Raw genomic sequence first — 540,500 nt, 5'->3', positions numbered from 1 at the left:
AGATGGTCGATCTCCTTGGCCAGGTAAGTACAATTTTAGCAAAAATATCTTTTATTTTCAAATATTAAGTATATAACTATTCTTTTTAATATTTTTTAATTGTATTTTTGATTAAATTATTGTATTATAATGGTTATGTAAATATTTTTTGTGATGTTTGAATTTTTGTTGTTCGTATACTTAACCTAGATGATATTGATGTTTAACAATTTATTGTTTTCTGGGAATAGAAAATAATGATTTATCAAAACGTATCTAATACTTGTTAAATGATAGTATAATGTAAATTACATCCATTATTTGAAAATAAACATTTGTTGTTTTTATTTTTATTTTAAATCAGAAATTATTTTTATTTAAAAACATTATTCATATATAATATAATAGTTTAAGTTTGGAAGATTAATCTATATATATAAATTATGTATATTTTTTAAAACATCATTTAAGATATTATATATTGAGTATCTGAATAAAAGCTGAATTTCTTATCTTGAAAATCAGATATTTATATTTTTGTCTTCATGTTATACTCACCAATCCATCATTGATATTTATAACTCAGTATGTTTTTTAAAAAACTTAGTTTTAAGTAATAAACGAATTTAATAAATTAAATTCATCACCTATAATGTTCTGTAAACTATATTTGAAAACTCTCTAAAATTATATTTAAAGCATAATATTATTATTATTTAATTTAAGTTATTTTAAACATAATATATGCTAAACCAACTTAAATTATATTTACAATAAGACCATCCTAAACCGGTTAGTAAACCAAAAACAATACTAAACCAACATGAACCAATATCTGATTCGGCGAGGAAGGAAGTGTTTCGAGATAAACGCTTGAATGGTTATCAACTGAAATGGTTTGATCATGAAAGAGTTAGTATGAATATTAACAATAAAATTATAGATTAGATTAATTTAAATTTGTAAGAATACCTTTGAGTCTATGAAAAGCAATTCAATTCCCATGAATAAGTTTGGCTTTTGGAAGTTGCGGGTTTCCCAACAATGAATCCACCTAACAAAAAGTTTGTTGTTATAAAAAAATCTCATTCAATGTCATTAAAGGTTTCTGGGACGGTAAGAGTTGATAGTGAAACTATTTTTTTGCTCGAGTGCTTTGAAATTTTGTTTAATAGTGTGAGGTTGATGTGGATGGAATAATGAGTTTTATAGGGACTTTCTTGATGTAAAACTATACATTTTTTTTGTTTAGTGTGGTATATCCATTTTTATATAATTTACTACCATTTAAAGATAGAAGTACATTTTAAGATAGATGCTTAAATCTTAATGTACTTTTTCCATTTTTTAAAATGTTTATTTCCATTTCTTATATTTTTATTTACGTAATATCTAAATTTTATATTTTTAAATAGATATTTAAATATTAATGCACTTTTTCCATTTTTTAAATTGTGTATTTACTTATATTATATATTTTACATTTTAAGATAGATGTTTAATGCTTGATGAACTTTTTCCATTTTAAAAAAAATAGTGTATTTACTTATTATTACATATATAATTCATATATTATATATTTACATTATTTACTTATTATTTATTTTCATGTATATGTATTTCCATTTCTTGTACTTTTAATTTACTTAATATCTATATTTTACATTTTTAGATAGATGTTTAAATCTTAATGTATGTTTTCCATTTTTTAAATTGTATATTTCTATTTGTTATACATTCTATTTACGTAATATCTATATTTTAAATTTTAATATATATTTTTAAATCTTAATGTAATTTCCCATTTTTTAAATTTGGTCTTCACTTATATTATATATTACTTATTATTTATTTTTCTTTATATTGTGTATTTCTATTTCTTATACTTTCTATTTACTAATAATTTTATATTTTAAGATTGATTTACATTTTAAGATAGATGTTTAAATACTAATGTATTTTTTCCATTTTTTTAATTGTGTATTTCCTTTTCTAATACTTTCTATTTACTTAATATCTATATTTTACATTTTAAGATAGATGTTTAATATTTAATATACTCTTTTCATTTTTTAATAATTGTGCATTTACTTATTATTGTACATATAATTCGTATATTTATATATTTATAATATTTACTTATTATTTATTTTTCTATATATTGAGTATTTCTCTTTCTTATACTTTATATTTAGTTAATGTATATATTTTATATTTTAAGATAGATGTTTAAATCTTTACGTATTTTTCTATTTTTAATGTAAAACGGCAATGTTTAATAAAAGAACTTGGACATCATCCATGTACCTGGAAGCTACCTGGAAGATATCAAGCTTTTACGAAGAAGTTTCCTCAACTCAGACATCATCCATGTACCCCGAACGGAGAACCAAAAGGCGGATAGCTTGGCACGTAGTGCTAGGAAACAACCGTCTTTCGTCGTTCATATGGATGCGGAGTTACCGATTTGGTTTACAGAGTCAACATGAGTCTGTGAATGTCTTGCTGTCAAAAAAAAAAAAAAAAACTTGGACAAATAGTCAAATAGTTATATTTATGTTTTTTTTTTCTTTTTTTAATAAAATTCTAATGTTACATTATGAAGATAACCCGGTTTTTTAGTGAACAATGGTAATCTTACACATGTTTAATGTAGTTTTTCCATTTTTTTATGTTGTATGTTTACATATTATTGTTATTTTTAAATGTAAAATGGTAATTTTACATATGTTTAATGTAGTATTTCCATTTTTTATGTTGTATGTTTACATATTATTTATTATTTTCGAAATTATATATAATTTTTTTTTTACAAAATAGTAATGTTACATTATGGAGATAAGCCGTCTTTTTTTAGTGAAAAATGGTAATCTTACATATGTTTAATGTAGTTTTTTCATTTTTTATGTTATATGTTTACATATTATTTTCTTAAAATAAAAATGTAAAATGGTAATCTTACATATGTTTAATGTAGTATTTCCATTTTTATGTTGTATGTTTTACATATATTTATTATTTTCAAAATTATATATAATGTTTTTTCTTTTTTTTATAAAACGGTAATGTTACATTATGGAGATAAGCCGTCTTTTTTAAGTGAAAAATAGTAATCTTACATATGTTTAATGTAGTTTTTACATTTTTTTATGCTGTATGTTTACATATTTTTTATAATTTTCGAAAATAAGTAATATTAAAATGTAAAACTATATTTTAATGCCATGTGTCATCTTTCGAGATTATATTATATATTTACTTATTATTTATTTTTCTTTATATTGTGTATTTTTATTTCTTATACTTTCTATTTACTAATAATTTTATATTTTAAGATTGATTTACATTTTAAGATAGATGTTTAAATACTAATGTACTTTTTCTATTTTTTTAAATTGTGTATTTCCTTTTCTTATACTTTCTATTTGCGTAATATCTATATTTTACATTTTAAGATAGATGTTTAAATCTTAATATACTTTTTCCATTGTTTTTAAGTTGTGTATTTCTTTTTCTTATATTTTCTATTTACTTAATATCTATATTTTACATTTTAAGATAGATGTTTAATATTTAATATACTCTTTCCATTTTTTAAAAAATTGTGCATTTACTTATTATTGTATATATAATTCATATATTTATATATTTATAATATTTACTTATTATTTATTTTTTTATATATTGAGTATTTCTCTTTTTTATACTTTATATTTAGTTAATGTCTATATTTTATATTTTAAGATAGATGTTTAAATCTTTACGTATTTTTCTATTTTTAATGTAAAACGGAAATGTTTAATAGAAGAACTTGGACAAATAGTCAAACATATTTATGTTTAATGTAGTATTTCCATTTTTATGTTGTATGTTTTACTTATATTTATTATTTTCGAAATTATATATAATGTTTTTTGTTTTTTTTATAAAACGGTAATGTTACATTATGGAGATAAGCCGTCTTTTTTTTTAAGTGAAAAATAGTAATCTTACATATGTTTAATGTAGTTTTTCCATTTTTTAATGCAGTATGTTTACATATTTTTTACAATTTTTGAAAATAATTAATATTAAAATGTAAAACTATATTTTATGCCACGTGTCATCTTTCGGGATAATTTTTTTCCGCTGATGTGGACGCCCTATGGAGCCTCAAAAGCTCCCTTTTATTAGTAGAGATTTGTGTAAATTCTTTCTTTTTTTTGTGCAACAATTTGTGTAAGTTCTAAACTAAATACTACATAAGATACAAAACTACCATAAATGTTTCAAAAACAAAGATGTGAATGGCGGGAAAAGAAAAGAAAACATGTGAACATGGTATCATCTGTAATACGTGGCCCAAGAAAACTTATTCAGCACATGCTCCTCTGCTTCTTTTTTCCAGTAGTAATTAAATCAGTATCATCACTATTAGTAGTATTAAGCCAGGTATGAAGTAACAATATCATATTTTGTATATGCTAAGATGTGAAAAATAATACGGGAACGTACTAATACTACTTTATACATGCGGGCATGTAACAGGATTAGCTTACGTTTTTTTTTTGTCAGCGGATTATCTTACTTTTGCTTTAACCACTTTTGTTTCTAGCATGTTCTTGAGGATTTCACAAAATATAAAAATTAGAATTTACACGTGAGTCTTTATACTTTTATTTTAAGTAATCACACTAAAGTGACTACGGAGTTATATCTGTGTGACTGTGTGAATATCTTTTTGTTTATTTGTTGTTAATTTGAACTGTTTTTATTTAATTTTAGATAGCTATAGCCTATAGCTAAAGTTATCACGGTGGTCACTAATTGTATTTTCATACATCAAACTTCCATGTTTGCGTACCAAAACTCATACAATCACCATCGAGTAATATATGTTTTGTTAAATTTTAAATTTAATTTTACAAGATTTTAATATTTTGATAGCTAAAAAGATTATATTAAAGCAAAAATGTGGTAATAATTTTCAAAACTTGTCAACCTCAGTGATTTGACTCAACTACTAACTATGTTCACATAAATTCTGGCAAGAGTTGGGTACCTGTAGTTAAAAATATGTACTTTTTGAAAACAATTTTTCAAATAATGTTTTAAAAAGTCGTTAAATCCAGCGGCGAGGAATTCGAAATAAAAATCCAACGATGGAAATATAATAAAACCAAAAACTGAGGGGTATATATAACTGTATAATATCCCTTCTACACAATCCCACTGCTTACTCTCGAGAGACTATTCCACTAAGTAAAAGAGAAGAGAGAAAAGGAGACTCGCTTCAAGTCAAGTATTTATCTTATTTTAAGACTGGTCTTTTCGTGAGGTTATGAACGTGGCAGTTATAGGATTAGTCGGACTGAGAAAAATGGGGAGGAAGACGTGGGTCGACGGCGACGGGATGAAGAAAGGAGAGTGGACGGCGGAGGAAGATCAAAACCTTGTCGCTTACATCAATGAGCATGGGGTCTCTGATTGGCGTTCTCTTCCCAAAAGAGCTGGTATAGATAGATAGATACACATACTTACACTATATATATATATGTAATCCAATGTTTCGTAAACATCCTTTTTGTTAAGATGTTTCATAACATATACAAGTGCATCTATACTTTGTGTTTGTGAGTTCTCTATTTCCACTTTTGTTCAACTAAATTCTTTTGAAACAAGGAGTAACATAAAGTCTAGATCAGTCCAAGTTTTTGCATAAGATATTAAATTATTATGTAGTTTAAACAGATTAAACAACCAAGTTTCCTCTTGTTTTTATTTCTTTTTTGGCATAGAAACACTCAAGAGCTGGACCAAGTTTTCCTCTTGATTTTATTTCTTTTTCTTTGTGGCATATAAACACTCTAGAGCTGTCACCTTTTTGTAATTAATTACAATTCCTCTTCATTCTAAATGAAATTAATATAAATATATATATATATATACAATGCATGTATTTCGATCAAAAAAAATTATATTGCATGTATATATGTAAGGAAACTGGTTTTAGAAATAGTTGCAGATAGTACTTTTTCCCTATTTGTTGTTGTTTTCTTGTTGATTGTTTACATTAATTAGTATTATTATAGATTTTAGGTTATCAAATTTGGTATATATATCTTCTACATACTGTTGTGAATAGCAGAATCCATTTTCTTTTGGGGGGGGTTTCAAACTCAGTTATAAAAACTCCATGAAATCCTAGCGAAATCATCTTTGTAAACAAACCAAGAATAGAAAGTGAAAGTACAAACCAAGCGCTCGTAGCTTGGTGGTAAAGGAGGTACTGCTGTACTGCCGCCACCCGGGTTCGAGTCTTGGCCACAACGGATTTAACATCCCTTCCGTTGGGGCGCTGGACCTCTTTCGGGGGGATAGTTGGCAGTGCCGTGCGAAGGTTTAGTAGGGCCTAAGGCGAATATAAAAATGGGTTCCCCTTATAATTTTTTTTTATTAGAGCATAATATATATTTGAAAAAATATTAAGAAGAAAAATAATAATTTAAAAAACTAAGACAAATTTTTCTTTCTTCTTTTTCAATAAACTTTTTAACTAAATTCTCATAATATAGATTCCTAACTAATTATCTTTCTATAAATATAATTACTAAACCATTTAACTTTTCTTGTGATATGGTTGATCGCATATAAAATTTTACGAGTTTCCACTTGGAAAAACTTTTTTCAGCAGTAACTGAAACTGAAATCGTCAATAGTATTTAATAAGAAATTTATGAGTCTGGATAACACTCTTCCCTTCCTTTCAAAAAATTCAGAACTTCAAGAGGTCTCTTGTAATCTTATGGCAACATTTCTTTTAGAACCATCAGTTCAAAACACAAATCATCCCCAATAACATCAGAATGATTTACATGCCTTAAAGCTGCTTGAAAATTGGTATAAGATGCCATCAAATTATCTTCACTTGCTGATTTTTTAGTTTATAAATAAATGGCAAACTTAAACCACTATACTACTAATTATTTTCTGATATTTGGGGCCTTAAAAAAACCATATATTTTGGGGGCCCTAGGCGAAAGCCTTTTTAATTACACTTGAAGCACGGCTCTGATAGTTGGGAATGTGACTGTCCAGATACCAGAGTTATCAAAAAAAAAAAAAGTTAAAGTACATATACACGCCCATACCGTGTAATATTATAACGATAGTGAATGAATCATTGCTAAATATTCCTTTATATAGTATGATTATATATTTGTTCCGGAATCTACATAATTGAAACTTTTATACCAATTCTATTCATATGATTATAAAAATCGATTGGATTCTATTAAGAGCGACATGTGTTCCCTATGCTTTGTCCATATCTACATAGCACAATTGTATAAGTTTTAAATTTTAAAATTTTAGTTAGTACCTTTTCCACTGAGGAAAGGTTATTTTTCGCAACTTCTTTTGTTTGCCACTACAAAAGGAAAATTAAACGCCCTTTTGACTACTAAAATTGACATCTCTACAATTTCTCATGGACAAAACAGGTTTGCAGAGATGTGGAAAGAGCTGCAGGTTAAGGTGGCTTAATTACCTAAGGCCTGGGATTAAAAGAGGCAAATTCACTCCTCAGGAAGAAGAAGAGATCATCAAACTTCATGCTGTCCTCGGAAACAGGTTAGTTTCTTAATTAATAGCTGCTTCTCTACGAAAAACTACAGCTCTGTCAAAAGTCAAAACCTACTTGGATTAACATGAAATGTTAAAGGGATGTTAAACTAATTATATTATAGACTTGGGACTACACAACAAAGTTTTAGTGCATAATAATATTTAAAGACTACTTGCTTTTCAGCGAAAGCTAATTTTTTATTCTTACATTTAGTTTGTACCAGAGGTCCAGAGCTCGCTCTCATGTTTTATGTTTCAGCTATTACCTTAAAACAAAGTAATATTTGATGCGACTTAATTAAAAAAATCATTCGAAAATCTATAAAGAACACAATGAACACATTTACATGTGCATGGTCATTTATGAATTACAAAAAAAAAACTGAAATACACACACACACGTATATATATCAGGAATAATAATACTGGCTACATGATAATATCAACATCGTTAATTTTATAATAATATCACACACTTAATTATATCAGGAATAATAAAACTTCATTTATTTAACATTCGTTCAAATATTAATCATGCATTATACCATGATTGCAACTGCAGTAATTACTTCAAACTGTTTGATTTTCTTAAATTTATTGATTTATATGCTATATGACATTTTATATTCTGCATATTTTTTTTATTGGTTGAATAATGGTTAGTTAGATAGTTGATGATATTTTTATTTAAAATATAAAATTAAATATTTGTTTAATCTGTTTGCACAATTCAAATAAAAAGAAACAAAGGGAGTCCTAATGACGGTAATTAAATATAGACGTTTACTATTCATAATTTTTTAAACAATACTAATAATGAGGTTTCAATTAGAGATTGGTATTGTGGACACTTTGAATTGTAAGAATGTCCGACTCTTCTATGGACTTGGAGATTAATTAGTCTTGGTTTTCACCGAAATCTCCTAATTATAAAAAGTAGTTCTAATTGTTGTTGTAAATGTTGAAAATTGAAGGTGGGCAGCTATTGCCAAGGAGATGGATAATCGAACAGACAACGACATCAAGAACCATTGGAACTCTTGTCTCAAGAAAAGACTGTCGAGGAAAGGAATTGACCCGATGACCCACGAGTCTATCATCAATAACCTCACCGTCACGATCACTAACGAAGAATGTGGTAGCTCTTCAATAACTACATTTTCTCCTACCTCATCACCTTCCGGCTCGGCTTGTCTCCTGAACAAGCTCGCCACAGGTATCTCATCTAGACAACATGATCTCGACAAGATTAAGAGCATCTTGCTGGAGCCGAGAATCGCAAGCAGTGACCAAGATGAAAAAGAAGAGGTAAAAAGGGATCACACGATTGGTGGTGGTGAAGAAGGTGATGATTTTCTGATATGGGACGATGAAGAAGTTAGGCGTTTTATGGAGAGTGACGAAATGGAGTACGGGACGACGCCGTACGTCTCTCTCTTTTACGAAAGTACTCACGTACTTGATGACCTCCTCTGACTCCGTTCGGTACTAGTGTGTGCTGTTAGCATATGATTTATTGTTGCAACAAAGAAAATTAATGTGGACCACTTTGACCAAGAGAACGGTTGTTAAAAAATGCAAGTAGCATTACAAAATACAAGATGAATTTTAGAAAAATAAGTCGAGTCCAACGATGACTGTTTCGTTTAGTACTATTTAACATGAGATTTTCCATGTTTCTGTTAATGTGACAAGTCACAAGTCACACAACCAACCTATTCCCATTATGTGCTGGAAAAACATCTCGAAACATATAACCTACAGAAATATGTCCTGCGCCATATATATATCGAATAAAGATGTAAAAGTGAAATCTGTTGTTTTTATCTTGCAAGTTGCAAGGGATGGTTTTAAATAACTTAATTAAAAGTTTTTGGATTTATCATCAAAATGATCATTACAAAGAGCCAAGAACTCATTAAAACTGTGATTGACAAATGCCCAAAATACAAAGTCGTACAGTTGTTGAAAACACTCGTCAAATTTTGTGTATACTAGAAAACAAATTAATTGACTTTCCCTTGGTAGTAAGGGAGAGCATTTAAGTGAAGCAAAAAAAGAGGAACATGATAGTATTTGTCTCCGTTAGGGCAGGTCATAGCATAGACCATAATTCCAAATGATACTATTACATATGGGCTCTTAAATGACCTACAATTGTCAATGGGTTTGGTTTAAAACAATGAGATCACTTGGTCTTGGTCATGGAGATTCTCATCATGTCATTCGTGTGCTTCTGTTTAGCTTTTACTCATGAATTTAATTGAGAAAATTTGTCTAGAATAGATACAATTGAGTTAATTATTTATCGTAGCCCAACTAAAATTGGCCGAGCTATACCGAACCTAAACATTTGGGTTCACCTTAAGTATTTTTAAACAGAAAAACTTTGGATAGTTTCTAAATGTGTGTGTGCTATCCTTATATAAGTCGTGTTAATCTTTTTTGTACGGTTCTTATTCTATCAGATATCCCAGAAGCACAAAGCAAATACATTTTGATTCTAGTTGGATTTATATTTTTTGTTTGTTTTATATGTTCATCTCAATTTTATTGTGGAAAATAAAGAGAAATTTGAAAGTCCACAAATCAAAATTGCCGCCTGTGTTTTTCCTCAAATTTGTAATTAACAAATAAAATTTTATCAATCTAATAAAACTATTGTGAAATCAAATCTATGAATAAATATGTATGAGTAATATGAATTCTAAAATCTCTACAATATTATTTGAATTTTGTTTTTAACTTTTTATTCATGAAATTTCATTGACATTTATTCCAAATGACTTCATTTACAAAGATTTTCAAAATTATTTTGTTTTGAATAACACAGGATTTTAATGAAGTATTAGAAATCTTAAATAACAATGGATTGAAAAATATATGATGAGTGTTTTATAAATATAAGATCCAATACCACTGAACTTTAAAACATAATTCAGAATCATTGCCTGAATAACAATAGATTTTGGTTGGATTTAAACTCTTTTAAAATCCATCATTGAAATAAACCATGTACAACGTGGGCAGCCTCGAAATTATCAGTGCCGATTCCTTTGGCCGACTCTTGTCGGTCAATAACATCAAAAAGGACTACGAGAGAGGCAATGAAGGCATAATCGACGTTTGGATTAACCGTCACTGAGAAACTATCCTTTCCCGATAAAGCGGTATGCCGCGTGTGCTTCTTGTGCTGCATCTGTTACATAGATACACAACATTCTATTTAAGCACCTACCAACCAGAGTATTCAAGTATTTTTTGCAAGTTAATTTTGGTTTAACAAGTGTTGCAATTATGAAGTTGATTGTTCTAACAATTCATAAACACATGGTCAACCTACCAGTTCACATATAGGCTAAGCATATGTTTATTCTTGATAAACCGAACATAACCAGAATAGAGAAGTTAATTTCAAAGCAAACCAAAATCGACCCCAACAACATATATATCACCGTGCTAAACCAATTCTGAACCAAAACCGGATGTAAAAAAATACTATTAACTCTTAGGCATGTGAGAGCATAAACTAATTGATTAATCCGATATAGGCTGGGCCCACCCGAATGATCAATGTGGAAAAAGAAAAAAAGGAAAGGAAAGAGAGTGAGTGAGTGAGTGAGTTTACTTGGGCAACAATGACGTCAGATACGCCAGCGTAGACGACACAAGAGCGTTCGAGCCAATTCGTCCCCTTGACTCTGAAATCGCATGTCTTCTCTTCATTGTTCTGACCAAAAAACACCTCAAGTTTCGTCGTACGCTGAATCATCGACGATCTCTTCACAGTGTACAACATATCACACTCTTCCGTACTCCCACCTTTAAATACTTGCCACCTGTTATGCAAGGTCATCGACTGCAATAAATTTAATTTAGTTTAATTAAACCCGACTATATACATAGTAACAAACATACGAACTCTTAAGTTATGTGTGTGTGTGTGTGTTTTTTTAATGAGTCTATGGACCTTTTCTTTCATAGTCAAAACCGGAGATCCAGAACTATCCAATAAGATCATCTTCTTGTGAAGACCAAAACCCGGCTTCTTCACCTGGAACATCATGTTCCCGTTAACGTCACCTATAACGAAGTTACCGTACTGCGACGCAATCTTATCCCGCACCATCACCAGATCCACGGGGCCAGGAACACAGAACCTTCGATCCACGATCACCGACTGCACCATTTCTTCTTTCTTCTCCCTAGAAAAGGTATTATTGTATAATATGCTCTTTCTATCTTTTTTTCTGCTTTGGTGATTTGGTTTCGTGCCGAGAAGATAAGCTTACTCAGGGGTTTTATATAGTCTACGAAAAAGCAAATCTGCATCCAGTATGTTGACTATTAAACTGTCTACGCCCAATGTTTTTGAGACTATTTTATTTTTGTCGTCACTGTAGATAGTCGATCCATACCTAAAACTTAATAATTTGTGGCGGCCAGGAACTTATTTTATTGGAAGCAAAATATATTAAATCTTAACTATACTGAAATATATATTGTATAAATGAATTAGTATATTATACTTTTTTGTTTAAAATGAAATGGTTAACATACCACGAATAGCAAATCAACAATGATAAATAATTATTTTATTTTAATAATTGTTATTTATCTTGTATTTACAGATAATGGAAATAAACAATTTGATTGACTTGGAAGTCATCGCAACAATATTCTTGACAAAAACCATGTCATCCCATCATCAGTCATCTTTAAGCAAATTGACTGGCAGGTCAAAGAAATCGAAGACAACAAAGAAGACTTTTGAGCAACTTGTTATCTCTCTGAATAAAATAAGACCATGCATATATCTTACTTTACTCTAATGCTATGAACCATCCATGTTTTTTCTTTCCTTTTGCCGTTGTATTATTTCAATTATATGCAATTTGATGTACAATATATTGTAATTTGGAAAGACATTTTATGTTTTCAGATCTTATTGATTAGAGGAACTTTCCCATGAAAGTTAGAGCTACATTGGTCCCCTTTTTAAAGTTGGCAGGCTCATCCATTGATCTACAAATTTCTATCTATCTAATATTTATTTATGATATTAATTTCTTAGAAGAAAAAACTGAGTACAAATTAAAGTTATGAAGAAAGCATTAATTAAAACTAGTTATAATTAGTAAAAAAAAATTAAAATTTAAAACGGGGGCACAAAACACGATGGCGGATAAGCTAGCACGAGGTGCTAGGACTCAGCCTTCTGCTATGGTTTATGTTGACTCCGTTCCTCTGAGATGGTTCTCGGCTCAGGAATCTACTTAGTTTAGTTTTGCTTCTTTGTTGAAAAAAAAAAAAAATGGGGGTAAGTAACCCCATTACTTCCACCACCACTGTAAATTATTATAATCTTCAACTATCTATAACATATGCGATTATATAACATATGCGATTATGATAAACAATTTTTACAAACAATGATTCCATAATGCAGTTTTTCCTGCAATTTAGATACACGACGAACAAGCAATGTACTACCTTCTTCATGATGTACAAACTCTCTCTAAAACATAAAACCTCGGAGAACAGTTTTGTGCTAATAGTACGTACTCTAGAACTTCAGATTATCTTTACACCATTAATCTTGTTATAATTGCAAATTTAAAAATTAAAACCCAAATCTGGTGTAAGAGCTTTTAAACTCTTGACCGGTCCAAAGACTTCCACTATTTGTAGATGAAAAATATTTGAAGATAGAATTTATCAATAATTAACTCCATATGAAGACCTCAAACCGAGTAAACAAAAAAACATCTAAAACGCGAAGGATGTGAATTGGATTGTTGTGGTGAATCATGGAAGCCGAATGACTTCTCTGAGATCGTCCAATCCCAATCTGAGATTCATTAGTTGGCTTTCAAGAATTCTTGAACAGTTCTCGGAGAGTAATGAAATTAACACAAATGAAAACATTGTTCATCTTTCGTTTGCAACTTGCAAATGTGGTAAGGTGTTCTTGTAGTAATAACACATAATTTTTTCAAGTATTTTCCCTATATTAAACATTAATTCATGGTGGCCTTATTATTATCATCTCGGTTTTTTATGTGGAAACACTAAAATATTCAATGGAGTAAAACTTGATTTTAGTGAAGTATTTGTAATCTTATGTAAACAACATTAGATTATAAAATCAATGATGCATGACTTATAAATATAAGATCAAATAGCACTGAACTTTAAAACATAATTTAGAATCACTAACTGAATAACAATAGAGTTTGGTTGGCTGTAAACTCATTTAAAATCCATCAGTGAAGTAACATGTGTAAACCGTGTACAAGATGGGTTGCACCGTGTGCAACCTCGTTCATCTCACCAGTGTCGCCTTTACCGGGCGGATCCTGTCGGTTAATAACATCGAAAAGGACTAAGAGAGAGGTAACGAAGGCATAATCGACGTTTGGATTAACTGTCACCGAGAAATTGTCCAGTCCCGATGAAGCTGTCTGCCGCGTGTGCTTGTTGTGCTGCATCTGTTACATAGACACACACCATTCGATTTAACCACCAACCAACCGAATATTCAAGTATATTTTTTTGGCCAACTAATTTTGGTTTAATAAATGTTGCAATTGTGAAGTTGATTGTTCTAACAATTCATAAACACATGGTCAACCTACCAATTCACATATAGGCTAAGCTTATGTTTATTCTGGATAAACTGAACAGAACCCAAAAAAAAAGTTGATTTGAAAGCAAACCAAAATCGATCCAAACCAATATAACACATTAACTAACTCGTAGACATGTGAGAAAGAAGGATGACATAAAATAATTGATGAACCGGATATAGGCGGGTTCCACCCGAAAGATCAATGTGGAAATAGAAGAAGGGAATAGAGTGTGTGAGTTTACTTGGGCAACAATGTTGTCAGATTCACCAGCGTAGACGACACAAGAGTGTTCGAAACGCTTCGTCACGTTGACTCGGAAATCGCATATCTGCTCTTCATTGTTGTGACCCAAAAACACTTCAAGTTTCGTCGTAAACTGAACTACCTTCGATTTCTTCACCGTGTACAGAAAATCACACTCTTCCGTACTCACTCCTCTATATACTTTCCACCTCTCATGCAAGGTCATCGACTGCAATAAATTTAATTTAGTTAAGCCCGACTTATACATAGTACATATGAACTCTTAAGTTGTGAGTGTGTGAGTCTATAGTCACCTTCTGTTTCATAGTCTAGAGCGGAGATCCAGAACCATCCAAGAAGATCATCTTACTGCTCAAAAAACCCGGCTTCTTCACCTGGAACAGTATGTTCCCTTTAACGTCCTTTATATCGAAGTTACCGTGCTTGAACTCAATTTTATCCCGCACCATCGCCAGATCCACGGGGTCCGGAACACAGAACCTTGAATCCACGATCACTCTGGCGACGCCACCGCCTTGCGCCATTTCTTCTTTCTTCTCCCTACAAAAGGTATTATTGTATAATATGCTCTCTGGTGAATTTGTTTACGTGCCGAGATGATAAGCTTACCCTGGGGTTTTAAATAGTCTACAAAAAAAAAGAAATCTGCATACAATGTGTTGACTATAAAGTATAAACTTTAATTTCTTAGTCTAGGCTCATTGTCTTTTAGTTATTTTTTTTTTGTCGTCATGCATCATTTTGATAGATATTTGATCTAAACCTAAAAAACCTTCATCCAGTCTAAATCTGCATACAATGTGTTGACTAAAAAGTCTATGAGCATTATTTTTGAGAAGATTATTTTGTAGTCATGCATCATTATTATATAGATATTTGATCTAAATGTATAAAAATAGGTATCTGGTATGTTGACTATAAACTTTTCTTTTTGAGAAGTCTACATATTTTCCTAAATAGTCATTTTAATTTTTTTTCAGAAAAAGAATCTTCAAAGAAAAAAATGATCAAAATAAATTTTATTAAAAAGACAAAAAATCTTTATATATTTTCTTTAATAACATATAAATAAAAAATAAAATAAAATAAAATAAAATAATTTTTTTATAATAATTTCAAATTATATGTTTTCAAATTCAACCTTTTTATATATTTTCGATTTTAAAAAATTACTATTTTAAAAAAAATTAAATACCATCCAATTCTAAACTTAAATTTGTAATAGTGACCAAAGGATATATTTTTCTTTCAATTAAATTTCTGTCACTTTCTTCTTAAGGCTATTTTTTTTGTAAAAATAAATTAAAGATGACTATCTTAGAAAAATTTTCTTGTTTTTTTTTTGTCCTCGTACATTATAATTAGATTTAGAGATGAAAAGGCAATAAAATCACTTTAAAAATATTAAGATATGGAATGGAACATGATAGAGGGAATGGTAAAGAAAGTCGTCGGAGAGTCTCGAGTATTGCCATCCAACTTTTAGTGTTTTATACTTCCTTCTCTCGTTTCACTAAGCTCATCTAACATAAATTTTCTTTTTTCCTTTAAGCTAATGCTTGGTTTAATATGAAGCTTGTTTCAAGAATTCTGGAAACAGTTTCGTTCCCGGAGAGGCGGATGAAATGAAAATAGTGTACATCTTTTGTTTGCAACTTCCAAATATGGGAAGGTGTTCTTCTAGTAATAACACTTAAATTTTTGTTAAGTAATTCCCCTTCAAAATAGTTATATACGAATCCATGGTGATGGTCTTATATTCTTTTATTATATCATGGATTTAATGTGGAAACATTACAATGGGTTTTAAGTTGAGTTATATAATCCAGTCCAAAGCTTATGTGAGCTTATTCTTCTTGACCTGCTTCTTTGCTCTCCACTCCTTTATGTCACTTTCTACCTTGGCATTCACACGAGCTTGAAATCCTGGATATGGTTCATACCCGAAAACCGATTGAAGGACCTGTAATTCATTCCCACGTTAGCTTTTCAAGTTCTCTGGCTATGGTTTCACGGAGTAGTAGAAAGAAGAAGGTAGCCGGACTGAAGTATTTAACACACATAAAAAAAAAACTTAACCTCAAGCAACACGAAGAAAGGAGCCATGAGAAAAGCTTGGAGTAGATTGTCTAATAGCGCAGGTGCTCGTTTCTGTGACAAGAATCACTTGTGTTTTAAGCCACTGATGATTAGACAGAAAAGGAGAATCAAAAACAAATGATTCCTAAAAGACCCAAAGGACTGACTGACCTCGAACACTCCATGGCCAAGAAACTGCCCGGTCCAACATAACAGCTGAGACGCTATCCCAACCTGAGAAAAAAAAAGACAGTGAAAAACTGTCATAATATCTAACATAACAGAACATGGACTCCTCTAACCTCCTAAAGTTAACACATTCTAAATATCAGAGACCATCACCAATGTTGGTGGTCAAGAACAACAAACTGTCACCAAACGCACACAAAAAGCTCTTCACTAATGACTCAACAACAAATCACTAAAAACTAGTACATGTCTTCGGACCAAAGAATCAGAATCTTGCAAACGCACATCATAAAATCGTTGTAGCTAATATCTAACTCAAAGCATCAAAGACAATGAACAATAAACACACTTCTGCACAAAAAGACTGAACCTTTATCTCACAAACATAAGAGAAAAGCTAACCTTGAAGGCCAGAGAAGGTCCTAACCGATCAGCGAGCAAACTTGAACCGACCCAGCAAGAGAAACACATGAGAGCAGCTACAAACCCAGATCTTTTATCCAAACAGAGGTAGAACAGAGCATAGACCACGGTTAATATAAACCCGACGTTTAGCCGGAGAACGCCGTCGAGGGTCAGCGATTGAGAAAGGTCGAAAATTGGGGTCGCGGAGTGGAGGAGGAGCAAGGCGGTGAAGACGATCGGCCACACGAAGATGATGTGTATTACGATGTTGATCGGGTTGCTGTGGTAAGCTCCGTAGAAGGCGAAGTGCTTTTCCAGATCGAGCAATCCCATCGTGCGACTCGTCGTTGTTGGAGGATCTTCTGAGAAAGCGATTAGAGACGTGTTGAAGGACAGGGGAAGAAGACGAAGGCGGAAACTTTCTGGAAAATGATGCTAACATGCGCTTTTTGGATGTTTAAACACGTTTCTGTGACTGCTAACATGCGCGTTTAAAAGAATAGGCATTTTCTGTGGTTGCTAATGTGCGCAGATGGAACGTTCGGTTGGAAGGATAGAAAAGTAGACAGTTGAATTAAGCGGATATTTTTAGCAATTTATGGCAATAGTCGTTAACCTGCGCTTTTATAAGACTACAATTTGCTGTGTGATTGCTAACACGCGCTTTGTTTATGTATGACAAGAGTTAAACAAGTGTGGTCTGTGGAGGATACTGGTTCCCTTATCCACAGTCCACACATGTTCTGTCTCGAAGAATCTAATCTTAAAGTTAAAATAATAATAGAAAAGGGTTGCAGCAACACTGTGTCTTATATCTCCTCTCCTCCATTGCCACTTATCAAAGAAGTATCAATGGCTGAAGCATTCACCTTCACAAACCTTCATGTCCCGTTTTACTCGAGTTACTCGGTCCATATTTAACTATTTTCATATACAGCAAAGTGTTTCATCATTTATATTAGAAAAAAATATACTAAGAAAGGGGTTGTTTTTTTTGCTGTGTAGCCTAAGCAGTTTTCAGGGACAGCTCACGGATGGCAATCTGTGAGTCTCTAATTTAAAAATCTGATTGCTCTTGTTATGAATTTTACGTTTTATAATTCTGATAAAACTAGATGAAACAGAATGAGAAAAGGGGAAAGAGTGTGATGAGAGGAAGCTTATGTGTAAGAAAGGCACTGCCACATGATTTGCCACTAATGGCTGTGATGGTTCAACAAATTGAAGGGATGCGTGATATCATTACAGAGAAACACGTGTGGCATCTAAGTGATAAAGCCATCAAGAATGTCTGTAAGTAGCAAATTTGTGTTCATTAAGACAAGAAGAAAGGTTTTTATTTTTTCCCTTCAAATTGGTTTGCGGATAGTTTGATATGTTGGTCTTGATCTCAGATTTGTTCTACATTATGTTCACTTGTTGGGGATGTCTGTACTTTGGTTCCGCAAAGGTACGGAAAACCTCAACTCAAATCGAAATCTTTTGACTACTTTTTCGTTTCTTTTATACATTTATGAATAATGGTGCATATATAGGATCCATTCTATGACTCGGAGGAGTACCGTGGAGATGGAGGTGATGGAACCGGATATTGGGTCTATGAAACTGTACGTATCTCTCTTTCTAATATTAGAAACTTAGAAATTATTATTTGGGATGTTGTCATGGACTATCCCACACTGATCTTTATAGAGCTTGACCCTGTGGACCGGTTTGACCCACTCTATATGTCTAAGTGGTTATCCTATAGGATGAAGAAAGCAAAGTATGTAGATGTCTCTAGGTTTGACTTTAAGTGTCACAGTCTTAAGCATTTGCGTTTGTTTATTTGCGTTTACATTTATGCTTATCATATTTTTTTCGCAAAATGATCCTACAAACTTAATTATCTTTACAAACTAATATTTAAAAATTATAAACGTCAAACACAAACATAATAAAACATTTTCATATATGCTGGTATATATGTCTAGACTTAACAAAACATTTGACAAAAGTTGAATTTCTTAATTATATAAATTTGATTCCTGGTAACAGTGAAATCAAGGCTTAACAGGTTTGATGTAGTTCTGGTAACATTGATCTCATATAGGTAGCCGGTGGAGAATCTAAAACAAAATATATTGAGTTTGGCCGGTTTGGTCTAGATTGGGCTGGGTGGGATCATAGACTTAGTACATCCCGCTTTAGGGCCTAACTGGTTTTCCCGCTACCATCCGCAAACGCATCTTTTGCGGTTGGTAGCGGTTGACAATGGTTTACAACGTTTTGAAACAATCATACAAACCTACAAATCGCTTCAAACTGCTCTGAACCTCTTAAAATCAAAAGCTGATTCCAGTTATCGTTTATGGTTGAGGCCGGTTGCGGGAGGATAATTTTTTTTTTCTTTTTTCAAAACCATATTAATACAAAAATAAAAATATTCAATAAAATTTTTAAATTAAAATTATTAAAATACTAAAATATATATATTATATTTTAATTAATATTATAAATTTTTAAATAAAAATATTTTCTATAATTTTAAAAATTTTAAAACTATAATTTTCTAAATATAATTTTCATATTTATTATAATATTATGATTTTTGATATTTTTATAATTATATAAAATGTAAATATTATTAATTTATTATTTAACTGCTGTTGTATTTGGTAGTTAACCAGTCATAAGTATCCCGCAAACGCACCAATTTCTAACCATAGAACCAGTCGTACAAATCTTTTTAAACTGCTAGAAACCGCTGCATACGCAAACTCCCGGCAACCGCTGCGTTTGAACCAGTAAGATCCTTAGTAACATACAACTATTATAGATTGGATAGAGTTGTTATTATGTTTCTGCTTGTATGTCTGATGCAGCAAGAAGACATAGAAGAGAAAGCAAGAGCAGAGTTATGGCGTGAAGAACTTATCGAAGAAATTGAACAGAAAGTCGGTGGCTTAAGAGAGCTCGAAGAAGCTGTTACCAAGTAGACAACTAACTGGTAAATCATAAACAAATTATGCACATATATTTTGTTTCTTTGATAACGGTCATAAACCACTCTTCTATTTATATAATATATATGTTAGCTGTATCTTTGTTGTGTTGTGTGTTTCTGAATCATGGAATGAATGTGTTAGGAGCAATCGTCTCATTCAGATTTTTGTCTCAGTTATATAAATAAATAATTACTTAGTTAGGTTAGCTCAGGGGGTTGTTCTTTTACTATCCATTATGTGCCTCTAGGTAAATGTGTTTTCCATTCGTATTTCGGTGTTGTGTGAGAGAGAGAGAGAGAGAGAGAGAGAGAGAGAGAGAGAGAGAGAGAGAGAGAGAGAGAGAGAGAGAGAGAGAGAGAGAGAGAGAGAGAGAGAGAGAGAGAGAGAGAGAGAGAGAGAGAGAGAGAGAGAGAGAGAGAGAGAGAGAGAGAGAGAGAGAGAGAGAGAGAGAGAGAGAGAGAGAGAGAGAGAGAGAGAGAGAGAGAGAGAGAGAGAGAGAGAGAGAGAGAGAGAGAGAGAGAGAGAGAGAGATTAAAGAACACATTGGATAAAAAAGTGCACTCTCATCACCTCCCAACATCTCTATTTTCAAAATATGTGGCTGAGAGTGAAGCAGATCTTGATACTCCATGTGACACCTTGTTTGGTCTGGTTCACTCTTCATTTAGCTGATTCAATGGCTTAGATAAGGTTTCATTTGAATTGGATGGCTGAGATTGCTCATGAGGTCACATGGTCACATGCTTCTTAGGTACACATAGACTTTGTTGTATCTGGACCCCAAAATCTCTATCTGGCCTTACTGAAGGTAAGTTGGTCGAGCTCCTTTCTCTTCCATGCCTTCCAAGCTAAGTTAGGACTTCACACTTGATCATCACTTGAAGTTAGTTGAAGTCTTGTGAAATCTTTCAAAGTCTTGTGAAGTCTTGCCAACGTTTCCTTTTCATCTTTCTCTTTATTACTTCTTTATTTCAACAAGGACTTACCTCGAACATCCAAATGTTAGCAAAAAAAAAAAAAGACTTACCTTGAACAGTCCATGGCTAAGAAACTGCCCGGTCCAAACTGAGAAAAGACAGTGAAAATTGTTATAGTATCGAACATAACAGAACAAGGAATCCACATGTATTACTATGTTTCCCTTTCTCTGGAATCTATAACAAAACTAATCAGATGAATCAGAACATTGATGATGATACATATAACCTCCTAAAGTTAACATTCTCTAAATATCAGGGACCATCACTAATGTTGGTGGTCAAGAACAACAAATTGTCACCAAACGCACATCAAAAGTATCTTCACTAATGACTCAACAACACATCACTATAAACTAGTAGATACCTAATCGTGAGGCTGTGATGTATACCGGAGAAGCAAGGCCTGACAAGAAGAGTTCTTTCGACTCTGCAGTCGTGGAACTGCTCTATGAGCTCGAGCGCCGCATGATCCTGACTATTAAAAAGTAAAATAATTGCGACTCTTAAATAAGGTAATACTAAATGTTATACATTTCAGGGGATCTAACCACCAATTAAACTAGTGTGTCGATTAGGTTTAGATTGATTTGTATCCAAAATCTCTGATCGATCTTATGAATGTTATGCCTTAATGATAAACTCTAACACATTACTAGAGTTGAAGCTAAAAATAAAAAATTGTCAAAAAACTAGTAGATGTCTTCGGACCAAAGAACAGAATCTTGCAAACTCAAAAGGTAGACAAACTGCAATGACTAATCATGCATGTTCAAAGCCATAAGACAAAAAGAAATACAGAATTATTGATGACCACCACATGACTAAATCATTCAATCTTTCTTCTAGCTACATGAAATCAACCACATAGAAGAAGAAAGATTGAATCAGGGCCGTCTCAAATTATATCAAGACCAAAAAAAATATTAATTATATATTTAACAATGTAATGAAATCATTTTAAAAGTTAATAGTTTTATCTATATATATTTGAGGTTTATCTTCTAATTATAAACTATAAATTTAAAAATACATTAAAATTTTGAAATTTTAAACAACATTTATATATTTATTTTGAAAATTTTCTTAATATTTTTTTACTTTCTGACTCGGGCTCTTTTTCGACCGCTCCACTAACACATGTTATTAGACGCCCTGGATTGAATGAATATAAATCTTAATTTAGTGGAGAAAAGGAGACCTAAAAGTTCATATATACTCAGAAAGATAACTATACCATTTGTTCTTTGGTATGCCCAGTTGTAATGAGGGGTATCTGCGAGTAACTCCACTGAATGCTTCATTCCACGTATCCAACAATATCATAATTTTTTGTTGCTTTATTGAAAATAGTTTAATTTGGGTTTTTTTTTCCTTTTTTCCTTTTATCGTTTTTGATTTTGGTTTATGTCTCATTAATAAATTTCAAATGTATCAAATCCAATTCCAAATATCTTGGGAACCTGGAATAATATTTACTGGAATAGTAACATTGTCAATAACAGTCGGTACGTAGTTTGAGGCGTTTAGTTTAAGTTGGTACACTAGTGAAATACGTTGTATCAGAAAAAAAAAAAGGAACATAATTGGATTAATTTATGAAAGCAAGTGAATAACGACTAGCTAATGATATCCCCTATATATTAAAAGAGAATCATTACAACATATTTTTGTAATCACATGTCATCACCACAATCATTTTTAGAATCCTTAGAAAAATATGTTGGTCCATATAAATATATAATAATTTTTTTTATTAAACTAACCATAAACTAATCATAAATGTTCTTCATTGTTTCCTTAAATAAAAATCACAGAATTACCTAATGTGACTAAAGTATATATGACAATTAATGATTTTAAATAATAAAAATTTGATAAAAGTTACTCTATTCTCTATCATTTTAAAAAATTTAACTAATAAAAATAAATTAAACAACCATGTTAACTATATAATAAAAATTTAGATTTTTTCGTATATGCTATATTTTAAATTTTTAAAAACAAATATAAATGACTAAAGTTGTTAAAAATCTCACATTCAAATTTTTGTGATCCATGATTTAAAATTTATATTATAACAAGATACAAATGATTATTAAATTACAGAAGTATGAAGTCTCATTTAATAAATATTATATATATATATATATGTATATTAATATTTTTTAAAATAAATTATATACCATATAAAATACATAAGTATTTTAATTTCGAATTTGCTTTGAAGTTTTTTGATAAACATTTTGAACAATTATTGACAACTTAATATTTAGATTTTAAACTTTGCATTGAATGTTTTTAAAATTATAAATTACTAAAACTATTAAACATCCCACAATTTTTTTATTGTTATCATTTATTTAAAAATTTTGTTATAAAGAAATACAAACGATCAAAAATAATATTAGTGTAAAATATTTTTTAGCAGATGTCAATATTAAAAATGTACTTTATATCTATGTTAATATCATGTAAACTTAACTTTATAACATATAAAATAGAAAAAGTGTTTGTCTCGATTAATAAAATTTATTTAAGTATTTGTACCAATTTAGTTACATACGTAATAGTTACTAAATTTTTTATTATTCAATATATATTTATTATTTCATAATATGAAAAAATATATAATACTTAAAAATAATTTATATATATCTTCCTGCCCAAGAGACGGGTCTTAACCTAGTATATACATTAATTGGTAAAATTAGGAGGTCATAATACTCATATATGGCAAAAGAACAAAAAAATACTAAAAGAAAACATTACGCAACGAAAGTATATCCAATAGCTGAAAATCATTATTTTTTACAAATAGAAAGATCACACCAAGTTTTGGTAGGAACCATGCCACGTTACAAAGTGCACCGTGTCAACAACAGTCTAAAGAACGTACAACAATACAAAACAAAAAGCATATCCACACACACATGTGCTAAGCAGCAATTGCCGGTAGGGCCAGAATTTTACACTACCAGATAAAATATAAGATCCAATAGCACTGAACTATAAAACATATTTAGATTCATTAACTGAATAACAATAGATTTGGTTGGATTTAATCTCTTTTAAAATCCATCAGTGAAGTGCTTGATGTAAAAGGTGTGCAATCTTGTCTGCAGCGTGTCCAGCCTCGTTCAACTCATCAGCGTCGGCGGATCCATTCGATTAAAAACATCGAAAAGGACTACGAGAGAGGCAATGAAGGCATAATCGACGTTTGGATTAACAGTCACCAAGAAATTGTCCAGTCCCGATGATCGCTTCTTGTGCTTCATCTGTTACATATATACACACCATTTGATTTAGTCACCAACCAACCGAGTACTCCTATTGGAGTATTTTCTTGGGCAATTAATTTTGGTTTAATAAATGTTGCAATTGTGAAGTTGATTGTTCTACAATTCACAAACACATGGTCAACCTACCATCACATATAAGGCTAAGCATATGTTTTATTCTGGATAAACTGAACAGAGCCAAAAAAAAAAGATTTGATTTGCTAAACCAGTTCTGAACCAAAACCGGATATAAAAGTAATATTAACTCGTAGACATGTGAGGAAGAATCTTCCTATAGTTGTAAAATAATGAACAATTCTCTCAGATAACAATTTTTAAATTTTTCTCATAAAAATAGCGTTTGTTCAAAAAAAAAAAAAGACCGAAATAGCTTTTCTTTATTTTGAATTTTTTTATTTTTATTTTTTAGTTTTTTGAAATTTGAAACTCAACCCCAAAGCCCATCCATTAACTCTAAATTCTAATTCAATATTAATTAATCTAAAGGGTATAAATATATATTTTACCCTTGAATAAAATATATTTTGGTCATTTTCCTCATTGAGAGACTATTATTTACGAAAATAAACTATAAATGACTATTCAAAAGAATTTCTCAAAAATAGTTGATTAATCAGATATAGGTGGGTCCACCCGAATGATCAATGTGGAAAGAGAAAAAAGGAAAGAGAGTGAGTTTACGTAGGTAATCATGTTGTCGTCGTCATCAGATTCACCGGCGTAGACGGCACAAGAGCGTTCGTCCTTCATCAATCTGACTATGAAATCGCATATCTGCTCTTCATGGTTGTGACCCAAAAACACCTTAAGTTCCGTCGTAAGCAGCACTTGCATCGTCGAGCTCTTCACCGAGTACAGCAAATCACACTCTTCCGTACTCCCTCCTCTATACACCTTCCACCTTCCATGCATGGTCATCGTCTGCAATACATTTAATTTGGTTAAGCCCGACTACACATAAAACATACAAACTTTTAAGTTGTGTATGTGAGTCTATGAACCTTCTCTTTCATAGTCAAGACCGGAGATCCAGAACCATCCAATAAGAACATCTTCCTACCGCTAAAATAACCAAAGCCCGGCTTCTTTACCTGGAACAGCATGTTCCCGTTAACGTCCCTTATGTCGTAGTTACCGTACTTGAAATTAATATTATCCCGCACCATCGCCAGATACACGGGGTCCGGAACACAGTACCTTGGATCCACAATCACTCTGGGAAGCGTAGGAGTCGAAGACTGCGCCATTTCTTGTTTCTTATTTTTTTTTAATTTGTCCCCAGAAAATGTATTATTGTTTTCGTGCCGAGAAGATAAGCATGGCCTGGGGTTTTAATATAGTCTACAGAAAAAAACTCTGCATCCGGTATGTTGACTATAAACTTTTCTTCTCGACGAGAAGTCTTGGCGCATTGTTTTTTAGTTTGTTTATTTTTGTCGTCATACATCATCATTATTATATTATAAATAGTTGATCTAACCCTAAATATAATGCATCCGTAACATCCTTGATTTTTAATATACGTAGAAAAAATAATTGATTGACTAGGTGTTTTCCCCACACATGCGGGACATATTTTTTTTATAGATATTTATTAATAAACTAAGTATTTTGCCCGCACATGCGGGCCGATTCTTTTGTGAACATTTATTAGTTTATATTTTATTAAACATCAAACATAGAAATCAAACATCAACTTATTTATATATGATGAATTTTTTTATTTATACAAATGTTTTTTGATTAATATTTAATTATAAATAATTTCTTTAATTATAAATAATTTCATATCTTAAATTTCAATTTTTATAGTAAAAAAATATATTATTTCAAGATAACAATACAATATATAAGATAACAACACAATATAATTAGAATTATCTTGTTATAATATATATAAGAATTATCTTTTTATAATAAGATATATTTTTAGATTTTGGATAATTCTTATCATTATTAGTTTTAATCACTTATATTATTAGAAAAAAAAGCAAATTCGTTTTTATTTTTTTTATTAATTTATATATTTAATTTATTAAGGGTATAATATAATTTCTTTAATTATAAATAATTTCATATCTTAAATTTCAATTTTTATAGTAAAAAAATATATTATTTCAAGATAACAATACAATATATAAGATAACAACACAATATAATTAGAATTATCTTGTTATAATATATATAAGAATTATCTTTTTATAATAAGATATATTTTTAGATTTTGGATAATTCTTATCATTATTAGTTTTAATCACTTATATTATTAGAAAAAAAAAAGCAAATTCGTTTTTATTTTTTTTATTAATTTATATATTTAATTTATTAAGGGTATAATCGATATTAACCACTCTAACTTTTAACGTGAGAGCTCGATTCCAAAAATTTACTTCGCAAATAATAGTATAGATGTACTATTAAATTTAATGATCAAAATTTTGAAGTCAATCATTAAATTTATAATATTTTTATGAATCTTTTAATTTCTTAATTTTTAACTTTTATTAATTTATAACATTATTTTTCGATAACAATGTTAATATCTTATATCTTAAAATAGGTTATTATCTTTAAAAAAAATATTATATTAATTGATAATCAATTATATAATTAAAGAAAATATATAAAACTGCTAATACAAAGTGATGTTATTAAACCAAATTATTGAAATTACTAAAATCTACAAAATCGCAAAATAAATCAAAAGCAAAAAAAATGTTCAACTTAACCCAAGTTTACATATTATATCATTCAAAGTAAAGAAAATGATTGAATTGTATAATTATATTGTGAAATACCTCACATAATAACTATATACTCACTCAAACATGTTAACAAATAAAACATTAATATATAATATATAAGATAAGAACCTTTGTTATTTATTCTTATATTCAATTCTAAATGCTATAATAGAATGAAAAATATGGTATAGTCAATGTCTATTTTTCATTTAAAATAGAGACATGCTATTTTCTTCTAAATATAGATATTAAATAGTATTTTTAGTATAAAAACATATTTTTTTATTTTCAAAATGATCTTTTAACTTTCAAACTTTAATATTTATAACTAAAATAAATACTTTGGAAAATACAGTTTCTTATAAAAATAGAATCACATTTTTCTTTATATAATAGTCTTTTAAATAAATTGTTATTTAAACAAAGTTACAATTCTCGGAAATTCTTGAAAACACACAAAAGTAATAGAGTTAATTTTAAATTAATATTTAGAAAATATTCTCTTTTAGAGACAAATATTTTAAAAAGATAATTCCATTCCCAATAAAAAATATTTATAAATATCACGAATAGCAAACAGATATATACCTCTTTTTAGTTTTTTAATATTAAAATTAATTTAATAATTTAGAAAAAATATTCCATGACATATTACGCTTAAAAAAAATATAAATCAATTTTTGAAATTTTTTTAAACCTATTTTTAATATTTTAGTATAATGATAAATCTAATTATTATATGTATATATATACTACTAATTATAAAAATTAGTGAATAAGAAAAAAGAATGTAAATAAACATCAAATAAATACATGGAATTATATTTTCTTTTTCAAAAATGTTTTCCATTTATTGTTTTGAGATAATTTTATAATAATTTGTAATCAGATAAATAATGACTTATATTTTAATTATAGTTTAATTAAAATTATTTATTAAAACTAATGAGTCAGCCCTAAAATCATGGAAAATGTGACAAATAAGCAAATTCACTTCTAAAATAATAGTATAGATTATTTATGTTATCAAAGTGCAGTTTTTCGACACATACATTTAAAGTTTTAGAGTTAAGTCAGTTTGGACTGGGGTAGTAAAAATATAGACGATCTATTGAAAAGTGACTTGCGATTTCGGGTGAGACCAAAGCACGAAAAAATATCATGTGGTGACTGAAATGACATTATACATGATTTTCGAGCATCCAAAAAATTAAAGCACCGTCCCTGGCACGTGACGGGGCTAACAGACCGAGTGAATGGGTGTAGGTGGCTCATTAGCGGTGGAGATCGGAGAGTTACAAGTGGTTCAGAGCCAGGTTAGCCATATCGGTTTTGGACCGAGATGCGACTATAGACATGTCGTCGTGTGTAATGTAGCTGTCGCGCTCTGTGAGTGGGGGTAAATTGTAAAATTCTAATTTCTGATATATGTGAAATAGTGTAAGGAAATTGATTTGACTATCTATGTCATCAAAATGTGATTACCTTTTCCGGCGCACATCCATTTAAAACTTTATAATTAAGTGTGTTTAGACTAGAATAGTAAAAATATGAATAACTTATTAGGAAATGATTCGCGATATTGTGCGAATGAGGTCAAAGTACATGGAAAGGTCATGTGGTAATTGCAAGATCACTAAACATAACTTTCGAAATTTCTAAAAAAATTAACGTATTGTCTGTCGCATGAAATTGGATTCACGAACCAAATGAACGTACGTGAATAACTCATTAACCGTATACGGTTGGAGCGCTAGATTATAATCTTTTCTTCTCGAGAAGGAATCTAGGCGCATTGTTTTTTAGTTTATTTATTTTTGTCATCATACACACTATTATAGATATTTGATCTGAACCCTTGTTGTTGTCATACATCATTATTATAGATATTTGATCTAAACATAAAAAAAATTATGCATCCAGTATGTTGACTATAAACTTTTTTTCTTGTGGAGAAGTCTAGGCGCATTGTCTTTTTCTGTTTATTTAAATTGTCATCATACATCAAATTATAGATATTTTATCTAAATCTAACCTACCGATCAGGGATTGGGCTCAAAACTACTTTTTTTTTTTTTGTTGGGGATTTATTTAGATATTACAATTATGAGAAAGATTACAAAGACGATTCGATTACCGACAATACTACCTGCCTTATGAGGATCTACGCCTAACTGCCTCATTTGAGCCGTCCTATGAAGATCACGCCTGACCGGATTTACTTGCACCATGTTGAGAAACTCTTGTAAGCCTTTCTTCTGTAATCGCATAATTGTTGAATAAATCGCTTGCTCCGGGAATTGAAACCTGGATTTCTTGTGCAATCTGAAGAAATTGCATAGTCTGGGATTTGAACCCCAGGCTCAAAACTACTTTTATCGGGAGCAAATACATTAAACATTAACTATATTAAAATTTAATATTAAAACCAGTATATTATATAAATTTATTTAAAATTTTTGTCTGCAAATATTTCATAGATATTAAAAGTTTGGCATATAATAAAAATTATTTTTTCAAATTCTGAAAAATAAAATTTTATCCTATAAAAATATTGTAGAACCATAAGTTTTGATTTGGACGTAAAAACAAAAAAAAAATTGTAGTAAGAAAACATGAGTATAAAATCTGTTTTCTTAAAAAATAGGTATGAATGATTAGAATAGTAGTGTACGTCGAAGATAAAATCAATGGAAGAAATTTAATCTTTTCTACTCTTACTAAATCTACATATTCTCGTACTATTAATGAACCAATAGAATTTCAATTTAAAATTATTAGTTTTTCAAATCAAATTTTGACTTTTAAATTTTTAGATCTTAATAATCGATGTACATGTTTTTGCAAGTTCTATAGTTTTACCCAAATTCTATAGTTTTCCCAAGTTCTATAGTTTTACCAAAATTCTACAAGTTTACAAAGTTCTACAAAACAATCCACCTTATGGAAAAGAAAAAATAAATGAATTACATCAAGTTCTGGAGGAGGTACAGACAGATAACACAAGGACTCAAGAAGATATAATGGAAGTGTCTAGGAAATTACAAGAGGCTTATAGGGATGAAGAAGAGTATTGGCACCAAAAAAGTAGGAATATGTGGCACTCATCTGGAGATCTCAACACAAAATTCTATCATGCTTTAACTAAACAGCGACGGATACGAAACAGGATTGTTGGGTTACATGATGCAGATGGGAATTGGATTACCGAGGAAAATGGGGTAGAAAGGGTGGCTGTTAGTTATTTTGAGGATTTATTTACCTCTTCTTCACCTACAGAGTTTGATGATTTTCTGATGGAAATTCCTTCGACTATCACCCCTCAAATAAATCAACGTTTGTTGAGATTAGCTACGGAGGAGGAGGTTAAGGAGGCTCTTTTTATGATGCACCCAGAAAAGGCACCTGGACCGGACGGTATGACAGTATTATTCTTCCAACACTCCTGGCACATTATTAAGGCAGATTTGGTGGAGCTGGTGAACGAATTTTTGGTTTCCGGAGAAATGGATGCTAGATTAAATATTACTAATATTTGTATGATTCCAAAAACGGAGAGACCTACAAGGATGACGGAATTGAGACCAATAAGTCTTTGTAATGTGGGATACAAGATTATTTCAAAGGTTTTATGTCAGAGATTGAAATTATATCTTCCCAAGCTCATCTCAGAAACTCAATCGGCGTTTGTAGCTGGAAGGTTGATTTCGGATAATATTCTTATAGCGCAGGAAATGTTTCATGGGCTGCGAACCAATAAAGCATGCAAAGGAAAGTATATGGCAATAAAAACGGATATGAGTAAAGCATATGATAGAGTGGAATGGGATTTTATTAAAGCTTTACTTCGAAAGATGGGTTTTGATTCTCACTGGATCAAGTTAATGATGGAATGTATAACTTCAGTTCAATATCGGGTTCTACTAAATGGACAACCGCGCGGTCTCATTGTTCCACATAGAGGATTACGTCAGGGGGATCCTCTGTCTCCCTACTTATTTATTCTTTGCACAGAGGCTTTGATCGCAAATATACGAAAGGCAGAGGCAGAGAAACGGCTAACGGGAATGAAGGTGGCAAGAGCATGTCCATCAATATCTCATTTGCTTTTTGCGGATGACAGTCTTTTCTTTTGTAAGGCTCAAAAAGAAGAATGTCGAACCATTCTTAGGATATTAACGGAATATGAACAGGTATCTGGTCAGCTTATAAATTTCGATAAGTCATCGATTCAATTTGGACATGAGATTGAGGAAGGGACCAGACAGGAATTACGGGATATTCTGGGGATTCAAAACTTAGGCGGAATGGGTTCTTATTTGGGGCTGCCTGAAAATTTGGGGGGATCTAAGATACAAGTTTTTAGCTTTGTGCAGGAGAGGTTAAATTGTAGAGTTACCGGATGGGCTTTTCGGTTTTTCACAAAAGGAGGAAAAGAGGTGATTATTAAGTCAGTGGTCACAGCTCTACCTAATCATGTGATGTCATGTTATCGACTACCTAAGGCAACTGCAAAGAAGTTGACGAGTGCGGTAGCACAATTCTGGTGGAGTCCAGGGGGAAGTACTAGGGGTTTGCATTGGAAATCGTGGGACAAAGTATGTCTTGATAAGGAAGAAGGGGGTTTGGGGTTCAAAGACATCACTGATTTTAATACAGCGATGCTTGGCAAACAGCTTTGGCGTCTCATAGAGAAACCAAACTCGTTATTTGCCAGAGTTTTTAAAGGTCGGTACTACAGGAATGCTTCACCCCTGGAACCGATTCGCTCATATTCTCCATCCTATGGATGGCGGAGTATTGTCTCTGCTAGATCTCTGGTAAGCAAAGGACTAATCAAAAGGGTGGGAACAGGCTCTTCTATATCTGTATGTAATGATCCATGGCTCCCAACCACTCGCCCGAGACGAGCTAATAAAAATCAACATAATTTATATCCGGACCTTACAGTGGACTCACTCATTAATTCCACTTCGCGTACTTGGAATTCTCAGGCAATTCGGGCTTTGGTGGAACCACAAGATGCAAAAATTATAGAAAGTCTACCACTGAGTAGAACTCAGAGGATAGATCGGGATGGATGGCATTTTACCAAAAATGGCAAATATACAGTTAAATCAGGATATCAGGTGGAGAGGATTTACCCAGATAGGGCACGACCACCCTCTATGATTGGGCCTACGGTCAATGACTTAAAGGCTTATTGCTGGAAAATAAAATGTCCACCAAAGTTAAAACATTTTCTCTGGCAACTCTTATCAGGAAGTATAGCAGTTAGGAAAAATTTACAAGGGAGAGGGATTAAAGGAGATATCTGTTGTGCCAGGTGTGGAGCCGATGAGGAATCGATAAATCATGTTTTTTTCGAATGTCCTCCAGTGCTTCAGGTTTGGGCTCTTTCGAAGATACCGTCGAACCCAGATGTTTTTCCAACAAAGTCGCTTTTCACAAATATACATCATCTCTTTTGGAGAGTTCTACCACAGATGGAGGATCATCAGTTTGCCTGGATTTTATGGTACATATGGAAAGGACGTAATAATAAAGTGTTTAGTAATTTGGATATTGACCCAATGGATACACTCAAGTTGGCCGAAACAGAATCTAAACTATGGGCGGAGGCCCAGGTTTTAAACGAGCAGAGAACGGAACCACGCCCTATGGTTACGTCTTTGCCGAGAATTCCGGGTAGATGGTGTTTTATAGATGGTTCTTGGAAAGATAATGATATCTTTTCAGGGCAAGGATGGCTTAGTACACTAGTGGGTTTTAATGGTTTATTGGGGGCGAGGAATGTTCGATCTAGTCTTTCTCCTCTTCATGCGGAGATGGAAGCGCTACTCTGGGCAATGGAATGTATGAGGAACTTACGTCAATTTCAGGTCACATTTGCAACAGATTGTTCTCAATTGGTGAAGATAGTTTCGGAACCAGAAGAATGGCCAGCTTTTGCAGATTATTTGGACGATTACAAGATCCTGAAGGCGAGCTTCACAAGATCAGACATCATCCATGTCCCACGAACGCTAAACACTATGGCGGATAGCCTAGCCCGTCAAGCTAGGATGCAGCTGTCGTATGTTGTTCATATGGATGAAGATCACCCAGTTTGGTTTACAGAGTCAATATGAGTCTGTAAAAGTCGATGACAAAAAAAAAAAAAAAAAATACAAAGTTCTACAATTACCAAGTTCTACAGTTTTCCAAGAACTTGGTTAAACTCGGTATAAAGTTTACCAAGTTGTATTATTATCGAGGTACAACTTAGTAAAACTGATACAACTTGGTAAAATTTTGTACCTAGTCTAACCAAGTTATTTATTTTACAGATTTGTATATGAACGATTGTACAACTTAGTAAAACTTTGTTTGTTGGTTGTAGTTTTAATTTTTTTCATTTTCATATTTTCGTGTAACATGACAGATCTGTAATGCGAAAGAGAGAAAATCAAATAAGAGAAAGAAAAACTCAACATATAACCAAAAATGAGAAAAAATTGAAGAAAAAGAAAAAAAGGATTTATGAATCTTAAATCGCGAAGAAAAGACGAAAGATCAAAGAGTTTTGAGAGAAAATAAAGAATAGAGAGAAGAACAATAGAGATTTTTTAAAGTGAAATGTTAATTAAGTTTAAAGAAAAGGCTTACTGAAATTTTTCAACAAAAGAAGAGATTGAGAAGGATAATAAGAAAGAGAACAAGAAGAACGATGAAAATGAGAAGAGAGAAACAAAATTGAAGAAAATGAAGAATGAGTGAAAGAAAAATTAAGATCTATAGAGATAAGGAGAAAGAATTAGGTCTTAGTGGTATAGTTCGTAAATAAGTGGATTCATTAAGGGTTAATTGGATTTTAATCGAATTTCAAACTAAAAATAAATAAATTATAGATGAGGAGTAGATGGGATTAATTTTTTGGTTGAGGAGTATTACATCATATTATTTGATAATCGATAAAATCTATAATTGTTTGTTTTTTTGAGCAAAAGAAAATCGATAACTGGTTGTTTCAAAAAAGAATTAAACTAGGAAACTTTTGAGCAAACAGAATATAAATTGAGAAAAGTAGAATTACTGAACACTTAGAAACATAATATCGTAAAAAAAGAAGAAGAAATTAATGGCTATAAATTTAGAATTATCAAGGATATTTAACTAAAAATAAAATTTAATTATGGGCAAGTGATCTCATCCCTTAGACATTATTTACCAAGTGATTTGATTACATGTAATCACCACAATCAATCTTGCAAAAAATGATAACATGGCTCACTTAGATGATGACATGGATCCTATCTAATTATGACATGGCTTACTATTTTTATTATAAAAAATTGAGTTAAAAAAATTCAAATATAAATATTAAGTATATATTTATTAGAATAATTAAAATATTAAGTATATAATTATTACCATAATTAAAGGATATAAATAAATGATTTAAATATGAGATGTAATTAAAATTAAATTTACGCTTAGAACAAGCTAAGGAAAAAAAATATAAATTTATTTTTTATTTTTAGTATTTTATATAACTTTAATGTTTATAATGAAAATTAACCAAATATGTTAAAATTATAAGAAAGTACTAGATTTTGACCCGCGCTTTGAAAGCGCGGGATTACTTTTTGTTAACAAATTTAATAACCCGTATGTATGTTCACTAATATGTTTAGATCTAGCTGTTTGGTTTTCGGTTCAGTTCCAAATTTTCTTTTTTTCTTGTTTTCGATTTGGTCTCGGTTCGATAATGGGTTTTAGTTTTTGGTTCAAGAGATATATGAACCGTTCATTTATTTATGAATTTGTTTTTTTGTTTTGGTTTTGGTTTTGGTTTTGGTTTGGTTATTTTGTTTTCAGTTTTGTTCGGATAACAATGTTCGATTGTGGTTTTGACCAGCGCTTTAAAAGCACGGGATTTATCTTTAGTAAATTTTATAATATATTATAGTTTATTGATTATTATATGTATTTTAAATTTGAACTAAAAGAAGTAAATGATATGTTTTATTAGATGTGTAAAATATGAAAGGGCAAAATTTTGTATTACTATATTATATCAATTTTATATCATTATGTGAGCCATAAATTTGTGGCTTTTTATCTTATAAATATTACAAAACTTTGATAAAGTTATTTCACATATATCACCAAGTTGTTTGGTTTACTAAGTTTCAAAATCTATTATATTAAAATTGAGAACAAATCGTTGTTGTTAAAATCGTTACTATTAATATGGGTTTACTGTTTAATGTTTTTTTTTAACGTCTGATTAATTATGCTATTACAATGATGAGAATATTACATAGATGATTTTACAGCCGACAATTCTATCACTTTGTGAGAATACACGCCTGACTGCATCACTCCAAGCCGTCCTATGAGATTCATGTTCGATGGTACGACATGCACCAAACTGAAGATCTCTTGTAACATATTTCTCCATAATCTGCATAATTTGGTATTTTCTGGGGTTTAAACCCCAGACCTGCGGGTGTAGAATCATTAATGAACACTTAATCAAATTACTGGACCAAATGGGCTTCCACATGTTTAATGTTTTGTCAGGTACTAAATATTATTTATAAAAAAATATTACCAATCTCTATGGGTTTTTCATATAGTATACTACATCGAAATAGAATATCAAAGTTGTTGGTTAGTTGTTTATTTTTGGATTATATGGATATTCAATTGGATTTATTTGGTTAAATAAATATATGAATTTTTATTAATTGTTAATTTCATTTATAACAATATTTTGGTTTTTAATCTACTCATAAAGTCGTTAATTATATTTTCTGGAATTGTAGAGAAATATTGAAAGTATTTAAACTATTTTAAAAAGTATAATTAATTTTCATAATTTATTTTCTATATATATTTTATATTTATATTGGTATAATAGCAAATCTGAAATGTGGGTTAATTAGTAATCTGTTTCTGGACTAATATTAGCGATATTAAGATTAGTTAATAGTTTCTGCATGTTTGTTAATCACAAATGATAAAAGTATTTTCTTTTTGGAAATATGTATTGATAAAGTAATCATTATAGATATAAATAAATATAAAACGGTTTATATTTAAATGTAATATTCTAAAATGTGTGATGCATGAATTTTCAACATCGTAAAATTTCATATTGTTACATTTGATAAAATTAAAAAATTTGGTTGATTTCTAAAACTGATAGTATCTTTTAAAAAAAATTAAGAGTGCTCATAGGATTTATCTTTGTTTGGGGAATATGAACATATTTTTTTTCAAAATCTAATCATATACCAAAACAATAGCGATATATATCTTCCTATATATTAGGAATATTTTATGGTTAATTAGGAATCTTACTAATTTTTAATTATTATGTTAATATTTCTAAAATTGATTGTTTTGAATATACAGTTAAATATTGGTTACTACAATAAAATCTCTTGGCATAGTGTCATTGATAATATATGGCTAAATCTCATAACGAACTGGTATTACAACAGAGTCAAAGTGCATAATCTCACTATTAAAAAGCTACGTAAATCCAATGAAAAAAGTAATCATAGTACTCTGCAACCACCATCTACCAATTTTATTCGAAATTTTAAAATTACAGACCAAGGAACAACTGGTTCATTTCCCAGCTCACTTAACTCCTTCATTCATGTGATGCTTTTGGCTTAAGCACCTTCTTAAAATGTATTTCACTTGACCGAATGAATGAAACCAAAAGCTTTATAACCCCATTCATAAGATACCATATATGAGAACTCAAAAAGACCAACTCCATTCTGCATTGTTTGATAAGTAAAGGCCACAAGACCATAAGCTAGAGCAGACCTTAAAGCGACAACTCCAATAACTTCCATACCGAGAATCCCTATACATCACCCACCCCATAACTATATTTTTACCAGCAACTACAATACATATATATGTTCCGTTCAAAAATAAAAATCCATAACCATAACTGACCTCATATGATTCCTTTAGAGAACCAATAATCATATTGAATCATTAAAACGCCATTCCTTTAGAGAACCCAGAATCATCACCTCGTATGATTTGTTTAGAGAACCCAAAATCATCACCATTTGTGTATAACCAGAGTACGATCATGATACATCTCAATCATTCTTTCCCAAAAGTAGCCAGATCATAGATCTTTGATTTCCTGTTAAAGAAACCCAACCCTTATGATTCCTAGCAATAAAACGTGTAGCATTTAGTGAACTATGAATCTTCCTTCCTTAGTTTTTGAAAACTGTGATCTTACAATTTTTTTTTTTGATTTCACAATTAAAATGTCCATATTTTCAAAGAATTGATCGATAAACTCCTCTATCTTCCTTGACTCCTTTCCGAAAATCTCTAATGAGATCCTGGCAATCCCATAGATATATCCTCAATCGTAACTCATTTTTCCATTATACCACATCTCGTGAAACCCAAATTAAACATTTTCACCATCTTCTTCATAATCAGAATGACCGGAGGACAAAACATATGATAATGAGCCATAGGAACCGACACAATAATCAGATCTAGGCTAAGTTCGACTCTCATCTTCAGAATTTCAAAATCGCTATTCCTATCGCCTTTCCGCTGTTTTAGGTTTATTTTTTTCTTTCTAGCAACACAGAGTAAAAAAAATTACTTAGTCATGATAAATTAATTAAACTAAAAGAAAAAAGATTCTAAATATTTAATTAAAAGCATAGGTTTAAATAATCAAGTGGCAAAGATCTGTAAATACTTCAAAACTCCAAGGGGGCTTCAAAAAAGGCCCTTTAGTTTTAATAGTATTGATTTCATTCTTAAATTTATATATTATAATTAAATTGTTCTATATACTGTAAATAAAACAAGTGCTCTATATTTTAGCATTTATAATGTTTTGAATTTTGCAAATAAACGTTTCTGCATAATTATATGTACTTTACATTTCTAAAAATTAATCTATATTGACATAAATATATTACAAAGAATAAATTACATTTTAAAGGGTCATTGCCATATTCTTTTTAAAATAATCAGTTAAAATTATGAGTCATTTGCATGGAAAATAGAAGAGGATAGAGATATTTGCATGGATGGAAAAATCGAAGGCCCAACCGTGAAGCCCACTTTTTGCCGACGCGAAAAGATCGAGCTGGCACTATTCTCTCTTTTTCAAAGTACGAAGCGGAAAGGTTTGTGTAATGATTATATATGTGTAGCTCGTGCTTCTAAGAGTAGCCAAAACTTCTGACCAGTTATATCGCATGAAGAAACGAAAACTTTTCAATATAATGACACGGAAAATATAGATATACATGCTATTTGATATGTGTTTGTATATGTTCTGTTCTATGTAAGAGGTGATAAGTGGGTGAATAAAATCCACACTACTTAGCTATCACTTTCCAAAACTGAATCGTCTTTAATGGTTCTATGAAAATCTTTCCAGCCTCTATGTGTGTTTGCATATGTTCCGAGAGAGAGTTGGTCTCATATTCCACAGACGGGTGACTGTTCCGGAGCAAGGGTTCCGTCGGAGAAATCAAAGAGATAGAGATGGATTGGGGATACTTTTTAGCAAGGGTTCTGACGGATAAAACAGAGATATTGTGAGAGAAGGCGGATCGTATCTACGGAGAAATCAAAGGGATTTAGAGAGTTTAGATAGATATTTTCGAAATAATAGTGTATCGATTGAAGCGATGAACGTAGTCTCTCTATCGGGCCGTCTAACAGCACGCGAAAGTGGAGCGGTTGAATAATGCCCCGAAATATAAAAATAAAAAGTTTAAGAATTTTTCAAAATATATAGATAAATTATGGTAATAAACTTTAAAATTTTAGATATAATGTTAAATTTAAAGTTTATAATTCAAAAAATCAGACAAAGTTATTAAATTTTAAAATTACTTGATAAAATGTACGGTTAATATTTTTTTGAACACGGTTTAAAATTAATTTGAGACGGCCCTGCTCTATTCACGCGTAATAATTAGATATAGGATTCAAAAATGTATTACACATTAGGTTGGCGTATTAGATGATAGGGGTTCTATTGCCATTAAAAAAAACACGTCACTCAAAAAGTCTGAATTCCATCACCGCAAATATGCAAGTTTTCTTTGTATATGCACTGCAATTACTCTAAAATTATTATATGATATTAAGATTATAGTAACATGGATAATTCATTTAGATAATTTGACAAGTTTTTAAAATACTGTAATAATCGAAAATCATTATATAAAATATAAACATTGATAAATATTTATATTTATTTTAATAAATTTTAATAACAATATTATTTGTATACATTTAGAATATTTAAAATTAAATTTAATATATTACTCAATGTAAAGACAAGATTAATCAATATTCTAAGCTACTAAATTTCTTAAATTTTACTTTTAAATTTAATTTAAATTTAAAAAAAAATTATTTCTGCATATAGCGGAGGAAAACACATAGTTAATACTAGTAAACACTGCAAGTAATTATGATCTTTAACTACCTATGGGATATGTGATTACAGTGAACAGTTTTGAAAACAACAGTTCTATGATGGAGTTGTCTCCACAACATTTGGATCCACGATGAATGATTCTGGTTATATGTATGACATTCTCCATGATGGACAAACTCTTCTCAAGACACCAAACCACAATGAACATTAATCATACTAAACACTGCATTTCCGAGAATCGAAACCCAAATTTGTTGTAGAAGCTTTTAAATTCTTGACCATTGGACCAAAAGGCTTCTACTATTTTTGAGATTAAAAAATTCAAAGTTAGAAATTTATCAATAATTAGATCCGGCCTTAACTTAAACCTGAGTAAGCCCCAGCTTTAGGTGCCAGATTATATTAAATATTCATGGACATTTGAAAGACCAAATGCTGTGATGGTTCAACAAATTGAAGGGATGCGTGAAATCATTACAGAGAAACACGTGTGGCATCTAAGTGATAAAGCCATCAAGAATGTCTATAAGTAGCAAACTTTTTGGTGTTCATTAAGACAAGATTAAGGTCTTTTTCCTTTAGTTTGGTTTGTGGATATTTAGAGACATTGGTCTTGATCTTGCAGGCAGATTTGTTCTACATCATGTTCAGTTGTTGGGGATGTCTGTACTTTGGTTCCGCAAAAGTAAGGAAAAAAAAACTCGAGTCAAATCAAATCTTTTGATCTCCATTTGCTGCATTTGGCATCTTAACTACTTTTTCTTTAATGTATTTATGAATAATGGTGCATGTATAGGATCCATTCTATGACTCGGAGGAGTACCGTGGTGAATCTGGTGATGGAACCGGATATTGGGTCTATGAAACTGTACGTATCTATCTTTCTAATATTAGAAACTTAGAAATTATTGTTTGGGATGTTGTCATGGCCTATCCCACACTAGTCTTTATAGAGTGTCACCCTGTAGACCGGTTTGACCACTCTATATGTCTAAGTGGTTAGCCTAAGATGAAGAAAGCAAAGTATGTAGATGGGTCTAGGTTTGCCTTTAGGTGTCACAGTCTTAACCATTTACGTTTGTTTATTTGCGTTTACATTTATGCTTATATAACTTAACAAAACATTTGATAAAAGTTGAATTTCTTAATTATATAAATTTTGATTCCTGGTAACGTGAAATCAAGGCTTAACAGGTTAAATGTAGTTCTCGTGTAACACTGATCCCATATAGATAGGCGGTGGAGAATCTAAAACAAAATATATTTAGTTTTGGCCGGTTTGGTCTAGGCTGGGTCGGGCCATAGACTTAGTACATCACGCTTTAGTAACATACAATTATTATAGATTGGATAGAGTTGTTATTATGTTTCTGCTTGGATGTCTGATGCAGCAAGAAGACATAGAAGAGAAAGCAAGAGCAGAGTTATGGCGTGAAGAACTCATCGAAGAAATTGAACAGAAAGTTGGTGGCTTAAGAGAGCTCGAAGAAGCTGTTACCAAGTAGACAACTAACTTGTAAATCATAAGCAAATTATGCACATATATTTTATTTCCTTGATAACGGTCATAAAGACAGCGATATGTAGATATGTAACTCTGCTGTCTCCGCCGCATCTTCTGTGTCGCGCAGCAGAATAAGGGGCCAAAACGACCGATTGCGCTTGACCGCGATCTTCATCTTCAGTGGTGTAGCAGCCGGTTTACACTATCGTCATCCTTTGTGTTAACTTGGGCTTGTTTGTCGACGTCCTCCTCCAGCGGAGCTCCGGGGCGTGAGCCAGGCACTTCCGTCGATGCCTGCTAGTAGTGCTGGGAATATGAATCATTATCCGCGGGCCCCGCCCCATTTGACCCGCTGCGGGGCGGGTGCGGGTCGAGTGATTTGAAAATTTTGGTTCGCGGATGCGGGTGCGGGTTGAGTGATTTTTATGCGGGGCGGGTGCGGGTCAGCCAAAATTCAGCGCGGGTATCCGCCAACCCGCAAAAACTAAAAAAAAAAGATTTTTTTTTTAAATATTATTTTTAAATAGAAAATTTTTAAAAAATAATTTAATTTTAATTATAAATAGATTAATATTTATTATTTTTAATAAAAAAATATTTAAAATATTAAATTTTATTGTTATTTTTAATAAAAAATATTTAAAATATTAAATTTTATTGTTATTTTAATAAAAAATATTTAAATTAATAATTTTAATATTATTAATATTATCCGCGGGTCTAGCGGATCACCCGCGGGTTTTAGCGGAGCGGGTGCGGATTTCATATTTTCTTCTTGCGGGTCAAGCGGGTCAAATTTTTTGAGTAAAAAAAATCAGTTTATCCGCGGGTTGGCGGGTCAGCGGGGCGGGTTTGACCCGCAACCCAGCTCTACCTGCTAGGAGCCACTTCGGTGAGGCTCGATCGAACTCGTCTTCAGGTTATTCTCTTGCTCTGTGGTTCAAACCAGTAGAACAGGAAGCGCTTTGGTATGGGAGTTCAAAATGCTGTATTTGTACTTCAATGTAATATTAACTTAAGTAAGCCATTGTTTGGGTTGCTTGGTGTTAATCTTTGTAGGTTCTATGGGGTTTTTTAAAACTTTTTGCGGTTCTATAAACCTGATAAGCTGAAAAGCATCTATTGGTTTCAATGTTCTATAACTTGTAACCAGATTTTCATTATCTTTTAATGATATTTACTCTTTAGCAAAAAAAAAAAAATTGGCTGAATATATATATATTAATATATATTTATTTATTTTTGGCTGAATATATATGTTATCTGTATCTTTGTTGTGTTGTGTGTTTCTGAATCATGGAATGAACATGTTAGGAGCAATCGTCTCATTCAGATTTTTGTCTCAGTTATATAAATAAATAATTACTTAGTTGGGGCTAAATTAATTGGTCGTGTACACTGGACAGTGAGCCTAACGAGGAACCACTTGCAGGAAATACGCTTTGGCACGATTTCATCTGTCCTTTAAACTGAACGAAAAGTATAAAACAAACCAATCATAACTTCAAATGTCCATAAAAATAAGTAAGGAGAAGAAGGAGAGCTTGTCATGTCTCTGTCATTAATCTTCGTGCTTTCATGTTTCAAAGCCTCTTTGATATTGTGAATCCACCACGTGTGGTTTATTTTGGAACACATGACATGGGAACGGGGATCTTATGTAGAAGATATCTGTGTATATTCTGGCCCAACCATGATGTTTGACTGTTAATGACTCCATTCACATCATTCCATTACTTTTGTTTATTATATTTATCCACTAGTGGATTAATATATCAATACATCTAACAATTTTTAACTTTAATTTTTTTAATAAAATAATAATAATTAAATTAGATACAAATTTTAAATTATTATAAATTATAAAATTTTAATATTCATATTGGTAATCAATTTATTAATTGTATTATTTTGTTTCATATTTTTATTTATGTGATGTAGATTTTGGATCAAAATTTTTTTTTATAGTAATAACTAAATTAAGAAATTTTGTATGTGAAATTAACTCATATTGTATTTGGACTGAAAAGAAATCACGTGGTACTATAAAGATTATAAAAGAAACACAAATATATAGCATTAACAAATAACAATAGTTTAGGAGTGTTCAAGCTGGTAAAACAAAACCATTCAAAACCGAACCAAACCGAAATAGAGAAAATAGTCTGGATTTGGAAGTACCGAGGATGTTATGTTTAGAAAACATCAGTATATGAATATGGTTCAATATATTAAGGGATCAAACAGAATAAACAAAAGAAACCGATTAATTCAGATATATTAGTATACTTATATATAAATTTTATAATAATATATATTTGATCAATATTTTCAGTAAAAATCAGAGAAATTAGCTATAATATTAGTCATTAAAATTATAAAACGAGAGAAAATTAATGATGATATTATCGGTATATATTGTTAATATCTATTTATTAATTTCTAAATATCATGATAATTATATATTAAAATATATTTTTTTAAAATATTAGTAAATATATATTGGTAAAATATGTTAATTTTTATTAATTATTTTAAATATCATGATAAATCATTAATAAACATATAGATATCAAAATAAATAAACTAAATAATAATATTAATTAAACTAATAATTTATCCTATAACTATGAAAAGATGAAAAATAAGCAAATTAACTAAATAAACTGATTAATTCATATATATTAGTATACTTATATATAAATTTTATAATAATCTGTATTTGATCAATATTTTCAATAAAAATCAGAGAAATTAGCTATTAGCTATAATATTAGTCATTAAAATTATAAATAAGAGAAAAGTAATGATGATACTATCGGTATATATTATTAATATCTATTTATCAATTAAATGTCCTAAATATCATGTTTATTATATATTAAAATATATATTTAAAAAATATTAGTATATATATCGGTAAAATAGGTTCATGTTTACATGATTTTAAATATCATGATATATATATAGATATCAAAATAAAAAAAATAATATTAATTAAACTAATGATTTATCCTAAAATCATGGAAAATATGATAAGTAAGTAAATTAACTAAAATCATGGCGAAAATGACAAATAAGCCAAATCACTTTATAAATAATAGTATAGAGATATAGATTTTTTATATAAGCCATATAGATATTTTCAATAAAGATTAAACTATTAAATAAATATAAAAACATTATTTTAAAATGTTAATAAAAATTATTTAGATTTGACTATGTTTTATGAAGGTATACAAAAATCAATAAAATTGAAAATTATCTGTTAGTTTTAAATAATTGTTTACTATACATTTGATCATCTTAAATTCGCAAGACTAAAATTACAAGAAGAAAAAACAAAGAAGGACTTACATGTCAGCGTCTCACTTTCTAGAAAGGCGAGAACGAATCAGCAAGACCGAGTCCCTTCATTGCTACTCTCTCTCTCTCTCTCTCTCTCTCTCTCTCTCTCTCTCTCTCTCTCTCTCTCTCTCTCTCTCTCTCTCTCTCTCTCTCTCTCTCTCTCTCCTCTCTCTCTCTCTCTCTCTCTCTCTCTCTCTCTCTCTCTCTCTCTCTCTCTCTCTCTCTCTCTCTCTCTCTCTCTCTCTCTCTCTCTCTCTCTCTCTCTCTCTCTCTCTCTCTCTCTCTCTCTCTCTCTCTCTCTCTCTCTCTCTCTCTCTCTCTCTCTCTCCTCTCTCTCTCTCTCTCTCTCTCTCTCTCTCTCTCTCTCTCTCTCTCTCTCTCTCTCTCTCTCTCTCTCTCTCTCTCTCTCTCTCTCTCTCTCTCTCTCTCTCTCTCTCTCTCTCTCTCTCTCTCTCTCTCTCTCTCTCTCTCTCTCTCTCTCTCTCTCTCTCTCTCTCTCTCTCTCTCTCTCTCTCTCTAATTACGCGCCAACGAAGACTTAGCTGTGCTTTTTGTTCCACATGTGCAGTAGTGCATTGACCTAGTCTCCCGTCACAGCTCCCATCTTAATACATTTATCTACAACACATGGCACCCACTAGTGTCTCATTCCCCACCTCAAATATCACAGCCCCGTAACTCAACAATGTCCACAACTGAGATTTTTACACTCCCTCATTACAGATCTAAAATAGCAACCATGTAGATTCATTACAACTACGTGTACACTGCGTGTTCAGTAACGAGTAACAAAAAGAGAAAAAAGAGGATTCAAAAGGAATGAGAACACACAAAAATCAAACTATAGCTTTTCATCGTCACACCTTTATATTTATAGTATTTATTTTATAGTGAAAAAAGAATTAGACCAGAGCAAACAAAAATTAAAAATTGAATATAGATATTAAAATACGCGGTCAAAATAATCGCTTTATAAACCACATCTCTCCTTCTTCTCACTTTCATCAATCATCATCATCTCTCTCACCTGACTTTCTCGAGAAAACAAACTCTGACTTTGCTTATGTACTGAAGAAGATCATGCCAGCTACAGAGTTCCAAGGATCATTCGGAAGGTCGTTACTAACTTTACGGCGAGACCAAACCGACTCTAACCACCACCACCACCAGCCACAAAACACCATGGAAGCTGAGCTAGATTCTTTCCAAAGACAAGTCGCCGAGAAGTTCATCGATCTCAACGCCTCCGCCGGAGATAACAACCTCCTCTCCCTCGACTGGATCAGCAAGCTTCTCGACTCCTTTCTCTGCTGCCAAGAGGAGTTCCGAGCCATCATCTTCAACCACCGCTCGCAGATCTCCGCACCTCCGATGGACCGCATCCTCTCCGATTACTTCGAGCGGAGCATCAAAGCCCTCGACGTCTGCAACGCGATCCGCGACGGAATCGAGCAGATCCGCCAGTGGCAGAAACTCTCCGACATCGTCATCTCCGCTTTAGACAGCCACCGTCCCGTCGGAGAAGGTCAGCTCCGGCGAGCTAAGAAGGCTCTGATCGATTTAGCGATCGGAATGCTCGACGAGAAAGATCATTCCTCCACGACGAGTCTAGCTCATCGTAACCGTTCGTTCGGTAGAGCCAAAGACAATCACAGCCACCACCGTTCGTTCGGACATTTCAGATCTTTGTCGTGGAGCGTGTCTAGATCGTGGTCGGCTTCTAAGCAGTTACAAGCGTTAGCTAACAACTTAAACACGCCTAAACCAAACGACGTCGCGGCGAGTAACGGTTTAGCTGTACCGGTTTACACCATGACTTCGGTTCTGTTGTTTGTGATGTGGGTTTTGGTCGCTGCGATTCCTTGTCAAGACCGTGGGCTGCAAGTGAACTTCTCTGTGCCGAGGCATTACCAGTGGGCGGTTCCGGTTATGTCGCTGCACGATAAGATCGTGGAGGAGTCTAAGAGGAGAGATAGGAAGAATTGTTGTGGGTTGCTTAAGGAGATTGATCGGATTGAGAAGAGTTCGAAGGTGATGAACGAGTTGGTTGATTCGATTCAGTTTCCGTTGAGTGAGGAGAAGGAGAGCGAGGTGAAGCAGAGGGTGGTGGAGCTTGTGGAGGTTCATGAGGGTTTGAAGAAGGGGTTGGATCCGTTTGAGAGGAAAGTAAGAGAAGTTTTTCATCGGATTGTGAGGAGCAGAACCGAGAGTCTTGACTCTCTTTGTTAATGATGTTCTTTGTTTTGGAACATGTTTGTCCTAATATGATGTTGGTTCATATTTGGATTTTTGTTGTCTTTTTCTTTTTTTTTGGTCAGTGTAAAAAGAAACTCAAAGAGAGTGTAGAAGTCATCTTCTAATCTCTTTGTGATGCTGATAGTGGATGATGTTTCTTCCTTGTGTAGCTAGTTTTTACCAAGAATGTATTGATATTGATACTGAACTATCGATTACATTCAGAAGTCAACAGAATCATAATTGGTTATGTTATTGTTCTGAAATGTGTAGAATGTCTACAAATGAAATGAAGTATATAGCCTATGAATGACATCTTATAACATAAAAATGTTCCAATTTAGCTCTTCAGAATCTTCTGTTTACTGTCCAAAATAATGTTGCTAGAAAGCTCTCACCTTCATGTGTTTGTTACAAGAATTGATTCTTCCTGCAAACAGAGCCCATATGCGTTCAAATTGTGTGGACAAATAAGTGTAATAACCAGACACGGCTCATCGTTAATACCAAGACATTTCAAAAACACAACTCACGGTTTACCTCAGACATTAGTGATAATTCGTCACGGAAATATCTGATAATACGTGCAATTTTGTAATATCATCATTGGCAAAACCGGAGATCACTTAAAAGGATGAACAACGGACAGGGGAAAACAACTAAAGATGATTAGTGCATCAGAGAGATTCCCATTTAGACATTAGTAATAGAATAACTGTCATTCTCCTATCCATAGAGTTTCTGATGTCCATGTCTAGACATCGTCTCTTGCACTAACCAATTAAAATTTTAAGAGGAGCAAAACATCCAATGAAGTAAATTGAACTGTAACATATTCAGCATTCTTGTATAGTATGCAACTTGCGCATTAAAGAGATACCCATTTAGACATAAATCATCATCCCCATCTCCTAATAAGGAGACTCTTACTCTGATCTGATGTCCCTGTCTTTTCATCGTCACTTCCATCAATCAATCAAAAACCCCAAAAGATAACCAAATCAACGAGGGAAATCAAAATCAAAATGAAAATCAAATCATCTAGAAGGCCCAAACAATAGCAACCAGAGAAAACCTTTAACAATCAAGATTATATCAAATGAGATCAAATGTCTAAAGAGAAAAATGCCTCAAGAGTTGAATTTTTTCCTATAGATTAATCTCTCAACGTGTATTTAACACCATCACATGCAAACTAGGGTTTCTCGAGAAGTGTTATATGCATGTAATGGACAAGTGTTCTAACATCTATGCATGAGATGGACAAGTGTTGTACTATGCATGAAGTGGGCGAACAGAGGCGATGTTAATTAGGGCAGAGACAAGTCAAAGGTATTAATAGGCTTTGACTTACTGTGGACCAACTAGTACACAAGTAAATCGACCAAAGCAAAAAAAAACGGTTTAATTTTATCGGTTTAAATCAGGTTTGATGAAACAAAACCGGTTCTGTCTCCACACAATTCCGTTGGTCGACGTATTAAGTCTCCCACCGAAATCGAAGGTTGACCCTTCGGCTTGCTTCTTTGAGCTTTCTCTCTGTTCCACCATTAACCTCCCCTTTTCCCTTCTTCTTTCCAATAACAATCATTTTTGCTGCCTTTCTTTCTTTCTTTCTTCTTTCCTCCATGATCATTCTCTTCTTTGTTACTTCGCCACCTCTTGTTTCCACGCAAAGAACCCAAGATTCCTCTTGTTTCCACCTCTTTTAATCTTCCGTTACAGTGAAATTTTGTTCTCTAGAAAGAGTCACTCTCTGTGTCCGAATTTAGACGTCCCCATCTTCAAAGTGAATATTTCATCTCGTCATTGAAGTGAATATTTGAATATTTCAAGAAAATGTTCGTACTTTATTTCTTATGGGGTTTTGTTTATGAACAGGATGGGTAGGGTTAAGCTGAAGATCAAACGACTTGAGAGCACAGGGAACAGGCAAGTTACATATTCGAAGCGTAAAAGTGGCATATTGAAGAAAGCCAAAGAGTTATCAATCTTGTGTGATATTGATATTGTGCTTCTTATGTTTTCTCCAACCGGCAAGCCTACCGTTTTCCATGGTGAACACAGGTACACAACAATATATTATCAAAAACATTCTCAAGTCTTGTTTAACAATTTGTTCAATGCATCCATTTTCCTTATTTAAGTTCGTTTTAACGTGGTTGCTTACAGTTGCATTGAAGAGGTTATTTCTAAGTTTGCGCAATTAACTCCACAAGAAAGGACAAAAAGGTATGGTAAGCGTTATATGATAAAAAGTATGGATTGCTTCAAACAATTTTATGTAGTTTGTGTTATGAAGCTAAATTATAAATCTCTTGTTTTTTTTTACATAACAGAAAATTGGAGAGCCTTGAGGTAAAGTAAATAACTCACTGCATTTCTTTCTTTCTATATCCTCTTTCTCATTTTGACTTTTTTTGTTTTGTTTTGTTTGAAACACAAATCTAAGCTTATTTTTTTTGCTTGATTACAGGCATTAAAGAAGACTTTTAAGAAGCTTGATCATGATGTAAATATACATGAGTTTTTAGGAGCAAGGTACTTCCTATGAGTTATTAAGTATAACCATATTTTGTCATTTTATAAGATGTTTGTCTAACATATCTGAAATGATGTCTTCTCTATCCTCCAGGAATCAAACTATTGAGGTATGGATCGGTTCTTGAATTTTGTTAATTTTTCATGGCTCACCGAGTCAGATGGCTAAAGTCATTGTTAACCTTGACCACACGCCAGGGTCTGAGTAATCAAGTAGCTATTTTCCAAGCTCAGCTTATGGAGTGTCATAGGAGGCTAAGGTGTGAACTCTTTTAGTTTCTTGAGATTTCAAGCTTCTTAAAATCTAGTTTCAGTCATATTTGAGTCTTCTTCTTCTGCTGGTTGTATTCAGTTGTTGGACAAACATCGATAGAATAGAAAACACTGATCACCTCAATTTGTTGGAAGAATCATTGAGAAAATCTATTGAAAGAATCCAGATTCACAAGGTGTGTGATTTTATATTCCTTCTAACTCAGTCATATAGACCAAAGATTCAGGATTGGATTGTTTTTTTTTCAATTTGCAGGAACATTACAGAAACAGCCAACTTATGCCAATAGAATGTACAACCACACAGGTTAAAACCATTTCTCTCCGTTTCCTCTCTCTCACTCTCTGTCTTCATCAGGACAACTTCTTAACAAGACCAATGCATTTAACTGCAGTTTCACAGCGGGATACAGTTACCTTTGGAGATGGGAGGTAATAGTAGTAGTATGCAAGAAGCTCACCCCATGTCTTGGCTTCCTGATAATGATAACCAACAAACAATCTTACCTGGTGATTCTAGTTTTCTTCCTCATAGGTAATGAGCATCTTTAATCACAGTATATAGAAACTAATTCACTTCAAAAAAGCTCTCTCAATTAATGTTCCACTGATTTTTGAAAACAGAGAGATGGATGGTTCGATTCCTGTTTACTCAAACTGTTTCTTTGAGTCTGTAAAACAAGAAGATCAGATATGCAACAACCCTGGACAAACATTTGAGCAGTTAGAACAGCAAGGAAACGGTTGTTTGGGTTTACAACAAATTGGGGAAGAATATTCATATCCTACATCATTTGGTACTAGTCTTGGAATGGAAGAAGATCAAGAGAAGAAAATAAAATCTGAAATGGAATTGAACAACTTGCAACAACAACAACAACAACAACAACAAGATCCTTCTTCAGTGTATGATCCAAGGGCTAATAATGGTGGCTGCTTTCGAATCCCTCATGATCAATCCATGTTTGCCACCGATCATCATCAGCATCATCATCATCAAAATTGGGTTCCAGATTCAATGTTGGGTCAGACTTCTTACAGCCAGGTTTGTGTTTCATACCTTCCATTTGAAATTATCTAATTTATATGAGCCACTAAAGTGAATTTGTCTATGTATCTTGGATGATTGCAGCAACCAAACTAACTTAAGGATGATTGGACTTGCTTTTGAACAAGGACGAGTTTAAGTCATTTCTATAATGTCTAGTATATATATAGAGACAGAGAGTGTGTGTGTGTTTTTGGTGTACAAGTATATGTATTATGAGAGCTTGTGTCATACCACAGGGGATTTTAGGCATTTTGTATATAAGAGTTTTTGTTAGAAACCATATATTTTGTAATAATGATAAAAGTCATAATCAATATGTATAACTGGCTTAAGTAAGTTTTGACTTTTGAGAGACAAAAAAAGATAATATCATGAGTGTAAACCGAAGTAACAAAACAAAATGATCGAAGTAAAAAACGATATTAAACAAAGCTTCATTACACGTAACCCTAAATAAAACCTATAATCTCGTACTAATTTTGCAACCCATGGAGCATTTGGTCATTGATATTCACATGGCAACTGGCGACAGCACAATGGACAAACATGATTGGTCTCAAACCACTTAACGATACGTCAACGTCATGTCTACAAGGTAAAACCACAACTCCTCCGTTGCTAAACTCTTGCGGACACACTCTTCCAAGCTAATCATCTTCTTGTATATTTTCTTCTTATTTTCCTTTTTAATCTTTTGTTTGGATTTTACGTACTTGACTACGAGCTTTCTTCCTAGTGGGCACAAACCGGATACTACTGGTGTCATCAAACGAGACTTGAACGGCTTCTTGAATCTGAGACTCATCAATCATCATCATCATCTAGATAATCAGGAACAAGATCCATATATACGAACTTTCAAAGCACATCCAAGAGAATACTCTCTACTTGCGGGACAAGTTACTTCATCAACATAGACAAACAGGTTCATAATGAGTGATAACACTGTCGATGAATCCAGCATCCAAAAAGAAGAAATTCAAGTCTTCTTTATTTTCACACTCCTCGTTGTCATCATTGATATCAAGCCTATTTACGCAAGCAAGAAATACGGCTCAACGTTCTTTTGTTCCTAGACACGAGCTATTCAAGAGATATCTGCTGATCAGTGTGCCGGTGTTAAATCAAATATTAGAGCAGATGTAAGTAGGTTTTACAAAAATTATTATAATAAAAAAGGGTATCTAAGAGCTAGGCCTGGGCATTTTACCCGGACCCGAAGATCCGACCCGAAACCGATCCGAAAAAACCCGGTTCGGGTAAGAACCGACCCGATCAAATTACCCTATCGGGTCTTGTTGTAGAGGACCCGCGGGTCTTGGACCCGACCCGACCCGAACCCGAAACCCGATGGGTACCCGAATTAATAATGTAAATTAAATAAAATGCATCAAGGGAGAATCGAAGACAGGTTATTTATCTAGAGAATATGGGAGTCAACCACTAGGAGACAACGAATTGTTGTTGTATTTCGCATAGTTTAGTATATATACACATTTTAATATAATAAAAACACAAATTTTGAATAAAATTTTGAATATATTCGGATATATAAATATTTTCAGATATTTTTTTGTATTTTTAGGTCTTTTTTAGATCAAACCCGAACCAAATCCGACCCGAAACCGAACCGAATCCGAACCGATAAATTCTAATTACCCGAATGGGTCTAACTATCTAAGACCCGACCCGACCCGGACCCGGCACGACCCGAACCGACCCAGAACCGAAAATTTGAAATTACCCTATCGAGTCCTAAACTCTTAGACCCGAAAGACCCGGACCCGAAAGGATCCGACCCGAATCCGACCCGACGATCCGAATGCCTAGGCCTACTAAGAGCAGCTCCATTGGCAGTATTCAATCGGTTTTAGACTATTAAATATAACAAAAACTAATATAATATTTTTTTTTCTTTTAGAATCTGTAACGGTTTACAACCGACAATCATGCTCTAAAACGTTTTAGCCCACTAATATAATTTAATTTTCAATTATTTTAGTTTAAGAAGCCCACTTAGATATTACCAATGGTCTAATAACTATTTAGCAAATGGTACAAGTGTTTGGTCTTCATCCCTATCTAGTTGTTGTTGATTATAGACCTCAGAAGAAGAAGAAAAAATGCTGAGTTCAAGGCAGAGTGGTCCGATCCAAGCTCCGGAGGATCCAGAAACGAGAGAGATTGTGGAGAGGACTGCAGCTTTGGTTGGGACACATGGGTTGTTGATGGAGAGAAGGTTACTTGCCGTTAACGTGAACGATGAAAGGTACGATTTCTTGAGGAGCCGACAAGACCACCCTTATTATGATTTTTACCGGAGAAAGGTTGTTGAACACGAGCTGACTCCAGATGATGAGCCATCAGGGGATCTTCTTCTATTTACGTGCCCTCCTCAAGGGATCACTCGCAAGGAGTTTGGTGCCCTTAAGCTCACAGCTCAGTTTGTGGCTCGCTATGGCATGTCTTTCTGGCGGGATTTGATTCATTGTGTGACTATGAACCCGAACCCTCTGTTTGAGTTTGTCAAGACAAGTGACATCAACTTCAGTTTACTCCTCCGGCTTGTTGATGCGTATGAGATGGCGTTGGAGCCTTACAAAAAGAGTTGTTTGCATAGAACTAATCCGAAGGAGACCGTTCTTGAAGGTTTTTTCTATCTTGTTCAAGGGGAAAAGCATTCTGAGGAGGTTGGAGTGCAGTTGGCTACCATTGATTTGCATGCTTTTGTGAGTGGTCTTGATTTTATTGCGAGCAGGGAGGTTGGAGAGCTGTTACCACCTGGAGTCCTTTCAACACAAATGCGCTCCGGTGCTCTTCCACCTAGTGATGAAGATGATGATGATGATGATGATGATGATGCAACACTAGAGGTTCATCATCCTTCTCCTGAAGAGCATCATTATTATCCATTTACATATCCTCAAGGTATCACGCCCAAACAACTTGGTATCATTAAGCTCACAGCACATTTTTTGGTGCGCTATGGGTGGGGTTTCTGGGTGGGATTGCATAAGAGAGTGATTCTGAAACCTCACTTGCCGTTTGGGTTTTTATACTCACCTGATAGGAGCTACCACCTTCTTTTCAATTGGCTTACCAATGTGTATGTGGGAGTAATGCCTGCCCCAGGTCGTTTGCGGCTTAGCCCTTCTGCTAGGGAGATCATACTTGATGGTTTCTTCTACCTTCTCGAGGATGGATCGGACATAGCTACGAGTGATTTGCATGCTTTTGTTGGTGGTATTGACTATTTTGCGAAAAGGGAGAACTATGAGAAGTCAGCTCTTCTTCCTCAGCATCCGGTAATGTTTTCCTTAGGATGCTTAATTACTGCCTTTTTTACTGTTCTGACTTTGACTTGTATCTACTTTTAGCAGTCATACACTTTCAGGTAACTTAAGTGGATTCTCTGTGGGGAGGGGGACAACTTGCGCATTACAATGTGGTGGGAGCAGGATAAATCCAAACTTGTTGGAAATCGCTTATCAATCTCGTTTAATCGTATTTAGTAGTAGCCCAATAAAAACTATCTTCTGTACTGGATCAAGTTTGTGTTGGTGTTGTCTCTGTATTACTTAAAACATTTCTGTTAGCTCAAGTTTGTTTTGGAGTCAACGTGTTGTCTCTGTAAACCTCAAACGTATCTTTTAGCTTAAGTTTGTTTCGGAGTCATAGTGTTGTCTCTGTAAACCTCAAACATATCTTTTAGCTTAAGTTTGTCAACTTACCATTGATTCTTATTAGTTAGTATCCACATGCATAATTTACGGGGTCAAGACTCAAGACTCATCAGAGAGATTTTTTCAATCACGATTTTTATATTATATAACCCTCGTTCCTATCAATCCCCTATAGCATGGATGTGATATACTGAAACATGTAGAAATGATAATTCTTATACCTTCATATCATCTCTTAAACTTAGAGATACCGTATCATAGAAGAAACACATATCGTAAAATCTAATAACCGATATATCGAAGACTATAAAAAGTGACGTGAAGCTAGCAATTGATTTAGTGGTTTAGGTCACATTTTTGGATCATTTGGTTTTATGGGTCGAGATAAAACATTATTATAGAATTTATAGGAAAAAAAACTGAATGTAATTGGTTTTTGGGAAATTGCAATGTATAACTACAAAAGAGTTATAATTCAACATATAACCATATCAACAACATAAAAATAAAAATATTTGTTTTATTAAATTTTTTTTATTAAGTTTGTATTTCTTTCTTTAAATACATAGATTTAATAACTACTAAAATAAATAAAAAACACTATGATAAATTATTATGTGTAATATATGATTTTATGTTAATATTACTCAAAACGAATTATTTAAAGTTTTGCTTTTCTTGTAATTCTCTTTTAGCCCGCTTCTTAGCCAACTAAAGTCAAAATGAATAACAGCGACTGATTGTGCGACATATGGGGCCGCGTAGTTTCCCGGCCGCGTAGACTTATTTATAAAGCTCACTTATATGGTAAAGGAAATGTTCAGAGATTCACAAAATCACAACATGTTTTTTCTCCAAAAAGAGTATTTTTAATACAATTATTTTAGTTTAGGTTATGATAAATATAAAACCACAGTGGTATTTTCCAACAAATTCGACTGGCCACTTAGATAAGAGCAGAAGCAGCCAAAATGGTTTTTTGTGTGGTATTATTGGTATCAAACATGCTTTTTGGTCCCTTTTAAAAAAGGTTTCAAATTAACTCTGTCATAAGACACTGAGCGAACACATGAACCTACACGATTTGATAGCATGATTTGAAATGTGGGCCTCTGTGTTATTAACTAAATTGCTTTAATATAACACACATGAAAAATGGAAATTAACTCCATTCGTTGACTAATAAAAAGAAACTCCACCTCGATATGTTCTTGTAACAAAAAAAAATGCCAATGCCCAGGACGTCTTTTAATTCGATATCTAAGTGATGCAGTTAATATCAACTTCCAGTTTTATAACTCTTCAACATGTAAATGAACAACCCGGCTTTATAATTCCCTTTTAACTATTAAATTTATTTTTGATTTAAAATGTAAATGACCTCCACAGACTTTTACACTGTCCAGTGGCCATAACCATAATAGAGTAATTATTTAATTGGATAAAAAAATTTGGTTAAAATCTATTTTCAATTATGTCTAGAATAATTTATCAGAATCTTTTGTATGTGTAGTGGTGGGTTGAATATTCAAGAGAAAGAGACAGGGAAGCGCATATGACTATTGGTACTTGTATGCATTGGTGCCATGTTTTAGGGAGTGTATTCAATATAACATTTGAGGTGATTAAATTTTTAATAGAGTTTTAGATGATTTTAATAAGTTCTAGAGATTTAAGTGATTTTGTTAAACCACTCTAAAATATAACCTAAAACCATGAGATTTGAGTTTTAATTTTTTTAACTAAGAAACTCCACTCAAACACCCGGAAATCACTTCAAAACTTTAAAATTCCACAATTTAATATATTTTCAATAACAGTAGATTTTATAGTACTATACAAAATGTTAAGTTTAATAACAGTAGATTTTAAATGAGTTTTTAAAATTCATGTTTGAATAACAGTGAATTTGTCATTTTACTACAAATCACCTAAAACTCTCAGTTGAATACACCTCTTATTTTACGTATCATAACTAGGTCCATAGGAATAAGAATAAGGCCAAAAATATAATCCGCTTATTAATTTCGGTTCCCACTTATAAATCTATATATCCCCCATTTTCTGTTGCTGTCATTGACCACATACATGTGCTAAATATATAGATCGCAAGTGCTTCTAAGGATTGATCTCTTTCAACGGAAGTGCTCTTATCTTAGAAAGGATTCATCTCCTCCAATTCAAATAAGAATTTATTTTTCTTATATCTGCGGTTACAACATTAGCATACAAATATGAACTATAATATCTTATTGTGATTAGCTTAGCAAGATTAGTATAGACTGGACACTCTTGCATTTTGGGGAATGGTTTACGTACGTCTTCAGAATCCGTCAAAAAAAATTGTCGGCTCATTGTTTTCTACATATACTACTTCTCAAAAGTCTTGACACTTTAAGTTACTAAATATAAATTGTTTGTAGTTCTAAATAGATCAAATTAGACACTTCGTACAAGGCAAGGGCACATATATTTGAAGTATATAACATTCCATCACACCAAGATTCAAGAATCATTAATCATATAGATTGGCGTTAATGTAAGTATCTGAATATACAATGACCATGTAGATACATAAATACATCTCTAATATTAAAAGAAAAAACTCAATAGATCAAACTCTAAAGCAGAACTTTTTTCCCTTTATTAATTAAAAATCAACAATACCTTTCTTATAGTATTTGTTTCTTCTTTTCCCCATCTTCGCTAGATAGTTGATTCAACTCGGAGGAGAATACTCGCAAACAACCTCCGTTTCAACTTCCTTCCGATGAAAGTTCCGGTGACAGCCACAAGCAGCGCACGTTAAAGCATCATCGGTTCCTTCGCCACCGCTTGCCATAAACTCACGGCAACCGTCAACGGCGTAGCCGCCGATATTAGCGGCGTGATTCTTTTGGCACTCAATATAACGTACGTTGCTGGAAGAAGAAGTCGTAGTGTAGGAGCTTTTTCTTTGTTTTATTACCACTTGCCTCCTCTTCATCTTCCTAAGCTGATCTCCTTAGACAAAAACCCCTAATTTGTTTTCTACAAATTTCTCGTTTTGAGGGGGAAATGATCAGAGACTCTTTTGGGTACAAAGTAAAAGGGTAGTTGCTAGTGCCCCTTTATAGCCCTTATTTATATAATAGGGCTGTTGAATGTTGACAATATATCTCGACAATGTAGATGGATTTGCCGCAGCATTTGAAAATGGTCGCTTCAAAAAGAAGTCATCGTAAAATGAAATTTATCTATATTTAGTAAGACAATGACTAATAAATTAGGTTGATAACGGTAAATATATGTATGGTAACATTAGATAAGTACAAAAAATTATGGGGTTCTTTCCTAGCTAGTGATCTATTGTAGTGTATGTCTACATGTAAACCATATTTTTGTTAGTTAAAGTGAATACTATTATTTTCGAAGTTTTTGAAGATATTAATCAACAAATTTTAAAATGGGTATTGCTTGTTTATATTATAACGTTATGAGCAAATCTACTACTATTTAAATTATAAAATTCAAAAAAAATAATAATTAACGTTCATTACATTTCCAAGGGTGTCTTTCAAATATAATAAAAAATATAGAAGAAAAACTCAGCAACAAGCCTAATTTTAACGTTATTTTCACGTGCATCGGTTCGCATAAAGTTAATCGAAAACAATTTATTAGAACCCCAATTGAATGGTAGCCACTAGCCGTATCATGAAAAAAAAAAAAATTGAATAAAGAAATCAAATGCGTATCCGAGTCACTCCAAGGGACAGGCTTCCACAAGCAATAGACACTGACAGATTGTTGGAGTACAATCGCATTATCAATCGCATTTTTTTTAAATTACAAAAGCACTTCCATTTACGTCCTAGCGTAAATAAACTATATATTAATTTTCTTCAAAATTAACATACTGTACTAAAAAATCTCCATATATAATACAATTACGTGGTTCACCGGTACGGGTGGGTATACACGTATTTTAATTCACAGGTCAGAAAATAGAGTTATTATTAACATTCAAAGATCGACCAGTGCCCAAAGTATAACCGCATTTTAATGAATTTTGTATAGGTTAGAAGAAAACTGACGCCATTACAAAAGACGCGTTTCTGATGGTTAAAATGGCAATTAGATTGTGTTGGTAATTTTTATAAACTAATCCCTCCATTCATAAGAGATACATGTTTAAAAAATATATATGTATATATATATATATATATATTTCAAAAAAATATTTTATATATTTCCGATGCATATTTGTCAACTAATAATAAGTAAAAATTGTAAACTTCAAAAAATATTAATTGCATTTTCTGAATTTCTTTTGTTTAGGATTATAAAATAGATAAATTAAAAATTATGCTTTTATAATTAAAATTTAATATAATTTATTAATAAATGTGAACTTTAAGCATTATTTTAAAACAGACAATATATATGTACACAGCCAAAAAGGCTTTAAACTAAGGTTTCGAATGTTACGAACTGTCATGCCCCCACCGCAGTTAACAGTAACAAAAATCTATATATATATATATATATTATATATCTATACGTTTTTATAACTGTTAAAACTGCACCGCAATTAAACTACTTGTCCCGCACTGCTTAAACCGTAGTTACTATTCGGAACCTAAGACAAGCTTTTTAAAAAGACCTTAGCACACTAACACAGTAACATTTGGAAGAAAAGGATACACTCCCGTAAACTACATAAACTTTCCCACTAAAACTCAATTTACCTGACAAGTTCAAACAACAATATAAAAATACTAAACTTATATACATCTAATATATTAAAACAGAAGTCATGACTTCTTTTCATGTGTGATTTTTTTAGTTTGGACCGGTCCTACAAAATATCATATTTTACATAAGTTCATTATTATATCTTTTAATATCTTTATCTTTTTATTTGAAATACAAATGAACATATTTAAAATGTTCTAACAAAATCTTTTTAAAATCTTCTTAGAATCTTTTTAAATTTACTTTTGAAAATTAGTTAGTTTTAATTTAAAATTATCATAAAATATCTTTAGAAATTAAAATTGAATAAATTTTTGGTTTATAAACGAAAATTTAAATAAAATGAAATTGATTAATTTCAAAAATACATTTACTAATAATTTTTAAAGATTTTGTTAGAAATAAATATTTATTTCTATTTAAATTTTTCAAATTTGTTTTCTAATAAAATAAAATCTTGATTTTTTGATGAATGATATTTTTATTTGGACCATCATTTAAATTTTCTATTAAATGTATACCACTAATGCTAATATATATAATATTTTTAACTACTTTAATCATAACTAGATTTGGACCCGCACAACTGTGCGGCTATTAATTTTCATGTTTATATATATATATATATTACATAATTAGAATATATTTTTAAAGTTACTTATATATTTAAATATTTATATATAACTATCTTAAATATAACAATTTGATAGTTTTCATGCTGTAAGTTAATTGATTATTTCAAATCATCACATATATTTGGTATTTTTTATTATATATATTTTAAAATTATTTTTTATTCAATTATTATGATCCTGATCCGTAATTCAAAGCGCTAGATTTCCTTTATCAGTATTTTTTTATGTTTATTCATTTAAGATAATAACTATATATATATAAAAGTTTAAGATAAGTTAATTTTATACATGAATTATCTAATTTACTAATGTTAACCCGTTCTACCAACATATTATATTTCTAGCATAAATTTTTAATGTTTGTCAAAATAAAATATATTAAGTTATCAATTTAAAATAATTTTATCATATTTAGTTAAATACAATTTTTTATTTTAAAATGATAAATATAACTATAAAATAGTAAAATTTGATATAATGTTTTTCATTTTATAAAAGATAACTGATTATTTGTATAATAAATTTAATATATAATAAAATATATATATTAATGTATAATAACATTAATTTTATTACTAATTACAAAATTAGAGAAAATATTTATATACAATTTTTGATAATATTTATATTTATTTTATTTATACTATATATAAATCCAATGGATCATCTATTGTTTAAATTTAATTATTGATAGCCCAATAAAAATTTCTTGTAGGCCCAAAATTTAAATGATAAAATTAGATATTAAATGTAACATGACTTACTAGGAATAGGTCCATTAAGTCCATTTTTTAAAAAAATCACACATGAATCAAGGTTGTGACTTCTCTTTTAATATATAAGATATCTTTTATATCTTTTAATTTTTTTGAAAAAATTTAAAATTCTAACAAATCTCTTGAAAAATATTATAATAAGATCTTAATTGTCATAAATTGAATACAAATATTTTTAACTAATTTTGTAATTAGTAATGAAATGTTACTAAAGGAATAAAATTATATCCTATTTTATCAATTTTATAATAATATCTATCATTTTAAAATAAAAACGTTATATTGAAAAAAATATGATAAAATTATTTTAAATTGGTAAGTTAACATATTTTATTTTCATAAACATAAAATATTTATGCTAAAAATATAATATGTTGGTTGAACGGGTTAATATTAGTAAACTATATAATACATGTGTAAAAATTTATCTTATCTTAAACTTTTTAATATACAGTAATTTATTATAAAAAATTAATAAACATTAAAAAATTACTAAAAAAATCTAGCGATTTTAATTACGGATCATGATTATAATAAATTAAATACAAAATTGTTTTCATATATGTTATTTCATTCATTAAAAAATTTAGTTTAGTAATCAAACGCAAATTAAATAGGACAAATATATAATAAGCAACATATATATGTGATGATTTTAATTTACAGCATGAAAACTATAAAATTATTATATTTGGCATAATTATACAAACATTTAAGCATGTGAGTAACATTAAAAATATATAGTAATTATGTAAAACAAATATCTATATATATAAATGTGAAAATATATTCCCGCACAGTTGTGCGGGTGGAAATCTAGTTTTACAAATTAAAACAATATCTCTTTTTAACATACCAAAAATCTAATGAAAAATTAACAACCTATTGGAAAATAATTACTTGTATAATTAAAATTACTAAAGAGGAAGATATTGTGCATGATAGATACTGGCACGTGAATGACGGAAAAAATGTATTGCATGATTCATACAATTTATTTTTTGAAAAAGGGCTTGATTCATACAATTTTTTGTTTTTGAACTTTAGATTCATACAAAACTTGAGTGGTCAGATCTTAAAAACTTCGTATGTAGATAAAAAATTTTTTTTGGCAAAAATATGTATATAATTTCATAAACTCATAATGGTCACTCTAATATTTGTTTTCCTTTCACATGTATATGATGGTAATACAACGAGTCTTAGATAGCCTTTTAGATAAGAAAAAAAAAACGAGTGAACGACTCAACGACCCTTTATGTTTTATACTGAAAATTTCACAAATCAAAACCTATATATAAGACATTTAAATACGTTTCTATAGCTTGATGATTATTGATGTTTTTAAAACCATATTAAACAATATTATCTTGCGCTTGTATCAATCATGTATCTATGTCTATATGTTTTCCTATGTCTCAAGCATGTAAATGTTAATTTAGCGTTTATTTGTTTATTCAAGTTGGAATATTTCATTCAAGACCATATAAATATTATATTATAAAAATGAAGTTCTGTAAAAAATAAAATCTTAAGTTTATTCAATTCCTTTTTTGTCGATGTATAGTTAGCTAAGTTTTTAAGTTTGATACTACTTTTTTGTTTAACCAACAAGGTCGCTTGGACTGATCAACATGTATTTTTTTTCCTTTTGAATTCTAGCTAATTAGTAATGAGTTAGTGATTCTTGTAACACGACGCAAACTATGTGGATCCCATTTGCTACACAAAAGACAATACGTCAATAACCCATGCGACTCGTCTATACATACCCAACAATGATAAAAAATTAAATTTATTTCCTCTATATAAATTATTAAATTTATAGACTATATGACAGTAGGTAACAGTAGTGGCCAAAACTTTACGACGGGGTTTTAGAGTACGAAGGAAGAACAAAAAATATTAAACTATATATGAAGACCTTGATAAAAGAAAAAAAAATCTATATGCAAATCATTTACATGTTTTCATTCGACATTTACTAATCATTGTAATTGATATATCAGATAGTAAGGTTTTGTTTTGGTTGAATTGTATTTCAACTTTATTTCAGTTTCGTGTTCTAAGAAAAGTAGTAGGTATCCTTGTAAACATAATGATTTATTTGGAAACAAAATGCTAAGTCTCAAAAAAAAAAAGCGTCGATCATTAGGAAATTAAAAGCCAAAAATCATGGGAGAATGTCAGGAAGTTTGATGTGTCAAATAGAAAAAGAAATTCACAGTGAGTTCTTGTTCGATCTCTTGACGAGTTCAGAAATTTCTCCATCTTCATTGAGTAGTTAAGAATAGTATAACGCTAATTAAGTTCCCTGCCTTGTCAATTAAGTTCATTGCGTTGCATTGGCATTATAGTAGAAATAAATAATAATGTATTCCTACAATAATACACAAAGTAGTGAAGACCGCATTCATCACAATTTTGAAATAGAGAAAGAGAGATGGGATGTTCTTAACATTTTTGTGTAGAGTCTCTTTGTTTCTCACCAGTCACCAACCATGCCCTCTTCGTGAGGAGTTGTGAAGTTGCCAACCTAGAATTTTAGAGCATGCGCATCTCAGGTATGTTGCACAGCTCTACATATTTAAAAAAAAAAATGGAAAAGGAAGAGAGAGAAGCAGAAACGATTGTTCCTAAAGAATTGATTCTTCCCCGGGTTACTCTGTTTCTTCCACATGTTACTACATTACTTGTTTGATTTATTTTTCTGATTTAAAATTTAATGGCTAATTAAATTACACTCAAATTATTAATATTTTAACTGTTAGGTACTCTTTCTGAGATATCAAACACTAATGGTGCTCTTATAACCCCAAATAATTTGATTAACTTAACTATATTATTTCATAGATATATAGAGAAACAAGTTAAGGACCAAACAAAACATAGGGCCAAAAATGATTGCCAAAACTATTACTTATATGTTATATCTAAACTATGGTTGGAAGGGTTAAATCTAATCTACCTTTCTCCAACTATTTCTATTATTTGTTTATGCATGTCACTTACCTTACCTTCAAAATACTTTCACCATTTCCGTTATAAATCGATGGAATCGAATACATAATAAGAAAATGTAGCATGTCGCATTAATTAGAAAACCTGAGGAACGACCTGGCGTTCATGAATTAAACATGCTTATAAAAGCTTAAGAGCATTTTGTCAAATGGTTCTCTCACCTTTGCTCTGCTTCTTTGGCATCATGGGTTCGACTTAATACCTTCTTCAGTATGAGGTAAAACATATAAGGAGTTAGATCCATACCATAAAAGACCATGCAGCTTGAATATCAACAGACCAGATGTCTGTCCCGTATATGTGAGATAACAAACTAAGTTCCACATTGGAGAATTAGACAAATAGTATCTAATATATAAAGAGATGTCAAACTCTAATAATACGAGTTGGCTCAAGAACCAAAAATCTTGTTCTCTGAAAATATCTCAGATCCATATATGCTTATTTTGTACTGATAATCATCTGATTAATCAGAACCAGTTCAATTTCGCTGACAGAATTATACGATGAACAAACCAAATCTTGTACATATAAACCATCAAACAAAACATAAACGCTTGAAGAACTAGGAGAAAAATGTTATCCTTTTTATTAAACAGAGAGTACTGAAAGAAAACATAGTAACTGAGACTGCAGCAACGTATAGACAAACTTTACTTTTAAGAAACAATGTTCTATAAGAATGTCAGCACTTGTTGTGTATAGGATCAGATCCTCTTCCAATCATTCTTTTTACAGATTGGTTAGGATCAGACATCACGAAACCAGAAGCCGCCAAGTCTGCACTTGTATCTAAATTCCCTTTTCTTGATGATGAGGACTCTTCAAGAACACGCAAAGGATGAACAGTTAGAAGCTGCAGCCTAATATCTCTCTCCCGTCTTAGACTTGAGACCTTTTCCGTTTCAAGAAGTACAAAAGATGCGATGACAAGAAGAAGAAACGTTCCTCTATGACGAATCAAAACATCCATTTTGTAGATATTAGTTACTAAGTAGCTTGTGAAGATATATATAAAACTTGAGAGATTATATAAATCGAGAAGGTTAAAGAAAAAGGGAGAAGTGTGTCTCTCCTTCCTCCTCTCTTTGGAATGGAGAGAAGATTGGTAAGAAGGAAGCATATATAAAGGCTGGTCTTAGAAGAATTCTGACAAGTTTGAACAAAAAAAGGTTTACACTTGGAACTCTTGTTCTTGGGAAGCTAAGCATATCTTCTCTTTCGTTTTTATTTTCCTTTTTATCATTTCCATACTTTTTCTATTTTAAACATACAATATGGATAAGGTGAATGGTGTGGTACGTACATGCAAATAGAGTGCAGTCTTGTGTTGCTTTTGGGGCATTGTCCTTTACACAACATGTCTCTATCATTGGTATAAAAGCTTAACATTTACACCCAAAAAAGAAAAATGTCCCTATCAGTTGGAATCACCAAAGAGCATTGAGATATCTTTGGAACATTCTCTTTTGCCTGACATGTACAGCCTTTACATATATATATATATATATATATATATATATATATATATATATATATATGTGTGTGTGTGTGTAATTTAATGTCCATACCAAAAATTAGGTTCAGAATTCACTATATCATAAAGTAACAAGAGACTGATAAATTTTACAAAAAGTTATCATTATTAAAAAATAGAAGATGAGTCTTATCTTTTTTTTAATATATAAATGAGATTTTATTTAAGGACAAAACAAATAAAATATGATGTATTATGGTAAGATAAGCAAAACTAAGTCCAAGAAAGAGAAATATGCAAAGAAGAAAGTTTGGCTTGAAGGAGCTATATTCAAGAAGACGCAAGAAGGCCATCTAAAAGGGAGAAAAAGTGTTTATTCAAAACAGAATAAACTGATAATGATGAAAAAAGATTTATGAAAATAAAAATTGAAAGGTAAGTTATTGTTTCAAGCTCTTTTCTCCGTGCAATGAAACCAGTCTTGCTTCTTTGAGCTCAATGGGCTTATCTACTTTATGCTTTTCTTCTTTGTTTTTCCACTTTAATTACTTAGCCCGTCCCTCCTTAATCATTCATTCGAACTTGGGACAGATTATCTGTTAAAAAAAAAGTTGAGGACTAATTACATATCTCATAAACCACAACTAAAGTGGATTTTCTCAAGGTGATAGTTTATTGTAGGATGAAAACAAAAACTTAGATTTCCACAAAAAACAAACTAACTAACCTATGATGTACATTCTCAACACAACACACATACTCTATTTATAGATAGGTGGTAAAATATTGTAGACTGAGAACCATCAATGGCCTTAACATTTTTTCTTAAACCAGATGATTGATCATCTCTTCCACTCTACTGGAGCTTTCTTTCCTGCAAAACCCAAAACCAATCCAACAAGTTATGTAAGAGAAACACACAGAATCTCTACTTAGACTTTCTTGTGAGAAAGTCTTGTTTGTTTTGCTTGTGACACTAACCTTTGCTTAGAGGTTTCTCAGTCTTCTTCCCGGTTTTGCCACCCTAGTTTGAAACTACTCTTGTTGTTTAGGAGAATCAGAAGTGACTCTTGCATTATTACCTGAAGATGGTAGCGAGTAACGTCTAGTGGCTTTCTCATCTCCTTGTTGCCTAGGTGTAGAAGAGCCTTGTAGACTCAGCTTTGCTTTCTCTGATTTAGTAGCTTGCATATAGCTTGGTAACCCCTGGCTACTATTCTCATTACCATTGTTACTCTCTTCACACTCAGTGGTTTGAGTAGCAGTAACTGTAAAGTCCTTTTTCCCTACTGATTTTTTATTCTCCTTATTGTTTTGTTTGGGATCAAGTGTTGCATTGCATCAAGTGTTGCATTGGTTCAAGTCCTTTTTCCTCAGCCATTACTTTTTGGTTGACCAATGTGGAATCAAGTGTTGCATTGGTTCAAGAGGCTGACCAGTTCTCTAACTAGATTAAATTAGAGGAATCATTGTCAAGGTGCACATGCATCACGTTTGGAGATGAAGCTAGAAGCTGATAAGAGAGACAAAACATCATTATTCATCAAGATCTTCTCAACTCCTAGTTTCAAAAATAAGCATACCTTCCGAGCAAACACATTTGATGTAAGCTTCTTGATTCCTAGGTAAGTATGTGTATCAACAACAGAGTCTTCAGGAAGTTTAGTCTCCTGATTCAACCGGCATTTACTATGAACTTCAACTCCAATGTCAGAACGTCTAATCTCTCTACCTCGAGCAAGTGCTTGCAGTTTGACATTTCCCATAACACAAGTGGCAACAGCTTGCCTCCTAACCATTTGGCCTCGGATAAGTGCTTGTAGACTTATTATACCTTCATGTTCAACATTCTGTTTCTCTACCACACTACTGGCACTGGTATATTAAAAGCAGAACGTAAATTCATTCTTTTACTGATCCTTGTCTTGACAGAACACTATAATTTCAAACACAAGAGTTTGAAATCAACGTCTTAGCAAAGATACCCTCGTGGCAGAGAGAGCAGAGAAGACGAGCCGTTAGGGTTTAAGGGTTTTGTAATTGGGAGCAGTTATTCTTAATTTTTATGTGTTTCAATATATACCCCTGTATTCGCATACTTATTACGACTTTAGCTGATGTCCACGAAGTCCTAATAACTACTGTTTTTATAAATTAAATCGATAATTAGGATAAGGAAATGAGATTTAAAGCTTGGTCAATAGGTTGACTAATTATTGTGAAAATGTCAATGGCATATACATAACTCTACGCAACCAGCAAAAGTCCCTTAGATCGTGGTCCACTAAATACTATGAAGTTGTTAATATCAATCACATGCATCTCTAATCATTATGTTGCTGGATTTAATTACAACTCTCAATTTTTATTTATGTGTAATTTAAAATGTGTATATATAGGACTAAGTGAATGCCAAGTCTACCAACCATTTGGGGAAGTTCTATAAGACTTCGTTAAACAAAGAGACAAACAGCTATACTTAAACTAATTGCGATTTGAAATTGATTAAAGTGTTTCTCAAAAAAAAAAGAAATTGATTAAAGTTTCAGTTGGACTTTTGTATATATACTACTAGCCCTGAATAATCCACTCAAAAATATATGTAGATTATTTCAAGTTTTGTAATATCTTCTTGGTGAGTAATTTAGGATGTTCTATAATATATATATATGCATTAGGCAACAAAGTCATTCTGAATCGCTAATAATTGATGTATCATAGTTCCACACTTGCACGATAATACATGCATGAAGTTTTTTTTTTTGTCAATATACACGAAGTAATAAATTTATTACCAAACGTTTTGTTGCACTCAAATTCATGTTCTGCCAACAAAGCTTCCTTTTTTGCTAATTATGTCCAACAAAACTAGTGTGGTTTTACCTGAAATATACATGTATATGTTTATCTGATAAAGTAAGTTGTATATAAATACAAGAAATCAAGAAATTTGTGATAAACTTGTAACATGTAATCAAGAAATTTCAACGTCGTTCTTTAACTTGTTCTTTAGCTGCACGTCGGCCGGTGGGTCCACGATTTCGGCTCCAAACCTTAATAGTGTTTATTTGTTGAGACATAGCTGTGTATGATAATATAAGCGTTGAAGTTGAATATTTCTCTTCCTATTAGTTGACACCATCGATCCACGAACAATATTATTCTTTTCTTTTTCCTAACAAAACGGATGCACAATTAATTGTTTTTTTAAGTACGTGTGTTGGTACTTGTTTAAAATAAAATTTAAGAACTAATTAATTTTTAATATCCTATTTCAATTTGGTGTTATTTTTAACTTGATTAGTTTAGTTCAATTAGATTGGCTGTTGACCTTTCAAAATTTCAGAGTTGCGTGCTTGTTTTTTCTGATGGTCTGAAACGTTGCAGCAAAATATGTGTACATAGATTTTTTTTGTAAAAGTATATAGTCTAGTCAATTTATGTATATTGCTTTTACTTTTGTCTACAAAACTCTTTTAAACTGATATTTACTAATTGTTGACCAAAAACAAACTGATTACTTTTACTAAATTAATAATTTTTGAATAGATCGTTAAACCAAAACAGGAGACGGTAAGTTTATGTATACAGAAATGATATTCTCTGAATATTAATTAAGAAACTTGCATATTTTTTGAATTATTTAATTGGTATAGTCAAAGGATGGATAGGTTGCATATATAGAAATCAGAAGTTCCGTGAACACATTTTGAGAGCTTACAAAAAGAATATCAAGGAGAATAATGGAGAATGAAGATTTCTTGAGAAGTACTGTTCATGGAAGAGAAGACAGACACGAGGAGACGAGAAAATATGTTTCGTCCCACGATGGTTCTCATCAAGAACAAGACCATATAATAAGATCCAAGGTATCAAAACTGATTTCTTTTTCTTACAATTTTAAACTAAATTTTAAACATATGCACAAATCAATCCTGTATTCACATAGATAATATTCATCTGGTTGATGGTTTGTGCCTTATCCAAAACCATGTAATCAATGATTTATCTTGATCAGAGAAGCTTATTTTGAATTCTTAAAAGCCATCTCGAATCTCTTAACTGTTAGTTTTGTCTTTTTCTCTTTTAATATAACTTTGCACATAAATATATTTTTCCAAATTAACTAGACCATATATGTTATACCATAGAATAATTTGCTCATATTTATCAACAGCAACAATCATAATGAGAAAGTAAATACTATGTATGGGATTTTTAAGGCATGCATATCAAATCAAGGGATTAACCCATCAATACATGTTTGTATATGTTACATCTTTTGGTTAATCAATCATATATTAAAAATGCAATATGAGATCAGTTGAACTCAATTAGAGTCGAAATGGAGGAGGCTAAAGAGGAAAATCGAAGGCTAAAGTCATCATTGAGTCGGACAAGAAAGGATTTTGAGATCCTGCAAACACAATACAACCAATTAATGGTGAAACATGAAGACTGGACAAATAAGTTCTCACCGAAAGGCCATCATCAAGACAAAGAAGATGAAGATAAAGAAAACATTAGAGAGCGCGAGGAACTTGTTTTGTTGAGCCTAGGTAGACGGTCAAAATCACCGGTTCCAAGTGGCTCAATGACGAATCAAGACGAAAAAGGGAAAGGCTTAATGGATGAAACTGGTGATGGCAAAAACATTGATGAACATGATGAAGGGTTAAGTATGGGATTTGAATACAAGGATTTGAGTAATCCTAGTGAGAAGTTAGAGATTGACCATAGTCAAGAAAAGACGTCCTTGGAGGTTAATAGCAGTAATAAGATCCCATCAGAGAATAGTTTTGGGTTTAAGAATGATGGAGATGATCATGAAGATGAAGAAGAGCTTTTACCTCAGAACCTTGTTAAGAAAACTAGGGTTTCTGTGAGATCAAGATGTGAGACACCCACGGTTAGTACCTACATTTTCTTCACATCTTTAATTTAGTATTTACATATGAATACTAACCTATACAGTATAATATCATCACTCAATTAAGCGTAAGCTTCATTTTAATTAGTGAATAGTGAAACTAAATTATCATTTGTAGTCTTTATAACTTATGTTGAAAACATTTTCTGCTAAAAGATATAATTTTTGTAATCTCTTAAGGAAAAGACTGCCAAAAGATATTTAACGTTTGACTTTTTCGAATAAAAGATTTTTTTAAAAAAGTTATTGGGTTTGTGTAGATGAATGATGGATGTCAATGGAGGAAATATGGTCAGAAAATAGCTAAAGGGAATCCATGTCCTCGAGCTTACTATCGTTGTACCATTGCACCTTCTTGTCCCGTAAGAAAACAGGTAACTAAATCTAAAGTAATAATTCCAAATTAGTACATATTTCTCTATTTTTATTGTTATATGTTACATAACCATTATAATAATATTTAATCCCTTATATAGGTACAAAGATGTTCAGAAGATATGTCTATTCTTATCTCAACTTACGAAGGAACACACAACCATCCACTTCCCGCGTCAGCAACCCCCATGGCATCCGCCACTTCCGCCGCAGCCTCCATGCTCATCTCCGGAGCCTCCTCCTCCGGCGCAGCCGATCTTCATGGCCTTAACTTCTCTCTATCCGGCAATAGCATCACTCCGAAACCCAAATCCCCGTTCCTCCAAACCTCTTCTTCTCCTTCTTCTTCAGGCCATCCCACCGTCACTCTCGACCTCACTGCCTCCTCCTCCTCGCAGCAAACGTTCTTATCAATGCTCAATAGATTCAGTGCTTCTCCTAGTAATGTCCCAAGATCTAATAGTTATCCTTCGACCAACCTCAACTTCTCAAACAACACCAACACATTGATGAATTGGGGTGGTGACAGTGGTAGTGGTAATCGCAATGAGCAATACCGTGCAGCTTTCGGTAACGTTGGCACCCCTCAGCAGTCACCTTACCGCTATATGATTCAAACTCGAACCACCGGGTCATCTTTTGACCCATTTGGGAGATCGTCTTCATCTTCTACAAATCCTACTCATCAAATGCAGTCTTTACCGGCGGAAACAATCAAGGCGATCACGACTGATCCAAGTTTTCAATCGGCTCTTGCGACTGCTCTTTCTTCCATCATAGGTGGCGATTTAAAGATGGACAATGTAACTAAAGATGAAGCCGGGAAGAGCCCTTAAAAAAAGTGATCTATATGTTCTTTATATAAATATATAATACCCAATAACTTCGTATATGGATCTAGTTTTACTAGTTTCCTAGGTCATATATAATTTGGTTGCTTAATCATAGTTTTAATTTGTTGTTGGATTTTATGGAAGAAATGTGTACATATGAAACCTTTTTTATGCTAAAGGAGTGCACATCAAACATTTTTTTTTGGACAACAGAGGGCACATCAAACTTAAAACGAATATATGGCTTAAAGGATTGTTTTGAAAAGAAAAATGTAGCTGGAGGCATCCAAGTCACTTAATTTGTTGCACAGGTTATTTGAAATAGTTTCATTAGTTTCTCTTTTTTTTTGGTAAAAGTTTCATTAGTTTTTTTTTGAAAAATATGTTGTTATATTGTCTAATAGTCATCTAGGCATCGAATGAACAAAACTACAAATTTTGTTCTCTAACCCCTAAAATATGTCTCGTCTATATTCAGTTTGACATGTTAACTGTTTTGCATCCAACGCCAGCTGTTTGTGGATGTCCAGTAGATGAAGCAAGACTGTTGATTAAGCAAATTAAATTGTTAAAATGTGTTTTTGCTTCTTCTGCTTTTTAAAATTTGTAGCAGTAATAAATCTTTTCGAAAAAAAAGAAGAAAAATATCTATGCTGAAGAAGCTGCCTCCTAATATATGCTTGATTATACTTGATTGGATTATTATAGTATGCTAATATACTGAAATTTGGTACATATTTTTTTTCTTCCCTTTTTGTCCAGTCATTTGATAGAGGAATGTTTGCTGGACCTGTGGGGCTTTTTGGTGGTGGAGAGAGTGAATTTTCTGTAGGCATAAGATATGCTTTAGTCAAAAAGGTGAGAGTGAGTTATTTTTTTTTTACTTATAACAACTTTACTCACTGTCGCAAACTTATTGCATGTATTGCATTGCATCTATCTGATCTTTTTCATTTGTGTTTCCAAGGGTTTTGGAGCCTTGATATCTATTCAGGAAAAGGAATAGTTTCAGGAAGTGATTCAGCCTCCGAGTGGAACGAGCTTGATCTTAAGACCTTGTCCTTAAGACATCAATGGCATTTCCATGTCTTTATGCAATCTGAAAACATATTATTATGTGTTTTTCTGCAGTTCACTAAATTACTTGAACATGAGCCAGCATTGCAGCCGATCAACTAAAAATGTTTAATAATCTATCTATAATTAAATTGCTTTGTATTATTCATTGTGTGTATCTACATTACATCAAATTATTTTTTATTCTTTTTTGTTTTTAGCTTCCTATTGTTCAGGACAGTTCTGGAGCATACTAAGTGAAACATTCGTAATAAGTTTCCAATTTTTTTGAAAAAATTACATACAAATAAACTTTTAAGAAACATTTTAGGTCTCTAAATTTATTTAAAAAAAAATTATATAGACACAGTCACGGATTCCCAAAATCTCAGGACCGATCCAGCTATTGTCCCGTTCCTGACCCAATAATTGGTAAGTCCCGAGTCCCGACGCACCTACGTACGTTATGATCCCAAGGTGACGTATATCTCCACCTCCACAAAAGAATAAGCTCCAAGACATATATAATAGTATATTTTTTGTGCACAATATAATATTTTATTATTAATCGAACATAATCAATAGTGCTAATGAAAAGTTACTTTCAACATATTGTTTCAGAACGTGATTGGTTTCCTTTTAACTTGATTTTTGGGCTAATCTAATCAAAGGGAATTTTGTTTGTGATGTGAAAGAGAAAGATCGAACCTTTGTTTACCCTTATAATCTAAAATATGATCCAAACGTTAATCTGAATTTCATTCTCCCATGAGTCATATTCTCTTCCAGTTGTTCTTACAATCAGACCTCACTATAATATTAAATGCTTTATTCTTCTACCCCTCACTTGAAATAGTAAATGAACGATGAGACTAAGTATAAAACGTTAAAATATACAAATTGGCGCATGTATTTTTGGTAGTTATAGAAAAGTTCAAGATACATCTCTTTTTCATATTGAATTCCCATTAACAAAACAAGGTAGTAGGAAAAAAAAAACAAAACAAAACAAGGTAGCATACAAGGAGAGATACATGAATGAGATACATTTGTAGAATCCAAGGCCTGGAGACAAAGCCCCAAAATGTTCAAGATACAACTCTAATTCAGTCGTTTTTATAACGTAGATATGTAAATGAACCATTTTCGGTAATACATGTTCATAAGAATACGCAAATTAGTTTACCACACACAAATATACAACTTACCTATTGAGTGTTGAGGTAAGGAACAATAACATTTAAGCGTGCAAATGAGAAGTAAAGAGACGATCATTGCGATCAAAAATGATTTTTCTATAAAAATGCATGCATGATGAAAGTTGAAAAGAAAGAATTATTGAGAGAAAAAAATAAAGCTGAAAAGAAAAAGTAACGTTAACTAGGAGATTCCCTTTTCATGATTTGACAAATTTCAAAGTAGAAAATAAATGTTGTCAGCTTTATTGAATTCAAGTAAAAACCAAACGACAATAAATATTTCTGTAGTGTTTACTCTCCTACTTCCATATATTAACAAGCCTCTCAATTCATTGTCACATGTAGGTTTCTCGTTTAACTTTTTTTAGTAAAACATGTTAAGAAAAGTAATTGATAATTTCGTTGTCCATCAGTCCATGTTACAGATAAAAAGAATGACTTCTTGATTGCTACTTAATGTTAAAAAACACGAGTTGAGAATATAAAACAAGCAAAACAAATATTAGCCATGAGAACAAATAAATTAATAAGATATCCAAACTGTAATCGTTTTTCTTTTGATAAAAAATGTGCGTTTGTTGAAACTCCGGGCCTACTTTTGATAAAGTTGGGTCTTTTTCAGTCCAATTAATATCTAATCACACTTTGATTAATATAAGAGTAAATGGATTTATAAATTTAATAAAACTATTATTTTAAATTTTTAATAAAAAATTTAATTAGCTAATTAAATTTTATCTCTTAAAACGAAATTAAGTTATTTACAAATTGCCAAGTGCCGTCATATGTTTTAAAGAGTATCTCATAATATTTTAAATGAGATATTTTCTTAATCTCGCTTTTTTCTTTTATTATTTAGATACTATAGAATTGCTTTTAATTTTCCATTAAATGTTTGGTAAGTCCTTCACACTTCTCACTAATATATACATACGCGCACACACACAAACACATTACACGTATTTGCTGTGAGTAAGAGGAGAGAGAGAGAGAGAGAGAGAGAGAGAGAGAGAGAGAGAGAGAGAGAGAGAGAGAGAGAGAGAGAGAGAGAGAGAGAGAGAGAGAGAGAGAGAGAGAGAGAGAAACAGAGAGCCATGGAGGTTGAGAAGGCAGAGAAGAACATTACAGGGGAAGATGATGATGATGACTCTAAGCTCATCTACAGAGGATGGAAAGTCATGCCCTTCATCATTGGTACGAAGTGATCCACATAATTTTTTTTTTCTAATATAAAAATTCTGATCCTGAAACAAACAAGACACCCAGCCTGAAGACACCTAACAAAGTCCACTGTAATCTCTACGAACTTAAGAACCAATAAATTCAGGAGTTGGTTTTTATCTTATTAAAAAAGGTTTAACTCCTATGATGAATCTGTTTCTTAATTGTAACATTTTGATCTTGAAACGAACAAGAACCAGTGGCAAAACCAGTGTTAACAATGGCTTGCATGTGCACCCACTATTCTTTTTTTCAATTTTTGTTATTTTGTTAATTAAAATAAAATAAAATTATTAGAAAACTATTTTTCTTACACCCATAAAAAAATTTCATATTCATCCCTGACAAGAACTGAAGGGAAAAGGAGTTTATAAGCAGAGTAGCTTAATGTTCTGTTTCGTAACTTGTCAGGAAATGAGACATTTGAGAAACTTGGAATAGTTGGGAGCTCATCGAATCTTGTCATCTACTTAACGACGGTTTTCAACATGAAGAGCATCACAGCGGCGACCGTCGTCAATATCTACGGTGGTACAAGCAACTTCGGCACTATAGTCGCCGCTTTCCTCTGTGACTCTTACTTTGGCCGTTACAAAACCCTATCCTTCGCCATGATCGCTTGCTTCCTCGTAAAACTAAAACCACACAAGTTTATTAAACACTCACTGATCTTGCTGTTTGTGTCTGAACGTATAGTCCTTTTGTTTTGTTTCATGCAAAGGGTTCGGTAGCGATGGATCTAACGGCTGTGATTAACCAGCTACATCCAGATAAATGCGGTAAGGAGATAGGAAGCGTGTGCAAGGGGCCATCTATCGGACAGATTATGTTTCTCGCCGGAGCAATGGTTTTGCTAGTGATCGGAGCCGGTGGGATCAGGCCGTGTAATCTTCCCTTTGGTGCTGATCAGTTCAACCCTAAGACGAAAGAAGGCAAACGAGGGGTTGATAGTTTCTTTAATTGGTATTTCTTCACCTTCACGTTTGCTCAGATGGTGTCGTTAACGCTCATCGTCTATGTTCAGTCAAACGTGAGTTGGAGTATAGGTTTAGCTATCCCAGCTATTCTTATGTTACTTGGTTGTATCATCTTCTTTGCTGGTTCTAAGCTCTATGTCAAGGTTAAAGCCAGTGGCAGTCCCATTCATAGCATAACACGAGTCATCGTTGTCGCGATCAAGAAGAGAAGATTAAAGCACATTGGTTCGTCTTCTGAGGGTCTTTACAACTACATATCGAAGGACTTCAAGAACTCAAAGTTGAGCCATACAAATCAGTTTAGGTATTGAAAAATGTAACCTTTCTTTTAAGTTTTCTTGTGGAACACGTTTTAGGTTTTCTTTAATTTTCAGGTTTCTTGACAAAGCGGCAATCCAAACACCAGATGATAAACTGAACATGGATGGTTCTCCAGCGGATCTATGGAAGCTATGTAGTGTGCAGCAAGTGGAGGAAGTGAAATGCGTGATCCGTGTGCTACCAGTTTGGCTCTCTGCCGCCTTATTCTACCTAGCTTACATTCAACAAACAACCTACACAATCTTTCAGTCTCTTCAATCCGATAGACGCCTCGGTTCAGGAACTTTCCAGATACCAGCCGGGTCTTACATGGTCTTCTTGATGCTTGGAATGACAATATTCATACCTATCTACGACCGCGTCCTTGTACCTTTCTTTCGAAAGTATACAGGCAGAGACGGTGGTATCACACAGCTCCAGAGAGTTGGAGCAGGATTGTTTCTATGCATCACAAGTATGTTGGTCTCCGCAGCTGTAGAGCAACACAGAAGAACGGTAGCTCTCACAAGGCCGACGTTGGGCGTTGCACCGAGAAAAGGCGCAATCTCTTCAATGTCCGGTATGTGGCTGATACCTCAGTTACTGCTGATGGGTATTGGGGACGCCTTAGCTGGAGTTGGTCAGATGGAGTTTTACTACAAACAGTTTCCAGAGAACATGAGAAGTTTTGCTGGTTCTTTGTATTACTGCGGAATTGGACTGGCGAGTTACCTCAGCAGCTTTCTGTTATCCACGGTGCACAACATCACGGAGGGATCATCTGCCGGGAACTGGCTTCCGGAGGATCTAAACAAGGGGAGGCTGGAGTATTTCTACTACTTTGTAGCTGGTATGATGACTCTAAACTTTGCCTATTTCTTGTTAGTCTCACATTGGTACCGTTACAAAGATGTTGTGGCCAAGGACAATGACATGGACAAGTCTTCTAATGAGGTTGATAAGGTTTCAGTGTAAGAAAGATCTTGTACTTATGCCTCTTTGGGTTTAGGATTTAATAAAGATGCAACATTTGAACAAAACATTACATACAAATACAACCCAAAATGATTATATATAAGGACCATAGCTTCTGTAAAGTCCTCCTCATCTCTCAAAGAACAAGCAGGAAAAAACAAATTAAATTAAAATCAAACAGGGACAGATTGTCCAGTGAGAGCATCATGGAGATGCAATGAACCATCTTTCATCAAGTTAATGCTTAAGCTTTTGAACCTCTCTCTTGAGTATTGTCTCGACGCCTTTCTCCAATCGGTTCCTGCCTTCATCATGGTCACAAACTCATCATAGTTTATACGCCCATCCTGCCAAAAACAAACATTCCCACTCAGAAATAGAGCGATATAAGCTTAACTATTATGCCTTATGGAAGATTGTTTTAGACAGAACCTTGTCAGAATCAACTTCACGCATGATGTCGTTTAGAACACTGACATCAGGTTCGCCCAACTCGTCAGTTAAAGCTTCCCGTAGCTCATCAAGTTCGATGTATGTACTTCCATCTTTGTCAAAGAACATGAAAGCTAGTTTGAAAAGCTCATCATTCTCTATCTTCTGCAAGTGAATGATCACAGCTACAAACTCTCCGTAGTCCAGAAACCCATTCCCATCAACATCAGCCTGCGTTCAAAGCCATACAGATTTAAGCGAAGAACGCTGTTTTGGTCTTTTATAAGAGAAGGGGTAGTAATGTGGAAAGTTACCACTTCCATCAACATTTTGATCTCAGGTTCACCAAGTTGTGAGCCAACCTTCTGAAGTCCAGCTTTGAGTTCCAGGTAAGTTATTCTCCCATCGTTGTCTTCATCCATCAGTGAGAACATGTCTTTGATCACTTCAACCTCTTGAATAGACAAGTGCTCAGCTATTACCTGGAAGCATCATATAGAGATGATAATGATCAAAACCAATTAAAGAGACCAGACAATTGATAGTGTCTAAAAGGCAAAAAACACATACACGAAGAACTTTCTTTTTGAATCTATTCATCATAGAGAACTGCTTCAATCTTGATCTGACTATATCCCCTAAAGGAACATTTGGAGCTTTCTTTGCATTCTGTACCCAAGGGTGAGCTGAGAGGTGAAAAGGTATTAGAATCACTTCGACCAAATCAAGGCACTAAAGAGCATAAAAAAGCACTTCACCTAACACTTGCTGAGCAGTTAAACGCTTAGTGGGATCAGGATTCAACATCTGCCTCACAAGGCTCTTGGCGCTCTCTGATATCTGAGGCCAAGGGTCTCTCTTAAAGTCAATAACTCCCCGCAAGATCGCAAGAGCAACACCTTGTTCCGTCTCTGTCAACAGAAACCACAAACTCAGCCTCTGACAAATCACACAAACTTTGTATATCAAAAAGAGAAAACCAGAAAAGCTAACCAGCCCAAAAGGGAGGAACACCACAGAGCAAGATGTAGATGATAACTCCAGCACTCCAAACATCAACCTCTGGTCCATAATCTCTCTTCAACACCTCAGGAGCCATGTAATATGGACTTCCTACAATCTCCTTAAACTTTTCTCCTGCAATAAATTAATAAACTTTACACACTAAAAATCTGCTTAGGCGCAAATCAGTACTATATTTCTTAGATTCGAATTTATAATTAAATCGTTTAAACCCATTCTAAAACGATTTAAACCGTTTTAAATCAGTTTAAATCGATCTAAAATAGTCTAAATCTATTAAATTAAATAATAATGTTAATACAAATCCATAAACTTGTCTTCTGATCAGTATTTTATTTCGATAATTCATCAAAATGATTTTAAAATTAAATCCAAAAACTAAAGTATCTTATATGTAAACAATCAACAATTAGGCTTAAGCCGATCGCTAATTTCTCGAACATTGACACTTAATCATACTCGAAGAGTTACCAAAGATCAAAACTTTACCAGGTTTGAAGAACACAGACAACCCAAAATCAATAGCCTTCAACGCAGAGTTCTCCTTCTTGTTAGCGAACAAAAAGTTCTCAGGCTTCAAATCACGATGCACGACACCATTCACATGACACATCATCACAACCTCAGCGATCGTCCTCGCAACTCCAGCAGCCGCACGCTCCGTGTAATGCCCCCTCGCGACGATCCTATCGAAAAGCTCGCCGCCTTCGCAGAGCTCCATCACCAGGTGCACGTTCTCGCCGTCCTCGTAAGTCGCCCTGAGCTTCACGACGTTGGGGTGGTCGGGGAGGGTGGACATGATCGAGACCTCGCGGCGGACGTCCTCGACGTCGACGGCGGTGCGGAGCTTCCGCTTGGAGATCGATTTGCAGGCCAGGGCTTCGCGGGACTCGCGGTCCGTGCAGAGGTAGGTGATCCCGAACTCGCCGCGGCCTAGCTCTCGGCCGAGGATGTACTTGTCGGTGATCTTGGTCTGGTGGCTCGTGGGGATTACCGCGTCCTTGGGGGCGCGGGTTCGAGCGGGGGATCTGATGAAATCGGAGGTGAATGGGTTTAATTTCCGGTTTTGGTTGGTTTTCTTCGGTTTAGGAGTCGGTTTGGATTCTTCGGGGTTGGGAGGTCTCACGCAGACGTTACAGTTACCCATGGGTGAGTGAACAACTCAGAGGAAGGAGAAGCTAATTGAAAAAAAAAAAGGATATATCTTTGATTTTAATCGACGGCGGAGATGACGGTGGTGGTGTTTTCCGGCGAGAGAGAAAACGCGGGTTCAGTTTGAGAAAAGGGAATAAAATAAGCAAACTTTGTTTTGCTTTTATAAAATATATAGAAAATGCATTTAATATATTGACGTGTAACCTGAGATTTTTTTTGTTTTTTCTAACCATTTCACCATCTTCTTAATTATTTCTTCTAGATGGGATTTTAGTCCAGGTTTGTGACTCATATAATTAAGAAACTCTTTTTATTTTTTAGTAGTTAAATAAAAGACACAGTCATTGTATTTTAAATACTTTTATTAAACCATTATAATTTAAATATTTCAACTAACTAGTCAAATGTAAATTGAAAAATCATTTTGCATTATTTCGAAGTTAGTAGTAGTATTATTTTGTATTTCATTATTTTGGCAGTACATAAACTTTTGTGTGCATAAACTAGACCTGTATATCCCCTCATAATTAGGCCTACTCATAATTATAACCTATATTCTAGACAAGATGAAATTGCCGACAAGAAAAAAAAGATAGAAAAAATTAGGTGAATAGATTTTGTCAATTATGAGGAATATTTATTACGTTGTATAAAAATAGAAGAAAACTTTAAACAAAAAAAATTGATCGAAGATTCCTTTAATGGAAGTCAACATAAAAAAACAATAAAACTCGTTTTCTTTATGAGTCTTCTCTGTGAGTTCAGTTGTCAATTTCAAACTCGTTTTCTTTTTGTTGGGTTTACACTACCTTGATCTACACTACCATGTGATGCCATACAATACACTCCCTAAACAATGAAAGTAGTCAGGTTAAAAGCAATAATATTAAGAAAATTGTTACTTTTTAAAAATAACATTTAGTTAATAAATTCAATCAATTATAAAAAATAATATTATTTAATAGGCCACCCTATATTTAATAAATGTAAAAATTATCAAGTACTATATTTGAAACAAAGTTTTTTCTAAAGCTACTTAAAATAATATGAAACGGAGAGAGTTTTAATATATATGCATATTCTTATAGAAAATTACACAATAAATATTTTCTATTAAATAGAAACATTACAAAACATTTACATTTAGTTTGCTCCTCCCATATGCCATTTTTGATCAGTAATTTTTGAAGAATTGCTCCTCCTGCACCATTTCTAACCCGTACTTATATTTTAAGAATTTGTTTGCACCTTGTTGATGATGTTCTTTGATAACTTGATTAAAGGTTTATATTTTTATAAGGGATATGAAAACTTGATTTCATGTCAACTATAATTTAAGTGCTTTTGTTTAAATGGGCATGTGAGTGGATTAAGTATGTAGACGTTGAAATGTTTTAAATTAAGCTATATGGTTTCAGAGATAGGATTTTATATGATTTTCTGACATATTAATGTGGTAGGTCAGAAAGAAGCGGTTTCAATTTATTGCGCAACCAGACCTTTCACCATCCTATCTATGAACCTAGTGAAAAACTCACTGAGACTATTATTTCTTCAGTTCTCTCAAAATGTTATCGTCTCTAACAATTTGTTAGTATTTGTACAACATATACTTGAAAGTAAACCCAGTATATATATGATAGCCTCAAATCTTGATTTCTAAGGAATATGATGGACTTGCATGTCGATCGTCGGCAACTTTAAAGATGGCATAGATTACAAACAGAATTAAAGGGAAAAAAATCTTTCTTTGTTGAAGAAAATGATTATGTTCGGGAACTGGGATGATGGTTTCAATTCAAATGGGTTTGCTGCATGTTTGTTACCCCATCTTACTTATCAAAAAAAAAATGTTTGTTACCCCATCTTTTTGCATGCAACTTATTAACAGTCCCAAAACTATGTTTATATAGGCCATACTTAGTTTAGTTGTATACTAAACACTATATGGAAATTTCAATTATATTCTACTTTAAAATTTACAATCCTTATACTATAATTGTTAACATAAAAAATATCTGTTGTAGTCATATTTTCGATTCTTGCAATAATATATATGAGATTAAGTGAGAACTACAACCCCCTAAATTTATTGACTGTATGTCGAATATTATTTTTCATACAAAATCAAATGCTTTAAAAACGAAAGAAAAATGTTTAGACTTGCTCATTTACAACGGAAAAACAAGGGATATTGGACGAGTTAGAGAAGTCTGGTGTTGTATGAGGCACAACAAGAGCACTTGTGATAGAGCCAATGGTATGGAGCATTTCCCTTTCTCCCACAGTCATTACATAGTATTACCTGCAACCAACCATCCTTATGCTTAAACCTAGACCATGAATTAATGATACTTTGTATGTACATAAAATATCGAGAGAGAAGAGAGAGAGGAACCTGAGTTTGGTTTAAGTATTCATCTGGCATTTTTTGTTCTGCGAGCAGTGCATCCAACATTCTAAAGTATACCTGCGTGAGACAATTCTTTCATTAGTGAATCACCTCACTGTTTGAGCATTTGTCTCAATAAAGGGTCAGAGGAATTAAAAAGAAAATTTTGAACTAACCTTCATATCCCCTAGTGACTTGCTGCAAATAGGGCATGTGTAATGTGAACATGTGTACTCCTACAACCATAGACAGAGCACACACAAGTAAATATTCTTAGCATATTTTCATAAATTGTCATAAAACATAAGAATTTAAGCACCTGAAAGCATGCTGAGTGCATCACATGACCACATGGAAGAGCCTTCGCCGGAGAATTCGAGGTAAAAATATACTCATGACAAATCGGACAATTATCTTCTAAGCACTTTTCTCTGCATACATGTTCTACTAAGGTCCGTGACATACAAGCATTGCATTTCATGCAATGGAAATATTCAATGCCCAATCCTTTTCCTACCCGGCAGAGATTGCAATATGGACAATGATAGATTTCTCTGCAATAAAAACCTTCAATCGTCAAAAACTATCAATATCATGCCTAGTTTCGACCAAAGAACATAAATAAACTGCGTGCAACAACATTTTTTTAATGTAGAGGTTCTGAATCTGAAAGTATGTACGATATGCCACAACGTTAGTTCAAACTTTAACATACAACTAGATACTGACCCGCCCTTGAAAGGGCGGATATATTTTTTGTTTTATATTTAAAAAAAAATATTTCTATATTTGTGTGTTTTGTAATTATATTTTTGTTTAATAGTAATCTAATATAATTTTTGAAACAATGTCAAAATTTAACAAATATATATGTTGTAATTAGAACTGGATTTCTTTAAAAAACAGTTAAATGAAATAGGTCTGTGTTTTTCTCGTCGGAAGTAATAGACATATCATTATACGATTTGTTTTATATGTATTATTATATAAAGATACATAGATTTGTAAAAAGAAAATGGATCTATGCAAAAATATAGGATACATACAGTATTTAGCTGTATAGGTCGTTCAAAAAAGAGCCATAAAAAGTAGTGGGCCCGATTATTTTGGAACTGAAAAATGGTTACAAAAAAAGTCATAGAAAGTAGTGCATAGTTAGTTACGTATAATAATTTTGATCTGGTTATAAAAATAGTTGACATAACCTTTTATCAACTGGTCATGATTCTGTTTTAATAGAATAGATAATATAATTCTCTACAAAGAATAACTGCTTTAAGATGGAAAACTTTTTCAACATGATCTATCACTAGCCTTAACCTTACTTTACATCATACATTTTAGTCCAAAACAACAAGAAAACTTAACTAAAAAGATGAACAGTGAGTGAGAGAAAAAGCTATCCAGTTTCAGATATATTCCAATGAAACTTTTATTTGGTTTAACTAATATTTTGAAAATAGGATACGTTAAGCATCCAAATAGAGATGCTCAAGTAGGATAAATGTTACCTTTCATCGTCAAATAGTTTGCAGATTTTGCAGTAATATTTTCCCATTGAAGAATTGCATGAACTATTTGAGCAGCTCGCGCCTATTGGCTGAATAATCATGCACTTCATACACATCATTGTTGTGATTTGTTTCCTACACAAAAATTATAAAAATTAAAATATGGATGAGACTGATATTTTGTACGTGAAAATGGAAGCAATAAACATGTGACTACCTATCCACTGAGTGATCAACCTCTTCATCATGGCACCGGATACAAGTGAAAAGCTTGTTGCAACAAGGAGCAAGAAGCTTGCAATTCCTCTTGTAATGTTTGCAACCAAAGATCCCCTTTTGAGGATCTCTATAAGATGGATGCTGACCAGGAACTACTTCCATATTGTTTGAGATAACGGATGGTTCAAGATTATGTATCCGTTGTGTGGCAATCCAACGGCTGAAAAAGTATACAAACTAGTGTAAGTCACAACAAAGAAAAATATTGATTAGACTAAACAAAGTCATCGTCTACTTCGAACAGTTATAACATGACTCTTACAAAAACAAAATTGGATGTAGGGTTACCTCATCAAGAAGTTCTGCATGATATATGATTTCTTTTGAGGATCCAAAGAAGAGTCACGAGAAATTCTTCTAACTGTAGCCTCCACATCCTCCTGACTCATTGATAAGAGGCACTCATATTTATTGGCTTGATCAGATTGGCTTGATGTTCTACGCATTTGGTAGCCTAACGTTTCTTCTTTATACATCTTTTCATCAACTCTTGTACATACCTTCTTATTCTCTGAGTTTTCTTTATGAATCTCCTCTTTGTTGCCAACTCCTGCCTTGTTATCAGGAGCAACCTTCACAAGTGGCTTACTCATGCTATCCTTTAAACTTGTCTCTAAAACTTCCATAGGTTTGCTGCAAGTGTTTCCTCTTTCCTCATCAGCAGCTTCCTCAAATAGATATTTCCAGACAATATCTAGTGGATCTGAATCCTCAGATGGAACTGTTTTTGTTTCCCCTATTTCTTCTCCTACAACATTACTATTGTACCACTCCTTTAGCCATTCAGCAAACATTGTTTTCCTTGTGGCTTGACGCCACAAAGACATCACAGCCTGTTGTTCTTCAGGGATCAAAGATTCCATTAACCAGGGAATCATATCTTGCAATATTTCTCCACTAATTCTTCCAAGCATGGATGCTATGATCTTCTCTTGTTCTTCAATAGTGAAGCAGTCTCTAAACAAAGACCATAGCTCGGTTTCTTCGCGGTGGAGATGCTCAGACAATAGCTTATGAATGGATTTACATATATCTTGGAGGCTCAAACATAAATTCTCATACTTTTCCACTACATTTGAGTTGATAGACAACAACAACATGTTGAGTTCAGCCATCTCATTCAAAAGGAATGATACTTTATTGAGACGTCCAAGTTCAAGTTCATGATCAATACTGTATGACTGACTAATGTTTTGTAGTTGTCCCTTTGCCTCCAGGGCTGGAAACGCAATCTCATCCTCTGCATCTGAATGTATCTGATACAAGAACTTTATGAGATGAAACCGTTGATGAAACTCTCCAAGGAAGCTACTGTCTGATGCCAGTCGTGCTGAACCGCGTACAAGATAGTCTATATCCTTCTGCATTGCCTTGTGGAACAAGAAAAGCAGATCAATCGGTTTCCAGTCCATAGTTAAGCAATCGCCAATGTTGTCACCAGGAAGCTGTTGAATAGGCTTGAGGTTTCCTGGGATAAGTATTTGATGATTCATTGCACTCGAGTAAGGTGTCTCATTCATGTAACCAGGAGGTAGATCCATTGGCTGGAACCATGTTGACGACTTATGTTTGTTCCCAAGCAAAGAAGGATCAGATCCATTGTATATAGATCCAGAAGCTTCTTCAGTGTGTTCCTCTTCAGAGGGACATCTCGGTTTGAACATAAAGGACAGCTCATCCCAGAAACTTTCAACTGATGTTTTGCCTGAATAACCAAAACGAAACCATTGCAACAAGAGGTGTGCAAAAGGTTTATTGGGAAAAGAATCTTCCCAGCTTAGGAAGTGAATAATTGATTGAGATTCATCTTCTGACAACTGAGCAGAAAACCACATTATGACACACTTGAGCAATCCAAGAGGCAGGACATGAAGGCTCATGTATAGGAGCTGCCTCTGCATTTCAATGTTGCAATTCTTGCTGATGATGGAGAATACCTGGACAGCAACTAGTTAAATACTTTGGATGTCAAATGGAAACTAAATCAAAATTGACCAGTAGTCTCTTCAATATATGTAAACAGTTTACCTCAGCTTCCTCTAGAGAAAACTTTTTTGATACTGCCAGTATAAGGGATTTCAGTTTATCCTGAAGAGTTATGACAAAGTCTTCACTCCCTGTGCTAGTTTCAAGGTGTAGCCACCTCTTGAAGTTTTCCACATGGCCATCTATGGTGAATTGTTTTGAAGCAGAAGAGTGTTGACCCACCATTTCTTCAAACACTGGGTAAAAGAACTTCGTAAATGCATTGCTGCATTTAACAAGACATGTCCAAGAAACTACATACCATAAAAAAAAGAGAGGAGGAAAAGGAAACAAGAAATGTCCAAGAAACTACATACCATAAAAAAATCAAAGTCTCCAAAATATTATTACCCATAAAAGATGAGGACATCAGCAAGGAAGTTTAGCCGAACCACGAGCACATTGAGGTCCAATGAAAGGCTCGGAAATTTCAATTGGCTTAATCCTTTTTGAATGTCTAGCAAATCTCTTGTTATTGCATTATGCAGAAGTTGAATACCATGAAGCAGAGTGTGTTCTGTATTTGGACTAGAGAATGACGTTTTACTCCACTGCCAAAAACGTTGAAACAGCCCATTTGATGAATCTGCCTGATGAGATGAGTTATTCATATTTTCAGACTGTACTTCTTTCATGATCTTTGTAAGAGCCGCAAAAGAAGAAGATTGACTATCATCATCAATTAGCCAAGAGTTTATGACCTTCAGAAAAATAATTTAAATCCTGTTACAGTTGCAAGAAAATGAAGGAAAAATAGACTCACATCTCACTCTCAGTAATATATATGTATATATAGAGATAATGTACCAGTTGCAAGCAGAGTTCCTTTGGGACAACTTGTTTTACGCAGTTCTCAACTTCAGATCTCTCCATGGGAGAGAGTAAAGATGTCATCCATGGGAAAATTTCTTCAAGGACCATCACCGGAACACTACACATGAATTGCCACACTAATGATGCTTGTTCTTCACTTGAGAAGTTCTCAATTAACAAAGGAAACACCTGCATATTTAAGATAAGCAAACATAAGAAGAAAGATGATTTCTAAAATTATATATATTGCAAAAGACAATTAAATTGTGTGACAAGCAAAAAACCTATATACCTGCCGTTCTTCTTTAAGCATATGATGACATATGGATGACTGAATGGTGCCAATACATAGTATAACTTCACGAAGAACATCTGCAGTGTCCCCTCTTTCTTCTTCAAGAACATGTAGCCAGTGGAAAATTGAAGTGAAAAGATCTTCTGTGGAATCATGTTCTAGCGAGTAATTAAAAGCAATGTTCTTCACACGTGTGTCTAGCGCTGAAAATATGACCTGCCAGTAGACAAACGTTACATAAGTGATTGTTGTAATAAAACTCTGTGTACGTACTCGTTGACTTTTCGGCTTTGAGATGGTTTAATTTTCATTTTGCTGATTCTGATCAAAGAAAAGCAGAGATTATATGCATAACCAGCCAAAAATATATGAGATAATGATCATTTACACTCTTTGTTTATCCTAACATGAATCATTACTCATTAGAACCCAAAACGCTTCGTTTTGCTAAGTTCTTGAAACAGCTTTAAAAACCTGGAGAGATGTACTAACCTCATCTTCAGCTGCAGAATGGTACTTATAAACAAGCTTCAGGTAATCAAACTTACGGCGGAGCTCCACCGCTAGATAGGAACCGGTCTTGACCCTATCACCGGCGAGACGGTGGAGCTCCGCAAGCTGTGCACGGAAAGCCTTGTGGAAGTAAACGAACAAGAGAATAGGAGAATCAGACAACCGAGCATTCACGACGGAAACCCCCGAAGAACTGGACGCAATATCCGGCGGTTTATTCTCCCGTCGGTTCTTGTCCGGCGGAAGTGGAACTCCGACTCCCATCCACCACCATGAACAGAAGAGGAGCAAGGAGACAGAAGAAGAAGGAAACGCGTTGACGATAAGAGAAGGTAATATAAAGGCTCGATCATCGTCGTCTTCAAGCTGTCTCTCTCTCTTCTCTCTCAGATGTAGCTTGAGGATTTGTTAATTAACTTTTAGGGGTTTAAGTGTTTTATTATATTTGGAAGTGATGGAGACGTTAGAAAAATTGAACAACCAAGAAGGCTTTTATCATGATGAATACTACCTATGGCGGGACTATTTACTTGTCCCCATGTGACCAACTTATTATCTTATTGTCGTTTGCTATATTTTTTTCTCAATTCCAATTTTATGTCTTGAGCATTATTTTATCTTAAATGTTAATAATATAAATCCTGAAAATTTGAGTCATTTCATTTTGTCAACATCGGTAGGATATATCCACCAACCATTAGTCTATTGGTTTCAGTATTGTACACACAGAGACATGGAACCCCTGTTTTTTAGCAACAGAGATGCATGGAACTAAAAATGATAAAATAATACTAAGACGAAAATCTTTCATGTTGACGTGGACAAATATGCACATTTGAGGCTTCGAATGGTAACATCCGTCCCGCACCGCACCGCAGTTAACAATAACAAAAATCTCTACATATACCATATATTTATACGTTTTTATAACTGTTAGAACCGCACCGCAGTCAAACCGCTTGTCCCGCACCGCTCAATCCGCTGTTACCATTCGGAGCCTGAGTTATTATTACCGACAGAAACAAAACTGACGTTCATTGATTGAATGAGTCAGAGCGTCCTCTCCGTTAGCTGGTCTCATGCATTTGTCTCCGTTCGTTAAAAAGCCGTTAATTAATCTCCCCCGTTCCGTATGCTCTCTTTCGCACGTGCCATCATGTGGCCGCAGCGTGCAAAACAGCGAACCTAGAGCCTCCACGTGGCTCTACTCTCTTCCCTTTATCATATTGGGCCTATAAATTGAGAAATCAGCCCTAAATTTAAATGGTTCAAAGCCCAATAATAGATGCAAACAAAGAAATAGATTTGCTCAAATTGAAAGAAAAAAAACATTTGCCCCAAGAGTTAACCCTTTTTCATTTTCTCCGGCGTAAACCACGGCGGATGATGGAGGAGGAGATTTTGAGAACGATGTACATTGCTATGACGGCGATCACGGTTCTTTCCTTTCTTTTTGGTAAGTTAGTTTAGTGTATATATGGAGTTTGGTAGTAGTGTATATGTGGAGTTTGGTAGTGTGACATAAATGAAGTATCAATGTAAGAACCAGTGTCACTGTGTCAGGACTCAGGATCTTAGATAATATGCTTGGACCTAATAAAAAAGATCATTAATGATCATCCTTGACATTTAGAGATCCTTTGCTTAACATGTTTAATCATGTAGACTTTTAATGGGTTACTACTTCAGCTGGCAGCTGGCACATTAATCATATACTTACCGCATATAGTTATATTTTTTTCTAAATCAAAATTTTTGAGTTATTTAAGCAAATTAGTTAAAACAAGAGTTACTTTTAAACTTTGAGTTTACTAATTTAGAAATAAATTTGTATTTTTTTACTAAATTACTATACTCATCACTTTTATATCACTTACAAAATTTTCAAATTATGTTATTCATAATTATTATTTACAATTTTTAAAGTTCTGATATGTCATAGCATATACTTTTTGGTTTAATATAGATTAAAAAATCGATAGAGAGAGAGCCCTAGATCTGTTTACCCCCTATTTCTCCTCTCCTGTGTTTCACTCCCTGAGTCGTTTTCTCTGATCACTGAGAGAGAGAGAGAGAGAGAGAGTCCTTTTTTTTTACCATCTTTTTATTCTCCTCAGATATTCTCCTTCTTCTTCTCTCCAGACAAGAAGCCCAAAACGACAACGTTTAACATCCAAACACCAGTAAAACGCTTTCGTACCTTCTTCCTCTTCGTCATCCTCTCTGTTTAACCGATTTAGATTTTTTCCCTCACAATGCCCTAAAAAAAAATCTCAAATCAACACCACTTTTCAAATTAAACCCTAATTTCAATCTTCTTGATGGCTTCCTCCGCCGATATCGTCCCTGACCGATCTTCCCCCGGGAACCACCGCTCTCCCGCCGACGACGACGCTTCTCCGGTCGCCGGTACCAAAATTCCGGCGGAGCTCAGGAGAACGAGGCCTTCGCGCGCCTGCACTGTTAGGGCGCAGCAGCGGCTCCAGGAGCAGCAAGCGGCGGAGAGAAAGGTCAGGCCTTTGAAGAAGGAGTGTAAACGGAGGGAAGAAGAGGTTGAGGAGGAAGATGATGATGATGATGATGAGGAGGAGGAGGAGGAAGATGAGAATCATCAGCGGCAATGCGTTGGAGGAGGAGGAAGTTCAGGCAAAAGCAAAATCGTTACTTCGCTTGTCCCGCCACCGGAGCCTTCGCAGATGCCGCGGTGGAATCTTAGGTCTATGTGGGAACTTGCTTCCGTACTCAACTTCTTGCATGTCAGCTCTCTCTCTCTTCTCTTTAATTGTCTTGGTTCTTACCAGCTCACTCACTCACTCCCAAGTTCTCCTCTTTGTTGTTCCTTGAAGGTTTTTAGACCGCTTTTGAAGATCAATGCGGAGTTTTCAGCTGAGGAGTTTGAGACGGCTTTGCTGAATCCTAACGATACTTTAAGTGACATTCATATTCCTCTTCTAAAGGTTGGTGCTTTCCCTATCCATTCTTGTCTTCTCTCCTACTCTTTTAGTATGCTCTTCGTGTTTCTTATTGATGCTTTCCTAAGTCTTGTTGATTTGCTTTGCTTTCTATCTGTTTTAACTTCAATGTACTTCCCGAGAGTTTGCTTCATTGACATGAACAGAGCTTCTTGGTGCTCTTAGCTCTTATTAGTATCCGTTTGTTAGCGTCTTGAATGGTCATGACCATTCTGTTAAAAGGCTTAGTTGTTAAATGTTTTTGGGTAGCTTCCCTATAGGCTTGTGCTACCCACTTCAGGATCACTAATTTTCTCTGAAACGCTTTCTTGAGTCATTTTAGAGTTCCCTGATTGAATTCTTTCATCGTTGACATGAATGATATCATGATTTTTATTTGTTGTGCATAATTGATGTGGATGATTTGGAATCTGTTATAATCTTTACTACTATTAATGTCCACACTGCTTAGCAATTTACCAGTTTATTTTATTTTTATTCGCAGGCCATTCCTCCTGTAACTAGAACGGCCCTCACACGTGATACCTGGGTCACTGTCCTGTGCAGAAAAATTAGAGATTCCTGGCATTGGGTAATGATTTCTAAACATCTTTTATCTGATATTAGAAGTACACATTTTTTTGCATTATATCATGTTCTGATATCTCCTTCACCTACTTGTTTAGGTCGCAGAAGGGGACCTTCCAATTATTGCCTCGCAAGGGTGAGTTGTTATCATTCTCTGAATCTCTTGGTTACTGATTCGGAAGCATTTATAAAGCTTCTTGTATTAATCTTGTAGGCGGGAGATTGAAGTGTACAAATCTCTTGATCCAGCCATTCGTGTGGTGATTTTGAAAGCTTTATGTGATATTCGTGTTGAGGTATTGTTGCTGCTCTATGCCAATCTGCTTGCAGTTGAAATGGAACTTCCATTATGTTATCAATGTTCGTATGATTGCCTTGAAAACAAGATCGTTATAACAGTTACAGTTTTCATGGGTTTTGTGTATTTCCACAGCAAGAGGATATCAGGAGCTACATTGAGAATTCACTAAAAACTGGTGTTCATGTGTCAGCATTTCGCAAAGATCGCGTTGGGGGTGATTCACATGGAGTTAATTTTTGGTATGTGCCAAATTTCAAAAGACATGAATGGGACTCCCTTGTTTGCATATTTCTGATAGCATCTGTTTGTTTCTTTTTTCAAGGTATGAGGATGATCCCTTAGTTGGTCACCGTTTATATCGGGAAATAAGGAAAGCAGAGGTGGTTAAGGTCAGAACGAAGGGTTCCAAGATTCTTCCTAACGTAACATACCAATGGGAAACTGTTGCCACTAATTTTGATGAATTCCAAGATGTTTCTGTAAGTCTCTACTACGAGCAATTTTGATGAATAACTTTCTATGTTTTTACTGTTGATTGAAATGCTCTCTGCCTTTGTTTTGCAGGAGAAACTTAATTCAAGTAGTAGTAGAATTGAGATTTCTCTAGGGAAGAAGTTAACGAGAGATATGCTTCCTGAGATAGAAAAAGAACACAAGGTTCCAATTTGCTCTCTGCCTTTCCTTTTATTTTTGTTTTCACTTTGGTTACAGTAGAATACAACGTTACTACTGAACTCACATTGGCGGAATAATTCTTATCCATTGCATCCTTTTATATTTTTTTTTTTTTCATTCTTTGTCAGAGGAAAGAAAAATTGTTGAAAAAGCAACATAGACAGGCTCTTCTCCTGGATAACTATTTGGTTGTTGACGGTCTTGGCGCTGGCCGTTCTCTCCGTGACAGGAAGCCAGTTAGATACACTTTTGGTAAGGTTATGACCTTGTTGGGAGTTCATGATATCCAGCTTGATTTCTACTCGACTGAAGGGCTTTACCAAATCGGTTGATATTATTGCAGATGATTATGATAGGTCGATAAATGAAGCAATCAAGATAACAAAGTACGTCTTGAGTGTCGCTTGCATTGAAGCATATCTGCTGTTGTTTCTCTTTAACATGTCATTTGGTGACTAGTATCTATTGTCCCTTACTTCCCACTGGTTTTGATAAAACTTTCTCAGGAAGAAACATCCATCACCAGAAGAACCTTTCCTTCACAGAAGAGAATCAGCCAGGTTGGATGCGCTTGCGAATGGCAGTTCGACAAGTTCAGCCCACCTTACTGAACCTGTGAACGATACAGCATCTGCGGGATCTTCTGATTTTGCTGATTCTGATGAGTTCGATGAGCAGAGAGATGAATCCATGGACAAAAGGCAAGAGACAGCGTAATTTTCATCTCCCCTATATTTTTCCCTCCAGATCTTTGCGAAATTGAATTATTACTGAGTACAATGTCCTGACAGTAACAGGCGCAGACAACGGCCCCAGAGGTATTCAGCTACGGACTTTGTTGAAACTGTTTCAGACAATGATGCAGGATTCGAGAGCGATGATGACATTGTTGGGGAAGCAGTTTATGATGAAGAGTATCTTAGGAAGCGCAAACGGAAGAAGATATCTAGTGGTTCTGAGGGAGAGGAGGAAAACGGGGATGAAGAGTACAAATGGGATGAAGACAATGCTGAGTACGAGGAAGAGGAAGAAGAAGAAGAGGATGATGAAGATTCTCAAAGTAGCAGCGAAGAAGATAGCGATGAACCCCGGAGAGGTAAGAAAATGCCACGGAGAGAAGCTAAGTCAAGATCAAGACCAAGGTCAAATGATTACCGGACAGGTCTGAGACGTAGTAAAAGAGCCACAAGAATCGATTACCAACAATATGAGTTCTCGGAATCAGACAAAGAAGTAACAGGGGTGGCTAAACGGAAACGATTGGTTGAGCCAGATGAACATTCCGATGAATCAGGGAATGGGAACTTCACAATGGGAAGTGAGGACTCGGAAGAAAAGGCAAATGACCATGAATCAGAATCTCCTGATGAAGAAGTAGAAGAAGAGACCAGAGAAGTCAATGACAATGCAGAGAAAACAAATGGCACAGAGGATAATAATCAAGTGAACAAGTCAAACGGCACAGACCAAGAAGAAGTTGAGGGTGCAGTAGGCAAAAGGCATTACCTCGATTTAAACGAGCTTGCTCCTGTATCTGGTTTTGATGATGGTCCAAGTACAGCTTTGAAGGATGATGATAAGACAGACAACTTATAATCAAAGACATAGAGACCGTCTTAAAGCTCCCTCTGTAAACAAGATATTTACGAGTTATTTCTGGCAGAAACCTCTTCAGTTGAACGGTAATCTGCATTCAAGCATATATATATGCCTTCTAGTTTTTAGGTTATCAGGCAAACACGGCTGATAAGTGAAGTGGAGAGGTCTCTTCTGTGTAGATTAGTTTAGTCATTTTGTTCTTACCCTGAAAGGGAAACAATGAAGAGGGTGAACCAGAGATTCCTACAAGCTGTTGGTTATGGAATTATTATTAGTGTACAATTAACTTTTGTATTTAACCATATGAACACGTTCAGGGTCTCTTAGATTTTGGTAAAACGATGCAGCTTTGAGACTTTTCTGAATGGCGTTATTATGGTCCATGGAGTAATCCTCTAAAAGATGTGAATCTCTTTTTAGCGTTGTCCCATATCCATACAATACAGAAGATCGCTCTGTATATGTTTATAACAACGGCTTGTTTTAGTCTTCGGAAACAACTGACTGACTTATTGTATGGAACAAAATAAACTTTATATTATTTGGGTAAGAAACAGAACATGAAAACACTGTTCTTATGGTTCACGTTGGAGTTGCAACTTGACTCAAACCAATACTGCAAAATTTAAATGTATTCTTGAATACCATGCGTTGACAATGTAGCAGGTTTTGATGATTGAATTAGTTAGCTGTTGAGAATATTTATTGTATAGCTGATTTAAGAAATTAGTTAAATACCATATGTTGACAATATCTCTATGATTGTTAAGAGAGGCTTTTCAGTAATAGTTTAATCAAGAACTAAACAACTTGCTAGAGAATGAGTTCTTCGAATCATTTTCAAAGGCTCATCCATGGAATTGCGAAGTAGCAGCTCAAATCACAACCAAATGAAAATGTTCACAAGAAAGATATAGAGAAAAGATAAATATAATCTTATTAATGTTTTTTTGGGTCAAGAAATCTTGTATTTGCAATAAAATACAATTCAGAAATATAATATCAGAAAATATAAATAAAAGATGTTATTAATGTTTTTGTTTAAATTTTTTTGGTCAACAAACATTTTTTCTTAACTATTTATTACACATAAATGTACACCATTATTTAAATAAAATAGAATAGAAAAATATCATTTAATTCAGAAAACATAAAATCAAAAGACTCTCAAACAGCAAACTTGGACTTGAGATTGTTCACAGTTGCATCATCAGTCCTAAACGTTTTGGTCAAAACCGCGTTTGGGATCTCAGGCATAGAACCAAACAGAGTACTAGGCAGAACAGCCGATCCAGGAAGCTGACTGTTAAAAGAAGTTATCAAACGTGCTTTCCCTTTACCAACGTTCCACTGGAAATGAACCAACCCTCTAGGGACAACAAACATCTCTCCGGCATGTATAACCTTTGAGAACAAGGTGTTGTTCGTGGTCAAGAACCCGACGAAAACAGAGCCTTCGATCACAACCCCTGCTTCTGTTGCACGAGGGTGCGAGTGAGGAGGGTTCACACCGCCTGGAGCGAACTCGACGTTGTTCATAGAGAGTCCTAAAGTGTTCAGACCAGGAAAGGTTAGGACGTTGGCGGGGGCCACGGCTACGCCGTTACGGTTTGAGGTGTTTAGAGGAATGCCTAAGCCGGAGAAGAAGAAGTCAGAGGCGGAGACTGGTGACTTGCATGGGAAGCCATTGAGGGAAGGAGAAGCTTTGAGGTCGCCGACGCAGAAGTCTTGTAAAGGGTCAGAGTCGGATGAGAGAGATGGGATTACGAGTAGGCAGAGAGTTAGAAGGAAGGAGATGGGGAGAGAAGTCATGGCTTTTGAGAATGATGAAACAGAGCATCCTCTGTTTTTGTATATATAGTGGTGTGTGTTTTTGGAGAAAAAAAACTATTTTGACTTGTCCTCTTTTTAGTCTGTTTTACTCAGTTTCTTATGTTTTCTAAAGTTTTTTTAATTGATTTTGTCGTAAGAAGCAATCGAAAAGACAAGAAATCTGCAGAATATTTCAAAGTCAATGGTTAATTAGAGAAGTTTCATGGCTTAATCATGAAATACATAATGACTTCATGACTTAAGCTCTGTCTTTAAGAATAAAAGATAATTTTTAGTACTCAGTTGAAAATGAGTGGTTGATAATTCAAGAATTTTTCATAAGTAAATTATTTGGTAAGAACTTAAATACTAGTTTATATTTAATAAGTTTTTGGTCTGGACAAGTATATATGGGTTTGTTAAAGTGACATTTTCATATATAAATTTTTAATTAGGAAGAAATAATTACTAGTCTTCAAGTTTTTTAAGTTTGGTACATATTATAAGTTCTCAAAAACAAAGTCAGGATTGAAGTTGACGTATGAGACAAGGCAGGTAAAAACTTTGCTTGTTCTGTAATAAAAAAATTTCTAGTATGTGTTACATACAGATTAGATACAAGGATGCTGTTTTGGTATCGTCTGATGTATGATAAAATAAGTAAGTATTCACATTCATGATTCTGATGGCATCTCAATGAAACTACGAAGCATATTGAGATTCTGAGATATCTGTAACAGAATTGCTTCTCCTTCACTAACATCTAACACTTCTGAAATATGCTGCAGCAATTCACCTTTTGATTCAATCTCATGTAGTCTCTCTGTTATCTCTGAGATCTCCTTCACTAACATATCTTTTCTGCTTCCCTTCTCTGTAACAAAACCAAAAGAAGATTCAGACAGTTGTTTACAAGAAAACAACTAACCAATGAATCTCTAACCTTTCTCTTCCTCTATGATCATCCCACCATTGTTGTCTTTAGTCTCCTCCTCACCTGAATCTTTCATTTGCACCAAATCTTCTTCATTATTTAAAGAACAATCCGGTTTAGTTTCATTGTTTTCTTCATCAAGAAACTCTTCTGCTTCTCCTCCTTTGCTGTCTTCTTGTTGTGGTTGTTCTTCCTCTTCTCCCATCAACAGTCCATATCTCAACCTGTAAGCCTCAACTTCAGCTTCAAGCTCCTTCATATCTTCTTCCCTCTTAACCAACAAACCACTCAAAGACTGCACAGCCTCCTGATCATACTCCGCCTGCTCATCCATCATCCTCTGATACTGCAACGCCTCCATCTGAACCGCGGCTTTCTCCGCCTGAAGCCTCGTGATCATAGCCATCGCGTTGTTCGCCGCAACAGCCGAAGCACTCCTCTCTTCATCCAACTCCATGTACAAATCCATCAGCGACTTCCGGTCCAGCCTAACCTGCCTGTTCAGATGATGAAGTATCGAATCACCGTCCAACACTTCAGCTTCCGGACCGGTCTGATCGATCAAACTCTTCTTCATGGACCTAACAGACCATCGCGGACTGTTCTGAGCCGAGTCAGAAAAGAATCTGTTGTTCCCTCCTCTTACGAAACTCGGCGTTCTATCAAGTGTGTCTTTGTTGTTAGCTGCTTCTTCTTCCTCAGGCAAGTTGGAAAAATCCATAGTTCTTTGGTTGAATGAGACTCTAGGAGACGGACTCGGAGCAGCAAAGAAAGATCTGTTCCCATTACTATTCGGTTGTTTTTCGGTTTTTATCTTCAACAACTCTCCACAACAAGAACAACACTGCTGTTCTTGAAACCTGTTGTTAGCTCTAAGATCAAGCTTCGAGCCTGTAACCGGAAACGCCTTCTGATGCTCATCGTCGATAAGAAGCTCGAGATCCTTATGCAAGATACCGATAAGAGACTTGTAGGTGTCAACATCAGTTTCTTTCTCGGTGGCGAAGGAGAGGAGACAACCTTCGCACATTCTTTTGATCTCGGAGAGTTTCTTGTGGACGTGGCAGTAAGCTAAGGAAGAGACGTTCTTCTTGTGAGAGTCGCAGATGGAGTCGTTGTAGTAGAAGTCGGGGTTCGTTGGGACGAGGACGTGGTCGAGTCTTGTGCAGAGGAGGCAAGGGGTTTTGAGGTCGAAGAGTTTGGAGAGTTGGTTTGAGGAGAAGGCGAGGAGGCCGTCTAGGAAGAGGAGGATGATGATGATCCATTCGAGGATGGCGTAGATTAAGAAGTGTGGGAATGTTCCGAGCTCGTCTTCTATGAAGTTCTTGAAGGAACGGTTTGACATTGATTATCGATGATAGAGAAGGGTTACATGAAGATTTGAAATGGTGGCGTAAGAAAAAAGCAAAAAAGAGGTTATGTTATGACCTTTCTTATTTATTCATTCTATTTTTGGAATTTGTAAAAGATTTGAATTAAGGTTGAAGACCAAAAAATACCTGAAATAACGGTTAATCGCAGATAAGAATGGACTTCTATGTTTTGGATTTTTCAGAGATAGTATCCATTAATGGGGGTCTTAATGATTATCGCTAATCATCCATTTAAAAAGTACTTATGTAATTACTTACACCTAAATATCATCTAGGAAACTGGCAGGATTACATTATTTATGGCATTAAAAGTAATGCGACGAACCACATACATACATTTTTAGCTTATGCCCAAAAGATAAGATATAGAAAAAAGGCCCCATTGAGAATGGGGCACATGACAATCACGACTTGTTTTAGCTTACCACAAAACAAAACACAGAGGACAGAGTTTTTTACAAACAATAAACACACACAGTTCGTCCATGTTTCTTTTTATCCCCTGATTATTCTTTTTCAGACAAGAATACATAACAGTTTTTGACATAGTAACATCAAAAACAAGACTAAGGGTTTAGACCTAGTATGTACTACTAGAACAGAGAAACAAAAGAAAGAAGCAAGGTCTTAAAGATTCACCTTGCTTTTTAAGTCTAAGCAACTCTAATGGTGTTGCTATTGCTATCTCCATCGCTGAAGCTTGGCATCATCGTGAAAGCCGAACGTCTCGAGTTGGATGGTTCGTTGAGGTTAAAGGACAGAGACAGGTTAAGAGAAACCGGAGCAGCATCTGTGTTTAGATTGAAAGCAGGATTTGCTTGGAAGGTTACTGGAACCGGATGGACACGATTTGAGGATAAATCGTTGGGATGAAATGTCTGTGGTGCATTCTCCTCAGTTCTTGTCGGAAAAACTTGCATAACTTGATGTCCAGAGCTGATGTTAGTTTCAGGCAGTGATGAGTTTTCCTGAGCATGATCTTGCTCCATGTGCATTCCTGTGACCTGTAAAAAACAAATCAGGCCAAACTGTAACACACTTGCATGATATTTGTAAAACTCAATTATTTGAATCTATCCACTTTCTAGAACAGCCTAAGACATATATTCCCAATATATGACACTTCATTTTTTATCTTTTAGTCCCAAAGAAGAAATACTAAAAAAAAAAAAGCAAATTCTTTCTCAAAAAAAAACTCTAGAGAGCAAGAAAGGAAAAGAACTTTCAGACAGCAGAGATAACCTATAGGAATGGCTTTACCGTATCGGTTGTGATATCGAAAAGGCTAGATCTTCGTCGGCGACGGTTGAGATTGGTTCTCCGGAGGAAGTACTTCTGAGCGTGGCTAGCAACTTGAGTAGGCGTCCTGGTCTTGACAAAGTCTCTCGATATCCCTTTCCAATCTCCTTTCCCTACTCTCTGCAGACCAAGCAAGAACCTCTTGTGCTCACTCTCCGTCCACGCTACTCCTGTTTTCATCCACACACAATCATCAACAAGCCATAGAGATTAAAACGATGCCATAGCTAAAACAACAACCATCAGAGAAAAGGTACCTCGTTTCCTCTCGCGATTCCCGACGGTGGAGGGTGTAATCTGGACGGCGTCATTGGCGGAGGCGTAACCTGCGGCGGTTATCGCATCCGGTTCGTTCTCTTCCTCCGGTGAAGACTTGTCGTAGTCAGACAGATTGTTTAGACTCACGCACTTTCTCATCGGATCAACGACGACTCTGACTCCGAACAACATGATCTCTCCCTTCCCGGCGGCACCGCCTCCGGTTTCTGATGAGCTACTGACGGCGGCCATTTTAGTGATTTTCCGGTTATGCCCTTGCGTCTGTTTTGGATTTTTGTTAACCCTTTCAATCGCTTTTAGAACGGTGGAGACGAGGTGTGAGTGGATCTGAGCTCTTTCTTCTTGTGCTTATATTTTTATAAACGTCCACGTGACACGTGGCTTAGCTCTGAAACGAATTATTTTTATTACAGTGTTGAGTTCTGTAGTTACGGTAATACGACACGTGCTGGTTTGATTTGTACTTCAGTCGTTCATTTTTCAGAAAAAAATTCTATAGTTTTGAACTTTTGATATATTTTTTAAACAATTAATTGTAAACGTCAAAAAATTAACCGTATTTTTTTAATTTTTATTGATTAAGGTATAGATAATTACAACAAATTTATGCATTTATATTTTTTATTAATATGTATAAAAAAATTAAAGATATGTGTTATTTTGAAACAAAAAGAGTTGTGTTTACTGTTTAGTATAGTAATGTAGTGTTTAGTATTAGAAGAATCTGGTCAACTGATCAGTTCCAATCACAATTACATTCAAGCTGATTACCTTTAGAACCATCCTTTTAAGTTAACTTTTGCTTGTGTGATTTGTTGCCTTGAAAAACTCAAATCCTTAAGAGGATTACTTCGTGTTAATTTCATCCTCATGTCTCAAAATCTAACGAAAGCCTCCAACGCTTTTATTGAAATATTGTCCTGATGAATATTGAAAATTTTATGCAACATTTTAGTTATGGTTAGTTAAAAAAAAACAATTTTTTTGGTCAGAATTAAATGATTGATGAACGAATGAAACGAATATATATAAAAAAATAATCAAAAGAATATTCCAAACCGTGGCATCAAATATTTTGATGAAGTCATGCGGCCACTGGATGAACATGATAGCTTCATATAATTTTTTTTTTTTTTTTTTTTTTTTTTTTGAAACTGAACTTCATATAATTTAACATGTATTATTTTCTTGTTTGCCCATCAATTGCCTTTGCCCTTTAGGTTTAACTTTCTTTTACAAGTTACAAGTTGTCTTTTAAAACACCGTATGTAATGCTGATTTGAGGAATGATCAAAATATGATCAAGTTATCCCAGTTATATATGGATTCACACGTTCGAATTAACTATGATTGTCGACTAACTAAAGAATTTAAAATATTTCTTGAGGACCAAATTTCTGAACTATACCTTAATTATAAATAAAAAAAACTGCATCCAAACTGAAGTTTTACTACATTCTTTAAAAAAAAACGAGGAAAGATCTGGACTCCCACAATTTGGAGAATGTTGATGCTGAATAGGTGTTGGCTTTTAACCTTTTGTTAACGTATAATAGAATACAATTTTCATAGGAATTATTGTACTCGTTACTCGTAGTCGACGTTGATAAGTTGGTTTTATATATTTTTTTTTTGACTGATTGGTTTTATATTCTTACCTGTTAATAAGACTTCAAAATGTTTGGAGTCAGTGGCGGATCCAGAGATTTATTTTACCGGTGTCACATATATATAACTTTCTAAAATAAAAAATCATATAATTGTACAAAATAACCATTTCTTCTACAGATTATTTTGTAAATTCTGTGTAAATTTATTAATTTGACTATTTTAAGGGTGTCAATTGACCCTCCTTGGACCTCAGTAGGTCCGTCACTGATTGGACTCGTTAACTCTTTCTCAACAAAAAAATGTCGGAGTCTCTAATGATGCATGGAAGAATTATATGTGGTGTAACACAAGGTTTTCTTGAAACCAATTTTGTACTTTTCATTATCTTTGTCTCATTTTTTCTGTTTTACTGATTAGTAAATTGTTATAATGATTTTTCCGGCAATTAGTATTCTAAAAAAATTAGGAAAAAGATATAGAGATTTTTGTTAAAAGATATAATTAGATAAAGAGTTAACTTCTTTTCTAGTGGTTTCACTTAAAACGTGGTGTCATGATCATCCAATTCAAGTTTAAGCATGGGGTTCAATAACATGCATATTAAACTATATAAATAACGATATAAATAAGTCTCCTAGTTACTAATCAAAGATTATATTTCTCGTGGAAAAAGAAAAGGAAAAGCACAAGTATTGGCCAGGAATGAAAGCCACTATTACTTTATTAGTTGCATACGAAGATGAAGTTAAAAGAATGGTTTAAAGCCACTTAAAAAGGAGGCTTTTCTTCTTTTAGTGTTCGCTTTAGCCAATTTGGATGAGTTCGCGACTTTCCCTAATTTAGAGTTTTAGAAAAGCGTGGATCATGACAATATGACAACAATGACCAATGTTCTCTAGGTAGTGCTTACACACCCGTCTAGATACTAATCTTCTAAAAATACGTAATTATTGTCTAGCTATTTTTTGAATATTGACAAAAACATTGCCAACTGAGATTTTCCTGAAGTGGAGTCATTGACATCATCCAAAACCGAAGCAAGGAAGAAGGAAGAGAAAGTGAATGATTTGGAGCTATCTACGTCTGTGTCGCCTTTCAAGAAACTGTGTGTCCAGTTCACACTCAATAGAAAGCGTAAGGAAGCGGTAGCAGTAGCAGAAACGATGAGAGCAGAAACACGAGACAAAAGACTAAAGAGAAAGACAACGGTTACTTAGATTTATACCGTCATCTCGAAGTGTTGCACAGGTCGCTCGTCAGGTTAGTAAACCTAAACTAAGTAAATATCCATTGTTTGGTTAAGGATAATTTTTGGTTTCTAGTCAACTGACCATGTGGTGTTATCACCATTCTGTATAAAATTGTCTTAAAATTTTGTGGGATAAATACTCAAAAATTCTGAGCATTTTTCTTGTTTCTTTGTTGGCATATAGCTTTTACCATTCTCAGAGAATAAATTATTGCAGCAGAAGCAGAGTGATGAGGTTCCTTGATTCACAAGTACTCTTTGAAGGTCCCCGCTATCATCAAATTGCAATGATCCATGTGGAAAAAGAAAGGTTGATTAGAGAAATTAGCTGAAGTAGTAAGATTGATAACATATATATAAACACATTGTCAACTTATGGGCCAATGGAAAAATATAATTTTGGTCGTAGTTTAGCTTCCTCGACGCACTTGTTTTTTTTTTCAGTTGATCTCTCTCTATCGAAAGAAATTGGATGCCATTTCGTCTTGAACATAGAAGAAAAAAGCAAAATTTCCTGAATTTTGTAAATTCATGTTAGATAAGTCTTTTTTTTTTTGAAAGAATTTTAAATTTATTCATCTCAAAAAAAACTTTTGTACAGAAAAACTGCAAACATTTCTATGAAAATATATAAAGAAATTTCTTTACTACTCTGTTCTAAATTCTCCCCATCCAAACTTCCATAGTCTTCTCATACTTCCTCCAATTCTTCCTTCTCAAAGATGTAATTCTGTTTCTCACCAATTTCTCCAACCTTGCTATCAAACAAGAAATTGGCTGCGACTTCTCTTCTGCTCTTCTTATATTTCTCTCCTGCCAAAGTGCATAAACAACCGCCTGAAAGCAATATCTAAACAGGAACTTAACACATCTCTCCCAAGTCCCATTCACCACCAATCTAACCACTTGATCCCATTGGTAAATAACTCCACTACCCACAAGATTTCCCACAGTCACTCTCCAAACTTCCTTTGAGTATGCACACTCAAAGAAAATGTGATCTCTGGTTTCCATCTCTCTTTTGCAGAGCCAACAAATAGATATTGCTTGAGGGTTCCATCTTAGAACCCTATCTCCTGTTGCTAATCTATTTTGAATAGCAATCCACGCAAGAAAAGCAAACTTCGGAGTTGCTTCAGGGAACCATATCCCTGTACTCCAAGAAACTTTAGGCGCATGAGCTCTTATGAGATTCCATGTTTGAGACGTACTGAAACCTGTCCTGAAATCTCCACTCTCCCTTTTCCATAGACAGTCATCCTCCAACATGTTAAGTCCTCTGTTTTTTAACTTCATAATTTCTTGTTCTATTAGCCGATACACAGGGGTTCGCTGTCTTCTAGCTCTGTAAATCTGTATTGCACTTTCAACTGTTGCATTTAACGGAATGCCCCGCGCCATACACCCTCCATCTCCTGTTACTTCAATCAGCTTTCCCAATGGCGACCAATCTTCCAACCAGAAAGAAGTATTCGAGCCACTATTAATCTCCTTTTTTGTTAGCTGCTGAGCCACCGGTCTTAGCTTCAACAGCTTCTTCCACATCCATGATCCCAAAGAACTATTCTCCTTAACACTCCAAAAAGAACCCTTCCGTATGAGATACTTCCATATCCACTGAACCCATAAGGAGTTTCTCTCAGCTAATAATCTCCAAATGAGCTTTAGACAAGAGACTCTATTAGCTTCATACAAGTTCCTCAGTCCTAATCCTCCTTCATCCTTAGGCATGCACACGTCTGACCAAGCTATCTTAGCTTTCCTTGTAGACAGAACTGGACCAGACCATAGAAAAGCCGCGCATAAGCTCTGTATCTCTTGAACACACGAGTTTGGCAATCTATATGCTGACATCCAGAAGTTTATTATACTATATAAGACTGAGCCAATGAGCTGAAGTCTGCCCGCAAACGTACATGATTCTACATGTTAGATAAGTCAAATCATTGACAATCGAGGGTCTTGCTTCAGGAGAATTTGAAGAAGCTTCCTCAACGCGTACATGATTCTACAATAAATGTACGAGTTAGACTAGTAGTTTCCACGAGAGATTCTTTACATTAGAATAATGTTAAACCTTCCAGCTAAGGTTCCAGAATTTGTTGACGGTTAGAAAGGAAATAAAATTTTGACCAAAAAAAAGAAAGAAATTAAGAAAGGAAATAAATTAAAAAGGAAGCAAATCAAAAGAAGTCTTGTTCTTCGAGAACACAAGGTTTGACCACAAAGACACGGTCTTTTGACGTATCAGATGACGAGTTGTGTGTATGTATAATTGTATATATAAACACGTAAAAGAAAACGAGAGGCAATCACAAAACAAACTTGAAATCAAATTTTCAGTTTGATTACATACAAAAAACCAAATCATTTCTTTTTCAAAAAAAAAAAACCAAATCATTTCTGATTGAAATCTTTTTTTAATAGGATAATATAATGAACGGAACATCGTGGGCTGACCAGTGGGACAACTCTGCCAAAGGAGGCCGCATAGGTGGCGGTGCCGTTAGCGGAGGTGGAGGTGGAGCTCCGTCTACCTCGAAAACAGCTAAGCACAAGGAGAAACTGGGACAAGGGCTAGACAAGACAAAAGCTCTAGCTTCTTCTGGTTTTAAGAAGCTGAAGACAGGCTCTGCCATTGGTTTCCGTTGGGTGAAAGACAAGTATCACAAAACAACAAACAAACATTAAACATCATTTACTTTAACCAGTAATTTATTTGATGTATATTTTTAGCTTATTTGATTTTAATGTTTTATGCTATTGGGTGAAGACATCTTTTATATATTCGTTGGGTTGTCGATTGTATTAGTTGTGAAACTTTGTATTCATGTCCTTAAATTAAATTGATTTCTGAGAATTTTGCTAATGAGATACAGAGTAATCTCATCCACTGTCCCTTTGCCATAAAATTATTTTGGTACTTTTAGATATTAACTACCATTATATTTTATAAAAATTCATATATATCCGCATAAGTTATATAGAATTGTCGGCTGTAATATGTAATGTTTTTCATAATGTGTAATAACATAATTAACCAGACAAAAAAAGTCAATTTAAAAAAATAAAAATAAATAAAAAACGTGATATTAACCTACATACGTACTTAGTAGAAATACTAGTATTATCTCCCGTGCGTACGCACGGACATTATACTTTTTTTATTATTATATAACATATATTTCAAAATTACAATGAATAATAATGTTATTTTGAGAGTTATTGGTAGACTTATAAAAAAACTTTTGAAACCAATTCTCTCAAATAGATTTTTGTAAGTTTTTGTCACAAAAATAACACTCAAGAAAAAAAATGACAAAAATAGACCTTTTTATTTTAAAATTTTTAATTTTTTTTTTAAAATTTGAAACCATATCCCCAAATCCTAAATCTAAATTAGTTAACCTTTAGGGTAAAAATACATTTTTACCCTTTAATAAAACTTATTTTTGTCATTTTATTTTTTGAAGGCTATTTTTATGACAAAAACTTAAAAATGGCTATCCTAGAAAATTTCTATATTTATAATTTATATCAGCCCAATATGGATCCTAAATGCATGTAGAATATTGATCGCTTAATCCAAAATCCAAATCACTAAATATGAAAATGAGGGAAACACATATACCTAGCACACATACAATTAAGATATTAACTCTAAATTTTGTAGATAATTGACGTCTCTTTGCTCTTTTCTTATATATATTTTTGTTTTCTATCTTGCTTTATTATTTTCGTTTTCATTTTCAATGCTTTTTATCCTAAAGTTTTTGTTTCTTAGAAAATCTACAAAAACGTATGTTGATCCAAAAAATAATACCACCACACAAAAATAAGAAGACCAACCTGAAGTTAGATCTTGATACAGAGGTAGACATGAATCCTCATTTTTTCTACCACTCGATTTTCTTAATCCTCATTTTCTATCTTCTTGTTATCACAACATTTTGTTTTCTCTTGAGGTGCTTCTTAAGTTGATCTTGTTACTTCTCTTCCTTGAATTACCACGACCACAACCAAGAATCATGTGCCAGCATATTGAAAACCAATTTAGTCTTTTAATTAAAAACATAACTGACCTAATTTATTGGGTTTACCTTTTACTGCAGAGAAGTATGTAGATTTTGCCAATATCTAGAAAGCAAAAGAAAAAATTATAATTATAAATAGGCTAGTTAGATCTTGATACAGAGGTAGACATGAATCCTCATTTTTTCTACCACTCGATTTTCTTAATCCTCATTTTCTATCTTCTTGTTATCACAACATTTTGTTTTCTCTTGAGGTGCTTCTTAAGTTGATCTTGTTACTTCTCTTCCTTGAATTACCACGACCACAACCAAGAATCATGTGCCAGCATATTGAAAACCAATTTAGTCTTTTAATTAAAAACATAACTGACCTAATTTATTGGGTTTACCTTTTACTGCAGAGAAGTATGTAGATTTTGCCAATATCTAGAAAGCAAAAGAAAAAATTATAATTATAAATAGGCTAGAGGAGAAAAAGATTCATAAACAACGAAACATGAAACAAACTACGATTTGACTCTAGTGGGGGAGTTATTAGCCTCACTAACCAGGAAATTATCAATTTTGCGGGAAGCTTTGCTATAGAAATTTTTTGTTTTTTTTATTTGTATCCAGCAGAGCCGAGAGTGTTAATACAATCGTCAGAAATTAAAAAAAATTGAAATTTCAACACTTTCACGAAAGATAGAGAATCAGTGGAGCCACTCCAAATAATTAGGAAAATGCAGGAAGAGATGAATTTGAATTTTACAGAATCGTCTTCTATTAAAAAAAAATCAACTGTTTCAAAGATCGTGAAGAGATCATGGTGTTAGAAATATTAAGGATTTTTAATTTAAATCAAAAGTAAATAGAATCAGTTAAAAACGGAGCTGTTTTTTTTTACATTTAAATTTTATTTTCTGCATTTGTTTTTTTTAATTGTATTGCCATGTGTTTAAATTTGATTGGTCATGTGACTTGTGCTTTAGTATATAAGGGATTTTAGTGGCGAATTTCTTCTCAAAATAACAAAATAATCTTACACTAATTAAATCGAATGTAAAAAAATATCAAAATGTTAATTTTAGGAAAAGTCAAATCTCCCTCCCTTTTGTTCTCCTCTGTGCCATTTCAATCCCTAATCAACCGACCAAAAACCGCCGTCACTTCTAATCATCAGCGAACCAGAAACCCTAAATCACCACCTACCACCGTCGCCCTTGGCGGCGACGAGGAGAAGAAGAAGAAGATGTCGATAGAGATGCCAAGAGGTCTACCCTTCTCCGTCGACACTTTCGGACCCAACACGACCACGAAGAGGATGAAGCGACATCATTTCCTGACTCACGCTCACAAAGACCACACCGTCGGGATTTCACCCTCTAACGCCGTCTTCCCAATCTACTCCACTTCCCTCACCATCTCTCTCCTCCTCCAACGCCACCCTCAGCTCGACGAGTCTTTCTTCGTGAGGATTGAGATAGGGCAAACAGTGATCGTTGATGATCCTGACGGAGGTTTCAAGGTCACCGCTTTCGATGCCAATCATTGTCCTGGAGCGGTCATGTTCTTGTTCGAAGGGAGTTTCGGTAACATACTCCACACTGGTGATTGTAGGCTGACACGTGACTGTATACATAACCTCCCTGAGAAGTATGTAGGAAGAGAAGGCAAGGCACCAAAGTGCTGTCTTGATTACATCTTCTTGGATTGCACATTTGGGAAGTCCTCTCAGAGGTTTCCGACCAAGCACTCAGCAATCAGACAGGTGATTTTGTCTGCAATCATAATTATGTGTAAAGTTTCTTCATTTTTTTTTATTGGAACTTTTGGTTTATGAATCAGATCATCAATTGTATATGGAACCACCCTGATGCACCGGTTGTGTATCTTGCTTGTGACATGTTGGGCCAAGAGGAGATTCTATTTGAGGTTTCGAGAACTTTTGGATCCAAGATTTACGTCGACAAGGCTACAAACTTGGAGTGTTTTAGATCGTTAATGGTTATAGCTCCTGAGGTTGTCTCTGAAGATCCTTCTTCCAGGTTTCACATACTCAGTGGGTTCCCTAGACTCTACGAAAGAGCGAGCGTTAAACTCGCTGAGGCGAGATCGAAACGTGAGAGCGAACCTCTTATCATCCGCCCTTCAGCTCAGTGGTATGTTTGTGACGATGATGAAGATGATTATTCCCAGAGTGTGAGCCAAGTTCAAAAGAAGAGGAAGGTTAGGTTTAATGAAGCTGTGAAGGATGAGTTTGGTGTTTGGCATGTGTGTTACTCAATGCATTCATCGCGAGAAGAGTTGGAATCAGCTATGAGAGTTTTGTCTCCGAGATGGGTTGTGTCAACGGTTCCTTCTTGTAGAGCAATGGAGCTGGACTATGTTAAGAAGAACTGTTTCATCAGTCGGTTTTCTTCTGATGATCCTTTCTGGAAGCTTCTAGACATCGACATGGAAGTTTCTTCAGGTGCTGTAACTGATACTCAGACAGTAACTCTTAGTTGCCGTCTCGTGAGTGATGTGGATTGTACAAATACCAAGATGGAACCAGTGATTGAAGCCTCTACCGTAAAGAAGCAGCTTCTGAGTTTGTCCCCTGAGAAAAATATCCTTCCTGTAACTCTGTTTGGGAGAGCAAGGCTAAGCTCTCAGGTATCTGATCAACTACATGAGAGAAAAGTTATACACAGTGCATGTTTAGAGAAGCTAAATCTTGAGGAAGCAGCTGAATATGATACCAAACAAGAAACAGTGGAGGAGGTATCTTATAGAAGCTTTTCTTCTGCGTCTTCAAAGGAGAGTCGCAGAGATCTAAGTGGTGAATTGAGAAAGCTGTACAGATCAATGAATGCACCTGTGCCTCGGCCGTTACCATCATTGACGGAGCTTATGAACGCTAGAAAACGCTCTCGGAAAAGCTTCATGTTATAATGGGTTCGAAATTAATGGGCCCAAATGGGCCGTGTTATGAACTTAATGTGGTGATTCATATATGTAACCAAAAGAAAAAAGTGGAAGACACGTGTCTTCAACTGTTCATACGAATCAGTTACTTCTCTTTTATTTTTTTTTGATCAACAATCAGTTACTTCTCTGCTTTTACTAATTAACCTTTCGTTTACTGTGAGTAACATATAAAAATTAACTAATGTAATAAATAACAGTCGTTCAAAAAAAAAAAATGTATTAAATAACTAGCTGGGTCCCACATGGTTTGTTCACCATCTTCAACACTTTTCTCCTTCGCCGAAAAAGCCCAAACAAACCCTTTCCTCTCCGAATCCTTTCTCTCCACTCCTCGACTCTCTGGTTCTAGAAGAGGTGCTAAGTTCGAAACGACGGCGAAGTGTAAGCAAGCCCTAAGATAACCGTCGATTTCCATCGTTGTTTGACTACCTTCTTCTTCTTCTTCTTCGCTCGTCGCACATTGTGGACGGACGCAAATGGAAAGTTAACAGTCGATTTGCATGAAAGTTATTGTCAGGTAAACTCTAAGATCCTTCGAAGATCTCTCTCTCTCACTCTCACGCTCACTCAGCCTTTGTGGTTTCGTATTCCCCTAAAATTTCAATTTCTAGGTCTTCTTCACAAAATTGATTTTACACGGATTCTAGAATATGTGATTTGTGATATTTATCTCTGAAATTACTTTGTTATCCTTGCAGATAAATAAAAAATGAGCTACAACGCAAGTATAAACGTCTCTCACGATGCTCTGGTTGTTAAACCGGAGCACCGTTATGGTTCCAAAGGGCTTGTTTTACCTCAAGACTCTGAAGAAAATAGAGGATCGTTGGGTGCGCAGAGTAGCACTAGTGTTGTTGATCAGGTCCGGACTCCACCTGAAGATGCTGGTGTTACTTCTTCATCCACCATATGCCCAGCCCCGGTTTGTAGGCAGTTCTGGAAAGCTGGAAGCTACAGTGATGAACTGAGTTCAAAGTCTCAGCAGCCAAGTATGCAATGTTGTTGCTTCTAATCACTTATCGTTTTACTCTTATGCTTGGTTGAGTTGGTCTTTAATATTCTATAGAGGTTATATAATGTTTTGAGTGTAAGCGTTTTTTTGCTTATTGTTGTTGACATGTGTTTCACAGCTGGGAAAAACTATCTTCATGTGCACCCTATGTTCCTGCACTCCAATGCTACTTCACATAAATGGGCTTTTGGTGGTATGCAATCGTGATTTTCCCTACTTTTTGTATGTGGCTAGCAAACATTGTTCAAGCGTTTTAACAGGAATTTTCTGGTTCTCTCTATTTGCAGCTGTTGCGGAACTGCTTGACAATGCTGTTGATGAGGTGCGTCCTTTCTCGTGATGTACTTAGAGCTTTAATCTGACTACCTGCTTGTTCATTACTTGAATATTCGTCACAGACAACTTGTCCTTTCCGACTATTGTTTTATTGAGGTGTTAGTATCTTGAAAGTTTTGAATGACAAGTGATTAATATGTTTTGTGCTCTGTATCTTCATCACCCTACAGATCCAAAATGGGGCCACCTTTGTCATTGTAGATAAAACCACTAATCCAAAGGATGGTACAACAGCTTTGCTAGTTCAAGGTATTTTAGTATGGTATCTTTTTGGGTTTAAGTTCTGTGCCATTTCACACAGAGAGCATGCAAAATGTAGACTTTTCTAATTATCTTTTAATTAAAATTTCAGATGATGGTGGTGGGATGGATCCTCAGGCAATGAGGCATTGCATGGGTTTTGGATTCTCAGATAAGAAATCGGATTCAGCCATTGGAAGATGTATGAATCTTTCTCTTCGTTTTCACATATCTCTATATATGATTTTGCAGTAGAAATCTTTGGGTATGATTCTGTATCTCGGTTCTTCATTATGATTCTTTAGATGGAAATGGTTTCAAGACAAGCACAATGAGACTTGGAGCAGATGTCATTGTTTTCAGCCGCCATTATAAAAACCAGTGAGTGGCCATTGTTTGTTAATCTATGTGCTGATGTTCTAACATTTTTCATCCAATTATTTATCTTTTGGGGGATTATTGAAATACTAATTATGAGTGTATAAAGATGCTGATTGTTTTCTTTTCCATGTGACTAGAACATGGACACAAAGTATTGGGCTCCTTTCATATACGTACCTAACACGTACCGGCCATGATAGAATAGTTGTTCCCATTGTGAGTCTCATTCTCTCACATTTAAATGTACCTGGTTTATGTTATCTAACCGTGTAACCTTATAAATATTCAGTTGGATTACGAGTACAAGGCATCAACTAGTCAATTTGTGACATTGCAAGACAGAGAGCATTTTATATCCAATCTCTCCATTCTACTAGAATGGTCTCCATTTTCTACAGAGGCAGAACTTCTACAGCAGGCAAGGCCAACTTTCTTTTAAATTTTTATGCATTCAACCCATATTGTTTACAGTCTCCATATCTATTGGTTACTAGGTCAAATATTGGAATTTTACGAGTGTGATATTTCCCTCGTATGATACTATGCATAAAAGCTTTTGATGAGCTTTAAATTCCATATATAGTTTCATGATCTTAACAATGAAGCCATCCACGATTGCTTACCATTCCCATAATTCCATTTTCTTGGATGTTAGTAGTAGTTTATATCTATGCCCACTTATTGTTGGCCTATTTTTTGTTTGTCGCCTGCATCAAAGGAAAATTTTTCTTTATCTGATATTTACCACGTTTCTCTTTTCGTTGACAATTTGTTTGTTTTTCCCCGTGTGGCAGTTTGACAACGTTGGATCACATGGGACAAAGGTTATTATCTATAATTTGTGGCTCAACAGCGATGCTAAACTGGAATTAGACTTTGACTCGGATGCTGAGGTTGATATTATTTATCTTTCTTGTTTATGCTCTTCTTTTCCTTTCCAAGTATTATCATTTAATTGAGATCTTGTTCTGTTCCTTGATTTTTACAGGATATTCTCATTGAAGGAAACATAAAGAAAACTGGATGTAAGATTATGAATGATCATATTGCAACCCGGTTTTCCTACTCTCTTCGTGTAAGCTCCTATTTCTTTTGGTCAGTAATGTTGAGAACTGTTTATGGCATACACTTTAATATTGAACCATACATGTATGCGTGAACGTACTCATGATTACTCGTGTGAAATATTTAATACACATAGACTAGATAAAGGGCTGCAGACAACTGTATATCCGTTTACACTTGTGCAACTGTGTTTATACTTTATACCTCCCGCTGCTGCCACCTTGTTGCAGGTTTACCTATCTATATTGTACTTGCGGATTCCTGAAACTTTCAAGATTCTGTTGCGTGGTAAGGTTGTCGAGCATCATAACGTTGCCGATGATCTCAAGCATCAGCAGTACATCTTGTATAAACCTCAGGCTGCTGGACATGAAGAGGTGCGCAAAATTTCAGAGGGGCGTTTATTTTCTTCTTTTAGAGCTTCTTAGTTATTTCCCCCGTTTTTATTATGACTCAAATCTCGGGTAAATGAGCAGGCTGAAGTTGTAACGACAATTGGATTTCTGAAAGAAGCTCCCAAAGTAAACCTTTGTGGGTTCTGCGTTTATCACAAAAACCGCTTAATAATGGTAAGTTTTGGAATGTTAAATATGTTAGTTCACACATTCACTAGAAAAGGATTTATATACCGGGTTGGTATTAAATATGTCGTTGCATCCTTGTTTGTACGGATGTGCCTTATATAGGCTTCTCTACACTGATACTGGCATGCATATAAGTTTTTAATTTATATAATTTGCTTCATTTCAAAATTTGCCACATATTTTTTTTCCCCTAAAACTACACAGCATCTAGTCAAGTTTCTAACACAAATTGCATTCATACTCTTGTATGTTATCGTGATCTTGTGTGATTTTATTTTTGGCTCCTTTCAGCCATTTTGGCAGGTCGTGAGCTACTCAAACAGTAGAGGAAGAGGAGTTGTTGGTAAGAAGCTGAAAAATGATTCAATTAATAAAACAATACTTTTCTATTGATTTGGTTGTTTTCAGCTCAGATCTCTCTGATGGTACAATAATGTGTGCTGCAGGTGCTCTAGAAGCTAATTTTGTTGAGCCAACCCACAACAAGCAGGATTTTGAGAAAACCGTCCTTCTTCAGAAACTTGAAAAGCGTTTAAAGGAAATGACAGTGGAGTATTGGTAATCTCCTAAGCCTTTATCTTTTTGGTGGCTGTTATGTTTCTACCTTAATCTATTCGATCGCCAAAAGTAGATAATATTACAGTTTCGATTTCTTGTTCGCTTGCTTGAGCATGGGGTTTCAGTCCTCCGTTTTGCCTTTTCTCCAATACCTCTGGGTTGGCTTGTATCGCTTCCCATTGTTTCTTTACCCTTTCGAATGATTGTACTTCTTTTATAGGAACTGCCATTCTGTGTTGATTGGGTATCGAGATCTTAAGAAGCGTCGTCCTACGGCACCTCAAAATCTTCAACCTGGTGGTAGGACAAATGTCAACATGTTCCAGAATAATTCTGCTGGAGATAGTGGCAGACAAACAATAAATCCTCCTCCAGGCTTCCCAGGAGTTTTTCATAATGCAAATTTGGCATCTCTTCCTAGAGTTTCATCTGAGCCAGGTAAAATGCTACTAAAGAGTTAGAATAGAAGAACACAATACACAATATCTTTCTGGAAAACTGTAACTCTTTTAAGACAGTGATTACGAGTGCTCTTGCTATTATTATGATTAATTTCACATGTTCATTTGTTGGACGTCGTTTTCTACTCTATATATCACGTTCCAGCACTCCTGAAATCTCTCTCTGATGCTGACACGTGATGTTTGCATTATTGTTGCAGTGGTGTTGGAGAAGAGGAAAGAGCATCCTGATCTTGTTGCAAGTGCAGCGTCAAAAAGAAAAGTGGGAAATGATGGCTTCTCTGTCCCAGGGCATATTCGGGTTGAACAGGTACCTCAAAACATATGTTTTCTTCTCTTTAATTTTCTGGTGAACATGTTTAATCCCATGACTATTATTGCTAACTAGAGTTAAATATGAGCACTTCCTTTATGTGTTATATAGCTCACGCAAATGTGCCCACATAGAAACAGGATAGTAACTTTAGTTTGTAACCACTTGTGCTCATATTCCGTTTTCTCTAACTTCATTCGTTTGGCACACTCTCTGAAGTTTGTTCAGGGATCAGCAACTCGGTCACAAGATAGTGAAACTACCAAGTTGATGGACGAGAACAAGAAGCTCCGAGCAAAGTAAGTTGAATTATGTAATATATATTGTCAATTTATCAGCCTTTGTTAGACATTTATTATAGATATCTTGTACGCAGATGTTTGGACCACAAGGTGCGAAGTCAAAACCTTGAAATCAAGGTACTTCTTTCTGACATTAATTTCTCTTATCTGCATCTACTTGTTTCTTTCATTTACTTCGTTGGTTTTGACTTACCCTTGTTCCTGCCAAATCGCAACCAACTTTAAAAGGAATATTAAATATCTAGCGTGTCCTTGAGTCTTGTTGTACTCTGTTATTGAACTATTTAATTATTGGTTAGCAAGTTGCTTAGTAATGGCAGTTACATCCATCGGTGGCCTATGTCGACATAAAAGCCTCCATATTCTGCTGAATAGATTGTTAACTTGATTTTATTGTGATAGAAATTTGGTTTTTCTTTTTATGAATGCGCAGGCCATGAATCTGAGGAGTGAGGTGGAGAAGGTTAAAAGTGAGTATGAAAGGTTAATGGAAGAGCTACAAGCTCTGGGTACGGTGAAGGAGGAACGCAGCAGAAATGTAAATACGTAGGAGAAAGCTTCTCTGCACTTACAAACACACTTTTTTGGCTGATCATATGATGATATCCATCTTCTAGGTTAAAAGCTCCGTAGTTTATCTACCAAGGATAGCCTAGGTTGTGAAAACAAACTGGATTCATGTCTGTGAAATTAAAATTATCCTTTTGTCTAATGAAATCAGAAAAGTTATTGAAACAACATATCCACAAAATTTCGGCAGAAAAAAAAAAGCTTAATATTACCTACAAAGAATACCGTTCGTATCATTTGACATTTACACCGAACGCGAAATTAGTATCTGTGAAAATGTGAATTTAGTACTATGTATACAGCTATGCAATCATCAGAATAAGTAGTACCTTATGTCTTCTGTAATTGTATTTACAAACTTCAAATGTGTAATCCGGACAATGATTAATCATAACTCCACATTAACTATTTTTATCATCTTACTCAGATAGATAAAGTCTTGATTATTTAGAATTCAGACCATATTTACAAAAAATACTATATCAGGAAACCATCCAGCCAATGAAAACCAATGACTCTACCAAATAGCCAAGGGCTAGTCACGTGAGAGCGCACAAGTATCCATGAGCTTTTACCGTTGTAGAACGTTAAAGGCAAGAATCGAATGCTTCAACTAATCCGGTTAGAATGGGTCCACTGCCACGTGGACAGAAACGATTCGTCCGCGCGAATTTGTAAATCCCGTTCACAAAAATGAATACGAATGTAGCTGATTGCTCTCACCTTGTCGACATACTCAACTACCTCTCAACCGTTGGATCTTGATCGCGCCCAAAAATAAAAAGGGTATTTTAGTAAATATAAATAAAATCCATTTAGTGAACATGTATGTATGCGCTGGAAAAGACACAACTCCGAAGTGATCTCGCTGTCTGAAAAAAGCAGCCGAAATCGATTCAGCTCAACGACTCGAAAGAGAAGAGAACCCCGACACAACGTTTCTTTCGCCGTCTGAATCGGAGAGATGGCGGAGGATTTCGCAAGAGCGGTGGACGACGGGCTTAAACTAGCCAAACGGATATACTTCGGACACGACCGAGCAGTCGCCGCGCCGAGGCTAACGGCGCCGATGGAGAGATCGTCCACGTCGCAGGCTCACCTTCCTTCTGCGCCGATGGTTTACGCCGTTATACCCGACCCGGGAATCGTGGATAACCCGGACCTACCTAGCTACCAGCCTCACGTGCACGGCAGGTGCGACCCACCTGCTCTGATCCCTCTCCAGATGAACGCGATCGAGCTCCACGTGGATTGCTATCTCGACACGGCTCTCGTCACCGCCACCGGATCGTGGCGTGTCCACTGCGTCATGGGAAGCAAAAAATGTGATTGCCGTATCGCTATTCCTATAGGAGACCAGGTTCGTTTTTTTATTTTCCCTCTCGTTATGAAATTAGTTCACTGTTATTAGAGTTTCGTTACATAATTTCTATGAATCAGACTTGTTTTATTGATCGTGTACTCTTTGATGAATCTCATAATACTGTACGGCTAAACAGGGTTCAATTCTAGGTGTTGAGGTTGAGATTCCTAGAAAATCTTACACAACGCAACTGATCACAGCACAAGATGGTACGGAACTGGAGAAAACGGCACAACCTCAAAGTGGTGGCTTCTTGAAACCAAACATATTCACTCTTACAGTACCACAGGTGATATGTGGACCTTTGATATTTTTTTAAATTTTATCTTGGGATGTTATGAAGCTGTTACTAAAATATGTTCATAATCAAATTATTGATAGGGGTAAGTTTACAATAGGGATATACAACTTTTATTTTAGGTAATTCTCAAGATTTGAGAAATGCTAATGGTAAAATGAAACCAAGTTTTAGTTTTATACACTGCATTTGCATTAGCTGAAAAAAATATGAATATTTATATAATCTTTTGGTTTACTTTTTTTTTTTTATCTCTATATATTTTTGTTTGTTGTTTACAGGTTGATGGAGGCACCAACCTCTCTATCAAGATGACTTGGTCCCAGAAGCTAACGTATAACGAAGGCCAGTTTTTTCTGGACATTCCATTCAACTTCCCTGAGTATGTGACGCCTGCGGTTAAGAAAATCTCCAAGAGAGAAAAGATTTACTTGAGTGTTAACGCCGGTACTGGAACAGAAGTTCTCTGCAAAGGATGCAGTCATCCACTTAAGGTGTAGTTTCATTATATCTTTCTAAAGAAGCTCCATGATGTTGCAAAGTTGTGTCTCTTCTTTATATCCTAAATCTTTCATTGTTATATTCATGTGTTGCAGGAAAAAATGAGGAACGCAGGGAAGTTAAGGTTTGCATATGAAGCAGATGTTTTGAAGTGGTCGAACACAGATTTTAGCTTCTCTTACACGGTATGTATGAACTCTCAATGCCGCATTAGGCCCTAGACTTCTGCATTGGGCTTATCTCTTTTGTTTTAAATTTGGTAGGTCTCTTCAAGTAATATAGTTGGTGGACTGTTCCTTCAATCTGCGTCTGTTCAAGATGTTGATCAGAGAGATATCTTCTCTTTCTATCTTTTCCCAGGAAAGCAGCAAAGTACTAAGGTTTGGTTTTGTACCTTTTTGCTACCTTAAATGGTATTTGCAGTTTATTCTTAAGTTTCTTTTTTTTTGTCTACTTAAGTCAGCTAAGCGGGAGGTAGTGTTTATTGTTGATATAAGCAAAAGCATGGCTGGGAAACCTCTAGAGGATGTAAAGAACGCGATATCTACAGCTCTATCTAAGCTCAATCCTGAAGATTCCTTCAATATCATCACTTTCAGTGATGATACTTCTCTGTTTTCGACATCGATGGAGGCGGTTACTTCAGATGCTGTTGAAAGAGGTATCGAGTGGATGAACAAGAGCTTTGTTGTCGCAGATGGTACCAACATGCTCCCTCCCCTAGAGAAGGTCTTTCCACCACTCACTTGTAGCTTAAAGAAAAAAGCTTAATACTTTAGTGATTAATAGCTCCCTCAATACTTATCAGGCTGTGGAAATGCTTTCGAATACTCGCGGCTCCGTTCCTATGATCTTCTTCCTAACAGATGGTTCTGTTGAAGATGAGAGACACATTTGTAATGTAATGAAGAAACGTCTTGCTAATGCTGGTTCAGTGTGGCCACGGATACACACTTTTGGGTTAGGTAAAAACTCTTTTCTCCAAGGTTTTTTTTTGGATTTATCTTTTTTATTGACCTCTTCATGTGTGAACTTAGGTGTGTTCTGTAATCACTACTTCCTTCAAATGCTTGCTAATATATCCAGGGGACAGCATGAATCAGTTTATAATACAGGTAATACTTGGACTGAGTCCATATGGTGAATGAAATGAAAAAATAAAATTATAGTTTTCTTAAACATTTTATTATTATTTGTAGATCACATTGAGGAACGGTTAGACAAGTTGTTTATAAGGGCCTTATCCACTGTTCTTTTGAATATAACAATTGAGCCTCTGCAGAATCTTGATGAAGTTGAGGTGAGTCTTTAAGCTAAGATCCATTGCTTATCTTTTCTGGCAAATCTGAAAGTGTTTACCTGTGACTACTAATAGGTGTACCCTTCAAACATTCCTGATCTGACTTCGTCAAGTCCATTGATGGTGTATGGGAGATACCGAGGAAAGTTTCCTGAGAGTGTGAAAGCAAATGGTCTGCTTGGAGATTTGAGCAGCTTTTCTGTAGACTTGACTGTACAAAGTGCAAAAGACATGCCTCTTGATAAAGTAAAGATCATCCATCACCTTCCTTTCATAATTATTCCCTAGGGTGCTTCCTTCTAAAGTGTTTAACAAACTGTTTCAGGTGTTTGCTAAAAATGTGATTGACTTGCTTACTGCTGAGGCTTGGTTCTCTGAAGACAACCAGCCAAAAGAAAAGGTTCTTTTACAATAAACTTCCTCTATTTTGCCATCTTCCTCATTCTGTTTGATCTTTTGTCTTCTCAGATTACTAGACTAAGCATCCAAACTGGTGTACCATCTGAGTACACTCGAATGATCCAATTGGAGAACACAGAAGAAGCATCTAAACCCATCAACACTGGTGGAAAGAAAAAGGTATATATATATATATATATATATATTACATATCTAGAAGTTATGAACAAAAAGATACTTGTCTGAACTTATTATATTATATTCACCAAATATTTCAACAGACTGAAACCAACGGAGAGAAACAGAAGGTGATATCAAGAACCATCCCACTACAAAACTTTGGGATAGGCTTTGGTGATACAACAGCTACCAAAGAGAATGTTCCACCAGGATTTGGAGAAGCGAGAGCACCTGATGCTGCTGAGAAGTTCGTCAAGGCTGCCTCCAGCTGCTGCGTCTCCTTGTGCAACAAATGTTGCTGCATGTGCTGTGTCCAGTGCTGCACTAAGCTCAATGACCAATGTGTCATTGTCTTCACGCAGCTCTTCACAGCGATTGCTTGCATTGCCTGCTTTGAATGTTGCTCACATGTATGCTGTGGTGGAGACGACTAGTTATAATAAAAAAATATGATTTTGAATTTCGAGTGTAAAGCTTTATGAAGCTTCAGTAAGTTTGTACATTTTACTCTATACGGCTTGGTGAAATATAAAAGTTTTACTTGTATAGTTGCTTTCAGGGGAGAAAAGTGTAAAAGAACAGACAAATCCATGTGTTTTCATTCAACTTGTTACTTGATCTTGATCTTTTAAACCATATTTTATATTATAAAGAATGAGATTTTGGTGAACCAACATTCAACAAAGTCCACAAAGATGGGATCATGCTAGAAGAAATGGTGACTTTGAAGTTGTAAGAAAACTGGTTTCGAGGGGTTTATAGAAACTTGAACCCAACTGGCTTTTTGCTGGCTTCAGGGATTTGTGTTTACTGTGTCTTTAAAAACATGGGACCACTATGATCATCTCTTATCTTCTAAAGCTAATTACTATTCAAGGAGTTCAAAGATCATCGACATAAAAAGAAAATTTCTTGGACACATACACATGTGCTTATTTATATATCTCTTGAAACATGAAGGTTTGTTTTCATATTTGTCTGAAGTAACTCAACATTTGTGTTGTGTTTATCTTTATTTGATTATGTAAAATTTTATTTGGATATAGATTTTTAGTTGGGTTCAAAGAAGACTTAGTGGAAAGAAGCATGAGTCAGCTTCAGATTCTTGTAAGTGAAAATATTATTATACTAAGAATATTTGCATAGAGCACTGATCTGTTTGATGATGTATATATATATATAGCTCAAGAATCATCAGGGCTTGCTTTGAGTAAAGATCTCCAAAGTTGGCCTCAAGATGAAGAAACCTTCTTAGCCATTGGAACACTTGGAAACAATATCATCTCCAAGGAAGAGGAGGAAGAAGACACAGATTCTAGCAAAGATCTCACTGCCACTAATACAGATGTTAGTATTGGAAAGAAGAAGTCGATCTCTTTTCTTCTCAAGAAGATGTTTGTTTGCACAAGTGGCTTCAAAACTCCACCTCCTCTTCTTGATTTGTCTAGAGATTCATTGCCTAATACAAGAATGGAAAAGGTACTACATATCTATTAAATAGATGTTCAAATTATTCAGACACGTTTTTCTATATTTTGTGTTTGTGTGCAGATGCTAAGGACAATACTCAACAAGAAGATACATCCACAACGTTCAAATGCTATAGCAAAGAAGTATTTGGAGAATCATAAGATTATAGATGAAGCTCGTTCAAGTGTCGACGTCAAGAAATGGGTCAAGACAGATTCTGAATGTGAGATATTTTTCTAATATTTATAAGTATTTATCTCATCATATAGTTAATGTATTTAACCAAGTCATATGGCTGTCTTTATTGCAGTATTTAGTTAGATCAAAAGAATATAATAAACATCAGAAGGACATATTATTTTTTTTAACTACCAGAAGGACAGATTAAAATGCATAAAGATGAAGAGTGTAAGATTTTAAAAATAGAAAAATTATAGAACAATAATAATGGTATAGGGAAGTTTAATTCAATTTCTTTGATGATTACAGATATTGTCTTGGAGATGTAGATATCAACCAATAAGCTATAAATGGATCTGATTGATTTTCATGGTAATAATAGAATAGAAAGACAACCAATATATTTTCTTATTAATATTTGCTTATTTTTTCTTTTAAAATATGAAAATAGGAAAAACATAGTATATGATTTGAGATTTTTTTTAAAAAAAAAATCTCTATGTTTCAGGAATCAAATGAGTGGCGTAAGCTCAAGTGTTATCAAGACATGAAGAATAAACATGAAGATGATGGGGCATGAAATATCTTTTGATAATTACAGTTTACTGTATATTTATTTGTCTATTCAATTTTCTGTTTTTCTTGTTCCTCATCTTTTTTCAGATTTAAATGTGGTGAATAAATCTGTTTGCTCCTGTGTACTGTTGTAACTACAAATATTCTTCTTAGATAAATAATCTTGGGAAATCTGTTTTTTTAGAGCAAAAAAAAGGTAACTATGTCCCTTTAGACTAATCTGTACTACTTTATGTCCTATTAGACTAATTTTTTCGAAAATGGCAGTAATGCCCTTAAAATTGTAATTTTTTGAAAAAGATAAATAATGAGTTCGACAAGCGGGATCGATCGATCCAGATTTACAAGTTACAGTGGATCGCTCGATCCCGATAATTATTCAGAACAAAAAAAAACGCGAAATATATACTGATCGACCTGGTCCATTTCACTCGATCGGCGAAGGTCGATTCCTTACAGATCGACCGATCCACTAAGAATAGATCGATCGATCCCGTGCCCAGGAAAGAATCCCAAATCGATTTTTTTGGTTTTGTATGATTATATCCGGGTTGATTCCCACTTGATTTGAACCGACCAAGCATGATTTCAACTTTTTAAGCTCGATTTCTCTGGGACAAAACCCTTAATTTCCCATTCACGAACAAAGGGAGAGAAAATCAAATTCTCACCCAAAGTTCATTAACCCTAACTCACTCAATTCTCTGATTTGGACGATTATTTGGCCTAACTCATACAATTTCGTGAGCTTTTTACGAATCTATCACTCTTTAGTTCGTTCTGCAAAGGTATGAAACTCTATCTCCACTTCTTTTTAGAGTTTGAAATTAGAAAGGTAAAAGGTAGATTTTTGAGTTAGTTAAGATATTTAGACTTCAATCATGTGTTAAGGTGATGATTAGAGAAGATTTTGTACACAATCATGGTTTAAATCATATTTTCGGGATAGATTTAGGGATTTTAGGTTTTTGTTATTAATAGATATATGTTGTATTGTTTTCAAATTTCAGGTATGGAGTTGGAGTTGCCTAATCGTTTATACGGTGAGGGATTGGAACCTCAGGTTAAGAAGATTAATAACAGCTGCCGACTAAAACTTCTCGAGTTGCTAAAAGAAAAAATGGAACCAGAATTCGATGAAGTTATGAAAGATCCCATTTTTTCACAGATTATGGTTATCCAGAAGAATGATCTGAAGTTTTCGGCGAGGTTGGTACACTCTTTTTTGTGTAAGGAGTTGATGACAAGCAAGAGACATGAGAAGTGGTTCACTTTCGCTAGGAGACCTCTGCGTTTTGGATTGCAAGAGTATCATGCTGTCACTGGTCTGAAAGTGAAGCGAGAGAATAACAGTGGGCTAGTGACATGGAAAGACGATAATGGTTTTTGGAGCAAGCAGATAAAGACAAATGGAAAAATAAATTTGCAGATCATAAAAAAGAAGCATTTGGAAGAGAGCAATACCTGGACTTGGGTTGATAGGGTGAGACTGATATATCTTTGCGTTATTATGGGTGTGGTGATGGGAAAGGATGAGAAGGTGAATATCCCGCATCTGTACATGAAGTTGGCGATGGATTTGGAGAAGCTTCGGAATTATCCATGGGGTCTGTATTCGTTTGATTTCCTTCTGAAGCAAATTGATAAAACAAGGCATAAATTAGAGCAGAAAGAGGGGTATCTGATGGAAGGATTCTTGTTTGGTTTCCAAATTTGGATAATGGAAGCTGTTCCTGCTTTAGGAGAGATTTGTGGCACAAAAGTCAGTAAAGATTTTACAGGTCCACTGTGTGGTAATTGGAGAGGATGTGCAAAATGTTCTTATGAAGATATCATTGGCGTTGAGAACTTATTCCCAGAAAACGTATGCAAATTTATTTTCAAATTAAAATATTTATTGTTTTGTTCACTTTACTAATGATTTGATTGATGTAGGGAATTTTGCATTCATTCATGGAATCCCACATAGATGGAGTGGTCCTTTTGGCAACTGATTTTGTACAGAAGGATGAGAAGAAAGATGAAAGAGTAGATCGTATTTTAGATATGATCAATAGTAAACATGATTGGAACAATCATGTTTGGGGAGTAAAAGAAGGTACGAACTCTGAATTTGAGGAATCTGGCGAAGAGAAAGGAGAGGATCAAACAGCTGATACTGAGAGAGGTGAAAATAGTCATGTTGCAGGGAATGTTGATGGCACAGCTGATGTTTCGGGAAGAAACAAGAGAAAGCATGCAGACCGAGGAGCAGAGTCAAGGAAAAAGAATGTTTTGTGCCACCTAGCTGCTTCATCAAAAGGAAATATTGACACAGATATGAAAAATTTCTTGGAGGATCTGGTACAAGCTTCTTTTACTGCTTTTGGGGAGAAATTCTGTCAGCAGTTCTCGGACAGGTTGGGTAAGATTGAGACTGAGGTTACACAACTCAGGACAGCTTCAGAGAGAACTGAGCAATTTGAGACCGTTGTAACCGACAGATTGGGGAAAATTGAGGCTGAGGTTACACAGCTCAGGACAAGTTTAGTGGTGACTGAATTGGTGGGAAAGAGTGATCAAGCAAGCGGTCCTAGCTTGACCAAAATCAACAGTGGTCCTAGCACCAGCAAAAAAGGAACTGCTCCAACAAAGAAAAAGGTAACTACTAAGAGAAAGAGTTAAAAGATGTTGAAAGCTTGGAACTAGGCGATGGAATGTAGGTCTTTGAAGCTAGGTTTGATGTAATATGTATTTGGAAGTTTGTATGTTTATTATGGATTTCGAACTTGGCGTTTATGTCTATTCTCTATTTTGAACATGAAACTTGTATGTGTAATTTGTAATTGTACGTGTTTGTCAACAGGCTGTAAAAAACCAAGAGTTAAAGACTGCTGATTCGTGTGTCAATTTACCTCGTGCAAAAGTTACTCAATCATCAGCTAGTGATCTTCGTATGGGTACACAAGAGTTTTTGGAAAGTTGCATGAAGAACCTTCCATTAGACACATTTGTGAAAGGTTTGAATCCTTCTCAAGCTAAAGTCGAAGATTCATTGGATTGGTTGGAACTTCCTAAATCATTGAAGAAGCCAACAGATTCATTGGAACTTCAAAAATCATTGAAGAAGCCAGCGGTCCGATTAGATGACCGAGATATAGAGCTAGACGGCGAAAATTTCCCTGATCGCTGCTTGGTGTTTGTGCATCCTACAGATTTTAAGAAGATGCAGGACTGGCAAGATACACGAACGTATGTTATTCCTTTGTATATATCATTCGGTTGATTTTCTTAATAATTGACATCTCTACCATTGTATTTTGTTTACAGAGCTATACAGATTGGTCCTTCTATGTTAGACGGTGATCTAGCCGGACGTATTATGTCTGCCAGCAGTTGGCTTAAAAACTACGTAAGCATTCGACTGGTTATTTCTATAAAATGTTACCTATTATATTACTGTATACATTACAGATTTGTCTTCGTTTTTGCAGGAAATTGATGCTATAATGTATGTTTTCCGGGAAAGAACAACATTGAAACGATGGAACGTAGATCGTGTTGCTTTCATGACATGCGTCTTCAGCGACCTCATTGCTAAGGATTACCAGAATTTCTGTAAGGGAATTAAAAAATACACTATGGATCCATTACTACTGCAATACGGTAAAGGTGAACTGCCTTCCCATGGAAGAACACAAATGTTGTGGAATGTCGATGTGGATCGGATGTACGTTCCTGTCTGGGTCAATTGCAACCATTGGATTGCTTTATGCATCAGTTTTGTGACTAGGAATATCCAGGTGTTTGACTGCGGGGGTAAAAAAAAAATCAAGGAAGTGGAAGCTTTCGCGCAGCTTATTCCTCGGATTGTCAAGGCCGTGCAGTCATTGACAATACAGAAGCATCTCCACATCACTCCGTACAATGTTTCCTATGTACCTATGAGTGGTCTTAACCGACTTCAATGTCATTGTGGTGTGTACACTATAAAACACATCGAATGCCACGTGCTTGGGTTGGACATATTTATGGTGAATGATGAGAACATCTGGGGAGCTCGGATAAAGATTATGTGGGATCTATGGGAAGCAGCTAATGATCTAGAACTGATTGAGAGAATGTCAAAGTATGAACCTATTAAGTGTAGTAAGCCTGCCGAGTATGTTGAGATTGATGATTTATGATTTATTGTTGGTTATGCTTTTTTAAACTTATTTTGTAATGATTTTAGGAGTTTGTGTTTTAATGGTTTTTTTCTATATACAGTACTTGATCTTACAAAATAAAAGACAACATTAACAATTGCGAATCCGGTAAATCTAAGTATATCGATCGATCTGTTCCATTACGCTCGTTTGGCAAAGCTTGATCAGGGTTCGGGATCGATCGATCTGTCTTTCGGATCGATCGATCCCGAACCCTGAGCATTATGCAGAACAAACACAAAACGCGCAGCATCTTTTGATCGACCTGTTCCAGTACGGTCGTTCGGCAAAGCTCGATCGCTTTCAGATCGATCGATCTGTCTTTCGGATCGATCGATCCCGTACCCTGAGCATTATGCAGAACAAACAGAAAACGCGCAGCATCTTTTGATCGACCTGTTCCAGTACGCTCGTTCGGCAAAGCTCGATCGCTTTCAGATCGATCGATCTGTATTTCGGATCGATCGATCCCGTACCCTGATAAGTCTATTTTATGGTTTTCATCGGTTAAATCCGGTTTAATACCCACTTAAATTGAACCGGAATAACACGATTTTACTCATAAAATCGTGATTGTGAGATCAAAACCTCACTTTTATCTTCTTCCCCAATTTTTCTTGAGAGAATGGAATCAAAACCCCCTTCACAAATCCTATCTCTCTCGATTTAACTCCGATTTGGACGATTCTTGAGCCTAACCCACACGATTTCGTGAGATAATTCCGAATCTACCACTCTTTCGGTCGATCTGTGAAGGTATGAAACTCTATCTCTACTTTTATAGTTCGAAATTTAAATAGCAAAAAGTGAAATTTTAGTGTTTTTAAGTCGTTTTGGCTTAAATCGTGTGTTAGGGTGATGATTAGTGACGATTTTCCATATAGCTCTTGCCTTAATTCGTAGTTTTAAGTTTGATTTAAAAATTTAGGGTTACTTATTTTATAAAAAAATTCCGAAAATTGGGAATTAATAGAGTGAGATTACTGATGCTGTAATGTTAGTTGTTGAGTTGCATAGGTGTTGAATCATTGTCCATGTCAATTTACTCAGTTTTACATTTGAGAACTCATTTGTAAAGGTTTGTGTGCAGAAAATGGTAAAAAAAGGACTACCGAAAAAGACCAAGGAAACAGCTGCTTCGACCTCGGCGCAGCCCGAAAGTGATGAGCCTCGGGAAGCAGCCCCTTGGCCTCGTGACCCATTGACTCCATTCTCTAAACTCCCTACAATTCATAACCGACAAATCTCAAGTAAGAAGGAGTTGAGAGAACTTGCATCCTACGCACACCGCGATTACTATGCTGGTTGGAGTGATTACCACTGCATTCTATACAATGGTTTGCAGCGGATGAGATTTAAACCAACAAAGTTCATCTGCGATTACACTACAAAGGAGTTGGGAATTGTGCGGGATGTCAAAAAGATGTGGAAAAACATGGGACTTGGGACTCTTGGCTACAATCCACAACCATTATATCCAGACTTGGTTATACAGTTTCTCTCTTCAGTTGAGTTGCACTACAAGTCCGAGGTAAACAAAGTTGCTAGCGAAGGTAAACTTACATTCCTATGTAGAGGACTGCTTTATGAGATGTCTATACACGAGCTGTGTATACTATTCGGATTTGAGACCCGACATGAGGCATGCTCTTTACCCAAGTTCCCTTGTGCTTACTTGTTGTGGAGCCAGATTGCAGACAGTTCTTATGTATCTCGGGAAGCTAAACTTGCAATGCTCAGAAACCCGGTCTTGCGAGTGGTAGCAAAATATCTGGGTCATCTTCTACTAGGAAAATCAGAAGCAGGATCAGTTACTGAAGATGAAGCGCAGCTTATTCACTACGGGCTGCCATTAGCTCTCAGGCCGACGTATGGTGTTGCAGATGAACCTCCAGCAGAGCTTTCGGTAAACATGGGAGCATTGTTTGCTCAGATGTTGTTTGAAAGGAAGTTTAGGGGTCTTCGTCCTCTTGACAGGAAGCCTTTGGATGAGTCTATTGGCAGTCTACTTACTCGGATCTTCATGCACCATGGTATTGATCTTTCGGATACTCCTTGTGTGGATACGGTTGACAGATTTGATGCCCAGTTCTTCCTAAACACCAAGATCCTTCATTCTGGTACAATTTACCGTTTTACCATGCCTGATGGGACAATCCTTCACTGCAAGCTTCCACAACCCGCTATCACATCTCTGACGTCTGTGGAGAACATGGAATTCAAGCCTCCTACTGAAGTTCTTTACACGCCTCCTCCACCAGCTTCAAAACGTCGTCGTGGTTCTTCTTCTTCTGGTCCTGCACAGACACAATGTGAGGATGACACCATTCCGGATATCTCAGTCGATCAGAAAATGAACCATCTGATGAAGCAACCGATGAAGAGCGAGGTTCACGCCTCCATAGGAGCATACGAGCACCAGGACAGAGTAGGAGCTGCAGTCCTGACGACCACCAATGATCAGTATCAGTTATATCTTTCCATTGTATTCCACCGGTTTTTTAAGTTTTCTGCGCATTTCGAATTCGGATCTCGATTGTTTGCATGTTTTATTAGTCCAGTTTGGATCATAACTTTGATTAATTATATAACCTATGGTAAGTTATCATTCTATTAATTATAGTCATGTAGGAGAGGATAAATGGAGGTTTTTATCATATTCTTTCTATTTTGCTGAGTTAAATTCGGTTCAAATAGGATGTATCAGAGTATGGGATCGATCGTTCCAAAGGGCAACCGATCGATCCATATTGCGGATCGATCGGTCCGAATTTCGATCGATCGGTCGGGACGAGATCGAGCTTTGCCGATCGAGAGAACTATACCAGGTCGATCAAAAGATTGTCCGTGTTTTTGTTTGTTTTGCATATTGATCAGGATCGACCAATGGATCGACCGTTCAATATACAGATCGATCGATCCACACTTCGTGGACATCACAGTTTGTTTAAGGGATTGATTGAATCAGATCTCCTAACCAAGTTAATACGGCATGAAGATTAAACAAAGTCCTCCCAAACTGAAACAAAGTTACTAATATTCAAGCAAATATAATCTGAAAAACTGAAACAAAGTTGTCACAAACAGAAACAAAGTTACTAGAAATCAAGCAAAAGAAGTTTGTTAAAATTTCACTAAATTGTGAAGAACACAGCCAACAAATCCACTATATTGGCATCTTGCAAGTTGCTCTATTATGACCACCAAGACCACATCTACTGCACTTACGAGACTGACCCCCCTGTGATCCTTGTGATGATCGGATTTTGTCTTCAACAGTTTCATATCTGCGTTTTCTATTTCTTCCAAGAGATCTTCTTGTCTCAGGCGGTAGCACTTCAGAATTTTCCACAACTTGTGGGACAGACCAACCATCTTCAGGAACTGAAATGGGATTTATGCTTTCTTGATAAGCTTCTCTCCAAGCTCCCGTGGTATACAAAAAATCAGTCAATGTATATGGTTCTCTACCAACAAAGAAACCAGCTTTTATTGCGTGTCTACAAGGGATTTTCGAGAGGTCGTACTTCCCACAAGAACAAGTCCGTTTGTCCAAATCAACAAAGCAGTCAATTGTATCGCCTTTAACAAGCAGCTGGCTATCGGTTACAGGGTAAACTGCGAAAGTTTTCCCCTTTCCAATTCTCCTATCAATCTTTTCCTCCACATCTATGGTCAAACGGTGGGTGTGCTTTGAAATCAACTTCTTACGCTTAAAAAACCAACGTGTCAGCATTTCTCTAATACTGTCCAACAAAGGAATTACGGGAAACTCTCTCGGCGAACGCAACGCAGAATTTATCGACTCTGCAGGATTGTTTGTCCTAATGTCATACCTGTATCCATGAAATTGACATCTAGCCCACTTTCTGACATCTGCTTCCATAAGATACGTTCCAATTGCTGGACTGATATTGCAAACATGAGCAAACGTCTTCTTGAAATCAACCACTCTATAAGCCTTTGAAGCCTTAGAAATCAACCCAGCTAATCCCTTCCCCTTGAAATATGATATCACATTATTCAACAAATGATGAATACAGATACCGTGTCTCGCTAGGGGATACACTTTCTCCACTGCCTTCGCTATTGACACTTGTCTATCCGAAATAAAAGCCAAACCATTATCATCAGCAACAACAACTTTTAATTCTCTCATAAACCATTCCCAAGACTGCTCATTCTCAGAGTCTACTATCCCAAATGCAATAGGATATAAATTTGAATTTCCATCTATAGCAGTTGCAACCAGTAGCACCCCTTTGAATTTACTCTTCAAGAATGTTCCATCGACAACAATGACACGCCTCATGACTGTGTTAAAGCCTCTGATCGATTGACCAAACGCTATAAACAGATATCGAAATCTACCATCGACGTCAGTCTTGTAAGAGGAATGTGTACCCGGATTGGCCTCTCGCAGCATGTGCAAATATTTTGGTATTTTCCCATAACTTTCCTCTGGAATACCTCTAACAGCGTTGACTGCATATTCACGGGAATCCCATGCTAAAGATTCAGAGATCTCACATCCATAATCATTGCGCATAATCTGAACAATATCTTTCGCTTTAGGCCCTTCCTTGATACCTTCATATTTATGCATTATCAGATTGCCTATCGTTTTCGCTGAAGCTGTCCTTCCGGCACTGGTTTTGTTTGAAGGTGCGCAGGAATGTACACCGACATACTTCTTAATAATAAAATATGTGGAGCCCTTCAAACACTCAGCTCGAGCACCCCAAAAGCACACCTTATCAGCGCATCTAATACACCAAACTGATTTATTGGAGTTGGTAACTGTGTAGTGAAAGTTATGCTTCATTGCACATAACTCAAACCTCGCTTTCAAAACTGTTTTGTTGAGGAAAAGATCTCCCGTCTTAACCAATTCGACCACCTGACTCTTTGCCAATTTTTCTCTGTTTTCTTTTTCAGCATTGATCTTCTCAGCATCATCATCATCTCTTTCAACCTCGTCTTGCTTCATTTTTCCTTTCTTCTTCTCGTTATGCTTGTCAGCATCATAATCATCTCCATCAACTTCACTTTGCTTCATCTTCCCTTTCTTCTTCTCGTTATGCTTAGCCCCCTTAACAGTATTTGAAGCGGTCCCAATGTCACAAGGATTTCGCTTGTTCTCTTCACTAGTGCTTGCATCAGTTGGCATCTTATTAAGATCAATGTCGATCTTATTTGGATTTCCTTGCTTTGCTTTATAGCTGACACACAATTGAGTTGACTGATGCTTCTTACAAAACCCTAGAAAATTTTGAACTTGCCTTGAGTTTCCAATGATCACTGGTGGACAATTTGATGAATTGATCAATCCAATAGGAAGGTAACTCAACTCCAAATCAGCATCTGTTTCTTCAAAACCAAAATCCTCTATAACAATTTTCTGTAACTCTTCCAGAGAAGACTTCAATTCCAAAGCAAGTAACCTTCCCCCTTTCTTTTTATCAACATTAAAACTCCAACCTGAAGATACAACCAATTCCCAAACACCACATGAAGCATAGACATGAATCATGGTAGAAATAATGTGAAAATTTTGTGAAAATTTTGTGAACAATCAATGGAATATAGAAGACGGCTAAGAAGGTTGCCAAGGTATTTTTTGTCGTTTTTTTTTTGTTCTTTTTCGTTTTTTTTTTTTTTTTTTTAAAAATCGATTTTTTTTTAAAAAATAAAAGTGAATATTCTCAAATATTTTGTTTCCATATTTTTAGGAACTGATTTCTTATCCGTAGAATACAACTAATATGTAGAAATCAATTTCTACAGTTTTTTAGAATTATAGTAATGTTTAGAATTTGATTTCTACATGTTTTAGATTTATAGTAAATCTGTAGAAGTCGGTTTCTACATGTTTTAGAATTAGATTAATGTGTAGATTTTGATTTCTAAGAATTGTAGAATGCTAGGTTAAGCGCGGAATGTGTATTCTACATATTTGTAGAATACTCCTATTTACGTAGATCACGTATTCTAAATATTGTAGATTCAATGAAAAAAGTAGATTTCGTTTTCTACTTCGTAGAATGTCATTTCTACTTTTTTTAGAACATAATCTGAAATTTATAATTATAACTTTTTTATAACTGGAAAATATACCATTAAGTTCATATATGTATTTTAACAAATGTTACTATTTTTCCAAATTTTTTTTGTTTGTAAAACTATTTATTAAAATTATTTTCATAAATATTAAAGGGTATTATAGGAAAATATGACACAAAATATAGATTAGTCTAAAGGGACATAGTTACTATTTTTTTGCTCTAAAAAAACAGTTTTCCCCAATTGAGCCTCTGCAGAATTTGTGTGAAAATTGTTTAGAAAATTGAGTGACTGCAATTTGAGTTATGAGTGTTAATCTGTTCATGAAACTGAAATGTAAATTTAGTTACAGTATAAAGATTTAAATTAAGAATATTTGTGACTACAATTTGTTAATTTATAGAGTTATTAATCGAATTTTTTTTATTTAGATATTAATTTTTAATATTTTTATTGAAATAAAAAAATATTTCATTTACGATATTATGTACTTGGTTAAATTTTATAAATTTAAACTTTATCTATTTTTATTATATTATTTGTTATATTTTATATATGTTGAATACATATTGTAGAATACACATTCACCTTTAATATATAGTTTAACAAAATGAAAAATAGAAATAGAGATGAAATTTATTTTGAATAAAAATAAAAAAAAATGTTTTATATATATATATATTTATTTAAAATTTATATCTATTAATTATTATTATTTATTAATTTATAATTTTTGTGGGACTATATATTTATCTAAGAATTTTGTAAATATTATTATTTTGGTATCTTTTGAATTATATTATACTTTACACTAATTCAACTTAAGATTGGAAAATTTTATTAATTTATCTTATTTGTTAATTTAGAGTTTTTAATGTTCAATTCGTATAATTTGAAGGAACCCCAAGATGCACAAGTAAAAACAAATGGGTCAGTTTGTAATAGTTATGTAGTTTTGGGTATGTATTATAAGTATTTTTGATCAAACAAGATCTAAAAGGCAAACTGAAAAGTCAAAAAGGCAAAAAGAGATAGAAGAAGAGTTGAGTTGCAGAGAGTTTCAATGTCTTGGGCTGCTCCTGATGATATCTTCTTCTCCACTTCTCTCGCCGCCTACTTAGACAGTAACTCTCTCTATCTCTCTATCTCTCTACCTTTACCGATGATATCATCGTATAAAACAAGAAAATGTTGATTCTAATGTCTTTTTTGTAGAGAAGCTTCTTGTCTTGCTTCGTGATGGTCGGAAACTGATGGGTCTACTTCGGTCCTTTGATCAATTTGGTACCTTTGTTGTTTTTATTTCTCTGTTGTTTACTGAAAGTCGAAATATTCTCTGAAGATGTTTTTGTTATTTGTGAAGCAAATGCTGTTATAGAAGAAGCTTATGAAAGAGTCATCGTGGGTGATCTCTACTGTGATATTCCCTTAGGTCTTTACATAATCCGTGGAGAGAATGTTGTCTTGATTGGTGAACTGGTAAAAGCTTTTTCTATAAACAAATAAACAAACCAGTTTCTCTTGCATTTTAAATGACAACTGAATCAGTTTTTTTTTGGGGGGCTCTTAGGACGTTGAAAAGGAAGAGCTTCCTGCTCAAATGGTCCAAGTCTCAGAAGCAGAGATCAAAAGGGTTAGTGCAATATCTCTTGCGTCAATGTTTGTTTGGTGGTTTTTAGATTCTACGACTCCTCAAATTACATTCTTCTGTGTAAATTAGGCTCAGAAAGCAGAGAAAGAAGAAATGCTACTGAAGGGTTTGATGCGGAAAAGAATGGAGTTCCTTGATCTCGATTAGATGGCTTTTTTCCTGTATTGCATTTCTGTATAATGTTAGTTGTTGTTGTTGTGTGTGTGTGTGTGTTCTAAATACAACTTTCTTTTCTCTTCACTCAATGAAAAAAAAAACTTAGCATAGCCCAATGGTTTACAAAATCAATGTTCTAAACACAAATGGTTTATTCAAAAGTGGAAGATAATGAATAACTTATACACTTCAAGTCATACATCTCACTATCATTATTACAGCAACTCAAAATACTAGAGAATCTAAAAGGATCATGCAGATTGATTGTCTAAAGGTGTTTTCAAAACCCAGAGCTACCACTCCTTTTGGCCTGCCACACAACATGCCTTCATCAGAAGTTTTCATTCCAATTTGTACTACTATTAACCAGAATGCGCCATAGCAAGAAATGGTTTTGTTTTTACCTCTTGTATGCGTTTCTTCAGATCAAAAGCATCTTTGACTCTGATGAACTTGGAGATACGTTCACTTGGGATCAGGTTTTGCAAATCCAGTCCAGAGTCGATTCTGTCGATAAGCAGTTGTAGGCATATTCATCCACGAAGTACTGAACAAGAGTATAGAAACAGAATAACCAACACTCTCAAAGTTTCTAGCTTCCATGGCAACCTCAAAAGTGTATAGATTTCAATGAGTGTTAAACGAAGACATTTACCTCAACAAGAGCAGCTTCTTTCCTGGAGAAAGAGCCAACAGTGGAAGGAGACACACCAGCATCTCTTGAACCAGCCATCATTGTGTTTGCCAAGTAATCTCATAGTTCGCTCTGTAATCAGGTAAAGAGTTTTCTTGTCTCTCACGTTTCACTGCATAAAATAGAAAAAGTTTTCATGTGTTTTAAGCAGTGCTGGTGTATCAATCGGAAGTGCAATGTCCGGTGGAATATCGAAGTCAAGTAATCCCACGGCCGTGTGAGGATTTTGATGTTTATGACGAGGAACGTCGTCTTGTTAAGCCTGCGGCTGAGTCCAATGCGATGGACATTGATCACGATATTTGAATGTTTCTTTTTCTTTTTAATATTTGAATGTTTTTTGTCATTTGTGTACATTAATGTAAGTTTTGGGACGAAAATGCAAATTACTTGTGTGTTTCTTCGGATGCATTCTGATAATAAATAGTTTGTAACTTTATTAATTCATAGTAAATAATGTACGAAACAATCTTAGTTTAATGTCACGAAAAGCATGTTCCCACTACCAAAGTTAATTAGCACAGTTTCACTTTAACATTTATGCATTGGTTTATTTTATTCTGCAAAACACCGACGACTCCATTAAAGGCAAACCATCCATGTGGTGGGCGTCTCATCAACTGTATTTTTGTTTGCTCTATTACAGTATTGATATTTCTTTTATACATATACTAGGATCGGCCCGTCCTACGGGCGGGATGTGTTACATTTATATTTTATGTACAAATATATGATTGTTAATATGCAAATCCAATGGTAGAGGTTGGTTTGCAATTTGATGTTGTAGGTTGTTTGTTTGTGTAAAGTTAAATCGATGGATGGACAATTAAAAATGAAAATCATATTTTTTATATTATTTTGAGTTTTTATAGTTGGGCTTTATTATTTAATCAAGTGTGGTTCTGCTGCATATAATAGAGTGCGATTTTGGTCGAGCGAGTGCATTGGTGGAAATAACATGAGTTTTATAGGTTAGCTATTGTTGCGGACCTCCTGATTTATATTATTGAGTCCGGTAGTAGTATTTCTTTGTGGGGGCTAGTGCAATTTTTATTGTTTTAGCAAAAATATAAGCCAATATAAATTGTTTTCTCCATTGAAGTAGAAGTGGACCGTAAGGTAATAACAACTTAAGTATTTTGAGTTTGGTTTGTGTTGGTTGCCGTAGTAATTTACTACCGTAGAGTCATGACAACAATTGCATCTCATGGAGATTTTGTATTGTGTGTAAGGTGAGTGTTAGGATTTTAGTCCTACTATACAAAGCATATTACTTGAATTTTCAATAAAAATGACTATTTGTTTCTGGTGGTCTATTCACGCTAGCTAGCTGACATTATTTCATTGTTATTTGAGTTTAGTTATTTTGGTTAATGTGTTTCACTGTTTAAAAAATATTGATTGATAAGACGGGCTGAGGTAAAGTTTTATGAGGAATTAGATGTTTTGCAGTGAGTATGCAAGATTGTGAAGTTGATTTATGGTATATAAAATTAGCCAACTTAACGTATGAATACTTAGAGAAGTTCTTCGATTGAGATAGGATATTCATAAATAATTTGTTTGTTGTTGGTTATTATACAAAAGAACTGACTACAACTTCATTACTAACTTTTGCCCAGAAATAAAACTAATAATTGTACATATAAAAGAATACATAGAATTTATGATGATAAAACAGAAGGAAAAACACCAGAATCAATCATATATCAAGAGATAATACATACTGCAATCATCATTGAGTTTAACTGGCAAGATCTCAACTGAAAGGAGATAATACATACTTCAATCATCATTGAGTTTCTCTGGCAAGATCTAAACTGAAAGGATAGTAATTGACCTCAAAAGCTTTCACATATCTTAAGAAATTTACTTTTAAATCTTACCCCAAATAGAAGATAACAAATACATGTATCCTCGCCAGGAGCATTTTTTTTAGATCAAAAGCCAAACTCTAGTAGAAGAAAACAGTATAAATATATTTTTTTCCTTCAAAGAATTCCATGTAAAACTATTCTTAGCTAGGTAGATCAACAAAACAAAATATAATAACCATGGAGGCAGTACCAACATCAAATATAAACATATGCAGATGAGAACGTATAAACTACATATAGAATTTATACTTGCATGAGCCTATGGGGAGAAAAAAATATACATTAAGAAAGCAGTAAAACTCCTGCAAATAGAAAAAGGCTGCACTTTTAATGTGTAAAAAGCTAAGAGTAGAAAATAAGAAGTTAACCTTCTCCCCAGAGTTGGGATCAACAACAAACTCCTCAATGAAAAACTGTTGTATTAAGATGTTGCCCTAGTTGAACAAAATATGATCCTCTTGAACACCATAGACTTTTTGCGAGGCTCCAGCCTAGTACCGAATCCAAGCTTTACTTGCTTTGTTGGATCAATAGAATTCTCATGTTAGGAAGGACAGCTTGTACGCCATTTGCAGAAAACACAACTTAAAAAGGTAAAACGGTCGCAAGTCTCGTACTTCCTACAGAAAGAGCCTCGAGGTCGTCTTCACCCACTTGTTATGATTCTATCTACCTCTGTTGAGTGGTAACACTTTTAAAGGCTGAAGCAAAAAGATCACCAGCCTAGAAAACTCACAACAGACACATGAATGCATGAGATACATATCTAATGCCTTAAGATAACAGTTTAAATATGCAATTAGCATAATGAAGTCATGTACAGTCATTAAAATTATACTGAGCAAAGATCATCTTTAACAGTATATTTTACATAACCACAAATCTGTCAAATTAGTTATGAACCAAATGAGGATTCTCTGTCATATTACCTTGTCAAGAAGGAGCTTGTACTCCATAAGTTACATTGTAAGAGCGATGCAGCTTGTCATTAATAGCATTGATTTCAAAATCTTCTAGCTCTCCAAGTTTGACCTGAAAAAGTGAAAGAAGTAAATCAAGTATTCAAATGAAGAAATGGGAAGCAATGGCTGTCCCAGAAACAAAAAAAAAAAAACAAAGCAAGCACATATGGGTTCACCTCAACATCATCCAAATCCAAATGTTTATAATGAAAGTAATGGTTTATAATGGTTTATAAATGAGCCTTCCTGTTTGAAAGCGTTAACCAGTGTGTGTTAACAGGACCTTGAATCATTGTCGAAGGTGATAGGTCAAAAACAAAAGGAATTTAACTTTCCAGTCTGAATTAAAAAGCAGTTAAAGGAGGAACAAAGAGTTATATGAAATTTTTCTCAAAAAAAGAGTTAAATGACACCGAAATTACCTGAGGAGCATGTCGACACCCATGAGACACTTAAGCCATGAGTTTGCCGCATTTCTTAAAGTTTCAGACTTCCCAGAATCTAAACAATCGGACTCTGACGGTGTTGGAATGGCTTCCAGCTTTGAAGTTGGCGAGTAAAATCGTTGGGACAGCCATTCCTGGTGCGAGATTTTCTAAGGATTCCAATGATGCCAAAAGGAGAATCTGGTGAATCTAGCAGACCGAGAACCCTTATTTATAGGTCTGGGAGACGTGGGTCAGTGGTGTTAAAAGCTAGCCTAAATGAGTATTTTTGAATGCAACAAACGACGGTATCGGAGCGAGGGGATGGAACATCGATCGAGACAATGCAGAGTCAGATTTGTCGAGAAAAATACTTCTTGTTCTTCAGAAGGGACGGCTTCGGTTTAGTAGAATAGAAGAGTACACGACGCGAGTGGAGATAAACAAAGAGATTCTTCATCTCGATTTCATTCAGCAAAATTCCTCAAAACACCAGGTGTGTGGGAACGCTTCTGATTTTTCTTAGAGATAGCTTATTCGAAGAACACGAACCCTAGCGGCGTAAAGAGATGAAGACAAAAGGTCTGATTGATTTTGGGCTGTAATTATAAAAACACCAGAAAGCCCAAAGTTTTTCCGCCTAAAGTTAAATGAAAAGCAGAGTTTCTGTAAAAGGGACAGGTGTCGCGCTGTGGACATCCGACTTAGTGACGTGGCTTCATGTGAGAGAAGCACACATTACTTTATATAATTAGATATATATAGGAAAATCGCATAAAAAACTTTCAAGATGGCAGTCACTTACACTTTAAACCCTAAGAGTATTTCACAAGCACTTTAAACCTTTAAAGTGACACTTTTATCAAAAGAAACCTCCAACTTAGCTTATTTTTATATCAAGTCAAAACAGTAACCGGTACTGTTCAAAAACGATGACGTGTCGGTTTTATTTTTTTTTAATTTTTTTTTAATTTATTTTATTAATAAAATAAATATTAAAAATATATATATAAAAAATCATAAAAAATAAAAAAAATCATAAAAATCACTAAAAATTCACAAAAAATCAAATTATTCACCAAAATTTTTTTAAATTATTTTATTAATAAAATAAATATAAAAATGCAAAAATATAAAAATTCATAAAAAATTCAAAACAAATCATAAAAAGTCAATAAAATTCACTAAAATTCATAAAATTCACAAAAAATATTTTATATTATTTTATTAATAAAATAAATATAAAAGTAATTATAAACTTTTACAAAAATAAAAGATTCACAAAAGTATTTATATTATTTTATTAATAAAATAAGAATAAAATATACAAAATATAAATAATCATTAAAAAATTGAAACAAATCACAAAAATTCACAATAATCAAGAATAAAATTATATCTGGTTTTATAAAAGCGACTAAGGAATAACGTGCATTGAGTGCTATAAACTGGGTACCCTGAAGCTATTATTAGTATACATTCTTCCCTTTAACAATTCTGACATTTTCCAAATCCAACCAACACACATAGAACATAACAGATTAAAAATTATCCAAAATAATAGTCTGGGTTATGATTACTCTGATTTAGATTAGAAAAATTCAGTCAGTCTCTCGTTTATGATTAATAAAATAAATATAAAATAATGATTTTTTTTTTCTAATCTGAATTAGAGTAATCATAACCCGGAGACTGACTGCTATTTTGGTTTTTTTTTTTTTAATCTGTTATGTTCTATGTGTGTGTTGGTTGGATTTGAAAAAGTTTAGGATTGTTAAAGGGAAGAATGTATACTAATGATAGCTTGAGGGTAGCCAGTTTATAGCACTCAATGCACGTTATTCCTTAGTCGCTTTTATAAAACCACATATAATTTTATTCTTGATTTTTGCGATTTGTTTCAAATTTTTAATGATTTTTTATATTTCTGTATTTTATACTTATTTTATTAATAAAATAACATAAATATTGTTGTGAATCTTTATTTTTGTAAAAGTTTATGATTATTTTTATATTTAATTTAAAATATTTTTTGTGAATTTTATGAATTTTTGTGAATTTTATTGACTTTTTATGATTTATTTTAAATTTTTGTATGAATTTTTTATACTTTTGTATTTTTATATTAATTTTATTAATAAAATAATTTAAATTTTTTGGTGAATATTTTGATTTTTTTTTTTGAATTTTTTGTGATTTTTATGATTTGATTTGAATTTTTTTATGAATTTTTATATTTTCTTTATTTTAATATTTATTTTATTAATGAAATAATTTTTCTAAAAACAAGAAAAAAAATAAAACTGACACATCATCGTTTTTGAACAGTACCGGTTACCGTTTTGACTTGATGTACAAGTAAGCCAGGTTTGAGGTTTCTTTTGATAAAAGTGTCACTTTGAAAGTTTAAAGTGCTTGTGAAATACTCTCAAGGTTTAAAGTGTAAGTGGCTGCCACTTTGAAGGTTTTGTATGCGATTTTCCCTATATATATATGTTATTATAATATTTATTTTTTCATTGAAAGTCTAACAAGTGCAGCAGTATTATCGTGGATACGGAGCGGATATCCAAAATTTTAAGGATATCCGTGATCCGCTCTATTTTATACGGATAATTGATTTTTTTATTCCATTTGATCTGTAATTTACCAGATATTTGAAAAAAAAATTGTGTTTTATCAAATATCTGATTTGATCCCTAAAAAATAATATTAAAAAAAACTGATATAAAATAATAATATTTTATTAGAAAAGTTTAAAAAACTACCGACTTAAAAAAAAATTAATTTAGTGAATAAAAATATTATCAATCTTAGATAGAGATATAAAATTATATATTTTATATATATTATTATATGCATGCATGTATATATATGTATATAACGGATCAGATCGAATATCCATTTTTAGAAATATTGATATATGTGATTTGTTCCGTCTTTGACAGATATTTGATTTTAGTATTTATTTTGATTCGTTAAATTAAAGATATCTGGATTTTAGGATCGAATCAAAATTTACGGATATTTCATCCATCCTTATTCAACATGGGTTATTTATTTATACATGTAACAAACGAAACTGCAGTACAGTTGTTTGATAGTTTCTACGAATTTCATGTGCGTATTGTTTTTCAATACTACTGTTTTCAAAAGATGTATTCTTAGTTCCGCACGCCAGTACTTTAAAACAGATAAAAGTTATATACAACGTGGCTACGTAGAATCTACGATTACAAAAGCTATACAACGTCGTGGCTGCTTATGAATCTACGGTTAGCAAAAGTCAACTATGTAAGTTTCGTCAGTGTTCTCTTACGGTCTTACCATTAAATAAACAACCCCCATTAAATCAACATATTATTAGACATTAAATTTTCAAACTTTTTGTTTATCATCAACAAGTACTATAACACTATACTATGATAGAATACAAATAAACAATAGTCGTGAATTAAAGGTAAACTCAAATGGTGCATGAATAGATGTAAAAACAAATATAACTCGACACATTACTCAACTTGCATCGCGATCTGTATTCCTTCCCCAACCACTTACACGCATTTCCCACGAGTTTGACTATCTTTTACGTTTAATCTAATCTTATCTAATTTCGTAGGCCCATAACCAAAATTTCATATCGTTTTAAGTTCTAACCAATCAACTAAAAATTGTAAAAATATATTGAGTTTTGTATCTAATCGTCTTGCAACAATGACAATAATTTTAAAAGTAGTATGTCATGCTAGTATGAGACCCTTTACACGGAATTTTCGGTTAATAAGTTAGTTACCTCATGCGATGTTTATTTTTTTTGATAGGACTCATGCGAGGTTGGAGGCATATAATAAAGTTTCCATCAATTATGTAAAAGAAGACTTTTCTTAGTTTTGATTTATGTTAGTATATATTACTCACTCTGTTTTTTAATGTTACATATTCTAGATTTTTCACACATTTTAATAAAATACATTAAATTTGCATATTTTTGTGTTTATCTTTGTTTCATAATTTTAAACCAATAACAATTCAGTAAGTGCAATTAAGTTTTATAAATTTGCAATTAGTTAATAAAACATGTTTTGGAAATGTAAAAAATAGATCTTTTTAAAACAATTTTTTTTCCTAAAATATGTAATATTAAGGAACAGAGAGAGTATTACACTATACTATTAATTTGTTGTGTAAATTTAATCCATGATTACTTTGCTGTGTATTAAATTAATTTTGCAATAAATTAATATTATGATAAAGAAAAGATAATTGGCACACAAGAAAACCGCACCTAGATTCCCGTCTGAAAAAAATACTCCATCTGTTCTTAAATATAAGATGTTTAGGTAGAAATACAAAAAACTATTTTTTATCTAAAAAGTATCATTAGAACTATAAATTAATGGTATTCAACCAATTACAAAATAGACTATTAAAATATGATTGGGTACACAGTTTTTAATAAAGTAAAAATTACCTAAAAAATGAATACATCTTAACATCAAAATTCTGTAAAACATCTTATTTTTAGGAACAAATGGAGTACAATATTATTAACATGGCTAGATGCAATCAACAAATCAGATTAAGGGTTGATTAGTGACAAGGCTTTTGAACTTTTGTTAGGTCGCGTAGCAGCGTAACACAGCTCCTACAACACCCTTTGTACTTGCGGAGAATAAGAATCTAACGCGTACTTTACAACCAACAAGTGTTGGACACGCGTCACGTCGAATTAGTTCAGACAACGTGCACTTGCCGCCCCCTTCTTTCTAGATTCCTCCTAGTTTTGTAATATTCTAATTTATTTGCTTTTGTTTTTTCTTTAAATATCCATCTTTAGCTTTATTACTATTTTATTTATTATTTCCAAAACGCATAATAACAAAAACGTGGTCGACGGAACATGTGGATGGTGGAGTTGGCTTCACCAGGGACCCACTCACAGTTTGTTAACGCCGTGAAGGTTTTGCTTCGTTCACGTGTTATCAGCTGTATACGATAGTACCCTTGCATATGGATTATGCGCATTTGCCATATTAGTATAAGCATGACTATCTGATTAGGTCTCAAATCAATTCTGTAATATTGATTTTATCCACGGGAACATCAATCTCGCTTGCGCTTCATATACATTTTTAGTTTGTTTGTTAGGTGTTAAACTTTTGACTATTCGATACAATTATTATATGATTCATGGCGTTAATCAAATGTGACGGTCGACATGTGGATTAACTTCAAACTTGAACTTCTGACGCATTTAATTACTAATCGACGACTCGTAGAGTACTTTATTTGTTAGTATTTTTTGTTTGCTTAATTGACAAACATTAGTTTGTAATGGTTGTATCTCTGCATGAATCACGCGTTAATAACATTATTTCGAAAATGTTTCGAGAGCAATAATCAATTTATAAGATTGTACAGTTTATTATGAAGATCATTTACTAAATGCCAAAGAGGCTTGACTGGTGACGTTTAACGCGTTTTGCCTTGTTTATCTTAATGTGTTTATTTCACATTTACTTTCTTAATGGTTTAATAAAAAATATTTGAAGTGCATCAGAAAGAGATTGCATCAAGTGTTTCAAACCATAATTTTTTCAAACAAGAAGGATATATTGGTACGAAGACCGACTTCAACTACGGTTCAATTCAGTTTTTTGAGATTATGATTTCGATATGAAAAAAAATGAAAAATCTTTCTAAAAAAACAATAATAGGAGATAATCGGTATGAAGATGGATTTCAATTATGGTTTGAACCACTATTTTTTACGTTGTAATCTATTAAATCTACCACTACATACAATTTTTTTTGGCCGGAACAAGTTATGATAGAATCCGACTTTTTTATCTTGAATTTAACCTGCTATAAAACTGAACTTAACAAACAAACAAAAAAACATAGTAGACCATCTTCAAACGAAATAACAAACCCTACACTTGACTTGATTTTGCACGAATTGCGTGATCAGTTACTGTACCAAAAACGGTTTCCGAAAAAGAAAAAACAAATACAACACTCTCTTTTTCACTTGCAAGTTACAACGCTAACTACATGGGCAAACCAGTAAATTTACAGTATTTGGTGTTTGTTTGACTTCGTCCTGCCAGCGAACAACCAATAAGATATCTTAAGCCTCGTGAAGAGGGATACAATTGTAAATTCAAAGAAAACGGAAAGCGTTGAACGTGGAGAACAGTGAACCGAGACACATTCCCAATCCCAATCTTTATTAAAAAGAGACAACAAATAAAACACGTGTTTTTAAAGGGCTCAAAATTAGATAAAGTTAAAAGTTTTATTAATATATATATGCTCTTGTTATTGGGAGGTAGGAGGAGACTCAGCAACCAAACTCAATTTACAAAAGAAGAAGAAGAAGAAAAGAAGAGTAATCGAAGAAGAAGAAGAAGATTAGTTATCGTGAGCTATTGGAGAAACTCGTTTCGATTCGTTTCTACCAAGTTTTTTGTTTGTATAACGATGTCGAGTCCTATGGAGTCCTCTGATTTCGCCGCTACACGGAGATTTTCAAGGAAGCCGAGCTTCTCTCAGACGTGTAGTCGTTTGAGTCAGTATCTGAAGGAGAACGGTAGCTTTGGAGATCTGAGCTTAGGGATGGCATGCAAGCCTGAGGTCAACGGTAAGCAACGCCTTTTTTTTCTTCTAGATCCTTTCTATCGTTCACTCTCATTATGAATTCAAGAATCGAATAGATTTATAATTTGTTTGACCGGAATTAGGCAGAAAAACTGATTTAGCATCTAATATCTTAATTTTGAGTTAAATTTTTTTTTCTTAATTTCGAGTTTTAATCTATAGTTTACGTATTAGACACGTTTTTCTTTGCCTTGCAAGTGTATGTGCTAAAAGCTTGCGTGTATAGTTTTGTTTGAGAGTGGTTAGCTTTCTGTTTCCTCGCTAAGTTTCGGCAATTTCCATCGATTTTTTTTTTGCCATGTTTGGTCGAATACTTAAACTTTACTAAATTTGTCATTAAGTTATTGGAGAGAGAAATCTTACCTTTTTGGATCATATCTTGCAGGCATCTCTCGTCAGCCCACAACAACCATGAGTTTATTCCCTTGTGAAGCTTCCAACATGGAACCCATTGGCCAAGATGTTAAACCAAAAAATCTGTTTCCCAGGCAACCAAGTTTTTCTTCCTCATCCTCCTCTCTCCCCAAAGAAGATATCCTAAAAATGACACAGGCTACTTCTTCCACTAGGTATGTTCTGTTAAAACATATAAATCTGATGTTGTAAAGCTAAGCTTTATTTGTTATTTCTTTGACTAATTATTTTGTTTTCTTGAAACAGATCTGTGAAACCAGAGCCTCAAACTGCACCGTTGACTATATTTTATGGCGGGCAAGTGATTGTGTTCAATGACTTTTCTGCTGAGAAAGCCAAAGAAGTGATGGACTTGGCGAGCAAAGGAACCGCTAATACCTTCACCGGTTTCACATCTAATGTCAACAACAACATCCAGAGTGTTTACACTACTAATCTAGCCAATAACCAAACAGAGATGAGAAGTAACATCGCTCCTATCCCAAACCAACTTCCTCATCTCATGAAAACCACAACACAAAATCCAGTTCAATCCTCCTCAACTGCAATGGCATGCGGTAATCTTTCACACCTTATTTTTCGTTTATATCTCCATGTCACTTTAAACCGTATATATATATTAACAAAGAAAAATCCCCTTTCTTTTACAGAACTTCCTATTGCTAGACGAGCTTCACTCCATCGGTTCTTGGCCAAGAGAAAGGACAGGGTTACTTCAAAGGCACCATATCAACTAAACGATCCAGCCAAAGCGTCTTCAAAGCCTCAAACCGGAGACAACACCACCTCTTGGCTCGGTTTAGCAGCTGAAATGTGAAGGACATCGCTAAACCACCACAAACCGTACCGGGGTATTCTTTTGACGTCTCATCAATAAACAAGATATATATGAAAAGCTCCTGCCTCATGGTTCTTAGTTCGCGTTTGACTATATTTTAGAACTATTTAATCGCTAGGAAACTTCATATATTTGTATGTATATGTTTATGATTAGCGATCAATTCTTGTTAGCGCCTGTCTTTTGCTAGGTAATGTATCATGTCTGTCTAAATCCTCTTTCTCTGGGCTGTCTCATAACTAGTCTCGTATGTTACTGAGTTTGTAAGAACAACAAATTTTGTTGACGACAATGCTACTTGATAGTTTTAATTTTAATCTTCGTTCTTTAGTCTCTTTCCGGAGCACTACTCTTTAACCTCAAACCAACAGCCTTAAACAAAGAAACAAACAAAGATGGTTGAAAAGTCATTTTTCCTCTAGTTTAAAAAAACTCGAAAATCATATAATTTTGATTTCTGGGGAAAATATTAGAGATAAACTGGATAGGCCCTGTTCGTTTGTACATCTGGAAGATGCATCCAGATGGTCCATCTAGATGTCCTACCCAGATGCTCCATCTGGGTGTTGTTCGTTTCTTCATTTCGTCCATGCATCCAGATGAATCATCTGAATGCAATTATGTTCGTTTGATTTTTATTTTTTAACTTCCATCTGCATCCAGGTGAACTTGTTAATAAAATGACTAAAATATAATTTTTAATGTTTCGGCGGAAAAATAGCATTTTAACGGTTTTGGCTGAAAATATATTTGCGGTTTTTGAGGAAATATGTGTTTTTCGCGAAAAATGCATTTTTATGGTTTTGACGGAAAATACGTTTTATGGGTTTGGCGGAAAATACGTTTTTGCGGTTTGGATGGAAAAAGTGTGTTTTGAAGTTTTGGCGGGAAAAGTATTTTTTCACGATTTTGGAGGGAAAAGTTATTTTTTGCGACTTTGGCTTGGAAAATCATTTTGGCGGTTTTGGCGGAAAAGTATATTTTTTTGGTTTTGGCGGGAAAATACATTTTTCCGGTTTTGGCGGGAAAATTCAGTTTTCCGGTTTTGGCGGGAAAAATGCTCTTTTCCGGTTTTCGCGGGAAAATGAATTTTTCCGGTTTTGGCGGGAAAATTCGTTTTCCGGTTTTGGCGGGAAAATTCATTTTTCGGTTTTGGCGGGAAAATGCGTTTTTCCGGTTTTGGCGGGAAAATACGTTTTTCCGGTTTTAGCGGGAAAATACGTTTTCCGGTTTTGGCGGGAAAATACATTTTTCCGGTTTTGGCGGGAAAATTTCATTTTCCGGTTTTGGCGGTAAAATGCGTTTTTCCGGTTTTAGCGGGAAAATGCGTTTTTCCGGTTTTGGCGGGGAAAATTTCGTTTACCGGTTTTGGCGGAAAAATTTTCGTTTTTCGGTTTTGGTGGAAAAATTCGGTTTTCCGGTTTTGGCGGGAAATTGTGTTTTTCGGTTTTGGTGAGAAAATGCGTTTTTTTCCTGTTTTGGCGGGAAAATGCTTTTTGCGGTTTTGGCCGAAAAATGCTTTTTGGAGTTTTGGCGGGAATATGCGTTTTTTGGTTTTGGCGGGAAAATGCATTTTTCGGTTTTGGTCGAAAAGTGCGGTTTTACTGGTTTAGCCGAAACATGTGTTTTTATGAAAATGTGTGTTTTATGTTTTTTTGCGGAAAACCGCATCTTGCGGTTTTGGCAAGAAAGTGTGTTTTTCAGTTTTTGCGAGAAAATGCATTTTTTGGTTATAGCGGAAAAATGTATATGCAAAAAATAGAATTTACGATTTGAAAATAATATTTTGATTTTAAAAGGTCATTTTTGTCATTTATCATTTTGGACTGAACTAGATGCATCTGCATCCAGATGCACCATCAAGACTCACCTTCATTTGGGTGAGAATTTGAGATGAGTTTTGAAAAATTCAGCTGGGTGATCCATCTGGATGTAGCATTATAATGCACAAAACGAACATCAATTTGCATCTTCACCCAGATGGATCACCTGGGTGAGCAAACGAACAGGGCCATAGTAAAATGTAGTATATTTTATAGATCAAGATTGTAGAATTAAAATAAATAATAACATATTAGGATATCTTCTTTGTGCATTCAGAAAAGTTGACAATATATACCAACTAGGGGTCTTCCGGCGCTACGCGCCGGGTTCGGATATTTTTTTCGATCCAATTTAAAAAATCTTGTGTTTTGGTATTTAGTTGTTAGGAGTGATGTAGGTGAGTGTTGTTGAAAGGTTTTGCATGTTTAAAAGTGTTTGAATTGGTATAGTCTTTACGGGTAGTTAGTGTTTTGAAGTGTTTGTTTTTCGGAGTTGATATATGAGCGCATTGTTCGTATCTCAGTGTTATATCTGGTGTTGTATCGATGCGGTTATCTTTATTTTCAATTTCGTTTTAGTAAGCTATGGTAAAGATGTTGATCTCTTAAACTGTGTTTTGAAAGAACTGATAAATTAAATTTAAAATTAATGTTGTACGTCACTGGGAATGAATATCTCAGTAACCATCAATGGGAAGATCAATGAGGCATTTACATTGTCGAACTTCTGTGAGGAAATAGGCAACGCTGATCGTGATAATCATTGATGTGTTCACTTTTTCAGTTTTCGTTAATTGTAATCATTCATGCGTTGTTTAGTAAATTTAATTATTTTAGATCAATTGAGTTGTAATGATGATTTTCGTTAGACCATTCGAAAATCACATATAAAATTATGTGTTTTTTTTTTAAAAAAAAGAAGAAACTTTACTAAAACATTGTAAAATGATTAGAAGTCACATGAAAATTAAAATTTTTAACTATTCTCAGTGAAATTAGTTTTCAAAATGTTTTATTAAATTGTAAGTTTTTTATTTTTAATGACATTGGATTTCATACACAATTTTTCAAAGAGTAAATCTATGACACTTAGATGTAAAAAAAATTGTGCTTGTATAACAATAAATTTGTCATTTAAAACAAATAGTCTTGACGATTTTGCATGCTTCATTGCATGGGAAGTGTATTTATATATTTTGTCATGTTATAGCAATGTTTTTTTCGTATTATTTTAAAAAGTACTTTAATGGGAAATGCAAAATGGAAACAAAGTAAAGAAGGAATACAAATTAAAGATCTATTCAAATCTTGAACGTGTACCAAAAATCCAAAATGAGAAATTAAAAGGCTATGAAGAACGTGAGCTTGTAAACGCAAAGGACGTTTTGTTGTATAGCATGTTCTTTAATCCATGAGATCATTGAACCCCAACATCATCTTGTAGAACTCGGTCAGCAAGAAGAAATGAAAACAGTTGGAGCAGACCGTGGTATCAGCTCCCTCTTGAGGATGGCAGTTTAGATGTGGCCACATTTTCTGCATTGAACTCACATAGGTTTCTTTCATGTGAAGAAAGGGGCGTTCTATAGAACGCTGGAAATTTTCCATGCATTCTTCCACTACTGAAATACCTTTATCATCGGTTAGTTTGTTGATGATTTTCACTCCGTTATCAGTCTCGCCAACGGCCATGAGGAGAACACCGTAAACGTACGTCCCTTGGATGTGACCACCCTTTGAAGCTATGTGGATGTGATGTAAACCTAAGATCTGATTTTGAGATTCAAAGTATTCAAGCATACCTTTAACAAAGTGGGCATCAATATTGTTGGCTTCGAGGCATCTGGCGACCAACATTCGGTACCGGTTGGCTAGAGAAGGCTGGTTGACCAGGGGTTTGAGGTTCAGAGCTTTAGCAACAGGGTAGTATTCAGGACCGAAGTGGAGGCGTTTGCAGGTAATGATCGTATTGAAGTAGTTGATGGGGGAGGTGGAGGCGATCTTGGAAACAATTAAAAGACGGATGTCTTCAGGCATGGATTCAAGGGTGAGCATGATATTTGGTTTGTGTTCGTGGAAAACTGTAGAGTTTTTATTTTCTTAAGATGTTTCTGGGCGTGACTTGGTTTTAAAGGTTTGTTTATATATAATGAGGAGGATGTATGGTGTTTGGTTTTCTCAGATTTAGTCGATTGTAACGTTTTTAAGTGGTGTCATAGATTTTGGGGAAGCGATAAGTTGATATTTTTGTTTTTTTAATGATTAAATTATATTTTTCACTTTACATGTATGCAGCCTGAATTCATTGGCAATGGTTAATACTTTAATGGATATTTTATTATTTTCTTGGCCAATTTTTTTTAGGTTAACTGCCTGCCGGCATATGTTTTTGTTTTGATGTGAGTCTTCGGAATTTTTTTCATATTAATTTGCGAATATTTTCATAATGCAAATTTTTCGTGTACCCAGATCAATTCTAGGGCTCGAATTCATATTAAATTGAAAAAAAACAGCAAAGTTAAATTGTTGTTTTTCTTGTGGTCAATTTTAAATGTGAAGCTTTATTGAATGGGTATACGTTTCCTGCCGTTTAGATAGTGTAAATTTATGTAATATATTTTTATAATTTGTAGTATTTAGTGCTATTTTGGTTTTTTATTTTTATTTATTGGTTTTTTAAGTTTGGTTTGTTTTAAATTATTGCTGTTTTAATTTTGGTTAATGATAAGTAATTGAAAGGGAGTGGATTATGGAGCTTAATGCTACACGGCTGCTTTATTTGTAATACGTTGACGTTTTGAAATATTATTTTTTGAATTTTTAAAAATAGTGATTAATTATATGGGTTTGGTTTCGATTTAGCAATGGAGTGGTATTTTAAACTATGTCAGTGAGCTTGCAATAACTATATAGTAATGTAAACCTTTTTTGATCGAGGCCTTAAGATGAAAATAAAAGTATGAATCTGTAGCTTTGGTCCGGTTGCATAACAGATGATGTATTAGTAAGAGAAGCTTTATTTAAATTTTATAATATTGGAGTTGATATAGGGTCTACAGCAGTTACATTATTTGTTTAGATAATAAAAACAAATTTTTTCATCTGCTTAAAATAATAACATGTCTCACATCGGATAGCAATGTCGTTTCTGTGACAATTTATTGTAGGCCTGGTGGCCCTATAAATTGTGATGTAAATTTCAAACCTTTTGACTCTTACTCCATGGAGAGATGTTTTGATACTTTGCCAGCAAGCGTCGGACCGTGCTTTATTTTCTCTCCATCCAAGTGAATCTAATAGTGGTTTCCCGATATCTGGGTCTCCTCTACATAACATAATTATTCCATAAAGGTAGATAGCATTATCATACGAACCTTGTGCTGCAATCTGGAGAAGTGCCAACCCATCAGTTATATTCTCGTTTTGGAAATATTCCTGCATCCCACGTAAGTAATGCGCCTCCAAATTACCAGCCAAAACGCAAAGGTTCATCAGATTTTGGTACACGGTAAGCGATGATAGTGATTGCACGGTAAGAGATCGGAGATTTAGGTGTTTTAAGACCAAAGGGCTCTGCGCAGCTGTGCCAAGACCAGGGAATGCCGTGAGGACATTGTGGAATGCTTCGATTGAGTCTTTAGCAAGAAAGAGAAGTATTTGTATCTGGATGAAAATTGGGAGTAATTCAAGCTTTAAGAGTGATCTTTTTCTAGCCATTGGAAGGCTTAAGAAGTTTTTTTTGCTTTTTTATGATTTTGTGGTTGGGTTGAATGATATTTTATAGCTAGAGTAGGCTAGGGTTTTAGATAGGTTGTAGGGCTATTAAGTGTGATTTTTGTGTTTTTTTACTCGGGTAATTTTCTTAATTTCATGAACTATTAATAAATTAATGTTGTGATACGGAGAATCGCTAATCTGATGTATGATTGATCCTTTTTTATTATTTAGGAAAGTCAATGTGGTTATACTTACTAACAGCATATTTTAAGTTTGCTATACTTGAAAGTGATGAGATAAAGATATATAGGTGGCCTTGACATGGCAGCCATTGTAGCATATGATGGGTCAAGAGAAGTGAAATCATCACTCGTTTCCTTTTTAAACAGGAGATATAGATATTTTGTGGTAATTGACCATTAACCCATAGTATGTTAGTTAGTAGTGGACTACGTATAAAAGAGAAGCTCATTTTTTGGATCAAAAAGACAATTTTTTTTTTTGTTATTTTGCGAAAGATGAAATAATAAATAAGTTAAGATATTTGAATGAATCTTGTTTTACATTCACATACAACAGCAAATGAGGAAATTCTCTTCGGATTATGAAAAGGTAATTAGTTGATATTATATGATTATAGATGGTCCTAATTACTTACCAATAATTAATAGGGAACCCATAGTTTTTTAAAAAAATTGTATAGGAATACACAACTAAATCTCGTTTTTTATTTGGGCCGAGCCCAAAAGGGATTGAGAGAATATTTGTGATTTAGCTGTGCACGTGCGATAGGGTAGGTGACGTACGAAGTAATTTTTTTTTCAATTGCAGTCGTACCTTTGGGGTGGAGATGGAGAAGGAGAAGGAGAAGGAGAAGGAGAAGGAGAGGATCGATCTGAGAATTTTCGCCGGAGCTAGGGTTGAGTTCATTATCACCGATATTTCTTTAGTGGGGATGGATCCAATCCGAACACATCTCGCTCCGACCAGTACGATCTCTCTCCATCGTCCGGTATGAGTTTTTTTTTTTTTTTTTGCTGGGTCTTTTGACCTTTGCATGGTCTGATTTGTGATGGTTAAGTTTAGCTTTGTATTGAATCGATTTGGTTATTGAGCTGGGTTATGGAGGTCAAACGGTTGCTTTTTTTTTTTTCTCTAATGTCTTTTCTTTAGGAGATTTTAAAAATGAGAAAGTGTTTTTAAAAAAAGAAAACTTAAACATAATTCGAAATGTAATCAAAAGCTGGAAAAGAAATGCAAATGCTAAATCGAAATAAAGAGTCTCGCATGTGCGCAACGTTGATAGTGGTTATCCCGTAGCTTCTTTACACACTTGATACCAATTTTGTCTTTCTTAGATATTTTGCCTAACGAATCCGACAAATCTCCGCATCATTTTGTAGTGGAAACAGCTTGGACAGATGTTGTCCTTGTCGTTCTTGTGGCAGGTGAGCGGTGGCTGATTGTTCTTCAAACTGGCTCTGTACTCAGGCTTCAAAATGACATAAACAAACCTCAGTGACCTCTTCACTTCTCTCCAAGCACGGTTTGTTCGACGTCTGCTTGCCTCCCACCGTAAGGTACCTAAAATAGTTTTTCCTTCTTCAATGTTTCCCATGCATGAAACAATGATGCCATAGAGATAGGTACCATTGTCATAGGAACCTTCAGATGATTTTTTTAGATGAAGTAACCCAACAGTCATGTTGTTGTAGGCGAATAACTGCTTGATGCCTTCAGTGTAATGAGCAGCCGGATTGTTGCTGTTGAGAGCCTTCACCATAAGATGCTGGTAACGATGAAACGTTAGCATGGGATTCATCGCCTGTGGACGGAGGTTGAGACATTTGATGACGTGATCATCTTGCACGGCGGAAGAGATCGTCCGTGAGACTGTTAAGCAGTGGCTTATATCTTCAACAGAAGATGAAGCAACCCGGGCAAGAATTTCAGCAAGGAGTTCATGAGGTAGAGATTCTATTACAGATAAACTGTTTTCAGTAGACATTTTGCTTTATTTTTGAGGGTTTTTTTGTTTTTTATGAAGAGATGTCGATAGTTTTATAGTGAATCTAGATCTCTAGGGTGCCTTTTGAATTCTATGAGTGTAACTCTGTAACTGATCGTTTAATTTAGATTGCTAGTAAAGCGCATAAGCAATTAAAGCATAATGGGTGTAATAGTTTAATGCTCACTATTAATCCTTAGGACGACTGTTTTGGTTTTTTGTTTTAAATTGTATTTTTGTATATCTGATTTAAGGAAAAAATTCTTGAATAAGTTTGTTTTGATGCCGATGAGGAAATCCAATTAAGCGAGGTGCAGTGGAGCTGAGACCCTGTTTTCAGGGAGAATCCCTTGGCAGAAACTGCAATTTCTTTGAATCTAATGGACTAACTGAGGCTTTGTTTTTATTCTGTTTTCCATTGATTATTTGATTTATTTTCTTATAGTTATGCTATTGAGTAAGGAATAATTGTGATATAGGGTGTTGTAGTCTATGATATTATTGGGTTGTTTTACATATTATAAAGGAATTAAAGGCATTAAATAATTTATTGGGGTTGTAAAATCCATTATTTGTATTGTTGTATTCATATTATGTTTTTTCTTGTTTTGTTCATTCCTTTCAAATTTTCATTTATTCTTTTAACTCTTATTGCAGCTACGTTTAATGCTCTAGTAAACGAAAAGGCCGAGTACGTACTACAGCAACGTTGGATAGCGTGCTTGACAAGGCATGAACTTAATGACTACTGTGACAATCATAATTTAGATATTCTAACTTTGCAAATAACTCTGGGAGTGTTTTGTAGTTTGTTTTATTAAAATTATTACATTTGCATGGAAGAAGTCATGTTTTTCTTAAGCTGGCTTACAGTCATGTTCTAGCCTTGTAATGACATTTTACGTAAGTAGAATTGTGATGATCTCAGACGGTATATTTCTTTTGGTGTTTATTAATTAATTATTCATGGGTAGCATGTTCCACGTACATACTAATAACTTTGGTTACCTATGATTCCATTAAATATATTCTACTTGAAGCAGAACATTTCTGACCGAGTAGGGAGTCATTAACATATGAAAGAATTATGAACGAAGGTATGAGCAGTCATTGCTCTTAAACATCTAAAAGCGGTTGACATTGTATACATCAGAACTTGTAGTATGGAAATTAATTTGATTAACAAAAAAAAAAAGGAAAATGAAATTAAAATTTTTTTTTCAACCGTTGATCTATCCTCTAACAGTGCTTTCTTGGGCTACATGAACGTCTGGTATAGGACTCGTAGATGTACCTGAAACAAACAATGTCGATTTAAGGTTGCTAGCTATTGGTAATTGGATAGATCTTTTTATTATTAGAGAAGTCTAGTATGTGTCTTACGTGTCTTGAGATTACCGAAAATCTCTTTGTAAACAATATTTGTGACAGCATTGTTTCTAGTTGCACCATCTGTGTCATCTAGTATTTTAAGACCCTCCGGTGAGGTGACTCGTGAGAGAGCAACATACAGTTGCCCGTGACTGAAAACAGGTCTTGGGAGATAGAGAGCGACCTGCTTCAGGCTCTGACCCTGACTCTTATTAATAGTCATCGCATAACACAGCTTTATTGGGTACTGTCTTCTTCGAAACGTGAAAGGATAGACAGTGTCGGTTGGAGAAAGCTGAATCCTGGGAATCAATACACTATCTCCGACATGAGTACCTGTTAGAAGTTCAGCCTGCAGAACTCTGTGTCCCAGACGTGAAATCATCATCCGGGTTCCATTGCATAGCCCATTTTTCTGGCTCAGGTTACGTAGCATCATAACTGGAGACCCAACCTTCAGACAGAGTTTATGTGGCGGCAAACCTGGGAACTCAAGTGAGTTTAAGTACTCCTGAGTGTAGTTATTGGTCCAGTCATCTTCGGGGGTGCTCTCAAAAGCGACACTGTCTGAGCTCAGGAATTCTCTTTCTACAGAAGGTACCTTAGACAGAAGGTATGAGTTTATTTCATGTGCACTGGCGTTTGTTGGAGCCAAGATAGCTCGCTCTGTTAAGTACGTACGGTTCAAGTAGTTCTTAACAAATTCCGGGTACGCAGCATCTGATATAGACTTGTGAGGAAGATCAGATCTTGGTAACATGAATTCATCTCCTATTATAACCTGCTCGCCATCATCATGACTTCTTCCTTCTGTCATCACGGTGGGTGCTGTTCCATTACCAACTTTTAAAATCCATTCCGCAAAGTCCTTGTCAGCTTGTCTCAGTCTCATGTTGATGGTTAACGTATAAACCTCAGCAAATGGCCAGAGGTATGACTTGCTGATCGAAGCTTTAACTGTGTCTTGTCTAGAGCCAAGAGGTATGACCGGCAGAATTTGCCTAAAATCACCACCAAGAACAACCGTTTTCCCTCCAAAAGGTTTATTAGCTGCTGATGGATCTTGTAGCGATTGTAAGTCCCTAAGTGTGCGATCGAGAGTTTCAAATGCCTGGCGGTGAGCCATAGGGGCCTCGTCCCATATGATTAAGTCAGCCTTTGAAAGAAGACTCGCTAACATAGAGCTAGGCGTTATCTCACACACTGTCTGATCCGTTAAATTTATAGGAAGTTTGAAACGGGAGTGAGCTGTTCTACCTCCTGGTAGTAGTAAAGCTGCAATGCCTGCTGATGCAACAGGGATGACGACCTTACCAACTGATCTTAGTTTTGCTATAATTGTCCTGTATAAGAAAGTTTTTCCAGTCCCTCCAGCACCATAGACAAAGAACAACTGACCAGATTGGTTATCAACGGAGTCAATCACAGCACTGTAAACGGTTCTTTGATCTTCATTCATGTCGCTAAACAGTCTCTCATGCTCAATAGCTTCTTTCTCAGTGTCATAATTCAGCTCTTGCCGCAAAACGGTGTTTGAGATTTCCTTAAGAACACTTGGGTTTGGCTTAGGCATTCCAGCGAAATCAGCTAAAGATTTGTCATTCTCTTTGAGGAGCCGTTCGATCTCTATCAATGTATATTCTTGCAGCTGCTGATCTTGAAGAATTAAACCCGGAAAGTTGAATTCTCTCTGTTTCATATATAGAATATCTTCAGCCAAAAGCTTCCAGGTATGATTCCAAAGTTCCAGTGGGTTTCCAACTTCACAGTAAAGCAAGATTAGGACAAATAAGCTCCTTAGTTGGCGACCTGTAGCCCAGTGCGAGGGCTCAACTATTGCATCATGCCATTCTTTATCGTCGTCTAGCAAACCACGCGCAAAGCAAGCATCACGAAACTCCTCAAATTTTGTACCACCTACTGTGTAGAGGTCATCATAACCGAAAGCGCCTTTGACCACGTTGAGAAGGATTCTGAGATAGTACTTGTCTCCTGCAGTTGGAGGTACGTAGACGAGTCTGCCTATAGCTGCCCCTTGTTTCCGTGGTGTCCAAGTTTTATTGTCACTGTGGTACACAAAGTGCTCAGGAAACTGGATGTACGTGAGTTCCCTTGCTTCTTCATAGGTCTGGTTTGCCACAAAATATGCTGTCAACATTGTCTTCTCAATATCCTCCTGTGACAGAACTTCCGCTAGCCTTTTATTCTGATCGTAAACCAACCTTTGCTTGCCTGGCAGATGCAATGTGAGTTTCATAACAGAAGGCTGGTTGTGGTGAACGTGGAAAGAAAACAGACGCCACGATGCTTCACACGCTGAGATGTATCGACATTCCAGATATCTATCAATCTCATCCATCTCTAGGTGTTCTTTTTTTTTCTCTAGCCCTGCTCTGTCTTGACTTCCAGTCTGCTGAAGTAGAGCCATAGCTCGGTCAACCCCTTTAGTTATGTATTTGAAGAGGTACTTGATAGCCCCTGTCTTGCAGCACCACTCAATATTGATGTGTGCTTTGTATTTTCTGATGATAGAGAGGTTATGAGGCACCACGTATCGACTGTCTAACTCTATATCACCTTTGAAAACAGAGGCTCTGCTATTAACGCGCCTCTTGTAGACAACAAAACCCGATTTGTCGATCTTTGTATGGCTTGAGTATGGTTTGGGGTAGTTCTTCGTGCATTCTCCTTTTTCCATACATGGTGATAGAGGTCGCTGGTTGCCACAAGGCCCATGGATCATGTGTCGCTCAACTAACTCGAAACCCTCTTTGTCTGTTTCCTTGTCAGGTAGTTCGGCTGATATATATTTATCAATCACTTCAGCTGTGGCTTCTCCTTTAAACCCCTCGAACCAAAGAAGGATATGTGCGTGTGGGAGGCCGCGCTTCTGGAACTCGATTGTGTAGACTACTGTATAAGGCAATGAGAATAAACGTAAGATTATGGATGAATAAATTAGTTTGTATGTTTAAATTGAAGTTATTAAAATTGAATAGTGTGAACTTGCCTGCAGCTGGTTTGGGGAAAAAGACGCCTTTCTTGAAGTCTGACATGAGCTCTTCCAACTTGAGTTTGAAAACCCTGCATTCAAGGTCTGGCCTATTGTTCGGTGAGTCACCTCCGTAAACGTCTAGGTGTTCCTTCACTTCAACCCAATTCGGGTTTGCTGTGAATGTGATGAACAAATTGGGATTACCATACCAACGACAAATAGCCATGGCATCTTGATATTTCTCAGACATATATCGAGGGCTTGATGTGAAAGAAGAAGGTAGAATGACTTTTTTCCCAACTTTTCTAGCATCTGTATCTCCACTTTCCATAGCATCGCAGACGTTTTGATATAATTCAGCCCTCAGTTGTTTTTGATTAAGTCTGATGAAGCGCAATCTTTCCTGCTCGGTCGCAGTGAAAGAATCCACAATATACTGATGAAGCAATTTTCCAGAGATAATGATTGTCATACCCTCGGATGGTCTTGTCTGAATCTGATGAGCGTAGTACTCTCTCATGGTCATATATTCTCGTTTTATTTTAGAGTTTTCAGAAGTGTGATAAGGTATGCGCTCATCGTATCCATATTCTCCGTAGGGAAACAGCAGCGGGTACTGAAGACTCATGTACAGAGGGTGTAAATCACTGATTCGTTGCAGCTTAGATGACTTGTACTCGAGCACTAAATCTTTACCGGCAGAGTCAGCCGTGAAGTCGCCAACGTACAAACCACCTATCTCACCTGCAGTTGGCAAGTCATATTGCCGTCCTCGATGTTTCTGATTCACTAAAGTTACACTGAATTCAACGGTGTCACCAGATAAAATACGGTCTCGTGCATGTCTGAAAGTCTTGGCGAGTGGATTATGTTCATCCAACATCTTGATCAAACCAGCCATCACATTATCATCAACTGCTAGATCGGACGTACCCTTGCTGAATGCCTTCTTTCTGTTTGCCAGTTCATTGTCTGTGTCGACTATGTAAAGCTGCGAGAACTGCGGAGGTTTCCCCTCTGGTGGAAGTAGAGAACCAATTCTGTGGTGAGTTTGCCCATGAAGTCTAAATGAAAAGGGTCCAGGAGTGTTAGTAACAGAGTTGTCAATTTGGCCACCCATGGATGTGAAGGCTAACATTCCATTAGCAACGCGGATCATAATTTTGAAGCTTGATCTTTGGAGAAGTTCTTTCAGAGGCGAAGGTGGTTGTCGTCTAGGTGGTAGCTTTACACGCCCTTGCTGACAACATATGCTGAACCTTCTGGGTGAGTTCCTTGTCTCTTGAACTACAGCTTCTGCATTCCAGACAATTGCTTGACAGTCCGGGCATGTTGCTAACTCCCACTTGTTTACAACTGGGCGCCGGTACCTCCCTGCCAGTTCAGTTGAGAAAGTTTTATTGGCATCATATATTGTTAATTTCATGTGCATAGATGGTTTGAATCATACCTGGTCGGCTTCCACTCGCACACACTAATGCTGTTTTAAAAAAGTTAAAACTATGGTATTAGTAATAGAAAGACTGTAGTAGCTTAAGACGCTTTGTAAACTGCCAGCAATTATAAGTCTTAACGAAGAGCTAACATTTTTTTGTAGTGGCTACTCTCTTGTTGATTAGTCTCTCCATACGCAGAGCCCGAGCTATTCTTCTGTTATCTATAATTCAAATTAATAATGCAAGTTGAGTTACGAATTAAAATAAAATTTTGAATGTTCTAGCTGCTTGGTCATTACCACGTTCTGTGTCAACAACATTGATAGTGTTATTTTGGACAGCTAAGATAGGGGCTGTGTTGTGCTGTATCTCTTGTTGTAGTGCCTTGTTTCTCTTTTCTGCGCGCATGCTTCTTCGGTTCTGTCGGGCGAGACGCCCATTAGTTTCTGAGAATGTAATCGGATTGGAGAAAGGGAGAGCCAACAAATTAGATTTGACTTGATAAATAAGACTCAGAATGAGGGGTCATATACCTTTAATACGATCTACGTCTCCTCTGCATCCGAGCAAAGTTGGAGGTGTGAGTGGTAGAAATTGCTCTTTCAACCAAGGCTGGCGTTCATCAGATACTGATGAAACAGAGAGTAAATAACTTGGAGAAGGCGTCAAAATATATAAGTATGTGTAAATTAGTGTATCGCTACGACTAACCTTTTTTTTTTTTCCGGCTTCTTTTAGTTGCAGTTGATGATGATGGTGTGGATAGTAGAGGAACACTTTCTGTTCTCCTTGATCTCCTCAAAGGTCCTTTATCTGTTTCTGGTACCGGGGACTTAACCATGACTTCTTGCAGTGCAGATGTAGCCAAAGTTTTTTTTTTATTATGAAATCACAGATACAGAGTCTGCAACGAAAATCCAGAGAAAATTATGAGGTTTGTTTGTAACGGCTGTTTCATGCTATGTGCACTGTTTTGAGGATGTGCGTGTAGTTTTTTTTATGAATGGGAGACGTACAGGCAGGCAGCATACAATTGTTACTGTTCTAATTTAATGTACCATAATATAAATTTTATATTAATCATAGATAGTAGTAAGAGAGAACGAAAATATTAAGTATGTCAAAGCTTCAATGTTGTCAAATGTTCTTCACATTAAGTACTTGTCATTAGGGCTTGGAAGAAGCAGTGGAAATTCGCTGTATAATGTTTTTTTTTGAAAAAGAAGAAAAATACCCACTTTGAAGCCGGAAATTCGCTGTATAATGTTTTTCTATGCAATCCTCTTTTTTCACTTGGATCTTTCGATCACGCTTACTAATTTTTTCCCCTAACATAAGAGGAAAGGAAGAAAAATTTAAAATACCCACTTTGAAGCCACTTTTGTAATGGGTTTATTTATATTTTTATGTTTTGATTTTGTAATATATGCCTCTACAATGCAAACTTAGTCTAAATTTTGTTTGATTTTAAATACATGAATAACCCCTAGCGCAAACCCAATCTTTATAAACTTTATAGGAAATTTATCCACATTAAGTACATGTCATGGGTTCCTAAATGATGCCGTGTAAAGTAGCTTGCCAACGTGATAAAATGTCAACATTTTAAGGTTAGCCGGAACTTCCAATGACTTGTACCTCAAGGCAAACTGATTGTTAGTGGTTTTCTTCCACTAATTGTACAAAACCAATACTTTTTCCAATGTGCTAGGAGGAAAGAGAGTTCGAATTTAACACTTAAGTTGAGGTGACTTTTTATAGTTTTTAAATTTACCATGTATCAGAACGAAAACTAATGTTTTAACTTGGTTAATTTATGTTTTTACATGACGGACGGTGGTTCATACACATGTGAAGTTAATGGATAATATAATTAATGCCAGGCACCTGAGAAATAGAAAATAGGACAACCACGACCCATAGTTTTTCATTAAGAGAAATTTGAAAAAACGACATAGCAAAGACCTTAAAAAAAAAAACAAAGAACTAAAAGACAAATCTAAATCCAAATATAAAAAACAGAGAATCATATAGTCTAATCGTGGTTGTTTGGGTTCCAAGGTAGCACTCATTCCACACGTGCTTTCTTACGTGCAGTTGCTTCCCCAGCGTCTTCACCCGATGCTGCTGCTTCATGCACCATACGTGCACCATCAGCATCGGTGAGCTGATCTGCACCATTGTTTACGATACCAGCTCCGACATCTAATCCTGTTGCCACAGATTGGGGTATAGATTGATCGGTATCCTCGCCACCATCCTGCTAGCAACACCCGATAATTTTATATCAGATCAATATGTAAGCGTCACTTACAAATAAAGAGACCTCAAGTTCACTCACAGAAAAAGTTGGCTTTGGCGCAAGATCACGTGCGGGGAATATGCGAGATATGGTAAAGCTTCGGTGATTTGGACCAAAATTGAAGTCCTTTAACCTGAGCTGGAAAGTGTAGGTACTCCCCACCAGATTAGCGAGTGAGCGAGGTAGGTCGATGTCAACTTGGGCATTAGTACCTATCCCCTGCAATGTTTAGGAAAAAAAAATACTTAAACTAAGTATACAATAATACATTACACGCTCAAGGCGTAGAGGCCAATTAGAGGGATTACCACGATATGTGCAGCATCAGAAGCAAGAACATGAGTCAGGCTAGCAATCTCTTCATCAAAACCAAGGAAAGCTGCTGCACCAGTGTCATCTGAGACGGAGAGAATCACACGATACCTGTCCAATTGGAACGAAATTTAGTACTTTTTACAACCACTAAAAAGCACAAACCGAAAATAATTTACTTGAGTTTAGCCACAGCATTAGTTTCATTGCATGGGACGCATGTGAATGAAGTCTCCTCTCGGATGAGTTTCTTGGAGCAAGTGGAGCAGCCAATGTAACACCAACCCTCATCAAGCTGAATCTCAGTCACCTTGGCCGTACAGAGAAACTCAATTATCTGTCAAATCAAGAGAAAATCGCAATCTTAAGTGAAGTCTAGGAAGTAGTAAAATTAAGAACATGTAAACAAAAAAACCTGAGGATCGGCCGTGAAGATAAATTGGTTAAGCTCTGAAACTGTCATGGGTTCAATCTTCTGTGCGTGAACCACCTTGGATGAAGACCCTGCCTGGTCTGTACCACCACTTGGTAACCTGCGAGGATAATAAAATGTAACCGCTTATGACAAATCAATAGCAAAAAAAAAAAAAAAAGCGTTATCAAATAAGAGAAAGGATGCTTGCCTGGCTAATGCATCTACGCCTACAGCGGTTTCGGAATCAAAAAAAACACGTGTCGCAGAAGTGCCATTCAAATATAACTTTCCTGCCAAAACACATGGGACCTTATATAAGCTTTTAACAACCAAAAAAAAAAAATTATAATAATCAACTCCATGACAGGACGCAAGCTTACCTGAAACCAACTTAGGATTCACGGCTGTTACAACAACGATCCTTGGCTCTTTTCCGTACACATCGAGCTTGCTATGGAATGCAAGGGCCAAGGAGTCAAAGATACTAACACACACAGTAGTATCGCTTCAAAAAAATCATGTTAAAAAGTGAGTCAGTGATATGCTAGAGTTAAAAGAATAACAAATGAAACTGAGAAGATTGACAATACCTCTCAAGACGCAAGTTAAGCATTACGCGCTGAGCCCCAGGGATACGGTCAGTTATTGTGCTCCTAATTGCACTAAGCTCTCCCATTACGTCTGACATAGTATGGATTGGGAGAACGTTAGAGCATGACATAAGTAAACGACGACCATAAAAAAAAATAACAAAATGTTTATATACCAGGGAGTTGTCTGCCAGTGTTGGCTAGTCCAAGTATCTGGTCGTACGGTCGGAAACGGAAGTGCTCCGTGGGTATCGTCCGAGATGTCGTTGCTAGCTTTTCAAATTCGGTGCCATCATTGAAACGAATGGCTACTGGCGCATCAGATAGCCGGTATTTCGGGCTGCTGCGCGTCACATCGAAGCCGCTTAGTGTGTATACAGATCCCTCCGTCATACGTGGTCTGAACCTAAGCTGGAGAAGGGCAGAGACAGTTCCGTGCACGACAGTAGACTGATGGAGCAATGAAGATTAAAAAAATTAGAATCTATAGAAAATTAAACTATTAAGAGATTTTTGGAGATTAAAACGGATCTTAGAAAATTAAACAATTAAGAGATGGTAGAAGATTAAAACGGATCTTAGACAAACAAAATATTAAGAGGTTTTAGAAGAGTCAAACGGATCTTACGTTCTCATCGATTAGCAACATGTCAAGACTCATTAGCTCCATGCCCTTGTTGATATTCCTAGCCTCCCAAACCCTCAGCAGACGGACCTCCGCGGTATTGGAGCATCGGCCGGCTTTCAAGTCGCTAAGAAGAGTGAACGCCATCGAAATCGGTTGATAGAAAAGAGATTAGAAAAGAGCGTACTTCTAAAGTTCGATAGATTTGAGGTGTGCATCGTAAGATCGCTTGATGCCGTATTTATAGGTGAGGATCAAGCCGGATACGATGGAAAACGAAGAGGTGTATTGATGGCGCAATTGAAGTAGAAGGAGTGGAGTAAAAGGAGTGAGGTGGAGTTAAGGTGCGAAGTTATTGAGATCGGAGGCGTTAGGCATACGGAACAGTCTCGAATCTCTGCGTGGTCTCGACTCAGAGATGAGAAGGTAGAAGACGAAGACAAAGAACAGACGTCGAAGCCCTAGGCGTGCTTCAGCTGGGCCGCGATGGTGGAACAAATTAGAAAACCCCATAGCCCAAAGAGAATACGCCAGAGCCCAATAGAGTAAGGGAAAAAATTTTAAAAAAAAAATAGGAAAAGCGTGACCAGTAAAGAGCCGACACGTGGCGGCAAATGCCCACATCAAAAAGAAGGACGTGGAGGGCTGAGGTGAGAGAAAAGCCAAGATTATTATTATAGATGTATACCGACTGTGATTCACAAAAAAGTTTACCAATGTATATTATATTTTTTATCAAAAAATCGCATTTCATTATTTGAACCAATGAATTATTAGTTTAGCAGGTGTAAGTGTAAATGAGAAGATCTGAAAACAACAAAATGCCTCGACCAAAAACCTCTAGAAAGTAGAGGAGTTTGAGAGCAAAGATCATTCATAAAAATTTGTAAACACCAAATCATCTCTTCATCGTCACCGACTCTTTACAATGGATTCAGACTCCGAGCTCGAATACGACTATTATCCAAGGTTTCGAGTCTACAAGAACGGCCGAATCGAACGCCTCGTGGCCGAAACCTTCGTCCCGCCTTCACTAAAACCCTCAAAACGCCGTCGTTTCTAAAGACGCCGTCTACTCACCGGAGAAAAACCTCTCTCTCCGGATATACCTCCTTCGTAAAGCCCTAGCCGGTGAAGAGAATAAGAAGAAGGTCCCACTCCTCGTCTACTTTCACGGTGGAGGTTTCATCATGGGAACAGCTTTCTCTCCAATTTACCACACTTTCCTCACATCTGTGGTCTCAGCCGCTGACTGCATAGCCGTCTCCGTGGACTACCGGCGTGCGCCTGAGCACCATGTTCCCATAGTGTATGAAGACTCGTGGGACGCGATGGAATGGATATTCAGACACATCTCCGGGTCTGGTCCGGAAGATTGGCTGAACGAAAACGCAGACTTCGGTAGAGTGTTCATCGCCGGAGACAGTGCCGGAGAAAACATCGCGCATCATATGGGGATCAGAGCTGGAAAAGAGCGAGGAGAGTTTATAATCTCGGGGATGACTCTGTTCCATCCGTTTTTCTTGTCAAGAGTTGGTGCGGTGGGATATTTTGAAGGGCTTTGGGATATTGCAAGCCCGACCAGCGACAAAGGAGTGGTGGATCCGTGGATCAACGTGGTCGGGTCGGATCTATCAGGATTGGGTTGCCTGCGGGTTTTGGTGATGGTGGCGGGGAAAGATGTACTGGCGAGGGAAGGTTGGGTTTACGCGGAGGAGCTGAAGAAGAGTGGATGGGAAGGGAAGGTTGAAGTGATGGAGACTAAAGGCGAAGGTCACGTCTTCCATTTAAGGAATCCTAATTCTGACAGGGCTCGTGTTGTTGTTCAGAGATTTGAAGAGTTTCTTAAACGCTGAAGGAATAAAAGATGTCTCAAGCGAGTCTTGAGTAGTCGGTTACAGTTCAAGTAGTTGTCAGCTTTTGAGGAAGTTGGTTATGTTTGTAATACTTCAGTTTATTTAAAGAGTGTGTGTGTCCGTCGAAATCAATCAATAAGATGTAGAACATTCAGTTTTTACATGTGTTGTTCAAGCTTGTTTAACTGATATGCCACCCCTTGTACTGTCAATTTGAAAGAAAATAAGATTTTGGTCATTTGCGCATTAAAATCATGAAGTGTATGAAATGTGAAAAGTGTAGCATTGTAGCAACAAAGAAGAATTTCATGATTAATTATTATCACTTACATACATTGAGTATTAACTATATAAGCAACAGTTCGAAGACAAAGATTTGTAGATTCATCCATACCATCTCTTTTTTTTTGTGAGTTGGTGATATTGGAACTCTAATAAGATGCTGCTAAAAAGTGATAACAAAGAACATCAACACAAGTGTAATATGCCTTGCTGCTTGGGATGGGCCTGAAATATATTTGTGGCGTAACTGGTATATTTATGGATGCATCTTAGGCCCAATACAAGCCATCGGCACTAAATAGTAAATAGTTAGATACTAAATGATTATACCTTTTACAAAAATGATAATGTATTTTAACCTGAGGTTCAATCCAGACTATATAACACGTGGTCTTTCTCATCGTGCTTTCTAATAACACGTGGCAAAACTGGATACCAATGTTGGGCCATTGCTACGAATATACCGATAATTTTTTTTTCATTTTTAAACAAACAAACAAAAAATTGAGGAAGATAATGAATCACTATCGAAATAATGATCCCAAAAAATGGGCAAAGAATTACAAATAAATAAATAAATCCAAATTAAAATTCTAGAAGCGAAGTTGATATGGCCGTCTTGCCCAAAAAAAACAAACTTCAAAAATTCCAAAGATGCACCGCCGAGCCATCGTAACTCTCATAATCCCTTGTAGGTGAAAGCTCTTCTCTGAAACGCTCGCCGGAGTACTCATCGGAGAAATCATTAAACCCGGGGAACAACCCGAAATCGGCAGCGAAATTACCCGAACCAACCGTCGGAAGCATACTCAAAAACTCCGAGTCATCAACGTCCATCGTCATCATCATCATCGAAGACGAAGCCGCCGAGGGTGTAGTACACTCTTGCTGCATCATCTCCTCGTCCTTCTCCCTCGCGACATTCTCCTCCGAGTTAGCGAACCTCGCAGCCGCTTCTCGGATCTCCGACCGCGACATGTTTCCTCCGCCGCTGATCGCCGGAGGATTATCGGGGAAGTTGAAGTTAGCCCCGCTGCCTCGGAGGCAGAAAAGAGCAGCGTCGAAGGCACGCGCCGCCTTCTCGGGAGTGTCGTAAGACCCCAACCATATGCGTTCTCTGCTGTTGGGAAGTCTGATCTCTGACACCCATTTCCCCCACTTCCTCTTCCTCACTCCTTTGTACTTTGACTGCATCGACGATCCTTCCTCCTCCATCACCTAACCAAACAAACCAACCCGGTTCAGTTCGGTACGATTCTGTTAATGGTTTAGCTCTGCTCTTCAGTCTACACTCTTCAGTTTCTATTTGAATTGGATAATGGAATTGGTCGATTTATATATATACGCGAGAGAGCGTGAAGAGTGTGTGTTTTGACTTCTACCAGCGCGTGGAGAAGAAGAGTAGGGTCAAACTCAAATGTCAAAGAGAGCGCGTTTGTACTTATTACCGGTCTTAACAAGTGTCAGGGGAAATGACACGTGGCGGATATATGTAACAAGCCCGTCTCATTGTGTGGTCACGCGGGTAAACTCAGCAGAACTCTGTGACTCTGTTTGATTTTCTTGTCCTTGTTTTCCACGTGATTGATTCCTTTTTTTATTATTATTTAAAGGTTGAAAATATTTCTCTGAGTTTTAGTAGAGAAGAATCTGTCAATTTTATCAGATGATTACTGAAAATGATTGTTTTAGTTAACATTACATTAACATTACACTGTAGTTACTATATGTAGACACTTGTAACAGACTTGTCCTCTCTTTTTTGTTGTTGTTGTTCTCACAGGTTATACAAAAATATGAAAACAAGAAAATAGAACAACATCAAGTTCTCACATATTACCTTGGCACTTTCTTCAGTTTGTTGTTTTGCAGTATACACAACAGCAAAAAAGCTGTGCGTTAAGTTGATACTGATGTAAATGCACTATCTGTTGAATGAAGCTGCAGCGGAAGTGTCTTCGTAGTGTACTTTCCAAGCATTATCACTGTCTGTTTCGCTGCAAGCTTACTTTGTGGTTGGGTTAGCTGCAAGATCTCCGTCTAAACTCATTTGCTGGACTTCTACTGATGATAGTATCTTTATATTTTGCACGCAGCTCACAAACTCCCTAAAGAATAACAAACAGACAATGATAATCAGATTATGTTGACACAGAGGAGATTATTTAGAGCATGTTGTTGGTCCTGGAACTTTACTCCCAAGGATCATCACCAACGAGCAGCATACCGTTTTCATGATCTGTGTGGACGAGTTTCCAATCAGAGGGTTGTGGATCCTCCAGCTGTCCTTCGGTGCCAAACATTATTGCTAAGTCATTTCTCAGTTCTTCATAGCCGCTATAGCGTGTAACATCTATTGATCTTCCTACTGACCCTCGTTTTTGAACCTTCAATAAGGTTTAACAAATAAGTTCCAATAAGATAAGAGCTTTGTTTGAGAGACAGAGAAAGATATCTAACCTTTGTATATGTTCTCACTCGTTGAGCCTGATTAGGCCAGAGTCCACCACCATTCATGATTAGGCCATAAGAAACGCTTAAAACATTAATGAATTCAATGTATTGTTTCTGATAAGTGATAACCAAACATTAATCTCTCATATCAATCACCCACGCTTTCGACTCAAAACCATAAAACTTAAAACGACTCAGCACAGCCCCAAGCGATCCCCAACCACTTGATATGATCCGAAAAACTTATGTAGATAGTTAGTGCCAACTGCCAAGACACTAGTAGACTAGAGATGGATGCATCAAAACACTTTTAGGCTAATAATACCTCGCCAGGATTTGGAACCTTAAACATTGATGCATCTTAAGTTGAGGAACCAGCCTCTTCAGTCTGACAAAGGAAAATAAGAATTGATTACCCATGCAGCTGTACAAATACTTTTCGGTTCATCGCATTATCAGTTGAAAACCCATTGAAAATATATACCGAAATAAATAAAGAGGACATCATTGCTAAACTTTTTGGTTTGTGGCATATCAAATCAGTTGCAATCTAAACACATGTCTACCAGGGCCGGTTAACAGTGATAGGGCCCTAGGGCAAAAAAAAAATTTTACTCTATAAAATTTATATAGAGATAATGTTTAAAATAGTTTTAAAATTTAATCAGTAATATTTTGTATATTTTGTAATGAAAATAAAACTATATACATATCAAATAATTTTGGGCCATTTTCAATTTTATTTATTGTATTTATAATTTTTTTATATATAAAAATATAGATTTATAAAAAATTAAGCTCCTTATTTATCATTACACGGGGGAGGGGGGACACGGGCTCGGACCCGGGGCGGTCGCACCGCTTGTCCTCCTCGTAAGCCGGCCCTGATGTCTACCCACCTCAAGATCGTTCGTTCTTTCTTATGTAACGTTAGCATAATCTAGCGGGAATAGATAACTCCTCGTGCTATGTTACACCAAGTTTCAAGACACAATGAGAAGAGTGTAAATACTTTGTGAAAAGGAGAACCAATCAATTGACAGCTCTAAATATCCCTGTAATGAAAAGCTTTGAGACGAGATCTTCCAATAACAAGTAGTCATATAACAAAGCTAAGTTCAAGATCCATTATTAATCTAATGGCCATAAGTTCAACTAGTTATGTACCGAGAATAAACAAGGCAACGCAAAAGCAACATGCACAAAGGGAAATAAAACAAGTAGTAATCAGAAAATGGAGATTACTATAAGATATGTCATGTCAATCAATCGCTAATCTACATGAAAAGGGCACAATCCAAGATCATACTCACTCTCAACTGAAGAAAATCGGAAGCATAAAATTAAAAGCACATCCTTCAGCTCCCCATCAGCAAAGTCACGAGCGCGCCACACACACGACTTTTCATTCTCATACTGTTACGCTAGTTTTTGGATATAATCAGATCGATAGTTACTAATAGATTTAGTGTTTTTTAGCTCAAACAAAAAAAAAAGACTTTGCAAAAAAAAAAAAAACCATATATACATGCATTTGGGTTTGTATCTCAGAAGTTTTTAATCTGATTATCTCTTAGTTTTCGATAATTGATTTAGTCATATTGTATTTATATCTATTGTCTTTCTCAGATTGTTCTTTCTAACTTGTTAATCGTTGTTTTTTTTTTGTTGCAGATTCACACGTACATTAATCTATTCCGATATGATGTAGAGTTTGCAACTAACAGAAAGGTACTTAAAATTTATAAAGGAAACAAGCACATTTACCATAGTCTTTTCATTATTTTGTCATGCGAATATATATTGTTTTAGAAATTGATTTTTTTAGCGAAAGGGATTTATCATTTTCATTGGAAGAAAATTCAACGTAAAAAGAAGCGTGGGCTGTTCTAGCATGGATTGCACACATGAGTGGAATGCACGTTGAGTCGCTACCGTATCGTTTTCTATAGTATATAATTTGAAACCTCCTCCCATTAAAACTATTAATTTGATTTGATTTAAGATTCTTTCCCCCTAATTGCATATTAAAGGTTTGAGTATTAGCATTTAGCAGGTAACCAAGTCGCCTTGTCTACTGACAAAGGAGCTCCAACTAGAGTTTTCACCATGGGTTCGAGTAGCATTGACCATCCATAGACACTTTAAGTGGCAAAAAAATCTGGATTAGTCTTTGTGCCTAAAAACCTTTTGGGATCCCCATAGTTATAAAAAATTATATTAGCAAGTGATTATGTTTTTAATCACCACATGCATACGTTTTGCAATTATGTATAATTATTGAATATTTTGTTTTAAATTTGTATTAGATAAAAATATGTTGAAATTTGTAAACAAATTATTAAATTTTCAAAAGAGTTCGTAGTGAATCTAGTGATCTTTACTTTGTTAAATAGTCTCATGGACTAGTCTAAGATTCGGTATCTTGTAAACTCATTCTAAATGGAAAAGGTATGAAATCCAGATTAGTTTAAAATAGTGAGAATTACAATCAACCAAATAACATTTAACTTCAAAGAGAATTCTAGACTCATAATTCCACAACACCTCATATTATCAGAGCTTATAAAATCTTCCAACAAATAGCAATTGACTACATATTATTAAAATTTTGGAAACTGACCCAAGCGCTAGTAAATGATGAAAGTGTGACAAATGGTATGAAACTGATTCGGCCGACAATACATACTAACTAATAGAGCCAAGAGAAGCCCATTAAACAATCTGAGAGTAGGCAACACATGTTAAATATTCTGGAAGGGGAGGAGGTACTCAAAACTTAGGACGTACAACATCGGCTTATGTACTGCTTTGCGACAAAGCGTAGCATTTAGGTTTAGTAGTCACTAAAACCTGAACCATAAGTTTCTGTTCATTGAAAGCCTCCTTGTATATATATATCTCCGGTCTACTTTCATTACATTCCAACTCTCGACCACCTTCTTCTTTGTCTTTTGTCTTTTGTCTTTGCCAATTCATCTTTTTTTTTTCTAAATATATATAGCGTAGAAAATAATTACGTAATTCTTGTCTTCTCCCTTGCTATTTCACATTAATTAAAGAGTAAGGGCAACATATAAGTAACTGATTCTGTCTTCGAAGCCTCTACGTGGCCTAATCTCCTAAGTTTCTGCCAGCGTATCAGACAACAATTCTTTCTCCTTCCTTTGCATATTCATCAAGGTAACCCACAACAGATGACTAATACCGATTATTATCATTCAAGTTTGTATTCAATACTAATTAGTTTGTGATTTTTAATGACTAGTTTTTGATTAACGATGTAATTCGTAGTAATAGTTCTTTTTAACATTAATTCCGGCGGCTATAAACTCTGTACTAGTTAAATATTGTGAATTAATACCATGCAAGTTTGTAATAATTAGGTTGTGATGAATGATTTGATCGTGGTAATTGATCTTTTTAACATTGATTCCGGCGGCTAATAAATTAAATATTGTGAATTAGTCACATACGTTAGACCATAACACAATGTTAATATATTCCCATCCATTTTTTCTTTGTGGTAAACAACACCAACTACTCTTTATATTTCTTTCAAAATAATAACAATATAATTAGTTTTAAGTAGATAGGAAAAAAAGAATACATCAACAATAAAAAAGAAAGAAAGGCAACAACTGTGAAACATGACTTAGCCACACACACAAAATAAAATTTGAGCGTTGAAAATTGTGTGCAAGTCTTTGTATTGATCGGTTGAGAAGTGCCTCTCTTGTTTTCATATCCTCTTTCCTTATTATTATTTTTCTCACCTTCTTGATTTTCTTCTCTTCCCTGGCGATGGCTGAAAATAGAGAGGGAATATATTTAATTTTATTAAAATTACATATATACGTAAATGAGTGTAGGTGTTTGGTTGATTAATCTTCCACATGAAGTTATCTCCCAAGAGCTTCTCAAATTTTAGTCTCTCCAATGACGACGACGGTGTGGAGCTAAGACCTTCACCAGTTGCCGGCGGCGCAATGCTGCCGGCTTTCCTCAGCAGTTTGAGTTGTAATGGAAGCGGAAGCAGCTGGGAGAGGGAGCTCGTGGAGGTGACTCTTGAGCTCGACGGCGACGACTCCATTGTCGTCAGCGGAATGTCAGAGGCGGCGTCTGTTGATACACGGCCAAGACTAATGAGGAATCTATCAACGGCTCCTGCGAGGATCAGGCAGACACTGGAGAAGTTACTAAGGTCGGAGTCGTCAAGAACGACGGTTTCTTCAGTAGGCGCGCGAGAGATCTCGATTGAGACGGGAAGGTTTGGGAGGATACGGCAGACGTTGGGGAAGCTACTAAGGTCGGACTCGACAAGAACAACGACTTCTGTCGGCCGGGAGAGAGATATAGAAAGTCAGGGGAGAGAGACACCGATCATGTCCGCGAGAGATAAACGGAAGGAAGAGGTGAAGCTGCAGCGAACGAGGTCAAGCGCCCAAAGAGCGTTACAAGGGTTACAGTTTATCAACAAGACAACCAAAGGAAACAGCTGCGGTTGCGATGAGATGTGGAAGAAAGTTGAAAAGAGATTCGAAACGCTTTCTAAAGAAGGGTTGCTTGCGCGAGAATATTTCGGAGAGTGCGTTGGTAAGCGAAACAATAAACCCTAGAAATAAGAATCATCTACAGTATTCACAACTTAAGATTTTGGGAGCCAAAAACAATTTAGAAAAAAAATTATTTTTTAAAAAAAAAAATAATTTGGTAATTATGTCTAGATATATTTAACTTTCAAAAATTTTGAGACCAAAAAACCAATATTCATTTCGTTATGTCACGAACGGACTCTGAATAACAAACTCTTGTTTGAGATAGGGATGAAGGATTCAAAAGAGTTCGCGGTGAGTGTGTTCGACGCTTTGGCTCGAAGGAGAAGGCAGAAGCTGGAGAAGATAACAAAAGATGAGCTTCATGATTTCTGGTTACTCATTTCTGACCAAAGCTTCGACGCGCGTCTTCAAATCTTCTTTGATATGTACGTTTCCGACACTCTCTTTCTCTTTCTTTCTTTTAAAGTATTTTTTCTTTAATACATTTTGGTTTGTCTTTACGTTTATAACTGTTACGGGAATAACGCAAAGCATAAGAAAACAAATGTATTGACCATGTGCAGCGTATAATTAGTTGTTGATGACAACAATGATTGACGAATTGTTTATGGGTAATTTTAATACTTTTATCTGTTTAGTATCCTGATTTCTCAATAATGCAGATAGATGATCGCAACTTGCGGTTTTAAATTTGGGTTATTTAGCTGGTTATATCATAAATTGCTCAGTAAATTTAGCTGATTCATGAAACCATTAGCTAATGAATCACTTCTTGATTGGAAAAATGTTGTTATCTCTTTAGTGAGACTACCACAAATTCACTAAGTTATGTGTTAGGTATATATGTCTAAGGCAATGCAAGCAAAATGTTAACTATATCCTTGTTGATAGATAGATGCATCATTTAAATAACGTGATGTTCTTAGCCGTTGGATCTGTTAGTTCACGCAATCAACGGTGAACAACATTTGAGTGGGTTAAAAAAAAAAACTTTTGAGTGAGTTTGACTATTGGGCTGCGGTTTAATTGGCCCAGTAAAACAAACTTTTACCAGATTTTCAAAAAATTGTTTCATCTTTCATCTTTCATCTTTCTTCCCGCTAATAGTTTCTTGCAAGTAAAGCTTTTAGGAAAGAGGCCTTGTTCTTATGTTTTTTTTTACCAAACATTTATTTCAACATTATTTTTCAGTTATTCAGTCATTTTTGTGAAACATATGTTTTTGCTTGTATATTTGTTGGTAATTAGTATTGTTTTTCGTTGAATAATGCTGTTATACTTTTTAAGTTGTCAGTGTTTCTAATTTTTTTTAAATGCTACCTGTTTGTTATAGGGCTGATAGCAATGAAGACGGGAGGATCACCAAAGAAGAAATCAAAGAAGTAATATTATTTTATTTTAACATATAGTTGCAAACGCCTACATTGCGTTTAAGATAATCAAATTAACGTTTAACTTTTGAAACACAGCTCTTAATGCTAAGTGCATCAGCAAACAAGTTAGCAAAACTCAAGGAACAAGCAGAAGAGTACGCATCTCTGATCATGGAAGAACTTGATCCAGAGAATTTTGGATACATCGAGGTAAACAGCATACAATGTACTCTTAATCTTCAAAAACACTATATCAAGGACCATCCATGTTGTTTCAGTTATGGCAACTCGAGACACTCTTACTTCAGAGAGACACGTACATGGACTACAGTAGACCGCTTAGCACGGCAAGTGTTGGCATAACTACACCAAGACGGAATCTAATTAAACCTCGTAGTGTGGTTCTAAAATGTAGACGAAAGCTTCAGTGTTTGGTTCTAGATAACTGGCAACGAATATGGGTGCTGTTTCTATGGTTCACCGTCATGGCCATTCTCTTTGTCTGGAAGTTCTTACAGTACAGAGACAAAGCTGCTTTTAAGGTCATGGGCTATTGTTTAACCACTGCTAAAGGAGCTGCAGAGACTCTCAAGCTCAACATGGCTCTAGTTCTGTTACCTGTCTGTAGAAACACCTTGACTTGGCTTAGATCAACACGCGCTCGAGCTTTTGTTCCTTTTGATGATAATATCAACTTCCATAAGGTAATAATACAAAATATTTTTTCTCATAATTTAGGGACTATGTCTATGTATATAATTTCCAAAAAAATTGGAGTCTACGGCCAATATTTCATTGGGATGTGCTCAGATCGAGCTCTGACCTATCTCTTTGTGTTGCAGATTATTGCTTGTGCCATAGTGATTGGGATACTTGTTCATGCTGGTACTCATTTAGCATGTGATTTCCCACGGATTATAAACTCAACTCCGGAAGATTTTGCCTTGATTGCTTCTCCCTTCAATGGTGTTAAGCCCACATTCAAAGACCTGATGACAGGTGCAGAAGGAATCACTGGGATCTCTATGGTGATCTTGACAACCATTGCCTTCACGTTAGCATCAACTCATTTCAGGAGAAACCGTGTGAGTCTACCGGCACCACTTGATCGGTTGACTGGCTTTAACGCATTCTGGTATACGCATCACCTTCTGGTGGTTGTCTACATTATGCTCATCGTGCATGGGACCTTACTCTTCTTTGCTGATAAGTGGTATCAAAAAACTGTAAGCATAACCTTTGCTCTTAAAGCTATATGGTCAAAATGTCTTGAAACCTAAATGTGTTGCTGTTGAAACCTCTCAGACATGGATGTACATCTCGGTTCCTCTGGTGCTCTATGCAGCAGAACGAAGTATACGAGCTTGTAGGTCCAACCATTACTCTGTCAAAATCCTTAAGGTTTCTATGCTACCAGGGGAAGTACTCAGCATAATCATGTCAAAGCCTGCTGGGTTTAAGTACAAGAGTGGTCAGTACATATTCTTGCAATGTCCAACAATCTCTAGATTTGAATGGTGAGTAACTGATGCCAAACTCCTCATAATGTTTAGCAAACATCTTTAGTTTTCACATATGTAGATGTTACCTAAACCTTTCCAGGCACCCTTTTTCTATTACCTCTGCACCAGGAGATGAACAACTTAGTGTTCACATCCGAACACAAGGAGACTGGACAGAGGAGCTACAACGAGTTCTAACAGTGGGCAAAGATCTTTCAACATGCGTTATTGGGAGAACAAAATTCGCTGCCCATTGCAATATTGACTTACAAGAGTAAACTCCAATGCACCTTCTTTGCTTCCTCTTACTTTCATTACAATACTTAGTTGTATTAACATGCCTTGTTGATCTTGCATTGGCAGCCGACCGAAGTTACTAGTAGACGGTCCATATGGAGCTCCAGCACAGGACTACAGAAGTTATGATGTCTTGCTCCTCATTGGATTGGGAATAGGAGCTACTCCTTTCATAAGCGTCCTCAAGGATCTCATGAACAATTCAAGAGATGAACAGATAGTAAGCCTGTTTCAATGCACCAGATAAGTTGAATCTTATAAGGAACCTTATAGTATCTCTAACTTCATATGGCACAGTTAAATGAGTTCAGCAGATCAGATTTTAGCTGGAATAGCTATACATCTTCATATACCACACCGACCCCAACTTCAACACAAGGAGGGGAAAAAAAGGCAGTGAAGGCTCACTTTTACTGGGTCACAAGGGAGCCAGGATCGGTTGAATGGTTTAGAGGAGTGATGGAGGAGATATCAGACATGGACTACAGAGTACTTAACACCAACATATCTTCTTCTATTTCCCATCACCAGTTAGCTTGCTTGATCGCGATACTAACATATTCATTCATCTTTCTCGTGAGACAGGGCCAGATTGAGTTGCACAACTATCTTACAAGTGTATATGATGAAGGAGATGCAAGATCAACCCTGATAAAGATGGTCCAGGCTTTGAACCATGCCAAACATGGAGTTGATATTCTATCCGGAACACGGGTAAGAAGAAGTGTTACATATCATTAGACCAACACTATGTCCCAATGTTACCTAACCACTAACAAGGATATAACCTCATTCATTTGAACAGGTGAGAACACATTTTGCAAGACCCAACTGGAAGGAAGTTTTTGGTAGCATAGCAAGAAAGCATCCAAATTCAACAGTCGGTAAAATATTATTCTATACAATGATTGCAATAGCAATAAGTAACACCAGACAAACACAAGAAAGAGCCTGTTTGGTAATATATAGCTCAAGGCATTACAGATGATTATGTGAAAATTACTTGTGTTATTGTGCAGGAGTGTTTTACTGTGGCATACCAACCGTGGCAAAGGAGTTGAAGAAGCAAGCACAGGAAATGAGTCAAAAGACAACCACAAGGTTCGAGTTCCATAAGGAAAATTTCTAATTCGATGCTACAAGTCAAGCTTCTATCATCACTTTAAAGAAAGTGAGATTTAAAATGACGCCAGCCACTATTTTTCTCATACTAAGTTCATAGCCATTTAGGAAAATAGATCATATATACTATTTGTATAGACCGGCCTAAAGGCATGAAAATAACACAAATATAAGTACTTTACTAAATGATATATAGGTCTTTTTCCAGAGCTGCCCCAATTTGTATTTCCATTACCTCAAGCTATTTGTAGTCGCAGAGGAAGAAAATATAAAACAAGAAAGGTTTCATGGACAAAATGCCTTGTCTAAATTGTTAAACTCTAGCAAAATCACAGTCTGTTACAAAAAAAAAAAAAAATTCAGAGAAAGAAGCAACATAGAGGTTGGAGTTTAATCATGTTTGATAGTTTTCAGCTATTTAGAAGCCCATCTTCGGATCCGTCTCTTAAGCGTATAACCCACAAACACTCCCGCAGAATAGAAGAATATAGTACACCCACACACACATTACATGTACACATAATACGTAAACTCATTGCATATCTCCAAATTGTTTGTCTATAATAATCTACCTGTTCAGTATTGTAAGCTAATGAGTCTGGGCCAAGTAAGGATCTTAAATCATTACATGATTTGAAAATTGGGCAATCATAAATCCTAGATTCTGAGCTATAACAAAGATCCTGCCCCCTTTTCATTCTGATCAATTTTTGATAAGCATGCCAAAATTCATCCTGATTATCATCCTTTTCAAATCCAAACAAAAACCACAACAAAGACCAAGCAAAGCAGAAAAAGGAAACAAATCTTAGAACATAATGCTAGGGCGATCCGGAGATGGACGCTAAAACCAAAGACGTCCAAATCACAAATTATTGAGTAGATAAAGTCTAATAGTCTATAATGTAATGAAAATAGCTTCCAGCTACGTAGATTATGTTGGATTCTTGCAAGTAGCTTCGTTGTGGCCAGTCTTGCACCACCTTTGAACAACACTTGTTACACTTCTTGTTGTAGTATATTTATTTAGTTTCTTCTTGATCGAATCGATAATCTTGAGAACCATAAGGACAAAATACGTCAAGGAACAAGTTGGATTTTCTCCGAGGATTGAGTCCCATGTCATTACATAGATCATCAGCATGTTGGATGCTGAAAGTAGAAATGCAGTGATTTTTATAGAATCTGCTTGATTTTTTCATCACTTTCATTTCTTTATAGAATTGGTACAACATTTTCTCTTTGCTTGGTAATTTGAATTTCTCATCCATGAGCCGGTTTAACCACATGGAACGTAACTCTGATGCGCGTACGTTCGAGTTACTTTGAACGTATCCCACGAAGCCCATGTTTGGTATCAATGGATGGATTGTTCCCCTGAAATTTATTTATTAGTATTTGCTATTATAACCAACGGTTGAGTTTTAAATTAGCATAAGAATTAATATACTCCATATGCTTGAATTGTGCACCAACGGATTAGCGTTTCAGATACAGTATTGTTTTTTTTCATCTTTTCATTCAAAAATTTGTACGAGATTTTAATTAAGTACCTGTACAACGGCATGAGACCCCATGGAAACTCAAGCCAACTTCGAAATGGTTCAGGAATAATGGCTTTTAGTTTCTTGTCTCCATCATAACCAGTCGCGAGTATCACAACATCAGCTTCTAGCGTAGTCCCATCCTCAAACTCAATCCCTTCATCACAAAAGCACCATTTTGGTGTTTTCTTAAAACGGATCATCCCTTTATCCGCTTCCTCGAAGAAATTCTCCGGTATGATCGCCATTTGACAAGAAGCATAGTCTTCTTCAAAAGGATGGTCCGGTTTAAGACCATATTTCTCTAGAGGAAGCTTCCAGGTAACATATGATTCGATGAATTTTGATACCATAGCTCGCTGTTTTTCACATGCTTACAAAAACTTAGTCAATCCACATAAACTAACGCAATTTATAGAGACAAAATTAAGATCACTGACCAGAAGAGAGAATAGGAGGCAAAAGAGGGTTCTAAGGAAGCTTCGGTTAGGCTTATCATGGAGGAACTGAGCAGCTATCGTAGAGTAGAACAAGAAGAATGGTAGACCCCACACCCAATAATGCGGAATCACCCAATGTGTTGTTCTCACCACCATTGTGCATGCTTGTCCACCTTCTCCTGCAAAATTTACATATTTTGTTTATTTTTGGGTATCATATTAGATTTATATTTAATGATCGAAATATAGTTAATTATGAATCCGCTGGTTAATTATTTCCAAACTTGTTAATAACGGTTTGATTTTGCCAATCAGAACCACGATCCAAGTCGAACCTAAAATATAGCTTTTAACGTGAGAGCTATGTTGCAAGTTATTTACGAAATTTTTTTATTCAGATAGATTTGAAATTCGTATTTATTTTTGATTAATTTAGATACTTTATTCATTAAGGGTATAAACGATATTAACCGCTTTAAATTTTAACGTGAGAGCTCCGTTGCAAAAATTTACTTCGTAAATAATAGTATGGATATAAATTTTAGTATTTGATTTATCTTTTTAAAAACATAATTAATAATTTATTATGTTGATTTTGATTTAATAGTTATAAATAGATAAATATTTATAAGAACACTATGCCCGTATATGCGGGTATAACACCTAGTATCTACATATATTATATTTTGAATTGAGCCAAATGGTAAGAGTGACGGATGCTAAGCTAATCAATTGTTGAATACTCACTCCGTTTCAATTTAATTGTTATTGTAGAGTAAAATTTTTGTTTTAAAATAAGTGTCGTTTTATAATTTCAGTACAAAATTTATTGACTTTATATTCAAATATATTTTTCTATTGGTTAAAATGTGGTTAAATGTATTGGTAATGATGTTTTTATTTTGGAAATATGCAAAATTAAATATTTTCTTAATCTGTGTGCTCAACTCTATGAAACGGAGGGAATAATAATCGACTTTTCTGAAGAATTATTATGTGTGTGTATATATACCTCGATTGGCTAAAGCAGACTCTAAAGCCAAATCAATGGCAGATTTCTTGAAGCCAATGACGGCGACTTTCTTGCCACGAAGGAGATCAAGAGCTTCTTCTTTCTCTAACTTGCAGTAATCCATCGAATGCATCACTAAACTGAATCCATCCAAGTGAATTCTGGAAAACATCTGTCACATGCCTTGAAACTGAATCCAACCAAGTGATCTTGGCTTATTGGTAAAAAGGTTTCGGTTAAAATTTTCGCCATGAGTTTGATATCCTTTGGCTACCATAGACGCTTTAAGTGACAATAAAACCTAGATTTCTATGGACCTCTTGATGATTAGTCTTTGGACCTAGAAAATTTTTAAAATCACACCAAAGTTAAAAAAAAAAATTGAATCCATAACACCAAACTAAATATACAACCTAGACTAGCTACTACCTAACGCAATTCCGGTAATAGTATAAACTTAATAATTGTGTAAATTTCCTTATATTTAAATAGATATATTTACTGTTAACATATATGTAAATAATTTGTTTATAGAGTTAGGCATTTTGTATAAATAAGCATATTGGCTAATGAATAATTTTGAGAAAGCTATTGTAATTTCTTTCAAACTTATCAAAATAACAGAGGTAAGATCTATGAATTATGAATTTTTTAATCTATTTTTATCTTTTATTTTTGATTCATATTTTGGAAATTTATGTTTTTATTTGGGATTTTGGTTTAAGGGAAATTGCACCCTATATACATGAAAAAAACTTAAATATACTAACTAATCAAAATTCTCCCCTCTCTCTTACTTTCTCTTCCTATCTCTCTCTACTCTCTCTCCCAAAATCTAATTTTCATTTTTTGTTTGGTTATTTGGCAAATAAGCCCTTGGTTTAATAACAAAAAGACAAAGAAAAATAATCATGTACTTTGGATTTTATTTTAAGGTTGTGCGTTATGTTATTTGATATTGAAAAGGAAATTAAAAAAGACGCACAAATTCCTTATTTGGATTGCATGATTCTGCTTTGACAAAATATAGTTCATTAGCATTGGTCTCCACTCCACGTGATTATTTATCTACTTGATGGTGGTCACGAGTCACGACTCACGAAGATGTTCAAGGATGATGGCTCCAATATATATACGGATCCAATGGAGTGATGATATGATGTTGTCGTGGATTATGAGCATTAACCAATTGATGGATTCACAGAATGACATGAGACGACGGAGATTCACGACTACTATAGCATTCTTTACTGAATCGACGACTTTGCATTGACAACGTATAAAAGCCATTGACGGCCCTATGGTCAGGTATAAATAGCATTAAGTAACACCAGGCAAACACAAGACATAACATGTTGGCTAATATTTAGGCCAAGGCATTACAAAGCATTATGTGAACACGACTTATGCTATTGTCCAGAATATTATACTGTGGCAAAGGAGTTGAAGAAGCAAGCACAAGATTGAGTAAAAAACAACCACACGGTTCGAATTCCATTGGAGAATTTCTAATTTGGTGCTACAAGTTTTCTATTATCACTTACCCAAAAGAAAATGAGATTTAAAATCACGCCAGCCACTATTTTTCTCATGCTAACATCACAGCCACTTAGCAAAATAGATTATACACACTGTTACACAAGGAAACAATGTCCTGCATATTTGTATAGACCGGCCTAAAGGCATAATGAAAATAACAAATATAAGTTACTTTACTGAATGGTATATATGCGTCTTTCCAGTTTCTTTTCCATTTCCATTACGGCAAGCTATTAGTAGTCACAGACTCACAGAGGAAGAAAATGTTAAACAACAAAGGTTTCATCGACAGTGTCCTGTGTAAATTGTTACTGAAACGCATTCAAGAAGAAGAGTACAGTAATGCCTTTTGTTTATAAGCAATTAATAGGGAGAAAAAGTCAAACCTACATGCATTGGCTCTCAGCATGCATCACTTTTCATTCTTTTCACTGCAGATCAACAAATTAATACTTTTATTCGATTAGTGGCGTAATCAATAATGCAAATAAACAGACAGTGCAGACTGCAGATCAAATAATTTATGCAAAAAATGTAGATATAACTGATCAAACTAATTTATTGAATCATCATATTTGATTGATTGTTGAAAAAGTTAAAATAATGAATATAAATAGGTAATCCAAATATATAATTTATATTAACATATTTTAAAGATAATATATATAAAGTATATATTTTATATATCATTTTCATAAATATTATTTTTTAATAATTTATTAAAGAAGAAATATTAAACTATATTTTGAGAGGATTTTTGTTCGGTTTGAAAGTGAAAGACATAAGCTAAGTGAATCTATTTATCAACAACTATTGGGGGGGGGGGGGGGGGGGATGCCCCAACAATTTTTCTTCTTCTCTGAAGATTAATACTTTTTTTTATTTAATATTTTTGTTTATCAAAGACAACGTTACATCAAAAAAGCCAAAATAAACTAACCCAAATGTAATCTAACATGTATGACTTTTGGTGCTTTCCTTTCATCAGAATGATCTTGTTTTACATTTTTAACAATCTAACCCATTCGTTTAAACTTAATGTTGAATGTTGCCAATACATTAATATCAAAATTATTTTACGTTTTTAACAATCGACATGCTTCCCTTCATCAGAACGGGATGCTTTCACTTTCATTGTCTAACATAAAAGTTCTCTGAATAAGGATATATATTTCTTTGGTTAAATCTATCTCGAGAGAGATTCTTTCAAAAATTCTTGTTCTAAAACCCATTGAACAACTTGCGAAAGCCATTACAACAAAGATCGAAATAAAAAAAATATATCTCCGTTTACAGAAGTCGGAGGAAAGCAAAAATACCCTGGAAACTTTGAAAGAAACAAACAGAATAAAACCATAATACTAGAAAAAAGAGAACTATTGGAAGAGAAATCTCAGCTCCGGTGATAAGAAAGTCATCAGTGCAGAAACAAAAAAGATCTCCATTTCTTCTTGACGACTTGGGTTTTTCTCTCTTTTAGTTGTTTAAAATCAATGGTTGTCCTGCGATTAAAAAGTTAAATATCAAATAAATACTACACTACTAAGAGTTTTCATGTACCATACGCAGAAATAATATTTTTAAATATAAATTTTTTTATTTTAAAATAATTTTTTAATTTACATTTGGATAATATTATTTTTTATTTTAACTTAAACATTTTGAAATAAAACAAAATCACAAATATATGTTTGAATAAATTTTGGATTTTTGTTTGTTTGATTAAAATATGTTAAACTAGGAAAATCAATTTGTTAAATAACCTAATGAAGCGATAAATTTAAATATAATTTTATAATTTAACTATGTAAAAGTTATTTGATTAATGTTGCTTTAGTTTTGTATTGGTTGATGCACACTTATAATTAATTTTTGTAAAATGTATTTATTTATACAAAATATGATATACAAGTTGATGTAAAAATTATATTAGTAATTATATTTAGCTTATATATATATATTAATTTAATATTTATATATGAGTTTTAGTTATTAATATATATAATAGTCTTGTCAAAAATATTTATATAGAAATTTACATTAGTGATGATATAAGAGTTAATAGTCATTATACCATATTTTATAAATCTTACCATATATATAAAATTTTAAGAGGAAAATTGTATATGTCACAGTTATGTTAATGCTTTTTTATATTTTTACAAGCCTTGTCACTTTTATATTAAATATGATGATGACACATATGCAAATCAATTCACAAATTATGTTTAGGGATATCCATTTTAAATAAGTTGGATTTATTCTGCACATTTGTTTAAAGTCAATATCATTTCCATTCAGATATATCCTTTTATTGCTAAGTATCTTAGCAATAAAAGAAAAAAAAAAAAGAAAATAAAGAAAGAAACTCAATGTTTATCAAACAAGATTTTGCTAGATATCCATCAGAATTCTCTTCGACACATGTTTATTTATAAGTGGATTTATTCTTTACAAGTTGATAAAACATAATCCAACCACAAAACGCTTTACAAATAAGCCATGCAAATACACAAATCACTCAAAAGTTAAAACACTCTTTCATAAAAGCCATTTCTTTCTCTCCCATAATCTCTCTCAATGGCTTCTAACCATAATACTCTTAATTCTTCAAGAGTAGCGATCATCGGTGCTGGTGTCAGCGGCTTAGCAGCTGCTAAACACTTAGCTCGACATAATCCGACCGTGTTCGAAGCCTCGGATTCGGTGGGAGGTGTTTGGAGGAACTGCACTTACGGGACGACTAAGTTACAATCGCCTCGAGCCAGTTACGAATTCTCTGACTTTCTATGGCACGATAGGAATAATACTGCTTTCCCAACTTACGTTGAGATATTAGATTACTTGGAATCTTACGCTAAGCATTTTGATCTTTTCAAGTACATCAAGTTTGGCTCTAAGGTCACTGAAGTTAGGTTCAACGGTGAAGTTGAAGCTCCACAGATGGTTGGCCTCGGTGATTACGGCAACTTGTTGCCCGGAAAACCTGTCTGGGAAGTCGCTGTTCAGACCAGAGATAGAAATCCTGAAGATATTCAGGTTAGTCTCAATTCTTTTACATGCTTCCTTCTCATATATTTGCATATGTACGCTTTCATGCAGATCCATCTGCTTTCTCATATATAATTTTTATTTTAAAATAATAACAATTAGTTTATACGTACTTGTACATCTAATTGTGAATTATTGTGTGTATGTGCAGTGGCATGCATTTGAGTTCGTAGTCATATGTACCGGAAAATATGGTGATGTACCAAGAATACCGACGTTTCCTTTGAAGAAAGGGCCGGAAATATTCAATGGGACAGTAATGCATTCGCTGGATTACTGCAAGTTAGAGAAAGAAGAAGCTTCCCATCTCCTTCGTGGCAAGAAAGTCGCCGTCGTTGGCTTCAAGAAATCCGCCATTGATTTGGCTTTAGAGTCTGCTTTAGCTAATCAAGGTATATATATATATTTGATCAAACAAAAAAGGTATATATATATAATTCAACATAATTACGATTACGGGGGTTGCTCCAATTAGTTCATAACTTTATCAATGGTTTACCATAGTATCATGATTCTATGGTTTTATATTCTTGTTCTACTTGGATCATGATTCTGTTTTGCACAACCAAACCGTTTCTCACAAGTTTGGAACTGATTAAATATTCAATATAATTTACTTTTCTTCGATCATTAAATATAAAATTAAGATGATTCAGAAAGAACAAAATATTTAAATATCGCAGGAGAAGGAGGACAAGCATGCACAATGGTGGTGAGAACACCACATTGGGTGATTCCGCATTACTGGATTTGGGGCCTACCATTCTTCTTGTTCTACTCAACTAGAGCTTCTCAGTTCATCCATGATAGGCCTAACCAAAGCTTCCTTAGAACCCTCTTTTACCTCCTATTCTCACTTCTGGTTAGTGATCTTAATTTTGCCTCTATAAATTGCACAATTTTATGTGGATTGTCTAACTTCTTGTAAACATGAAAAACAGCGTACTGTGGTATCCAAATTCATTGAATCATATGTTATGTGGAAGCTTCCTCTAAAAAAATATGGTCTTAAACCTGACCATCCTTTTGAAGAAGACTATGCTTCTTGTCAAATGGCTTTAGTACCGGATAATTTTTTCGAAGCAGCAGATAAAGGGATGATCCGGTTTAGGAAAACATCAAAATGGTGCTTTTATGATAAAGGGATTGAGTTTGAGGATGGGACTACGCTAGAAGCTGATGTTGTGATACTCGCCACTGGTTATGATGGAGACAAGAAACTCAAAGCCATTATTCCTGAAGCTTTTCGAACTTGGCTTGAGTTTCCATGTGGCCTCATGCCTTTGTACAGGTACTTCATTAAAATCTAGTCCAAAAAATTCAATGAATAGATAACACCGAGTCACCGATATTGTAACCGAAAAGCTAATGCGTTGGTGAAGCCTAAATATAATATTAATTTTTGTGCTGTTTCCTGTTTGAAACTCAACCGTTGGTTATAATAGCATATACTAATAAATAAATTTCAGGGCAACAATCCATCCATTGATACCAAACATGGGCTTCGTGGGATACGTTCAAAGTAACTGGAACGTACGCACAGCAGAGCTAAGTTCCATGTGGTTAAGCCGGCTCATGGATGAGAAATTCAAATTGCCGAGCAAAGAGAAAATGTTGGACCAATTCTTTAAAGAAGTAGAAGTGATGAAAAGGTCGAGCAGATTCTATACAAACCATTGCTTTTCTACTTTCATTATCCAACATGCTGATGATCTGTGTAATGACATGGGACTCAACCCTTGGCGAAAATCCAACTTCTTCCGTGACGTATTTTGTCCTTATGGTTCTCAAGATTATCGATTTGATCAAGAAGAAACTTAAAATTTAGTTTTATGTTTGTTTTTTTTAATTTCTTCTTTCCAAAAAAAATAATAAAAATAATGGAAATTTATGTGCTTGTCGGAAAGAAATGCTTTTAACCAAGATGTAAAATAGAGAGATCAATACCAAAATTGATATTGTGACTTTACTTGTATCTTCATAGCATCACCCTAGCTAGTGTTAGTTTTTGAGTGACTTCTTAGATTGACTTTTATTTTTATTTAAAGAGAGAGATTGAGTACCGTTTTCATTTGATATACTTTGATAATTTATTGAAATAGTTATCGCATGTTTTGTTATGACTATATTAACTAAACTATATTTTGATCTTCTGCGATATGTTTTCCAACACTCTGTGCATACTATTTGGCTTGAGCGAAACGGAAGAAGGCATGGCACGGTCAATCGTCCCCCAAGTCTTCTTATCAAGTTCATCGACAAGCAAGTACGGAACCGAATCAGTTCTTTACGTGGACGAGGAGGAACAACTTTCAACAAAACAATGGTGGTCTGGTTTTCTACTAGAGACTAGGCTGCTGTGATTTATGAATGTTTCAAAAAACTATCTCTCGTATTAGACTAAAGTTGCTAAAAAAATTGCTAAAAAAATTAATGGTATATATCTTAGCGTTGAGATGCTCTCAAGTCTCTACCTCTATATTATTAATAATGAAGTATCTTCTGATACTGTTTAGAAACTTGAATATCATTATAAATGAGATTGTTTGTAAATATAGATAGCAATAAAAAAATGTAATACCAATTTATTAATTTTATTATTATAATTACATTAATTGGTTTTTCATATTTCACTTAGTTTAACAATTTTATTAATTATATTATGTTAACAATGCATCATTAATTATATTACCATAATAATAATAATGTAGTTTTTATTTATTACTTAATCAACATTAACTTTATGCCAATTATAAAATAAAAATATAAAATAACTGGATTTTCCATATGATTAAACGTTCGATTATAGTTTGTTTTACTCAAATATTTTTATTTCTTTTAGTTTCAATTGGTGAAAAATTACGTAGCCAAAAACATAATTCAAAGACATGTTTTTGTGAATAAAATAATAACTTAAATTTAAATAAGAAAAATGTATTTCATTTATTTTCACTTAATTTTTTACTCCATATAATTATTTTACTAAATAAAAAAACTCTTTCTATTTCACTTACTTAAGCCAAACTTATAAAATGCTATTTTTATTAGTTTATAAAACCAGTTAAGCATGAACATTGACATTTAGGCATGAGTTGTTCTTTTCGAGTTTTGTTTTTTTTAAACTAGACCCGCTTGAATATATTAAATTTATGTGTGAGTTTTTAGTTGGGTATTTCTAGGTGTGGATGAATTTGGTTATGATGTATATAAACTTAAAAAATTCTAAATAGCAAATGTATCTGAAACGGGTTCGGATATTTGTATCAAAAATAACCATATTATCTGATTCGGTTCAGATCTTTTGAATACAAGTAGTTATATTACGACTCATCTAAAATATATAACACTAATTATGAAAAACAAATATCAATGTATAAAAATGTAAGAACCAATATCCACGCGTCAATATCTGGTTAAATAATTAAAAGAGTATTAAAAATTATTTTGACAATAAAAGCTCATGTAGTCGTACATACATGATTTATTCAATGACTCGCCAGTACAGTTTTATAATTGTACACAGTATACATAATCCATCAAATGCAACAATTCGTTATATATTTCTTCAGTACTATTATATTCAAATATTAGTTTCTTCTTGAGCAAGTCGATAATCCTGAGAACCATAAGGACTAAAGGCTTCGAGGAACAAGTTGGATTTACGCCAAGGATTGAGTCCCATGTCATTACACAGATCATCAGCATGTTGGATGCTGAAAGTAGAAATGCAATGTCGTTTATAGAATCTGCTCGATCTTCTCATCACTTCCATTTCCTTGGAGAATTGATCCAACATTTGCTCTTGGCTCGGTAATTCGAATTTCCCATCAACAAGCAGGCTTAACCACATGGAACGTAGCTCTGATGTATGTAGGTTTGAGTTGCTTTGAACGTATCCCACGAAGCCCATGTTTGGTATCAATGGATGGATTGTTCCCCTGAAATTTAGGTTTGTTTATGTAAGAAAGGTTCCAATTTAGTTTTTTTTTTTTTTTTTTTTTTTGACGACTGTTCCAATTTAGTATCATAAGAATGTAGGCGTGTTTGAACAAAAAAAAAAAGAATGTAGGCGTGAACTAGCACTAATGAGTGCGTTTAGTTATATTTACTAATTGGACTATACTACTTTTCATTCAATTTGCACTAGATATCAATAGTCTTACGGTGGCGGATTATAACCGTGTGTACCTGTATAGAGGCATAACACCGCATGGAAACTCAAGCCAAGTTCGAAAGGGTTCAGGAACAATGGCCTTGAGCTTCTTCTTGCCATCATAACCAGTTGCGAGTATCACAACATCAGCTTCTAGCGTAGTCCCATCCTCAAACTCAATCCCTTCATCATAAAAGCACCATTTTGATGTTTTCTTAAACCGAATCATACCCTTATCCGCTTCCTCGAAGAAATTCTCCGGTATGATCGCCATTTGACAAGAAGCATAGTCTTCTTCAAAAGAATGGTCCGGTTTAAGACCATATTTTTCTAGAGGAAGCTTCCACGTAACATATGATTCGATGAATTTAGAAACCACGGCACGCTGTAGTAATGTCATATGTTTATAAAAAACTTAGATAATGTACATATATAATTATGTAGTTTATAAAGAGGAAACTAATAGGTTTTAAGATCGCAAACCAGAAGAGAGAATATGAAGCAAAAGAGAGTTCTTAGGAAGCTTTGGTCAGGCCTATCATGAAGGAATTGAGAAGCTCTGGTAGAGTAGAACAAGAAAAATGGCAACCCCCACACCCAATAATGCGGGAACACCCAGTGTGTTGTTCTCACCACCATTGTGCATGCTTGTCCTCCTTCTCCTGCAATTTTTTTATTAAAAATTTGGATAAAATATTAAAAGTGAAATAAAGTACTTTTTTTAGTTATTGGATGCATATTGATCACATAATGATCGAAAGGTTTCATCGGAATATTAATATGTCGCTTGACTATCAAACTTGTAAGCAATTGTTCAAATTGTGCCAACCAGATTTAATGGTCCAAGTCCAAACGAAAATTTATATATGACTTGAGCCAATGTTAGAGTGAAGCTAATTAAGTGATAATTAATCAAAGATTTTTGTGAAAGAAAGAGAATATATAATATATATACCTTGATTGGCTATAGCAGACTCTAAAGCCAAATCAATGGCGGATTTCTTGAAGCCAATGACCGCAACTTTCTTGCCACGGAGGAGATAAGAAGCTTCTTCTTTCTCTAACTTGCAGTAATCCATTGAATGCATCACTATCCCTTTGAATATCTCCGGCCCTTTCTTCGCCGGAAACGTTGGTATTCTTGGTACGTCGCCGAATTTTCCGGTGCACACCACCACGAACTCAAATGCATGCCACTACACACACACATGTAAAAAAATATATCATGCAATGATTCACAAATAGACGTAAATAACAAAAAAAACACGGAAAAAAGACGAAGACGTAAAAAGAAGAAGAATAATACTGATGCATGCAATAGTTTACAAAAAACTATTTGAAGTTCTTTACAAATTTTAGACTATACATATATTTAAGTTGTAACTACAACAAAAACTCGTTCATATGCATATTGAAAATTATTGTTCGCAACAACAAAAGTTACATGGTTCTTATAACCAACATATATAGATTAATTGTTTCAGGTATAGTTTGGATATTCTCAACGAAATATTCGTTTAATTTAAAATGAAAAAATATGAGAATGAAGAGGGATATGCATGCATGCAATAATACATAAGCAAATATGAAAATTAAGAAAAACCTGAATATCTCTAGCATCTAAGTTCTGAACAGCAACTTCCCATACAGGTTTTCCGGGCAACAAGCTACCGGAACCACCGAGGTCAACCATCTGTAGGGCATCGCCTTCGCCGGTGTACTTAACTTCGATGACCTTAGAACCAAACTTCATGAACTTGAGGAGATCAAAATGCTTAGCATAAGATTCCAAGTATTCCAATATCTCAATGTATGATGGGAAAGTTGTATCATCTCTATTGGGCCATGGAAAGTCAGAAAACTCGTAATCGACTCGAGCCGATTGTAACTTAGTCGTCTCGTAAGTGCAGCTCTTCCAAACACCTCCGACCGAATCCGAGGCTTCGAAAACGATCGGGTTGTGATGAGCTAAGTGCTTAGCGGCTGATAAACCGCTGACACCAGCACCGATGATCGCTACTCTGGAAGAAGTAAGCTTAGTGTGGTTAGAAGCCATTGAGAGAGATTATGAGAGGAATGATTTTATGAAGAGTTTTTTAACTTTGATTTGTGTGTGTTGCATGGGCTTATTTATAAAGCGTTTTGTGGTTGATTATGTTTTATCAGTTTTAAAGAATAAAACCACTTGTAACTAAACATGTGGCACAAAAATTATAATGGGTATCTCAAAATCTTGTTTGATGAACAGTTGGGTTTCTTTCCTTTATTTTTTTTTTATTTTTTTCTTTTATTGCTAAGATATTTGAAGAAAAATATAACACTTAGCCGGAGTTGGTAGCTATACTGATAAAACTTTCTACTCTTAGGGTGCAGGTGTCAGTTTTGAATTCCAAAACTTCTTGAATTAAAAAAAAATATATCTATGAATGGACACGCTATTAACTTTGAATGTGTAAAATAAATCCAATTCATTTAAAATGGAAAATAGTGATGTATTTATTTAACATTTAACTTTTTAATCCCAGAACAAGAAAGCACTATAAATATTACTTGCAGTTCATATAGGACTTAATTTATTTGCATTACAAAACAAATTAAATCATAAAATAATAATAATTTTGATGAAGAGTGTTTGGAGTTGTTTGTTTTTTTTTTTTTGCATGGGAATATTTATAAGGTTATTCCCGTCGGGTCAGGTTTAATTAATTCGGACCGGGTATAAATTTTATTAGGGAGCACGTGGTTTTGAATGTTGGTTTAGTTTCGAGGAGGTTTGAAATTGAATGATCTAAAGCGCTGTTCTTGCTTAGAGAAATTTGGTGGTTGTCGTGAGGAAATTTCTGCAAATCAACAATTCGCCTTTTTGTATTGTTCGTGTTAAATTTCTAAGTACTTTCAAGAAGTCTAATGGAATTTTTTTTAAAAGCTAGTCTTCGTAAATATGATTAAGAGCTTCTTAGTGTATGGATGGACTAACTTTTTATTTTATGTTAAAGCTAGAAATAGGGAAAAAAATTGTATGAATATGACCTTTAACATTTTGAACATTTTACAAAATTAGCAGAAAACTCATATATTTTTAATTTCTGCACAATTTTTTTTTCATATATAAATTATTATTTATAATTGAGAAATAACCAATTACTTTTAGTTTACTAGCCATATATTTTTAAACTATTAAATAGTGTTAGCTACATATATAAATATCACAAAAATCATAATCAAACCATAATGACTTTAAAAACAAGAGCTATGCTGTAATAAAAAATTCCAGACTTAGTGGCTCGATCCTTGTATGTCTGCCTGTGTATGCAACTGTGTGAATCTAGGCATCTAGCTTCCCAAAGTATTGGCTTGAATAACAAATTAGCTTTAGGTATAAAAAAGACAATTCAATTTCGTACCAAAAAAAAGACAATTCATTTTAAACCAGCGATCTCTTTGTTTTGTTTATTGCATAATCTCATAGAGTCATAGGCTGAGTACTCTTTTAGGTCTTTTTTTGTTTTTAATACTTTGTTCAATAAAATACCAGTTGGCAAAAAAAAAGAAGAAGAAGTGAAGCAACCAGAATTAATGACATAAAGATATAGTCTAACTAATCCAATACAATACAAGATTGTTTTAATTATCAAAGAAAAAAATAACGCAAAATTGTACATTTCATATATATGGTCTTTGGTGGATAGATTTTAGAAAATATTGTAATCATTTGTTGGTGTTGCTAAAAAAAAAATGTAATCATTTTGTTGGTCTATCCTATAATCCGTTCTTTCTGTCTGGTTCTTGAACTCTGACTACTATATTTTTATTTTCTTATATTCTCTTGTCTACTAATACTAGACTATATATGTATTCCTTAAATTTAGTTTAAAATAATAGTCAACTTTTCAAACTTTTAAGTACGTGTCCACACAAGTTATGAATTTTAAAAAATAGACAAGAAAATCCAGCCTTATAATTTATATTTGACTCTCAGAAATGAACTATAAAACCACATTTCGGTTATATAACGTTTCTATTTTATATTCTTTACACTTTTGTGGAAAATGGTCACGGAAACAATATATAATAGTTATACATTTTGATTGAAATTCACAATGCTTAGTCGTCAAATATATATATTTATATATATAAGGAACATCTGAGACTGCATTTGGTCACCCTATATAGGGCTGCGATTTTTTTAATAATATTATAGAATTATTAATTAATGAAACTAACTGCACAGTATAAAATAATAATTTGATTCAGTTAAGATTTTTAAATATTAGGATTTTACATAGTCTAATTATAGTGTAAATTCGATTAAGATAGAAAAACATATTTCGTAAAATAGAATTTTTGATAATTTTATTTTAAAAATATAACTTGTTGATCAAAAAATCTTAAAAAATACTCATCTATCAACTTAAAATCTTGTTATCCTAATTTAAAAATCACAACCCCAAATCTACAATATTTTTCTCTAAAAATGAAAACTTTTCTAAAATAGAATTTTTGAGAATTTTATTTTAAAATTACAACATATTGATCAAAAAATCTGAAAGAATACTCATCTATCAACAAAAATTCTTGTTATCCTAATTTCTAAATCACAACTACCAAATCTTTAATACTTTTCTGTAAAAATGAAACTTTCCTAAAATAGAATTTTTAAATACTCATCTATCAACAAAAATTCTTGTTATCCTAATTTCTAAATCACAACTACCAAATCTTTAATACTTTTCTGTAAAAATGAAATTTTCCTAAAATAGAATTTTAAATAATCTTGTTATCCTAATTTAAAAATCTTGTTATCCTAATTTAAAAATCACGACCCCAAACCAACAATATTTTTCTATAAAAATGAAAAATTTCCTAAAATAGAATTTATGATAATTTTATTTTACAAATACAACTTGTTGATAAAAAAAATCTTAAGAAATGCCTGTCTATCAACTTAAAATATTGTTATCCTAATTTAAAAATCACAACCCCAAATCAACAATATTTTTATGTAAAAATGAAAACTTTCCTAAAACAGAATTTTTCTGAATTTTAATTTAAAAATACAACATATTGATCAAAAAAATCTAAAAGAATACTCATCTATCAACAACAATGCTTGTTATCGCAATTTCAAAATAAAAACCCCAAATCAACAATATTTTTCTATAAAATTGAAAACTTTTCTAAAATAAAAATTTTGAGAATTTAATTTAAAAAAAAAACAACTTGTCGATCAAAAAATCTAAAAGAATACTCATCTATCAACTTAAAATCTTGTTATCCTAATTTCAAAATCACAACCCCAAATCTAAAATATTTTTATATAAAAATGAAAACTTTCCTAAAATAGAATTTTTCAGAATTTTAATTTAAAAATACAACATATTGATCAAAAAGTCTGAAAAAATACTCATCTTTCAACAAAAATGCTTGTTATCCTAATTTCAAAATTACAACCCCCAAATCTTCAATATTTTTCTGTAAAAACGAAAACTTTCCTAAAATAGAATTTTTGATAATTTTATTTTAAAAATATAACTTGTCGATCAAAAAATCATAAAAAATACCCATCTATCAACTTAAAATCTTTTATCCTAATTTAAAAATCACAACCCCAAATCTACAATATGTTTCTCTAAAAATGAAAACTTTCATAAAATAGAATTTTTGAGAATTTTATTTTTAAAATACAACATATTGATCAAAAAATCTAAAAGAATATTCATCCATCAACAAAAATGCTTGTTATCCTAATTTAAAAATCACAACCCCAAATCGACAATATTTTTCTATAAAAATGAAATCTTTAATAAAAAAAAATTTAAGATAATTTTATTTTAAAAATACAACTTGTTGATCAAAAATCTTAAAAATACCCATCTATCAACTTAAGATCTTGTTATCCTAATTTAAAAATCACAACCCCAAATCTACAATATTTTTCTCTAAAAATGAAAACTTTCCTAAAATAAAATTTTTGAGAATTTTATTTTTAAAATACAACATATTGATCAAAAAATCTAAAAGAATATTCATCTATCAACAAAAATGCTTGTTATCCTAATTTAAAAATAAAAACCCCAAATCAACAAGAAATTTCTATAAATATGAAAACTTTCCTAAAATAGAAATTATGATAATTTTATTTTAAAAATACAACTTGTTGATAAAAAAATCTTAAAAAATACCCATCTATCAACTTAAAATCTTGCCATCCTAATTTAAAAATCACAACCCCAAATCAAAAATATTTTTATATAAAAATGAAAACTTTCCTAAAATAGAATTTTTCAGAATTTTAATTTAAAAATACAACATATTGATCAAAAAGTCTAAAAAAATACTCATCTATCATCAAAAATGCTTGTTATCCTAATTTCAAAATTATAACCCCCAAATCTTCAATATTTTTCTGTAAAAACGAAACTTTCTTGAAATAGAATTTTTGATAATTTTATTTTAAAAATATAACTTGTTGATCAAAAAATCTTAAAAATTACCCATCTATCAACTTAAAATCTTGTTATCCTAATTTAAAAATCACAACCCAAATCTACAATATTTTTCTCTAAAAATGAAAACTTTCACAAAATAGAATTTTTGAGAATTTTAATTTTAAAATACAACATATTGATAAAAAAATCTAAAAGAATATTCATCTATCAACAAAAATGCTTGTTATCCTAATTTAAAAATCACAACCCCTAATCAACAATATTTTTCTATAAAAATGAAAACTTTCCAAAAATATAATTTAAGATAATTTTATTTTAAAAATAAAATTTGTTGATCAAAAAATCTTAAAAAATACCCATCTATCAACTTAAAATCTTGCCATCCTAATTTAAAAATCACAACCCCTAATCAAAAAATATTTTTATATTAAAATGAAAACTTTCCTAAAATAGAATTTTTGCAGAATTTTAATTTAAAAATACAACATATTGATCAAAAAGTCTAAAAGAATACTCATCTATCAACAAAAATGCTTGTTATCCTAATTTCAAAATTACAACCCCCAAATCTTTAATATTTTTCTGTAAAAACGATAACTTTCCTAAAATAGAATTTTTGATAATTTTATTTTAAAAATATAACATGTTGATCATAATATCTTAAAAAATATCCATCTATCTACTTAAAATCTTGTTATCCTAATTTAAAAATCACAACCCCAAATCTACAATATTTTTCTCTAAAAATGAAAACTTTCCTAAAATAGAATTTTTGAGAATTTTATTTTTAAAATACAACATATTGATCAAAAAATCTAAAAGAATGTTCATCTATCAACAAAAATGCTTGTTATCTTAATTTAAAAAACACAACCCCAAATCAACAATATTTTTCTATAAAAATGAAAACATTCCAAAAATATAATTTATGATAATTTTATTTTAAAAATACAACTTGTTGATCAAAAAATCTTAAAACATACCCATCTATCAACTTAAAATCTTGCCATCCTAATTTAAAAATCACAACCCCAAATTAAAAATATTTTTATATAAAAATGAAAACTTTTCTAAATTAGAATTTTCAGAATTTTAATTTAAAAATACAACATATTGATCAAAAAGTCTAAAAGAATACTCATCTATCAACAAAAGTGCTTGTTATCCTAATTTCAAAATTACAACCCCCAAATCTTCAATATTTTTATGTAAAAACGATAATTGTCCTAAAATAGAATTTTTGATAATTTTATTTTAAAAATACAACTTGTTAACCAAAAAATCTTAAAAAATACCCATATATCAACTTAAAATCTTGCCATCATAATTTAAAAATCACAACCCCAAATCAAAAATATTTTTATATAAAAATGAAAGCTTTCCTAAATTAGAATTTTCAGAATTTTAATTTAAAAATACAACATATTGATCAAAAAGTCTAAAAGAATACTCATCTATCAACAAAAATGCTTGTTATCCTAATTTCAAAACTACTACCCCCAAATCTTCATTATTTTTCTGTGAAAACGAAAAATTTCCTATAATAGAATTTTTGATAATTTTATTTTTAAAATATAATTTGTTGATAAAAAAATCTTAAAAAATATCCATCTATCAACTTAAAATCTTGTTATCCTAATTTAAAAATCACAACCCCAAATCTACAATATTTTTCTCTAAAAATGAAAACTTTCCTAAAATAAAATTTTGAGAATTTTATTTTTAAAATACAGCATACTGATCAAAAAATCTAAAAGAATATTCATCTATCAACAAAAATGCTTGTTATCCTAATTTAAAAATCACAACCCCTAATCAACAATATTTTTTTATAAAAATGAAAAACTTTCCTAAAATAGAATTTTTGATAATTTTATTTTAAAAATATAATTTGTTGATAAAAAAATCTTAAAAAATATCCATCTATCAACTTAAAATCTTGTTATCTTAATTTAAAAATCACAACCCCAAATCTACAATTTTTTTCTCTAAAAATGAAAACTTTCCTAAAATAGAATTTTTGAGAATTTTATTTTTAAAATACAACATATTGATCAAAAAATCTAAAAGAATATTCATCTATCAACAAAAATTCTTGTTTTCCTAATTTAAAAATCACAACCCCTAATCAACAATATTTTTCTATAAAAATGAAAAACTTTCCTAAAATAGAATTTATGATAATTTTATTTTAAAAATACAACTTGTTGATAAAAAATTCTTAAAAAATACCCATCTATCAACTTAAAATCTTGCCATCCTAATTTAAAAATCACAACCCCAAATCAAAAATATTTTTATATAAAAATGAAAACTTTCCTAAAACAGAATTTTTCAGAATTTTAATTTAAAAATACAACATATTGATCAAAAAGTCTAAAACAATACTTATCTATCAACAAAAATGCTTGTTATCCTAATTTCAAAATTATAACCCCTAAATCTTCAATATTTTTCTGTAAAAACGAAAACTTTCTTGAAATAGAATTTTTGATAATTTTATTTTAAAAATATAACTTGTTGATCAAAAAATCTTAAAAAAATACCCATCTATCAACTTAAAATATTTTTATCCTAATTTAAAAATCACAACCCCAAATCAACAATATTTTTCTATAAAAATGAAAACTTTCCTAATATATAATTTATGATAATTTTATTTTAAATATACAACTTTTTGATAAAAAAAATCTTTAAAAAAAATCCTTCTATCAACTTAAAATATTGTTATCCTAATTTAAAAATCACAACCCCAAATCAACAATATTTTTATATAAAAATGAAAACTTTCCTAAAACATAATTTTTGAGAATTTTAATTTAAAAATACAACATATTGATCAAAAAATCTAAAAGAATACTCATCTATCAACAAAAATGCTTGTTATCTTAATTTCAAAATTACAACCCCCTAATCTTCAATATTTTTCTGTAAAAACGATAGCTTTTCTAAAATAGAATTTTTGATAATTTTATTTTAAAAATACAACTTGTTGATCAAAAAATCTTAAAAAATACCCATCTATCAACTTAAAATCTTTCCATCCTAATTTAAAAATTACAACCCCAAATAAAAAATATTTTTATATAAAAATGAAAGCTTTCCTAAAATAGAATTTTCAGAATTTTAATTTTAAAATGCAACATATTGATCAAAAAGTCTAAAAGAATACTCATCTATCAACAAAAATGCTTGTTATCCTAATTTCAAAACTACTACCCCCAAATCTTCATTATTTTTCTGTGAAAACGAAAACTTTCCTAAAATAGAATTTTTGATAATTTTATTTTAAATATATAACTTGTTGATCAAAAAAACTTAAAAAATATCCATCTATCAACTTAAAATCTTGTTATCCTAATTTAAAAATCACAACCCCAAATCTACAATATTTTTCTCTAAAAATGAAAACTTTCCTAAAATAGAATTTTTGAGAATTTTATTTTTAAAATACAACATATTGATCAAAAAATCAAAAAGAATATTCATCTATCAACAAAAATGCTTGTTATCCTAATTTAAAAATCACAACCCCAAATCAACAATATTTTTCTATAAAAATGAAAACTTTCCTAAAATAGAATTTTTGATAATTTTATTTTAAAAATACAACTTGTTGATAAAAAAAACTTAAAAAATACCCATCTATCAACTTAAAATCTTGTTATCCTAATTTAAAAATCACAACCCCAAATCAAAAATATTTTTATATAAAAATGAAAACTTTCTTAAATAGAATTTTTCAGAATTTTAATTTAAAAATACAAAATATTGATCAAAAAGTCTAAAAAAATACTCATCTACCAACAAAAATGCTTGTTATCCTAATTTCAAAATTACAACCCCCAAATCTTCAATATTTTTCTGTAAAAATGAAAACTTTCCTAAAATAGAAATTTTGATAATTTTATTTTAAAAATATAACTTGTTGATCAAAAAATCTTAAGAAATACCCATCTATCAACTTAAAATCTTGTTATCCTAATTTAAAAATAAGAACCCCAAATCTACAATATTTTTCTCTAAAAATAAAACTTTCGTAAAATAGAATTTTTGAGAATTTTATTTTAAAATACAACATATTGATTAAAAAATCTAAAAGAATACTCATCTATCAACAAAAATTCTTGTTATCCTAATTTCTAAATCACAACTCCCAAATCTTTAATATTTTTCCTGTAAAAATGAAAAGTTTCCTAAAATAGAATTTTTAATAATTTTATTTTTAAAATACACTTGTTGATAAAAAAATCTTAAGAAATACCCATCTATCAACTTAAAATCTTGTTATCTAATTTAAAAATCACAACCCCAAACCAACAATATTTTTCTATAAAAATGAAAACTTTCCTAAAATATAATTTATGATAATTTTATTTTAAATATACAACTTTTTGATAAAAAAAATCTTTAAAAAAAATCCTTCTATCAACTTAAATATTGTTATCCTAATTTAAAAATCACAACCCCAAATCAACAATTATTTTTATATAAAAATGAAAACTTTCCTAAAACATAATTTTTGAGAATTTTAATTTAAAAATACAACATATTGATCAAAAAATCTAAAAGAATACTCATCTATCAACAACAATGCTTGTTATCCTAATTTCAAAATCAAAACCCCAAATCCACAACATTTTTCTATAAAAATGAAAACTTTTCTAAAATAAAAATTTTGAGAATTTTTTTTTTTAAAAACAACTTGTCGATCAAAAAATCTAAAAGAATACTCATCTATCAACAAAAATTCTTGTTATCCTAATTTCTAAATCACAACTCCCAAATCTTTAATACTTTTTCTGTAAAAATGAAAAGTTTCCTAAAATAGAATTTTTAATAATTTTATTTTTAAAATACAACTTGTTGATAAAAAAATCTTAAGAAATACCCATCTATCAACTTAAAATCTTGCTATCCTAATTTAAAAATCACAACCCCAAACCAACAATAGTTTTCTATAAAAATGAAAATTTTCCTAAAATAGAATTTATGATAATTTTATTTTAATTATACAACTTGTTGATAAAAAAATCTTAAAGAATATCCATCTATCAACTTAAAATATTGTTATCCTAATTTAAAAATCTCAACCCCAAATCAACAATATTTTTATATATAAATGAAAATTTTCCTAAAACATAATTTTTGAGAATTTTAATTTAAAAATACAACATATTGATCAAAAAATCAAAAAGAATACTCATCTATCAACAACAATGCTTGTTATCATAATTTCAAAATCAAAACCACAAACCTACAATATTTTTCTATAAAAATGAAAACTTTTCTAAAATAAAAATTTTGAGAATTTTTTTTTTTAAAACAACTTGTCGATAAAAAATCTAAAAGAATACTCATCTATCAACAAAATTTTTTGTTATCCTAATTTCTAAATCCCAACCCCCAAATCTTCAATACTTTTTCTGTAAAAATGAAAACTTTCCTAAAATAGAAGTTTTGATAATTTTATTTTAAAAATACAACTTGTTGATCCAAAAATCTTAAAAAATACCCATATATGAACTTAAAATCTTGTTATCCTAATTTAATAATCACAACCCCAAATCAACAATATTTTTCTATAAAAATGAAAACTTTTCTAAAATAGAATATTTGAGAATTTTATTTTTAAAATACAACTTGTCAATCAAAAAAATCTAAAAGAATACTCATCTATCAACAAAAATGCTTGTTATCCTAATTTCAAAATCACGATCCCCAAATCTTCAATACTTTTTCTGTAAAAATGAAAAAATTTCTAAAATAGAATTTCTGATAATTTTATTTTAAATATATAACTTGTTGATCAAAAAATCTTAAAAATACCCATCTATCAACTTAAAATCTTGTTATCCTAATTAAAAAATCACAACCCCAAATCAACAATATTTTCTATAAAAATGAAAACTTTCCTAAAATAAATTTTTTTAGAATTTTAATTTAAAAACACAACATATTGGTCAAAAAATCTAAAAAAATACTCATCTATCAACAAAAAATCTTGTTATCCTAATTTCGTAATCACAACCCCAAATCTTCAATATTTTTCTGTAAAAATGAAAACTTTCATAAAATAGAATTTTTGAGAATTTTTATTTTAAAATAGGGGAAATAACATGTTTACCACTTTCATGGTACCACTTTTTATTTTTACCACCACTAAGGAGACATTTTCAAAAATACCTCTTTATTAAGTGGCAAAAGACTCTTATGTCCTTATTATTTATATATATATTAAATCATTTTTTTAATAAAAAAATAAAAAATAAATAAATAAAATAAATAAATTAAAAAATTAGAAAAAAAAGTAATTTTTTAATGTTTTTGAATTATACTTTTTCAAATTTGAACTTTTTATAATTTTTTTTAAAATTATTTTTTCGAATGTTTTTAATTTTTTTTTCAAATTTCTTTTTGAAAAGCGAAAATTATGTTTGAAACTATTTTTTAAAATTTTTTTAAATTTTTTATATATTTTTTGAGTATTTATTTATATATTTATTAGAATCCTAAATTTCATATTCCAAAAACCCTACTCCACCTCTCAACTCTATACTCTAAGTCTATATTTGTTAATCCTAAATGTATAATTGACTTTTACCCTTCATTAAAAGTGAGGGTAAAAGTGGTTAGTATAAACATGAAAAATGGTACTATGAAGGTGCTATTTATGGCAATTTTCCATTAAAATACAACACTAGGCTTGCACTTCTAAACGATTTAATTGATCATTTGTGGAAAAGATGTATGGCTGGTGCTTCTTTACAAAATCTATTATTGTTGTTCTTTATTATGTGTAATAATTTTATTATATGATAGTGTTGAATCTATAACAATTGTGTTGGATTATTGTTAAAACAAAATAGTTGAATAAAATTAGTAAATATTCCCTCCATTTTAAGAACATTAATTGTATTTTTTAGAATTTTATTAGTTTAAAAATATAAGAAATATAAAATTATAAAAAAAACTATGTATTTATAACTAAGTTTTAATATGTTTCATTAAATAGTGTGAAAATTTTAAAATTTGTATTATTTTGAAACAGAAGGAATATGAAAAAATATAAGGTGTTATTAATAATTAATGATAAAGTAGAGATAGAATACATTTAGAATGTTCTTTTTTCAAGAAAAAAATAAAGCAAAACATTGGAGAAGATCATGCTTCATTTTTTGCTTTATATTTGAATAAAGTGAACTTTTGAAGCAAATAATGAAGCCAACCATTAGAGATGGTTTTAGATAATTAGATAATACAAATTATGATTGTATTTGGTAGATTTTTCCATGAATTTAACCTTTCTTTATCATTGTGTCTGGCAGCCACTAACGTTGGCACGACTCTTTGTATACACCTCTCTACCGAAGAGTATACATTGCATGTCTTTGTCGAGCCTCCCTAACCTAGCTAAAAGTCATATATGGGTTGTCCATTTATTATATTTATGCCCGCGAAAGCACGACTTGTCCAATTTAATTCTGTCTGTACCTTGGCCCATCAATTCATACCGAGATATTTATTTCAACTTTTTTCTCAAGACAAAATACAATTTTTTTAGTACTACATATTAAAATTTGGATTGCTACTTGCTAGGCTATTATCTTTTCTTTTTAGACTATTATCTTCTTAAAACATCTAACTCTATGTTGACTATAGATAAAATCTCATTCAATTTGAAGGAGTAATCCCTGTTCTAACAATAGTGATATATTTTCAAAAGTTCTTTTAATCAGCCTATTTCAGTAATCTCTATGTTAACTACAATTGATCAGTTCTTTTAATGCGGTTATAGTATTAGAAAGTACTAACTAAAGTAAAACTATACTTCATTCGTTTCAAAATGATTCATATTTTAAAAAATACATTGTTTCAAAAAATATATTTTTATAAGGTAATAATTATACATTGTAAACTTTCAAAAAACTTATTAAATTTTGATTGACTAAAAGTTGTAGAAAATAGTTAACCACAAAAAAATCATTTATAATTAAAATTTAAGAAATTTTCTATGAAAGTGAAAACTAAAACATACATCTTATTAAAACGAAAAGAGTATGATATTTACCAAAAGAAATAAAACATCATAAACTTATAGAGTTTTTGCTATAATCTCATGCTTGTGTGGTTTGATTTTTGGTTCTAATTTACGTTACATATGTACTTATTTCATAGAAGTTATATTATCTATAATGTTTCATAAAACTATTTTGATTCGGAATGAATTTTTATATTATGTACACATAGAAAATTTAACTAGTTTTAACCCGTACTAGATTCTAACATGTGCTTTTTAAAGAGTGAGAATATTTTTGTAACAAAATATAATTTATGAAATTAAAACATATTAAATTTTATTTTAATTTATTTGGAAATGTATATATTTATATTATTTGTATGTATATTAAACAGGAAAAATATAAAATAAGAACTAATTTTTAATTTATTCCAACACTTTCTGTTATGAAATTTAATAAAAAATTCTGACATTTATTTGATTTTGTGATATATATATATTTTTGATAAAGTTTTAATTATAAAGCTTATTTAATGTCTATTTATTGACTCTAACATTTTATTTAATATGAATACTTATTTAAGTTTAAATGAAGGTAATTTTGTATTTATGAAAATAGAAATAAAATAATATGTTAATTGAATTCATTTTATTACATGAAATTAACTTTTAGTATATAAACCTGCAAAATGAGCTATTTTCAATTTTTAAATAAATTATTTGATTTATTTAGTCAATTATTTGATTTTATAAATAATTTGAAAATATTAGTTAAAAGTTACTCCCTCCGTATTTGAAGATTGAAGTTTTTGTTTTTGTATTTGTTTTTGAAAGATTAATGTATTTGTCCAAAAACTAAAAAAATTAAATTTAAAAATATGCATGGTGAAACTTTATGATAAAACCAAAATTAATAAATAAAAATTAGTTTAAGCTTTTTAATTTGTGTAAAATGGAGTATAATTTTTTTTATAATTACCTTAATGAAATTCTAGTGTTTTCATTAATTAGTATGACATTTTTTTTTTAATTGGTATGACATTTTATGTAATATAGCATATGACTAAAGGTTGGGTCCATTAGAATGTTTTGTTTTAATAAAAGAGATAGTAAGTGTGAAAAGACTAAACATCAATTTTTCATATATAGATGGAGTATTAAAAAATGTGTGACTTAATTTTATTTATTGTTTGACCAATATTAATTATTGTGTTGAAAAATATATATAATGTTGTTTTCATAATTACCTTAAAAAAATTCTAGTGTTTTCATTAATTATTATGTCATTTTAGTTAATATAATATATGACTAAAGTTTATGTCCATTAAAATATTTCTCTTTTACTAAAAAAAGAAATATTTGACCCAAGACTTATACGAAAGATGATTTGTTTCAACATCAATTTCAGTCAAGCCAGATTCTCTTAATCTTAAAATGTTCAACGATCTCTTAAAATTTATGAAAAGACATTAATTTTCACGTGCCAGTCTTTTTTTTTTTTTTTTACGATAAAAGGCTAAAAAACTAAGAAGATTCCTGATCCGAGAGCCACCTCGGAGGAACTGAGTCAACATAAACCATAGCAGATGGCGAAGTTCTAGCACCTCGTGCCAGCTTGTCCGCCAGAGTATTTTGCGCCCTTGGTATATGCTGGATAGTAAAGTTGAGAAAGAATTCCTTACATCGCAGAAACTCCTCCATGTGTGTAGTGAACGCCGGCCATTCTGTCGGTGTACACACCATCTTCACCAATTGAGAACAGTCTGTTGCAAACACCACCTCTGAGATTTGTAGGGTCTTCATGCACTCCATCGCCCATATCAACGCTTCACATTCAGCATGTAAAGGTGATAGACTCCTTCGAATAGACATTGCACCCATCGTAGTATCATTCACGTGCCAGTCTTAATTAAATTTTTCTAAAATAAATTATAAAATTCCGTCGGTACCATAATTGAAAAAAAACTATAAATAGAGGGATCAGTGCCATTAACATCCATTCATCACTACACATTGGATCGATACTTGAGAAATTGTGAGATTAGAAATGGCGAATTTCTCCGGTTTACACCTTCTCTTCTTATCCTTCATCATAGCTACAGGTAACACATATACATTTTGCTCTGCTTTCAGAATCATTTTTCTTTTGGTTACATGCAGATAAAAGGGTACATTGATTAACTATTTTCGATTGTTTAATCTTATAAAGGTGCAGTGTCCGTCGTCTCCGGTACCGTTTTCACCATCCAGAATAGCTGCAGTTTCCCAGTCTGGCCGGGAATCCTCACCGGTAACGGCGGCGCACAACTCAACGATGGCGGGTTTACCTTAAACCCCGGAGCTTCCGTCGCCGTAACCGCGCCTGCGGGATGGTCCGGACGAATCTGGGGCCGAACGGGCTGTAACTTCGACGGCTCAGGCGCCGGAAGATGTCTCACCGGCGACTGCGGCAACAAATTAAAATGCGCCGGCGCAGGAGGAGTTCCACCGGTCACGCTCGCCGAGTTCACCATCGGGAACGGCGGCGCGAAGGACTTCTACGACGTAAGCCTCGTCGACGGTTACAACGTCCAGATGGGAGTCACAACCCGAGGCGGCTCAGGCGATTGCCAAAACATTGGATGCGTTGCGGACCTGAACGGGCGCTGTCCGAACGAGCTCCGTGTTATGAATGGGGCAAATGTTGTGGCGTGTAAGAGCGCGTGCGAGGCTTTTGGAAAACCGGAGTATTGTTGCACCGGTGCGTTCAGTACATCGGCGACTTGTCCACCGACGAATTACTCGAGAATTTTTAAAGGAGCTTGCCCTAAGGCGTATAGCTATGCATACGACGACGCTTCGAGTACTTTTACTTGCGCCAATGCTAACTATTCTATCGTTTTCTGTCCTAGATAATTATCGTTGTCAATTGTCATGGACGAATTGTAATATTATGGAACTAGGGATTCGCTGAAACTAATAAAAGGTTTTGTGGAATGAGATAAATTCTGCAGGCTGGAAATACAATGAATTAAATAACAGAATGAATTTTAACGATAAATAGTTTGTACAATAGCAGATCTGCCAGATCATATAGAATTACCAATGAATCAGGGAATGAATGATTTCACTAACTCAATAAATGCTAAATAGTATTTGGGTGTTTTTCAAAACCAACCCATATTTTCAAGTCAAATCCAAAACCAACCCTTTTTTTTTTATCCATACTATTCATCAATAAAATTTCCATACTATCCTTATGTTTTTGAATTATTCACAAAATTGCCATTTTTATTTATTTTTTTATTAATTTCGAAATTAACAAAAAATCAAATACACCCTAACCATTTCTTCTTATTTACAAAAATGCCATCATCATCAATTTTTCCAACCACCATGAACCACCATTTTTGAGCTCTAAAGCTCTAAATTCAATTTTCAACCACTTTTTTTCTCATTATAACCCAAAAAACTTCATTTTCTCTCATCTCCTCTACATTTCCATCTAAAAAACTCTCATAACTATCATTTTCATAATCACAAACTTCATATTTTCGAGTTTCTTCATTAGTGAATCGTTAAAGATGCTTCTTTTTGCTCATATTTGGAGTTTGGACGGTTGAAAAGGTTGGAAACAAGCTTTACACATGAAAAATGTAACTATTTACATGATTTTCGTTCTTTTTCAGATCTGTGTCGCGACGGTAGACTGTTTTGTATGTCTACGCCTCCGTGGAGACTTACGATGCAGTCTATTTGTCAACGCACGGGTTAGTTTTGCAATTGAGCAGACAAATTTTTTTTCTAACGCAGACTTCCCCAGTAGTCTCCGTCTTTACCTTTGACAACAAAAATAAAACTTTCGGTAGACTTACTAAGACGTCTACCTAAAAGAGGTTAGTTTTTCATTTGACCGAACTTTTGACTTTTCAAAATAGACTTCAACGGAAGTCTACAAAATGTAGACTGCCAACAAAGTCTATAAAAGGTCAGTTTTGCATTTGACCAAAACTTTGACTTCGTGGAATATGTTAGTTTTGTGTTTGACCAAAAAGTTTAAAAAGCAATCAAAAATTTATTAAATTGTAGACTTCATATGCAGTCTTCTTATCTTAAAAAAAAAATGTAGACTGCGTATAAAGTCTACTTTTTTATTTTGGTCAAATGCAAAACCAACCCGTCGGATTTGAGAGTAGACTTCACAAGAAGTCTACACACCCGTAGACGTTCATTTTAATCTACTGATTTGAAGTCAAACTTGGTCAATTGCAAAACTAACCTCTTTCAAAAAAATTCAAACATGTAGACTGCATATGAAGTCTAGTTCTGAAAGTCAAATCTTGGATGAATTCTGGTCAATTGCAAAAAGTAACCTTTTTAAATTGTAGACTGAAATGAAAGTCTACATGTACAAAATTACAACTTTTATTCAACTATAGAAAGCAACCCGTAAAATGGTCAATTGCAAAAACCAACCCAAAGAGTAGACCTATTTGACAGTCTACGTCTGTAAACTGAAAAGAACGTCAACATCTTCAGAGACTAAATATTAAGTCTTCATAGAAAAATCTATAAAAATGTGAATTTGTGTATTATTCATTAAATTTTTTTCTAGTTTTTTTGTTTGACAGTGTGTGTTAGTTAATCCTAATGGGTTTGAGTGATTTTGAAAATAATTTTTTTTTTTATAATTATGAAGGTATAATTCATTTGATTTGACAATGTTGTTAGCTAATAATTGTAGACGTATTTCTAAGTCTTCGTTTATAGTTTTGCTAGTAAGGCTGAGCTTGTTTCAAAGCTGAAGTCGGTGACTGTGGAATATAATTTTACATTTTCAGCATATAAGACAACAAAAACTCTGTATGTGGCTAAGTGTCGTGTTCAAGGATGTGGTTGGAAACTTAGAGCGAGTGTGAAGTATGGGCCAAAGACATTTTGGGTGACAAAATATTCGAAAAAGATGAAGAATCGGAAAGGTTGAAGAATGTTCCTTGTGCATGATGGCTGTACACATGGTAAACTTCTTGAAATGACACAAGAAGATTATGATCTGGACAACAAAATTGAGAAGATGGTGCTAACCTATTCCTTACCAAACATCATTTAAAACAAATGACTCCGAATAGGAATATACTCCTCTTATGCCTGTCACGAATAATCGACAAGTACGGAACTTGATCGAGTTATCTAAGACACACTTTGTACGCCTTTGTGTATCAAGCCTGCGCCAATACACTAAAAAAATTTGGATTGACTATATGTTAAATAATAAGTGTAGACGTTTTTGTAAATCTACAAATGTAGACTGCAGTTGAAGTCTACGTCGTAAATTCTATTAAAAGTGTATTTGTGTATTATTCATCATATTTTTTCATGATTTAATTATTTTACAGTGTATGTTAGTAAAATTTTAATGGTCTTGGATGAATTTCACAATTTAATGTGTTATAATTATACACTTGATACTTATTGCAAATTGTTTTGATTAGTATTATTCTTGAAAATTTTTGGGAAAATTTTGTATAGATTTTCTTCTTCTCACATGTGTGTTAGTTATTATTTTAGCTTATGGTGGTTTTACTTGTTTGGTTGGTTAGATCTTGTGAAAAAATTGATATCTAACAAAAAATTAATAATATCATACAAGTGAAAACAACTAAAAATGAATACAATGTTTATAGATTATGCATTAAAAAATTATTTAAAAATTAATATTTTATTATGAAAGTTATTACAGAGCAATATATTAAAAAGTATTCTTGAGTATGTTTGATTTTTCATAATCTTGATGCTTCAAATAAAGTCTTGGAAAAAGTACCTGCCAAATAAGATAGAGTTATGAGAAAAACATAAGATAAAAAATAAAATCATATTTTAGTAGACTTTTTATTAAGTCTACGTAAAGTTATTGTTTAGTAGACTTTAGTTGAAGTCTACACTAATGGAAAATTTTCATATTTAAAAGTGTGCATTTAGAAAATTTGAAAATACTTTGTTCTGGAAAATATTTCAAAAATGGTTTTTTGTCATCCTTGTAACAAAGCAAAAAGATAATGTATGAATCTATAAATTTAGTTCATTATAAACACAAAATATCTTATAATGAATATATGGAAAGCTTACATTTTTGGGAAGATGATTTGAAAATATTGGAAGAGAATACCTGCAAAATAAAATAAAATTTTAAAAAATAAGATAAAAATTAAAATCATATTTGAGTAAACTTCTAATGAAATTTGCTTAAAATTCAAGGCTAGTAGACTTCATTTGAAGTCTACCAGCCGTAAGTTTTAAGTAGATTTCAAATGAAGTCTACTCTATCAAAAAAAATAGATCTGAAAAATAATACATTAAAAATATGAAATAAGTTTAAATCTAAAAAACTTTTAAAAATATGATTTAATAGACAAAATAGTTATAAATTAAAGACATATTAATATGAATTTTAATATGTAACTTTATTTGAATATAAATACTAGAACACATATTTTAAATCTATAGATGTAAACCTTACATTTCTAGGAGGAGAAGAGAACAACTATGGAAGAAAATACCTGCAAAATAAGATAAAATTATTAAAAAACATAGAAAAAAAATTAAAGTCATATTTTTGTAGACTTCCAATGAAGTCTGCTTAAACTTTATGGTTTAGTAAACTTCATATGAAGTCTGCAAGCTTTAGTAAACTTCTTTAGAAGTCTATACTGTCTGATAATTTTCAGATCTGAAAAAATCTATATATTTTGAAATGTGAAAATAATTTTAAATCTGAAAATACTTTACATAATATAATTTATAAGGTAAACTAGTAGCAAATTAATGTAGAGAGCTTGATCTATAAATTTATTTGAATATAAACATGTAAATACATATTTAAAATCTATTAATCTAAAACTTACATTTTTAGAGGAGATGATGAAATCCATGAGTGATAATACCTACCAAAAAAAGATAATATTGTGAGAAATAAACATAAAATACACATTTAAAATCTATAGATCGAAAACTTACATTTTTTAAAGGAGAAGATGAAAACCATGAATCATAATATCTAAAATGACAAGATAATATTGTGAGAAAGACTTGAGAAAATTTTAGAGAGAAAGAAGATAATGAGAGAGATTTAGAAACAATTGAGAGAATTTTAGAGAGAAGAAAGAAAGTTTTAGAGAGAAGGGAGAGAGTTTTAAGAACTTGTGCAGCCACTTTAGAGAGAGATTGAATAAATTTTGTTTATATAGGGAGACAAAAATGTAACTAGGTTAAAATTTACGATACTGTAGACTTCGTTTGAAGTCTACTAAAATTAAAATTTTGGAGTAGATCTTACTATAACATAGTAGACCTTTTTGGAAGTCTACTATAATAATTTAATTATTGTTGTTTATTCTTTATTATTTTAATAATTTTAATATATGATTTATTAAATTTATTTCTTTATTTTTTAATAGTTATAGTATATGATTTCACTTTTTTATTCTTAAGGAACTTAACTTAGTTTAAATATAATGATTTTTTTGTAAAACAAATTGAAAAATATAGACTGAAAAAGACGTCTTCAGATAAATAGACTTTATTGTAGGTCTACGAAACCCTAAACCACAAATATCAAACCCTAAATGTTTTGCTTGATAATCAAAAAGTCTCATTTATACAAAATATAAACTACTAAACATTAATATGCAGATTTAAGTTAATAAAACAAAAAAAAAACAAAATCTAAAATCTAACCCTATGAAATCAACTACTAAAAGACATAACATGTTAGAACCTTTTGTTTCTAAACTATGAACATAGTCTAGCACATGATAACCAAATTAGTATATATTCTTCAAAATTGTTCGATTATATGAAATTTTAATTTATTTACTTCATATTATCCATTATATTGATGATTAATTAAAAATATCACAATAATTATTTTTATACATTTTCAAAATTAAATTAGTAGACCAAATTAGAGTGTAGACTACAAAACAAGTCTATAAAGTAGACTTCGTAGGAAGTCTATATATATGTAGACTTCTTTTATTACGTGTAGACTTCCAAAGGATAGAAACGTAAAATATATTTATGTTTTTTGTTTGGTCATAAGGGTGAAATAGTACTTTCACTACTCCTTTAGGTTGGTTTTGCATTTGACTGAAAGTGGGGTACACTTTTACATTTGACTTGAATATTTGGGTTGGTTTTAGCAAATGTCCCATAGTATTTCCCTCCATTCAAAAAGATAGATTTTTTAGCATTTTCACATATTTTAAGAAAACACATTAAATCATTATAATTAATTAATGTATCGTTTTTTGGAATTTTCAATATTTTCTAACCAATAAAAATTAAATATAATTTTTTTTTTTTTTGAAATTTACAATTTTTTTATAGAAAACATCTATCTTTTTGAAACGGATGGAGTATTTATATATACCCAGAATCATAACTAAATTTGTTAATAATACGGTATATATATATTTCCTCGTACACAATCAAAAGAATAGTTATTAACTTTCCAAATTCTAAAATTTACTTTCAAAAAAAATCTTTCCATGTTCTAGTAATTAAATTGGATTTATTGCGCCTGAAATTTAACAATATGACCGAGAACGTGTATAACGCATGCAGAAACTAGTTTTCAAGTGATAAAACTTACTACTAGTATACATCTTGATCTAAAAAATCCACTGTACTATATATATATATATATATATATATATATGTTGTGTCTAAACATATTAAAGTTCCGAATGTCGACCGATCACACCGCACCGCCCTACCGTTAATATTAACAAAAACCTCTACAGATACATTTGTATCTATATATTTTTGTTTCTATTATAATCGCACTGCAGTTGTTTCATAGTTGTCCGGCATGATACCATCCGGACCCGAAATTCTTCCAATTCGTATAAATAATTGATTTTAATTTCATTTTTATTAGTCTTAATTCTCACATTAAATTTTTAACTAAAAATTAGATAAGACCTTTTTCATTGTCAGGTAAGTTTTCAATTTTATTACATATTTCCAAAGGATTACAAATTGTTGTTGAACCCAAATATATATATATATATATAGTTGATTATTTCAATTCGTATAAATAATTTACCCCATATTTGTTTTTACAATAAAAATATATAACCAATTTTTATGAATGTCTAATGAATAAGAGGCATGACTTTTAAGAAAAATCACAAGCTATATCCAGGGGCGGACCCAGTAAAACTTGGGTGGGGCATGTGCCCCATGCTGAATTTTCTTTTCCTTTGAAGAATTAATCCATAATTCATATAAATGTTCGTATTCTAAATATATTTTACATTAGTGCCCCATACTAATTTAGTTGCTAGATCCGCCCCTGGCTATATCTCTGATGTCTCTGACATATCAATACAATACTAAAAGCTGAATATAATCAACAGAGAAGCTATCCACGTAGGACTAAATAATCGACCAATAGAAAGTTTGCTTTTTGCCACATCAGCACAGATCTTGGATATTGTTGGGCTTCTCTTTATATTTTTGATCTGTTTTGTTTGATGTGTCTAGCCCACGAAACCTAATCTGAGAAGCTGAGAAACCAAACGATGAATCCCTTCGCTTCCATGTTGTTCTTTGTCTCTATTTCTATAGACGACAGCTGAAACCGATCTCCGCCAAAGTAAAATCAGTGTCTCTCTTAAGCTATGAAGATTTTGGGTTGTGGTTTGCCCATCTTGAAGGAATCAAACAAACAGTTAAGATTTTTATTTTTAACTTTCGATTCCTTATTCTGTCATCATGATCTAAGAATTGATCCGTATTTCCTACAATGTTACCGTAGGCTGCCACGACGATGCTTGACAACTCATCCTCCTAATGTCGTCTCCGCTTGCTTTCTCCGGCAACTACTACTCACTGATTCAACAGCCGGTGTATCAGCGAGTTCGCCAATCTTTGTCTCATTGATCTTGGATGTGGTCCTCTCAGAGATTTTTAACCCCAAATCGACCTCAAACGTTGACAGACATCCATGGCGAGCACCAAATTCCAGCCAATCATATCTACGTTTCCTTGGATCTTCTATGTTTCATCTATATGTTAGTATCACTACTTCCTCTCTATTCCTTTGTTTAACGGCAGCTACATAACTTGAGTTTTATTTTTATTCAAAGTGAAAACTCCAGAACAATGGATTTACGTGGTTTAGGTTTTCAATGCGTCTTTTGATTTTGTATCTGTTTTTTTTTTTGTAATTAATTTGTGATGCTGAAAGCTCAGATCCAGATGGGCTATTTGTGCATAAAGAGATGAGGATTGAAGAACTACTTAATGTGAGTCATGAAGGAACTGATTTGTCTCATTGATCCCTTCGCTTCCATGTTGTTCTTTGTCTCTATTTCTATAGACGACAGCTGAAACCGATCTCCGCCAAAGTAAAATCAGTGTCTCTCTTAAGCTATGAAGATTTTGGGTTGTGGTTTGCCCATCTTGAAGGAATCAAACAAACAGTTAAGATTTTTATTTTTAACTTTCGATTCCTTATTCTGTCATCATGATCTAAGAATTGATCCGTATTTCCTACAATGTTACCGTAGGCTGCCACGACGATGCTTGACAACTCATCCTCCTAATGTCGTCTCCGCTTGCTTTCTCCGGCAACTACTACTCACTGATTCAACAGCCGGTGTATCAGCGAGTTCGCCAATCTTTGTCTCATTGATCTTGGATGTGGTCCTCTCAGAGATTTTTAACCCCAAATCGACCTCAAACGTTGACAGACATCCATGGCGAGCACCAAATTCCAGCCAATCATATCTACGTTTCCTTGGATCTTCTATGTTTCATCTATATGTTAGTATCACTACTTCCTCTCTATTCCTTTGTTTAACGGCAGCTACATAACTTGAGTTTTATTTTTATTCAAAGTGAAAACTCCAGAACAATGGATTTACGTGGTTTAGGTTTTCAATGCGTCTTTTGATTTTGTATCTGTTTTTTTTTTTGTAATTAATTTGTGATGCTGAAAGCTCAGATCCAGATGGGCTATTTGTGCATAAAGAGATGAGGATTGAAGAACTACTTAATGTGAGTCATGAAGGAACTGATTTTTCTATGTAACCACCCAATCATCACTCATTTACTACTCTCTTCGTTAGTTTTGGTGTTTGATCAACAACTCAGTTGCATTCTTTTCATTATGTATTAAGTACAAGGTGGCATGCTCTATACCAGGGTTTCAATCTCAATCAAGTTTCATTCGCCACTGAAGGACTGAAAGATGCTCAACAACCTGTATGTATCTCTCTCTCTCTCACCACTGTACAACATATCGAATCTAACCAAGTAATAAGAATGTCTATTAAAATCTACATATAACACCACTGAAAAGTAATGATGCAAACTGTAAATATGGATGTACGTTTTTAGTTATTTTTCCACATGTTGGTGTTTATCTCTTCATTTGAATTTTTTTCACTGGTATTTTTGTTTCCCTTTATACTAACTCTGATGGTACATAAATTTGAAAGATCAGAATATGGATTTGATGGGCGTGAGTTCTAAAATACAAGAAAAACTTGGTAGTAGCAATGATTTTCCTGATGACCTTCATGATGATTATTGCATGGTAGGTGGATTTTTGTTGGCATAATTTCCTGATTGGATAACATAACTCTTACATGTTGGTTTATTAAACTTTCAAAGGTGCTTTTGGTGTATTTTAGAGCCTGAGGCTCTTGAAGCTGACATGGGAAACGAGTCCAAAGTGGATGGAGTGCCTTTTTCTCTCCAACGCGATAATCAAACTGATTACGATGAGGACCTTATCTTGCCCCAGAACCAATAGGGCAGACTGGAGCTCAACCTGCTCGAGTTCATGTTATAGTGTTTAGACCCTTTTCCTTTTATCGAACTTAAAATGCTTTAAAGCATGATTTAGCTCTTTATGGATGCCTAAAGGTAGATTTAAATTTGTGATTAACAGGCTGAGGATGAGCTTGGATTACCGGCAGTACAAAGCTACTCACTGGGGAATAGATCTTACGCTCTCTTTGTGGGGTAGAGCTGCTAAGATCTTCTTTTTTTGACAAAAGCTGGTAAGATCTTTACACCATTGTAATGATTTTGTGGATAAAGTTCTGGAATATATCTATGGAATGGGAACCTTTTGGTGCATTTTACTTACCTGATTCTTTTAAAAGAAATTTTGGTTTTTTTTGACCAAAATTGGTTTACACATGTCGAGTTTGGTAGAAGTTCAATGCTGCTGCAACTGTTGCTTTGGACGATGAATCTGTTATATGCTGGAAAGTCCTATTATATCAATCCCCTTCTCTATATATCTGTTTATAAAAGAAATGTGGTTTGACCGTTTTGAGTTATCGAATTTATTTTTGTTTCAAAAAGTTATTGAATATATTAAAGAGAATATTTAGACAATACTAAAAGGTGAAATATATTTCTGAACATGATATATCTAATTCTAAACATAATGAATTTAGGGTGAAGATATTAATTTAGTAAAAGCTAATCTCTGCCAGTTTGATTTTTCTTTTCAAAATTGGCATGATTAAATATGAAAATATATTAATTTATATTATTTTCTGATAAAGTCTAAATGATAATTAATCTTATATCATATCTAAAAATAAATTGATCATATTAATAAATTTTCAATCTATCTAATTTTATAACATCAGTTTTTTATAAAAAAATAAAAAAATTAATAAAAACTAATAATAGTTCACCATATACAAAAGGTTTAAAAATACGTAAAGAAAATTCATAAATGCAAACAAAAATTAAGTTTTATTTCGCGCCACACAAAAACAAAAAAAAATAGAAAATAAAAAAATGAATTTTATAAAATAAAAAATTGGCTTATCAAATTAAAACTGAAGGAAATGATAAATAATCAAATCAAGAATACTCAACTATTAGGGGCTTATTTACTAAATTTTAATTGAGCTTTTCGAAACCGAAGATCCTAGAGAAAGAGATTACTTGAAAACCATTCTCCATAGGATCTACGGGAAGTTTATGGTTCACAGACCTTTTATTAGGAAAGGGATTAACAATATCTTCTATAGGTTTGTTTACGAGACGGAGAGACACCGTGGGATTGGTGAGCTTCTGGAGATTATGGGGAGTATTATAAACGTTTTCGCCTTGCCGATGAAGGAGGAGCATAAGCTGTTTTTGATCAGGGCGTTGATACTGTTGCATAAGCCTAAACCTATTGGTGTGTACCATCAGCAGTTGGCTTACTGTGTTGTTCAGTTTGTGGAGAAGGATTACCGGCTTGCGGATACGGTGATTAGAGGGTTGTTGAAGTTTTGGCCGGTGACGAATTGTACAAAGGAGGTTTTGTTTCTTGGTGAGCTTGAAGAGGTTCTTGAGGCTATGCAGCCCGTTAAGTTTCAGAGGTGTATGGTTCCTTTGTTTTAACGGGTTGCGCGGTGTCTTAATAGCTCTCATTTTCAGGTTAGTACTTTGCATATTGAGGCGAAGATCTTGGCAAAACCTTTAGAGTCTGGAACCTTTGTTATTCAGCTTCTTAAAGACATGTGTTGTGTGTTGATTGTCTGTTTCTAGGATTTTTTTAATATTTTTATTTACCTTGCTCACATATATAACTCACCATTGCGATGCAGGTTGCAGAGCGGTCTCTGTTCTTGTGGAACAGCGAGCACATTGTGGTTCTAATAGCTCAGAACAGAAGTGTAATACTTCCCATCATATTTGCTTCCCTGGAGAAGAACACAGAGTCTCACTGGAACCAAGCGGTTCATGGTCTAAGCAAGAATATAAAGAGAATGTTCATGGAGATGGACCCTGAGCTCTTTGAAGAATGCCAGCAAGAGTATGAAGAGAAACAAGCGAGATCGAAAGAAGTGGAAGAGCAGCGACAAAGTAGGTGGAGGAGATTAGATGAAGCAGTGGAAGAGCGTGAAAGAGTAGTAGGAGAAGAGGATCATATGATCACTTCTTAGAAAAATACCAAATCACTTTCTCTTGATCTATCTAATCATATAACAATGATTTAATATATTTTTTTACTTATTATAACTTTGGCTGTCTATAACGGTAAGTACATTTTTGTAGTGCTAATTCTTATTACCTAATAAAATATGAATTTATGTTTACCATATATATGCATAAACAGTTAATTACATTATTGATGAAATTAAGATATCTAACCTATACTAAAAGGCAAATATAAAGGGATTCTAGCATGTCCATGTTGACATATATATTTGGCCAATCAAAACATTTAATTAATACACGTTGGATCTACTAAACTAAACTATTGATTTCGTATGGGCTTCAATGTGCTTCCTCTGGGCTTCGTCGGTTAACACTGGGCTTTGCTATCCTATCGATACAATCTATCGGTTCAATTAAAAAAAAACAACCCAAGACGGTGAACACAAGGATCTAGGCCTCTAACTCTTCGTCTTCACCGTTTGTTCTCCATCGTTTCAGTTCTCTCGATCCACATCTCCACAATCAATGACTTGGACCATCTCTATGATACTCTTTTACTGAAGTTTGAAACGTGGAACATGATTCTGTGACCAACAGAGAAAAATGAAATTTTTTTTATGAAATTTACAAAGTCTTAAACGAAAATTGTTCAAATCAATATAATTCAGTATAATATATATTAACATACATTAAAAAATACAATCTTAAGATACATAATATTTTATATTATTAATAATTATTTTATTTCATCGTATATTTACACATAAGACTATACTAAAATAAAATTTCAAATATGTATCATCTTACAACTATTTTTTCTTATTAAGATTATGGATTGGAATAATATTTTTGGCTGACTTATTTAGTTTTTTCTTTTAAATTTGAAAATATAATTGATAACTCATATTTTTTCTTTACTATTTTTTCTTTTACATTGCTTTTTTTGACCACATCACTTGGTTAATAGCAAACCAATTCGGAAATATTTCAAATTTCGAATTCAGTTCACATCTATTATTCTGGATTGAAGAACTGGTTTTATTTGATTTGATTAGAATTAGTTTGTAATTTTTCTTAATTTACCATGTGATTTGAAAATATGATATTAGATGATCACTTTGCATTGTGTAAAACTAAGTTCTTTAACTCATTTGATCAAAATATTATCATTATAAAATATATGTAGACAACACTAAATGATTAAGCAAATATATGTAGACAACACTAAATGTTAATTAACTTGGATTGCATGTTCTTATTTTCGTTTTTTTCCTTATTTAAAGATCTAGATTTGGTTAACTTTTCCAGCAACTCTAATGGAAGCAAAGAAGCAGTCAACACAGCTCAACCACCACAACCGCCACAACAATTAGCAGTCAACACAGCTCCACCAGCCACATCAATAAGCACTCAAGAAACCTCAGCCTCAGGAGTAACTAATATATTATACAAGCTAAGCAAAGCCGAGCTCAGAAGCTACCAATTGACACGCATTGAGAAACCGGAAGAAGACATCGACCCAGATTACTTGCATTATCTGAGAGCAATAGGTGCATACGACTCAGTTCAACCACAGTCGGCACGAGGAAAGGGTTGTGGTCGTAAGGGTCGACGCTAAAACATCTACCTAATATTCCTAATGCTGTGATATTTGTATTACCATTGCTTCACTAATGTTTTATTTGCTTCAGTATGCTATATTTGCTTGGTATGTTATAATTTGATCTTCTATGTTTGATTTGCTTCAGCACAATATTTTTCTTTTTCCTATGTATGAGATTTGTGCGTGTTTCTAATAAAAAAATTAATTTTAATTGTATATTTTCTAAAAAACTACAAATTATGCAATTAAACATTACAAATCAAACAATTGTTGCAGCAAATCAACCAACAAATGTTTCATTATCCAATATGCTACATATAAAAAAAGTATCTATGAAACTTTACATCCTAGCACAAGAAAAAACTACATTATAGTATTCAATGACATATGTTTTAATATAGCAATATAAAACGTTATAATACCGCGTTTCATAATATCCAGACTATGTATTAAAAAAATGATATACATATGAGCACAAAAAAAAACTTTAGAAAAAGCAAAGTATTTTAATTTATAATAAATAATAAAGTATGATTACTAAAAGACTAATATAAACATTTTTTTCCATCTCTTCAACTGATACCATTTGACTAATATAAACTTTAACTATGTTTACATATAAAATATAAAACAAAATATGAATTAGTGGTATTCTAAACAGAACATTATAATCTTCAGAAGAAATTGCTCTGATTTTACAAATATTTTATAAAAAAAGTCAAATGATAGTAATGATTTTGATGTTATATTTGATGTTAACACAACAACATCATTAGTATAATTTAAACAAAATCATTAATATAATTTTAAAAATGTGAATTAATGGTATTCCAAACAGAACATTATAATCTTCGGAAGAATTTGCTCTGACTTTACAAATAATTCATAAAAATTACTAATAGTAATACATTTCAAATCAAACACAAAATTGAAATAACCCATTTTTTTTTAAAATAAAGATTACCAATAGTAATAAAATATTTCAAATCAACCACGAAATTAAAATATCTTATTTTCCGCGCGTAGCGCGGACAAAAACTCTAGTTGTTCGTAATGTCTCTGAGATCTCCAATAACTGATATTATTAAGTTATTTATGCCAAAAATTTGCATGTTTGACGTTAAAATAATCCGCATAGTAAATTACTTCAAAGGCATATTAGCCGATGGAAATGTTTAGTGATTTTAGTAATTATCATCATGTACATATTTATCATATTATTTGTGTTATCATATACATATATTTATAGTAAATATTATTGATATATGTGAATATCGTGTAATATTAATAGATTGACATCTAAAAAATAAAAATAAACGTTACATGACATATTGATAACCAGACTGCAAAACATGAACTGAAGCATATATCAACTATTTTATTATGGTTTTTGACATTAAAATCTAATAAAATATTATTAAACTCACACTTATACTTTTAAAAATAATATAATAATCAATATAAATAAAATCTGATTATTTAAAAGTATATAACAAATAAAAGTAACGCTTAATTTTATAATAAAATGTATTGTAGCGTGTCAAAATATAATCGATAGTACATTTTACTTTTTTTTTATCGAAAGTAGTACATTATACTATTTAATTTTTAAACTGTACAATTAAACTACTAAATACATCAAAATGGTGGATACAATTTCCATATTATCTTGTATTTTTATCTGAAACGTACATGCATTTTAGAAAATTAGTTCACCATGCAATCAAAATGGTGGAATACAACTTTCATGGTATCTTGTATTCTCCTGACGAATTCCTCATCGTCATTCGTCATCTATATATAAACGGCGATTCCTGCTCGTATATTATATGCTATCCTCTACTAAGCAAAGCACTACTAATGCCAAGAAGAAAGTGTACGCAGAAAGAGAGACGGCCGTGAGAGTTTGAGCATTTATATGAAAAGGGAAGGGTAACCGTAAGATTTAAGGCACTCAGATCACAGCAAGAAAAAGAGATTGAAAATCTTGAATGTATTGTTCATTGCGCATAAAGAAGAAAAAGAATGAACTATATCTTTCGATTAAGTGTATGGAGAGAAGTGAAGAGGAGGTTTAGTTGTATTGCTTGTTCTACTCTCATTGTTTTTGAGTTTATTTATATTCTTAAGAAGAAAAGTGAATTTTCGTAAATTAATAATCGCTTGATTTCGTGAGTAGTTATAGTTTCAACCCAACTCTATATTTTTTTAATGATAGAGATGAATTTTGTTCTAATATATATCTGTATAACAGAATTACATATAGAGATAGATTGGAGATGGTTTTAAAGATTATGTTTCGGCTTCTCTTTGTTCCATGTTGATTTTTGACGGAATGTTTGTACATTCACGCTCGCTTCTCTCATCATGTGTCTTTCAATTTTGACCATTTAATTTGAATTTGACGTTTAAGTTGAAAGAGAGAAAAAGAGTGAGATAAGTCATATCAAAACATAATATTTACATCCTAAGATAACCTCATGATCGGATCAGTTCAACTGGGAGCTTCAAAGAGTTCATGTTTCTTGGTTTCAGGTCATTTTGCTTCTTGATGAGTAATTACATGGCTAAACAACAGAAGCAATAAGAAACAACATTCTACTCCTTAGCCAAACATCTTCAGAAATAACTAAAACTAGCAGCAAAGCCACAAAATGGTTAAACAAGTCGGCAGTACCTTACTTAATTACAGGATCTATTATAAGTTATGGCCTTTTCTTTTAGCTGATGCAGTTAAGATCAGTGTTTCTGGCTTCTTTTGATTGGAGCTTGCACGCTTTCTTCATTCTCTTTGCTGCTTGGACGAACCCCACAACAACTTGAAGCTCATCCATTTGCTGTATATCATTAATCATATCACAATGTTAATACATTTTAAGATAAACCAAGTGGAGGCTCAGATGAATATTTATGTACCTGAGACATAAAGTGTCTCTGAACAATGTCAATTAGGTGTTCCTTTGATGGATTTGGAATTGCATCCGCCTACAAAGAGTTAAGTCAGAAGCAAGCACATTCAAAGAAGAGTTGTAGATCTCGAGTAAAGAGAAGTTTATTTCTTCTTGAAATCAACTTACGAGGTCGAAATGCCGCCAATATTTCAGTAAAGCAGGCATGTCTAGTTTGCTAAGATCAACCTTCTGAGTGAATGCGTATAACATCACATCAGTATACGTAAGATTAGACGCATTATGTTCAATGGTACATGGACTTTATCTCAAAATTTTGAATGCATACCATGTTTTGAGGAGTAAAACCAGAGCTTTTTGATTGTGAGTCAGATGATAGAGACCAGCTCGTGGTCTTGTGAGATGACCGCGATGATCTCTGCCTTCTTTGCTTAAGTGTGTCCTCAGATGCTGGAAAAGAAAAAACTTGTCACAGAAACAAGACTGAGAAAAATCAGTTAAAAAAGGTTTACTGATTTTGTGTCCAAAGAACAATATGCAAAGTCTTGAAGAAAGCAGAGAATCAAACGTACTCATATCAGAACCATTCCTCTGCGTGTTATCGAAATCAAGATCATCGTCATCTTCGTTTCCAGTAGGAGCTTCAATGACACTAAGTGCATTCCTCTGTAACTTTACTTCTATCCCATTTGTCAATACCTAAAAGACAGAGAAAAACAAACCAAAATATTTTACTCCACAAACAAGTACTGACATATTCATTTAAATAAGTTTGAGAAGAAGAATAGATACGATATGTTTCCAAATATAACTTTTTCTTTCTGGGAGACACGAACCAGTGGAAGCCTGGAAGGTGATATCAATATTAGTAAAATATATTCCTAGTACTGAAAAAAATCGTAAAGATTATTTCAGTGAGTTAAAAGTTAAAAGCCAGAATACAATGAAGTTACTCCAACTGGTCCACTCCACATACACAGAGAGACACAATAGAAAAGAACTTGCCGAACAACTTATAATATAAACTAAACCAACCAAAGAGAAAAAAAAAATTGATAAAAGATAGTCGACAGAAGTGACATTGCCTGGGGGATGATAATGACTCGACTAAAAAAGAAAGAACAAAAAGAAACCCTAAAACAAATGATTTATCATTAATCAAAGCTAACTAAATTTCAAAAAGAAAGATGATGGAGAGTTAGATAACAGTCTCATATTTGATTATGATGTTTTTTCAACAGGCGCGAATAATAAAGTTACCTTTGTCTGCCTAATTAATGTTACAAACTCAAAGATTCCCTAATAGATGATTCCTGAAATTGAGCCTGAATCTCAGCAAGAATCATCATAGACTAGAAACTATGTTCCCGAAACTTTATTAGGTGCAAAATAATACTTCATCCGTTCCTTAATGATAGACTTTTTAGAAAAAAAAATTGTTTCGCATAGATGTATTTTTGTGTTTTCTATGAAAAAATTATAACTTTCAAAAAAATTAATTGATTTTATTGAATTACTATTGGATAAAAGTTATTGAAAATTAAAAATGACAGAAAACGATACATTTATTATATTTATTATGATAATTTAATATGTTTTCTTAATATGTGTAAAAATATTAAAAAGTTTATTTTTGTGGAACGGATGAAGTATTTATTAAACAAAAAATTAACTAAGAAAAAAATATCAATGAAGCCCTCATGAATAATAACCTAACTACCTAATAAAGGTATAAACCCCAAAATGCAACGGTTGAACATTGCAACAAGAGATCAAATAATAATGGCGAGTTAACTGCTAACATACATGCACGAAGCTCAATCGCCAGATTTAACATTAGAAAAAACTAAAGTATTTCACATTCTTCACTCATGGTTCGATGATAGATCAAGGAGATACAAGTCGCTGAGAAAGTTAATGAATCTATAACTAGTTAATCGAAGCTCATTGATTATATAAAGTAATCATTTATGAAAGACATTCCCAGAACTAAATAGATTGAATTCAAATTTTGAAAAATCCAGAAGTTGCAGAGTAACTCTAGATTAGATCGATTACTTAGGGAAAACACACAAAGATTATATTTTTACCATAAAGGAAATATTAAAATTTGATTTACTAACCAGCCAATGCCAACCACCGAGACCGACAGCTTTTTTAACAACACCTTGAAGTCCAACAAGCACCGACTTGGTACGGTTGTTTCCAGTCACCACCACTTTCGTATGACGTGGCAATACCGATAGCTCCTCCTCGCTACTGCTCTCCCCGCAACAAAAGCTCTGTATCTGCGGCAATCCTGAGCTATCCACAGTTTCCAACATTCTTCTTCTCTGATCCGATTAAGACTTCCTCCAAGTTCAGCTCTCAACACTGCAACAAGATCCAAGATCATGCATTGGGAGAATCAGATGATTGAATGCAAATTATTTAGTGTTTGTCCCACAAGAAGAAGCAGAGAGTTAGAGAAAATGAGGGAAAAGCAGAGAGAGAAACAGAGGAGTAGTAAAGAGGAGGAAGCGAGGGAAAGAGGAGAGAGAGAGTGATAATAAGTTATTAACCATTTATATCACGCCACGTGAGCATTGTACTGAAACTATATGCGTTATGCTGAAACAGAACCGGTTTATATATTTATTTATTTAACCGTAGGGGTACTTTCCGTAAATTTTGAAACTCAGTTGACCTGAATGGTTGACTCGTGTCTAATAAAGGGAGGGATGTTTGGGACCCGTTTAGTAGTAAATGACGATCGTATCCTTCTTCACGTAACCTCTTTGCTATTTGAAATTACATAGCTCTGGATCAATTATTTGGCCATAACTTGTATGGATGGGGCCATTGTCATAATAGCCACAGTTTACAGTGTCCACCACCCCCACAAATAAAACCGTCCCCATATTTGGGGAAACTATCAAAGCGACCCCTCACCAAACAACCTGCTTCAATTATTCAAAGCTTTTAATGCCTCACCCCATTCCCCCCCCCATCAAAAATCAAAATCTTTTACTATATACTTTTGGAACATAAAGCTATAAATAAATCTAGAGACCAGAGTAGGTTGTTTGAATTAAATGAACGTTGGTTTATCGGTAAATAGAGGATTAATTGTAGTAAGTTGTAAAACTTCCAGGGGTTTATCAGAAAGTTCTTATAAGTCTGTCGTCCTTTGCAGTTTGGAGGGTTTTGTTTGAAGCAGACTGTGTTATTATAATCTTCGTCATCAGGTATTCAGGTTATAACTTCAAAATCAAACGGACACATACATCTCTACCGTGTTTAAATGTTGTCTACCATGACTAGAGGTTGATTGTGGATAGTTTTCAAATTTTTCTTCTTGGGAGCGCACGAATTGTTTCTATAGGAAGTCGAGCTGTTTAGTTTAACGAAAGATCTAAGTAATAATGATTCTAGTTTGTTGGCCAAGTGTTGTGACGCTAAACTCTCTTTTGTTGAGCTTGGAGGAGTTTGGCAAGCTTCTTTGTATGAGATAACATTGAATTTAAATCTACATTGCGATCAAAAAGTTTTATCTCCTCTAGTTCACTTTGCTAATTACTATTTGAAAGCAATGAATTTGATGATGTGAATTATCTTATGGGTGTTTTTTGTGGTCTTAATTGGTTGCTCAACTGACAAATGCAGTATCAGGGAGTGTTTTAATTTAAATTTTATATAAATAGTATGGAACGAGACAGAAGTTTTCTGGCTCTAGTTGATTGGTAATGTATCTTACGTTATATATGAAGCTAAACCTTAACAAGGCTTCAATCTTATTGTTATCGATCCGCTCTGGTCCATCATAAACCCTCATGAGTATCTTCTACTATAGGCTACCAATTTACCCGAAGTAAGTCAATTGCTTGTCTTTGTTACTTATATAATATGTGAAAGGAACTTCTGTTTGAACAGCCATGTGTATGTATGTCACAGCCTGCAGGACCACAACATAGGTAATTACTTGGACAAAACAAATTAATCATAGGCATTCCTGGAGATTTTTGGAGGAAACCCCCAATTTGAGGTACACTTCAACAGCTTTGATTCATCTTCATCAAATTTAAGAGTGTTTATATTCTTGCTATACAAGTTCACTGATTCTTTTTCACTTGGACCTTTGTGTAGAGATACTAATGAAACATGTTTTTTTTCTAATGAAACATGTTACCGGAGCTCAACCTGCTCAGTGGCTTGAGGTATTTGCTAAAGAAATGGAAGCTGGATGGATTCGAGATACTTCTTATAAGACTAGTGGGGTGCATCAATATGTTCTGGCCAAAAGAATACTGGGGCCAAATTTCATGGTGGGGAGTGAGGACAGTGAGGAGACCTTTGGGAAGCATCAGAAGGTATTGTTTGTTAAACGACATGGCTTGAAGGAGCAAAGGAGCCAACATTTAGAATCTGACGAGAAGCCTGACACAACTACCTTTAGATTATTGTCTCATATAGTCATATGTCAGAAATGTACAATTATCTTTGTTTTGACATCACTGTACCATCAATTTAGTAAGCTTTTTTTTCTCCTGTCACCGCGGATGTTTCAAATATATGTATCTCATCCAGTACAGTAAGATCACATACTATAGTTATATGATAATATCACACAATTCGTTAGATTTAATTTATTTTAATAACAAAATATGAATAACTAAAGGCAAAAGCATGTAAAATGAATTCAATAAGTGACTGCGCGTTGCAAGATCATATACCTGCTTTGATGGGTCAATGTGTGGGGGCAAATCCACTATCTCATTTTCCTACTATGTTCCCCTTTTGCTATGTTCAATGAACCATGCAATTTTCAATTAAAAAAAAACATGAAAACTAAAGAAAATCATGACCATTGAAGAGAATGGTCCAATAATGATTCCAAGTAAAGTTGATATGCTTACAAATATTGTAGCTATTCCAAACGTAAAGGTTTCCTGTTTGTGTGAATAATATATCTAATATATCTAGGCCTTAATAAACGTAACGATAGTCCAAACATTTTCCTGTCATGTTCAATGAACCAATATATCTAGGCCTTAATATACGTGTGTATATATATATACGATTCGATTTAATTGAAAAAATTGGTCACTCGTCTGGACGTTCCGTCATTAGGTCTATACGATCTGCCTCAAGGGAAACTCAGTTGAGAAATTTGACAAGTAACGCATTTTATCGTCCAGATCTTCAAATCTTTAGTTCTTAATAAATGGGGAACATGAGATGATGAGTGATATGAAAATCTATAAAACTTCTTTACATTTTACCAAAAAAAAAATAATAATAATCTATAAAACAATTTGGTTGTTCTAGTCGCACAGCTTAATTTGTATATAAGCTTAACATCCTATTGGTGGCATTGACGGGGATCCTGGCCGACTGTATTCTGTTGTTTCGTATGTATCAATTAAACAATTATTTAATTTACTAAGGATGCAAACAAAGTAAAAGAAGAAAAAAAGCAATCATTGGATAGACAGAACATGATAATATACAGATTACAGACACACTAACCAGGACAAAAGTGAGCCTTTCTTTTGTTTTTGTTCATACTAGTCTCTATAGTGACAATTAAAATTTTAATTAACTAATTCATTAACGTTTATGAGGCTTAAAACAATTTGTTTTCTATTAATATGTCTGAAACAATCAGATGGGGTGTTTGCCGGTCGTACATCTAAGGGCCCCACTTAAACAGTGGCCCACACATGTCTCTCCATCTTTTCTCTATATAACCTCTGGTCAGTTCACGCAGATTGAGAAAGAAACATGCATAAACGTACTAACTTCGACTGATCCACTGTGCGCAAAACATCACAGTAAGTTACGTACGCCACTACTAATCTCACCATTTAGATTGACGCTTGGCTGATTTAAATCTGATCACCCCTCATTCAGTTTTTACTTTTTGTCCTTTTAATAACGAAAAAGATTCTTGTAATAACTTCACTGAAGAAAAAAGCTTATTCCTCGTGAGTACTAACTTCAGCTGAATCAAACTTCCGTGTGTATCAGAAGAACATGACGTCTGAGGGCGCGATGTTGACGTCCGCAGCAGCGATGGCGACGAGACGGAAGCCGTCGTGGAGAGAGAGGGAGAACAATAGGAGGAGGGAGAGGAAAAGAAGAGCTGTAGCGGCGAAGATTTATAACGGTCTCAGAGCTCAAGGTAACTTCAATCTTCCCAGGCATTGTGACAACAATGAAGTGCTTAAAGCTCTTTGTTCTGAAGCTGGTTGGGTGGTCGAAGAGGACGGAACCACTTATCGCAAGGTGAGTTAAATCTGAGTTATTGGTGGATGGTTTGATGTTGAATATGCCTTACTATATTTAGATCTCTCCCTTGGCTTTACATAGTATTTACTATTTACTAGTCAATTTCATCAGCTTTGTTTTTAGATTTTTAGACGATTTCAGAGATTGGTTATAATCCAGACCGATCCGAGCCTGAAAAAAAAAAACGGAGTTCGAACCAAAAATTAGTAAAATCTGAATAAATTTATGAGTATATTACCAAAGATCTGAGATCAAAACGCTCATGCCTATACATTACCAAAAACCTTCCCAAAATTTACACTAAGACAAAAAAGTTTATGGTGCGCAAGTGACCCTCCCAAACACACAACGTACGTTTGCCACTGGAGCCTTTATAGTGCATCTACAAATCTCAGTCATTACATATGTTAATGTTTGAGAACTAACTGGTATTTTCAGGGACATAAGCCTCTTCCTGATGACATGGCTGGATCATCTTCTCGTGCCACTGCTTACTCTTCTTATAACCAAAGTCCTTTTGAAAGTCCCATACTTTCTTACCAAGCCAGCCCGTCATCTTCTTCATTCCCGAGCCCTCGTGGTGGCGACACACACAACATCTCCACCATTTTTCCTTTCCTCAGGAACGGTGGGATTAATCCTTCATCGCTTCCTCCACTTAGAATCTCAAACAGTGCTCCTGTCACTCCACCTGTCTCATCACCAACTTCAAGAAACCCCAAGCCATTACCAACTTGGGAGTCTCTTACCAAACAGGCCATGGCCAATGCTGCTAGACAATCAGTGTCATCTTTTAACTACCCGTTCTACGCTGTATCTGCACCAACGAGCCCCACTCATCATCGCCAGTTCAATGCCCCGGCTACTATACCCGAATGTGATGAGTCTGACTCTTCCACTACTGATTCAGGTCATTGGATAAGCTTTCAGAAGTTCTCACAACAGCAGTTCCGAGGCGGTTTTGCAGTACCGCCCTCTCCTACCTTTAATCTAGTGAAGCCCCCCTTACCACAACAATTATCTTCAAACATTGCAGCAGCGCAAGAGATTGGTAGCCAAGTGAAGCCATGGGAAGGGGAGAGGATCCATGATGTGGCTATGGAGGATCTTGAGCTCACACTTGGAAACTCTAAAGGTCGTAGTTGAGATGAAGAACAAAAGAATCCGTTGTGCCATGTTGAAACGAAAAAGGATTTGAGTATCAGTGAGTGTGTTTCAAAAGCATTATTTGTAGATATAATATGTGTTGTAAGATGTATGTTTCTATTATCATTCCTTTTAGATCTTGTAAAACATTACAAATATTTTATTATTAATTGTCTTCAACTGGAACATATATCATTCAAACTTACAGATATACCAAATCTTTGAAACAGAGCCCAAGGAAGTAAAAGAAGACTTGAGATTTAGCTATAAGTTACACAAAATTCATAATACAAAAAAAAGGAGTAAACATGGAAGCAATTAAAAGGAAAATTAGAATCACAAAAATGTCAAGAAACTGTAAAAACTTTAGAGCTTACACTGCCTTTAAGGTGAATCTTTCATTCAGAACCATCTGGAAATCTATCAAGTGCGTTTTTGCTTACCGTTTACATAAAATTCAACCACAGCTTGCATTCTATTCAGCTTATCTGGATGATAATTCACATGAACAATCACCGGTTTTACTTTCTTCTTCAGTTCCTCATTCTTAACCACAACCTTACTGTTCATAAACTCATACATATCCATCACTCTAAGAATGCGAAGGATAAACTCATACATATCTATCTCTACCACCCATCATGGCCGTTGACTTTCTCCTCCTCTCTTAACTAAGCGAGATCAAAAGAGGTGACGAAGAAGCTAAAAACTGTAATGAATATTCCTTCTCTGATTGTGCAATGTGGTGGATCAGAGAAGAGTATTATCAGCTTTTGAAAGTTGTTTGAGAGTAGAGAGAGCATGTTTTGGCTCTGACAACGACGACGAAGAATCAAAGGCTGATAAGTATTCCTCTGCTTCACGATGAAGATGTGTTTCTTCTGTTCTCGTATTCGCCAGTTTAAGATGAAGCTACAACCGTTAGATGAGATGACTTTTCCGTTGACCCATCCGATGGTCAACATAATCAAATTATAACCACTTGGTTGTGTTCCAAAAAAAAAAAACCATTCGGTAGCACGATAACACATGATAGACCAAAACACTTATGATTGAGATTAGTAAAGCTGTCACAAACCTTGAATCGCATCCAAACTAACAGTAAACCGATTTTTTCACAACATATCAATGCTTACACATGGACAAAGTCTACCCAAATTTTGTATACTATAAAATCAATATAAAGTCCAACCAAGAATGTTACAAAAAAAAAAAAAAGTCCAACCAAGAAAGAAAATTGTTAATTTAGTGGGCAAACAAAATCGTTTGTATCAACCATTTTTGTGTGTTCGGTCTTTGGAAAGGAGAAATGTGAAATGAGGAGAAAGAGAATTGTCTGAATAGCCGAGGAGACTGCCTAACTATTAACCAATTTATCAAAGACTATCGATCTTTATTTAGTCTTTGATAGAGATGGTTTAAGACGCAGGCAAGTCATCCTTGGCTACCACACAACTTCTCATTCTTCATGTCACCGTTTCTCTTTTTATATGTTTTTCTCTTTCTTATGATGTTGTTGATGAGTACACTCTAATACTATGTGTATATATAGGCATGCCGTATAAACATGGAGTGGACACAAATACGTCTGACTAAGCACGTGTGCATGGCAGTGTTGGAATATGTTCTTAAAGATTTGGTAATTGGATGGTTTCCGTATATAAAAAGTTGGTGACCCTATATAAATATTCGTACTTAGTCTTAGCTATGTATGAATGTATTTGATTGTTAGTTAGAGCACAGAAGAACGTTGTTTAAGTATTGGAGATCTATATTCAAATGTCATATATATAAGACACAAAAATGATTTATCCGCCACCTTATAGTGAGGGTGGTCAATTTACCCCTCTCAAATCTATAAAATTCAATTCGAAGTGCTATGTTTGTCTTAAGTTCATCCTTCTTTTGTTCGTTCGTGGACCACCTTAACTTATTCGCCCAAATCGGTACCATCTCTTTTTGGTTATTGGATGTCTAACCATTTTATTGTTTATATCAGTATAAAAAGGATACAAGGGAAGAAAATATGCTTTGAAACCTAATCATCTCTATCGGGTAAATACACCTTTTCTTACTAGTTAACTACTAGTGTAACCGGGACCATAAAGAGAACATTTATAAGTCATGATGCCATATGAATCTGTGTAGTAAACAGGGAATATATGGAGCTTTCTTATATGAAAATATAACTTCTAGAATTACTATTCTTATATCTGTTTAGAGTTTGCTAGAAAGAATGTACCATCGTGAGAGATGCTATGAACGAAAGCTGTTGCCCATATATATCTAGGATAAAACTTTATTTTCCTTCTAGAATTTTCATATGTAGGACTTATCTATTGTACTCCCTCTGTTCCTAAATAGAGGATGTTTAGAATAGTTTTTATGTTCCAATATGTAGGATGTTCTCATATTTCTAGGTACCTTTAACTTTATTAAAAACTGTGTAACCAATCAAATTTAATAGTTCTATTTTATAATTGGTTGAATAGTTTTTAATTTAAAGATTTAATGATACTTTTTAGATAAAAAATAACTTTCTTAATAAGTGTGTTTTACCTAAAAAATCTTATATTTAGGAACAGAGGGAGTAATATTTATCGCCAGTGAGTCTTCTTGTATATGAAACTTATAGTATATGGGACAGCTAGCCTATTATTAAGTGTAGTATAGGACTAGTGTGACGTAGATATATATATATATATATATATATATATATATTTAATTCTTTCAAAAAAAGAAATGATTTTTAAATTTAGGATCGATCATAGTTATTACTTGACCAAAATCTATTAATCGAAAAAACTAGTTCTGAGTCTCTCAAACATTGTAGCTGATCACTCTTCTTTTTTTCTTATTGTTATCGGCTCAGTTATCTAGTTCAAAAAGACGGGAAGAGTGGATATTTTTCAGAGCATTTTCATCCGATCCGGTTTGAACTACATAGGGTGTAGCTGATCACTTGTTTGACAATATTTTATACAGAATTTTATTTATATACAAAACGGAAATCTTTGCAGTCAGTACGTGGAAAAATTGATCAGTTTATGTATTCTACTCAGTGGTCCATCCACGCTTTAAGACTGGTCCGAAATCCAAAAGTCAGCTTAGCTAACTAAAAGAATAGTATAGTTTATTTTGCTTTAGACTTTATAGGGCAGGCATATTATAGGGATATACAAGTTTCTATGAGTTTTGCAGTTGTCTAATTGTTTTACCGCACCGATCAAGATCATTAAACGATTATCTTTGTACGCATACATCTGACTGACCAAGGAGCATGATTCAAGGAGAAAACATAATAGACTTGAAGGTTTTATGGATGGCAAACAAAGCCTATATTTGTACCATGAGATGATCAATTAAAAAAAAGGATGGCAAACAAAGCCTATATTTGTACCATGAGATGATCAATTACCAAGAAAAGATAAATCTAAAGTATTTCTGAAAAGAAAATCAAAACAGTCAATGATATACACTTGATATTAATCGAATATTCGTGAAGTCATTTCCGGCCCAAAGTGTACATGCGGATGATTCTTTGTGGATATGTTATTGTTAGTTTCCACCCACATGTATATAGAAAATAACAATATTCGAGCATTTGGTGAATGCATGGTCAAAACATATAACGTTAGTCTAACCAAGTTCATATATGTTGATGAGAGTAAGAAGACGTAATATTATAATTGTTCCTAAGTTAATGGAATTGTCTTTCCACTAGTGACGTGTGTCTTTCCACTAGTGACGTGCGATAATAATGGGTAGTTACTTTGTCTTCTTCTGTATTTATAGACATCGATGTATTGTGAGTAAAGGATATGAAAAGAAAATTGCAGTAAACTTGTGTCTTAAGTCTTTGTGATCCATCATTTGGTATCAGAGCAAATTCTCTTAACTTTGAAGAGGGGCCTTCATTGGCATCAAAGTACATTTTCGTTTTTGATCCGGACCACTTTGTGGTATCAGAAACTCCTATCATTGCTCCTGATTTGGACCACAATTTGTGGTATCAAAACTTCTTTATCCAAAAAAAAAAAAAAAAGCCTTGTTATATAAGAAATGGGAAGCACACGAGAGGGCATTGAAGAATTCAAGATCAATCTCCTCAACAAAATGCATGATGAGATACGTGAAGAGCTGAATAAGATGGCGCAATACTGGAAGGATCACGCATCAACTTGGCGTCAGAAGATGGAGACGTGGAAGACAAAGATGAACACTCGTGATGGAAGAGCCAATGGTGATATTGCATCTCAACCGGCTAAGACGGAGATGAGGACGTGGAAGAAGGAGATGGAGATGGCAAAGACGGTGAGAAGGGTGAAGAGATCATCCCAACCGGCTAAACATATTGTGAAGGTCGCAACGAATACGCAGGTTCATGAGGAATCAAGTCGACATGCGACTTCACCACTCAAAGGATCTGCAACGTCATCACGGAAACATCAACAAGCTCGACCGGTTCTGGTTAGACGTCAACATCTCTCTGCTCAGACCAGAAAACAAAGAAGGCATAGACGATCGTCTAAGCCAAGAACTGAAATTAGGTCTACAAAACCTCCAGAACATGGTCGTCTACCTCGATCTCGTTTCTTACAGTGGAGGTTACGATTTTCATCACATATGCTTTGTAGTTGTGTGAAGGTGGTCTGGTCTCTAGCATACCAAGATGTTATCAATAGAAAACGGCCATTTGATCGTGGAAAAGTTAGGATCATGGAGAAGCTGTTCTCTAAGATTGGTATGAACTTTGGGGACAAATGGTTAACCAAAGTAAACCAATGGTTTGGAGTAAGAAGACGTGATATTATAATTGTTCCTAAGTTAATGGAATTGTCTTTCCACTAGTGACGTGTATCTTTCCACTAGTGACGTGCAATAATAATGGGTAGTTATTTTGTCTTCTTCTGTATTTATAGACATTGATGTATTGTGAGTAAATGATATGAAAAGAAAATTGCAGTAAACTTGTGTCTTAAGTCTTTGTGATCCATCATATGTATCCACACATTTTTACAGAGCCGGAGATAACGAACAAGTTACAAATCCAAAATAAACGTAATCTTAAGAAAAGTAAAACGAATGCAAGAGAAAAATACGGAAAAATTGAATGCATCCAGATATACGCAAAAGGCAATGTATATCATTCCATCTTTGTAGATGAATTTGATTTTTACATTTTTGATTGCTGTCTGTTTTCTTTGGGTATTTCGAATATATCTATTTCTCGTCATTTTAAACTTTATTTACACATAATTTTTTTTAATTTCGAGTGGTTTAGCAATATGGATATTTTTTTGGGCGTAAATTAATATGTGTATCAAAATTATTTGCCAAATCGGACTGAGGCTTTTCGGCTTAAGAGCCCAATAAGAAATTATAATAAAGACCAGCCCGTTTAAACACTAAACCCTAGGTAGGGTTGTCAGCTCCTCGCTATATATACTCTTTTTTAAGAAGACCAAAGCTCGGTTGCTGTTCTTTGATCAACTTATTCGAAAGTGTTTGTTTTGCTTTTGTTTGTTCTGGTTTTCAATCTTTCTGTCTTTTTATAACGTGAATAGAGAAATTACGGGTTTCCAATGGCAAGTGATGAGTATTTTATCTTATTCTACACACAGATTTACCAGTGTTGACAACCAATCTCTATTTATTATCTGATGCCATAACCAAAAACTTTTTCTTTCCATTGTTTTCACATCCTTTCTTTGTTAATAAATCCGATATTAGAGGTTCATTTGAGTTTATCAATCAAGATTTCAGTAATTAAATTAATATTGCTTATATTTTTTTTCCTGATGGCCTATTTTGGAAAATCAAAATTCCTGTGAATTTATGAGTAAGAGAGTTGTGAAGAATCGACAGTGATGAGAATAGCAGACGGGCGGTCTGAAATTGATGTCGTGTTGAATGTCTGTCTTTTGCTACATTTAGCATCTCTGAGTCATTCGCCAATACTTAATGTCTCGACAACTGGATTATAACTAATCACTGAGTAAATTGGTTACAAGTTCATGATCTCTAATCTCGCATCTAAACCGACTACAAAGTCAAATTATCTGCTTTGAATCCTTGACATTATCGTCCGTTGAATTGTTCTAATACTAATAGAACACGATGAGTCTACCTCGGCCCAGCCTAACCGTCTTCGAGTTGCTAGGACGAAAGCCCACGAGAATAGCAGAAATATATTCTTGCATATGAAAATCAAAATAAATGTGTGCACAAAATAACGTTTGATTAATGATCAAATCACGCGCGAACGTTTTAACCGCCATTTTCGTTTGATTTAATGTGCACGAGAAATTTAAAAAAGAGGATCTCTTTATCTGCCATCTGCTTAAGATAACTAACTGTAGCCTGATATTGGTATGTTTATCTCTTTATATTCGAGTTCAGTCAGATCTTTTTGACTTCTTGATTCTCTTAACAAAGTGACTAATTGAAGCTTATAGACTTGATGGCCAAGACCTTGGATGCCTTAAAGTGGAAATATCATAGAGCTGTAAAATTCTGGAGTTTGGGTAGATATGAAAAGCTTTTAAGTATGAGTTAGTAGCCTTGTAGGTTGTGTTCAACATGTAGAAAGATCGCTTCAACTCAAACGATTTGAGTTCATATTCAAAAGGCCAAGAAGGGAAACAAAAATCAACGAATGGCTTTAAAATTCCTTTATCAACACATGAAAGTAAATAACAAGAATCACATACACACCAAGTGTTTGGTTTTGCATATCTTATATTCACTTAAGAGCTAGGGAAATGAATATTTTCATTTTAAGGGACGGGACCATGTGTTTTAAGCAAGGGTTCAACATCCAACGAGGAAGACGAAGCAACAGTACTAGAGGCTGGACCTGTAATACCAATGGTCCACGAGTCAGCCATGACTATCATATCCATTCCTTCTTCTTCCTCCTCATCATCACCATTGTCATTTTCCGTCTTCACCTCTTGAGATGAAGATATCTTCTCTAACTCGGCAAACACTTCTCTCATATATGGCCGCTTCTTTCCCTTTGAATTCAAACATCTCCTTGCTAGATTTGCCACTGCCATCACTTGTTCCGGTTTACATGCATCTCTTATTCGAGCATCCATAATATCAAAGAATTTGTCCTCCTTCATGGCAGCTCTGAAATGATCCGCCAAGCCTTTTATTTCTTGAGTATTAGAAAGCGTTAGCACAGGCTTCTCTCCTGTGATAAGCTCAACGAGGACGACCCCAAAGCTATAAACATCACTCTTATCGGTATATTGGCTGGATCCGTAGTACTCTGGATCCATGTATCCCACTGTACCTGAAACAAGTGTTGTCCAGTGAGTTTGATCTACCGTTACTGTTCTTGAAGTACCAAAATCTGACACCTTGGCTCGATACTTCTCGTCTAGTAATATGTTAGTTGACTTGACATCCCGATGATATATTGGAGAAGACGCAGCAGAATGTAGATACGAAAGAGCTCCTGCTATATCAACAGCAATGCGTAGACGCACGCCCCATATCATTGTGTAATCATCAGATTCTTCATGGATATGCTGGAAAAGGTTACCGTTGGGGATAAACTCGTAAACCAGAACGGGAACTTCTGTCTCAAGGCAACATCCCAAGAGCTTGACGACATGTCTATGGTTAACCTGGGAGAGAATGACAACCTCGTTGATGAACTCTTCTAGTTTGTCTTCATCCACCGCTTTGGATTTCTTGACAGCAACCGTTCTGCCATCTACAAGCATGCCCTTGTACACAGTGCCTTGACCACCCTGTCCGAGTATCCTGTTTTCGCTGAAGTTTTCTGTGGCTTTTTCAAGCTCTCTCGAGGTGAATATTTTTGTTTTCTCGACGTTACTTTCTCTTGTGTTTAGTTGTTGTTGCAATAATAGTCCCCCGTTACGTTTGAAACACTTCCTTTTCTTCTGAGTGATCCTTCTCTTCTTAAGAAATTTTCTCAACCACCAAACTCCACTTACTAGGACTAAGATGCCAAAACCTGAACCTACTCCTGAAAACGAAACAAATGACGGTTTGTTGATCACCATTCTTATTCACACTGATGAATGATTCTGAAGATACATTTACCTATCAGTATCGCCACAGTCTTCTTTTCAACACAATCAACACTTCCAGGCTCATTTACGCAAGTATGGCTTTTTTGGCATGTGTATCGGCCCTCTCCATAGCTTAGAAGGCATTCATTAACATCTGGATAGTGGATACGAAAGATCATGGAAATTTTAATTAGCTTATGATTTTTAGACGTGTAACTAGACGAAGTATGTAAGAACATTTATATTCTTATATGATCTATGTGTCTTTTGGTTTGATTATTTTCTTACTAAAATTATGAATGTTAATATTAAATATGATATTGTGATGGATCGGTTTCGAGTAAATCATTAGAATTCGATTGTATTGATAAAATGATGCATCTTTTTTTTGTCTCTCTTAGTCAATATATAAGAAACACTTCATATAACACACAATAAATCACATAGAATAATCGCATGAGAGAAAGATTGTGTTTAAAGATTTAGATTCATTCTCCATGAAAAAATCACTAAAGTGAAAAGTAAAGGAAAGAAAAAATCAATTGAATACTTGAATCCACAATATCAATTCAAGATGGATCAATGTTAGTTTCTTCTTTCTTAATTAGAAACATGTTAGATTTGAACATAAACAAGTATCCCATGTTTTGAGTACGTTGCACGAAATCTTTATCGGACGTTCCCTTCATGCTTCGGAACTAGAATCGGAATCTTGTGGAAGCTTACAGAATCTCGCTTCCAAAACGCTTCTAAATATTATCTTTAAAAATATGTTGGAAGCTTAGGATTCAGTTTTATAATCACGCTTCCATTCTTCAATGAAAATATAAATTATAGTTTTTAATTTATATAAAATTTAAATTTTAATAGTATTGAATAGAGAGAATAGAAATATCCAAATATTAAAATTAATACTATAAAATATCTTTATGCATTGAGGTTTTTATTAAAGATAAATCATAAATTCAAATATAATATGTCAATTAATTATAAAGTATTAAAATTAATTAATATAATAATTTAATTTATATTTAATTTATGTGTGTTTTTACAGTTTTAATATGAAATCATTTTAAAATTATTATAAATGAATAAATGCTTTATTTTAAATTTAGATCAAATAATATTTAGTTCTAGATTTTTTTTAAACATTCTTATATATATGTGTGTATATATATGGATACGCTTCCAACATGTATCCGCTTCCTAATTTTTCTAAAAATCTCGTTTTTGTGCTTCCGTACGCTTCCGTCTTCACGTACTCGCTTCCGTTTCTATGTAACACGATAGAGTTCTTGATTTTGAAAGCTATAAAATATTTTAAACAACTTGCCTGATATTAAAATCTTTATAAATTGCGACCGTTATAAAAATATATATTATTATGTACGAAACATGTTCAGAACGATACAATATATAAAAATTAAAATCTTAAAGTTAAATCAAGATTAATATTATTTTTTAATTTTATTAAAATCTAAAAATTTACATTAAGAAGTAAAAACCATTGTGAATGATAAGATATTTTTTTTCAAAAACTTGAAATACAATTTTTACAGATACAATCCAACCAATCGTTCGAATTTTTTTTTATAAAATCTAAAATAAATTGGCAAATTTCAGCTTGTATAGCTTTACAAAACCAAAAAAATCTCTAAAATTTATACCAATTGGGATAAATGATTTTGGATTAGAATTAATTATAGAAATCATAAAAATGTTTTATATCTAAATCATCTAATCCTTATCAAAATATGAATTACATAATATTATTCGGTTTAGGTTTCATAGACATGGGTTTCACTTGATAACTAGGATAAGACCTGCACTTTGCGCAAGGTGAATTTATATAAAAACTATTTAAGAATATCGTATGGAAAAATAAAATTTATATTCTTGATCAAATTAATATTTTTGGCTCTGAAACAATTTTTAAAAATTACATAATTTGTTTACTGATGAGCTAATCCTATTTTTAAAAATATTTTAGGTAAAAAAATCACTTATCGCATAAGAACTTAACTTTTAAGCCAAAGAATCTCATGCCTAATATTTGGTTACAATAAAACTATGTCAGCTCGGTTTTATATCATGATTTAGCAATTTAAAAGTTAATTATGGTTATAAGAAGTTTACGTTCACGTGTCAATCCTATCTATGTTCAATATTTTTCTTATTTTTGTGTCGTTTTTTCATTTTGGTTATTGTTTGATATAAATATTGATTTTTGATTTTATTCTCATTTCGTTTTTTTGTTTTGGCCTGAGATTTAGAAAAATATTTAAGATTTAAAATTATTAAAGAGATACATACTTAGGTTAAGATTTGCACCTTGTGCAAATAAATATCATATATTTATTACTTATTTTATATTTTCTGCATATTATGAAATAATAAAACAATAATTATATATTAAATAACTAAGAAATTAGTAACTATTATGTAATAAATTGGCGTGCGCATATAAATCAAACGACCACTCTTGTTTATTCACAATCATTTTAGGATAACTAAATCAAAACAATCAATCTTATCTATCGTATATGATATATAATTAAATTTAAATAAAATTAACATAGATATATAGTATATTTTTAATATAGATGTTTATTAAATGAAATTTCTACTCATGTGATTTTATGATTATTTGCATATTTGTGTAACAAAATTGTACACCAACAATTTTTTTAAACGATATGAAATATATATATATATATATATTAATAAAATCACCTATTAAAATAAAAATTATGTATTCATATGATTTTATAATCATTGTATCTTATTATAGAAAATTTTCTAAACCTTAATCACAAAAATTAATGTGAAACTTTTAATAGTTTTAGTAATTTATACTCGTTTTGAAAAATTTGAAATACAACATATACAAAAAAATCTAAATTTTTATTATATGATTAATGTAATTGTATCATTTATTTTCATAATAAATAATTAAACAAAAATGATAGATTATACACAGATTGTTAGCAAATCTTTATTATTTAAAATCATTAATTACTATATATATCTTAATCACATTAGGTAATTCCGTAGATTTTGTTTTGAGGAAAGAATATATAATCATTTTAATTTGATAAATGAATGGTTCATAATGGACATAATATATAATATAACAATCCCTATCAATTTAATTTTGGACTAACAAAATTTTCAATTGATTCTCAAACCGCCTCGTAACCGTCACGTAAGCAAAATTATCATTCCAAATATGTGACAAACTCAGCATGATATTTTCTTAGTTAGTACAAATTACAAGTTATGACTTTTTAAATGTTTTTCTATTAATATATAGAGAATTGAATTTCAACGGTCCGTAATAGTTGGTTCGATACACATCTTGCTCTCCCTTGAATCTCTAATATCTATCAGATATCTAGATGATTATCTAAAGTGACGTGCATGCTTTTAGACACACAAACAGAAGAGAAGCTATGAAACAATTTTACTAACCTTGGCATCCGTTTAAGAGGTATGGGTTGCCTGTATAACCTCGGTTGCATGCACAGTTTGCATAGTTGCTCCCAGAAATGGTGATATTGTTATAGAAGATATACACAATCTCAATCACATCTTCTAAATATGTCAATTGTATATTCTTCCTTTATTGTGCATATCTCCTTAGGGCTTCATCTCTGTACTATATATATGACATCTTTGTCATCACGTTAATATATCAATCATTCATACCTTCTCTACATGGTATCAGAGCATCCTTTCTAAAGGACCTCTCCCAAAATTTTTCCCTTTTATTCTTTTCATCACCTTACGTGATCCTCAAGTCTCATGGCTCATCACGAAGCTAACGCTGAAGTGATCAATGTCGGTAACAACCGATCTATCATCTCTGTCAACATGATCAACGTGACGAAGCTGTCGTCCACCAACTACATAACCTGGAGCGCTCAGATCCGATCTCTCCTTCGTGGCTATGATCTACTCAAGTTCATAGACCCAACCACCACTCCGCCGCCGATGACAATCACCACCGATGGCCATGATGCTCCTAATCCGACCTTCACGGTCTGGCAGCGTCAGGACAGTCTCCTCTACAGCGCTATCATGGGCTCCGTTGAGCTTGCGCATCAACCGCTAATCGCGACCGCCACCACCGCTCTCCAAGCTTGGGACTTGCTTGCTTCGACATACGCAAATCCTACTCGGGGGCACATCAAACAACTCCGAAACCAACTCAAACACAGCGTCAAAGGCACCAACACCATCGACGAGTATATGCAACAGATCAAAGTGAAAGCTGATGCTCTTGCTCTCCTTGGAAATCCTTTTGACGCAGAGGATCTCACCGATGTAGTTCTTGATGGACTCACTGATGAGTACAAAGCTATCATTGAAGCAATCCATGGTCGTGACACTCCCATCTCTTTTGCTGAGCTCCATGAAAAGCTCATCACTCGCGAACTTGCCATCAACACCGCTGCTCGCTCCACAACGCAAGTTCCCATCACTGCTCTTCATGCGCAAAACCGAAACCCACACTGGCGCAACCACAACAACAACAACCATGGTGGTAACAGCTCTCGTCCGAACAACAACAATCAACGTCAATCACGACCATATCTAGGTCGTTGCCAAGCGTGTGGAACTCAAGGTCACAGTGTGAAGAACTGTCCTCAGTTCAAACTGGTTTCAAGCTCTTCTCAGGGACAGAACAGAGGATCCAATCAGTACCCTCCAAAGGGGTATAGTGCAATGTTTCAGGGACATGAGACACCATCTTGGCTCCTTGACTCCGGTGCCTCTCATCACCTAACATCAGATCTTGCCAACCTCTCTCTCCATGCTCCTTACAATGGAGGAGAAGAAGTTCAGATTGGTAATGGAATGGGACTTGAAATTGCAAACACTGGTTCAACTCTTCTCCCTTCCAATACTCGATCTCTTCATTTAAAAAATGTCTTACATGTTCCTACCATTGCTCGCAATCTTCTCTCAGTCAACAAGCTATGTACTGATAACAATGTTTCTGTCGAATTTTATCCGACAATGTTTCAGGTCAAGGATCTGAACTCGGGGGCACAAGTGATCAAGGGAAGAACTGAAGATGGCGGATATGTTTGGCCACATCGAGATTCCAAAACCCCTTCAGCCTTCTCAACTTCTCTCAAATGTCCTCTCTCAATCTGGCACTCAAGATTAGGACATCCATCAATTTCTGTTTTAAAGTCTGTTGTTTCATCATCTATGCTTTCTGATTCAAACTCTATGTCTTCTTTCAACTGCCTTGATTGCTCAATAAACAAAAGCCATAAACTACCTTTCTCAAACACATCCTCTCTTAAAACAACCCGACCCCTTGAACTTGTCTATTCTGACGTTTGGACCTCTCCACTGGTCTCCATTGATGGGTTCAAATACTATGTCATCTTTGTTGATCATTTCACACACTATATCTGGTTCTATCCAATTCGCCACAAGTCAGACGTCAAAGCCATCTTCATACGTTGGAAAGCGCTCGTGGAAGCAAGGTTTGAGCACAAACTCACAACACTTTACTCAGACAATGGAGGGGAGTACATTGCCTTGGCTGACTATCTCTCCACTCACGGAGTCTCTCATCTCACCACTCCTCCACACACTCCAGAACACAATGGGTTCTCGGAGAGAAGGCACCGGCACATTGTTGAAACCGGTCTTGCACTGCTATCCCACGCCTCCATGCCTGCACAATACTGGACTTATGCTCTCACAACCGCCGTCTACTTAATCAACAGACAACCTACTGCAACACTAAAGAATGTCTCAGCTTTTGAGAAGTTGTTTGGTACCTTACCGAACTACACTAAGCTCCGCAGTTTTGGTTGCCTCTGTTTCCCTTGGATCAAGCCATACAATCAACACAAGCTTGAACCTAAGTCAAAACCCTGCATCTTCCTAGGCTATTCTCTCCACCAAAGCGCCTTCCTTTGCCTCGAACCCACCTCCTCTCGAATCTATGTTTCACGCCATGTTCATTTTGTTGAAACGTCTTACCCATTTATCTCTCTCAAGACAACTCCATCTAAACTCAAACCCACTTTTCCAAATTGGTGCCCGCCAGTCACCAGAATCTCGGTAACGCCAAATGATCCTCCATCATCAAGTCCTCCTTCGTCACAAGTGCCCTCAGGTATGGATTCTGAACCTACTGATCCTCAGATACATGTTCCTACGCCTTTTTCTGCTTCACCTGTATTGCCGCAGGTTACAGAACCAAATATCGCTTCCTCCTCTCATACAGCAGAGCCGGCACTGGCATCAGCCGCAGCTCCACCAGAGGCACAAGCTCAGCAAAGGAACACTCATCAAATGCAAACGAGGGCCAAGAACAAAGTCTTCAAACCGGCAAAGAAGTTCTCGTTTGTTGTCAACAACAAGACTCTTCTTTCAAATGAGAATGAGCCAACTACAGTTATACAAGCTCTAAAAGATGAACTATGGCGTGGCTCAATGAGTGAAGAGTTTGACTCTCAGCTACGTAACCATACTTGGAGTCTGGTTCCACGCAAGAAGTCTTACAATGTCGTTGGCTGCAGATGGGTTTATAGGATCAAAAGAAAGGCTGATGGAACAATAGATCGACGTAAATCTCGCCTTGTAGGCAAGGGGTATCATCAGCGCCCTGGTGTGGACTATCAAGACACCTACAGTCCTGTCATCAAACAACCTACGGTTCTTCTAGTCCTCAGTCTCGCCGTCATGAACAACTGGCCGTTGCGTCAACTTGACGTCAACAACGCCTTCTTACAAGGCAATCTCAACGAGGATGTTTATATGGAGCAGCCACAAGGCTTTGTCGACAAAGATAAACCAGATTACGTATGCAAACTGAACAAAGCCATCTACGGTCTTAAACAAGCACCGCGTGTATGGTACTTAGAGCTCCGTCAGTTCCTTCTCCAGTCTGGCTTCAAGAACTCAGTCGCAGATGCTTCTCTCTTCATTCTTATTGTCGGTAAAATAACTCTCTATGTCCTCATTTATGTTGATGATATCATTGTTACGGGCAATGATCCGACAAGAGTGCAACAGTTCATTGACATTCTCAGCAAAAGGTTCTCTCTCAAGGATCTTGGAGCTCTCTCATACTTCCTCGGCATTGAAACACAAAGATCGGGCTCTGGCTTGCTCCTCACGCAACGCAAATACATCAATGATCTCTTAGCTCGTGTTAACATGACTACGGTTAACCCGGTTTCCTCACCAATGATGCCTACTGATCGTCTGCAACTAACCTCTGGTACAGCTCTTCAAGATGGCTCAGAATACCGAATGGTAGTAGGCAGCCTACAATACCTACACTTCACTAGACCCGATGTCTCCTTCGCTGTCAATAAGCTCTCGCAATTCATGCATCGACCCACAGATGTACATTGGCAAGCCGCTAAAAGAGTACTAAGATATCTTGCTGGAACTCGTGATCGTGGAATCCTTCTACGCAGCAACACAACTCTGTCTCTTCATGCCTTCTCTGATGCGGACTGGGCTGGCAACAGAGATGATTACACCTCTACTAGTGCTTACATAGTGTATCTTGGCTCCAATCCTGTTGTGTGGTCGTCTAAGAAACAAAAGACAGTAGCTCGAAGTTCAACAGAAGCTGAGTACAGAAGTGTTGCAGCTACAGCAGCTGAGATACAGTGGATCGTCTCATTACTGCGAGAACTTGGAGTTCAGTCCAACACTCAGCCTGTCATTTACTGTGACAATGTGGGAGCTACTTATCTGTGTGCAAACCCTGTTTTTCACTCAAGAATGAAGCATCTAGCATTGGACTATCACTACATTAGAGAGCTTGTTCAAGCTGGATTCTTAAGAGTCTCCCACATCTCCTCCAAAGATCAACTAGCTGACGCCCTAACCAAACCTGTTTCACGGTCTCTCCTGGCCGCACATTCATCCAAGATAGGACTATCCTCTGGTAGTCTATCTTGAGGGGGCATATAGAAGATATACACAATCTCAATCACATCTTCTAAATATGTCAATTGTATATTCTTCCTTTATTGTGCATATCTCCTTAGGGCTTCATCTCTGTACTATATATATGACATCTTTGTCATCACGTTAATATATCAATCATTCATACCTTCTCTACAATTGTTGCATATACAGGCTCTTCTTTGTTGAGTTTTATATGGTAAACTATCGTACTCTTCTGAGTCTATGCAGTTTAAGGAGTTCAAGAAGGAAAGATTAGTCGTCTTAACGACCCATCTTATTGTAACTGTAGAATACCCCTTGGCGGAAAAGCTTTGGGGTTCAGTTGCATTGGAAGACATGTAGACTTCATCGGTTAAGAAAGCGACCCTGCATCCTCCAGTTGTAGAGTTTCCCTGATCAAAGCTCTCTATCCTAACACCGATCACCTGTTGAGCCTCAGCGTCATCCGGTAAACTTGCACGACAACATCCATTACCATTACAGCTTCTTTCTTCTTCCCGTTGGTTATTTGCACAAACCTGAGGACGGTAAGCATAAGACAAAGCGTTGCTAGAACACCCGGTGTTGTCTAAAAACGGGACGCTTTTTGTAGGTAACGTCGCAGTGCAGTTCAACTCGCACTCCAACTTAGCCGGCTCGATGTTAGTTAATGACGCCTTGCTGTTGCAACCAACAGCTACAAGGCTGTTCCCTCTCCCAAAGAAAAATGGGCTGTCCGTCAAATTCAGAACCGGTTTAGACTCTTGTCCATTTCTGGAACATCCAAATGATGTTATTTGGCTCTTGACACGAATCGATCCGAATGACTGACGGTAACTATAGTAACCACCATCTTCATCACCTTCAAATGAGATATTCACAACTTCTCTGCCCATCTTGGAAAGGAAGGGGATAGTAGAGTTTCGGCATTCGACTTTGTACCATTCATTGAGATAGCAACGTTCTTGGATTCCAAATGGGTACTGAATCTTAATACCTCCACATGATTCGGATTGGCACAAGCCCGAAAGAGTGACAACTTTTGAAGCAAGCATGAGCATAAGTAGAGGTGAGAGAAGAGTCGACAAGGAATAGTTGGTGTTGCTCCTCATGACGTTGCTTTTCTTGCTGATCGAAACTTGATCCTCGCTAAACAAAGCAAACCAAACTCTCAAGATTTAAAAGAATTTGTGAGATATATGTCATAGGACAAGTTTTGGTGGTGTACGTCGTAAACAGTTGTCGTCCAAGTATATATAAATCAACCAATGGCGAGTTTCTGATAGCTTAAGGTCAATAATCAACGCCGTCTTGTTTGAAAGATGAACCATCAAACCGTTTAATTTTCTTAACATGCTCTATAATTATCAATTATCACGGTTCAAAGCGTTTTGAAATACGCTTGTGAGAAAATTCATCGTGAGACAATTCTTGATAAAAGATAGAAACTTCAAGATCAACTAGACTGATTAGCTTCATCTTGAATCTTATATTTTCCTATATCAATATTTTAATCAATAAAATGAGTAGTCCATATTCATTTGTGTTTTATGCATAATTTGTTTTCTTCTAAACTCAAACTTTCAAATATAAAAACATTAATGAATTTTTATTTAAACTACTGGATTAACGAGATTTCAACAATCTCATTATTTTTTTTCAAAACACCAAGTCAGTGAATTAGGATATGTAGACCAATTTAATCTTTCCTCATCAGCCAAATTCTGAATACAAAAGCTAAACTCTCAATCGCTTATTTACATCGAAACAGATATCAACATGATTCACAATCCCACCCGTTTGATTCACAATCACACCTAGAATACAAACAACTAAAATTATTTATAAGGATTCTTTCAAAGTTTTAAGATAAAAAATCTGCAAATGCATATATACTATTTAATCTAGAGAAGCCTCCTCCTGAAGTTTCTCGTAGTTGATTGATAAGTACGAGCGAGAAGACCCACACCGATCCCAACACCAACCCTTACACCAAGTCCAATCCCAACACTAACCCTTACACCTGCATTGAACCATGACATCTCCCCATCCAAGCACTGGTCACTTTACCAGTACATATCTCCTTCATATTCCTCTTTGTAATTTGCGTATTCTCTTGCCTACACACACACACACACAAAAGAACGATAACTTAAGGACACCGATCATACATACTTTGAAGGATTAGCTTTGCTAGTTAATTCTCATACTGGCATCTATGCGATAACTCTCTTTGTATTTTTACTATAAGACTCTAATTCCTACCAGTATCATGCTATATCTTGAAAGTTACCTGAAAATGGAGCTTAGAGGAAGTGTTTTTCTGAGGCTCGGCAGTTTCATACTCCGGTATTGAATCCAGTGCCATTCTTCTACTTTCTTCTTTCTTGATCCAAGATGTAGAGTCTTGGTTAAGATGATGGGTGTTCCTGAGAAGCAACCAGTGACATAGACCGCTATAGTTGGCAATAACTCTTGACCTTTTTCGCTCTTCCCTTTTAAGAAACCAGACCCTGCAGTGAACCCATTACCATCAGACATCTCAAGAGTTCAAGACAAGACTAGCTCGCTTTTGTCATCAACCTCAAACTTTACGCTATCATTTAACCTGCTGATATTGCCTGTGCTAACATAAGTAGCTTCTTCACTCCTAAGATGTGAAGAACGCCCTTCTGAGTCAATGCTTATTCTACACCTAATTTATCTATAAAAGCGTATCTGGATCCAGAGGAATGTGATCGATGGTGAGGACATCAGGGGTTGAATCTTCCACCATGAAATTGCTTATTCTGACGTAGAACATTCTCAGATCCAACCAGGGCGAGGAGACTCTGGAGCTGTGCTGGTTATAGTTACGATATTTAGGTATTTGAGAGGCTTCACCATTGTTACGTGTCTCACAAGGTTCCTCCATGACCGAGAGGAAGATGATCAACGAGTGTTTAAAACCTAGAGTCAACTCTAACTCCGAAACCTAAGATAAGTTTAGGGCTAGGAATTTGGTTCGAACCCGGGTGTGTTTGACCTGCTGTAGAATGGATGCTGGTTAAGATCTTTCTGATGCGGATTGTGAATTTTAGAAATGAGATAGATGCGGGTCTACTGATTTAAAACTGTGGATATCCGCTAACCCAAAAAGTTCATAAAAAAATATTTCTAAAGAAAATGTTACTTATTTAGCTAAAATTTAATTATAATTATTATGTAATATATAACCTTATTAATTAAAAATTATTTATATATATTGGACTGCCATTTACCATATGGTAATAACACTCCAAACGTTGCTTCATTTAATTTCAGGAAAGCATATATAACAAATCAACTGCCGGTTCAAGTAAAATTAGAGGCAAAACGGGAAAAGTAAAAAAAAAAAAAAAAAGAGATAAGAGAGATGTGCAAGAGTGAATGATAAAACCTATGCAGATGAAATGTTTTCATCATATTATACATGAGCAGGTGTTCAATGCAGAGAAGACACGCAATCACAACATCATCTTAATTACAGAAAATACCAAACCTTTGAACATAGCATCAACTTTATTCAGAATTAGCTTCCCTTTTTCACACTTCACCATGTGGGACAAGGAAACAATGGTTCAACGTCTGACAAGGATGACGAAGGGACAATACTAGAGGCTGGAGCAGTGACACCAATGGTCCACGAATCAGCTATCTCAATCATATTCATTCCTTCCTCCTCATCATCACCATTATCATTTTCAGTCTTTACCTCTTGAGATGAAGATATCTTCTCTAACTCGGTAAACACTTCTCTCATATACGGCCTCTTCTTTCCCTTTGAATTCAAACATCTCCTTGCTAGATTTGCCACTGCCATCACTTGTTCCGGTTTACATGCATCTCTTATTCGAGCATCCATAATATCAAAGAATTTGTCCTCCTTCATGGCAGCTCTGAAATGATCCGCCAAGCCTTTTATTTCTTGAGAACTCGAAAGGGTTATTACAGGTTTTTCTCCAGTGATAAGCTCAACGAGGACGACTCCAAAGCTATAAACATCACTCTTATCGGTATATTGGCTGGACCCGTAGTACTCTGGATCCACATATCCAACTGTACCTGAAATAACTGTCGTCCAGTGAGTATGATCCACGGTCACTGATCTTGAAGTACCGAAATCAGACACCTTGGCTCGATACTTCTCGTCTAGCAATATGTTTGTTGACTTGACATCTCTGTGATAAATAGGAGAACAAGCAGCAGAGTGCAAATACGAAAGAGCTCCTGCGATATCAACAGCAATGCGTAGACGCACGCCCCATATCATTGCATAATCATCAGATTCTTCATGAATATGTTGGAAAAGGTTACCATTGGGGATAAATTCATAAACCAGAACAGGAACCTCGGTCTCAAGACAACATCCCAAGAGCTTGACGACGTGTCTATGGTTGACCTGGGAGAGAATGACCACCTCGTTTATGAACTCTTCTAGTTTGTCTTCATCCACAACTTTGGATTTCTTGACAGCAACCGTTCTGCCATCAACAAGCATTCCTTTGTACACAGTGCCCTGACCACCTTGTCCAAGTATCCTGTTTTCGCTGAAGTTTTCAGTGGCTTTTTCAAGCTCCTTTGCTGTGAATATTCTTGTCTTCTCTATGTTGCCTTTATTTGTATTTAATTGTTGTTGCAACAATAGTCCTCCGTTACGTTTGAAGAACTTTCTTTTCCTTCGATTAATCCTTCTCTTCTTAATGAACTTTCTCAACCACCAAATTCCACCTACAAGGGCTAAGGTGCCAAGACCTGTACCTACTCCTGAAAAGATCACAAAGAGAAGGTATGTTGATGATCATTACCATGTTTACATTTGCGAGATTATATTCATGATGATGACTGAATCTGAAGATACATTCATTGACTTACCTATCATTATTGTCCCAGTCTTATCTTCCGAGCATTTATAACTTCCAGGCAAATTTACGCACTTGCGGCAACTTTGGTAGAATGGTGTTTGTATTAAGCACTCATTAATATCTGAATAGTGAATATGATAAACCATGGAATTTTAAGTAGCTGACATGGAAGATTTGTAACCTAAAGAGATGTTTATACACACAGCACAAGCATAGAGAATTTTGGTAAGCAATTAACTAACCTTCGCATCCGTTAATTAGGTACGGGTTGCCTGTATAACCGTCGCTGCATCCACAGTTTGCATAATTGGTCCCAGAAATGGTAATATTGTTGCATACACAACTTATGCTGTGTCGAGGAGATTCAAATGAAGCAATATTGTACTCTCTGGAGTTGTTGCAGCCCAATGACTTTATAAAGGAAAGATTCTTCGTCTGAGTGACCCATCCTACCCTAACTGTAGCATACCCTTTATCGGAAAAAATTTGTGGCTCAGTTACATTAGACAATGTGTAGACTTCATCTGTTAAGAAAGCGACTTTGCATTCTAGGGCTGTCGAGTTTCCATGATCAGAGCTCTCTATTCTGACGCCGATCACCTGTTGAGGATCATTCGGTAGACTAGCACGGCAGCATCCGTTACCATTGCAGCTTGTTTCTTCATCATCTTCGGTAATTCTACAGTCCCCTGTGTTGGTATAAGGCAGTGCGTCGCCTGAGCACCCGGTTTTGTCTAAAAAAGGGATGCTTTCGCTGTATGGCATCCCTTTACTTGAAGGTGCAGTGCAATTCAACTCGCACCCCACCATGATGGGCTCTATGTAAGTCAACAACGCCTTGCTGTTGCAACCAACCGCTACGAGGCTGTTTCCTGTCCCCAAGAAAAAGGGGCTACCCTTAAAATTCAAAAACAATCTAGATTCTTTTCCATCTCCTGAACATCCAACGGATGTTATCGGGATTTTGAGACGTATTGACCCGAATGTCGTGGGATCATAAAACCTATCATCGTCACGCAGAGAGATATTCACAACTTCCATGTCCATCTTGGAGAGGAATGGGAAAGTAGAATTTCTGCATTCTATTTGGTACCAGTCGTCGAGATAGCAACCGTTTTCGACTCCAAAGGGGAACGGGATGTTTATATCTCCACATTTGGTTTGACACGAGCTCGAAAGACTGACAACTTTTGAATCAAGTATGAGCATAACTAGTAAAAGAGACAGAAAAACTAACAAGGAGTTATTATTATAACACATCATGATGTTGCTTATCTTGCTAGGCAAGTAACCCGACTACAAGCCACAGAACAATTCCGGTGACCTGCTATACAAGTTAGACAACAACAAATGAACTCGACTATGTAATAAGAACTCAAGTTTGGAGCTAGTTTTCCCCGAGAATAAATCAACCAGTGGCGTATTTGTGTGATAGCTCAAGGTCAATAGTCAACGCCGTTGTTGTAATTAAAAAATACGCAAGCAACCATATAATTTTTAAATTTCATTTCACCTTCGTTAATTCCACTACTTAATAAAAGTCTTATAACCAATTAGTTTAAGCACGAGAGTCGCTTCTTTTATTTTATTTTTAAAATCAGGTCTTTTTCCCCTCTTCCTGTGAGTTTGCCCAACATGATTTTCTTCTTTAAATGAATTGAACTTTTCTTTTGTTGTGTGAAAAATAAGTCTTAGCAGTTTCAAAAAAAGAATACAATAATAATAAGTTCAAAAACACGATAATACTTGATACAAAAAAATCCGTTGATGTATACTTATCATTGACTTTACATTAGTTAACTACTTGGTTGAATTTTCATTAAATTATGAGACAATTTTGGACCACTTCTTACACCAAAATAAAAAATCATATGCTAGAGTGATTGCTTCGACTTATACGTAAAAGTGATCCAGTTAATTCAAAGGCATTGAAGCCACAAAATAATTAAGTGAATTAGAATCTGTATACACCTATCGTATATTCTCATAAGGCAAATTCTGAATACAAAAGCTACACTCCCAATCTCCTATTTACATGAAAACATATAACAACAATCCCATACCAAATTGTTTGATTCACATCACACCTAAAATACAAACATTTAGAAAGGACTCTTTCAAAACTTAATTCAAGGAAGAAATATGCAAATATATATAAAACTAGAGAAGCCTCTTCCTGAAGTTTCTGGTGGTTGATTGATAAGTACGAGCGAGAAGACCCACACCAATCCCAAGACCAACACAGACGCCAAGTCCAATCCCAACACCAACCCTAACACCTGCATTGAACCATGACATCTCTCCATCCAAGCACTGGTCACTTTTCCAGTACATATCTCCTTCGTATCCCTCTTTGTAATTTGCGTATTCTGTTTCCTACATAAGAGGAAGAAATGGTTGTCGTAAGGACACCGACCATATACACTTTGAAGGCTTCGCTTTGCTAGGTACTTCTCATACTGGCATTTATGTAATAACTCACATTGCATGTTTACTAGTATAAGACTCTAGTTCCTACCAGTAATATGTGAATGTTGAAGTGGAAACACTCTTTAGCCTACAATGATTCAAGGTATTTTACAGACCATTTGGATTTGGTTATATTTCTTTTTCAATAGTAAACTCTGTGTAGCCACATGTGACATGTCCACTTTCATCAGCAGGAGACTGGTCCACTTCAATTCTTTAAACGGTTTTTATTCAATAGGGAAAGGAGGTCCAAAAACATGTTATAAATCATATTTTCCTCATCAGAGATGGTAATCAACTGGTTGAACATTTGAAACAGCAACTATATATGTTCAATAAAACTCTGAGGCAATGAGGAGAAAAAGCATTGTATCCTGAAGTATATGATATATCTTGAAAGTTACCTGAAAATGGAGCTCAGAGGAAGTGTTTTTCTGAGGCTCTGCGGTTTCATACTCCGGTATTGAATCCAATGCCATTCTTCTACTGTGCTTCTTTCTCGAACCAAGCTGTAGAGTCTTGGTTAAGATGATGGGCGTTCCTGAGAAGCAACCAGTGACATAGACCTCTATAGTTGGCAATGTTGGCAACAACTCTTTACCGTTTTTGCTCTTCTCCTTTAAGAAACCAGACCCTGCAGTGATCTCAGCTTCACAAGTCATGTTCCACTGATTCTTCAATTCCCCAGTGAACCCATTACCATCAGACATCTCAAGGGTTCCAGACAAGACTAGCTCGTTTTTGTCATAAACCTCAAACTTCACGCTACCATTTAACCTGATATTGTCTGTGCTTACATAAGTAGCTTCTTCGGATTTCTTATCAACTCGATCCCTCCTAAGCTTTGAAGTACACCCTTCTGAGTACATGCTCATCCTAACCCCGTTTATCTCCAAAAGCGTATCTGGATCCAGAGGAATGTGATTGATGGTGAGGACTTCAGGGGTTGAATCTTCCACCGTGAAATTGCTTATCCTGACGTAGAACACTCTCAGATCCAACCAGGGCGAGGAGATTCTGGAGCTGAGGTGGTTATAGTTACGATATTTAGGTCTTTGAAAGGCTTCACCATTGTTACGTGCCTCACAAGGTTCCTCCATGACCGAGAGGAAGACGATCAACTAGTGTTTAAAACCTAGATTTTATTCTCACTCCGAGAGACAGGAGAGACCTAGTTTTGAGGAACAGAAAGCCTTGTCCTAAGGACATGAAACGAGGAATACTTCAAACTAAAAAAAACAAAAGAGAATCTTTTATGTCCTAGAATGGAAGATTCTCATCATGAAACACATAGACAGAAGCAATAACAAACAACACCAAACAATATTTGTATCTGCTATAAATTGAAACGCAAACGCTAAGATAATCAAAGAACTCAAACTTTTGCAAACGCTTAGAAGACTCTCAAACTTTGGAGATTGACCTAGATAAGAAATAAAGTTTCAAGATGCTCTGTTTCTTCAAGAACAAAGCAACTACCTTTAACAACACTCGAAGCTTCTCAAACTATGAAGATCCCAAGAGACTGAAAAGAAGAATAATAATAATATAAGAGAAAAATAAAAAGAAACTCACCAAAGAAGAAAGTAACAACCACATATATTAAAGGAAGATTTTGACGGGAAATATTGTTTATGGCCAAGATTATACTTGTAGAACCCACCACCAAGATATCACAGCTTTATCTTTCGATCTAATGAGAACAAAGCGCGTGTCCGAGGATTGCGATGGACCAAGTTGAGCAGATATAGTTAATGTACGTCATTTGTTTGAGGAAAACATGTGGTTATCTATCTAATTAACCAACTTTATTTAAAACGTCGGTAAAGTCACGAAAAAGTCTTAGGGTGATGAAAGGGAGAAACAAAAATATCAGAAACAGTGATTAGAAGAATTAGTGAGGTGGAAGATGATGTGTTCTACTTAACAAAAAAAAAAAAAAAAAAAAAAAAAAGATGATGTGTTCTTTTCTGACCTAACGATCTTATCGTTTAAAACTGTTCGTTGTTTCTTTATAAAACAAAAAACATGTTCGTTGTTTAATACAAAAGAAAGCGACGTGCATTTGATTTAACCCAGCACAAAAATGATACACTTATCCAAATTAAAGAAAGGAAAAATAAAAAAAAGCTGTCATATTCAGCTTCTACGTGTTCTTGATCCTCCTTAACCACAGCCTCTACTACTATTACCGGCTTTGGCACATCTTATTTTTTATATGGATAAGACATAACAAACCAGCCCTTTGGCAGCACAAATGGGCTTTTAAGTAAATGAGCCCAACGGGCTCATTGAATACTGTTTAGGCAAATAAATAACACTAATGCACACAGTTTAGATACGCTCAATTTTAGAAGTTTTGAAAAAGCTTAATGGAGATCTCAGCTTCCAATCAGATCCGGATAGCACTTCCCACAAGATTTTCGCCTTTTTAGATGGTTACAAAGTCAACATTTTGAGATCTCTTTCCTTTAAACCCTTTATTTTGGAATGTAACTTTTTCACACTATTTTTAGTTTTAGTTTTTTGTATTTTTCTATTAGTAGTATACTAGTTACCCTTCTCTGTTCCATTCTAATATATCACGAAAATTAATCAGTTTATGATGTACAAATAGAGAAAGTGATATCTTAACAAATTTTATCAAATTACAACTTAACCAAAAAAAGTTAGTTTTGTTCACGTAAGAAAAGGAATATGCGGCCAATTTGGGACACGATCAAACATTTTCTAATAAGAAAAAAAATCAAAACATATTTTTACAGATACACAGTCATACAGAATCTATTCTCAAGATGCTAATAATATCTTTTTTTAATAATTCCAATGTAACAAAAATAAATAAAAAGAGAAAAGGAACAAAAAAAAAAAAAAAACACAGCTCACATGCCTCACGTCTCTTGGTTCTCTTCTCTCCACTCTGTTTTGCTTTGCTGCTGTATGCTTCGTCAATATTCCTTTTTTTCCAAAAAAAAACGTGTACCCTCCACTAGATCTACCACCTTTGTTTCTTTCCTCTCCATTGCTTCAAACATCTCTGTCCTGTTCAAAACCAAAGCTCTGTGATTTTTTTTTTGGTGGGCCATCGTCAAACTTGTCTCCTTTACGTTCTTGAATTATTTTAAAGACAGCATTCTCCAGTTACACCTCCGTACAAAAAAAAACCAGACTCTCTTTGTTCTGTCAGTTCAACAAATCTCATCTCTCAACCATGGACGGTGCCGGAGATTCACGACACGGTGACGGTTCTGTCGGAGTACAGATCCGACAAACCCGGATCCTACCTGACTTTCTCCAAAGCGTGAATCTCAAGTACGTGAAGCTAGGCTACCACTACGTCATCTCGAATCTCCTGGCTCTCTGCTTGCTCCCTCTCGCCGTCGTCATCTCCGTCGAAGTGTCTCAGACCGACCCCGAAGATCTCCGCCAGCTCTGGATCCATCTCCAGTACAATCTCGTCAGCATCATCGCCTGCTCCGCCGTCCTCGTCTTCGGTCTAACCGTCTACGTCATGACCCGGCCCAGGCCCATTTACTTGGTGGACTTCTCCTGTTACCTCCCGCCTGACCACCTCAAGGTTCCCGTCTCTCGCTTCATGAACCACTCTACACTCACCGGAGACTTCGACGAGTCTTCCCTCGAGTTCCAGCGCAAGATCCTCGAGCGGTCTGGTCTGGGGGAGGACACGTACCTCCCCGAGGCTATGCACCACGTCCCGCCCACGATCTCGATGGCCGCCGCTAGAGAAGAAGCTGAGCAGGTCATGTTCGGGGCGTTGGATAAGCTGTTCGCGAACACGAACGTGAAGGCGAAGGATATTGGGGTCTTGGTTGTGAACTGTAGTCTCTTTAACCCTACTCCTTCGCTCTCGGCGATGATCGTGAATAAGTATAAGCTTAGAGGTAACATCAGAAGCTACAACCTCGGCGGGATGGGCTGCAGCGCCGGGGTTATAGCGGTTGATCTCGCTAAAGATATGTTGTTAGTGCATAGGAACACTTACGCGGTTGTTGTCTCCACGGAGAACATTACTCAGAACTGGTACTTCGGTAACAAGAAAGCAATGTTGATTCCTAACTGCTTGTTTCGCGTCGGCGGCTCCGCGGTTCTGCTGTCCAACAAGTCTAGGGACAAGAGAAGGTCCAAATACAGGCTCTCGCACGTGGTCAGGACACACCGTGGAGCAGACGACAAGGCTTTCCGTTGCGTGTATCAAGAACAGGACGACACGGGGAGAACCGGTGTGTCCTTGTCGAAAGAGCTGATGGCTATTGCTGGGGAGACTCTCAAAACTAATATCACCACGTTGGGTCCTCTTGTTCTACCGATAAGCGAGCAGATTCTCTTCTTCGTGACTCTTGTTGTGAAGAAGCTTTTTAACGGTAAGGTTAAACCGTATATTCCGGATTTCAAACTTGCTTTCGAGCATTTCTGTATCCATGCTGGTGGAAGAGCTGTGATAGATGAGTTGGAGAAGAATCTGCAGCTTTCGCCGGTTCATGTCGAGGCTTCGAGGATGACTCTTCATAGGTTTGGGAACACGTCTTCTAGCTCCATTTGGTATGAGCTGGCTTACATTGAGGCTAAAGGAAGGATGAGGAGAGGCAACCGGGTTTGGCAGATTGCGTTTGGGAGTGGGTTTAAGTGTAACAGTGCGGTTTGGGAAGCTTTGAGGAATGTGAAACCGTCTAAGGATAGTCCTTGGGAAGATTGTATTGATAAGTATCCTGTAACCTTAAGTTGTTAGGCTTTGTTTGAGGAAATTTGAGAAACTCATCAGTATCCATGGTTGTGTTCTGTTCTGTTCTTGTTGTTTTTGATTATGTTTTGGGAGTTTTTGTGATATTTTTTGAGTTACATTTGTTGAGGTCATGCATCATGTGTTCAGTTCTTAGTTGTGTAAATGACAAATTCACAAAATAATAAATGAAAATAAAATAAAATAGAAGTATGGATATTTTAACTAAAGTTGTGGATCAAAATAATTCAATTTTTTATCATGGAATTTGCAAAATAGCTGGTGGAAAACATGCTGAACAAAGCAGGAAATAAAGACAAAGAGAGGACAAAAGAATGATCTGTAATGGATAAAAACAAAAGTGAAAAATGTATGTTGTTTGTCTTCTTCTCCTTGTATAGAATCATCTGAACAATGCTTGAATCTCTTCAAGCGTTTTGCCTTTGGTCTCAGGAACCCAAAGACACACAAAGGCCACAGTGAATCCACAGACCAAAGCATAGAGGGTAAAAGTTCCTCCACTGCTCCATGCTAAGAGCATATTTGCAGTCATTGTGACTAACCAAGAGACGAACCAGTTGGCTAAAGTTGCTATACTTCCGGCCAAACCTTTTATATTCACTGGAAGAATCTGTTATTGCAAACATAAGAGATTAGATTTAGCTCTTATTTTAACATCAAGTAGCATGCTTAATATTCTGATACCTCAGACATAATCAGCCATGGGATTGGTCCCATTCCTAGAGAGCAAGCAATAACCATAGCCTGTAAAGAAGAAGAAAAGTAAGCAAGATTAAGCACAAATGCTATATTTTGGTATAACAATGTGTGAATGTATATATACAAGAAACTTACCACAACTCCAACTACAGAGACCATGCTTAGAATGTTATACATATTGGAATCAGGTGATACAAATTCCTAAAAAGAGATTACAAACTTGGTATCGAAGTGAAACTCTACATTTAAGATAAAAAAATTTATCTCAAAAGTTTAGAGAGTACCTTAAGGTAAAACGCGACTGCTACAATCACCAGGCTAATCGTCATCCCTATAGAAGAGATCTGCATTTTAAGAGGAACAACTAATATTTTGTTTGCATATATAATTAAATCTTATGAGTCTCAAATAATCCTCACCATGAGCAAAAGTCTGCGACCTGATTTATCAACCAGCCATGTAGCTACTGCAGTGGCCAGTACCTGGTTTAGAAGGAACAGATGAAGGTTATAAACCAAATCAAATGTCTTCTATATTGATTAAAGTTACATTACCTGAACAGCACCAACTCCAAATGTTGCCACATTACTCGATGAGACCCCTAAGTGAAAAAAATGGAACAAAGAAGCATGTTTATTCTCTCTATGGAACATTCCAAAAGTCAAAGACAAAGATTTAGAGACTCTTACCTGCAGATGCAAAAATTGTACTCGAATAGAACAAGACACCGTTGATTCCTCCAAGTTGTTGAAGTACAAGCAGTCCTATACCAACCTGTAACACGTATATATTAATATTAGACAAAACATGTGAGCTTCTCTCAACAGTTTAGCTTCCAGAGGTAAGAGTAACTACTGTACCATCAATGGAAAATAGTATCTCCTACGCTTGAGGTCCACAAACCGAATAGCAGAACGTTTGCCAGATGAGGCCACAGATCTCTGTATATTGGTAAAACAACTCATTCAGCAATCATGAACATAATCAAAACCTGCGGTGTCATGTTTCACTTTAGTCAAATACCTTGATTTCATTAACCTCGATGCTAATGTCAGTATCAAAACCACGAAGAACTTGCAAGGAAGTTTCAAAATCATCTGTCAAACCCATCTTTGCCTACATACATGACACAAACACAACAACAACACAAAAAAAAAAAAAGAGAATAACTAATAAAGAAATAATACAACCAATTATAAAGACTTACCAGCCACCGAGGAGATTCAGGAATGAAGAAAAGACCCGGTATCAATAATGTACATGGCAATACTCCTAATGACAAAACAAGACCATCAAGAAAGTGTGATTAGACCGTATGGTTTCTGTAAAGCCAAGTTCAAAATGTTATGAGAGTTAACCCAAAACTGCAAGAATTCTCCATGGAACAAAGAGACCGAGTAAGTATGCCAACATTATCCCAACTGTTACAGAAAGCTATAAACACACAAAAACATCCAATGTTTTAATGTTAGGTGTAAAAAGAATAATCAGATCATAAAATGCAACAAAAAGAAAAGTGAATCTAGTATAAACACATGCCAAACCTGGTTTACTGAACCTAATGCTCCTCTCATGTTCTGTGGAGCGATCTCGGCTATATATACAGGCACCTATCCATAATTGTGTACATATATATGTTTATTCAGTTATTCCAAAAAATTGCTAAAAGCAAAGAGCTACTTGAGTCTAGTTTTTTTTCACCGTATAAGAGATGATCCCAACGCCAAAACCTTCTAACAGTCTTCCCATGTAAAGAAAAGAAGTATCCTAAACAAAACCAAGAAGGATATGAGTCCCAGAGTTAGAGAGGTAAGTCAAACATTATAGAAACCACTGAACACCACCACACACTTACTTTTGCAAAAGCTATAGAAAGCCAGCCCATAATATTGGGAATGGCAGCAATCATCAGAGACTGTCAAAAACAGATACATTAATTAAAAGCAAGAAGATATTACTTTAGGAGCTAAGATATAAAACTCTCTTTTTACCCCTTTTCTCCCCATGTATTCTGCAATCTGACCACTTGCAATTGCGCCAACCATAGCACCCACATTGGATAGAGACCCAAACACAGAGTACTAAACATAAAAAATGAACCTTAAATGTCATAACACTAAAAAAACAGACAGTTGTTAGATAAAGATGGGAGGTTTTTATTACCTCTGATACAGTTAAGCCAAGATCCTTAGTAATAGCAGCTTGAGTTGGAGAGGAATAGCCACACTAAACAACAACAACAAAAAAAATCAAAACATTCCACAGTCTAAGTTCCATTGGTAAAATTGAGATAGATGTGAAATTTTTTGGGTTTGTATTACAGTGAAACCGAATTGAATAGGACCAAGAGCAACGATCAAGACACAAGCTAGGACAGAGATGGAGCTGTCTCGAATAGCAAGAGACGATTCCAACATGCTAGATTGTCTGGAACCCATCCGGTACCAGCTTCCCGTGTGTAAGAAGGGACGTCGAAGATCACTCCTTCCCTCTTCCGTATCATCTCTGTTACTCATCTCTTCTGAATCTTTACAAAATCGTACGTGATCTACAGAGAAACAAGCTTCGTATGATCTTATGAAGGGAAAAAGAAAGAAGGCCGGATGAGATTCGAAGGATGTCTTCTCTTTTGATGTTATGTTAAATGACCATCATGGTTTCAGGAGCCAATGCCTGGAGAGACGTAGACAGTTTCAGAGTTTTCCACCTAACAGACACGTCTCCTTGATTAAAATACTAAATACATTTCAGTTTAAAGGATTAGTCAAAAAAAAAGTTAATATATCCATATGCAATCCTTTTATGTTATAATTGAATTGAATTGTTGGTTTTTTGCATGGGTTTTATTGAACCATTGATGCATGTTTACGTATACGACCACTAGTTTATACTATTATTTATCTTCCTTCTACATACTAGTTAACTAGTAGTATATATAATCTGCTTTTAGACATTTACAAAGTGACTAATTACGATATATAAAATAATATTTGCACCATAAAATTCATACTTAATACTTTAGTTTTCTTTAATACATACTATCAAAGAGTCGTCTGACATATCGATCACAAGCTGAGTTATCTAACTAATGGTAAGAGACACCAGGTCTAGGTCTTGACTCGCGCATCCGTACATGTTTTTTATACTAAAACATTTTAGTTTATATAATAAAATTTATCACTAAATTAATGTGATTTATATGTATTATATAACTCTAAAACGCCTATATTTAAGTGGCTTATATTGTTATTACTATAAATTTTTTGTAATAAATTTCATTTTGAGAATATTATTATGTAACAATATTATTTTACATTATTTTTAATTTTTTCTAAGTTTGAAATGTATATGGAAGTCAAATTAAATTGGACCTACATAATAGAGAAGAAATATTGTAAGATATTGTTAAAAACACCAACAAATATTTTTTTTAAAGAAACTATAATATATTGTACATGCAAAACAATTTTGTAGTAAAATCGTATTTGAAAAATTGCTTGAAATACACAAAGTTGAATAAGATTTTTTGTTATTTTATTTTATTTTATTTGAAATTAAATTGGATATTTCTTTCTAAAAAAATCTTTTTAAGATCTTTATAAAATTATTTCCGAAAATTAATTAATTTAAATTTTTATCATCACTAAAGTATAATTAAAAATCTTTTATCTGATTTTAATTTTCGTTCATTAAATTTAATTTTCGTTCATTAAACAAAAAAAATTTAATTTGAAATTTTAGTTATATTTTATGATAGTTAAAATTTAAATTAATAAGTTTTCGAAAATAAAATTTAAAATGATTCTGACAGATTTTCTTAGATTTTTCTTAAAAATATTTATTTATATTTTAAATAAAGGATAAAGATATTAAAAGATATGATGATTAAAGTATATAAAATTTGATAAACATGATGATCCATTTTTAAATATCACGCATAAAAAAAATCATGATTTCTATTTTGTTAGTATAGATAATTATGTTTAGAAAACTTTTTTTTTGGGAAATTACCACAAATTAGCACATTCATAGTATCACTTTTCATGTTTACACTAACCATTTTTATCTTTATTTTTAATGAAAATGGTAAACATAAAATTTTCCCTAAAATAAAATTGATAACTAGTTTTCAATAAAATTAAAATTACCAGAAAATGTCAAAAACATTTTAGATTCTGAAACAACAAAAATGGGGAATACAATTTTGGGGATTGTTATTGGATTGGTATGAGCAGTCGAAAAATACGAATCACCATCTTATTAATTTAGAGATTGGGTTAGAATATTAAGGTTTTGGGCCCTTGGGTGCGTTTTACGAACCGAACACTGCTTTACCATTTTTCCAATAAATCAAAATTACGGAAAAAAATTAAACAAAAACAAAATCAAAATTACGGAAAAATATAAAAAAAGATAGGAAAAAGAGATTGCCACGACTTATAAAGTGCCCAAATATTTCGGACTACACGTTTCACGCCCTTTTCTTTTTCTTTTTAATTTAATTAAATTAAAATTTTCTCTCCGCCCGCCGCTCTCCCCAGAAAAACTAGGGTTTTAAAGAAGGGGGGTTTCACTCTTATCCTCCGCCTGAAGAAGAAGAAGAAGATGAGCAACGATAACTTGAACATGTCCGATCTCACCGCCGGTATGTAATGACAGGCTGATTCCTTTTGTTTTTTTTAATTCTTCTTCAGGATTTATTGAAAAATCCTTCTCTTTTTTTTGGTGTGGTTTTGCTTATGTAGCCCTTAACGTTGAGGATCGTGCAGGCCTTGTCAATGCTCTTAAGGTCAGTTCTAGACTTAAAGATTGAATTTTTATAGCAAAAGGATTTGGTTTTGATGATTGTGTCTGATTCTTGATTTTGATGTGTTGTGCAGAACAAGTTGCAGAATTTAGCTGGACAACACTCGGATGTCCTTGAGAACTTGACTCCCATTGTCAGGAAGCGTGTCGAGGCTCTAAGAGAGATTCAGGCTAGTCAAATCTTCAACCTTTTATTTTTATTCTTTTGCGTTTGGTATGAAGTAATTAGCAGTGCTCTGATGAGAAATTCCCAAATATTATCTGATTCCTTTTTTTTTAATATACATTGCAGAACCAACATAATGAAATTGAAGCAAAGTTTTTCGAGGAAAAGGCAGCTCTTGAAGCTAAGTATCAAAAGTTGTATCAGCCTTTTTATACCAAGGTCAAAAAAATAAATAATGATCTAATAGTTTTCTTTAGATCCTTACTTCTTAAACTTGTCTCTTTTTGTATGATTATTGTTGGTTCTGCTTTTTTTTCTAACGTGATGATCACATACAGCGGTATGAGATTGTGAACGGTGTGGTTGAAGTTGAAGGTGCACCTGAAGAAGAAGATAAAGCTGCTGAAGGTAGTGTCTTATCAGTTTACTTACACTGGTTATGTGTGTTTTAGCTTCCAAATCATAATGTTTGATGAACATCTGTGCAGAGAAAGGAGTACCTGACTTCTGGCTTATTGCACTCAAGAACAATGAAATAACTACTGAGGAGGTTCGTTCGTTACTCTTTTGTTTATGAAAAGACAGTTCTCTTTATGCCGATGTTGTTCCCCAATGATTGTAGATAACTGAGCGAGATGAAGGTGCTCTTAAGTATCTTAAGGATATCAAGTGGAACAAGGTTGAAGAGCCTAAAGGGTTCAAGCTTGAGTTCTTCTTTGATGAGAACCCTTACTTTAAGAACACTCTCTTGACCAAGACGTATCACATTATCGATGAAGATGAGCCTATCCTCGAGAAGGCCATCGGGACGGAGATTGAGTGGTATCCTGGAAAATGTTTGACTCAGAAGATCCTTAAAAAGAAGCCGAAGAAGGGATCCAAAAACACAAAGCCCATCACTAAGACTGAGGAGTGTGAGAGTTTCTTTAACTTCTTCAATCCACCGCAAGTTCCTGAGGACGAAGATGATCTTGATGAGGAATTGGTATGGCCATCATCCCCTAAAGCAGTTTAATTTTTTTTTTTTGTATTTAGAATTGCGTTAACTTGATTCTTCTTGCACAGGCTGAGGAACTCCAAGGTCGAATGGAGCAGGACTATGATATTGGGTCTGTATCCTTTCTTACTTCATCTTTACTTCTCTTTGCTCTTTTAGTTCTCAGTTGTGGGATCTGAATCTGTGCACTGTTGTTTATCATGTAGATCAACCATTAAAGAGAAAATTATCTCGCATGCTGTGTCATGGTTCACTGGTGAAGCTGTTGACGAAGATGACCTTGAGATGGATGATGATGAGGAGGACGAAGAGGATGAGGAGGAGGACGAAGAGGAAGATGAAGAGGACGAGGATGATGATGATGATGATGAGGAAGAAGAGGAAGAGAAAGGAAAGAAGAGCAGAAAGAAGGTACTATGTGGTTAATACTTTTCTGTTTCTCTTGACCGTAGGATCTACTTCTTGTTGATTGTTTAACCTGTGGATATTTTTTCTCTGTGAACAGAAGTCTGGAAGAAGTCAACTTGGGGAAGGTCAGCAAGGTGAGAGGCCACCGGAGTGTAAGCAGCAGTGAGTAAACTTCTCAGGCGAAGAAGAAGAGTCGGGTCTTCTTTGTGTTTCTTAATTTGCAGAGTCGTGGTCTGGTTTGTATGATTATTTTATCAAGTTTTGGGTGGTGGTTTGCTAAAAAAAAAAAGCTGGTTATTTGGTTTGGTTTGTGTCTGATTTTTCATTTGCATTGTGTTCTCTCATGAACTGGTTTGAGCAATATATTTTGTCGTTTTCGTTCCCAATTTATATATTCTTTTAAGTTGATCGAATGATCTCATTGTCATTCGTAGAACAAATTCCATTTGGATATTGTGTTGGGTTCACTTTGGTTTGGATTCATTCTTAACTGCAACAATCAAACCGAAATGAAAATTTCTCTATTCTGTCATCGTCATACCATATACTATCTCTCTGTTTTCTCGCATTTCACTTTCACAAATCACGAAAACCAAATAGCACAACATCAATGATCCAAGAAAACAGCAAAAATCAAATGCCAAATGTTTTGGGCCGGATATGGCAGGAGTAATATAAAAACAAAAACCAAGATTACTAAACCGTAAATGTACTTAAACCGATCAATATAATTTATCGATTTAAGTAAACCAACTAATGAGCCGGTTTTGTACTTTGTCTTTTGAAGACAGGACAGGAGGACAAGAGCCTCCGTGGACTTGTTGTAAGAAAACCGATCAATAAAAAATTGGCGAGGGAAACGAGAGAACCTAAAACCCTAAAAACTCGTCAGCTTTTCCGAGTAGTTTTCGAATTCACTGTTTACATTCTGGTGAGAAAGAAAGAAAGAAGCTTTATAAGTGTCTTTCTATGGCGGGGATTCTCCGAAACGCGTCTTCACTGAGACGCTCTCTTCTCTCTTCTGAGGTATCTTTATTTATTTGCGAGAAATTAAACACTGTCGTTTTCACGGCTTAATTCAATTGGGAGTTTGGAATTTTGCAGGTATCTACTACTAGAGGAGGTGTGGTTGGCACATCGTTTCAGCTCCTCCGAGGTTTTGCTGCCAAAGGTTAGTTAAAGCTTTTACCTTTACTTAAACTGCTTTATTAGTCTAATTAAAGCTTGTGCCTTTGGCTCATTGTCCTTCTTACCGTCAAGGTTTCTTGCCATTAATACTGCTTTTTTATCTTTTTGGAAGCTAAAAAGAAATCAAAGTCAGATGGAAGTACGTCATCTGAAGAAGGTATGTCGAAAAAGGAGATAGCTCTGCAGCAAGCACTTGATCAGATAACCACTTCCTTCGGCAAAGGCTCTATCATGTGGCTCGGTCGTGCTGTTTCTCCTAGAGATGTCCCCGTTTACTCTACCGGCTCTTTTTCCCTCGATCTAGCCTTAGGTGTCGGTGGCCTTCCCAAGGTAATCATATTCTCTCTTCGATGTAGTCCTCCTAGTCTCAGCCTTTGAGTGGCTTTCTTGTTGTTCCTAGGGACGTGTTGTGGAGATATACGGTCCTGAAGCATCTGGCAAAACAACACTCGCTCTTCATGTTATTGCTGAAGCTCAAAAACAAGGAGGTTGTTTGTTTACATGTTTCTTTTTAAAACTCTTTTGATTGGATTTCAAAAGGTGTGATGTTCTTTTTTGCTTGTGTGTACAGGAACGTGTGTATTTGTAGATGCTGAGCATGCGCTTGACTCGTCGCTTGCTAAGGCAATCGGTGTGAATACAGAGAACCTGCTTCTCTCGCAGCCTGATTGTGGTGAACAGGCACTTAGTCTTGTCGACACTTTGGTCCGAAGTGGTTCCGTTGATGTTATTGTTGTTGATAGTGTAAGTATGAATAATGGATCCATGAGTTTAGGTCTCTCTCTCCTCTCACAGGTTTCGTGTGATTTCTTTTTAACAGGTGGCTGCTCTTGTGCCTAAAGGAGAGCTTGAGGGAGAGATGGGTGATGCACATATGGCTATGCAAGCCAGATTGATGAGTCAAGCTTTGCGTAAACTTAGCCACTCTTTATCCTTATCACAAACCCTTCTCATCTTTATTAACCAGGTGAGAGCTAAACTTTCTACATTCGGAGGATTTGGAGGTCCGACAGAAGTAACATGCGGTGGGAACGCCTTGAAGTTCTACGCTTCCATGCGTCTCAATATCAGGCGAGTGGGACTTGTCAAGAAAGGTGAAGATGTAAGTTATTCCAAAACCTGCTCATAAACTGCATTTGCTTGTGTTTGAAAGTTGACATTGTATGCTTTTGCTTGTGCAGACGACGGGGAGTCAAGTTGCTGTGAAGATAGTGAAGAACAAACTCGCGCCGCCTTTTAGAACGGCGCAGTTTGAGCTCGAGTTTGGGAAAGGAATCTGCAAGGTCACGGAGATTATCGAGCTGAGCATTAAGCACAAGTTCGTCGCCAAAAACGGAACGTTCTACAATCTGGACGGGAAGAACTACCATGGGAAAGAGGCTTTGAAGAAGTTTCTGAGACTGAATGAGTCGGTTCAAGAAGAGCTCATGACCAAGCTCAAAGAAAAGCTCATTGTCGATGAAGCTGCAGATAAGGAATCTGAATCTGAGGAAGAGGATTCTGGTCGAGTTTTGGTTTCAACTGAGAACACAGATGATGAAGAAGCACCAGCTCTAGTTGTTGCTACTGCTACAGTTGTTGAATCATGATCAGTCAGTCACCTCCGGTTTAAGGATAATATTCTTCTTTCGGTTTAATGTGGATTGGGTTCGGTTTTCCCTCCCCCGTGTAATTTATGCGAGTTAATCACTTTTACATGTATTGTTGAGATTTTTTTTTTGTAGTTTTATAGGGAAAGTTTAATGTTTTAAGGAAAAACTGAACATTTATGTTATATCCTAGTATAAGATATTCATATGTGTTAATTTCTTAGCAACATGGCACAGAGGAAAAGAAAATATAAAAAAAAGAATAGTTACCGTCATCCGAGGTTTTAAAGAAAGACAATTCTCAAATAGCTTTTTAAGTTTTTTTTACAAAATATCTCTAAAAAAAATGATCAAAATAGTTTTTTTTTAAATTTTTAATATTTATATTTTATTTTTTTTTAAATTTGAAATTCTATCTCTAAGAACTCACTCCTCAATTGTAAAACTCTAAATTTACATTAGTTAATTATATGATAAAAATACATATTTTGGTCATTTTTATCTTTTAATAAACTTTATTTTGACCATTTTATTTATTTATTATTATTTTGTGATAAAAACTTAAAAAATGCTATACTAGAAAATTTCTCTTTAAAAAATTGAGAATATTTTCTTAATACTGACTCTTGCTATCGCGTTATCTATATTCAGCAAATTGTCTTTTGTACTTATAGTAAATTACTAAATTTAATTAATAATAATTTCAAATTTTAATTAATAAATTTGTAATCAATAATTTAAGAAGAAATATCTTATGATAACACTAAATTTATAATTTATATTTATATATATTTAAAATAATTATCAACATATATATTAAAATATTACTACTCTAAATTAGGATAAAATTATTTTATTTTATTATTCAGTAAAATAATATGTTTTCTGATTAAGAGAACAAGGGAAACTGTGATGGTTTTGTTTTGTCTGTAAAAGCAAGTGAGAGAGAGAGATAAAGTCTTGTCTCGCTAAAGCTAGAGAGAGAGACTAAAATCAATAAAAAGACTCCCAAAAAAAGGAAACAAATGGAGAGCGACGAAGCGGAAGCGGCAGGAGCAGCGTCGCCGAGCGGAGGAACCGTGACACCGGCGCCGAAGAAGAGAGGGCGGAAACCTAAGAGCAAGGAAGAGTCTCAGACGCAGGAGGAGAGGGGTGGGAAAATGAAGGAAAGCGGGAAGAAAACGAAGCAGGAGGAGCAGAGTGTGGACGAGAAGTACACTCAGTGGAAAGGTCTCGTCCCCATTCTCTACGATTGGCTCGCCAATCACAACCTCGTCTGGCCTTCCCTCTCTTGCAGGTCCTTTCTCTCTCTCTACTTCTTCTTCTAGGGTTTCCTGGATTGAATTGCCTCAATTGGCAAATATTTGATGAAGTCATTAGTTCTCTTGTGCTAAGAGGTTTCGTTTGTTGTTTGGCCATTGGCAGATGGGGTCCACAGCTTGAACAAGCAACGTACAAGAATCGACAGCGTCTTTACCTCTCAGAACAAGTAAGGTTTTTTTAGCTTTCTCCTGTATCTTACTTGCCCGCTTAACATTTGTTGGCTCATGAGAATATTTTTTATAATTTTGTCACTAGACTGATGGCAGTGTGCCCAACACTCTAGTCATAGCGAATTGCGAAGTTGTTAAGCCAAGAGTCGCTGCCGCAGAGCACATATCTCAGGTACTAATTTTTCTACAATGGATATCCTGTTGTGATGTGACATTTGGTTACCTCCATCTTCTGAAAATGTGTGTGTTTTTTTGTTCAGTTCAACGAAGAAGCACGTTCTCCATTTGTGAAGAAGTTCAAGACCATCATTCACCCTGGAGAGGTATCTCTAGATATTCATGTATCATCAACATTGTTGGTTCTAGTTCTGTTTTTTTTTTTGTATCTGCCCCACTGTTTAAACAAGTCCATGAATTTACTAGAAAGTATAAAAACCCTGTTTGATGCAAATATCCATCACTAATTTTGGTATTGCAGGTTAACAGAATCAGGGAACTCCCACAAAACAGTAAGATTATTGCTACTCACACCGACAGTCCTGATGTAAGTGCTGCTCCTTCTTCTATTTCAAGTGTATCGTTTTCATACTTGTTTCTGAATAAGATTATGTTGATTCCAGGTTCTCATTTGGGATGTTGAAACCCAACCAAACCGTCATGCTGTCCTTGGAGCTGCTACTTCCCGTCCTGATTTGGTAATGTCCACAATCTTGTCGCAAATCGTTCGTTCCTTGCGGGTTATTCTTTATTTTCTTTTTGTCTTACCCTCATCATTTTTGTTACAGATATTAACTGGACATCAAGACAATGCTGAATACGCTCTTGCAATGTGCCCAACCGAACCCTTTGTCCTCTCTGGAGGTCTGTGTTTCTCTAGTTTCTTATCCTTTTTGTTTGTCAGTTTCTCATACAAAGGTTCTTTATTTCTCTTAGGCAAGGACAAGTCGGTTGTTTTGTGGAGTATCCAGGACCACATCACAACGGCTGCTAGTACAGATTCCAAATCATCTGGATCCATCATCAAACAGACTGGTGAAGGTGGTGATAAGACTGAGAGTCCTTCTCTTGGCCCGCGAGGTGTATATCATGGCCATGATGATACCGTTGAAGATGTCGCTTTCAGCCCCACTAGGTAGAACAATCCCCCTCCTTTTCATCTCGCTTTTTTTTTCATGCCTTTTCTGATGATGCTTCTGGTGAATTTTAGTGCACAAGAGTTCTGCAGTGTCGGTGACGATTCTTGCCTTATACTATGGGATGCAAGAACAGGCACTAGCCCTGTCACCAAGGTAGTTAATTCTATTAAATTGTTTTGAAGTTTCTTGCCTTTTGTTTACTTTATCTTTGTTTTTGTGTGTGTCTTTATCAGGTTGAAAAGGCGCACGATGCTGATCTTCATTGTGTCGATTGGAACCCTCATGATGACAATCTCATCCTGACAGGGTATGTTGATTAATGCACACGTAGTGTATCTAATTAAGATATCCATACATGTACTCATTAGGGTATAGTTGTTGTATGTTGTCAGGTCTGCAGACAACACTGTTCGGTTGTATGATCGTAGGAATCTGACCTCAAATGGAGTGGGTACGCCTATTTACAAATTTGAAGGCCACAAAGCTGCTGTTCTTTGCGTTCAGGTTTTCAATTAACACCTCTTAATGTTTTCTTGTTTCATCATCTCACTTTTATCTAACTGAGGACCGTTTTGGTAAAAATCAATTCAGTGGTCTCCTGATAAGTCATCTGTTTTTGGGAGTTCCGCAGAAGATGGTCTCTTGAACATCTGGGATTATGACAGGGTGTGTATACAATTCATTCAGATAATGTCTGAAATTAATCTTTTGTTCGCTATCATCACTGAAAGCTATTCATCGTACTCATGTTTGGTTCCATCAGGTCAGTAAGAAGTCTGATCGTGCAGCTAAAAACCCTGCGGGGCTCTTCTTCCAGCATGCTGGGCACAGGTTCTTAAAGACTTGATTGTAACTCTCTCATTTGGTTTCTCATTTACTTGCTTCTAAGTTGTCTTGTTTATATACATTTTCTTAGGGACAAAGTAGTTGATTTCCACTGGAATGCGGAGGACCCTTGGACAATTGTCAGTGTTTCTGATGACTGTGAGACTACTGGTGGAGGTGGAACACTGCAGGTAACTCTTTTTCTCTGTATCCTTGTTTGAGCAACTTCGTCCATAAATATGTGTGTTTATAACTTATCTTCTTTCTTTGATAGATATGGCGGATGAGTGACTTGATTTACAGACCGGAAGAGGAAGTTCTGGCAGAATTGGAGAAGTTCAAGTCGCATGTTATGACATGTGCCTCCAAGCCTTGAGGGGAAGGAAAATAAATAAAAGTACCATTGTCTATCTGTCTATCTTATCCGCCTATTTGGTGGTTTAGTTGTCGGTTTAGCAAGGAATCTTGTTTTTGTTGTTTAAAAAAAAAGAGGCTGGTTTGTGTGTTTGAGATATTGGTAGCTTTTAAGACCTTTCCAAATCGTTTAGGGGTACATGGTTTTGGTTCTGTTTTCTCAAGACTCTTTTAAGTGATATTTTCTTCAGCTTAGATGTTATTAACCGAAGTAACTCTGTGTTTTGGTTTTATTTTGCATTGCATTGAAAATCAGCCTGAACCGAAGTAGTATTATGTCTGAAATTAAACCAGCTTCAAAATATGAAATTGGCATTGAACTTTGTGATAGCAGTAGTATGGGGTGCGGAAGATGTTCTACACCGTGTGTGCTAATTACATTTTTGAATCTGTAAAACAATTAACGTAATATCACTATTATTATAGCATTTAAAAATAAAAATAAACCCGACTTTATATTTTTCGAATCTGTGCTTTTCATTTCTTTGGAAGGATTTGTCCTAACGAAATTATCGTATTGATACTTTGATAGTAGTAAGTAGTAGCAATCAAACGTAAACACATCTAACTAATACTAAAAGGGGAATATGGTGAGTGGAGAGAGTGTCCACATCAGCATAAAAATTCCTACCAATCAGAGAGCATCATTTCATTGGGTCACGACCAATTATACATTCTTTAATCTATATGTTCGGCCCTATAATTAAAATTAAGCCCAAAAAGTTCAGCTATAAGATTGCCAAATCGACCTTCCTCCTCCCTCCCCTTGATCGCCGGTTTCTACCGTCCACAGTTGTTACACACATCTTACTTACTGCTACAATCAATTACTTCCCCAAAGCATTGAATCCTCAACATAATCCCATCGATGTTCTTCTTCCCCTCCCTCTTCTATATAACCTTATGAATCCATTATCCATTCAAGCCACACTTCTCCGCTTTTCAACACAAACAGATCATAACAATGGCTTCCAATCAATGAAGGCAAATCGTCCCTCCCCTAACGTCTGGCTTCTCCTTTAGCTCTATATTACTTTTAGTAACAGCAAGGTAAGTAGGATTAGTGTTTTCTTCCCGTCCTTTAGTTGTCTGGGATTCTAATTTGGGATTTGATTCTGAAGTTAATAGACAGATGGAGCGGTAGAGAGGGTTAACGTCGGCGGAGTCAAGACATGTACCAAAATTATTGCAGGTTGTGCACACGACGAGAAGAGCGAAGACCGGTTCGGAGGGGATTCTGACGTTTTTGACGTCTGTGGCGATCAGAGTGTTTAGAATGTTTTTTTTTTTTAACGTCTCATTAATTATGCTATTATAACGATGAGAAATATTACATAGACGATTTTACAGCCGACAATTCTACCATCATATGAGAATGCACGTCTGACTGCATCGCTCCGAGCCGCCCTATGAGATCATGTTCGATGATACGCCCTTGCACCATGCTGAAGACCTCTTGTAACCTTTTTTCTCCATGATCTGCATAATTTGCGTTTTCTGGGGTTTGAACCCTAGACCTCTTGGTGTAGAAGTATTAATGAACCCTTAATCAAACCACTGGACTAAGGGGGCTTCCACGAGTGTTTAGAATGTTTAGCTAACAAAAATGAGGATTTTTATTTCAGGTTCTTGCCCCCAGAAACTTATCGGCCAAGCGAAAAACGTATGATTATCGAAGGTTAGCGACTAATGTTCAGTTGGCGTTTATCTTTGATTCATGGTCACTTTGATTATCCTCATCATGTTTGCAATATATTAATCAGACGGTTCTCTTTGATTCATCAAGAAACTTTTGAAGTTTTCTTTCAAGTAATATCAGTTGGAGTGCAAGGTGAGAAGAGAACAGATTCTATGTCGTTTCTCATCGCGCAGTTACAAGCCAAGACAGAATGACTGCAAATTGGTAAACTTCTTACTTTTCTTATTACCGATCTATATAGAACCCGTTTGACCATTCGACTTGCTACTTTGTTGATGTGAATACTTAAGGTTGGTCAATTCAGTTATTGTGAGTATTTTTTATATTTGAGAACTTTAGGACTGTTTGTTTCATGTATTTGAGTATCTAAACTCATGTATATATGTATATTTCGTGTGTCTCATACCTGTTTAAACGTTTCTTCACTATCTGTGATGTAACTTTATGTCTCCATCAAATATAGACAAAAAGTATATTGATTCTTAGGATAAAAAGTATTTGTCTTCAGTGCTACGTATCATGGGTGGCCTTCCTGTTTGCTTGGTTTAGTTGTGTAAACGCAAACACGAATCTGTATTGTGATTGTACTAAGATTGGTGGTGATTTTGCAGGCTCCAATTTTGAGCACAAGTTTCTGGATGATACTTTCCGGAAAATCTCTAACAGTATTCAAGGAGTAAACTCTCATGTGGTTCGAGACATTACATCAAAGCCTCCTTCAACGATCGAATGGGAATAAAAGATTTTGATCAGTTAAGGTATTGTATTTTAAAGATTCACTATGGTTTTAAGCTGTGTTTAATGATTCGCTATATGTTATTTTCTTGGATCAGAAAGAATTAGCTCAAAGGTTTGAGAGAGTTAAGTCTCTGGATCTGCATCCTACAGAACCATGGTAATTTTAAGCATTTGATTTTCTCTCATGGCTTAGTTGTAGTGACTGCAGAAAAACTTTGACCATTTGGTATTTGTAATTTTGTGGAGTAGTTTCTATACTTTTACCTTTATTTTCTGTTACGCATGAGCTGATATCACATTATTTTACAGGTTTCGAGCAAGTTCTATTCTGGAATTCTGTGTATTTGTAACTACTAGACACATGTGGGTGAATAATTTTTATTTTTAATCTGTTATCATATGCAGGGTAACCAAACGTGCAGCTGAAATATTATTTTATTTATGTGTTCTACGAGGTTTCACAGATTTATCATAGATTTGTAGGATGCTTTTATGATTCATAGACCTTATTCTAATCTGGATATTGTTTGATAATCCTCAGGTGATTGCAAAGTCATTCGAGGTGACCGATTTACCAAGTATCTCATCTTTCTTTCATCTGTTTTAGTAATAATGTAATAGTTTTATTTCTTTTTTTTTATGTATGTTTTATTTTTTCATTGATATCACCCAAATAGAGTTTAACATACAGAAGTAATGGCCACATTTTCAAAATTTGTAGGATTTTGATAAATAGTAAATTACTTATGATCATAGCTTTTGTTTTGTTGTGACTGAGACTTCTTTTGTCTGAACCTACGACATGTGGCTTCAAGAACAAAAATACACCAAGTCAAATACTCATAAAACAAAAGAAAACAGAGCAAGTGGATATTTGTTGCTACCGTATAGGAGATCTCCCAATCCCAACTACATACCGCAAAAGAATCATCCCCAAAAACCTAAAATGAAGACATGATCAACTCATCAGTGGTTCTAACAGGTTGGGGAAGAAGAACTGTATTGAGATTTACCTAAAGTGTTTTTCGTTACAAGATGATTTAAGATATCTGACATTTTTAAGAATTATAGGTTCATATAAATGTACGAGGTCTATAAGTTATATGCAGTTTGTACAAACCCAAATTTAATAAATGGGTATAAGTACAAGTCCTATAAATTATATGCAGTTTGTACAAACCTAAAGTAAAAATACATGTTTTCAAATACATTGTTCGATCACATTATTATTTAGGGATAAATACATGTGATGTTTCAAAATATAAATACTGATGTTACTAGGACAATGATAAATTTTACCCGCCCTTTGAAATTCTATCACATATTATATTTTCTTATTAATGTAGTTACAATTATATTTATTTGTGGTGAAATGGATTATTAATGACTCTCATTTAGTTTAATGAGTTTAAATAGGTTATGATTTATTAAATGTGATTTAACTTAAAGTTAGTGAAAACCATATTAACTCATTTACATATATATAAATATAATAGAAATATTAAAAATTAAAAATTTCAAATATTTTTCAAAAAAATTGTTCGGTTTCCGGTGCGGGTTGGGTTTGATATGAGTATTCAGATATAACACTATAAGAGCCGCTCGAGGATATAGGCTAGGTCTAACAGAGTATGAGAATTTGATTTTTGGGTTGATTCTGAGTCGGTTTTTTGGTATAAATATTCTTGACTAATTTTGTTAGGTAAATATTAAGAAAATATAATATGTTGCAAATTTTAGGAATAAACTTCTAAAATAATTTCTGAAATGCATATGACACAAGTGTATAATTATGCAATATGACATATTTAATATACTTACCAAAAATTATATTAAATTAAATTAATATTAAACATAATAGGGCAATTCTTCTAAATAGACAATTTTCAAGTTTTTATCACAAAAATAGATCACTAGAAGGAAAATGACCAAAATATTTTATTTAATAGGTAAAAAGACCGTAATACTCTAGATATATATATAAAACAAAAATAAATAATTTTTTATAGTTTTAGATTATATGTGTTCAAATTCGAACTTTTTATAATTTTTTTTTATAATTTTTTTTCAAATTTTCTTTTTGTAATCCGAAAATACTTTTTGAAACTATTTTCAAAAATTTTATTTTCAAATTTTTAATATTTATTTTTTATTTTATAAAATTTTAAATCTCAATCTCAAATCTCCACCCCTTAAATCTAAACCCTAAGGTTTGGATTAGTTAACCCTAGGGGTATAAGTGTATATTTACCTATTTCATGAAACATTTTGGTCATTTTGATCCTTAGAGTCTATATTTGTGACATAGATTTTTTTATTGCTATCCTAGGATATTTCCCAACATAATATGATTACAAAATAACACAAATATAAAAATTAATTTTCTCAAAAAAGTTAAAACAAAATACTGATTCAAGATTTAAAGATTTAATTGAGTGAAAATGATTAATTATAAAAACTATTATCATCCAAATATTTATCAAAAATATAGTAAAATATTTCTGAAATACAATACATTTATAACAAATATTAATATATTTATCTGAAATGAAGTTTATTTAACTACTTTAAAAAGGAACAATTTAAAAGCTAAAATCATATGTATATAAATAATAAATGCATCAAAATACAAAATATAGTAAAATTCATCGATTTAGAGAATCAAAATTAAAAATATTTAAGTATTGTCAATTTTTTTTAATGAATTTTTTAGTGTAAAGTAATCTAAACTATTTTTAAATATAAAAAATAATGATATAATCCGCGCGTAGCGCGGAGAAAAGATCTAGTTGACCATAAAATTACTGACCAGACGAATTCATAGAATAAAAAAATGCAATTGTTAAAGTCTCTTGACGAATTAGAGTCTTTGGAGACCCAATTGCAGAACCCACACCCACCTCATTAAGATCAGTCGAATATCAAAGCGAGAAAACTTATTCCCCCAAAAAGTAGAGACGGGAGAATCTAAAATTGCTTGACGAGGAAGCAAAATCAAAATCAAAATCAAAATCAAAATCACAAAGTAGAAGAAGAATACATCAAATTAGGAGTTTGAAATCTTAACAAATTCTTTTTATTAATCTCTCGAGAAGGAGGAAGGTGTGATAATACGGAAGATCCAAGTCGGGGGGGTTCGGAGTCGATGGAGCCGTCTCATTCCGGATCCCAACCGCCGCAGAAAGCGGTTCCGAGACTGGCTACAGTGGGATGGCGAACTATGTTGATCTTCAATCTCGGCCTTGCTGGTTTGTCTCCCTGAAAAAATGAAGTTTTAAGCTTTTACGTTCATAATGTGTTCGATGAAATGCCTAGCTGAGATCTTTTTATCAATGTATCAAGAAAATATGACATTTTCTTCTTAGCAATCATCACCTATAAGCTAGAATATGCTTTTAAGTAGAGTTTGATTCGCCATGCTCTCTCGTTGTTGATCTTTGTAGCGATATGAAAAAAAAAAACTTAAATGCAGTATCTTTATTGAATATAGGTCTTGTAAGTCTTTTGGTTCATGGACACATCTTATTGTATTGTACTCATCTTTTCACTGGTAGAAAACTATAAGCTTGGTGTGAATCAGAATCTTGAAAAGCATGTTTGATGTCTGTCATTGTAAGCAGTCTCAATATGATATTAGCATTCATGTTGTTCCATTCCACTTCAGTGTTTGCTAATCTTTTTTCATGTGTTTCTCTGCAGCTTTTATATTTGCGAAGAAACGAGAAAAGGACATTGATGTGGGCGACAAAATGGGAGTTAAAAAGGGCAGTAAAGGTGCGAAAAAGAGTGTTGTTAACACCGAAGCCGAGATGAAAGTTGCAGAAACTGACAAGGCTAAGATACCAGAGGCTGCAGTAGTGGACAAGGAAGAAGCCAAACCGATCCCTAAACACGATGATCCTCTGTTTGAGTTTGCGGATGCAGCAGCTGATGAGCTGGTGTTTCAGGGTGCGGCGAGTGAGCCTGTAAAGGTAGCAAGGAAACCGATTCCAGAAGATGAGCAAAGGGAGCTTTTCAAGTGGATCCTGGAAGAGAAAAGGAAGACAGAACCAAAAGACAGGAAAGATAAGAAGCGTATCGACGAAGAGAAAGCTGTCTTGAAACAGTTTATTCGGGCAGAGAGGGTTCCCAAACTTCTCCCTGATGATTCTGTTGATTCTTCTCTACGTGATTGGGACAAATTCTTCTCCAAGTAGAGAGAAACAAACATAAGAGACTAGTCTACTTGTTTTTTTTTGTTGGTACCCTCATTTCCTTTTTACTACTTTGATTGTTTAGCTTGGGCATCCGGGTTTGGATCCAACGGTTAGTTCAGTTTAGTTAACACACTTTTTCGATTAATCAATTCGCTTAAAAAGCTTGTCAAATTGAACTGGAAAAGGATATGTTCAATATTCTACCTAAACTAAGAGAAGTTTTTGGTTTCAGTTTATTTTCGATTAAAATTTGGATCACTTCATTTAGTTTTACTTATTTCAGTGTAAATTTTGGTTATAACTGATATGATTTGATTATAACTTTTAAAAATAAAAAAATCGAACTAACCAATTGTTGAACCAGTAACCAATTTTTAATTCTGCCAAATGGAACCATACTCATAACTGAATTTAAACCCAAAACTATAAGTTTGGCTAGATTAATTTGGTTTGATAGATTCGGTTCCCCCAGACCTCTGAATGTGATATCTTATCAAACGTTTGGGTGATTATTCAATTTTTAAAACAATCGAGCAATTTAGAATAGTTTTTAAATAATCAGAGGGTATATATGCAAAAGAGGTAAATTATTTGATTAGGTATAAATAGCTTAAACCCTAACCTGTTACTCAGTTAGCTGAACTCATCATCATCTTCTTCACAAAACTAAAACTCCAACAAACAGAATCATCAGAAGAGGCAAAAAATGGTTCGCAGCATAAATCCTAAGAAAGCAAAGAGGAAGAACAAGGTTTGAACTTTCTCTTGTTCAATCTTTTTTTTTCTTCAAAAAATCAAAACATAACAGCGTGAATTTGGATGATAGAATAAGGGAGAAGCGTCTTCTTCGTCGATACCGTCGATGCCAACAAGGGTTTGGCAGCCAGGTGTGGATAAGCTCGAAGAGGGAGAAGAGCTTCAGTGCGACCCTTCTGTTTACAATTCCCTTCATGGCTTCCATGTTGGTTGGCCCTGTTTGAGGTAATCTAGATTGATATGAGAAAAATGTTATTTTCATAAATTTTAAAACTTTTTAATTTTTTGTTGTTGCAGTTTTGACATTTTAGGTGATAAGTTGGGTTTGAACAGAACAGAGTTTCCTCACACATTGTATATGGTGGCTGGGACTCAGGTGAGTCTTTCTACTTCTTTATATTTTCAACTATGTTTTTTGCTTCTAGAATCTTCCTTTAGTTGAATGGTTTCTTTTCCCCTCCATTTTTTAGGCTGAGAAAGCACCTTCAAACTCCATAGGAGTATTTAAAATCAGCAACGTGTCTGGTAAAAGACGCGATGTAGTGCCTAAGACGCTAGTGAATGGTGATGATGCTATGGAGGATGAGGAGGATGAAGATGAGGACAGTGATAGCGATGAGGAAAGCGAAGATGGAGGAGCTTCCACTGTTCCAATTATTCAGGTCACTATTGTTTCTTTCTAACTGAATTTGAGAGAGCGTCATCATGGTTCTCATTTTTTTTTTAAATTGATTGATGAACAGGTCCGCAGGGTTGCTCACCATGGATGTGTTAACCGCATTCGCGCAATGCCACAGAGTCCTCATATCTGTGTCTCTTGGGCAGATTCTGGTCATGTTCAAGTAAGATAATGTTTTTTTTTTGTCTACTTGGTCGTTACATGTTTTTATATGTGTCTCTGAGAAACTGATTTTGTGGGGGAGGTGTGGGACATGAGCTCTCATCTTAATGCTTTAGCGGAGTCAGAAACAGAAGGCAAAGATGGAACTTCGCCGGTTCTTAACCAAGCTCCCTTAGTTAACTTCTCTGGCCACAAAGACGAAGGTTATGCTATTGATTGGAGTCCTGCAACCCCTGGAAGACTTCTTTCCGGTATTAGTTTTGTCTTTAGAAATTTTCAACAATTTACATGTTTTTTTGAATATAGTCAATGTTTATTTATTTGATTTGTTCTCTACCGGTTAAGGTGACTGCATGAGTATGATTCATTTGTGGGAGCCAGCTTCTGGTTCATGGACTGTTGATCCCATTCCGCTTGCCGGACACACTGCAAGTGTTGAAGATTTACAAGTAAAAACTTTCAGCTTTTTGAAGCTAAATTGTGTGTGTATGTGTGTTCTACTGTTTGGCTGAATATTGTTTCTCCTCTGTTTACAGTGGAGTCCAGCTGAAGCGAACGTGTTTGCATCATGTTCTGTGGACAAGACCGTTGCAGTTTGGGATGTCAGAGCTGGGAAGTCACCTGCATTATCTTTCAAGGCACATGATGCAGATGTGAATGTCATCTCATGGAACAGGTTTTGATGATGTTTTTTATTTTTGGTTTTCTTGCAAATTTGGCTCATTCCTTGTTGGTTTGTTTCCCTCTTTTTCATGAAGGCTGGCTAGTTGCATGTTGGCATCAGGGAGTGATGATGGAGCATTCTCTATCCATGATCTTAGAGTTATCAAGGATGGAGATGCTAAGGTAGCACATTTTGAGTATCATAAGCATCCTATCACGTCGATTGAGTGGAGCGCTCATGAATCCTCAACACTTGCAGTCTCTTCCGGGGATAACCAGCTCACGTAAGAAGCCCCCCACAGCTTATACATTGGTAATATCCATCCCTACTGTCTGTCTGATGGGTTTGTGGCTAATCTGGCAGGATATGGGATTTATCCTTGGAGAAGGATGAAGAAGAGGAAGCAGAGTTCAAAGCACAGACCAAGGAACAAGTTAACACACCTCAAGACTTGCCTCCTCAGCTTCTCTTCGTTCACCAGGGGCAAAAGGACTTGAAGGAACTTCACTGGCACAACCAGATTCCAGGGATGATCATCTCAACTGCTGCGGATGGTTTCAACATCTTGATGCCTTACAACATTCAGAACACACTTCCTGATCTCGCTCCCTGAAAAAGACTTTTTAAGTTTCTTTGTCTGCAAAAACTTTTTAAAGTACTGAGCCTTGTTTTGTTTTGTGGATGGCAAGTAGTATACTCTTTCTCAACTTTAAAGGTTTCTATCATCTGTCGGTTGTTTTCAATTTGTGTGACAAAATGTCAAAGCAAGTTTTGAAAAGCATTCTCTTCTCCTTTTATTTCACAACTTTGAAGCTGACAAAATGTTAAAGAAAAAAGAAAGTTGTGATTACTTTTAGATCATTCCTTGTGCCAAATAGAATCTATCAGACTAATCAAAAAATAACTATGGAAGTAAATAATGAGATTAACGCTCAGGATTTCAATAATACAACAAACAAGGATAAACCCTGCACCTGAAGCCTATGAGCCAACAGGCTTCCCGTTTAGTTTAGGGAAAGGATCCTGCTTGCTTAAAACTACCACTTTGCTCTTGTGTGCCAAATAACCTTTTACAAGGTTTTTGTATATCAACATCGGCATTATACATTCCACCTGCAACCAACAGTCTCAGAACAGTGAATTTACAGAATTCATTCTAGTAATCAAAAGCAATGAGCTGAGATGGAAACATAGTAGAAACCTCATCAAGATCCATGTCTATTTCTAGCCATCTTTAGTGCTTTGGCGATCACTTCAAGCTTCAGTTGGTGAGCTCTCGCTGGATCACTCAGCTTCTGAATGATATAACTGAGAAAACAAAGAGTTATAAAGCTAGAGCAATCTGAGAATGTTCAGATGGGATTCGCTTGTGATATATATATAACGATTTCTTACATTTTCTTCATGAGTCTCTGGTAGAGACTTGGAGCTCCAGCTTTTCCAGGACTAGATACACACCGGACCTCAAGAAACTGATTGATGTTTAACTTGTTACAGTGATATAATATTAAGATGTAGATAAGAACAGTAAAGATGTCAAGAGAAAGTCATTACCGATCTTCATGTTCTTGAAGAGCATGTCGAAGAAGCCTGATATCACCCTTTCTCAGAGCTTGCACAATACTTATGTACTGGACCACCACAAACATAAGTTGGGATTAAGAGAATGATTTAAGTTCTGACAAAGAATTGAGGGAAAACAAAAAAAAGGAATAGATAGTTAGTTGTTTTACCTCATGAAGATTATACTTATGCAACAGGTCATCTTTTGGTATGATTCCAATCGAAAGTTTGACTGGTATCAAATACTTCAATATCATCCTGAACATCATACAAGCAAATTGCAAAGAGTTTAAGTGTAGTGACTGACTAATCAGAGAGTAAAACCACAATCATACCTTATATTCCGTTCTCTTTTGGGATTGCAATATCGCAAGGCATATAATAGCTTTGTATCAGCCTGCAAATAAGAACAATGTTGTCCCTAATCAATATTTTTCATAAAGAATACAAAAAAAAATGGAATAAGAAAAGCTAAATCTTCCAGTATAATACATGTATGTAACCTGCAGAGTATGTATTGTGAATAAGAAAATAACATATAAGATAAATGTTATAAACGAATCAGGAGTGCAAAGAAGACCTTGTCTCTTGTTGGAAATTCCTCAAAGTCAAAGATCCGAGCAGTCTCAATACTTCTTATTACACTTCGACAAAGATTGCTTATCTTTTCTTTCTTACGTATATATATAAAAAAAACAAATTAGTTTGAGTGAACATAGTCAAAATTTTATCCCCCTAAATCATCTACTAAATTGCTCATCTTTTCTTTCTTCACAGGCAATGTAAAATAAACCTAAAAATAAAATCCTTGCAAAAGAAAAGCCATTTCCAAACACAAAGTAATAATATCAGAAGCTGTTTTCGAACCTCAACAACAACAACAAACAAATCTTTACACATGCACACTTTAGACCCAGCCCTGTTTGTATTTGCGAAAGAGGTCCTCGGTCTGAGCATTTCTAAATGCACTACACGCAATAACATATACACAGATGAGAACAACGACGGTGATGATCAGTATGAGATTTGCTTTACGCCAATCTTTTCTAAGGTTTCCCAAAAGACCAGCTTTGCATGAGTTGCAATTGTAACAAAGCTGGCTTTGGTCGTTGTTCCATAGGTAACAGTCTGCATCTGCAGCCATATTGGTTGGGTTTTGCCACAGCGTCGGGTTCACGAAGTTGTAGCCACACGCGGTCGGTGGTTTGCAGCAACCGGACTGTACAGCATAAAGAAAATGTCACATTTAGATATGATCAAAAAAAACTCAACAAATGAAACTATTATAATCTTTTACAAACATAGTTTGAAATTTTGATATAGTTTTTCTCTTCGGTGTCAAGTGTTCTTGCGTATAAATCTTCTTATTTTTTCGCCTTACTTTGTCCAAATTAACAAAATCTCTAATGTGAGTGGTAGAACATGGGAGAGATATAGTTATTCATTATGTTTCTTGATGGGGACAAAGAACTTGTGATTGTAATTATTGAATCAAATCATTGCACTAATATTTAATAATATCTAACTACTATCGACATACAATACAATCAGTCAAAACCTCATCATCTAGGCTTATCTAATTATTAATGGTTCCAATTTTGTTACAGGAGACTTGGATGCCAAGTTGCAAGAAACTAGAGATGGTTTTATTGGCCACATAGTATTAATTTCAGTAGAAAAGTACAGGAATTTTATTCAAATGTAACAAAAATCAAATATATATAGTAACCACTTTGGTCAATATTTTTGTCCCTTAATCTCTCCATGTTTTAAGCATAAGAGTGGCTTTGTTATTGACCAAAGTGGTTACTACATGCGATGGTTGAATTATGTGCGTGAGATAATGACAAAGACAGGAAATAGCTAACCGATAAAACCTATTGTATTATCATGTACCATATCGTTGGTGCATAGTGGGTCCTCTAACATGATAGTGTGTTCCTATTTTAAATTCAGATTATCTTACTATAGAATTTGGACTGTTGGTTTCCAGCAACATCTACACCAGTCTCCTAGCCTCGTAGGACTACATACGCATTTTATATATGCTAACTTTTATATTAAGTTTCAAAATATGAAAAAAAAAATGTTTTCAAAAAATGTTTTCAATAAGTGTGATTTACCATATGCCTAGAATTTGAGTAATATGTCATTTCCTCTCAGACACTAGAAAAAAATGTTTGAAATGTTCAGAAACCCATTTTACTATGACTAAGCCTATTCAACTTTACAATTGATTTTTTTTTCTAATCGAAAGAGAAACAAAACGTTAAAAGGCTAAAAGCCACTATGAAAAGGAATGTTGTGAATAAGAACAATGCTCTTTTGGACTTCAAAAAAGCTAAAGTGAAATTTTATAAATTTATGAATGATCCCCCTATTTTACTTTTTGAATAATAGACCTTTCTTTCCTTTTCATTTATAAAAAAACAAACCGTAGGTCTCACATAATCTAGATATTAACAAAATATTCTAGTTAACAACGCATCTAACATATGTTTAGATGCATCACATAATCATGCCGTTAGTGATAATACTACGGTCTTGGTTGGCTAATTAGTGTTGTATTAACTCCATTCACTGTAATTATCACTCCAAACCTACTTCAATTAACCACAAATTGCTTACTAAATAAAAATGAAAGAAAACTACAAGAACCAAACCAAAAAGCGAAAAACTGTGTGGGGGCCAAAATGTAACAAACTAGAAGTTTCAGGTACATAAGAGCATCATTATCGGGCTTCTTAGCCCGATTCTTATAATTAACTTGGGCCAAATTTAAATCAAAAAAATGAGTTAATAAGTGGAATCGATTTTTATGTAAGAAGTTTTTGGTGGTGGTGCTTGTGTCACGTGGCGAATGGTGATAGGAGGTACGAAGTGGTAGAGAGAAGAGGTCATTCGGTCTCGACCCATTCTCTGCGTCTCCCTCTTCTCTCTCTATCCGTCGGAGGCGATTACAGGAGGAGTGACGCCGCGTCGCGAACCAGACGGATTCACCGTTCAATCTAAAGCTCTACCGGCGCATCGAATCTCCAGCAGGTTCGTGTTCCTTCTCTGGTTTTATTTTTCGATTATCGGGTTGTTTTGTGGATCTAATTTTTTTTTTGGTTCGATTTCCTTTTGCATGCGTGGTATTTGATCTGGGTTTGCATCGTCTCACTATTCTCTCTCTCTCGCCGGTAGTTTTCGGCCGCCGTCGTCTATTCTCACCAATTCCAGAAGGATCTCGTCGTCGTCTTCCGAATCAAACGATACCAGGTTTGTCTTCTATATCTGCTAATTATATGTCTCTATGTTAAGGTCTGCGAATTAGAGGAAACGATTGGCTTGGTTTGTTCGAATTGATTTGTTTGTTTCTGAATGTTTGGTTGTATAGTTCGTGTGTATAGAGTTATTGAAAGGTTGTCTGTATAGGTTGTGATTGAATGGTTGGCGAGGAATTTGATTGTGAACTGATATGTGTCTGATTGTACAGTCCATTGATGCGTGTATTATAGAAAAAACTTTGGATTTAAACTCGATGGATCTGTGTTTAACATTGTGAATGTATACTTGATTGATTAGTGAAGTGTATTCGGTAAAAGCTGGCTTTAAACATTGTGAATGTATACATTGTGAATAAACTTTGGATTTAAACTCGATGGATCTGTGTTTAATATTGTGAATGTATACGTGATTGATCTGTTGTCTAAATTACATTGTCTTCATCATTGAATTTACCAGTGTTGGAATTTTAGAAAAAACTGGTGTGGACATTTAAGTTTATTGTCTGCTCATTGTAGTTAGTTTCGAACGAGTTGTAGTAACTGTTGTAGTTAGTTTCGAACGAGTAACCAGTCTGTAAGGAGTATATAAGTTTATTGTTTGCTCATTGTAACTTGAGTGTATTTTGTTTCTGACCAAATGAAAATATTTAACCAAAAAAGCGGAAGCAACGTATTTATATGGAGAGGTTCCGAGAAGACGGCCACCAGAAGCTCTGGAATGATTACTTTAGCGAGACTCCAACTTACAATCCCGAGTTATTCTGCCGACGGTTCCGAATGAACAAATATTTGTTCCTGCGTATTGTACAACGTCTCGAAACCAACATACCGTATTTTCAACAAGGAACCAATTGTACCGGACGGTCTAGTCTAACACCCCTACAAAAATGTACCGCAGCAATCCGACAGTTAGCATATGGCGGTGCAGCTGATTCACTTGATGAGTATGTCCGACTTGCTGAAACGACAGCTCGGAAATCTTTGCACAAATTTACCACCGGAATAATCAGCTTGTTTGGTGATGAATACCTACGCCAACCGACACAAGAGGATCTGCAAAGACTTCTCTATATTGGAGACCAACGTGGGTTTCCGGGGATGATTGGCAGCATCGACTGTATGCATTGAGAGTGGAAAAATTGCCCCACTGCTTGGAAATGAATGTATTCCCGAGGAACCGAAAAACCAACAATTGTTTTGGAGGCGGTAGCTTCAAGTGACCTCTGGATATGGCACGTATTTTTTGGAGCTCCAGGTACTATGAACGATCTTAATATTCTTGATCGATCCCCCGTTTTTGATGACATTATTAACGGAATTGCGCCAGAAGTGAACTTCTATGTTAATGGTAATCAATATCATTTGGCATATTATCTCACTGATGGTATTTATCCTAAATGGGCGACTTTTATTCAATATATCCGACTTCCACAAAGTGAGAAACATTCGTTATTTGCTAAAACCCAAGAAGCTGTTCGAAAAGATGTCGAGCGTGCCTTCGGAGTTCTGCAAGCTAGATTTGCCGTAGTGAAAAATCCATCCAAGTTATGGGATAAAGACAAAATAGCAAATATTATGAAGGCATGCATCATACTCCATAATATGATTGTCGAGGATGAACGATCAACATACACTCAGTATAACGTGAGAAAATTTCAAGAAATTTAGGAAGATGATACATTCACCGTTACTCCGAATTCAAATCTCGGCACTGCAATGGATCGTCGATCGAGCGTCCGTAACAGACAAGCCCATGAACAATTAAAATTCGATTTAATCGAAAATATTTGGACTAAATTTCGACATCTTCCAAATAACCAATGATTTTAAAGTTTCTATGAATTGAATAAATGTGTGATTTATGATTTTTTTTTTTTTTATGTATGGAATGTAATAAAATGTTTGTAATTTTAAGTAAATGAATTTTTTTTCTCTTTTTAATGTATTGAATATAAATAGATATATCTTAATTACTACTTATTAATAAAAATAATAATTTTATACCTAAGAACCTACAAAAAGTTCCATTGATAATGTTGTATTTTACTTAAGTATCTTAGAAAACTTCTTACACTAAAAATACTAATTAAATATTCTAAGATGTTTGATAAGAGTTGGCATTGATAATGTTGCTCTAAGAGAATTAAAAAGAAGAGAGAGAGAGAGACAAAAGAGAACATGCCTGGAGAGGAGTGATGGAAGAGGAAGAGAAGAACTGGTCAGCGGTGATGAACTGTTGGCTGAGTTTAGGACAAACGTTTGTATCAGCCAAACAAGCCCTTATCTTCCCCCATTTCTTCGAGTCCACAACGTTCTCTCTCAGCCAGTTCGAGAACCCTTCGAGCCTATACTCTTTGTAACCTCGACCCGGAACTTGATAAGACCCATCGGGTCGGGTCACGACGAAGGCGAATATCAGAACCACCAGCAAAAGTCCGATCAGTATGGCCATACAGCACAAGTAAACAGCCAGTAGAGTCTCCTTGTACCTGAGAGTGAGTGAGATAGAATTGAAGCTTATAGTTGACGGAAGCAAAAGTCTCTGTAAGAACTTACTGGTAGGCGCCGATGAAGCCGCAGGCAGAGACGAGGAGGATGAGAACGCCGAGGACGACGACGGGCCAACGGAGGAGATTGACGCATTCGTTGTCGGGCTTTGAGGCAAGCCATATCCCTGACGCCGTGATCGGTATGGAACAGAGTAACGCTAGTAAGTTCAGTATCGCCGTTAAGTTATTCGCTAACGCCATTAACTCTCTTTCACTCCCCTTAGGTTTTTTGCTTATAATACAGAAAGAAAACGAAATTGTTGAAGGTGAGAGGTCTGTGTCTCTGTGTTTCTATTTTATGATAATAGTCGGTGGTTAGAGATGATGGGAAGTGTGAAACCTGTTTAATGCATTTTCATAGAAACGAGGTTCGGTCCGGTACAGTTAATCCGGTTCGGGGCTGATTTAAACCGAGGGAATCATGTCACATGGATGGACACGAGATGTGGGCTTTAAAAGCGACTTTGCATATTTACACAAACGCGCATTTTAACGCGTCAAGTGACCGTAGAATTATTAGTTATTCAACCAACCAGAACAAGCCACGTGACCACCAACGGTGTTTCATATGTACCTGTGGTGTGTAGTTAGTGACTAGTTACCAAGCCGGATCAGTGATCACTGTCTAAGTTTAATGTAATGTGTAATATCAAATAGACATCGCAATATTTTGGTTTGATGATCATATCTTCATATGATTTGATGCATTTTTAATGTGGCTAAGCTTTACTTTGCCAATCAATGGTTTCCTTCTTCTTTTTTATTGTGTTTGCTTTGGTCCTAGCTTTGCCTTTTGGCGTTTGAACGAGGTCTAAACATTCAGTTTTAATCAGATCCCTGAGAGAACATAGTAAGTAAAAGATATACAACCAGAAAGTTATGATAGCGGAAGATATCAAGGAGGCAATGAGAAAGACAACCAACCATCTTGTTTGGAAATATGTGTTAATTAGGAGTCCAAGTGATGTTGTTTATGGAGAAAGATGAATGCCTACTACAAATGGTTATGTCTCTCCATTTTCATGTTTATGTGAAGTTATCCCCTTGACCAGTCTCTTAAGCCCTGTTTACAAATGGTTAGTTGTTACATCATATTTGCGTTTTTACAATAATGTTTTTAACATTCATGAAGAAAAGCTCTGTATAAGTATGCATGCTAATCTTCCTTCAAACTAAAGGTTTCATAGTTGTCATCACTCATCAAGACTAATCAAATAAAAAAAGCATTAGAGTAAAAGAAAAGTTATACTTTTTGAAGTGGTGAAAATTTCTATTAATAAAGCAGAGTAGCTGAACCAGCATGATCTTGACATAATTGTTATTGTCTTTATAAAGGAAACACAAGAAGAAGACAAAGTTTAATAAAAACGAGAGTTTCATGTTGAAATACAGAATTGTTACATTAAAGATGCATCCTAGACGGAATCACCATTCTCCCTTTTCTTCATGGTATGAAATCTGGAGCCTTTATCTCCAAACTTAGTGGTTGAGTAAAGCTTAAGGTAATCTTGAAACTGGTAGCCACTTGGATACAAAAGCTCTGGAGCTGGAGATATTACGGCATCACCAGCTGGATTGTAAAATGTAGCTATCGACAGTCTACATCCATCCTTCACTGTCATTACACGGTGTACAGCACTCTTGTATCTCCCATTACTCAATATCTCGAGTTGATCACCGGTATTGACAAAAATGGTGTTGTTCTTCGATGGAGGGATAGGAACCCACTTCCCATCTTTCAAGAACTCAAGACCAGGCACTTGATCATCCTGCAAGAGCAAAATAATTCCTCCAGCATCGGTATGCTCTCTCAATCCTCTCATGAGCTCCGGACGAAGGCATTCCGGGTATTTAGCCACTTTTGTCCCAAAAGCTGGACCTTCTGGACCAGAAAATGCATTCGTTATGTATTCTTGACTAAGACCAAGATTTTCACACATGAGGTTGGAGAGCCTTGCTGCAAACTTGTGCAGTTGTGAAACATATTCATCCATCGTCTTGCTGCAATATCAGTTTCACACTCCACATATTGTTTAGTATAATTGACAAAACATTTATGTAAATGGTAAATAAAGCTTTGGTTATTAATTATTTATACTTCCTAGTTACTTACATGAGTTCATCTGAAATGTTTGGGATCTTGCATATGCTTGAAGTTGGCTTATGCCAAATGAAAAAACTGCTTTCCCAATCTGCATCTGAGGTTTTGCCTTCACTCAAAGCTTTGACCATCTCTGACTGGTAAAACTTCTCTTTCAAATGATCTTCATAATGAGAGTTAATCATCTTCTTCACTTTCTCCATCAATTCTTTGTCAACCCCATGATTGTCAACCTGTAAAATTCATCATTCCACACTTAAGGATATATACTAAAACTGGACCTAGGAACATTGATAGATGCATATCTTAGTAACACTAGATTTTTGCATAAAGATATATACATACCATGAAGAAGCCCCACTTATCACATGCATGATCAAGAAGTGACATAGTCTTGATTCTGTTTTCTCCATCCAATTCAGAAAAATCAATAACTGGAATCTCCATTTCTCTCTCTTTTATTAAAACCATCTCTTTTGCTTTTTGTTCTCAGACGCAAATTGATTGAAAGATTTATGTATCTAATGAGTATTTTATAGGCATAGAGTGAGAGTGAGTTCTCTTTTATGATATTGTGCGCTAGGAGGCATAGTTGCCTACTTGGAGAGGCAAAGTTCGATAGTAATACTGTTTTTAAACTCGTAGTTGAGTATATTACATTTAAAGAATATAAATAAGTATAAGAATCTGCCTTGAAAATGTAAAAGGAACATTAGGATTAAAGAAAAGTCCAGGTTCAGTCCATACAACCATGTGATCAGCAGTTTTGAATTTTCCATTATGATTTCTTCTAACCTAATATATATGTAAATTTTCTTTCTGCTTTACAAGGAAAGTGTTTTACCCTGTCGCTCACTCATCAGTTATATTCACTGGACCTAGCCCATCATGCCTCGTATTGTGTATTGTGTATTGTGTATTGTGTTCTTATACATCTCTTTCTATTTTTTTCTCAAACTTTATTTTGTTGTTGTTAAAATTAAGTCTATATGTTGTTCTTAGGTTTCGGCCTATTCTTTTACTTGGAAATAGATTGGTTACATAAATATCATCTGATAATTGTTTATTTCATGATTGCTCGAGAACTAGAAATAATTATTTCAGCTAAAATGTGTTAGGTTGATGGATTCGACAATGGAAAAAGTGCATGTGAATCTAAGCAGGATTAAGCGAAAGAACCATAGCCCCTCCTGTGGGCGCTCTCGGTTTTGAATAAGTTTTTTTATATAAAATATATGTATTTCAGATTATATAACTTCTAATATAATTTGGGATGTTGTGGAGAGTATGTTATCTTTTTCCTGTTAGCGTCGAATATTCCTTATTATCATTTGATTTACAAAATCGCACCGACAAATCTATTTTAGTGGTTAAGCAAATTCAACCATGCCGCCAACCCATTGAGCTTAATGGGACAAGACCTAATTTACAAAGACGCATCATTTCTTTCTTAACCCAAATATTAATAAAGTATGATCTAACTTGTTTTATTTTGTGGAAGTTCAATGACTTAATATTTGTATATGAACAAAGCATTGGTAGCTTAGTGGTAATGTAAGGAATTGGCTTTTGTGTTTCTGGTTTATATCTTATATGTTGATTTAGAGTATTCAGGTCAACTTAGTAATATCCGTGGAAGTATTCAGGTCAAATTTTAATATTTATCAAAAAAATGATGAAAAATATTTCATTTTCCTAAGTTAATTTAATCTAATATTTTTCACTAACTAAGATTTTGTAGATTTTTCTATTTATTATTAGTTTGCTATATTTTATACATTTGTCCCTCAAGAACTTTCTTTCTTTTGAGATTAACCCTTATTAATTAATTTTAGTTTAGTTTTACTTTTGCCAGCTTAATAATACTTTTTTGTCAATACAAACCCATTTTTTTGCTGTCTCAATTAAAACGTCACTTTTTATAAAAAAAAAATTATAGGTTAAACGGAATCATATATAAGGGGATAACGTAATATGCAATTTTGAATGCCTTTACCAATAAAAAAACTTAGTATGCAATTTAAGTTAAATACAAGAAATCAAATTAATACTATTACATGTAAAATATCTTTGACTCATGCTGTGCGGTTCATATATTCCGATGTCACTTTAACATTCTTGACTAGGTAAGGTTGATCATCTGTGAGTCGGTCAAATTAAAGTTGATTTAGACGTAGCCTAGTAATTATTAACACTGATTCTAAGTTAAAAAATTAGTATATGAATGTTATAATTTCTAAATTATTTATGTTTATTAATATTTTATTAATACATCTACAGTGCTCAAATATAAACTTTGCCATATAATTATTCGTTTTCAATGTAATATTTTCTTTTAACTTATTGCATTATTTTAGAAATCTTACTTCTATTAATTAGAAAAAATAAACCTAAACCAAAATATGTTTACAAATCGGACGAAAATGTTTTTTTTTTCACACCAAATTTCAGTTTTAGTACAACCCAATCAAATTAATCACTAAATTCAGATTCATTTGAAACAAAAAAATATTAAAAGCAAAACAAAAACTGATATAGATGACTAAATCCAAGTTTTGCTTAGGTAAGACGGAGTTTAGAGAAAGGGATTTGTTAAAAAATACTCCAAACTAAGCAACGCCATAAAAGACCAAACATTTCAATCAAACCTAGATGAAATAAAAAAAATTCGAATGTACAAACGTCATATTTTATTTAATGTGCAAATTCAGCAAATATTCACCTTTTTGACTTTGTAACAGGATGGAGTAGTAATATTTCTCTCTTCACAGCCACGAAAAGGAAAATCACGCGCTAAAGACGGCGCGTGTGTTAATGAATCAGTTAACACTTAAATTATTATTAAAAAAAAGAAAATTAATTTTGCCTCAATCTTTCTGCTTTCTCATTCTCCAACCACTCGAAGGAGAGAGAGTCGAAGAAGAAGGAATCAATCACACACGAGAGGCAAAATCAAATCTCACTCACTCACTCTTCTCTATCGCTCCGCCGCGGCACACCATCACCTGAGATGCGGCGGTGTAAAACTGACAAATTAGAACCGATGAGGTTTCTCGCGTTTCTTCTGATCTGTAGCTTCTCTCTTGCTCTTTCCGCCGACTCCGATATCGGAACCGACTCAGTCATCACTCGGGAGGAGATCAACGGAACCTCAGCTGAGGCCAATGCGACGAACGCGAAACCCAAGGAGGACAGTTTCGCCGATATGATCGATCGTGCGCTTGAGAAGGAGTTTCCTGAGAACGACCAGAATGATGGTTCGTCAGCTAGATCTTCAATTTCGCATTTCGTTCGCTAAGGAGCTAGGGGTTTATGCCTTCAGAGATCAGCTTGTTTTGGGTCTCACTAGATGTATCACTGATTGATTATTAGAGGATTTTATCTCGGTTTATAGATTCATCACTGACTGATTACGTGCTGTTTGTGAATTTGTTTTGCTATTTGCAGTTCCTGATCCAGGAAGCTTCAATAATAGTGTGGCTGATCAGCAGGTTGGTTCATTGCATGCAAGTTTTGATCTTTGTTTACGCCAGTTCAGTTGTGGCCTTATTGCTTTTTAAAACTCAATGTGCCTTGTTCTCTTTCTTTCTTTTTATTGAGCCATTTGTTATGCTCATTAGGCTGTTCTGGAGACTGTTGCTCGAGTTAAGCCCAAGAAAAATGAGACCAAGACCAAAGAGGAGAAGTGAGTCTTCATAATTTTACCCTGTTTGGAGTTTATTTGTGCAACTAGTGGCTGTTTTCTACTCATAGGCTCAAGAAACTGTTACATAACCAGTGCCTTTTATTCTAGATCATTCTTTAATTTGGATAACGAGAACGGCGTTGAAGATACTCCAAGACTGATTGATAGGAAGGTAAGCTTGCATAGTCTTAAATCATTTGTACAGTATATTATGACTCAATAATATACATCTATCGTTTAAGATGACATTAATTTACTGCAACTCCAATCCAGGACAACGTTTTTATCATGTCCAATCCAAAATCCAAGTACCCTGTACTGCAGCTTGATTTAAGGTAAGGAAAATTCTTTTTTCGGTTCTATTATATTTTGTAAGAATCTACCTAACTGTTCTTTTTGTTGGGGACATCTCTCTTAAACGGTACATTTAGGCTGATATCAGATCTGGTTGTCGTCATTGTTTCTGCTACTTGTGGTGGAATTGCGTTTGCTTGTGCTGGTCAACCGGTGAGCACACGCTTCCGTTGCAGAGCTTTGTTACTTTCTGGTTTATTCTGTTGGATTTTGAGTATTTGTTGCCACTTGAATGATCGAACCATTATTTAATTTCTGCACTACTTGTATCATGACAGGTCATTACTGGGTATCTATTGGCGGGATCTGTCATTGGACCGGGTGGATTAAGCTTTGTTAGCGAAATGGTGCAGGTAACTTACATCAGCTTTAGTTCTTCAAAGTTCCTCTTTTGTTGTCTGCATATTACGTATCTATGGCAACGTTCATAACTAGCAGATTGCCTGGTTATGTAAATGGTTGACAAGGACTTGATGTATATCTTTTTTGTATAGCACAGGTTGAAACAGTAGCTCAATTTGGTGTTATCTTTCTCCTTTTTGCTTTAGGATTAGAATTTTCTGCAGCAAAGGTTTGCACGTTTTCACCTTCTTACGTTTGTCTGGTTTCGTTGTTCCGATCGATTGAAACTTTTGACTCAGTTATTGTACTCTGTGGTTGCAGCTTCGTGTAGTTCGTGCAGTAGCTATTCCAGGAGGTCTTCTTCAGATATTTTTGTTCATGTGCTTGAGTGGGATAACAGCCTCGGTATGTTCTAGATAGTAGCAGGCCAGCAGCAAATAGTTAAAGAAAGAGTTATTAGAGAATTCGTGTATAAATCTTCGTGAACTTAGAATGCATTCGGTTGACTTAGCCGTTTCTTCACTGCAGTTATGTGGCGGTAAACTAACAGAAGGAATATTCGTTGGTGCATTTCTTTCGATGTCATCAACAGCTGTGGTATGTTCTAATGTCACGTTTGTATTTTTGCATGTATAATATTTTGATCTTGTTACACTGTTTGGATTTATTCCTTGTGGTCACCCTCACTGTATTTTATCTTCTCTTTACTGTACCGTTTATGTTATCTTAGCTTGCTCTTTAGGCTTGATCCTCATGTGACATCATTGACATTAACTCGCGCCATGATTCTTTTACCAGGTTTTGAAATTTTTAATGGAAAAAAATAGCATAAGTGCTCTTCATGGTCAGATAACCGTTGGAACTCTTATCCTTCAGGTATCTACTTGGTCGCTCTTCAAACAATAGAATATCTGATATGATTTTAAAGCCTCTTTTTTTCGCTTACTCTACAATGCAACAGTGACTTTCATTAGATATTTGATTTATGGTTTCATAAATAACTAGGATTGTGCTGTGGGTTTGCTTTTTGCTCTCCTTCCGGTTCTTGGTGGCACTTCTGGTGTCCTTCAAGGAATGTTGTCCATGGCTAAATCGTATGTACTTTTTCTCCAGGAAGTTCTGTGAAAATATCAGACAATAGACTTCTTTCCTTTTTGCCACTTGTTATGTTGTGGTTTTGACACTTAATTACTTTTGATCGTCTGGTGATTATTTCCAGGTTGGCTATTTTGATTGCGTTTTTGGCTGCTTTGTTTGTGCTGTCACGTACCTGGGTACCTTGGTTTCTAAAACTTATGACAAGCCTTTCTTCTCAGGTATACACACATTTTTTACCTGCTTCCATGTTGGTTTTTACGTTGTTTATCAACTAAAGCGTTCTACAAATCTTTGGCAGACTAACGAGCTCTACCAGTTGGCCGCTGTAGCATTTTGCTTGCTTGTCGCTTGGGTTAGTCTCTCACCACTTGTTCTTCTTACCTATCGTCTGTTTGCAAATGTGTGCCTCTCAAATTTTGAATTCATAAACCACAGTATCGTTTTGGCTTCTTCAGTGTAGTGACAAGCTCGGTTTAAGTCTTGAGTTGGGTTCCTTCGCGGCGGGAGTGATGATCTCAACAACTGATCTTGCTCAGCACACTCTTGAACAAGTAAGAAGTCAAGTTTGATTCTTTCGTACCTTAGAGTATCTTTCCAATTTCTTTGGACAATCTTTATTTCTAAAGGTGTCGTTGAATTCTTGATGAAATACATTACCCTTCTTTGTCTAATAGTACAAAAAAATATACTTTTACCTTATACATCAGCCGTTGTTATTGTTTCTGTTCCCTTTGCAGGTGGAACCCATACGGAATTTTTTTGCGGCACTATTCCTTGCTAGTATTGGAATGTTGATACATATGCACTTCTTGTGGAACCATGTTGACATCCTGGTAGCAGCAGTGTTGCTGGTGATAGTGATAAAGACCGTGGTAGTTGCGATCGTTGTTAAAGTCTTTGGATACAATAACAGAACTGCAGTACTTGTAAGAAGTGGACCTACTTTCATATAAAATTCAAACCTTCTCGTGAGGAGAAAGAGGCCTCAAAGTTTTCTTTTGTCTATAGGTTGGAATGTCACTTGCGCAGATTGGGGAATTTGCTTTTGTTCTGCTAAGTCGAGCATCCAATCTTCACCTAATTGAGGTAAGTAAGCTCTTTGATTTATAGATCAAACTAAGCTTTATATCTTCCAGACTGTGTGGTACGATAAAAGCGTGGTTTTGGTGGAGTGATAACAATGAAGGGGGGTTTGTGTTTATTTGCAGAGCAAACTGTACCTCTTGCTTCTGGGGACAACTGCTTTAAGCTTGGTATGGTCCAGTACATCATATTCATTTTAAAAACGTATTGTTCAGTAACACTATTAAAGTAATTAATATGTTTGCAGGTAACGACACCATTTCTATTCAAGTTGATACCAGCCGTAGTACATTTAGGGGTGCTCTTACGGTGGTTCTCTCCAGATAGCTCAACTGAGGTATAATCTAAAACATCTCTGTGTCACTCTCTACAGCTTTTGGCTCAAACTGAACTTTTGGTTCTTTTTTGCCTTCATCTGTGTATCAGATTGGGTTGAAAGGAGATTTGTATCATTCGGAGAGTGCAAAGCGTATATCACTAATGATCCAAGGTTCTCTTCACGATTCTTAGATGATATTTCATCAGTACAACATCAAAGGCCACATTTGATCTCAAGGCTAAGGCAAAAAGGCAATGAATGTGGAGTAACCCCTCGATATTGTGTTCTGGATGTATAGATGTTTCGCGAGATCAGGAGAAGAAGAAAACAAAGAGGAAACTGTATAAAATCTCTTACACGAAGACTTGTAACTTTGCTTCATGTTTTTCTCTTAATGTTTTTGTGATTTTTTTTTTTTGGGTAAAAAAAGGTAGGAAATTCTATTTTTCGTTTAATTTCATTTCTTTCATCTAGAAATAACCTTCAACGTATTGTAATGATATCATAAACCCATAAAACTAGTATCTCTTAAATAAAAGAGTTTTTGAGTTAATCGACTACATAATAGAGTACAACAACAAATACAATTCAATTAAAGAATATGAAAAAAAGAATCAATGGTTTCTTTAGCATTTGGTGGGAACCCGAGTCTTTATTGGCTTAAGCTTCAAACCAAGACTCTCCGGAGATAGAAGCTCAGGCGAAATACACGACGGGCTGAGTGGACTCGTAGGACTATCACTAACCCGACCAGGCCGGTACAACCCAAAGCCCATGAAAAAGAACTCCATTGGTATCAACATCGCATGTGGTTGCTCTTCTGTCACCATTGATCCACAAGCTTGCACCTACAATCTCAAAACAAACAACATCAAACCATGTTCCAGGAATCTAAAAGCCTGACTGACACTTTAATCTTCAGAAGCCGCATACCTCAACCAAGGCGCTGTATTTTCTGTCTAGTGCAGCCACCATGTGAAGAGTCTCAGAGTGGAAAGGAGATTGGTCTCCAACAAATATGAGTGTACGGCATTTCAAACTTCTCAAGCCATCAGTTATGTCATGTCTCCTGTTGATTGCTTCCAGAAACCTCCTAAGGCTAACACCGTGTCTTTCGCCAAGCAGCTGAGCAAACACATCATGAGTGTTACAACAATGTTAAGGTGAAGAAAAACCGTATTCATCTAAAAGACTAGTACTGAGTTTAATAAGCACTGACTGACCCTTCTGCATTCATGTACTACATCCCTCTCCGGAACTTCAGAGCTACCACGAGCTTCCTGTCGTGTGATTATATAAAACAGTTTCAAAAAATCGATGTCTATTGCGAGTTTACATTACATATGCAGGGTGGGGAATATTTACCTTACTGAAGTACCTCTGAAGGAAACGATCTTTTAACAATCCAGACATGCCATAATAGTACAACAAGTTTGACACTACCTGCAGAACATTAGTACTAACAACATGTTTATATACTCGTCTGGATGCGAATTAAGAGTGTGTGACTTTTTGTAGATTTAAATAAAAAAAAAACTAAACCTTGTAATAAAACCATTCAGACCATGAGGGTGCTTTGCATAGAGGCGATATCAGAATCAGACCCAAAACTCTATCTTTATGTTTAATCTGCAAAACCATTAAACAATCACTGATAAGTAATGAAGTATTGTGTGATGTTTTAAGAACTGTAGCTACACATAAAATCCTCAAGGAGCTTCGATGGGTAACATACAGCAAATAAGGAAAGGATGTAGGCACCAGCAGTGATCCCCATGCACATTACTGACTCCAGTCTGCAAGGAAAACATAAAACACATATTTAAGGATTTATAAAGTTAACTCCCAATGTTCAAGTGTGAGAGTTGGTTGATTCAAGCTTTTACCTAAAGAAGTTCAAGACTTCAAGAATCTGGTCTGCAAGGTCTTCAACAGAAGGCGATGGATCAGTGGAACAAACTGGAGCAGCTCCGAACTACAAAAACTCTTTGTAGAAATGACAAAACGTGAGCAAGAAGCAGCAAAAGTAGATGTAGTTTCAAGAGAATCAAATTTGCAAACCTCATGTCCAGGGGGACTAATATGGTAGATGCAGAAGTTATGGAGGAGCAAAGACACTGCTTCAGGGCAAAGAAACAGTCCTTGGAAGCAAGACAAGTCTAGCCAAACAATAACAATCTAACATCAGGTGGATGTGAAAGTGAATATATAACCAATGAATATATTTCACCACTACTCTTACAATTTAATGCTACATCAGGGTAAGTGATCAATGCTGGCTTCTCTTGGTCTCCATAGACTACAACTGAAACTAAACCATGGCAAGTTTTGACATGATGCTCCTGCCAAAAAAAAAGAATCAAAACAAAGAAAGAACTCAATCAGTCTATCCAAACTACAATGCCACAAGCTTGATGATCATATACACACACACCATTAGTCTCATCCAAAATCAGCTCAGAGAAACCACAATAAATCTTTTCAATTTTATTCTTGTTTTAAGCAGGTACTAACTACTACAGCTAAGAAAGGAACATTCCAACTTTGTTCCAGACCACACAAAAAAATAAATAAGGTTCTCAATTAGATTCTCCCATGTGCAAAGACTCAGAAAATCAGCAGAAGAGATAAGTTGTCACTTAAAAAAGTCAGACATCATATATCAATCATAGAGCATCAAAAAAAAGATACCATTTTTTCAAGAGAGTCTCTTGACCTTTTATGCAGAAGAAAAGGAGATTCGAATCAAACCAAACACCCAAGTTGAAAGGATTATCATCAGACAAAAGTAAAACAACTTTTTTTTAAGATCCAACTTGGCATACAAACTAAATCTAATTTGACAAAAACAGCTAATAATATACACTGGTTTAAATCGGAAAGTGAATATCTTTCTTTCAAATTATACCGTAATTACCACTGAGATTGGAAGCTAATTAGGAAAACTATGAACCCATAAGAGAGAAAAATGAAATGAGACTAATTTGCCATAAAAAGATACAGAGGAAATCGAAAGAGGAAAGAAGACTAAAGAGAGAGAGAAAAACAAATAAAGAAAGTAAATTTCGGAGCTGAATGTGTGTGTAAAAAAACAAACCTTTCCACCATTGTAGATCTCTTCAATGTCGACTGAGACGTCGTCGTTTAAACCCGCCATGACTTCAAAAGCTGCGTCTTTTTCTCTTCTCTCTCTCTCTGTTGTGTTGAGATTGAAAGAGAAGGGATGGTGCTCTCTTTTTGGGTTAGATTTCAAGGCTTCAACGGCTCTTTTTGCTCTGGTTTGTCTTCTTCTTTGATGGAGAGAGAGAAGTGGACCACTTTCAATCTCTGTCTCGATGTCTGTGTGTTATAAGAAAGCCGTGTTGCGTTAATGGCCAGCGGTTAATCATTTTCCCACCGACGCCGATGAGACTCTTTTTATTTTATTTACGCCGAACTTCCCAACGGCGCCGTTTTCGATTCGTATCTCTCTTTGATTTGGTTTCCTTTCATTTTTTATTACATTTGAGTTCTGATCGGTTTACATAGTTTTTGTAATAATCACGTTTTTAATTTTCTTTTTTGTAATAATCACGAGTCCAATTTTATTATGCCCTTTAGCCAATTTTCATTATCATTTCATTTCATTTAACAACTTTACCACTTTACTTTTTATTCTTTTGTCCTTCTACTCTAGAGTTGGCTATTTCGACGACCAAATTAAACACCCATCAACTCCAATAACTTTTACTCCCTCCGTTTTTCAATATAAGTCGTTTTAGAGAAAAAAATTTGTTTATGTCGTTTTTGATTTTCTATGTAACATTTATTAATAATTAATATTGTCTGACCAATGATAATATATCTTCTATTTTTTTATTGCTTGAATTGTGGTTAGGTAAATAATTAATGATGTTTTTGTTTTTTTTCTAACGCTGATTTATTATGATCTTACAATTATGATATAGGAAATATTACATAGATGTTTTTGTTTTAAAAATATAAAAAATTAATGATTTTTTAGTCTATGTACATACATTTTAAACGACTTATATTAAAAAACAGAGGGGGTACCATTTAATGTAACAACAAACTTTTGTTTCTTTTCTCCCACTCCATTTTATTATATACAACTATAAATTAAACAAAATTCTGATATAATACTAAGCAAAATGATAATCATCTACCATAAACAAACTTAGCTATTTTATAAAACAACAAAAGTAGTTTGGTAGACGGACCTAACTATTGAAAAGAAAACAAAAATTTGTTAGTCATAACATGACAAATAGGCTCCAATACTTTTTGTAAGATCATCCCTACCTCGTGGTCCGAAAAAGGTTTTTTAAGGCCCACTAATATATCTCCCTTATAGCCAATAAAGAAACGGCAGCGTTTGATTAAGGCTTTGGTTTGATGGAGCCGTTCATATTGATCGGTAAGAGAGCATATGGGATTTTGGAAAATGTCACCGAAATTGAACCGAACATTCGGATCGGTTCGGAACTTGGGTCATTCGGTTCAGTTTCCGATATTATTATCGAACATAACAACTATCCTACTATATAAAAGGAACTAAATCGTTGATTCCTAAGCCTATCCACATGTGCACAAATATTTATGACCAACCAATATGCCAGGTCATCACAAAGTAGGTTTGCAATTAAAAAAAAAATTCAACAATTCGCAGCCCATTAGACCCATCTCCTAGCCCACTCCCGAGCCACTCTCTCATAAGTATAATCCCGTGTTCTAAACATCCCGTGTTAAATTTTTTAAAACACTCATATCTTAGAAATAGTTTAGAAAATATGTTTATATAAATGTTTTTTTCTTGAATAATATTTAATTAATTTTTTTTGTATCTTTTTAACTTTTATAATAAAAATATTGTTTTCAGATAACAACAAAATATATATATAAGAATTATCTTATTTTTAAATTTTTTTATAATTTTTTATATTATTTTAGAATCAAATATTTAATATTAATATAACATATAAATTTTATATGATTCTACTATATAAAAGGAACTGAATCATTGCTTCCTAAGCCTATCCACATGTGCACAAATATTTATGACCAACCAATATGCCAGGTCATCACGAAGTAGGCTTGCAATTAAAAAAAAAATTCAACAATTCGCAGCCCATTAGACCCATCTCCTAGCCCACTCCCGAGCCACTCTCTCATAAGTATAATCCCGTGTTCTAAACATCCCGTGTTAAATTTTTTAAAACACTCATATCTTAGAAATAGTTTAGAAAATATGTTTATATAAATGTTTTTTTCTTGAATAATATTTAATTAATTTTTTTTGTATCTTTTTAACTTTTATAATAAAAATATTTTTTTCAGATAACAACAAAATATATATAAGAATTATCTTATTTTTAAATTTTTTTATAATTTTTTTATATTATTTTAGAATCAAATATTTAATATTAATATAACATATAAATTTTATATGATTAAAATAAAATTTTTTTTAATTATATATAAAATTCATTAAGGGTATTGTTTTAATTAACACATTAGCGAATTAGTTAGAAATTAATAATAAATCAATAACCTATCTAAAAGTCTAAAACCTAATAAAATATGACAAATAAGAAAAACAACTAAATTTTAATATAAAATAGAAATTTAATATTATTAAAATAAAATTCATTTTTTAATATATATATAATATTAATTAAGGGTATTTTTTAAATTAATAAATTAGTGACTTAGCTAAAAATAAATAATAAATCAATAATTTAGCTAAAACCTAATAAAAACATGACAAATAAGCAAATTTACTAAAATTATGGATAATATAAAATATGATTGATTCTTTAATACAAAATTAAAATAAGAGTTTTGTTAAATAAAACATAAATTTTCCGTATCGGTGTTACAAAAAAAAATCATTAATAGTGTCGTAGGAATTATGTCTTTCTCATTATCGAATAAAATTGAAGCAGAGTGTTGGAGGATAGATCAACGTATATACGAGATTATGGAGATTGATATGGGAGTTGAGGTAACGGACACAACTGTTCCTCCGTAAAGAAACGCTCCTGCTAGACATCCTGGATAAATGAAAGAGACATATTTGGACTTGGCTTTGTGTTAATGGATGGTGATTTTTCAATGCTGTTTGGAGCAAGGGCCGATATACACGCACCAAATCACCACTGCAAGCGGAAGCTGAAGGTTTACTATGGGCAATGCAAGTGATACTGAAGTTTGGACACAGAGAGATGGTCTTTCAATCAACTGTGAACAACTGGTTATACTCATTCAAAAGGATGAAGATTAGCCTGCATTGGACTCAGAGCTCGACGAAATACAGGCTGTATCCAAAGAATTTTTTAAACTTTCTATTGCTTATATTCCTAGATCTTTAAAACTCCGTACGAATAGCCTAGCAAAAGGTGTCCGATCACGCGCATCTCGATCAGCTTTTGTAAACTTTTTTGCACCAAGTTGGCTAGCCCCACAAGCTAGCATGAGGGTGCCAAAAAAGAGAATAAAATTGAAAGTGAAACTAAATATCCCAATGAACAAATTTATCAGAAGTCCATATTTATGTGGATGTCTATATGGGACAAACAATTTTTTAAGACAATTATAGAATATAGTCACGAAAATCAATCCTAAAATATATAATTTAAAAAAAACTATTTAAACTAACCATCAAAATTTTCAATATTACACCAAATAAGAATATAAAGACCAACTATATTCTCTTCGTGTATAATGTGTTGTAGTAAGATTCAAAAAAATTAACTTACTTTACAGTAAGGAAAATTAGATTTTTAATTCCAAATTTACAGTAAAAATATAACATTTTATGAAACTAAACAATTGACATAATAGTACAAAAATATGAAAAAAATTCAAAATACTATCCGCGCGTACAAGGACCTAGTTGCTGTAATTTGTTTAAAAATCTGAATCAGCCGGGTTGTTTTCGGGTAATTTCATGAAACTCGGTTTAGTAGTTGGTCATCTCCCGAATCCATCGTGTTAAACTGATCGGTTAGTGTTTGCCGAACCGAACAAAAAAAAAGCGATTGAATTTCCAAATCTTGTCGGTTCGTACAGTATTAGGGGTAGTTTAGACTTTCCACTAAATGAATTTCCTTCACAGTAGCTAGCTAGGGTTTTGATATAAACAGCTCTCGATCGTCATTTAACAAAGCTCCGGCGCCACCCCACTAAACGCGAATCTAACTCTTTATCTTTGCTAATTTTCACGGTGAGCTTTTAGATCCTCTCTCTCGAAATGGCGACAGTTCCAGGACAATTGATATGGGAGATCGTCAAGACCAACAACTGTTTCTTGGTCAAACAGTTCGGAAGAGGCAACGCTAAGGTTCAGTTCAGCAAGGAGACCAACAATCTCTGCAACCTCAACTCCTACAAGCACTCTGGTAAAATAAATTGCAATGATCTTTTCTTTGCTACTGATAAGTATGATAGCTTCTGACAGGGATACAATGTTATGGCTTTCAGGTCTTGCTAACAAGAAGACAGTGACCATCCAGGCAGCTGACAAGGAACAAGGTGTTGTCCTTGCCACCACCAAGACCAAGAAGCAAAACAAGCCTAAGGTCTCTGTCAACAAGTCCATCCTCAAGAAGGAATTCCCAAGGATGTCCAAGACTGTTGCTAACCAGGTTTGTCTATCTCTCTTCTCTTTATGATCAACTCTTGTGTCTTGCCTCGTGTAGATGTTTAGTTTAATGTCTGCTTGTATTTGCCGTTACATCTGTTAATTTAGTCATAACCGGGTTGATTTTTGTGGAAAATTGAATCAGGTGGTAGACAATTACTACAGGCCAGACTTGAAGAAGTTCGCTCTAGCTAGACTCAGTGTCATCAGCAAAAGCCTTAGGGTTGCCAAGTCTGGTGCCAAGCAAAGAAACCGTCAAGCTTAAGCTTTTTGTTCAGAATCTTATGTTTGAAGTAAAAGATTTTGCTGAAGAGGTTTATTAAGTTGCTTTGTGTTGAAGTCGAATCATAACACTATGCTCCTTTTCATTAAGAGTTTTTTTATACTTATGTTTCTTGTGTGCTTGTGATATGCATTTTTTTGTTGAATCTTTTTTATCAAATGAAGAACTCGAGTAAACCTCAAGTTTCTTGTCAAACGAATTAGGCGAAAGAAAACCGTTCTTATATACTGATGTTGTAATAAACATTTGAATTGAGTCGGTTCATTTTTTGTCGACGAAAAAAGAGTAATGAAAATAGAAGCGATGTTAGTGGAGTTGTAGTGTTGATTAGAAGAGGTCTCAACCAGCCTTCAGCACCTGAAACGGGAGCCTCCGCCCACATTTCCTCTCACACCCACCAGAACAAACTTGTTTTGAACACATTACAAAAAAAAATATTTTTTTTTGAGCAACTACAAACGTAAAAAGAGTGGGCTATCTTACTGTACTCTTACACTGGCTTGAACGTAAGCTAAAAAGCCCATCAGGCTTATATTCGGCCCAAATTATAATAAACTAGGGTTTTGTTACCTCAATCCTTCATTGTTATCTCTCTGTGCCGTCCCCAACTCCATTCCGAAGAGAGAGAGAGAAGAGAAATCGAGGAAAATGGAGAAAGGAAAGGGAAGAAAGGAGGAGATCGTTACCAGGGAGTACACCATCAACCTCCACAGGCGCCTTCATAGCTGGTATACTCTTTTTCATCTTTTCTTCTCTCTTCATTTTCATCTCCCATTGATTCGAATTAGTAGTGAGTGTAACTCGAACTGAATTAGTATTATATTGACATTAAATCATGTTAATTACTTATGCGTGATGATCATGAACATCTCCTTGTTCTCATTGTTAAGCTTACCGTTATAGAAATGCAAAGTCCTCAATGTGATTTGATCTTTGTATAAACAGCACATTCAAGAAGAAGGCACCCAATGCAATCAAAGAGATCAGGAAGTTTGCATTGAAAGCTATGGGAACCAAGGATGTTAGAGTCGATGTTAAACTCAACAAGCAGATTTGGAGCAGAGGAATCCGTGGTCCTCCTAGGAGAGTCAGAGTCCGTGTTGCTCGTAAGAGGAACGATGATGAAGATGCCAAGGAGGAGTTCTACTCTCTCGTCACTGTCGCTGAGATTCCGGCTGAAGGATTGTCTGGTTTGGGCACCAAGGTCATCGAAGAAGACGAGTGAAGAAAAAGTTACTGAAGTTTTCACACAAACCCTTATCCTTAAAGATATTGTTTCAGCTTTTTTTTTGTTTTGTTAAATCTTTAGATGAAAGACAGAAAGAGAGAGGAAGACTTTTGTTTGGTTTGATCACTTACCCATTTTGGTAATTTATTTCTTATGTTTTAAGTTCTATAGACAATTAGTCATCTCTATTAGTAAGTTTACAATCTCTGTTATGGTTTTTGAGTGTGTTATCCTTATAAATCACTTCACTTTCCTCTCCTTATTAGAGAAGCAATTAGATGAAAACATGTTTGGTTTACTATAACCAGGGCCTGCATAAAGTCATTCTAATTTCAGAATGTCAATATAACGTTTTCCAATATTAAGTTCAAAAAGGAACAAAAAAGAAAGAAACAAGTGTAATCTATCTTTATACATTATCAGGCCAGAACTCTCTAAAGAAAGCTCGTTCAAATTCCTTTTCCAGCAAGTGTTTCTCGTGCTCGATCATCTTCCGCATCTTCTTAGACAGTTTCTTTGCTTTCTTAGCGACTTGTTTAGAATCTGTAGCAATAGAGTGATGAGGCTTTGCCGCTTTTCTCTTAGTTGTAATTTCAGCTCCAAGTCCTCGTTTGTTATTTTTGAGCAATGTTTGCAGAGGCTCTAATATACCCTGTTGAGAGATTCCAAGACCAGTGCCTTCCTTCCACCCTTGCTTCTTTAGAAGCTTAAACCCTATGTTTGAAGAATCTATTGCAACATCCAACGAACTGCTTCTTTCAGAGGTCTCCACCATCATGTGGAATCTTCCTCCTTTTGTATCCAAAAGAACCTTTGATTTAGTTGAATCTCTGATAAAAGAAAATCGAACCCAAAATTACGTGACACTCAAGGAAACCTAGAATCCCTCGAGACAAGGTGATCACTGATCAAAAGTGCGCAAAAGTTGCTTTTGATTAAGTAGAGACCGACTTTTGGTTTCCTATTATAATTTGGAAAATATAAAAAAGTTAGAAAAGGAATCAATTCATCGGTTCTGCTGATGGTATACCGGTCGAACCGGTAAATCCAGTTCGATTGAGAAAAAACTTGAACCAAAACTAAACTGGTTTTGAAGGCCATTTAAAAACCCAATAGGGCCCATATTGGGTCGTAAACAACTCTTAACATATAAGCGACAGGAGCCCTAAAATGTTTAACATAGCGTCGTCGTCTCCTCCAGTGAAGCCAAGAAGATTTACTGTGATCAACCATGGGTGATTCTCTTCGACATGCTGTTTCTCTTTTTTTTCTCGTAAAAGAACTGTTGCTGATTTTGTGTCGTAATGAATGGCAGGGAAGGTTCACTGGCTCGTGCCGGGAAGGTGAGAGGTCAGACACCGAAAGTGGCTAAGCAGGACAAGAAGAAGAAGCCTCGTGGCCGTGCTCACAAGAGATTGCAACACAACCGCCGTTTCGTCACCGCCGGTAATTAATTTTACTTTCTGATCGATTTAATTTGATATTTCTGACGTTGAATTAGAGTTATGTTGATTGTTTTTGTCTTAACTTAGCTCATTTTTAAAATAGTAGCTTTAGTGATTAGTCATTTCAGTTTCAGTATATGGCTCAATCTAATCGCATTATATCATTCTCTGGCAAATGATGTTCCAATCAATCAGCATTTTGTAATGTTTTTGTTTGTGCTCGTCATGTGATTGCATTAGTTGGTTTGTATTCTCATTTGCTTTTGTTTGTATTCATCTTAAGATTGTTGGACTTGTACTGGACTCATTACTGATTCAGTTGTTTGGATTCTTTATTTTTTTTATCAATCTTTGGGAATTGCTTTGACATCAGTCCGTATTGGTAGTGTATTTTTATCAGTTTGTGGCTCTGCTAATTTTGCTAAATGAACATTCACTACTGATTGTAGTTCATGCTCTTTTTTCCTTTCTTGGTTAATCTTGAGATTACAGAAGTTTTTTTTTTTCATACAAGTGGATTCTCATTTGTTTTCGTTTGTGTTGTTCTTCAGTTGTTGGCTTTGGCAAGAAGAGAGGACCGAACTCATCTGAGAAGTAGACAGAAGCAATATTTACCTTTTGATGTCTTTGATAATGTGTCTTTAGTCACGAAGCCAATGTTTCTTGTTGATTTCATTTGTGTTACATTTTTCTTGTTCGGATTATAACTTACTTTCTTGTGTTAGTGTAAGGCTGGCATATTGTTGTATTAGATCTTTTGTTTTCTTATGTTGGATTAGAGGCGAAACCTTGGTGATGCAATATATTCATCTGAAACTAAGAAGAACCCCTAATCACCTTTGAAAGCTCTTGTGTCCATTAATTTCTACAACTTGGGTTCTGATGTAGAAAAATCGCCACGATCCAAAAGATCTTGCGCGACTTCTCAAGGGAGACTCATTATCTAAAATCATATTTTAGGATGAACTTGATTTGTTTGCCAGACCAAGAAATATTTCAAGCCACAGATCCATTCAAGAAGAATAAAAATTATGAAAGAAATAAAAAATCCAATAACTCAACACATAATGAAAGAAAAAAAATATCATCAAATGCCATTACAAGACACACCCCGGGAACAAGACCAACAACAAAGATATTTAGTTCAAACCATTCTTTTAGTTAAAAAGAAGAGACTTCGAAACAGAAATTTTTAGAGATCAGACTCGATGAGGTAATCCCCGAGCCTCTCCACAACCAAATTGCATTGACCTCCAGTCATAGGCTCCTCGTAGATGCCAATGACCAAGGCTTGAGTCGTCTTCTTGATAGTAACTCCTCCAGGTCCCTGCAAAATGAATTCTCATCACATTCTCTAATCATAAAATCTAAATAATCAGTACGAATCATAGACATGTTGTTTACCTTCTTCCCTCGGATGACAGCTCCAGGTTCACCTTGAATAACCATGTATTTAGCTCCACCGAGAAACAAACCGGTCGGGGCAAGAAACCCAGGCTCCTCGAAGTCCTTGGTGATCCCATTGATCTCTTCAGTCTTCAACTGTAACAAAACATATCAACAAAGACATTAGATTGAAACACTAATCAAGACCTTAAGATCTAGAGCCCTGGGTTCAACTCGAGTGATTCAGATCACACAGATCCGAGATTCCTCAGATCCGATCAGAGAAGACAAGAGAAGAGAGGAGACCTGAGGGAAAGCGGCGCTCTGAGCCCAGACACTGCCGTCTTGACCGAGAATGGCGGCGGCGGTGAGGTGGTTGCCTTCGACATCGCACATAAGGTGGTCGTCAACGTACGATTGCCACGACATCTTCTTCTTCTTCTTTCTTCTCCTGACGACTTGGTGAAAGACTTTTCTACTTCTCTCTCTCGGTTAGACTTTGTGAGCGTAGACAATGAAATATTTGTGCTTTAAATTAATCATTTTCGTAATTTATTATTATTTTTTGGGCTGTCAAAGCAAATTAATCATACATCAAATCTAGGAATATCCCACAATTATTATTTTTTCTTTCAAATTGTTAGTTAAGTTTTTTTTTAAAAAAATTATATTTACTATAGAAAGAGCGTAGGAGTAGAATGTTTAAATGGGAAATCGGAAAGGAAACTACAAGTCTACAACTACAATAAGTCAGTTTAGTCATAAAATGGTATATGTAAACAATCACCTACCTTTGTGACAAAAAAAAATCACCTACCTACACAACGAGCTGAATAATAAGTAAGTCGCAGCGACGCCACCACCGAGCCAAACACCATAAACAGAACAATCGAACATCAAGAGAGTTAGAGTTGAAGAAAGACCTGAAGAACCAAAGAAATGAAAGCAAATCAAAATCATACAATGTTAATGCAAAATGGAGAAAATTTATTTAACATAATTTATATCTATACTATACTAAAAGGAACTAATAAAGCCTTCTAAAGCTGTCCACGTCACTTATTAAATTTAGCCAATCAGAACATTTCAATTAAAATTTTGGGCTTTTGTTTCTAATGTACCTATATTAAGTGAAAAATGCCCAACGACAGTGGGTCAAGAGAGTGTTATTAGCCCAGTTCGAATAAAAAGCAATTAGCCCAATTCAAAAAGAGCTTCCAATCCTACTATGGATCCACGCCGTCTCTTCTCCTCCCCACTTCGTCTTCTCGGCTTGAAACCTTCTCGGCTGAGTTCTCATCGATTCACTTTCACACATTCAATTTTCGACTCCCGATGCTGTCGGGTATCTCGCCGAAGATCAAGTTCGACGACAAGTTTAAAGCTTTGAGGCTGGAGAGGAGAGTAATCGAAGTGGGTATTGGTCCTTTGATGAGATTATCCGATAAGTCGATGAATGTGAGATTCGAGTGGAAGGATTTTGGGATGTTCCCGGAGAGATTGGCGTGGGAGATGGTGAGGGAGACGATGTCGTGCATGTTCCCGAGGATGACGAATAGCCCCGAGGTGGAGACAGGGACGGAGGAGACAGTGATGTCGGTGAGGTTGACGAGGCGAGCGAGGGAGAGTCCCGAGAGGCGGGGGAAGGAGGAGACGGCGGAGAAGGAGTGGAGCGAGTCCGGGAGGTGAGGGGGAGCGGAGAGGGAAGGGCAGTTGTGAAAAGAGAGGGAGGTGAGGGAGGGGGAAAGGGCTTTGAGGGCTGTGGAGGAGATGGAGAGATCGGAGGAGCAGTTTGTGAAGGAGAGGGAGGTGACGAGGCGGAATGGGGAGCCGGTGTCACAGGTTACGACGGTGGTGGGGGGTTTTTTGGAGGAGGAGGGGTGGTGGTGGTCGCAGGGGTTCTTGAGGGTGGGGATGTTGAGGGATTCGAAGGCTTTGAGCTGCTTTGGGTCGAGTGGGGAGGTGGAGGATGTGCGAGGGGGAGTGGGGGAGGTGCGTGGGACGGGGGAGATGGTTGGAGATGGGGTTGGGGAGAGGGAAAGGAGCGGCGTAGATAGTGGCTGAGAAGAGGAGTAACGGTAACGGAAGTAAAGGCTAAGTCTTGGTGTAGAAGACATATAATGGAATAATACCAGTCTTTGTGAAAATGGGGTTTTACGTAGTCTTTGTGAAAATGGAATAATACCAGTCAATGGTGCGAAAGAACTTGCTCATGAGATCATGCAGAGAAGGTAAGAAGACAATCTAGACTGATAATATAGATTTTCACGTAAAAGCATCAGAATCTATCAATTAACCATAAGAATAATCTCATTTCCAAATATTTTAAAAAACTAAAATAAAAGAATTAACAGAAGTATTGAATAGCATAAATTAAGGCCTTATAGAACAAGTCAAACCCAAGAGAGTAAATGTTATTTTCTTCCAATAACGTAAAAAAAAAATATTCTCATATCTTAACCATTAACATCCTTCTTCAACCTTCCTCCGAGAGAATTAAATTTCCAAGGTTTCGTCATAAGAAAAAGTGGAAAGACACTATTTCTAAAAACACTACAGAAAAACCTAGCTTTCTGTTTCATATCACCAAAATCAATAGTGAAATCACCATAGGAACTATCTACCAAGCTCTAACCAAAGCACTACTCCAAAAGACTACGCAAGTATAAGAAATTCTTTTACAAGCCAAAAGAATACAAATCTTAATATGGCTCTCTATCTGACAATTGGTTTTCTTCTAAGGTCCAGATATGAAAGGAATGGAGAACCCACCTCCTACACCCCCTTTGAAAACTGCAGGTACGTAGTATTATATAGAAAAATATAATAATCTCCACCCACATGATCTTTCTTTTATATTGAGCCTGACATATGTACAGAGTAATGTCTTTTGTAATGGAATTGAAAATAATTCATATATTTTTAATAACCAAACTTAATGTCACCCTCACAAAAAATTATAATACAAATGGCTTTCACCCAATTTTTTGTCTCCTCAGATATTATAAAATTTTAACTCATTCGAATTACTAAAATAGGGATCAAATGGCTGAAGAGTATAGCTGGTGAATTCTTCTTATAACAAATTGCTGACAGAATTCGTAAGTAAATAATAATAATTGCATCTTCCAATTTCGAATGATAAGTCGTATTGTTCTAAAAAAATTCAAAAGCCTTGCAAAATTTAAGATCAAAAGTCTTGAAGGAACGTAAATTGGAAATTCCTGAAAACACAACAACCATATAATCGATGAAAATATTTTTTAAATACATAACTCATATATCGTTTTGATAACCTAATAAAATAGAAAATAAAATATATTGTAGTATAATTACATACAAACTACAAAATTAAGAATTTCACTATAGATGGGGTGAAGCTGCTCTCGACAAATCTGATAAAACTAAAGAAGGTTAGTAATCAATTTTTGAAAAATCATAGATTATTTTTTTCATTGAATTATTTGTATGCTATACCAAGAATCATATTTTAGTATTTGTTTTAACTACATATAATTGAATTAACTAAATATAAATTAACTAAACTTAAAATAAAAATAGATTTGTTTTCTGAAATTATTTTAAGAATATATATGTATATATCTAAAATCTTAGACTTAGATAGATTTTTCTATCTATCTATTTTGGTTACTTATAATAAATAAATTTGTATAAATAATTGTATAGTTATCAAAAATTAAAACTAATTTTTTAAAATTGTTGATATATAAAATACTAAAGATTTAACGATTAAGTATTTATTTAAGTATAGAATTTTTTTTTTAAGTTTTGTTATGAATTTGTATAATTATATTAAAACAAAACAATATTTCGAAATTGATTATCATATTCGAATATATTTATTTTAGTGATGATGTATGAATTATTATCATAATTTGAAAATTTACTAAAAAAACAATATCAACATGAATTGTAATATATGAGTTATTACCTTAACCAAAATTATAAATTAACATTAAATATAATTATATATGTCATATTTAGCTATACAATGTGTCATCAATATTAATAGCCATGTCAATATTACATAATGCCAATATTCTGCTACTTAAACCCCAAATCCCCTAACTCCCGTTAAGTAGCCAAATTCATAAATATACTTATTCGACAAAACAAAAAACTTTAAAATATTTACTAATCCGACCATGCACAAGCATCCATTCCCTATTCCATCGCGATAGGATAACAATGCAACCAACTCCTCAAAAAAAATCAAGCTCTTTTGCAAAAAAAATAAAATAATTTTAACACCTAAAATTTTTTGTTTCCAAACTTCTACAGGGAACACACATAAAAAGAAAAAGAGGACGTCCACTCGGATCACGCAACAAACCAAAAGGTGTGTCATGACTCCTAAGATATAGTATTTCTTTATTCAAAATCATACCATTTTAAATTATGAATGTATTTCGTAGTCCACCAAATATGCAATCTACCAGCGTTCAAACCAAAGTTTTATGATTGTAAGTTTAAGTGAATTATAATAATATATTCTTTTTTTTGTAACTGATAAAATAATATATTCTTCACGGTATCTTTTCATAACTAATTGAGTTATCAAAATTGATCGCATAGGTGGCTTTGATAAGTGTGACCTTTATGGTGTACAATTCTTTTCAACCTAAAAACATTATTGTTCCTCAATATCTTTCATTCTGCTTGACTCCAACAAAATATTTTCTCATCTGTTTTTTTTCCTTTAAACTAATTTATTATCATCTATTTCCTGACATTTTAATCCATCCAACTATGTCAAAAACTTATAGAAAATATCAACTTCCAAACAAAACATAATTGAACTTAGCAAATAAATTCTTAATAATATTAAAAAACGTTACTTAATAATTTCTTCGACCCCCATTTTCCGCGCGTAGCGCGGACAAAGACTCTAGTATACTTAGAAACACCAGTATGTTTAGTTATATCAATAATATCTTATTTAAAATTATGTATAAAATACTTTATATACTTGCTATATTAATATTGATTTTCAAGAAGTTACAAAAAAAAGATTGATTATCAAACTGCTGAATGTTGATTAAATTATATAGAGAATTTACAAAACAATCTATATATTAACCACATTGTGGTGGTCTAGTGTTTTCTAAGTGTGGCCACGCGGATAGGAATTACTATGTTGGTTCAGGCTAGAGATCAATTTTCTTCTAGTGTGAAATTATTAGTTTCACATATGGTCATACGGATATAAATTCATTGTTTACGGCTCATTTGAATATCTAGAAGAGAGTCTATCTGTTGGCTGTATCTTCCACTAGTAGGTTAGATCTTTGTTTTTAATAGATCCATATTTAACCTTTTTTTAAGCAAAAAAAAAACAATCTATATATTTATTCAAAAGAGAATTTGAGGGATGCCAGAATGTGCCCATCATTCATTCTCTACTTCTCTCCAAATACAGAGTGGATATTCATTCTCTTTGCAGATCTCAATCATACATTATTAGTTTAGCACAAAAAAAACATACATTATTGCGCTTGCATCCAACATTGCATTTACATCTGGCCCATCATCACTTTCAATAATCAATCATCGTGTTAGTAGTCAAATTTGGCAGATTAAAATACAACTATTGATCCCAATTTTAAAACTATTAAATAGAAAATAAGAAAATCAAAATTTAAAATATATATATAGTTCATACAAGTGAGTATTGATTTTTTTTTAAATACACTAAATTAATAATTATAAATAAAATAAAGTAACATAAAAATCTTAAAATATGTTTATACATTTGTTATCATTTCATATACTTTGTATTACAAAACCTGTAATTATATTCAAAATTCTCTTGACATATAAATTACTACATATAGGTGGCTATATGTTTAATAAGATTCAAAAAGATAATAGTAGTAATAAAATTAGAATGTGCTTAATGTAAATAAATCAAATAAACAAATTAATGAAAAAACCAAGAAAAAGATGAAGGTTTCTTCTTTTGTGTTATTATCTGAAACCTTAGGCTTGTTTTAAATTTTGCTAAAGTAGAAAACAAAAAATAAATTAGGAAGAAAAAAAACCATGCACCCAACCAAAAAAAAAGTGAAACAATAATTTAAAGGATTTGAATAACATCAATGGAGCATTCTAGAAGGTTCAGAGATCCTGTTCGATCAAGTAATCACCCAGCCTCTCAACGACCATGTTACATTGTCCTGGAGTCACTGGTTCTTCGTACAAACCAAACACCATTGATTGTCCTGTTTTCTTGATCGTTATTCCTCCAGCTCCCTGCACAAGTTTTTAATAAGAATCTTTGCAAAAAAAGAAAAATCTTTGAAAGTCCCAATCGCTAACAATGGTTTTTAGTTTGAAAACCAATTTCAATTTCTCAACATCAGATATTTGCAAGAGTTGATTCTCCTAATCTTAGGTATGAATTGTTTCAAATGCATTAATGCGTTACGTTGCATGTGGATGGAACTTTTTTATACATATAAAATTTGCTTTTTGAAATAGACTTCACAAAATATTTTTGTAAGGTAAAAACGCCAAACGCAAACAGAAGGTTGTGAGTCCATTTGCGTTCGCCAATTACATCAACAAATGATGAATTTTCCTTCAGTATTTAATGTTGTTATCTTATATATATATGTGTGAAAAGTACTAAATGTATATGCAAAAGCAAAGAAACTCGATTGTTTCAAACACAATTTCTAGATTTTCATTTGCATAAATTACCTTAAAAATAGAACAAATTCCTAATATTGTGTATGCAAAAACAAGCATTGGACTATTAAATCTTAAACATTCTACTAATCTTACCTTCTTGCCACGAATGACTGCACCAGGCTCGCCTTGGATGACCATATACTTTAGTCCTGCAAGAAACAAGCCAGTGGGAGCTAGGTGACCCGGCTCATCGAAATCTTTCATGATATCTGTCATCTCTTGAGGCTTGAACTGTTTGAAGAGAATGAATCATCAAATATGATACAATTGAATTAATTCTTGCCCTAAATCAGGAATTTGGTTTACATAGCAAGTCATGTTGGAATCACAAAGGTAATCTGTTCATTTATAAACATATTGGAGATAACTTGAAAACACTTATGTGTTCTATTCTGTTTCAAAAGGAAAATATAATTATGAACGAAATCTGCAGAACTTCGATCTAAAATATAAATATTAAGAACGTTCTAAATATGCAAATAAATTTTTTTTTTTTTTTTTTTTTGAAACTAAAAATTGAGGCTAAAACTTTTAACAATATATATTGATCTAAAAAAATGACAGCCTATAAATTATAGTTTGAAAAGGCTATGCCAAGGACTAACAAAATGAAAGTTTGAATCTTCAAGCAGGCGGTCATGAACGATCAAGTAGAAGACATATTACCTGAGGAAAATTAGCGCTCTGAGCCCAAACGCTACCGTCATGTCCGATGATGGCGGCAGCGGTGAGGTGGTGACCTTGGCCGTCACCGACATCGCACATTAAGTGCTCATCAACGTAAGTTTGCCACGACATTGTTTCGATCTTTTTCTTGTTCTTCTTTCTAATATTCCAGGACGCTCGTTTGTTTTTAATCTCTCTACGTATGTATGTGCAATGCAACTCTGACGGGTGACTTTGTCTTCTCTCTCGATATTTAAGGAGCTACCAAAATGTCTTTAGATGAAGTCTGAACCGATGGATTCTAAAGACACATTCTCAGCCGCTCATAAAATTCAATTAATTATACTCACGTCTCGCCTTTCTTCTAGCTTAATCACTGACTCCATGCACGCCAAGTGTCCTTGCCAATTTCCTCCTAATTATAACGAACAAGAAGGATTTAAACAAGCAAACAAGATATATTGACAGGCATAGGGATATATGGTCATGATATTCGAAGACCACCAGTAAAAAGATTAGGACCATGATTTTGTAATAGCGCCATTGAACAATCTCTTCTAACGTGAAAACATTGTTCGACAAAAAAAGAAGATTGTTACCGTTTGGATCGCTCTAGTTTCTTTCTTTACAGTGTCCATATTTTACTCAATGACATACTTTTTAATAAATAAATTATTTTAATTTTTGAAGATTGGAGGCTTAAGTTCTTAATATTTTAATAATTAGCTAAATCTCAAAACAAGACCTACCATGTGCTAAAACCACAAAAACAAATTTGCCAATAGGTTTAAACAAATATAAACGGTAAAGCTTTTTCTTGGAAGTAATGTTAATTTCTTCCTTCCTTCTATTAAACTTTTCATTAGCAAGTGGAAAGATTACTGCATTAAGAAAAGGTAGTTGGCCACATGAGGAACATCTAAAATGACATATTTTTGAAGATTGTGGAATATTTCATTACAAGCGGGATTTAATTAATTATTTGGATAACGTATTTAGAGTTGTTCTCTTTAAGGGGGATGAGTAACAAAGATAGAAGCAATGGAGAAAAAGGAAACGATGAGAAGGATAGTGTTAGTCCCAGTTCCAGCACAAGGGCATGTAACTCCAATGATGCAACTCGGAAGAGCTCTTAACTTGAAGGGCTTTTCAATTACAGTTGTTCAAGTACAATTCGATCTAGTAAGCTCTTCTTATTCACAACAGTTCCCTGGTTTTCAATTTGTCACATTACCAAAAAGCTTGCCAAAGTATGAAGTCGAGGGACTAGGACAAATTGAGTTTATGATGATGCTCAACAAAACGAGTGAGGCAAGCTTTAAGGACTGTATAGGTCAGTTGTTGCTGCAACATGGCAATGATATTGACTGTATCATCTACGACGAGTTCGTGTACTTTTGTGGGTATGTAGCTGATAAGACTCTAAGATGTAAAAGACGATCTTATTGCTTATCGTACAAACCGTAACAATACCAAGACGAGAAGGCTATGAACCCTAACGCCAAGGTCCTTCAAATCCTGAGAACAACCTCTCTGAACTTGCCTCAAATGCAGAGACACTCCTCTGATTTGCCTAACAACTCTCTATCATCCTCCCCCAACAACAACATTCATGGATCTTTATTTATACTCCCCAGTTTCAGTAACAGCAAAGCCTCTGACTCAATCAGCAACTTCACTAACTTGCCAACACAGTAACCATCAGCCACGTCAGCTATAGTATTCGGTATCTATCAGTAGCTCAAGAGTGCAAGCTTCCCAGGGTTATATTCAGCACTCAAAGAGCTACAAATCATGTCTCACGCTGTGTTTTTAGCAAACTCGATTCAGACAAGTTTTTGATCGACATGAAAGGTAACCCAAAACCAGCTTAATAACTCATTCTGTTTTTTTTTTTTAAGAATTTAAAAACTCATTTTGAAACCATGGTTTTTCTTCTTAACTTTGTAGTTAATAACTCATTTTGAAACCACATGTTTCACTAAAACATGATTTTTCTTTTTAAATTTGTAGATCATGAAAAACAAGAAAAGGTGGTGGAGAATATGTATCCGTTAAGATACAAAGACCTACTACCATCAGGGTTTGGGCCAGTAGAGCCAGTTTTGAAGATCCGTGTGGAAGTAGTCAACAAAAGAACAGCTTCGGCTGTTATCTTCAATACAACAAGTTGTCTAGAGAGCTTATCCGTGTCATGGCTGAAACAAGAACTTGGAATTGAAGTGTACGCATTAGGACCTCTTCACGTTACACCTTCACCACCTTCTAGTTTACCGGAAGAGGACAAGGGCTGCATCGAATGGCTAAACAAGCAGAAATCGAGGTCAGTCATATACATAAGCGTGGGAACCGTAGCTCAAATGGAAACTAAGGAAAATTTGGAGATGGCTTGGGGACTTTGTAATAGCAACCAACCTTTTCTATGGGTCATTCGACCAGGCTCTATCCTTGGATCAGACGGGATAGAGGCATTGCCAAACGAAGTCAGCAACATTATCTCAGAAAGAGGATACATTGTTGAACGTGCACCGCAGATACAAGTTTTAAGACATCATGCAGTGGGAGGGTTTTGGAGCCACAGCCACTGTGGATGGAACTCAACACTCGAGAGCATTGTGGAAGGAGTTCCATTGATTTGTAGGCCTTTTCAAAGCGAGCAGAATGTAAACGCAGCGTACATAGTAAGTGTTTGGGAAGCAGGGATTCAGCTGGAAGGTGAAGTAGAAAGAGGAAAGGTAGAGAGAGCTGTGAAGAGGTTGATTGTGGAGGAAGAAGGTGCAGGGATGAGGGAGAGAGCACTTGTTTTAAAAGAAAAGCTCAAAGCCTCTCTGAGAAGTGGAGGTTCTTCATACAATGCTTTGGATGAGTTCGTCAATTACTTGAAGACAAAGTAGAGATGATGAACTTGATCTATTACTAAAGACCATTGATCATATTGAATTATATATTTGGATCAACCTTGATATTGTAAAATCCACGGAGCATAGTTTTTTTCTTTTTTTTTTAATTAAAAACCAATTGAAATACGCTTTTCATCTATATGTTTTTAGTTTCAAAATCCAATTTTGTGAGTTTCTAAAAGTATCTGGATAATCTATACAAAAAATTTGTACATGATCAAGTTTAACTCTGTTTTTGGCTTTTTAGAAATACTACCCTATAGATATTGATTATATTGGACAAGGTTGGTGAGTTGATTTGGAGGCTCGCTATTCATAGTCATGTTTCTTTCCAGGCAAATAAAGTGGATTGCAGCTTGAAATACAACATACTAGAAAAGGCTGCAACTTGTCTAGTGGGGAAATCAACAAACACTTCCATGATCAGTCCCAATGTGTTGTGTACTGTAAGCCGAGTAGTTTAATTTCTAGTCAGGCTACTAAGTACTCTTCCGTGTATTTACTTCCATTGTAAAAAGAAAAAAAGATTACTTCCATTGTGCAAAGTCCTTTTTATCATGTTTTTTAAAGAACAGCTGTTTATCAGAAAAGTAAACAGCTCTTCCCCGACCAAAATGATTTTTTTTTCTTTCCAAAATGATTCTTTTGTTTAACAAAGACTGTCTAAATATAAAATTTGATGGTCTTAAACACAGCCTATCGTCTGAACAAGTTTGGTAATTAGCAAGTTCATGAGTTTCAACTATGCTTTTGTTATTTGATCTTACATTTCTTTATTGATTTATTTTTATCTCTTGCTTTTTTGTGTAAATTGGTAATTTCATTTATTCAATCATTTTGTTTTTGCTAATTGAATTCTTAGGGCTCTTTTCCCCTCTTGCTTATTGTAAAATTCTTTATTGGGTTAGGCAGGATGGGGACCAGTTCTGAACCAACATCAACATGATCATGTATTTATTGAAGATCAGTTAATTTATTGATGATTAGAGTTCTTATAATAAATTCGATTCAGCAAACTTTTGCTCTTTCGGGTCAAACATCAGAGTCGGGCATAAAAACCAATTGGATACCCTCCAAAAATATGAGTATTATGGATATATATATATATATTTTTTTTTTGTGACAAAAAAATGGATATATTTTTTTATATTTCAGGTATATTGTTTTTTCAGACATTACAGGAGATTTGGATTTATTTTAAGGTTTTACAAAAAAGGTCCTTAGCAATACTTTTTTTTGTTTGTTCTAATTCCTGTCAGAAAGATCCGATTAGAAGAAAACAAAACAGAGAGAATCAGAAATAAGCTTCTAGATTTGTAGTAATCAATCATACTAAAAAAAAAAACTAAATCACCTGATTAACAATTAACTGATAAAACCATTTTTGGCATTTTCTATCATAATAATAGTCACAAAGCATATAACAAATCTTGCAAACAACAAAGAGAAACAAAAAGCTTCCAACTTTAATATTTTCATGGAGAAGACGAAGTCGCCTTCAGTCCCAAGATCGCAGCGCACGTCAGCGGCTGCGCCGGAATCCTGAGGCAACTCAACGAGCCGCCGGGAATCACCGAGCAGTCCGGCTGCGGCCGCTGATAGCCCTTGCCGGGAATACAATTCCCGACGAAGTCAAACCCGAAGCTGATTCTCGAACACTCGGAGCTAAACCCGGAGAAGAAGTTGTAAGCGACGGTGAGATTCAACAGATTCCTCAAAGAGCAGACCAAATCGGGAAGATCCCCGGAGAATTTGTTGTGTCCGAGGTTCAACACTTCGATCTCCGACAGGCAAGAGATCGTGTCGGGGACGTGACCCATCAACGAATTGAAACTAACGTCCAACACTTCAATGTCGGAAAACAATCCAACCGATTCCGGTATACAACCGGTTAACTGGTTATTCAAAACCAGAACCTCCTTTAATTTCGAACCGGAAATGCCGAAACTCGTCGGAATCTCGCCGGATAATCTGTTGTTGGCGAGATTAACCAGCGAGGCGGACGAGGATCCGAGATTCCCGGGGATTTCTCCGGTGAACCCGTTGTTGTTGAGGAGAATTGCGTCTAGCTGTTTGTTGAAGAGACTCTCGGGAATCGAACCGGTGAAGCCGTTGAACCGGAGATCGAGGTAGACGAGGTTGGGGATGTAGAGCACGACTTGAGGGAAAGAGCCTGAGAATCTGTTGTTGCTGAGATCGAGCTCTTGGAGAGAAGACAAGGCTCTGAGAGAATCTGGGAGTTGGCCGGAGAATCTGTTGCTGTTGAGGTGGAGGATGGTTAAATCCGAGAGGAGAGAGAGGTCTTTGACGATAGAGCCTTTGAGATTCGCTTTGTTCAGATCTATGGCGGTTACGGACGAGCCTGAGCAGAAGATTCCTTTGTAAGAGCAGACATCTTCACCAACCCATGTCTTGAGGACACCGGATGGGTCCTCTGTAATGGCGGTTTTCCAGGATTGGAGTGCACTGTAAGCTGGATTCGTCTGTTGCTTTGGAGATGAGCCAGGATCGGAATTAGGGCTCCCGCCGCCGCCGCCGCCGACCCAAACTCCACCTTCGCCGATTCCTACTCCAATGCCGTAGTCTCCAACGCATGTACCGAGAAAAAGAAACAAAGTCAGAAGCTTAAAGTTGTTTCCTTTCTTCTTAGTACTCATCGTTCTTTGAGACTGATCAAGCCTGATTAAAAAGTGTCTGTCTTTGGTTTCTGGGGAATGTTGAAACTTGGAAAGAGAATGAAGTTGTGTCGAGGTTTCTTACAGAGAGGAGTGTAGTTGAAGCATTGATTAATGATGAGTGAGTGAGTAAGGCTTGTGTGGGGGCAGAGGTTTTTATGGAGTTTTGCGTTTGAGTTACTGTTTTGTTTTCAACTCTTCGTCGAAGACCTCGTGCTATATATGGCTCAAATGATTTTACTAAACGTGCTTAGCTTATGACGTACGTATGACGAAAAAAATTAGCTTTGTGGTTTGCAATAGAGTGAATTTGCTCAATAACCTTAATATTAGGACAAAAGTTAAAAAACATAGCTATTGTAATATTGTAACCAACAATTGCCTAGGTTTTAGACGAAAAATAAGAAACTAATACACCATATTACTATATCATATTATAAATCAACATACATTTTTTTGTTTGCATTGTATTTTAGATTTCACTTTATTATAAAAACTATACAATGTTTTTTTTAGGGTCAAATATATTACGTTTTATTATGATTTAAAACTTAATAAGATATAGTTTACTTTTAGATCATTTTAGTTAAATTATAATATGTGTTTTGATTTTTGACGGTGTACTATACTACCTATAATAAAATAGCGTAAATCATACAATATTATATTATACTAAGTGATTACGTATTTAATTTTTTTTCTCAGGTATCTTTTTTTTTAACAGCAACAGGTATCCTTTTTTTATATAATTTATAAAATTAGATAAATATATAAAATTATGTGCATTCTTCTGTATACCATAATATATATATATATAATAGAAGGGATTCATGTTTTATATGGAATAGAACAAGTTTATATGATATTTTTACTCTAACACTACATAAATTTTAATAAGAAAAATATATTTAAAATTTCAAAACATATTTTAAATAAATCTCTCTATATATATAAATTAAAATTTTATATAATCATTTTATGATATTAAAATTCAACTAAATTTAAAATAATGTGAAAAGGTAAAATGAAAAAAAAAAATATATATATATATATATATATATATACACATATTACTGATGATACTTGCCTAGTTTAATGGTTATAGTCGAATATATTTTGTAATAGTGACGTAAAATATTTTTGAGCAAACAAAAAATGTGATGGACTATATGGTGGCAGTAGTAAGAGCACGATTATCGCTCGTCCCAAAGCCCGTCCTTATTAATATTGGGTCGATAAATAAATCAAAAAGGCCGAATAACATTGACAACAGACCTTAATTTAGGACGTTCGGCTTCGTCCTTACGAGGGACGTGGCAGCATTCAATTGGGAGTCGAAATAGGGTTGGGAAAAATCGCACGGCGTTATTTTTTTTCACCCTTCTCCCGATTCTCTCATCTCTCTCTCTTCTCCGGAGATTTCAACGACGAATCAACATCCCCAATCGATCTGCTGCCTCATCGACGCTGCTTCGCCGATTCAAACCCAAACGAGGTATGTGTTCCTCCTTCTTCATCGGTTTTAGATGATTTTGTTGTGGTTGACGATTTGTATCCTCCGTTTCTGGGATCCGTCATGGCGATAGCTCCGCCGGAGATTTGAAGGACGAATCGACATCTCCAATTGATCTGCTGCCTCATCGACTCTTCTCCACCGATTCAAACCTAATCGAGGTATGTGTTCCTCCTCCTTCATGGGACTGTCGTTTGTGATTGTAAATGAAATAGAGTAACGGTTTTGTTAATTTTGAATACGTCTTCCTTGCATGCTTAGGTAATATTTAGCAATTTACTTGTACAAACGCCTTGATGCTTGATGGTTGATGGTTGATTTTAGTAAGAAAATTAGATGGCCTTCATGGTTGATTTCATTGAGGATCATTCGAATTCCTGTTATTGATTCAAATGATAAAGTATTGTGTTTTGAATACGTCTTCCTTCCATATCTGGAAAAAAAATTTAGTGTTTTGTTTTCTGTGTATATTGGATCAAGAATTGCATATGATTATTTGAAAATTATCGTTTCTACGTTACAAATAGAGTTTCATCTATATATTGCAACCGATTATTTAGAGACTCTCGTTTCTATTGAGTCTGGTTATTTAGAGTAAAGGTTAGACTTAGTTCGATTGAAACCAAATAAACTTTCAATTTAATGAGGTAGTAAAAAGTACAGTTGATAGGTTTAGTGTTGTTGTTTCTGTAATAACTTTTGATAAGACCTTGGAGGTTTATGGTTAGTCATAATGTGGCTTACTTACCACACTTTAAATTTTGTCTATTAAACCCCAACCATACTTCTATAATCGACACAATCTACTCAAGCTATAACATTATCCCCGTTCTCCAGTACAATACCTCTTCTCTTTCGTTATTGGTATGGCTTCGAACTATCCATATTCACAGTCTTCTAGTTATATAGGACTTCTAAACAGCCAAAACCAACCTCCTAACCATGAAAACTACCCTTATGGAAGTTTTCATTCTAGTGTCAACCTAGGAGCATCAGAAATCCCCCCATTCAGTTCCCAACAACCTGAGGTGCCATCTCAACCAGGAGTCACACCAGTGGAGCGAAGGGAGAGAAAGAAATGGACGCCTGCTATGGACGAGGTTCTGATAAGTGGCTGGCTGAACACATCTAAGGATGTGGTTGTTGGAAACGATCAAAATGCACGGACTTTCTGGTTACGTGTTGAGGCGTATTACAAAGCTAGTCTACCGGGTGGTGTGATGTCAGAGCCTCTCCATTGTAAGCAGAGGTGGCATAAGATCAACGACTTGACGAACAAGTTCTGCGGTGCATTCGCAGCAGCAGAGAGACAAATGACTTCTGGACAGAACGATACTGATCTTCTCAAGTTGGCTCATCAAATTTTCTATGCTGATCACAACATGAAATTCAATCTTGAGCATGCCTGGTGTGTGTTAAGGCATGAACAAAAATGGATTAGCCTTAACACTTGTAAACCCACGGGAAGTTCAAAGAGAAAATCTGCTGCGGAAAGTTCCCAAGCGAATGTTGTTGATAGTGAGACTCGACCTGAAGGTATCAAGGCTGCTAAAGCTAAAAAGACTAATGGTCACGGGAGGTCTATGGCTGAGGTTACCACCATTTTGGAAAGGAGGAAGGAAGATTTGGCGATGAAGGAGAAACTTTCAAAGCTGGCCATTCTAGACACACTGCTCGCCAGAAATGAACCCCTTAGTGAGGCTGAAGAAGTGGTCAAGAATAAGCTTCTAGCCGCTTATTTCTGAGAACTATTCCCTAGCTATGTTTTAAATTTATAAATTATGTCCTAAGTTATTTGTTTTATCTTTAAATTCCGTTCTATGTCTTCAACTTGATGAATGTACTCCCTGTTTATGGCATTTTACTATCGTTATTAATGAATCAGTTATGTTAATCATGCCTATGTCTTGTTTACTTCCGCTTATTTCACTTATTAATGAATCATTTTAAAATCCTGTTTTGTGGTTATGTTAAGCTTGTATATGTATTAACATTATCAATTTTTTTTTGCAGGTTAACATGGGACTTGATTACAGCTACTCTCAGCCTTCCTCATCTGAGGCGTACGGTGACAATGCAGCTGACAGTGGGTTCAGCGAAACAGAAGAGCTTATTCGTCAGGACCAAGCTGAGCTTGACACACAGCGAACGACGGTTCAGTTCCCTCCTCAACCCGAGGTAGAGTTCGGATTCCCTCAAACATGTTACTGCGGTGCGCGTCCACTTCTTGCAACATCTCTGAGTAGAAACAATCAAGGGAGATTATACTATACGTGTGCGAATGTAGATGATGGTGATTGCCATGTATGGAAATGGTGGGACCAAGCTGTAATGGAGGAGATGAGAGCCCGGGATTCTCACACACTTCAGTTGGCTGAGAAGGTTGATTATCTTGCCGGTATGAGTGACTACGGGACAGAGCTTAACCTTCTTAAGGATCACCAATACGAGACTGAGCAAAAACTGGTGAGGCTTGATAAGATCGTGTCCGACATAGGTAATAAGAAATCAACCTCTTCCTTTGGCTTTGGCTTTCAATACGTTGTAGGTCTACTCGTGATTGTGGTAGTCATAATAGGCTGCTTAATGGTTCGTTAGTCATGGTTTCGTCTATTTTACATGATCTAGGATGTATTATGGATTATGTGTAATGTGTAATGTTAAGCTTATGTAATGACTTAATTGGCGTTATGTGTAATGTATCAAGTTTGAATTATTTATGTGTAATGCATGTGGCTTTTGGTTTGATCCCGTGACTTACCTATACTACCGACATCTCCTTCCTCTCAATATGATCCCGTGACTTTGTACTGATATCCACCATCCCCTCTTTGCTATCCCGTGAGTTTACAGCAGTCAGTAAACACAAAAATGCACCACTTCTCAAATCCTATAAGTAGAAGTGTGCGTTTATTTCTTTGAAAATCACCACTTCTCAATCTATTCTCAAAACAATTTCTCTCCTTTAAAAATTGTTTATGGCATCTTCTTCCCATTATCATTATCATAATGATGATGATGATGATAATGAATTTGAAACTCTAGTTGAAGAATGCTTTCAAATCCCTGATAATATTCCCGAACCAAAAGAGAGAAAAAAACGCATTTATATCGAGAGAAACCGGGAAAAAGGTCACATTCAGCTTTGGAATGATTACTTTTCTGAAACTCCAACATATCCTCCTAATATTTTCCGTCGGCGATTTCGAATGACCAAACCATTGTTCTTGCGTATTGTGCATCGTCTCGCTACAGAAGTAGAGTATTTTCAACAATGCGAAGATGCTGTCGGACGGGCTAGTGTATCTCCGCTACAAAAATGTACCGCTGCAATTCGTCAATTGGCGTATGGTGGTGGGTCTGATACAGTTGACGAGTATGTACGAATTGGTGAAACTACAGCTCGGAAATGTTTGTATCAATTTACCGCCGGAATTGTCCAGTTGTTTGGCGATGAATATCTTAGACGTCCCACCCCGGAGGATCTAAAAGACTACTCCATATTGGAGAAGAACGTGGATTTCCAGGGATGGTTGGAAGCATCGATTGCATGCATTGGCAGTGGAAGAATTGCCCCACCGCTTAGAAAGGTATGTATTCACGAGGAACCGGAAAACCAACAATTGTGTTGGAGGCGGTAGCTTCACAGGACCTCTGGATATGGCACGCGTTTTTTGGAGCTCCAGGTACAATGAACGATCTTAATATTCTTGACCGTTTACCTGTTTTTGATGAAATTATAAACGGAAACGCTCCAGAAGTCAATTTCTATGTCAACGGAACTGAGTACCATTTGGGTTACTATCTGGCGGATGGTATTTATCCCAAATGGGCTACTTTTATTCAATCTATCCGACTCCCGCAAGGTCCAAAAAATAGTTTATTTGCTAAAAAACAAGAAGCCGTGCGAAAAGATGTTGAGCGCGCCTTCGGAGTTCTGCAAGCAAGATTCGCAGTTGTTAGAAATCCATCTAATTTATGGGATAAAAATAAAATAGGAAATATTATGAAAGCATGTATAATACTTCATAATATGATTGTCGAAAATGAACGAGGTTCATACACTCAGCACGCTTCAGAATTTCAACAAGGAGAAGATGTGGATCCTACATTTGTAGTCAGGAGGAGTACAAATCTCGGTACTATATTGGGTCGTCGAGCAGAAGTTCGGGATAAACAAAGCCATCAACAATTAAAAAAAGATTTGATTGAAAATATATGGGATAAATTTGGAAATCTCCCGAATAACTACAATGTTTAGAAAAATTTGGACGGAAAAATAACTAAATAAAATGTATGTTCCTGTTTTTTTTCATGTTTGTATTTTTTTTTCCAACTTTATAATTTTCTCATATTTTCAGTTTTAATAATGTTTTATATGTTTTATTTTAAATTTTCCTTTTATATGTCATTACTTACTTAAATAAATAATTATTTAGCTAAGAAACTTTAGAAAGTCCTACCAATAATCTAATTATTGACAATTGTCCGTAACTATTGTCCTTAACCACAAAATAACATTTATTTATTGTAAGGACTTTGCAATTAGTCTTTGCAATAATCATGCTCTAATAGAATCTATTAATCTCTCTTCTTTTTGTGCTAACAGTAATACTAAAATTACGCCAAATATAATCAAAGAAAAATAAAGATTTATTTAACTTAGTTATTGGTTAGTTCAGATTGTCGTTTTTAGTGAAAGTTAACCTTTTGTATTATAATTCATATTCGGTTAAAAGTAAAGCCAAAGCAAAAAAATAATAATTTAATTTGATATGATCAATTAAAAACAAATAACCAAACAAACAAAAGTTTAAATGTCTTGATTTTTTCAATTTACAAAATTACTATTCAAGATTTAATTGTATGCAAATTATAAATTATAAATTAAAATCTTCACACTCAACTTTTATATGTATTTACAAATGATTTTCAGTCAATTTATCACATAGAAGGTAGATTTCAACTAAGAATTTTTGTGTAATTGTTGAGAAATTCTATTAGTTTTTTACTACTGGTTTATATTCACTTATAAATTAAAATTTGATCATTATTTAGTTATATCTAAAATATTAATATTATATTTGTAAACTACTCTAAATAATTTTTAACCAATAATGATCTTCTAAATAATGTTAAAGTAGTAATAGTGTTTCCATTACCTCTCCTATTTTGCCATCATAATGGTTATCACTCGTATCAGTTGCTTTTGCTTTTACACCACCAAAAATGTGAAGAAGTGAACCACTGTTGTTGTGACCGACGTTAATATAAACACTGTTGTGAGTTGTGACCAATTAGATAGATAGAAAGAAAAAAGAAGACAGATTAGCATATCCTTTACTAATGAAACTAAATACAATAATCTTAAGAAGCTTCTGACTGTGAAATGTAGACATTGTGTTGACTTGGGAAAACGATTTGTGAAATGTTAAAAAATGAACATCTTTTACAGCCTCACATGGAGGGGACACACCAGTAGGACTAGTGATGAGTCATCCATTTTTAATAAGGATATTTTTTCAAAGCGAATGGTAAATAATAATATAATAACTTTTTATCCTAATATCTTTTTTTTTCCATCTGGTAATATTATTAAAGGACAAAGTCCGGTAACAAACATAAAACCAAAAAACTAAACATAATGGCCCAACAATGACCCAAACGTGAGACGCGACATACATGTCACGCCGAACAAAGACGTGTCGAAAACCTCAACAGCGAAGCACGACACGCGTCAGAAGGAGAATCACGCCGGAGACTAGACGGCGTTTCACCGGACCTCGCCGGAAACTGAACGGCGCCTCACCAGATCACACCGAGAGAAAGCGCTTACCCAAACTCACCACTTCATCAGCTTTGCATGTTATCACCGGAGAGCATGAGACGAGAAATCAAGACCTCATCCAGAAACAAAGCCCCCATTCAAACGATTAAAATCATCACTCAACCTTCATACACCATTATCCCTTGATTTCAGATCATCGGAGAGCATCAATCGAACAAATCGAGATCTCATCCGTCACATCAAGCCATCAAAACATGAAATCAAGCCGAGTCACCACTCAAGAACCCATAAACAGAACCGCCATCGACGAGAGGATCGTACGATGCGGGAACAGAGCCGGCGAAAAAATGCTTACGGAGTCATCTTCTCCTGGAAACTAAGCCGGCGAAACCTGAAGATCCAAGGCTTCCCAGAACCAAACCCAAAGATAAACAAAGCTTCGATAGAGCACCGATGAAAGCTTCATCTCATCTCCAAGAGGAGAGAGAGAAGTCCCGGTCTCCGTTTTAAGACGAGGAGATGAGTTCGTACTTTTTATCCTAATATCTCTTACCAGATGAATGCTTCCTTTCTTACATATTGGTATTTCGGGATATATAATGTTTCCAACTGATTCACGAAATATTTCATTAAAATTCAAATTTTTATTTCACATTTTTTTTTTCATTACTGTCTTTTAGTTTTCTTTGTAATTTTCTTTTTTGAGAAATTTCTTTGTCATTCAAAATCTGTTAACTTCTTACAGCATACATGCATCTCATATTATTCAATTCACATAACAGTATTAGTTTATCAGATATGTCCTTGTGCTGAAGCCGAAAATATAAAATGCAGTGCAACTTGGAGTTTGTTCTAACGCAAAAGCAGATGTCAAAGTTTAGAATAATAAACAAAGGTCATCCACACAGATATCAATCATATTCACAAGAAGACAATGGTTTTTTTTTTTTTTGGGTGTAAAACAAGAAGACAATGTTAATAGATATTAAGATAGATACAAAAACATTTGAATGTAGCTAATGGACAAACAATCGTATGTTTCTTATATCTGGGTACCTACCCAAGCACACAACTAATGTCTCAAAATAAAAACAAAAGAGTGTTCGGGAAAATTGTTAATTAAGATAAAGAAACGTATTAGAATCTAGCTAGAGGACAGACGATCATATGAAATTTTTTGTTGGATATTTAAGACGCCAGCTCACTGTCTTTAAATAAAAATAAAGCGAAGTATCGATGGTAAAGAAATTTATTTTGTACGTATAAGTCAACGTAGAAAATAGATGTGGATATGGTTTAGTGTATCGAAATAGGTTTGGTCATAACGCACTTAGAATTGAAAATATAGTGAAAAAGTAATTAAGAAATCAAAGAAGAATTAATTAACTTTGTTTTCAATTTTTTTTGATTAACTATATAACAATATTAACCCCGCAAGTAAAGTTTGTAATCATTAAATTTTATCATCAACTAAATAATCAGAAAACAATACTCCATCTGTTTCACAAATATAATCTTTTTAATATTTTCACACATATTAAGAAAATACATTAAACTACTATAATAAATATATTATTTTTATAATTTTTAATTTTAAATAATTTTTAACCAATAGTATTTCAATAAAATTAATTAATTTTCTTGAAATTTACAATTTTTCATAGAAAACACAAAAATATATCTTTGTGAAACAAACTTTTTTCTAAAATATCTATCTTGATAAAACAGAAAAAGTAATATATTATTAAAAACATGATGTTCTATTAACCACAAAGCATTTATTCGGTGTTCAGTCAAGGTGCATAACTATCATAAATAACTAAAAACATTTTTTGTGTTAAAGTACACTAAAATGGTATGGTTTTTACACAAAATAGCATTGTGGATTAGAAATACCCTTATGGAGAAACACAGTTTCTGCTGGTTTTGCTTCCAAAAATTTATCTTCTTCATACATGTTTTGTATCTCAAACTGTGTTTTTAATATCAAAGTTGAGGTGACTAAAAACACATGAGTTTAAATTATGCAAAAAATTAAATAAAAAGATTTTGGTGATTATATTTAAACTTTACATAATTTAAAATTGATGAATCAGTGTTTATATTACATTTGGACTAAATATAAAATGATAAATATTGTTTCCATATAAATCTCAAGTGGCGTTGTAAGACTATTTCCAATGGTTCACTCTATTTTTCTTTCAAAATATAGTAACTCTATAATAGAGTTGAGTTCTACTACAATGATACTATATTTTATAGTAGAAAATAGAATGATGAACAAAAAATTAAATGGATTAATCTATCTATGGAGTAGAGCCACTTTTTACTCTCTTATAAAATGAAAAGTAGAGTGTGATTGTAGTATTTTTATTATAAACTCTATTCTAAAGTAAAACTAGAGTGGAGTTAGAGATGTTCTAATGCAATTTCGTAAATTTGTGGTACGTGGATCGCTTGAAATTATCAAAAGATCAATTTTCAAACAAAGGAAGCTTTTTTTTTGTTTTATGAATTTTTTTAATTTATTGATCATCATCTAGAGAAGAATTTACAAAAATACTATCCAAAGCATTTTATTGTCGAATGTATGTGTCTCATTTGGTTCCTGCAAAAGTCTACGGTGGTGTTTGCGCATTTCAAAGTGATTATTGCATCTGACTATGTGACGATAGTACAAGTAATCAACAAGCCAACGGGATTATATGAAAATGAGTGAAATGATCCTTTAAATGTGTCGAACCGCATCAGAAAAGGTTCGTGGTGGTGGCCACCTAGTGCTCATATTAGGAGAGCTTGTTGCAAACCTAACTGTCAATAGATAAGGATATGCCTTCTGTTGACCCCATAGCCCAAGATCAACGCACTTGGTCTTTTAAAATTGGTTAACCAATCATGTGGCTTATATTAAAATATCATACATTATGTATAAAAATTGACTGTTATAATTGTTAAGGAATATTTGTTAAATTATATATTAACTATACTTTTTAAATGATATAAAACAATTTGTGAGAATCGTTTTTGGTTTTATACTGGTTTTTTCTTTTTGCTTTTCAAAAACTATTTAATTATCCGATCAAGATTTTAAGTAAAACTAGTTCTTAGAAAAACTACCAATTTGTAAGCAAAAACCAAAATCTATAATTTTTCAGTTTTATAGGAATATTGCCATGACTTTTTTATTTCGTTGGTTTAATACAATTTTAAAATTTTGCATAGATATTAATATTTCTGAAAACAAACTAAACGAGAGAAAAAATAATCTTCCAAATTATTAAGAATCAACAAAACAATTTGTTTAGCATTTTAAGTTTAATTTTAAACTACATAATAACTCATAGTAGTAAGGACTTTTAAAATTTTTACTTTTTAATAAGATTTTAAATTTTAATTTTAATAGTTTCTAGTAAAAGATTATTTAGAACCCAGTTTTAAAAGAATAAAAGAATAGTTACATATGAAACCAAAAAAACTAAATTAAACAACCATATTTTCTTGGAAAACCCAAAATTTACACCAAAATCAAAAGCCAAAATTTTAAAAACAAAATCTAGAAATTAACAACCAAAAACATAAACTAAAACTAATTAATGAATACCGTATTTGAAAGCGATGAAGTAAAGCAAAAGAGTCCACAAATTGAGTTTCCCACTGATGATTTTTTTTCTTCATCACCAATTATGACTGTATTTTCTCTTCAGTTTGACTTTGGAAGGCACATTATCATTCATACAATCATACGTAACACATTTTCTAAATCTTTATCGCATGCGCCATCCTTAGCATTCATACGAAACGAAAAGAGCTTTATCGTTTTTCATGTATTAATGGTCCATTGGAATGCGTATTAAATCCCGCACTATAAAAGAAAATGAGATGTTACGGAAGACAGCAATTCATTTAATCATATCTGTTTAATTTCTTAATCAAATTAAAACTTTATAAATTAGATGCACAAATAAAAACCACAGAAAAAGAGTATAGTTTATTTCCTAAATCTGAGTTAAGTCCAGCTATTTGTTGTTGTTCACCCTAACACACGTTTTCTTTCTGACCCGAGGAGCCGCACTAAGGGACATGTTTTCTTTCTTTCTGCGTTTATTATATATAACTCTTGTTAGGTATTATTATACTTTGATGAGCAGATGAGAGATGTTTACGCTGGTGGTTTAAACGCTGGGGGCAATCAGAAAAATCTGTGGTGTGTCTGTACGAATTTAAGTACAATGATGACGCTTCTAAACTTGGATGTGGCCATGTGAGCATGACTTTCACTTCGGATGCATCAAGGAATGGCTAATGATCAAGAACACGTGTCCTCTTTGTAAGAAAAAAAGTTATTTTATTCGTTTCATGAAAATAAAAGCTGAATCTGTTGGATGTCAAGTTATCAACTTTAATTTTAAGGTCTTTTATTTCTACCATTTGACAAAATAAACAAATCTACTGGTCTGTATGCCGTTTATTATCATCTAAGGCACTTTCGTTGCATTTTAACACATTTAGTCATTCATCGCTACAGCCGCACTTTTGCAATCAAAAGACTAAAAGAAAACTCTATGTTGTCCCAAAATAGTAACGTGGGTGGGAATCACCAAGACTGAGGAAAAAACTACATAAACAAAAAGACGAATAAATAAAAAGGTCTGAAAGAAACAAAATTACTTCACCAAGACTGAAGAAAAAAAACTACTTAAACAAAAAGACTAATAATAAGCAACTCCAGGAACAAACCACTGAGTTCTGCTTATGTAATAACATGTTTTCTTAGGCCATTCGATTCTACTTGTAGCAAGATCGAAGACACCGCAGACCGAACCATGATGATCATCATCATCATCTGGCCCAACATCATCTTCAACGAAATTTATTGAACCACTCTTGATTCCATGACCAAAACGATCTTTAACCGGTGCTTTTACCGTAACACCTTGACCAAAAATCAACATCTCGTTGTCTCCAATAGAGTACACTCTCTCCCACTTGCAACTCTCAAGATTCATCTTAAATACGTAAAACAAAAGCTTCTCTTGATCGTTCTTCACTTCTTTTAAGCTCAGGACGATGAGAACCTCTCCTGATTCCTTAACAGCTAGTCTCGTCTTCCAAACACTTTCCCACGGTTTCTCATCAAAGCGAAAAGGAGTGTACTTACAACGGTTACACTTTCTAGGTAAATCTAGAGAGAAGTCGAAAATATTGATATGCTTATCAACTGTCAACACGTAAAGCTTACTGTTCCTATAAGCCGCATCCATGAAACCCGAACCGTTGCCTTGGATATTGAAACTCGACCACGACTCATCTCCTTTCTTGTGTGAGATCAAGTAAGTCTGTCGGAATATCCAAGCAACGAAATAATCACCTGACATGTCTTCTATCCATAGAACAGCTGCGTTTTTCCATTGGAAATCGTCTCTCGACACTTCTTTCCCGCTTAAGGATTCACGTTCCCAATTATTGTTCGTATCAAGTGCTGGCAGATTCATTGTTGGAAGATTGATCCTCTCAAACGTTATAAGGTTCAAAAGATGGATGTCACGATAATCAACCATCAGGAGCCAACTCCCGTAGCTAGCCATACAAGAGCTCCTCTTTAGTCTTTTTCCGGCGAGTGTTAATGGGTAGTGAGTGTTTTCCGACCAGGTAGAAGAACCACCTTCTTCGTGTATGATCCGGCGAGGGTTCTTGTGTAAATCTTGTCCGTCTGGTTCTGTTCGGTAGACATTGTGTTCGGACAAGATCGGAGAACCACCTATGTGTATGATCTGAAGCGGACATGGAGGCAGATTATCGCATGTTTTCCAGACGGAATACCAATCTGAGCAAACGAGTTTTGATTGGTGAGAATCAAGGGGGTTCAAGGTTTCGAAGATCTTTCGCAAAACATCAGGGGAAAGTTTGGACCAATCGGTAGAACTAACCACTTCTTGTATATTCTTTTTCATGATCAAATCCTTGGCCGTATTCATGTCTGCGCTTACCTGCCGAGCACACTAATGAAACTAGGGTTTCGGTTTTGATTTATTTATATCTTATTAAACCCTAACTTGTACTTACCTCTAGACACATTTATCTGGAACTAAAAAAAACTAAAATGGACTGAATAGAAAAACAAAGTTTGGTTCAGGTTTAGATCATAGCAATTATCGCACTAGATCTTATATCTCTAGGATCGGAAAACCAAGACCAAACCGGAACCGGACCGATCGAATCCTAATATAGTATATATACTTATAAATGTTAATTATATCTAATTTTAAAATAATCAAATAATTTTAAAATATTATTTATAGACCAAAATACCCAAAAAAACGAATTGCCAAAACTTTTTTATCAAAAATATTTAAAATTATCTAAATTTGTATCAGACAACTCAAAAATAGATTAAAAAAAACTCAAAAATCCAAAATTTCTGATTTAACCCGAGTTAACCCAAAATCCAGAACTGAATGGGATCCAAAATTACTTTAGAAATTAGGCGGTTCTCAACTTTGTTGCCAAATCGAATAATAAAACGAACCAAATCAAACCAAAACCAAACCAAATTTTTTAAAACTCAAACGAATCCTAAGCTTTTAGAACGAAAAATCAAAAATACCGAACCAAATGTCCATGGCTACTTGTGCTAGTTCAAAACTTATTAATTAATCAATATTTCCATTAACATAGTATAACAAAAATCTAATTCAAGCTGGTGCATAGTGGATATTACCAATTCAGATCAACACAATATCTTGAATTTTTTTCTAATATTTTGTATATGAATAGAGGATAAAAGAGAAATTTAAAATGATTTTTTTGATATATATATATATATAGATATATAAATTTCTCAGATGATACTCTTTATAAAATAGATAAAAAAAATTATCAGTTTGTTACTAGGTTAGAGGCCCAGCTCACTGAGCAAGATTATGTTACTCACCCAACTCCATTATCCTTTTTGTTGGTAGTTTTAGTTAAGGATGATCGAAGCAACTTTCAAATTTGGCTGTATGCAGGACCCAAACATGTCTGCTATGCGCCGCTATACTTCTCCGAATTTGAAGGTTGTCGGAAGCAAGTTCAAGGACATATTAGAGGTCAGAATCTTAGATATGCATTAAGGATTTCACAGTAAACATATATTAATGAAGTCTCAACGTAAAGTTTCTTTTAATTAATGAACTTTCAGGTCCCTACGACTTCTCTGAAGATGAGAAAAGTTGTGATCAGTCTCTGTAACATCATCGCTACCCGAGGAGCTCGTCTATCTGCTGCAGGGATATACAGAATCCTCAAGAAAATAGTAAGAGACACACCGAAGATGGGGAAACACAGAAGAAATCTGTGATTGCCATGGAGGCATGGACGGTGGACCGTTCGAGCACTACACTCAGTTCAGCGAGTGGATGGAGAGCTCATTGAAAGAGTTGCTTGGAGAAGAAGCATCAGAGAGCCTGGAGGTGATTCATTCGAATGACGGGTCTGGCGTTGGAGCCGCGCTACTCGCACCCTCAGTACTTGGAGAACTCTGCAATGCAACAAGTTGAATTAACACTTTTCATGGCTCCTAGCTTTTTTTTTGTGACAACCCGCCCCGTGGGAACTACCTATCCCGTGGGCCCCAGGCTCACAGCGCTGCAGCGCACCGACCCCAACCCCTCTATTATGAGTTCTCACTAACTCCATAATTAGGTTGTTGGTGAGCCTCGAACCCAGGACCTCACCCTTTAACAGCATTCCCACAGGATAAGCTGTCACCAATTGAACTGCAGATCAATTGGTGACAGCTTGTCCTGTGAGAATGCTGTTAAAGGGTGAGGTCCTGGGTTCGAGACTCACCAACAACCTAATTATGGAGTTAGTGAGAACTCATAATAGAGGGGTTGGGGTCGGTGCGCTGCAGCGCTGTGAGCCTGGGGCCCACGGGACATGTAGTTCCCACGGGGCGGGTTGTCACAAAAAAAAGTCGACCTCACCCTTTAACAGCATTCCCACAGGACAAGCTGTCACCAATTGAAAGGTACATGGCCTTTTGTGTTTATCTTATTAAAGACTCTTTGTTTGCCTTTAGGAGGTCAGTCCTCTGAGGAATTATAATTTTTGTTCAGGAACAATAATAATAATAAACCCTGGATGTATATTTTTCAGGGTTAACCATTGTTGTAGAACTATATATTTCGAGAGTTCTATATATAAATGATCATATTCATTTTTTTTTCCAGATTACAAATGAAGATCTTATTGTTGTTGTTGTGGATGCATTTTTGGCTTAGTTTTCCAGATTTGAAGGAAATGGATGTTTTAGTTATCAGTGTCATTGAAAGATCAATTTACACAATCTGGTGATTTTGAATTCAATATTCATACACACTTCTGAATAAAGCTCAGAAGGAATAAAGTCTGGTGGGCTATAGTATTGTTAGTGAGAGGAGTAGGATGGTAGAGAAAGAGATAGATTGTTATCAGTAGTATCTCTTGTAAACAGCTCTTTTGCTTAATAAGAAAGTACTGGGCTTTGGGTTACATACGGGTTTGCTCATTTTGATACTCATCACATATCAGAACAGTTGGCGTGTGTGGTTGGTGGTTCGGTTTCTTCAAATTGAGACGATTCTTGTCCTGGGGAATGAAGGAACTGGTTTAAGGCCATTAGAAGAGAGATCATGAACTGAATTAGTTTGGATTAGAAGCAGCTACAGAGTCTGAAGATGGGGAAGTTGAAGGATTCAGATCATTGCTAGCTATGGAGAGCTTGAACGTGACCGTTGCAGCTGTTTTTTTGTTTCCATCACTTGATTGGAAACAATGCAAGTGTTTGATTCTGTGGTGAGAGTTCTTCAAAACATTTTCATTTTTTGCATCAAGTTTGGTATCTGCTCTGAACTTGATACCATTCTCTGTTCTCATGCTGTGGCTATCTTACTGTAAACGCAAAACCAAACACTAAAATGCTTTATGCTCGAAACTTTTCAAATCGTCTTTCTATAGTTTATTCAAAATGGAAACGCAACGCAAAAGTTGGCGTTTGAAAAGAACTGAGATCAAACTTGTTTCTCTGAAAACAAATAGTGATTGAGACAAAACACCAAGGGGATGTTTCAAACATTTGTCTTAATGCTCACATGGTGTTTCGTACTAATAATAGTTGCGTTTTAACTTGTTGCGTGTGTGCGCATGTGTAATCTTTATTGTGTTTATCATGAGTTGGGTACCACTATTCTTGTTCAAAAAAAAAAAATGTACTACTATATCATTATTCTTGTTTTAACTGGCTCGGTCCATTTCAGACTGATGATCGATGATTTGAGTATATTTAGGGTTTCATTGCTACCACAGTTTTAGGTGGTTAGAGTATGATTGATAGCACATTTTTAGGTGGTCATGAATTGGGTACCACTCTATCCTTAGAAGGGCCCGGCTCTGTCCAACCCTACTATATCACTCTATTTCAGCATGATAATTTGGGTATATGTAGGATTTGATTGACAGCACAGTTTAAGGTGGTAAGCGTTATAGTCCGTTTCCAATACTCGGAGGCTTGAGCAAACCAAGCCTAATCTCCTTGTTGAATGGCCTGTTCTTTACACGGGTCAATTCTTTCCTTAAGAACCGTACTTGAGAGTTTCCTACCTCATAAGGTTGGACATGTGAATACTTCAAATAGGTGGTTCAAAATTGAAATCAAACGCCCAAGAACCGTTTGCCAAATGTTTATGTAAAGCTGTACAAAACAATAGTTGTCAGTCAAATCCTTTTGTAAAGCTTTTAGGTTTAAATTTTAAATCTTCTTTTAGAAGACCCTAGGACACTCTACTACACATCTTAAATTTTAAAACATTATTATATTTTATCTGTCACTTATATAACCTATTGAAGTTTGTCCAAAAAAAAGAAACCTATTGAAGTCAAATTCTTGCAATACACTTGACTTCTTTGTACACAATGTTTTGGATTAGTCCAGTGATTGTTTGGCCGTGGTTTCCCCAAAAGAAAAACTTCATTTGAAATTATCAATACTATTAAAAGGGAAGGAATTTTAATAAATCTATTTAAAAAAATTGTTTTGACTCTTTTCTTTTTTTATTTTTTTGGACTTCTCCTATATATTATAACAATATGTGACAAGATATTTTACCTATATATAAGCGATTTTTACTCTAACTATCAAACTGGATACATTATTATTTATTCTTAACCATTTAAATCATCGATTGCTAAACCACCCTACCCAAACAAAATAAATTACATGAACCAAAACCAAAGCACAACCTTTTATAACTTAACTTTATCGAAATATTCATTCCCCCACTTATAAAAACATCGAAATATTCATTTCACCCGCAAAGAGCATAGTACCATCGACTACACAATTAATTTCTAACACAGATAAATCCCAAATTAATAAGACCAAAAATTTAAACATAATTAAATTGAGACCCACATTAAATTTAAAATAGAATAAAGCTCAAATACTTAAGAACATAACTTACAGAAATATATGTGAATAAAACATTCTTTTAAAAATCTAACTTTTAATAATGGAACATATGTCTCTGATACTCTTATAAAATAGTAAATTGTAGTTTAGATTTACATTATAGATATTTTTATATAAAAAATTAAAAATATTCTAATACTTGGTTTTATAATTGGTAGTTTGATTGTTAATAGACATACAATTAAATGTAATATAAATCATTACTAATAACACTATATTTATCCTAGTTTCAAATTGCTATACTATTTTTACACACAAATGAATCTTCAAACAAATTTTGAACAAATTTCGAACAAACTTCAAAAACGCAAATGCGTGATCTAATTTCATACAAATTAATTGTGCTTACGCAAATGACCTATATATTAGTGATATAATTTTCAAAATTATACGATTCAAACCCTAAATTTCATAATTATGAAAAGCAAAACAAAATCAAACCCGCGTTTTCAAGCGCGGGTCAAAATCTAGTTAGCTTCTTAAATATATAACAAAATTTCTAGAATAGTTCAAAGAAAGAATAACAAAAATATTGATAGAAAATAAAAATAGTTTTGTTGGCTTATATATAAGTTATAACACAAATATAGCATGCCTATTTTTATACATTTATATAAACTAACCAAAAAGAAAGAAAAAACTTAGCATCCCAATGAGCTCATCTAAACTAGAAGCGCATCTAATTTAGTTTGGTTTTTTAATAAATTTGATGCATCAAAATTAAAAGTAATTAACAAGAGTTTACTATTGTTAGACAATAATCTTGCAATTGAGAAAGCATACATTTGAGACAAATATATGAGATAAAGTTCCACAAAAGAGACTAGATGATTTGGATTGGAGAGAAGGAATTTGGTATGAATCAAAAGATACTCCTAATATCATGGTTCACATTAAGCCATCTAGGTTTCTCACCAAATATTGATTTGAAAAAACATAGCAAGGGAACAAAATCATATATATACATTTATATAGTCACACTCGCATCAAAGAAGAAGATGCATAGGATATACTTATACCTATATTAAATTCGCAAATGAGATCAATGATTTGGTCTTATGAGTAACAAATTACAAATAAATGTATACGAAATGATATTGGGTTGTCACGTATAATATAAAGTTTTTCTTTAAATACACATGTATCTAAGCTGTCACCACTGGTGATACTCTGTTTGAAAAGGAGAACATGATGGTCCCTCTCCTTGAGAGATTCGGCATAACATTCTGGCATCTTTGCCGTCAAATTTACTTTGTATTAAAATACCAATATTTCTATTTTCTAGATGAACTCTGAGAACAATCCTGCACTAGAAAGTAAAACTTCAAAGAGGTTACGAGCAAAGTATTCTAACGCAGCTAGCAAAATAAGCGATATCATTAAGGGAAATTTGGCTGTATAACCTTCAAACAAATTATAATTCACTACATAACTAAAACCCCTAACTTTCATCTACAGTACATATATTTTATGTAATAATGCTATATTACCCTTCAATTCAACCTGTGTGACCTGCTGAGAGTTATTTATCAAAAGAAATATTAAATAAATAATTTAATAAATTGTGGTTATAATTCTTCCACATCTCTTCCTCTTCTTCTTCCTCTTCTCCTCCAATCTCTGTTTTTTTATACATACGAACACAAACCACTAGATTAAGAAATAATATGGATTTTGGGCTTATGGAATTGAGTTTGGAGGAGAAGATGGCACCGTAGACAACAACGAGGTGACATCACAATTTTTTTTTTTTTAGTTTTTTTCAATGTTGTTCATCTTGATTTTTTTCATTGTTATTTAAATTGTTATAGTATGCTGTATTGATATGGTATGATGAAGAATAATTACTCTCGACTAGTGAATGTGTGTATCACCATGTCTGTAAAAAGAGGAAGATGTGAAGAAGATGAACTCGTCGACTATACTATATGTAGTGAAAGAAAATTATAGTATAGTACGATTCTTATATTTTTGTACAATTCGCAAGTACCAAACTAAATAGTATGCTACGGTTGTTGTATTATTGTACCATCGATTGTTTGATAAATTTATTATTTATCAATTTCTTGTTTACAACTATATGTGCTATACTATTTATTTTGTTCTATACTATTTGGGTTTAGAGTTTATACTTGGGTTTAGGTTTAATGATTAAGATTTAGGGTTTAGTATTTGGAAGGTGGGGGTTGATGTTTGGGTTTAGTGACCGTATTATGTATGTTCTATTTGACGATTAAAAAAGAGTGTTTTTTTTTACTTACCAATTTATACTATACTATGTATTTTGTTCCATTCTATTTGGGTTTATATTCTATACTTGGGTTTAGGGTTTAGTGACTAGGATTTAGGGTTTAGTATTTGGAAGGTGGGAGTTTAGATTTGGGTTTAGTGATAGCATTTTTGGGTTTAGTATTCAAAAGTTAGGTCTGAGTTTAGCATTGAGGAGTTTTGTTTGGATTTAGTTTAATATTATATAATATTATATACTATTTTCAGATTTTGATAATTGGGTTTAAAGTTTATATTTGGGTTTAGGGTTCAGTAATTAGGGTTTAGGGTTTAGTATTTAAATGGAAAGGTGGTGTTTAAAGTTTAGGGTTTATTATTTTAGAGTTGAGGTTTGGATTAAAGTAGTATTTACTAGGTGATAATTAATTGTGGGGTGTCAAATGTGATGTCATCAGTTTCTCTCTCTATTACTGGCAACTTGAAAAAAAAAAGGGCATTACCGGATAGAAGTTGACATAATTGTTATGGACTTTATTATGTCAAAATCAATGCTATACACTTAATTTCCTTTTCAAATTTGGTCATTTGGCTAATTCACCCTATCATTAATGTGGAGTTTTTTTCACTATGATATACGTTAATAACGGTGAAAAGATGTTATGGCGCACAAAAAAAACGGTTAAAAGATTTCATCAATATTTGCAAAAAGGAAATTATTTAGGTGAATCAGTATTCACTAACCCAAATTTACAAATAATTCATTAAAAAAGTCATGAAGAGCAGAAACTCGTCCAATACGTATATTGTATATAGTGTGTTAGCCGATCCTAGAATAAACTATAATTTTAAATCCTAAAATATACTATAACTATAATTTTATCCAAAATTATAGTATAAATACCACATGTTCCATATATAAATTAATCATTTAAAATTTAGGAACCAAAATAAATACTATTTCATACGAGTGTTCCGAAAATAGGCTCTGTCCACAAAGAAAATTATTTATACAAAAGGCTTATTTTCACGCGGATTCCAAACGGTTGGCCCTGTAGATAAAAAAAAACAAAAATTGGAATGACACATTGATGATACTTTTATAAACGCGCAAAAAGAATATCTTTTCTTTTTTTGGTTAAAAAGAATAAAATTGTTTTTTTCACCCAAATTGTCTTGGACATAAAGTTGTCTTGGCAAAATAAAATTTCTTAACATTTTCACCCAAATTGTTTTTTTTTTCTTTATTAAGTTGAGGACAGGAAGAAAAACATTCTTATTTAAGTAGAAAGTGCTCACAAAAAGAATGTAGATAGTGGTAAGTCTTAACTATTAAGATTATACATTTTGGCCCAATATATTTCTTTATTAAGTTGAGGCCAGGAAGTTTAAACCTTCTTAATAAGTAGAGATTGCTAAAAATGAAAAAGAAAATGTAGAGTGACAAATCTGAATTAAAAAATTTTAATTCTTATAGAAGAAAATATTAAAATTAAAATAGTAAATGTTTAATTTTGGAATTAAAAAAAAAAAGGAAAGAAAAGGGGATGTGTCGATGATTGAATGGCTAAACCATATTTGAAAAATTAAGTTAATCAGTTTCCTCTCTGGATTCTCGCTGCTCCGTCAATGGCCACCTCCTCCCAAATTTCACGACTCTAATTTAGTTCCCCTCATGTGTTTGTGTGTGTGAGAGAAAGAGACGAATCTCAAAATCTAGTTTCCCTCCTCCATTGTTCTTCTTCTTCTCAATCATCGTCTTCGCGTGCGAGGAAGAAGGAGAGAGCAGGGAGGCAGGGGGGAACAATTCTCAAATGTCAACATTGGACTCGATGGATGCGTTTCTCTTCTCTCTCAGCAGAGCCTTCTGCTCCCCTTTCGCCGTCTTCCTTCAGATCCAGGTCTGCTTCTTCTTCTCATTCCTCAGATCGAAGCTTTGGGAAAAAAAAACGAAATCTTTATGTAAAAGATATGATTTTTTTAACTGTTTCTTGAAATGCGTTCTCTCAGGGATGTGTTATATGCTTACTCCTTGCTCTAGGCTGGTTAATGGCTGCATACGTCAGGTACTTTCTCAAATTACAATCCTCCGCCTCTGTTTTCTTTATTTCTCAAAATGTTTGTTTTTTTTTGTTTTATCGAAGGAACCGAGAGGTTAAGAGAATCAAAAACAGCGTGAAAGCTGGAAACAGCTTTGCGTTTCTCTATCAAGATATGGATGAGCTCGAGCACTCTAGGCAGGCTAAACTTCCCAGAGTCTCCGTTATCATGCCTCTCAAAGGTTTTGGAGAACACAATCTGCACAACTGGAGAAGTCAGGTTTAGTCTCCTATCATTTTCTCTTCTCTTCTTTGCTAGACAAGTGTCTTGATTGATGTGTGTTTTGTGTAGATTACCTCTCTCTATGGTGGACCATTGGAGTTCCTTTTTGTTGTGGAAAGTACTGAAGACCCTGCTTATCATGCTGTTTCTCGTCTCTTATCTATGTATCAGGTACACACACACTTTTAGCTTTTTTTCTACAGGAAACCAATGAAAAAATCAGTTCATAGTCCATGTGGCTTTATTTTGTCTTGAAGTATGTACTGACTTCATTCATAGCTTTGTTCATTATTAATGCGTAAAATGTGTGCAGGATCATGTTGAAGCTAAGGTTGTTGTTGCTGGTTTAGCAACGACTTGCAGCCAGAAAATTCATAATCAGTTGGTATGTATCATCAGCTAATTTATCGGTTATGTTGTTCATTTATTGGCTTTTTTTTTTCTTATTTGGTTTCTGCTTTTTTGGTGAAGATTGGAGCTGAGAAAATACATAAAGATACCAAATATGTGTTATTTTTGGACGATGATGTTAGACTGCATCCTGGAACAGTTGGAGCTCTCACCGCTGAGATGGAGAAAAATCCAGAGGTGGCTACCTAACTATATACTTCTTAAATTAATTTGCTTCTTTTTTTTTTAATTTACTCCTCTTGCTGTAATTTTTTATATGTATCAAAGACATAGCTAATGATAATAGGTCTTTAGTTATGTTTCCGTCTGGTGAAATTATTTAAAAGAAATGGTGATCTGTTGCAGATATTTATTCAAACTGGGTATCCTCTAGACTTGCCCTCTGGAACTCTTGGAAGTTATTGCATCTATGAGTACCACATGGTACAGTGACATCTGTCTTCCCTTCAGTTCTGTTTTGTATAGAATGTAGTTCCGTTTCTATTTCTCCATGTTTGAGCTAATATTAGCATGTTCTCTTTTACAGCCTTGCTCAATGGGATTTGCGACTGGTGGGAGAACATTCTTTTTGTGGGGAGGGTGCATGATGGTATGTTTGAAATTAGCATATGATAGATAAATGTTTCTTTTTGTTTTCTCTGTGCTACATTCTAATTTTGGTGATTATCTACAACTATTTTGTAGATGCACGCTGATGATTTCAGACAAGATCGCTATGGTGTTGTCTCTGGCTTACGTGATGGTGGATACTCAGATGATATGACACTTGCCTCTCTAGCAGGTAACATTTGTAGCCTGATGTGATGCCTATTGTATGTGTAGTTGTAGTTGATAGTTTCTTCTTTACTCCAGGTGCTCACAAGAGGCTCATTACATCTCCTCCTGTTGCTGTTTTCCCTCATCCTCTTGCAAGTGATCTAAGCTTTGGACGGTACATACTCCTGTTTGAATCCTCCAAAATGTAACGAAATTTTTGGATGTCTAAACCATTCTTCCTCCCTATTTTGTTAGGTACTGGAACTACTTGAGAAAGCAAACCTTTGTGCTAGAGTCTTACATATCCAACGTTAACTGGATAATGAACAAGGTTTTGTTTGCCGTCCACTGTTATCTATCATGGGGTTTTGTTGCACCATATGTTATGGCTGTCATCCACATCACATCAGCTTTGAGAATCTACATCAAGGGCTATCATCACCTCCAAGACACGACCGTTGCTTCTGGTGGTGAGCATACTTTTCCCCTTATTTAGTAGGATTGTATGCTTTTCTATACTGACCTAGAAGGATGAGGGTTCTATGCAGGTATGTCCCTTGTTATACTGTTGGCGATCTGCACCTTCATCGAACTTCTTTCAATGTGGAATTTGACAAGAAGAGAAGTGACGCTATGCAATCTGTTATCCCCCGAAGCTCCCCGTCTCTCTCTTGCACCTTACAACTGGGGACTTGTACGTTCTTTCAACCCCTCTCTATTGATAGTAATGTATATAAGAGAGGTAGAAGAAGGTTTCTCGGTTTTGATTTTTGTTGGAAAATTTTGGTTGCAGATATTCATAGCAATGCTTGTGGACAACTTCCTATACCCGATCTCAGCGTTCCGTTCTCACTTTTCTCAATCCATAAACTGGTCCGGAATTAGATACCACTTGAGAAATGGAAAGGTTTTCAAGGTAAGTCAAGTGTGTGTCTTATTATTAAGTAGTGTTTCTTCTGGTCTTGAAAGTGTGTTGTTTGAGAATGTTTCTTTGCGATATGTGATGTGATAACAGATTGAGAGAAGGAATGATATGGTACCAGCAAAGACTGATTTAGGAGGGAAACACTTGTATGGTAAGAAGGGAGCTCCACAGAAAGCTTCCTTCTTAAGCTCGTTGGGAAGAAATTTTGCTCACTGGCGACAACCAAAGAAGTTTGATGTTTAAAAAGTTTGGTTTTGTTTAATACAGTACAGTAGAGAAGCAAAGTTATCATTGATTCTTTGATATGTTTTGTGATTCTTTTTCCAGCAGGAAGGGGAGGGGAAGATTTGGTCTTATGTTTTTTTTTCTTTTTCTTTGGGTACAAAATGTTTATTGGTGAAAAAGAAAGGTATTATTATTCCTCGGGAAAATTTTAATTTATTGATTTCTTTCGGTTTGTTTTATCCTTCAAGGGCTTGCAGTTTGAAGCTCAAGCTGTTTCTTATACCATACATTGTACATCGAAGTATATTGATCTAGATAAAGGGGTAAGGTCGAGCCAAAATGCAAAAGCATAGAACAGATAAGTTGATCTTTGTAGTATTAATAGGGCAGGATATACAAGGCTAACATGAGAAATTGCATTATTATATCGAGTCACACACTGAACTCCACAAGGTCATGGAGCTTGAGGACGTATAAACTTAGTCTTATTTAACATTATCCTACAGGCAAATACACACACGAAATTATCAGTACACCAGAGGAAGAATCTAAGATTAGAACTAAAACCAAAGGCATTACCACCAGCTTAGTCTGCAAGTTAGGTTACTTAAATAAGATACTTGCCTAACACGCACGCACCCTATTAGCCAATCAGAACAGAGCAGTAAACATTGTTCAACCCCAAAGCTCTTTGAGCACAGAAACTGAACAAGGGATTGACTTCTCCTCCGCTTTCTTAAGGTACAATTTGCACAAGACCGGTCCTGCTACCTTCCAGACAAACCCGCAAGAACGAACTTTGTTCTTTATAATGGCATAATCGTAGACGATGTTGTACAGTGCCAATGCTTGTAGGTAGAGCTCTTCAAGGCTTTTCTTGCTTTCTTCAAACCCTGCCGCACCATAGAACTCCTGATACATTCCACCAATGAGTTCCTTTATATATAGTAGCGTTAGTAATCGATTCTTGTTGACTACACTTACCTGCTTGTATTTCAGGATGACCTCACTAGCTGATTCCTTCTTATTATTCTCATCCATCGCCTGGCTCATTTCAGTTTTGTATTCCTGGTACCAGCGACTACATTTCTCCATGTAAAACTCAGGGACCAGCTCATCTTCAAAACACTGGAGTTTCTTGATTTCTGAATTTTTAACAGACAGTTTAAGACATTAAAAATAAACATATTCGTCAAGGTTCTTGACTATTAATAGAGTAAAAAGAAGATAGATAGATAGATCCTTTTACCACATGGAGGGGGTTCCTCTTCATTCTGAGATACCACAGTGTCATAGATTAATCCAAGGATAGAAGTGGACTTAAAGATTTTCTTGTTTTTACGCTCCATGTAATGTGGAAAACTGTCGAACTTCAAGTCTAACGGGAGATCGACCTTAGCCCCGTTTTTTGGTGCATCAAGAGCATCATAGTATATATCAATAGCCTTTAGCATAGTCTTCACCATTTTGCTTTTCCTTTCAGCTGTTTCCTTAACTCTATCATCTCCTAACGTGAGGAATTGGTCCATTATCCTTAGCCAGCTATCTGCAGCTGCCCCTATAACGTTGCTGTAAACCCAAGAAGACAAGACATGTATTAACCATAAGATATAAAACTCAACACAAAACTGAGTTTGCCAAGAACAATGTTCAAAAAATCGTTAGGCGATAACTAGGCGCTTTATAGAGGACTAGGGACTAGCCGAATTATTCGGAACCTGAGATTTATTTTATATATATATTGATATTTTAGTTTTTTGCATTAATTATAAAATTATTTTGATAAATTATCAAAATCAGATACATAAAACAAAAGAAATTAAACCGATCTAAATCATATAAATCATATAAAAAAATCAATTTTCGGATGACTGATATGCCCTCTTATAGAACCATAGCCAAGAATGAAACCGTGTACCTGGAATGAAATCTTGCCTTCAAAAACAATCTGAAAAGTTCTTCTTCCAACATTTCTGGTGAGAGTTCACTTGGCTTTCTACCAGTATAGATTTTACTAGGAGGAGAAGAGCTCACCCATGGTTCACTTGGTTTGTAGTGTTCTAGTAGCTAAACAAGAAACATTAACAGTTCATAAAAGTCAGGTCTCAAGCATTGAATGATTTACTTTCAAAGATGGAGCAGTTGGTTACCTTGGGATTTCTGGATATGAAATACATATCACCATCAAAGTCACCACCGGCAATCTCATCCCCCAAAGATCTTGGACCTTTCTGAGGGAAGAACACACCATACTTGGAGTTTCCAACATACTCTTCCAAGGCCTTAACATATGTAGCCTTCAGTACATGTATGTCTCCAAAATGCAGTCCAGGGTTCCTGTAAACTAGTACATCCCCTGAAATCTGACCTGACTCCCTACAAGACCACATAAGAGAAAAAAAAAACAATGAACCAATTAAAAGCTACATCTAGAGAAAACAGATATTGAAGAGTAGTAGCATACAGGATGACGCAGACTTCATTTTGCTTGAGCTTTCCGGTGGGATCAACAGTGCCCATGAGATAATATGATTCAGTAACAAGAAGCTTTCCTGCTTTGAGATCATTCTTCTCTGTGTTTAGAAGAATAGAAAGATGATCCTTCAAGTGTGGTTCATCAAGTGGTATACCAGACATGATCATTTGCAAAGCATTATACTCGTCCATATCCCCATAATTACGAGCAGCTGTGCACAAACAGGTTACCTTTAGATTTTTGTTTTAAAACTGAATAAGCACATAAACAGCTCCAAAAACAAACTTTACCTCTAACGGCAGCACGTTTGTTATCAAATACGGTTTTGGATTCTTCTAGCGTGCTGCGCAAGATATCCAAAAAGAATTCATCAGGGACACCTCCATAGCTCAGTAGCGCAACCAAGTTTCTTGATAGTTTCGTTCTTCTTGGTGGATTACTGGAAAAATGGAAACAACCAAATACGAATATACAGCGACAAGTTCTATCTTCAAAATAACAAAGAGGAGGGAGGCAGCTAGCTTACCTTGTAGTAACAACTTCCAGAGAGTTAAAAGTGCTAAAATTATACAAGGCTGGATCTTCAGACACCTTGACCATAGAAGGTCGAACCTGGACTGTTCGAGGAGGAAGCTGCCCAAAATAATGGAGAAAAAAAAGAGTTTAGGGATATAAAGCTTATAAAAGCTTTCGACTATCTGACATGAAAGAGAGTGGACTTACTTTCTTATTCAAGAGGAAAGTCCCCTTAACAGCATATCCATAATGAAACATCCGAAACTGTATCAGCATAGGCTGTTGGAATTTAAAAAAAAAAACAGAACTGTTACTACTTTTGTGTTAAGTGATAAAGAATTGAGATAAAAACTTAGAGTGTAAAAGTGAACAACATACCGGCTCTTTGCCATAAGTATTTGCCTGTGATTTATTTAAAAACAAACATGGTTAGAGAACTAGTGTGAACAGAAGCCAACTAAAAACTTTTGTGAGAGTAGAACAAAAGACCTGCATATTGTCGCTTCTGACATGTTTCCCTTTAAAAATATCAGTAGGACACATCCGAGCAAGGTCCTCAGAGATGTAGCCAGTTCCATCTGAATGTATACAAGGTTTCTGGTTCTTATCAAGAACATCATTATTGTTTTGATCCTAAAAATTGGAAGAGAGAGAGAGAGAGAAATTAAAAGGTCAATAAAACATATAGCGAAAGCAACGAAGTTTTTGAAGGAAACATGATTTAAAGGAAAGTACATGGCAGTGTATATCATCAATTTGCTGAAAGGCAATCCTACTTGTGTCAACTTCAAGTTTCCTAGTCTTTGACAGGATTAAAGAAAACCTGAAGAAGTATCAACCAAAGAAAAGTGACTCTGATTACAAAGGAAAACATCTCTAGAAGAGTTTAAAGATGAGTTAGTAGACAGAGTACCTCGCCATATATTTGGCCAAAGTTGGCAATGTATGCACATGCATAAAATGCATACGTGCTTCATGAATGGACTTCCCAGAGAAGATATAGGGTTTTCCCATGTCATTAGAAGATGTAGAGTCCGTGCGTATAAAGTAACACTTCACTCCCTTTCCTGAAAAATCTTTCTTCTTCTCTTCTTTTCCTCCATCTTTGAAAACTATTTAAAAATGAAAGGTAAAAAAAACAAGCAGTTCTTAGAGCATCTCCAAAGGCACTCTATTTTTTCCTCTATAATTTACACTAAAATAGAGTAACTCTATTATAGAGTTAAATTTGCTCCAATGGTTCACTCTATAATAGAGTTACTCTATAATAGAGTGAAATATAGAGTAATCCTATTTTTTTACTCCAAATATAGAGTGAAAAAACAAAAATACTCTATATTTCACTCTATTATAGAGTAACTCTATTTTAGAGTGAAATATAGAGGAAATTATAGAGTGTGATTGGAGATGGTCTTAAAGCATCTCCAACCCATTGCTATTTTCACCTCTATAATAGCATTTAGAGGTGAAATTGCTCCAACCCACCTCTATTTCTTCCTCTATAATAGAGATTTCTATTTTTTCCTCTATTTATAGAAGAAGAAATAGCATTCCTCTATTTTTTACTCTATATTTTAGAGATTGTTATTTTAAGGAAATACATTGGAACATATCTCACCTCTATTATAGAGTTCCCTTATTTTAGAGGTGAAAATAGCAAAATACATTAGAGATGGTCTTAGCACAAAGCAAACAGTATAACAAGAGTACCTTGCAATGACATGAATGATTGTCAATCAAGAGAAAAAAGGAAAACAACTCACCAAAAAACTGATAACGGCGTAAACCAAGCATGATACCCTTCTTGGCAATCTCTTTGTAGGTAGAGTATATGTCGTTACAATAGGTTGCCTCTCCTGGCACGTCAGCGAATTTGACGGTAAGAACATTCTCATCACCCAAAACATTGTGCAGGTGGGTTCCAGTGTTCTCCATAAGAGGACCCTATGAACACAGTATATGGATAAGAAAAACATATATGTAACTAACATGGCCGGATCTGGGGTCAATCCCAATGAAACATTTGGCTTGGCCACCAAAAATTTTGAAGGTTTTTTATTAAAGTTCTTTAAGAAATGTTTATAGCCCCCAAAATCTCCGTGCTAATAAAATGAACATATGCAACACATGAGAGATGTTTGGAGAGTCGTTTGAACCTTGAATCTGTAACTACCGTCGGGAGAAACATGGCATTGGTAATAATGCGTGTTCCCGCTATCCCACTGAAGCGACTGGAAACAGTAAGCATGTAAGATGAAACAGTTAGTAAAATTCAACAACAAAGTCTGAAAAACAAAAGAATGTTAAGTTTCCAACAAACAAAAGCCTATCTCCATATGAATGCAAACATTTAAAAAAAAAAACACACACAACAAATAGAAGAGAAGAGAGAACCACTCTACGGTCTGTTGATGGACAAGAATGCCGGCCCAAACGGTCCCAAACCGCTGCTTCATATGCAACCATAGACAAATCCTTCCATTGTCTGATCTCCTCAGCAGTTATATTAACCTGGCCCAGATGTTTCCTGTAATAAATAAATAACACATCAAAAAGGTGACTTAATAAAAGAGAAAAAGAGATTAAACACTGACGGAAAAACTTGCATCCCAAACATACATACCCTGGAATATAACTAAGCAACAGAAAGGCCTTCCTAAACTCAAGCTCACTCAAAGCTAAGAGCTGAGGAGGAATGTGTAGAGAAGAACCTCCATTAACTTCTAGTTTCATAGACTTGGGAGAAGGAACTTCATAATCAAGAAGAGACATCTCTGCTCCGACAATGGCCTTCCTGCAACACTTTTTGCCTGGGGTTCTAGGAGACAGAACCGGAGACTCTCCTGAGCACTGAAGCGGAGAGCCATAAACAGAAGAAACGGTCTGGTCAAGAAGATATTTGATGAACCCATCAAGGGTTCCTTTAACATATTCCACATTAAAAACTTTACTGAGCGTTTGCAAAGCCAGTTCATGGGGGATCGAAGAGAGTCTCCGTCTTGACTCGGCTTTTATTGGAGGATGATTGTGTTTCCCGTAGATTCTCTTCAGAACGGTTTCGACGCTGCTCGAAAGAGCGATCTCTGAGTGCAGAGAAGCTTGGTTGGAGCAGATGAGATAGGAAGAACTAGTAACCATATTTTAATTTTGAGAGTCAGTGTCTTTTGTCTCTAGGGTTAGCGAGTGAGAAGAGAGAGTGTTGGTTGTTTTGATGTTTCCATCTTCTCAAGTTTTGTTTCTTTGGGGTTAGTGATGATGGAAGTCATCTGTTTGATTTGACGACACGCTGACCAAACATAAAGTTGACATCTCTTTTTTTCTTCTTCTGCCTTGTGGATTTGACTCTCACGAGATTTTATACAGTTCCAGAACCAATATAATAGTCGTTTATTAAATGTTTTGTAGTTTATCGATATGTCCAACCACGAACGCCATAATTACAAAGATGCCACACCTTTTCTCGCCCGGCCTGCCTGCTACAAACGCTCGAGGGAATAATCGCGTTTTTACCTTGCCACTTCTCAAAATCATCGCAGTCTCTTCCGTTCATTTTTGCTAAGAGGATCAATTAAATCCTTTTTTTTGGTGATACATACCAGTAAATGAACAAACCGTCTAGAAATTACTGATGTGTTTATTGAGTGGATGAATAATAACTTATACAACTGAGAATCAAACAAAAAAGGAAACTAATAAATTCTCAATCTTTTAAAGAATATATACAATGCTATATTTTTTTCTTTTGGACAAATATACAATGATATGTAATAGGCAACATGGTTTATAGAAAAGATATGCATAAGATATCTGTGTGCTTGGAGTTGGAGGATACTAAGACTTGGAGACTATGGTTTAAAAACGTAAAATTTTGTTGATATTTGGCTTGAAAACGTGTTATAAACATATGCTTTGCCATTTAGATACTAATTACAGTTGATTAAGTGATTAAATCGGCGCAAACGGAGCTGAAAAACAATGGTGGCCATATATGCACGTGAAAAAGTTTAGATCTGTAAAAAGAAAATCAGGCGAGATTACATTTATGCCCTTACTTAATGTAAATTTGTAAAGTTAATAGGTAGACGTTTGAAATGGTCTTTGAACCCGTCACTGGTTGGTAAACCATCGAAACATTAACCACTCTGCTATTGAGAAACAATTTTCACTATCTAAAACATATATATACATAAAAACCAAAAATGTAATATTAATTAGCTATAACATTTTAAAATACTTAAAATAAAATCTCTGATTATTCCATGATTTTCATGAGAAATGTAATCGGAAATTTTATTTTAATTATTTTTTAAAAAAAAAACTAACTAGCCCTCTTGTATGATCTACTCATTAATAATCAGTAATAACTTACCCTTTAAAAAAAAACATAAAAAGGACTTATGTGGCATTTTAAAATTAAATTCATTGACGATCATTTTGTAGAGTCATCATATTTTCATGATTTACAATAAGATAAGTTTTTTCTTTTTGAGAAAGGGGCTTATAGATGATAAGGTCCTATTAAAAAGTATTAAGTAATTGGAGCGAATAGTAATATAAGATTTGGGAGCATCGTCATCCCGACCAATTCAAATTGGAAAACCGTTGACAAGTAGTATAATACAGTACATCTGTATTTGTTATCATACAAACAAGCTTTTTGTTATAATACAATCTTTTTGGAAACCGTTGACAATTTGCATAGTATATAGTTATACAATTCATTATAAAACTTTCTTGCCAGTTGCCACTATTTTGTTAATTTGTTAAAACATTTGTTGGCATAACAATTTATATATTTCGAACAAGTTAAGTTGCTTTTTTTTTGCTATGAACATTTCTGTATTGTTGTATTCTATGAACTTTTCTCTATTATTGTATTTCTGACTTTCTCTATTGATGTTCAAAAGTATGTTTGTTAATGATGTTGATGTTATACCTGAACATTTTAAACATGTATTTTGCTTAGATGTTATTGCCAGTTTAACACGCATATTTTTCATTGTAATAATTAGAAACAATTGTGTATTTATTTTTTATTGTTTAAAGTAAATTATCACGAAAAGATTGTGAGGGATTATTCAATTATTAGAAAAATATGTATAGTTTTCACATTGGAGTATTTAATCAACCAACTGCTGAAAAAATAATCTGCGTTTGACAGAAACGTGGAGACTCATTCAATCATTAACAACCCAAGACGTGATCTAATTATCTACACTAGGTTGTAGGTTGTATCACCCAACAAAAGTTATAAATAATATTAGAGATAGTAGTGATTGTTTTAGCATTGCAAAACTCAAAAGACTCTTATTTGCAACAAAATGAATGGTGAAAAAGGAGAAGATGTCGCGCCAAGATGCCGTCTCTCTGATCCTGCTCATCCTCACACCCTTTGCCGCCGAGACAACCCTCGTCCTTCATTATGCTTTAGATGCGGCCCTGTAAATGAGAATGATGAGGACTATGACTGGAATAACATTCATTACTACTGTGAGATCTGCAAGCTCGTGTTCCACGAAGACTGTTACATGTTCCCACAAGGTACGCGACATCCTTATCACCCCCACCACCCTATCTACATGACCATTCGGTTTTCGGAAACAAGAATGGAATCATTCAAATACGGTGCGACCGAAATGGCCAGTTTCTTAACGGCTCTTGAGACCACGTCCACGCCCATGCCCGACCAGAATGCTGTTTTCGAAACCAACAACGCATGCCATTGGTGTGGAAACGTGCTTGGTTTAATGTTTTTTCGCTGTCTTGATTGTGATTTTAGTCTAGGCGCTGAGTGCATGTGGCAAGATCCTCCCTTTACGATTACAAATTCAGGTAGCCATGAACATCCTCTCACTTTATTTCCTAGACCACTCACAGAACCTTGTAGTAGTGTTTGTGTGTTCGGCGGAAACATGGAAGTAGGTTATGCTTGTGATCCATGTAACTACTTAGTCCATCTAAAATGCATCCAGCCACCACAAGCCATACATCAAGACCATCTCGCTGATACTTCATCTCTTCCACCACCTACATGAAGGCGTTGGTATCCATATAGAGCTTTGTCTGTGTGTGCGCCATTTAAGTTTATGCCTGGAAGAATATTGTGGTTATTTTATCGCAGCTATGTAATGTATTGAGCGTCTGTGTGTGTGCGTCTGCTTGAAATTTATGGTTGGAAGAATATTGTGAGTACAATTTTATCTCAGCTATGAATATCATTTTGTGTCTAGACAGAGATGTTCCTGATCATGATGATATCATGTTTCAAAACTATGTTTTTTCATCAATGTTTTGTTATTTTGTTTGTTAGACGTCAAAAATTTTTTTTTTTCTTGGTGTAATCGTATTCATCATATTTGAAGGAATTAGAAACTGTAAGAGCATTTTCCATCACTTAAATATGTTACTGAGCTGACGCCAGAGAACACTATGTAGATTATAGAGAAGTGATGCCTGATGGAACATGAAAGTAGATGAACTAGCTAAACTACTGCCAAATGTTATCTACATTTTATTTTTCTTGGTTGAGTTAGTGTATAATGTGGTCTGGTCATCATTATCAGAAAGGTGTGTAACTTTGAGAGAAATATATTTTAGATATTTAGAAATGCAAGACATAAATAGTAAATACTTGCATTATATTCGAGTGAACTAGGGGTGAGTCTTTCGGCTTAAATACAGATTCGGTTTGGTTTTGTTTGTTTGAGTCTACGAAAACTTTAACAAAAGTCAACCAAAATTAGTTTGGTTTGACTTGTGTTCGATTTGGCTTGTGTTGAGATTATGGTTTAGTTTGAATTTAGCTTGGTTTGTCTTCGGTTTTGTTTGTTCAGTTCAGCTGAGTTCGTTTTTAGTTTTGTTCTAGTTCGGTTACGAAAATATAATTTATAAAACAAAAATCAAATCATTATTTGACATTAATTTCTTTATATTTAAACGTAAAGCCAAAAATCACAGAAAAATGTAAAAGATATAATCCAATAATTTTATATTATTATCTTGGAACCTAATATAAATATCATAGATTTGCTTTTAGGTTTTGATAATAGTGTTTGAGATTCATATTTCTTTATTTTTTGTTTGCTGTGTTTCGTCTATTCTTTTAGAATTAAAATGTATAAAATTATATTTAGTTATTTATGTTAGATTGTTCAGTATCTTAAATCTTAATATAATCATTATATTTAATTAATCCAATATTATAAATACAAATTTTCTGCCGTTTTTTTTATGAACTATTTTTTTCTTTTAATTCTTCGTTTTTAATCATTTTCTGCCAATTCACAGATTTGAAAAAAAAACGTATAATCAAACCGTTATCTAAATAGAAATTCACAAAAAGTAGTGGAACAAATTATATAGATCTTTAACTCATATATACCTAATTAATATCAAATATCACGTATACCAGTATTTCTTACATAACGTAAACGAACTATTAACATTTCGGTTTGGTTTAAAATCAAACCAAATTGAACCATTTGGGTTGATACATTTTTTATCCAAATGGTTGAGGCATATACTTTGGAATTGGCTGGATCAGTTTGGTTGGTTTGTTCGGTTGGCTTTTTTGCCCAATCCAGTCAACAATTAATTTAGATTTTTTTCTATGAGTCATAGATTTAAAATGGAAAAATAAATTTTGGGTGATTTGACAACTAAAATCTTAACTTTAAGGAGTAAAAAGTATGTGGTAATTTACATAAACAGATTATTTTCTCCACAAGTCAAATGTCTTGACATTTATTTTCACAAATATCCATATATACAGTTCATATTCATTCACCTTCATTTGTATTCCAACAATTCCTTGATTAGTCTTGTGCTTTTTTTTTCTGTTAATAATAATTCCTTAGTTAATACTTAATCACGGGCCGGAACCAATGCTTTTCAGAGACATTTGACAATAAACGGATTCTATTACTTAGACTTGAGGTAACATGAGTAAACAAACCGGAATAGAACATCGTATAAGGAACAAATAGTATATCACATCTTAACTTATTCCACATATTCTTTACCTTTTAATGAGTACCACCATATAATTCATGCCTCAATGACATCAATAGTGATGTCACGTTGATAATAGACTAACAGGGTTTAAATCAAAACATGTTTGTCATTATCTCTCTCTCTCTCAATTTGTAGATTGAATAAAACTAAAACTTCAAGAAAACGACTTTGGAGTTCTCAAACGATGAATCCACCAAAAGCAATCTTCATGCTCTTCCTCTCCATCTTCTTCTTCTTAGATTATGTCTCTGCTCAATCTCCTCCTCCTCCTCCTTTTCTGTACGCAGCCAACGGCCTCTTTCAGCCGAGTTTAGCCATCATCACCGGAGTGTTCTCCATCGTCTTCACACTCACCTTCGTTCTCCTCATCTACGCCAAATGCTTCCACAACGACCTCAGATCGGAGACCTACGAAGACGGAGAGATAGGACGACTAGATCGTCTATGGCAAGGACTCTTCAGCCAATCTTCTCGATTCTCAGGTCTCGACAAAGCAGCAATCGAATCTCTTCCCTTTTTCAGATTCTCTGCTTTGAAAGGATCGAAACAAGGTCTTGAATGTTCTGTTTGTTTGTCTAAATTCGAAGATGTTGAGATTCTTAGGCTTCTGCCTAAATGCAAACACGCTTTTCATATAGAGTGTATTGATGAGTGGCTTGAGCAGCACGCTACGTGTCCTTTGTGTAGAAACAGAGTCTCCATTGAGGACGAGCTCTCTGTTTTTGGTGGTGGTAGTAACAATAGTATGAGAATCATGAGTCAGTTATCTGAGTCTAGAGAAGAAGAATCGAGCATGGAGATTTACATCGAACGCGAAGAAGGAATCAGAGATGGCTCTTCGAGATTCAGCAGCTTCCGGAAGATACTCAACTTTGGTAAAAACGATAACTCGTTGTCGCTTGTGGAACAAGGCAACGAGAAATGTCTGCACAAGTTCAATCATAGGATCGTTGTTTCAGATGCTGTGTTTAAGAACCGTTGGAGTAATGTGACTCCAGCTGATTTGACCTTTTTGACATCGAACATGTTGAGTTCGATGTCAAGCGACAGATTCTCGTCCATTGATCGAGTGGAGAGAGGTGACTTGCGTGACAAGGAAGAGATTGATATGAAGAGAATGGTTAATAATAACAAAGATTCTACTAGAAGAGTGTTTTCTGAGATCACCGCTGTTCCTAGACTCAGCGGTATGGACGCTTCTACAGCTTCTACGTCGAGGAGTGATGTGATTGCTGCGGTGGAGGAAAGAAGAAGAAGGTTGTGGTTGCCGATTGCTAGAAAGACGGCTCAGTGGTTTGTTAACAGAGAGAAAAAGAATGAACTAAAAACGACGGGACAAGATCTTAACGTTTAGTTTTTTTTTTTTTATAAAAAAGGTCATTGACAATTTGAAGTTATTTTTACAGAGATAGTTAAGTTTGCTGAATAAAATTAGGTTAAATGCTTGGTGTTTATGTCTTTGTGTACATACATTGTGGATTGATTATGAACAAAGTTTTGGCCAATGGTGATATACATTTATTAAATTGGATTTATTTGATTTTTGAGTAGTATACATATATATTACAGAACACAGGCGAAAACTTAGTGATACACATTTGTCTGATAATATCTTTCTGTAGATAACTAGACACACCTGTCGGAATTATTTTGTAGGATTTCCGAGTAAATAGTAGTATAAGAAAGTAGTATACTTCTCTTAAAATATAATTTAAAAAGTGTGAAGACTACTACTACTATTGTTAGAAAACATGTCAGACACTAAGTTTCCATACGTTTAGTTTTTAATTAGCAGATGATTTGGCGCCGTGGGATCTAATCAATATACACATTCTTAATAGAATTATATCGTTCTCCTCTGTGTATTGTTATCCACTCTAGAATAAAAGTGTTGGATAGAAAATAAAAAATGGAGTAGTCCAAATGTTGGCATGCAGAGTACTTAGAAAATTATATGGTTCTGCAGTGCATGTTCATTCATCTTCTCAGCCAGTACAAAACTAGAGTTGACGGTGATATAAGTCCTGTTCGTTTGGTTGCCGCAGGTTTCGGCGTCAGCGACAGCGTCAATGAGGACAGTTGTTGTTCGTTTCGCAGACGCTAACGCTGCCGCATATCATATCGCGACCGCAGGTTTTACCGGCGTCAGCCGCAGGACGCAGCGTTCAGACGCTGCCGCTGCCGCCGGTTCCTGCGTCAACGAAACGAACAAGAGTTGACGCAGAATGTTAACGCTGCCGCTGCCGCCAGTACCTGCGGCAACCAAACGAACAGCCCTATATACAACAATTTACAATACACCACACAATCAAAATATCTTTATTCTCTCAGGCAGTGCCGTCCCATAACTTAAGGTGGCCTAAAGCATTATTAAAACTTTGTGGCCTTTTATACAAATACCAATAATATATAGTGACACATAATCATTAATACCAATAATACAAATGCATAAAATCATTGAGTATGGCAAAACTGAAAATATGTTCGTGTCAAGAAGAGGATCGAAGAGTGGTAATGTGGAAGACTAATCAAACTAATTAACCTATGGACCAAATTACTATTCCATGAACTGTGGCCCTAAAATTGGCTATATATCTTGTGGCCTAAAGCTAATGCTTTACTTGCTTTATAGCAAGGACGGGCCTGCTCTCATGCTCTCAGGAAACATAGAGCAAATAGAAATTGACAAATGAGACGAAACACACACATATACAACAGATTAATGGCTTTATGGGCCTTTACAGTTTTCATCGAAGTTAATGGGCCCAATAAATAGATCCGACCCGACCCAAAACACATGTACCGTAAACCTTCCCCGTTTCGAAAACCACACTCTTACTAAAACCTTGATAGTACTCACCGTTCTTCTTCTTCTTCTTCACCGTCAATCATCGCCGCTCGTGTGATCGGTTAGTTTTCATTCTCCCCTCAGTGTATTACGTTTCGACTTTCTCGAGAAAGTTTGGAAGAGGATGTACTCATATTATCTACTCATGAGATTCTGGTTTTTGCGTTTATCGTGTGTTTCGACTAGATTGAGAAATTGGATGAGCAGTTAGGCGTTTCTTCTCGAAAAAAATATGGCTGCTGCTTCAATCTCAAGAAGAATCGTCCGCACTTTTGGATCCTTTTCAGCATCTGGAAATGGTTTAACCTCTCTTCCTTGTGATCTCAAGGTTTGTGTTTACTTACATCACTGAGTTCCCTTTTTTTTATTTTTATTTTTTTCATTATTTTCGAGATGTTTATTTCATTATTATTTTGTGTTATCTATCAAATGCAGTGTGGAATAATAAGTTTGGTTTCCAACAGAAAGCACTCCACTTCTATCTTGACTCCTGATGACAATTTTCCTTATGATTTACTTGCCAAGAAGACGCTCATTACACCAGACCGAACCATTGGTATGAAGTTATTAACATTCATCCAACTACCGTTTGAATATATGTACATCCAATTGATGATGCTTTCCGTAGGACAATATCAAGACTTGGTCATTCCGGTCACAAATTTTCAGAACGAAGACAAGGGCTTCATGGTTTTAGCGGGTGATGTCTTTGATGTTCCAATTAGGAAAGATATCATTCACCACGTCGTGAGATGGCAGCTTGCCAAACGCCAGCAGGTAAAACTCTAGTTGATTATCTCGCAAACAATGTCCTAATTAGTCTGACGCATTTGGTGGATGGATGTTTAGGGAACTCACTCGACCAAAACAATAAGTGAGGTTAGCGGAACTGGTAGAAAGCCATGGAACCAGAAGGGTACAGGCCGAGCTAGACATGGTACACTGCGTGGCCCCCAGGTACATTTATCTGTTTTTTGGATGTTAACGTTTCTTGTCACCAAGCTGTTCTTCTCTGATGGACTTTTACTCTAGTTCCGAGGTGGTTGTGTGATGCATGGGCCCAAACCAAGAAGCCATGCAATAAAGATCAATAAGCAGGTCCGAAGGCTTGGTCTGAAGATAGCACTCTCAGCTCGAGCCGCAGAAGGAAAAGTAAGCTCCTGATTTTCCATAAGTGCCTTGTTATTATTACTGGTCTGCTTGTATCCGCTAACGTTCTGCGAGAACTATGCAGCTCCTGGTGTTTGATGATATGGCATTGCCAACGCATAAAACAAAGAACATTGTGAACTATTACAATCAAATGGAGAACACGAAGAAAGTCCTCGTTGTAGAAGGTGGGCCTATCGATGAGAAGCTGAAGCTAGCCACCCAGAATCTCCACTACGTCAACATACTCCCATCAATAGTGAGTTACATAAGACCTGTCTGTTGACGTAAACAAGATTTAAGATTCTCTGACCAGTTTATGTAATGCTTTGCAGGGGCTTAACGTTTACAGCATTTTGCTTCACGACACGCTTGTGATGTCCCGTGATGCTGTGGATAAGATCACTGAGCGTATGCACACTCCCATTAACCGTTAAAGAGAGAACAATGTCTTCAAATAGCATTCCCAATAAGACACTGGATCACAAGGAAGACAGCTCCAAGAAACTCCGCATGTAGTTTCTGTACCGGCAATCTATATCGGTTATATGTACTGGTAGTCTCGTCCATGGCTTGATCGGTTCATTGTTTGTTAGCTTTTTGTTTGGTTTTGCAATCTCGAATTGCAAAAAAAATAGTTTTTTTTGGGTAGTCACTATTCTTCCTGTTAATGGACGTTTGTACCCGTTTTTATAAGTGGCGATTGAATAAGTTTTGAAATTAATTCTATAGGTTTTATAGTGTGGTGTTAATTATTTTAATTTTTTTTTTTCAAATCTAGTGCTATTGGCTTGTCACATCATGCATATTTTCAAAAACTAACAAACATATGTATGAACATAAAAATAGTGAGAAAGGACTTGCCGTCGGAATTCCTACAAGTTTTTTTTCTCTCAACGAGATAATCTCTGACGAAACATGTTCTTCATGAGTCTGTCGGAAAAGACCATCTCTGACGAAACATTTTTTCTTGTTATCTTTGATATCTGCCGCACAAACTAGTTCATGGCTCTATTTAAAGCTTCGTTTACGCTTCTTTTCATGGTCTTACCCACTGGATGGCGCACAATGGCTTCCTCCAAGTTGTGGGATTGATATAAACTTTGGGTTGCATCGATAGTAACCACACCATGCACTCTTTACAAGAAATTCTAATTGGAGTCTGTATTTACATTTTCCCAGTGGACCCAAAGGCGTTCGGATTGAACGTGGGAGTTTTTTTCTTTCTATATATGTAAAATTTGATTAATATGAATGCAATATGAAAGAAAAAAACTCCCACGTTCAATCCGAACGCCTTTGGGTCCACTGGGAAAATGTAAATACAGACTCCAATTAGAATTTCTTGTATGAAACATCTGTGAATTCTTCCATGATAGTGATGTCATGCAATTATTTAAGTAATATGTGTAAAGCGTTCTGCCAAAAATATATATTTTTTTTGCCACCGATTACTTCATGATCTACATCTTCCACAATTCCATACAAATGTTGTTTACCAACAGGATGGACGTACTTGGAAAAACATAACAAATTACAAAACAAATCGGATCTGATTCTTTGAAAAGAAATCTCCAGACGACTTGGTTTCAATCATGTGATCTTTAAATGGTCCATATTCAACTAAAATCATGAGATCCTTTCAATTTAATGTTTTCTTCAATTCTCTACCTGTCACAATATGAAAATCTATAAGAGCATCATCCCTTTTGAAAAAAATAATTCCAACTTTAAACCAAAAATAATTATGTCGGAATAATTCCTTTTTCCACGATGAGACCACATTGAGAATTTCATCTTTGTGAACCCATTCAAGGTAAAGGGCATGAACATCAATGATTATCTCAAATTTTTAAAAATAAAAAATAAAAGAGAGTTTCTCATATAAAGAAGTATATATTTAAGAAACTTATTTGACAATGTTAATTTTTAGAAATTAGTATCTATCTATATATATAAAGAAATGTTCGCCTCTCTCCCGTGAAGCCACGTCATCAATTCGTGCGTTTTGGGAGTGACACGTGTCCCATTTTATATTTAGGGCCAAAATAAATAAATGCAGTTAAGAGTAATTGAACCCAGCACCTCTAGCACTGGTAATTTTTCTTAGAACCATTAGGCTAAAGTCACTTTTTATAAATATGTGACCGCGAAAATACTTATTATCGTGTCAGCTGGAAGCCCATGCTTCTTCTGCTTGTGGCCAGGGCCGACACTGAACTGACTTAAAGATGAAGATCGTGAAGTTAAAAACTTTGCTCCAAACAGTTTTGCAATGTTTCCAACCTTTATAACTTGATGCATATAATATATATCAAAATACATTTGTTGTACACGCTTTTATTAGTTTTGCTTTTAAAAGAAGGTATTTACAGTTATAAATGTTTTGTGCCAGTGAAGTAATGGTTGAAAAATCTCTATACATATGTCATTTTAAAATAACACTTAACTTCTATATATAGTCAATACATATGTGCATGTTATATTCTAGACTAAATATTTTTTCTTTTAAAAATATAAAAAACAATTTTTTTTGTCTACAAGCAAATGTTGTAGAACAAGTATGCATTATACAAAATAATATATATTTAAAATCCATACACAAAAACATAAAAGTTGTTATATGCCTCTTTCTGACACATGCACACTCCACTATGAATAAGAATTAAAAAAAAACAGTATTGTCATCAAACTTTATCACAAATCCACATTTGTACATCTATAATTATGAGTTAGACAATTAGTTAATTTGATACAATACCAAAGCAAGAATAATCGAAAAACAACTATACCACCGCATACTAATAAGTATGACATAACAGATAACCAAATTCTTGAATCTTAAAACAAATTTCAACTCGAGCATTTAGTGAATATCAAATTAACTAATATCCCGCCTGTAGGGCGGGCCGACCCTAGTTATTATATAAAAAAGTGTAAATCGATAATTTTTCAACCAATGTGGATGGTGTAACCTTGATGCGTTTGTTTATATAAATGTAAAGCCTTCCCAGAGCCAATAACCATCAGTTCTAAAAAAAAATGGACGGACAAAAATGGAGTTTGGGTTTAATATCTCTAGCTTTTCTCTTCATCGCTTGCTCTTCTGCTGAGCTCCTCATTTAACAAGTCACAAGAGGCAGAGGAACAGAGATCAACAGTTCTTACAGTCTTGAGGCTAATCTTGGTAAGCTTCTTGTATGAAACCGTTTTCCTTTGGATTTACTTGGTGAAACACAGTTCTTGATTTTCCTGGAAAATTTTACAGGAGTGACAAGAGTGTTGAGAGACGAGCGACCATCGAGTAAGATAGTGACTATAGCAGGCTACTCCGTGATTAAGGAGAGACACGAACCCTACGAATCCTCTGTTTTTGAAGCTGCTGGTTACAAATGGTAAAACAATATCTTAACGTTTTCCTTTCATTTCATTCAACAATTTGTTAATTAAAATTATTCTGATGACAAAAAAAAAACAGGAGGTTGGTTTTGTACGTGATTGGTAATAAAAAACGACGGTGGAAATGGCCATATATCACTTTACTTGAGGATGGAAGAGACCGAATCACTTCCATATGGTTGGGAAGTTAACGTTGATCTCAAACTCTTTGTCCACAACCCAAAGCAACACAAGTAATTGGCCGTCACAGGTATATTTTCCATCATTCGATTTTCATAGTGTCTATAAGCCAGAGTTTGATTGTAGTAGTTATGGATTATTGCAGATGGAGCTGTGAAGCGTTTTAACGCAGCAAAAAAAGAGTGGGGATTTGGACAGTTGATTTCACTTGCAACGTTCCAAAACACGAACCAGGGGTACATGTGCAGGATACTTGTTCTTTTGGTGCTGAGATCCTCATCGTTAAACCAGCTGAGCAACAGGAGAAAGTCACATTCATATCAAACCCACCAAACAATGTTTTCACTTGGAAGATTCTTCGTCTTCTCCAGCTTGGAAGATAAATTCTACTATTCTGATGATTTTCTCGTTGGAGACCGATACTGGTTACAACTTTTTTATTCGCCATATTGTACAGTATATAGTTGCATATTTGAATTCAAGTGTAATAACGGTTTTCGTTTAATGTATAATCAGGAGATTAGGGTTTAACCCGAAAGGGGATGGAGAAGGCAGACCACATGCACTTCCAATATACTTATATGCTCAAGGCTTTAGGCCTAACGCAGTTGCTACAAACACTTGGGGAGCGGTTAATCTACGGTTAAAGAACCAACGTAGCTCCAACCACAGGCAACTATATTGTAAGAAGACTAAACCAGTTAAATAAACGTTTTATTTCAAAGAGAAAGAAACTAATAGTTGTTTCTTCTTCTTTTTCAGCGGCAGCTTGGTACCCGATTCGAAGCGATTATGGTGTGGAAGTTAACAATATCATATTGATGAAAGATTTAAGAGAAAACGACCTATTTCCACACCAGAAGTTTCATATAGTAAGAGTTCCACACAATCTTTCAACCTCGTCTTAATTGCACATATATAGAAGTTGTACAACCTATTTCCCCACAATGTCAAAGTTCGAAACCCGAACCCACATGAACATACAATTAGCTGATTAAAATCGGTTTACAGGTTTTTGAGTTTAAGCCTAACCAATAGAAAACCTAATTAAACCTAAGAAGACCCGTTTACGTCTTTACGACCCGATTTGTTATTATAAACCGTAATTTAACTAACCCAGTTTTTATTAACCAGAAAAAAACCCCAATTCTGTTCATCTCTCTCAAGTGTCGTGAACTCTAGGCAAGACTGAAGCTTTGAATCAATTTTGTGGACTGTTCTTTCTGCCTAATCGGTTATGTCAGGTGAGTTTGTCGTCTCATCTTCTTCCTTTTCGAGTTTCCATTAAATTACTCTATGTTTTGAACTGAATCAATTTTGCTTACTCTTTGTTTCAATTTCGAGTATCTAGTATGATAATCTTAATTTTTTTCTTGTAGAATGACTCAGGAAGGAGGGATTGATGTGAATGTTGAGTGGAATGATGTCCCTGAATTCGAACACTTGATGTCCCTGACGAAGCTCCACTTTCGTTGCTCATTTTCGATTTTCACCAGCTGAAGGAGAGAGTTCTGGGTTCGTTTTTAGGGTTCGTATAATTGGGGGTTTTTAAAACTGGATTCCAACCGGGTTAAAATAGGATCTCTGGTCGGGTTATTTTATGTCTTTCGGTTTGGTTACCTCTTCTGAACCACTAAATTGATGAATAACCGAAGCCATGTGGGTTCGGGTTTCGAACTTTGACATTGTGGGGAAATAGGTTGTACAACTTCTATATATGTGCAATTAAGACGAGGTTGAAAGATCGTGTGGAACTGTTACTATATGAAACTTCTGGTGTGGAAATATGTCGTTTCCCCAAGATTTAAAGGATACATCTAAAGGGTATTTGGTAAATGATGCCATTATCTTCGAAGCTGAAATTGTTAAGGTCTCTGTGACCAACATCGTCCCCGTCTAGTGATCTCTACTTCTATTCTATGTCATCGACCAGACAATCATATGAATAAAGAGACGTTTGCTGTCTTTGTAATAAGATGACGTTCTTAATCCTTGTAATGTAACCGTCATTTCTGTATTTCAAGTTTGTTTTCTACTATATCAATGACACTCTCTTGGTTTTAATTTTATTTTTTAAAAGATTTTAGAAAAAGCTGGACTGTTTAGTTATATGGATAACATCAACATATTCGAAAAACATTATAATAAGTTTTAAATTTGAAAAAAGGAAGCAAATTCTAGGCTGAATTGAACATCTTTGGAAAGTGTTGAAGAATATAGTTAAACATGTGCGTATTTCATTCAGATCTGTTGAACCATTTTAAACCTCAACCGTATGTATGAACCATTTTAAACCTCAACCGTATCTTTAAGGGTACAAGTATTGAATGTATGAAAAAAAGAAGAAGAAGTATTGAATGTATGTATAGTGGACTAATCTTTATGTATATCTCTGGTGTGTTGTTATCACCTGTTGTTCTCTCGCTTCTAGTTTAGTTTTTGGGCTAATTTAGTGCCGTGTCGAAGGATCATGTTGAAATATGAGCACTTGGGTCATCGAATCAAAAGTTCAAAGAAGTCACCTAGAGGATCAGATTGATAGATGCAAAAAAATCTACATTAACAGTTTTGATGTTCTATGTGACACAATCTCAAATTTTGGGTTTGGACCAATAATATTATCTCATGTGATTGGTATTGGGACTTGGAGTTAGAAAGAAACTATATATAGTCTCTTAATCTAATTTTTTGAAGGAACACTCAGAACATCATATATAGAGAAAGAGAGGCAAGATGGAAGAAGAGGGGAGACAGAAGGAAAACTGTATAAGATCTAAGAGAAGCGGTTTTTTTTCTTTAGTTTGTGTGTTTCTTCTCCTACGAACATATATTTATAGTAAGTTTAAGTATTTAGTTTATGGTTGTGATTTTTCTTGGTGAATAGATCAGAAAAATTGAGATTGTATTGTGTATCTCAGACTCTTATATATATCTGATACTAGTGGATCACTGAGAGTGATATGATCCTTTCCTCAGATATATCGGTAAATGTATTTAAATTGAATCAATATTTAACAAGAAGTGTACTCAGGTTAATTAGTTAAATACTGGATTTAGGTTTAAAAAATCATTTACAGATGATATCAGAGCATCGTGTTTAAGCAGATAAAGAATATAATTTCAGAAAATCACATAAATTCTAAGTCATAGAGTTAGTGTAAGGTAAATTTGAGATGAAAAAGTTTGTTGTCATCTAGACTTCGGATTTTGAAAGTTTAAAATGCTTATGTAACTTGAATTTCAAAAATTGGATTTTGCTCTTAAAGAACACTTAGTGCTATTATGGTGTATGCTCCTCCTTGAATGATCATTACACTGTCTGGTCCGGGTTTGAAATGTTTTTTGATTAATGCTATAGGGTAGCCAGATCTTTTGTTACCAGACTACAAATTAAACTACATTGACCAAAGCCGAAGCCCAAACTTCTCACATAGTTGTGATTTTGTTTCAAGTGAGGTTGATCGGGGTCTCGCATATCACTTGACCAAAGCCATGATAGCTTATGCTCTTGTCTTAGTCATATGATGTTATACAAAAGGTGATGAAAGAAACTAATTTTCTAGGGTATGATGCTCTCTTTTTTTTTTTTGAAACACGGGGTATGATGCTCTCTAGAAGTAAAAATTTGCAAGTTTTAAGATAGAAGAACACAAAAGCATATAGAAAAGATGCTGCTGCAACAAAATAAACTTTTGCATTATGAACGTTACACTAAATATATCTTTGGGTGTTAGATGATGTAAGCAAATATTTTTTTAAAAATCTTAGATCTTACAAAACATAAGAAATTCTATTTTATCCCTTATTATAAACTCCCACGCTGTCCTTATATTGTTCTTCCCCCAAGCTCAATTGAATGTTTTATTGCTTTATACAAAAATAAATTATAACCTTTAAGATCTAAACTACACAAATTCTTATAAGAAGAATGGAAATGAAGTGAATGTTAATGAAAATGGATGCTATATATATTATATACTGCATTTTTGTCTCTTTGTCACAACTACGTACAGAGTTTAACATGTTCGCTTCAAGAGAATTTACCATGAAAAGTTTATAATCTAACTTTTTATATTCCTTAAGATTTACAAACGATTTCCATTCTCTAAATATTTTTCTACAGAAACGGTCAAACAATCCTACGAAGAAAATAAGTTATACCCCAAATCGAAACTAATCAGATGTTGTTGCTTAGATTTTATTTTCAGCATAATCACAATGCGAGACTTTTTCAGTTTCATGAAGATCAAACTATTACAAATGATCAAATTGACAATCTCAATTCCAAATCTAGCTCTTGATTGTCACTCGATCCCGAGTTTTGGTTTCCTGATCCCAACGATTTACTTCGCCTTGTAGAACTTGGATCCTATTTCAAGACAAAACAAAAGAACATTGGATTAGTTCTCTTAGATGCAAATAGACTACATTTATAAAACTTTGAACAATGTTAATTAACTAACATTTGACTATGAGGCATGACATAACTACACACTGAACCATGGTTACACTAAACTAGAATAAGTCATGTGATCAATGAATGAAAATATTATATGTGTATGTGATCTACACACCGACTGGAACCTCTTTCGAAAAAGTATATTATATACACAGCCTAATAATCATGTGATTAATGAAAATGTTATTATGTGTATATATGTGTGATGGTATAGAATAAGAACCTCGTGTAAGAAATGTCTGGTGATGTTTGGTTCCAAAGAATGTTGGCTCTCTAAGATGCCGTAGCTTGGATTCCAACTGTTTTGAACAAAATAAAAATAAAAGGTCGTTAATTTTTAGGACCAAAGAAATATCTAACGTCAGAAATACACATACATTTTCCCAAGCCTAAAAAAAACAGTTGAAAGTGATTTTACCTCATGGTTGCTCTTTCGTACTGATCTCTATGTACACCCATCTGCCAAAAACAGAAAAAAAAAACCAATTAATATGTGATTCATTTTGTTGTTTAATGATTTCTTGAAAAGAGTTTTCTTATAGATGGAAACATGATTGACCCAATCTTGTAGAAGATTTAATATGTTAATTTTAAATAGAAAGTAAATAATTAACCAGATCAAATTAGAATAGGAATTCAAATAATATTCTTCTTTATACACACACACGCACACACAATATCATGTATAAATCGCACACAAATTGAGCATTAAAGGTAAATATATACCATCATATCTGGATAGAAGCCATAAGGAGTCGACGATGGTGATGCATATGTAAAGGATGGTGATGATGATGGTATGGATGGATATTCTCCTTGCATCCTCACATTCTCCTATACATTTACATTCACAGATGACGGCCTAATTAATATACAAATCATACTCATGAAAGAAATCGAATTAGATGAACAAATGATACAAAACTATTACAATTTCATCTATAACATGTGATTTTTTTTAAGTATACTTTAAGAAGAGAGTGGTGGCCTCGAGAATTCAAGAACCTAGAATAATTTTTTTTTTTGTAACTGGCTTTAAGAACCGGGAATATTGACATATAAAATCTATTGTAATCAAGATTTTCTACTTACCGATCTTCAATAGTAGATAGATGCATAGGGGAGATAACGGATTTACAGTCATAATTTCTACTATATTTACGTATAAATATAATCGATATAGTAAAATTGGTAGATAAAAGATTTCTGACCTTATCGAACATGATTTTTGGGACAAGAAAAGGAAAGATATATACGTTTTGTAGTCTTTTGTGTTAATTATTGTTAGATCTTAAAACATTTCGGTGAAATCCTTAATACATACGTCAAGAAAAGAAAATAAAACCCCTTTAGATTTCATACAATCATCTAAGGTTCACGGGACAGTTTATCAAAGTTGGTCGGATTCCTAAAAGAGATCCGACGAACAGAAAGAGATAACCTACGAACTTTTACCGATTTCTTTTTGGTCGTCTCACAGACGACCAGATTTAAATCAAGGTCATGACACAGTATACACCACTATGTTACACATATATACCTCGATCAACTCTGCCGAGATTATAAAGGTATCGTATGTATGCATGTAAAATGTTACCTGAGGATACAAAGACGGATTATAATTGTTGCAACTCATCTCGCCGTGTAATCTAATTTTCTCAAGTTGCGCTACTCCGAGACCTCTTTGTGGCTGCTTTGGCTTCTCGGAACCATTCTTCTTTCCTCTTCTGGTCGCCGGAGATGAAGAAGACGATGTTGGAGACGCTAAAGACGGCGAAGATCCTCTCGTGTTTGGCTTACCAAAGAAATTACTTGCCATGTTTCTTTTATCAGATTTAATTTTAATCTCCGCTCTTGATGTACACCGGAAAATCAAGAACTAGAGAGAGAAAGTCTTCTCTAGAGAGAGGTAGAGAAATGGAATTTTCTTGTTAAGTTGGCTTTGATCTAAGGAATCAGAGAGATCTCTTTCATGGTGAATTGTTGGTCTTTTTTATAAGCCTTTCTTAATTAATTTTTATTTTAAATTTTTTATTTAAAACATATATACGTATAATAACTAATGCATCGCTGGATCAGATTGTGTCCAGATTTCAATAGATACGCCACGCACACAAATACATTACGTTACATGTATAGATTTTATGCCCTTATTTTAATTTCCCTACTCTCTTTTATTTATTTTCCAATTAATTAATTAACAATTATATTTATTACAATTATTGTGAAATAAAATAATATAAATGATTAGCTTAAATTTTCTTAGTTATTTTTTGCTTTTGGATGACTTCGAAACAAACTTTGATGTTGATTCGATCTAATTATATCCAGCTATCTCTGTCTTGGATCTAGTTTTTTTTTTGCTTAAATAGTTACTCTGTTTTAACTGAGAAATACAAATTAATTACACCTAAATAAGACTTTGTACAATATTTTTCATATTACAATTAAGAATGTATAATCAGTTTTTCGTATGTATATTCTATATTAACACTATTTAAGTTTTTTTTCCTTCTGTTAATTGTATATATTCAAAAGTTAGCAAAGTACTAGCTAAGAAACCAGTATGGAGTAAAAACAAAAGCTTTTTCTTGGCTTAAATACCCGTTTATTTCAAATAGCAAAAGAAAAAACAACAGTGTCAGATTTGTAGGTTTTTGGATAAAAATATTTTGTAAGTTAAGTATAATTATTGTGGAAATATAAGGAATCATGTTTATTACATCTTAAAAGATTTTATAAAATCTATATTTTCGTCAGAAATTTTTATTTATATATTTAATATTTAATATTTTTTTCTATAAATTATTTTATTGGAAATTAAAGTTATTTTCTTTTTTAAATTTCGTAAATTTTATATGAACTACAATTTTGTGTGTTACTTTTCCTAAATTATTTATTCAGTAATATGAAGTAAACACCCTTAGATCTTATAGCGACCAATATTAAAATCTTTAAAAATTTATTAGGTAACGGAAAACGAATCTTTCTTTTTCTCGTACGAGCAACAAAAACGATTCTTACTTTCAATAAATCTTCTTTTTAGCTTCTAAAAATATCTCCGATTTAAAGAATCTCTTTAAAAACCATTAAGTAACGTAAACTTATGTTTATTCTCTTTTTCATCGTCTGAGTAACAAACGGAAATTACAAAAGGAAAACTATAAACGTAACAAATAATAATATATAATTAGATATATTTACTTACATAATACAAGAAGAATTTATTAGATCTGAATTTATATATGTAGATTCAATACATCTTTTTGTAGCTTCCGGAAATATATTTACAAATTGATTTTTATGTCACCAAAACAAGATTTATTGGTTAGTAGTTAGTACATATCACCCAATCCATGTTGGATTTTTTGTTAAGAGCTTACTAAAACAAATTACCGCAATATATACTCAGTTTTATTTTAACCAACAAAACAAAACTATTACAATCATTTCTAGAAAATTTAAAATATTACTCCCAGTATACATTCACTAATAGTCATCATATCCATCCTTTTCCAACGCTACTATTTAGAGTTGCATGGTTTTTTTCCCAAGGTTTGTTAATGAATTGTCAACTAAATTAAGTAATTGGAAATGAATGAATGTTAACCTCTAGCCCAGGTCGATTAATTGACTTAATATCTACGCTACGTTCAGTAACGATCAAAAGAAAACTAATACTAATACACCTTTTCTGGATAAATAATTTCTAAACTAATACACCAGGTCGTGAATCATGTGATCCCTCGAACATGTCTTAACCTTAATTAGTTCTGCGGGAAGCATATATAGAAATGTAGCAACGAGGTGTCACTTTTGAATAGACCGCTAATTGCAGGACACGTATTAGTTCATATGCTGACGATGAGCATTCTTTAATTTATGTGCATGACCTTGAAATATGTTAATTCGATAACTTCTAATGGTGAGAATAGAAACCTGAACCGAAGTAAACAGAACCGAACCAAACAGAACCCAATTGAAGTCAAACGGACACAATCCAAACTAACGTATATGTCTCAACTCTTTAGTTAAAGGTTTAATCAACCTAAACGGTTAGGTTCGATTTAGCTTTAAACAAAACTGAATAAAAAAATCGAAGTGTTTATTCAATTATATTAACTAAATATATTTAAAATATTGAGTTTTAAGATATTTAACAATATTATTATATTTTACTTCTAAAAGAATAAAAGAAACCCAACTAATAATAAAACAAAATATATATTTTAACACTATAATCAAAATCGAAAAAACTACATATGATTTATCTTAGATTCGAAGGTAATAATATAAAATTATTAGATTATTTTTTAGATTTTGATTGTGATGTTTGGCTTTACATTTAAATACAAAGAAAATAACAATTTAGTGTCAAATGATGATTTATTTTCTGTTTTATGAATAATATTTTCGTAATTAAACTAGAACAAAATTAAAAACCAACTCGGTTCGACTGAACAAAACAAATTAAATCGAACCAAATTGAACACAAACTGAACCAAACTAATTTTGGTTTACTTTAGTTAAAGTTTTCATACACTCAAACAAATCGAACCGGATCCAAACCAAACCCAAATTTAAACTGAATTGCCCACTCCTAATTACGTTATTAACCTCAGATTTGATTAAAGTTAAACTAATGTATGTAAAAGGTTTAATTTCCTCATGTACATCGAATTTTCATTATGTGTTGATAGGTCCGGCAGAAAAATCCCAGTTTAAATGAAAGATTACGACTATCAAATTTGTTATTGTTTAGGGTTACAAAAGTATGCATATGAAAATGCGGACCATCTTATCCGAATGGTTAGTTTACAACTTCGAAGAATATGTACGTATGTTTAAAAGTTGATATACATGCTTATATACGTACATATATATATGCATAAGTTTAAATAATTTATGATCCGAATGATTGAAATAACTTAGAGACAGGGAAGTGTATCAAAACAGCGGATCATGTTGAGATTAGAAGTGATTTGATGAGTAATTAAGAGAGCATAAAACCAAAAAAGACAGAGCATAGTGGAGAGGGTATTTGTTAAGATAATATCTAATGTAGATTGTGTGCACATGCATTTCCCCTGCTACGTACATTATTATATCACACTCGATCTGTCTAGTTCTTCTCTATCTTTTCTCGTCTATGATTTAATATTACTCAAATTATTGATTTGTTAAGGATTTTATTTAAAATCATTTTTATCGAATCAAATCCCTTTGATCCTGCTACTTACCTCAGACAGCCAATCAGACCTAAAATTCCTTTCTCTATGTTATTTTATTAAAGTACTTAGTTATGTTGTTCGTAGCTTATTTATTATCTGCGAGCGTAGAATTTACCTGTATCGAGTGTTAGTTACATTAGGATTTTATTCACGTTGTGCTGAGAAGTTTTCGAGTTATGTAAAAATTAATTCATTTTTTCTCATACTAATATTCAATGTAAAAAGTATGTAAAGCGTTTTTTTTTAAACTATGCTAGCGTTCATCATTGGTTAGATCATACTTTCTGAACAACATTGAATTTGAACTGTTTTAAAAATAAAACGAATTGATCTGATATGTAGCATCAAAACCGAGTAGACCTCTACAGAAATATTGAGGTTTACATCAAAAGGAACAGTATCTATAAAACTAAGATATAAATATGCCAGTTTTTGTGTTCTTTGAATTGATGCAATTTTCTTCTAAGAACATTTTGGTCAATGTTTATATTATCAAGAAGGTGATTATTTATTTATTATTCTTTTTGACTTACCCTGTTCATCTCTTTGTTGGCATCATTTAGTAAACGATTATTTTGCATATATGTAATAGTGTATACTTGTACAATATGAAATCAAATGAACCAATTAGTAATAGAGCAACCTGAACAAACTGAGAGTAATCAAGTTGCTTTAAGTATGAGATAGTAGAGCTTGATGGGGCTGAAAATGGGAGAACCAAATGGTAAGAATGATGATCGGTGCAGTTACAAAAAAAAAAGGTTTTTTATGTTTGAGTGATAAGAGCTCGATCTATGCTTGTGAAATTGTTATGGATAGTATAGTATCTTGAGTTTTTTTAAAAGCCAATAAGAGTTTGATGATCAACAAGAAGGCTATCAAATTCCACGGGAGGGGACAGAAAACTTTTTAGTGTAGCAAATACTCTCTTGGTTTTGAACCCTAGCCGCAAAAGCAATTGTAAGGACTGAGGAGGGAGCGGAATATCCCATTGAATGAGTGGATCTTTTGTAACTAACCTATCACGTGTAATGATCGCAAACACAAATGCGTGGTTAAGAGTTTTCCAAAAGATACAACAAAAAACGCAAATGTAATAGGATATGTTCTAAAATAAAATTAATATGTACTACATTAATAAGTAAAGTTTGTGCACTAGTCAGTAGTCACTATATAGCATACTTTTCTAGCACTAATTTGTAAAAAATGATGCAGTGAAAAAAAATCTAGATCAATGAAAGTTATTTTACGTGTCATTTCAGCAAATATCATGTTATTTTATGTGATGTTTATGTCATTTATATGAGTATAATATAACATTTTATAAATAGAGCGCCAAAAAACATCCAATTTTTTTTTTTTTTTTTGAACAATAACATCAAAATATTTTCACATTTCTGCAATTAAGTCCTCTAGAAAATATCTGCCTAAAAGCATATACATACATCGCTTAGATATTCAAAACAAAGTTTTAACTAGCTATAAAATATATTATTTTAAAAATTTATGCAATATTATTATTTTAAAATAAAATTATTTATAAATTGATATCTGGATAGAAATGTTTTAAGGAATATTTCATCCGTTCCTTATTGAAAACTTAGAGCATGATTATCCCGTGAAAGCCACTTGGGTTTCTTAATGATAATTTAGTTATATAAATGTACTTAAGTGGACTTAAGAACTCTAGTTAAGAAACTTCCATTTTGAGTGGTCCAATGGGAGTTTCTTAATTAAGGATTTTAAAAACAATTTTAAAGATAAAAGTTATTTATTAAATAAAATATATTAAAAGATAACATTTAAAACATAGATGTTAAAACGAACATAAAAATAATGACTAGTACAATAATCGAGAATAATTTGACAAAACATCTGAGCTCAGTTGTTATCTTTATCACGTCCAAATTTTACGTCATATATGTTCAACCAAATCAGCTTTCAGTTGTTGATGCATTTGTCTATCACGAATTCTAGTTCGAACACCCATCATATTGGCGATATTTGTAGGAATATCTATAGAAGAGAAAAAAAAGATTAAATGAGATTAAAAAAAAGATTAAATGGGAAAAAAAATAACAAGCTGACACGTGACGCTTAAGGATCGATCACCAAACATCCTAACTAAGAATGGGTAACACAGTTTTTATTTATTTTTGATTTAATTAAATCATTTATTTAGTTTAAAAAACTATTAAGGATCGTGCGATAATCATGGTCTTATATCTCAATTTCTAAGCTCTCTTCTACTTTTTATATTTCTTATTCTCAAACACTCTAAAGAGAACTTCTCCATTAATGGAACTATTGTAGGGTATCTGCATTGATGAGGTACCCAACAATCTCTCAAAAACTAAAACTATTAATATTTAATTATAAATCAGTAAGCAATAGACATTTGGCGTCAAAGTCTCTTGTGAGGATACAAATGTTTCTTGGTGAAGAGACTTCACCTCTCCTCTTTTTATTTTTTAATAGTAATTTAGTGGGAAGAAACTTTACAAGAAACTCCGACTAAAGATGGCCTGGAACTCAAATAAGCAATCGATCATGCAATACATTTGTTCTAAAAAAATAATGAATAGTACATATATGAGGCAGTTAAGAATAATGTATATAGGACAAGTCTGATACCATGGCTAAAGTTTGATGCTTATTCGTTGATTGTGACAAATGATTTTAATTGCTTGACACAGATACACAATGTAAATATCTAAGGCATACCCCTATTTAATTGGTATCAATCACGTAGATTAAATTATTAAATAAAAAAAATTACCAAAAAAATATTCAATAAAAAGCTTTCTGGTCGCACATGCATGGTCGCTGACTAAAATAAAAAGAAACATATGCATGGTTTAGCTTAGCAAAACTAATTGGCTGACCTGCTATACGAAGCTTAACTTAACTAGTGTATCATTTGGTTCCTTAAAGGCAATGTCTTAGAAATCAGACCAAACCTGCCGATCAAATTGGTCAAACCGTGACTTGTTTCTCTCTCTATCTCTCTCTCTCTGGTTCTAAATTATGATAAAAACAGAGTTTGAGTTAAACCGGCAAAACCGATTAAAACCAGTCAAATTCGTCAAAACCGGTGATCCCGTTCAATACAAACCTCATTTTCTAATTTAAGCAAAAAAGATTATAAACTGTAATTTTAAAAAGATTTCAAAACAAATTCCACATTACTTTAATTAGATTACATTACATTTATATAGATTTTGAATTATAAAATTGATATAAGATATTATAAAAATTAACTATTTGGTTATATACATATATTTAATTTAAAATAAAAATAAAAATCACAAACCCAGTTCAACCGGTTGAACCGGTCTGGCATTGATTCAATTAAAGTCAATGTAAGGTTCGGATTTCAAAACATTGCTAAAAGGCTATAATGCTGGTGAGATTGAGTTCTATCAGAGATAAATAAGATAATGAAATAGGCATTTTAACATTATTTGATCAATAATTTATTAGAAGGTAACCAAAAAAAACAATTGAGTTTTAAACTTAAAAATATGTATATATCTCAAAATCAAATCTCATTTATTTTTATTTTTATTTTAGATTATTTAACCATAAAATTAAATTTTACACTGAAATAATATTATAAATTATTTAACTTTTAAATTTTAATACTTTAATTGTATTGTTAAATTAAAATTATTATCAATTATAAATAACTAACGTAAAGTTTATTTCTGAAGATAAATAAATTGAAATGTTTTCTATTCATAATTTCCATTAATAATAAAAATAAAAGAAGTAAAAACATTAAAAATATATACATAGAAGCCCTAATAAAAACGTAGACTTCCATCTTATATACTTATGGACATTCATGATCAGCCATTTTCCCAGTAGAATACATTTACACCTGACCAGAATAAGTTTCCTCCAACACTTCATGCTTCTGCTGAAATCAATGGCATATTTTTTTTTTAATAACTTCAATCATTAAATTAAAAGGTCCCCATTACAAATTAACGCTTAGAAACAGAAGAACTTAATTAAAAGCAAGAGAAAAGCACAAGAGGAAGCTAACTTTGAAAATAAGTGAACCAAGTGTGGAGAGGTACGAGGTGACATTCGGTTTGTTTCGTTGTGCTCTAGATAGCGGGTCTAAACGACAACGAATGATATTCTGAATGTCTGAGATCAAAGACGAAGCTGGACGTACGAGAGGAGGAGTCGTGATACCGAGTATTTCTCTCTCTCTCCATAGCATGTATAACGAAGCATGAAAGAGTAATCTCAGTATGAAGGACATATTCTTGTTTGGCGAGGGATTAGTCAACCAGACCACCGCGTCATCAAACAACATAGGAGGAGAGGAGAGAAATTAGCTCGAGAAGTCAAGAAGGACCAGACCTGATGACTATAAGGGCAGTCAAAGTAGAGGTGCTGTCGAGTTTCATCAGCAGCAATGCAAAAAAGGCTTGTCGAAGGCACTTCCATACCCCAAGTGATGAGACGGTCCCGTGTATGAAGTCTGTTTCGCGTAGTGACCCATGCGTGAAACGCATGTTGTTTAGGTATTGAACCAGAGAACCAAATAGCTATCTTACCATGGTACTGGGGTGCCTTGATTGTTGAGGTGATTCCATGTATCCTTAATTGAGAAGGTTGATGATGGTGGCTTGTCGCCAATTGCCCAGAGATAAACTTCATCTCCTCGATCTTGGGTTATTGTATCGGCAGGAGGGAGACTGTCCTTGAGGAATAAGATGGTAGGGTGCCTGGTGCGGAGTCTTGAGATGCACCCGTTTCCAGTTACCAAAGCGTCTCGTACAATTGCATTTTCTGGAATTTATACCAGAGACCATGGGACCAGTGATATCCAATAAAGATCCAAGAGAGGTCCAGTTATCCTTCCAAAATCTGCAAGTAATACCAAAACCAATATTTAGATAAAAAGCCGAGCTATAGATCAATGTTTGCAGATACTCTTCCATATCCAACTTCCTGAGGTTGACTCATCGAGGTCCCAACAGCAAGAAGATCCAATGGCATGTTACTTAATCAAACCATCTGAACCCTTTCTCTGGAGATATACGAAAAGTTTGATAACCATGTTGGCTGCAGCAGCTGCTACACGATGAAGCTCAAACCTGACGAACTCTTTTCATGATTAGGCACTTAGACAAACTCTTGTTCTTCAGGCCTTTTGACACTTTCTTTTCCATGTGCTTCAGTGGAAGCTCATTATGTCATCTTGTGATGATCTTTGCATCTCATTTCTCTCCTTTTGATTCAATCTTGTAAGGTCAACATTTTCCTTGATTTGAATGAATTCAGTGTTAAAAAAAAACCATGTGTTTCAAGTATAATTTTTAAGCAGAGGAACAACCTTGTGCACAACCTTGTGCACAACCAGGTTTCTCTCACTGCCACAACGGTGTTTCGAGGTATTGACAGAGAGATAAAGAACATCATCTCAGCAAGAAGGCTGAGAAAGAGATTTAGAACCCTTATGAGCATGTGGCTAAGATAAGGGCTTAGGCTTTTCTCAAGTATGTGAACCATCTTGTTTTTTCTTCTTTTTTGCCAAGATGGATCAGAATTAAGATATTACATTGTATAATCTTTCCTTCATTATATGATATTTACAGTTTAGCAAAAAAAAGTATAATTTTTAATGGTTAGAAGACCAGAAGAGAATGAAATAAAGATCCTTAAGCCATATCTTTGGAAGAAGAAGAAGAAGATTGGATTAGCAAACCTTAGTTTTCTTTCAAATCATGCAAACAAAGAAATATAATCATCATCATCATATAATGAATAATTCTTCATGCCACCAATGGGTTGCTAATGGGACCTCATCCTTACTCATTTAAAAAAAAAGTTTCGTTGCTTGTAGAATATTTGTTTCTAATAGCTATAGAACGCTTAACGAAGTCTAAGCACTATAGTGCCACAAAATCTTAACTGCGTCGTAATCTATTTTTAACAAAAAAAATTAATAAATTTATATCATAACAAAAAAATAATTGATAAAAATTAAAACAAAATAACATCATTTTTATTAAATTGATGTCAAAATAATATATATTTACATAATTGTATTAATATGTAACAACATTTTGGTAAATACATCAATTATTTTAACTGATGTAATATATATAATAATATCAGGTAGGTTAAAATGATGCTAATGAATAAAAAATAGATCGTTTTATTGAATTGATGCAAAATAAATCAATAATAAATTACTTCTTATATTGATGTTGAATTAGGTATATTTGTCTCATTTGTTAACAAGTAATTTAAAATAGAGTCATTTAATTTTTTGATACAGTTTCAGTGATTTAACTCACCTTTTTTGTAGTGTGTATAACCGACGTCATGTAACTGTTACATGAAAAAAATTATATTATACAAGGAACCTTTTTGCTAAGAAATTATACGAGGAAGCTATATCAAGACATTTACTTTTTGTTAAGAATTCATATCAAGACACTGTAGTCATGGACTCTTAAAGTAATGTGGTCCGATGTAATGAACTAATGAAGACTCAGATAAACTTTTGACTCATTTTTTTTAAGTAGCTTTGTTCAATCAATTCATTTTTAGCGGGGACGTGTAGAACCCTACGCAACACATGTTGATTCATTTACGTCACCAACAAAGAGAACAATTTTGTATTTATATCATTAGCTTTTTTTTTTGCTGGAAAATTGGCATTTATATCATTAGTTGGAATAGATACGATTAAATTAAGACATATATAGCTTAACAATAGTATGGACAGCAGAAGACATGATGTTTTAATCTTCTTTTTTTTGCAACACTGACATGATGTTTTAATCAAAAGACAGTGTTGGTGCAAGACAGTTGTATGCACACGCATATATATTATAAACATACATTCGAGTATCTTATACAAAAAGGGCAGTATACAGAAAATATTATAAACATACATTCGAGTATCTATCTTATACATCCTAATTTATCTTCAAAAAGACAACAAGTATAGTAAGATGAATTCGACGAGAAAACGCAAGTACCTTTCTTTTTTTTAAAAGCAAATACCTTCTCTTCTTTACTTTAAGATAAAGCTAAAGCGTGGAAAAAGATGAAATATAGTAAAATGAATTTTAATGAATTTTTATAATATAAAGAACAATAACCTCCTCGGATTCTCCTCCGCCGTGGTGCAGCTTTTCTCCGGCGTAGTTCGGCAAAGCTTTCCCTACGTTTGCGGCGGGGTCCTAAATATACCATTGGTTATTTATGGTATTTATGCCAGCAATGTAGATTGATGAATGATTCTGGAGTAATCGATCTAAATAGCCAAATTAATAGGCCTCTCCATACAAACTCGACAAAAGAAAAACACCCATCTTCAAGTTCTAGCTAGAAAATTAAATATCAGTAATTACAAATATGATTTTCGAAATGTAGCTGCAAGCAAAAAACTAGTTTATGAACAACTTCTTCCGTTTCCATTAAGTACAGTATAAGATTGATATTTTTTGTAAACAAATATGTTGCATTTTATTAGAAAAATATGTCTTCTGGTTTTAAAATTTATAATAATACCATTTTTATCGTAAAGGTATATAAAATACCATTTTAGTGAACGTAAATTACCGAAAGAACACTTGATTTGACACAAGAAAAAAAGTATTTGGTTTAAATATTATGTAATTTACTTGAAACTCTTTGTCAAAAACTCTTTCTAATTTTGTTTCAAAGTGATACGCGAGACTCTTACATCCCCTTTCATCCGGGATTATTTAATCACTACATCGAATGTGGACATCCCGAATTCCTGATACTAATAAAAAGATAAAAAGCTAAAGGAAAAAGAAAGAAAGAGAGAAAGACCAAAAAAAAAAGTTTTCATTACATCATAAAAATCATCATTCACATCGATCGAATGTTGCATTTGGTTATCTCTCATCATCTTTTCTTTCTCCATAAATCACATCTAAAGTAAAGCATATAGAGAACCAACAACCTCAAAGGCTTTTTTGTAGAAGAGAGATGACAGATACACGAGTGTTAGAGAGTTCGCCGGTACGAAACCTCACGGCAGCTAGAAACCAGAATTGGTGGAATAAAGTAAGCGGCGGTTTGATGCCGCCGCAGCTGCCACCGTGTACCGCTAGTTATCATCTTCTTCCGAGCCTCTTGCCCAACTACTTTCCTTCTCCGACTTCTTCATCGTCTTCTCTGCCTCCTATTAGTAACCCTAACGTATTTTCTTGGCTTCACAATAATGACGACCTGCCTCTTGACCAGCTTTGGAGCCACAGCAAACTACTCTTGTAACTCTTTTTGAAGCAACTCTTACTTTTACATAAATATATGTTCCAAATATTGGATAATTTCTTAGCAAAATGTTTTCATGTTCTTGGATTTTTTTTTGGTAACCTGAACCAATCTTATAAAGTTTCTTCTTCGTTAGTTCATATATATATATATATGTACATATATATCTTGCATACAGAAGATCTAATATATATGGATTATGTCTTTGAAATGAAGGGGTGGATTGATGATGGGAGACGAAGAAAGAATGGAGATGATGAACCATCATCATCATCATCATCAAAATCAACATCATACTTACCAAGAGAAAAAGACAGAGAATTGGGAAGAAGAAGTTTTGAGGCATCAAGCTTCTATTAAACAAGAGATTAGCAATAATAATGGCTATATGATAATCTCGTCACCGAAGTCGCCTCTAAACAAGTCTTGTGTTACTACAACAACAATTCACAACTTCAATGAAGACAGCAACAAGAACGATAACAATGGTCTTAATTTTTCTAAGGTGGGTTAATATATATGGTTAATTTAAATTAATTTTTGTATAGTCATGATTTATCAATTAACAGTTCTAAATGTTTTGTTAAATGTGTGTTCATGAAGTGTAATAGCTTAGAGATTAGTGGGTCTTGTTTTGCAAATAAGAAACCAAAGCTTCAAGTACCTTCTCTTCGGCCATTATCACAACCTATTCTCAAGGTAACCAACTAAATCTTCTTCTTTTTTTGAAACTAAGGGTCCGATTGATAATGGCTGTAGCTTTAAAATTTTTGCTGTAGAAAAAAATCTGTAGACTCTTTGTTGTGTCTTTAGTTTTTATTGCTGTAGAATTTTATAGAAATCATTAAAAAATTGCTTTAGATATTTGGCTCTGCAGAACACTTGTACAGCTGTGAGTTATTTTAAGAGATGTGGTTTCAAAAAAAAATTAAAAGCTTGATTGTTTTGAATTTGATGCTGTAGAAATAAATAGGACTATGGACAGCACCTACAGCAATTGCCAATCAACCCCTAACTAACTAAATCTTTTGCTCTCTCTTTTTATCTCTTGCTGAAATTTATAATTAACAAAAAAAAAGTTGACAAAAAAAAACAAAACAAAAGCACAAAAACAAATGAAAAGAAACAAACAAACAAAATGGAATGGGATCAGAATAAGATGCATGTGTGTGTGATTGTAACATTTTTGTCTGTCTTATTTGTCTTCTTCTTCTCGATGTCATTATTCTTTTCTCTTTCTTTCCTAAGATTCAACGGTAGTTACCCAATCCTTTTTGTTCGTATTTTAAATGAAAAATAGAAACTACATCTGTTTTCAGTTTGATTCAGTTCTAGTTCAGATTTCCTTTTCTAACATAATTGTAAAATTATCCAACTTATTATTTATTTATGTTTACCTCTTATTCAGCAGTAGAAACCAATTCATTTGTGGTTAGCTAGCTTAAATTGGTATTAATAAATATATAATAATTATTATCTTGTTTTATATCACTTATCAAAGGTGAGTAAGGAGAAACTTGGAGGCAGAATCGCAGCTCTTCATCAGCTAGTATCACCATATGGCAAGGTATAATAATTACTGACTAATTCATGTACTAATAACTTAATTAAGATAGTCTACTCCAATTTCCAAATTAAAAAGTCATGGAATATTTGTCATCTATTGGTTGATTGATTCCATTTTTTCAGACTGACACAGCATCTGTCTTATCAGAGGCTATTGGATACATTAGATTCCTCCACAGTCAAGTTGAGGTGATTTGTCTTTTTCCAAAATACTATACATCTTATTTCATTTATTTTAAGAATAAAATATTTGTTTGAATCATCCCTCGGAACTAAACAAAAAAATCATTTGGTTGTGAAGAAGTGTGAACTATTAAACTATATGGAGTTTTTTTTCTTTAAATAACATATAGATTGAAAACTGAACAATATAATTAAAAATCGGAAGTTGATCATCTATTAGTAGTTAGCTAATCCTTGTTTCTTAAGGAGCTTTATTACCGAATTTATTTTGAAATTAGTTTTGTATTTGACTCTTAGAATCTAGTTGAAGATCCATATAAAATTGTTGTCCTCTTGAGTAATAACAGCTGAAACTTTTTTCTCACATTTTGTTTTATTTATTTATTTATTTCAGGTTCTAAGTGTACCATACTTTGTCACTCCGTCGAGAAATAATATTATGCACCAACAAGTAAGCAGTAAACTCATATACACCTTTTATAGCACATGTAATTAAACACATACAGTGTGTGACGTGCTTCTAGTTTACTCATCATTTTCTCATTTACATAAGTTTTTAGGCTTGGTTGATTATAACTAAATGCTAATTAAATATTTAGGCACGAGGAGATATGAATGGTTTATTCCCTCAGGACCCTGGTCAGGTACGCACATATTTAAAGTTTTTTTTTTCTTATTGGATCAACGAACCCAAATCTTTTAAAAAGGAAAGGATCGCAGCTTTAAATAAAATAACCCTTCTCTTTACTATTGGTCTTTAAAAGTGAAAGGACTAATAATGATCACTAAAATAAAAAGATGACATTATACAAGCTTTCCTTTTCAGTCCTTTTAGTATTTTATAGTCTTTTGTTAAAAACCATAAAAGTCACCTAACTGTGGAAAAAAAAAAGCCATTTGAATGATTTTTTTTCTACTCATTCATTAAAAATACATTTGTTATATATAAAAGGTGTACTAACAAATAATTATATATATTGAAGAAGTTTTCTAAATTGGTGATCAGCTTGTGAGTGAGTACTGCATGAAAAGATCAAACGGAGTTTCATCATCATCTACGAACAAACCAAACCTTAACGAGGAAACTAAGAAAGATTTGAAAAGCAGAGGACTGTGTCTTGTCCCAATTTCATGCACACTCCAAGTTGGCAGCTACAATGGCACCGACTACTGGGCTCCGGCTTTCGGAATCACGTTCCAGTAAATCATTTCATTTTATGCTGTTAGGTTTTGGTCAGCCAAAAAATTATAGAAGGAAAATAGTATAATGTTATAACGTAATGAGCAACCAATCTATTGAGAAAATTAAGAAGAAAAAAAATTGAGTTTCCAAGATTGAAAGCTCATGATGTTATACTCACTTTAGAAACTCTAAGGTGGTTTCTGGCAATTGGCTTTAGAAGATTTACAGTTGATGAGGTTGACGTGTAAGAGATGGCCTTTTAGTACTCGAAGATTTGTTAATATCCGGTGATAGTGTGAATTATGTTTCTTTATCAATTTAGGAAACCTTGTAACCGTCTCTAATGTACGTAATAACTGAGAACTTACTGAATATTGCTATAGTTTTATTTATACTTGTATATTTATACTTTGTAGATAAAATTAAGAAGATTATACCTTAAATGCAATAATTTTGATAGGATATTAGGTGCTGGAAAATATTTTCTACTAGTCTTTGACATACTGAGTGACCACATTTATAATACACTATGCTTTTAAGTTTTATATGTTTATTATGCTTGATGCGGTTTCATTAAATCATCTTTATTTGTGAAATTTTAGTTCAAAAAAAAAATCTTTATTTGTGAAACTTTGATTCTTTAGAAGATGTTTTGACAAAATCAATTAATTATATATATTTTTATCTTGTGTTACTAATAAATAGAAAAAGATCTTAATTGGATTCCTATGTAACTAAAAAGATTTGGAATAATAAACATAATTTATGAAAGATATTTTAATGTTTTTGTGATTTGGCGTTCATATGAGATCTAGCTCAATAACATAATAGTTGGGAGTCGTCAGAAACTCCAAACAGAGAGCAAACTAAGCGGTGTGAATGCATTCGTGGATCTGCAAACCATTTTTGTGGCGAAGGTCAAACTATATATGAGACACTATCTTGAACAGCGGCACACTGAATTCGATTTAGCAGATTCTTCACATATTGTCGAATTGAAGTGTTGGTTTATGTGTCTTGCTGGATTTCTTAAAAAAAAATATGCCAAGTCTTCCTCACCTGCAAGATCATGAGTAGTAAGAAGTTACTCGAACACCATAGGTACTTCTTCCTTGAATGCTACAGAGGCTCCTTTAATGAAATAATTCTCAATAGCTTGAAGAAGGAAACACTAGGACGTTGGTTCCATGACAGCAGTTAAGTAGATTTTCTTCTCCTCAAGAACCTTTGCAAAGCTTTTCTCCACCCCACTAAAAATAGCCTCCAATAAAGCTTCAAATTTATCCCCCACAAACACAAAATAGAAATCAAGTAGATCTTTCATTGTGCACAGAACTTTGTTGAAACATCATAATTTCATAAAATTGCAAACAATTAACTTTAAAAGTTGAATTAAAAAATGACAAATTATTAAATTATAAAAAATTAAATCAAATTGGATTACATATCGGTCATCAATCGGTTAGTCTCAGGTTGTAGTGATTTTTAAATAACCTAAATCGAATTATTAGATCACCGGATTAACTGGTTTGACCGCGGATTTGAATCGAATTTAAAAGCACTTATTTAAATGCAAAAATATTTTAAATACACAAAATTCTTACAAATTAATAAAACAGTTTTTAAGATATTAGTGAAATGTTTCGTCATAAAATAATCCACATTTGCTAAGCGCGGATCAAGATCTAGTAAGTATTTCAAAAGAAGATGAATTTTACAAAGTTTTGGTTGGATCGTTGTGTCCGCGTTTAAGACTGAAAGTCCTCCTTGGTGGGTTTTCTACTGTTCTTCAATGTTTTATTGTTCTTCAGTTGTCTTAGTGTCTTCGTCTGTCTAGGGTGGTTGTGGTGGAGTTTGCTGCTGCGACTGCTCTCCTGCGCCCCTGCTTTGTTTTAGCTGTTCTCTGTGGTCTTTATGTTTGTGATTGTGTGATGGTTTGATCAGCTTTGCCTCTGTTGTTCTCTGGATCAGCTTAATTTGTCATCCTTTCTGGTTGGTTTCGTTGAGTTTTGAGTGTTATATTTTTGGGTTTTGGTCTTTTGTTTCTTGTGTCTTCCATCTATATTTATGTTCCTGGATTTATGGATGTCGCTTTGCTTCCCGATTAGCGGGCTTGATTTCTCATTCTCTGGAGATACTATATCTGCCAGCTTTGTATCCTAGCAATGTATCCATGTTTTGTTCATCCCATTTTCACTTTTTCGAAATTTTCTTCTCATAAATTTGATTAGTTTGAAAATAAAATTTTTGAGTTCTTTTGTTTCGGCTGTTCTTTGTGGTCTTTATGCTTGTGGTTGTGTGATCGTTTGATCCGGGTCGGATTTAAAAACATTAACGGTCAATAATTAATTTGATAAATAAAGATATAATGAACAATTTATTAATAAATAAAGAACTTTTTGAGGATTTATATAATTTCAGCACAATAATATTTAAAATGGGCCGCCAATTAATTTGGTTGGGACGGAAAAAGAAAAGGAGGAGGGTTGTGATGATGATTTAGGTCTCATAGTAGCTTAGCAAAAGAAAAAGAAGAAAAATCAATGGAACAAAGTGAGTCTGCGTATCGGATCCGAGGAGCAACAGCTTCGTATCTGAGGGGAAAAGGAGTAGTTTTGGAGGAAGATATTAGAAGTCGGGTAAATAAATTTGGTTCAATCTTTTCGTTCTCAGATCCCCCATTATGATATAGTTTTGGGATCCGAATAAAAATTGAAAACCCAACTCAAAAGCTACTGTCTTTTTTTTTTCTGTCGTTTTGAAGGAGTACGGTTTCTACACTGCAATGAATGATGTGATGGGATGTCTGAAGAAGAAGAAGGAGGGGAAGGAGGAGGGGGTTTATGCTATAGCCTCTTCTTTTGGTTACTTGTTCGAGTTGGTCCTACATCTGACATCAGCGGAGGTGAATATTCCTGTTACTGGTCTTGGCGTTGGACCAGTCACCCCTGGGGATATCAGGAAGGCCACTCAACTGCTTCAGACGAAGAAACACACCGTCTTGGCGTTTCGAGTCAATGTGACTCCAAAGGCGTCTCATCTAGCTCAAACTTTGGGAGTCAAAATAATCTGTGGCGACACCATTGAACACCTCTGCCAACAGTTTCAGGAGTGTAATAAGGAGCTGGGAGATGATAAGTCAGAGAGTGACGTAGCAGCAGTCTCCCCATGTCTCCTCTCCATCTTACCCAAGTGTGTACTCAACAAGGAAGACCCAATTATCGTGGGAGTTTATGTTGTTGAGGGTTTTGTTAAGGTATGCTTTTTATCTTCGCAAATTGTTGTTTTGATTTAACTCTCCTTCCTTTTGATTTTGGTTTCAGGTAGGGACTCCCTTATGCATTCCACACAGAGCTTTTGTCAATATAGGACGGGTTGCATGGATTCAGAAGGACCAGCGACCCGTCGAGTTTGCCAGGGAAGGCGAGAAGGTGATTATCAAGGTAAGGTTTTTAAGTTTATTATCCCCTTTGGTTGATTAGTTTGGCACTTATTTACCTTTGCCTTTTGTCATGCAGATTGTTGCTGCTGACCCCAAAACACAACAAGGGATGTTGCTGGGAATAGATTTGGACGAAGGAGATGTGCTTGTCAGTCGCACCTCAGCGGTAGCTGTCTACCAGGTTGAGATCAACCGTCAAATGGAGAAAATAATAGAATTAACAAACAAACAAAAAAATGTCCTCATCACTTGATCAAATCTCTATGTCATTTTTTTCTCGTGTTGTTTATCTCCTCTCTCTCATCCTTGTAATATTTACATTTCTCTCCCCCCCCCTCTCTATTTCGAATCAAGCCTGGAATGTTTATCTCTGCATTTGTTCTCCTCTTCCAGTTTGTCAAATAGTCATTTACTTGGATGGCTAATCAAAAGTAATAGTATTAGCACTAGGCTAGGCAAATATAGTATAGCCAGTGATGAACGACTGAGCGATAAGATAGCAATGGGATGGCGAACTCTCAACTGAGTCCCCTTATTGCGTGGTCTACTGTTATTATATTCAACCATTTACTTTCAGCATATAAAAGATGCGACAAGTAAAATAGGAGGATTTCATAAAATACATATACCTATATAAAAAGATCTGATAACTAAGAGCGGCCAGGTCGTTCAGATTTTAAATGGAAAGTTGGATGTTGTTGACAAACGAAAGACCAACATCAGACATACATATATTACTTGATATTGAGAACGCGTTTGAGATCAGAAAGCACTTTCACGTCGCTGAAGGATAGTTTATCCTGCAGAAGAAAAAAAAAAATCAAACTTGAGTTAATTAACAAAGAAAAGAATGGTTGAGAAAAGGATAATATATATTTTGAATAAGATAGATTTTGGGGTTAAAGGTCGACCTTGTGATGATCTCGGAGGGCAAAGATAGATCCCCTAGAAATACGAGCGACAAGGATATCATCACTAGTGTCATAATGGCTTCCAAAGCTAAGTGCTTGTCTCTTTTCTTCCGGGTTTGATGCAACAATCTGTGTGTTTAGCAAAAAAAGAAAAAGAAAGCCAAATTTTATTTATTGATTGTTTTGAATGATAAATAAAAAATAATTATCTACCTTGATAATGACGGTATCGCCTAGACTAGCAACATCGACGGGTTGGCGGTGTTTCTCAATCCATGCAATACGTCCTAAATCCAGACAACCAGCAGTTCGGACATAGGATATGGGAACTCCTACCTGAAACCAAATAAAATATTTGAATTAACTACTGTAAAAGAAGCTTGCAAATATGAATAGTTTACCTTAATGAAACCCTCAACAACTAAGACACCGAGGACAATAGGGTCTTCCTTGCTGAACACAGCGTTGGGTAAGATGCTGAGGATGCCTGGGAAGATTGCTTCATCCTCCATTTTAGGATCCTCTCCCAGCTCTTCGATATGCTCTTTGAACTGGTCGTGCAGGCTTTCAAGCATACCACCACAGATGACTTTGACGTGCAACTGTTCCGCAAGTTGACTTGCCTCAGGAGTAACGTCCACATTAAAGGCCAAGACAGTGGAGAAGTGGCGTTTCCGGTCACTCAGTTCAAAGGCCTTCCAGATCTCCACAGGGGTGATCGTTCCTAAGTCTAGAGCTCCAATAGGAATCTTCACTGTCGGGGATTCCAAGAACTCGACCAATTCGTTCAAGGAATAGGTGGTAGAAGCTACAGCAAGAACACCCTCGCCACTTCTCTTAAAATCCACATAGATTTCTTTTCCAAAGCTCTCAAAGTCCTCCTCCTCCAACAACAACAACATACACGGGGTAAATATAAATCCAACAAAATCTTTTTTTTTTAATCAAAATTAAGAAAATTGGAATCCAAAATTCACCCTCTTTGCCGTCCCAGAGCTTTCTTCTCCAGAATAATTAGGTGTCGTACCAACATCTCGATCCATTAACCTAGTCACACTTCTATAGGAAAAAAACAACGAATCAATCACTGGAATTCAATTCACTGAATGACAAATTAAAGGCAAAAAGTCAAGAACACAAATAATCATACTCGTAACTCCAATTCGCCGTTGATGGTTATGGTTGGTCGGTGAAGAAATCCAGCGGCTGAAGGAAGGAAGGAATTTATTTATCTGACGATGCACTTTCCCCTAAACTATACTACAGGCCTAGGCTTTTTTTACTCTAACCCTAACTGGAAAAACCAAAACCTAATCCTAATCGTACAAAATATCCGAACGAACGGAATTTATGAATTTAATACTTTGGGGTTTTGTTATAACCCGAACTGAAATCAAAATTACGATTCAAAGATATTTAAAATTAATTAAATATGTTAATGTTTTCATATATGTTAAGTTGATTTAGATATTTTAGAGTATTCAAAATATTTTTGTAACTTGTTTTATTTGTTATTTTGAATACTTTTTTAGTTAATTTATTTAACCATTTTTTAATTAGATTTCTGAATAATTTCTATATTTTAATTTTTTTTCAATTTTTGAGGTTTAAAAAATATATTTTTGGACGAATTCAAACATTGGTTACAATCCGATCCGAAGCGAACCCGAAGAAACCAAATTAAACCCAATCCAATAATTAGTAAAATCCGAATGAGATTAATAAACAGAACATCGAAAATCCGAAAATTTGAATCAACCGAACCGATACCAACAGCCCCAGACGCCCAAGCCTACTATACTACATACAGTTTATTAAGGTCCAACTTCCAAGTTTACCTATGGACCAACACCTTGTCACAACAAATCCATTACCCGACTGAGTTTTCTAAGAGTCGGTCAGATATGGAGATAGGTAATGCACACCAACTGTATGATCGAAAGTCTCTAAGAGCTACAGGGATCACAAGGCAGCATGCATACTCTCCCTACTCTCAGCTATCTTCTTCTTCTTCCACTCCATAAATAGCGCAGGTGTCATTTGCGTCGCCGTTTTCAGTTTCGCATGCTGAAACAATAGAACAAGAATCAAGTTTATGGACCTACCTAGCAGCTTATGACAGATTTGGGAAAATCTGGAAGAAGAAGAGTATTAAAACCTCGTTTTCGATTTCTTCTTCAACTGGCATCTTCTGTGACTCCTCTTCCAAAAGGGCCTTCATTTGAGATTTAAGGATATAACCAGGAGGAAGAGCGTGTCTGTAATGACACTCTTTGCCACCGTTGGGGCAAGCCCAAAACCACCCATACTGTTTCTTCTCCACCGCGTCTAGAAAATACTTGCAAACCTGTTTTTACATATATATATACTAGGTGTCTGAGGTAAAAAAAATTAAAATATTTTTTAACAGATAAATATAAATTATATTTTAAAATAAAATTTTATTAATATTGTAAATTTTCTTTTTTCGTATAAATATTTTAATATAAATTTGATTTAATTAAACATAAAAATTATATTTAAGAATATGCATGTATATATTTGAAATTATAATCTTAGATAGATTTTTCTATCTATTTATTTTAAATAAATATTTTAAATAAATTTGTAAAAGTTGCATAATTACCAAAAATTAAAATTAAATAATATTTATAAAATTTGTAGATATATAATAAAATAATATTTTTGATTAAATTTTTATAATTTTCTAAAAACGATTGTATACATTTATAAAAAAATTTTGTAATAAAATTTTATAATTTAAAATATATAATTAAATTATATTTCGATTTATAATGCCATATTTGAATATATTTATTTTAATGATGATTTATGAGTTATTTCCATATTCTAAAAAAATTTCCAAAAATATAAATTGACATTAAATGTAATATATGAGATATTACCATATTTTAAAAAGTTTACCCAAAATATAAATTAACATTAAATGAAATTGTCCATGTCATATTAAGCTATAAGACATGTCATCAATTTCAGTAGTCATGTCATATTTGTTTTGTGAAATTGATTGTAAAATTGACATGTGGCAAAATCACTTCACAAATATAGTCTAGGGGATGAAGTCATGAGATAATGAAATTCATCATGATTGGAGAATAATTATTTCTCTTAGTTTTAGAATTAGCTATAACTATATTGTTAAGAAACAGTCACATCAAATGATAAAAACATTTAGTTTTTTTTCCACAAAATCGTTTATAGAAATTATGATTAATTAGGTGACCAAATTGAAAAAAAAAAAAAAATTGGATAATTGATTAACCAAGATTTTGAAAAAATTCAAAAAAATCATCTGATAGAAACAATAGATCGACACCCACATTCGGGAAATCAGTGTATTGATACCAAATTGAAAATAAAACTAAAAGTGTATTATTACTGCTATAAAAAATAACAAATGCATAAAAAAAGTGATTGAAGTTTTTTTCCATTTATTTGAGGTTGGCAACATTAACAAAAAAACTACTAATGCATTCTTGGATCTGCAAACCAAGATGCATATAACTGATCAAAGACTCAAGTAGTTTTTGAGAATTTCACAAATTTGTTGTGCCAATCAGACACCAATTATATATCCTTTGTACACTTACTTTCATTCTCATGTCATATCAAATCCTGTGCAGTTTATATCTTGAGAGATGATCTCAATCCAAAACTTCATCTTTTCAAAGGCAACATATGGAGGGAGTTTGAGCATATAGAAACATGTGGAAGATGTAGGATAATCATCGTGTTGCATTCTTAAATCTGACCCTTGCTTGGTAAGCCACAAATTCATCCATGTGGTAAACACGACGTGTATGTCTGAATTTCAGTAAATTCATCTGTCTTTCTGTGGTAATCCCCTCTACTATTTACCAGAATCACACAATCTCTCTATTAGTGGCTTGGTATCAATAGCGATCTCCTCTATAGATTGTATGCTCATTTCAATCTTCTATTCTAATTCCAGTTCGATTCCCTCCAAATATAAGATTCAAATCTTATATAAGACTTGAAAGAATGATGTATGAAGTGCGGAACCAAGAAGCATATCACTGAACCCTTTTGCAAAAAGATGCTTTTTGGAAATAGTGTTCAGAAACCTATGCTTGAGATAAAGATCCACATACTGTGTTACGTTTTCCATTGTAACATTGGTTGAAGAACTATCTTCACATAGTTCCTTTAAGGAGAGCTTTTTCCCCTTCAGAATCTCGATATCAAATGTCAAATCATCATCAATAGCATGTTCTTCTAAGTCTAACATTTCCTTAAAACTCTTGTACAAGGCTGATTCAGTTTCCTTGATATCTTCTAAGCATATTAGCATTCCAGCAAGATATACAAAAAGACAAGTTCGAAAAACACATTCAATTGAATGTTATGTATCAATGCCACAATCATCAGATGACTTGCAAACTCAAACTTTTCCTGTTCCATGGATTTTACTATCTTACGTTGGATGACAAAAATCAAGGTTGACTTAAACACCAAGTACTACAAAACCAACAGCCTCTAATAGCACAATTAGATACATGGATTTGGGGAGAATCTTTTAGGATAATCAGAATATGGAAAATGGAATAAATGATCATCTTCTATAAATTTTACTTTTACTTCTTTAGAAATAAATATTTCATTGGATCCAAGCTGGAACCATTCCCGAATAACAGCATCGCCTATGCCTTCTTCATCAATAAATTGAGTTAAAACTCATCAATGGGGTTGTTGGTTAAGAAAATGTTCTAAATAATGGCATGCAGAAAATGACACTTTATTTTTTGGGGCCATCGAGTAATAGAAACGAAAATTCTCATTCAACGACGAAGATGATCATCTTGATGCTTATTTGATTTAAGGACCTGAATGAAAAATAACAAAATGGACAATGTACCTATAGTGGAGGAACTGTTTGTAGATTCTCATTCACATTTTTATAAACATAAATAACAATAAAAAAAATAACAATTTAAAATACTAAAATAGAAGTGAAGGAACTGCATGTAGATTTCCATTCACACCTTTATATAAACATAAGCATTTTTCAAAAATCTCATAATTTGTTGAGCTAAAACCAAGCAAAATAATAGAGAAAATTTTGCAATTGAGGTTATGTAAGTGCTTAGTTTATATAAAATATTTAAATGTAAGGTCGTTGAGTAAGAGAACATGAAATGGCAATCATAGATATGTAATTTCCTCATATCACAAAATAATGCACATGTTGTGCATTAAGAAAGAATATCATACAATATTTCATGTCAGAACATATCACTTCAAGATATGAGGTGCACAAATCATTTCATAATATTGGTGATAGAATTTAAAATACATCAAAATCTGACTCTGACGAAGCTATCATAGAGAAATTGATTGGTTTGTAGTTGTCTACCGCCCTAGAGTAATTTGTGTTGCTCGAACCCTTGAATCTTCTTTTTTTACTCTTGATTCTATCGAGTATCTCACTCACTCTGTCGTTTTTGTATGGTTCAATCAACAGAACATCTCCATTTGGTACAACCCTAAGGAAGAAATTGAATCCGACAAAATCAAAAGAATGTTTATCGAGAAGCAGCTAAAAATTATCAAGAGCACATAAAAATTCCATGAGATTGTTATAATTACATGCAAGAAAGAATAATTTTAATTAAAATAAAAAATGCCTTCATGTAATTATTAAATTTTGAACAATCTAACGGTTTAGTCCGATTAAATTAGTAACAAAACATTTAAAGACCGCTTAATAAAACGGCACCGTGGTTGTTGGTTCAATCAGGTTTGGTCAATCACAATACATTTGAACCGTTCGGCAAGAAAGAAACCTTTTACTTAAACTAAAAATGTGGATTAGTCCGTCTGTAATTATTAATTTTTGGACAGTTTAGCGGTTTAATCCAGTTTGGTGCTTGTGTTAGTATAAAGAAAGTAAAAACAAGGAGAAAGAGGAGAATTTGCGGTAAGGGGACAAAACTATTTATTGAAATGTAAAATCAATTGGGTGAAAATTAACAATTTTTTGTCCAAATGGGGTAGAGATAAGCCATCCAAATTTTCAACTAACGTTTCCTGTGCTTCCATTAGGGCTACTTCTTGAAATAAAATTCGTAAATGTGTAATCAGAATGAGGTTATGAGTTGAGGGCATTACGGTCATGTTTTGGTGATAGCTATGCGAGAAAGTACATGGGCAGCTTTGCAGTTAGGCAGCGTCTGGAACAGCAAGAAAGGCATCTGTGCAAGCTCAAAACATAGACGAGCAGGCAATCTTCTAGAAGCCAAAACTCAGAAAAGCTAATAATTTACCCTTTTTTACGCAGTTATCAGCAGATTCATCAATTACAACCACAGTGTTCACAACCAGCTTGAAAAGCACCTGATTACCATATAATAATATTAACATAGAATGTATATACATTGACACAAGTGCATCAGAAGCAAAAACAAGAGACAGATCATCTAAATTAGATGAGAAAATGATCTACAATGGCTGGCGACGGATCAGTTGTTTCTCTCCCCCCATCTTTGAGTTGAATTTGGTTTCTCGGAACGTAGACTTGACATATTTGGTTTTCATGTTCGTGGAGCATCAAGTTCTTATTGTAATCTGATTTCTTCCTCACAGTATCGAAGAACACAAAGCATGAGAATGAGTGTAGGAGTTGAGAAAAGCCTTTTTTTCTGAACAAAAGGTGGTATTAGTCTTTGATGAGCTTTAAAATCTTAAGACAGTAACTGAAAGTACACAATCCAATATATCTGAAAGTACACAAAGCAAAACATGTGCTTTCCTCTCCTCCACCTCTCTCACACATCTCAAGATGATGATGATCCTTCATTGTTTGGCTCACGAATCTGGATCGATGTTTTCGACAAGCTTGCTTCCAATTCATCAAGCTCATCCATGTCCAAATCATCATCATCATCCTCCTCCTCGTCTTCAACTTCTTTCTGTTCAGCATCACCACTACTCTTGCTTGTCCCTGCCTCTGTTTCTTTGTTCTTTTCCTGAGAAGTAAAAAACTCAAGATTCCATTAACATGACTTGCTTTGGCTTATTAAATGATGAGTGAGTGAGAGAGAGAGAGAGATCACCTTCTGTTCAATCTCTTCCTCTTCCTTTTCCCTCTGGTATTCTTCAAAAGCCTCAGCATCATCCACAAACAAGCTTGCATTGGACAGAAACAGCTCCCGACCACTGAGAGATCACACACAATGAATCAGCTTAACAATGAGTCACACACTACGCATTAAAATGATGAATGGTGGAATTTTACCTCATACGGTCGTTCTTAGCTCTCTCCGCCTGAGAAGCAGCCAAACCTGCATCTCTCTCAGCTATCTTCTTCCTCTTCCACTCCATAAATAGCGCAGGTGTCATTTGCGTTGCCGTTTTCAGTTTCGCACGCTGAAACAACAGAACAAGAATCAGACCTACCTAGCAGCTTATGAGAAGATTTGGGGAAAGCGCTGGAAGAAGAAGAGTATTAAAACCTCGTTTTCGATTTCTTCTTCAACAGGCATCTTCTGTGACTCCTCTTCCAAGAGGGCCTTCATTTGAGATTTAAGGATATAGCCAGGAGGAAGAGCGTGTCTGTAATGACACTCTTTGCCACCGTTGGGGCAAGCCCAGAACCACCCGTACTGTTTCTTCTCCACCGCGTCCAGAAAATACTTGCAAACCTGTTTTTTATATATATATGAAGTCATGAGATAATGAAATTCATCATGATTGGAGAATAATAATGACTTCTCTTAGTTTTAGAATTAGCTATAACTATATTGTTAAGAAACAGTCACATCAAAGGATAAAAAGTGTCGTTTAAAGCACACTACCATCACCAGAAGCATGAGTTCTTGTCACGCATGCAAGATCCAGGTGAGGAGAAAGACAACAGGGAACAAGGAAGGGAAAGAGACAGTGTAGTAGGAACCAAATAGCTCCTAAATGCTATTAGCAAAGGCAACATATAATATCAGCTAAGAACTTGGCCACATTCAAAAATGCAAACGTAATCTACACTAAAGCATCACAATCTAAAGGCTAAATATATATGTACAAGAGAATTTATACCACAAAACCAGAAAGAGTCCTCAACCAACATGTACCAAAACTAGCCAAGAAAGGTTTGAGATACAAAGAGAGAAAGAAAGAATACGGGCTTACAATGTCAGTTGGCTTGTTCTGGTTATATTCATTTTTCTTCGATTCCACAACCTTCTCAAGGGTCTCTTGATCCCACTCCTCCATGTCTCCATCTTAAATAATATAAGCAGAGTATAACACTGTGGTTCAAGAGACCAAAAATATATAACTCTTGCGCTTTTACCTTCATCACGCTTGTCGCTGTAGATATCGATCTTCTCACCCTTCCTCTGAATGTTCAAATCATGAGAGAATTTGCACTTGAATCCCTTTTGACACTGCCCCGCCTTGAAAAACTCACACAAGATGGATTTTGGATCCACACCTGCCCAAAAAAAAAACCATATTCTATTATAAATACACATGGAAACACAACACAAGGAAGAATGAACTTTACATGAGAGACAGCATATTTTGTTAATGATGAAGAAAAGAAAGAGAAACATTTACCAACAGGAACTTTAGGCTGACTAATGGCAACCTTGAACAACTCATTCAACTCCTGTTCTCTCGCCTTCTCTTCCTCTTTCTTTTTCTGTCCTCAAACCAAACATATTATTTTTTCGTAATAATTTAATCGAATTAATTGTTTCAGTAACAAATTATCTCTCTCACTCAATCGAAAACATTACTCCACTATCAAGTACACTAACTCCCCCCATTTCATCAGAAGAATATCAAACAGATTCATAGTTACCTTGGCTGCAAGTTTAGATGCGTCAGGTTTAGGCTGAACAGATTGCTTGAGACTCTGGACATACTTTTGAACATTCTTGCTCTTGTTCTTGTTTTTCAGACCAAATGTTTTGTCTTCAACTTGCTTCTGCTTTTTAGCCAAATCGGCCTTTGGTTGTTGCTTTGGAGGCATATCTTCTTCAAATCAAATCCAAAAAAAAAAAAAGACAGCAAAGTGTACACAACAAAGGATCTCTCGAGAAGGTTCTAATGTATCAAAAATTAGGGTTTTTTAAGTATAATGCAAAAAAAATTTAAAACAAAACGAAAAACCCCAAATTCAATCGATGAAAAGAAGAAATGAGCCCAGAATCTGTATGGAACCAAAACGGCGGACCTTAATGACTCGAGATTAGGAGAAAAGACAAACCACACTCGCCTGCCTCTCCTGATATAACCCATCTCTGTCTCTACTCCACCAACACTCGAGCTTTTGGGCCTACGTTAAGGCCTACATAATGGCTCGGCCTATTATATTTATAACTTCTAACGGTCTTCTTCGCTCAACACAACCACATGCATGTCAATTTGTTACCATTTACTGAGTGCTAAAAGCAAAGCATCCGACGCTTCTCACCACTGTGTTTGGTTCTCTTCTCGTCGCCATTGAAATGTATGATTTCATTTAGTTTCTACCGAAAAAAGAGAGTTAAGGACTTTTTGGGACTTGTGTGTTAAGTCACTAAGACATTAACACGATATTTTAAAAGTTTTTTTTTTTTTGTGGGGAAGAAGAATATAGAGAAATAGATACATACACCCTCCTATGCTGTTGCTTTTGCATCCTCAACCAAATAATTAAATCTATTTGCTGAAAATGTGATAAAACGAAAAACAAAAGCGAACTCCTAACCGGAATGTCTTTACCAAACCTAACCATGCAGCTCAAGAGTTTTGAGCCCCTTTTCTTTACTGTACATTTTCTCTGCTTTCTCAGAACCAGTCGCCGTTCCCGGACCAGAGATGTCTAGATGATGATGGTCCCCCGTGTTCGCTCATGCTTCCTCTCGATCTAAAATAGTTTCTTCTACTTCTAACTGGCCGTAAAGGACCCGACCTGTTTTCTAGAAACAGTCCTCCTTCTCTAGGAATGCTAGAGGCTGAGTGAGGCCGGTTCTCCATCTCCTCATGCGGCCCTGAGCTATAATCCATTGTTATGAACGTAGACGCTTGACCATACCTTAACCGAGGTGTCAAATTCCACCAGCTGCTATCCGAGGGAGCTAGATCTCCTTTGAAGTCTGCAGAGTCCGGCACTGATGACTCCTTCTTGCTGCAATAGTCCCCACCGCAGGTCTCATCTGCATCGTTGTATATAAGTTTCAGTGCCTGCACCACTTCACCCATGAACGGTCTGTGCGAGACCTCTAGGTGGACGCACATGGAGGCAATCGCAGCCACTTTCGCCATGTCATCAAAGTCGTAGGTTCCAGCCAATGTGGGGTCCACAAGCTGCTCCAGCCCCTCTCTGTTGGCTAGTAAAGGTCTCGCCCACGTCACTAAATTTTCTTCTCCCGAAGGCTGTGACATGTCAACCGGTCTTCTACCGGTGAGAAGCTCGAGTAGAACCACACCGTAACTATAGACATCGCTTTTCACAAGGAGATGCCCAGTCATTGCATACTCAGGGGCCACGTACCTGCAATTTATATCCATTGTAAGGCCACTAGAGTATATGTATTCATCATATAAGCATTAGATTGGGTATTCAAAGCAAGAAGCTTTACCCAAAGGTCCCCATGACACGAGTTGAAATATGTTGGCTTCCTTCGGTAGCTTCTCTCGCCAGTCCAAAGTCTGAGACCTTCGGGGTAAAGTCATCTTCTAGTAGAACATTGCTGGCCTTGAAATCCCGGTGGATTACTCGGGGATTTGAATCTTCATGGAGATAGGCCAGTCCTCTCGCTGCTCCAAGTGCAATCTTCAACCGCGCATCCCAGTCAAGCGTTCCTTCTGTTTAGTCAACACCGGGAAAACCAGGCTTTAGAAGGTTATAAAAGGAGAAGTGGCAAATAGAGTTGGGGAAATATGGTTTCTAAAGAAGTGCAGAGGATAGAGTATGTCACCGTGCAAGTGGGACTCGACACTCCCATTGTGGACGAGCTCGTAAATCAAGCAACGAGTACGGCCTTCAATGCATATTCCAATCAGTTTTACAAGATTGCGGTGGTGCAAACGGCTTAGCATCTCGACTTCTGCGATAAACTCACGGTCTCGATTCTGATTGTCCCTAGTTAGCAGCTTAACTGCAACCTCGGCTCCATCTTCCATGCTGCCCTGATAAACACGACCAAATCCTCCCTCACCCAAAACCCGCTTGGCACTGAATTTATCAGTTGCCTTCTCGAGCTCGGAAAGTGTAAAGGTCTTTACGGATAAAGCACACATAGCCATGCACGACATCAAAGAATCAGATCCCGAGCTTCTGACGCTACTGGAAAACATAAACCCGGCACCTGCAACAGATTCATGCATGAAACGCACCATGTTGTTTAAAGCTATAGAAGCAAGGATCTGTTATAAAGTCGAAGGGAGAAATTTACCAGGCGTTTTCTTCATCGATGAAGCCAATGCAGGGCCAACAGCAGTAGATGGCATCCCAACCTTGTTCCATTGCATGACTATAAATATAGCGCCAGCTAAAACCAGGGCGAGCACGAAACCTGACAGGACAATGATTGCAATCGTTCTAAAATCTATTCCCTGGCTTCTGTTGGCAAAGTTTGCAGTGAGTGGAAGCCCTCTAGTACTTTCAGTTGGAGCACCGTCCACAATGTCATCATTTGGTGAAGAAGAAGGAATTCCTGAGGCGAAGTCAACAAGTTCTAAAAGAACGGAAAGCAAAAAAAAGGGGTAGAAACTAGTGTTACAGAGAAAACAGCTATACCTGGATAACTTATGTGTGTAACCTCATAATCACCAAAAACAGACTCATTTAGAGGCACTTTCTTGTGGCGGAACCTTTGATAAATAAGGGTAGCCGTAGTACTGTCGAATTTTTCCCCAAGTGGAACAAGGTTAATGTCCACCACTGTTTTCCCTTGGTTTTCAGTGTCGGCACTGGCACCCATTATTTTGACTTGGCTTTGTTCCAAGTATGTTCCAGCAGCAACCTCAATTTCTAACTCGCTGGTCACGGGGAAAATAGAAAAAGGCGCGACGCTTAGCAGAAGCTGAACTTTCATGGGGAAAACACAACCACAAGGTGAACCTAAGGGAGATGAAGTAAGAGGCTCCACGCATGCCTGTTGACAATCTATACAAACAGAAATACACAGAAAATTGAGTAATTACTACTTTTTTATCTATTGATAATCAACAAGTAGAAAAAATGGAGTACCATGTGAGGAGGAAGGTGAAGCTGAAGTCACAAGACGATGGTGGTGGTAGTGACCGCCCTTGTTGTGTCTTGGTGTGGGAATGATGTTTGGTTTGGGGGCCAAAGCTGAAAAAAAATATTAAAAAAATGACCATTCAATACCAAACCTTGGCAGAAACACAGTTACACTAGTATACTATGTGGTTAGGACTATGTGCCTAAAATCATTCCCCTTGCTGACCTGGTGAAGGTGCAGGAGCAAGAGATGGATAGAGATGAGGATGAAAAAAACGCATTTGATGCGATTTTGATCGGCTAAATGGAAAGGGAAAGAGCCTAGCTGCAAAAGATGAGAGTAAGCTGATAAGTCATCCACAGACAATTTCTTTCTATACATGTTCATAGCGGCACGCAAGAATACTTACAAATGAAAATAAAAGCAGCCTGCGTTAAAGACTACACTGTTCATCAATAGAAATGGATATATCCTCAAGATACTCAATAAGAGAGAAAGTAAGCTCTGAGCTCTATCTATGTGCCACTATCTTAAGTAGGGTGGAAACTTAAGGTTTGAAATAATCGTCACTCTCACGCTTCACAGCCCACAGATTCCAAACTTAATTAAATCCAAATCGTAAAAACTAAACCCCTTTTTGCTTACTTTACACATAATAATAAACAATTCTAAATATAGCTCATCTTCAGCTGTCAAGCAAGCAAGAGCAAACAAAAGAAGATATGTAGACTAGTTTCATACCAAAGCATACGGGAGAATGAAGAAGGAGAAACAGCAGCAGATGCATCGCAAAGTTCCGCATTCGTCAGCAACGGAGACACCGAACCTCCGCGTCCTCGCCGGACACTCTCCGATTATTCAAAGAATCAAAACGAAGCTTATCGTCCTGAATCAGAAGTTTAACCATGAAAGCTTCGCAGACATTGATTTTTTTTTCTCCCCCAACACAAAACCCTAGGGTCGAGGGGGTTTATCGCGATTTTGATAGATCCACTGGAGATCTGCACACAGCTGGAAGTGGAGCGTTGAGAGTAAGGTTTGAGAAAGAGAGAAGGAACGAAAGCTTCTCCGGCTGAAGGTAACGGAGTAATTGAGAGAGAGAGTAAAGTAATTTCGAAGCAGAGAAGAGAGAGAGAGAATTTAATGCTTTGATGGTGGGAAGGGGCGTAGGGTATCTAAGTCCGAAGACTCTAGTTCCAACAGAGGCTTCGACTTCCACCAAAGCCCAGTCAACAGCAACGCAGCCCATCAAACCCATTAATCACGCCTATAACGGTAACAGAGGAACGACTCACATGACGCCAAAGCACGGTCTCTGTACGACGCAGCCAGCTAAGGATATCCAGCTATTCAACCGTTTTGACTCCTTAAAGCTGTGTGCTGTCACATGCTGAGCTGTGCCCTAATGGCCTCTACCTTAGTTATTCCTTCTCTATATAATGTAATGAACCAAGATTGTTGTAGGCAAGCAGAGTAACATTAATAATAAAGTTATCTTCTTCTTCAATCTTTCCTTAAGTTTCTCTGAGCTTACATGGTATCAGAGCCATGGATGGCGATCCGTTTACTTCTCCTCTAACTATCACACACTGTGTTACTCTCAAGCTCAATGACAAGAACTATCTCTCTTGGAAGTTCCAGTTTGAGCAATTTCTCAGCAGTCAGTCCCTTCTCGGCTACGTCAACGGTTCTGACCCGAAGCCTCCGCCTACTCTTACCGTCCGTAACGAAGATCAGGTTGTCGAGACTCCTAATCCAGATCATGCCAAATGGATCCGAACGGATCAACGTATTATGGCTTGGTTGGTTGGATCTCTCTCCGAGGACGCCATCAAAAGCGTCTACGGTCTCCGTTCTTCACAAGAGGTTTGGTTGTATCTCGCTCAGAAGTATAACCGAGTCTCCCCTACACGCAAGCTTGAACTTCAGAGTCGGTTCCAATCTACCAAGAAAGGTAACCGGTCTCTATCCGAGTATCTATCTGAAATGAAGACCCTTTGTGACCAGCTTGACTCGATGGGTGCTCCCTTGTCCGAACAAGAAAAGATCTACGGGGTTCTCAGGGGTCTAGGAAGAGAGTATGAATCTATTTCCACTGTTATTGAGAGCTCGATGGATGCGATTCCTGGCCCAAACTTCGAAGACGTTGTCTTTAAACTCATTGGCTTCAGCGACAAGCTTGCTACTTACGAAACCCCTCCTGAAGTTTCCCCTCATCAGGCTTTCTATTCCAACAGAGGAGGTTACTCTTCTCGCGGTCGTGGTCAATACAGAGGTAGCTCTCGTGGAAGGGGAGGATATACTACTCAAGGTCGTGGTTTTCCTCAGCAAATCAGTCATGGTTCTGGCCGAGGAGCGTCGACTGATAGCAGGCCAACTTGCCAAATCTGCAACAAATATGGTCATCCCGCTTACAAATGCTACAAACGCTTTGATCACTCCTACCAGGCTGATGATTACAACACTGCCTTGGCCGCTATGCGTATTCAGGACCAAAACCAAGCTTCAGGACATGAGTGGTATGCAGACTCTGGTGCTACTGCGCATATCACCAACAACTCTTCTCAGCTACAGTCAGCTCAGGCTTACACAGGCGCTGATACTGTTCTGGTAGGTAATGGCGAGTATGTTCCAATCACACATGTTGGCACAGCTGTGTTGCCTAGTCTGCAAGGTAAACTGTTACTGAATGATGTTCTTGTCTGCCCTTCTATTACAAAATCCTTATTATCAGTCTCCAAACTTACTGCTGACTATCCATGTTCTATTGAGTTCGATTCTGATAGTGTTGTTGTGAAGGACAAACAGACAAGGCAGCTTCTCACCAAGGGCAGTAGAGAAAAAGATCTATACGTTTTGGAGAATCCGCAGTTCATGGCTTTCTATTCTCACAGACAGCAAGCCGCTCCTGATGATGTTTGGCACATGAGGCTAGGTCATCCACATCAAGAAGTTCTCCAGCGTTTATCTCAGAATAAGGCCATAGTTCTCAATAAATCCAGCTCTCAGCTCTGTGAGGCATGTCAGCTTGGAAAGTTCAGTCGTTTACCCTTTTCTACTTCTAGTTTTGTAGCAGCCAAACCCTTAGAAAGAGTACATTGTGACCTCTGGGGACCCTCTCCTGTTGTTTCAACTCAAGGGTTTCGGTATTATGCAGTCTTTGTTGATCATTTCTCACGATATACGTGGTTGTACCCTTTGAGATTGAAATCAGACTTCCCTTCTGTGTTCTTGAGCTTTCAGAAGTTAGTAGAAAATCAACTAGACTGCAAAATTAAAACGTTTCAAAGTGATGGGGGTGGCGAGTTCACAAGTCATCAGTTCACAAAACACTTAGCTTCATGTGGGATCAAACATCATATGTCTTGCCCACACACTCCACAACAGAACGGTCTTGCGGAAAGAAAGCACAGACATGTGACTGAGCTTGGCATGTCATTAATGTTTCACAGCAAAGTCCCACAACAGCTATGGGTAGACGCTTTTCTTACTGCTACTTATCTTGGTAATCTCCTTCCATCATCAGTTCTTCCTGGTAATATCAGTCCGTATGAGGTTCTTGTTGGCAAACCACCAGTCTACACCTCTCTCAGAGTGTTTGGTTGTAGTTGTTATCCGTTCTTGAAGCCATATGGAAGGAGCAAATTTGATCCGAAGAGTTTGCATTGCGTTTTTCTTGGCTATAGTGAGCAACACAAAGGTTATAGGTGTTTGCATCCTCCTACTGCTCGAGTCTACATCAGCAGGCATGTCATGTTTGAAGAACATAAGTTTCCTTATGTACAAGAGTATCGGTCTCTTCTTCAACTGACTGAAACACCTTTGTTGGATGCGTGGAAAGCTGAGTTTCTTCCTCCACCAGCTCCGGCGGTTGCTGATGAAGTTCAAGAAGAGTACATTCCAGTTCCACAACGACATGAACCTCAGATTCCTACTTCACCGCCTCAGTCTCCTCAGTCAACAGCGTCTATTTTCTCTGAAGAAGACTTCCCTCCCTTATCACCTGTGGCTCCAGAAATAAATCAACCAGCCCCAGCCCATCCTATGGTTACAAGAGCAAGAGACGGAATTCATAAACCGAACCCACGATATGTTCTAATGAGTGTCAAGTCGGCTTACCCTGAGCCTAAGTCTGTTACTGCGGCACTCAAGGATCCTAACTGGACTGCTGCTATGGGTAAAGAAAAGGGAAACATGGATATCACTCACACGTGGGATCTTGTTCCTCCAACTCCAGAGGTGGAACCAATCAGTTGTGGTTGGGTCTTCAAGTCAAAGCTCAATGCAGATGGAACGCTGAAGAACCGCAAGGCTCGCCTGGTTGCACGGGGTAACCAACAAGAAGAAGGTGTTGACTATGTGGAAACCTACAGCCCAGTGGTCCGTACTGCAACTATACGATCAGTATTACACATTGCAACAGTCAAAGGTTGGAATATCAAGCAGCTAGACGTTGAGAGTGCGTTTCTTCACGGTGATCTCAAAGAAACTGTGTATATGAAACAACCTCCGGGTTTCGAAGATAAAGAGAGACCGGATTATGTGTGTAAACTCCGCAAAGCAATATACGGCCTGCGCCAATCTCCTCGCGCATGGTTTGATAAGTTCAGCACTTTCCTCTTGGAGTTTGGTTTCAAGTGCACTCACGGCGATCCATCATTGTTTGTCTACTTACACGGGGATGATGTCATCTACCTTCTGTTATATGTTGATGACATGCTTCTTACTGGGAACAATGATAAACTAATCGAGAAGCTAATGGTCTCTCTCAACGGTACGTTCCGAATGAAGGACATGGGTTCAGTTCATTATTTTCTTGGGATCCAAGTCAGAGAGTATGAAGATGGCCTTTTCTTATGTCAAGAGAAATACACCAGAGATCTCCTCGAAACTGCAGGAATGGCAAGCTGTGATGCAACGAATACTCCTCTGCCACTGCAATTAGACAGAGTTGAAGGCCAAGATACACTGTTTGATCAGCCGACATACTTCCGAAGTCTCGCAGGGAAGCTTCAATACCTCACCCTAACAAGGCCAGACATTCAGTTTGCTGTTAACTATGTTTGTCAAAAGATGCATGCTCCAACTGTAGCTGATTTCACCAATCTGAGACGCATACTTCGGTATCTCAAAGGTACTAGCACGCTCGGTCTGAAGATAAATGCACACACAGGGTTCTTGTTATATGGATTCAGCGATAGCGATTGGGCAGGTTGTCGAGAGACAAGACGGTCTACAGGGGGTTTGTGTACCTTTCTAGGCTCCAACATAATATCCTGGTCGGCTAAGAGACATCCTACCGTCTCACGATCTTCTACTGAAGCAGAGTATCGTACTCTGTCTATTACCGCAACAGAGCTCAAGTGGCTGGCTTCTTTACTTGGTGAAATGGGTATCTCACTCCCTGACACTCCTCAACTGTACTGCGACAACTTATCAGCTGTATACTTGACTGCGAACCCCGCACTTCACAACCGTTCGAAGCACTTCGATACAGATTTCCATTACGTCAGGGAACGTGTAGCACTGGGGGCATTGGTGGTAAATCAGATTCCAGCAGCTCAGCAACTGGCCGATATATTCACCAAGTCCTTAGCTCAACAACCGTTCTGTCGCTTGCGAGACAAACTTGGTGTGGTCGAACCTCCCACCTCAAGTTTGCGGGGGTGTCTAAGTCCGAAGACTCTAGTTCCAACAGAGGCTTCGACTTCCACCAAAGCCCAGTCAACAGCAACGCAGCCCATCAAACCCATTAATCACGCCTATAACGGTAACAGAGGAACGACTCACATGACGCCAAAGCACGGTCTCTGTACGACGCAGCCAGCTAAGGATATCCAGCTATTCAACCGTTTTGACTCCTTAAAGCTGTGTGCTGTCACATGCTGAGCTGTGCCCTAATGGCCTCTACCTTAGTTATTCCTTCTCTATATAATGTAATGAACCAAGATTGTTGTAGGCAAGCAGAGTAACATTAATAATAAAGTTATCTTCTTCTTCAATCTTTCCTTAAGTTTCTCTGAGCTTACAGGGTAGTGAGACTACTTTCGGAGTACGGCAAAAAAAAAAGGCGATGATGATCCATCAACAATACACAAACGCGCGCGCGCGTGGTTTCTATGCTCCTCGAAACGACAAAACTGGTGGCCGTTTGCCACCGTCGCATCCACTAAACCGTTTCCTTTTTTGGGTGTTAGTCCCCGACTCCTCTCCTTGGCCTCTTTTTTCATCCATGGGCCTTACTTGAATTTTTGCCAATCCTGTTTAAATTTAACCGACCCAAATTGTTCGGGTTAGTTTTATCAAATTGATTTGCTCCAGTTTTGATTCAATTTCGTTTTGGACAAATTGAAGTGTTACACCGGAAAAAAAACACTATTGGGCTAACCACATAAGTTTAGTAAGGTTTTGTGGTTACATAGGCTCTGTTCTGTTCATTTGATTGTCGTCGCAGGTTGTATGTTGTTGTGTTGTCGCAGTTTGTTTGTTCATTTTGATGTCACTCGTGACCGATTGCAAGTTTTTGTTTTGAATCGCTGAAAATTAGCGATTAAAAATAATTTTCTACGACATGCGATTCGTTGCAGGTCGCATGTTGCTGGAACCTGCAACAACAAAACGATTAACATTTGGTCGAAAGTCACATGTTGCAGGCGCATATCGCAATTCGCAGAGCCTGTTACAACGGATCGAATAACATTTTGGTCGCAAAATCACTGCGACATGCGATTCGTTGCAGGTCGCATGTTGCTGGAACCTGCAGCAACGAAACGATTAACATTTGGTCGAAAGTCACATGTTGCAGGCGCATATCGCAATTCGCAGAGCCTGTTACAACGGATCGAATAACATTTTGGTCGCAAAATCACTGCGACATGCGACCGAACATGACCATAATCATGATATATAAATAGTGTTAAAACTATAAAGTTCAATTTTGGTAAAAAAATTATTTCACTTATTAAGAGAGGTACAAACGGAGAACAACCCAATATAAGTACCCAAGAGAGATAGGAAATTAACAACCAAAAAGAAAGAAAAAAACACATCAAAGTGGCCTCGTACACTCCACGAAGAATTAAATGAAAAAAGGTTGGATGCGAGGTGAGGCGGAATGGAGAGAAGACTATCTCTGATCTGATCTAATAATCAACTATGAAAAGGGACGACATCTGGGAGAGAATGTTCTCCTCGTATTTATGTAAATATGGACTATGAAAAGACCTTTTATCATAAAAGCTCGATGCTGAAGATGGATTTAACAAAAGCTTTCTCTTCAAGTTAGTAATTCTTTTCTACTCAAGCTTGCTTTCTTATTACAAATTTACAAAACTCGTCATCGTGGATAAAGAAACTGATCTTGCATTTAAGCGTTGGTGATTCCACCATTGTTATGTTGGATTCATTGTTCCCTTTTGATAATCTGGAGGCAATTTAGAATCATGGAGGTTAGTTAACTCGATGGTTATTTGATGGATACAAACTTCGAATACTCCTCGAGTTTGTTTTACGATCTCGTTTCTCATAAACTCTCATGATGTATGGGAAATTTGAAAAAAAAAATCCTCAGCGGAGAATAAGGTCCGAGTTCATCATCATCTTCAGACACAACTTACTAATCTTACTATATATTAAATGATTTTTCTTAAGTGTCGATCATAGATGAAGTTTAGAAATTTTTTTATAAACTGATTAGTTGATAACTTTGATTTTTATTTATTTTTATCAAGTCTAAAGAAGGAAATTTATAGAACCAATTAATATTAGTTACAATGAAAATCAATATAATATTACACATAATCATTTAAAGTAAGTAATTATAACAATTATGACAAGTTTTTATAATGCTTCATCATTTTTTTTCTTCACTAATCATTTATTTATAAACTATATATATATATATATATATATATATTTCTAAATAATTTTATAAAAACCAATGTAATACCTTTATTTTCTATTATAAATCAACGTTAAAATAGTTTTATTTTCTATATAAGTCGTATATAAGACATTATAATAATTATTAATGAATTAATTATTTTATTATATTTTAGGTTGTATAATAACATTTATAGTTATTAATCAAAAGTTCTCTTTGTACAATTTTTAGAAATTAAAAATCAATATTTTATATCTTATAAACTCAATTATTATTATTTTGAAAGAAATGAAACATATATAATTAATTTAGTGTAATTTTCAGTACATTATATTATAAATAAACATGTTAAAGTAATCTAATTTGTCTTTTAAAATAATAAAATAGTAAAAATAAATATAACAATATATTTTTAGTTAATATATAATAAAAACATATTTAATATTAAATTTGATAAAATAGAAATTTATAATTTTATTAAATATTTACATTTGCGAATTCGTGGACATCCATCTAATTTATTATTAAACTAAAATGGGTCTATGGGGCTTACTCAAATTTTGCAAATCAGGTTTATAGTAACCGAAATTGAATTTTATATGAACTGACTGGTTGTATAAATTTAATCGACCCAAATCAAATAAAACTAAACTATATTCAACGTATTTGATTGAAATTGATTTTCACGGTTTAGATTCAATTTAGTTTAGGACAAAATTAAATGTTACGCAGAAAAGATAGGGTGTCCATACATGATAAACCAATCGGATGGAGATGATAATTTAATATTTGTTTTGTATTATAATGAGCACCATCCAAATGGTCAATTTGGATGAATTTTTAAATTTATAGGCTAAGATGCAAATATCTAGATGACTATCTAGATGAATTTAATTGATGGAATATTAAATTATAATTTTATATTTATTCAATTAAAATAGGTAGATACAAATTTTAGATAAATAAATAAATATGATAAACATTATTTTACAGTTATAACATAAAAATATCAAAATAAATTTATTTACAAACTGTATTTTCCCGTCAAAATTACATCTTTTGTCAAATCCACAAAATCACATTTTGTTTCTAAAACTGAAAATTTTATTTTTTCGTCAAAATTCAAAAACTTATTTTCCACTAAAATTACGAAATCACATTTTTCGATAAAATCATAAAATTTTAGGATGAAATGGTCGAGAGAACAAATGTAATGGCCAAAACTTCAGTGAAATTCAAAAAAGAAAAAAAAACATAGATTTCGGCGCGTTCAGTTTCTTTGTCTTTCAATATAACCAAGATGGGAGCTAGCGTTAACATATATCTGCCATTGAAGTTTTAGTTTTGTTATTAAAAAGTATCTTGTGCTTATTTTTAGATTGTACTATGTACTATAGTATGTAAAGTTATGAGGGATACCCTTGCAAAACGCCATGTTCTTATAACGCTTTGTTTAGGCACGCCAAACTATATAACTAAACCTTTAATCTTTAATCAATATGTAAAGTTCGCATTATTAGTTATATGTGATACTTTAGATATTTTGGTTTACATATACTAAAATTTAGATTTGTTTAATCAAATAATATATAGTGTAGTGGTTTATCATTAGGATAGTCAAAAATCTAGGGATCTAGACAACAGACTGCTCTCACATCATGTTGATGAGCTACGGTGATTTGGAGGATATTTTGACCACTGGGTCTCACCGTCTAGGCTATCCAACTTTAAACTGTTACAAAAAGCGATATTGTTCTTCTTTTTTACAAACATGGCGATATTGTCCAAGAATTCTGACTTTTAGTTGTTTTTATTGTAAATGTTGTTGTCATTATGTATTTAAATTTAGAGAAATAGAATGAATAACTAACAAGTTATAATACACTATAAAACCATTGAGAGAAATGGCTATTATATATTTTGTGTAAATTACAGTATTTTAACTGTCTTAGTGTCTAAAAAGTTCTTGGTAAATGAATTTTCGTGAATTTTGAAAATTTTGAGATTTTATTGTTACTGGTTCTTAGATTTTAATTTTTTTAATAGAATTCATTGTTATTGGTTAAGGATTTTTAAAATTCATTCAAATATCTTGTTATTCAAAAAATTTAGTTATCATTAATTTTATAATTCTAACTAAATCTAATGTTATTGGGAGATGAATTTCATCCATTTTACTCAACTTTCAAAATTTCATATGTATCCATGTGATAAAAAACTAGAAAACAAAATGGTTATACTTACCAATAATATAAATCCAAATTATATGTCCAAAACTATAATTTATTACATTTTATATACTTTTACATTTTTGAATATATAATTATTTATATATATATATATATATATGTGTTTTAAGAGATTGAATTATTATAAATATATTTTTGATTAAATAATAAAAATAAAATAAATTTCCAAACAACATAAACTGATTAAAAACAATGTTTATCTTTTATGACTATCTTAAAACCAAATAATAATTTGTGAGATAGAATTAAAATTTTAAAAGAAAATTTACGATGAATAAATTTTTGTTTAAATGATAATTTTATTTATACGAAAAAACAATAATTTAATATTAAAAATATATTAAACTACTAACATAAAATTGAATAAAGAATTTAAGCAATGTGTGAATGAAAACTAAACTTATTATTATTGATTAATCTGAATTGAAGAACTAACTTGATGGAATCAAATTTGAGTATAATTAAGTTAGAAAAATAAAATTTAAAATACTACATGTTTGGTTTCCTTATGCAACTTTAAATCACTAAATACTTTATTTTATCTTTTTACATCTAAAACAACATATATCAAATTAGGCAGATTTTAAAAAATATATAAATAGTCTAAATACTCAGAAAAAATCATATCCAAAGTTTAAGGTCTTTAAAAAGTTTTAAAAAAAAACCACGGATTCAAATATTTAATTTGATTTAATTAGGTTATTATTTAAATTTTAGTAAAAATTAAGTTAAATAATGAGTTTACTTATATTTTATTCATGTTTAACAAGAAATATATACAGTGAAACATCTATAAATTAATAATGTTGGGACACCAAAACTATATTTTTTTATTAATTTATAGATATATTAATTTATCGATATACTAATTGAACCAAAAACTCAATTTAGAACTACAAAATTATATTATTTTATAGAGATTTTTAGTGTATATTAATTTATAGAGTATTAATTTAAAGAGGTTATACTGTATATATATATATCAAATATGTTTGTATACGTAAGTATAAAATCTTGAAAATTTTGGTTTATATGGTTTGATTTGGTAAGGATATATTAAACTTACAATTTTCCTTTTGATTTAGCCCAACAAAATAACCCTCAATCATTCGACCAAAATGCTTCATTGTGTTTAAACCGGAACAAATTCAGCAATTTGTAATCGTTTTTAAAAACTAAAATTTTGTAATTGTTTCTTGATACCACTTTATATTTTTGGTATGAAAAAATTGGTTTCGCCTTGCAAGAAACTCAAAAAATATAAATAATCTTCCCCCAACGAAAATTGAATTCAAGTGGCGGATTGTTTACTAGACACTCTTTTTACCACTTCACTTCAATTCCAGACATTTTTACCTGAAGTCTAACCATTGCACATTGACACTTGCACAATCATTTTAGATAGTTGATAACGACTTGGAGAGTGCTTTCGTACTATTTTATTACTTTTAGGCAAATCTTATTATTTTCTTCTTTATGAAACTAATCTAAATTTATATAAAACACTTTAATTAAAAAAGGAAAAAAAACTCGCCTCTATAAATAAGAGATATCTGCGCCTGCTGAAACCCAAACCATTCAGAACCTTTTGATAACACGAATTCAAAGATACGCAAGAAAGAATGTAAGTTCATGATTTTATACATTGTTGTCGGAGTTTTTAATTGTTTTTATTTTATAATGTTACAGGGAAAATGGTAGTAGGAACGTGCTGAAGCCGATGGACTCTGAGCAACTGAGGGAGTATGGACATCGAATGGTTGATTTCATTGCTGATTATTACAAAACCATCGAAACTTTCCCTGTCCTTAGCCAAGTTCAGGTCACTTTCTTTTCCCTGTGAACATCTATTTGATGTGGGTTTATTTTTTTGTCATAATTTTGTTGGTTTATTCACACAATGTTGATATTTACATGTCTCTGATACAGCCTGGTTATCTTCACAACCTTTTGCCTGATTCAGCACCTGACCAACCTGAAACGGTGGAACAAGTTCTTGATGGTGAATTAACTGAATACCCACTTCCGATTTTTTGAACCATTTCTGATACTTTGTTTTTTGGTTGAGCATAGATAATCTGATGTGAGTTTTGTATTTGGCAGATGTTAAGACGAAGATATTGCCTGGAATAACGCATTGGCAAAGCCCCACCTTCTATGCTTATTACCCTTCTAACAGCAGCGTTGCAGGGTTCTTGGGTGAGATGTTGAGTGCTGGTCTTGGAATTGTTGGTTTTAGTTGGGTCACTTCTCCAGCTGCCACTGAGCTCGAAATGATTGTTCTTGATTGGCTTGCAAAACTGCTCAACCTGCCCGAGCAGTTTCTCTCCAAAGGTTATATAACTATCAACACATAAAACCTTTTACACCAAAAAAAAAACACAAAAAACCTTGTCATAAAAAAACCTTTGCTTAATGCAGACCTAGCTAAGCGTGATATGAACCAAAAACCTTACTTCCATTTTAACCTTATCTATCTTAGAGATTAAGTTAATTTTGGGGAGTTGTTTTTTGATTAATCATATGAAATCCTTTTATAGGGAATACAGCTTAATAGAAAAACGAAAACATTTGAAGCAAATTATTAAAAAAAAGTAAAACTTCAAAACTTATAACTAAATAGAAAATCACAAAAACTCCTAATGTAAAATAACATAATCAACTTTAATCTATACTAACCATAGTCATATATTAATAGTTGGGTTAATTTGATATTGTAGGAAATGGAGGTGGAGTGATCCAAGGGTCAGCCAGTGAAGCTATTCTTGTTGTTATGATTGGTGCTCGCGAGAAGGTCTTAAGACGCGTTGGTAAGAACGCGCTTGGGAAGCTCGTTGTGTACTCCTCTGACCAGACACATTCAGCCCTACAGAAAGCTTGCCAGGTGAATATTTTGTATATTTTTGATCAAAGAAAGAAAGTTTTTTTTTATTTGTTAAAATAATCTAAATTGTTTTCTGCTGGTTTTTTATTCTTGACAGATAGCTGGAATCCATCCAGAGAATTGCAGGGTGCTGAAGGCAGATTCCTCTACAAATTACGCTTTGCGTCCAGAATTGCTTCAAGAAGCAGTTTCTAAGGATATTGAAGCTGGACTGATTCCGTTCTTCTTATGTGGCAATGTAAGCACTAGCTAACCTGTGACTTATTTTCCCTCTTGAAGCATGTTCACTCAAAAATATTCTTTTATTTATTTGTAGGTTGGGACCACTTCTTCAACAGCAGTTGATCCATTAGCTGCACTGGGAAAGATCGCAAAGGTTATTTATTTTACATTTCCAACAAAGCTTAACTTAATAAACTGATGCTAATTCTCTCGACTGCATTCTCAGAGCAATGAGATTTGGTTTCACGTGGACGCAGCGTACGCTGGAAGTGCGTGTATATGTCCAGAGTATAGACAGTACATTGACGGAGTAGAAACTGCAGACTCTTTTAACATGAATGCTCACAAATGGTTCCTCACTAATTTTGATTGTTCCCTACTTTGGGTCAAGGTACATAGATATGCCCTTTTTTATTTAGTCATACTTTCTCCTTTCTTGTTTCTAGTATTGAAAAAATAAACATGTTAATATGTTGATAAAACAGGATCAGTATGTGCTCACTGAAGCTCTGTCAACAAATCCAGAATTTCTCAAAAACAAGGTAGGAATGAATTTTATTTCTTAATTCAAATATTTCTAGATCATATACACTAGTCTCATTATCCACTTTTTTTTTTTTTTGCTTTTGGCAGGCCTCTCAGGCAAACTTAGTTGTTGATTACAAAGATTGGCAGATCCCTCTCGGACGAAGATTCAGGTTATTTAAATTTCTGGAGGAACATCTTCATATATACAATATACGCACTAAGATTGTGTTTGTGTTTGTACTTAAACAGATCATTGAAACTATGGATGGTTTTAAGGCTCTATGGAGCTGAGACCCTGAAGAGCTATATAAGAAACCATATCAAACTGGCTAAAGATCTCGAACAACTTGTCTCTCAAGATCCTAACTTTGAGGTAAAGTGTAAAAATTAATGCTCAAAAAGATTCTTTGACAAGGAGATATACATGACGTTTTATCCTTTTTCTTTTTGCAGGTTGTGACTCCTCGGATATTTTCACTCGTCTGTTTCCGTATCTTACCTGTGGATAACGATGAAAAGGAGTGTAATAACAGAAACAGAAACCTCCTAGACGCAGTGAACTCTTCTGGGAAACTGTTCCTTTCTCACACTGTAAGTACCACTGACATCTCTCTCTCTTGTTCTTCTTGTTGGATAATGTTGTTAAACTAAGATATATACATATATTGATTTGCTTGGGAAACAGGCTTTGTCGGGAAAAATAGTACTACGTTGCGCCATAGGAGCGCCACTGACGGAGGAGAGGCACGTGAAGGAGACATGGAAGGTTATCCAGGAAGAAGCTTCACGCTTGCTTGGCAAGTAAATAAGAAGAAAAACACTTTTATGATAAAACCTCATGTTTTTGCCAACAAACCTCACTCATGGTTTGGTTTGGTTTAATTTGATTTGATAATATACGAAATAAAATAAACATACCGATGCTGGACAGCCTGGAGTTGTGAACTTCGGTAAAGGTACTCTTGTGTGATTGTGTGCTTTTCTTTTACCAATTGTGTGTATTTTATCTCCTTTTCCAATTGTGTGTATGTGTTTTGGTTTTAACGTATTGTTGTGGTTAACTATGTGTAACCAATGACAAGCATATTGTAAGGCTGTAAGCATATGCATATACATAAAGAAATCTATTAATCTTTCTATCAAGTATATTTCTGTTGTACAAACAAAGCTTAGACAAAGGAAAAAAAGAAAAGCATATTGTAATATTGTAACTCGAACGTGTACGTTAGGTGAATATTGTTTCAGTGACAAAAACAAAGGTGAATATTGTTTTTGCTATTGCTATCTCACAAATAACCCTATCTTTTATCTGATTTCAATTGTAAAGTTTTTTTTTTAAATTTGATTAATGGATAAAATATTTTGGGTATTTATTTGCAATTGGGTTTGATTTTTTTTTTCTGTATATCCATTCGGTTTCGAATTTGGCTCACATAAAACCCAAAACCTAAATAGTGCAAAACATAATTTGATTTAGTATGAGTATATTTAAGTTGATGAGAAAAAAAAAATCTAAGATTGAGTTTAACATCTTTTTTCGTATATCTATTTAATTTTAAATTTGATTCAAGTAAAACCCATAACTTAAATAGTGCAGAACATAATTTGTTTTTGAAACAATTTTTCTAGGTTTTACAATTAATTAATAAAATATGTATTTAAAATGTAGAAAATAGGTTTTTTTGAAACAATTTTTTTTCTAGAATATGTAATTTTAAGGAACGGAGGGAGTACATCCCAAAATGTAGCCGTTTCATACTAGTTATCGTCATTGCGAGACACATGGGCTTTCACTACATTTAAGTGGACCAAAAACTTATGTTTGGGCCGAGCCCATCTACGTGTATCCTCGCGGCAGCAAATCCCTCTCTTCTCCATTTCTCTCTCTCTCATTTCATCTGTGTTTGTTGCTTCTCGAGGATGCAGGCAGTTTCCAGGAGACTAGTCCAACGGCCCCTCGGCGGAGGAGCTTCGATCTATTCGTCGTCTTCTCTCAGATCGCTCTACGGAGTATCCGATCACCACCGTTAAGTTTCTGCCATTTGATTTTAATCCCATTCGCATTTTCTAGGTTGCTTAATGAGATAAATATGGGTTCTCTGCTTCAGTGAATGGAGCTGATAACCGTCGATACTCGTCCTCCCTTGCTACAAAGGGCGTGGGACACCTCGCTCGCAAGGGTACTGGTGGCAGATCTTCCGTCAGGTATCTCATTTCTCTCTTATAGCGGTTTCGAATCCTGAAGAAATGTTAATTGTGTAGTGTTGAGCTCTAAAAGACTGCTTTTCATTGATTTAGTTGCCTTTGTAGAGAAATGTATCATCTCTTAGGGGTTTTGGAGTAGCTTTAGTATATAATGAGATCTTGATTTCTCCTTTGCTTTGGCAGTGGCATTGTAGCTACGGTGTTTGGAGCCACTGGGTTTCTTGGTCGTTATCTTGTGCAGCAGCTTGGTGAGTTTGGTTTAACACATTGCTATTACCCACCCGGCTAAATCAATCTTGTTCTTCCTTTACATTTTTTTTGGGTTTGTAATTATTTGCAAATGAATCTTTTTTTTTTCAGCTAAAATGGGATCACAAGTGCTAGTTCCGTTCCGAGGCTCAGAGGACAATCCTCGACATCTCAAGTTGATGGGAGATTTAGGACAGGTAATGTTTTTTTTTTTTGTTTAACACAATGCTTTTGAGGGTATGTCACAAACACACCTTTTTTTGTGGAATGTTATGCTTTGGATCGACAAACTTTTGATGTGTGTTGACTGAATATACCAGGTAGTACCGATGAAATTTGATCCAAGAGATGAAGACTCGATTAAGGCCGTCATGGCAAAGGCTAATGTCGTTATCAATCTTATTGGTACTTTTTCTATTTTGTTTAAATCTTTTAGAAAGCAACACTGTTCTTTTCATTTGTGGATGATATATCTTCTAATCCTCAGGAAGAGAGTACGAGACCAGAAATTTCAGTTTCGAAGAGGTGAATCATCACATGGCCGAGAAACTTGCATTGGTATGTGTTCGAATCCTGACAAGTTGAAATTCTGGTGAAGAGGTTTCCTTTTTTAATCGTCAGGATGATACGGTCTGCTATGGCATGCTCTTCTGGTTTGTCTAATTAGATTGGGGATTGGTGGATTTGTTGTTTCAGGTGGCGAAGGAACATGGTGGGATAATGAGATTTATTCAGGTTTCTTGTCTGGGAGCTTCTCTGTCATCTCCTTCAAGAATGCAGAGGGCAAAAGCTGCTGCTGAGGAAGCTGTCTTGAGCGCACTGCCTGAGGTAAACTTATCGCAGCTTTTGGAAGTTGGAACCTAAAACGCTCTCTTCCATAACTATCATCCTAATATCTCATTCACTATTGCCATGCTCTACTTATTGTCAGATATAACGTAAATCATCTGGTTGTTTCTTGTGGAACTGGAAAAACAGTAGATGAATTTATTATTGAACTCTAAATCTCATAAATTGTAAAGAAACAAATGTACCTGGGATGGCTTGCATATGCATTTTTTCATCAGCCTGGTGCTTCTAGTCAGTTCCTGATGTATATTTGTTTCCTAGGCGACAGTCATGAGACCTGCGACCATGATTGGTACAGAGGACAGAATCTTGAACCCCTGGGCAATGTTCGTCAAAAAATATGGTTTCCTCCCGCTCATAGGTGGTGGGACCAACAAGTATGCCCTAAACCTTTGTCTAATTCTTTTCAACGGTTCATAGCAAGTAGCAACTTACAGTGACCATGATCCATTTCTTTCTCTAACCATAACTTCATTGTAGATTCCAGCCCGTATATGTGGTTGATGTTGCTGCTGCAATCGTTGCAGCTCTAAAGGATGATGGCTCCAGCATGGGGAAAACCTATGAATTGGGTGGTCCAGATGTCTTTACCCCTCACGATTTGGTATATTCATAGAGTCCTTCATTCTCTCTGTCACTGTATTAGCTCAACGGGCTTGATTTTCAAGTGTTTTCCTTGCAGGCAGAGATCATGTTTGATATGATTCGTGAATGGCCTCGATATGTGAAGCTTCCATTTCCAATTGCTAAGGTAACAGATCAAATCATTCAACGTTTTTTTGGTAGATACTCCAATGATTTTTCAGGTGCTACTTTGTCATTCAAAGCGTATGTGAAGCTGGTTAGAACTGTAGAAACCTAAACTGTTAGGGATTATTTGTTTTGCTTTTTTACTAATTTGATTAATGTCACAACAATCTATTCTAGGCAATGGCGGGTCCTCGGGATTTTATGGTGAACAAAGTCCCGTTCCCTCTACCCTCTCCCCAGATCTTCAATCTGGATCAAATCAATGCCCTTACGATCGATACACTTGTATCTGACAAGGGTTAGTCATTTCATTTACAGGAGTGGAAATGAGTTCTCATTGCATGAGCTGTTTTTGAGTCTCACTCCTTTGTTTTTGGACAATGGGTATTTTCAGCCTTGACGTTTCAGGACTTGGACCTTGTCCCTCATAAATTGAAGGGGTATCCGGTCGAGTTTCTTATCCAATATCGCAAGGGTGGTCCTAACTTCGGTTCCACTGTCAGTGAAAAGATACCAACAGACTTCTACAATTGATGCTGCTTCTGCTCAGAGGTTGTTTTCCTGGACTATTTTTCTGATGCAAGTGCCACAATGAAATTGCGGAAACTAGATTTGATATTTTGATGCGTTTCATTTACTTCTGTCAATAATAAAACGTTCTCCTCTTTGTTGTGTTCTGGAAGAAAGTATAACCCATCAACATGATCATAAGTTAAGAGAGGTAATGTTATCTGTCTTGATGGGGCGATTTGGTCCCCAGTTTCTGGTTCGTTTCAAACTTCATGAGCTACTTTGCTCTTGAAGCCATTTGTTTTCGTATTTGCATTTCATATAGCTCAGAGTTGTATTTTTTAATTTGCGCTAAAACGTTTAAACGTGTATATGCGTGTGCAATAAGTACATCCTTGGAGGGTATTTCTACTCCTTATCTGCGGATTATAAAACAATATTTTGTTTTAGGGTGGGTAATGAATCTAGCTATGCAAATCGTAGAATATAGCACTTTGCTTCTAATTGTAGAATAAAAGTAAAGAACTTTGGGAAACCCCAAGAACCAAGCAAAGCATATAGAGCTAATATCATGCTCCAGAAGGAATGGGACAGACTCATTTTGATTTATCCAACAAAAAAAAATGGAAGGTGAAGAAGATGATTATCCAGGGCCTGAATCCGGCATTGGCGGAATCAACTTGAACGGGAGAAATGTCGGGGCAGTGATGGTGGCACCTAGGGATGTAGACATAGCAAGTCAGAGTGGTTGCAGGATCAACATATACGTGAACAGCAACGTTCAGGGGACTTGTGGTTCGGCTCTGTTGAGTAGCAAGGTTAAGCTAAGAGATCCTGGTGTTCATCTCCATATCGAAGACCTTAAAATGAACCGAGACGACGGATCTAGACAGGAGGAGGTGAGGTTGATTAAGATTGGGTTATGTTTGGTTTGTCTCTTTAACGTCTTTCTAGGATTCATTCTCTTGCTCTCCTATTGGCTCCGGAACAATGCCGATTCCACATAAATTTCGCGAAGGCTTGCAGTAATGCTATATATGAGAATCATCATCAAAAGCTGTAGGTTCAATTTCAATCGATGCATTTATCCTCGTTGAATCTTTCATCATCATGTCCATTTATTTCCAAAGCATTCATATTTATTATGTAGGTTGAATCATTAACCATAATGTATTTTAATCGAGAGTTCTATTTTTGTTTTCCCTACATTTCAACTGATAGATATCCATAAAGTTATCGGCAACATTGAAAGATTTCCATTGAGCAATAACTATATTTTGTGTTTGGTTAAAGTCGTAACACTTACAAAATTTTCGTAACATATTATTTTCCTACTTAATTAAAGTATCAAAATAATGTTCAGTATGATAAACAAAACATTGAATAAATCATAAACTTAAGAATGAGAGTTATTTACCGATCAACCATATCTAATTTGGTTTGGATCAGCAAAAAAAAAAGACTCCATATCTAAAATTTGTTATAAGAGATAAATAAATTACGGTTTTTTATAAAACCGAATAAACCGAAAATTGATAGTATATAAACTGAATCAAACCAGATTAGATATGATTTTAATATAGTAGTAATTTTAATAAATTGAAAAGCCAAAAAAGACAAGAAGAAAAAAACGAACCTAAATCTAGATTGATTAGGCCTAGATAGTAGTCTCTAGTTCAGACCCTTCCAACCTCCTCAGAGTACTTGCATTGAAAGAAGAGGTGATTTTTTCCATTGGATTATCGAAGAACACACAAGAGCTGGATGGACAATCAATGTTTGCTTATCTCACTTGCACCACTCTCTTTTCTAAGTACGGAATTGGTTCCTCTTATCCAAAGATTGATAGATGGTAGTTTTGGATGATGTACAAAAGATATTCTTAAGTAAATAACGATAATAATAGTACAAAAACGAAGACTAAAAAACTGATATTGGTATGTTCAGTGAAAAAATCATTAAGCAATATACAAGCATGAAAAACTCTCAATCTTCTGGCACTCCTTTTCAAAAATCATCTCTGCTGTCGAATTGAGGCATAGATCTCACAGAACCAGTCTCGGACATATAATCTGACATGTTATCCACGTCAGATCTTCTAATCGATCTAGTTGATCCTCCAGTTTCTTTCGTCTTCTTTTTCCTCCTCGACTTCTTTGGAACTTCATGTGTCGAAGAAAGATCATTTAGTTCGGACACTTCCTTTGGTCTTCTTGATGATGATGTTGTTCCTTTTTTAGAAGACCGGCGTTTAGTTTTATCCGATGATATTTCCTTTGTTGGAGAACCTTTCTCTGACGCCGCTTTCCTCGTAGATTTTGGTAGTTTTGGTAAATCTCTGGTCCGGCCGCCACATTCCGACATACATTTCACGGAGGAGTCATCTTCTCCGCCTCCTTGTCCAGATTCCAACCCGCCTCCAGTTTTGAACTCGTTCAACTTTCAAATATGCAAATATAGACCACATTAAAACCAAATATATAAATTAATCCTAGCTAGGCATGCATGCATAAGGTAAATACGTACCCAGCTTGGTGCGGAGGCAGGAGTAGCGGATGGTCCATCCCAACCAATATGGGCTACATGCTTTACGTCTGTTGGATTGCCTATCTCTATCTCTTCTTCTTCTTTTCCACTTTCTGCCATAGTTTTAACCAACATCCAAACAAAAATCAAGTGTTAACTGGCTATTTATTCAACACAAATATCATCACAGTGCATGCAAACTTTCTATGTGATATATAGTCTATACAATATTGACCATATATAGTATTTCAAAACTGAATTCGTGTTTTTATATAGCAATAAGGGATCAAATGGACTAATCATAGTCTCTTATTCAACAACAAATAAACTTTAAGAGAGAGGAGGAGCTTGATTACCAAATACTTGAGAAATGTATCGGAGGCCTTTCAGGAGGCTTTTCATGGAGCTTGACATTGCAAGTTGCATAGAACTCTAATTCAGGTCTTTTCTTTTGTTTAAATAAAAATAAAAAAATAGGAGAAATTTTTTGCTAGTAATGGAAAGAGAGAATGTAAAAATTAAAAAAGAGATCAAAGAAAATTTGTTGCATGCAAGAACAAGGATTTTACTATTTCCCTTTTTTCAAAAAAAGAAAGGATTTTACCATCGCAAAATGCTGGTTTTTGGAAAACTCGTATTTTCAGAAATAACAAGTTGGCGGCTATCAAACTTGAATACTATGGTAGATAAAATTTTTGAAGAAAGTATGTTTCATATATTTCTCAAGACTCCAAAAAAGATCTTGGAGACAAATAAGAATGCATCTCAAAAAGTTATAGGTTTATTTTAGCGGATTCTCCTGTAACAAAAGAACGGAATACTGAAAACAAAACAATAAATGGTTTGATAAAAAAAAAGTAGATTCACCTAAAATCGTCGATTTTCTCAAGGAACAAAGGTTCATCAAACGAAGAAATGAAGAGAAAAGAAAAATCAAAAGAAAATGATCGTTTGAAGAATGGTGGAGAGAGTATAGAGGTGGTACGGTAAAACGAGTGGAAAACGTTCATCTTAAACGAAGATTCCCGTTAATCTGATGGTTTAGATCTTTTGAACTTATTACTTTCAGAACTAATCAAATTTAGAATTCGTTATATATATAGTAGTAATATAGATATAAGTTTTATTTCATCAAATGGAAAATCATGAAAAACTTTAATTTTATTTAAAGATATTTTAACATTTTTGATGTAAATGGAAATCAAAAGCGTGTTTAAAAAAATAATAGCGATGCAGATTTTAATCATTTTGAAAGTGGTTCGGTTCTTATGAGACTATAAACCATCACTACGAAACCCTTGCAGTTTCGGAATAGTGAAACTATTAAAGGTAGCGATATATTCAATAATAGAAACTGAAATCATTTTTGGGTCTTTTTTACCAACACCAAAGCCAAAAATTAAATAATATATTATATTATATTGGTATTGTATTTTTGCTAGAGCATGTTTATTGAGGGTTGGTTGCGATTCTTAATGGAATATAAAAAACCTTCAATTAATTTTTAACTAAAAAAATTAAGAATCGGTTTCTTATATTCCGTTAAAAGCTTCAACCTAAAAATTTCCAATAAATATGCTCTTAGAGCATCATTATTCAGGAGCGCGGTTCTTAAGAGAATATCATTATCCAGGAGCACGGTTCTTAAGACCATGATTAATCCCAATCTTTTAACTTGGGTTCTTAGGACAGGATTATCGAGGGAGGGGAAGGGGTTTTTAGTGAGTTTTTAAGAGGGGGTGGCCCACAAAAAGGAAAAAAACAGGTTGCAGAAAAGTTAGAATAAGAATCACTGTTGGCTGGTTTTTTCACTGTTTGCAGTTTTCACTGACACGTGGCGGCCCGCAATTGGTTGGTTTTTATTTTTATTTATTTTTTTATTCAGACAAAAAAAAATTAAAAAAAAAATAAAAAACCCATTTAGATTTCAGCGTTAATCATGGTCTTAGCTTCGGTTAAGAGGCAGTTTTTACATTTTTTTAGATTTTAACTAAAAAAAACTAAGAACCGTCTTTTAAATAAGAGATATGAAAGTCGTCTCTTACCCAAAAAATGTAAAAGAAAAATGTCAAATCATGAATTAAGAATTCCGGCTAAGAGACCGGGGTTAATCATGCCTAAAGGAACATAAATTATTATTTCTTAATTTTTAACTAAAATGTTAATAAAGAAACAGTTTCTTATGTTCCCCTAATAATCTCCGTTTCTTATAACCCTGGATAATAATGTTCTTACGTTGACATCCAACTTCTACTTCCTCATCCCCCAGTCATTTTCCGTTCCTTCCACCCAATCCATTAACTGTTTTTACTCGGTTTGATCCTTCTTATATATGTTTCTTCTAGTTCCACCATTATTATTGAAACTCGTAGCACGCTATACACACAAATATCGAAATAATTAAAATACTCAAGTTCAGCATAGGACCAAAACAACCGTTTCACAGAAATGAATAGAGGTATGTCTGAACAGACGAGACCGGATAACCTTCGAGCTCAGAGCCTCAAAACACTGACTGACAGTGAATAGGCTGCCAAGTGGCAAACCAAGAGTAAAACGTGTTGGCTTGAGATGAAAGATTAATACTAAGATGGTGACTCACCATAGCCTAGGGGACCATCTTTTAAAATGGCCTTTGCACTTACTTGAACTCAAATACCTTTAACTCTTTTCAATTCTCTTGAAACCATTTGAAGCAAAATGGATTTGCCGCACGTTTGGTTATGGACGATGCTACTCGCCTTTGTGCTAACGTGGATGATTTTTCACTTCAACAACCAAAGGAAAAAGAAGTCGATGTTGAAGTTGGCCGAGGCGGCCACAGAGGAGATAAGAGAAGGTGTTGCTGACATCATCATCGTCGGAGCTGGTGTTGGTGGTTCAGCTCTAGCCTATGCTCTTGCTAAAGTATACATGATTTTACGTCCATATATTGCATTTGTGTCGCACTTATATTTTTATTTACGAAAACACAAGAAAAATATAATTTTCTATATATATATATATATATTTTTTTTATAATTTTCTTTCTTTTTTGTCTATGTTATTGTGCATATATATAGTTTTTTTCAGTGATCTATTTCCAATATAATATTTTATTTGGTCCTACTTGTTTTGGATCATAGGATGGGCGTCGAGTGCATGTGATTGAGAGGGACATGAGGGAACCAGAGAGAATTATGGGTGAGGTTATGCAGCCAGGAGGACGCTTCATGCTTGCTAAGCTTGGCCTTCAAGGTCTCTCTCATTTTCTTTACATAAATGAATTTTTTTTGCTTAAATTTGGAACAGAAATGAATCAAGAAACATAAATGATGGGTGAGGTTACAGAAATGAACTTATCAAACAATAATTACATAAATGAATCAAGAAACACGTCCGACATAAAGTTCAAGAAAAAAAAAAGAAAGAAACACGTACGACATTTGTATGAACTTGGAGTCTGCAGCTCATAGCAAAACCAGTATGCTCTTGGTTCCACAACAACAATTTTATGCAAGGTTGTTACGTGTACATATATATATATATATACCGGGTAGAAGTTTTATAAAATAATCATTGAATTAATAAATGATACTGGTTTTATATAAAATCTATTTAATAATAATATATATAACTTATTAATACTATAAAATAATAGCTAATTTATTTTTCACAAAATAATGTATTCGAAAATTTTATTTTTATTTATATTATTTGAATTTTTAGTGCAAGATAGAGACCTAAATAATAATAATATTTATAAACTTTACATTAAATTTTAGCCCTATTAGTATAGGAATAATAGTTAATATTATATATATATATATTATAGAAGTGGTGTCTTTAGAAATTGTTCATTTTATCTAAATTAGTTTTTTTCATCTTTCAATTTAGAAAAACGTTCATGTTAATTCATAGTTTATAGTATTTTTTTTTTCACAAACATAGTTTATAGTATTATTTTCCAAAATCATGTACCTCTCGTTCTTAAAATTATCTAACAAAAAAAACACATTTATTTTTAAAAAAATTCTCTAAAGGTTCATGTTTTTGGAAAACGTTACTACAAAGTTATTGCCTATTGGGGGTGGGGGGGGGATTTACAGTTCTAAAATATTTTAAGCTACTCTATTTATAAAAATTGAGTCCATATTAAAATTTAAAGTGCAATCACAGTTTTATTGGTGAGAGTTGACATTCGGTTTGTGATTATTCGTCCAGTTCGGTTATTAAGTTTTTAGATGTTTAGTTTTGAGAATTTTACCCGTTTATAATCAAAATGAAAACGTTTCTGGACTTCTAGCTCAGTTCGATAAGAGATAGCTTTGTTCGGTCTTTCTCATGAGACGAGATCTCGCATAGCATGAGTATTTGTACTGATTCTCTAGCAAAAAAGACTAGAGGCAGAAAAGTATTTTTTTTTTTCATGTAAACTAGGAGTTGATTGGCAAGGGCTGTAAACATGTAGACTAGGGGTATAACTGTTATTCAAAATGATTTACATCGACCAAAATTTGGTTTTACGTTTTTAATGGACAATTGACAAAAAGAAAAGTTCAGGTGGACAAAATAAATTTGGTTAGGATTTGGTAAAATAATAATCAAATTTGTATATAAATTTTTTTTGCTAAATTGTAAATATCATATAAATGAAGAGAAGATTTTACGAGAACATCTTTGATTAGGTTGAACTTGAGAGGTAAAAAATGTTACAAATGAAGTTGTAAGCAAATTTTAGTTTGGTTTTGATTGATATGAATATTTTGTGTGTGATATTGTACGTATAGATTGTCTGGAGGGTATAGATGCGCAAAAACTCACGGGCTTGGCCGTTTACAAGGACGGGAAAGAAGGGGTTTTACCTTTTCCTGTGGAAAACAACACCTTTCCTTATGAACCATCTGCTCGATCTTTCCACAATGGCCGATTGGTCCAACGACTGCGCCAAAGGGCTTCTTCTCTTCCTAAGTACTTATCTCTCACTTCCTCGTTTATTAATTATAGTTTTACAGTATAGTGGTATGACACTTTAATTGAGACTTGGTATATATACTTGGAGATATCGATTAGTCAAAATGAAAATACTCTACTATGTATTTTGTTCGTCACTTGCTATGGTTAACTAACAAGCTTTTTCTAGATTGATCTGATAAGAAGTATTGGGATGAGTTGAAATTGAAACTACAAGCAAAAACTGATACTTCTTATATATGATAAATTAACTACAAAAGATGTAGGATAATCCAGTTATAGCGATTTAGTTAATTTTTACTTTTATACAATAGTACCGTCTCTTTATATGAATAGATATTCGAACCCTAGTATGACGGTAAGTTAGAATATAATTTGGCTTTTTATATAGTATAATTTGGCTTTTTAATGGATATTTATCATTTCACTTATTTTCGACTAATTTGGAGATTGAATCCATTATATAACCTTAACTTAACTCACTGACATTATACACTACTGGGCATTTAGTGTGCACATGGAGGAAGGAACTGTGAAGTCTTTAATAGAAGAAAAGGGAGTGATCAAAGGTGTGATATACAAGAACACTACTGCATGCCAAGAAACAACGGCTTTTGCACCTCTCACCGTAGTCTGTGACGGATGCTATTCAAACCTTCGTAGGTCTCTCGTTGATAGTAGTGTGAGTATTTATATACTTCTCTAAAGTAGATTTTATTCTTCGCCGTTAGAGATATACTCATCTTTAGTTTCTAATTTGAGAAGTATGATCAATTAATGATCATATATCTGTGTATATATATATATATAGGAGGAAGTGCACACGTACATGGTGGGTTACATCGCGAGGAATAGTCAACTGTATGATCCAAAAAGTCTACATCTAATTCTTTCTAGACCTATGGTCTGCATAATGTATCAAATAAGCAGCGATGAGGTTCGCTGTATTGCCGAAATTCCCGCCGATAGTGTTCCTTCTATGGCAAACGGTGAAATGTCTACATTCCTCAAGGAAAGTATGGCTCCTCAGGTATGCATCAAGTTTATTAGATTCTCAATATGTAATCAATTTTGAGAGAATTTAGTGTTACTAGTACTTACAGATGAGACATGTATATAAGCACAATTTATCATTTGAAAACGGTCCATGCAAAAAATATATGCATTCATCATCTTTTTAGTTGAGCTGTTGAGATAACCATGTGACTAGTGAAAATTTAACAGTGTGAATTGTAGACACTAATTTTCATTATAATTTCAGATACCTATACAGCTCCGCGAAATATTCATAAAAGGGATCAATGATGGAGCAAGCATGAAAGTGGTGCCAACCAAGAGCATGTCTGCTACGTTGAGTGAGAAGAAAGGAGTGATTGTGTTAGGAGATGCATTCAACATGCGACATCCATTAATCGCTTCTGGTATGATGGTTGTATTGTCCGACGTTCTTATTTTACGCCATCTTCTCAAGCCACTGGAGAACCTTGCCAATGTTACCCAAGTCTCTCAAGTCATCAAAAACTTTAATGATATCCGAAAGGTTAGTACACGTCACACACCAATCCCTAATGCCTAGAGAGTCTAAACATTTTTCTAAAAAAAAAAAAAAACTTCAATATTGTTTGGTGAAGCCAATGTCAGCGACAGTTAACACATTAGGGGATGCATTTTCCCAAGTGCTGGTTGCATCAAAGGACGAAGCAAAAGAGGCGATGCGACAAGGCTGCTACGATTACCTCTGTAGTGGGGGCTTCCGCACGTCGGGATTGATGGCACTTCTCGGTGGTATGAACCCTCGGCCACTTTCTCTCATCCTCCATATCTTCGGCATCACTTTTACCTCCATTGGGCATTTGCTCTCTCCCTTTCCAACTCCTCTACGCATTTGGCACAGCCTCAGGCTTTTTGTGGTAAATCACAGCTCAACCTAATCATCTCTCTTTCTATTGTATTGTTTAGACACATGTGTTTCTATAATTATATGCTTATATATATGTCAAATGCTAGTCAACAATCAAGATGTTGGGTCACCATATGAAGGTTGAAGGAGCGAGGCAAATGCTATATCCAGAAAGCACACCCATGTATCACAGACGCTATATGGCTGCAACCGCTCTCCAACTAAACGATGATGTTTCGTATTAATCCAGTTGAATTGGTACTTTGGAGGCGAGAAAGGTAGAAAGACAAGCATTATTCACTTTGCGAGGTTATCGAGTGATGGACGAATAATCTATGGTTTAGCTTTTCTCTAATATAATTGTGTTGCAACATGCTTGTTGAATATGTACGATAGAACATTTGGTCTTAGAACCGCAAAAAAATGTAACGTATATAGTAATAAACGGGTTCCCTTATATGAATTTAGTGGTATCATAGTTTGATGCATTTTTCTACGATGGAAAGACATTTCCTTTCTTTAAATAGTAAAAAATAATATAACCAAAAACTTAATCCGAGCGGATTTTATATCTTTAAAATTTGAAAACCAAACCAATATCCAATAAAACCTATTTGAATCATTTTGATTTTTGAAAATTATTTTTGTGATAAATTTTTTTTTTTATTGTTATCCAATGGAATTTTTCGTTAATCTTTTTCATTATTCTCAACACATCTATAAATATCACTCCCATTTGCATTCGCGCGCGCTATGACATAAATTCGAAATTACTATGAACCTATTAACAAAAAAAAAATGAGTCAAAAACTATGTAACAATTCTAATCCACAACTCCTGATTCCACCTGTTGATCAAGAATAATATACAGTATATATACATATAAACAAAAGTATTTCATATATAGTTTTATACACCTTCCGCACCAACTTGACTTTTGAGAAAGAAAAAAAACTACAATTATGTAAAATGAATTAAAAATATTTGCATGCCAATAAATGAGACTTGGTTCGTCTTGGAGATAGCAGGAGTGATCGTCGGTTCGTAAGATTGAGGACACAACCCAAATCCAAACAATACAAATTAAACACTGTTTGCTATTTTTAGCAAGCTTCATGCTTTGACCTGACTTCATGTTCTGGTGGTAGAAGTTTCAGAAAGCTTCCCTTAGCCACTGGCGGAGTAGGAGTAGGAGGGGGTCGATCACAAGCCGATCTCGTTGTTGTTTCCGGTGAATCCGATGATCCACTATCTATGGAACGGTTTAAAAATACATAAAAATTAGTAAAACATGATCAAAGGTTTTTGATCTTTCAAGAGGCCAAAAAAAACAAAATGGTGTTTACCGAATAGTGATTTGACCATTGTCGCTTCGACTTGTTCTTTTTCTTTAACTCCGCTACAAAAACGGCATTGAAGCATGCATTAGAAGTAACATTCAAACTTAATAGACAAAGAGCCAGTGATCAAGTGTGTGTACCCATTCCAGGAACTTGGTAATCATTAACGATCTCGAAGTTCTTGTAAGTGTACCCAACAAAGTTTACGTCCTTTGACGACAGCATCTGCAGAAATAAAACAGGAATTGAGTAAATATAAAATGAAGGTAATCTTGATATTAAAAGTAATAATTTATGGTAACTAACTGTCAAAATGATATTAAATACAATAATTGACTTCTGCTGACGTAATCATAGGTGAAGTTTCGAAAAATTGTTATAATTTGATTGGTTGAAAAATATTCAATTTTTAATTTTTTAATTAGATCAAAAATAAAAAGTAAATCTATAACTAATTAATATAACTTACCAAATAATCTAAATAATATTAAAAGTGATAATTTATGGTAATTAACTGTCAAAATTATAGAAAGTGTAATAATGTTTGATTAATTCTTTATATATTTATATACTACATAATATAAATAGTCAAACACAATTTCTATAAATCGATATAATGATTTCATATTCTTATATAAAACACTATATTCATATATAAAAGATTATAATAATTATTAATATCTTATAATGTCTATATATGTCTTATAAGTCATTTATAAAAAATAAAGCATTTATAAAATTATCTATCATGGCTTACAAAATTATTTTATCTTAAATTATTTATATGAGTTTATAAAACTATTATAAAAATAATTACTCATATATATTAAAATAGAAGTCACTTAAGTGAATTTTGCTTACATGTCGATCATTTGTGACGTCTAAAGAAGGTTTTTTTAATAATTTGCTTGGTCGATAATTTTTAATTTTATTTATTTTATTCTAGATTTAAAATAAAAAAAATCTAAATCCAATTAACATCACTTGCCAAAAATCTAAATTGTATTACAAATACTGATTTATGGTAACTAATTGTTAAAATTATATAAATAATATTAACGCTTGATCAAGTCTAAAACTAATTACTATCACTTACCAAATAACCTAAATGATGTTACAAATAATATAGAAAGTGTAATAATGTTTGATCAACCTATATATCGATCGTAGATGAAGTTCCAAGAAATTGTTATAACTAATGGTAGCTAATTTTCTAAAAATATAGAAAGTGTAATAATGTTTGATCAACCTATATATTTATTGACTTCTGCTGACGTGTCGATCATAGAATCTTGTGAGATCTTTGATTAAAAAATGTTTTACATTTAAATAAAATAATATAATGAATAAAGTAATGTTATGGTTGAAAAGAATTCTAAGATGGATTTTTGGTTAGTTGATTGTACGTTTTGTATTACTATTTAGAGAGATAAATAAATATTTGGCAAAATATGTAAAAAAAATCAGGAAAATATTAGCAAAAAATTTTAATAAAAAGAAAGAAATGATAACAATAAAAATAAAAAGAGATCGAAGAAGATGCATAGTATATGTCAGAGAAGTTACGTGATAATTACATATATAATTTCACAAGCATTTGTTATTACTAAATATTTATCAGTTATATTTACATCAAATTTATAAAAACTTTACGATTGATTTTCAAACTAATTGAAGTTAATGTGATTATATTTTTAATGTTTCTGATTATTATTCAAAATTTATGACATTATATACATACTATATATTTTTTTATAATATTTATCTTCGCGAACAAAGCAAAACCCTAGACTCCTCCACTGAAAGGATCGGACATGTAGCAGTTCCTCTCCAAATCCTCCTCTTCCTCCGCGACCTCCTCTTCAGCCTCCATCGCCATCGGGGCTTCCTCCATCGCCTTCCTTCTCTCTTCATACTGCTCTTTCTCCTTCTCCTTCTTGACCCACTCCTCATAAAAAAATTTATAAACTCTTGGAACACCGAGAGAGCCTCTTCTTCCGATCCCTCAAACATCCCTACAAAAAAATAGAGACTTTAATTAAACTCTTGTTTTCAAACTATAAAATCATCAAAAAAAATCCTCTTTAACCCGGTACCAAGCTTACTCCCCAAATCAACAATCACTGGACCAAGCTTCCTCCCCAAATCAACAATCACTGGACCAAGCTTCCTCCCCAAATCAACCATCATCATCCACATTTTCATTTTCTTTTTCTTTTTTGTGTGCTTCTGTGTGCGGCGTGTGTGATGTGTGTGTTCTGTACCCGCCTTTATATAAAATTACACATTGCTTGGAGAAGATGGACAAAAGTTGAGACGCGGTTCTAGAATAATCGGAGCACATGCAGGTGCTGACCTGGATTGTGTAATAATGTTTGATCAACCTATATATCGATCGTAGATGAAGTTTCAAGAAATTGTTATAATTAATGGTAACTAATTTTCCAAAAATATAGAAAGTGTAATAATGTTTGATCAACCTATATATTTATTGACTTTTGTTGACGTGTCGATCATAGGATCATGTGAGATCTTTGATTACAAAATGTTTTTCTTTAACCTTATTCATTCTTCTCAACAAATCTATAAATATCACTCCCATTTGCATTCGCGCTATGACATAAATTCGAAATTACTATGAACCTATTAACAAAAACAAATGAGTCGAAAACTATGTAATAATTCTAACTAGATTAAGACTCGCGCCTTACGCGGGATGAATGTTATATATATAAATTATTTTATATAATTTAATAGTTTAATTAATTTATTATATTTTTAAAAATTAAGTTGTCAATATTTTTTCAAAATTTTTATCAAAAAAAGTTGTTCAAAGTACTTTCAAAATTAAGATATTTATGTATTTTCTTATATGACATATAATTTAATTGAAAATGATATATATATATATATATATATATATATTTAATACTTATTAAATGAGACTTTCAACTTATATGATTTTTTAATTATTTGTAACATGTCATAACAAAAAATTTAAACCATAGATCACAAAATTTAAATGTGAAACTTTTAAATATTTTAGTAATTTATACTCGTTTTTAAAAATTCAAAATATAACATATAAAGAAAACTTTTAATTTTTATTAAATGGTTACTATGGTTGTTTAATTTATTTTAATAGTTTAAAGTTAAACAAATACAATATAAGACACACTTATTTTTATCAAATCTTTATTATTCAAAATCATTAATTGTCATATATACTTTAGCCATATTAGGTAATTCTGTAATTTTATTTATGGAAATAATAAAGCACATTAATAATATATTTATGGTTAGTTTAATAAAAAGTTTATTATATATTTAGATGGATCAACCTATTTCTCTAAGGATTCTAAGAATCATTCTGGTGATGACATATGGCTACAAAAAAATGTTGTAATGCTTTTCAAATAATATATAGGGGATCCACAGGTCATGATTCCACCTATTGATCAAGAATAATATACAGTATATATAAACAAAAGCATTTCATAGTTTTATACACCTTCCGCACCAACTTGACTTTTGAGAAAAAAAAAACTACAATTATGTAAAATGAATTAAAAATATTTGCATGCCAATAAATGAGACTTGGTTCGTCTTGGAGATAGCAGGAGTGATCGTCGGTTCGTAAGATTGAGGACACAACCCAAATCCAAACAATACAAATTAAACACTGTTTGCTATTTTTAGCAAGCTTCATGCTTTGACCTGACTTCGTGTTCTGGTGGTAGAAGTTTCAGAAAGCTTCCCTTAGCCACTGGCGGAGTAGGAGTAGGAGGGGGTCGATCACAAGCCGATCTCGTTGTTGTTTCCGGTGAATCCGATGATCCACTATCTATGGAACGGTTTAAAAATACATAAAAATTAGTAAAACATGATCAAAGGTTTTTGATCTTTCAAGAGGCCAAAAAAAACAAAATGGTGTTTACCGAATAGTGATTTGACCATTGGTGGTCGCTTCGACTTGTTCTTCTTCTTTAACTCCGCTACAAAATTACAAGAAAGCATGCATTAGAAGTACCATTCAAACTTAATAGACAAAGAGCCAGTGATCAAGTGTGTGTACCCATTCCAGGAACTTGGTAATCATTAACGATCTCGAAGTTCTTGTAAGTGTACCCAACAAAGTTTACGTCCTTTGACGACAGCATCTGCAGAAATAAAACAGGAATTGAGTAAACATAAAATGAAGGTAATTATGAGTCTTTGCAGGGAGTAGCATTTGCCTTCCTCCATGGGCCAGACTTGGATGATGTCTGAGTTTGTGATTCGGACTGCATAAATTACCAAATAAACACAGAAATATTAATCATCAAATACAAAATTAATGAGATCGATTTAACTCAAAAATATTTTAGGCTTCCATTAAATCCAAAGGATAATGAAGAGATTAGTTACTACTTCGTCAAACTTCTCAAAGTTCTGAGTGTCTAAATCGTCATTGACCTCAGGAACAAACGCTGCATCCATATCGAATATTGAATCCCAATCAACAGTTTCAAACCATGGATGAGCCTGCAAATGCAAATGATGCATTAAATAAAATCAATCTCTCATCGATTTTAATATTACAGATGGAACTCTTACATATCCATACTCAAGATGATAAAACTTTTAAAGAAAACCAGTAAAATTAAGGACACCTTTATTTCATCAGCACCTTTGGAACCAAGCCTACGTCTGACACTGCACAAAAGGCTATTGATAAGATCTTTAGCTTCCCTTGACAATACTGCTTCCTCTGGAAACTTCAAATGACTTTTCCAGTTTACTATCTGCAAACCAAAACAAGAGTTTGATGTCAATGTAAGTGGTATAGGTAAAAATTCACATTCTTGTCTTCTTTTATTTTGTTTTTTTTCTTCTAGAGATTATATGAGAGCATATATAATTTACCTTTCTACAGGTTGACATAGCATCATCTGAATAAAAAGGAGGATATCCTACAAGCATTTCGTACATGATAGCTCCAAGAGACCACCTACAGAGCATTTTTCTATTCAGCAACTAAACTGCACTATCCTCATAATCTGGTGATTAAAAAAAAAAAAGAGAGAGCCTCAATTGCATACCAGTCACACTCCATTCCATAGCCTTTCTTCAGTAGAACTTCTGGAGCTATGTAATCTGGTGTCCCAACTGTTGAATAAGCCTGTTGTTTCATTTGTTAATCAAACACACACACATACAGAGATAGAGAGAGAGAGAGAAATGTTCAATTCAAAATCTTAAAGTCTTACTAGCGTCCTCTTCCTGTTCCTATGCCAATGTTCGAGCTGTTCCTGCTGAGTGCGTTTTGGAGCAGCTGATCCATCCTCTTGCTCCGTGGATCCACTAGAATTGTTCAAAAACTCGTTTTCTCCAATGACGCTGCAGTCCAAAGGCTTACACAATCCGAAATCCGACAGTCTCAGGTGCCCATATCTGTCAAGCAGCAAGTTGTCCGGCTTGATATCCCTGTGGATGTAATTGTGCATGTGGATGGACTCGATGGCGAGAACTGTCTCAGCGACATAGAACTTGGCCTCATCTTCTGTCAGAGTATCTTTGCGCATCAGGAGAGTCATCATATCACCGCCAGGAAGATACTCCATCACAAGGTAGAGATGGTCATCATCTTGAAACGAACAGTAGAGCTTCACTATGTAATTACTGTCAACTTCCGCAAGTAAGTTCCTCTCTGATCTCACATGCTCAACCTTTGAAGAAGAAAATGAAATAGTGAGGAATGATTAGTTCACCACATACAATGGCACCAGCATTAGGTAGGGGAAGTCACATATCACCTGGCCTCTGCGAAGCATCTCAGCCTTCTTGAGCTTTTTCATTGCATAAACTTGACCTGTAGTCTTTTCTCTACAAACTCTAACCTACAAGAAACAAGAAGAAGAAGATAATGCACGTTTCCAAGAAGGAAGGGAGTGAAGAAAAGATTACCTCTCCAAAGGCACCTTTACCAATCATGGTAAGCAAATCAAAATCAGCAACGCCTAGCTTGTGGCGTTGAAGGCGCATGTACTCTGTCTCCTTCTTCTCCAGAAACTTGAGAAGATTGTTTTGATCTTCTTCAGACACATCTGCATCTGCCAGCTTCTGCTCTAGCAAGCTTCGCCTGTTTTAATATCAAAGAACCAAAAACAATCACGCAATGGCAAAAAAAGAAGAAGAAGAATGTCTACATTCTTGGTACAAACCTTTCTTTCCTCTCTTGGAGAATCTTCATCTGCTCTTTGTAATGATTCTCAATGTACTGCTTAGCAGCTGCAACTTTCTGTTTAGTAGTGTTAGAGACAGCTTCTTCATCAGTTTGTACGTTTGGCTGCTCATCGGCAGAGCCATTACTACCACCACCACCACCTGAACCACCACCACCTTTATATCTGGAACCTCCACGCATCTGCCGCTTCTGAAACCAACCCTTTGTAGAATCCATATTAATACTCTCTCTCTCTCTTTACTACACACACAAAATTATATACTCATTTCACGGATAATTCATCATCATCATCTTGGGATTGAAAAAACAACGTTTTGTGCATAAACCAGTGATTTCAAAATCATCACCTAAAGAAACTAAAAATGGGAGAGGATCATAAAACACCTAAAAATATCAAACCTTTTAACATTAAACGTGAGAGATTCAAACCGAAGTAGGAAAAGAGAGAGAGAGAGAGGAACAGAATGAGCGAGAATCTCGCTGAAGCCCATGAAATTTTCATGGTAGCGTCATTTTCTCTGATTCTTTCATGCAGACTTCTTCTCTTTCTTTCTTTCTTTCTTTCTTTAATATTAATTAATGATGAGACTTATGATTCTTTCAACATGATTGTATATCTTAATTAATGAAAACATAACAAACCAATCTAAACATTGTATATGTTTTGAGATTTTAGTTAAGAAAAATAGGAATGTTTGTTACGAGTTGATTGCCAGATGGCACAAGTCTCTCTCTCTCTCTCAAGTTAAAAGAAACCAAATTTTAAAGGTTTTGCAATGCTTACATTGTGATTAGTAATGCAATGAAAATACACTCTGGTCTGAGTGCTGCTGGCACTTGTCTGGTCTTAAAAGCAGCTATTGTAGATTCTGAGCTCATCCGTTACGACTTCAGAAGGGTCTCATGAGTGGGGAAGGAGGGCAATCTGAGCACAGCTTCTTCTGTCTCCATTGGGTCCGATCTCACAATCTAAGCCCAAACACACAAAAGCGTTATATTCCTTAGAAAAAATAGCCGTATAAAAACAAGTAGATGTTACATGTACATTTTGAAATTCGGACCAACATAGAGTTTGCATTCTTCAGTTTTAACGTTTTTAACATTTCATACTAAACGTAAGAAGCTTGAGATACATGAAACGAACAATCTAACAACATTCAGTTTGATCCTATTACTTCATTTCTAGCTCAATGAGAGAAAGAGATCTTGTACCGGATCCTGAAGGACAGGTTTGGTGTCATCGACGGCAACTCTGAAAGGAGGTTTCTCAGATTTGGCTTCTGATTCAAGAAATCTCGAGGCGTTCGACGGTGTCTCTGAAGCTTTCCCCATCGTTTTCCTCTTCTTTTTTCGCCGGAGAAAGAAGTACGAGATGTAGTCCCGATTGAGATCGTCAGTTGTGTGTGACGGCCCAACGTGGCCTTATTGGGCTTACAAGTTTTATATCTAAAGCCCATTTATTTGGCTCGAGAACATTTATAGTATATACACACACACACCTCTTCCGCCCTCAAAAACCCTAATCGCACTCTCGTCTCAAAAATCTCCGAGGTTTGTTGCGGCCCTTCACTGAAATCAAAGGACGAAGAATGTATCTTCAGTGCTATATCAACGAGAAGGGCGAGAAGGTTTACACAACTAAGGTACCTTTTCTAATCTCCTCTCCTTTTTATGCTTACTAGTTTACAAGTAGTTGTATAGACATCCCACGATACTACTACTTTAGCATAGACTAATTAATTTAAAACGGTTAGATAAAAGTTATCTCAAGCTTGGTTTTTGTTTGCTTTTAATATTTAATTAGTAGATTTAAGTTTGTTTCATTCATCTTAGTCTACCAAGGTCTTTCAGACATATTTGGTCTTGGTTATTGATTAACTTTTTTTTTGTACACAAGTTTTAACTAACCTTAGCATTTGGGTTTTTCTCTGATCACTGTGTTGTTTACTCAATTGCTAATAATGAGTGTCTAAACTCAATTTGTGCAGAAGGAATCACCGCTTGGTACAGCCACTGAATCTGCCCATCCAGGTGAGTCTAGCTTCTTTATAGACCATTTTGTGTTCTTTTTTAATAAGTTTGATTCTTTCATTGAAACCAAAAACGTTTGTGTGCTATTGCAGCCCGATTCTCTCCTGATGATAAATATTCAAAGGAGAGAGTTTTGTTGAAGAAACGGTTTGGTCTTTTACCCACCCAGGGCGCACCTGTCAAGTACTGAAGTCCAAGCTTCTTTTGGTTTTGATGTTTTCTCTATTATCACTGCTATGTTGTCTCTCTTTTAATGAAATGTTGACATAAACCGTAGTGAGTTTAAGACCAATTTTCATGAACCTTTTAATCCAAATATTTTTTGAGCTAAAGTCGAATGATCAAAAGAAGGCAAGCAGCATCTCCTATGTGATACCCATTCGTATATTTCAATATCACAAACTATAAAAAGATTTTGTTATGTATTTACTGGATTATACCGTCACATAGACACTAACAAAGGAACAAGTATAAGCAAAGATATTTAAATGAGAGCTTGTTGCATTGCCCATTGTAGTACACCGAGTGTATGGTGTCCTACATATCCAAAATCCAATAGCACATTAGTATATTTGTTGCGTTTGGAACTACTACATCAAAATGTAAATCTTAGCTAAAGTACCTTCAATTGCTGCTTAGGTCATGTGCGTATCGTTAGTCATCACGTGACTTACTTCACTCAAAGCCAAAAGCTTATGGAAATGGCCTTCAATGGGATCAGAGAAGTGGAGAACTACTTCGCGCCTCTTCTTCATCGATTCAAAACCCGATCAGAATGGAAGCAAATCCACGCCTCCATCACCACACACGGCCTATCGCAGAGCAGCTTCATACTCACCAAAATGGTTGACCTGTGCGATAAGATCGGAGACATGGAGTACGCCACACGTCTTTTCAACCACGTCTCTAACCCTAATGTCTTCTTGTACAACTCCATCATCCGAGCTTACACTCACAACTCCTTGTATCCCTCTGCGATCCGAATCTACAAGCAAATGCTCGCTAATAGCCTCGAGTTTCCAGATCGGTTCACATTCCCTTTCGTGTTCAAATCATGCGCGAGCCTCGGGTCGTGTTACTTGGGGAAGCAAGTTCACGGTCACCTCTTCAAATTCGGGCCTAAGGCCCACGTCGTGACGGAGAATGCTCTCATTGATATGTACACAAAGTTTGATGGCCTCGACGACGCGCATAAGGTGTTCGATGAAATGTCTGAAAGAGATGTTATATCGTGGAACAGTCTGATTTCCGGACACGCGCGGCTCGGGCGGATGAAGGAGGCGAAAGCGTTGTTCGAGTCCATGCCGGAGAAGACTATCGTGTCGTGGACCGCGATGATCTCCGGGTACACGGGGGCTGGATGCTACGGAGAAGCCATGGAGCTTTTCCGCGAAATGCAGTTGGCTGACATTGACCCCGACGAGATCAGTCTCATCTCTGTTTTGCCTTCGTGCGCTCACCTCGGGTCTCTGGAGCTCGGGAAGTGGATCCATATCTACGCAGAGCGGAAGGGGTTTCTTAGACAGACTGGTGTCTGCAACGCTCTCATCGAGATGTACTCGAAATGCGGGATGATTGGTCAAGCTGTCCAGCTGTTTGATCGGATGAAGGGGAAAGATGTTATATCGTGGAGTACGATGATCTCAGGGTATGCTCATCACGGGAACGCTGAAGGAGCGATCGAAACGTTTGATGGAATGCAGAGAGCGAAGGTGAAGCCTAACGGGATCACGTTTCTTGGTCTTTTATCAGCTTGTTCGCACGTTGGTTTGTGGAAGCAAGGTTTGAAGTATTTTGGTATGATGAAGGAAGATTATCTCATAGAGCCCAAGATTGAACACTATGGTTGTTTGATCGATGTTTTGGCAAGAGCAGGGGAACTGGAACGAGCTGTTGAAGTGACAAAGACGATGCCGATGAAACCTGACTCCAAGATTTGGGGGTCGCTGTTGAGCTCTTGCAGAACGCGAGGCAATCTTGGGGTTGCTCTGATGGCAGTGGACCATCTTATCGAGCTGGAGCCTGAGGATATGGGGAACTATGTACTGCTTTCGAATATTTATGCGGATTTGGGGAAATGGGAAGAGGTTTCGAGGTTGAGGAAGCTGATAAGGAAGGGGAGTATGAAGAGGACGCCAGGTTGTAGCTTGATAGAAGTGGACAATGTTGTTCAAGAGTTTGTTGCGGGAGATGATCGCAAACCTTTCTGGACTGAGATCTGTTCAGTGTTGCAGCTTTTCTCTGTACATCAGGATCAGGATGTGATTAAGAACAACATTACTCTTGCATCTATAGAAATGGTTGGATTTTGATTACAACAAAACAAATTTTATTAGGAGTATTTTATTATGTTACAGATCCGACCAAACAGGATACAACAGTATTAAATCACAATCTCTCTGATCTACAAACAAGACATGTTATCCGAGAAGCTTCTTCACTCCTGTCTTCTGCTCTGAGGTTAACCTCGTTGGGAACTTGATCTTGAACTTGATCCTCAAGTTTCCTCTCTTTGTCTGATCTTTCTGTAAGGGCATTCCTTCCTTTGGAACCACTTCCTCGTACTCGGGGTGGATCACGTTGGTGACTGGGATTGTCAGTCTCCGACCATCGAGTGTCGTCAGGTTCACGGTGTAGCCTGTCAGGGCCTCAGCGAGTGAGATCCTCTGTGTGACAATGAGGTCATTACCCTCCCGAGTGAAAACCGGGTGAGGCTTCTCGTCGATGATGAAGACTAAATCAGCTGGAGTCACGCCGGGCTGCTCGTTTCCTTTCTCAGGGAATGTGATTCTTGTCCCTTTCCTCCACCCTGGCTTCACATCAATCGTTAGAATCTCTTCCACCGGCATCGTCTTGCTGCAAAAACACACGTAAAATCAGTAATCAGACTATTGGAGTTAACTTCATTTGGTATGTTGGTTGATCAGTCACTTACCCGCTGACGTCAGCAATTTCTCTAGAGATCTTCATCTTCTTGGTGGTTCCTTTGTAGAGATCTTCAAGGCTACAAGGCAGCCTGTTTTCGATAGGAGCCGCCTTCCTGGCTCCACCGCCATGATGCATAGCTCCTCCTCCTCCTCCTGCTTCACCAAAAGAGGCAAAAATGTTATCACCAAACATGCTGCTAGAGAATCTTGTACCACCGCCACCGCCGCCACCAAATGGCCTGGAGAAGCCAAAGAACTCGGCGAAAATATCGTCTGCGCTTCTCGGGTTGAACCGGAAGGACGTTGGACCGTCTCCGGTAGAGAAGTAAGTGGCTCCACCAGCATCTGGAGGTGGGACGTTCCCTTTCAAGCCTTCCTCGCCGTACTGATCGTATACAGCTTTCTTCTGGGGATCGCTAAGAACCTGCAAAAGCATCAAGAGGTTAATCAGAAACAGAGAGCTCTTGGAAACGCTGATGGAATGGAACAGAAAGAAAGATACCTCGTAAGCTTCGGAGATCTGCTTGAACTTGGCCTCGGCGTCCTTTTTGTTGTTGGGGTTCTTGTCGGGATGCCATTTCATGGCGAGTTTTCTGTAAGCTTTCTTGAGATCATCTTCGGAGGCGTTGCGATCGACTTGGAGGACGTTGTAGTAATCCACTCCCATCCGACCTTCTTCTTCTCTCTTTCGCTTCTTCACTTTTCTTGATTCTAGTAAGATGTAAGGGGTCTCTGTTCTTGTTCTTATGTCTTGTGAAGACAGAGAGAAGTCGGTCTTGTTTAAAAACCGATGACTCCATCATGTTTTTTTTTTTTCTTCTCGGAGTGTGGAGAATTCCGTGGAAAGTTCGAGATATCCTTCCTTGTAATCTGACTATTTGTTTGTTTTGGGTGACGGGCCTGTTACGCTAGTGTCATTCCGTCACAGCTGTCTTTATCTTCTTGAATGCAAAAACCTGGGGTACTTGTTGATTTTGCTTTGGATCAGGACCTCAGTTCATAAGTGTTTACCGTTACCGTGTTCTTCACACTGCTGTAGTTTTTTAAATGCTAAAGCCCATTTATGCCAAGTGGGCTTTATAATCTACGCAAAAGCAGTTGCTACTTGCAACATTGTGTGTTTGGGTTTAATAACTGATCAGGACTCTTCTCTTTCTCTTAGAGCATCTCCAATGTAAAACACCATTTTTTCCTCTAAAATGGAGTAAAAGTAAAAATGGAGTAAAATTACTCCAATTCTACTCCATTTCCCACTCTATAATGGAGTGATGAACAAACAAAAAATAGATTACTCCATTTATGAAATAAACTTCATTATGGAGTGAGATATGAGGTTGGGTTGGAGCATTCTTTATTCCATAATCACTTTTACTCCATTTTAGAGAAAAAAATAGAGTAGGGATAGAGATGTCCTTAACCGTTTAACTTTCTTATCAAAATTAGTTATTGGCTCTGTCAGGAGATTTTAATGAACTTTTAATTCTTTTTCTAAACTAATTTCGTACATATTAGGGAATTTAAAATTATTTATTACAAAAGAAAATTACATGAGTACAAACTACAAAGGACTAAATTAGTAAAAAAAATTAAAAGAAAAATAATAGCATGAAGTTAAAAGAAAGAAAGTCTTAACAAGGGATGGAGTTGGTGAAGCAACGGAGGACTTTGACAGGGAGTTTGATGAGATCCACAGCGAAGTTGGCCAGCGCAGCAAAACAAAAGCAACATGGGCATAAACAACTCAGTACCGTCCTGCCAAATTATAAAAATATATCAGTAAATTGAATATTTAATTTGTTTATTTTCTTTTATGAGAAGTAGATCTGGGGTTGAATGTAGATGATGATGAACATAACTGAATCATATAGCATATAAATGAATTTACACAAAATACATAAACCTGTACGTATAAAGAAAGATTGGAGGAGGGGAATTAATTACCCAATGATCCAGATGATAGCACCAACTAAAGAGAGAACAAGAGCGACAAGAGCAAATGGTAATCCCAATAAGAAACCCAGAGGCCTACATTCTCCCATTCTCTGTCTCCCTGATCTCAAATTCTTCAGAGGTTTTGCAGACAAATATTGAAATAGACGAAAAGTTTAGTTTTTTTTTTGCTCTGAGAATGGAAAGATAAAGAGATTAGAGAGGGGCTGCCTTTAAAAGGAGTAAGTTTTTTTTTACTAAAAAAAAATTAGTCAATGATGATTATTAGTTCCACATGAATTTGTATAACCGCCGTCGTACCCACGCGGCGACATTTTTGTGAATGACGAATATACTCTTTCGTTTCTTCCTTTTTCATTTTGAGTAATCGAAGTCAATGGGGTGCTTTTGAGAATTCGATGTTTGAAATTTCGTACTTTTGATCTCGGCCTTTTTTTTTGGTCAAAGTGCAAAGAAAGAGTCAACAAACGTCGACATGGCTTTGTGCCGTGAACAATACACCTTTTAACATTTTACGTGTGATCTTTCCAAAATTTGATCTCTCTGTTGCTCGCAATGCCACTCCTATTACTGCCATTTTGTGGTTAACACTAAATCGTAATTTATGCCTTGTTTTTGGGGTCATCCTTCCAACTAACCAAAATTTTGATTTATTAAGTGATTTTGTTCTTGTTCATATGTTACGTTTCTCTATCAATTTCGTTTTCCTCGGACCGCTAAATATTTTGCTTAGCTTCTCCTGCAATTGGACTAAATGGGCCGTTAGTTAAGATAGTAAAAATTCAGAGCCTCAGAGGAAACCATGTTTAGATCCCTTTTGATCTCATAATATATATAGCCCAAATGATGGTCTACAGATTATCCGGCCCAAATGTTCTTACAAGTTCAGGAGTTCTCGCTGGGGGACATTTACCTCAGCTAGTCAGCTGGACTGTAAACGTATGTCACACGAGCAAATCCCAATCGGACTCGGACATATTACCGTTAATAAATCAAATGACGAGATGTTTTTAGTGGTTAAGAAAAAAAAACAAAATGAATCGAAGAAATGTTTAGCTTTCAAGATCATGGTCCCAACTATAGCTAGCTGAGCACACAAAAGACAAAAGTTTTCTCACCACAAGCACATCCACAACAAAATAGATTTTTTTCAATTTTAAAGACTAGTTGACATACCAAAGTATTATTTTAATCATCGGATATAACAGTGACAATAACAGTTAATTGTTAGATATAACAGTTTCTCTCATAAATTAGGCTTTGGCTTCGGAGGACGAGTTTTTGCTGACATACATGTCTCTCTGCAATATATTTCAACGTAATTTTTCCATTGTTCAGAAAAAACAAAAAGTGACAAAAATAATTGCATGGAACTATATACAAAGAAAGTATTAACTATTAAAGTTTCCTTACGCGGTTGGCACTTTTTGTCCCATACCGAGATGGGCCAGCAGTGTAACACACTTCTTACCAAATTGCAACGAATCAAACCAATTCTTTAACCAATTCAGGATTTTGCTTTTTTGAACCTTTTTTCACAAGATACTGGAAAATTAAATCCATGGCCATTTCAAACCTGTAAAACCCTTTTGCCTCGAAATTTGTGAGCTATATAACCCGATGATGAGAATCGTATAAGTACATATACATATGATAAGCTATGCTATTTACAGCGACAAAAATGATGATTGATGGCATCATAGTAAATGACAGTAGTCCTTTTACGAAAGCTGCACTTCATTTTTAAAAATTAATTACAAGCACACATGATGTCATTTCCATTCTTGTCATTATCAGGTCACATGTGGGTGTGGCCCTTTACATCCAGGGGTTGTCAATTCCCTTATACCAATTTCAAAATATACATATATATTCTTTTCTCCAATCTCCATATAGATTCAATACTCAATTTCTCCATATAGATTCAATACTCAATTTCCTAATCAAGCTGTGTTAGTTCAATACTTCAATAAATATTATTATCATATATGATACTCTTTGTTTTGTGCAACCATTATATATGATACTCGAATTCTGTTTTATTGGCCTCTACGATAGCTAGTATATTTATACACCTTATGAAAACATTGAAATTTCGTAGCACAATCATGTTTTCTTTGGATTCCATCTTTATTTAAAACTCACACCAAGATAACTTGACTTTTAGAAATACTGAAATACCTTATTCTATATACTCGGTAGAGGCGTACGTGTGTACAGTAAGGGATGATGAGAATATTTGGAAGTTGGAACTCTCAGTTTATATTCTTACGCTTTGTTTATGTCTAACTAGATATGTATGAATTAGATTAATTATCAAAAGAAAATGTATGAATTAGATTCAGATCTGTGGACAACGAGCAACAGCAATTGTTGTAACCCTTGCGGTTGCGGACCCATATATATAGTTGTGCACATGAATATTGTGATGGGTAAAAAACTCCACCTTACCTTAACCCGAAAATAACCCGTCCAGGAAAAAAAATTTACCATGAAAATTCCAGAAAACTCTAAACTATTAGGGTAACACAGCAACCATGTAATTTTTATAATTACCTGAGATATTCTAATTTGTTATTAATTTATTATCACTTATTTAGTTTATTTTAAGTCAAATATATATAAAATAATTAATTATATTTATTTGTACTTTTTACTGATGGAAAATAATATTTTTTGATAAAACATGCAATTACATTTTTGACGAAAATACAAGATTTTGTGTTTTTGCAAAATAACATGTTTTTGCGAAAAAAAAAGCTTAAATAGCAAAAAAGTATTCATGTTTTAACGAGAAAATAATACTTTATTAAAAAGACAATTCTCTGAAATAACATTTTTTAAGGTTTTGTCATAAAAATAGCATTTAATAAAAAATGACCAAAATAGCTTCTTTTTATTTTGAAAAGTTTAATTTTTTATTTTTTGAAATTTGAAACCCTATCCTCAAAACTCCACCTCTTATCTCTAAATCTTAAATCTAGATTAGTTAATCCTATTGTACAAATGCGATCTCTACTCTTTAAAAAAAAATTGGTTATTTTTCTTATTGAATGCTATTTTTGTGACAAAAATTTAGAAAGAGTTATTCTAGGAAATTTCTCTTATTTTAAAAACAAACAAAATTTTATTTATTGGAAAGATAAAATAAAATTTTATGCTTTGTCGAAAGAAACATTGTTTTACTTTTTTGGCTGAAAATAAAAAATTAACCATTTTTTTGCAAAACAATGAACTTTTAAAAATTTTACATTGAAACAAAATTCATGTTTAGGTACCTTTGAGATAGTTAACCATTGTGAACAGTGATATATGCAGTCACGAGAGAGTATTTTGAACTCACAATTTATATGTGTAGATATGTATGAATGGGATTCACATGACATGGCAACGAGCAATATCAATCATTGTAACCCTTGCGGACCCAGTTAAGGTTGTGCATAGGAATGTTGTGGTCGGTAAAAAAAATCCCCACCCTATCTTAACCCAAAAATAATAAGGTAGATTTTTTTTTCACTGAAATTTTCAAAATCCCTAAATTGTTAGGATAACACAGCAACCATGTAATTTTAGGGTTATCCACAGATATCCTAATTCTTTATTATCATCTGTTTAGTTTATTTTAAATTAAATATATATAAAATTATTAATTATATGCATTTGAAAAAAAAAATTGATGGAAAATGAGATTTTCCATTTTGATGATAAATCAAAACTTTATGTTTTAAGGAAAATACGAGATTTTACATTTTTTGACAGAAATGAAATGGTATGTTTTTGGCGGAAAAATGAAACTTTAACATAAATTAACATAATTATGTTTTGGTAGATTTTCCAAAAAAATAATTGATGTCTTTTGAGGAAAAAACATTTTTTTTTGTTTTTTGCGGAAAATTGAAATATTATTTAAAAATAAGATTTAACATTTTTGACGAAAAATGTGATTTAATGTAAAATATAGATTTTGCAGCTAAACAAACAAATATTTTGTTTAAAGTACCTTACCATGGGCGGAACCAAGCTTATGGTTACGGAAGCACGTATTCCCTACTCTCTTTATATTTTTTTCCTAAACAGTTTAAGCTAATTTGATTAAATTGTTCTTAGTTTAGTGAATAAACAGAAATAATGTCCCCAACTATAAGTGATTCTAGGTCCGCCATTGTACCTACAGTGTAAGGCAATTAACCATTGTTAACATTGAATTATTTAGAGAGAAAAACATTGAATTATTTAGTCACGAGACAGTAAGGATGACGACGAAAACATTTTGAACTCACAGTTTATATGTCTAGATATGTATGAATTAGATTCACACATGTGACATGGCAACGAGCAATATCAATTATTGCAACTCTTGCGGACCCATTCAAGGTCGTGCATGTCCATTTATACGTAAACGAGACAATTCCGTCCTTTTTGTAAGAGCATCTACGACAACATCATCGTCAGCGAACTTCCGAAGCGGATACTACTGTAAATAAGTATCTAGACATTTCCATATCTTGCATCTATTTATGAAGCCCCCATGGATATATTGTGGCACTCTTGATGATACCATGCCACCACTATCGATCTACTCTGTTAAAAAAATATATTATTCAGTAAAAAAAAACAAATAACAAAAACATTATGTGAAAGTAAGTTTTACTTCATGTATTATTTATAAAATGTAGTATTGCTTATTAATGAAAAATAGAATTTATTAAAGATAATATAGAAAAAGCATTATAATACTTAACATGTTTTTAACTAATACATAACTAAACATATTTTCGAAGAATTAATAATTAAACATATTTCCAAACAATCTAATATTAGATCCATATTTTTTGAAAATTAATTATTAAGTTTAATACAAACTATTTGATAAATACTATAATTGATTAAAATAGTAGAATAATGTATAAAAAATAAGAAATATAATAATGCTAAAAAATCAAAAATATAAATAACTGAAATTTAAAAGCTTAAATATTATGAAATATTATATTTCAATAAAACTAAATTAAATGGATGGTCTATACAATATATATTTTTATAAATATGAAAGTGCATATGCTAGAATCAATAAACTGATCACGTTGTTAAAATAATTATATATCACTAGTACAAAATACAACAAAGTATTTTGTAATTATAGTATGGAAATATTTTAATTCATGCGAAAATTTTCAGAATTTAAAAGTTTTATTATGTTTTTATATTTACTATAAATACAAAATAATATGAGCCAGCGAGTTTCCGAACAAGGATATATCTATATATAGGAACCAGTGTTTTGTGTGTGTGTTTAAAAATCAAAACTATAACGTCTGATTTCAAACAAACATTTTAGCAACTTAACCGTGTTAATTTCTCAAAAAAAAACTTAACCGTGTTAAATCAACAGTATTAACAAATGAAACTATTTACCGTAATTCAACTTGTTTCACATTTAACTATATTCAAGTTTTAAAGAAGTTCAGATAATATGTTTAGAAAGTTATATAGTGGATCAATAATGTTGTGACAGATCAAAAACAGAAAGACCAAAATCGATAAAGATACAAATGCGACATTTAGATATTGAACCTGAAAGTTGTGGTTCTGATCCAATCTGCCACATCCCTCTCCCCTCTAAAAAAACATGCAACCCGATTTTCGTGGTTTCCTTTGCCAACAAAACAGGCAACCCAATTAACTTCATGCACTAACAAAATTATATAATGTGAAATCTTATATAAACTAATTATAAAACGTATTATATTAATATTCGATTACTTACATATAATCGAGTACTTAAATCACATGTACGTATTGAGTTTGTGTTTGCATTTTCCGTCATTTTATGGATCTATTTTATTGCTAACGCAATATTTGTGGTTTAGTACTAAGATTACACCTAGTGGTTTATCATTGAATAAACACTATATTAAAGCTACAAAAAGTCTTGTGTCTCTCTTTCAAGTTGGGACTCTATACGGTTCATAATCTTAAGAGAAATAATGTTATGTGTTCTTTAATTGTTTTATATATACGTATAAATTTTATACATACACTACAAAAATATAGATATATAAGGAAATATAATCCTTTTCTATAAAATATATGGTAATAAATATATAAAACGTATGCTTGCCTCACAATTCCAAAATTAGGCATATACATTTAATGGATTTCTTTCTCTCTATAAATATATCATATAAACAAATAACGGTCAACTTTTCTCATTGGGCAATTATTTGATTTATAATTTGGCTTTGGGAGAGCAAAAGAGGCTTTATCAAACATGTCTGGCTCTCTAATGTAATACTGTCAACATACATATACATATCCATCTCTCTCTTTCTCTCAGTCTTATATAATCGGGTTCCTTTAAGTTGGATCTGAAAGAAGTAAAGGATAGAACGATGTTAGCTCTCTCTCCGGCAAGGAACTCAGCAAGAGGTGGTTGCTTCGATGGAGAGTCAGAGTTCCTTGCGACATCGTGTGACTTCACCATCAATCCGGAGGAGAACTTTCCGGTGTTCGCTGACCACGGCGATCTTCTTGACATCATCGACTTCGACGATCTGTTCGGCGTCGCCGGAGATGTGCTTCCTGACTTGGAGATTGACCCTGAGATCTTAGCCGGAGACTTTTCCGCCTCGTCCTCGTCGGAGAAGACTGATAGTCAAGGGGAGACTAATAAAAAGGGTATTTCGGGAGAAGTCGTCAGCAAAAGAGACGAAGACGAGAGAGCTATGTCGGAGAAGATGGTGAACTATGTCGACGGTGACAGTAACCGTAAAAGGAAATATTCCTCATCATCTGGTTCTTCTAAGAACAATAGCAACGAAGGGAAGCGAAAGGTGAAGGTATTATTTATTAGTAATCATTTATTATTATATAAACCCTAGCTATCAAACATGAACCGATCATCTTTTAATGGATTCATATATTTTAAGTGATCAGAATCATATATGTAAAAAACTGTGTTTATAACGCCATTTTACTTATCAAAATCATTAAAAAAAAAGTAATGGTATTATTTGAACTTCTTCTTTTTGGGACAAATTAAAATATTATTTTGAACTTATAATAATAATCAAGAATATTGGTTATGTATTGATTGTTGGGATGTGTGTGAAGAAGGTGGATTGGACACCGGAGCTACACAGGAGATTCGTGGATGCAGTGGAACAGTTGGGACTGGAGAAAGCTGTTCCTTCTCGTATATTGGAGCTTATGGGAGTCCACTGCCTCACTCGTCACAACGTCGCTAGCCACCTCCAAGTATATATTATCTACTTTCGTCATCTATATATTATTTCATTTTATAGCCAACCAAAATTAAAGTGTTTATTATTATTTGGTGTACCAGAAGTATAGGTCTCATCGGAAACATTTGCTAGCTCGTGAGGCCGAAGCGGCTAATTGGACACGCAAACGCCATATATACGGTTTAGACAGTACCGGAGTTAACATCAATGGTCGGAATAAAAACGGATGGATCGCACCGGCACCCACTATAGGGTATGCGCCTCCCCCGCCTGCGGCTGTGGCGTCGCCAGCTATTCATCACCACCATTTTAGACCGTTGCATGTGTGGGGACATCCCACCGTTAATCAGTCTGTCATTCCGCACGTGTTTCCCAAACACTTGCCTCCACCGTCTAGTGCCATGGCTACTCCACCTTTTTGGGTCTCCGATACTCCCTACTGGCCTAGAGTGAGTATTCATTTACTTTCCTTTTAGAAAAAAATTCCCATATACACATAACTAGGATAAGACCCGCGCCTTGCACGGAATTAAGTTATTATTTTTATTATATTTTGGAGAATGAAACAATAGTTTGGCTTCATTTGGATTATGGGTGTTCAATCCGGATATCGGGTTGGTTTCGGTTCGGTTCGATTTTTTTCAGTATTTGGTTAGTAAAATATAACTACTATTCTAAATCCATCTTTACTTTGACTTTAGTCTTTCACATACTTTTGAAAGATTTCAACTGGACGACTAAATTGATCAGCCAATTTTGTTGCTTTAAATCATTAGTGTTTATATATATATATTATTTAGTTTGAATATTTATTAAATAAAAATTTATATGCGTTATATTTTATGATCATTTGTAACTTATTATAACAAAAAATAATCTATTGATCACAAAATTTTCAGAGTGAGAATATTCAAATTTCTAATAATATATAGACGTTTTGACCTAATGTGATTTTTTAATATCTTTCAATAATATAAAATTAAAAAAAAAGAACTAAGATACCAAAATTGTTATCAAATATTTATTATTCATAATAATTAATTTTCATATATACGTTAATCATATTAGGTCATTTCGTAGCTTCTAATTAAGGAAAGTGCAAAAAAAAATTTGGTAGATTATTTATCAATTCGATAGTTAGTTTAATAAAAAATATAATGTAAGTCAAGATGGACCAACCTATTTTTCTAAGAATAGTATATTTTATATAGTCATTTATTAAATGAGAATTTATAATCATACAGTTCTATGATCATTCATATCATTTTATAACTGAATATTTAAATCATCGATAACAAAATTTTCAATGTGAAATCTTTAATAAGTTTATAATTTATAAATGTTTTTGAAAATTCATTGAAAGTTTTAATATTAAAATATTTATGTAATCTTATGGTATATAGTATAATCTATATATATATATAAATATATATGTTTTATTATTAAATGATATTTTTTACTCATATGGTTTTAAAATAATGTGTATCTTCTTATAATATTAAATAAAAGTTCATATTAATACAATTTTATGATCATTTGTAACTTATTATGACAAAAAAAAAAATCTATTGATCACAAAATTTTCAGAGTGGGGATCTTCAAATTTCTAATAATATATAGACGTTTTGAAAAATTCAAAATATAACATATAAGAAAAATTATAAATGTTTTTATTATATATTTAATGTGATTTTTAAATATATTTTAATAATATAAAATTAAAAAAGAACTAAGATACAAAAATTGTTATCAAATATTTATTATTCATTATAGTTAATTTTCACATATACGTTAATCATATTAGGTAATTTCTTAGCTTTTATTTAAGGAAAATGCAAAACATTTTTTGGTACGTTATTTATCAATTCGATAGTTAGTTTAATAAAAAGTGTAATATAAGTTAAGATGGACCAACATATTTTTCTAGGAATAGTATATTTTGTATAGTTATTTATTAAATAAGAATTTATAATCATACGGTTCTATGATCGTTCATATCGTTTTATAACAAAATATTTAAATCATCGATAACAAAATTTTCAATCTGAAATATTTAATAAGTTTATAATTTATAAATGTTCTTGAAAATTCATTGAAAGTTTTAATATTAAAATATTTATGTAATCTTATGGTATATAGTGTTTAATATATATATATATATATATATATTTATTTTATTATTAAATGATATTTTTTACTCATATGGTTTTAAAATCATGTGTATCTTCTTATAATAAAAATGTTAAACCATTGATCATTAATTTTTAACATAATAATTTTAATAGTTTTAGTCATTTATTGTCGTTTTTAAAAATTCAAAATATAACATATACGAAAAAATCTAAATTTTATTTTTATAGCTAATTTGATTGTTTAATTTATTTTAATAATATAAAATTAAACAAAAAATGATGGAGGAGATATACATTGTTATCAAATCCTTATTATTAAACTCATTAATTGTCATATATATATTAGTCATTTATGGTAATTCCGTAGGTTTTATTTAAGGAAAGAAAATATCATATCATATCATTATATCATATAGTTTGACCAACTTATGTATCTAACAACATATAAAAATCGAATGTGGACCTACTTATTTTTCAATTGAATGTAATTGACTACCTAATTGATTGCCACCTATGCATTGGGGCCTCTTTTAATTAATACAAAATTGAGGTTACATCTTTTCAAATGTTCCTCAATTAATATATAAGGGATTTTAGTTTATTTCTATAGAGGTACTTATTTTAATCATATGTTTTATGTTATTTCAATATTTTTATGTTTTCAAAAATTAAAGTAATTTAGTCCAACTCCTTCCAAAAACTTTACGAATAAACCGGTCAACTACTGACACCGAGTATATTTTCTGTCGCATGTAGGTTCAGAACGGGCCGGCTCCGTATTTTCCGACCGTAGCTACGGTAATGAACCAATATATCAAATACAATTTTCGTAGATATACCGTTTAGCTCCTATATATATATATATGTTTTAAATCGTATTTCTTATTGCTGATTATGTAGAGGTTTAGAGCACCGCCGGTTGCCGGATTCCCACAGGCTATGCCGCCACATCATACGGTGTCCAAACCAGATCACGGCTACGGTGGTTCTCGTTCTCTGGTGGACTTACATCCGGTAAGAACCTAATATATATATATATATATATATATATAATCGTATTGGTTGTTGTCGAGATTGGCTTTTTTGTATTTGCTAATTATTTTTATTTTTTTGCTAATTTTGTTATCATGTTTATGTTTATATATAGTCAAAAGAGAGCGTCGATGCAGCCATAGGAGATGTATTGACGAGGCCATGGCTGCCACTTCCGTTGGGATTGAAGCCACCCGCTGTTGACGGCGTTATGACGGAGCTTCACCGTCACGGTGTCTCCGAGGTTCCTCCGACCGCGCCTTGTGCCTGAAACGGACAAGCGCCTGAGGCAGCCGAACCAACAAAAATTCGACGACATGTCTTTCAATTCTTGTATCTTTTTTTTCCAAGGGTTGTTTTAGTTATGGTCCTTGTTGAGTGATCGGAGTGAAGAGCCTGTTTTCTTGATTGTCTCGGATAACTAATAAGGAGACCTTTTCATATACAGGGTGCTATAAGAACACTCTAACGCAAATAAATGACATATATGTATATATTTCCTCTCTAGTCGCTGGTGATTTTATTTTGAACTCAATTTTGTAAAATAGATTTGAAGTACAACTATGTAAAAATGACGGAACTAACGGTACAAAAATACTGAACTTCCTTTGTTACAAATTTCGCCCAACTGCATGGAGCGAAAAATAAATTTTGCATTTTTTGTGATTGACCATATAAAAAAATAATATATTGTTAAAAAAGAACAATAATATATGTTTGGGATAGAGTTAAGCTAGACAAAAATGACATACATAATAATGAGGAGAGAGGACCACGAGAAGGAGGAGAAGGAGGGGAGTGCATGGAGGCAACGTAAAATCCAACATAGGTAACAACCTCTTCTTTCTCCAATTGTGACCACTCTCTTTCGTCTCCTTCAAATTCGAATGGTCCCTTTCTCTCTTCATCATTCATATGCATGCGGATACTATTACTAGCATCTCATTTTACACCCTCTCACACATGTAAAATTAATGTATGCATATATATTTTTCTTCCAACAAAGATGTCTCCATGTTTATATGTTAACTAGATCTTGATCCGCGCAACCGCACGGATGTTTGCTTTTATTTTTTTATGTACATTAAAGATTTTTTATACATCATTAGCGGTAAATATTCTTAACATTAACCATATTTTCAAACATTTATGTTTTTTGAAAAAAATAATATTATAGTCAACATGTATGGTCTTTTTCTTCCTTCACTTTTTTTTTACCATTTTTGCAAATAATTTCATAATTTTTAAAATCATATATTTGTTTGCTCTTAGTCCATAAAGTTTTGTAATATATATTTTAAATTATTTTTCACAAACAAAAATGTATATCACAAAATAAAGTTGCACATTTTATTCATAAATTTAGATTGAAAAGTAAACTATGCAGTTATAAAAAAAATTAATTTTAATAAAATATTATGATATAAATTTCAATTATTCATATTAAAACAGTAGTATAGGGTTGAGTCATAAATATTTTTAATTCCAAAATTTTATCACCCTTAAAAATAAATTTTAAAAATTTGGAATTATAATTTATATTAAAATAATTTTGTTAAGAAAATTTATACCGTGACGTTATTGTTTATTCCTATAGTTTGACATGTGACCGTCTGAATATTTGTTTTCACTTTAATTTTTTTTTACTAAATGTTATAATATATATTTGTAAATTAAAATGTATTAACTAATTAACATTTTAAAACATAAAAAAAAATATTTAGTACTTTAAATAATTATATTTTATTATTTTAATTGTTTATATATCACAGTGCTTCATGAATTATTGGTATAATGTTTTCATATATATAAGTCCAATTAACTAATTGGACTTATATATGAAAACATTATACCAATAATTTATGAATAGATTATTTTATATTTATTTATACATTATATAAAGTGATTATGATATGTGGTTTTCATTTTATTATTTATTACTACTAAATATCGGAACACAATTAATACATTAATAAAAAATATATTATGAAATATATTGGAAAATCTATTTTGGTTAAGATTCGATTCAGAAAATCTATAATTTAAATTAAGAAAAAACAAACATACTTAAATATAGGTTCAATAAATATCTCAACGGTATGTCATTGTAAATAAGTGGTAAATCTAAGGGGTAGTCTAATTTTGTACTCCCCTTTTAATATATTAGATGTACTATAATATATTCTTATTACATTATAGGAGAAAAATTCTCTCTGAGAACTCAATGCTCAGAAACTCATATATCAGTTTCTTAGAATTTATTTTAATATCAAAGAAGACAATAATACAAAAAAAAATGCTTTATGAACCTATAAATAAAATATAAAAAATGGGCCAAAAAAATTGAATGTAGGCTTTTGAACCGAAGCCGATAAATGTAAATGGGCCTTTGGTTCAACAATGGGAGACGCAGCAAAGGGTTTATCATTTCCAGATCGTAATCGGAATCGGAATCGGAATCCCGCAGGTTAACGTTCTCTCTCTCTTTAGCTTCTCTCCGGATGGCCACCACCTCCGCCGTCGCCTCGGGTGCCAGATCGATGCTTCGAGCTGCTTCCTCTCGTAGCCGGTTCGCCTCTCAAGCGAAATCCGTTCCTCCCATGTTTAGAGCCACCTCTAGAAGAAGCTCGCTGCTTTCACCTCTCCGGTATGCGCCGATTTGAAAAATAGCTGATAGAAGGGCACTGAACTTTTTTATGTTCCAGCAGTAGAAAAGATCAATTCAGTAATTACTTAATAATGACTGTGTTTATTTTGATTGGATGGTAGGAATCGAGTGGAAATGAGCTTCTGTGTGGAGTCAATGTTACCCTACCACACTGCTACAGCTTCTGCGCTTATGACTTCAATGCTTTCTACCTCTGCCCATACCTACGCCTGGCTCTCTCACGGTATCTTTCCTCAATCCCGAGACACATTCTTTGTTTGACCAATCATCCTGTTTCTTGACAATTGTTTCTGTATTGGCTTTCTAGATTTTTCTCCTAGTCGTGTAAAGAGATAGGCACATCATCAATTGGTCTAGTTTTTGGATCTTGTAGGCTGACTGATGAATATACATAGTATTCTTTGCTTGTTGGTTATTGCAGTTGTGTTGATTTTTATAGAGAATTAAATTAAAGAATCATTACTGATTGCTCTTATACTCACCAGCTTGCAATGATAGATGTGTGATGAGTTAGCCTGGAGATCACTGAAGCGACATTTTATGTTCAAAACCCTAAACCTTGTTTTTCCCCAAAACCTCTTGATTTTCTTGGAGAGATAGTGTTTGTTTTTAGCCTCTTTTGATTTTTGATTAAAATGAGTAACTGATGTTTTGGTAAAATTTATCAGCTTGCATAGAGGACTTTTGATGATGTCTACAAGTACCCAATGCGAATCCAAGAGAAGGTTTTATGAGAATTTAGACCAAAAAATAGTTGTTGTACTTCCCAAACACAAATGATCTCTTGTCTTCAGTTTTTTTTTTTTCCATATAGAAGACAGATCCTTCAAGTTTAAAGATCAACTATCTGTTACATCAACACACTCAACATTGCATCTCTGTTATTGAAGTATCTATCTGTCTTCAATTGTTTACCAATATACACCCATTTTAATAGTCGCTACGCTCTCTGGTACATTAACTCAAACTCAAAAACCACACATCTTCTTTCAATCAGGTCTGTCCTAATTTCTCATGAATAACAGATATTCCCCAAAGATATTCCCCATCTTATATAGTAAAACTCTCTGATCCCTGTTACATCAACCCCATCACAAAAATTGCATCTTTGTTCAAGGTTCTTCATGTCTTAATTTCTCATATGAAAAACAGATACCCTATCACATCAACTAGAGATTAAAAATTGCATCTCTGGTGTCAACTGGGGTTTTGACTTGGTACAAAGTTACAAACACTCAAGAGTTTCTTTGATCCTTCGGTTTCTGCAACCACCATAGCTAAAACTTGTTCTTCTTGTGGCTGCTGCGTCTCTTCTTCCTGTGGAAGTGTTTCTTCTTCTGGCTTCTCATTCTCAACAACAGGCACAACTTCCTCGGGGTTTAGCTGTACTAGATTCTGTCTCCTGTACCGAAATATCACTAGGATGATAAACACTGCAAAACATGAAGGATTTTTACATGTTATATATATAGTTTGGTATCAAGCAAAAACAAGAGTACTCTCTGTCAAGCATTGGCTACCTGCAAAAATCCGGGTTCTAATGCTTGTCAAGTTCCAGAAGGCTGTCACCGCAGAGCCAGCCAAGATCTTCTTGTGTGAGCACACTTGCCATGCTTCACCTATTCTTGTTTTCACTCTTTCAACTGCCCAAATCAAATTCAAATCAAGTCAAGATTTTAAAGACACAAACAGACCTCTGCAAACAATGACTTGTAATTTGTTTTGGTTGACAATATGAAAAGTGTGCAAGTCTTTTTTTTCTTTTTTACCTTTTTGGCTAATTTGATGGGTGTAACACGAATAGAGCTTTGGGACGGTGAAGCTGAGGAAGAAACCTGTTTCAGTAACATAGACACGTGTGAGTTTGAGTTCCCCATCATGCTTAACCTTGTTTTCAGTTTGTAAATGGCATACCAAATGCGGATAGCCTCCAGAGTGTAATGAGGTGACCATACTCAGCTCCGATTAGCAGAAACGGTGTCACCTGAAGCAAAAAATGAGAAAGAGCAGATGAAACCACTAAACCCCATTTGCTAGAGAAAGATAGAGTTTATGGATATAGTATTACTTTGAGAGTCATGGATGGTTCTCCTGAAAAAAGCTCACTGGTCTTTGAAATGATCAAGTTGGCAGCGGGAAGGAATCGTCTGGCTAAGCGCAAGACATCATCTTCACTCACATGGAACTCTCTCTTGGCGTCTTCCTTATTCCTAAACATGGATGAGAATAACTGTTAGGCTAATAAAGAAGGCCAAACGAAAGACGCAAGAAGAAACAGTGAAGGTGTGTACCTTTGAGAAAGAGTGTTTGACAAGAAGGAGCCGCAAAGTAACACAAGCCCGAGATTGGAAACCGCCGAGAAAAGGCTTCAAAAACATAATTGCACTTTGATGAGTGATTCAGATTTTTGATAAAAGAGTCTAGAAAAGGAGTAAAATCAGTATGTACCTAAAGTTGAGTCCTTTGGCAAAACAAGAAGAAAGGAAAGAAAGACATCCAAAACCGAACCAGAGTGTCGACTTCGCAACATCTCTCCACATAACCAAATCGCTGATAATCTCTCCAACCCGGTTCAGATCGCTTTGACAAGAAGCGTCATCTTCACAAAAGACAAAATCTAATCAGAACCGAGCAGATAATAAGAAAGAAAGAAAGAAAGAGAGCGAGTGAGTGTTGTTTTGTTACTTGGAAGATGCGAAGAAGACGAAGTTTGCTTTTGTTCCTTCTTAGGGCGAGCGACGTTGGCCTTCCGTTTTCTAGGCTTTGGGGCTTCTTCGATCACACTCTCCGCCACAGCCTCCGACCTTCGCCTGGATCTGCGTGGATTCCTTGGAGAAGCCAAAAGACTCTTTTGGCCTCCTTTCCCCTTCCCCTGCTTCCGAACCACCACCGCCGCAGCAGCAGCATCCTCCGAGGCCTCCATTTGGAGCCGATCGTCTAAACGGGTCTTCGATCTGCGGAGAGGGGAAGGAGAAGAAGAGGCTCTTAGGAGTGGTGGTGGTGGTGGTGATGAGCAAGGAGTAGGAGTATCGTTGCTCTTCGGAGACAACAGACAAACCAAATCAAGACAGAGATTTTGTGTAGCTTCTTCTTCTTGTTTCGAATCGTTGACACGAGCGAGACGCGAGGCTGATTTGGTGTTCGAGTGGCGGTGGTAAGGAGGAGGCGTCGTCTCCATTATTACAAATGACTTGACTTGACTAGGTTTAGTCAATGTGAGAATCTGAGAGGGTTTATGAGCTTTGATGATCAGACAAGTTCCAAGAAAGAAGAGAGACAGTGGATTAGATAGCCGTTGGAGTAAATATTTATTTTCCTTAAAAAGAAAGATTCCTTTCATTTGAAACTTGACGCCAAGTAGCATCTTGGCTCCTCCGTCTATTCTAACGGCGTAATGCCCAAGAATGATAAGAGTACGGCTGGGAATTAAAATAATTTAAGTTAGGGTTTTTAGTAATTAAACCCCTCAACTAAAGATGAATCGTAAAAAAAACCCTCAACTTTAAATCCTGTGAAATAAACCCTCAACTTTAGTTCCGTTAACATATGTTACCCTCCGTCTAAAAAACCGTGACGGAGGGTGAAATATGTTAACGGTTTATAAGTTGAGGGTTTATAATGTTGAAAACTTAGTTGAGGGTTTTTTTTACGATTCAAAAATAGTTGAGGGGTTTTATCACTAAAAGTCATTAAAGAGTTTTTAAGTTATTTATTATCCATTTATACATTGTTTTAGATTGATTTGTAAGCCTTTAAACCTAATTTATATTTTTAATACATTAATATATTATAAAATTAATTTATACTTCTTAAATTAATAATTTTCAACACGATTTACAATTTATTATAACTTCAAAATATTAAATTATTTGATATTTGACAATAGTGATATAAAAAAAATTGTGTGTTTATATCGTCATTTTCAAATATCAAATAATTGAAAGTTTCTAAGTTATATTAAGTCTTAAATAGTGTTGAGAATAATTCATCTATGAAGTCAATCTTTCTATTTGGAGTATGACGTACTTTTTCTTATTTTCATGATTTTTATCATCAGGCTCATACTTTCCTATATTGTTCTTGATTTATTGTATTACTTTATGTTTCAAATATATTATTGATCAAGAAAATAAAAATATAATGTAGTTATTCAGAAATCAATGAGAATAAAAATAATCATGCATTATTTTGGAGGGGGAAAAGTATGAACCGGATGACAGAAATCATGAAAATAGAAAAAAATGCGTCGTACTCTAAATAGAAAGATTGACTTCATGGATGAATTATCTCGACACTACTTAAAACTTAATATAACTTAGAAACTATAAATTATTTCATATTTGACAATGACGATATAAACACACAAATTCTTTTATATCACTATTGCCAAATATCAAATAATTTAATATTTCAAAGTTATAATAAGTTGTAAGTAGTGTTAAAAATTATTAATTTAAGATGTATAAATTAATATACAAATATATTAATGTATTAAAATTTATAAATTAGTTTTAAAGGCTTATAAATCTTAAAACAATGTATAAATGATAATAAATAATTGAATAACATTTAATGACTTTTAGTGATAAAACCCCTCAACTAAAGATGAATCGTAAAAAAAACCCTCAACTAAAAATCTAGTGAAATAAACCCTCAACTTATAAACCGTTAATATATGTCACCCTCCGTCACGGTTTTTTAGACGGAGGGTAACATATGTTAACGGAACTAAAGTTGAGGGTTTATTTCACAGGATTTTTAGTTGAGGGTTTTTTTTACGATTCATCTTTAGTTGAGGGGTTTAATTACTAAAAACCCTTTAAGTTACGCATATGGTGCAAGTTGAGTTTATTTTAAACGGGATGTGTGCGGATGACTAAAATTGATTTGCGGGTATCTTTCAATCTGCAAATTTAAAAGAAAAAAAAATATTTCAAAAATAATATATTTTCGTTAAAATATTACAAATATTTATATTATTTTAATTATAATTTATATTACTTTTAAAAATAATTAATATATAATTAAATATTTTTATTATATTTAATAATTTTTGCCGCAAATTTTGTTAAAGTAGGTTCAATCATTAAAAAAAATATTTGCAAATTATACAAAAAAATTTTTTTTTTTAAAGAAAATGACTTGATCCGGGTTGGCGGATAAAGCATGGCAAGTTTATTACAAAGAATCACACTATAAACAGTACAAATCTTCAAAAAAAAAAACAGTACAAATTATATTAAAATAAAAGTTTTATTACAAAGCATGGCAAGTTTATTACAAAGAATCACTTGGGGGGGGGGGGGAGGAGAGAGATTCTCATGGCTGTTGCTTCTTCTTGGAGTGTCGCTGTGCAAACTTGTTGAGCCTGGAAAGCCCATCTTTCAGGAGCTCTGGCTCCACGGCAAAGGTGATGCGTAGCCAATTCTTAAGCCCCACAGATCGACCTGGTAGGATGATCAACGATTCCTCTTTAGCCAACTTGCAGCAGAATTCCAAATCATCCTTTATATCTTCAAGAACCGATAACTCTAACTTCACCTGCATCCAAAAAAAAAAAACACAAACCCATATTAGTAACCACTGAGGCTTTGATGAAACGACAGTGTGGGCTTCTCTTACCATAGTGAACATTGACGCCTCTGGTTTGTAAGGGCAAGTGATGCAAGGGATCTTCTTTATCTCCTCGTAACAACTCTCTGAACATTCTCTTAGTGTTTCCAGTACCGATGAGAAGAATTCCTCTTTTGTCTTCTCAAGGATATCAGGTATTGCCCCCTGCCATTGGAAGAAGATAAATCAATATTCAAAACAAAAAAAAAGGTTCAAGTAGTAAAAGCAGCAATGCGTAATAAGCATACCTGAATAAAAGTTGTGGGATCTGTAGACATGTTGAGGACATTGGCAAGACTATGAACAAGCTATCATAAAAATAAAATAAAAAACAAATATGAGTAGTTGAGAGAAAGGTGAATTAACTTGAAGAAGGTTAATTAAGCAGCAACAAACCCCAGAATCTTTCATGATGTTATGAGGGTCAAGTGTGGCCATCCAGCCAAACCTCCAGCCGGGGACGCACCATCTCTTCGATATCGAACCTAACAGCATCACTGGCACAATCTCTGCAAACTCAGCCATGGACACAAACGGCGTCTCCCCAAAGGTTATATCCTTGTAGACTTCGTCCGCGATCACAAGCACTCCAAGTTTGCTAGCGGTTTCCGCAATCTTTTGAAGATGCTGACGGGAGAAAACGTTTCCGCATGGATTGCAAGGGTTGATAACGAGTATAGCAGCGGTTTTGTCATCTGCAAGAGCCTCAACTGCGTCAAGATCGACCTCCCAGCCATTTTCTGGAAGGAGGTCGTAGCGACGGATCTCGAGCTGGCTGAAAGCTGCTCGGGAATCGTACATGGGGTAGCTTGGCCTAGGCAGCAGAATGTTGGCGCCTGGAACCGCCAGCGTGGACATCAAGACATCGATGGCGTGGTGACAACCGGCTGTCAGATGAACATCGTTTGGACAGATCTGGTAAGTGAGACCCCGGGAGAGGTACTCTGCAACAGCCCTGTTAAAGGAAGAAACAAAAGTCTTTCAAAATAAGCCCTAATTAAACACTTCAGAGTGTTTGTTGCCTTTGAGGACAAGTAAAGTAAAATGCCCTGAAGAATGAAAGTTGAAGGGAGTCATCTTACTTCCTAGCGATAGGAAGACCAGAGGTAGTAGAATAGTGGTTAAACTGTGCTGAACGGAGAGCATCGCAGACGGCTTCCACTGCGGATGGATCAGTACGGTAGGAGGGGAAGGGAGAAGGGTCGCCGTGTCCGAGAGGGATGATAGGTCTGCTGTCACTGCGGTCGAGGTTATCAGCGAGGAGGTTCAGGAAATAACGGACGTTCTGAGAACAAGATAGCTCAACGACCTCATTGGCCCCAAAGTTCCATCTCTTGCCTCCTCTGGTTTCTCCCATTTTGTTGGCTTTGCTTTTGAGTGGAGTGAGTGAATGAGTGGTGCAGGGTGGTTTCAACTTTTAAACACACACAAAAAGATAACTTTTGGACAATCAATTTTATATTCATCTACACTTTCCATCTACATGCCGGCCCGACTTTTATAATTGACAAAAACGTGCCATCTATCTATGGGTCTTCGCGTTTTTTGTCGACAAGTATTTTTAAAGATCAAGTGGGGTCGAGTTTGAATGTTCCCAAGAGATCTACCTGGGAAAGGAAGACACCACTATTTCTTTCTTCCTTTGCTAGGAAATATGCCCGCAAAATCTATAGTTCTTCTGTACAATCAACATCTATATGATGTTTGACAAACAAAAAATTCCCAAACAATCTATTAACCACATTAACTAACAAATCAAATATAATTTATTAATATTATATATTTTATTATTTTTGACTAATATTTAATATAAAGTTGATTATTTAAGCATAAAATTAAGAAAAAAAATAATTTTGTTTATTTTAAATTACATTTAATAATATATATGTGACATATTTAAAATTCAAATCTTAGATAAATTTTTTATCTATTTATTTTGGTTAAATGTATTAAATCAACTTGTATAAAATTACTAAAAATCATATAGATTAAAAATTATAACTAAAAAATATTTATAAAATTTGTAGATATCTAAAAGAAACTAATAAAATTATGATTAACAATTTATTAATTTTTTTAAAAAAGATGTAGAAAATTTTAAAATATTAGTAATAAAAATTGCATAATTACAAAAATACAATTAAATAATGTATTTCGAAATTTATAATGCATATTTCAATATATTTATTTTAGTGATGATTTATGAATTATTACCATATTTTAAGAAGTTTAACAAAAATATAAATCAACATTAAATGTAATGTATTAGTTATTGTCATATTCTATAAAGTTTATCAAAAATATATGTCAGTAATATAAATGTGATTGTCTATGTCATAATAACTATAAGTCATGTCATCAATCTTGTTAGACATGTCATCATTTATTTTGTAAAAATGATTGTAGAAATGACATGTGGTAAAATCACTTCGCAAATATAGTCTAGGAGATTATTATTACAACTAAAACATGTTTTCTTGTTTGTAAATTTATTCTCGAAGTTATTAATGCCATTGACGACAAATAAACTATACTCCCTCCGTTTTTTAATATAAGTCGTTTTACAGCTATGCACGTAGATTAAGAAAACCATTAATTTCTTATATTTTCTAAACAAAAACATCATTAATTATTTACCTAACCACAATTCAACCAATAGAAAAATATAAGATATATTACCATTGGTTATACAACATTAATTATTAATAAATTTTACATAGAAAACCGAAAACGACATATAATTTAGAACAAAAAAGTTTCTCTAAAACGACTTATAATAAAAAACGGAGGGAGTATTAATGTTAAATAATCTAAATAAATATTTTTTACGAAAAATAAAAAAAATTAAAACAAATCAAAACAGATGTTAAATATCAAATCTATTATTCTGAACAAAAAACAAAGAGAAACTTACAATTATTAAATAAAAACCTTTATTTAGTTAACAAAAATATTGATTACAGATAACATATTGATTTATTATTAAAGGTGTAATCTCAAATCATAATATTAAATTTTAAATTTTGAAAAATAAATTGAATTAAATTATATACAAATAAAAATTATATTACACATAAATAATTATATATAATCACATTAAAAGCTCCTAAAATCAGAATTAAATTGATTTTAAATATCTCTATTTAGTCAAAATTATTTATTTCTTCAAATAAAATTTAATGTTATAAAAAAATATCAAATTTTGATCATAAAGGGAAATGAAAAGAAAAAACCATTTAAGCCAAAAACAAACTTTAGTAAGAAAATCTACTCAAAGTAGAGAAAGATGCAAAATAAAGTATTATAAATAGAGTTCAGTTTCTTGAAAAATTATATAACAATCATAAGATAAAAATAAGAGAAAAGAAGTTAGGATAAAACTTGATTTCGTAAGATCTAAGAATGGCAAAATGGAGTGCGATAGTTTTAATAATGATGACGGTGATTGCTATTGCGGTCACAGCAGAAGCAAAATATGACATAAACGTGTGGCTTAAATGTTTTCGCAAATGTTCTCAACCTTGTAAGCCTCACGATGGTGATTGTTTTGAACGTTGTAAAATTCAATGTGGTGGCCCAAACCCTCCTCACGGTTTCCCACGGTATTAGTGTTTTTTTTTTGGTAAAATGTTAAGATTATTATACCAAATTTTCTTTTTTTTTTTACAGAAATACGAAGAAGACTAGAAACGGAATTGCAGAAATTAAAACTAAACAAAGCATCTATAATGAAAATGCACTTTCTATTACAAAGAAGAATAGCCTAAGAGATGAACCGGAGGTAACGTAGAGACGATGACCCAAAGGAGAAGTGTGAGGGGACTAAGCTCTCAGTTGCCGCGAGCTCCCAGAGAGAAAGGCGGCTCAAACCTTGAAACAACGGGTAAAGACCTACAGCTTCCAAGAGACTCAATCATCAACACAACCACAAAGAAATACATCACGATGCTGCAAACCCATTCAACATCGCCCACCGGCAGCACGAGGAGGAGTCCACAGATAGGCGGTGCCGTCGTGCGGGACGGTGAACTGGAGATTGCTGCCTCCAACCCTCCAAACCCAAGACCGTATACACCCATTTAACCCACCGAACAAGAGGATCAGTGAGACATATCGGGCACACCTCCTCCGGAAAAGAGCAACCTTCGAACTAGTAAGAGAACCGAGTGCCAAACTACCTCCTATCCACACTCTACAGACCATACCGCTTTCACAGAAGCTACAACTCCAAAAAGATGACGCCTTTATTGCAGGAAAGAGAGAGACTTACGCGCTGCCACAGTCAAGAGCTCGACTCTGGAAGACAGAGACCACCAATGAGACGCGGATGCTGTCTCGTGACTCGTTACGTACTGTCACAGGAACCTCCAAGCTCGGACGACAACACCGAAAGAAGAAGCACCTCACACGCACCCATAACTGAGAACCAGCAACAGGATCTCCCAAAAGTAAAGAGGCTCTGGACGGATCCAAAAACCCAGACATAAAAACCCAGCCATGAAACACAAACCTCACTCGAGCCACCAAGGAAGCGTGACAATGAAGAACCGCAGGGTAGAAATCTCATCAAAACTCCACGCGCCGTCGCTCTCATGGTCAGAACCCTAGATCCAGGAAAAAGCTGAGAGAAAATCCAGCGACCTGAAAGCGGGAGAGAGGATCGACGCTGGTCCAAGCGCTAACCTCTAGAACACCGCCTCGGTACCAACAGATCTACTGCAGGAGCTCCAGCAAAGATACATACGGCACCAACCACCCACGTAGCCGACTCCACCGACAGTCCCTTGCACCAATCGTCGCCGTCACACCAGATCGACTACCGCGAGAACCAAACCACCGGATCTATCACGGATAGATGAGAAGTCTGAGGCGGAGGGGACAGATCCAGGGCTTTGGCAAGACCGAAGGGAGAAGGAAAAAGCCGATGAAGCAAAACAGAAAGAGAAGACACGAGCCTCCGACGACGACCTAGAAGGACCACCGCCGCCGGAGCAGGGAGGAGCGAGGCTGGCTGAAGCTGAAACTAGGTTAGAGAGATGGTGGAGAAAATTTTTTAGAGAGAGAAAAAGATCGCTTATGCTTATGTTTATTTTTCCACGGTATTAGTGTTTCTACTCATTTTGTCTACAAATATTCTAATGCTATGTATTATTAATGTTTCATACAAATTATATATTGTGTATTTGTACTAACAGAACTTTACATGGGATGACATTTGCGGAAGTTCGTGAAAAGAAAGAAAGATAAAAAGAATGTATAGAAAGTCTGTGATCATGTCTGCAGTCTTAACTTCTTGTTAAAATTGAATAAAATAGTGATAATAATATTATTATTTCTAATTTATGTTTCCACATTTTATATAAGTTCCATAAAGTAAAGAAAACTATGACAAAAAATAAAGTTAATAACAAAAGGTAAAAACAATATATTACAAAACAAAGTACTAACACAAAAGAGATAATTGACTTTACAATTATGATTTCAGTTAAAATTGTGCTATGCTTTTATCAAAAATTGTTTGCTCAAGAAATTTATATAATAAATTTTACCATGTAGTATAAATATAAATATAAAAATAGAAGATCTTAATAGTCCAAGATATATTTCTGCCAATATTAATAAAATTATCTAAAATTGATCATGATTTTGAATATGTTCTTTCTATGACTCCTCTTAACTAAAGTATTAGTTAAAATAAGAAATAAAAAATTGATTCATTTAACCAAGTTTCCGAATTGATTCTAAATAAATATAAATAGGGTAAAATTAAATTCAACCAAAAAGATAAAAAAAATTAATATTATACTTACAGTATGGTTAATTTATGGTAGTGTTAAATAGCGCCTCACCGTCGAAATTATGTGTGCTTGATATAGGAAAATGCTTTTGTAGACAAAGATCATATACCTTTTTTTATGGCGAAAGATCATATACTTTATGAATGTATATATAACATTAACGTTCAAACCATGCTACCTCAATTCTGCTTATACTACCTCAACTTGATCAGCAACTAAAACTACTACACTACAAAAATGATCATATTACATAACATAACTAGTATCCGAAAATAAATGATTGTAATTTAAATTACTTATTAATAAATGATACAAATTATGTGTGTTTAACATGTTATAACAATTGATATTGAACCTTACAAAAAATTTATATAAATCTATATTAACTTACATCACCGATAAAAAATATTGATATAAATATGAGTTACATTTTCTAGTTTTCACTAATATTACTACAAAGTTAATATCACTTAGATAAATGATGCAAAATTTGAGATCACATAAACTTTGTTTACTAATTTGTTTTTTTTTCAACCCTTTATTGTTAACACATTGTCTAATTCCAAAATCGTAGAAAGGAAACTGAAACCTCAATCATTTAGACTAACGGACCAACAACCATTTGCACGAAACTTCTTTTACATTTTTGCGAGATTTTATCATCAATGGTTTTACAAGAGACCAGACTTTATATTGGTCACATATATAGCACATATAGCTTGAGCTTTTACATGTCTTTGTGTCTTGGTGAACATTATCACTAGAATCTTACAACGATACAGGAGATGTCATCTTTGCTTTTCCTAGAGATTGCTTCTTCTATCAACTCCTTGGCTGCCTCATGTGGATCTTTTATGCTTCTGATCGCGTCCACAGCTTCTTGGTTTGACATCACCTGTTATTGTTAATACAATACATCGTCAGAATCAAATTTCAGACACATTCCCACAAAAGGTCAGTCTTAATTAATTACCTTCCAAATTCCATCACTCGCGAAAACAATGAACTCGGTCTCATCATCGATGGTCTGGTGTGTTATGTCTGGTTCTGAGCTCAGATGTATCTTTAAGCTCTTATCTCCAAACGCCCTCGCAACCGCTAGTTGTCCATCAACTCTTGGAACGTCCCCTGTAACCCATTCCATTCAACGATCCGTCTATCTCAATTATGTGAGCAAGCTAAGCAACTAACCTGGAATATTGGACACAAAGCCGCCACGGCTCTCTATTTCCTTTTGCTCCTTGCTTGGTTCGTGATCAACCGAGAGCTGAGATGCAACACCATTCTTTGACATCACCGCCCGTGAGTCTCCAACGTTAGCAACCACTAGCTTTTGCCCATCAATCAGAATTCCAGTTACAGCAGTTGAGCCACCTTTGCCAAGTTTAAGTGACTGCTCTAATATAAAAGCATCTGTTGATATGTATGCATTCCTTATAGCCTTGTCCATATCAGTCCAAAAATCTTTCTGAGGAAAATAAAACAAAATACACACACTTGATTATAAAATTCACAAAAGCATTTTCATCCTTCTAAAAACAATATTATTATTGTTTTGCTTAATAACATTTGATATATGTACCTCTTTGAGTATGTTGTCAAAAAGATTGGTCTGCAAGTACTTGGCCACGTCATGTCCCAAGTGACCGTCAAAGATGGCAAACAAACCCAAATCGTGATTGTCCACTTTTTTGAACTCAGACACAACGTAGTCCTCCATGGGATGGTTTGATTTGCCCTTGACAAAGTGAAAACCGTGGGAGATGTTTTTCCATGTCCTGCTTTTACCTCTGCCCGTTTCAGATCCGCAGAATCCCGCCTTCAACTATATATATTCACACTAAAAACATAAAGAGTTTGCAATGAACCCACACAAGAAATTTAAGAGATAAAGATCCATGAATATTGAACACACTGTCTCTCTGCACATTCTTCAAACAAAACACAACTCCAAATTCTTCAATAAGAGCATTATGTCTTATATGGGTTGGGTTTTTGGACTTATTACTAACCAATATAGATCTAAAAGGGGGAGTCAACAACTGCACAAACACTCAAACAAACACAAGAGATTATAAAAACAAGCTCTAGAAGAATCAATCTACAGACTAATGTAAGATCCTTAAACGCTAGAAAATCAACTGAAAGGTGAATGGTGAGCATACCTTCATCTTATGGAGAATTTCTCTGCCTGTCATTGTTGTGAGAATATGAGACTTTAGTTTTTTTTTTTTTTTTTGAGACTTTAGTTTGTGTGTATGAAATGTGAAATGATTCAGAAGAAAGAGAGAGAGAGAGAGATGTGTTTATTTAGGACAGTGAGGGTAAGTAGACGTGAAGAGGCCGGCATCAATTATTGTGGCTTCTTCATCCCACTTTTGCTGACGCGCTCTCCGCCGACGACTTTTCTTCCTTTGTTCCCTCCGACCCCCTTTTTCTTAATGTATTTATATTTACTTTTTAATAAGGCAAAACTAAAGTAGTAATAATTCTATTAAACAAATGCTTTTTGTACTGATACTATTGCTAGATTCTGACATTTGCCGACACATATTAGAAAAAAAACATATAAAGGACACAAACATTATCCTTTATATACTAAAGCACAAGTCAGTTGGCAAATCAAAATTTGACACTTGGCATAACTTTATTAAAAACAAATAAAAAACAAAATTCTTTTCCAAATTTGATGAAATTCCAAATACCTTTTTTTTTTGATCTAACGAAATTCCAAATACCTAATTCCAAAATTTTCTCACATTTCACAGCCACGTTAAGAAAAAGAAGATCACGATTTGAAACTGTTTTTTCATATATTACCTTTCATTTTTTTTGATCTGCCGTTATCTCTTTTTCATCTCTCTTTGTCATCTTCCACATCTTCATTTTTTTTTTCATTTTTCTCTTTCTGTTGAGGTCTTCTACTGATGCCAAATTTTGTCATACAAGTTTATGATTACTCTTAATTAAGATTCAGTTTCCTCTTTTCTCAGTTAATAATCTCTTAATTGGTGTTACAAAAAAAATCTCTTAATTGTTTATTTCAGGCTGAATATGGCACTTGAGTGTACTGCTGTTTCAAAGCTCGGCAGCAACTAAGGTAATAATACATATTTCCAACTTCATTAGCTTCATAACTGGTATTTACAAATCTCGGTTATTTATATGGCTTATCATTTGTAGACTATTTCCTTGCTTTTGCATACAACAAAAACAGAGAGGGAAGAAGAAAAAATGATAAACTAGGCTTTAACAAAAATGTTTCTCTGCAGAAGACATAGTAAAAGAGCAAAATTGTACATAATCTAAAACGAGATATATCCTTTAGTTTTCTATGATCCTCTCTTTTATGTTAAGCTTTAATATTTTGTTTCTCATGTAGTTTTGAAGAAATCATATTCCACGGCTAACAAATAACGATCAAAAGATGTAGAAAGACAGCAAAAAAACCTAACACTCTACCAATGAAAATAACTATCAACAACCCAGCCCATCTCCATACCACACATTCTGATATCACGTTTGAAATCTTTAGGTGTTACATCTATTTTATCCAAGGTCAGAATTTATCTCATGTTGAAATCTATTTTTTTAATTCATGGCCAACTAAATTGCCGCCATATCGAGAGTCTTAAAGTCAAAAAAGTTTTGAAATCTTAACTGTTAATGAAGAGGGGGAAAAGGGATAACAAAAAAACAATGTTTCTCAGAGAATTTTCATAAAATTAGAGAACCGTATTCATCTTTAGGTGTAAGAAATAAAAAGTGTGGACGTATTACAAGAAAGATAGGGATGCAGCAGCAATCTCTTAATCATGTTGTTAAGATATTTGACTAAAATAATATTTTTTCTTGAAAATTATTTTACAGTTTCATGATCAAATAATTTAATAGAATAAATTTAACCGTGCGTGTAGCACGGGATAACACTAGTTGATGGTATAAAACCTAAGATTTAAACTAAATAACGTACGCGGCAAGTCACTGTGGTTTATTTCAATCGAATGATCGGACCGGTTTGCTGCTGGCTCTTTCAAACCGGGCGGGCTTTGTCAAATTGGACCGAATAAAATTGGTTCGTAAGAAAAAATCTTAAAACAAACAACGAGGCCCACAAACACTGTTGGGCCCTCCTAAAGAAGTCCAACAAGTTTTGAATTTCAAAAGTTTTCACTTCCCTCTTTCTCTCCCCACTCTCGCCGGAAAGAAAAAAAAAAAAACTCTCAGAACAAATATCTAATCTCTCCTCTTTCGATTCCAAAACCGACCATGAGCTCCTCCTTATCATCATCACCCACCTCCCTCCACGACCCGCTCTTCCCCTGGCTTCTGTAACTCCTTCATCTCTCTCTCTCTTTTTCTATTATCGATGTAATCTTCTCTGTTTCTTTCGATTTCAGGAAGATTCGAAAATCGACGGAAGATGTATGCTCCGGTAGAACTTCCGGCGAAGATCTCGACGAGCTTCTCTACGAGTGTATCTCAACTTACAAGGAAGATCCTCGGTACCGAAACGACGTCAGATTCCTCAAGATCTGCTTTCTCTACGTAATCAATCCTCAAATCCTAGAATCAATTTTGTTTATTAAACTGATTGATGATTTTAATCGAATTGTTTTTTTTTTAATTTTTTAAATTGCTTCATTGACTTTAGCTTGAGGGGAGTGAAGATTTCGAGAGTGTTTATAAAGAAGTAGAAGAGAACGAGATATGCATAGGGCACTCGTTGCTCTACGAATGGTATGCTACTTTCCTCGAGCTCAAAGGGTTATGGATAAGAGCTCATTTGGTTTATCAGACTGGTCTTTCTAGGTTATCTCTCACTCTTTATTTATTTTTCTTTGTTTCGTTTGAAAAATTGCTGCTAATTCTTGGGATATTTTTGACAGGGAAGCTCAACCGTTTGATAGGTTAAAAGAGGCTCACTCTTTCTTCTTGCAACGAATCTCTAAACGGACTAAACCATCTTCTCTTGTTAAGGTTTTAACTTTTTCTAACAAACTAGCATTTGGGTTTTAATTTGGGATTGAATGCAAGTTTAAACCTTGTGGTCAGGTTGGTGAGACGCTTTTTGTTAACCCCTGGGAGACCTCCACTGTGGACGGTTTGATTCTCAAGATTAAACCCCAGCTTGTCAAATATGATGTAAGCCTTACTCTTTATATGATTCAACCACAGGGAGAAAGGCTTGTCCACTGAGTTTCTTTCTTTTATGTTTTGCAATCATCAGGGTTACTATGCAACCAACAAAGCCTTCCCCTCCAAAGCCAACTTGTCTTTTTTGCAGAACTTTTCAAGAAATAAGATCATTGACATAGGTATGATAAAGATTCCTCCCCTTAATGTTAAAGTTGCATTGTTGAAATTATAAGCAGTCTTATGGTGTTAGTGATGATGAGCAAGTATGACCAGGATACATTGGTTTTGTGTATTTTTGGAAGGTGGAAGGAAGTACCAGATCAAGGGATGTGCTGGTCAAGGTGGTTTTGCTCAAGTGTTCAAAGCATGTATTGACTCCAATCCTGATGAAATTGTTGCTCTCAAGGTAGGTTAGGTATGCCCCTTTTCAAATGACATTATGGTAACAATTTGTCAGGTACCTTCACATCACATATTGCTGCTCTCTTCACAGGTACAAAAGCCACCTTTCCCTTTGGAATTCCACATGTATCGCCAGCTTGACCGCAGGATCCCCGAGAACCAAGTATGCACTCACTCTTTTTCCATTATTTTTTACTAGATCACAGGCGTTTTACTTATTACGCTCATACTATGCTGCTAGAGATCAAGTTTTGGATTGGCTCAGAGAGTGCACATGTATTCAGACTGCAGTATACTTGTGTGCGATTATCTATCACATGGGACACTCCAGGTTAGGTTTCTGTTGGACTATCTTACCGACGGAACAACCGATTATGCAAACACGCTTGCTTATCATTTTTAATTGGCCTTTATATTTTTAGGACGTCATAAACTCGTATGTCGTTGTTGGCAAATCCATGGAAGAAGTTTTGTGCATGTATTACACAATTGAGATGCTGTACATGCTGGAAACTCTGCACAGTGTTGGAATCATTCATGGTGATTTCAAGCCAGACAATCTGCTCATCCAATACCCTCCGTAAGTTTCTTGATTAGGCCATGTATTTTTCTGCATTAACGATCGTATCAGAGACTGAGAGATACCTCAACTAATATAACTTTGCAGGAAAAATCTGACCGAGACAGGCTTTCATGAAAAAACAGGCTCTTGGAGCAATCAGGTATCTAGCTTAGCTACGAGTTCTGATTCTTATATGTCTACATACAATCTGATGAAAAGTTGAAACTTCAGGGTCTGTGTCTTGTGGACTGGGGTAGAGGAATAGACTTGAGCCTGTTTCCTAGCACCACCCAGTTTACAGGAGATTGTCGTACGTCAGGTTTCCGTTGCACAGAGATGAAGGAGAACAAACCTTGGAAGTTTCAGGCAAGTCTATCTTTTACTTTCATTGAAGAATTTGTGATTGAACTCTTTAAGATTAATGGAAATGTGTGTTATATAGGTGGACACTTATGGACTCTGCGTAATCGTACATATGATGCTGCACAACACATACATGGAGATCGATAAAAAACAATCTCTGGACGGTGGACACGTAAATATGCCAAGAACTTCCTTCAAAAGGTGCGCTTGTATCTCAAAAGCAGTGAACCTGATTCTTGTTTTGTGTCTCAAATGAAAAGCAAAAGAGAGGGAATGTTTGATTCACTAAGCTGTTTGCGATGCAGATACTGGAACGTGGATCTGTGGAAGGAACTATTCACGAAGCTGCTCAACAGTGAGACGTGTGAAGATGACACTGAGACACTGAGGAGTCTGAGAAAGTCGATGGAAGCGTATATATGCTCTGATCCTAAGCTCATGGACAAGCTTAACGAGTTACTCGCCAAACAACGCGTCTCTTTATGTTCTTCGTAATTATAAAGAGTCTCTGTAAAGTCTGTTTGTGTGTGAAAAAAAGAAAGAAAGAAAGAAAGAAGGAAACCTTTTTAGACACTCTGCTTGCCTCTATCTCAGTGATGCGCAATATGTTAGTTTGACAAATTTATGTATTTCCACTGGTCCTACTTTGTATCTCGCATAACATGTATTACTGTTATCCATTGGTTAATGTAGTTAAGAAGTCAAGAACCCAGCCATAATACGAAATTTATATATCTCTTTAACTTTGGCAATGAATGAATGAATGAAATTTTCATACAAAAGTGAGGATTCAAAAATCTATATTATACAATCTGAATTCAATCGCAAAATAGTCACAAATTTATTATATCTTCATGCTGGACCGATGACCTAATCGGTCAAGAGGCTACGTCGTTGAGACACATTCCGGTTAGCTCCAAATCGGAAACTCATCATTAGTTTAACACTTACTCCCCCCTAATCAATTAAATTAATAATTACAAGTCATTTATTACTTGCGTCACACACAATCACACGACCGTTACAGCTGCATGACGGCCTATACCAGTGGACAAACTACCAAGTAGACCATCGTAGTTCAACATAGAAACTCTAGGCTTTGCCCTCGGCACCCAATTCTCCGGCTCTGTTGTCTCCGATACCGCTGCTCCCAAGGAGTTCGATCTTTGGCACGTGCCAAGCCACTTGGCTTGCATGTACTTGTGTTTTCTCCATGGTCCCATATGCATTTTATTGTCTCTCAAGCATTTCTTTCCCGCGATGCACAATATTTTGATCAGTGATCGGAGCCTATCGGTTTTTCCGACGTAAACCTCCGGCAATCGGCTGATAAGCCTTTTGTAATCTTCACCGCATTTTGCTATCTCGAACTCTGCCCTGAATGATAGCTCGATCACCACTCGCATCTCGCCTTTTTTGGAATCAGATCGATCAATGATCTCTATGTATTCGTGTTCCCCTGATTTTTTTAAATTAAATATATATCACACGAGTCAGTCCAAACACTTGTATAGGCAAAAACTCATAATAAAAATATAATTGAAATCCGATTTTATGTTGATATTTAAGCAACAAATTAAAAAAAAAACGGGTATAAAAAAACCATATTGTTTGTCCATTTTTTCTAACAACTTATTTATTTTAGATATTTTGAATTGGCATGATCTTGAGGAATGATGGATAATGATGGGTGAACATTTCAGAGCCGATACTAGGTATTTTAATAATCATAATAATAATAATGAGTAAAAGATGGTGTCCGAACCTGCAGGGATGTCTTGAGAGCTTCTCCATTTGGATTTGGAGATGACGCAATCGTAGCCGGCCACATCTCGGAGGTGTCGAGAGATTTCACCACGTAAGCAGCTCCGGCAACCGCCAGCAACAGGTCGCAGGCAGACACAATGAAGACCCTTTGATTTAACTTGTTTCAAAGCTTCCTTTGTCGCTTGCCTAATCTTTGTCTCAATCGAACTTGTCCTATACAGTGTCCCCTACACAATTGATCCAAACCAAATTTAGACCGTGAATTTATGAGCTAAAATTAAAATGACGATTAATTATGTTTTCTGAAAGAAAAAATAAAAAGTTACCTGGAGAAGTTGTTCTTGTTCCTGCCAGAAAACTTTGTTTTCTTCAGAATTACAATTGTCGTCGACGTCGTCTATATCTGAGCCCCCGTTGAGGTTGAAGTCTTCCGGTGACTGGTTTCCTTCATCGAGGAAACCGAATAGAACGTCGTCAGAACTAGCCATTCCATCGAGAAATCTCATGATGTCATCGGAATTTTGCCGATCCATCGGTTTTTAAAAATCTTAGGAAAAGGAGAAAAAAAGATTTGTATTTATTTTTGTTTGTACCTTTTATTTATGGGTTTGAAGAAAAAGAGAAGAGAATTTATATAGTGTGGGCATGAGGGAGATGGGACCCGTCTGTTATCAACGAAACTGATACAAGGCGCCGCGAAAGTGCGGATTGGTGGTGATGTGTCGAACTCTGATCGGAGGATGTGTCTGATCTCAAGATGAATGATTGCTCAAGACAGCTAGTATCCATGTCAGCATGACTAATCTCGTGAGCTTCTCCGGATAGACTCGATCATATTCTAATATACTAGTAAATAAACAAAAGATTCCCTTCAAGCACAAAAGGGATAGTGAAATAGACGTTATCAAGAAGAAAAAACCAACAAAAAGAGTACAACACATTATTTACTTTTATTAGGAAAATTGGAAAATATATAACAATGAAGTTTACCAAAATTTGCATTGACATATTTCATGATCCGTTTAATGTCTCTCTTACTCTTGATATATATAATTGTTTGACTGTTTATGTGTAAACTTATGACAATTTCAAAGGAATAATAAAAAAAAAAAGACAATGTCGTTGTTTTTTTATAAAACATTTCTAATCAGATGCAGTGATGTGAGGATGAGTCAGTCCTCCACATTATTAGTTGGAGACTAATATAATACTATTTTCACCTTTATATGTTAAATCTAGCATATATGTTATATGTTATATGTTAAATCTAGCATATATCTTAATGTTAATATAATATTATTAGCACAGTAAAAGAAAATTAAAATATTGAACTTTTTTGAATTCTGGTTTAATTTTGTATTATTTGAAATATTTAAAGTTATTTAACGTTGATAATTATGTTTTCTCTTCGTATAACAAATTGACAACCGTTTAACCATCTATATTTTATTCTAAAATGAAGTGAGAAATGTAGTAATAAACAAACAAAAAAAATATTATTATATAAACTTGTTTATTTTTAATTTGATCTCATTCCCATTTACACATAAACACACATTTTTATCAAACTAATCTATGTAAAGACTCTTTTTGAACGGATACACTTTCAATAATACAAAATCTTCTTTAAATCAAGCTAATTTTGTTCCTACTCCAAACTAGAAAACATTTGTAAATGGAAGGCAAAAGTAATAATTTTGAGATATAACCCAAAAAAACGTAAGTGAAATCAAAATTATTATCAAAGTCTTTTTTTTTCTTCTCATTGTCTCTGTTGAACCATTTTAAACCTTAAATCATGTCCTCAGTTTGATATATTTCCTTACTCCTTCCAATGGCGTTTTCTAATCATGCAAGTTATCATTTTTTTTTTTTTTTTTGTCAACGGTTTCATTTCATAAACTCAAACCAGAGTACTTGAAAAACAAAGTTTGGGGACACCACCCATTGCCAAAGCAACAACAACTAAACATAAGGTTGTGCATAGATTATAACAAAATGATAACGGAGTGACGAGAGGGACAAGGTTCCTAACAATGAAGGAGCCTGTAATCTCAATCAAAACCAACCCCGAGCGCAGGGCAAAGAAGAGGACAATCGAGTCCGCTAGAATCTGAAGACTTGAGAATCCAGATGATAATGTTGAGTGAGGAGCTTTCTGCAGCGTTACAGCTTTGATTCTTTGAGTAGAACTCACGATCCACGTTCCATTAGCCGACCAAGTCGGGAAGTTCTCAACATACCCACCTGGAGAGGACACATCAACAAACTCAGAGGCGACCAAACACCTCTTCCAAAAGATTAATTGCTGTGAGGTGAACCGCCATGGCCAAATAGTCAAACCTGAAACAATAGCATCCATTGCCACCAAGACAGAAGTCCAGATAACATCCTCAAACTGAGGTAAAAGGAGCTTAAACCTGAAGATCGAAGAGCTTATAATATCCTCAACACGAGGTAAAGAACCATTCAAAAACAGCATAATCTCTTGTTTGCAAGGAAACAAGGATCTTCTACAAAGACAATTAAATTCTTCTCGGAGGCAATGATCGAACAAGAATGACTCACTCCAGTTCAACACTGATCAACAGCATTTCAACATCTATCTAAAACTGCAAGTTATCATCTAAAACTTTATTTTTCATCTAGAAACTTAGCAAGACGAATGCTTGTTTTGCATATTTTTAATTATTGCCACCAGTTCAACACTGATCAACAGCATTTCAACATCTATCTTTCATCTCGTAGCTGTTAACGAAGCCCACACTATCAAAATGTATGACTCTAATATCATGTGGCTAAAAATTTTGGATTCATAGGGCCTGAACTCATGATCCATTATAATTTGGTCTCCACCCCCCCCCCCCCCCAAATTTCGTTCCCGCAGAAAAATCATAAAACAACACGAAAACATATGGATCATCTCCGTGGGGAAAAATGACGTTATTTATCCAGAAACAAAAATAAGTTATCGATAGTTACTTGCAATAATGTGAATATCTACACTTGGCACTTAGCATTGCATTTTGTTATATTGATCAATTCAACATTAGACAAGCAAATTGAAAGTGTAAGCGCTGAAATCTATTCTATTAAAACATCAGTTTGACTCATTGATAAAAATATGATCTAACAGATATTTCAACAATATATTTTTTTTAATGATAACTGTAATGCCCTTTTAATTTTTTAAAGTAACTATATACATGATCTTTTTTTTCGAAACTAACCACCACTCCTTACAAGTTTGAACTTTGAACATACCGTTTATTTTTTTTTTATACCGTGTACATAGTTTTAATTTTTGATAGTAACCACCACATGTATACGGCTACATTTTTTATATACAAAATTAAATAATTCCAATTTTATGAAAAACATTTTTTATTTAATCTATTTATTTAATTACTGTTTTATTGCTAAACAAAATTGTAACAATACTTTGTTTTTTTTTTTTTTAATTACTGTTTGATAATAAAGTACCATATTAATGTGTTAAAAGGTTATGGCACAAATGTATAGTTTAACAATATAATAAATTCAATACAATTATCAAAATAATTTACTAATCATTTTTTAAAAAAAATTACGCAAATATAATCACAGATAAAAACACAAATATGATTACAAAAAATACATAAAATATATATAAGATACAAGGAAAAACACAAGTACATACTTATGAAACTTGATTTATTTAATATACTTACAAAAAATATATATTCTATTAAATTCATATCATACAATAATAAGATTATACAAACACATAAACATATAAATTATATTAGGCAAAAATTTTAAAAACAAAAAAATACCCGCCCTCTCGAGGGCGGGTCAATATCTAGTTCTAATATAAAGGGTATATTAAATTGATTAATTATCCAAGATTCACGAAAGCTCTAAAGGCTGACTAAGCTTATTTCAAATCATTTAGCCCAATGAACAAAGATGTTTTGGATTCTTTTTCCGATTTATGCCCCCATATTTTCCGCAATAGTGATCGATGATTTATTTAGATGGATGATATGACATGTTGCCTCTCCATACGTATGCAATGCCTTCATTATAAGATTTTGGCATTAATCAACCTCGGCTTTGCACAAAAAAAACTATTGTTATAGAAGAGCAGGTGATTGACTGCCACCCCATCCTCACTAAAGCTAAAACATTTGATGCTCTCTGTCTCCTTAGCTTGTTTCAAAAGATGTGTTAGATCTTCCACGCACATTACAAAAAGGATATGTCGCAATTTTGTATGAAAAATCACCATACTATAAGTTTTTTTTTCCACCATGGTCATTGATGAGAAGTTGACAACATATTTAGTACTAGATTATTATACAAAAATTTATTTACTTATTAACAGAAAAAAAAAACAAATTGTGATTTTCCCTAATCAAAATAAAGGGGGAGGGGGAACAAGGGTCTGTCTTAATTAATTGAATCAAATATATAATACATTAGATTTTATACTAAAACAAGTAATTATTTTATGTGAGATTCACATGGTTGAACGTTTATCATAGAGGACAGAGGAAAACTCTGAATCTAGTGACGCTCAAACATGTGGTCTGTTTTCATAAAGACGAGGCAAATATTTGTTTATTTTTTCCTTTTTCTCAGTTTCAAAAACATGAAAGAACTTTTTCAACAAGACATACTTGCACTGACTTGAACAACTAGTCTTATTTCATGAATATCAAGTGGAAATAGTATTTAATTATAAATATCATTATAACTGTATACTCAAGAAGAGGCTTTCATCTACAAAGGGTGGCCTATATTTGTGTTTATTTTTTTCCAAAGAAGTTACATTGGGTGAGTTTGTATTCATTCTACTTTACAATACTTTATGTATCTCTATGTTTTTTTTGTTGCTAGAAGTAAAAAATGAAAAACAAAAACTAGGTGATGATTGATTGCACTGGTTATAGATTTTAGTTTTTGTTTTTTTAGTTTTTAGATTTGAATTTTAAATTTTTGGTTTTTGACTTTGCTTAGATTTTAAATTTTTGGTTTTTGACTTTGCTTAGATTTTAATTTTTGTTTTTCAAACTAAAACAATAAAATATAATAAATAAAAAACATTTATTTTTAAAAACAGTAAATACAAAATATTATTATCATCATAAATAAAAAACATAATATTACCAGTTCATTTAAAAATATATTATAAAATAAAAATAATAGCTATGTTTTTAAATAAATTTATTTTATATCACCAGGAAAATACACAATTAATTCAATTACTTTTTATTTATTTTAATTCTTCCCTGTGGTGAATAGAACAGTAGTTAATGAAACCAACATTTTACCGCAAAAGCTCCTCCATAATTCACGCCTGATTGTCCACATAGACAGACAGACAGACATCAAAGGGCCCCCACATCAAAGTGCGTGTAATTTGAATCTGAGCTTACTTCCTTTCTTCTTCATTCTCACACCTCTCTGCTAACATTTGGGATCATCCTGAATGCTTCTTTGGTTGGTTTCTTATTGGAAAATTTTATTCAAAAAAATAATCTTTGATCTGGGGTTGTTTCAATTAAAGCTGAGATTATTTTTTTTCCTTTTTGGGTGTTAATATAAACTGGCGAGACTACAAGCGATCCTAAAATACCACCACAAGCTACCAAGACCAAGAAGAAGCATGTCTCCACCAGGAAACGGACCAATGGTCCCAATACTAGGCTTCCTTACATGCGTCGCGTTTCTATATCTCTCATTCGGAGATTTGTGGTTCGATTACAACAGGGAGGCGGAGCTAGGGTTCGTGAGCCGGAACGGGACACAGTTCGTGCTTGATGGTAAGCCTCTGTATGTGAACGGGTGGAACTCGTACTGGTTCATGGACCACGCCGTCAATGATCATAGCAGGCACCGTGTCGGTGCAATGCTCGAAGCTGGATCCAAAATGGGCCTCACTGTTTGCAGAACCTGGGCCTTCAATGATGGAGGCTACAACGCTCTCCAGATCTCTCCTGGCAGATTCGATGAACGTGTCTTCAAGGTACCCTCCTTTGCCTTCCGTCTACGCTTTCTCCGTAGGCTTTGAACATTATTACACTTGGAAGCTTCTCTTAGGATCTCTGTTTTTAGAATTTTTTCTTTTAAAAAATTCAGTATTTTTGACGACATTAGTCAAGGTTGAACTTATTTTTAATAACAATGCCAGCGAAGATGATTATAAATAGAAAACAGGGCAATGTAACGCATCTATTTATTCCACTCTCTCTCTCGCTCTCTTAGTGAAGTTTGTATAATGTGGTTACATCCCATTTTTTCTCTCTTGATGAAAGCTAATTATATAATGTGGATAGGCATTGGATCATGTAATCGCAGAGGCAAAAACACACGGTGTTAGGTTGCTTCTTAGCTTAGTGAATAACCTACAAAACTATGGAGGGAAGACTCAGTACGTGAACTGGGCATGGCAAGAAGGTGTTGGCCTCAGCTCCTCTAATGATTCTTTCTTCTTTGACCCATCTATACGCAGATACTTCAAGAATTATCTCACCGTACGTTTTTGGATAATTATCTCACCGCAGGGAGTTGTTGTTATTAGTGATGTTGTAACTCTGAATATGACAATTTGACAGGTGCTGCTGACCCGCAAGAACTCGATAACAGGGATAGAGTACAGAAACGACCCTACAATATTTGCGTGGGAGTTGATAAACGAGCCTCGGTGCTTGACTGATATCTCTGGGGATACTCTCCAAGTGAGTTTGTTTGATTGGTTTCTTGTTCTATTTTGTTGTTAATAAATAATTAGTAATGTATATTCTTCTTATTTTTTGGTGGGGGGGAATCATTCAAAAAGGACTGGATTAACGAAATGACAGCATTTATTAAATCGATTGACAAGAAGCATCTTCTAACCGTAGGCTTGGAAGGTTTCTACGGCCCCAAGAGCCCAAAACGGCTGACGGTTAACCCGGAAAGGTGGGCCTCTGAGCTTGGTTCAGATTTTGTTAGAAACTCTGAGTCCCCAAACATCGATTTTGCATCGGTTCATATCTACCCTGATCACTGGTAAGTAAGCTGACTCTCTATATTTGTTTTGAAAGTCTTTGAAACAAGCAAACAAACAAACAAAGTTCCCATGCAGGTTTCACGATCAGGGGTTTGAAGAAAACCTAAAGTTTGCGGTGAAATGGATGCAATCTCACATGGAAGACGGGGACAAGGAACTGAAGAAGCCTGTTCTCTTCACGGAGTTCGGGCTCTCGAATATGAACAAGGACTACGAGCCGTCTCAGCGTGATCGGTTCTATAGAACAATATTTGATGTGATATACAAATCAGCCAAGCGTAAGAGGTCTGGGGCAGGGACATTGGTGTGGCAGTTTTTGATACAAGGCATGGAAGGGTTCAACGATGAGTTTGGGATAGTGCCGTGGGAGAAAGATTCGATACAGAGACTAATGATGGAGCAGTCTTGCAGATTGGGTCGGGTGACAGGACGCCTTCTTCAGGACAAGAAGTCGACAGAGGTATGTTCCAACAAACCATGATCATGATCATGAGAGAAGTACACTTAACTATACAGATTATAATTTACTTGGGGTTTCAAGACGATATCAGTTACAAATTTGTAATATTTATCCTCGAACGTTTTATTTATTCTAACTTCAGCCCCGAACATTTTAAGGTATTCATTAAAAGCCTTAACATTTTGAAGTATTTTGCGGGGTTTCTAGTCTGCACTGAAGAGCATATTATAGTTGTTGGGCTAGGAAACTTGTCTTATGGATACAGGACCTTTGTTTCACACAAACACGTATGTGCTCTGAGAAAAAAACAGTAGATGAACCGATAGAGTAATGATGATAATTTCATTTGTCTAATAAACCCACTAACCATTTGGAGAATAAGCTTATAAATTGACTTATTGAGTGCGTCCATGATAAAATGGAAGGGCAAGAGAATTTTTGTTTTTTTAAGAACGTAACACAAATTTTATAAATGGAGCATGTTATTCAGATGTGTTATCAAGTAAATAATTGTTATAGTTCTTCGTTCTAAAAACTCTCATATTAGAAGTGTACAGTTTGAAATTGGAGAAGAGAATAAATACAAAAAAAGTACATATATATTGCTTGCAGTCAGTCTCTAGGTACATATAATCCACGCTCAAATTTAAATAATTTCGGCAAATAAATACTCTATAGCCACCAATTTGAAATGAAGACAACACCGCACCTTAAGCCAAAATTACATACCAACAAGCAACCAACCAACCATAAGAAGTCCTAACAAAACTTTTCTTTTGGGAAAATTACTTTTACAAAATATGTGGAAAGTCTCAAAGATCAAACTCAAAGTAATAAGAGCAAAACAATATAGCAAGACTTGATGATTGGGCTTCAGAATAGTTTATCGTTCACTCAGTTGCTCAAAGCCTTTAGCTTTGATCAGGCAATGTAGGCAAAGATATGCTACATCATCACCAGCTTCTTTAAACAAGAGCAGAAATACAAATATAGGCAAAATAAAAGTAGGTAAGCCTCAGAATGGAATTATTTTAACTAGATATCATTCGATTATCAGACAATGTAGGCAAAAATTTTGAATCATCATAAAACTGAGAAAGTTCCTATAAATCATTATGACTCTAGATAAATAAAAAAAAGGATGAATGAGCCTCAGAGTGAATATAAGATTCAAGTTTCCATTTCATGGTAAATCAAATAATGTAGGCAAACTTTTTCAATCATCACCGGCCTGAAAAATATCCTATAAATTATTATGACCCTGGATAAATAAAATAAAAAAAGGATGAATGAGCCTCAGAGTGAATATAAGATTCAAGTTTCCATTTCATGGTAAATCAAACAATGTAGGCAAACTTTTTCAATCATCACCGGCTCAATCATCTAAAAAAACAAAAGTTTCCCAACAGATTTTGATATGAATACATATAAGAAAGCTCATATTAGTAGCAACATCATCTATATCACCATCGTTATGAGCTGGACTCGATCAACAAAAGCATATAACTCAAAAGAAAAATAATAAGAAAACAAACAAATAAGCAAATCTTTGCTAGTGATAGCGGGACCTGTAACTAAAACGCTCAGAAAGACTTTATCAATGATTTTGTGTGTGTTTTCTCTTCGCCACCATAGAGTTTGTCCTCTTATTACTCTCATCTAAAACCCTAGAGGATCCTTCCTTATATGCTTGCAACTGTGTGTTAGCGATGGGTAGAGGCCCATATGTCGGCCCATTAGAGCTTTATATTATCCACCCAACGTTTTAGAATTGTTGTTTGTTTGATTGAATTCTTTGAACTAAAATGGATGGAGAAGTTTTATAATTTTCAAATATCGTCGTTTCCATTTTTGTAAAACAGAACATAGTTTTTTTTTTTTTGCTAAATGAAAACAGAACATAGTTATTTCATAGTTCAAACAATGAATAACTAGATGTGTTAATTCTTTTGGAGTATTAAAGAGTAGATCTCATTGTATACATTGATGAATAAGAAGGTTGTTGACATCCAATCAAAATAGGTAATTAGGGGGGAGAATAAAAGGACAAGACTTGGATAAATGCAAAACCCACAAAAGTATGAAGAAGACAAAACTTTTGGTGTACATAAACTTCTTTTTTTTTTTAAACACAAGATGCAAAGATGGAAGAGGAAAGGAGGAAGGAAACATTAGCGACGAAGGTTCTTGACTTTGGACCATCCCTTTTTGCAAGATTTGCCGACGACTTTGATACCTTTCTTGAACAGAAGCTTCAGCTCGATCGCCCTCATCTTCACCTGATCCTCGAATGCTCCCATCTTCTTCCTTCCTTCCTTTCTTCTTTCTCTAACCAGAGATAGATATTTTTGTCTGTAATAAAGTTTGGCTTGAGCCCACATCTCCCTATTTATAAAAATAGGACAGCCTTTTTTTTAACACCTATGATGACAGCTATGATGAGTTTATTCTGTGGTTTGGGGAGATTTACAGCTAAGCTAAGTTAAGCTGTCTCTGTTGTATTTAAAAGTGCTTTTTATTGTTTCTAAACTCTGTTTTCTTTTTGGGTACAAGTTACAGTTGACAGGTAATAAACTAATAACTAGTATATTCTTTTCCCAATGCTGACCCAACTACCACCCTGTTTCTTCCTTCTCTTGAGTCATTGTTGTTAGCCTTTAGCAGTGCTCTCGAGAGTTCGACCATTTGGAGAACCACAAGTGATACCACCTGTACTTTGTAGCCACACCATAATTTCTAGTAAGAAAATAATGGATGAAAAGTAAGAGCAGAGATGATTGATTATTACTTGACTTCCCCACACCATGATTAATTAGTAAAACCATTCCAACTAGCGAAGAGGAAACGTAGGACTTGGGTCTGAAGATCAAGAAGAGGCTGGTGGAGGATGATGGATACTGTTTAGCTTTTGTATTATCTTATAAATGATGCTGTTAGGTTATGTAAGAGATCATCTGTTAGGACTACTTGTTGTTATGCTACTTTGACTTCTTCTTTGCCATCTATCTCACTATAAAGCCCAAACCGCGATCTCTTGTAAAAAAAAATCTTGAATACACATATATACATACGGGAAAGTACTCGCATTTTAAAGACTAGCTAGAGTAAGTGATGCGTGCCGACCTTTCTCATGTCGAGTGCTTCCACGAGTATCTATTCACACTCTTTAGGAACAGTCGTATATTCATCCTCCAACATGATCTTCGTAGTACATAACTTGGTGTGTCTGTTTGCGGAGACGAAACAGCTGGACCTCACCACCGCGTGGTGTTCCATTATCTTCCTCAATCCCAGGTCAACTACGAAAGTAATGTAAAGATGCCTCACATGGCCATCAATCACGACATCCTTGCCACCAAACTATTGGCAGACAACACATGCCGACATCATACAATCAATATATTATTACTCATCCAACAACCTGTAACTGTGTTTCTCAAGTCTTATAAAAATTTAATACGTGGAAGCAAAATGAATAAATCCCAGACAATATCCTCATCACCAAATTTTGCAGAAGAAAGAAATAATGAATAAAAATAGAAAACCAAAACGAAGGACTAAGATTCTCTCTCTCTCTCCAGAAGAAGAAATGGTGCGCCATAGAAAACCCACAATAGAGCTTCTATGACCACATGTTTACCTCTTCTTATTTTTGCCCGCAGTTACTTTGACTTTAATACCAATTTATCCCCTCCCCCAATAGTAAAGCTAACACAGCCTTCTCTCTTTTACTCTGCCTTGGCTCCCTCAGCCTCAACCACAGGCTTTTCCCCTTCTCCCGAGGCAGCAGCAGTAACAGCAGCTTCAGGTTTCGCTGTTTCAGCACTTGCGTCTTTGGCAGGTGATGCAGGTTTTTCCTCTGCAGCCTTTGTCTCAGCCTCTGGGGCCTTTTTCTCCGCCGCAGGTTTTCCATCTTTGGCGTCTTTGCCACCTTTTGCATCTTTGCCTTCTTTGGCATCTTTAGCGTCCTTGGCCGGAGGAGGAGGAGGAGGCATCATGTGGGGTGGTGGATTAGTCTTGAGCTTCAAGAATATCTGCCTCATCCTCCCAAGATCAGTAGGCTTCCCAGGTTTAGGACCCTGGATAACCATCACAGAAGGTTTCTTGTCCGGATCCTTTTTCCCTCTCTTCTTCTCAATGTTGGGAACCTCACGCGGGATCAGCTCCGCGATTGCTTTCCAGTAGTGCTTGTCAACTTCCTTGTGGAACTTCTCTTGGTTCACCCAATAAAGCTTCAAGAGAGAAAGAGAGAGAGGTTTTAAAAGAATCTCACACAAAAAGCTAGCTTGAATTGAATCACACAGAGATTATTACCTTCTCCCGTTCGCGGTTATCAGCCTTGTTGGTCTCGATGGTCTTTTCTCTCTTCTCATAAAAGGCCTTCTTGTATTCGTCAGCTTCAGCTATGAGCTGATTCCGCATCTCCTTCTCCTTCTTTTCCTTCTCCTCGAGGTGAAGTGCGTTTTGACTAAACCAAAATATCACTTCACACACTCAGAGATTCATTCGTATGATAAAAGATGGGTCCTTTCTTGATCCTAACCAGAGGCTTTGCAACTGAACTCTAATCTAACACATTTGTTACATTCATTAAACGACCACATGATCCTAACATCTTTATCGAATGATCTAAAGTCCAAAACTTTCCTAGCTATTAGAGAGATCTAGACGACTAACCGGCGCCACTCACGGCGTTGGAACCCCTCCTCCCGCATCTCGTTCGGATCCGGAAGAGTCGGCCCATCGGAGGCGAAGATCCCGGCGTCGCCGTTTCCGTTCGGGGAGGAAGCAGCAGCGAATCCGTAGCCGTTGGGAGAGGCGGGATTTTCAGATCCATCACCGTTGAAGGAGGAGAAGCCAGCAGATGGCGGGGCTTCGGAGAAGTTTTCGTAGCTCATGAATGAATCGTCGTGTTCAGTCGGGGAATGGGTCTGAGCCGCCGGGAAGTCTCCGTCATCGAAAGTCGCCATGGCGTAAAAATGAGCTTTTTATGATCCGATCGCTGCTTTGATTCACAAGAAAGAGAAATATAGACAAGAGCCTTTACGGAACTCAAAACGCGTCGTTTTCAAAGCTTAGCGTAGATCTGATTTACTTTTCTTTTCTTCCATTAGAATAGGGCACGTTGACCAAAACGTGCAACTGACTAACCCAAGCCACCAAGCGTTTGAAACGGTGACGTTTTACAATTAGCTGTTTAGGTAGTAGGAGCCTCTGGAGGAGAAGGAGGTTTCCAGGTGTTGCCTGACCAAACTCACAGTACAGCGTCGTTTTATTGTTATCTTACAAAAAGGCCTCGTGTGAGTGCCGTCACTTGATCTCTCCCTTCCCACAATCTCTCCTGAAACCCTAAATCAAAAAGTCGAGAACAATGGCGTCGTTCGCTCGCCGAGCTATGAGCCTAGCTCAGATTCCATCTGTAGCACGTGCCCCCGCCTCTGTCTGTCAGCGTCGTGGTCTCGCCAGCGCCGCTGGTACTTTTTTCCCTCTCTTCCGATATTTGCTTAGATCTAATGATTACTCCCTTAGATCGTGTAGAAATGTTTTTGGAAACCATTGAATTGATTGATTGTTTGTTGTGGATTGAATCTAAAAAAAATGAGAATGTTGCAGATCACCATGGATCTACCAAGGTTGACTTCTGGAAACAGCCCACGAACCCAGGAAACTGGAAAGAGGAGCATGTACGTTTCTTCATATCTCTGTTTTTATTTTTGTTTTAAAGCTATGAGTTGATGATGATGATTCCTTTTCTTCTCTGCAGTTTGTGCTTATTTCGCTCTCCGGCTGGGGCATGCTTTTCTACGGTGGATACAAGCTCTTCACCGGCGGCAAAGGAGAGGTAACTAACTGCTTCCTCTTCTTCATTAACAATCCGTCTCTCTCTATTCCTCTACCCCTTCTTACATATGTTTTGATTGTCCTTTGCAGAAGCCTGCCGAGGCTGCGCAATGAATTTATCACTGAGGGAAAAGAGTTTTCTTCTCGTGCATTTACTTTCACTTTCAGCACCTTGTGACTGGTCTTGTTATCAAAGCCAGCAATTACTTGTTTGTTTTCTTTGACAATAATATGGATCGTTTAATCACCTTTTGAGATCTCAATCATGTATCCAGTGGATGATTCTGTTTCATAATTTCCCCTATGCTTTGAAACTTTTCAAGGTTTTAGCGTTGTGATTTGCTTTGGATCATTCTACTTGTTTGGTTTGGATGACAGTAAATCAGTTCCCTGTTCACGATTAGTTATCTATGTCCACCATGTTTGACTGATCCAAATGTTACTGCTAGTTGCTTTCGTCTACAGCTGCTGTTCTCGGGTCTGCTAATGCCTAATTAGATAGATCTTGAGAGGACGAAACATACTCTTCAAAAATATTCGCAGCTTGCCTCTTGTTAGTTTTGTGTTGTATTAGGAGTTTAAGTTAAGCATTTTCTCCTATTGCTTTCCAAGCACAATGCTTCTCAGTTGTTTTTATTCATACACGGTCTCTCCAGTCACCAATGTTGTAGTGTATGAGGAGCACTGTTTTTCAAATCGTAACTTTGACCCCCTCAATGAACACCCACACGTAGTTTCTAGAGGTTTCTTTCTCAGAATGCTTCTCAAAGGCAGCTGGCGTTAACTTGTCATATTTTGTAGAATCAAAAATGTGGAATCACCAGGCCAAACAAGCGATATGAGTTGATGAATATTCATCATACTAAGTCACACGTGTTCCTATACTCCAATGTGTACATCATACACTTACTATTAGTACAAAACACCAATGATGGGGTTTATCACCTAATGGAACTATCATATGAGTTTCATTTTCATTTTAAATATTTGCTAGCTTGAAATTATACTCATCATAATACAATTTAGAAAAACGCAACCGCAAAATCTAATGAATATTCTATAAGATAAGGGAATGACAACAAATTGTTTTTGACTTTAAAATTTCTCATCTTGAACACAAACAAACAACTCATTGTATTATATCAACAGATGAGCAACTCCTTATACCTTTGAGCGATCTGGTCGGCTGTATAGTCCGTATAATACCCTTTTCCCACAATCAGACCTTCCTCTCCGCCAAGCCTCTCGATCAGTCCCTGAACTTCATCTCCTCCGACTTGGCTTGGATTCAACAAGTTACAAGCGACCTCTATCACTCCTTCCCCGTGCACCAGAGCCATCGTCTGCACCGAAGCCAAGCCTCCTCCTCTCTCGCTTGCCTTCCTCGCAATTCTCTTCACCGCCTTGAGATCAGTTGACATGACTGGCACGTTGTAGTTACTGACCCACCCGCACGCCCCAATCGCCACAACCCCTTTGGCTTTGCTCACCTCCTGTGGCCCTGCGTCTGGCTTGACAGGAACCACCTCCAACTCCAACCCACCTGCCCATTCATGTCCCTCCCTGTTCGCCTTGAAATACCCCAGCTTCCTTCTTATCGAATCCAGCGTGCACTGCTCCTCATGTGCTGCTCCATATAGATACGTAGGAACTGCACAAATGGTAGTAAGTCATATCAACAGCCTCAAGATTCCAAGAGTCTATGAATAAAGGTCCTCCATAAAGTACTCACCTCTGAGAATGGATCCGATATCCCTGGCCAAGGAAGTAGCAACGGAAGAAACTTGGTCAATAGAGGTCTCATACAAAGGGTGAAAGCATATGTGGTCGACCACACCAAGCCGGGGATGGGAACCACAATGCGACTCGAGGTTGATCGCGTCGAGAGCAGTCTTAACCATCGCAAAGACCGCACTCTTCAGGGGAGAAGAAGATGACGACCCCTCGTGAGCTAGAGCGGAGACGAGAGTGTACCCAACCCTACCATAAGCAGCGTCTTCAAACTTGTTGACAATCGCAGCTGGTGGAAAAGTCTTTGCGGATCTCTCGATAGCTTCAAGGGCAGTCTTGTTCCTCGCTTCAGATATATAAACCTTGCAACAACCAAGCATTTCTCTCCTCAACATCTCCTCCTCCGACCAAGATAAATAAACAAATAAAATAAAAGCTTTCTTTGTTGGCTAAAAAAGAAAGAAAAAAGCTTATCCACTAACGACTCTGTGGCCAAAAAAAAAAGTACAAACCAATTTAAAAAAAAAAAGAAAAAAAAAGAGACGTGTCTTGTTAGAAGTCGAGGTTCGAAGAGGGGTTTGGGTATCCCTTGTACACCAATTGTTTCTTGGGCACGCCGAGAGATGCGCATATGATGTTGAACTTGACCCTGAGACCATCCTTGATCTCGTCTTTGGTTTCGTCCTCTGGATCCATCATCGGAAACTTATCGAGCAAGGCTTGGAAGTCGTGGAGGTGCTTGTGGAGCTGAGGAGACAAGTGAGCAAGGAGAGCAGGTGAGTTCCAGAGGGAAGAGCAGCCCTTGTAGAATCCGAGAAGCTCGCCAGTCTCGAACCCGAGTTTCAATCCAAGATGACGAGCGTCTTCCCGACCCGAGACAAGACCCGCTTCGTAACCTTCGTCGAAGCCTTGTTGTATGTGTGTTTCCTCTAGGCGGAGTATACAATCGAAGATATCTTCTGAACTCATCGTCCAATTGAAAAGTGATGATGATGATGATGATGATGATCTCTCGAGATAGATACGATGTATCTTCTAAAATTTTAATTAGGGTTAAAAGGAGTTAAGACTAGAGATTTGGGGATTTATGATGTTACTTTTGGGTCAGAATATAAGCGGCCCAAAACAATTGGGCCCTCCTTAGACACTGTCTGTAGTCTGTACTGAGAGAGAGGGGCATTTAATGTTGAAAGCTGTAAAATGACTGGAAGCAAGTTGGGGGTGGTAGCTTTTGATTATTCATTCCTTCGTGCTTTTGCCTATTAACTTTTCTTACCAAACTTGTGTGTTTCACTTCAGTTTATGATAACCAAAAAGGAGAAGATCCATCTCAAAAGCTTATAGAAAAAGAGCTGAATAACAACAAAACAGTAGGGGTCTCTAGGCAGGCTACATACAATGGCAAGTAGCTTGATTCATTAAAACAAACAAATGGAATTGGAAAAACAAAAAAACAAAAAAAATAACAAATATGGTTGGTACATCAGTTATCAGTGGTAAGATTTGAGCACAGCTCCACAAAAGTGACAGACAATGGCCTTCCAAGCTTTGCGGTAAAAGGGAACCCCGCAGAATCTTGTGGAGGTTCTCATGTCAGCCACCACTGCTCCTCCTCCACACCTCGAGCATAAACCGGCAGCCGGCTTTCTCCCTCGGACTTGCTTCCTTTGGTCTACAAGAAAACAGAAGATGGCCATTCCTTCTCCACAGGTCAGACTAGATGAAGAGATATAGCAAACTACAGAACTGAATGTTGTGTGTTAAGCTTCAAGTTGGAGAGGGGTGAGTGTGTCTTCTTAAATAGAGCAGTCTTGGGAGTTTCAACCATCTAGATCGCCGCCGCGTGTCACGTACAGATACAGTTGGCTCGCTGACTTCCCTTACTCCCATTGACTTTTTGCACATTCAAAATTTTTTTATTGAATTTTTATTATTTTAAACGAAATCACCACTGATGAGTTGTGCCACATATCTTCTTATTATCACTCTCAACTGCCTCTGGTTATTTATTTAGGATACTACTCTACACCAGAGGGCAGAGACACCCATTTCCCCATTAACCATAGCCATTGACTTTCGCATTATTCGTAGTATTTTATTTAGTCAAATGAATGATAACACCCACCCATTAATGCCTTTGAACAAACTACCATGTTCTAAGGTTACCCATATTTGAGCCATCACGTACGCGTTTGGGTGATATATCCAGAATTGCGTATTTATTATGTATATGTATATGCTTCAGAGTGTAGGCTTCTTTCAAAGATGGTTTTGAAAAAAAAAACAGTTAAGAAGTTGAGTGAGTTACATTTACTTCAAGTGAAAAAAGGAGTGAGTGGCGGAGTAAGTCAAATCCCCTACAAGCGCAAGAGGAGATGTTTTTTTTAATGTTGTTATCTGGAACAAAAGGGTGAGAGTGTACATGTGTGTTGTCAGAGAGCTGCCATCATTGCTCGTCTTGTTGCCTCCTGCTTCAACTCTGCCGCTTTCCCTCTCCCCCTCAAGTACATGTGTATACTTGATGTTCCAACACACAAACGTACATCATTGAGGATTTTTTTTGAATGTTGTTATCTGCAACTGATCACAAATTTGTGGAATAAAATCTTTTAGAATGGTTTATTCCATTAATTCCATAACTTTTTATCATTTTCTTTGAAAGATATTGAATGATCATTCTATCTAATTCTACATCAATTCTATAATTATTCCATCCCTTTTATTCCACTAACTCCTTTTTTTCTGTCTACTAATAATAAAAGAGAAGGTGGTCGAGTTGAGTAGGTGGTACGTTTGTTTAGTTTCTAAACATAACTGTCGAGGCAACCATTTTGTCATAGTCATGTGATTCCATCCATCAAGAAATAAAATAAACAACGCTTTCTTAACGTAATGGGCCAATCAGGAGACAGGAACGTAATGGGCCTGGCCTTATTAGAAAAGACCCAAAATGACCGATGGAGGAGATGTTGTTCTGCTTTCACAATCCATTTCCTCGTTCAACTTTTTTTTCTGCGGTGAGGATCTCCCAAATCAGAAGAGAGAGTCGATATGCAATCCCGTTCCGCCCTCCTCTCTCGCTTCCTTCGACCTGCGTCGTCGAGATTCTTCTCCTCTTCCTCTCCGATCACTCCCGTCTCATCCACAACAACTCAATCCCCCAGGACCCTCGAGTCTCTCCGAGCGCGTCTGGCGGACGAGTCGCCTTCCCTCACCGACTTCATCCACGGCGATACCTACTCCGTCGAGGTCGGCACCAAGAAGAAGCCCCTCCCCAAGCCCAAATGGATGAAGGAGTCGATCCCCGGCGGCGAGAGGTACGTCCAGATCAAGAAGAAGCTCAGAGACCTTAACCTCCACACCGTCTGCGAGGAGGCTAAGTGTCCCAACCTCGGCGAGTGCTGGTCCGGCGGCGAAACTGGAACCGCCACCGCTACGATTATGATCCTCGGGGATACGTGTACACGTGGCTGCAGGTTTGTTTCTTCTTCATCCCTCTCTTCCTCCTCATCAACTTCAAATCAGTTTTTTTTTTTTTTTTTTTTATAGATTTTGCAATGTGAAGACATCGCGCACGCCTCCACCTCCTGACCCCAACGAACCTAACAACGTGGCTGAAGCAATCGCATCGTGGGGTGTTGATTACGTCGTCATCACCAGTGTAGACCGTGACGATCTGCCTGATCAGGGGAGTGGACATTTTGCACAAACTGTGCAGAGATTGAAAGCTTTGAAGCCGGAGATGCTGATAGAAGCTCTAGGTAACCTCACTGACTACGACGACGTCTTTAATTAATTTATGAGTTTTTTGTTTTCTTGATGTTTGATTTGTATATATAGTTCCTGATTTTCGCGGAGATGGTGGATGTGTTGAGAAGGTGGCGAAGTCAGGGCTTGACGTCTTTGCGCACAATATTGAGACGGTTGAGGAGCTTCAGAGCTTTGTGAGGGATCACCGTGCTAACTTTAAGCAGTCGATGGATGTGCTTAGGATGGCTAAGCAGCATGCGCCTGCAGGGACCTTGACGAAGACGTCGGTGATGCTGGGATGTGGGGAGACTCCTGATCAAGTGGTCAAGACTATGGAGAAAGTGAGAGCGGCGGGGGTTGATGTTATGACGTTCGGCCAGTATATGCGGCCTTCTAAGCGTCACATGGCTGTAGCTGAGTACGTGACACCGGAGGCTTTTGAGAGATACCGCCTTCTTGGCATGGAAATGGTAATGCCTTTTTTTTTTTTTTTTTTTTGGAAATTTGATGGGAAACAAGGAGAGGGGTAAAATGGGATTGTTGGTTAAACAGGGATTCAGGTACGTAGCATCAGGGCCGATGGTGAGGTCGTCGTACAAAGCAGGAGAGTACTACATAAAGTCCATGATAGAGGCTGATCGAGTTTCTTCCTCTCCGTAGATACTCATTCCAAGATTACGCTGTGTGAATTATTTCACGTTATTGCTTTGTTTACTCTGAATAATGATGAGAAAATGTAATACTATCATTTGTCATTTGTGTGTTTATTCTTCTCTCTCACTATACGATCATTGTCCTTCATCTTTCTCTGATATGTACAACTCTGCTCCATCGTCTACCTTTTGTAGTTTTGCATCAGCGTATCATTAAGTTGTAAGTCATTCATTTTCGAGGGAATAATTTGAGTGGGTGATTAGTGTATTCAGCTTTCATTGAGTTCTTCTCTTCATCTAGTCTACTTAGTATGCGAAATGGAGGAGTACAAGTACACGTATCATAAAGCATTTTGATATTTAAATGTAATGGCATGTAAACAAATGAAGTGAAGAACAAGACACAAGATTCTCTCTTTTTCTTGTTTAGAGATCCAAAAAGAAAGACAGAGATAACAAACATATGACTCTTAAGGTAACGGCTAGTAAACCAGAAGGTAAGACTCAAATAGACACTTTTGCATCAAAGGAATGCTTATTTGTTGACATATTGAAAAAGACATCAGGGTAGTGGCACCGGAGGAACTTGGCCGTTGGTTCCAGCGCCAGCTCCAGTGGCCGGGGTTGGAGTTTCAAATCCGGGGTTTGGGACAAGGGTATCATCGCCACCAGGGAGCTGAGTGCGAGTTCCGCCTCCTTGTCCCCCACCAAATGATGGGATTTTGCCACCGATAGACCCGCCGGTAAGGGGAGCTCCGGTGACGGGATTGTAAGGGTAGAATGGTTTCTTACATTTGGGAGGAAGCAAGAACCTTCCAACACCCGGGATGAGAATAGTTGGTCTGGGCTCAATTGTGACAAGAAACTCAGGGTGTTTGACATCAGTGGTCTTATGGGACTTGGGAACATGACGCAGTCCGCTAACTTGCTCTGCAGGTCCAAGCAGTAGGCTAAGAAGCATGACAGTGACTGCTGCTGCTGCGAGTGTTAGCAGAGACGAAGCCATTTGTTTTTTTACAAATTGTAGTGAGAAAACTTGGGGAAGGTAGTGTGTTTGTTTGATCTTGTGGAGGGAAAGTGTATGCGTGTATATAGTGAATTTATTGAGCTAACTGTGGAAACATTTAACGAAGGTGAGATGAAATGGTTGAAAATAGAAGGTGTGTAACAAATGCGTAGAATGGAGTTTGCTAATTATTAGAGAGCCTCCAAAGTTTGGTGGAAGCCAACAACGTATGTACTACGTGCCCTTTAAATATAATTCTTTCTACAACTTTGGTTGTTGCAGTCTGAAATGCAGTGTCATGGGCCATAATTCATTAGACGAGCCCACTGTGTTGTGTGGCTTTCTCTTTCGATTTAGTCGACCACGCTTTTGAGTGGCTCAACTAATCTTGTTTCGTAAAACTGTGTTTAAGATATCAAAAAGACAAAAGAATTAAAAAAAGGAAAAGATGCATTTTATACATACACATGGTCATTTATCCGAAGAAGCAAAAGGAAAGAAACAAAACGTTTGAATGCATAGAGTTAAGTGTGAGAGAGGCTCATTCATCATGGGACGGGGTAGGATTTGTTCTTGCACATGCACTTATAAGCCATGGGACAAGTCTCAGCCTCCTCTATAGATGCACACACAAAGCTAACCATCACAAGACGGCATGGGGAGCATGAGCCACACGCGTGTGAGCAGTCCGGCAGCCTAGACCCTGCCACCTGCACCGTGTCCGGCCTCCTCTGACGCTTCATTCCGACATGATGATTATTATGACCTGCCCACCCAGACGAACATAATTGAACAAGTTAAAGACATTGAAGATAGTGAAAGAGGTGGGTAAAATTAAGGAGAGTGAGAGAGAAGAGCATACATACTTGGATAGGGGTGCGTCGGAAAATGCCTACTAGCGAAGATAGAGCCGACAAAGAAAGAGAGGAATAGGACAAGGAGAAGAAATGACTTCATGATATACTCTTGTGATCTGAGTAGTAAAATTATATAAGTTAGGAAGTGGGATGAAGTGATGTGTGGTGGTACGTACGGCTAGAGAAGAAGGTGTATATATGATACGTGGATCGTTAACATAGCGTTCTACGAAATTGATGAGACTCACGGTAGAGAAGAGTAAAGTCACATGAAAACAAGAACGAACGTATGAAATGATATAAATTTTCGAGGAATCACAAGAAGCGAAGCCTAATTAAAAACTTGATGAACTTCGTTCGTGCTGCTTTGCTGAATGTCATGAGCTTCCTCTGTGCAAAACTGAAAGACCTACTTTTGTATACAGTCACCTTCAATTTGCCTTCTCTGGCCTTTCTTTTGTGTGACCTCCATTAATGCCCCTCCCACACCATTAATGTTTTTTTAATTTTTATTTTTAAATAGTAGTGCATTTGTCATATCTCATATGATGAGGTAAGTGAGTTTATTTTTCTGTTTGTATTTTTGGTCAGATAACCTAAGCCAACTCGTTTTACAAGTTAAGTTGATTGGTTAGTTTAATCAAATCATTAGTGTTTGTTGGTTTCGGGTCAGAAATAACTAAAGAGTAAAGACATAGTCATTAAGCAAATGAACATTATTATTCAGCAATCATTCTTCAGAAAATATCTAAAATTAATCAACCATAATAATTTATACTATAAAGTCTTAGTTCATTTCTACACATAATGACCATATAAACAAATGTTATTTAGCATTTTTCTGCAAAAACATCTACATAATCTTTTGTTGTCACCAGATCCAATCCCTAAACACTTTTTTATCATAAATTTAACAGTTAATCCTTTTAATTATCAACAATTAGTTGGGAACTATATGCGAGTCACTTCTTTTTATTTGCATTAGCGGATTTCTTTTCTAATTTCAATAGGTTGATTTAAAATTGTTGGTGTAGTTCTTGACCTGAACAATGGCAACTGGACGAGGGTCCCGTATGGTTCCTTATAGACTTGAACATTGCCTTGTTCTTTTGGTACATATGTTTACTTACATCAAAACACAGCTTAAAGCAAGAATACGTTATTTAAAATTTTAAACTATGTTACAACATATTATTTTTGGTACAAAATATTAAGATTTGCAATATAATGAAAATACGAAAATGAAAGGAAAAGAATCACCTGCAAGCGACTTCACCTCCATCCATTTCCTCTTCGTCTGCTGTGCAATATCTGCAGGAATAGGAATAACATAGTGGTAGTCGGCCATGCCTTTGTGATACCCACATGAATAAGAATGAAAATATTCAATAAAATGGGAAACTTTAAGCTAATGCTCACTATATAAGACGCATTCACAAACACAAAACCCAAGAAAATAATAGATCTTACATTCACCGTTAGAGATAGAAACAGGGGGGGGGGGTCTACAGTGTTCAGGGAGGGGGCAGCTGCCCCCACTAAATATTACAAATAAGTTTACTTGCATTAAAATGATCATTGATTCAACAGCTCAAATGGTAAAAATCTTAGAGAACCCCAATTACGAGTGCTCTTAATCTTTTGTCCACACCAGTGATCGGTTCGAATCTGCACCTACCCCACTAACCTGATTTTTTTGTTTTATTGTATTTTTTTCTAGTTTTTTTGTCCACATGCCGGTACTATTTGTTTTCCTACTGTCTTTCCTTCAATCATTTTGTTTATTATTTTTTTATCATTCAGACTCAGTTTTTATTTTTATATACTTTTGTTTTCTTAACAGTTTATTCCGTTATTTTCGATTTCATTTTATTTTGTTAGTCATTCTTTCTGAAAAATATTTTAGCTTTATGAGTTTAATTTTCTTTAAAGTTTTTCTTTAGAAAATATAAACATATTTATGTAATAGTATTAATTATAAATATATTAATTAATTAATTAATTTTTATGCCGTAATAGATCCGACACTAGATAGAAACACTCTGAAGCTTGCATAAAGTGGGATCTAGAAAGGGTAGTAGCCTTAAGGGGTGTTATTGAATTAATGAATTCAATAAAATTGAATATAACTGTCATAGTCTTTTTGTTCCAGAGTAACGCCGAGAGAAGCGATGCGCTTAGACTCTTGAGAAATATATTCTAATAGAATTATATATATACAAAACCATATGATAGTTATTGATAAAAGTATATATATAATAAAATAGATAAAAAATATATTTGTTCAGAATATTAAGATTTTTTTTTTGACATTAAAAAGTTACTTTATTACACAAATACAAATAAAAAATTGTTTGGAAAGATAGACCATAATAGAATAGCCAACAAAAAAAATTATGAACAGATTTTTGGGTTTTTGAAAAAAAAGTCAGCAATTTCATGTTGGCATCGAGGTACTGAAGGATTGAAAATCTTTTTTGTAGCGTCTCGATCTCGTGTAGCTTTATTGAAAAGTTTAGTCACATCTATGATTCTTTATTCATAGTGATCAAATTTTTGTAGTTGGATCCAAGGTTTTAAAAGGTAGAGGAACATAACATATTTTCCATTGCTCAGACAACTTTGTGAAAGTTTTTGGTTTGAATGAAACGGACTAGATTTTATGATTGGACAGAGAGAAGGGAAAAAGGGGAGAAGTGGAGAGAGTTGGCCCATTCATTCACCGACTTTTAAGCTTTAAGCTGTTGACTTCTTCTCATGACATGAACCCGTTTGTTTTGTTTTTCCTTTTTAAATTACTTGTTTAGAGTTTTTATTATCCTTCTTGCCGAAAGTTTAAGAATTTAGTTAGTTCATGATTTGTTAATTCTACATATCCATGTGATATATACTGTGGAGATGTATGTGTTGAAAACATTCAGTATCAAGGTTGACTTCAACTTCTAGTTAAGATTGACGAGACTAATATATATATATTTTTTTTTTTTTTTTTTTTTTTTTTTTTTTTTTAACAGGAGGTTCAAAGGTGACCCGTAATCCGCACGTGGTTTCCGTTTGCCCAAAGGCCCGTAATCCGCACATGGTTTCCGATTGCCAACCATCTAATCCCCCTGGCCCGGAACCAGCCGGCACTAATACCCATTACCCAAGGACCCAGCACCAACGCCGCGATAACTTTAAACTTGGGGAGGGCGTAAAGCATTCCGTGGCCACAGGGGGTATTCGAACCCGGGTCCGTATTGGTTTGTTAACTACCTCAAGACCACTAGCCCACCACCCTGTGGTTACGAGACTAATATATTTGATCTAACCCAATTGGTCTTATAGTAACCTATGTATCCAAACAGCGGTCTAGTCCATCTATGAATGGTTATACACTTATACTGATAGCATAGTGGTTATGGGTACATGAGATATTTTATTCAGTTGGTTGAAACATTTGCTATATGCATTTGAATCCGCATCAGTTTTTTTTTTTTTTTTTTTTTTTTTTTAACAGGAGGTTCAAAGGTGACCCGTAATCCGCACGTGGTTTCCGTTTGCCCAAAGGCCCGTAATCCGCACATGGTTTCCGATTGCCAACCATCTAATCCCCCTGGCCCGGAACCAGCCGGCACTAATACCCATTACCCAAGGACCCAGCACCAACGCCGCGATAACTTTAAACTTGGGGAGGGCGTAAAGCATTCCGTGGCCACAGGGGGTATTCGAACCCGGGTCCGTATTGGTTTGTTAACTACCTCAAGACCACTAGCCCACCACCCTGTGGTTACGAGACTAATATATTTGATCTAACCCAATTGGTCTTATAGTAACCTATGTATCCAAACAGCGGTCTAGTCCATCTATGAATGGTTATACACTTATACTGATAGCATAGTGGTTATGGGTACATGAGATATTTTATTCAGTTGGTTGAAACATTTGCTATATGCATTTGAATCCGCATCAGTTTTTTTTTATGATATCAGTCTTTTTGGGATTTTGAAAAGGTTTTATTCAGATATATAATAAAAAACGAAGTTGGATCCAAATCGGGTTCTCCTAGTTATGGTTTTGATGTATAAATCATAAATAAACCAGATAATTGTTGTATCCAATGTATTCAAATATCTAAACTATTAAAATAGGAGTACATTTTGTACTTAGCCCTGAGTTTTCCTCAATATTTACCGCTTTATGCCATTTACATTCAATAAACTGTCGTTTTTAAATTTTCCTTAACCACCCTATATTAATTGACATCACTTAACCTTAAATAAGTTTTACAGACGGTGGCTTAAATGTCTTCTTCTCCGTTTTTCTTTTTGTTTCATGAACATTTTTTTTCTCCATTCTTCCAAGTCTTCTTCTTCATTCTTTTACACTCTTTGCTTGATGGATTCAAGTCGAGGAGAAGGCTAGATAGGAGTTTTGTGGAATTGAGTTATTTCTTTCTCTGTCGTGGTTGTTTGTGGTTTCATATTGGTTGGGTTCCATTGCAAGTCAAGACGTCAGTGGATTTTCACTAAGCTCCGGTGTGGTTTCGTAAGTTGCAGCGGGAGTGACCGATTGAGATTTGAGAATGAATCACGATTTGTCTGGAGTGAGGTGGCTCAGGAGATTGCGGCTGCGTTGGTTAGGAGAAGGCCACGAGTTCGGTTAACTAGGTTTTCTTAATTTGCATCCGGTTTTGTACGTTAGTTTTTTCTGATTTTATCCATAAAATTATTAACCAATTCTGGTTTGGTAACCGAACCGAACGTATATGGATTATCTTTTAATAGTAAATATTAATCGCTCCTCCATATTTACTGTAAGCTACATTGGATTTGTCAACATGTATGTATGTTTAGAAGCTATTAGTTTTGATCGATATGGTTTGACTTATCTACCAACGAATTAACTATTATAAAGTTATAAACCAGGTCGGTTTTACCAAAATACATTAGAATCAATTATTATTTTTTCCTAAAAGAATCAATTCTGTTTATGTAGTGCAATATATGTTGTTCAACTGATATATGCATAACTTTCTGTTAGTGTATAATTTATATGTATTACAATGACTTATTTTTGGGTTCACCCCCTAAGGTGAACCTCTAGGTTCACCAACCAATAGGATTGTTTTATTTGATATTCGATATCTTTTTAAAAAAAAAACAAAATATTGTCAAATTATATTATGTTTTTAAAATTAAAAGGTAAAAATAAAAAAAAGTAAAAATTAGTAGTAATTACAAAAAAAAATATTTCAACGTCGTCAGCATAACATTAAACTTTAAACCCTAAATCCTAATCCCTAAACCCTTAATCATAAATCCTAAACCCTTGGATAAACCCTAAACTCTAGGATAAATCCTAAATTCTAAATCACTATACACTAAAACACTCAAGGGTTTAGAGTTTAGGGTTTTAGTGTTTTTTATTTAGAGTTTAGGATTTATCCGAGGGTTTAAGGTTTACCCAAGGGTTTAGGGTTTACCCAAGGGTTTAGGGTTTAGGATTTAGGGTTTAGGATTTACCCAAGGGTTTAGGGTTTAGGATTTAGGGTTTAGGGATTAGGATTTATGGTTTAGAGTTTTGTTGACAACGTTAAAAATATATATTTCTTTTAATTCTTTTTTATGTAACTATTATCTTTTTTATTTTAAAAACATAATATAATTTGAGAATATTTTGTTTCCTTTTTTAAAAGATATCGAATTTGAAATAATGAAATCCTATTGGCTGGTGAACCTAGAGGTTCACCCTAGGGAGTGAACCCAAGAATAACTCTATTACATTTGGTCATACAATACAATTCTAGAAATTGAAATGTTAGTTAATTTACATTTCAAAATGCATTTTGATAGGAGGACGTTTTTTAAAGTTGTTTATATATTATTTTTAAAAATATCTCATGTTTAAATAGTATTAGATACATTTAATATAATTTAAAAATGATGATTCAACTAAAAAATCACATGAAAAAAATTGTGTACTTTTCTTTAACATAATAGGTTTGAAGTATTATTCATGATTCACGACATCTATATATCATCTACATAAAAAATACCCAATCGATTCCTATGTACAAACCCAATCGATTCATATTTATTTAAACTCGAAAAACCAAAACCGAACGGTACTTCAATATTAAAAATATGATAAAATATTAATTATTCGGATTCAGGATTTTTGGATATTCATAAGTAAAAAATATACAAAACTCGTGAATTACTCGGGTTTTTTGGGTTTAATTAGAGGTTTAGATGTTTTTTAAACTTTAACCAAACCCAATCTATTTATAATTTGGTTCCAATTCGGGTTTTATAATAATATAAAACTGATCCAAACCCGATATTATCTGAACCGATCCAAACCAATGAAACCATTAAATTGTTGTGTTTTGAAATGTTAATGTAATTATCGGAAAATAAACACCCGCGCGGGCGCGCGGGTCAGAAGCTAGTTTCATCTTAAATTCAAATTATCTTATTCAAAAAAAACAAAAAAAAAAACCAAAAATACTCATCTAATACGGTTCAAATCAATTGTTTGATCTGAAGAGTAATCGTGGATACAATTTGGTTTGAATATTTTTATCCAAATTAGCCCATTTAATTTAAATAAAAGTAAATATTTTTTATTTATGATATTTTAGGCATTGAATTATTATAAATATGATTATAACTAATATTTTGAGATACATATTTTCAGAAATTTTTGGATAGTTATTTGGTTTTCGATTTGGATCGGTTTCGATACTTGTTCTTCGGATATAGTAATTTAGGACATGCTCAAATATTTATCTTGGGTTCGGTTCAATATCTTCAATTTTGGGTCAGTTTCAGATTGATATTAGGATGCGGATGTTTTGTCCAACCCTACGAAACATGTGTTTCGTGAAACAAAAATGATGTTGATTTTTAATTTGTTTGTTCCATTCTTGATACGTTAGGATTGTCTTTTGTAGGTGGGGTTTATGAATTAAGAAAAAAAAAAAAGTCAAAGCTAAATACAGGTGACGTCGTAATCAATTGTTTCAGTCTCATGTATCCGTAGCCGCGATTAGCCGACCATACTGTCATCAACGTTTACAATAATTAGCAAGAAAAAAAAAAAGGAAAGAACGTAAAAATCACACCGTCCAAAAGAAGAAGAAAAAAAGCAGAGGAGTGCATGGCACGGACCTGAGAAGGGTGGATATTTTGTTTAGTGGTATATGTCAACATCTCTCAGTTAACAAGTCCCACCCACTCGGGATCTGATATATAAAGAGGAAAGCGATTTCATAACCACACAACACATCTCCTCCCGCTATTCCTCTGTTTCCATAAAACAAAGAGGAAGCCATCCTCTTGTCTTTTTTTTATTCTCCAGTGGATCATCTTCTCATACATTCTTCTATCTCGTTACCTTCAAAGGGTCAAGAGAGAGAGAGAGAGACATCTAAATATGGCTACAGCTAAGAACAAGGGAAAATCCATCATGAGCTTCTGTACCAGCGAAGTAGAGAAAATGGATCATGAGATGGAATCAGAGGAGGCCCTCCAATTTAAGAGTAAAGATAATTCAGTTTCAGGTACAGACATGTGGAAGCCATTTGTTGGAGAAACATCCTCGACGTTGTCGCAGAGAAGCCTTAGAAAGATTAGGACCATTGACCGACATAACCACCCTTATCTTTTATCCTCTTCCTATGTTACTCCTGATCAGCCGCCGCCACCAACCACTGCTTTTCCCTTTTCCCTTGCTCCATCTAATATTCAAAACCAGCAACTGTTTTCATACCCGAGGCAAATGATCTCGTTTGGTCCTCAACATCAGGTGCATCCATTTTTAAACGCACATCAACAACATATGATGCAGTACTGGAGAGACATACTGAATCTGCCACTGCCACTACAATTAGCGAGACCGGTAATCCAACCCTTCAGCGCCACCAAGCTGTACAGAGGGGTCAGGCAACGCCACTGGGGGAAATGGGTCGCTGAGATCCGCAAGCCAAGAAACAGAACACGTCTCTGGCTCGGGACATTTGACACAGCAAAGGAAGCTGCTATGGCATACGACCGGGAGGCCTTCAAGCTGAGAGGCGAGACAGCAAGGCTTAATTTCCCGGAACTCTTTCTGAATAAGCAAGAGTCCACTCCGCTGCATCAGAAACAGCCTGAAACGCCTGCTGCTGCGGAGGCAAACGAGAGAGGAAATGATGATTCGAGTGTGGCAGTGGGAGGGGTGAGTGATGACACAGGTTGGGCTGAGGCATGGTTCAATGCAATTCCAGAGGAGTGGGGACAAGGAAGCCCTCTCTGGGATGATTACCATTTTCCTATTTCTTATAACCAGAAGGAAGATCATGAACAAGATCAACCACCCCGACAAAAATAAACTCTGAATTATTATGATAATATTACAAAGCTAGTTTGCACTTTCACTTTTATCAGTCCTCCTATCATACATAGACAATTAGATAGTTGTATGCATGACTTGTGATCTAGATGGAGACAGTTTTTGTCATCTCCTCCCACCATAACTCCCACATTCTGATTCTCTATCATCGGCGTAGTTTTTGTTGATAGGTAATTGTGAGGATCTAATGGGATCAATCCTCACTATATATAAGCTTTGTTGGTGTTTAAACTTTTCCAATACCCCATTGTCTTGGAATCAATAAGTCAATGTGATCCGAGTGAGTAAGTTGTCTTACTTTTACAATAGAAAAAGAGTGAGAAGATCAACAATAATCCAACTATAGTATTTGGGAATAAAAAATGGACCGATATGACTCATTGAATGTCAAGTGAGAGTAGCCATCGGCATTCGGTTCTCGGTTCGATTTCGTTTTTTTCACTTTTTCGGTTCTACATGTTTAAGGATTCGTTCAGATATTAAGAAAAATTGATTCAGTTTCGGTGCAGTTATTCCGGTTTTCAGTTCGGTTCAATAATAAAGTTGAGAATCAACAAATATCCAAGATAATTTTGGTTCCAATTTGGTTTCGGGTTTTTGATTAATTAGAGATAAAAAGAAAGAAAATTCAGATTTTTCTAATTAAGTATCAGATTTTTTTCAGGTTTTAGATAGAAATTTGGATAATTCAGATAGTTTTAAATATTTCGGATAAAATGTAATTTGGTCGATCATTTTTTTGGATATTTTGATTTATAAATAATATTTTAAACTATTTGATTATTTTAAAACTAAAGTGAAATTTCATAAAAATACATCAACTAAATATCGATAAACTCTTTTTTTCTTTAATACCTAATTTTTTTCGTTACTCAGTTAAAGAGTTTATCAAAATTTATTTGGAGTAGTGTATGAAAAGTTTCCTAAAACTAAATATAATTAACATTTATAAGTATATAAATTATATTTATAAAAGTTCGTATACCAATTTAGTTTCGGTTTGGTTCTGGTTCGGTTTAGATTTTTTGATTCTAGATATAAAATCCACTCAAGCAAGTGATATGACTAAACCAAAACCCAATTTTTTGGTTCGGTTTGATTTAATTTTTTCGGTTCGGGATAAAAGTATTCCGGGCATTGGTGAGACAGTGTTATATCATTCTTGGAATTTTAGTCTCGCGTTATCCTTATGTGATTTATTAGTTGGATATGTTCTTAGCAAAGACTTGGGCCTTATTCAGGGCCTAGCCCTTCCTAACACGGAGTAGAGATGATAGAACACAGAAGAGACACGTGTTAAACTTGTGACAACTCGGAGAGTTGGATAAGTCCCTTCACAAGTCAGAAGATCCACCGATCCTCTCTTACCATGGCCAAGCCATCCTCTCCTCTGCTCAAATCCCAGTAACACAACTCTCCCTCTCTCTATCTCTCTCTTCCTTTCTTCCAATGGCTGCAATCGCTTCTCTTTCCTTCCCGGCGCTTGGCCAATCTGGAAAGCTTTCCAATCCCACGCCTTCTCGTCCTCTCGCCTCCGTCTCCGCCATCTCCCGGAGGATTTCTCGCCGCTCTCTGACTTCTTCTAGACCTTCCACTTCCTCTTCCAAATTCGTTATCCACTGCATGTCTAGTGTCACCGGTTAGTAAAATCTCTAGCTTTCTTTTTTCATTTCGTTAGCCGCATTTAGCAATACTTTGTTTGTATCTCAGATGTGCCACCTGTATCGGAGACGAAGTCGAATTTCCTCAAAGCTTACAAGCGGCCCATCCCAAGCATCTACAACACCGTGTTACAGGAGCTCATCGTACAGCAGCATTTGATGAGGTACAAAAGGACTTACCGATACGACCCCGTTTTCGCACTCGGCTTTGTAACCGTCTATGATCAGCTCATGGATGGATATCCGAGCGATCAGGATCGTGATTCCATTTTCCAAGCTTACGTTGAAGCTTTGAATGAGGATCCTAAGCAATACCGGTTAGCTCCCCCTCTCTCTTAATAGTTAGTTGAAAGATAGAGTTGAACCTTTTTTTTGTTTCCATAGAATTGATGCGCAGAAGATGGAGGAATGGGCGAGAAGCCAGACGTCTGCTTCACTAGTTGACTTCTCCTCTAAGGAAGGAGAAGTTGAAGCGATTCTTAAGGACATTTCGGAAAGAGCTGGCAGTAAGGAGGGGTTCAGTTACAGCAGGTTCTTCGCTGTTGGCCTCTTTCGCTTGCTTGAGCTTGCTGGTGCTACTGATCCTACCGTCCTTGACAAGGTCATACTACTCATCTTGTGTATCCTATTCATGTTTGTATGTATGCATTCTCTAATTTTGGATCTCTTTGTCTCATCATGGAACAACAGCTTTGTGCGTCCCTAAATATCAACAAGAAAAGCGTGGATCGGGACCTGGATGTGTATCGCAACCTCCTGTCAAAGCTTGTCCAAGCCAAGGAACTACTCAAGGAGTATGTCGAGAGGTATTGATGCTGCTAAAACCTACCTCTGTTTGTTACTTAAATCTATAGTCTCGTGGAACCTTAACGTTGCTTGTGGTGTGGTTATTTTAGGGAGAAGAAGAAGAGAGGGGAAAGAGCCGAATCACAGAAAGCTAACGAATCAATCTCCAAGTCTCTGGGAGATAATAATAGCCTATCTTTCTTGGTTTAATGGAAATCCTAAACAAATCAATTTGTAATTTTTTGTTTATTGTTCTTAGTAACAACATCATCTACTTGACTTTATACATGTGCTCATTCCTAAGAACATATATCTCTCTCTTTTGATTTTATGAGTTTTTTTTTTACATAATTGTTGATGCATGTAGTTTAGATACATTCATTGATAGGGTTGTGTCGTGTCTCTAGTTGCTGCCTTCAGTGGGAAGGTGACCAACGATTAGTACGTCAATTCCTCCTTGAAGCCCTGCCTTTTGATTTATTTATGAGTTGTCCCTATTAAAATAAAAAAAAATACTCAAAACTAAATCTCCATATATCAGATTCAATGCTAAGGAATTGCAGAGACTTGAAGTTTTAGCATCCAGATACATTACATATAATTGTCTCGACCATTATGCGAAAATGAAATGAAAAAGATGAAAGAAGAATATAGGAGGAAGAATGCATGGATAGAATCAATATTCTTTTAACTAAGGTGAGAGATATCAACCTCATCAGGAATCTTGAAGGTATCAGCAGCACCAAACTTTCTATATTCCTCGCCTTCTTCAGCCACTGAGTCGTCTTCATTATCATCATACTCTTCCTGATGGCGGGGTGTCGAAGGGTCGTACATGCTTCTGGACCGGCAGTCATGAGTTGCAAGCATGTTCACTTGGCCAAGGTGTGAAATCTCTACCATCACAGTTTCATCATCCATTGGCAGTGGCTGTTTCCACGGCTCCCCATCCATCCTCATGAATGTATGGTCCGCTGCACCTTTGCGAAATTCGAACCGAACCCGGTTTGCCTAGTCACCAAAGAGAAACCAACTCGTTATAATTTGTACTCACTCAATCATCATAACGATATATGTCTCTGTGCCACTTACCTGGGCAAGTCGTGTGCCGTGCCCATTTGGAGCGAGTAGGACTAGACCGTGCCAAGCATTTCTGAACCCAACAACCTCAATGAAGCCATCATCAACGAATGGTGGAGTCAAGTCTCTCTGTTGTGTCACAAGAAAAAAGAAATCTGCACATTATTTCACCATGTCAATATTTATATATACAAAATGTCAAGAGAATTACATCGCGTTGTTTCCTGGGATTTGGTGTACCCCAAGGATTTAGTCCTCCAGAAAAGCTGGGCAGATTCAGGCATACAATGGACCTGATGCTGTGAGAGCAGAAATAAAAGTCAGGAATTGGAGTTTTTTTTTTATTCGTGGTAGGGCACTGATTTGTCACATTTGAGATGTAAATAAAGATCAAACACAGTAAAGTCCCAAGACTATCCAACATGGTATGAAATTCGTGACTGACACTTAGCCCTCAGAACCATTTAGATTGAATTAATAAAAATTACCTATGGGGTATGTGAAGGTCATGCCATTGGCCATTTTTATTTGCAATCTTAACCTTTGCAAGCTGAGCTATGTTCCTGCAGAGGAAGACATGATAGAGCTGTCTAATATATCGTGCAAGAGGGCAAAAGCATATAATACAGAGATATGTAACCACCATAAGATTACATTCATTTAAAATTAGAGTATAAGACTCCAATCATAAGGTGCTCATCGATGCATGTTTGTATATAGATGTTGGAAGACTATTCAAATGAGAAATTGGGGAGCTGAAACTTAGGGGGAGGAAAATAGTGAACAAAGTGTAGATATATATATTCACAGCTGCTTACCGTGAAGCGGGGTGGAAAAGAGAGGCGCAAAACCATCCTTGCGTGCAACCAAGCTTTACATACGTACTCTACCAAATTGAAAAAAAAAGATCGAAATGTGAAGCCAATGCAAAGTATGTACTAATTGTTAGTTTAAAAAAAAGGGAAGCGTAATCACACTAACAAAATCAGAATTCACATCAGGGTAAACTTCTACGAAATGAAAAAGGAAACTTCTAAGAACAAGGTACCTGATTAACCAGCTGATTCTTAAACTTTTCAGGGTGTAGCTTCCTCTCAGAGTGAAACGCATAAGAAATTTGAGCATCCATTCCTGCACATGGACAACCAAACTTACAAGGGGAAACCTAACCGCAGTGCTATTATGCTTATTACAGACTCAAGAAAAATCCAGAGGCAAATAGAAGAAGCATATTAGCATTTTGTAGGCAAAAATAAAATAAAAAAAATTCTCACCCAGGCTGAAGTAATTCCAGAATCCCCCGCGAAATGTGTGGTAACCTTCCTGGAAAGAGTAAACGACATCCATATAATAAGAGAAAATGAGTCATAACTATTCTCGCAGAAAGAGTTATTTACCCTGTTAAGTTCATCTGTTGGAGAGACACGGTGAAACGCATGTAGAGAATGTGGTAACTCAAGAGGTGCAAGAGGATCACAAGGGCCTTCTTTAGGAGCCTTCATCCTCATAAGTATGTGCCAACTTAAAAAGTAAAACAAAATGTATATATTCACCCCAGTTAAATTCCAGAAAATCATAAACTCTATTGTTAAAAAAAGAGAGAGATATGTATATACATACTTGTCAATCTTCATCTCTTTGGCCTTGAGCACTTTATCCAAAAACAACTCCACCGAAGCCCTATCAGTTCCCGGATTTTTCTTTCCCTGAAGAGGAGATTGAAAATGCTTCTTGATATATAGTAAAGAAACAAATCTGAGGAGGGAGTGTAGTGTAAAGTGTGAAACCCACCCATCCAAATGCAAAGGGAAGGTTGTTTCCTGTACCCAAAGGTACGGTGGCGATAGGAGGAGGATGTGATAGTTTAAGGTCACAAACAACTCCAAGGAGCCACCCAGCAGTTCCATCACCTCCTGCAACCTATATATAATAATAAAGATTGTAAATCACAAAATGGTGGTGAAAGAGAGCGTTGTAATTTAATTTAATACAAACTCCCTCTTCCTCACGATTATTTTTAACTTGTCCCGGATGTGACAAGCGAGATCGTCATCCTTTAGCCTCTCGAGGTTGAGATATATTCTGCGAAGCACCTTATCCGGAGTCTCCACCCCAAGATCAAACACCTGAGCACCAGAGAGAGATAGTGGTTTAATATTAAATTAAAAAAAAAAAACAAGATGGAGCGATGAGATTACCTGGTTATCGTTGAGAAGAGAGCGGTAGGTAAGGAGGAGCTCCCCACCCAGCTGACCACCGCTTTTGGAGTTGATGAAGACGAGGACGGGACTCTCGGGTGGAGCGATGGTTGGTGCCGGAGTATCCGATTCCGGCGAGAGGACGTAAGTAGGGATGTAGAATTCCTTGAGAAAATCTGATAAGCTATCCATGCCGTCTCGTCGTGGGATGAATCAGTGATTCAGATTCAGAACAAACTGATGTTTCTTTTTTTCTCTTTTTTTTTTTAAAGGGGAAAGTAGAATCAGATGGGATCTGTGATCAACAACAGGAAAACACAGGTACAGTTTTCGATTGGAGCATGAGAAAATGGTGGAAGGTATCGGGATCCGAAAAGATAATGATGAAATGAAATGATATTCTTGTCTTGAATATTAAATACAGTATAAAAGGTGAAACCGTAAAGAAGATTCATGGAATACTTGGGGGTTGGGGGGTTAGAGAAAGGAACAGGGTCCCCACGTGTGAGATTCTTGGTAGCGACGGCGCCTCCGGATTCTGACGCGGACTCAGAGTCATGCGCCCGCGTTACTCGTCCTTCCGTTTTTTTGTTTCAACTTCCCACTGTGGGTTGTTTGTTGGGTTTGGTAAACCGGTTTCGAGCACGTCTCTTCTTCTTATTCCTACCTTCTCGGTCTAATTATTACGGTTATATTTGGACACAAAATTTGACCCATAACTTATAGCCAGAGAGTATTTTACACACGATAATCAATTTCCCCTAAAAGCATAATCAATTACCCAGAAACCCAAATTAATAATCATGCAAGACATTAATTAATTTCTTATTTCCACCTTCCCCGGTCTAATTATTACGGTTATATTTGGACACAAAATTTGACCTATATCTTATACAAAAACTTCACAGTCTACTGTCGTCTGGTTCCACAATCATAGCTTCAGTTTCCCACAAACCCAAGTTAATCAATTTCTAGACTTATACATAAATAATAAAATTAAAAAAAATGACATTTATCATTAATCATCTTTATCTAATGTTTAAATATTTAAATTAAAAAAATATATTTGAAATAGTGATTAAAATTCTTCTTAAAATTTAAAACTTCATTTCTAATATTTTTTTTAATAATGTATATGTCAAAGTACATGTACATTTTGACCAACTAAAAACCCAACAATTAATTCTACTCTTTAAAAGTACATGTTGTCAACGCACATGATAAGAAAGTTATTAGGAGACATCAAAATAAATTAGCTCTCGGTTTTAAAATGTCAAATCTCAAATGTTAAAATTCAAACCGGAAAATAGTGGTAACTTTTAAAATGATATAATTTAACTAAAAATTATTCAGTACTTTTAAAAGTTTATACTTATTATTACTAGAACTACTCACCGCGCTACGCGCGGTTTATACATTTTAAATTTGTTAGTTTTTTATATTTATTATTATATAAGTTGTTTTGTTTAAATTTGTATATTTTATTAATTTTTGTGAGCAATATAATTTTCATTAATTTGTGCTTTGTTTTTTTTAGTGAATTTGAAATATTTTTTTAATTTATATTGTATTACATATAATGAATATTATCCAATAGATTTTCTATTCGTGAAACCAATTAATGGATAGCATGACTAACACATTAAATAGAGGAATTACTTCGATATTATTATTTTTTCTTTTCAGTTGTTACTTATTAGTTTCCATTGACTTATAGATGGTATGCCATTATATTTTGTTGTATTTTGTCAATTCTCATTTAAAATTTTGAGTAATGTTTATGAAATTGTTGAATTAAACTCTTGTTACTGGTGTTACATGAATATTAATTCTTCTTCATTTTTTAATAGTTTTAAAATATGTCACATATGGTTAACTAATACACATTTTAATTTTAATATATGTTGGGATTAATGCAGTTACAGATATGATTTTCATTTTTTCGTTTTAATTTTTTTTAATTCCAAATAAATATAAATTTTTATTATTAAATTTGCATTTATGTTGTATATTTTTCTATTGTGTTTATAATTAGGTGTAAGTATACGCCTACCTTTATTTTTGGCTTTCAATTTTAAAGGTTTACTCTTTATATGGTGTATATTTTGCCATTTATATTTTATTCTCTCTGTTTCATTTCAATTATCATTATAGAATAAAAATTTATTTTAAAATAAGTATATTTTTTAAGTTTTATTAAAAAATTATTCAATTGATATGATATATGATTTTTATATTTCTGTTTTCCTATTAGTTGAAATGTTGTTAGGTATATATGTAATGATGTATTTATTTTAAAAATATACAAAATTAAATATTTTCTTAATCTGTATGCACAATTCTGAAACGATAATTAAACTGAAACTGAGGAAATATGTTTTAATTATATCCAGGTTTAGTTATTGTATTCTTCAATTTTTCTTTTATTTTTTTCTCTTGGGTTTCCTTCTTTTATATATTACTAGATCCTTTCTCCGCGCTACGCGCTGATAATATATTTAAATTTGTTACATTTATCATTTTTATTTGTATGTAAATTTTTCTATATTAAATTATATATAACTAATTTTTAAATTTGATTTTTTTTTTATATTTTTAGTTTGAAGTAAATATTTCTATTATATGTAACATAATTAACTAAGAAAATATGAAAAATCAAGTCCGAGATTTTAGAGTTATGTAAAAAAAATATAATTATGTATAGAACACAAATTATCTTAGTTTAAAAGATCGGAATCTCATCTCGAATAAATTTACGAAAAGAAAAAGTACTCCAATAACCTACTTAAAATATAAAACCTCCTTTTAAAAAAAAGCATACTTAATAATATTTTTTTACGTGTAATAGTTGAAAACTGACAATTGAATATCGATCTAGAATATTATTTTAATATATCTAATGTAAAATATTAATTGTAATAAACAAATTTTGAATTTTGTAATATTACATGAATTAGAAGTCTTTAAAATCTAAAATCTATTTTATTAACATACTATATTTTTTATTCATTTATTATTTTTACGTTACAAAATATTGCTTTAGTTTTATTTGTATATTATTTTTTTAATAATTTAGTTTCTTTTTAAGTAATTTTAAAATTATCAAGAATATAATATATTTAAAATTATTTATTTAAATATATCCAAATATGATGTCTCATTTTTATGTGTGTTTGCGTTGAGCATATTTAATTTGTAATTTGTATATTTAATAACACCTTATTGCGTGTCGTTCTATGGTTTTAATAAATATGTTGTCATCTCATTTTTATTACTACTAACATGATTTTTTAGTGATCAGTGATAATGTATTTTTAACGTTATGTATTATATTTTATTGTATATTTTTTAACTCTTCGTGCTGGCACTTTTCTTAGAATCATTTTAATTATATAATAGGTTTCAAGATGTAAATAAAACTGTGTATGTTGTAAATTTAGATTTTTTAGTGTAGCTGAGCACTATAAATTATAGAAATTATATTATGATTTTATTTTACTAAATCTTTCTTTCTGTGTATTTTTTTGTTTTATTTTGTATTTTTACAATTTTGTTGCATTATTCTTTAAATACAGAGAATTGATATTTCCAATTTTTGTTTCATATACCTTAAAAGTCTTCGGTTGATTTTTGCTTGTTTTCTTTCTCTAATTATAATGTACAGTTCGACCGTTTCTTCTTTTTTTTGGATCAAACTACTAATATCATCAGATAGAAAAGCTTAAACTCTAAGAATTGAGTGAGTATTTGTGCTAGTGAAAACTGATTTAACCAATAATATAGTGAGATATTATAATATTAGAAGATATGGAAAGTCTTCTATGTTGTCCTACGCTGGACATAATTAAGTTGTTGCCAATTGATTCTATATTTGTGATAACTGTAAATACATCTTTATGTCTTCCTTACATCATCCTTAATTGATTTATGGTTCGACTATTTCTAATATACTGAGAGTAACATAAAATTAGATGTTGATTATCTCCTCCCAATTAAGAATGCACAGAATGAGAGAAATTCAAGATGAGACCAGCTTACAATTTTGTCTTCATATCTATATAGAGTTAATTTATAGATTACTCTATTTGTTTCAAAATGTAATCAATTTTAATTAAAATATGTAATATTTAAAAGTTATTACTTTAGAAAAATAACATAAATTTAATCAATTACACAGTAATTTACATAATTTAATTGGCTACACAATATCTAATAAATATAAAGTTACATTGAAATATAAAAACAATTTATATAGTGAAAAAAAAATATTTTTAAACTATTATGTTATAAAACAAAGAGAATATTCAAATTATATTAAACATTAGAATAGTAAAAATCAGAAAAGCTGAAATCTCAACGTCGATCATTTACGTTGGCTATGTTATTAACTTTGAAGATAACGTGAATGATCAAGAACAAAAAGATTAAGGTGATGATTGTTTCACTAGTTTTTGGTTTTAGTTTCTGGCTTTTAGATTTTAGTTTTTGATTTTAGTTTTTAGTTTTAGTTTTTAGATTTTGATTTTGATTTTCGTTTTTAGTTTTTGGTTTTTAGTTTTAGTTTTTGGTTTTTGATTTGTGTATTTTAGGTTAAAATTTATTTTTCGAAATTACTGTTTTGTTTTTATAAAATGAGATGATTTATTTTAAGACAATACAAAAAAATACTAATAAAATTATTGAAATTTATATTAAAATGTAGAAAATATCAATAAAATTTTAAAATTATCATTAAAATATATCAAAATACTATGACTGAGAAAATCTAAAAAGAATCAACACAAAATGGTTTTCAGAGTTTTTATTTTTAGTTATTAGTTTTTAGATTTTTATTTTTATATTTATGTTTAATTTGATTTTGATTTTTTTTTTGAATTATTTTTCAGTTTTATGAATTTTTTAGCAATAAAATAAATCATAAATAAACTATGTAAAAGTTTATATTTTATTATTAAAATGTATTAAAATATTATGTCTGTTATTTGAAAAATATATTAAATTTTTTTTTAATTATTGAATTTTTGTAAAAAAGAAATATTTTCCTACTGATTAAATTTTTTAATATAAAAATAATACAATAAAATACGTAAGAAAAGAGTGTAGAGTTTAACAAACATATGCATCTAAGTAGTGTTAATATATTGTATTTATATATTTACCAAAAAGTAGTACTCGTGCATATCTTCAAAAGCCAACAAAACAAGGATTTTGGTTTTTCATTGAAAAGTTAGTTAAACATCTAAAATCTAGTTTTCCTATTTTCTAGGAAATCTACTTTGTTAAAATCTTGATTGGCAATAATATAAGTTTTAGTTTCCCTAAATTGTAGGGAATCACTTTTTTAAAAATCTTGATTGGACAAAAATGTAGATTTTGAAAAACAAAAACCAAAAACCAATGTAGAAACTGCAAACAATCAACACCTAAGTTTAGCTTCAGTCTTTTTTTTAATCATTTTATCAAAAAGAAAAAAATAACAGGACGATGACTAATAAAAAAAGATACAAACAGAGTACTGCAAAAAGGTGTTGATCACAATAGCAAACATTATAGTCTCAAAAATAGTCAACTTTATATTAAATATTAGTCAAAAATAATAAAATATATAATATTAATAAATTTCATTTTAAATATAATTTAACTTTAAAAAAATTTATCATTGTACATGGTGGAGAAAAATACCTAGTATTATTTGAATTTCAAAAACTATATGATGCACTAACTTTTTGTGACAAATCAAATTTAAGGAACTGAGCAAGAGATTGAGAAGAGGGATGTGGAGAGGTACAAAGAGTCTTCACTTGATGAGTTATAATGGAGCATTGAAGTGTCATTGTTGTAGTCGTAGAAGTTATACCGGTGAAGTTGGGTAGACGAACAGATTTGGAGTCGCTGGAGACGTCTAAGGCAAGTAGGCTAAAGAAAAGGAAGCTATAAGTTATACAATGGGCTGGCTATTTTGACGGGTTTGGATGGTTCGAGACCCATCATCTAAACATTCGCGATGACATGGCAGTTTGATTGGTAGAGAATATTTTATCCTATGTGGCACTCCTAAGAAGCCTCAAAATTAGTAGATTTTATATAGTAGGATAAAATTATGTTTTTACTTTCTTTTAAACCATCCAAAACTGTAGTTTAAAACAATAAATAATATAATAACAGTTGTGAGTTATTAAATTGATGAACTTTAATTTTTATTTATTGTGTTTCATGTTAAAAAATTTTACTTTTTTTTGCAATTCTTTTTTTTCATACTTAATGTAAATTATACATTTCTACACTACCTTTTTCTTAGTCAAACAAATTTCTACAATTTTTTTCAATATATGAGAAATATAATATTATAATAGCATTTAAAATATTTTTATCCAAAACATTGATATAAATAAAAATATAATTTGATTTATTTAAATCCAAAATCTTTAATCTTCATAAACGCAAAAAAAATAAACTGTGTTTAAGATAATAATTTTTAATAATCCATATTACATAAGATTGAAAATAAATATATAATAGTCGTTTAGTAATAAATTTTAAGTTATTTTTAGCTAACATGTCAATATTTATTTTATTACAATTTTCAATAGATTAATTGCACATGTTTTGTATATTACATGTCAATATACGAAAAAGAAGTCAATCAAAAAACCATGTTAATATACGGAAATAATATCTTTTGGGACCTATTACAATGTTATACTATAATGAACAGATGTAATCACGTAACATAAAAGTAACCAAAAATAAGTACAAACTTATATCTATTCATATGAGATAATTTCTATAGCATGACCGATCATCATAGTTTGATCAAGAAAAAGTTCCTTTTAATATTTAGGCTATGTTTTTTTTTTAACATCGAAAGCTCCATAATTTTTGGGCTATGTTTATATTTATGGAAACTCAAACATGTTATATAGAAATGCGTGAGTGTGTATGTGCTATAGAAAATATATACATGAAGTATGAAGCTGTTGTTTCAGATTATGTTGAAGTAAAAATAAAACGATATTTAAATTTTGAAATTTTCATTTCCAATAAGAAATTGTATAGTTATGAGAAATTGTACTGTTCAAAATTTAAGTGACATATAACTAAAAATAAACAAAAATATAAGTTATAAATTTTCTAGCTAAATTCCAAGTTAATTTCTTATTTTTATTAGGATATTTGTAATCATTAAATATGTATTTTCACATGAATAAATTGAATCCAAAGTTGACCAAAATACTATTGTTTTCTAAAACCCGTTTATGAGAGCATATTACAAATGAAAAATAAAACACAACCAAATATATAAAAAGTTAGAAACTTTGTGAAAACCATCACCCAGAACTTGATATATCATATAAACTAAACCATTACTCTCCAAATGAAGCAAAGCTTCTTTGCCGGAGAAATATTCCACATTGCTACTTACACTCCGGTTAAGAGATCTATCATAGGCGAGAGATTGTTACCATGAAGTAGATCGTGGACCTTTGAGTACATCATACACATGTGACGGGTCTCCTCCACCACCACTGCTTTGTGATGCAATCCTTGAATTTTCCTTCAGCTTAATCTTCTTTAACATATACTGATTCGCTTCTCTGCCTCAACCTTGGTCAACCTCTGTTTCAGATAGTTACTTGTGCATGCCTCCTCAAACTTGTCCATTTTCGTAGTACAATACTCAGAACCTCTCAGCCTCCCGTTATGCTTTGCTAGCTTTAAGCTGTAACATGTCTGCCTCTAGCTCGTCTTATATTGTTTCTTCTTACGACTTTCTGTTTTCAGCACTGGTACTTCTTTGTCTTTTTCTTCGAGCTCTCTATCATGAAGTCTTGAGAGCCAAGTGTAAGTTCCTGAACATCCATATCGTTTCCTCAGACACTGTTTCTCACATGCAACTATTCGCAGCGTCTAACTTGATCTCTTCAGAAACATGGTAAGGAAAAGGTTAGACTAAACAGACAAAGTAATATTCAGATCCGATTCTCTAAACGTGATAACCACGTAGACCGTGCCATTATCTCCACGGCGATCGTTACCCTTGCGGTCGAAAAACACTTTTGTCTATTTCGTTTAAAGTTCTCATATCCTCGTACTTCAAGTCCAGTGTTCCCGTGATGAAATCTCTTACACCTTCCGCTCATCTGAATACAATATGTGTGAAAGGGAAAATATTCAAAAACTCAGAAAGAAGAAAGGATCTCATGTGTAATCACACTCACCAGAGAAATTCAGAGCACCTCCACTATATACAGACTCACCCTTAGCCTTTGGTTCATTCTCTGAAACATAACACTGAAATAAACTATAATTAACAAAAGTTACACCTAAACCCAACAACATAGAGAAAGTGTTAGCAAAGAAGAACTCCCTTAGAACTTGTACTTCTTTCTCTCAAAGTGATATCTGGATAGGCCATTTCCGTTCTGGACGCTCATTGCCAATGGAAGAGCCAAATCCTCTATATATTGTTCTCTTCGTCCCTGCGCATGGACATCTCTTTCTTTTTTCTTTTTTTTTTGGTGTGTTACAGGAGTTTAAAAGCTCTCCTGCTTCACCCTTATGTATCACCATCTTACATTCACACAGGATTTGCAAAACAAAAAATCAAAGACCAAAGCACGGAGGTAGTTATGCAAAAGGGACAAATGATTACTGCCAATTCGTTTAGTGTTGATCGGTTTGACTAAGAGGACAACAGTAGTGTCGACACTTTCTTGAAGTTTCCAGTAGAACTATGTTGCAGCCTGGTCCCACGGTAAAGATTCATAATAGGACCCCTGCAAATGTTCATTTAAGTTGGGTAAATTTCTTTGGTTTCAAAGCTTGACACAATTGAGAAAAAAACTGGGGAAGGATGTGACTAACATATACTGCAAACAACATACTCGTTAGGTTCAAATGAACCAAGATACAGTTTTTATTCTGACTTTATCAGGGACGGGGTGGTCGATGAGAGACTCTCCATTGATTAGCTTCATGTGTCCAACATCTATATCATTAGATTACACAACAGCTAAGTGAATAAGTTGTAGAGTATATAAGAGTATATAAAGTTTACTATAGATGTCCCCTGAGCCCTAAATTGGCTTCAAAATCTTCATATAAGTGGAACCTTAACTTGTCTGTCATTAAACTGTGATCAACAACGATTTTGATGAGGATGTAAGTGGTTCCCGGTTTGAGGTGAGGCCCATATAGTGTTGTCTCACAGTTGGTATCTTTGAGCACGATTTGATGAGCTGAACCCCTGCATCACTGTCTGACGATCATAAAGGATTTGAATTAATGTTTTGAAATTTTGATATAGAATCTGATGGCAAGTAAGATTTAGAAATCAAACCTCGTACTTGCTCTTCAATAAGAACCAGTTTTGGCAGTGTTTCTAGCCTCCCAGAAGTGGATTAAACGGGAACTTAGATCCTTCTCCGATAACCCCGAGATGTCGCCAGAAAAATAGGGAAAAGGAGAATTGCTGCTGGATTTTTCCGATCTCATCGTCATTTCCTGATGTGGTTGCATGGAGCTTGAATACAGAGAAGGGATTTATATAATGTGAGAAACAGAGGGAGTTGAACGAATTCAATCACATTGAAAGAATAAAGGAGATAGTTTAATGAGTAGTAGTGGTGGAGGCGAATTAGCTACATGGAAGGAAGAGTTACATACATCTGATTTTCAGGTTTGAAACTACGAAGGTGAAGCTGAGGAGACACGTGAAGCTGAAGGATGAGTTCTTGCTGTCTGAGGAAGAGATGGGCTTGCTTTAAAGTGGTCCAATTCCTGTTATTATTAGGCCATGTTTTTTTCTCAGTAAAAAAGCCTTAACTACAGAGAATTAGAACACGAAACAGGATCAAAAGACCTTAACTTTTCAATCAATCCACCAAACCGCAAAGGAGACTCGTCAAGGGAAAAACACATCTAGTTTCTTCACCATTCCTCATCTCAACACCCACCGACTCGAAGGTATCGTCGGAGGAGGTTCGGAATCAGGTTCAGGATGGCCTTGTGGATTCATCATCGGAAGAGAGACATAGAGAGAGAGACAGAGAGGAAGAGATAGAGACAAAGATATGTTTGAGCAAAAAAAAAAAGAGATGAAGAGACCGTAGGAGGCGTTGAAGAATGAAAACTTGAAGAAAAAAGAAACGGCTGGGAATTGAGAAAGATGACGTTGACCCACTATTTTATCTGTGATGTGGCAAAATCAAACCTTTTCATTGGCTAATTTTAATTGTCGACGTGGAGAGTCTCTCTGTTGCTCGTATTCGCCTTTTAGTATAGGTTAGATTATTATTATTATTACTAGGGTCTTTTCCCGGGCTACGCCCGGGTAAATTTCTTCTTATAATTTTTAATTAATTTTAGTTTGATGATGATCTTATTTCTTCTTATAATTTTTAATTAATTTCTTCTTATAATTTTAAATTAATTTTAGCTTGATGATGATCTTATTAATTGTTTATATTGTTTGGATGGCATAATATTATAGCTTTACTTGCTTGTAAAACGGATGAGTAACACTCAAGTTTTCTAACTCGTACTCCATGCAATAAATCTCATTTTTGGGTTGTTATTTTGTCCTAATATTTTTTTTTAAAAAAAATGGGAGGTTAATGATCAAATATCATTAATTTCATATTATTCCACTTCATTCTCTAATTATACTACGCTTTTTAATTGATTGTATTTGTTTATTTTTGTTTTTAGTTTGCTCTGTGAGATTCTGTTTGGGTGGTGATTTGGTTCCGTTGAGAGCATTTAGTAATGTGGTTCTAATGATATGGCTAATCAACAAAAGATAGACAAAAGATAGGATGATTAGTTGGCAGCGGTTAAGTAGCTGATGCATTACTCCATTGTTTTGGTATCGTCTTGATTAGTAACTTTTTTTTAGTCTCTAAGTTTGCACATATTTTGTCTGTGGTGATGATATTTAGATATAGCCTTAAGTGTCACATTAGATGTTTTTTTTTTGTCAATTATACATATATTTTGTTAACTATGACTGATTTTTGTGAATAATTTGTTTCTATTTTTATTAGAAATTCTTCCATCATTCTTTTTTAATCTAAGCTAAAGTTTGGTACTTAAAAAAAAGAGAAACCATTCATAAGATTTATTCTTCTTTATTTTGATTGGCCTTGGTTTGATGAGACTTGGAAAAAATAATTAAGTAAATAAATTATTATGTATTTTATTAAATCATCATTTGTGGACAATAATTAATGTCAACATTTTGATTGGATTGAAAATAACTTATAGTATAGATGCTTTGATTAAGTGACATAAATGAAGGCGTTACATAGACATCAGCCGGAATCGGTGAGTTGTGAAGAATTACGGCGTTTGATTTCCCACATTCAATAAAGAAAAAAAAGACTTTCAATAATGCAAAAATGGAATAAATTCCTAGTCTCAACTGGGCTTGGTCAGATTAAAACAAAAGCCCAAAAACTAAACGAAAATCATCTTCTATGATCCAAACGTGTGGTGGTGATGTGGAGAGATGAAGCAATCTGATTGGCCTGAATTTTAAGTCCTACGTGGACATGCTAAATCGTGAGTATATTTGGCTTTTAGTATAGTATAGTTTTTTGTTCAGATATTGCTTTCCATATTGTCACTGTGTGCTCTTAAGACTTTTTGAACATAAGCTCTTTGATTTGTGCATGTTAATATGAGGGGCAGATATGTGCTTAGGCTCTAATTTCTTGATTGTTGGTCAAATCTACTTCGATGGTAGCAGCATCCTCAGACCATTATCATTTGGTTGTACCTCCTGAAACTAATTAAATAGTTAATGTAAAAGCAGTAAATAACTGAAATAGTAGTCAAAAGCCCTTTAAAAAAAATATAAATCAATGAAGTAGTAGTTTATTAGAATACTATGTGTGTTTTTCCAACTAACCATTTTGTGAGTAATTTTTTAAGTTTTAATATACATTTAAAAATATTTAATTTATTGTCTATTGAAAGTAATATTAAATTTTATTTTATTTTTGTTATTTGTTAGTCTTGTTAGAAAACACATGCTTTTCTAATTAATAAGAAGATTTTCCTATTTAATTAATGCGATTATATTTTGTTTTTCAATTTTTATTCTATATTTATTAAATAAATAAAATTATTCAGAACTATATTTAAAATTCAATACATAAATCATAAATTATTTTTCCTTCTTATACATTTTTTGAATCCATTAATACTTTTTCGTATACATTTTTTTGACTGATTTTTTCGTATACATTTTGCAAACCTATTGTTTTTGAAAGGTTAAATGATGTAATTTAAGGTCCAATTGGTGACAATTTAAGTGAAAAAAAAATCTAAAGGAACTATAAGAAAAAAACTGAAGGAATAATTGTTCCTTGTATGATTTGATATGGAATATATTTGTGCCATAGTTCTTTATAGAAAAGGAACGATGGGGAATTAGTAAGCCTTATAAGTAATAAATTTTCTTTGCAAATGGTAAAATAATCTGGGAATGAACTGGAACGTAGTATTCCTTTCTTCAACTATAGTCAACCAGTTGGACTCTAGTTTTCCAAGATTACAAACTTCTACTTTTAATTTTCTTTAGTGGGATGAACAATACTCTGAATACATGTTTTAACCTAAATGCAAGAGAAACATTATTATGCAAATTCCGGTTTTCTATTATATATGAATAATACAACAAAGTAACTATAATAAAGAAAATTATATAGCATTAAATAATACCGATTTAAATTTTGTATGCTGGTTCAAAATAATTTCTTATACTTATTTGAAATTTTTTAGTTTAAGGCAAGGCTTAAATCCATAAATGAAGAAAAAGAAAGATTGAAGCCTCTTATAATCATCCAACCACTGTTTATACAGAGAGAAATTTACAAAGAATCTAAGTTTTCGTCCTAACATCAGCTTAGCATATATCGAAACAATTGTTTTGATACTAATTAAAACCACATTAGTTAGTCTTCTACATATATGTATGTGTACACAGTACACATTCTCTCGGGCCATCCACTGCTACAATATTACATATATCTACACTGCTACACATAAACACACGTTGAATCTAGTTTGATAAAGAAGCCTCCGTTTTTGCACGCGCCCTGAAGCTTTTCTACTGTGTTTCCCGCACTTACCTCTACTGCTTCTTTCTTGTGGATCCGAAACGGGTTGTGACTTCTGACCTGGTAAGCCGATTGGCTTTGTCTCATCCATATCTGATTGAGTTATGGTTTTATTGTAATATATAATAGCTGCATCGAGGGTGAAGAGATGGACAGTTAGCCCATAAAGCATTTTGACAGCAGCTAAAAGAGAAGAACAATACCACAGTTCATTTTTCAAGCACTCTGTCTTAATCATGTCTTCTACCACAACTGCTGCCTGAACTAACTGAGACAAATATGATAGGCATACACACTTAGATTAGATAGAGAGGAGTAAAAAGAAAAAGAATTAAACCTCAAAAATGCTTTGTGAAGAGTTAACAGTTTTGTAGGCCTTTTTACAAAAAAAAGAAAGAAGATTTAACAGTTCCCTACCAAAAGATTGACACTTCCATTACAGAAAATACCAACAGACAAACAAAACATGGGAAGTAGGGACATTGGATCTTCACTGTAAAATGGCCCATCAATTGCTCAAGACTTTGTAGTCGACTTGCGCCTGTGTCCAATTCAAGAGCAATTATGCGTTGATCATTGCAAGTAAACATTTTGCTACCTCTCAATGATCTGAACTTGTCGATCTGCTTATTACCAAAAGAAAACCTCAGTCAAATTTTGGCGATCGAAAAATACCCAGACAAAATGGAAAATTCAAACCAACACTACCGTACGACAGCGAGGATTGACTATGGCAGCGATGATGAACTATTATTTCCAGCAAAATTATAAATATCATCGAAGTATCTCTCCATCGTAGCTGTGTGGCTCTTCATCACACAGACAAAACACATTTATACTATTGAGCTTCAAGTGGTTACTTTCGAGGCTTTGATGAAGTTACGCACAGAAGCTGTTGAGTTGGGTAACCCCATACCAACCCCAATTAAAGTTCCACCTTTGGCGATGTTCTTTGCCTCCCAAAAATGGATCAATCGGAATCGAAGCTGTGACTCAGAAAGTCCCGGCGAGATGTCGTTGAAGTACATGGCGACGGGAGATTTACCGGTGGCTAGCTGAGACTTCGTGGTGGATTTCATTGCCATGGATATCGTTTCTGCAGAGTAATTTTTTCGATTTAGGATGGATCTAAGTTTAGAAAGAGAGCTTTATATAGGAGAAGTATGAAGGGGAGATGGAACAAAACATTGAAGAATGGCTTTAACATAGTCATTGATGATAAGGTAACGGTGAAAAAAAAATTAGGGATTGGAGAAGATGAAGTGAAATCGTCGGGAGAGACTTCCAAAACTTGAAGACGAAGAAGTAAGAGCTGGGTGGGCCAATCATTTTTTTAGAGAGAGCCCCTACAGAAGCCCACCTTAACTGCTAGAAAGAGCCCTAACGTACAATCATAAACCAAAAAAAGTACATGACGTGGCAAAAGGAAATGTTCTGATTGGACTATTTTCCTGTCCGACGTGGACACTCTAAAAAGCCTCCCTCAAGCCCTTTTAATATAGTATAGATTGTCTAAACTATTTAAATATATATATTTTTAGATACAATTTTTTGTTTCCAAAACATAGATCATTTTAAAATGGATTGAGTAATTCTTTTGATATGTTAAAAGAATTTAGTTAAGATGATGATGGTTATTAGTCTATCTAGTATCTACCATCCGCCTTTCCAATCCGACGGCTGTGATACATGTTTAGAGTCAATATAACGGTGGAAAAATGAAAAGATCAGAAGAAATAGTTAACATGTGCTGTTGTGTGTGAAGACGAACCAAACCAAAAGAGAAATGGCAGCCGCAGCAGCTCTCCCCGCCCAACCCAACCCAACCGCCTTATTAGCACAGCCTCCGTTGTTCTTCTCCATCTTCCCACCAAGCTCAAGTCCCCTTTCTTTCCCACTCGGCAGCTGTGGAGGCGGCGATGCACCGCGGCGCCTAGAGCCACTAAGATATATATAAATTGGTTTTTGTTTTAGTAACATTTAGTGGCTGGTTTAGTTTGGTAATGGATACTTGTCTCGCGATCAACCACTCTGTGTCTCGCTCTCGCATAGATAAAGTATTCCCATATTATATCTCTCTCATTCTGATTCGATCTAAAGATTAACATATTTTCCATCAAAAACCAAACTTGAATGTCCATTCATGTGAACCAATAATTCTTCTTACAACAAACCAAGCTTTTGATATCAACAAGAAAAGAAAAATGATAAAAGAAATGTAGTTACACAATGCAGAGTAGACACGAGTAGGAGCCAAGTAGGAGGGTCAGTTCAAACCGTATGATCCGACAATGTTGCTTACAGTTTGAGCAAATGTTCTAGAGGTTATCTTCTTGCCAGGGACATGGAATGGGTTTGAGACTGCATCTACATAGGCAGCATGAAACTTCCTGAAGAACTGTAGAAAGCAGAGGAGAATGAAACTATTGTTAGTAAATTGGTGGTAAGAATATGAGCGACAGAGAAAGAGTATGAGCTTATTAAGTAGTATCTGGAGCAGGTTGAAAAGCTGGCTCTTACATTTCTGACATCGGTGTCTCTGACATCCAAATCAGTTGTGACCAGTATAAATTTCACTTTGGTATTAGTCAAGTAACCATACCTGAGAAGGACCCAACGAAATATAAGTATCAACAGACAGAGAATGAGACAGGGCTTAGTGCTTACACTTTGTAGTTGAGTGTAGGATAGAGTAGGCCAAGAAAAGCCTCGTTCAACGTCGTTTTGGGATTGTTCACTGTAATAAACAAATTGAAGACACGTTTAAAAAGACAAAAAAAAAAAACCAAGCAAAGCAATGCGATGCAGACATAAAAAAAACAAAAGGGAAACATGGAAGTGAAGTAAGAAAGGACCTCGCTCTTCGATGACGTCGAGGGAGCAATGAACGACGTGGTGGAGCTTGAGGGCATCATCAGCATCCGTGAAGCTCTGTATGTAAAGCGGATTGTTCTGTTTTATGGATCCAAAATTCAGAAATCAGAATGTTAAAGTCGCATCAAATCAGAAATCGGAATGTAAAGTCAGCTGCTTTTTTACCTGGTGGCCGACGACGGAGACGCAGACGATCATCTTTCTTTCTTCCTCCCTTTGCAGATCTTGAGATCCCGAAATGGTTAGAAATCCACCTTTTTATGGGCCGGGCTGTATAACGTTTGGGCCTTTTCAAAATAAACATTATAATTTTCAACTAATCCCAGCCAGGGAAGGTTTCCGTTTACTGGCATCAACCGTTCATCTCTCTCATTAAATGTCAATATTTTGGTAATCAAGGATTTAAACTTATAGAATAGTTTTCGCGCCTTTGAAAGTGCAAAATTATTCTTTTGTTGACAAATTTATTAACATGTATGTTTATTCACTAATATATTTAGGCATGAATCTTCAGTTTTCGGTTTACTTTCAGATTGTTTATGTTTTTCGGTTCAGTTGTCGTTTTTGGTTTTCGTTTCAAAAAAATATGAAATTTTTGGTTATTTACGAATTTGGATTTAGTTATTTTTGTTTGGTTTAAATAGTAATGTTAAAAAACCAATAAAAAATATTGAGTTCAATTCGAGTACATAGACCTGAATAAGAATATGAATTTTTCGATCTTATTTTGACTTAGGTAACTATGTTTTAAATTTACGAACTTATATAAGCAATATTTGGTTTTCTTGATGTTTTGTCGGGCTCAGCAAAAGGGTTAATAAAATTTGTATGATAGTGTTATTATCTTGCTCGGACGCTTCAAGTTAAACTTTGATCTTTCTGGATTTGTCTTTTTGTTCTTCATCCTATAAATAAATAAAAATCAGTCAAGTAATGAAAAACCAACTCACTATATGTTATATATGTCATTAGCAAGAAACATGTAGTAATCATATATCTTGATTCTTATGTTTAAAAATAAAAAAAAAAGGAGAAAAAATTCTTATGTTTGCTTAACTGGCATGAGATCAACATTTATAAAAAAAAATAGAACAATTTTCTCAAATAGCTATTTTAAAGTTTTTATCACAAAAAGAGTCCTAAAAATGATCAAAATAGCCTCTTTTTATTTTAAAAATTTTAATATTTATTTTTAAAAAATTTAAAACTCTATCACCAAAACTCCACTCCTTAACTCTAAACTATAAGTCTAAATTAGTTAACACTAGGGTAAAAATACATATTTTGATCATTTTAATCATTTTAATCCTTTAATAAAACTTATTTTAGTCATTTTCTTTATCGAAAACTATTTTTCTAACAAAAACTTAAAAAGAAATATCCTAACAAAGTTTTCCTTATGTAAAATCCTTCTAACCGGAGCCATTGCGGTATACTCGCTAACTGAAATTTTAGAAACTGTAATGCAAAAGATTAGAGTGTTTTCGGGTACACAAGCACCAATGAATATGATAAATTTGCTTAGTAAAATTGGATTATCTTGATAATTTATTTATTGATATTATGGTTTGGTGTGTTCACGTAGACACAAAATTTTTATGGTACTTTGTGTTATGTTTGGTGTGCTCCTCTTCTTAGTTTTCTTATGATAATAATCAGTCTTTAACTTTTGTGATTTTTTTGAGACACCATTCTTGTTATCAATGTGAATTTGGTTTCTTCGTCATTATTGAATCAAACGGTTATTTTATCAAATAAGAAACTATCAAAATATAATGAATTACAGATCATGTGAGTTTAGGTTATTCACCATTATTGAGTTTGGTTTGGTGTGTTCACGTGAGTTTAGTTGCAATATGTGTATATTTTTCTTATTACGCAGATTTCAAAAATCTCATGAGAATAGATGATATTTTCAAAGTCTAGTTTTATTATGAGTAAAAACGTAAAGAATTCACCTCCCAATAACAATAGAATTCAATAGATTGATAAAATCCGTAATAACTAAACTTTATAAATAAGAAAGGATTTGAATGGAATTTAAAAATCTTTAAACCAATAAAAATGGATTTTGATAAAGACTTTTTAAATCTATTAACCAATAACAATGGATTCTCAAAGTTTTATAATTTCTTTAGAATTCTTAAACCAATAACCCCCTAAATAGACCTAATGGTTAGAAAATAAAACAGATAAAAGTCTTGTGAAGACGTGAGAGTGAAACTTGACCGTCAAGAAGAAAGCGAGATGTGTGGTTGAGTCACTTTTGTTTGATTAGTCAGCTGTATGATTAAGAATAAAACAGGTTAGTTTAGAATCAAGTAGAAAGTTGGGAAAAAGTGTCATAGCAGCGGAATGTATCCATTGTGATTATCAATAAAATGAAGGCTAACCCTGAGTGATATATTCTAAACAATTTTAGTATTTTCACACATATTAAAAAAACACATTAAACTATTATAATAAATATATTGTTTTTTTTTTTATAATTTTCAGTTTTCAATAACTTTTAACTAATAGTAATTCAATAAAATCAATTAATTTTTAAAAAATTTACAATTTTTTCATAGAAAACACAAAAATATATATTTTTGTAAAACAAACTTTTTTCTATAAAATCTATTATTAAGGAACGAACGGAGTATTAAAATAATATTACTCCATTTTAACTTCACAAAAAGCCATACGTAGATATATTCTTGTTTCACCTACCCACACATTTAAAACGTAGAGTTCACAGTATAAAATAAAAACAATTCAAAGAACATTTTAAATTAGCACCGATCAGTCTTTGAAAAACTATATTTAAGTGCTTATTTGTTTCATTTTCCGTATTGTAACCTATTTTCTTAACTAAATTTATATGGTTATATGTTAAGTATTGTATTAAATTTGATCATTTTATAATGCCTTAAATATATGTATACATTAACTTATACTTAGAAAATAGTGTTTCTTTATTGGTTCACTACTTTATTTTTAGACATTTGTGCAATATTGTTAAACGTGAAATGCACTGAACCCTAAATCAACTGAAAGTAAATTACAAACATTTCACCATTTACAAATATATATCTATCTATCTATCTATATTAATAAATCAGAGTTTTCTCTCACCTCCTTGCGCCACATCATCATAGAGGGTGGGGCTTTTCGTGACACGTGTCGCCTAACCAGGCAACCGCGTTTTTTTTTTTTCTGTTCCGTCTGACTTTTATGTGTTATAGATAGCTGGGCTTTAATTTAATTAAATTGGTTTGGCCCGTTAGAGACCCAAAATGCTTAGGGTTGGTCTCGTCATCGACTTCTTCTTCAAGAAGCAACCTGGCCGATGTAATTCACGAAACGATCCGAACTTTGTAATGCCTCCCGACCCATAAATCCAGATAGAAAGCAGAAGCCCCATGCCTTTTCAGATCACACCGTCAAGACGCCTCTTCAACGTTTCTGATTTTTACCATTAATCCTCTCATTTATTGATCATTTCTCTTCAGTCTTCGCAAATCTCATAAAAGCTTGCCTTTCCACAATCCTATTTGGAAACATCTTCCCCTTCCATGATTGGAAGGGCTTTGTCTTCACGATTTCATTTGTAAAGCCATAGTTTTGGATCTACAGGTATTGATTTTTGTTTTCCATTCTACCGCTGCTACTCTGACCAATGTGGATGTTCCATCTCTATCTCTATATATTTGTCACTTTATGATGATGATTTGATAATGGTTTCTCTTGCTGGTTTACATGCACCGAAGAAAGAAAAAGTCCCCCTACCATCGTATGTGTTTGTTTTTTCTAGCTTTGAAAAAATCTAATTCAGTGGGATTGGATATATAGTTATAATCTTTATTATCAGTTACTGTTTTTCTTCGGCAGGTTTGAAGATCAATTATCAGATATTAGTAATGTTTTGTAGCCTAACGTTTTCAACTTTTCCCTCACGAAGCTTATATGGTGTGCTTAGTTTAAAAAAAAAAACACTGGCTTGGTATTAACTCGATGGGTTTCAGTAACATATTATTATCTTTGCATCATTCTAGCTTCTGACTAAATGATATTACTTTCAATTCGTTGGCACACAGATGTTGTAGTAGGAAATTAATAAGCGTTTGGTCTCAATTCATGCGTTTTCATTCAAAAGAGTACCATGATTAGCTACTCCGTTGTGTCGTGGGCGTGTACGGCATGGCCAAACGGCTTAAATATCTCATGGTAAAGACATTGCTACTCTTTATCTGTTTAGATGTGACATGGTAGCGAATTGGGTGGAGCAGGAAGCTCAAGTGGCAGGGTGTCATTCTACGTCTTCAGCAGACACGTATCTAGGGAGGAAGAGGAAGCGAGAGAACGAAGGGAAATGGGGTCTAGACCTGCTAAGCAAGAAACTTCAAGGAATGGGTATGATTTGGACCTGATTAGGTTTATAGAGTCGCAACTGCAGTATGAAATCTTTAAGTGTTTGAGATACTAAATACGTAGAACAAACATGAGTTTTGTTTTGTACTGAAAGAAGAGTTGTTTGTTTGTTAGTTTCCTTTACTTTTCGGTTTGCTATGTTGACCGACTTTCGTTTGGTTCATTATTTGTCTTATGTAACTTTTTGTTTTAAACTTGATGAGTATCTTATGTCATGTGTTCCACTTAATGAATTTACGAATAAAAAGTTACATATAAATAATAAAATCTTCCAATAAATGAAAATTTCTACTTTAAATTAACATATATTTTGTGTGCTCCCTGGAAAACCACTAAAATGTTATAAACATTTTAAACAAACCTAAAAATAAATAAAAATATGCGTCTTATATAATAAAATTCAGCGTTGAAGCAAGAATGTCATTATAACATATTCACCACTTAGATCATAGCATCTGAACACCTAAGTGTTACAAAAGGCTTGGCTTAATAAATCTATAAATTGCTTAACAACATAACCATGAACTAACAATCCTTAAATAGATATCGGCCATGTCCGTTTCAGTAACACTGCAGTTACGACCACTGACTGATATTTTTCGCAGTATTGGTTGCTCAGTGAACAAAAGAAAAATATATCAAAACCTAAAGAAATCGGCAAACTCATGTGTCGTCAAACTTAACCACAATCTTTTATTTTCTTTCTCTGTTTTCTACATCTTTTTGTGAAAGAAAAGTAGTGATTTCTGTCAAAAAGATTCCTCTTCCACTGTGTCGCCAACAATTAACAAGCAATTCCCAGAACAAATGACCATTTTATATAACCAAAAAAACAATATCCCATGCGTTACTTAATATAAAAAACATGAAAGAAAATCAAAGGGAAAATCGAAGCACATATATCAAACAAGCATAGATGAGGGAATCAAATGCAATGACAATACTCATGCTGAGTAGTTCTATGCGGATTCTTAGTAACAGAGAGAGGTGTCGAGGATATATAAATGTTTGATTCCCTCTCTCTGTCACATACATATTCGCATAGAACTAATCAGCATGAGTATTGTCATTGCATTTGATTCCCTCTCTATGTTCTATGCGGATTCTTAATTCATTTACATACATATTCATATTAATTATAAAAACAAAATATATAAATGTTTTCCCTCATTTTCTAACATCTTTGACATAGCCATAGTATGTGATAATTGTCACTAATTTAAGAGGATGAAGCAATTTATTATCTTCTTTCAAACAAGATAATATAAAAACGAAAACATTTACATTTTTCCTTCTCGAACATAAACTTTATTTTTTGTATAGATTTCAACTTAAATTAACTTTGTTATGACTATAAGCTTTTAACTCTACTATTATTGAACATAATCTCTTTACCAAAGCATAAATTAAATTTTAAATTTATTTCAGAATAATACATACGAACCCGGCGCATAGCGCCGGCAAACCACTAGTATATATAGAAGTATAGTTTTCTTTTAAATCCTCTGACGACATATATTAGCAATCATATTTACAATTTATATCCAATTTAAAATGAATTCACTTATATAAACATCAAACAATCACATATAACCTTGTCACAACCATAAATTATAATGAAACAAGAAAATAATGTAAACCAAATAAACGTATATAATTCATGTAAAACGTGAGTAACTATCTAATTTTTTTTAATAAAAACAAATAAAAGGAAAGGTTGCCAGAATTGACAAAGTCAGTGTGAGTTGGGTTGTCATGGTCGGGTTATTAAATACCAAGACCAAACCACGTCATTTCTTCCTTCTCTATACTATTAAGAGTAGACTAGTTAGACACCCTGTCTTGTCTGACTGGTGGATATCAAGCGGCTGTTCATAACAATCGGAGGATGGATTTCTTTATTTCAAACAGAGAGAAGTATGGCAACAGAACAGGTTAGTTTTTTTTTTCTTCTAACCGGATTAGATTATATGAGTGGCAACCAAGACTAAAGTGGTGTATGTCTATCTGACTAAAGTGGTGTATGTTATCTGTCTTCAGGATTGTTCGGCCACAAAAGTGCTAGCAAGAGCAATCCTTCGAGTCCGCCTCATCCCACTGAGGGTCGATCATCTCCGCCGGTGTCTTATTACGGCATAAAAAGATCGGAATCAGAGTATGCATTCCCAATCTCTGATAACCATACTACTCACTGGAAACAACAACAACAACAAGCCTCTGAACGCGTCCCCAATTCCCACCACCGACCTCCTGTCTACAGATATAGCACGGTAGTGTGTACTATCGACTCCCTTTGCGATTACAGTTTTCTATCACTTTTCATGGTTTTGATTCTTAGTTTTGTACTCCAGCCCAAGCGTCCTAGAGAGAATGGCAAAGAAAGAACAGAGGCCATTTTTTATGAACCCGATGCGGACGTGACCCCAAGGAGCGAAGCTTCCTTGAGCCCCTTTCGATCTGCCAGAACCCGCACGGTACTCACTCATTTCTGCTTCATCCATAGCATAGATGAGGAACAATTTGAACAAAATGTTTGTTGGTTGTTTGGCCTATAACTGCAGCCTGATCGCCGTAGGAGGTCTACCGACTTCAGCAGAGAGCTGCACGAGAGAATGCATGAGACAGAGGCCAATGTGAGCCCCTTTCATCCCTCCAGAAGCCGCTCTCCAGCTCCCAACAACACGGTACTGATACTGAATCTTGTGTGTGTTTATTACATTCTTGTCATTTAAAACCAAATAAATGAAAAAAAAAACATATGTTCTCTTTGTATTAGCAGAAAGAATTTCGAGGGAGAGACTACAGTAGAGAAAGGTATGAGGCAGAGGGCCATCTAACTTCGCAGAGGAGCGCTCCTTCGAGCCCATTTCATCCATCCCGAAGCCCGCCGCACACAAGGGCAACGGTGGGTGCACCAAACTCTCTTTACGCCTTTGTTAACCAAACTCATTCTCAGATTTTTTGCTCTTCTTAATTAGTTGCAGCCTGAGAGATACAACAGGGGTAAAGATCATTACGAGGCAGATGCAGATGTCACACCGCGTAGCAGCCCTCCCATGAGTCCTTTTCACGGGGCCACCAGCCGCTATCCACCACCACCATTTTACTCATCCAGCGACGACGACGAAGACAACCATTCCACCACCTACCTCTTTCCAGAGATTTCAACTGGACATCGTTCCAGAGGAGTCTCTGGGAGTAGCACGGTGCGTTTTTTTTACTACATCTATTTAATACCAAAGTAATAAAAATATGCTTTATTATTTTGAACAAATAAACAAGAACCGGTTCACTACAAGTAATAAAAATATCCTTAAAAGTAATAAAAATATGCTTAAAAGCCAAATAATGATGTGCAGCCGGTTCACTACAAGTACCAGATGGCCACGGCCGAAACCTACGAGCAAGACAGGCAGTTCGAGCCGCCAGAGCTGCCCGACGAGTCTGAGAGCTTCACGATGCATGAGATCACCAAAATGCGCGGGCTCGAGAGCTACGAGGAAGAGACACAGTCGGATGCCTACGTCTCGGTCGCTAACTACAAGGTGCGGCATTGCGTGTCCGCCACGCTCCAGGCTATCATGGACAAACACGGAGACATAGCCGCCTCGTCGAAGCTGCAATCCACGTCAACAAGGTCGTTTTACCTAGAGTCCCTGGCCGCGGCCGTGACGGAGCTGAAGTCGACGGCGCTGAGAGATCTGTCGAAGACGCGCGTGGCCGAGATCGCGGCGGTGGTGAAGGACATGGACTCGGTCAGAATCGACGTGTCGTGGCTGAAAACGGCCGTGGAGGAGCTGGCGGAGGCGGTGGAGTGCTTCGGGGGGTACGAGGCGGCGAAGATGGAGAAAGAGGAGTGCAGTAGGGGTGTGAAGGAGGGGAAGGTGGAGATGGAGGAGCTGAGAGATGAGCTGAAGAGGAGAGAGAAGGAGATGAAGGAGTGTAGGGAGAGGGTGACGGCGATGGCTGGTAGGCTAGGGCAGATAGAGATGAAGGATTCGTGGGTGACGAAGAAGCTGGAGCTGTTCCAGAGCAAGGTCCATAAATTTGACGGTGAAGCTGTCCTCGTGGAGGTCTAGATCATATTATAATTCGAATATTCAAATTCAAAACCGTATATGTTTTAGATCATGTTCAACAAACGGTAGACTTATGTTGCATTCTACTCTGTTATATCGTACTAGTGCTTCTTAGTAAAATAAATAAATAAAGGTGTATATGATTGTTTGATTGAGTTGAGTAAAATTAAGAAAGGAAAAAATGGTTCACCTTTAATCACTCTATTTTCAAAGAGAAGAAACCATGATCCTGAACAATGTTCAAAAAGAGAAGTTAGTAAGTTCACCAACCAAATCAAACCAACATAATACTCCAAAGTTAGAAAAAAAAAACTTGGGATAAACAAAAAACAGAGGATCATAAGTTAGTAACACTAGCGATTACAGATTTCATCAATAAGAGTGGACCTGTCACTGAAAAAGCTTTTCTTGGTATCTGAGGAAACAATTTTGGATCTTGTCCAAAACGGGCCGACAAGCCGACTTCTACATCATTTTGGTCGTAAGTGTAAGTGGCATCCAAAATTGGCAGAGTTGAGACTGAGAGACAAGCCGCTACTGCTGAGTTTTCCAAAGCTTGTTTTCCTCTGATAGTAGCAAACAAAGTGACTTAAACCATCTCTAATGGTTCACTTTATTTTTCATTAGAGTAACTCTATAATAGAATTGTGATATATTTCAACGGTACTCTATTTTAAAGTAAAAAATATAGTAAAAAATAAAATACCATTCGAAATATTTTTATTCTAAACTCTATTTTAAAATAAAAAATAGACTGAAGTTGAAGATACTCTTAGCAATATTTATACACTGCCCTAACATATGAGCAAATTCATAGAAGACTGTGAGTGCCCCTCAGTCATTCTGATTTACCATCTATGAAAACAAAATATTGACATCAAGACTTAAATGGGATAGATTTTCACCTCATGACAATGTATTCTTGAAACTGGTACGAAACGAAATCTTAACATTAATATAAAAATAACCGCATTAGGCAAATATAATACTGAGAAATAATATACAAAGAGAAAAACAAGTGGTGCTTACGTAATTAGAAACTTTGTTATATCTTTGGTCATATTTTGGGAAATTTGTTAGAAAACACAAACCAATGTTCTGAAGTTTCTTTTGCTTGGTATGAGACTAGCGGTCTCTTCATATTATTGTAGTCTCTTCTGTTTTGCATGAGAGCAGTTAATGTAGTTTTTTAAGTGGGGGTTGAATTCCAGATATTATTTAAACAAAAACACGTTTTCATAGTCAGCGGACATTGCAAGACGAAATTTCTCCAACTTTTTGCCAAACTGAATCCAATACCAATATTAGTATATAATATACCAACCTCGAGAAATAACTACTTTGCTTTTTCCTTTGTTATAACAGAAGACTAATGGTTATATGAATTCTAAACAGATCGACTTTATACGATTAGATGTTATATAAATTTTATACAGAACGCATTGAGTTTCTCGAGTCGTCCCTGACCTTCGACGACGTATTGTACTTTGACAAAAAATAAATATAATTATTAAAAGAAATGGCGAATTGACCAAGTCTGGATTAAGCTTAAAACTGTTAATAATGTTTTAGCCGCGGTCAAAGTCAGCGAAGATGTGTTAGAGGCTATATAAATACACACCAGCTTGCTTGCTTCATTCTCTCTCTAAAGATAACTTAAAAATTAAAATCATTTCATTTCTTCTTCAACTGGCATCTTCAATCTTTCACAAGGTATCCTATTCCCATCCATCTCTCTCTTGACTTGACCCCTCTTTCTATACATACTACAAACGTTTGCATGCACATTTATTTGCAGATTAATCTGGTAGTAGGATTTTCACCAAAACCTTTTAAATTAACTTCGTTGTTGGAAAAAAATAATAATAGGATGGTGATATTTTGAAATTGATCAACATAACAGTCGATCTGATTAGTGTTATCTCATGTTTGACTCAAATATGTGTGCTAATTAAACCAACTCATGAAAGATGGACTGTTGGCAATCCTGTCTTTGTAGAAACATAATTAAGAGGAAGAAGAAAAACATCAATCATCTTCTGTAATTTGCACCATATCAAAAGCGTTGACTCCGTTCTTTGCATGATACGTGGGTCTCTCTTGTTTATATGGATCTGACAAGTTCTTTTTTTTTTTTTACTTTTTTGGTTATTGTATGACAGGATCCTTTTTTAACTTAAAGAGATCTTCCAGAGTTGTTGTGAGATGGAATTGGTGTCTGGGAAAGTAATTCAAGGTTGCTCCAACGCAGGCAATCCTTTCCATGAGTGTACTGCTATTTGTTTAGATAAATTAAACTCCGTGGATCATGTCTACAAGAAGGAGAAGAAGCTTTTTGGTATGCAAAACTGTTTTTTCTTTCTTTCTTTCTGTATTCTGTTTATTGACTGGGTCAAAGTTGCCATCAAGACTTTCTGATGAGACTTTGTTTTATTTTTGTCAAGGGTTTGGTAAGAGAACTCCAAGTAGGGACACTCCTCCAGGCAGCCCGGCTCGTGGAAGCAGATCGCCTCTGCCCAGCTTTTTCGCCGCCAAAAAGAAGGTTGAGTCAAACAGTCCATCTTCCACTGATCACACCAATAATAACTTCTTCAGCCGCCTTTCCCCGCTACATGGACTCCCATCCCAACTCAAGAACGAGACTGCAACCAGTGTGGACTCGCTCCCCATGTCTCCTACTCTGGCTGGATATTTAGGAGGAGACTATTTTGCAAGAAAGGTAAGGGCCATTCTTTTTATCAGAAAAAAAAGCTAAGCACTCTCTTTGAGACTCTCACTCATATATGTAAGTTTGTTTTCGACTGATCAGCGTGGTGGTGAGGATGATGATATGTACTCTCCAAGGCCTTTTGGAATTCGTCCTAAGACGCCTGAACACCCTCTTAGGACGCCTCAGCATAGGCCCCGTACACCCCAACGCGTCTCTGATACTAGGCCGTGGGCGCACCAAGAGGATCCAATTTCCCTAGAAACTAGGCCAAAGACGCCCATACATGAGTCTTCTGCAATAGGACGGAGGCCCCAAACACCAGAAACTAGGAAGCAGACTGCACAACATAGGGGGAGGTCGACTGAGTTCATGGCAAGATCCCCCGGGCCAAGGTCCAAGACCCCAGAGCCTCAACCTACCTACTTTGAACCATCCTCAAGGACACCGAAAATGCGGTCCAAGACTCCAGAGCCCAGTACTAGGGTACCACAAACTCAGCCCATATCCCACAGATCTCTTGACAGTGCTGAAACTAGGCCTAGGACGCTGGAACACCAGACCAGGACCGTAGAAACAAGGCCAAGAACACATGAAAGTAGGCCGAAGACTGCAGTCCATAGAGGAAGATCACCTCATCACAGAGAGACGATCTCACAAAATCAACAAAGTTCCTTTGAGATGGGTCAAAGATCACCTCAGCCCCACATTTATCTTGGGAGCAAAGATGACTCGGAGAACGATGATGAATCAGTTCTACTCTATCCAGAACTTATATTGTCACCTCAAGAAAGGCCACCCGTTACGGTACTGCTCTCTATCCTCTACCTTCACATTTTCATTTCTTTTTAATACCAGAAGGTTCGGAGCCGGAGCCGATAATCATATATTCATATTTTTGCTAATTCTTACCTCAGCCTAGTCGCAAGGGATATGAAACTCCTACCAAACAAGAAGAACGTTTCGAACAACTTGATGAGCCCGCAAGCTCAGATGACGATAAATTTTCATTTGTGGATGATGATGATCACGACGATAAGCAAGACAAGGAGCCTCCAGAGCTCCCAGATGAATCACAGAGATTCAGTCTCTCAGAAATCTCCCGCATGAAAGGAATAATAACAATAAAGAAAAGTGACGAGATCCAGTCCATTGTATCTGACTCTATTGTTTCTGTGGGAGACTACAGAGTCCGAGCGAGCGTCTCGGCCACTCTTTACCAAATCCTCGACAAGCACGGCGACATTGCATCCGGTTCTAAACTGCATTCGCTTGCCACGCGATCCTACTACCTCGAGATGCTTGCCTCCGTTGTTTTCGAACTCCAGACGACGCCCTTGAGGCATCTCAAGGAGTCCCGCGTGGTGGAAATGCTAGCGATTGTTAGAGACGTTGAGTCGGTGAAAATCAAGGCGGGTTGGCTCACGCCCGTCCTGGAGGAAATAGTCGAGGCGGTGAAGCACTACGACCAGCACGAGAGGAGCAGAGTGGAGAGAGAGGTGTGGGAAGGGGAAGTGTTGCTTGTGAGACAAGAAATGGAGAGAGAGGGGAAGGAGCTGAAGGAGAAGGAGAAGAAACTGAAGGAGTGGAGAGAGAGAACGACGGAGATGGCTGGGAAGTTGGGTAGTCTTGATATGAGACGAGCGCGTCTTGACAAGAGCTTGGCGCTTTTGAGTTCCAAGGTGGACAAGTTTCAGGGTAAATATGTTCTCTTGTGACCAAACAGTTACTTCTTGTTCATTTGGCGTTGCGTATGCATCCGATTATTCTTTTGTTCATCACGTGTGAGTGACAAGACAAAGCCTAGCTAGCCGCAAAATAAGCATTTGTGATTATCTGTTTTTGGCTTTTCGTTAGAGTGTAATTATGTATATGTGATTATCTGTTTTCTACACGTCCTGTTCTACGTATATTTATCTCTTTTCAACAGCTTATGAGATAAATGAAACGCAGAAAAACTAATAAAACCATAATGCCTTAATTAAACGAAAAAATATGTTCGTGGAATGATTCCTTTAATAAATTATTAGATTTATTGATTTGATTAGATAATTAATTATAAACTAGATTTTGACCCGCGCTTAGAAAGCGCGGGTTTTTTTCCGGCAAAAATAAAAGTTTAAATTGATTATTATTTTGTGTTCATATAATTTTTTTAAGATTAAAGTCACCATGATTTATATTGATGTGATCAAGCATCTGCGTTTTTGAAATTTGGTTGAAATGTTTTTAAAAATGATGTTT

At 34.6% G+C, this 540,500-nt stretch overlaps 110 protein-coding genes, 6 long non-coding RNA genes, 6 other non-coding genes and 6 pseudogenes across 195 annotated transcripts; 64 read left to right on the top strand and 64 right to left on the bottom strand.

Annotated features, from left to right (window-relative positions):
* The first annotated feature begins 4,064 nt into the window (after positions 1-4,064).
* Positions 4,065-9,464, top strand: LOC103842688 (transcription factor MYB34). Of its 2 annotated transcripts, XM_033280727.1 has the most exons (4): positions 4,065-5,260; positions 5,297-5,471; positions 7,461-7,590; positions 8,559-9,464. In XM_033280727.1, the coding sequence occupies exons 2-4, from the start codon at positions 5,300-5,302 to the stop codon at positions 9,058-9,060; spliced, it is 804 nt and encodes a 267-aa protein (XP_033136618.1). In that variant the 5' UTR covers positions 4,065-5,260; positions 5,297-5,299; the 3' UTR covers positions 9,061-9,464. The 2 variants fall into 2 exon arrangements, with proteins under 2 accessions (XP_033136618.1, XP_009117599.1); XM_009119351.2 differs by having other exon boundaries at positions 4,067-5,471.
* Positions 9,465-10,437: 973 nt separating this feature from the next.
* Positions 10,438-12,977, bottom strand: LOC103842682 (protein LURP-one-related 15). Its single transcript, XM_009119340.3, has 3 exons — positions 11,555-12,977; positions 11,213-11,443; positions 10,438-10,783 (listed from the first exon to the last, which is right to left on the bottom strand). The coding sequence occupies exons 1-3, from the start codon at positions 11,771-11,773 to the stop codon at positions 10,583-10,585; spliced, it is 651 nt and encodes a 216-aa protein (XP_009117588.1). The 5' UTR covers positions 11,774-12,977; the 3' UTR covers positions 10,438-10,582.
* Positions 12,978-13,705: 728 nt separating this feature from the next.
* LOC103842684 (protein LURP-one-related 15) lies at positions 13,706-15,106 on the bottom strand. Its single transcript, XM_009119341.3, has 3 exons — positions 14,774-15,106; positions 14,458-14,688; positions 13,706-14,075 (listed from the first exon to the last, which is right to left on the bottom strand). Exons 1-3 carry the CDS (start codon positions 14,783-14,785, stop codon positions 13,851-13,853), a joined length of 468 nt encoding a protein of 155 aa, XP_009117589.1. The 5' UTR covers positions 14,786-15,106; the 3' UTR covers positions 13,706-13,850.
* A 999-nt stretch (positions 15,107-16,105) lies between these two features.
* LOC103842685 (uncharacterized endoplasmic reticulum membrane protein YGL010W) lies at positions 16,106-17,699 on the bottom strand. Its single transcript, XM_009119342.3, has 4 exons — positions 17,151-17,699; positions 16,731-16,793; positions 16,560-16,631; positions 16,106-16,443 (listed from the first exon to the last, which is right to left on the bottom strand). Exons 1-4 carry the CDS (start codon positions 17,484-17,486, stop codon positions 16,318-16,320), a joined length of 597 nt encoding a protein of 198 aa, XP_009117590.1. The 5' UTR covers positions 17,487-17,699; the 3' UTR covers positions 16,106-16,317.
* A 92-nt stretch (positions 17,700-17,791) lies between these two features.
* Positions 17,792-20,299, top strand: LOC103842686 (photosynthetic NDH subunit of subcomplex B 4, chloroplastic). Of its 5 annotated transcripts, none has more exons than XM_033280729.1 (7): positions 17,792-18,062; positions 18,159-18,197; positions 18,278-18,446; positions 18,548-18,603; positions 18,689-18,760; positions 19,815-19,939; positions 20,018-20,237. In XM_033280729.1, the coding sequence occupies exons 1-7, from the start codon at positions 17,829-17,831 to the stop codon at positions 20,028-20,030; spliced, it is 708 nt and encodes a 235-aa protein (XP_033136620.1). In that variant the 5' UTR covers positions 17,792-17,828; the 3' UTR covers positions 20,031-20,237. The 5 variants fall into 5 exon arrangements, with proteins under 5 accessions (XP_033136620.1, XP_033136619.1, XP_009117591.2 ...); XM_033280728.1 differs by having other exon boundaries at positions 18,269-18,446; XM_033280730.1 differs by having other exon boundaries at positions 17,819-18,054; positions 18,269-18,446.
* A 3,586-nt stretch (positions 20,300-23,885) lies between these two features.
* LOC103842687 (protein LURP-one-related 15) lies at positions 23,886-25,800 on the bottom strand. The gene is made up of 3 exons (XM_009119349.3): positions 25,424-25,800; positions 25,104-25,343; positions 23,886-24,398 (listed from the first exon to the last, which is right to left on the bottom strand). Exons 1-3 carry the CDS (start codon positions 25,667-25,669, stop codon positions 24,258-24,260), a joined length of 627 nt encoding a protein of 208 aa, XP_009117597.1. The 5' UTR covers positions 25,670-25,800; the 3' UTR covers positions 23,886-24,257.
* A 14,234-nt stretch (positions 25,801-40,034) lies between these two features.
* Positions 40,035-41,192, top strand: LOC117125684 (photosynthetic NDH subunit of subcomplex B 4, chloroplastic). The gene is made up of 4 exons (XM_033280732.1): positions 40,035-40,145; positions 40,250-40,305; positions 40,417-40,488; positions 41,012-41,192. The coding sequence occupies exons 1-4, from the start codon at positions 40,061-40,063 to the stop codon at positions 41,123-41,125; spliced, it is 327 nt and encodes a 108-aa protein (XP_033136623.1). The 5' UTR covers positions 40,035-40,060; the 3' UTR covers positions 41,126-41,192.
* A 4,246-nt stretch (positions 41,193-45,438) lies between these two features.
* Positions 45,439-46,919, top strand: LOC103842681. Its single transcript, XM_009119339.3, has one exon. The coding sequence runs from the start codon at positions 45,553-45,555 to the stop codon at positions 46,699-46,701; it is 1,149 nt and encodes a 382-aa protein (XP_009117587.1). The 5' UTR covers positions 45,439-45,552; the 3' UTR covers positions 46,702-46,919.
* A 269-nt stretch (positions 46,920-47,188) lies between these two features.
* On the top strand, positions 47,189-52,310 carry LOC103842680 (agamous-like MADS-box protein AGL65). 4 transcript variants are annotated; one of them, XM_033279733.1, is made up of 10 exons: positions 47,189-48,774; positions 48,880-48,939; positions 49,047-49,065; positions 49,184-49,248; positions 49,343-49,358; positions 49,447-49,508; positions 49,601-49,697; positions 49,778-49,828; positions 49,917-50,056; positions 50,146-52,310. In XM_033279733.1, exons 1-10 carry the CDS (start codon positions 48,581-48,583, stop codon positions 50,600-50,602), a joined length of 1,161 nt encoding a protein of 386 aa, XP_033135624.1. In that variant the 5' UTR covers positions 47,189-48,580; the 3' UTR covers positions 50,603-52,310. The 4 variants fall into 4 exon arrangements, with proteins under 4 accessions (XP_033135624.1, XP_033135626.1, XP_033135627.1 ...); XM_033279735.1 differs by having other exon boundaries at positions 47,189-48,496; positions 48,589-49,248; positions 49,343-49,508; XM_033279736.1 differs by having other exon boundaries at positions 47,189-48,496; positions 48,589-49,358.
* LOC117128795 lies at positions 47,245-47,319 on the bottom strand. The gene has a single exon (XR_004452187.1). It is a non-coding gene; the product is annotated as a small nucleolar RNA snoR122 (small nucleolar RNA).
* On the bottom strand, positions 47,379-47,482 carry LOC117128754 (annotated as a pseudogene).
* LOC117128755 lies at positions 47,570-47,677 on the bottom strand (annotated as a pseudogene).
* Positions 47,830-47,904, bottom strand: LOC117128746. Its single transcript, XR_004452139.1, has one exon. It is a non-coding gene; the product is annotated as a small nucleolar RNA Z267 (small nucleolar RNA).
* Positions 52,311-52,471: 161 nt separating the features above from the next.
* Positions 52,472-54,311, top strand: LOC103842679 (probable splicing factor 3A subunit 1). 3 transcript variants are annotated; one of them, XM_033279732.1, is made up of 3 exons: positions 52,472-53,500; positions 53,705-53,877; positions 53,950-54,311. In XM_033279732.1, exons 1-3 carry the CDS (start codon positions 52,696-52,698, stop codon positions 53,968-53,970), a joined length of 999 nt encoding a protein of 332 aa, XP_033135623.1. In that variant the 5' UTR covers positions 52,472-52,695; the 3' UTR covers positions 53,971-54,311. The 3 variants fall into 3 exon arrangements, with proteins under 3 accessions (XP_033135623.1, XP_009117584.2, XP_009117585.2); XM_009119336.2 differs by having other exon boundaries at positions 52,475-53,877; XM_009119337.2 differs by having other exon boundaries at positions 52,482-53,877; positions 53,953-54,247.
* A 1,790-nt stretch (positions 54,312-56,101) lies between these two features.
* Positions 56,102-59,087, bottom strand: LOC103842678 (mini zinc finger protein 3). Its single transcript, XM_033279737.1, has one exon. The coding sequence runs from the start codon at positions 57,239-57,241 to the stop codon at positions 56,975-56,977; it is 267 nt and encodes an 88-aa protein (XP_033135628.1). The 5' UTR covers positions 57,242-59,087; the 3' UTR covers positions 56,102-56,974.
* Positions 59,088-61,060: 1,973 nt separating this feature from the next.
* LOC103842677 (probable WRKY transcription factor 61) lies at positions 61,061-73,120 on the top strand. The gene is made up of 4 exons (XM_009119334.3): positions 61,061-68,770; positions 69,226-69,810; positions 70,092-70,205; positions 70,308-73,120. Exons 1-4 carry the CDS (start codon positions 68,645-68,647, stop codon positions 71,040-71,042), a joined length of 1,560 nt encoding a protein of 519 aa, XP_009117582.1. The 5' UTR covers positions 61,061-68,644; the 3' UTR covers positions 71,043-73,120.
* Positions 73,121-74,255: 1,135 nt separating this feature from the next.
* On the top strand, positions 74,256-76,832 carry LOC103842675 (protein NRT1/ PTR FAMILY 2.9-like). The gene is made up of 4 exons (XM_009119331.3): positions 74,256-74,488; positions 74,927-75,144; positions 75,237-75,796; positions 75,867-76,832. Exons 1-4 carry the CDS (start codon positions 74,389-74,391, stop codon positions 76,765-76,767), a joined length of 1,779 nt encoding a protein of 592 aa, XP_009117579.2. The 5' UTR covers positions 74,256-74,388; the 3' UTR covers positions 76,768-76,832.
* On the bottom strand, positions 76,763-79,619 carry LOC103842676 (calcium-dependent protein kinase 10). Its single transcript, XM_033280874.1, has 7 exons — positions 78,712-79,619; positions 78,193-78,336; positions 77,958-78,110; positions 77,770-77,885; positions 77,514-77,681; positions 77,200-77,430; positions 76,763-77,114 (listed from the first exon to the last, which is right to left on the bottom strand). The coding sequence occupies exons 1-7, from the start codon at positions 79,367-79,369 to the stop codon at positions 76,941-76,943; spliced, it is 1,644 nt and encodes a 547-aa protein (XP_033136765.1). The 5' UTR covers positions 79,370-79,619; the 3' UTR covers positions 76,763-76,940.
* A 1,782-nt stretch (positions 79,620-81,401) lies between these two features.
* LOC103842674 (zinc finger protein BRUTUS-like At1g18910) lies at positions 81,402-88,019 on the bottom strand. Its single transcript, XM_009119330.3, has 12 exons — positions 87,185-88,019; positions 86,690-86,908; positions 86,392-86,586; positions 85,936-86,285; positions 85,588-85,810; positions 83,848-85,496; positions 83,498-83,719; positions 83,281-83,415; positions 82,089-82,323; positions 81,946-82,005; positions 81,776-81,847; positions 81,402-81,682 (listed from the first exon to the last, which is right to left on the bottom strand). Exons 1-12 carry the CDS (start codon positions 87,467-87,469, stop codon positions 81,581-81,583), a joined length of 3,747 nt encoding a protein of 1,248 aa, XP_009117578.1. The 5' UTR covers positions 87,470-88,019; the 3' UTR covers positions 81,402-81,580.
* Positions 88,020-88,320: 301 nt separating this feature from the next.
* LOC103842672 (DDT domain-containing protein DDR4) lies at positions 88,321-93,692 on the top strand. 4 transcript variants are annotated; one of them, XM_009119327.3, is made up of 12 exons: positions 88,321-89,961; positions 90,052-90,162; positions 90,662-90,748; positions 90,843-90,880; positions 90,959-91,040; positions 91,178-91,284; positions 91,368-91,524; positions 91,610-91,702; positions 91,849-91,972; positions 92,064-92,106; positions 92,227-92,433; positions 92,518-93,640. In XM_009119327.3, the coding sequence occupies exons 1-12, from the start codon at positions 89,527-89,529 to the stop codon at positions 93,314-93,316; spliced, it is 2,283 nt and encodes a 760-aa protein (XP_009117575.1). In that variant the 5' UTR covers positions 88,321-89,526; the 3' UTR covers positions 93,317-93,640. The 4 variants fall into 4 exon arrangements, with proteins under 4 accessions (XP_009117575.1, XP_009117577.1, XP_009117576.1 ...); XM_009119329.3 differs by having other exon boundaries at positions 88,322-89,961; positions 92,227-92,421; XM_009119328.3 differs by having other exon boundaries at positions 88,323-89,961; positions 92,227-92,421; positions 92,512-93,640.
* A 604-nt stretch (positions 93,693-94,296) lies between these two features.
* On the bottom strand, positions 94,297-95,426 carry LOC103842671 (germin-like protein subfamily T member 2). The gene has a single exon (XM_009119325.3). It carries the CDS (start codon positions 95,129-95,131, stop codon positions 94,487-94,489), a length of 645 nt encoding a protein of 214 aa, XP_009117573.1. The 5' UTR covers positions 95,132-95,426; the 3' UTR covers positions 94,297-94,486.
* Positions 95,427-95,687: 261 nt separating this feature from the next.
* On the bottom strand, positions 95,688-97,472 carry LOC103842670 (probable myosin-binding protein 5). The gene is made up of 2 exons (XM_009119324.2): positions 96,075-97,472; positions 95,688-96,005 (listed from the first exon to the last, which is right to left on the bottom strand). Exons 1-2 carry the CDS (start codon positions 97,408-97,410, stop codon positions 95,806-95,808), a joined length of 1,536 nt encoding a protein of 511 aa, XP_009117572.1. The 5' UTR covers positions 97,411-97,472; the 3' UTR covers positions 95,688-95,805.
* Positions 97,473-97,802: 330 nt separating this feature from the next.
* Positions 97,803-99,400, bottom strand: LOC103842669 (transcription factor MYB1R1). Its single transcript, XM_009119323.3, has 3 exons — positions 98,995-99,400; positions 98,699-98,907; positions 97,803-98,442 (listed from the first exon to the last, which is right to left on the bottom strand). Exons 1-3 carry the CDS (start codon positions 99,245-99,247, stop codon positions 98,092-98,094), a joined length of 813 nt encoding a protein of 270 aa, XP_009117571.1. The 5' UTR covers positions 99,248-99,400; the 3' UTR covers positions 97,803-98,091.
* A 4,853-nt stretch (positions 99,401-104,253) lies between these two features.
* On the top strand, positions 104,254-104,736 carry LOC103842668. Its single transcript, XM_033280875.1, has one exon. The coding sequence runs from the start codon at positions 104,313-104,315 to the stop codon at positions 104,565-104,567; it is 255 nt and encodes an 84-aa protein (XP_033136766.1). The 5' UTR covers positions 104,254-104,312; the 3' UTR covers positions 104,568-104,736.
* A 245-nt stretch (positions 104,737-104,981) lies between these two features.
* On the top strand, positions 104,982-109,384 carry LOC103842667 (DNA cross-link repair 1A protein). The gene is made up of 2 exons (XM_009119321.3): positions 104,982-107,660; positions 107,738-109,384. Exons 1-2 carry the CDS (start codon positions 106,968-106,970, stop codon positions 108,824-108,826), a joined length of 1,782 nt encoding a protein of 593 aa, XP_009117569.2. The 5' UTR covers positions 104,982-106,967; the 3' UTR covers positions 108,827-109,384.
* On the top strand, positions 109,134-114,854 carry LOC103842666 (protein MICRORCHIDIA 6). 3 transcript variants are annotated; one of them, XM_018655025.2, is made up of 20 exons: positions 109,134-109,379; positions 109,561-109,860; positions 109,993-110,067; positions 110,162-110,196; positions 110,381-110,459; positions 110,563-110,652; positions 110,756-110,831; positions 110,969-111,047; positions 111,121-111,249; positions 111,626-111,724; positions 111,820-111,906; positions 112,127-112,273; positions 112,373-112,465; positions 112,772-112,823; positions 112,927-113,038; positions 113,259-113,476; positions 113,700-113,809; positions 114,041-114,111; positions 114,189-114,231; positions 114,548-114,854. In XM_018655025.2, the coding sequence occupies exons 2-20, from the start codon at positions 109,572-109,574 to the stop codon at positions 114,662-114,664; spliced, it is 2,001 nt and encodes a 666-aa protein (XP_018510541.1). In that variant the 5' UTR covers positions 109,134-109,379; positions 109,561-109,571; the 3' UTR covers positions 114,665-114,854. The 3 variants fall into 3 exon arrangements, with proteins under 3 accessions (XP_018510541.1, XP_009117567.1, XP_018510540.1); XM_009119319.3 differs by having other exon boundaries at positions 109,135-109,379; positions 109,561-109,851; positions 114,032-114,111; XM_018655024.2 differs by having other exon boundaries at positions 109,135-109,379; positions 114,032-114,111.
* A 657-nt stretch (positions 114,855-115,511) lies between these two features.
* Positions 115,512-119,363, top strand: LOC103842665. The gene is made up of 13 exons (XM_009119318.3): positions 115,512-116,044; positions 116,184-116,336; positions 116,627-116,839; positions 116,942-117,031; positions 117,110-117,226; positions 117,306-117,575; positions 117,655-117,811; positions 117,884-117,961; positions 118,046-118,146; positions 118,222-118,392; positions 118,472-118,546; positions 118,615-118,725; positions 118,827-119,363. The coding sequence occupies exons 1-13, from the start codon at positions 115,649-115,651 to the stop codon at positions 119,157-119,159; spliced, it is 2,265 nt and encodes a 754-aa protein (XP_009117566.2). The 5' UTR covers positions 115,512-115,648; the 3' UTR covers positions 119,160-119,363.
* Positions 119,364-119,679: 316 nt separating this feature from the next.
* Positions 119,680-120,845, top strand: LOC103842664. Its single transcript, XM_033278544.1, has 5 exons — positions 119,680-119,685; positions 119,772-119,832; positions 119,909-120,204; positions 120,277-120,418; positions 120,685-120,845. Exons 1-5 carry the CDS (start codon positions 119,680-119,682, stop codon positions 120,702-120,704), a joined length of 525 nt encoding a protein of 174 aa, XP_033134435.1. The 3' UTR covers positions 120,705-120,845.
* A 295-nt stretch (positions 120,846-121,140) lies between these two features.
* LOC117128463 lies at positions 121,141-128,181 on the top strand. Of its 2 annotated transcripts, XM_033280872.1 has the most exons (6): positions 121,142-122,815; positions 122,887-123,591; positions 123,797-124,182; positions 124,261-124,342; positions 124,425-124,749; positions 127,956-128,181. In XM_033280872.1, the coding sequence occupies exons 1-6, from the start codon at positions 121,937-121,939 to the stop codon at positions 128,009-128,011; spliced, it is 2,433 nt and encodes an 810-aa protein (XP_033136763.1). In that variant the 5' UTR covers positions 121,142-121,936; the 3' UTR covers positions 128,012-128,181. The 2 variants fall into 2 exon arrangements, with proteins under 2 accessions (XP_033136762.1, XP_033136763.1); XM_033280871.1 differs by lacking the exon at positions 127,956-128,181 and having other exon boundaries at positions 121,141-122,815; positions 124,425-125,172.
* Positions 128,182-128,304: 123 nt separating this feature from the next.
* On the bottom strand, positions 128,305-130,671 carry LOC117127841. The gene is made up of 2 exons (XM_033278543.1): positions 130,114-130,671; positions 128,305-130,038 (listed from the first exon to the last, which is right to left on the bottom strand). The coding sequence occupies exons 1-2, from the start codon at positions 130,669-130,671 to the stop codon at positions 128,305-128,307; spliced, it is 2,292 nt and encodes a 763-aa protein (XP_033134434.1).
* A 1,504-nt stretch (positions 130,672-132,175) lies between these two features.
* LOC103842663 (sm-like protein LSM1A) lies at positions 132,176-133,118 on the top strand. The gene is made up of 5 exons (XM_009119315.3): positions 132,176-132,325; positions 132,417-132,485; positions 132,565-132,680; positions 132,772-132,834; positions 132,922-133,118. The coding sequence occupies exons 1-5, from the start codon at positions 132,265-132,267 to the stop codon at positions 132,997-132,999; spliced, it is 387 nt and encodes a 128-aa protein (XP_009117563.1). The 5' UTR covers positions 132,176-132,264; the 3' UTR covers positions 133,000-133,118.
* Positions 133,119-135,728: 2,610 nt separating this feature from the next.
* Positions 135,729-138,099, bottom strand: LOC103842662. The gene is made up of 2 exons (XR_004451674.1): positions 136,509-138,099; positions 135,729-136,302 (listed from the first exon to the last, which is right to left on the bottom strand). It is a non-coding gene; the product is annotated as an uncharacterized LOC103842662 (long non-coding RNA).
* A 5,192-nt stretch (positions 138,100-143,291) lies between these two features.
* Positions 143,292-145,212, top strand: LOC103842660 (protein TIFY 10A). Its single transcript, XM_009119314.2, has 4 exons — positions 143,292-143,609; positions 144,012-144,195; positions 144,287-144,597; positions 144,691-145,212. The coding sequence occupies exons 1-4, from the start codon at positions 143,450-143,452 to the stop codon at positions 144,855-144,857; spliced, it is 822 nt and encodes a 273-aa protein (XP_009117562.1). The 5' UTR covers positions 143,292-143,449; the 3' UTR covers positions 144,858-145,212.
* Positions 145,213-148,105: 2,893 nt separating this feature from the next.
* Positions 148,106-148,738, bottom strand: LOC103842782 (F-box protein At2g35280-like). The gene has a single exon (XM_009119445.2). It carries the CDS (start codon positions 148,736-148,738, stop codon positions 148,106-148,108), a length of 633 nt encoding a protein of 210 aa, XP_009117693.2.
* Positions 148,739-149,706: 968 nt separating this feature from the next.
* Positions 149,707-156,596, bottom strand: LOC103842659. The gene has a single exon (XM_033279271.1). The coding sequence runs from the start codon at positions 156,538-156,540 to the stop codon at positions 153,784-153,786; it is 2,757 nt and encodes a 918-aa protein (XP_033135162.1). The 5' UTR covers positions 156,541-156,596; the 3' UTR covers positions 149,707-153,783.
* Positions 152,711-152,822, top strand: LOC117128730. The gene has a single exon (XR_004452123.1). It is a non-coding gene; the product is annotated as a small nucleolar RNA Z278 (small nucleolar RNA).
* Positions 156,597-157,169: 573 nt separating the features above from the next.
* LOC117128009 lies at positions 157,170-163,136 on the bottom strand. 2 transcript variants are annotated; one of them, XM_033279273.1, is made up of 6 exons: positions 161,638-163,136; positions 161,258-161,547; positions 161,022-161,179; positions 160,839-160,953; positions 160,570-160,749; positions 157,170-160,488 (listed from the first exon to the last, which is right to left on the bottom strand). In XM_033279273.1, exons 2-6 carry the CDS (start codon positions 161,303-161,305, stop codon positions 160,297-160,299), a joined length of 693 nt encoding a protein of 230 aa, XP_033135164.1. In that variant the 5' UTR covers positions 161,306-161,547; positions 161,638-163,136; the 3' UTR covers positions 157,170-160,296. The 2 variants fall into 2 exon arrangements, with proteins under 2 accessions (XP_033135164.1, XP_033135163.1); XM_033279272.1 differs by having other exon boundaries at positions 161,258-162,297; positions 162,476-163,136.
* LOC117127840 lies at positions 161,310-162,619 on the bottom strand. The gene is made up of 6 exons (XM_033278542.1): positions 162,476-162,619; positions 162,024-162,297; positions 161,848-161,938; positions 161,638-161,762; positions 161,489-161,547; positions 161,310-161,375 (listed from the first exon to the last, which is right to left on the bottom strand). Exons 1-6 carry the CDS (start codon positions 162,617-162,619, stop codon positions 161,310-161,312), a joined length of 759 nt encoding a protein of 252 aa, XP_033134433.1.
* Positions 163,137-163,187: 51 nt separating the features above from the next.
* Positions 163,188-164,566, top strand: LOC103842658 (probable carboxylesterase 1). The gene is given in 2 exon segments (XM_009119312.2): positions 163,188-163,508; positions 163,510-164,566. Coding segments are annotated over 2 exon segments (927 nt in total). The 5' UTR covers positions 163,188-163,400; the 3' UTR covers positions 164,329-164,566.
* A 505-nt stretch (positions 164,567-165,071) lies between these two features.
* On the bottom strand, positions 165,072-165,894 carry LOC103842657 (ethylene-responsive transcription factor ERF017-like). Its single transcript, XM_009119310.3, has one exon. It carries the CDS (start codon positions 165,823-165,825, stop codon positions 165,250-165,252), a length of 576 nt encoding a protein of 191 aa, XP_009117558.1. The 5' UTR covers positions 165,826-165,894; the 3' UTR covers positions 165,072-165,249.
* A 721-nt stretch (positions 165,895-166,615) lies between these two features.
* LOC108869699 (auxin response factor 19-like) lies at positions 166,616-167,127 on the bottom strand. Its single transcript, XM_018654449.1, has 3 exons — positions 167,071-167,127; positions 166,807-166,997; positions 166,616-166,718 (listed from the first exon to the last, which is right to left on the bottom strand). The coding sequence occupies exons 1-3, from the start codon at positions 167,125-167,127 to the stop codon at positions 166,616-166,618; spliced, it is 351 nt and encodes a 116-aa protein (XP_018509965.1).
* Positions 167,128-169,330: 2,203 nt separating this feature from the next.
* Positions 169,331-176,227, top strand: LOC103842656 (respiratory burst oxidase homolog protein E-like). 2 transcript variants are annotated; one of them, XM_009119308.3, is made up of 13 exons: positions 169,331-171,660; positions 171,889-172,048; positions 172,957-173,005; positions 173,093-173,206; positions 173,275-173,700; positions 173,839-174,222; positions 174,302-174,513; positions 174,599-174,772; positions 174,862-175,015; positions 175,093-175,284; positions 175,381-175,509; positions 175,601-175,679; positions 175,815-176,227. In XM_009119308.3, the coding sequence occupies exons 1-13, from the start codon at positions 170,961-170,963 to the stop codon at positions 175,922-175,924; spliced, it is 2,883 nt and encodes a 960-aa protein (XP_009117556.2). In that variant the 5' UTR covers positions 169,331-170,960; the 3' UTR covers positions 175,925-176,227. The 2 variants fall into 2 exon arrangements, with proteins under 2 accessions (XP_009117556.2, XP_033135161.1); XM_033279270.1 differs by having other exon boundaries at positions 170,914-171,660; positions 173,275-174,222.
* Positions 176,228-176,882: 655 nt separating this feature from the next.
* On the bottom strand, positions 176,883-181,120 carry LOC103842778 (probable flavin-containing monooxygenase 1). The gene is made up of 4 exons (XM_033279274.1): positions 178,914-181,120; positions 178,016-178,080; positions 177,471-177,820; positions 176,883-177,294 (listed from the first exon to the last, which is right to left on the bottom strand). Exons 1-4 carry the CDS (start codon positions 179,083-179,085, stop codon positions 176,940-176,942), a joined length of 942 nt encoding a protein of 313 aa, XP_033135165.1. The 5' UTR covers positions 179,086-181,120; the 3' UTR covers positions 176,883-176,939.
* Positions 181,121-181,343: 223 nt separating this feature from the next.
* Positions 181,344-185,478, top strand: LOC103842655 (probable flavin-containing monooxygenase 1). The gene is made up of 5 exons (XM_009119307.3): positions 181,344-183,491; positions 183,655-183,895; positions 184,187-184,365; positions 184,445-184,794; positions 184,973-185,478. Exons 1-5 carry the CDS (start codon positions 183,033-183,035, stop codon positions 185,322-185,324), a joined length of 1,581 nt encoding a protein of 526 aa, XP_009117555.1. The 5' UTR covers positions 181,344-183,032; the 3' UTR covers positions 185,325-185,478.
* Positions 185,479-185,660: 182 nt separating this feature from the next.
* LOC103842653 (probable flavin-containing monooxygenase 1) lies at positions 185,661-192,814 on the bottom strand. Its single transcript, XM_009119306.2, has 5 exons — positions 189,260-192,814; positions 188,612-188,852; positions 188,140-188,318; positions 187,692-188,041; positions 185,661-187,441 (listed from the first exon to the last, which is right to left on the bottom strand). The coding sequence occupies exons 1-5, from the start codon at positions 189,710-189,712 to the stop codon at positions 187,084-187,086; spliced, it is 1,581 nt and encodes a 526-aa protein (XP_009117554.1). The 5' UTR covers positions 189,713-192,814; the 3' UTR covers positions 185,661-187,083.
* An 11,177-nt stretch (positions 192,815-203,991) lies between these two features.
* LOC103842652 (pathogenesis-related protein 5) lies at positions 203,992-205,165 on the top strand. Of its 2 annotated transcripts, none has more exons than XM_009119304.2 (2): positions 203,992-204,227; positions 204,335-205,165. In XM_009119304.2, the coding sequence occupies exons 1-2, from the start codon at positions 204,173-204,175 to the stop codon at positions 205,018-205,020; spliced, it is 741 nt and encodes a 246-aa protein (XP_009117552.1). In that variant the 5' UTR covers positions 203,992-204,172; the 3' UTR covers positions 205,021-205,165. The 2 variants fall into 2 exon arrangements, with proteins under 2 accessions (XP_009117552.1, XP_009117553.1); XM_009119305.3 differs by having other exon boundaries at positions 203,993-204,227; positions 204,341-205,165.
* Positions 205,166-215,037: 9,872 nt separating this feature from the next.
* LOC117127839 (serine/threonine protein phosphatase 2A 57 kDa regulatory subunit B' alpha isoform-like) lies at positions 215,038-218,968 on the top strand (the record flags this gene model as incomplete). The annotated part of the gene is given in 2 exon segments (XM_033278541.1): positions 215,038-215,565; positions 215,736-218,968. Coding segments are annotated over 2 exon segments (867 nt in total), but the record flags the coding sequence as incomplete, so codon positions are not given.
* Positions 218,969-220,091: 1,123 nt separating this feature from the next.
* LOC103842651 lies at positions 220,092-226,078 on the bottom strand. Of its 4 annotated transcripts, none has more exons than XM_009119302.3 (6): positions 222,705-223,524; positions 221,154-221,280; positions 220,910-221,031; positions 220,750-220,812; positions 220,589-220,657; positions 220,092-220,509 (listed from the first exon to the last, which is right to left on the bottom strand). In XM_009119302.3, exons 1-6 carry the CDS (start codon positions 222,903-222,905, stop codon positions 220,393-220,395), a joined length of 699 nt encoding a protein of 232 aa, XP_009117550.1. In that variant the 5' UTR covers positions 222,906-223,524; the 3' UTR covers positions 220,092-220,392. The 4 variants fall into 4 exon arrangements, with proteins under 4 accessions (XP_009117550.1, XP_009117548.1, XP_009117549.1 ...); XM_009119300.3 differs by having other exon boundaries at positions 220,910-221,046; positions 222,705-223,449; XM_009119301.3 differs by having other exon boundaries at positions 220,100-220,509; positions 220,750-220,809; positions 220,910-221,046; positions 222,705-226,078.
* A 257-nt stretch (positions 226,079-226,335) lies between these two features.
* Positions 226,336-228,189, top strand: LOC103842649 (protein BRASSINAZOLE-RESISTANT 2). Of its 3 annotated transcripts, none has more exons than XM_009119295.2 (3): positions 226,336-226,394; positions 226,591-226,848; positions 227,290-228,189. In XM_009119295.2, the coding sequence occupies exons 2-3, from the start codon at positions 226,597-226,599 to the stop codon at positions 227,995-227,997; spliced, it is 960 nt and encodes a 319-aa protein (XP_009117543.1). In that variant the 5' UTR covers positions 226,336-226,394; positions 226,591-226,596; the 3' UTR covers positions 227,998-228,189. The 3 variants fall into 3 exon arrangements, with proteins under 3 accessions (XP_009117543.1, XP_009117545.1, XP_033136905.1); XM_009119297.3 differs by having other exon boundaries at positions 226,338-226,398; XM_033281014.1 differs by having other exon boundaries at positions 226,346-226,394; positions 226,594-226,848.
* A 3,796-nt stretch (positions 228,190-231,985) lies between these two features.
* LOC103842648 (putative wall-associated receptor kinase-like 11) lies at positions 231,986-246,903 on the bottom strand. Its single transcript, XM_033281012.1, has 4 exons — positions 244,169-246,903; positions 239,520-239,610; positions 236,080-236,202; positions 231,986-236,002 (listed from the first exon to the last, which is right to left on the bottom strand). The coding sequence occupies exons 1-4, from the start codon at positions 245,096-245,098 to the stop codon at positions 234,777-234,779; spliced, it is 2,370 nt and encodes a 789-aa protein (XP_033136903.1). The 5' UTR covers positions 245,099-246,903; the 3' UTR covers positions 231,986-234,776.
* Positions 233,582-233,668, top strand: LOC117128734. Its single transcript, XR_004452127.1, has one exon. It is a non-coding gene; the product is annotated as a small nucleolar RNA R16 (small nucleolar RNA).
* LOC103842646 lies at positions 245,808-246,963 on the bottom strand (annotated as a pseudogene).
* Positions 245,808-250,580, bottom strand: LOC103842645 (putative wall-associated receptor kinase-like 11). Its single transcript, XM_033281016.1, has 3 exons — positions 249,112-250,580; positions 248,880-248,990; positions 245,808-248,771 (listed from the first exon to the last, which is right to left on the bottom strand). Exons 1-3 carry the CDS (start codon positions 250,130-250,132, stop codon positions 247,558-247,560), a joined length of 2,346 nt encoding a protein of 781 aa, XP_033136907.1. The 5' UTR covers positions 250,133-250,580; the 3' UTR covers positions 245,808-247,557.
* Positions 250,581-250,797: 217 nt separating this feature from the next.
* Positions 250,798-253,173, bottom strand: LOC103842644 (uncharacterized protein At1g01500). Its single transcript, XM_009119292.3, has 2 exons — positions 251,743-253,173; positions 250,798-251,245 (listed from the first exon to the last, which is right to left on the bottom strand). The coding sequence occupies exons 1-2, from the start codon at positions 252,436-252,438 to the stop codon at positions 251,030-251,032; spliced, it is 912 nt and encodes a 303-aa protein (XP_009117540.1). The 5' UTR covers positions 252,439-253,173; the 3' UTR covers positions 250,798-251,029.
* Positions 253,174-254,017: 844 nt separating this feature from the next.
* On the top strand, positions 254,018-256,286 carry LOC103842643 (3-ketoacyl-CoA synthase 4). Its single transcript, XM_009119291.3, has one exon. It carries the CDS (start codon positions 254,550-254,552, stop codon positions 256,083-256,085), a length of 1,536 nt encoding a protein of 511 aa, XP_009117539.1. The 5' UTR covers positions 254,018-254,549; the 3' UTR covers positions 256,086-256,286.
* A 26-nt stretch (positions 256,287-256,312) lies between these two features.
* LOC103842642 (sugar transporter ERD6-like 4) lies at positions 256,313-261,064 on the bottom strand. Its single transcript, XM_009119290.3, has 17 exons — positions 259,118-261,064; positions 258,960-259,022; positions 258,788-258,877; positions 258,652-258,711; positions 258,498-258,563; positions 258,341-258,406; positions 258,155-258,230; positions 258,004-258,068; positions 257,820-257,912; positions 257,657-257,737; positions 257,486-257,570; positions 257,351-257,397; positions 257,216-257,278; positions 257,081-257,140; positions 256,932-256,997; positions 256,782-256,841; positions 256,313-256,707 (listed from the first exon to the last, which is right to left on the bottom strand). Exons 1-17 carry the CDS (start codon positions 259,310-259,312, stop codon positions 256,480-256,482), a joined length of 1,464 nt encoding a protein of 487 aa, XP_009117538.2. The 5' UTR covers positions 259,313-261,064; the 3' UTR covers positions 256,313-256,479.
* Positions 261,065-261,221: 157 nt separating this feature from the next.
* On the top strand, positions 261,222-263,586 carry LOC103842640 (nucleosome assembly protein 1;2). The gene is made up of 10 exons (XM_009119289.3): positions 261,222-261,441; positions 261,542-261,585; positions 261,677-261,772; positions 261,895-261,987; positions 262,107-262,176; positions 262,257-262,318; positions 262,391-262,753; positions 262,834-262,877; positions 262,972-263,176; positions 263,271-263,586. Exons 1-10 carry the CDS (start codon positions 261,402-261,404, stop codon positions 263,337-263,339), a joined length of 1,086 nt encoding a protein of 361 aa, XP_009117537.1. The 5' UTR covers positions 261,222-261,401; the 3' UTR covers positions 263,340-263,586.
* A 249-nt stretch (positions 263,587-263,835) lies between these two features.
* On the top strand, positions 263,836-266,169 carry LOC103842639 (DNA repair protein recA homolog 3, mitochondrial). Its single transcript, XM_009119288.3, has 7 exons — positions 263,836-264,199; positions 264,278-264,344; positions 264,474-264,691; positions 264,762-264,849; positions 264,933-265,105; positions 265,182-265,463; positions 265,543-266,169. Exons 1-7 carry the CDS (start codon positions 264,143-264,145, stop codon positions 265,948-265,950), a joined length of 1,293 nt encoding a protein of 430 aa, XP_009117536.1. The 5' UTR covers positions 263,836-264,142; the 3' UTR covers positions 265,951-266,169.
* A 712-nt stretch (positions 266,170-266,881) lies between these two features.
* LOC103842638 (WD-40 repeat-containing protein MSI4) lies at positions 266,882-270,033 on the top strand. Its single transcript, XM_009119287.3, has 15 exons — positions 266,882-267,247; positions 267,376-267,439; positions 267,529-267,615; positions 267,704-267,766; positions 267,922-267,987; positions 268,064-268,138; positions 268,229-268,304; positions 268,377-268,575; positions 268,651-268,732; positions 268,813-268,886; positions 268,972-269,083; positions 269,171-269,245; positions 269,343-269,410; positions 269,496-269,595; positions 269,679-270,033. The coding sequence occupies exons 1-15, from the start codon at positions 266,976-266,978 to the stop codon at positions 269,778-269,780; spliced, it is 1,515 nt and encodes a 504-aa protein (XP_009117535.2). The 5' UTR covers positions 266,882-266,975; the 3' UTR covers positions 269,781-270,033.
* Positions 270,034-271,396: 1,363 nt separating this feature from the next.
* On the top strand, positions 271,397-272,841 carry LOC103842637. The gene is made up of 5 exons (XR_004451810.1): positions 271,397-271,496; positions 271,582-271,721; positions 272,129-272,275; positions 272,351-272,412; positions 272,565-272,841. It is a non-coding gene; the product is annotated as an uncharacterized LOC103842637 (long non-coding RNA).
* Positions 272,842-274,461: 1,620 nt separating this feature from the next.
* LOC103842636 lies at positions 274,462-276,700 on the top strand. 2 transcript variants are annotated; one of them, XM_033279149.1, is made up of 3 exons: positions 274,462-275,503; positions 275,955-276,482; positions 276,566-276,700. In XM_033279149.1, the coding sequence occupies exons 1-2, from the start codon at positions 275,401-275,403 to the stop codon at positions 276,449-276,451; spliced, it is 600 nt and encodes a 199-aa protein (XP_033135040.1). In that variant the 5' UTR covers positions 274,462-275,400; the 3' UTR covers positions 276,452-276,482; positions 276,566-276,700. The 2 variants fall into 2 exon arrangements, with proteins under 2 accessions (XP_033135040.1, XP_009117534.1); XM_009119286.3 differs by having other exon boundaries at positions 274,467-275,503; positions 275,955-276,687.
* Positions 276,701-276,924: 224 nt separating this feature from the next.
* On the top strand, positions 276,925-279,507 carry LOC103842635 (glutamate-rich WD repeat-containing protein 1). Its single transcript, XM_009119285.3, has 10 exons — positions 276,925-277,202; positions 277,278-277,432; positions 277,505-277,583; positions 277,678-277,869; positions 277,951-278,049; positions 278,131-278,299; positions 278,394-278,497; positions 278,585-278,724; positions 278,807-278,995; positions 279,076-279,507. Exons 1-10 carry the CDS (start codon positions 277,158-277,160, stop codon positions 279,323-279,325), a joined length of 1,422 nt encoding a protein of 473 aa, XP_009117533.2. The 5' UTR covers positions 276,925-277,157; the 3' UTR covers positions 279,326-279,507.
* Positions 279,508-279,590: 83 nt separating this feature from the next.
* On the bottom strand, positions 279,591-281,175 carry LOC103842775 (annotated as a pseudogene).
* On the bottom strand, positions 281,064-286,544 carry LOC103842634 (tetraspanin-2). The gene is made up of 3 exons (XM_009119284.3): positions 286,101-286,544; positions 285,727-286,033; positions 281,064-281,494 (listed from the first exon to the last, which is right to left on the bottom strand). Exons 1-3 carry the CDS (start codon positions 286,292-286,294, stop codon positions 281,183-281,185), a joined length of 813 nt encoding a protein of 270 aa, XP_009117532.2. The 5' UTR covers positions 286,295-286,544; the 3' UTR covers positions 281,064-281,182.
* Positions 281,557-285,720, bottom strand: LOC117127977. The gene is made up of 2 exons (XR_004451024.1): positions 282,769-285,720; positions 281,557-282,486 (listed from the first exon to the last, which is right to left on the bottom strand). It is a non-coding gene; the product is annotated as an uncharacterized LOC117127977 (long non-coding RNA).
* Positions 286,545-287,343: 799 nt separating the features above from the next.
* Positions 287,344-290,799, bottom strand: LOC103842633 (1-aminocyclopropane-1-carboxylate oxidase 1). Its single transcript, XM_009119283.2, has 3 exons — positions 288,540-290,799; positions 288,207-288,427; positions 287,344-288,094 (listed from the first exon to the last, which is right to left on the bottom strand). The coding sequence occupies exons 1-3, from the start codon at positions 288,663-288,665 to the stop codon at positions 287,509-287,511; spliced, it is 933 nt and encodes a 310-aa protein (XP_009117531.1). The 5' UTR covers positions 288,666-290,799; the 3' UTR covers positions 287,344-287,508.
* A 249-nt stretch (positions 290,800-291,048) lies between these two features.
* LOC103842631 (K(+) efflux antiporter 4) lies at positions 291,049-295,520 on the top strand. The gene is made up of 20 exons (XM_009119279.2): positions 291,049-291,451; positions 291,642-291,685; positions 291,815-291,879; positions 291,988-292,051; positions 292,153-292,214; positions 292,311-292,386; positions 292,512-292,586; positions 292,733-292,804; positions 292,897-292,980; positions 293,104-293,172; positions 293,374-293,451; positions 293,581-293,669; positions 293,795-293,891; positions 293,972-294,025; positions 294,129-294,224; positions 294,411-294,599; positions 294,682-294,759; positions 294,882-294,926; positions 295,004-295,093; positions 295,183-295,520. The coding sequence occupies exons 1-20, from the start codon at positions 291,205-291,207 to the stop codon at positions 295,264-295,266; spliced, it is 1,758 nt and encodes a 585-aa protein (XP_009117527.2). The 5' UTR covers positions 291,049-291,204; the 3' UTR covers positions 295,267-295,520.
* Positions 295,521-295,572: 52 nt separating this feature from the next.
* On the bottom strand, positions 295,573-298,692 carry LOC103842632 (protein NDL3). 3 transcript variants are annotated; one of them, XM_009119280.3, is made up of 10 exons: positions 298,173-298,692; positions 297,318-297,417; positions 297,137-297,234; positions 296,962-297,050; positions 296,811-296,871; positions 296,618-296,704; positions 296,441-296,518; positions 296,299-296,355; positions 296,009-296,200; positions 295,573-295,923 (listed from the first exon to the last, which is right to left on the bottom strand). In XM_009119280.3, the coding sequence occupies exons 1-10, from the start codon at positions 298,230-298,232 to the stop codon at positions 295,702-295,704; spliced, it is 1,044 nt and encodes a 347-aa protein (XP_009117528.1). In that variant the 5' UTR covers positions 298,233-298,692; the 3' UTR covers positions 295,573-295,701. The 3 variants fall into 3 exon arrangements, with proteins under 3 accessions (XP_009117528.1, XP_018510555.1, XP_009117529.1); XM_018655039.2 differs by lacking the exon at positions 298,173-298,692 and adding an exon at positions 297,767-297,971; XM_009119281.3 differs by lacking the exon at positions 298,173-298,692 and adding an exon at positions 297,510-297,739.
* A 3,483-nt stretch (positions 298,693-302,175) lies between these two features.
* LOC103842629 (60S ribosomal protein L28-1) lies at positions 302,176-303,182 on the top strand. Its single transcript, XM_009119278.3, has 3 exons — positions 302,176-302,475; positions 302,558-302,721; positions 302,863-303,182. Exons 1-3 carry the CDS (start codon positions 302,328-302,330, stop codon positions 302,980-302,982), a joined length of 432 nt encoding a protein of 143 aa, XP_009117526.1. The 5' UTR covers positions 302,176-302,327; the 3' UTR covers positions 302,983-303,182.
* Positions 303,183-303,512: 330 nt separating this feature from the next.
* Positions 303,513-304,471, top strand: LOC103842628 (60S ribosomal protein L31-1). Its single transcript, XM_009119277.3, has 2 exons — positions 303,513-303,728; positions 303,946-304,471. Exons 1-2 carry the CDS (start codon positions 303,649-303,651, stop codon positions 304,223-304,225), a joined length of 360 nt encoding a protein of 119 aa, XP_009117525.1. The 5' UTR covers positions 303,513-303,648; the 3' UTR covers positions 304,226-304,471.
* Positions 304,297-305,137, bottom strand: LOC103842627 (G patch domain and ankyrin repeat-containing protein 1-like). Its single transcript, XM_009119276.3, has one exon. The coding sequence runs from the start codon at positions 305,004-305,006 to the stop codon at positions 304,638-304,640; it is 369 nt and encodes a 122-aa protein (XP_009117524.2). The 5' UTR covers positions 305,007-305,137; the 3' UTR covers positions 304,297-304,637.
* Positions 305,138-305,347: 210 nt separating this feature from the next.
* Positions 305,348-306,474, top strand: LOC103842626 (40S ribosomal protein S30). The gene is made up of 3 exons (XM_009119275.3): positions 305,348-305,463; positions 305,544-305,674; positions 306,225-306,474. Exons 1-3 carry the CDS (start codon positions 305,399-305,401, stop codon positions 306,269-306,271), a joined length of 243 nt encoding a protein of 80 aa, XP_009117523.1. The 5' UTR covers positions 305,348-305,398; the 3' UTR covers positions 306,272-306,474.
* A 207-nt stretch (positions 306,475-306,681) lies between these two features.
* LOC103842625 (leucine-rich repeat extensin-like protein 6) lies at positions 306,682-320,376 on the bottom strand. Of its 2 annotated transcripts, XM_009119274.2 has the most exons (4): positions 319,557-320,211; positions 307,366-307,504; positions 307,078-307,215; positions 306,682-307,000 (listed from the first exon to the last, which is right to left on the bottom strand). In XM_009119274.2, exons 1-4 carry the CDS (start codon positions 319,994-319,996, stop codon positions 306,866-306,868), a joined length of 852 nt encoding a protein of 283 aa, XP_009117522.2. In that variant the 5' UTR covers positions 319,997-320,211; the 3' UTR covers positions 306,682-306,865. The 2 variants fall into 2 exon arrangements, with proteins under 2 accessions (XP_009117522.2, XP_033135397.1); XM_033279506.1 differs by lacking the exons at positions 306,682-307,000; positions 307,078-307,215; positions 307,366-307,504 and adding an exon at positions 318,634-319,426 and having other exon boundaries at positions 319,499-320,376.
* LOC103842774 lies at positions 307,509-311,428 on the bottom strand (annotated as a pseudogene).
* On the bottom strand, positions 312,942-314,705 carry LOC103842624 (profilin-4). Its single transcript, XM_009119273.3, has 3 exons — positions 314,440-314,705; positions 313,867-314,004; positions 312,942-313,332 (listed from the first exon to the last, which is right to left on the bottom strand). Exons 1-3 carry the CDS (start codon positions 314,569-314,571, stop codon positions 313,198-313,200), a joined length of 405 nt encoding a protein of 134 aa, XP_009117521.2. The 5' UTR covers positions 314,572-314,705; the 3' UTR covers positions 312,942-313,197.
* Positions 316,397-317,773, top strand: LOC103842623 (UDP-glycosyltransferase 76E4-like). Its single transcript, XM_033279505.1, has 2 exons — positions 316,397-317,228; positions 317,259-317,773. The coding sequence occupies exons 1-2, from the start codon at positions 316,428-316,430 to the stop codon at positions 317,331-317,333; spliced, it is 876 nt and encodes a 291-aa protein (XP_033135396.1). The 5' UTR covers positions 316,397-316,427; the 3' UTR covers positions 317,334-317,773.
* A 1,192-nt stretch (positions 320,377-321,568) lies between the features above and the next one.
* LOC103842773 lies at positions 321,569-327,743 on the top strand. Its single transcript, XM_009119436.3, has 2 exons — positions 321,569-321,688; positions 323,541-327,743. The coding sequence occupies exon 2, from the start codon at positions 323,547-323,549 to the stop codon at positions 324,123-324,125; it is 579 nt and encodes a 192-aa protein (XP_009117684.2). The 5' UTR covers positions 321,569-321,688; positions 323,541-323,546; the 3' UTR covers positions 324,126-327,743.
* Positions 327,744-331,012: 3,269 nt separating this feature from the next.
* Positions 331,013-335,007, bottom strand: LOC103842621 (putative F-box protein At2g04810). The gene has a single exon (XM_009119268.3). The coding sequence runs from the start codon at positions 333,288-333,290 to the stop codon at positions 332,025-332,027; it is 1,266 nt and encodes a 421-aa protein (XP_009117516.1). The 5' UTR covers positions 333,291-335,007; the 3' UTR covers positions 331,013-332,024.
* A 6,479-nt stretch (positions 335,008-341,486) lies between these two features.
* LOC103842619 lies at positions 341,487-344,908 on the top strand. The gene is made up of 14 exons (XM_009119267.3): positions 341,487-341,931; positions 342,041-342,096; positions 342,175-342,349; positions 342,422-342,523; positions 342,666-342,737; positions 342,824-342,940; positions 343,109-343,186; positions 343,290-343,352; positions 343,448-343,544; positions 343,616-343,694; positions 343,775-343,989; positions 344,068-344,213; positions 344,313-344,435; positions 344,535-344,908. The coding sequence occupies exons 1-14, from the start codon at positions 341,845-341,847 to the stop codon at positions 344,685-344,687; spliced, it is 1,563 nt and encodes a 520-aa protein (XP_009117515.2). The 5' UTR covers positions 341,487-341,844; the 3' UTR covers positions 344,688-344,908.
* On the bottom strand, positions 344,637-350,848 carry LOC103842618 (probable RNA-dependent RNA polymerase 5). 8 transcript variants are annotated; one of them, XM_009119265.3, is made up of 17 exons: positions 350,285-350,848; positions 350,056-350,188; positions 349,818-349,892; positions 349,425-349,605; positions 348,575-348,773; positions 348,397-348,484; positions 348,151-348,294; positions 348,040-348,063; positions 347,869-347,940; positions 347,672-347,778; positions 347,436-347,584; positions 347,134-347,356; positions 346,820-347,045; positions 346,588-346,736; positions 345,919-346,238; positions 345,654-345,814; positions 344,637-345,581 (listed from the first exon to the last, which is right to left on the bottom strand). In XM_009119265.3, exons 1-17 carry the CDS (start codon positions 350,797-350,799, stop codon positions 345,345-345,347), a joined length of 3,003 nt encoding a protein of 1,000 aa, XP_009117513.1. In that variant the 5' UTR covers positions 350,800-350,848; the 3' UTR covers positions 344,637-345,344. The 8 variants fall into 8 exon arrangements, 7 of the variants coding, with proteins under 7 accessions (XP_009117513.1, XP_033134718.1, XP_033134719.1 ...); XR_004450867.1 differs by having other exon boundaries at positions 344,637-344,910; positions 344,953-345,814; positions 350,056-350,848; XM_033278827.1 differs by having other exon boundaries at positions 350,056-350,848.
* A 2,134-nt stretch (positions 350,849-352,982) lies between these two features.
* LOC103842771 lies at positions 352,983-353,696 on the top strand. Its single transcript, XM_009119435.1, has one exon. It carries the CDS (start codon positions 352,983-352,985, stop codon positions 353,694-353,696), a length of 714 nt encoding a protein of 237 aa, XP_009117683.1.
* A 2,112-nt stretch (positions 353,697-355,808) lies between these two features.
* Positions 355,809-357,577, top strand: LOC103842617 (putative RING-H2 finger protein ATL12). Its single transcript, XM_009119263.3, has one exon. The coding sequence runs from the start codon at positions 355,859-355,861 to the stop codon at positions 357,026-357,028; it is 1,170 nt and encodes a 389-aa protein (XP_009117511.1). The 5' UTR covers positions 355,809-355,858; the 3' UTR covers positions 357,029-357,577.
* Positions 357,578-358,468: 891 nt separating this feature from the next.
* On the top strand, positions 358,469-360,428 carry LOC103842616 (50S ribosomal protein L4). 2 transcript variants are annotated; one of them, XM_009119262.3, is made up of 8 exons: positions 358,469-358,583; positions 358,709-358,850; positions 358,958-359,078; positions 359,151-359,299; positions 359,372-359,479; positions 359,555-359,674; positions 359,757-359,930; positions 360,007-360,428. In XM_009119262.3, the coding sequence occupies exons 2-8, from the start codon at positions 358,755-358,757 to the stop codon at positions 360,106-360,108; spliced, it is 870 nt and encodes a 289-aa protein (XP_009117510.1). In that variant the 5' UTR covers positions 358,469-358,583; positions 358,709-358,754; the 3' UTR covers positions 360,109-360,428. The 2 variants fall into 2 exon arrangements, with proteins under 2 accessions (XP_009117510.1, XP_033134723.1); XM_033278832.1 differs by having other exon boundaries at positions 358,474-358,583; positions 358,715-358,850.
* A 2,068-nt stretch (positions 360,429-362,496) lies between these two features.
* On the top strand, positions 362,497-365,310 carry LOC103842615 (annotated as a pseudogene).
* LOC103842614 lies at positions 364,089-365,051 on the top strand. Its single transcript, XR_001956434.2, has 2 exons — positions 364,089-364,494; positions 364,630-365,051. It is a non-coding gene; the product is annotated as an uncharacterized LOC103842614 (long non-coding RNA).
* A 618-nt stretch (positions 365,311-365,928) lies between the features above and the next one.
* Positions 365,929-374,289, bottom strand: LOC103842613 (protein SPEAR1). The gene is made up of 5 exons (XM_009119260.3): positions 369,307-374,289; positions 368,436-368,543; positions 368,128-368,168; positions 367,933-368,008; positions 365,929-367,619 (listed from the first exon to the last, which is right to left on the bottom strand). Exons 1-5 carry the CDS (start codon positions 369,526-369,528, stop codon positions 367,515-367,517), a joined length of 552 nt encoding a protein of 183 aa, XP_009117508.1. The 5' UTR covers positions 369,529-374,289; the 3' UTR covers positions 365,929-367,514.
* A 6,409-nt stretch (positions 374,290-380,698) lies between these two features.
* On the top strand, positions 380,699-384,543 carry LOC103842612 (transcription factor bHLH133). Of its 4 annotated transcripts, none has more exons than XM_009119259.3 (8): positions 380,699-381,219; positions 381,440-381,728; positions 381,827-381,922; positions 382,725-382,790; positions 382,913-382,978; positions 383,367-383,423; positions 383,572-383,616; positions 383,979-384,543. In XM_009119259.3, the coding sequence occupies exons 1-8, from the start codon at positions 380,936-380,938 to the stop codon at positions 384,174-384,176; spliced, it is 1,101 nt and encodes a 366-aa protein (XP_009117507.1). In that variant the 5' UTR covers positions 380,699-380,935; the 3' UTR covers positions 384,177-384,543. The 4 variants fall into 4 exon arrangements, with proteins under 4 accessions (XP_009117507.1, XP_018510554.1, XP_018510553.1 ...); XM_018655038.2 differs by having other exon boundaries at positions 383,959-384,543; XM_018655037.2 differs by having other exon boundaries at positions 383,956-384,543.
* A 250-nt stretch (positions 384,544-384,793) lies between these two features.
* On the top strand, positions 384,794-387,984 carry LOC103842611 (eukaryotic translation initiation factor 5B). Its single transcript, XM_009119258.3, has 4 exons — positions 384,794-386,794; positions 386,920-387,411; positions 387,479-387,598; positions 387,674-387,984. The coding sequence occupies exons 1-4, from the start codon at positions 386,699-386,701 to the stop codon at positions 387,848-387,850; spliced, it is 885 nt and encodes a 294-aa protein (XP_009117506.1). The 5' UTR covers positions 384,794-386,698; the 3' UTR covers positions 387,851-387,984.
* A 148-nt stretch (positions 387,985-388,132) lies between these two features.
* On the bottom strand, positions 388,133-390,871 carry LOC103842609 (eukaryotic translation initiation factor 5B). 12 transcript variants are annotated; one of them, XM_033278836.1, is made up of 6 exons: positions 389,645-390,871; positions 389,486-389,567; positions 388,910-389,389; positions 388,722-388,844; positions 388,509-388,637; positions 388,133-388,397 (listed from the first exon to the last, which is right to left on the bottom strand). In XM_033278836.1, the coding sequence occupies exons 2-6, from the start codon at positions 389,549-389,551 to the stop codon at positions 388,332-388,334; spliced, it is 864 nt and encodes a 287-aa protein (XP_033134727.1). In that variant the 5' UTR covers positions 389,552-389,567; positions 389,645-390,871; the 3' UTR covers positions 388,133-388,331. The 12 variants fall into 12 exon arrangements, with proteins under 12 accessions (XP_033134727.1, XP_033134730.1, XP_033134729.1 ...); XM_033278839.1 differs by having other exon boundaries at positions 389,495-389,567; positions 389,659-390,871; XM_033278838.1 differs by having other exon boundaries at positions 389,495-389,564; positions 389,659-390,871.
* On the bottom strand, positions 390,471-392,778 carry LOC117127838 (zinc finger CCCH domain-containing protein 21-like). The gene is made up of 3 exons (XM_033278539.1): positions 392,524-392,778; positions 390,667-390,855; positions 390,471-390,575 (listed from the first exon to the last, which is right to left on the bottom strand). The coding sequence occupies exons 1-3, from the start codon at positions 392,776-392,778 to the stop codon at positions 390,471-390,473; spliced, it is 549 nt and encodes a 182-aa protein (XP_033134430.1).
* Positions 392,779-395,166: 2,388 nt separating this feature from the next.
* Positions 395,167-397,757, bottom strand: LOC103842608 (zinc finger CCCH domain-containing protein 21). The gene is made up of 8 exons (XM_009119252.3): positions 397,351-397,757; positions 397,104-397,188; positions 396,838-396,978; positions 396,675-396,766; positions 396,002-396,190; positions 395,785-395,915; positions 395,603-395,705; positions 395,167-395,515 (listed from the first exon to the last, which is right to left on the bottom strand). The coding sequence occupies exons 1-8, from the start codon at positions 397,519-397,521 to the stop codon at positions 395,324-395,326; spliced, it is 1,104 nt and encodes a 367-aa protein (XP_009117500.1). The 5' UTR covers positions 397,522-397,757; the 3' UTR covers positions 395,167-395,323.
* Positions 397,758-397,837: 80 nt separating this feature from the next.
* Positions 397,838-398,217, top strand: LOC108869906. The gene is made up of 2 exons (XR_001956435.2): positions 397,838-398,057; positions 398,121-398,217. It is a non-coding gene; the product is annotated as an uncharacterized LOC108869906 (long non-coding RNA).
* On the bottom strand, positions 398,088-401,912 carry LOC103842607 (receptor-like serine/threonine-protein kinase ALE2). Of its 3 annotated transcripts, none has more exons than XM_009119251.2 (8): positions 401,465-401,912; positions 400,949-401,043; positions 400,729-400,833; positions 400,276-400,644; positions 399,932-400,192; positions 399,455-399,844; positions 399,116-399,341; positions 398,088-399,027 (listed from the first exon to the last, which is right to left on the bottom strand). In XM_009119251.2, exons 1-8 carry the CDS (start codon positions 401,470-401,472, stop codon positions 398,322-398,324), a joined length of 2,160 nt encoding a protein of 719 aa, XP_009117499.1. In that variant the 5' UTR covers positions 401,473-401,912; the 3' UTR covers positions 398,088-398,321. The 3 variants fall into 3 exon arrangements, with proteins under 3 accessions (XP_009117499.1, XP_009117498.1, XP_033136934.1); XM_009119250.2 differs by having other exon boundaries at positions 400,949-401,047; positions 401,465-401,911; XM_033281043.1 differs by lacking the exon at positions 400,949-401,043.
* A 10,459-nt stretch (positions 401,913-412,371) lies between these two features.
* Positions 412,372-418,123, top strand: LOC103842606 (tyrosine decarboxylase 1). Its single transcript, XM_009119249.3, has 20 exons — positions 412,372-412,478; positions 412,544-412,676; positions 412,784-412,856; positions 412,958-413,188; positions 413,575-413,738; positions 413,836-413,976; positions 414,055-414,114; positions 414,187-414,351; positions 414,446-414,502; positions 414,594-414,658; positions 414,738-414,861; positions 414,942-415,079; positions 415,174-416,514; positions 416,597-416,693; positions 416,877-416,941; positions 417,054-417,139; positions 417,263-417,347; positions 417,430-417,500; positions 417,639-417,770; positions 418,053-418,123. Coding segments are annotated over exons 1-13 (1,473 nt in total). The 5' UTR covers positions 412,372-412,476; the 3' UTR covers positions 415,294-416,514; positions 416,597-416,693; positions 416,877-416,941; positions 417,054-417,139; positions 417,263-417,347; positions 417,430-417,500; positions 417,639-417,770; positions 418,053-418,123.
* LOC103842605 (NADH dehydrogenase [ubiquinone] 1 alpha subcomplex subunit 9, mitochondrial) lies at positions 416,275-419,467 on the top strand. Its single transcript, XM_009119247.2, has 12 exons — positions 416,275-416,514; positions 416,597-416,693; positions 416,877-416,941; positions 417,054-417,139; positions 417,263-417,347; positions 417,430-417,500; positions 417,639-417,770; positions 418,053-418,168; positions 418,272-418,395; positions 418,474-418,542; positions 418,719-418,839; positions 418,936-419,467. Exons 1-12 carry the CDS (start codon positions 416,307-416,309, stop codon positions 419,073-419,075), a joined length of 1,314 nt encoding a protein of 437 aa, XP_009117495.2. The 5' UTR covers positions 416,275-416,306; the 3' UTR covers positions 419,076-419,467.
* Positions 419,468-419,613: 146 nt separating this feature from the next.
* Positions 419,614-420,294, top strand: LOC103842604. The gene has a single exon (XM_009119246.3). The coding sequence runs from the start codon at positions 419,675-419,677 to the stop codon at positions 420,056-420,058; it is 384 nt and encodes a 127-aa protein (XP_009117494.1). The 5' UTR covers positions 419,614-419,674; the 3' UTR covers positions 420,059-420,294.
* A 588-nt stretch (positions 420,295-420,882) lies between these two features.
* On the bottom strand, positions 420,883-423,890 carry LOC103842603 (CRIB domain-containing protein RIC6-like). Its single transcript, XM_009119245.3, has 3 exons — positions 421,934-423,890; positions 421,578-421,690; positions 420,883-421,490 (listed from the first exon to the last, which is right to left on the bottom strand). The coding sequence occupies exons 1-3, from the start codon at positions 422,001-422,003 to the stop codon at positions 421,059-421,061; spliced, it is 615 nt and encodes a 204-aa protein (XP_009117493.1). The 5' UTR covers positions 422,004-423,890; the 3' UTR covers positions 420,883-421,058.
* A 95-nt stretch (positions 423,891-423,985) lies between these two features.
* On the top strand, positions 423,986-428,906 carry LOC103842601 (squalene epoxidase 5-like). 6 transcript variants are annotated; one of them, XM_009119244.3, is made up of 8 exons: positions 424,014-424,484; positions 424,703-424,814; positions 426,347-426,527; positions 427,041-427,212; positions 427,342-427,560; positions 427,792-428,070; positions 428,162-428,440; positions 428,538-428,906. In XM_009119244.3, the coding sequence occupies exons 1-8, from the start codon at positions 424,278-424,280 to the stop codon at positions 428,673-428,675; spliced, it is 1,587 nt and encodes a 528-aa protein (XP_009117492.1). In that variant the 5' UTR covers positions 424,014-424,277; the 3' UTR covers positions 428,676-428,906. The 6 variants fall into 6 exon arrangements, 5 of the variants coding, with proteins under 5 accessions (XP_033136937.1, XP_033136938.1, XP_033136935.1 ...); XM_033281044.1 differs by lacking the exon at positions 427,342-427,560 and having other exon boundaries at positions 424,009-424,484; XM_033281045.1 differs by lacking the exon at positions 427,041-427,212 and having other exon boundaries at positions 424,017-424,484; positions 427,461-427,560.
* A 4,262-nt stretch (positions 428,907-433,168) lies between these two features.
* Positions 433,169-437,413, bottom strand: LOC103842600 (serine/threonine-protein kinase tricorner). Of its 3 annotated transcripts, none has more exons than XM_009119241.2 (14): positions 437,209-437,413; positions 436,781-436,965; positions 435,974-436,236; positions 435,717-435,891; positions 435,566-435,649; positions 435,020-435,478; positions 434,852-434,931; positions 434,676-434,760; positions 434,423-434,554; positions 434,181-434,294; positions 434,006-434,053; positions 433,846-433,930; positions 433,709-433,765; positions 433,169-433,614 (listed from the first exon to the last, which is right to left on the bottom strand). In XM_009119241.2, exons 3-14 carry the CDS (start codon positions 436,210-436,212, stop codon positions 433,466-433,468), a joined length of 1,707 nt encoding a protein of 568 aa, XP_009117489.1. In that variant the 5' UTR covers positions 436,213-436,236; positions 436,781-436,965; positions 437,209-437,413; the 3' UTR covers positions 433,169-433,465. The 3 variants fall into 3 exon arrangements, with proteins under 3 accessions (XP_009117489.1, XP_009117491.1, XP_009117490.1); XM_009119243.3 differs by having other exon boundaries at positions 435,974-436,197; XM_009119242.3 differs by having other exon boundaries at positions 435,974-436,185.
* An 89-nt stretch (positions 437,414-437,502) lies between these two features.
* On the top strand, positions 437,503-438,334 carry LOC103842599 (H/ACA ribonucleoprotein complex subunit 3-like protein). The gene is made up of 3 exons (XM_009119239.3): positions 437,503-437,639; positions 437,985-438,027; positions 438,120-438,334. Exons 1-3 carry the CDS (start codon positions 437,586-437,588, stop codon positions 438,215-438,217), a joined length of 195 nt encoding a protein of 64 aa, XP_009117487.1. The 5' UTR covers positions 437,503-437,585; the 3' UTR covers positions 438,218-438,334.
* Positions 438,335-438,490: 156 nt separating this feature from the next.
* Positions 438,491-440,381, top strand: LOC103842597 (pentatricopeptide repeat-containing protein At2g20540). 2 transcript variants are annotated; one of them, XM_018655029.2, is made up of 2 exons: positions 438,513-438,926; positions 439,007-440,381. In XM_018655029.2, the coding sequence occupies exons 1-2, from the start codon at positions 438,739-438,741 to the stop codon at positions 440,337-440,339; spliced, it is 1,521 nt and encodes a 506-aa protein (XP_018510545.1). In that variant the 5' UTR covers positions 438,513-438,738; the 3' UTR covers positions 440,340-440,381. The 2 variants fall into 2 exon arrangements, with proteins under 2 accessions (XP_009117485.1, XP_018510545.1); XM_009119237.3 differs by having other exon boundaries at positions 438,491-440,381.
* On the bottom strand, positions 440,329-441,798 carry LOC103842598 (dnaJ homolog subfamily B member 13). Of its 2 annotated transcripts, XM_009119238.3 has the most exons (3): positions 441,457-441,788; positions 440,963-441,378; positions 440,329-440,883 (listed from the first exon to the last, which is right to left on the bottom strand). In XM_009119238.3, the coding sequence occupies exons 1-3, from the start codon at positions 441,619-441,621 to the stop codon at positions 440,448-440,450; spliced, it is 1,017 nt and encodes a 338-aa protein (XP_009117486.1). In that variant the 5' UTR covers positions 441,622-441,788; the 3' UTR covers positions 440,329-440,447. The 2 variants fall into 2 exon arrangements, with proteins under 2 accessions (XP_009117486.1, XP_033136939.1); XM_033281048.1 differs by having other exon boundaries at positions 440,963-441,798.
* Positions 441,799-442,460: 662 nt separating this feature from the next.
* On the bottom strand, positions 442,461-448,805 carry LOC103842595 (signaling peptide TAXIMIN 2). The gene is made up of 2 exons (XM_009119236.3): positions 442,896-448,805; positions 442,461-442,706 (listed from the first exon to the last, which is right to left on the bottom strand). The coding sequence occupies exons 1-2, from the start codon at positions 442,991-442,993 to the stop codon at positions 442,583-442,585; spliced, it is 222 nt and encodes a 73-aa protein (XP_009117484.1). The 5' UTR covers positions 442,994-448,805; the 3' UTR covers positions 442,461-442,582.
* A 253-nt stretch (positions 448,806-449,058) lies between these two features.
* Positions 449,059-453,819, top strand: LOC103842594 (transcription activator GLK1). Of its 4 annotated transcripts, none has more exons than XM_009119235.3 (6): positions 449,059-449,737; positions 450,021-450,161; positions 450,250-450,597; positions 453,037-453,078; positions 453,181-453,294; positions 453,428-453,819. In XM_009119235.3, exons 1-6 carry the CDS (start codon positions 449,297-449,299, stop codon positions 453,581-453,583), a joined length of 1,242 nt encoding a protein of 413 aa, XP_009117483.1. In that variant the 5' UTR covers positions 449,059-449,296; the 3' UTR covers positions 453,584-453,819. The 4 variants fall into 4 exon arrangements, with proteins under 4 accessions (XP_009117483.1, XP_009117481.1, XP_009117482.1 ...); XM_009119233.3 differs by having other exon boundaries at positions 449,059-449,743; XM_009119234.3 differs by having other exon boundaries at positions 449,061-449,737; positions 450,018-450,161.
* A 1,839-nt stretch (positions 453,820-455,658) lies between these two features.
* Positions 455,659-456,895, top strand: LOC103842593 (protein NUCLEAR FUSION DEFECTIVE 6, chloroplastic/mitochondrial). 2 transcript variants are annotated; one of them, XM_033281049.1, is made up of 4 exons: positions 455,659-455,959; positions 456,082-456,203; positions 456,466-456,522; positions 456,649-456,887. In XM_033281049.1, exons 1-3 carry the CDS (start codon positions 455,814-455,816, stop codon positions 456,492-456,494), a joined length of 297 nt encoding a protein of 98 aa, XP_033136940.1. In that variant the 5' UTR covers positions 455,659-455,813; the 3' UTR covers positions 456,495-456,522; positions 456,649-456,887. The 2 variants fall into 2 exon arrangements, with proteins under 2 accessions (XP_033136940.1, XP_009117479.1); XM_009119231.2 differs by lacking the exon at positions 456,466-456,522 and having other exon boundaries at positions 455,664-455,959; positions 456,649-456,895.
* Positions 456,896-457,006: 111 nt separating this feature from the next.
* On the bottom strand, positions 457,007-459,400 carry LOC103842592 (reticulon-like protein B17). The gene is made up of 8 exons (XM_009119230.3): positions 458,666-459,400; positions 458,429-458,579; positions 458,272-458,346; positions 458,049-458,190; positions 457,895-457,964; positions 457,750-457,815; positions 457,501-457,623; positions 457,007-457,413 (listed from the first exon to the last, which is right to left on the bottom strand). The coding sequence occupies exons 1-8, from the start codon at positions 459,342-459,344 to the stop codon at positions 457,178-457,180; spliced, it is 1,542 nt and encodes a 513-aa protein (XP_009117478.2). The 5' UTR covers positions 459,345-459,400; the 3' UTR covers positions 457,007-457,177.
* Positions 459,401-461,132: 1,732 nt separating this feature from the next.
* Positions 461,133-463,038, bottom strand: LOC103842591 (tyrosine aminotransferase). Its single transcript, XM_009119229.3, has 5 exons — positions 462,676-463,038; positions 461,990-462,548; positions 461,842-461,901; positions 461,603-461,758; positions 461,133-461,521 (listed from the first exon to the last, which is right to left on the bottom strand). The coding sequence occupies exons 1-5, from the start codon at positions 462,948-462,950 to the stop codon at positions 461,300-461,302; spliced, it is 1,272 nt and encodes a 423-aa protein (XP_009117477.1). The 5' UTR covers positions 462,951-463,038; the 3' UTR covers positions 461,133-461,299.
* A 1,876-nt stretch (positions 463,039-464,914) lies between these two features.
* LOC103842589 lies at positions 464,915-466,938 on the top strand. The gene is made up of 2 exons (XM_018655061.2): positions 464,915-465,195; positions 466,789-466,938. Exons 1-2 carry the CDS (start codon positions 464,996-464,998, stop codon positions 466,838-466,840), a joined length of 252 nt encoding a protein of 83 aa, XP_018510577.1. The 5' UTR covers positions 464,915-464,995; the 3' UTR covers positions 466,841-466,938.
* Positions 466,939-467,969: 1,031 nt separating this feature from the next.
* Positions 467,970-469,822, bottom strand: LOC103842588 (probable protein phosphatase 2C 58). 3 transcript variants are annotated; one of them, XM_009119228.3, is made up of 5 exons: positions 469,557-469,822; positions 468,974-469,216; positions 468,583-468,859; positions 468,365-468,519; positions 467,970-468,292 (listed from the first exon to the last, which is right to left on the bottom strand). In XM_009119228.3, the coding sequence occupies exons 1-5, from the start codon at positions 469,587-469,589 to the stop codon at positions 468,290-468,292; spliced, it is 711 nt and encodes a 236-aa protein (XP_009117476.1). In that variant the 5' UTR covers positions 469,590-469,822; the 3' UTR covers positions 467,970-468,289. The 3 variants fall into 3 exon arrangements, with proteins under 3 accessions (XP_009117476.1, XP_009117475.1, XP_033136502.1); XM_009119227.3 differs by having other exon boundaries at positions 467,970-468,286; positions 469,557-469,818; XM_033280611.1 differs by having other exon boundaries at positions 467,970-468,286; positions 468,974-469,231; positions 469,557-469,677.
* Positions 469,823-470,046: 224 nt separating this feature from the next.
* Positions 470,047-474,486, top strand: LOC103842586 (mitotic checkpoint serine/threonine-protein kinase BUB1). The gene is made up of 14 exons (XM_009119225.3): positions 470,047-471,722; positions 471,792-471,939; positions 472,046-472,203; positions 472,281-472,371; positions 472,447-472,536; positions 472,622-472,709; positions 472,833-472,936; positions 473,024-473,095; positions 473,174-473,263; positions 473,355-473,512; positions 473,600-473,654; positions 473,726-473,860; positions 473,937-474,058; positions 474,163-474,486. The coding sequence occupies exons 1-14, from the start codon at positions 471,661-471,663 to the stop codon at positions 474,350-474,352; spliced, it is 1,563 nt and encodes a 520-aa protein (XP_009117473.1). The 5' UTR covers positions 470,047-471,660; the 3' UTR covers positions 474,353-474,486.
* A 154-nt stretch (positions 474,487-474,640) lies between these two features.
* Positions 474,641-476,237, bottom strand: LOC103842587. Its single transcript, XM_009119226.2, has 3 exons — positions 475,951-476,237; positions 475,623-475,851; positions 474,641-475,316 (listed from the first exon to the last, which is right to left on the bottom strand). Exons 1-3 carry the CDS (start codon positions 476,155-476,157, stop codon positions 474,868-474,870), a joined length of 885 nt encoding a protein of 294 aa, XP_009117474.1. The 5' UTR covers positions 476,158-476,237; the 3' UTR covers positions 474,641-474,867.
* Positions 476,238-480,657: 4,420 nt separating this feature from the next.
* LOC103842585 (mannan endo-1,4-beta-mannosidase 2) lies at positions 480,658-484,632 on the top strand. Its single transcript, XM_033280609.1, has 5 exons — positions 480,658-481,634; positions 481,945-482,142; positions 482,224-482,346; positions 482,448-482,659; positions 482,736-484,632. Exons 1-5 carry the CDS (start codon positions 481,275-481,277, stop codon positions 483,139-483,141), a joined length of 1,299 nt encoding a protein of 432 aa, XP_033136500.1. The 5' UTR covers positions 480,658-481,274; the 3' UTR covers positions 483,142-484,632.
* Positions 484,147-484,215, bottom strand: LOC117128727. The gene has a single exon (XR_004452120.1). It is a non-coding gene; the product is annotated as a small nucleolar RNA SNORD34 (small nucleolar RNA).
* Positions 484,410-484,499, bottom strand: LOC117128726. The gene has a single exon (XR_004452119.1). It is a non-coding gene; the product is annotated as a small nucleolar RNA SNORD34 (small nucleolar RNA).
* A 1,874-nt stretch (positions 484,633-486,506) lies between the features above and the next one.
* Positions 486,507-488,247, bottom strand: LOC103842584 (clathrin light chain 1). The gene is made up of 3 exons (XM_009119222.3): positions 487,798-488,247; positions 487,435-487,588; positions 486,507-487,352 (listed from the first exon to the last, which is right to left on the bottom strand). Exons 1-3 carry the CDS (start codon positions 488,088-488,090, stop codon positions 486,849-486,851), a joined length of 951 nt encoding a protein of 316 aa, XP_009117470.1. The 5' UTR covers positions 488,091-488,247; the 3' UTR covers positions 486,507-486,848.
* LOC103842576 (ethylene-responsive transcription factor ERF053) lies at positions 487,363-505,558 on the top strand. The gene is made up of 2 exons (XM_009119214.3): positions 487,363-487,375; positions 504,354-505,558. The coding sequence occupies exon 2, from the start codon at positions 504,378-504,380 to the stop codon at positions 505,311-505,313; it is 936 nt and encodes a 311-aa protein (XP_009117462.1). The 5' UTR covers positions 487,363-487,375; positions 504,354-504,377; the 3' UTR covers positions 505,314-505,558.
* LOC103842583 lies at positions 488,341-489,313 on the top strand. Its single transcript, XM_009119220.3, has 4 exons — positions 488,341-488,594; positions 488,734-488,804; positions 488,885-488,962; positions 489,052-489,313. The coding sequence occupies exons 1-4, from the start codon at positions 488,492-488,494 to the stop codon at positions 489,073-489,075; spliced, it is 276 nt and encodes a 91-aa protein (XP_009117468.1). The 5' UTR covers positions 488,341-488,491; the 3' UTR covers positions 489,076-489,313.
* On the bottom strand, positions 489,981-491,889 carry LOC103842582 (formimidoyltransferase-cyclodeaminase). The gene is made up of 3 exons (XM_009119219.3): positions 491,308-491,889; positions 490,694-491,141; positions 489,981-490,612 (listed from the first exon to the last, which is right to left on the bottom strand). Exons 1-3 carry the CDS (start codon positions 491,659-491,661, stop codon positions 490,104-490,106), a joined length of 1,311 nt encoding a protein of 436 aa, XP_009117467.1. The 5' UTR covers positions 491,662-491,889; the 3' UTR covers positions 489,981-490,103.
* On the bottom strand, positions 492,021-493,383 carry LOC103842581. Its single transcript, XM_033280610.1, has one exon. It carries the CDS (start codon positions 492,387-492,389, stop codon positions 492,183-492,185), a length of 207 nt encoding a protein of 68 aa, XP_033136501.1. The 5' UTR covers positions 492,390-493,383; the 3' UTR covers positions 492,021-492,182.
* LOC103842579 (lipoyl synthase, mitochondrial) lies at positions 493,674-495,300 on the top strand. Its single transcript, XM_009119217.3, has 4 exons — positions 493,674-494,168; positions 494,242-494,453; positions 494,533-494,912; positions 494,995-495,300. Exons 1-4 carry the CDS (start codon positions 493,744-493,746, stop codon positions 495,100-495,102), a joined length of 1,125 nt encoding a protein of 374 aa, XP_009117465.1. The 5' UTR covers positions 493,674-493,743; the 3' UTR covers positions 495,103-495,300.
* Positions 495,435-496,176, bottom strand: LOC103842578 (putative cell wall protein). Its single transcript, XM_009119216.3, has one exon. It carries the CDS (start codon positions 496,099-496,101, stop codon positions 495,658-495,660), a length of 444 nt encoding a protein of 147 aa, XP_009117464.1. The 5' UTR covers positions 496,102-496,176; the 3' UTR covers positions 495,435-495,657.
* LOC103842577 (protein EPIDERMAL PATTERNING FACTOR 1) lies at positions 496,508-498,890 on the bottom strand. Its single transcript, XM_009119215.3, has 2 exons — positions 496,968-498,890; positions 496,508-496,867 (listed from the first exon to the last, which is right to left on the bottom strand). The coding sequence occupies exons 1-2, from the start codon at positions 497,056-497,058 to the stop codon at positions 496,650-496,652; spliced, it is 309 nt and encodes a 102-aa protein (XP_009117463.1). The 5' UTR covers positions 497,059-498,890; the 3' UTR covers positions 496,508-496,649.
* Positions 503,240-504,577, bottom strand: LOC117128375. Its single transcript, XR_004451679.1, has 2 exons — positions 504,370-504,577; positions 503,240-504,330 (listed from the first exon to the last, which is right to left on the bottom strand). It is a non-coding gene; the product is annotated as an uncharacterized LOC117128375 (long non-coding RNA).
* A 1,102-nt stretch (positions 505,559-506,660) lies between the features above and the next one.
* LOC103842574 (protein THYLAKOID FORMATION 1, chloroplastic) lies at positions 506,661-508,126 on the top strand. Of its 2 annotated transcripts, none has more exons than XM_009119212.3 (5): positions 506,661-506,973; positions 507,045-507,312; positions 507,380-507,596; positions 507,686-507,801; positions 507,892-508,126. In XM_009119212.3, the coding sequence occupies exons 1-5, from the start codon at positions 506,784-506,786 to the stop codon at positions 507,989-507,991; spliced, it is 891 nt and encodes a 296-aa protein (XP_009117460.1). In that variant the 5' UTR covers positions 506,661-506,783; the 3' UTR covers positions 507,992-508,126.
* Positions 508,013-511,744, bottom strand: LOC103842575 (diacylglycerol kinase 5). Of its 2 annotated transcripts, none has more exons than XM_033280607.1 (14): positions 511,522-511,744; positions 511,060-511,354; positions 510,871-510,987; positions 510,653-510,781; positions 510,482-510,567; positions 510,259-510,382; positions 510,136-510,184; positions 509,910-509,992; positions 509,680-509,747; positions 509,350-509,424; positions 509,073-509,160; positions 508,874-508,990; positions 508,493-508,792; positions 508,013-508,275 (listed from the first exon to the last, which is right to left on the bottom strand). In XM_033280607.1, the coding sequence occupies exons 2-14, from the start codon at positions 511,249-511,251 to the stop codon at positions 508,228-508,230; spliced, it is 1,476 nt and encodes a 491-aa protein (XP_033136498.1). In that variant the 5' UTR covers positions 511,252-511,354; positions 511,522-511,744; the 3' UTR covers positions 508,013-508,227. The 2 variants fall into 2 exon arrangements, with proteins under 2 accessions (XP_033136498.1, XP_033136499.1); XM_033280608.1 differs by having other exon boundaries at positions 511,562-511,718.
* A 14,536-nt stretch (positions 511,745-526,280) lies between these two features.
* LOC103842571 (trafficking protein particle complex subunit 2-like protein) lies at positions 526,281-527,373 on the bottom strand. Its single transcript, XM_009119210.3, has 5 exons — positions 527,223-527,373; positions 527,039-527,135; positions 526,851-526,920; positions 526,704-526,785; positions 526,281-526,581 (listed from the first exon to the last, which is right to left on the bottom strand). The coding sequence occupies exons 1-5, from the start codon at positions 527,253-527,255 to the stop codon at positions 526,450-526,452; spliced, it is 414 nt and encodes a 137-aa protein (XP_009117458.1). The 5' UTR covers positions 527,256-527,373; the 3' UTR covers positions 526,281-526,449.
* Positions 527,374-533,115: 5,742 nt separating this feature from the next.
* On the top strand, positions 533,116-535,704 carry LOC103842568. Of its 4 annotated transcripts, none has more exons than XM_009119206.3 (7): positions 533,116-533,404; positions 533,511-533,740; positions 533,822-533,944; positions 534,032-534,154; positions 534,247-534,375; positions 534,449-534,676; positions 534,830-535,704. In XM_009119206.3, exons 1-7 carry the CDS (start codon positions 533,359-533,361, stop codon positions 535,547-535,549), a joined length of 1,599 nt encoding a protein of 532 aa, XP_009117454.1. In that variant the 5' UTR covers positions 533,116-533,358; the 3' UTR covers positions 535,550-535,704. The 4 variants fall into 4 exon arrangements, with proteins under 4 accessions (XP_009117454.1, XP_009117456.1, XP_018510546.1 ...); XM_009119208.3 differs by having other exon boundaries at positions 533,124-533,404; positions 534,250-534,375; XM_018655030.2 differs by having other exon boundaries at positions 533,125-533,404; positions 534,455-534,676.
* Positions 535,705-535,937: 233 nt separating this feature from the next.
* Positions 535,938-540,178, top strand: LOC103842566 (mediator of DNA damage checkpoint protein 1). Of its 2 annotated transcripts, XM_009119203.3 has the most exons (5): positions 535,938-537,262; positions 537,712-537,887; positions 537,994-538,268; positions 538,359-539,063; positions 539,174-540,178. In XM_009119203.3, the coding sequence occupies exons 2-5, from the start codon at positions 537,755-537,757 to the stop codon at positions 539,972-539,974; spliced, it is 1,914 nt and encodes a 637-aa protein (XP_009117451.1). In that variant the 5' UTR covers positions 535,938-537,262; positions 537,712-537,754; the 3' UTR covers positions 539,975-540,178. The 2 variants fall into 2 exon arrangements, with proteins under 2 accessions (XP_009117451.1, XP_033135822.1); XM_033279931.1 differs by having other exon boundaries at positions 537,712-538,268.
* Positions 540,179-540,500: the final 322 nt, after the last annotated feature.

This window comes from Brassica rapa, chromosome A09 (assembly GCF_000309985.2).
Source record: "Brassica rapa cultivar Chiifu-401-42 chromosome A09, CAAS_Brap_v3.01, whole genome shotgun sequence".
NCBI lineage: Eukaryota > Viridiplantae > Streptophyta > Magnoliopsida > Brassicales > Brassicaceae > Brassica > Brassica rapa.
This window is presented reverse-complemented; position numbering and strand designations above follow the sequence as displayed.

Coding starts and splice junctions, on each gene's coding strand:
- LOC103842688 (XM_033280727.1), top strand. CDS start 5,300: ATGAACGTGGCAGTTATAGGATTAGTCGGACTGAGAAAAATGGGGAGG. Junction 5,472..7,460: donor TTCTCTTCCCAAAAGAGCTG/GTATAGATAGAT, acceptor TGGACAAAACAG/GTTTGCAGAGATGTGGAAAG. Junction 7,591..8,558: donor CATGCTGTCCTCGGAAACAG/GTTAGTTTCTTA, acceptor TGAAAATTGAAG/GTGGGCAGCTATTGCCAAGG.
- LOC103842682 (XM_009119340.3), bottom strand. CDS start 11,773: ATGGTGCAGTCGGTGATCGTGGATCGAAGGTTCTGTGTTCCTGGCCCC. Junction 11,444..11,554: donor TTTTGACTATGAAAGAAAAG/GTCCATAGACTC, acceptor AATTTATTGCAG/TCGATGACCTTGCATAACAG. Junction 10,784..11,212: donor CTGACGTCATTGTTGCCCAA/GTAAACTCACTC, acceptor TCTATGTAACAG/ATGCAGCACAAGAAGCACAC.
- LOC103842684 (XM_009119341.3), bottom strand. Junction 14,076..14,457: donor CTGACAACATTGTTGCCCAA/GTAAACTCACAC, acceptor TCTATGTAACAG/ATGCAGCACAACAAGCACAC.
- LOC103842685 (XM_009119342.3), bottom strand. CDS start 17,486: ATGGGATTGCTCGATCTGGAAAAGCACTTCGCCTTCTACGGAGCTTAC. Junction 16,794..17,150: donor GACCTTCTCTGGCCTTCAAG/GTTAGCTTTTCT, acceptor TTTTTTTCTCAG/GTTGGGATAGCGTCTCAGCT. Junction 16,632..16,730: donor TTGGCCATGGAGTGTTCGAG/GTCAGTCAGTCC, acceptor TTCTTGTCACAG/AAACGAGCACCTGCGCTATT.
- LOC103842686 (XM_033280728.1), top strand. CDS start 17,829: ATGACAAGAGTTAAACAAGTGTGGTCTGTGGAGGATACTGGTTCCCTT. Junction 18,447..18,547: donor TAAAGCCATCAAGAATGTCT/GTAAGTAGCAAA, acceptor TCTTGATCTCAG/ATTTGTTCTACATTATGTTC. Junction 18,604..18,688: donor TGTACTTTGGTTCCGCAAAG/GTACGGAAAACC, acceptor GTGCATATATAG/GATCCATTCTATGACTCGGA.
- LOC103842687 (XM_009119349.3), bottom strand. CDS start 25,669: ATGGCGCAGTCTTCGACTCCTACGCTTCCCAGAGTGATTGTGGATCCA. Junction 25,344..25,423: donor TCTTGACTATGAAAGAGAAG/GTTCATAGACTC, acceptor AATGTATTGCAG/ACGATGACCATGCATGGAAG. Junction 24,399..25,103: donor ACGACAACATGATTACCTAC/GTAAACTCACTC, acceptor TATATGTAACAG/ATGAAGCACAAGAAGCGATC.
- LOC117125684 (XM_033280732.1), top strand. CDS start 40,061: ATGGTTCAACAAATTGAAGGGATGCGTGAAATCATTACAGAGAAACAC. Junction 40,146..40,249: donor TAAAGCCATCAAGAATGTCT/ATAAGTAGCAAA, acceptor TCTTGCAGGCAG/ATTTGTTCTACATCATGTTC. Junction 40,306..40,416: donor TGTACTTTGGTTCCGCAAAA/GTAAGGAAAAAA, acceptor GTGCATGTATAG/GATCCATTCTATGACTCGGA.
- LOC103842681 (XM_009119339.3), top strand. CDS start 45,553: ATGCCAGCTACAGAGTTCCAAGGATCATTCGGAAGGTCGTTACTAACT.
- LOC103842680 (XM_033279733.1), top strand. CDS start 48,581: ATGAACAGGATGGGTAGGGTTAAGCTGAAGATCAAACGACTTGAGAGC. Junction 49,698..49,777: donor AAAGAATCCAGATTCACAAG/GTGTGTGATTTT, acceptor TTCAATTTGCAG/GAACATTACAGAAACAGCCA. Junction 49,829..49,916: donor TAGAATGTACAACCACACAG/GTTAAAACCATT, acceptor ATTTAACTGCAG/TTTCACAGCGGGATACAGTT.
- LOC103842679 (XM_009119336.2), top strand. CDS start 52,696: ATGCTGAGTTCAAGGCAGAGTGGTCCGATCCAAGCTCCGGAGGATCCA. Junction 53,878..53,949: donor CTCTTCTTCCTCAGCATCCG/GTAATGTTTTCC, acceptor ATCTACTTTTAG/CAGTCATACACTTTCAGGTA.
- LOC103842678 (XM_033279737.1), bottom strand. CDS start 57,241: ATGAAGAGGAGGCAAGTGGTAATAAAACAAAGAAAAAGCTCCTACACT.
- LOC103842677 (XM_009119334.3), top strand. CDS start 68,645: ATGGAGAATGAAGATTTCTTGAGAAGTACTGTTCATGGAAGAGAAGAC. Junction 69,811..70,091: donor CAAGATGTGAGACACCCACG/GTTAGTACCTAC, acceptor GGGTTTGTGTAG/ATGAATGATGGATGTCAATG. Junction 70,206..70,307: donor CTTGTCCCGTAAGAAAACAG/GTAACTAAATCT, acceptor TCCCTTATATAG/GTACAAAGATGTTCAGAAGA.
- LOC103842675 (XM_009119331.3), top strand. CDS start 74,389: ATGGAGGTTGAGAAGGCAGAGAAGAACATTACAGGGGAAGATGATGAT. Junction 74,489..74,926: donor AGTCATGCCCTTCATCATTG/GTACGAAGTGAT, acceptor GTAACTTGTCAG/GAAATGAGACATTTGAGAAA. Junction 75,797..75,866: donor AGCCATACAAATCAGTTTAG/GTATTGAAAAAT, acceptor TTTAATTTTCAG/GTTTCTTGACAAAGCGGCAA.
- LOC103842676 (XM_033280874.1), bottom strand. CDS start 79,369: ATGGGTAACTGTAACGTCTGCGTGAGACCTCCCAACCCCGAAGAATCC. Junction 78,337..78,711: donor GTCTGTGTTCTTCAAACCTG/GTAAAGTTTTGA, acceptor AATTTATTGCAG/GAGAAAAGTTTAAGGAGATT. Junction 77,431..77,513: donor TCAAAATGTTGATGGAAGTG/GTAACTTTCCAC, acceptor CTTTGAACGCAG/GCTGATGTTGATGGGAATGG.
- LOC103842674 (XM_009119330.3), bottom strand. CDS start 87,469: ATGGGAGTCGGAGTTCCACTTCCGCCGGACAAGAACCGACGGGAGAAT. Junction 85,811..85,935: donor GATGTCCTCATCTTTTATGG/GTAATAATATTT, acceptor TGTTAAATGCAG/CAATGCATTTACGAAGTTCT. Junction 85,497..85,587: donor TTTCTCTAGAGGAAGCTGAG/GTAAACTGTTTA, acceptor GTTGCTGTCCAG/GTATTCTCCATCATCAGCAA.
- LOC103842672 (XM_009119326.3), top strand. CDS start 89,527: ATGGCTTCCTCCGCCGATATCGTCCCTGACCGATCTTCCCCCGGGAAC. Junction 90,881..90,958: donor CCAATTATTGCCTCGCAAGG/GTGAGTTGTTAT, acceptor TTAATCTTGTAG/GCGGGAGATTGAAGTGTACA. Junction 91,973..92,063: donor GCCAGTTAGATACACTTTTG/GTAAGGTTATGA, acceptor ATATTATTGCAG/ATGATTATGATAGGTCGATA.
- LOC103842671 (XM_009119325.3), bottom strand. CDS start 95,131: ATGACTTCTCTCCCCATCTCCTTCCTTCTAACTCTCTGCCTACTCGTA.
- LOC103842670 (XM_009119324.2), bottom strand. CDS start 97,410: ATGTCAAACCGTTCCTTCAAGAACTTCATAGAAGACGAGCTCGGAACA. Junction 96,006..96,074: donor GATCATAGAGGAAGAGAAAG/GTTAGAGATTCA, acceptor GTTTTGTTACAG/AGAAGGGAAGCAGAAAAGAT.
- LOC103842669 (XM_009119323.3), bottom strand. CDS start 99,247: ATGGCCGCCGTCAGTAGCTCATCAGAAACCGGAGGCGGTGCCGCCGGG. Junction 98,908..98,994: donor GAATCGCGAGAGGAAACGAG/GTACCTTTTCTC, acceptor GGATGAAAACAG/GAGTAGCGTGGACGGAGAGT. Junction 98,443..98,698: donor TCGATATCACAACCGATACG/GTAAAGCCATTC, acceptor TGTTTTTTACAG/GTCACAGGAATGCACATGGA.
- LOC103842668 (XM_033280875.1), top strand. CDS start 104,313: ATGAACGGAACATCGTGGGCTGACCAGTGGGACAACTCTGCCAAAGGA.
- LOC103842667 (XM_009119321.3), top strand. CDS start 106,968: ATGTTAATTTTAGGAAAAGTCAAATCTCCCTCCCTTTTGTTCTCCTCT. Junction 107,661..107,737: donor AGCACTCAGCAATCAGACAG/GTGATTTTGTCT, acceptor TTTATGAATCAG/ATCATCAATTGTATATGGAA.
- LOC103842666 (XM_018655024.2), top strand. CDS start 109,572: ATGAGCTACAACGCAAGTATAAACGTCTCTCACGATGCTCTGGTTGTT. Junction 111,725..111,819: donor ACTTTGACTCGGATGCTGAG/GTTGATATTATT, acceptor TGATTTTTACAG/GATATTCTCATTGAAGGAAA. Junction 113,810..114,031: donor GGCATATTCGGGTTGAACAG/GTACCTCAAAAC, acceptor CACTCTCTGAAG/TTTGTTCAGGGATCAGCAAC.
- LOC103842665 (XM_009119318.3), top strand. CDS start 115,649: ATGGCGGAGGATTTCGCAAGAGCGGTGGACGACGGGCTTAAACTAGCC. Junction 116,045..116,183: donor CTATTCCTATAGGAGACCAG/GTTCGTTTTTTT, acceptor ACGGCTAAACAG/GGTTCAATTCTAGGTGTTGA. Junction 118,547..118,614: donor ACAACCAGCCAAAAGAAAAG/GTTCTTTTACAA, acceptor TTGTCTTCTCAG/ATTACTAGACTAAGCATCCA.
- LOC103842664 (XM_033278544.1), top strand. Junction 119,833..119,908: donor TGAGTCAGCTTCAGATTCTT/GTAAGTGAAAAT, acceptor ATATATATATAG/CTCAAGAATCATCAGGGCTT. Junction 120,205..120,276: donor CTAATACAAGAATGGAAAAG/GTACTACATATC, acceptor GTTTGTGTGCAG/ATGCTAAGGACAATACTCAA.
- LOC117128463 (XM_033280871.1), top strand. CDS start 121,937: ATGTTGTATTGTTTTCAAATTTCAGGTATGGAGTTGGAGTTGCCTAAT. Junction 122,816..122,886: donor AGAACTTATTCCCAGAAAAC/GTATGCAAATTT, acceptor TGATTGATGTAG/GGAATTTTGCATTCATTCAT. Junction 124,343..124,424: donor GCAGTTGGCTTAAAAACTAC/GTAAGCATTCGA, acceptor TCGTTTTTGCAG/GAAATTGATGCTATAATGTA.
- LOC117127841 (XM_033278543.1), bottom strand. CDS start 130,671: ATGATTCATGTCTATGCTTCATGTGGTGTTTGGGAATTGGTTGTATCT. Junction 130,039..130,113: donor GAAAAATGAAGCAAGACGAG/GTTGAAAGAGAT, acceptor GCAAAGAGTCAG/GTGGTCGAATTGGTTAAGAC.
- LOC103842663 (XM_009119315.3), top strand. CDS start 132,265: ATGTCTTGGGCTGCTCCTGATGATATCTTCTTCTCCACTTCTCTCGCC. Junction 132,681..132,771: donor TTGTCTTGATTGGTGAACTG/GTAAAAGCTTTT, acceptor GGGGGCTCTTAG/GACGTTGAAAAGGAAGAGCT. Junction 132,835..132,921: donor CAGAAGCAGAGATCAAAAGG/GTTAGTGCAATA, acceptor TGTGTAAATTAG/GCTCAGAAAGCAGAGAAAGA.
- LOC103842660 (XM_009119314.2), top strand. CDS start 143,450: ATGTCGAGTCCTATGGAGTCCTCTGATTTCGCCGCTACACGGAGATTT. Junction 143,610..144,011: donor ATGCAAGCCTGAGGTCAACG/GTAAGCAACGCC, acceptor CATATCTTGCAG/GCATCTCTCGTCAGCCCACA. Junction 144,196..144,286: donor CAGGCTACTTCTTCCACTAG/GTATGTTCTGTT, acceptor TTCTTGAAACAG/ATCTGTGAAACCAGAGCCTC.
- LOC103842782 (XM_009119445.2), bottom strand. CDS start 148,738: ATGCCTGAAGACATCCGTCTTTTAATTGTTTCCAAGATCGCCTCCACC.
- LOC103842659 (XM_033279271.1), bottom strand. CDS start 156,540: ATGATCCATGGGCCTTGTGGCAACCAGCGACCTCTATCACCATGTATG.
- LOC117128009 (XM_033279273.1), bottom strand. CDS start 161,305: ATGACAGTTTCAGAGCTTAACCAATTTATCTTCACGGCCGATCCTCAG. Junction 160,750..160,838: donor CTGATGCTGCACATATCGTG/GTAATCCCTCTA, acceptor TAAACATTGCAG/GGGATAGGTACTAATGCCCA. Junction 160,489..160,569: donor CGCCAAAGCCAACTTTTTCT/GTGAGTGAACTT, acceptor TGTTGCTAGCAG/GATGGTGGCGAGGATACCGA.
- LOC117127840 (XM_033278542.1), bottom strand. CDS start 162,619: ATGGCGTTCACTCTTCTTAGCGACTTGAAAGCCGGCCGATGCTCCAAT. Junction 162,298..162,475: donor TGTTGCTAATCGATGAGAAC/GTAAGATCCGTT, acceptor TTGCTCCATCAG/TCTACTGTCGTGCACGGAAC. Junction 161,939..162,023: donor CACTGGCAGACAACTCCCTG/GTATATAAACAT, acceptor ATACTATGTCAG/ACGTAATGGGAGAGCTTAGT.
- LOC103842657 (XM_009119310.3), bottom strand. CDS start 165,825: ATGGAGGAGGAAGGATCGTCGATGCAGTCAAAGTACAAAGGAGTGAGG.
- LOC108869699 (XM_018654449.1), bottom strand. CDS start 167,127: ATGAATGGTGGTGGACTCTGGCCTAATCAGGCTCAACGAGTGAGAACA. Junction 166,998..167,070: donor GAGTGAGAACATATACAAAG/GTTAGATATCTT, acceptor ACCTTATTGAAG/GTTCAAAAACGAGGGTCAGT. Junction 166,719..166,806: donor GTTGGTGATGATCCTTGGGA/GTAAAGTTCCAG, acceptor GTTATTCTTTAG/GGAGTTTGTGAGCTGCGTGC.
- LOC103842656 (XM_033279270.1), top strand. CDS start 170,961: ATGAAGTTATCTCCCAAGAGCTTCTCAAATTTTAGTCTCTCCAATGAC. Junction 172,049..172,956: donor CTTCAAATCTTCTTTGATAT/GTACGTTTCCGA, acceptor TGTTTGTTATAG/GGCTGATAGCAATGAAGACG. Junction 175,510..175,600: donor ATATTCTATCCGGAACACGG/GTAAGAAGAAGT, acceptor TCATTTGAACAG/GTGAGAACACATTTTGCAAG.
- LOC103842778 (XM_033279274.1), bottom strand. CDS start 179,085: ATGTTTTCCAGAATTCACTTGGATGGATTCAGTTTAGTGATGCATTCG. Junction 178,081..178,913: donor GTCTGCTTTAGCCAATCGAG/GTATATATACAC, acceptor TAAATTTTGCAG/GAGAAGGTGGACAAGCATGC. Junction 177,295..177,470: donor GGTCTCATGCCGTTGTACAG/GTACTTAATTAA, acceptor AATAAATTTCAG/GGGAACAATCCATCCATTGA.
- LOC103842655 (XM_009119307.3), top strand. CDS start 183,033: ATGGCTTCTAACCATAATACTCTTAATTCTTCAAGAGTAGCGATCATC. Junction 183,492..183,654: donor GAAATCCTGAAGATATTCAG/GTTAGTCTCAAT, acceptor GTGTATGTGCAG/TGGCATGCATTTGAGTTCGT. Junction 184,795..184,972: donor GGCCTCATGCCTTTGTACAG/GTACTTCATTAA, acceptor AATAAATTTCAG/GGCAACAATCCATCCATTGA.
- LOC103842653 (XM_009119306.2), bottom strand. CDS start 189,712: ATGGCTTCTAACCACACTAAGCTTACTTCTTCCAGAGTAGCGATCATC. Junction 188,042..188,139: donor GCTTCATATTCTCTCTTCTG/GTTTGCGATCTT, acceptor ACATTACTACAG/CGTGCCGTGGTTTCTAAATT. Junction 187,442..187,691: donor GGTGTTATGCCTCTATACAG/GTACACACGGTT, acceptor CCTAAATTTCAG/GGGAACAATCCATCCATTGA.
- LOC103842652 (XM_009119304.2), top strand. CDS start 204,173: ATGGCGAATTTCTCCGGTTTACACCTTCTCTTCTTATCCTTCATCATA. Junction 204,228..204,334: donor ATCCTTCATCATAGCTACAG/GTAACACATATA, acceptor AATCTTATAAAG/GTGCAGTGTCCGTCGTCTCC.
- LOC103842651 (XM_009119300.3), bottom strand. CDS start 222,905: ATGTTGGAAACTGTGGATAGCTCAGGATTGCCGCAGATACAGAGCTTT. Junction 221,047..221,153: donor GAGGAATGGTTCTGATATGA/GTACGTTTGATT, acceptor TTCTGTGACAAG/TTTTTTCTTTTCCAGCATCT. Junction 220,813..220,909: donor GTTTTACTCCTCAAAACATG/GTATGCATTCAA, acceptor GCATTCACTCAG/AAGGTTGATCTTAGCAAACT.
- LOC103842649 (XM_009119295.2), top strand. CDS start 226,597: ATGACGTCTGAGGGCGCGATGTTGACGTCCGCAGCAGCGATGGCGACG. Junction 226,849..227,289: donor ACGGAACCACTTATCGCAAG/GTGAGTTAAATC, acceptor TGGTATTTTCAG/GGACATAAGCCTCTTCCTGA.
- LOC103842648 (XM_033281012.1), bottom strand. CDS start 245,098: ATGAGGAGCAACACCAACTATTCCTTGTCGACTCTTCTCTCACCTCTA. Junction 239,611..244,168: donor AAAGAAGAGCCTGTATATGC/AACAATTGTAGA, acceptor TATATCTTCTAT/AACAATATCACCATTTCTGG. Junction 236,203..239,519: donor CCTCTTAAACGGATGCCAAG/GTTAGTAAAATT, acceptor TCCACTATCCAG/ATGTTAATGAATGCCTTCTA.
- LOC103842645 (XM_033281016.1), bottom strand. CDS start 250,132: ATGATGTGTTATAATAATAACTCCTTGTTAGTTTTTCTGTCTCTTTTA. Junction 248,991..249,111: donor CCTAATTAACGGATGCGAAG/GTTAGTTAATTG, acceptor TTCACTATTCAG/ATATTAATGAGTGCTTAATA. Junction 248,772..248,879: donor GACTGGGACAATAATGATAG/GTAAGTCAATGA, acceptor TGATCTTTTCAG/GAGTAGGTACAGGTCTTGGC.
- LOC103842644 (XM_009119292.3), bottom strand. CDS start 252,438: ATGGAGGAACCTTGTGAGGCACGTAACAATGGTGAAGCCTTTCAAAGA. Junction 251,246..251,742: donor CCTCTGAGCTCCATTTTCAG/GTAACTTTCAAG, acceptor CCTCTTATGTAG/GAAACAGAATACGCAAATTA.
- LOC103842643 (XM_009119291.3), top strand. CDS start 254,550: ATGGACGGTGCCGGAGATTCACGACACGGTGACGGTTCTGTCGGAGTA.
- LOC103842642 (XM_009119290.3), bottom strand. CDS start 259,312: ATGAGTAACAGAGATGATACGGAAGAGGGAAGGAGTGATCTTCGACGT. Junction 259,023..259,117: donor CTATTCAATTCGGTTTCACT/GTAATACAAACC, acceptor GTTGTTGTTTAG/TGTGGCTATTCCTCTCCAAC. Junction 258,878..258,959: donor TTGGCTTAACTGTATCAGAG/GTAATAAAAACC, acceptor TTTTATGTTTAG/TACTCTGTGTTTGGGTCTCT.
- LOC103842640 (XM_009119289.3), top strand. CDS start 261,402: ATGAGCAACGATAACTTGAACATGTCCGATCTCACCGCCG. Junction 261,773..261,894: donor AGGCTCTAAGAGAGATTCAG/GCTAGTCAAATC, acceptor TATACATTGCAG/AACCAACATAATGAAATTGA. Junction 262,878..262,971: donor GAGCAGGACTATGATATTGG/GTCTGTATCCTT, acceptor TTTATCATGTAG/ATCAACCATTAAAGAGAAAA.
- LOC103842639 (XM_009119288.3), top strand. CDS start 264,143: ATGGCGGGGATTCTCCGAAACGCGTCTTCACTGAGACGCTCTCTTCTC. Junction 264,692..264,761: donor GTGTCGGTGGCCTTCCCAAG/GTAATCATATTC, acceptor TGTTGTTCCTAG/GGACGTGTTGTGGAGATATA. Junction 265,464..265,542: donor TTGTCAAGAAAGGTGAAGAT/GTAAGTTATTCC, acceptor TTGCTTGTGCAG/ACGACGGGGAGTCAAGTTGC.
- LOC103842638 (XM_009119287.3), top strand. CDS start 266,976: ATGGAGAGCGACGAAGCGGAAGCGGCAGGAGCAGCGTCGCCGAGCGGA. Junction 269,084..269,170: donor CTGCTGTTCTTTGCGTTCAG/GTTTTCAATTAA, acceptor AAATCAATTCAG/TGGTCTCCTGATAAGTCATC. Junction 269,596..269,678: donor GTGGAGGTGGAACACTGCAG/GTAACTCTTTTT, acceptor TTTCTTTGATAG/ATATGGCGGATGAGTGACTT.
- LOC103842636 (XM_033279149.1), top strand. CDS start 275,401: ATGGAGCCGTCTCATTCCGGATCCCAACCGCCGCAGAAAGCGGTTCCG. Junction 275,504..275,954: donor CTTCAATCTCGGCCTTGCTG/GTTTGTCTCCCT, acceptor GTTTCTCTGCAG/CTTTTATATTTGCGAAGAAA.
- LOC103842635 (XM_009119285.3), top strand. CDS start 277,158: ATGGTTCGCAGCATAAATCCTAAGAAAGCAAAGAGGAAGAACAAG. Junction 278,050..278,130: donor CAGATTCTGGTCATGTTCAA/GTAAGATAATGT, acceptor TTTGTGGGGGAG/GTGTGGGACATGAGCTCTCA. Junction 278,300..278,393: donor CCCTGGAAGACTTCTTTCCG/GTATTAGTTTTG, acceptor CTACCGGTTAAG/GTGACTGCATGAGTATGATT.
- LOC103842634 (XM_009119284.3), bottom strand. CDS start 286,294: ATGGCGTTAGCGAATAACTTAACGGCGATACTGAACTTACTAGCGTTA. Junction 286,034..286,100: donor GGCTTCATCGGCGCCTACCA/GTAAGTTCTTAC, acceptor ACTCACTCTCAG/GTACAAGGAGACTCTACTGG. Junction 281,495..285,726: donor CTTCCATCACTCCTCTCCAG/GCATGTTCTCTT, acceptor TATGCTGTACAG/TCCGGTTGCTGCAAACCACC.
- LOC103842633 (XM_009119283.2), bottom strand. CDS start 288,665: ATGGTTTTAATAAAAGAGAGAGAAATGGAGATTCCAGTTATTGATTTT. Junction 288,428..288,539: donor ATAAGTGGGGCTTCTTCATG/GTATGTATATAT, acceptor TGAATTTTACAG/GTTGACAATCATGGGGTTGA. Junction 288,095..288,206: donor AACATTTCAGATGAACTCAT/GTAAGTAACTAG, acceptor CTGATATTGCAG/CAAGACGATGGATGAATATG.
- LOC103842631 (XM_009119279.2), top strand. CDS start 291,205: ATGCGGCGGTGTAAAACTGACAAATTAGAACCGATGAGGTTTCTCGCG. Junction 293,173..293,373: donor CGATGTCATCAACAGCTGTG/GTATGTTCTAAT, acceptor TTCTTTTACCAG/GTTTTGAAATTTTTAATGGA. Junction 294,600..294,681: donor ATAACAGAACTGCAGTACTT/GTAAGAAGTGGA, acceptor TTTTGTCTATAG/GTTGGAATGTCACTTGCGCA.
- LOC103842632 (XM_009119280.3), bottom strand. CDS start 298,232: ATGGCGGGTTTAAACGACGACGTCTCAGTCGACATTGAAGAGATCTAC. Junction 296,519..296,617: donor CTGAATGGTTTTATTACAAG/GTTTAGTTTTTT, acceptor AATGTTCTGCAG/GTAGTGTCAAACTTGTTGTA. Junction 296,201..296,298: donor TAGTACATGAATGCAGAAGG/GTCAGTCAGTGC, acceptor GTGTTTGCTCAG/CTGCTTGGCGAAAGACACGG.
- LOC103842629 (XM_009119278.3), top strand. CDS start 302,328: ATGGCGACAGTTCCAGGACAATTGATATGGGAGATCGTCAAGACCAAC. Junction 302,476..302,557: donor CAACTCCTACAAGCACTCTG/GTAAAATAAATT, acceptor TATGGCTTTCAG/GTCTTGCTAACAAGAAGACA. Junction 302,722..302,862: donor CCAAGACTGTTGCTAACCAG/GTTTGTCTATCT, acceptor AAATTGAATCAG/GTGGTAGACAATTACTACAG.
- LOC103842628 (XM_009119277.3), top strand. CDS start 303,649: ATGGAGAAAGGAAAGGGAAGAAAGGAGGAGATCGTTACCAGGGAGTAC. Junction 303,729..303,945: donor CACAGGCGCCTTCATAGCTG/GTATACTCTTTT, acceptor TTGTATAAACAG/CACATTCAAGAAGAAGGCAC.
- LOC103842627 (XM_009119276.3), bottom strand. CDS start 305,006: ATGATGGTGGAGACCTCTGAAAGAAGCAGTTCGTTGGATGTTGCAATA.
- LOC103842626 (XM_009119275.3), top strand. CDS start 305,399: ATGTTTAACATAGCGTCGTCGTCTCCTCCAGTGAAGCCAAGAAGATTT. Junction 305,464..305,543: donor TTTACTGTGATCAACCATGG/GTGATTCTCTTC, acceptor AATGAATGGCAG/GGAAGGTTCACTGGCTCGTG. Junction 305,675..306,224: donor CCGCCGTTTCGTCACCGCCG/GTAATTAATTTT, acceptor GTTGTTCTTCAG/TTGTTGGCTTTGGCAAGAAG.
- LOC103842624 (XM_009119273.3), bottom strand. CDS start 314,571: ATGTCGTGGCAAACTTACGTTGATGAGCACTTAATGTGCGATGTCGGT. Junction 314,005..314,439: donor AGAGCGCTAATTTTCCTCAG/GTAATATGTCTT, acceptor CTCTTCAAACAG/TTCAAGCCTCAAGAGATGAC. Junction 313,333..313,866: donor CAGTCATTCGTGGCAAGAAG/GTAAGATTAGTA, acceptor AAACTTGTGCAG/GGAGCTGGAGGAATAACGAT.
- LOC103842623 (XM_033279505.1), top strand. CDS start 316,428: ATGATTTTTCTTTTTAAATTTGTAGATCATGAAAAACAAGAAAAGGTG. Junction 317,229..317,258: donor AAGAAGGTGCAGGGATGAGG/GAGAGAGCACTT, acceptor AAAGAAAAGCTC/AAAGCCTCTCTGAGAAGTGG.
- LOC103842625 (XM_033279506.1), bottom strand. CDS start 319,996: ATGAGTACTAAGAAGAAAGGAAACAACTTTAAGCTTCTGACTTTGTTT. Junction 319,427..319,498: donor TCTCAGGCTCTTTCCCTCAA/GTCGTGCTCTAC, acceptor TCGATTCCCGAG/AGTCTCTTCAACAAACAGCT.
- LOC103842773 (XM_009119436.3), top strand. CDS start 323,547: ATGGGACTTGATTACAGCTACTCTCAGCCTTCCTCATCTGAGGCGTAC.
- LOC103842621 (XM_009119268.3), bottom strand. CDS start 333,290: ATGAATACGGCCAAGGATTTGATCATGAAAAAGAATATACAAGAAGTG.
- LOC103842619 (XM_009119267.3), top strand. CDS start 341,845: ATGTCAACATTGGACTCGATGGATGCGTTTCTCTTCTCTCTCAGCAGA. Junction 342,941..343,108: donor AGATGGAGAAAAATCCAGAG/GTGGCTACCTAA, acceptor GATCTGTTGCAG/ATATTTATTCAAACTGGGTA. Junction 343,695..343,774: donor AGTGATCTAAGCTTTGGACG/GTACATACTCCT, acceptor CTATTTTGTTAG/GTACTGGAACTACTTGAGAA.
- LOC103842618 (XM_033278825.1), bottom strand. CDS start 350,799: ATGGTTACTAGTTCTTCCTATCTCATCTGCTCCAACCAAGCTTCTCTG. Junction 349,893..350,055: donor CATCAACAGACCGTAGAGTG/GTTCTCTCTTCT, acceptor TACTGTTTCCAG/TCGCTTCAGTGGGATAGCGG. Junction 348,064..348,150: donor TCAGAAGCGACAATATGCAG/GTCTTTTGTTCT, acceptor AATAAATCACAG/GCAAATACTTATGGCAAAGA.
- LOC103842771 (XM_009119435.1), top strand. CDS start 352,983: ATGAATGGTGAAAAAGGAGAAGATGTCGCGCCAAGATGCCGTCTCTCT.
- LOC103842617 (XM_009119263.3), top strand. CDS start 355,859: ATGAATCCACCAAAAGCAATCTTCATGCTCTTCCTCTCCATCTTCTTC.
- LOC103842616 (XM_009119262.3), top strand. CDS start 358,755: ATGGCTGCTGCTTCAATCTCAAGAAGAATCGTCCGCACTTTTGGATCC. Junction 359,079..359,150: donor TACACCAGACCGAACCATTG/GTATGAAGTTAT, acceptor TGCTTTCCGTAG/GACAATATCAAGACTTGGTC. Junction 359,675..359,756: donor CTCGAGCCGCAGAAGGAAAA/GTAAGCTCCTGA, acceptor AGAACTATGCAG/CTCCTGGTGTTTGATGATAT.
- LOC103842613 (XM_009119260.3), bottom strand. CDS start 369,528: ATGGCAAGTAATTTCTTTGGTAAGCCAAACACGAGAGGATCTTCGCCG. Junction 368,544..369,306: donor ATCCGTCTTTGTATCCTCAG/GTAACATTTTAC, acceptor GTAAATGTATAG/GAGAATGTGAGGATGCAAGG. Junction 368,169..368,435: donor GCTTCTATCCAGATATGATG/GTATATATTTAC, acceptor TGTTTTTGGCAG/ATGGGTGTACATAGAGATCA.
- LOC103842612 (XM_009119259.3), top strand. CDS start 380,936: ATGACAGATACACGAGTGTTAGAGAGTTCGCCGGTACGAAACCTCACG. Junction 382,979..383,366: donor TCCTCCACAGTCAAGTTGAG/GTGATTTGTCTT, acceptor TATTTATTTCAG/GTTCTAAGTGTACCATACTT. Junction 383,424..383,571: donor ATAATATTATGCACCAACAA/GTAAGCAGTAAA, acceptor TTAAATATTTAG/GCACGAGGAGATATGAATGG.
- LOC103842611 (XM_009119258.3), top strand. CDS start 386,699: ATGGAACAAAGTGAGTCTGCGTATCGGATCCGAGGAGCAACAGCTTCG. Junction 386,795..386,919: donor AGGAAGATATTAGAAGTCGG/GTAAATAAATTT, acceptor GTCGTTTTGAAG/GAGTACGGTTTCTACACTGC. Junction 387,412..387,478: donor TTGTTGAGGGTTTTGTTAAG/GTATGCTTTTTA, acceptor TTTTGGTTTCAG/GTAGGGACTCCCTTATGCAT.
- LOC103842609 (XM_033278833.1), bottom strand. CDS start 389,551: ATGGATCGAGATGTTGGTACGACACCTAATTATTCTGGAGAAGAAAGC. Junction 389,393..389,485: donor GCTCTGGGACGGCAAAGAGG/GTGAATTTTGGA, acceptor TTGTTGTTGGAG/GAGGAGGACTTTGAGAGCTT. Junction 388,638..388,721: donor GCGATACCGTCATTATCAAG/GTAGATAATTAT, acceptor CTAAACACACAG/ATTGTTGCATCAAACCCGGA.
- LOC117127838 (XM_033278539.1), bottom strand. CDS start 392,778: ATGTTAGACTTAGAAGAACATGCTATTGATGATGATTTGACATTTGAT. Junction 390,856..392,523: donor TTCATACATCATTCTTTCAA/GTCTTATATAAG, acceptor ATGTAAAAACAG/GTTTGCAAGTATTTTCTAGA. Junction 390,576..390,666: donor AAGAAGAAATCGAAAACGAG/GTTTTAATACTC, acceptor CTATTGTTTCAG/CATGCGAAACTGAAAACGGC.
- LOC103842608 (XM_009119252.3), bottom strand. CDS start 397,521: ATGCCTCCAAAGCAACAACCAAAGGCCGATTTGGCTAAAAAGCAGAAG. Junction 396,191..396,674: donor AGAACAAGCCAACTGACATT/GTAAGCCCGTAT, acceptor TATAAAAAACAG/GTTTGCAAGTATTTTCTGGA. Junction 395,916..396,001: donor AAGAAGAAATCGAAAACGAG/GTTTTAATACTC, acceptor CTGTTGTTTCAG/CGTGCGAAACTGAAAACGGC.
- LOC103842607 (XM_009119250.2), bottom strand. CDS start 401,525: ATGCGGAACTTTGCGATGCATCTGCTGCTGTTTCTCCTTCTTCATTCT. Junction 400,645..400,728: donor TTCACCTTCCTCCTCACATG/GTACTCCATTTT, acceptor CTGTTTGTATAG/ATTGTCAACAGGCATGCGTG. Junction 399,028..399,115: donor CGTGTCATGGGGACCTTTGG/GTAAAGCTTCTT, acceptor TATAAATTGCAG/GTACGTGGCCCCTGAGTATG.
- LOC103842606 (XM_009119249.3), top strand. Junction 412,677..412,783: donor CTGTCCTTAGCCAAGTTCAG/GTCACTTTCTTT, acceptor TCTCTGATACAG/CCTGGTTATCTTCACAACCT. Junction 412,857..412,957: donor GGTGGAACAAGTTCTTGATG/GTGAATTAACTG, acceptor TGTATTTGGCAG/ATGTTAAGACGAAGATATTG.
- LOC103842605 (XM_009119247.2), top strand. CDS start 416,307: ATGTTTGGGCCGAGCCCATCTACGTGTATCCTCGCGGCAGCAAATCCC. Junction 417,348..417,429: donor TGTCGTTATCAATCTTATTG/GTACTTTTTCTA, acceptor TCTAATCCTCAG/GAAGAGAGTACGAGACCAGA. Junction 418,169..418,271: donor ATAGGTGGTGGGACCAACAA/GTATGCCCTAAA, acceptor ACTTCATTGTAG/ATTCCAGCCCGTATATGTGG.
- LOC103842604 (XM_009119246.3), top strand. CDS start 419,675: ATGGAAGGTGAAGAAGATGATTATCCAGGGCCTGAATCCGGCATTGGC.
- LOC103842603 (XM_009119245.3), bottom strand. CDS start 422,003: ATGCAACTTGCAATGTCAAGCTCCATGAAAAGCCTCCTGAAAGGCCTC. Junction 421,691..421,933: donor ATACATTTCTCAAGTATTTG/GTAATCAAGCTC, acceptor AAACTATGGCAG/AAAGTGGAAAAGAAGAAGAA. Junction 421,491..421,577: donor CTGCCTCCGCACCAAGCTGG/GTACGTATTTAC, acceptor CATATTTGAAAG/TTGAACGAGTTCAAAACTGG.
- LOC103842601 (XM_009119244.3), top strand. CDS start 424,278: ATGGATTTGCCGCACGTTTGGTTATGGACGATGCTACTCGCCTTTGTG. Junction 426,528..427,040: donor AGGGCTTCTTCTCTTCCTAA/GTACTTATCTCT, acceptor CTGGGCATTTAG/TGTGCACATGGAGGAAGGAA. Junction 428,071..428,161: donor ACTTTAATGATATCCGAAAG/GTTAGTACACGT, acceptor TGTTTGGTGAAG/CCAATGTCAGCGACAGTTAA.
- LOC103842600 (XM_009119241.2), bottom strand. CDS start 436,212: ATGGATTCTACAAAGGGTTGGTTTCAGAAGCGGCAGATGCGTGGAGGT. Junction 434,932..435,019: donor GGAACAGGAAGAGGACGCTA/GTAAGACTTTAA, acceptor ATGAAACAACAG/GCTTATTCAACAGTTGGGAC. Junction 434,761..434,851: donor TATGGAATGGAGTGTGACTG/GTATGCAATTGA, acceptor AATGCTCTGTAG/GTGGTCTCTTGGAGCTATCA.
- LOC103842599 (XM_009119239.3), top strand. CDS start 437,586: ATGTATCTTCAGTGCTATATCAACGAGAAGGGCGAGAAGGTTTACACA. Junction 437,640..437,984: donor AGAAGGTTTACACAACTAAG/GTACCTTTTCTA, acceptor CAATTTGTGCAG/AAGGAATCACCGCTTGGTAC. Junction 438,028..438,119: donor CACTGAATCTGCCCATCCAG/GTGAGTCTAGCT, acceptor GTGCTATTGCAG/CCCGATTCTCTCCTGATGAT.
- LOC103842597 (XM_009119237.3), top strand. CDS start 438,723: ATGGAAATGGCCTTCAATGGGATCAGAGAAGTGGAGAACTACTTCGCG.
- LOC103842598 (XM_033281048.1), bottom strand. CDS start 441,621: ATGGGAGTGGATTACTACAACGTCCTCCAAGTCGATCGCAACGCCTCC. Junction 440,884..440,962: donor GAAATTGCTGACGTCAGCGG/GTAAGTGACTGA, acceptor GTGTTTTTGCAG/CAAGACGATGCCGGTGGAAG.
- LOC103842595 (XM_009119236.3), bottom strand. CDS start 442,993: ATGGGAGAATGTAGGCCTCTGGGTTTCTTATTGGGATTACCATTTGCT. Junction 442,707..442,895: donor GCTATCATCTGGATCATTGG/GTAATTAATTCC, acceptor ATAATTTGGCAG/GACGGTACTGAGTTGTTTAT.
- LOC103842594 (XM_009119232.3), top strand. CDS start 449,297: ATGTTAGCTCTCTCTCCGGCAAGGAACTCAGCAAGAGGTGGTTGCTTC. Junction 450,162..450,249: donor ACGTCGCTAGCCACCTCCAA/GTATATATTATC, acceptor TTGGTGTACCAG/AAGTATAGGTCTCATCGGAA. Junction 453,295..453,427: donor CTCTGGTGGACTTACATCCG/GTAAGAACCTAA, acceptor GTTTATATATAG/TCAAAAGAGAGCGTCGATGC.
- LOC103842593 (XM_033281049.1), top strand. CDS start 455,814: ATGGCCACCACCTCCGCCGTCGCCTCGGGTGCCAGATCGATGCTTCGA. Junction 455,960..456,081: donor TCGCTGCTTTCACCTCTCCG/GTATGCGCCGAT, acceptor ATTGGATGGTAG/GAATCGAGTGGAAATGAGCT. Junction 456,204..456,465: donor CTACGCCTGGCTCTCTCACG/GTATCTTTCCTC, acceptor TATACTCACCAG/CTTGCAATGATAGATGTGTG.
- LOC103842592 (XM_009119230.3), bottom strand. CDS start 459,344: ATGCTACTTGGCGTCAAGTTTCAAATGAAAGGAATCTTTCTTTTTAAG. Junction 458,347..458,428: donor GCCAAAGGACTCAACTTTAG/GTACATACTGAT, acceptor ATGTTTTTGAAG/CCTTTTCTCGGCGGTTTCCA. Junction 457,816..457,894: donor CTGGAGGCTATCCGCATTTG/GTATGCCATTTA, acceptor TTACTGAAACAG/GTTTCTTCCTCAGCTTCACC.
- LOC103842591 (XM_009119229.3), bottom strand. CDS start 462,950: ATGGGAGAAACCAGAGGAGGCAAGAGATGGAACTTTGGGGCCAATGAG. Junction 461,902..461,989: donor ACATCATGAAAGATTCTGGG/GTTTGTTGCTGC, acceptor TTTTTATGATAG/CTTGTTCATAGTCTTGCCAA. Junction 461,522..461,602: donor AGGCGTCAATGTTCACTATG/GTAAGAGAAGCC, acceptor TTTTGGATGCAG/GTGAAGTTAGAGTTATCGGT.
- LOC103842589 (XM_018655061.2), top strand. CDS start 464,996: ATGGCAAAATGGAGTGCGATAGTTTTAATAATGATGACGGTGATTGCT. Junction 465,196..466,788: donor CCTCCTCACGGTTTCCCACG/GTATTAGTGTTT, acceptor TTGTACTAACAG/AACTTTACATGGGATGACAT.
- LOC103842588 (XM_009119227.3), bottom strand. CDS start 469,589: ATGACAGGCAGAGAAATTCTCCATAAGATGAAG. Junction 469,217..469,556: donor AAATTCTCCATAAGATGAAG/GTATGCTCACCA, acceptor GAATATATATAG/TTGAAGGCGGGATTCTGCGG. Junction 468,520..468,582: donor CTTTGTGTCCAATATTCCAG/GTTAGTTGCTTA, acceptor AATGGGTTACAG/GGGACGTTCCAAGAGTTGAT.
- LOC103842586 (XM_009119225.3), top strand. CDS start 471,661: ATGAGCTCCTCCTTATCATCATCACCCACCTCCCTCCACGACCCGCTC. Junction 471,723..471,791: donor CCGCTCTTCCCCTGGCTTCT/GTAACTCCTTCA, acceptor TTTCGATTTCAG/GAAGATTCGAAAATCGACGG. Junction 473,096..473,173: donor GCAGGATCCCCGAGAACCAA/GTATGCACTCAC, acceptor CTATGCTGCTAG/AGATCAAGTTTTGGATTGGC.
- LOC103842587 (XM_009119226.2), bottom strand. CDS start 476,157: ATGGATCGGCAAAATTCCGATGACATCATGAGATTTCTCGATGGAATG. Junction 475,852..475,950: donor AACAAGAACAACTTCTCCAG/GTAACTTTTTAT, acceptor TCAATTGTGTAG/GGGACACTGTATAGGACAAG. Junction 475,317..475,622: donor CTCTCAAGACATCCCTGCAG/GTTCGGACACCA, acceptor TAAAAAAATCAG/GGGAACACGAATACATAGAG.
- LOC103842585 (XM_033280609.1), top strand. CDS start 481,275: ATGTCTCCACCAGGAAACGGACCAATGGTCCCAATACTAGGCTTCCTT. Junction 482,143..482,223: donor ACTTCAAGAATTATCTCACC/GTACGTTTTTGG, acceptor ACAATTTGACAG/GTGCTGCTGACCCGCAAGAA. Junction 482,347..482,447: donor TCTCTGGGGATACTCTCCAA/GTGAGTTTGTTT, acceptor TCATTCAAAAAG/GACTGGATTAACGAAATGAC.
- LOC103842584 (XM_009119222.3), bottom strand. CDS start 488,090: ATGGCGACTTTCGATGACGGAGACTTCCCGGCGGCTCAGACCCATTCC. Junction 487,589..487,797: donor CAACGCCGTGAGTGGCGCCG/GTTAGTCGTCTA, acceptor ATTTTGGTTTAG/TCAAAACGCACTTCACCTCG. Junction 487,353..487,434: donor ATAACCGCGAACGGGAGAAG/GTAATAATCTCT, acceptor TCTCTCTTGAAG/CTTTATTGGGTGAACCAAGA.
- LOC103842583 (XM_009119220.3), top strand. CDS start 488,492: ATGGCGTCGTTCGCTCGCCGAGCTATGAGCCTAGCTCAGATTCCATCT. Junction 488,595..488,733: donor TGGTCTCGCCAGCGCCGCTG/GTACTTTTTTCC, acceptor AGAATGTTGCAG/ATCACCATGGATCTACCAAG. Junction 488,963..489,051: donor TCACCGGCGGCAAAGGAGAG/GTAACTAACTGC, acceptor TGTCCTTTGCAG/AAGCCTGCCGAGGCTGCGCA.
- LOC103842582 (XM_009119219.3), bottom strand. CDS start 491,661: ATGAGTTCAGAAGATATCTTCGATTGTATACTCCGCCTAGAGGAAACA. Junction 491,142..491,307: donor TCATATGCGCATCTCTCGGC/GTGCCCAAGAAA, acceptor TTTCTTTTTTAG/CCAACAAAGAAAGCTTTTAT. Junction 490,613..490,693: donor TATCGGATCCATTCTCAGAG/GTGAGTACTTTA, acceptor CCATTTGTGCAG/TTCCTACGTATCTATATGGA.
- LOC103842581 (XM_033280610.1), bottom strand. CDS start 492,389: ATGGCCATCTTCTGTTTTCTTGTAGACCAAAGGAAGCAAGTCCGAGGG.
- LOC103842579 (XM_009119217.3), top strand. CDS start 493,744: ATGCAATCCCGTTCCGCCCTCCTCTCTCGCTTCCTTCGACCTGCGTCG. Junction 494,169..494,241: donor ACGTGTACACGTGGCTGCAG/GTTTGTTTCTTC, acceptor TTTTTTTTATAG/ATTTTGCAATGTGAAGACAT. Junction 494,913..494,994: donor GCCTTCTTGGCATGGAAATG/GTAATGCCTTTT, acceptor TTGGTTAAACAG/GGATTCAGGTACGTAGCATC.
- LOC103842578 (XM_009119216.3), bottom strand. CDS start 496,101: ATGGCTTCGTCTCTGCTAACACTCGCAGCAGCAGCAGTCACTGTCATG.
- LOC103842577 (XM_009119215.3), bottom strand. CDS start 497,058: ATGAAGTCATTTCTTCTCCTTGTCCTATTCCTCTCTTTCTTTGTCGGC. Junction 496,868..496,967: donor TCCGACGCACCCCTATCCAA/GTATGTATGCTC, acceptor CTGGGTGGGCAG/GTCATAATAATCATCATGTC.
- LOC103842576 (XM_009119214.3), top strand. CDS start 504,378: ATGGCTACAGCTAAGAACAAGGGAAAATCCATCATGAGCTTCTGTACC.
- LOC103842574 (XM_009119212.3), top strand. CDS start 506,784: ATGGCTGCAATCGCTTCTCTTTCCTTCCCGGCGCTTGGCCAATCTGGA. Junction 506,974..507,044: donor CTGCATGTCTAGTGTCACCG/GTTAGTAAAATC, acceptor TTTGTATCTCAG/ATGTGCCACCTGTATCGGAG. Junction 507,313..507,379: donor GAGGATCCTAAGCAATACCG/GTTAGCTCCCCC, acceptor TTGTTTCCATAG/AATTGATGCGCAGAAGATGG.
- LOC103842575 (XM_033280607.1), bottom strand. CDS start 511,251: ATGGATAGCTTATCAGATTTTCTCAAGGAATTCTACATCCCTACTTAC. Junction 509,993..510,135: donor CTGGAATTACTTCAGCCTGG/GTGAGAATTTTT, acceptor GTCCATGTGCAG/GAATGGATGCTCAAATTTCT. Junction 509,425..509,679: donor CTTTTCCACCCCGCTTCACG/GTAAGCAGCTGT, acceptor CTTCCTCTGCAG/GAACATAGCTCAGCTTGCAA.
- LOC103842571 (XM_009119210.3), bottom strand. CDS start 527,255: ATGATCGTCTGCGTCTCCGTCGTCGGCCACCAG. Junction 527,136..527,222: donor TCTCCGTCGTCGGCCACCAG/GTAAAAAAGCAG, acceptor TCCATAAAACAG/AACAATCCGCTTTACATACA. Junction 526,921..527,038: donor CGACGTCATCGAAGAGCGAG/GTCCTTTCTTAC, acceptor TGTTTATTACAG/TGAACAATCCCAAAACGACG.
- LOC103842568 (XM_009119206.3), top strand. CDS start 533,359: ATGGATTTCTTTATTTCAAACAGAGAGAAGTATGGCAACAGAACAG. Junction 533,741..533,821: donor CTGTCTACAGATATAGCACG/GTAGTGTGTACT, acceptor TTTGTACTCCAG/CCCAAGCGTCCTAGAGAGAA. Junction 533,945..534,031: donor GATCTGCCAGAACCCGCACG/GTACTCACTCAT, acceptor CTATAACTGCAG/CCTGATCGCCGTAGGAGGTC.
- LOC103842566 (XM_033279931.1), top strand. CDS start 537,858: ATGTCTACAAGAAGGAGAAGAAGCTTTTTGGTATGCAAAACTGTTTTT. Junction 538,269..538,358: donor GAGACTATTTTGCAAGAAAG/GTAAGGGCCATT, acceptor TCGACTGATCAG/CGTGGTGGTGAGGATGATGA. Junction 539,064..539,173: donor AAGAAAGGCCACCCGTTACG/GTACTGCTCTCT, acceptor TTCTTACCTCAG/CCTAGTCGCAAGGGATATGA.